At 41.6% G+C, this 542,905-nt stretch overlaps 4 protein-coding genes, 1 long non-coding RNA gene, 1 other non-coding gene and 2 pseudogenes across 14 annotated transcripts; 4 read left to right on the top strand and 4 right to left on the bottom strand.

Moving 5' to 3' along the window:
* Window positions 1-14,763: 14,763 nt before the first annotated feature.
* On the bottom strand, window positions 14,764-14,895 carry LOC112133623 (small nucleolar RNA SNORA18). The gene has a single exon (XR_002915254.2). It is a non-coding gene; the product is annotated as a small nucleolar RNA SNORA18 (small nucleolar RNA).
* An 86,010-nt stretch (window positions 14,896-100,905) lies between these two features.
* BHMT (betaine--homocysteine S-methyltransferase) lies at window positions 100,906-122,653 on the bottom strand. The gene is given in 8 exon segments (NM_001133684.1): window positions 100,906-102,273; window positions 105,175-105,403; window positions 106,925-107,107; window positions 113,040-113,187; window positions 113,868-114,059; window positions 115,042-115,160; window positions 118,491-118,623; window positions 122,544-122,653. Coding segments are annotated over 8 exon segments (1,221 nt in total). The 5' UTR covers window positions 122,577-122,653; the 3' UTR covers window positions 100,906-102,089.
* DMGDH (dimethylglycine dehydrogenase) lies at window positions 113,063-237,737 on the top strand. 7 transcript variants are annotated; one of them, XM_063724443.1, is made up of 19 exons: window positions 113,063-113,202; window positions 113,956-114,068; window positions 115,044-115,182; window positions 154,319-154,382; window positions 170,943-171,117; window positions 180,195-180,289; window positions 181,762-181,926; window positions 184,562-184,766; window positions 191,468-191,716; window positions 193,536-193,734; window positions 201,347-201,516; window positions 201,914-202,067; window positions 203,765-203,930; window positions 204,723-204,853; window positions 206,110-206,327; window positions 208,174-208,331; window positions 210,421-210,480; window positions 229,326-229,460; window positions 236,415-237,737. In XM_063724443.1, exons 4-19 carry the CDS (start codon window positions 154,323-154,325, stop codon window positions 236,628-236,630), a joined length of 2,556 nt encoding a protein of 851 aa, XP_063580513.1. In that variant the 5' UTR covers window positions 113,063-113,202; window positions 113,956-114,068; window positions 115,044-115,182; window positions 154,319-154,322; the 3' UTR covers window positions 236,631-237,737. The 7 variants fall into 7 exon arrangements, with proteins under 7 accessions (XP_063580513.1, XP_002815732.4, XP_063580515.1 ...); XM_002815686.6 differs by lacking the exons at window positions 113,063-113,202; window positions 113,956-114,068; window positions 115,044-115,182; window positions 154,319-154,382 and adding an exon at window positions 164,777-165,147 and having other exon boundaries at window positions 180,191-180,289; XM_063724444.1 differs by lacking the exons at window positions 113,063-113,202; window positions 113,956-114,068; window positions 115,044-115,182; window positions 154,319-154,382 and adding an exon at window positions 164,970-165,147.
* On the bottom strand, window positions 141,317-165,019 carry BHMT2 (betaine--homocysteine S-methyltransferase 2). 3 transcript variants are annotated; one of them, XM_063723946.1, is made up of 8 exons: window positions 164,853-165,019; window positions 157,044-157,176; window positions 155,114-155,205; window positions 153,692-153,883; window positions 151,628-151,775; window positions 151,191-151,373; window positions 150,705-150,933; window positions 141,317-143,291 (listed from the first exon to the last, which is right to left on the bottom strand). In XM_063723946.1, the coding sequence occupies exons 1-8, from the start codon at window positions 164,883-164,885 to the stop codon at window positions 143,144-143,146; spliced, it is 1,158 nt and encodes a 385-aa protein (XP_063580016.1). In that variant the 5' UTR covers window positions 164,886-165,019; the 3' UTR covers window positions 141,317-143,143.
* LOC129059439 (uncharacterized) lies at window positions 209,483-213,144 on the bottom strand. Its single transcript, XR_008525322.2, has 3 exons — window positions 213,001-213,144; window positions 210,894-210,965; window positions 209,483-209,648 (listed from the first exon to the last, which is right to left on the bottom strand). It is a non-coding gene; the product is annotated as an uncharacterized LOC129059439 (long non-coding RNA).
* On the top strand, window positions 233,873-234,693 carry LOC103890662 (protein IMPACT-like; annotated as a pseudogene).
* A 10,552-nt stretch (window positions 237,738-248,289) lies between the features above and the next one.
* Window positions 248,290-467,351, top strand: ARSB (arylsulfatase B). Its single transcript, XM_024246894.3, has 8 exons — window positions 248,290-249,893; window positions 268,846-269,032; window positions 273,406-273,596; window positions 282,510-282,717; window positions 352,430-352,673; window positions 405,814-405,884; window positions 462,591-462,713; window positions 463,890-467,351. The coding sequence occupies exons 1-8, from the start codon at window positions 249,579-249,581 to the stop codon at window positions 464,153-464,155; spliced, it is 1,605 nt and encodes a 534-aa protein (XP_024102662.3). The 5' UTR covers window positions 248,290-249,578; the 3' UTR covers window positions 464,156-467,351.
* Window positions 467,352-497,765: 30,414 nt separating this feature from the next.
* LOC112133490 (small ribosomal subunit protein eS1-like) lies at window positions 497,766-542,296 on the top strand (annotated as a pseudogene).
* The last annotated feature ends 609 nt before the right edge of the window (window positions 542,297-542,905 follow it).

Genomic DNA, 542,905 nt, shown 5'->3' with positions numbered 1-542,905 from the left:
TGAGACGTTTCGAATTCCAGGTATTGAGCCCCTCGAATGTACATTTGCCTCCATTCTCCCAGAGGGAGACCGGACGGAGAGTCGCTCCTGCGTTCAGAAGTAGCGTGTAGCCTCGGGGAACGGTGTGCTGAACTCTGTGGGGCTCGCCCCCAGCCTGTTAGGTTCTCCCCTAATGCCCTTGAGACCAAAACAAAAAACAAAACAAAATTCCAGAAGCTTTTCTAGAAAGACAAAGTTTAAGATATGAAAGGAAGGTGTCTGAGGAAAGCCCAGTAACAGTCCAAAACAAAATGAAAAATGAAAATGCCATGTCCTAAGAGCATGAATGTTTACATTATTCAGTTCATTGGTGTTTTATTGCTTCAGGTTTCATCATGTACTGTTCTGTGAACCTCGTTTTGAGGTCACTGGGCTTTAGCCCTTTTGAACTTGTATTCAATTATGGGAGTTCCCAGAATGCATATACAAAAACAGTCATATCAATCTCTGCTATTCTTACTAAACTATGATGAAACACATTCTTAAAATTAGTAGACTTTATAATAATTATTGGCATTCTTTTTCCGATTAGTATTCAAGTCACAGATGTTGTGCACCATAGTTAAAGCACAATGGAAATTAGTTCTTTTACATTTATTCACATTTCTAAAGTATATACAAAACCGTTTGGATTAGCCTTGTATTGTTAGATTCAGTAAAAACAGCTGTTTATTCAGATGACAGAACAGTACTGAACTAGCTAAGCTTCAAACTTAGTTCAGTATTGTCCATCTTAAACTCTAAGCTTCAACACTTGGTTCAGTATTGTCCTGATATTTGAATAAACAGCCAAAAAAAAAATTTTTTTTTTTTTTGAGACAGAGTCTCACTCTGTGGCCCAGGCTGGAGCGCAGTGGCACGATGTCAGCTCACTGCAGCTTCTGCCTCCCGGGTTCAAGCGATTCTCCTGCCTCAGCCTCCCAAGTAGCAGGGATTACAGGCACACACCACCAAGCCCGACTAATTTTTGTATTTTTATTAGAGACGGGGTTTCTTCGTGTTGGCCAAGCTGGTCTCGAACCCCTGGCCTCAGGTGATCCGACCGCCTTGGCCTCCCAAAGTGCTGGGATTACAGGCGTGAGCCACTGAGCCCAGCCGGTTTTTAACGTTTTGTACAGTTCGTTATTTGAAACCACAAATTTTCAAAGTTTGTAACTGTGAGTTTGTGTGAAATCTCAAATACAAGTCAGAGACACGTTCTGAAAGGCAAAAAGGAGAGAAAACCCATTTCAAATCTGAATTACAGGGCTGGGCATGGTGGCTGACGCCTGTAATCCCAGCACTTTGGGAGGCTGAGGTGGGCAGATCACTTGAGGTCAAGAGTTCAAGACCAGCCTGGACAACATGGTGAAACCCTGTCTCTACAAAAAATACAAAATTAGTCAGGTGTGGTGGCACGTGCCTGTAATCCCAGCTACTTGGGAGGCTGAGGCAGGAGAATTGCCTGAACCCGGGAGGCGAAGGTTGCAGTGATCTGAGATCATGCCACTGCACTCCACCCTGGGCGACAGAGTGAGACTCCATCTCAAAAAAGAAAAAAGAAAAAAGGTTTGAATTACCAGCTAAGCAAACAATAGCACATTATAGAACTCTTCTTTTTTGCTAAAAAGCAACTGCAAAAAGCTAGTTTTTCTGATAAAACATTACTGACATGATCCCATTATGTATAATTGTGAATACAGAGAATGAGTATTAAAAGAATTTGTTTACAAGTTCTCTTCAGATTAGAGGACAAGAAAAAGAAAAAAATTGTTATTTAAAAAAATAGTCCGGGTGCGGTGGCTCACGCCTGTAATCCCAGCACTTTGGGAGGCTAAAGTGGGCAGATCGCAAAGTCAGAAGTTCAAGACTAGCCTGGCTAACATGGTGAAACCCCGTCTCTACCAAAAATACAAAAATTAGCTGGACGTTGTGGCAGGCGCCTGTAATCCCAGCTACTCGGGAGGCTGAGGCAGGAGAATCGTTTGAACCTGGGAGGCAGAGGTTGCAGTGAGCTGAGGTTGCGCCATTGCACTCCAGTGCCTGGGCAACAGGAGCGAAACTCCGTCTGAAAAAAATAAAAAACAAAAAATAATAATATTTTGGCTGGATGGCTGGACAGAGTGACTCATGCCTGTAATCCAAATGCTTTGGAAGAATTGCTTGAGCGCAAGAGTTTAAGAGCAGCCTGGGCAACATGGGGAGACCCTGCCTCTACAAAAAAATAAAATAGGCCGGGCGCCTGGTGGCTCCAGCCTGTAATCCCAGCACTTTGGGAGGCTGAGGTGGGTGAATCACCTGAGGTCGGGAGTTCGAGACTAGCCTGACCAACATGGAGAAACCCCATCTCTACTAAAAATACAAAATTAGCCAGGTGTGGTGGTACATGCCTGTAATCCTAGCTACTCGGGAGACTGAGGCAGGAGAATCTCTTGAACCTGAGAGGCGGAGGTTGTGGTGAGCAGAGATTGCACGATTGCACTCCAGCCTGGGCAACAAGAGCAAAACTCCGTCTCAAAAAAATGAAAATAAAAAATAAAATAAAATAAATAGCTGGCCATGGTGGTATGCACCTGTGGTCCCAGCTACTTGGGAGGCTGAGGTGGGAGAACTGCTTGAGCTCAGGAGGTCAAGGCTGCAGTGAGCCATGAACGCACCACTGCAGTCCAGCCTGGGCAACAGAGTGGGACTCTGTCTCAAAATAAATAAATAGGCCAGGCATGGTGGCTCATGTCTGTAATCCCAGCACTTTGGGAGGCCGAGGTGTGTGGATCGCTAAAGATCAGCAATTCGAGACAAGCCTGGCCAACATGGTGAAACCCCATCTCTGCTAAAAATACAAAAATTAGCCAAGCGTGGTGGCGGGCACCTGTAATCCCAGGCTGTAATCGGGAGGCTGAGGCAGGAGAATCACTTGAACCTGGGAGGCAGAAGTGGCAGTGAACCGAGATTGCACCACTTCACTCCAGCCTGGGCAACAGAGCAAGACTCCGTCTCAAAAATAAATAAATAAATGTAAATAAAGAATGTTATAAGAAATATTTTATGTGCACGTATATTATAATATTTCGTTAAGTGGTGTTAAGAGTAAAATAACAAGAAGTTATATTTATTCATGGATATAAAATTTTATCTTATCAGAATAGTGATAGAGAAAATTGGTTCACAGTTACACAGGTGATAAGTATTTCCTCTCAATACACTGGCCACTATGTTTTGTCAAACGAGATGTTTCGGTGTTCGTGCTATCTTAGTAACTGTTATCCTAGAAGTGAAAAGAAACAAACCAAAATTCCCATGATAGGTTACTATAGCACTCTACAATTCTTTGTTTAGGTCTCTATCTGATTGCCAAGCAAGATCTCTCAGTGTGTAAGTTACTCCCTGTGAATAAGCAAAGCTACAGAAAAACCCCACATACACCATACCAGCCTTCAAAGGGCTTAAAACTATTATCTGTTTGAAGTTTTTAGAATTATTGTGCATCTTTAGGTAATTCAGGAAATGCTTCAACTCTTTAATACTTTTCATAAAAACTATAATAGTTTACATAGTGATTTTCAAATTATATAGCATTTTCTCACCTCATGATAACCATGAAATGTAGGTATGAAAGGAATAAGCATCTTTAATTTATATAGGAGAAAACAGCAGTTCAGATTAGTTAAGTTACACATCCCAGGGTTGGGAGCAGGGAGCAACTTCAGTTCCGGGGTCCATTTGCAAATCCACTGGTGTCTCAGTTAGTTTCTCCCAGAAGCAGACACTGAGAAATTAGGAACACAAAAAATTTATGGAGTGCCGGGCGTGGTGGCTCACGCCTGCAATCCCAGCACTTTGGGAGGCTAAGGTGGGCGGTCACTTGAGGTCAGGAGTTCGAGACCAGCCTGGCCAATATGGTGAAACCCAGACGGGGGTCTCTACTAAAAATATAAAAATTAGCCGGGCATGGTGGCACAAGCCTGTAGTCCCAGCTACTTGGGAGGCTAAGGCACGAGAATCGCTTGAACCCAAGAGGTGGAGGTTGCAGTGAGTCAAGATTGTGCCACTGCACTCCAGCCTAGGCGTCAGAGTGAGACTGTCTCAAAAAGAAAAAAAAAGTATGGAGGCGACCCCTGTGGAAGAGAAGGGGAAGGGGCAGAGGCAGAATCGGGCAGGCTAATCCAACAGGGGGTTCCGAGGCAAAAATTTCCCTTAAAGAAGTTCCTCATGGCCGGGCACGGTGGCTCATACCTGTAATCCCAGCACTTTGGGAGGCCAAGGCGAGTGGATCACCTGAGGTCAGGAGTTCAAGACTAGCCTGACCAACATGGAGAAAACCCATCTCTATTAAAAATACAAAATTAGCCAGGCATGGTGGTGCATGCCTGTAATCCCAGCTACTTGAGAGGCTGAGGCAGGAGAATCGCTTGAACCCAGGAGGAGGAGGTTGCAGTGAGCCAAGACCACACCATTGCAGTCCAGCCTGGGCAGCAAGAGCGAAACTCTGTCTCAAAAAAAAAAAAAGAAGTTCCTCTCATTGGGTAGATATAGCCAGGCCTTGCTCAGTCATTGGCTGGGGACCACCCTGAGAAAAGCACAGGATAAAAACCTGAAGTTGATGCTGAAGACACTAACAGGTGGGGACTGTCCACTTACCACACTCCTTGCAGCTGAGGGATGGCTCCTTTCTAGAAGGGGTTCTAACTGACGCATCTTCACAACTGCCACAGTTTACCTTGTGTGCCGCATGGATCCACTTCATAAAAATACGTGGGAAGCATCTCCTCTAGGGCTGTGGTAGGCCTCTGTTCCCGAGGGAAAACAAAAGAGGGAGGTTATTGAGGCAAACTACAGCCTCCGTAGCCACAGTTGACCTCGCAGGCACAACTGGTGCTCCTTCTTCTCTTTTCTTTTTAATTTTTGTTTGTTTGTTTGTTTAAGACAGGATCTTGCTCTGTCACCCAGGCTGGAGTGCAGTGGTGCTGTCTCGGCTTACTGCAGCATCTACCTCCTGTGCTCAAGCAATCCTCCCACCTTGACATCCTGAGTAGCTTGGGACCATAGGTATGCGCCACCACGCTCAACTAATTTTTTTTCGTAGCAACGGGTGTCTCCTTATGTTGCCCAGGCTGGTTCCGGATCCCTGAGTTCAAGCCGTCCTCCTGCCTTGGCTTACCAAGGTGCTAGGACATTTATAAGATACACAAGCAGTAAGGGTGCACCTACCCCAGCAATGGTCCTTGGAAACCAAAAGTGTTCTCCCCACTGGAGGCCACATACAAGATTCCATCTGTATCTTTTTCCTTCTAGTAAAGCTCTCCTATAGTTAGGCTGGACTGTTGTTTGGTTTTTGTTTGTTTTTTGAGATGGAGTTTCGCTCTTGTTGCCCAGGCTGGAGTGCAATGGCATGATCTCGGCTCACTGCAACCTCTGCCCCCAGGTTCAAGCGATTCTCCTGCCTCAGCCTCCCGAGTAGCTGGGGTTACAGGCATGCGCCACCATGCCCGGCCAATTTTTTGTATTTTTAGTAGAGACCGGGTGTTTCCATATTGGTAAGGCTGATCTCGAACTCCCGACCTCAGGTTATCCAGCTGCCTCGGCCTCCCAAAGTGCTGGGATTACAGGCATGAGCCACCATGCCCCACCAGGCTGGACTGTTTTATCCACAAACAGAAGATGCCTTTTCAGAAGGAAGATGGATCCTTTTTGTGATGATCCACATGAACTGAGCCACAGATGGAACTGAATGGCTGTCAGATGGAACCAAGTTCTTCCGTTTGTCAATGTTAACAATCTGAGAGCCTGAGACCTTTTTTTTCCACAATCACCGGAGCCCGGTCAGGATATTTTACTCTGATCTTCGGGAACTGCACGCATCTGTTTTCTAGCGAGTGGTTCTCCTTGAACATCCACTTCAGGGTGGTGGCAGGGAGAGGACATAGCCATCTCTAGAAACCACAGAGCTCAGCGCAACCACCATGACAACAATGGCAGTGGCAACAACACACAGGCCTGTTCTTTACTCTTAAGGGAATGTCCTGACCACAGGATGTGCAGAAACTTTACTGAGGTAGCAAGTACCTAATTTTTTTACAGTTTATCTCGCTCTAGAGTGCACGTGCCTTACCAGCATTTCCAGCATGATAGTATCCTCTTACTTATCCTGGCCTGATCGGCATGATGTCATCAGTGTAATGAATGAATCAACGTGATATTCTGCAATTTGTCCAGATGGTCCCAATGTCTTCAGGCTATATTATGACAGATGGTCAAAGAGTTAACATGGCCCTGGAGCACATTGTTGCTGATCTTCTTTCCTAACTGAGATAGAAGAGAGCACATTTGCCAAATCAATGGCTGCATACTGTGTACCAGAGACTGTATTATCTGTTTTAGCAAAGACACCACATCTGGCCAGGCAGCTGTGATCAGGTCTATTTCTTGGTTGAACATTAGTCTCCAGGATCTGTCTGGTTTTTGCAAGGACCAGACCAGCAAATTAAACAGAGGTAGGATAGGGACCAGCATGCCTGCATCTTTAAGAGTGGCCCTAATTTCTGCCATCCCTCTCCAGGATTATACTGGTTTTGATTCACTATTTTGGTGGGAGGGAGGCAGTTTGGGAGGCTTCTACCGGACCTTCCCCATTATCATAGCCCCCACCAACAGGTACAGCCTGTGGGTTACTCTGCCACAGTGTCAATCCCAATGAGATATTTGGGGACCAGGGAAATATTCACCAGGTGATTTCATAGACCACTGGACTCACTCCTGGGCCAGGGCTTCATTTACTGGCCCCTGTAGGCCCCCACTCTAACACAGCCCATGATGATGTTTCCAGTCATTGGGTATCTGTCTCAACTTGGACCCTGTCTCCAGAAGTTCTTGGAATGTTGGAGTAAATCCCTCACTCCAGTGAACAGTCACTCACGTCTTCCACAGAAGAACTGGAGAAATCACTATGTATTGCAGGGTTCTTGGTACTGGGATCTGGCCATCTCTTAAAGCAATGGGCACTAGATCCGAAAACTGACCTAGGTGCAGAAACTGGGCAAGAGAGATCCTTTTGGGTAACTGCCCTCAACCTCCTGCTCATCTACTCTTGCTCTATTTTGATCATGTACATTAAGCAGTGCCTGTTGGCTGCCCAGCTATTTTGCCCCTAGGGATGTTGTTTTCTATTAACCATAACTGCGGACATTGTGACCCTCTGGCTTTTGGTGGTGAAGTGCTACCACCTGGCCTCTGTTGTTCAGGTCTTTTCATCGCCATTGCTATTTGAGAGCCAAATTATGTGACTGCTTCACTGACCATTAACCCTGGCCTGTGGAGGAGAGCCACACTGAACTTCATCACCATGCTAGGGCCCCTGCCATCGTCACATTACTAGTGCTCTTGTAAATGTGTGTCCTTCGAGCTTTCCTGGAGAACATACTCATTATTTTGGCCCCGTGTAATTTATCCATTCCAGCATTCCCACTTCCTGAGCCTTTTACTCCCTTTCTCTTCCCTATGCCATGGGAAGCATTTTAATACAGTCTTTGTGAGGGCCATTGCTTTTTTCAGGCCTCTAGGAGTACCCTGGTAGCAAGTTTCATCATCCCCTGGATGCAGCCTCACTCCTTGCAGTTCGGTAGCAAATACTTTCTTGAAGGGGGATCTGAGCAGTTCGTGTCCTGATCTGCTATGAGTACCCTTTTTGGTATTTTACATTATATCAGTTATGGCCAATTATCCTTATTTTCAACTCCCAAGTGGCTAGACAGGAAAAAGAAAGAAATGATGTGAGGAAAGTTGGGAAGCTCTGCACAGTGATCCCCGAGAGCCCTGGCACCACTTTAGGAGACGTGGTAGGTCATTCTGTACATGTTCTTCCTCAGGAAGGGGGGTTTTCCCAAAAGGCACGCAAGAAGAAATCTTACTCAGTGGAGTAAATGGAAAGAAGAGGGGGCGTGTCTGCCTGGCTCCTTCCTTTTCTCCTTTCCTCAGAGTCAAGTTTCACACCACAGGGAGTTCACGCTTCCATGTTGCCTCATCCAGCCCTTCAGGAAGCCAGAGTCTGTGCTCCAGTGTGGCATTTCAGCCAACCTAGAAATGGAGGGTGACTTAGCACAGAGAGGTTCAACAAGTGGGGCATGTAGGCCACTGATCTCTGCAAGGGCAGCAGTGCCGGGGTGCTCTGGGATACAGGCAGTACCTTTGGAAAGAAGGGCAATTGAAGACAGTTGAGAAGGTGAACAAAGTTTACATCTAATAAATTTTAAAGTTTTATTATTTTTATTTTTATATTCTTGGGGTCTCACTATTTTGTCCAGGCTGGAGTGCAGCAGCTATTTGCAGGCTGAATCCCACTACTGATCAGTACTGGAGTTTTATTTTATTTAATTAACTTACTTATTTTGAGACAGAGTCTTGCTCTATTGCTCAGGCTGGAGTGCAGTGGTGCGATCTCGGCTCACTGCAGTCTCGACCTCCCAGGCTCAATCGATCCTGCCACCTCAGCCTCTGGAGTAGCTGGGACTACCTGTAGGTGCGTGCCACCATGCCCAGGTAATCTTTTATTTTTTGTAGATACCAGTTATCCTATGTTGCCCAGGCTGGTCTCCAACTCCTGGGCTCAAGCAATCCTCCCACCTCAGCCTCCCTAAGTGCTGAGATTACAGGTGTGAGTCACTGTGCCCAGCCAACCTGGACTATTCTAAAGTTTAACAGTGCCTAAGAGCATCATGCTTAATTAAAAACCAGCTGGACGTGGTGGCTTACGCCTGTAATCCCAGCACTTTGGGAGGCCGAGATGGACGGATCCCATGAGTCCAGGAGTTCAAGTCCAACCTGGGCAGCATGAAGAAACCCTCATCTCTACCAAAAATACAAAAATTAGCCAGGCATTGTGGTGTATACCTGTAGTCCCAGCTGCTTGGGAGGATGAGGCAGGAGGATTGCTGGAGCCTGGGAGGTGGAGGTTGCAAAAAAATAATGACTTTTAGTGTTGCTGCAGATGCAACGCATGTTCACTGTAGACCAATTTAAAACTATAGATAAACCAAAACAACAAATTTTTTTTTTTAAGAGATGGAGTCTCGCTCTGCTGCCCAGGCTGGAGTGCAGTGATGCAATCTCGGCTCACTGCAACCTCTGCCTCCCAGGTTCTAGCAACTCCTGCCTCAGCCTCTTGAGTAGCTGGGACTACAGGCGCACACCACCACACCCATCTAATTTTTGGTATTTTAGTAGAGACGGGGTTTCACCTTGTTATCCAGTCTGGTCTCAAACTCCTGAGGTACAGACAATCCACCTGCCTCGCCTCCCAAAGCGCTAGGATTACAGGGGTGAGCCACCGCACCCAGCCAAGAAACTGTAAATACTACCTAGAGACAACCCCTTTTAAAACTTTAGTGTATGTCTTTTTATACCATTTTCTAGGCTTCTAGGTGCATTTGCAAAAATGAGATACCACTGTAAATACTTAATCTGTAAATTATCTTTTTCAGGAGTCTCTCTGAGCCTACTCTTCTGGCTCTATCTCCTCTGTCCTATAACATAAATAAGTAAATTTTTGTTTACAATGGTTGTTGAAGATACTAATAAATATTCAGGGCTGGGCACAGTGGTTTATAGCTGTAATCCCAGCACTTCGGGGGGTCAAGGTGGGAGGATTGCTTGAGCCCAGGAGTTTGAGACCAGCCTGGGGAACATAATGAGACCCATCTGTAAAAAAAGAAAATTAAATTCACCTTTAGTATTATCTTATTAAAATTCCATTGTGCATTTACACAGTCATTTACCTTATCAGTCCCTTCAGAAGAACATTTAAGTTGTTATCACTTACATCCTTGCAGCTAAATCTTTGAGTACATCCTAATACCTGTCTGTTTTTAATGACCTATCTAAGGAATCCTTTGAAACCTATACACTTAACCACTGTGTTAGCTAAGAGCCTCCAAAAAGGCTGGGTGTGGCGACTCATGCCTGTAATCCCAGCACTTTGGGAGTCCAAGGCGAGTGAATCACTTGAGGTCAGGAGTTCGAGACCAGCCGGGCCAACATGGTGAAACCCCGTCTCTACAAAAAATACAAAAATTAGCTGGGCATGGTGGCTCACTCCTGTAGTCCCGGCTACTCAGGAGGATGAAGTGGAAGGATGGCTTAAGCTCAGGAGGTAGAGATTGCAATAAGCCAAGATTGTGCCACTGCACTACAACCTGAGCAACAGAGCCAGACTCTGTCTCAAAAAAAAAAAAAAAATCCTCCAAGAAGCAATTACAAAAATGGGATCAGATGTGCAAGAGATGTGCCTATAGAGGAAAATGAGAAGGAAGCTGGAGCAAGAACAGAGCAAGGATGATCCAGGTCAGACTCATATGAAGGAGAGGGAGAGGAAAGGAAATTTCAGTAAGAAGCATCTTAAGAGTAGAGTCCGTCTAAGAAAGTTTTCACTAGGCCAATGGGGAATCCTCAAGGCAAAGTTACCTGAGTTTTGAGTCTCACAGAAGCAGACCTGCCTGTCTTCCTGCCACACTCAGTCATTGGCTGAGAGCAGCCTGGGGGAGTGTGGTGGATTCCGAATGCAGCAGTCAGGGCCCTCAGTCTATTATGCTGGGGGATCTGAAAGGAATGTTCTCATGGCTGCCACGAACACCATCTGTGCTTTAAAAAGATTTGGTACTACTCATTCACTGATTCATGACACATTGAGAACACAAATATGAATAGGGGTGTGGTATTTACATTCTAGTAATTCACTTCAGTTTGAGTGGATTATCACAAATAGTTTTTTCAGAAATAGACTTTCAGAATCTCCTAAGCAGATTTTCAGAATGTGGCTTCATTATGTTGTTTGAAATAATTTTTCAAATTCTAAGCTAAATAATAAATGGATTTTGAGCTCTTCCTCACTTTGTAGTACTCCTTTCTCTATTCATCTTACCTAATGTAAAAAATCTGAATATAACTTAATAAAGTTTAGAACTGAAAGCACCTGTGCAAAATTATGACAGTAAGAGAAATCTGACATAGTTGACTCCATCTTGCTTCTGACCTCCAAGCTGTCCTTGGTCATTCTTGTGCATAGGCCAAGCTAACTTTGGGAGAAATTTGTAGTTTAACTTGAAAGCAAGGATGATAAACAGTCTCTCCCTCCCTCCTTGCTCAGGGACTGACAACTGCCTTTGTAAGACTAATGAAAGGCCACAAGAATAGGATTATGGGAGGGGTCTGAACTCTGATAAAATGTAGGTATAGTTTCTATAATCCCTTACTGCTCAGGATTCATGTGGCCAGAGGTCACAAGGTAGGTATAGTCTCTACAGTCTCTTACAGCTCAGGAGTCATGTGATCAGAGGTCACAAGATTTGTGACTTCCCCAGTTGCTCCTATAGATAGCATCACTATTGTAGAACCTAAGATGGGTTTTCTGAGAGATTTTTCAGACTTGATCCCACCTGGCCTGGTGACTCAACTGGTTCTATGGCCCTATCCAGAGGCAGACTCAGCACAAGGACCATTTTCCAAACCCCTAGGATTTCCATCCCCAACCAATCAGCAGCACCGATTCCCTAGCCCCATCACCAAATTGTCCATAAAAACTCTAACCTGCAAGCCTTTGGGGAGACTGATTTGAGTGATAACCCCAGTTCTCCCATGTGGTTGGTCTCATGTCAATTAAACTCTTTCTCTACTGCAGTGAATTCATTTTATCTGTGCAGTGGGCAAGAAGAATCCGTCTGGCAATTACAGAACCTAGAACAATAACAGCATTTCTAGAAAGTGTTTTCGAGAAAAAGAATAATATACACATCCCCAAATGCACATTTTGTCTTACTTTTTATTCATTATATCCCTTATATATATAATATTACAATATATTTATGGTATTTTTTGTTTTTGTTTTTAAGATGGAGTCTTGCTCTGCCGCCCAGGCTGAAGTGTGGCACAATCCCGGCTCACTGCAACCTCCACCTCCCGGGTTCAAATGGTTCTCCTGCCTCAGCTTCCCAAGTAGCTGGGATTATAGGCACCCACCACAATGCCCAGCTAATTTTTGTATTTTTAGTAGATACAGGGTTTCACCATGTTGGTCAGGCTAGTTTTGAACTCCTGACCTCATGTAATCCACCCCCCCTCACCCTCCCGAAGTGCTGGGATTACAGGCATGAGTCACGGCACCTGACCAATATATACATATATGGTTTTCTGTTAGAGTTTTATAGCTGCTTTAACAAATTACCACAAACTTAAAGACTTAAAACTCAAACTTATTAAAGTTCAAGAGGTCAGAAGTCTGAAATGAGCCTTACTGGGCTAAAACCAAGGTGTCTGAAGGGTTCATTCCTTCTGGAGGCTCTGCAACAGAATCCATTTCCATGCTCTCTCTAGCTTCAAGATACTCCCCACATTTCCAGGCTGTGGCCTCCTTCCTTCATCTTATAAGCCAGCAACAGTGGGTGAAGTTCTTTTCTCAGTACATCAGTCTTTCTCAGGGACAGATCCTACTTCTGTTACCACATCTCTTTCTCTGACTCTTGACTTCTGCCTGCCTATTCCAATTCTAAGGACGCTGTGATTACATTAGTCCCACCTGGATAGTCCAGGATGCTCTATTTTTGTTTGCTTTTATTTTTAATTTTTATTATTATTTTTAAACAGAGTCTCACTCCATCACCCAGGCTGGAATGCGATGGTGCAATCTTGGCTCACTGCAACCGCTGCCTCCCAGGTTCAAGTGATTCTCCTGCCTCAGCCTCCTGAGTAGCTGGGATTACTGGCATGCACTGCCACACCTGGATAATTTTTGTATTTTTAGTAGAGATGGGGTTTAGCCATGTTGGCCAGGTCGGTCTCAAACTCCTGACCTCAAGTGACCCACATAACAGCAGAGGTACTGCTCCTTGCAGAGAAGGGCTACCCCGTAGGCAATGTGCCCAGAGTAGCCGTGGATAATCTATTTTAAGGTCAGATGATTAGCAATCTTAATGCCATCTGTAGCCTTTGTTCTCCTTTCTCCCTTTGCTAATTCACATATTCACAGGTTTTAGAGATAAGCACACGTACATATTGTGTCGTGGGGGTATTATTCTGCCCCCAGGTCTTATAGCCAAAGCCTCCAATAGAGTGTTGATTAGGAACTTCTGGTATTTATTAGTCGTCTTCTGGACATTCATGAAAATAATTCTACAAATTTATCGTTCTTAAGGTATTTGTCATAGATAGCTTTTGGTAGTTTAGTTTTCTACTTCTTTTTTTTTTTTTTTTTTTTTTTTTTTTTTGTAGAGACAGGTTTTCCCCATGTTGCCCAGGCTGGTCCAGAACTCTTGGCCTCAAGTGATCCGCCCACCTTGGCCTCCCACTCCCAAAGTGTGGGATTACAGGCATGAGTCACCACACCTTGCCAGAAAGTTTTCTTCTATTCTTTTTGTTGTTGTTGAGACAGTGTCTCACTCTGTCTTCCAGGCTGGAGTGCAATGGCACAAGCACAGCCCACTGAAGCCTCAACCTACCGGGTCAAGCAATCTTCCCACCTCAGCCTTCCTAGTAGCTGGGACTATAGGTGTGCACCACCATGCCTGGCTAATCTTTGTATTTTTTGTAGAGATGGGGTTTTGCCATAGGCTGTTTTCTTCTATTCTATGGTTCTCATAATACTGCTTTGTAACAAGCCATTCTAAGATTTAAAGTGATGCAAAAACAATGATTTATTATTGTTTCTCTTGTCTCTATAGGGCTTGGTTGGTGGTTCTGGGCTTGCTTGGGTGGTTCTCACTTGGGGCTTGACCAGGCTGGACATCCAATATGGCTTCTCCACTCATGTGTCTGGGGCTTCCGTGCTCCTCCATATGGCCTCTCTCTCCCACAGAGTAGCTTGTAGCATATATTGAGATAATCATATTTTTCTTCATTAATCTGTTAATGTTGACAGAATTTAATGTGCTGGTTGTTTACTAGGGTGTGCCCTTTGTTGAAAAGAATAGGAGGGAGCGGAGAAGGAAGATGAAGACATCATGCTGTGATGGGGGTCCAATAGCCCTGACTCCATGGGGAGCTATGGAGCTAAGTTGCTCCTACAGTGGGCCAGGTGTCTATGCATTCGCCCAATCATGGGATGTGGATTGTCCTTGGAAGGGTCAACCTTGGGTGAAACTGAAATGATTCTCTAAAGGGACTGAAAGCTGGATGAACGTTGTACACTGACAGCACTCTCAGCAGTTGAGGCAACAAACCTTTCCTTGAAAGAGGATCTGGGCTATGCCTCTCCATGTCTGCCATAAGGTTCATAGTATTATTATTATTAAGTCAATAAATTTTCATTCAAGAAATTTCATGTTGGGGTTCCTTCCACTGTCTATCAAGGTCCCTTTAGTTCCTCTAAAGAGTTGGAGTCAAAAGTTATCTTCAATAGATTTATCTTCAAATTAGCCCTTTTTAATAGAAGTAGTACTTAATCCAGTTATCCTGTCATACCATAATTCTTTTATTTTGGCTTCTTTCATCTCCTTTTAATATGGATATATTCATGAAGGCTTCAAAATTCACCTATGGAAAAAATCAATAATCTTTGGGATCTAATTTCTACAACCAATTTACCTTAGGGTAATTTTTAGAGTAGTTGGATCTTCCTGGTCCTCAATTTGACACCCTCTCTAAACATGAATGCGTTCAATCATACTCATTTCTAAGCTATCACACTCAAGAATAATAGTACAGATCTGTGGAATATGCCAATATCTACAGTAAAAGATACATTATTAGGTCTTTCATAATTTTAGCAACTGTCTTGTAGTTCCTTCCCACAGACCTAACTAATAGTCCTGTGAGTAAACAAAACCACAGAGTTAAGTCTATGAGGAGTTTCCAACAACATGCAGCTACAGGAAAAGCCCCATTGGAATAGACCTCCACCAATAATAATATTATCTATAATAGTAAAAATCTGGAAACAACCTCAATCTCCATCATATAGTAATCAATAAATGTATATAGGATAGTCCCTACATTAAAAAAAATACAGAAATGAAAATGAATGAACTAATATGACATCTGTGAAAAACTAAATTTACCATCTTTCAACATGGTTAATTCTCAGAAACATGATGTTAAGTGACAAAAAAAAACAACAACAACCACAAACAGAAAAAAGCATGTAGGCAGGGCATGGTGGCTCATGCCTGTAATATCAGCACTGTTGGGGGAGCTGAGGAGGGAGGATCCCTTGAACTCAGGAGTTTGAGACCAGCCTGGGAAACACAGGGAGACCCCATCTCAAGAAAAAAGAGGTATATATGTTACTTCTATAAAATTTTAAAACATTTGAAGTACAACTATATATTGTTTATAGATCAAAAATATGTAGGAAAAGTATAAAAATATTCATAGAAATTTTAAACACTGAGGCTGGGTGTAGTGGCTCAAGCCTGTAATCCCAGCACTTTGGGAGGCAGAGGTGTGGGGATCATGAGGTCAGGAGTTTGAGACCAACCTGGGCAACATGGTGAAACCCCATCTCTACTAAAAATACAAAAAAATTAGCCGGGCGTGTTGGCGCATGCCTGTAATCCCAGCTACTCGGGAGGCTGAGGCAGGAGAATCATTTGAACCCGGGAGGTGAAGGTTGCAGTGAGCTGAGATCACGCCACTGTACTCCAGCCTGGGCGCCTGCCTCAGCCTCCCAAAGTGCTGGGATTACAGGCGTGAGCCACCATGCCTGGCCAAAAAGAAATTTTAAACACTGAATTCCTCATAGCATCTACAAAGGAAGGGTGAGGACTAGGCTCAGGGTAAGGGATTCAGGGGGCCACAACTATATCTGTAAGAGTTGTTTCTTTAAAAACAAAATCTGTATTTGGGGAAAGAGAAAAAAATAAAATCTGAATTAATATGGCACTACATAGCACAATGATAATAGATGATGAAGTTGGGTGTTGAGTACCTCAGTATTCATTATAATATTTCATTTATTGCATTTTAAAAGTACTCCATAATAAAATTAATAATTAAAAAACAGGTCGGCGTGGTGGCTTATGCCTGTAATCCCAGCACTTTGGAAGGGCGAGGCGGGCAGATCACCTGAGGTCAGGAGTTTGAGACCAGTCTAGCCACGTGGTGAAACCCTGTCTCTACTAAATAAACAAATATTAGGCGGGTGTGATGGCAGACGCCTGTAATCCCAGCTACTTGGGAGGCTGATGTAGGGAGAATTGCTTCAATCCAGGAGGAGGAGGTTGCAGTGAGCTAAGATTGTGTCACTGCGCTCCAGCCAGGGTGACAGAGCGAGACTCCATCTCAATAAACAAACAACCAATCAACCAAACAAAAAAAAAAAAAACAAGGTTGGGGTGTGGTGGGTCACACTTGTAATCCTAGCACTTTGGGAGTCCAGGGCGAGCAAATTGCTTGAGCCCAGGTGTTTGAGACTAGCCTGGGCAACGTGGCAAAACCCAGTCCCTATTAAAAACAAAAACAAACAAAAAACAAAAAAACAAGCGGCTATTAAAACAAAATTAATTACAGCTACATTTGTTAACATGGACGTGGCCGGGCGTGGTGGCTCATGCCTGTAATCCCAGCATTTTGGGAGGCCGAGGTGGGCAGATCACCGGAAGTCGGGAGTTCGAGACCAGCCTGACCAAAATGGAGAAACCCTGTCTCTACTAAAAATACAAAATTAGCCGGGCGTGGTGGTGCATGCCTGTAATCCCAGCTACTCGGGAGGCTAAGGCAGGAGAATCGCTTGAACCCGGGAGGCAGAAGTTGTGGTGGGCCGAGATGGCACCATTGCACTCCAGCCTGAGCAACAAGAGTGAAACTCCATCTCAAAAAAAAAAAAATGAAAAACACCTGGACGTATTTCAAAATCAATGTTACATGAAAAAAAAAGTTGCAGTATGGTATATATGTTATGATGCTATTTCTTTCAGTTCTAAAAATAAAATGATACTCGATATTATTTATGGATCTATACTTATATGGAGACTTACATGGTAAAAATATTTTTCTTTCTTTTTTTTTAATTTTTGAGACAGGGCCTCTGTCACCCAGGCTAGAGTGTAGTGGACATGATCATAGCTCACTGCAGCCTCAACCACCTGGCCTCAAGCAGTCCTCCCATCTCAGCCTCCTGGAGCAGTTGGGACTACAGGCACACACCAGCATGCCTGGCTAATTTTTTTTTTTTTTTTTTTGAGACGGTGTCTCACTCTGTTGCCTAGGCTGGAGTGCAATGGCTCGATCTTGGCTCACTGCAACCTCTGCCTCCCAGGTTCAAGTGATTCTCCTGCCTCAGCCTCCTGAGTAGCTGAGACAACAGGCACCCACCACCACGCCTGACTAATTTTTGTATTTTTTTTTTTTTTTCTTGAGACAGAGTCTTGCTCTGCTGCCCAGCCTGGAGTGCAGTGGCACCATCTTGGCTCATTGCAAGCTCCGCCTCCCGGGTTCACGCCATTCTCCTGCCTCAGCCTCCCGAGTAGCTGGGACTACAGGTGCCTGCCACCACGCCCAGCTAATTTTTTGTATTTTTAGTAGAGATGGGGTTTCACCGTGTTAGCCAGGATGGTCTTGATCTCCTGACCTCATGATCCGCCTGCCTCGGCCTCCCAAAGTGCTGGGATTACAGGCGTGAGCCACCGCGTGAGCCACCGCAAGGCGTGAGCCACCGCCTTTTTGTATTTTTAGTAGAGACAGGGTTTCACCATGTTGGCCAGGTGTGATTTTTTTTATTTTTATTTTTATTTTTGTATAGACGGGGTGTCATCATTTTGCCTAGGCTGGTCTCACTCTTGGGCTCAAGGGATTCTTCTACCTCGGCCTCCCAAAGTGCTGGGGTTAAAGGCATGAGCCACCATGCCCAGCCCTCTCTCTCTCTTTCTTTTTTTTGTGATTGCAAAAGAGTTAAGGGTTGCGTGAATAAACTTTCTTTCCTGCAAAAATACTTCCAAATTAAAGAGCATGATACACACCAAGATCCAAATCGTTTTTCCTCTGAGAAACAAGGGAAATGAATAGGATTGAGGAGGGATGCGAAAGAGATTTCCAAATATTTACACTGGTTAAATCTGGATATTGAGTATATGGGTGTTTATTATATTACCCTTTGTGGTTCTAGGTATGTTTGAGATTGTTCTTATTTTTAAATAAATTAACCCTTCCATTCTGCATGGTATTTCCCTTTGGTGGTAATGCGAGTAACCACCTAAGTATATCCTGTCACTTGGTTGGCGTAAAAAGGGAAGGCTGGGCACAGTGGATCACACCTGTAATCCCAGCACTTTGGGAGGCCGAGGCAGGAGGATCTCGAGGTCAGGAGTTCAAGACCAGCCTGACCAACATGGTGAAACCCCGTCTCTACTAAAAATACAAAAATTAGCCAGGCATGGTGGTGCCCGCCTGTAATTCAGCTACTCAGGAGGCTGACGTAGGAGAATCGCTTGAACCCTGGAGGCGGATGTTACGGTGAGCCGAGATCGCGCCATTGCACTCCAGCCTGGGTGACAGAGCGATACTTCATCTCAAAAAACAACGACAACAACAACAACAAAAAAAACAACAGAAAAGATGTCCTCTATCAATCTGTCATTTCCTTTTGTTCTGGTATACCCATTGCTGCACCCATTTTTTTCAATGACTGATTTGATATCATTAGTTAAAAACTACTCCCTGAATGCTTATGCTCCCTCTTATTTCTGTGGGTGTGAAACTGCATTTCTGTCTTGGGAGAGCAGTGGAGTACTAGGCACAGGCAATTAAGAGAAAAAGCTCGATAGTTGATTCCACTACACCTGGGCCCTAGATGTTCCCCACAAAGGCCGAGGCGGTGGATCACTTGAGGTCAGGAGTTTGAGACCAGCCTGGCCAACATGCTAAAACCCCGTCTCTATTAAAAACACAAAAATTAGCCAGGCATGGTGGCACGTGGCTGTAATCCCAGCTACTCAGGAGGCTGAGGCAGGAGAATCGCCTGAACCCGGGAGGCAGAGGTTGCAGTGAGCCGCGATGGTGCCACTGCACTCTAGCCTGGGCAACAGAATGAGATCCCATCTCAAAAAAAAAAAAAAGACCAGCCTAGGCAAGATGGTGAAACCCCATCTCTTAAAAAAAAAAAAACAACCAAATTTAGTCTATAACTATAACCTTTCAAGTGTGTGTGTTTTTTTTTTAGACAAGGTTACACTGGAGTGCAGTACAATCACAGCTCACTGCAGCCTTGACCTCCTGGGCCTAAGTGATCCTCCTTGGGCCCAGGCCTGCACTACCATGCCAGGCTAATTTTTTTTTTTTTTAATTTTTTTAAATACAGGGTCTCAAACTCCTGGGCTGAAGTGATCCTCCTGCCTTGACCTCCCAAAGTGCTGGAATTACAGGTGTGAGCCACCTCGCCTGGCCAGTACTCCATATGTTATTCTCTGATCTTTGTTAATTCACATATCCTTTTTGCATAGCTGCCATCTGTATGTGAAGGGCCAAGGGAAGACTTCCCCTTTGCCCTTGAAGGTTTGCTGAAATCAGCTGACAATAGTCAGATTAATAGTAGAAAAGACACAACACAATTTTATTTTAATGTGCATAGCATGGAATTGCAGATTGAGTACCCAGTAACCCAACCCCGAGTACAGAAGCTTACATACTCTTTTTTAAAAAACATTAAAATAGAGACAAGGTCTCACTATGTTGCCCATGCTGGTCTTGAACTCCTGGACTCAGGGGATGCTTCCACCTCTTCCTCCCAGAGTGCTCAGATTACAGGTGTGAGCCACCAGGCAGGCCTACATACTCTTTCAAAAGGGCGAGGGGAGATAGGGAATATAGACAATTCATTTGAGAGGCAGAAAATGATTTGGTTTTTTTATTTGTTGAGACAGAGTCTTGCTTGCTGTATTGCCCAGGCTGGAGTGCAGTGGCACCATCTTGGCTCACTGCAACCTCCACCTCCCCAGTTCAAGCGATTCTCATGCCTCAGCCTCCCAAGTAGCTGGGATTATAGGCACATGCCATCACGCCTGGCTAATTTTTTTTGTATTTTTAGTAGAGACAGGGTTTCATCATGTTGGCCAGGCTGGTCTCGAACTCCTGACCTCAGGTGATCCGTCCACCTTGGCCTCCCAAAGTGCTGGGATTACAGGCATGAGCCGCTGTGCCTGGTCATGCCACTGAGGGTTTTTTCTATTTTTATTTAATTTAATTTTTTGAGATGGGTGTCTCACTATGTTGCCCAGTCTAGTCTCGAACTCTTGAGATCAGGTGATCCACCCGCCTTGGCCTCCCAATGTGCTGGGATTACAGACACGAGCCATGGTGCCTGACCAAATGATTATTAGGGAGAATAAATACATAGGAATTAACTTCTAATGATCCTCTTTGTGAAAAAGTCCCTCCAGGTGTGGTTGCATTTCTGTCTTTTCTGAGATAGATACTGAGATTTCAGCGAGGGGAGGAAGGCAATTGTGTTTTTTTTTGTTTTTGTTTTTGTTTTTGAGACGGAGTTTCACTCTTGTTTCCCAGGCTGGAGTGCAGTGCTGCGATCTCAGCTCAATGCAACCTCTGCCTCCCGGGTTCAAGCGATTTTCCTGCCTCAGCCTCCTGAGTAGCTGGGATTACAGTTGCCTGCCATCATGACTGGCTAATTTACTTACTTATTTATTTTTTGTATTTTTAGTAGAGATGGGGTTTCACCACGTTGGCGAGGCTGGTCTGGAACTCCTGACCTCAGGTGATCCACCCACTTCGGCCTCCCAAAGCGGTGAGATTACAGGCATGAGCCACCGTGCCCAGCCTTTTTTTTTTTTTTTTTTTTTGAGATGGAGTCTCGCTCTGTCGCCCAGGCTGGAGTGCAATGGCATGATCTCAGCTCACTGCAACCTCCGCCTCCAGGGTTCAAGCGATTCTCCTACCTCAGACTCCTGAGTAGCTGGGATTACAGGTGCATGCCATCATGCCCTGCTAATTTTTGGATTTTTAGTACAGACAGGGTTTCAGCATGTTGGCCAGGCTGGTCTCAAACTCCTGACCTCAAGTGATCTACCTCCCTTGGCTTCCCAAAGTGCTGGGATTACAGGCGTGAGCCACCACACCCAGCCCCCAATTGTGTTTCTTTTGGAAAGAAGCTCTCTTGATCAGATAGGGAAATTCTAAAGAGAGTCCCTCCCTGCACTTGGAGTGCAAGGGACAAGACAAGGTTTAAGGGACCTTGATTCTGAGGCAGCTTCTAAGCCTTCTCAGCATGTCAAAGCACAGTCTTTAGGGTATCTCTTTCTGAGGATCACCACCCACATAAGGATTTTGATGTCTTTTTATTAAAATTCAGCTACCACTTCCGTGTGTCCACCTAGTTCATGCACTAGTCAGTGTTTCATAGTTTTCTATCTTGACAGTGTACCAGTTTGCTCAGCCTTACTTCTATTGTCGAACTTTTGAGATTTTTCCAATTTTCCAGTTTTATAAATAGCATTTCTATGACCATCTTTGTACACACTACCTCTTTTCTTTCTGGTCATTTCCTTGAGCTTAATCCTACAAGTGGAATTAGTGGGCCAAAGAGTATGAATAATTTTAGAACTCTAAATCCATATTCCAATATTACATCAATTTACCTTTGACCCAACAATATTGAGTTTGCTCGTTTTCAAATATTTCAAAAAAATGTAATAGACATATAATGGTTATTAAAAGTTTCTTAATTCAAAATTTTCCCAGGCTGGAGTGCAATGGCACCATCTCAGCTCACTGCAACCTCCACCTCTTGGGTTCAAGCAATTCTCCTGCCTCAGCCTCCAGAGTAGCTGGGATTACAGGGGCATGCCACCACGCCCAGCTAATTTTTGTATTTTTAGTAGAGACAGGATTTTGCCATGTTGGCTAGGCTGGTTTCAAACTCCTGATCTCAGGTGATCCGCCCGCCTCAGCCTCCCAAAGTGCTGTGATTACAGGCGTAAGCCACTGCACCCCGCCCTTTTTGTCTGATTATTAAAAGTAATACTCATTTTGGAAAAAACACTCAAGTAAGTGAAAGTGCCCTGGAAACCTCCACCCGGCCAAAAGGTGACATGTTGCCATTTGGCTTACAGTCTTTCACTTATTTCATATACCTGGATAGTTTCATTCCTTTGTTGTTGTTGTTTTTGTTTTGCTTTTTTGAGACGGAGTCTGACTCTGTCACCCAGGTTGGAATGTAGTAACGCAATCTTGGCTCACTGCAACCTCTGTTTCCCAGGTTCAAGCAATTCTCCTGCCTCAGCCTCCCCAGTAACTGGGATTACAGGTGTGTGCCACCACACCCAGTTGATTTTTTGTATTTTCGGTAGAGGTGGGGTTTCACCATGTTGGCCAGGCTGGTCTTAACTCCTGACCTCAAGCAATCTACCTGCTTTGGCCTCCCAAAGTGCTGGAATTACAGTCATGAGCCACTGTGTCTGGCCAGAATACTTTCATTCTTGAAACATTTTGAAGTTCTTTTTTTTTTTTTTTTTTTGTTTAGAGACGGAGTCTCGCTCTGTCGCCCAGGCTGGAGTGCACTGGCCCAATCTCGGCTCACTGCAAACTCTACCTCCCGGGTCCACGCCATTCTTCTGCCTCAGCCTCCCAAGTAGCTGGGACTACAGGCACCCGCCATCACGCCCGGCTATTTTTTTTGTATTTTTAGTAGAGATGGGGTTTCACTGTGTTATCCAGGATGGTCTTGATCTCCTGACCTCATGATCCGCCCACCTCGGCCTCCCAAAGTGCTGGGATTACAGGCATGAGCCACCTCACCTGGCCGAAACATTTGGAAGTTCTTTAGAAACCCACCCAATCGGCCGGGCGTGGTGGCTCACGCCTGTAATCCCAGCACTTTGGGAGGCCAATGTGGGTGGATCACTTGAGGTCAGGAGTTTGAGACCAGCCTGGCCAACATAGTGAAACCCCGTCTCTACTGAAAATACAAAAATTAGCCAGCATCATGGTGCACGCCTGTAGTCCCAGCTACTCGGGGGGCTGAGGCAGGAGAATCACTTGAACCCTGGAGGCAGAGGTTGCAGGGAACTGAGATCATGCCATTGTACTCCAGCCTGGGCGACAGAGCAAGACTCTGTCTCAAAAAAAAAAAAAAAAAAAAAAAACTAAAAAACAAAGAAACCCAACCCACCCAATTAATATAGCCTGTGTGTTTGCTATTCTTCACTCTTGCCTTAGATTATCCTTTTTCTGTCTGAATCTATAACCCTAACCTCTTTACCAGCTCTTTTTCCTGAAATTTCCAAAATAATCCAATCTCCTTAAAGTTTTACCTACTACCATTGACCTTTCAGCTGCAAGTTCTTTTTTTTTTTTTTTTTTCTTCACAGTCCACTCTAAACCACAGCAGCAGTTCAGAACACTATGCTGGACTGTACCCCAGATGATTTAAATCAGGATGTTAAAGAACAGGGCCCAGGAATCTACACTTTAAAAAGTGCCCTGAGTGATTCTAGTTGTAGGTAGGGTTGAAAAACCATCGAGTTATTCTGATTTCTAGAATGATTGATCTATACCTGCTTGTTTCTACTTTTTTACAAATCACTTTCTTCTTAATTCCCTACAAATTGGACTCTTAGTCTTCTGATTTTTTTGAAACCCATAACTTCCCTTGGATCTAATTCAACAGTATTCAGTCCTGAGAGTGAGTGGTACATCTAGAAGTTGGCCTTTCTGCCTCTGATGTACTTTCGGTGTTAATTTACAAGTTTCATATTTGGTTGTTTCAGAGTTTTATGTTTGCTAGTGTATGATTTTTCTTTTATTTATTTATTTTTTTGAGATGCAGTCTCATTCTGTCACTCAGGGTGGAGTGCAGTGGCACCATGTCGACTCACTGCAACCTCCGTCTCCTGAGTTCAAGCAATTCTCCTGCCTCAGCCTCCCAAGTAGCTGTGATTACAGGCGCCAGCCACCATGCCTGGCTAATTTTTATAGAGATGGGGTTTCACCATATTGGCCAGGCTGGTCTCGAATTCCTGACCTCAGATGATCAGCCCGCCTCAGCCTCCCAAAGTGCTTGGATTACAGGCATGAGCCACTGCGCCTGACATCTTTTTTTTTCTTTTTTTTGGAGATGGAGTCTTGCTCTGTTACCCAAGCTGGAGTGCAGTGTCACAATCTCGGCTCACTGCAACCTCTGCCTCCCAGGTTCAAGCGATTCTCCTGCCTCAGCCTCCTGAGTAGCTGGGACTACAGGCGCATGCCACCATGCCTGGCTAATTTTTGTATTTTTAGTAGAGACAGGGTTTCACTATGTTGGCCAGGCTGGTCTCGAACTCCTGACCTCATGATCCACCCGCCTCAGCCTCCCATAGTGCTGGGATTACAGGCGTGAGCCACCGCGCCTGGCCTCTTTTTTTTTTTTTTTAAACGAAGTCTTGCTCTGTCGCCCAGGCTGGAGGGTAGTGGTGCAACCTCTAATCACTGCGACCTCTGCCTCCTTGGCTTAAACCATCCTCACACCTCAGCCTCCTAAGTAGCTAGGACTACAGGTGCATGCCACCATGCCCAGCTAACTTTTGTATTTTTAGTACAGACAAGGTTTTGCCATGTTGCCCCGGCTGGTCTCGAATTCCTGAGCTCAAGAGATCTGCATGCCTCAGCCTCCAAAAGAGCTAGAATTACAGGTGTGAGCTACTACACCCAGCCTAGTGTATATTTATTCCTGTATTGCAAACCGCCCCCAAAATTTATCAGCTTAAAACAATAAAAACCAGGCTGGGGGCAGTGGCTCACATCTGTAATCCCTGCACTTTGGGAGGCCGAGGCGGGCAGATCACAAGGTCAGGAGATCAAGACCATCCTGGCTAACACGGTGAAAACCCGTCTCTATTAATAGAAAAAAATTAGCTGGGCATGGTGGCGGGCTCCTGTATTCCCAGCTACTTGGGAGGCTAAGGCAGGAGAATAGCATGAACCTGGGAGGCAGAGCTTGCAGTGAGCCGAGATCACGCCACTGCACTCCAGCCTGGGCGACAGATCGAGACTCTGTCTCAAAAAACAAAAACAAAAACAAAAAAAAACAATAAAAACCACTTACTTGTTCTCATGCTGCCATTCAAGCAAGGCTGAGTGGGCCCTGCTAGTCTCTGTTCCATATTATATTGCCTGGACATGCTTTACTCACATGTCTGCTGCCTCACTTGCCTTCAATGCTCTAACAGAGTAGTTGGACTGTTTTATACAGTGGCTCAAGGGCCCTTGAGAGAAAAAGTGAAAACCACCAGGTTTCTTAATACCCAGGCCTGCAATGGGAAGGGTGCCATTTTTGTCACATTCTGTGGGTGAGAGCAAGTTCCAGGCCAGCCCATATTAAAAGAGAGAAGAAATAGACTCCACTCTGGATAGAGAACAGCATATGTGAAGATGGATGGTAGGTTTCAAACAGGGAAAATATACCAGCCACATGGAAGATAATATTTTGAATCATGGGTTGAATAAATAGATTAATGGATAAAATAGGACAAAAATATTTTAAAATATACAAATGGTCCTTAGACAAATAAAGAAAGATTTAAATCTTTTATATAAGGGAATGTATTATTTGTTATTTATTTATTTATTTGTTTGATACAGGGTCTTGCTCTATTGCCCAGGCTAGCATGCACTGGCATGATCTTGGCTCACTGCAACCTCTGCTCCCAGGCTCAAGCGATCCTCCCACCTCAGCATCCCCAGTAGCTGGGACCACAGGTGTGCACTGCCATGCTTGGCTAATGTGTGTGGTTTTTAAAAAAATTTTTTTGTAGAGACAGGATTTCACCATGTTGCCCAGGCTGGTCTTGAACTCCTTGGCTGAAGTGATCTGCCTGCCTCAACCTCCCAAAGTGCTGGGATTATAGCGGTGAGCCACTGCACCCCGCCAACGGAATGTATTTAATAATACAGACTGTATTTCATTTTGCACCAAAAGAGAGGCTGAGGGAAGCGATGGATATGTTACATCAAGACAGACTGTGTGAGGCCAGCCCAGATTGTGGGAAGCTAGGGACACTTCAGCTAGAACAGAAGGATGTATCCTTAGCAGGCCCCTAAGTGAGGTAGAACAGAGGTCAGTTCCAGGCAGGTCAGGTCTGAGAGTGCAGAGCAGGAGCAGAAGTCATCAAGGATTGGATGTGCTGCAGGTCCAGGCAGCAAAGTCTTCATCAGTGCAGTCAGACCCTTGCACTAGAAACCTGGAACAACTGAAGGACAATGATCTGGGGGCCCAGGCCAACAGGAGACAAGATACTGGGAAACCAGCACTAAGCATGGAGATTGACCCTGGGCACACTGCCCTCTGAGCTCCTTCTCCACCCCCAGCCTGGGGCAGCACAGCACGGGCCTTAGATGGTGTTGGGCCTCAGTCCATAAAAGGAGACAGTGTGGCTGGAGTACAGGAATGAAGAGGCCGGAGGCAGATAGTTCCCAACAGATTGGGCCCAGTGAAAGCCATTATCCTCCCTTTGATCAATAACTCCAAAAAGGATGCCACAATATTTAGCCCATCCATTTCAGTGTTTTATCACGCTGCTACAAAGGGCCTTTTGTACAGATGCGTAGCCTTTGTCTTACAAAGCCCCAAAATATAGGAAATATGCTGAGTTTTCTTAACTGCCTAATGAATAACCATTTGTAATCAACTGTCCATACTGAAAACCCTTAAAGGTATTATGGAACACATTTTGTATTTTTATTACCTGCCAAATATAACAATTCCATTTTGGAACTGAATCTAGCCAAAAGCATAAAGTGGGAAGAGTTTGCTGTGATGCTCTTGGCATATCCTTTCTTAACCCTTGTCTCTCTCTCTCATTTCAGGACTCTATTTTTTTTTCTTTTAGAGACTGGATCTTGCTCTGTCGCCCAGGCTGCAGTGCAGTGGCATGATCACCACTTATTGCAGCCTTGACTTTCTGGGCTCAAGTGATCCTCCCATCTTAGTCACCTGAGTAACTGGGACTACAGGTGCATGCTGCCATGCCTGGCTAAGTTTTTTTTATTTTTTTTGTAGAGACACGGTCTCACTATGTTGCCCAGGCTGGTCTCAAACTCCTGGGTTCAAGCGATCCTCCTGCCTCAGCCTCCCAAAGTGCTGGGATTACAAACAAGAGTCACCGTGCCTGGTCTCAGGACTTCTGTTTCCTTGCTGGTTCATCTGTTCTCTCTACCCTCTTTTCCAGAAGAAGCACAGCTCTTGGTATAAGCTGGTGATAATTGTTTTTGCCAGAATAACTCAAAATATGATGCAGTAACCAGACTACCAGATGGCCTGCTGTAATCCCCACTTCCTGATATTCACAGCCTTGTCAAATTCCTTCCTACACTGTATGAGGGTTGGTCTGTGTGACCAACAGAGTATGGCAAAAGTATGTTCCTTTCAAGGTTATTAAAGACTAGGGCTTCCTTCCAAGGTTATTAAAGACTGGGGTTCTATCTTGGGTCTCTTTCATTCTATTATTTTTTTTTTTTTTAGAGATGGTGTCTTGCTACGTTAACCCGGCTGGATTTGAACTTCTGGGCTCAAGGGATCCTTCTTCCTTCCTCAGCCTCCTGAGTAGTTGGGACTACAGGCACAAGCCACTATGTCCAGGCTTGCAATCTGTATTTTTAAGATGCTTATGGGGCAATTGTTACAAACTCTTAAATTTGAGATGTACTGTCGTTGTCATCTTCTTCTCCTTCTCCTCCTCTTCCTTCTCTTCCCTCCTCCTTCTCCTCCTCCTTCTCTTCTTCTTCCTGTCCTTCTTCTCCTCCTTCTCCTTCTTCCTCTTCCTTTTCTTCTTTCTTTTTTTCTTTTTTTTGAGACAGAGTCTTGCTCTGTTGCCCAGGCTGGAGTACAGTGGCACGATCTCGGCTCACTGCAACCTCCGAACCTGCAGGTTCAAGCGATTCTTCTGCCTCAGCCTCCCAGGTAGCTGGGACTACAGGTGCGTGCCATCACGCCCAGCTAATTTTTTGTATTTTTAGTAGAGACAGGGTTTCACCGTGTTAGCCAGGATGGTCTCAATCTCCTGACCTCATGATTTGCCCACCTCGGCCTCCCAAAGTGCTGGGATTACAGGTGTGAGTCAATGCGCCTGGCCTTTTTTTTTTTTGGAGACAAAATCTTGCTCTGTTGCCCAGGCTGGAGTGCAGTGGTGCGATCTTGGCTCACTGCAACCTCTGCGTCCTGGGCTCAAGTGATTCTCCTGCCTCGGCTTCCCAAGTATCTGGGATTATAGGTGGGTACCACCACACCTGGCTAAGTTTTCATATTTTTAATAAAGACAGGGTTTCACCATGTTGGCCAGGCTGATCTTGAACTCCTGACCTCAAGTGATCCACCTGCCTCAGCCTCCCAAAGTGCTGGGATTATGGGCCACTGCACTCGGCCCTACTGACTTACTTTAATTCATTAGTATTACTTCTTCCAAATGTATTTGTATTTTAATTCTAATTTATAAGACATAAAGACACAAGTATTATCTGGGGGCTTAAACACTAAGTCTAGAGATTCTTGATGCTTTTGGATTCTATACATTATTTCTTCTCTTTTGAGACAAGGTCACACTCTGTCGCCCAGGCTGGAGTGTGGAGTGCAGTGGTGCCATCTCTGGTGTACTGCAACCTCGGCCTCCTGGGAGAATCAAGCGATTCTTGTACTTCAGCCTCCTAAGTAGCTGGAACTACAGGCATGCGCCACCACGCCCAGCTAAATTTTGTATTTCTAGTAGAGACGGGGTTTCACCATGTTGGCCAGGCCGGTCTTAACTCCTGACCTCAAGCAATCTACCTGCCTTGGCCTCCCAAAGTGCTGGGATTACAAAACATTATTTTAAATACTGTTCATGATATGCTTGAAGCAGTTAAAAGACTGAATGAATACTAGGCAAGTCAGAAATGACTACGATCCAATCCCGTCACTACTTTTTTTTTTATTTTGAGACACAGTCTTTCTCTGTCACCCAGGCTGGAGTGAAGTGGTGCGATCTTGGCTCATTGCAGCCTCTGCCTTCTGCGCTCAAGTGATCCTATCACCTCAGCCTCCCAAATAGCTGTGACTACAGGCACACATTACCACGCCCAGCTAATTCTTGTATTTTTAGTAGAGACAGGGTTTTACCATGTTGCCCAGGCTGATCTCAAACTCTTGGACTCAAGCAATCTGCCCGCACCAGCCTCTGAAAGTGCTGGGATTACAGATGTGAGCCACTGTGCCTGGCCCCAGTCACTCATTTAGTGTATCCTTGTCCACAAAAGTGGATGTCCACACAACACACTTCTCCCTTGGTTACACTTTAGCCCTGTGCCGCTGTTTGAACAGCACAATTTATTACTCTGTATGTGTTCACTCATAAACTAAAGGGGCCAGATTTATTCATACTCCAGCAAGATTATGCCAAGCTTTGTGCTGGACATGAGTTAGGCCTCACCATTATGCATTCTGTTATATGCTCTGCCTTATGTCAGACTCTATGCAATGTTCCACTGGTGAAAGATTCAAACTGTTTAAAACCATAGCCCAAACTCAGCATTAGAGATGGTTGTTATACTAGAGTTCTGACATGAAAAAGACTACACATTCAAACTGTGATAATTTAGGAATAGTTTAATGGAAGGGCTAGAAATGAAGGTATGAGATAAGTGTAGGGAAACTACAAGGCATAGTGCAGCACCCAGAGGCTAGTAACTGCACAGCTCTGTTACCACCTCTCATGGCTAAAGGAAGGGATCACTTCCTGGAAATGGAGAAAGCGACAGGGGCTGTGTGTAGAGTCACCTTAAAAGAGCTGAGATCTTTTGGTAGAGAAAGGTATCCAGCATCCCAACCACACCCTCCCTTCCTCTCATCTCCTGCCAGTGCTTTTCACTGGTCAAGCCCCAACAGGAAACCAGAGGGCAAGAGAGTCCCTTGAAACACTTCATAGAGGTCAGCTTGCTGGAGAAGGGGGGAGAGTGGATGTAGGGGTAGGATGAAGGAAATAGAAGATACCTGGCACAGCCATCTATCCATCCATGCATAAAGTTATCAGCATTTTTTAGTTCCAAAATCAACGACCCAAACTCACTAAGATACAGCTTATTTCATAATGGAGAATTTGATGAATGCTTGTTTGCTTTTCCAAACCTTATGATCACAAATATTACAGTTATATCCTCTTTCAGGCTCTGTATTTTTCAGCAGAGTGTTAATATTTTTATTCTGTTTTAATATGTGACTCTATCTCCTTGTCTATTTTAATTAAAAGTATTAGAGGAAATGGGCTATTGAAAGCTCTATCTATATAAGTAGAGGGCAAACTTACAGGAAGATTAAGGTGTCATAGACATATGGTGTTGAAGAAGGTTCAGAAGTAGAAGTGGGATATCTGGAATAAATGGTCCTTGAGCACACAGGCCTAAGGTGAGTGGAAGGAAAGAATGAACCAGGAGACAAGGAAATGGTAAATAGCTCAAGGTACATTTCTAAGCATTTTTGAACACAAGAAACACATGGTTTTATTGACTTACCAAATCTTCATAGTCACTAAGCATGGTTAGTAGATGTTTTTCTCTTTGCCATTGGGAGGTCATCAGGGGCTTTATGAGTAAAATTTTAGTATGCAGTATTTCTTTACTTTTATGGGCTTTAAACCTCTGAAATGTGGTATGGGTGGATAGAAGGTACCTCTTTAAAATGAGAATAATAAAATCTGGGATTTGAAAGAGATCTTCCACTAGTATAAGAATCTAATTTACAACATTCTTACCATATAAGTTTCCAGTCATTTAAAGGAGGCTATTGCTAAGGAGCTCAATGTTTCCTTAGGCATCGTTTCAACTTTGTGCCTGCTCAGTCATTATAAAGCATTTTCTCCTAGAAGCAGAGATACATTTTTACAGCTTCTACCTATGGGTTCTGGAGAAGAGAAAAGGTAATATTTTCCCTCACCCATTGCCGGGTACATGGCTGAGGTATATATAACAAGAGACAAATTAACAATAGAAAAACATACTAATTTGTTTAATAAAAATTTTATGTGACGTGGGAGCCTTCAGAAATGAAGACCCAAACAAAAGGAAAAATCTGTATATTTTTATACTTAGGTTTGATGAAGAGTGGACAGTCATGAAGAAATATAATTGGACAAAGAAAGTATGACCTAATAGTAACAAACTAAGGGAAATTTAGCAAGAGCTGTTGGTTCAGATTCTTCTTGACATCTCTGAGTCTTCGAAAATAAGAGTGTTTCTTTCCTCTTAGTGTAGGGAAGCTACCTTTGTAATGAATATTTTATGAACAGCTTCAGGCAGAGGAGAAGGACCAGTCAGAGACCTTCCTGCTTCTGCTATTTTCTCAAATACCAAAGTGACATATTTTGGGGTTAACGTTCTCCCCATTCTCCCCATCAGCTCTCCTGCCATTTGGATGGGCTTCTCATAGTCTATTCCCTCTTCTATATGAAAAGGTCTCCTGATAATCTTCTTTCTCTTTCTTTTAGCTTTCTTTTACCCTGGTGAAATAATTAACGATAATAAGAGATGTGCATAACATTTTATTGGCACACTGTGAACTAGACAGTGGGCTAGATGTTTTGTACATTCCGTTGCCAATCTTTACAAAAACATTACAAAATTGATATTTTCTTTCCTTTTTTTTTTTTTTTTTGAGATGGAGTCTCACTCTGCCGCCCAGGCTGGAGTGCAGTGGCGTGATCTTGGCTCACTGCGACCTTTGCCTCCCGGGTTCAAGCTATTCTCCTGTCTCAGCCTCCTGAGTAGCTGGGACTACAGATGCCCGCCACCACACCTGGCTAATTTTTGTATTTTTAGTAGAGATGGGGTTTCACCATATTGGCCAGGCTGGTCTTGAACTCCTGACCTTGTGATTTGCCCGCCTCAGCCTCCCGAAGTGCTGGGATTACAGGCGTGAGCCACCGCGCCTGGCCAAGATCAGTATTTTCATACCCATTTTACAGGTGAGAAAGGTCATGAAACTTCTAAGTGGCTGAGCTGGGATTAGAAAACAGATCTGAGGCCTGGCATGGTGGCTCACGCCTGTAATCTCAGCACTGTGGTAGGCTGAGGTGGGCGGATCACCTGAAGTCAGGAGTTCAAGACCACCCTGGCCAACATGGTGATACACTGTCTCTACTAAAAATTTTTAAAAAATTAGCCGGGGGTGGTGGTGTGCACTTGTAGTCCTGGCTACTCGGGAGGCTAAGGCAGGAGAATTGCGTGAATGATTCTCGGGAGGAGGAGGAGGTTGCTGTGAACTGAGATCATAGGTTGCAATGAGCTGAGGTTGCAGCCAGCTGAGATCGCGCCACTGACTCCAGCATGGGCGACAAGAGTGGAAACTCTATCTCAAAAAAGAAAAAAAAAAAAAAAAAGAAAGAAAGAAAAGAAAACAGATCTGAGTTCAAGTGCACATTCTTTTCCCCAGTCTCAGTTCCTTCATTTCCCAGACATCCTCAGCATCCTGGTCACTCTCTGGGTTAGTGTTTCTCAAACTGATGATTTTAAAAATCTGAATGGGGTACGGTGGCTCACACCTGTTATCTCAGCACTCTGGGGGCTGAGGCAGGAAGATCACTTAATCCCAGGAGTTCGAGACCAGGCTGGCAACACGGCCAAATCCTGTTTCTACGAAAAATACAAAAATTAGCTGGGTATGGTGATACGTGCCTGTGGTCCCAGCTACTTAGGAGGCTGAGGGGGGAGAATGGCTGTGTCTGGGAGGTGGAGGCTGCAGTGAGCTGTGATTGTACCCCTGCACCCCAGCCTAGGTGACAGAGCAAGACCCTGTCTCAAAAACTAAAACAAAACAAAATTCTGGTTGAGTAGGATCATTGTTGTTATTACAGAACAAAAAGAAAAATATATATTTGGAAAGTAGTGTGCTAAGCAAATTGAAAGAAGTTTCTATACTTTAGCACTTCCCAGAGCTTTGGATATGTTAAGTGCATTTTGAAGCTCTAGGAGGAATATAGAGGACTCAGGGTATTCTAATCCTATTTGACCCCGAGACTCTTTTTTTTTTTTTTTTTGGTAGAATTATGGTCACCAGTATTCTCTTTGGTGTACACTGCTCTGAATTCATTTTTCTTTGTCAGTATTGTTTTGAAAATGTGGTATCTGCTGGGTGTGGTGGCTCACGCCTATAATCCCAGCACTTTGGGAGGCCATGAGGTCAGGAGTTCAAGACCAGCCTGGCCAAGATGGTGAAACCCTGTCTCTACTAAAAATACAAAAATTAGCCAGGAACAGTGATGGGTGCCTGTAATCCCAGCTACTTGGGAGGGTGAGGCAGAGAATTTCTTGAACCCGGGAGGCGGAGGTTGCAGTGAGCCGACTGAGATTGCGCCACTGCACTCCAAGCTGGGCGACGGAGCTCAACTTCCTGAATACTATAGCTATTTTCTTACTTGTCTTATTTTTAAAATTTTATTCCTTGTCGTACATTTAAATCTTCTTCTTTTTTCAGAGATGGGGTCTCGCTATGTTGCCCAGGCTAATCTTGAACCCCTGGCTTCAAGTAATCCTCCCACCTTGGCCTCTCAAAGTGCTGGAATTACAGGTGTGTGCCACCATTTCTGGCCTGAATCTTCAAGGATTGAACAGAAAACCCTAGTTTGAGACATTTTAGAAATTAGTGACACAAAATTGACTCTTAGAAGATGGGAATTTTTTAGTATTAAGCTGTTTTGAAGGAAGAACAATGGACTATGATTCAACAGATTTTACAGGAACAACACCAACAAGAGTCATCAGGAAACTATTTCTTAGACCTTGCTTCACTCAACCCAGGAGATTTATGATCCTGAGTTGTTCAGTGACAAAAAATACCATTTATCTTGAACAAAATGGGGCACTGACTGTTGAATTTGACCTGAGCCTTGTAATCCTGGAAAAAGGTTAAGGTTAATAAATCCCCTCCCTGGCTGGGCGGAGTGGCTCACATTTGTAATCCCAGCACTTTGGGAGGCTGAGGCTGGTGGATCACCTGATGTCAGGAGTTGGAGACCAGCCTGACCAACATGGTGAAACCCTGCCTCTACTAAAAATACAAAAATTAGCAGGGTGTGGTGGCACATGCCTGTGGCCCCAGCTACCCAGGAGGCTGAAGCACGAGGATCGGTTGAATCTGGGAGGCGGAGGTTGTGGTGAGCCAAGATCGCGCCACTGTACTCTAGCCTGGGCAACAGAGCGAGACTCTGTCTCAAAAAAAAGAAAAAAAAGAAATTCCCCTACCCTTTGTGTTCCGGAAATGGGCTTATTGCAAAGAACCACGTTTCCCCCTAGGATTTAGATAAGATTCACAGATGTCCTCTTGCTCACCTATGCCAAGGCCAGACCCTCCAGGTTCCCATTGTCTGCCTCATAAAGACTAGTTGAATTGCTTATGTCCATGGAATCAAAACTGTAACAGAGTGCTAGTTAATCCAACTTTGGTTAAGTTTCTCCCCTTCCCCCAGGCTCGTAAATTTTGGCTGCCCCTCAGTCTAAAAGTCCTTCCCTAAACGCCTCTCCCAAAAATAGGCTCACCTCAGGGTAAAACATTCTCTGATCTGCTAACTAGTCATGCTACCCCCGCCCTTTAATCCCACTTCTGCACGCCTGGTTCTTTCTAGCCTTGTTTACTCCTCTCTAAAAAGGAACATCCCTTTTTGCCTAACCTTTCAGAGGCTTGCAGATGTTATTGTCAGAGAATTCTCCCAGTTACCATTATCTTTCTCATACCCTCCACTTGCATTAATCCTTTCGAATAAATTGTCTCCTTATCTTAATCGGATTTGTTTTCTATTTGACTCACACAACTATTTTATTCCCTTGAAAGCAATGAGTTAGGTGGACACAGATAACATTTTAATGGAAACTTTTGAGGATACAAGAAGATATAGTTTGAAAGATTTGTTTCTGGTGGTAACATTAATACCACAAACAAAAATAAGTAGTATAATAAAAATTCATTATAATAGGAATTTTCTGACAGAGTTGGAACTTAAAAGACTAGTCATAGTATAAACTAAATAGTGACATTTTCAATTCCAGGACCTAACTCTTAAAAAAATTATTCTGAAAATAATTTAAAAAATTAAGGTCTAAGCTATTTTGAATGATACTAAATGATGAATACATGTCATTATACATTTGTCAAAACTCATAGAATGTTCAACATCAAAAGTGAATCCCTAATGTAAACTATGGGCTTTGGTTGATATGATGTGTTAGCGTTGGTCCATGGATTGTGACAAATGTACAGAATGTCAATGGTGGGGGAGGCTGTGGGTGTCCAGTAGAGGGTGCATGTGGGAACTCTGTGCTTTCCCCTTAATTTTGCTATAAACCTAAAACTGGTCTGAAAAATAGAATCTATTTGTTTAAAAAAAAAGTAACAAAACCAAAACCAAGAAAAACAAAGTTCAGTTGGTTTTCAAATTAATAATAAGCTCAAGCTCATTTTATACTGTCGTATCAAAAGGATATAATGAAATAGAAAACTTCTGAACTGAGTTTTGAATCATTGTTTCTTAGGTATATAGCTATATAAAGAAAGTCTTGTTTAACGTTTGAATCTAGAGACAACAACGCACTAGAAAAGTGGTTATACTATCAACCCAGGCCCTATTCAACCTGGAAAAATTGCAGTGCAGCTGGGTATGGTGGCTCATACCTGTAATCTCAGCACTTTGGGAGGCTGAGGTGGGAGAATTGCTGGAGCCCAGGAGTTGGAAACCAGCCTGGGCAACACAGTGAGACCACATCTGTACAAAAAATAAAAAATTAGTTGGGTGTAGTGGCACCTGCCTGTGTTTCCAGCTGCTGGGAGGCTGAGGTGGGAGGATTGATTGAGCCCAAGTGGTTGAGGCTGCAGTGAGCCATGTTTGTACCACTGCACTCCAGCCTGAGTGACAGAGTGAGACCTTGTCTCTCTCTCTCTCTTTTTTTTTTTTTGAGACAGACTCTCGCTCTGTCCCAGGCTGGAGTGCAGTGGCACGATCTCTGTTCACTGCAACCTCTGCCTCCCAGGTTCAAGCGATTCTCCTGCCTCAGCTTTCGAAGTAGCTGGGATTACAGGCACGCACCACTACGCCCAGCTAATTTTTGTATTTTTAGTAGGGACGTAATTTATATCATTTTATTTTTAAAAATTTTTTTAAATTTTTTATTTTTTTGAGACAGAGTCTTGCTCTGTTGTCCAGGCTGGAGCGCAGTGGCGCGATCTCGGCTCACTGCAAGCTCCGCCTCCTGGGTTCATGCCATTCTCCTGCCTCAGCCTCCTGAGTAGCTGGGACTACAGGCGCCTGCCACCACGCCTGGCTAATTTTTTTGTATTTTTAGTAGACACAGGGTTTCACCTTGTTAGCCAGAATGGTCTCAATCTCCTGACCTCGTGATCCACCCGCCTCGGCCTCCCCAAGTGCTGGGATTACAGGTGTGAGCCACCGCGCCTGGCCTATATCATTTTAAAACAATCTATCAAAAACTATGGAAGACTACATCTACATTAATAGGCAATTTCAGAAAATTGGAAAATGCAGTTTTAAGAGTTCAAACTTCTAATTTAATTACTTTTTTCTTTTTTTAAAAAAATCTAATGTATTTACTTATTATCATTTAATTAAAATATATATTTAGGCCAGGCGCGGTGGCTCACGCCTGTAATCCCAGCACTTTGGGAGGCTGAGGTGGGCAGATCACTTGAGGTCAGGAATTCGAGACCAGCCTGGTCAACATAGTGAAACCCCGTTTCTACTAAAAATACAAAAATTAGCTGGGCATGGTGGCACATGCCTGTAGTCCCCGCTACTCAGGAGGCTGAGGCAGGAGAATCACTTGAACCCGGGAGGCGGAGATTGCAGTGAGCCAATATCGCACCACTGCACCCCAGCCTCAGTGACAGTGCGAAACTCTTTTTCACATACACAAAAAATAAATAAATAAAAATAAAATAAATTAGCCGGGTGTGGGGGTGCACGCCTGTAATCTCAGCTACTCTGGAGGCTGAAGCACAAGAATCGCTTGAACCTGGGAAGCGGAGGTTGCAGTGAGCCGAGATTGTGCCATTGCACTCCAGCCTGGGGAACAGAGCGAGACTCTGTCTCAAAAAAACACAAAAATATATTTGTTTGTTAGAAAATTGGTGGTCCAGGTGTGGTGGCTCACACCTGTAATTGCAGCAGTTTGGGAGGCTGAGGCAGGCAGATCAGTTGAGTCCAGGAGTTTGAGACCAGCCTGGGCAACTAAAAACACAAAAAAATTAGTGGGATATGGTGGTGCATGCCTGTGGTCCCAGCTATTCCAGAGGCTGAGGCGGGAGGATCACCTGAGCCCGGGAGGCAGACATTGCAGTGAGCTGAAACCCATGCCACCACTCAGCACTCCAACCTAGGTGACAGAGTGAGACCCTATCTCAAAAAAAAAAAAAAAAAAGTGAAAAAAACTTACATTATCCATAACATAAAAGTATAAATATGTGTATGTACATATTTTTTCTCATGTATTAGCCAAAGGGTAAAAATAGTACTTTTTGCAATATTTTTATCATAAACAATTTCAAAATAATTTAAAGAATGGTACAATGATGATTATCTATATTCAGCAATCGTTAATGTTTCCCCATATTTTCATTATCAATCTCTATGTGCTTTGTTTTGGGGTGTGTTTCTTAGCCATTTGAAATTAAGTTGTAGACATTTTGAAACTTCATCTTTAAATATTTCAGCATGTATCAACCAAGAATAAGGGGATTGGTCTACTTAATCATATGCCAGTGGAGAGGGAAGCGGTGGAAGTAGTCTGCTCTGGGTGCACGGAATAATTGGATACATTGTCTACAAAGAATTAAAAATATATATATAATAAAAACTGACCATACACCAGCAATTCTAAAAATGTCAGTAATAAAATACTTCTTGCTAAGGAATTTTTTTTTTTTTGGTTTACGCTGTCAACAATTGTTGCATTCTGTTGAATAATACATATAAGCTTCAAGTGAGCTCTTTTTTTTTGAGACAGAATCTCATTCTGTTACCCAGGCTAGAGTGCAGTGGTGCCACAGCTCACTGAAGCCTCCACCTCCCGGGTTCGAGCAATTCTCGTGCCTCAGCCTCCTGAGTAGCTGGGACTACAGGTGCGCACCACCACACCCAGCTAGTTTTTATATTTTTTGGTAGAGATGGGGTTTCACCATGTTGGCCAGGCTGGTCTCGAAATCCTGACCTCAAGTGATCCACCCACCTGGGCCTCCCAAAGTGCTGGGGTTATAGGAGTGAGCCACTGTGCCTGGCCAAGTGAGCACTTTTTATTATTTTAAAGTAAACATTGTGTTCCAATGGCAACTAAAGAGTTTTATTTTATTTTATTTATTTTTGAGACGGAGTCTCACTCTGTCACGCAGGCTGGAGTGCAATGGCGCCATCTTGGCTCACTGCAACCTCCACCTCCCGGGTTCAAGAGATTCTCCTGCCTCAGCCTCCTGAGTAGCTGGAATTACAGGCACGCGCCACCACGCCTGGCAAATTTTGCATTTTTAGTGGAGACGGGATTTTGCCACGTTGGTCAGGCTGATCTGGAACTCCTGACCTCGTGATCCACCCGCCTTGGCCTTCCAAAGCGCTGGGATTACAGGCATGAGCCACCGAGCCAGGCCAACTAAAGAGTTTTAAATACACACTTGGCCCCTTGGTGTCCTGGGATTGAAATACAAGCATTAGTTTTGAAAATAAATTCTAAATGGAAATGGCTTGGAATTGTGGAACTAGAGTGAGTGGGTATGGGGAGAGGGAAACACAGTTTGTGTTTCCAACCCCTGTAGTACTAATATTCCTGCATCTAGATGGTAGGTTTGAAAGGAGCAATGATGGCATGGTCATTGTAACAATAAGAAAAAGAATGTGAATTACAGCAATTCTGTCACTCAGCACGACCACTTGGATACTTTATTCGAGTGTAAAATTAAGTACAGTGAAACAGAGGTGCAATATTTTTGTTTGGTAATTTTACAACATTTTCTAAAGCCTAAACATCTTTTTGTGGATGGAATTCAGCCATGGGTCAGGCCTAGTTTTGTAAGGGCTGGGTCTCATGAAGTGTTTGGGGACAAATACCAGAACACATAACTTTAGAGAGGCTGGAACTCCTGCACAGAAAGCTATCTAGTTTTAGTTGATAAATAAATTATCCTGGTTAACATAAATAATATCTTTATATTAGCTAGAATTCTTATTTAATTGCAGTGAAATGCTAACATCATTATTCATTACTGTAAACAACCAATATGTAGGTATAATTTTCACCTTAGCAATTAATGCAATTACAGTAAATAGTATTAATTTTTTATAATTTTGTGTATGTGTGTAATTTTTTTTAATTGTATTGCATTTTTTGTTTTTTTTTTTGTTTTTTTTTTGAGACGGAGTCTCACTCTCTTGCCCAGGCTAGAGTGCAGTGGTGCGATCTTGGCTCACCACAACCTCCGCCTCCTGGGTTCAAGCGATTCTCCTGCCTCAGCCTCCCGAGTACCTGGGACTACAGGCATGTGCCACCACGCCTGGCTAATTTTTGTAGTTTTAGTGGAGATGGGATTTCACTGTGTTGGCCAGGCTGGTCTCAAACTCCTGACCTTGTCATCCCAAAGTGCTAGGATTACAGGTGTGAGCCACCGTGCCTGGCCTGGTTTTTTTTTTTTTTTTTTAATTTTTGGTAGAGATGAGGTCTTGCTATGTTACCCAGGCTGGTCTCAAACTCCTGACCTCAAGCAATCCTCCCCCCTTGGCCTCTCAAAGTGGGATTATAGGCATAAACCACCACTGCTGGCCTACTGGCATGTTTTATACATATGAAATTTTATATATATATGAAGTTCAATAAAATAAAATTTCACCTGGAGGCTGAAGCAGGGGGATCTCTTGAGCATAGGAGTTCAAGGTTGCAGTGAACTATGATCTCACAATTGCATTCCAGCCTGGGTAACAGAGTGAGACCCTGTTTCTAAAAAATGTTTTTAAAGTAAAAAAGAAATAAAATTTTACTGTATTTTTCTGGTTATTATTATTAATTTGATTTCATGATTGTTACTGAAAGTAATTTTGTCATATGAAAAAAGTAGGGATTTAAAAATGATTAGTTCTAGATATCAGATAAACTAGATGTGCCATTGATCATGCCCTGAAGAATTAGCAATACTTCCCTATTGTCATTAACATTCACCCAAATGGCACTTTTTAGACTTTAGATTTCGCAAAATTTGGTCAGATTGAGGAGGAAGGAAGAGAATATTAGATATTTCTACTATCTTACTTCTCCTAGAAAACAAACTAGAGGCCAGGCATGGTGGCTCACGCCTGTAATCCCAGCACTTTGGGAGGCCGAGGCAGGCAGATCACGAGGTCAGGAGTTTGAGACCAGCCTGGCCAATATGGTGAAACCCCGTCTCTACTAAAAATACAAAAAGTAGCTGGGCGTGGTGGCACGTGCCTGTAATTCCAGCTACTCAGGAGGCTGAGGCAGGAGAATCTTTTGAACCAGGGAGTTGGAGGTTGCAGTGAGCCGAGATCGTGCCACATCTCAAAAAAAAGTAGAGCAAGAATGAAGAAACAGAATTGCTAAACATTAGTAATATGATAATAACAATAAAACCACCCACAATGATAATGTATTTAGAAAACACTTGCTAACTGGTCTAGCAGAAAATGAATTACAACAGTTTTGCAGAATTTATAGCCTCTTCCACCTAGAAATAAAGAACCATGTGTAACAGAATGGGGAGCCTCTGGAGGGCTGGATCCATTAGGATGGAAGTGGGGCCCCTTGGCTGCTGTCTCTGTGCCAGCACAGGTGACCACAAACTCTGCTGACAGCAAAACAATAATTTTAGGAGGTAAGAATGTTTTCCTTCTGCTATTGCATCAATGATCCCTAAGGTTTGAGAAAAATGAAAAAGCAATTCAGTTCCTGTTTTACCCCCGTTAAATTGTGGACAGTAACTCTGGAGAACCTATCACTAGTTTGTTGAATAGTTCTTCCAGTTTATACTCCTCCCCACCCCCACTGGGAAGTATAGTAGAGTGAAGAAAAGCCTGCAATTTGGGTGGATTCTAATTTTTATTTATTTGGGTAAATTATTTACCTTCCTAGTACTTCTGGGCCTTCATTTGAAAACTGAGGATAATAAAATTCCCTCCCTAGGACCATTTATTGAATACTTAGGACACCCAGAGCTGTTTGTGAGCATTTCATGTGTATTAACTTGTTGAATCCTCACAACAGATCCTATGAGATCAGAACTATTAGTAATCTCCCTTTACCGAGGAAACTGAAGTTAAGTAATTTGTCCAGGTTTGTCTTATTAACACTTCCTTAATCACTCTACTTATTTAAGTAGCCTTTGAAGCTTTGTCACAAAATCAGTGTTTCACAAATTTCTATAAAATCATGACATTAGAGAAGCACCTAATCCAGTGGTCCCCAAACTTTTTGGCACCAGGGACTGGTTTCATGGAAGACAGTTTTTCCATGGACTGGGAGGGCAGTGGGCAGGGGTTGGTTTCAGGATGAAACTGTTCCACTTCAGATCATCAGGCATTAGATTCTCATAAGGAGTATGCAACCTAGATCCCTCACATGTGCAGTTCACAGTAGGGTTTGTGCTCCTATGAGAATCTGATGCGGCTGCTGTTCTGATAGGAGGTGGAGCTAGGGTAGTAATGCTCACTAGCCTTCGGCTTACCTCCTGCTGTGCAGCCCGGTTCCTAACAGACCATGGACCAGTACTGAGGGTTGGGGACCCCTGACCTAATCCAGTGATTCTCAAACCTTAATGTACATGAGGATCACCTGCATGGCTTGTTAAAACTTAAGTTGTTGGTCCCCACCTTCAGAGTTTCTGATGCCCTAGGTCTGGTATGGGGCTCAATAATTGCATTACTAACACATTCCCAGGTGATGCTGATGCTGCTGGTCTACACTTTCTTTGAGAAAGCTACAGCTCTAAACCAACTTTGTCAACTGACCAGTCTGCTTGTTATGACCCTTTGGTCGCGTCTGCTCTGAATGTTGTTGGCAAATGTGCACAATGGCCTCAGGAGTGTGAGGCTGACTCATCAGGTTACTGTGACCTGTATTAGCTGCAGCTGGTGGCTGATTTCAAAATGGAGCAATTAAAGATTAAGACATCAAATCACAGGAAATTAAGATGAAGCACCACCAAGTATAAAACCCATAAAATTGCTAGCATTCCCCTGTTTTTGTCACACACGTGCATCCTGTTTTTCTCTGTTATTCTGTCTGACATAAGACCACACCCTGAACAAACAAAAGACTGTCTCTGCCATCAGAGACTGATCAGGCTCACAGGTGGGCAAGAAAATGGATATATATTCAATGAAATACGATTCTGGTGCTGATTATTTTATTTTATTTTATTTTATTTATTTATTTTTTGAGACAGAGTCTCGCTCTGTTGCCCGGGCTGGAGTGCAGTGGCACCATCTCGGCTCACTGCAAGCTCCGCCTCCCGGGTTCACGCAATTCTCCTGCCTCAGCCTCCCAAGTAGGTGGGACTACAGGCACCTGCCACCATGCCTGGCTAAGTTTCTGTATTTTTAGTAGAGACGGCGTTTCACTGTGTTAGCCAGGATGGTCTCGATCTCCTGACCTCGTGATCCGCCCGCCCCGGCCTCCCAAAGTGCTGGGATTACAGGCATGAGCCACCGCGCCCGGCGGTGCTGATCACTTAAAAAATGACATTATAAAAATGACATTATAATACCCAAATTTTATAAATATCCATACTCTGTAACAGTGGCAGAGTATGAATCTGAATTTCTGTTGCCTCCAAAGAGTGGTTTCTTTATGCCAAAATAATTTCTCTGAGTGTTTTCTGAGTTAGAACTTCATGTAACTATTTCATATGGATTCATTATTGACTTACATGATATGGCTTCTTAGGATAAAAAACTGAAGCATATTTTAAGACAAATATATGAATTTGAAATATAGGCTAAGATGGAAACGATGAAATTTCATAATGCTAATTAATAATTCGTTTAACTTCTTAGAAGTATATCTTCTGGGCCAGGCGTGGTGGTTCATGCCTGTAATCCCAGCACTTTGGGAGGCCAAGGTGGGAGGATCACCTGAGGTCGGGAGTTCGAGACCAGCCTGACCAACTTGGAGAAAACCTGTCTCTACCAAAAATACAAAATTAGCCAGGCATGGTGGTGCATGCCTGTAATCCCAGCTGCCCGGGAGGCAGAGGTTGCGGTGAGCTGAGATTGCGCCATTGCACTCCAAGCTGGACAACAAGAGTGAAACTCCATGTCAAAAAAAAAAAAAAAGTAATGTATCTTTTGCGTTTTTCTTTCTTTTTTTTATTTTTATTTTGCAGATCACAGAACTTTATTGAGATGGAATCATGGCTGGAAGCAGTGGCTCACGCCTGTAATCCTAGCACTTTGGGAGGCCAAGCGGGCAGATCACCTGAGGTCAGGAGTTCAAGACCAGCCTGGCCAACCTGGTGAAACTCCCGTCTCTACTAAAAATACAAAAAAAAAAAAAAAAATTTAGCTGAGCATGGTGGCGGGCGCATGTAGTCCCAGCTACTCGGGAGGCTGAGGCAGGAGAATTGCTTGAACCCAGGAGGTGGAGGTTGCAGTGAGCCGAGATCACACTACTGCACTCCAGCCTGGGTGACACAGCTAGACTCTGTCTCAAAAAAAAAAAAAGGATGGAATTACCACTAATTACATATAAGCTACTTGTCTAAATCAAAACCCATGAGTTTCACATATATTCATAGTTATAAAACTAGACACAAATTTCATATTCAGAACTGTAAGGAAATATCCTGACAGTTATATGAAGGCTGGGGTGAATGAGTCTGCCCATTTATTTCGAGCTGTTATTATCACCTGTCTTATCTGCAGCTGGTGCCCATTTATTTCAGGCTGCTGTGGGCCATGCAGTAGTTGCTTGCATACAAGAAATCTCATCACAGAGCTGTAGCTGCTCTCAGGCCTTTACTCTGTTTTCCACCTGCTGGCATTGCTCTCTCACTGTTGTTAGGGGATTCACTCATTCCTCTCCCTTGTCCTCCTCCTTGGGATCTCTAGGCCCAGTCAGCATCTTTTACTCATCCTCCACTCCCATGTCCGGCTAAAGTTCTCAATTCAACAGCATCAGCGGCACCTAATCAACTTCAGGATCAATAAGCTGCATTTCTTCTCATATACACTCATTTTAAAAACTTAACTTGATTAGCACCAAGTAAAATGTTTCAAGTAATTACTTCCCTAATGTTTTTTCTAGAATTAGAACAAGATGAATTTTTATTTTTGTTTTTCTGGGTTTTTTTAAAATGTGCTTTTTTTCTTTATTTTCTGTTTTTTTCTTTTTTGAGACAGAGTCTCCCTCTGTTGCCCAGCCTGGAGTGCAGTGGTATGATCTCGGCTGGCTCACTGCAACCTCTGCCTCCTGGTTTCAAGCAATTCTCCTGCTTTGGCCTCCCAAGTAGCTGGGATTTACCATACCCAGCTAATTATTTTTATTTTTATTTTTATTTATTTTTGCGAAGGAGCCATCACACTCAGCCCCTAGATGAGTTTTTAAATTTTTATTTTACTTTTTTAAGAATTCTAAGGGGAGCCAGGCGCGGTGGCTCAAGCCTGTAATCCCAGCACTTTGGGAGGCCGAGGCGGGCGGATCACGAGGTCAGGAGATCGAGACCATCCTGGCTAATACAGTGAAACCCTGTCTCTACTAAAAATACAAAAAAAAAAATTAGCTGGGAGTGGTGGTGGGCACCTGTAATCCCAGCTACTCCCGAGGCTGAGGCGGGAGAATGGCGTGAACACGGGAGGCGGAGCTTGCAGTGAGCCGAGATTGTGCCACTGCACTCCAGCCTGGGCGACAGAGCGAGACTCCATCTCAAAAAAAAAAAAAAAAAAAAAAAGAATTCCAAGGGGAATCAAGGCAGTTTTATAAAAAAATTCATTCTACTAATCTCTGAGTAGTACTTTTCTGAATCTGTTCAGTCTATTTCAAATGACTGCAGTGATGCACATAATTTAGGATGGAATTGATTTAAATAAAATTCATCTAAAATTCACTACATTTAGATTTAGATTACTACCCAGGAAGGTGAAATGTAATGTTTGCAGCTTCCTATCTCTTATTTGATTTAACCATGATATGGTTCTCAACTCATAAATGTAGTTTCATTTTTGGAAGGCCTATACAATACATTTCAAGTGGTAATTAGTTTTGATAATTTCTCCAATTATTTTTGCTCTCTAATCAGGAAAATGAAGTATTTGAAACAAATAGTTGTGAATTCATTGAGAGGTTTAATCACCTCTGAGTCAATAGGCTTATCATGATTTTGTTTGGCATATTTTACAATTACGTTAATATATCAACCAACACCTGAAAAACCATGCACATGTAAATGTTTAGTTTGATTATAGCAAAAAATGCTGAAATTTTTCTGAAGACACACAAAAATGTTGTTGTTCATACAACTTGGAGAACAAATCTTTTACCTCCACCCCCTGACTCCTTCAGCGCTGAGTATAGCGCAGGAAGTTAGTAAGTCCTCATGTTTGCAATCATTCCTTTGCAGAAATTAACATAGGAGATGACAGATGTCTTGCTGCTGAAACTAATACTGCTTAAAGAAAGAAAAGACTGCAATTTCAGCATTTTGGCTTGGTATGTGTACAAGATAATAAGCTGTGTGAGTTTAGAAGCTTGGAACCAATTCAACAAACAGATGCCAGTATGGCTCAACAGTAATGTGACGTGCCGTCTCCACTGTGATCTGCATCTCTGTGCTGATCATCTTGTATTAAAAGGGCTATTTTTACTCTTGATATACCTTACTAGAAGTACACTACCTTTGGAAATTATTGTTTATCCTTAGAAGAAGGTATTTGTGTGTGTGTGTGTGTGTGTATGTGTGTGTTTCATTTAATACACAGCACTAGGATGCTCTAGAGTGAGGGGACATACCTTCAGATTACACTGACAGAAAGACTGGAGAGCCCTGGTTCTTGGAATACTGAAGCTCGTGCTGGGCTGTCCTGGACTATCTCAGACATTTAATTGCTACCCTATGATTGGACTTGAGGGATTTTTCAAGTTTCCTCAGCAAAACATTTATAAATCATCTCTCAGGGTGAGTTAATTTTGCAGAACTAATGCTAACTATGACAAGAGCTAACATTAAATGCTTAGTATGGGCCGAGAACAGCCGAGCACAGCAGCTAACACCTATAATCCCAGCACTTTGGGAGGCTGAGGTGGGAGGATTAGTTGAGCCCAGAAATTTGAGACCAGCCCTGGCAACATATCGAGACCCTGTCTCTACAAGAACAACAACAAAAAAGCATGGTTTTTGTTTGTTTGTTTGTTTGTTTTGAGTTTCACTCTGTCACCCAGGCTGGAGTGCAGTGGTATCATCATAGCACTGCAGCCTCGAACCTTGCAGGCTCTAAAGATCCCTGACATCAGCCTCCTGAGTAGCTGGGACTACAGGCATGTACCACCATGCTGGGCCAATTTTTAAATTATTTTTTAAGAGACAGGGTCTTGCTGTGTTGCCTAGGCTGGTCATGGACTCCCGGCCTCAAGCCACATCTCTACAAAAAAATTTAAAAATTAGCTGGGCGTGGTGGAGAAAGGATCACTTGAGCCCAAAAGTTTAAGGCTGCAATGAGCTACCAGTGAGCCACTGCACTCATGGGCTGCCCACTCCAGCCTGGGCAACAGAGTGAGACCCTGACTCTTAAAAAAAAAAAAGTTCCTATTGCACGTGGCTGTTGGGAAAACAAAATTAGTTAGCATATATGAGCTCTTTAAAACAGTGCCCAACACTTAGTAAGCACTCAATAAATGTTAGCTTTTAATACTATGGGTATCTGTTGTAGTTTTGGGATCAAACTTTACATAACTGCAAATATTTAAAAATGTCAACACTTTGGATCCTTTTTCTTGGTCTTTCCTAGCTTAGGAGCCTTAAGAAATCAGAATTCTCATTTCAGTCTGTCTCCACTCCTGCCCAAGCAGGAACTCCCAACTTTAAGGTATTGCATAGGCGGAGATTCAAAAAGGTAAAGGCAAGAGTTTGAGCAAGAGAAGGAGGAGGAGGGACAATAAGCTCAGAAGAAGGGCTGAGTGGGCATACTCAAGATAGGCATATCAAGGAACTGGTTACATACCAATACGTATGAAGGTTGTTTCCTATACACAAAGTCAACGCTGATAGCTTGGCCAGTTGGAGGTGTCACTCTGTCAGTGGGTCCCACCCATTCCTCTGCCACCACCTGTCTTACTCCTACCTCCTGTCCTTCAGATACTCTCAATTTCCCCTCAACACTGGCCATTGCCACAACCTTCATGTTACAATGTCAAGGGGTGTCCTGATGCCACTGCAGAAAGTACCTATCTCTGTTCAGCCTCAAGAGAGGAACTTCATAAATCCAAGACATCGCCAGAACTAGGCTCATCCTCCTGAAAAGGGTGACTGAAATAAGATAATTTTTTTTTTAATAAGATGGGGGCTGGGCACAGTGGCTCACATCTGTAATCCCAGCACTTTGGGAGGCTGAGGTGGGCGGATCACTTGAGGTCAAGAGTTCGAGACCAGCCTGGCCAACATGGTGAAACCTCGTCTCTACTAAAAATACAAAAATTAGCTGGGCGTGGTGGCAGGCACTTGTAATCCCAGCTACTCAGGAGGCTGAGGCAGGAGAATTGCTTCAACCCAGAGGTGGAGGTTGCAGTGAGCTGAGATCATGCCACTGTACTCCAGCCTAGGTGACAAAGCAAGATTCAGTCTAAAAAAAATAAAAATAAAAATACAGATGGGGTTTTGCTACATTGCCCCATGGTCTTGAACTCCTGGCCTCAAGTGATCCTTCTGCCTCAGCCTCCCAAAGTGTTGGGATTATTGACCTACACCACCACACCCAGCCAGATAATTTTTAAGTTGATTCATTTTATTAAAAGCCAATATTTAATTTAATTTTTTATTTATTTTTTAAAGCCAGTATTTTAAAGCCCTCTATCAAACAAAAACTCTTGGGGTTTTCCTTTAAGATATACTCATGTTCAAATACATCATTATAGACTAAGACATAATTTAAATTATGACATGTCCCATAATTTCAAATATATATTCCTTAATTTAGAATATATACTTCTTTTTTTTTTTTTTTTTTTGAGACAGAGTCACGCTGTGTTGCCCAGGCTGGAGAGCAGTGGCACTATCTCAGTTCACTGCAATCTCTGCCTCCTGGGTTCAAGCCATTCTTGTGCCTCAGCCTCCTGAGTAGCTGGGATTACAGGCACGCGCCACCACACCCGACTAATTTTTGTATTTTTAGTAGAGACGAGGTTTTACCATGTTGGTCAGGCTGGTCTTGAACTCCTGAACTCAGGTGATCCACCTGCTTTGGTCTCCCAAAGTGCTGGGATTACAGGCATGAGCCAGTGCACCCAGCATAGAATATATACTTCTTACACCTTTGAAGTTTAGGAATAAGAGGTACTTTTAAGAGCATTCCATTTCATGTTAGCATTTTTTAGTTGAGGAAACTGAGAGGTGGTGAGGTAAAGACGTTTGTCCTTGTTCACAGGGCTAATTAGTAGAGCTGAGACAAGAACAGAATTCTCAGTCAAGAGTTATTTTTATTACATCGTAGAGGACCTGTCCTCCAAAGTAATTACTGTCATTTTGAAGGGTTCCAGAATGTGAGGATATGTGGAAGAGTAGCATCAACAACTCATGCAGAATGGGAGTTAGGGGTACTAGTGTGTAATCTTGGGAAAGTTATTCCCACCTCTTTGCGAGTCACAGTTTACCTGATTGCAAATGTTTCAGTGTTTGTAGAGTGTCTGCTCTATATTAGGGACAGAATCAGTATTAGATGCATGTAAATAAAAAACCATGTATGTATTTTGGCGCCCAATAATTGTTAACTGTCATTTCTGAAAGGCACATTGTGGGAATCTAATAAAGTAACACCTTCCAGCTTTGCATAATTGGGAATACCTAGGAACATCTACATCCTAGATCCTTTTCTAGGTCTTTCCCAACTGTGAGAAATAAGAATTATCTTCCTAACTCCAGCCTGTCTCCACCTCAGCCCAAGCAGGCACCATCCAACCAGTGTTCAGCCCAGTGCCTAAAAAAGAAATGTTTGTAAAAAGTAAATGCAATGGTATCTCTGGAATTTTTTTTCTTTTTCTTTTTCTTTTTTTTTTTTTTTTGAGACAGAGTTTTGTTCTTGTTGCCCAGGCTGGAGTGCAATAGTGCAATCTTGGCTCACTGCAACCTCTGCCTCCTGGGTTCACACGATTTTCCTGCCTCAGCCTCCCGAGTAACTGGGATTACAGGCACTTACCATCATGCCCAGCTAATTTTTTTGTTATTTTTAGTAGAGACAGAGTTTCACCATGTTGGCCAGACTGGTCCCTAATTCCTGACCTCAGGTGATCCACTCGCCTCGGCCTCCCAAAGTGTTGGGATTACAAGCATGAGCCCCTGCGCCTGACCTATAACTTTTTTTCTTTTTTTCATTTTTTGAGACGGAGTCTTGCATTGTCACCCGGACTGGAGTGCAATGGTGCGATCTCGGCTCACTGTAACCTCCGCCTCCTGGGTTCACGCGATTCTCCTGCCTCAGTCTCCTGAGTATCTGGGATTACAGGCACATACCACCACACCTGGCTAATTTTTTTGTATTTTTAGTGGAGACGGGTTTCACTATGTTGGCCAGGCTGGTCTCAAACTCCTGACCTCATGATCCACCCGCCTTGGCCTCCCAAAGTGCTGGGATTACAGGCGTGAGCCACTGTGCCCAGCCTAGAATTTTTTTTTCTAGACGGGAGTCTTGCTCTGTCACCCAGGCTGGAGTGCAATGGCGTGAACCACTGCACCTGGCCAGTATCTCTAGAATTTTGATATAAAAATGACTTAGAGGTGATCATCTAGTTGGAATTGGAGATTAGTGGGCTTGAATGGAAACTGGATTTTCTAAAGGAAATGATGGTAATAAAATGGGTGTGGTCAATGTTCCCTTAAACCAGCCGTTGAAGTCACCGATGAATGAATCTGTAAATGAATGAACACAGCAGAGCCAGAGTTCTGTCTTAGCAGACACCACCACTGGGATGCAACCTCCAACTATACTGGGGATGGAAGGAATCTCAAAATGAGACCTCAGATGGCCTTTTCCTATATTAACGTATATTAATTGCATATTAATGTATCATTTTTACCTTTGACACCACCAGGCCAGAGAAGACTGCACTGTAATGGTTACACAAGAGATGCGTTCAATGGCTTCAAGGAAGATAACTTGAACATGGCTTTTGACCTAAGACTTGTGGCCCACAGCTTAGAAAACAATGTTCTAGAGTGTACAGTGTATATACTTTTTTGTTTTTTTGAGATGGAGTCTCACTCTGTTGCCCAGACTGGAGTGAGTGCCGCAGTCTTGGCTCACTGCAACCTTCGCCTCCCAGGTTCAAGTGAGTCTCCTGCCTCAGCCTCCTGGGTAGCTGGGATTACAGGCATGTACCACCACACCTGGCTAATTTTTGTATTTTTAGTGGAGACAGGATTTCACCATGTTGGCCAGGTTGGTCTTGAACTCCTGACTTCAGGTGATCCGCCCACCTCGGCCTCCCAAAGTGCCGGGATTATAGACGTGAGCCACCACGCCCTGCCTACAGTGTATATACTTTTTAAAAAAATCTTTTCTTTGTGACAGGGTCTCTGTCACCAGGCTGGAGTGCAGTGGTACGATCTCAGCTATGAACACTGCAGCCTCTGCCTCCAGGGTTCAAGTTATTCCCGTGCCTCAGCTTCCCAAGTAGCTGGGATTACAGGTGTGCACCATGATGCCATGCTAATTTTTGTATTTTTAGTAGAGATGGGGTTTTGCTTTGTTGGCCAGGGTGGTCTTGAACTCTATACTTCGGGTGATCTTTTCACTGACTGTAATGCACCCAAATGGTGGCTCAGCCTTAATCCAATGAGGTGGTCAGGTTAGCAGTTTTTGAACTGGTAGTGCTGGCTTTAAATTCTTGTTTTACTACCTATTCTTCAAAGTGGTATGAGATTAATGAGATAATTTCTCTGAACCATTTTACATCTTGATGTGAAAGAAAATCATATGTATGAGCTATTATTGTTCTGTTTATAATCCAGAATGATCTGATGAGGTAGCATGTTTAGACACCTAAATGATAATGGAGAGTTTGTGTTGTTTTTAATTCATTTGATTGATTTGTTGAGTTTTTAATTAATTTGAGTTTTTATTTTTTTATTATTATTTATTATTTTATTATTATTTTTAACCCAATGGTTCTTTCAGATATATAATTTGAGTTTTTAATTGAACAGTGAGTTTTTAATTCACATGGAACAAGAATTACTCATCTTCTTTTTGTTGGCAAACTCCATCTTATCCATTTAATGCTGATCCCTTTTTTGTTTTTTTTTATGGGATTTATTTTTATCTCTATCTGGAAACTTGTCTGACTGGTCTTTGCTTCTGAAGACATCAGGTTATTAAAAAGTCTTGGCGTTCCTTCCTTGATGACTGCCCAAATGACTAACTAAGTTTGAGGCAAATTCTTTTTCTTTATTTTTTTACTTTTTTAGTTCACTGCACAGATGTATGAGGCAAATTCTTGTTACATAACTTTGTCATATAATTCCAGACAGTCAACAGACATCAGTCATTAAAGTGTTTTTTTTTATTACAAAGGACCACCATATTTATTAAAATTTATTAAATAGAATAAAGCAGGACTTTATTCTAGACTTTTAGTTTGTCTTCTTTGGTCTTCATGGTTAGACTTTCTTTAGAAGATTGAAAGCCATTTTTCCTCTGTTGCTGAGACCTTTTCCATATGGCAAATGCTGCCTTTTCAATGGAGCTGAAAAATGGCTTGATTTATTTTTGTTTGTTGTTTCTGAGTTTATTTACCAACGTAATTAATATTATCAAAACTGTTCTTGGAACACAGCTTAATCCCTCAGCTTTTGTTTTTGATGCTAGGATGATTAGCTCTAGAAGAAAAAAATTGTACGCCAGGCATAATAGCAGCGGTAGCATTTCTTAACCTTCTTCCTGCCCACGTTTGTTTACTCACACATCCATCTATAATGTCTCAGAATTAATCACTGTTCCTTTAGTCTAAAGATAATTGAGAGACCTCTTTTCTGAGTCTTTACAATTGAATCTCTTCTGATAAATGGACCATAGGAACCATTCAGTGACACAAATTCCCTTTCCTGAGAAAAGGAAGTCACTGTTTTTTTTGTTGTTGGTTGGTTGGTTGTTTTTGAGACAGAGTCTTACTCTATTGCCCCAGGCTGGAATGCAGTGACACAGTCTCAGTTCCCTGCAACCTCCACCTCCTGGGTTCAAGCAATTCTCCTGCCTCAGCCTCCTGAGTAGCTGGGACTACAGGCATGTGCCACCACACCTGACTAATTTTTGTACTTTTAGTAGAGACAGGGTTTCACTATGTTGGCCAGGCTGGTCTCCAACTCCTGACATCAGGTAATCCATCCGCCCCGGCCTCCCAAAGTGCTGGGATTACAGGCGTGAGCCACCGTGCCTGGCCAAAAGTCACTGTTTTTAACACAGCACTCCTTAGCCCCTCTCAGCCAGAATATTTTATTGTCATATCCCCATTTAAAAATGTTGGGTTATTTAATAAAAATGAATTTCAGCAATGCTGTTTTCATTCCATATGTCTTCCCTTCCTCTTTATTTTTTAGAGACAGGGTCTCACTGTGTTGCCCAGGCTGGGTTTGAATTCCTGAGCTCAAGGGACCCTTCTGAATAGCTGGAATTACAGACGTGAGCCACTGTACTTGGCTCTCTTCCCTTTTCTTTTTAATTCCATGCTTAACCGTTTGTGACCCTAATAAAAATATTTCCATAGTCCAACATGCTGGGATTCTGGACTAACAGGACCTAAAGTGCCGAATGTCCTGTGTTAACTCATAAGTTCCATTGATGATAAATTGTTCAATAAACAGTGCAATAGTGAGTTACTGATTTTTCTGCCAAAAGGAGGCATTTCTTTTCTCTGTAAGAGCACCTGATTTTGAGTTGTTAAGGAACCACAATTCAGTCCATAATGGCTATTCTCTTTATTTGGCTCTTTCTCAATTATTCCATTTCCTTTAGTTCATTGTTCTTTTCTGCCACTAAACTAACTTTTTCATCTCTGCCTAAGATCCTCTTTTTCACCCTCCCCACTTTGGTTTCTAAGGAAAACTTAGAAAAGGAAAGTGCAAAGATAGAAATCCATGGTCAAGACTGTGAGAGAAAGAAACAGAGAGGAAAGAGAGGCTGAGGAGGGCCAGTAGCTGGTGAGTGGGTGGAGTAGATTGTCATAAAACTTTGGGGCTCCTTCTTCCTCAGCTAGCTAATCTAAAGCCAGGACTTGGCCATTGCAACTCCCTAGGGCTTCTGTTCACAACTTCAAGACCATTTGCAAGGCAGACTGCCTTAGAAGGCAATCGGTTAGTTATCTCCCTTGTTGGCCCACAGTGTGATTTTGCCACAGTACCCGCTGGCCTGGTATCATGGAAATCTGACAAGCCTGCCTCATGGAGACCTAACAGATCAGCTTCTCTCTCTTCTTTCCTTTATTACACTCAGAGAGAGGCCCAGAGGAGGAGGAAGCTGCAGGCATAGATGTCTCCCTCTATGAGAGAGCACTTGTGAAATTCACCGTGCAGAGAAAACAATGCTGTGGGCGTGTCATTTTCAGTTGTGCTGTTGCTGGCATGACAATTTAAACAGTACTATTTCCCTGATCTGTTTGGGCTTGGTTTCCACTCTTGCATAATGTACATGCCAGATTCTTTGTACTGTGGACAGCAGAGAGCCCACAGATACCTGGGCTTGGAGAGCTGTAGCGTTCTCTAATTTGATGAGTCAAGCAGAGACTACTATATATATATGTAATCTCATATTCTTATTTCTCAAACAATATCTCAACATTAAAGGACAGTTTTAATTGTTCTTACATATTTTATTAATTTATTTACATTTAGACTGGCTTATTTTCATCCGCATAATCTGTCAGCATATCAACAGTTGTTTCAGATATTTAGATACTTTGATAATGCATTATTTACATTTCTCTTGAATGACAAAAAAAAGCATAGCATACAGTGCTATTTTAATCACAGTAATGGCTCAAAGATTCTAAAAAGAAAAAAAGGAAGCTCTTTCTTAACACAAGGAAACTAAGTGTACTGTGTTCTTGCACCTGCTTATAGGAATTTATTGGAAAAAATGGAATCAGAGATATTTGCCCTTTTTATTAAAATCAGCTTAATAGTTCTTAGCACCACTTGCTACCACATTGTATAATTAATCTTGGAGTACTAGATTCTCCAGATGTGTAGCTTTTTGTTTTCCTGGGGATTGTGACTTTTTTAAGTGTGTTTTTTTTTTTTGAATTTATTTTAAGTTTAGGGGTACGTGTGTAGGTTTGTTATATAGGTAAACTTGTGTCACGAGGGTTTGTTGTACAGATTATTTCACCACCCAGGTATTAAACTTACTAACCAATCATTATTTTTTCTGCCCCCTCCTGGCTCCCACCCTCCACCCTTAAGGAAGCCCCAGTGTCTGTTGCCGACTTCTTTGTTTTCACGATTTGTCATCGTTTAGCTCCCACTTACAAATGAGAGCATGTGGTAGTCAGTTTTCTTTTCTTTTCTTTTCCAGACGGAGTCTCGCTCTGTTGCCCAGGCTGTAGTGCAGTGGCTCAACCTCGGCTCACTGCAAGCCCTGCCTCCCAGGTTCACGCCATTCTCCTGGCTCAGCCTTCCGAGTAGCTGGGACTATAGGCGCCCGCCACCAAGCCCAGCTAATTTTTCGAATTTTTTTTTTTTTTTTTTTTTGAGACAGAGTCTCGCTCTGTCCCCCAGGCTGGAGTGCAGTGGCACAATCTCAGCTCACTGCAAGCTCTGCCTCCTGGGTTAACGCCATTCTCCTGCCTTAGCCTCCCGAGTAGCTGGGACTACAGGCACCCGCCACCGCACCTGGCAATTTTTTGTATTTTTAGTAGAGACGGGATTTCACCGTGTTAGCCGGGATGGTCTTGATCTCCTGACCTTGTGATCCGCCTGCCTTGGCCTCCCAAAGTGCTGGGATTACAGGCGTGAGCCACCACGCCCGGCCTCTTTTTTTGTTTTGAGACAAAGTTTCCCTCTTGTCGCCCAGGCTGGAGTGCAATGGCACAATCTCGACTCACTGCAACCTCCTCCTCCCAGGTTCAAGCAATTCTCCTGCCTCAGCCTCCTGAGTAACTGGGATTAGAGGCTCCCACTAACACGCCCAGCTAATTTTTTTTGTATTTTTAGTTTTTAGTAGAGTCGGGGTTTCTCCATGTTGACCAGGCTGGTCTCGAACTCCTGACCTCAGGTGTTCTGCACACCCTCGGCCTCCCAAAGTGCTGTGCTGGGATTACAGGTGTGAGCCACTGTGCCCAGCCCTGGGTTCTTTTTAAATATTTATTTATTTATTTTTTTGAGACAGTGTCTCACTCTGTTGCCCAGACAGGAGTGCAGTGGCATGATCACGGTTCTCTGCAGTTTCAACCTCCTATTATATATATATAATTATTATATATGAATATAAATATATAATATATATAAAATAATATACACATATATACACATATATACAATATACATATATATAAAACTTGTCCAAGTGAGCCACTGCACCAGCCTATATATGTTTTTATATATATATTATATATAGTATATATACTTAGTAGATATACTAATATATATAATATATAATATATATAATATATAGTATATATACATATACTATATATTATATATACATTATATATGATATATAATATATTATATATATAGTGTGTGTGTGTGTGTGTGTGTGTATATATATATATATATTTTTTTTTTTTTTTTTTTTTTTGAGACAGAGTCTCGCTCTGTTGCCCAGGCTGGAGTGCAGTGGCATGATCTCGGCTCACTGCAACCTCCACCTGCCGGGTTTCAAGCGATTCTCCTGCCTCAGCCTCCTAAGTAGCTGGGATTACAGGTGCATGCCAACACACCTCGCTAATTTTTTAGTATTTTTAGTACAGATGGGGTTTCACCATGTTGGCCAGGCTGGTCTCAAACTCCTGACCTCATGATCCGCCCATCTCAGCCTCCCAAAGTGCTGGGATTATAGGCTTGAGCCACCGTGCCTGGCCTTATATATATATTTTTAAATTTTAACTTTAATTTAAAAATTTTTTTTTTTTAGAGACAGTGTCTTGCTCTGTTGCCCAGGCTGAAGTACAGTAGTGCCACCACAGCTCACTGCTGCCTCAAACTTTTGGGCTCAAGTGATCCTCCTGCCTCATTCTCTCAAGTAGTCCTGTAGTCCTAACTACAGGTGTGGGGTACCACACTCAGCTTATTTTTGTGCTTTTTTTGGTAGAGATAGGGTCTTGCTGTGTTGCCCAGGTCTTGAACTTCTGGCCTCAAGCAGTCCTCCTGCCTTGGCCTCCCAAAATGCTGGGATTACATATGTGAGCCACTGTGCCTGGCCTTTTATTTAATATTATATCATAAATTTCTTTCCGTGATTTTATATATAATAATGATTAACTATATAATTTCTTTTTATGTTTATTATAATTTACCTCGCTATACCCCTAATATTTATCTCTAATATAGTTTGGGGAAATTCAGCTGGTAATGCTATAAGAAAAACTTGGGAGTATGTAGCTTACTCATTTTGTTAAATTATTTCTGGAGGATAGCTTTTCATAAGAAATATTATTGAATCTAAGACTTTGAGAGTGGGATATGGAGGTGTGTGTTCCTGCAGTCCCAGCTACTTGGGTGACTGAGGCAGGACGATTGCTTGAGCCCAAGAGCTCGAGGCTGTAGTGTGCAATGATTCTGCCTGTGAATAGCTGTTGCAGTCCAGTCAAGCCTAGGCAACACAGCAAGACTCAGTCTCAAAAAAAAAATGCTTTGAACAATTTTATGATTGTTGATATATTTTGCAATATTGTTTTCCAAACATACCTTTACCATCTCTGGATTAATGTGAGATTGTCTTGTTTCACGGGAGGACAAACACTGGAAAGAGTTCCTGGAATTGAATCTGTTTAAAAATAGACTAAAGCCAGGCCTGGTGGCCTGTGCCTGTAATCTCAGGTACGGGGAGGCTTTGAAGCAGGAGGCTCACTTGAGCTCAGGAGTTTAAGACCAGCCTGGGCAATATAGTGAGACCCTGTCTGAAAAAAAAGAAGGAAAAAAAAAAAAGAAAATAGACTAATGTGCGAAGCTAAATAAAATAGCAAATGCACAATAAATAGCAAACACTTTGAGTAATAAACTGATTTCAGATGTGATCTAACAAGGATAATTGAAAATCCCATTCTCAAGTTGCCTAACCTTTTTACTAAACCTCAATCTTTTTATCTGTAAAATGGGAGTAATAATAGGCCAGGTATGGTGGCTCACACCTGTAATCCCAGCACTTTGGGAGGCCAAGGCGGGCAGATCACCTGAGGTCAGGAGTTCAAGACCAGCCTGGTCAACGTGGTGAAACCCCATCTCCACTAAAAATACAAAAATTAGCCAGGGATGGTGGTGCATGCCTTTAGTCCCAGTTACTCTGGAGGCTGAGGCAGGAGAACCACTTGAACCCTGGAGGCAGGGGTTGCAGTGAGCTGAGATCGCGCCACTGCACTCCAGTCTGGGTGACAGAGCAAGACTGCGTCTCAAATAATAATAATAATACTAACAATGAGCAGCACAACATTTTTACAGTTTTTATCATATGCTAGGCACTGTTCTAAACACTTTACATACACTGGCATTTAATTTTCATAATCCTACTAGGTAGACATTATTATTATGTTTATCCCTATTTTATATTGTTGAGGAACTGAGGCATAGAGAGGTTAAATGACTTGTCCAATGATTACAGCTAATAAATGGCAGAGTTGGAATTCTAACTCAGACAATCTGGCTCCATAGTTTATGCTCATAATCACTAAATAAATAAGATAGTTCATATAAAAACACCTAGTCCAATACCTACATAAAGTATTCAATAAATGCTTGCTATTATTATTATAATGTATTTTTTAAAAACCCAACTAAACTAGTAAAGGGAGTGGCAGAATTGATTTAAAAGCTCTACAAAACAGAGTCAATGAGTGCAAGTTTCAGCAAAGTAAATTTTGGCTCAGTGGCGGTAGTTTGCATTGGGATGCTGGATATAAACAAGGAGAGGCTGAATAACCTCTTGTCAAGAACTTTGTAGAATAGATTTCTTCATCAAGTGGGTAGCTGAACTGGATGACCTCTAAGGCACTTTCCAACTTTTTATAGAGTTCTGTGATTCTAGGCCAGAATCTTTTCTTTTTCCATACAGTAAAGCTTCATTTTTTTTTTTAACACTAGGTTTGGTTTACCAACTTTGTTGATGTTATTGTCATTTTAATTGTCTGAATCATTTGCCAAGGAGATTGTGTCTTTGTAGCATGCGTAAATCTTTGGCAGTCTCTCCTGTTGTAATATTTGATGTGTTACAACACCTGAACATTGTAATGATAGGTGCTGGGGAAACTGACATGTAAACATGTAAGTAACTATGCAGTGGTGGTCAGCCCTCCCAGGCAGGGATCTTCAGGATTACTGTCACTTGGCTAAATATCATTTGGAGTCTGTTGTCTTTATCCAGATAACTTGTAGGCCCATGAAATAATCATAGGGGGCTTAAAATTAACATTAAAAATTATGGGATTATGATTGTGGATGAGAGTTCATGTCACATTTATAACAACATTGTTTGCAAGTGACTCAGGGAAGTTTCGGTGAGTTTCCTGCTGGGAAGGGGAATTGCTCCCTTGATGGAAGTGATAGTTTTGCTCAAGTCATGGGAAGCTCCACTTGATCCCATAATTTGTCTTTCCTTTGGATTTTAGTCTAGGCAATTATTTGTCTTTACCATTACATCTTGAGCAGTCCTTCAGGATAATGCACAATTTTACCATCAACTTTATGTCATTTCTCAAGATGGGTGATTTAAAGGGCACAGCTAATTCTATTACAAAAATGTTGATGATGGAATCTAGATCAAATGTACCAGACTGACTCAGAGTAGGTGCTAGAAAACAGTTTCTTCTTGGCTATGTTTTTGTCTTTGGTCTAATGTTTTACAGTGTGTGTGTGTGTGTGTGTGTGTGTGTGTGTGTTTGAGACAGAGTTTCGTTCTTGTTGCCCAGGCTGGAGTGCAATGGCACGATCTCCGCTCACCGCAACCTCTGCCTCCCAGGTTCAAGAGATTCTCCTGTCTCAGCCTCCCTAGTAGCTGGGATTACAGGCATGTCCCATCACACCAGGCTAATTTTGTATTTTTAGTAGAGACGGGGTTTCTCCATGTTGGTCAGGATGGTCTTGAACAGCCGACCTCTGGTGATCCCCCTGCCTCGGCCTCCCAAAGTGCTGGGATTACAGGCATGAGCCACTGTGCCCGGCTACAGTGTTCTTAATGTAACTAAACCAATGTAACTAAACACTGGTTTTGTTACTATGGAGACGGATGAAAATAGACATGGAGCTTTAGGTATCAAACTGTCAATAAATTTACTATGTAAAAAATGGAAGGTAGAGGCAGAAGGAAGACCAGACAAAGGTTTTCAAAACAATGTAGGAGATTTAATCTATAATATAGTAGGAAATGAGAAGGCCAGGGAGCAGAGAGACCTTTACACATTGGATCCTCAAAAATCTTAAGATAAGCAGTTTGAAATGATCATTTTTGAATCACTATCACTGAGACACATAATCTTTCTTATAAGGAAAATAATCTTTTTCTTTGGTGAGATTTGATTATTTTCAACATTAGTAATAATTATCCTAAAACAACAGTTGTTACAGGCTGACTTTTCATTAATAATGGTACTTTTCAGTTTATGTATCCATGCATATACACTGTGGTTTGTTTTTGGTTATTTATTTATTTTTTTTTTTTTGAGACAGAGTCTCGCTCTGTCACCCAGGCTGGAGTGCAGTGTTGCAATCCTGGTTCACTGCAACCCCTTGGTCTCCTGGGTTGAAGTGATTCTCCTGCCTCAGTCTCCCGTGTAGCTGGGATTACAGGTGCCCACCACCACACCTGGCTAATTTTTGTGTTTTTAGTAGAGACGGTGTTTCGCCATGTTGGCCAGGCTGGTCTTGAATTCCTGACCTCAAGTGATCTGCCCACCTCGGCCTCCCAAAGTGCTAGGATTACAGGCATGAGCCACTGAGCCCAGCCTCCTGGGTTTAACTTAGAAACATTGTCACTCAAATTTTAAAAATGAACAAATGTCATTTAATTTTGAGGAAACAAAAATTGGCTTTGTAAACTGACCAACTAATAAACAATTATGAGCACACATTTGGAGCATTTTGCTTTTGGGAACTTCAAAGAAGGCGGCAAACTGTCAGTAATTACAGGCATCATTATCCTTGTGTTATTCATAATGAATCAAATAGAATGAGGGCGGTGCCTCCAGTCACGCAGGAAACTTGAGCTGGAACCCTCAAGACGTGAGTGACAACAGTAGGGCAATTAGAATCAAGGCTTTTTTAGAATGTAAGTAGCACTACTTACAGGAACATGTGTTATTTACATACACAAAGTAAATATTGAAAGATTGGCTTAGGCTAAAAATACTCCAGGTGAGGTTGTAGGACTGGATACTGAAAGAATGAGCTCATATTGTGGGCTTTCTTTTTTTTTTTTTTGAGGCAGAGTCTCGCACTCTCACCCAGGCTGGAGTGCAGTGGTGTGATCTCCGCTCACTGCAACCTCTGTCTCCTGGGTTCAAGCAATTCTCCTGCCTCAGCCTCCCAAGTAGCTGGGATTATAGGTGCCCACCACCATGCCCGACTAATTTTTTGTATTTTTAGTAGAGACGGGGTTTCACTGTATTGGCCAGACTGGTCTTGAACTCCTGACCTCGTGATCCACCCGCCTCGGCTTCCCAAAGTGCTGGGATTACAGATGTGAGCCACCACGCCTGGCCTTGTGGGCTCTCAAAATAGAAAAATACTTTTTTCTCATGTTTATTTACAATTAAAGCCATTTTTAAATTCAAGGCACACAGGCAAACATAATTTAGAAGAGAGTTAACAAAAAGTTTATCCAAGAAATGACAAATGTAGATTATAGCCAAGCACATGTCTCAATTTATATAATATTACAATCTTAGGCAAATTATACTTTGCTACATTTTAGACATCTTATAGGTATTATATTTGAAAATTATTTTGACATGCTCTGTTTTGTGTAACTTTTTTTTAAAAAGTATCCTGGGCAAGGCAATTTATGTATCATCTATAAAACAAGGCAAAGTAATTCAATTTAGAAGATTTTTCTGGTAGGTCAGTTGAACAAATAAAACTTTCCTATAGATCAAGAAGTTGCCATTGGTCTTCCTGCCCGTAGTAAAGCCTTCAATAGAGCCAAGGCGCTTTATTTGGAAAGGAATGAAGGAAGTGTCTCTCCTCTGCCAGGGAAGGAAGCACACAGTGATTGAGGCAGTTTGAATCTATGCTTTCTATTTTAAAAAGTTCTTTTTGTATAGGCATTTCTCTTTGCCTTTGACACTTTCTGTTGTGGGATAATCCTGCCAGAGTGTTACCTGGAAGAATATATATAAATATATATATATATGATATATCTGTGGGTTTTTTGTTTTTGTTTTTTTTTATAAAAAGCCTCCAGTGGGATATATCTATATCTATATCTATATCTCTGTGTGTGTGTGTGTGTGTGTGTGTGTGTGTGTGTGTGTGTGTGTTTTAATGCAGGGAAGGCTGCTCTATAAACATGACAAATGTATAGCATCATTCATTCCATTAAAAGAAAAAAGACAAGTGTGCTGTGGAAATCTTGATATTCTTTGGTTGAGTCCTGAGGATCAAGGCTGAAGAAGGTGCCACCAGTGAGCTCAGCAGCCTGCACGCAGCAAGAGTGAAGAGAAATTTGGCCAGTAGGGCAAAACTTCCCTATCAACCTCATGGCGGCCTGACCCTGCAGACTCCTGTCTCCCAGCCCACCCCTCTAGTCAGCTCCCATTTCGGGGCTGCTTATGCACCTATGAGGAAATAACAGGTTTCTCCTCTGCTCATTTTATTAAGGTGGCATAAATTTCTCCTATGAACAGACTCTTCCAAAGAGTAGGGAAACTCTTCATTAAATGCTCATGCAACTCGACAAACTGTGTAGGTGACTTGATACTCTAATCCACTGGCTAGAATTCAGGCCTGAATCAAAGGACTGGGAGCTGGAGGGAACTTTAAGGACTTAAAAAAATCCAATCTCCTTGATTTACACATGAAGAACTGAGACCCTGTTACAGCCACAGAGTCAATTAGTGGCAGAGAAATGGGACAGGAATGGAGTGTCTTGACCAGGATTCTTGTAAATAAAAGAGCAACTGATTATCTCAGAAGAGCTGAGAGTGCTGCCTCCAGGCCTGTGCACATTCCTATGTGTAGTAACTAAGCAATCTTGGTAGGAAACATAATTTTAGATGGGTTGATTTGGGGCTTCATATTTAAAGAAATGGATTGTGAGCCTGTCATGTGCAAACAGTGCCAAACAATTCTCTTCACACTGTTTTATAAAACAATCATACGCCCCACAGCTTTTCCTTATTGGGATGTGTCCTTAAGCGAACTCACGCAGATTAAACATTTCATCTTCTATCCCTTTGAGTGTCTCACTCACACACTGAGGAAGCTAAACTTGAAATCCTGAATTCTCTGGACTGTATTTAAAGATAATTCCTTTTCTAGAAGATATTCTTTCTTTTTTTTTTTTTTTAAGAGACTGAGTCTTTCTATGTTGCCCAGGCTGGTCTCAAACTCCTGGGCTAAAGCGATCCTCCTGCCTTGGCCTCCCAAAGTCCTAGGATCACAAGTATGAGCCATCATGCCCAGCTCCTAGAACATATTATTTATCTTCACCTTAAGACTAGACAGTTGGTTATATATAGTGGGAAGCCCTGTACTTTGTTTTCCAAGGCATCCTACCCAACTAACAAGTTGGAAATTCTTGCAACTCTGTCTTTCATTTTGTCTGATATGTTTTGTGTGTCATAGTAAATTTACACAAAGCAAAATATGTTCAGGAAGCAGGAACAGACAAAAAGAAACACTTTAGTACTGGCATCCTAGCAGCAAATTACATTGCTTTGGTCCTGCTCTCCATAAATGCATAGAAAGGCAGGTTGCAGATATTGGCTCTATGAAAATCACAAAGCAGATGAATTTTTACAAAATTGTGAACCTATTGTGTGCCAGGCATTTTTCATATGTTCTTTCATTCTAGAAAATGTTTTATTTTTCTGCTGGTTGATATCTGTCATAAAAACTTATTCTTGGAAAAGGATTTTATGTTGGTTATTTATATTTTAACTTATGCATTTATTTACTCAGTAAATATTTTTTGACCACTTCTATGTACCAGACACTATGCTAGGTGTTTGGATGCAGTGGGGAGAAAAAAAAACTGGACATGATCCACGACTTTATGGCTTAGACTAGTGAGGGAGATGATATCATAACACACATATATATGTGTCAGATTAAACTTGATGAGCACTATGAAGGACTGTACAAACTACTAGGAGATAGGAATTTGGCCTGGTGATAAAAGCCAATAAAAGCTTCTCTGGGAAACTGATGCTTGAGCAGAAACGTGGAGGAGTTGGAGTTATTAAGGAGGGAAGAGTGTTTTCAGTCAAGAAAACAGTATATAGCAAAGTTTCTGTGATAGTGGAGGTCAAGGAGTATAATATGTATTAAAAATTTTGCAGGCCGGGCGTGGTGGCCCACGCCTGTAATCCCAGCACTCTGGGAGGCTGAGGCAGGCAGATCACCTGAGGTCAGGAGTTCGAGACCAGCCTGGCCAACATGGTGAAACCTTGTCTCTACTAAAAATACAAAAATTAGCCAGGCATGGTGGCGGGCGCCTATACTCCCAGCTACTTGGGAGGCTGAGGCAGGAGGATTGCTTGAACCCGGGAGTTGGAAGTTGCAATGAGCCAAGACTGTGCCATTGCACTCCAGCCTGGGCAACAAGAGTGAAACTCCATCTCAAAACAACAACACCAAAAAAAAATTTTGCAGCTGGTCTGAGTGCAGTGGTGTTTACAACTAATTGATCACAACCAGTTACAGATTTCTTTGTTCCTTCTCCACTCCCACTGCTTCACTTGACTAACCTTTGAAAAACATGTGCTTTTGCTCTAATATGGTATATAGGTTTGGCTGGTGTTAGAAGGGCTCTAGATACACTGGTTAGGGGATTATTAAATTAGACAAAGTTTGGCTGAATGATATGGAGAAGATGGAGGACACTGGAGAGTTCTGACAGAATTGAGGGATGGTGTGGGCATGGAGGAGAGAGAGAGCTGTCATGGATGACTTCTGTCTTTCAGGTTTGTTCAACCAGATGACTAGCTCACTGGGATACGGGACCATAGAAACCAAGTTAGGAGTATCAGTGAGTGTGGGGAGTGGGGAGAGCATAAACTCATGTTAAGTTTGGATGCCTTTGAGAATCCCAGGAGGACAAGGCAAGTTGTCAGTTGTATAATCGAGTTTGAAACCTGAGGACACAGAGCCTTGCACTGGAGATATAAATTTGTGAGTCCTCTCTGTGTGGATGGTGATGAAGAAATTGAATAGAGCACCTGGGAAGATAATATTTTAGAATGAATTTAAATAAATGTTTTTGCTTTCCTTTGAGCATATGTCTTTTAAGCTTTGTCTCCAAGTACAGCATATATCACTTTTATTCCTGATCAAGGTCTTTCAGGTTTTAGAGCAGGTGGATAAACTCATGAACCTGGGCAGAAATGTCCCTAAAATTATACCACATAATTCAATCCTGCTGGGCTTGTTTAAAAGTTAACTGAAAAGACATGAAAGTTTTTAGTGTGTGTGTGTGGGGGTTTTTTTTTTTTTTTTTGCAGGTGGCGGGTGGTGTGGGGGAAACAGGGTTTCGCTTTGTCACCTAGGCTGGAGTGCAGTGACGTGAACATGGCTCACTGCAACCTTGACCTCTTCGGCTCAAGAAATCCTCTGCCTCAGCCTCCTGTGTAGCTGGGACCGCAGGTGCACATCACCACACCCAGCTAATTCTTTTTTTATTTTTTTTCGTGGCGATGGGCTCTTGCTGTGTTGCCTAGGCTGGTCTCGAACTCCTGGCCTCAAGCAATTCACTCGTTTTGGCCTCCCAAAGTGCTGGGATTACAGGCATGAGCCACTATGTCCAGCCTGAAAGATATTTTTTTGAATCTTTAGGAAAAATCAGATTTAGCTGTCTGCTTGGGAGGCAGATAGTATGCATGGAGAGAAGGATAGGTAAAATGCAGAAGCCTACACAGAAAATTAAATCCTATGTTGGCAAACAAACTGGTTAAGATGATGGAAGATGTCCTTTCGATCTAAAGCAGTTTGAAGATGTTTCTTGCATGAAGACTGAATTAATCTGATTAAGCAATCTAATTAATCACCCCTATTGTCTTTTAGTGAGTTAAAAGTATTTATTCTATGTCGAGGTGTTCACATTCCTTTGAAATGTAGTCTTTCAAATTTACTTCATTTTTAATCTTATTTTATTTTTTGAGATGGAGTCTTGCTCGGTCACCCAGGCTGGAGTACAGTGGTGCCATGTCAGCTCACTGCAACCTCCACCTCCCAGGTTCAAGCTATTCTCCTGCCTCAGCCTCTTGAGTAGCAGAGACTACAGGTGCACGCCACCATGCCTCATTTTTGTATTCTTAGTAAAGATGGGGTTTCACCATATTGGCCAGGCTGGTCTCAAACTCCTGACCTCAGGTGATCCACCTGCCTTGGCCTCCCAAAGTGCTGGGATTACAGGTGTGAGCCACCACACCTGGCCTCAAATTTACTTTAATTAATTAATTTTTTTGAGACAAGATCTCACTCTGTTGCCCAGGTTGGAGTGCAGTGGTGCAATCATAGCTCACTGCAGCCTTGAACTCCTGGGCTCAAGTGATCTTCCTGTCTTAGGCTCCTGAGTAGTTGGGACTACAGGTTCACACCACCACATCTGGCTAATTTTAAAATTTTTTTGTAGAGACACTATGTTGGCCAGGCTGGTCTCAAACTCCAGAGCTCAAGCAATCCTTCCACTTCGGCCTCCCAAAGGGCAGAGATAACAGACATAAGCCACCACTTCTGCCTGGCCCAAAATGTAATCTTTAACAGCCAGCACAGCTAGGAGAGGTGTGGCTCTTCCTTACTCCACATCTGGTTCCCAGTATCCTGGGGCTCTTGCTCTTACCTTCTCTGCCAGTGAGTGGTTGATTATTTCTCTTATGATTTGTTAATTTTGAGTAGAGAAATTATCCATTCAGGTACAGTAAGTATGTATTGATTACCTATAATGTGGCAAACATTATTTTCACTTTTATTATCTCTTTTTGTTTGTTTTTAAAATGCTCCTTGCATCATACTCCTTTATCTCTTTTAAGAACAAACAAGTATTTGTTAGGTGTCTGCTACATGTTCACTGCAGTACTAGGCATTGTGAAGAATATGAATAAGTATAATCAAGAGTTTTACCCTCAGGATGCTTATAATCTGATTGGAATGAAGAGACAAGAAACCAGAAAACAATGAGGATACACCTAAGTATAAGATAGGCTAGAATAATCCCAATAGGCTGCCTGGAGGAGGTAGGAGTTGGGTTGGGCTTTGAAGGAAGGAGGGGGTTTGGAGGGGCAGAATGGGAGACATCCCAAGTGGATGCATACTATGAGCAGAGGCCAGGCCTGGTTAAGCCCAGGAAAGAGGTGGGCCCAGCCTGGTTAAGCCCAGGAAAGAGATGGGCCCAGCTACCTGCTGAAGCTACCCCAGTAGAGCATCTTCCTTAATGATGTTGATGCTAAAGCTCATATTTACTGCCTGGAACCCTTTTACTCAACTGAATGGATTTATTAGTCTGTTCTTGCATTGCTATAAAGAAATACCTGAGACTAGGTAATTTATTTATTTATTTATTTATTTTATTTTTTTGAGATGGAGTTTCACTCTTGTTGCCCAGGCTGGAGTACAATGGCGCAATCTCAGCTCACCGCAACCTCCGCCTCCCGGGTTCAAGCGATTCTCCTGCCTCAGCCTCCCGAGTAGCTGGGATTACAAGCATGTGCCACCACGCCCAGCTAATTTTGTATTTTTAGTAGAGACGGGGTTTCTCCATGTTGGTCTTGAACTCCCGACCTCAGGTGATCCTCCCGCCTTGGCCTCCCAAAGTGTTGGGGTTACAGAGGTGAGCCACCGCGCCTGGCCAGAGTGGGTAATTTATAAAGAAAAAAGGTTTAATTGGCTCACAGTTCTGCAAACTGCACAGGAAGCATAGTGGCATCTGTTTCTGGGGAGGCCTCAAGGAGCTTTTACTCATGGTGGAAGGCGAGTCAGGAGCAGGCACACCACATGGTGAAAGCCGAGCAAGAAAGAGGGTAAGATCGCCGCCAGCGAACTCATTCATTATTGAGAGGACAGCACCAAGAAATGGTGTGAAACCATTCGTTAGAAATCCAACCCCAGGAGCAATCAACTCCCACTAGGCCCTACCTCCAACATCGAGGATTTTTTTTTTTTGTTTTTTTGAGACGGAGTCTTGCTCTGTCACCCAGGCTGGAGTGCAGTGGCACGATCTCGGCTCACTGCAAGCTCCGCCTCCCGGGTTCACGCCATTCTCCTGCCTCAGCCTCCCAAGTAGCTGGGACTACAGGCCCCTGCCACCACGCCCGGCTAATTTTTTATGTGTGTGTTTTTAGTAGAGACAGGGTTTCACCGTGCTAGCCAGGATGGTCTCGATCTCTTGACCTTGTGATCCTTCCGCCTCGGCCTCCCGAAGTTCTGGGATTACAGGCGTGAGCCACCGCACCTGGCCATTGAGGATTACATTTCAGCGTGAGATTTGGCTGGGGACACAGATCCAAACCATATCAGTGGAGAAACTTACTAATAATTTTCTTTAATGTAAAAGTAATATAGTAGTTCTGCAGAATACTTGAATACAGCTGAGAATAGTGAAGAAAATCACCTATAATCTCACTACTTAGACATAATCACTATTACTATTTAGGTGTATATCCTCCTGAAAACTCTTGTATGCATCCATATGGACAGACCGACACACACAACATTAGTCAACAACCCACTGCAGATATTGTTTTCTTTTTTCTTTCTTTCTTTCTTTCTTTTTTTTGAGATGGAGTCTTGCTCTGTTGCCAGGCTGGAGTGCAATGGCGCAATCTCCGCTCACTGCAACCTCCGCCTCCCAGGTTCAAGCGATTCTCCTGCTTCAGCCTACAGAGTAGCTGGGACTACAGGCGCGCACTACCACACTCAGCTAGTTTTTGTCTTTTTACAAAATTTTACGGGGTCTTACCATGTTGGCCTCAATCTCTTGACCTCGTGATCCGCCTGCCTCGGCTTCCCAAAGTGCTGGGATTACAGGCGTGAGCCACCGCGCCTGGCTGCAAATATTGTTGTCTACGGTACTATGTTGTTACATCCATTAAATTAGAATTCTGCAAATAATAAAATCAATTATTTATTTATGAAGTCCAAAGTACTTCCGCGTCATGAAATACTATGAAACTTTTTTTTAAGATGAAAGGTAGAGGTAGATTATTTGTATATATACTTTCATGTAAGGATTCCATCATATATTAGGTTAAAAAAAAAAGGGCCAGGCAAGGTGGCTCAGGCCTGTAATCCCAACACTTTGGGAGGCTGAGGCAGGCAGATCACTTGAGGTCAGGAGTTCAAGACCAGCCTGGCCAACATGGGTAAACCCCGACTCTACTAAAATTACAAAAATTAGCCGAGCGTGGTGGCACATGCCTGTAATCCCAGCTACTTGGGAGGCTGAGGCAGGCGAATCTCTTGAACCCGGGAGGCGGAGGTTGCAGGGAGCCGAGATCGCTCCGCTGCACTCCAGCCTGGGCGACAGAGTGAGACTCTGTCTCAAAAATAAATAAAATAAAATAAAATAAAGCCAACAAATGAATTATACCTCAATAGTGTTTGTAAACTTTTTTTTTTTTTTTTTTTTTTTTCCAGATAGAGTCTCGCTCTGTTGCCCAGCTGGAGTGTAGTGGCGCAATCTTGGCTCACTGCACCCTCCACCTCGAGGGTTCAAGCGATTCTCCTGCCTCAACCTCTGGGGTAGCTGGGATTATAGGCGCCCGCCACCATGCCTGGCTAATTTTTGGAATTTTTAGTAGAGACGGGGGTTTTGCCATGTTGGCCAGCCTGGTCTCCAACTCCTGACCTCAGGTAATCCACCTGCCTCAGCCTCCCAAGTAGCTGAGATTACAGGCGCCCGCCACCACGCAATGGCTAATTTTTTTTTTTTTTTTTTTGAGACGGAATCTAGCTCTGTGGCCAGGCTGGAGTGCAGGGGCGCGATCTCGGCTCCCTGCAACCTCCACCTCCCAGATTCAAGCGTTTGTCCTGCCTCAGCCTCCCGAGTAGCTGGGACTACAGGCACGCACCACCATGCCCAGCTAATTTTTGTATTTTTAATAGAAATGGGATCACCTTGTTGGCCAGGATGGTCTCAATCTCTTGACTTCGTGAACCACCCACCTCAGCCTCCCAAAGTGCTGGAATTACAGGTGTGATCCACCGCCTCCAGCTGCCTGGCTGATTTTTTGTGTTTTTAGTAGAGATGGGATTTCGCCATGTTGGCCAGGCTGATCTCGAACTCCTGACTTCAGGTGATCTGCCCACCTTGGCTTCCCAAAGTGTTGGGATTACAGGCATGAACCACTCTGCCTGGCTGTTATTTTAATTTTTAAGGAGCATATCAGGCTGGGCTCGGTGGCTTATGCCAGTAATTTTAGCACTTTGGGAGGCTGCCAGGCTGATCACCTGAGGTCAGGAATTTGAGACCAGCCTGGCCAACATGGCAAAACTCCATTTCTACTAAAAATACAAAAATTAGCCAGGCCTGGTAGTGCACACCTGCAGTCCCAGCAACTCTGGAGGCTGAGGCACAAGAATCATTTAAACCCGGGAGAGGATATTGCAGTGAGCTGAGATGTTGCTACTGCACTCCAGCCTGGGCAACAGAGCCAGACTCTGTCTCAAAAACAAAACAAAACAACAACAAAAAACCATATTAGAAAAACTCAATAGGATATTCACATTTAAAAATCATGAGTTAGACACATTCTTATTACTAAATATTACTCAAAATTTTATTGTTACATAATATCATATGCAACAATTTAACCATTCGTTTGTTGTTCCAATTTTTCATTACATTTACACACACACAAACTTTTAAAGTATAGATTCCTAGAATAGAACTATCTGATTAGGCAGGCACCATGGTGCATGCCTGTAATCCCAGCTGCTCAGGAGGCTGTGGCAGGAGGACCGCTTGAGAACAGGAGTTTGAGACCAGCCTGAGCAACATGGTGAAACTGTGTCTCAAACAAACAAACAAACAAAAACTATTGGGTCAAATGAAATAAACACGTTTGAGGTTCTTGCCAAATTGCTTGCCAGAAATGCTGTCATAATTTTTCATTTCTGCTAACAGTGCGTAATGATATAGATCTCTTTGTATTTAAAATACTTTAAAATACCTTTTCAAAGTTAATGGAAGAAAAAGAACAACAACAACAAAAATTAAAACACAAAAAAAGGGAAAAAAATTTTAGCGGGCCAGGTGTGGTGGCCTATGCCTATAATCCTAGCAGTTTAGGAGACTGAGGCAAGCGGATCACTTGAGGTCAGGAGTTTGAGACTAGCTTGGCCAACATGGTGAAACCCCATCTCTACTAAAAATACAAAAAGCTGGGCATCGTGGCACCTGCCTGTCGTCTCAGCTACTCTGGAGGCTGAGGTGGGAGAATTGCTTGAACCTGGGAGGCAGAGGTTGCAGTGAGCTGAGATCGCGCCACTCCACTCCAACCTGGGTGACAGATCGACTGTCTCAAAAAAAAAAAAAAAATTAGTGGAAGAAATAGCTGGGCACAGTGGCTTGAGCCTGTTATTCCAGCACTTTGAGAGGCTGAGGTGGGAGAATCACTTGAGCCCAGGAGTTAGAGACCAGTCTGGACAACATAGTGAGACCCTGTCTCTAAAAAAAAATTTTTTTTTAAATAATCCAGGCATGGTGGTGCACCCCTGTAGTCTTAGCTAGTTGTGAGGCTGAGAAGGGAGGATTGCTTGAGGCCAGGAGTTTGAGACTGCAATGAGCTATGATCATGCCACTGTACTTCTGGCTGGGCCACAGCATGAGACCCCCTCCCCTTTCCAAAAGAATTATTTTCTGAGCTGGGCCTGGTAACATGTGCCTGTTGTCCTAGGAGGTTGAGGCAGGAGGATCACTTGAACCCAGGAGTTTGAGTCCAGCCTTATTTTCTAAGTTTTAATAAATTTGCTGCACTCCACAACATCAAATAGAACACAACTCACATTTTTCTGTATTTGTTACACAATAGGAAGATCTCTCACCAGTCAATTTTGCATGCAAGAATAATTCACTTGGGTGTGTAAAACAACTACAAAGACTTAGAGTGTGTTCTGCAGAGTTATTTTTCAGTTCATGCAAACTATTTTGTTAATGTAATTTTCAGATTACCTATCTAAACATTCAAAAGAGACAATGAGACCTTTAACATTGTCAGTGCAAGGCTCATCTGTGCCTTCTTTGACCTAGGAGCTAGAGGGACTCTTTTTTTTTTTTTTTTTTTTAAATGGAGTTTTGCTCCTGTTGCCCAGGCTGGAGTGCAATGACGCCATCTCGGCTCACTGCAACCTCCACCTCCCAGGTTCAAGCAATTCTCCTGCCTCAACCTCCCAAGTAGCTGGGATAACAGACATGCACCACCACACCAGGCTAATTTTGTATTTTTAGTAGAGACAGAGTTTCACCATGTTGGCCAGGCTGGTCTTGAACTCCTGACCTCAGGTGATCCGCCTGCCTCGGCCTCCCAAAGTGCTGGGATTACAGGCGTGAGCCACCGTGCCTGGCCATAGAGGGACTCTTAAGATGCTTTTAGTTCAACCATCAGCTTGACCCATTTAAGCCATGTCCAGCAGAGGATGCTTGCCCATACCTTCTAGAATTCCAGATATTCTAGGCTTGCTGAAGCAGAAAAGTTCCCAACTTTTTCTTTTTGAATATATTCTTTTTTAGGCCAAAACAAACTTCTTTATGAGAGTTAGAAAATTGTTTCTGTGTTCTGTTTTAAAAACACCATGGGCATTTCTCTAAAAATAATTCTTTACATTAATGAAAGCAGGTTTCCCTTTTCTCCTCGCTTTAAAAAAAATTAAATTTTTATTGATACATAATAAATGTACATTTTTCAGGGTACATATGATAATTTAATACATTCATGTAATTTGTAAAGATTGAATCAGTGTAATTGGGACACCTATCACCTAGAACATTTGTCTTTTCTTTATGCTAGAAACAATCCAATTAATCTCTTCTAAGCTATTTTGAAATATACAATAGAGGCCGGGAGCGGTGGCTCATGCCTGTAATCCTAGCACTTTGGTAGGCTGAGGCGGGTGGATCACCTGGGGTCTGGAGCCTGGCCAACACAGCCAAACCCCGTCTCTACTAAAACCACAAAAATTAGCCAGGTGTGGTGGCAGGAGCCTATAATCTCAGCTGCTCTGGAGGCTGAGGCAGGAGAATTGCTTGAACCCAGGGGGCGGAGGTTGCAGTGAGCTGAGATCGTGCCACTTTACTCCAGCCTGGGTGACAGAGCGAAACTCTGTCTCAAAAAAAAGAAAAGAAAAGAAAAAGAAAAAAAGAAAAGAAATATACAATAGATAATTATAAAGTATAGCTATCCTACTGATCTATCAAATGCTAGGTATTATTTCTTCTATCAGACTGTTTACTTGTACCCATTAATCAACTTCTCTTCATCCCCTCCTTCCACCTACTCTTGTTAGCCTCTGGTAAGCATCAGTTTACTCTCTGTCCTCATGAGAGCCACCTTTTTTTTTCAGCTCCTACATGTATGTGAGAACGTGTGATCATATCTTTCTGTGCTTGGCATATTTCACTTAACATAGTGACCTCCAGTTCTTTCTTTTTTTTTTTTTTTTTTTTGAGACAGGGTCTCATTCTGTTGCCCAGGCTGGAGTGTAGTGGCTTGATCAAGGATCCTGGGTTCAAGTGATCCTCCCACCTTGGCCTCCCAAGTAGCTGGGACTACAGTGGCACCCCACCACGCCTGGGTAATTTTTGTATTTTTTTTAGAAATGGGGGTTTCACCATGTTGCCCAGGCTGGTCTTGAATTCCTGGGCTCAAGTGATCCACCAGCCTCTGCCTCCCAAAGTGCTGGAATTACAGGCGTGAGCCACAGTACCCAACCCTATTCTTTTTTATGGCAGAAAACTATTCCATTATGTATTTCTACCACATTTTCTTTACGCAATCATCATTGACAGGTACTTAGATTCATTTCATATTTTGGCTATTGTGAATAATGCTGCAATAAAATATGGAGTGCAGACATCTCTTCAATATACTAATTTTATATATATATGTACATATATCCAGTAGTGGTATTGCTGGATCATACCATCGTTCTATTTTTGGTTTTTGAGGAACCTCCGTACAGTTTTCCATAATAGCTGTACTAATTTACATTCCCACCAGCAGCATACAAGGGTTCCCCTTTCTCCACATCCTTGCCAGCATTAATTATTTCCTGTCTTTTTGATAAAAGCCATTTTAACTGGGGTGAGATGATATCTTCTTGAGGTTTTGATTTGCATTTCTCTGATGCTTAGTGATGCTGAGCAGTTTTCCATATTCCTGTTGGCCATTTGTATGTCTTCTTATGAGAAATGTCTATTCAGATCTTTTGTCCATTTTTAAATTGAATTTTTTTTTTTTTTTTTTTGCTATTGAGTTGTTTGAGTTTCTCATATATTCTAGTTATTAATCCTTTGTTGGATGGGTAGTTTGCAAATATTTTCTCTCATTCTGCAGAATGTCTCTTCACTTTGTTGATTCCTTTTCTATGCAGACACTTTTTGATGTAACTGACTATTTTTGCTTGGGTTGCCTGTGCTTTTGAAATTTTTTTTTTTTTTTTTTTTTTGAGATGGAGTTCCGCTCTTGTTGCTCAGGCTGGAGTGCAATGGCATGATCTCTGCTCACCGCAACCTTCGCCTTCTGAGTTCAAGCTATTTTCCTGCCTCAGCCTTGCCTCCTGAGTAGCTGGGATTACGGGCATGCGCCACCATACCCGGCTAATTTTGTATTTTTAGTAGAGACGTGGTTTCTCCATGTTGGTCAGGCTGGTCTCAAACTCCTGACCTCAGGTGATTCGCCCGCCTCGGCCTCCCAAAGTGCTGGGATTACAGGCATGAGCCACTGCACCTGGCCGCTTTTGAAATCTTACACAAAAAAGTCTTTGCCCAGACCAATGTCTTATTTTGCCTATGTCTTCTTCTAGCAGTTTTATAGTTTGTTTCTTACATATAAGTCTTTAATCCATTTTGAGTTGATTTTTGTATATGGTGAGAGATAGGGGTCCAAGTTTCATTCTTCTGCACATGGATATCCAATTTCCCCAGTATATTTATTTATTTTTGAAAAATCCATACAAACGCTTATTCTATTGCTGCCTGGGGGTCGGGGGACAAGGGAATACAGAGAACCTCCCAGAAGAGAATGAGCCTTTGGTGGAAAGACTTTTCCAGAGGCTGGTGGACCCAGCACCATTTATTGAAGAGAGTGTCCTTTCCCTAGTGTATATTCTTAGTGCCTTTGTTTAAAATCAGTTGGCTATAAATATGTGAATTTATTTCTGGGTTCTTTATTCTGTTCTATTGGTCTGTGTGTCTATTTTTATACAAATACCATGCTGTTTTGGTTAATATAGCCCTGTTTTGGTTAATATAGCCTTGTTATATATAACACATATGTATATGTATACATATACATATATGTATAATGTAATAGTATACATATACATATATGTATATATGTAATATATATGTATACATACAATGTGTGTGTATATATATATGGTTTTTTTTTTTGAGACAGGATCTCGCTCTGTTGCCCAGGCTGGAGTGCGGTGGTGCCATCTCAGCTCACTGCAACCTCCGCCTCCTGGGTTCAAGTGAGTCTCGTGCCTCAGCCTCCTGAGTAGCTGGGATTACAGGCATGTGCCACCATGCTGGGCTAATTTTTGTATTTTTAGTAGAGATGTCTTGCCATGTTGGCCAAGCTGGTCTTGAACTCCTGGGCTCAAGCAATCCTCCTACCTCGGCCTCCCAAAGTGCTGGGATTATAGGCCTGAGCCACCACATCCGGCCTATAGCCTTGTAATATATTTTGAAGTCAGGTGGTGTGATGCCTCCAGCTTTGTTCTTTTTACTCAGAATTGCTTTGGCTATTCGGGGTGTTTCATCGTTTCATATTAATTTTAGGAATTTTTTTCTATTTCTGTGAAGAATGTCATTGGTAGTTTGATAGGGATCGCATTGAATCTGTAAATTGCTTTGTGTACTATTATCATTTTAACAATATTAATTCTTCCAGTCCATGAGAATGGAATACCCTTTCATTTGTGTGTGTGTTCCTTTCACCAGTTTTCCTTGTATAGATATATATTTTTTTTTTTTTGAGATGGAGTCTCGCTCTGTCACCCAGGTTGGAGTGCGGTGGCGCAATCTTGGCTCACTGCAACCTCCACCTCCCAGGTTCAAGCAATTCTCCTGCCTCAGACTCCCAAGTAGCTGGGATTATAGGCGCGCACCACTACGCTTGGCCCCTGGTATAGAGCTTTCACTTCTTTAGTTAAATTGATTCCTAGGTATTTTATATTCTTTGTAGCTATTGTAAATGGAATTGCTTTCTTGGTTTCTTTTCCACATTGTTTACTGGCTGTGTTTACAATCAGTTGCTATTGACTTTTTGTATCCTGTAACTTTACTGAATTTGTTTATTAGTTCTAAAAGTTTTTTTTTGGTGGAGTCTTTAGGCTTTTCTTTCTTTTTAAAAAATTTTTTTCATTTCCACTTCAGGAGGCTTTTCTAAGTATACGATTATGTTATTTGTGAACAAGTCTAATTTGACTTCTTGCTTTCTAATCTGGATGTCCTTTATTTTTTTTCTCTGGACTAATTGCTCTGGCCTCCCCTTTGCCAGTATTTTTAAATGTTCCTTTGTGTTTCTGGCCTTTTCTCTTATTCTTGAACCTATATACTTGAATCTTTCTAGATAATTCAATCAACATTTACAGAGCACCTATCTGCCAGACGTTGGGCTAAGATCTGGGAATCCCTTCAATGAACCATCATAGAGAGGAGCTGGCAAACTTAGTGGACCAAGTATTTTAAGCTTTGGGAGCTATGCTATTTCTGTCCCAACTACCCTACTCTGCTGTTGTCTGTGAAAGCAGTCATAGACAATATGAAAACAAATGGGTGTGGCTGTGTTCCAATAACATTTTATTAATAAAAGCAGGCCATGGGTCCCTGATGGAGAAGATCACTGAGACTTTTAAAACAAACTAGAATGTAACGTAAAGAGTGCTCTGCGTGGGTGTGGTGGTGCATGCCTGGGGTCCCAGCTACTCAGGAGGCTGACGTGGGAGAAGCATCTGAGCTCAGGAAGTCAAGGCAGCAGTGAGCTGATCATGCCACTGCACTCCAGCCTGGGTGATAGAGCAAGATTCTTTCTCAAGAAACAAACAAACAAACAAAAAAACACACAAAAAAGGAGTGCTCTATGCTAGCAGTAAAAATGTGATGTGATAAGTAAACTATATTAGCAGTATGAATTACTTGCTATGAATGAATGCAGCATAAAGAGTAATTCATTTTGCCTGAGGGAGCTGAATCAGTTTTCCTTTAGAAGGTAACTTGTAGGATTTAAACAATTTCAGGAGGAAGAAATAATTTCAAAAGGAGAATTTCAAGTCGTGCGAACAAAGGATGTGGGCATGAAATAGCATGCCATGTTTGGGAAGTCTTGAGTTCTCCTTTTGTGGCTAAAACACAGCATATTTATAGAAAGATTTGGGGGAAAGTGATGCTGGAGCCAGACTGCAAAAGGCCCAGAGGAACTGGATTTTCGCTGTAGGTAGAGATTGGGACATAGCTCTGTTTAAAAACTAATTCTGGAGGTCCACACTACATGGAGGGCATTTTGGAGTGGGAGAGAGTAGAGGTGGGGAAACAAGTTATAAATCTGTTTCCATTGTCTGAGTGAGAGAGGATAAGGGCTGGAACTGAGTTAGTAGCTATGGGATAGAGAAAAGACACAGTGGGAGGATGAATCGACAGGTTATAGTGACTGAATGATGGTTTCCAAAATTCTGGGAAGGTCAACTGGCTGGCTAGCATGCCAATTATTTAGCTCTCAGATTCGTTGCAGGCCCATTCCCTGCCCTTTCCCTGCTCTGCATCTTGGGGAAAAGACCCCTGCAAACTATGTTTCCTAGCTCGCTTGTCAACTGGCTTCTGGTCGGGAACAGCCAAAAAGGAGGTAGGAGAAGGAGAAGCCAAGGTGTCTCTCCCTGACTCCCTGCTCCAGTGTTATTACCAGCAGTGGCTGAGTCTCCTTTGTATGTTTAGCTGCTGTTGTAGTCTGAAGTTCCAACTTCTTTGACTCAAGCAATCTCCCCACCTTAGCCTTCTAAAGTGCTGAGATTACAGGTGTGAGCCACCACATCCAGCCTCTACTGTCTTTTTTGATGGAAATCTTGCCATAATTTCAGACATATTTTTAGTTAAAACACTTAAAAATATCTTAGCTCTATTAAAGCAACTGTGAATATTTTTGCTAATGTACAGAGCCAAGTTTTGAAAGAAAGCCAAGTAGGCCTGAAAAAAATTAAAAAGCATTAATCATCTGCTTCCCCCAACTCCCTGCCTTTTAAAAATTAGGTATTCTAAGAAAATTTATGTGAGTGTTTGGCACATTAGTTGCTCTTCTCTGTGCTCCCATATTTCTGTGTTCCTTCTTGTTCTTCCTCTATCTGTTTGTTTGTTTGTTTATTTATTTATTTAGACACAGAGTCTCGCTCTTTCACCCAGGCTGGAGTGCAGTGATCTCCGCTCACTGCAGCCTCAGTCTCCGGGGTTCAAGCGATTCTCCTGCCTCAACCTCTGGGGATGCTGGGATTACAAATGCCTGCCACCACACCCAGCTAATTTTTGTATTTTTAGCAGAGACGGGGTTTCACTATGTTGGCCAGGCTGGTTTTGAACTCCTGACCACAAGTGATTTGCCCACCTCAGCCTCCCAAAATGCTAGGATTACAGGCGTGAGCCACCGCACCTGGCCCATCTTCTTGTTTTTTAAAAATAACATATTTCATTTAATTGTACCTCCATCTCTAGCATTAGATGTGAGCTCCTCTGGGGCAGACTGGGTCTTACCTGTCTGGATTCGTCAGTGCCTGTGACAGTGCCTAGTGCAGAGTTGTTTATCAAAATTTGTTGAATGAATGAAATGTCATTTTCAGCTCCCAGCTGTTGCTTGGCTTTCAGCCTAATTATTTTTAATTCCTAACAAGCACTAGCTCTTAATCAGATCAAATCTGCTCAGGATCACTTTTACTAAAAGAAGTGCAAATTAAAACTCTACTGAGATACCAATTTTTTTTTATCTGTCGCATCCTTGTTGGTGGTTATGTAAATTAATACCACTTCTAGGGAGGGCATTTTCACAATATCTATCAAGTTTCCAAATGAGCATACCATTTGACCTAGCAATCCCATTTCCAGTAATTTGATAGATATTCTCCCACATGTGCCAACGATATGTGTAAGAACATTCACTGTGGTATTTTTTGTGGTAGCAAAAGCCTGGAAATGACCTAAAGTCTATTAAACACTAGTTAAATACATAATAGTATTTCCATGCAATAGACAATCTAGTCCAGAGGAAGAAGAACGAGGCAGATCTGTATGCACGGACGTGGGATGATTGCTAGAATACATTAAGTTAAAAAAACAAGATTCAAGATAGTGTATACAATATGCTGCCATGTATTATTACAAGATGAAAAGATAACATACTTGCATGTGTATACATAGCTATCTCTGAATAGATTTATAAAACCCTAGTGACATTGGCTGCCTCTGCAACTAGGCAGATAGGTAACAGGGAGCTACGGTTTTGGTCACTCACAAAACAAAAAGTCCTATTTGACCCACTTGTTTAACTATTTACCATTTTCCCACTGCTCTTAGGATGAAGTCCAAAATCCTTATGGCCTGCAAGGTGCTTTGTTACAGAACCCTTGCCTACCTCTCCTGCCTCATCTTCAGTCCCTCTCTCTTTTGGCTTAATCTTCTTTAGTTCCTCAAAGGCCATTCTTTTCCCATCTCACGGCCTTTGCAGATGCTGTTCCTCTACCTGGAATTAGTGGTCCTTGAGACAGCAACTTGGAGGCCACTTCCTCAAAGTGACTTTTCCTAATTGCCCAGAGTAGGCTAGTTCCCTGATAGATGCTCCTATGGCATCCCAAACTCCTTATCCAGTAGCAGACACCACTGTTGCAGTCAATAAATTATTTGCTTGATGTCTGTTTCCCTTGCTAGGCTGCAAGCTGATATCTGTCTTGGTTGCCTGTGTACCTGTACCTAGCACAAAGCAGGCACTCAATAAACATTGTGGGAGGGAGAGAGGAAGAGAAGAAAGGAAGGGTGGAAAGAATGATGGTGGGAGGAAGGAAGTAGGGAAGATATCTAGCTGGTAAGGGAGAAGGGAGGGAAGGAAATAACTACCAGGACCTTAAAGCCTATTGTAAAGAGATAGCTCTGTGTGTGTTGTTCTTCATTAGTAATTAGTTTGTGGATTAGTATTCTCAGATTTACTTGAAAATTACATTGTTGGCCAGGTGCAGTGGCTCATGCCTGTAATCTCAGCACTTTGCAAGGCAGAGGTCGGCAGATTGTTTGAGTCCAGGAGCTTGAGACCAGCTTAGGCAACATGACAAAACTCCATCTCTACTAATAATACAAAAATTAGCTGGGCATGGTGGCATGCACCCTCAGTCCCAGCTACTTGGGAGGCTGAAGTGGGAGGACTGCTTGAACCCAGGAAGGTCAAGGCTGCAGTGAACTGTGATTGTGCCACTGCACTCGAGTCTGGGTGACAGAACGAGACTGTCTCAAAAAAGTAAAATTACTTTGTTAAGTTTGTGACCTTAGAATTTATACTTTACAGAAACTGAGTATTTTGGGCTTGTTGTTTGGTGAAAAAATTAGTTAAGCCCAATGGATTTTTGTTTTACTTTAGTTAAGAAATCATGTTATTCTATTTTTTTAAGCCATTGAGAGTAACTTTTCACAAAGAAAACAATGATTTCTATTTCTTAGGAGTGGGAAGATGGTTCAGTATATACATGTTAGGACTTTGGGCTGTTTTTAATATTCTGCAATTTTTACATCAATGCTGCTATGTTTAAATACGAATCAGAAGGTCACAGGTTGTGTTTGGTGTGAGATTCAAACTTCTCGCCCAGCTCCAAGGCCCTGAGTGAGCTGGCTGCTGCCCCTCTCCACTCCAGCCATGTTGGCTTCTCCAGCCAGGGGCGACAGTTTCTTGTCCCTCTAGACCCTGTCCCTTGTTATCTCTTCCTGGAATGCTCTGCTCATTTGGGTCAGCAATTCAGGAAGGGCTTTCCAGATCCTTCCTTCTAAAGTAGCTCTACTCAGGGACCAGACAGGATTTGTGGAAGCTGAAGCTTATATAAAAAAGAATACAAAATTATGAATATAAAAATTTATACAAAAGTGAGCACTTATTTAAAATAATAAATCTCAACAAAGAACAAAATTAAAAAGCTGACAAATACCCCAACTACCTGAAAAACCATTAAAACAACATATATTTTTATTAATTAACTGCCTGACAGAATACTTTTTTACCTACAATTTTGGCTGCATTCTCTTTGATCACCTCTTCATATGAAAATGATTGTGTGGGCTGGGCGCGGTGGCTCACACCTGTAATCCCAGCACTTTGGGAGTCCGAGGCGGGTGGATCATGAGGTCAGGAGATCGAGACCACGGTGAAACCCCGTCTCTACTAAAAATACAAAAAAATTAGCCGGGCATGGTGGCGGGTGCCTGCAGTCCCAGCTACTCCGGAGGCTGAGGCAGGAGAATGGCGTGAACCCAGGAGGCAGAGCTTGCAGTGAGCCGAGATTGCACCACTGCACTCCAGCCTGGGCGACAGAGTGAGACTCCATCAAAAAAAAAGAAAAAAAAGATTGTGTGATATTTTCTATACAGCAATTAAAGAGATAATTCAGTCTTCAGCATATTATCATTGATTGGAAAGTGTTTGTTTTTGACAGACAGAATTTCACTATGTCAACCAGGCTGGAGCACAGTGGCTATTCACAGGCACAGTCATAGCTCACTAAAGCCTTGAACTCCTGGGCTCAAACAATCTTCCTGCCTTCACCTCCCCAGTAGCTGGTACTACGGGCTGTGCTACTGTGTCTGGCTGAAGGATGCGGTTTTTGTTTTTGTTTTGTTTTTTTACATTTTATTTTATTTTATTTTTTAGCGATGGGGTCTCATAGTTGCCCAGTCTGGTCTTGAACTCCTGGCTGCAAACAATCCTCCTGTCTTGGCCTCCCGAAGTTGTTGGTATTACAGGTGTGAGACACCGCACTTGGGCTAAAAAGTGTTTTTGTGATTGATAGTTTAGAAAAGTTTCTTTGGTTTCATTACTCATTGTTGGTAATGTCATGTAAATTTTTAGGATTGTTGTAAAAATCTGAGAAATCTATTATGCTTTTTTCATATATGAGTTGTAAGACTTTAGAGTATTTCAAGTGTGTTGGCTTTGGTTTTGTGGTGTGGTGTGTAGTGTGTGTAGGTGTGTCTGTATGGTGGGTGTGTCTGTGTGGTGTGTGTGTGGTGTATGTGGTGTGTGATTGGGTGTGGGTGTGTGTGTGCATTGGCTAGGTGTGGAGGCATGTACACATGTGCCTTCATCCTGGGGTGCAAATGTCCCTCCTGGGGCCTCAGAAGGGTCCTGTGCAGATGAAGAGCTCTGAAACTGCAGCTTCATTAGCTTCACAGGAGGTCCCACTCTGTCTCCACTCCACAATTACTTGTTAGCATTCTGCCTGGTTTTCATTTTCCTCCGCACTTAACACATTCTGACGTTATTTTAGTGATGTGCTCGCCTGTTTACAGACTGTCTTCCCCGAACTGCTGGCAAGGAGCATCGCCCTGGTCTCTGTGGTTCAGGCTGCATTCCTGGGGCCTCCCACTGTGCTCTGCCTAGGAGAGGGGCTCAATAATTTGTTGAGTGAGTGAGTGAATGAATTTTAGAGGGATTTAATGTCAAACTCTAGAATTTGTTCTTGAAATTTATGAATGTTGATTTTTTCTAAGTGCCATTTTAATTAAACTTGATTGCATATAAAGTGCTATGAGCATTAATTGGACTAATGGGATAATTTTCTGAAACAGTAGGTTTTACCTGGTCTCAAAATATGTTCATTTCTTTGACTAGAAGTTTGAAATAGTAAAGCCACAGATTCTTTAAAGTTTGTATGAACCTCAGATCTTTGATAACAGCAACTTTTAAATGTTTTTGCTCCCTTAGTCCTCCACATAATTTTAAAACAAAACAATTCACACCCTCACATATTTTCAAGTTATTCATTTTTTTTAAAGTCATAAGTTTAAATATTTGCAAAGACAGAATTTCTTTTTCTCTTTCTTTTTTTTTTTTTTTGTTGAGATGGAGTCTCGCTCTGTCATCCAGGCTGGAGTGCAGTGGCCCGATCTTGGCTCACTGCAACCTCCGCCTCCAGGGTTCAAGTGATTCTCCTGCCTCAGCCTCCTGAGTAGCTGGGACTACAGGCACACGCCTCCACGCCCAGCTAATTTTTGTGTTTTTAGTAGAGATGGGGTTTCACCATGTTAGCCAGGATGGTCTCAAGCTCCTGACCTCGTGATCCGCCAGCCTCGGCCTCCCAAAGTGCTGGGATCGAAGGCGTAAGCCACCGCGCCCGACCTGAAAGACAGAATTTCTAACAGTGTAAATCGATACTTAAAAAAATTATATTAAATATCAAATCAATTTGATTTCTGCTTTCATTCCTTTAAAAAATATATTAATGAGCTTATCTTTAACAATGGAAAATATTATAGTGTCCATTTTTTTTTTTTGCCTTAATCCTGTTTTGTGTTGTTGTTTTTTGAGATGGGGCCTCACTATGTAACCCAGGCTGTGTGAGTAGCCGGAACTACAGGCATGAGTAACTGCTTCTGGCTAAACATATGTTTTCATTCCACTTCTCCTCCCACTCCCAATGTCATATATTTTTATGTCCAAATGTTTTCTATGGGTAGACCTATCAAACTTTTCTACAACTAAAATATGTGTATACATTTAAATTTAAATGTTTGAAGTTTTTGATGCTGGGCGTGGTGGCTCACATCTGTAATCCCAGCACTTTGGGAGGCTGAGGCAGGAGGATCACTTGAGATCAGGAGTTTGAGACCAGCTTGGCCAACATGATGAAACCCCATCTCTACTAAAAATACAAAAATTAGCCAGAGTGGTGGCAGGCACCTGTAGTCCCAGCTACTTGAGAGGCTGAGGCAAGAGAATCATTTGAACCCAACTGGCGGAGGTTGCAGTGAGCTGAGATCTTGCCAGCGCACTCCAGCCTGGGCAACAGAGCAAGATGCCATCTTAAATGAATAAATAAATGAAAATTTTTTGGTGATTGCAAGTCTCAAAGTGTTGAAAATTTCCTCTGGATTGAGTTATTATAATTATTAGTATATGGATGATCAAAAATATAAATATATGAAACATGTTTGTATGTAATTATAAAATGGACAGTAAAATTTTATTAGAAATACGTTTTTTTTTTGAGATGGAGTTTCACTCTTGTTGCCAGGCTGGAGTGCAATGGCACGATCTCGGCTTACTGTAACCTCTGCCTCCCAGGTTCAAGTGATTCTCCTGCCCCAGCCTCCCGAGTAGCTGGGATTACAGGCATGTGCCACCACACCCGGCTAATTTTGTATTTTTAAGTAGAGACGGGGTTTATTCATGTTGGTCAGGTTGGTCTCGAACTCCCCACCTCAGGTGATCTGCCGCCTCGGCCTCCCAAAGTGCTGGGCTTACAGGCATGAGCCACCATGCCTGGCCAGAAACACATTTCTTAATTAGATGGGTGGAACCATTTTTTCTTTTTTTTTTTTTTTTTTTGAGACCGAGTGTCGCTCTATCGCCCAGGCTGGAGTGCAGTGGCGCCATCTCGGCTCACTGCAAGCTCCGCCTCCTGGGTTCACGCCATACTCCTGCCTCAGCCTCCCGAGTAGCTGGGACTATAGGCGCCCGCCACCACGCCCACCTAATTTTTTGTATTTTTAGTAGAGACGGGGTTTCACTGTATTAGCCAGGATGGTCTCGATCTCCTGACCTTGTGATCCGCCTGCCTAGGCCTCCCAAAGTGCTGGGATTACAGGCGTGAGCCATCGCGCCCAGCTGGAACTATTTTTTCAATTAACTTATGTATCCATGTTTGAATATTATTTGTTGTTAGAATGAAACACTTTAGCATTGATTCTGTGCTTGCTTATTATAGATGTAAGTTCTGAGAAACCTTGTTCACAAAAATAAGCAGACGGGAAAGAAGAGTATTTTGTTATCATAACATTGCTCAATTCACTGAACTCATGCCAAAGTTTACATCAGAAATAATTCAATGATCTATCACCAAGAATTATAACTAATGCTCCATCAGCTAACATGTCCTGCTTCAATTATATTGAGAGCAAATAACTGGGAAAAACCTGACTTGCAAAAAGATTATTTAACCAGCCTGGGCAACCTAGTGAGACCCTGTCTCTACAAAGAAAATTTAAAAATTAGTGTGGCATGGTTGTACATACCTGTAGTCCTAGCAACTAGGGAGGCTGAGTGAGAGGATCGCTTGAGCCTAGGAGTTCGAGGTTATAGTGAGCTATGATTGTGCCACTGCAACAGAACGAGACCACATCTAGAAAAAAAAAGATTTAATCAATCGTTAAAGTCATTCACTTTCTCAGCCACCAGTATTTAGGATTCTGCCCGTGTGTGTTACCTCAGGGTTTTTACCTCTCAAGGCAATCCCAGGTTTTACATTGAGGTGCCATAGAAAGATTTGGGATGAGTGGAAGGTGTTTTTTTGTTTGTTTTGTTTGTTTTTGTTTTTTAAATGGTGGGAAGTGGTCCTTAAAGAAAAGGTGGGTGGGAAAACCCACACAACACCTAGACCATAGGTGTGTTTTCAGGCAGATTAATAGTAGGAAACAGTCCTTCCAAATGGAAATAGATTCCCTTTCAATAACCTCTGTCTGTGTACCCCAGAGGAGAGTCTTAAGAGTCACACAGGCAGCTGGAAGGCTGTTCATTCCAAACCTATTTCAGAATCAGGTGCAGAGGGGCACGCACCACTAGCCCATCGCAGACCTGGAAAGGGACGTAAGCATCTCTAGGTCACAAACCTTTCCTAGCCCTTCACTCTGATAGAAATTAGTGTTTTTCTTTAAAATATATAAATAAACGAAATGCTTAATTTCAATCAGCTTCTATAGCTCCAGTAACTTCAATAAAACTAAAATATGAATAATCTGCTGAGGGAGAGGAGTGCTAAGCTCTGGAATCATACTACACACACTTCTAAATTCTGCAGCATACTCTTCAGACCTATTTAATCGGAGCTTCAGGCCTGGCTTCTGTAGCAAGACTTTTACATGTGACCAACACAATATTTGCAAGCAATTGGCAAGATTGCAATTATTTACAATCACATCCACCAGAGTAAGTAGGTAATACATTGTTTTACACAAGCCAAAATTAAAATACAAATTTGGCGACTCAGTTTCCATTCATTTAGCAAATATTTATTGAATCTGCTATGTGCCAAGAATATATTGGCTCCTAGAGATTTTGAAATAAATTCTACACTAATTAGCTTCTTGCAGGAAGGTGTGCATATAGTGATTAAGAGCAGCAGGCCAGGTGCGGTGGATCACGCCTGTAATCCCAGCATTTTAGGAGGCCTAGGCGGGCAGATCACTTGAGGTCAGGAGTTTGTGACTAGCCTGGCCAACATGGTGAAACCCCGTCTCTACTAAAAATACAAAAATTAGCCAGGTATTACATGCACCTGTAATCCCAGCAACTTGGGAGGCCGAGGCAGGAGAATTGCTTGAACCCGGGAGGTGGAGGTTGCAGTGAGCCGGGACCTCACCATTGCACTCCAGCCTGGGCAGCAAGAGTGAAACTCCATCTCAAAAAAACAAAAAGGAGCAGCAGATGCTGGGCCCACCTCTGGCTTCACTCTTGCTCTATCCTTCTGGTTTAGGTGGGTTCAGGCAAGTCTCAGTTTCCTCTTCTGGAAAATGTAAATAATAATATGTAGCTCATTCTCTTGTTGTGGGGTTTGAGGAGATAGTCATGTAATAAGCACTCAGGAAACGGTAGTTATTATTACCATTATTTTTATTCCTCCTTCCACCCCAGTACCTGGCATAGTGTCTGCACATTGGAATAGACACTCAATTAATGCTACTGAGTCAACAAATGAATGGACAAATGACAACAGCAAGAAATATTTGAATGTGCCACTCCATTTGTAGACAAATTGCGTTGATAAATTGGGCACCATGACACATGGCTGTAATCTCAGTTACTTGGAAGGCTAAGGCCAGAGGATTCAGAGGATTGCTTGAACTTGGGAGTTTGAGACCAATCTGGGCAACATCTCAGCAATATCCTGTCTAAAAAAAAAAAAAGAAAGAAAAAAGGAAAAAAGAAATTACATTTTTGCCAAAACAGGTTATTCTCAAAAGTACAGGTTAATTTACAACATTTAGGCCACTCTAATGCTAAATATCTTTAAAAATATTTCTTCCTTCCTTTTACTATTCAATGGAGTCATAGGTCTTACTTGCAGAAAGCTTTCTGTGTATTCAAACATTTTCCCATCTCTTTCATTAGCAGAATCTGTCATGTAAGATTTATTGTAGATTTTTAAAAAATTATACAAAATAGTCCCAGGAAATCCAAAAGTTTCCTAGAAACATAATGATCTAGCAAGAAAAATATTTTAATATGCACTTTACATTGACTTGGATCCTATTTTTTGCTCTTAATCATTAAGTAGGGTACTGGGTTATTACAATTTGGAAACATAAATAAAGCTGAGGAACTGGAGAGCAGGCTTGTTAATCACTCTATGGATCCAGTCCTGAGTGTGCTTAAGGAAACAGTTTAAAGTTTTGCTCAAAATAAATGTCATTAGGGCTGGGTGTGGTGGCTCACACCTGTAATCCCAGCACTTTGAGAGGCCAAGGCGGGTGGATCACCTGAGGTCAGGAGTTCAAGACCAGCCTGACCAAAATGGTGAAACCCCATCTCTACTAAAAATACAAAAATCAGCTGGGTGTGGTGGCACATGTCTGTAATCCCCAGCTACTTGGGAGGCTGAGGCAGGAGAATTGCATGAACCCAGGAGGCAAAGGTTCCAGTGAGCTGAGATCGTGCCACTGTACTCCAGCCTGGGCAGCAGAGCAAAACTCTGTCTCAAAAAAAGGAAAAGAAAAAAAAGTCATTATTCCTGATTATACTTCCTTTCACATGCAAAAATATTTAAGCCATTCTTTAGGTTATGTTAGTACTTCAGGTGATGTCATTACTTTCCATCTCTTATCCTGTTTGGAAACTTAAGCCCAGCTACTGAATTGCACAAGCAGTTGAAGAAAAGAATTAGGAATTTGTTTTGTTCTCTTTCCTAGTTCTGTTTTTCATTCTCTGCACGCCTACTCCTGCCCACAAATCCAAGGCTACAGCCTTTCTCTCTAAAACATATTTCTGCCTACAGTGTACCCACTGGTTAATTTACACAGCTCTGATTCATCTTGACAGTCTTATGTTTCCGACAGGTGAATACCTCTGGGCAGTCACCTGGAGATGCTTTTCTGTAATCATACATGTTTCATGTTGTGCTGTGTACCACCCTTATTTTCCAGGCATAGATGTGACAGAATTCCCAATTCTTGTCCTATACCCTTAAGATATTTGTGCTTTTTTTCCATTTCTTCTTATGTGTGTCTTGGCAATCATTTTTAGTTTTTCCAAGCTTTGCAATGTTCCTCCAGATAGTTTATTGACCCTGTGTTGTTTTTTTCTTTTAGCTTATAATACAGTCATATGTCGCTCTAGTAATATATTAGTCAAAGATGATTTCTGTGGGGCCATATAAAGTATATAATAAATGGAGAAACCTGCAGATAAAAATGTGGAATTTACAGGAGGAAATCTGTTAACCAAGAAGGAATAAGCTTGGGCTGGCTAAATTTACATAAGTGAAGAGTATCTTTCAGATTCCCTTTCTTTGTCTTGCTTCTTTATTCCTTTCTACCTGCAGATTACTTAGCTTCTCAGAAGCTCAGCATTCCCAATTTGTCCCAATTTCTGATCAGGAAGAAAAGAAACTCCTGGAAAACCACCTGTGAGGTGGCTGCCATACTTACCATCTCTCTGCCTGTCTTTTAAGCCTGACTCCCTCCTTCATGGGGTGGCTACCTGATAGCCATTTTGACCCTAGATAACCCAGCCCTGGCCATGGTGGATTGTACTAGGAGTGAACATCTGACCCAAAGTGACAGTCAGATTCTTTCTCCACAAATCCTGATTCCATTTTAAACTTCAAGTTCATGTTTGATTCAAAGTTCTCCCTTTTCCTTCGGTACATACCAGGTTTGTAGCCTCGGTGACTGTGTGTGATTTTGTGTGTTTGTATGTGTGAGTGAGAGAGGGGTAGGGTGTGTCCTGTTCTCTCACAAGAGCCCACCCTTTTCCATCGTGTACCCTTCTAGCATGGGAGAGGGAGGAGGGAAAAGGAAAAGATACCTCCCGAGGTGGAGTTGCAGTCAGCATTGCTATGGGGCTCATTGTCTCTGAGAGACAAAGATGGAAGCCCTAAAGGGAATCAAACCCAAAGAGTACCAGAGGTAGACCTTTGAGAGACTTAGATAGGTTGCAAACCAGAGGTAGACCTTTGAGAGACTACCTCTGGTACTCTTTGGGTTTGATTCCCTTTAGGGCTTTAGGGCTTCCAGCTGGTGGAACCACCTTCTTCTAAGGCCAGAGCCTCTTTGCCTCATGCCGTGATGGCTTTGACAAGGCCATGGCCTCCAATCTCACATACTTTCCAGGATTCCAACTATGGGGCTTCCGGGGAGGAAGCAGCCTCCTGTTCTCTACTGTCAAGGAACTGGGAATTTGAGGGGGTGTTATCTGGTCCCTCTTTTTCTGATCATACCATTCCACTTTTGGCCTCAATGTTCCTTCTCCTGCTGGTAGCTCGAGGTAGATCGGCAAGAACAGTGTTCACAGGTCATGCAAGCAGGGACCAGGGGAAAGGCTTCCCTCTTCCCTGAAACCTGTAACTTTGGATTGGTTCCATTGAGTTCCTCTCCCTTAATTTTGAAGAGGAGGCCCAATCCAGGGACTGGGGTCTCTTATCAAACCTTATCTTTGCCTCCAAAGGGGAAAGTTCTCCTTTTAGACATTTTCATAATATTACCTGGCAAACCAGTCTAGTCTCTCCTGGAAGTAAAGGAGTCGCTAGTTAGCAACTGGGCCCTCTTTATTTTAGCTCTGAGAATTTCATAATTTTTTCTCAAGGCAGAACTAACTGCACTATTCTGGTAACAATAGGGGTAGGACTAACTCTCAATCAGGAGCTAGATGTCAATGTGTGTCGCAAAGGAATGATCTTGAATTGGTGGTATTCTTCAAATCCCACTATGTTAGTGCCTTATGTAAGACTCATTCTCATGAGAAAGCTAATGGTTTGGTGATTTTCCTCCATCAGAATTCAGCAGCTTCCTTATAGGAATAGAGAAAGTATGCAGCGGGATTGCTCCAAGGCTGAGGGGCTTTTGGGGAGTATGTGGCAGAGAAGAAAAGAATGAGGAAGTGAAGGTGCACTGGAAATTGGTTAAAGTGATGAACCATGGAATCCAAGTTGCAGGGCACTGAGTGGTTCTCCACCATAGCTGCATGTTGGAATCAACTGGGGGGAGCCTTAAAAGCCCTGCTGATTGAGCCCTTCCCCCAGAGCATCTGACATAATTGATTAAGCCAGCTTAGTCATCCTGAGTCATGAAAGCTCCCCAGGTGATTCTAATATTTAGCTAAGTTTGCAAACCAAAGCAGTACATCAGGAAAAGAAGTGAAGTTAGATTGGGGCTGATAGATTGAAAAAAGAATGAAAGGCCAATGGATTGGAGATCCCGGATGTAGTAGGACTCATTGAGGCCTGGATTCAGGAGGGAGGCTGCCTCTGAGAGTGGGATTTCAGGGTGGAAGGTCATTATGAATTTCAGGTGTGGCTTAGCAGGGAGTGGGGGCAGTTGAGGTGAGCTGGGAGGGAGACAAAGTGGCTGCTAAGACAGCTTCAGGCTGGGTCACCTTCATGGGTGTTTGGAGTTCTCTGGGATTGATGGCTGGGGTTGATGGAGTTCGTAAGGAGGTGTTCAAGCTCTTGCTGACTGTGGTGGAGAGACATGGAGGCAGAAGGTTAAAAGAACAAGGACAGGAAGAAGGTGGGCTATTGTTAAGAGATGATCCTCAGAGGAGAAGAGGCTTTTGATGGGGTGGTGCAGGGGGTGGAAGAGGAATGGTTGGAAGTTGCAGTGGGAGCGTGGAGGAGCTGCAGCCAACTTCTTTGCCTGTGGGGAGTTTTGGAGAAGGTAAGAAAATGAGCAGTCTGCCATAAAACAGAGCCATAACAGAAGTGAGGTTCTGGAAAATAGAGGTACTCTTTAATATTATTATTATTTGCTTTTATTATTATTTTGAGACAAGGTCTTGCTCAGTCACCCAGGCTGGAGTGCAGTGGCTCGATCTTGGCTCACTGTGACTTCTGCCTTCCAGGCTTAAGCAGTCCTCCCACCTCAGCCTCCTGAGTAGCTGGGACTACAGGCATATACCACCACACCAAGCAATTTCAAATTTTTAAATTTTTTTTTGGTAAAGACAGTGTTTCACCATGTTTCCTAGGCTGGTCTTGAACTGCTGGACTCAAGTGATCCACCCATCTTGGCCTCCCAGAATGCTGGGATTACAGGCATGAGCTACTGCGCCTGGCTATTATTTTAAATTGAGTCATAACTGTACATATTTATGGGGTACAGTGTGATATTTTGATACATATATGCAATGCATAATGATCAAATCAGGTAATTAATATACCCATCATCTCAAACATTTATTATTTCTTTGTGTTGGGAATGTTCAAAATCTGCCCTTTTAGCTATGTGAAAATATGTAATAAATTGTTTCTTCAATATTACTGAGGTTTGGTCTCCAGACGATTGAGGATTTCTGTGTAAACATTTTTCAGAATAGAGTGAATAGATTATTTGGGATCCATGTCTTAGCCTATGGGGTTCAGGGGTCACAAACTGGCTGAATTCAGGCTCTGGTGTGTTTAGCTCACACCAGAGTTTGGGGAAAAAATAAATTTGAGTATTTTTTATGCAGAGCCTGCTGTTTCCGGTTTATGCAGCTCCACCTTTGGGTTGAAAACTGAGCTGTTTCATACATCTATATTACTTACTTGCCCCCAAGACTTTTGTTTCCTTAATATTTTATTATGAAAAATTTCAAGATACAAAAGTTGAGAGAATGGTATAATGAATCACCGTATCCCATTACCCAGACCTGAAGACTTCTGATGTTGGGACTCCTGGGGAGATAAAGAACAGTAGTGCATTCTGGAATCTTCACAGAAAGGGCAAGATATTTTAAAAAAGGAAGGAAAGAAAAAAGAGCAGTGCAGCCTGGGCACGATGGTTCACACCTATAATCCCAGCACTTTGAGAGGCTGAGGTGGGTGGATCATCTGAGGTCAGGAGTTCGAGACCAGCCTGGTCAACATAGTGAAACCCCGTCTCTCCTAAAAATACAAAAAATTAGCTGGGCATGGTGGTGGGTGCCTGTAACTCCAACCGTGTGGGAGGCTGAGGCAGGAGAATCACTTGAACCTGGAAGGTGGAGGTTGCAGTGAGCCGAGATCACGCCACTGCACTCCAGCCTGGGCAAGAAGAGCGAAACTGTCCAAAAAAAAAAAAGGCAGTGCAAACCATTTCTTTGCAGAAGCTTTTCCCCTAATGTGGAATGTGGAATGCCTTGCTCTCACACCCACCCTGACTTTCTAGTCACTTTTTCTTTTTTTCCTTTTTTTGAGATGGAGTTTTACTTTAGTTGCCCAGGCTGGAGTGCAATGGCATGATTTCGGCTCACTGCAACCTCTGCCTCCCAGGTTCAAGTGATTCTCTTGCCTCAGCCTCCCAAGCAGCTGGGATTACAGGCGCCTGCCACCACACCCAGCTAATTTTCGTATTTTTAGTAGAGATAGGGTTTCACCATGTTGGCCAGGCTGATCTCGAACTCCTGACCTCCAGTGATCCACCTGCCTCAGCCTCCCAAAGTCCTGGGATTACAGGCATGAGCCACTGAGCCTGGCCACTAGTCTTTCTTTATGTCTCTATAGGAGCATTATCTTTTTATTCATTTTTCCACATAATCATTCAATAAATATTGTTAAGTCCCTTGTGTGTGTCAAGCCCTCTCTTGTAGGCACTGGAGTTGGGACAATAAGTAAGAAAAATAAGGTTCCTGTCCTCTTAGGACTTATAGCACAGGGAGGAAGAGATAGAGTGTATACAATCATTAAATAACCAAATAGATCATGTGAAGTGCTATGAAGAACAAAAGTACCCAGTGCAGTGGCTCATGCCTGTAATCCAGTCACTTTGGGAGGCCAGGGTGGGCAGATCACATAAGGCCAGGAGTTTGAACCAGCCTGGCTAACATGGCAAAACCCTGTCTCTACTAAAAACACAAAAAAATTTTAGCTGAGCATGGTGGTGCGTGCCTGTAATTCCAGCCACTTGGGTGGCTGAGGCACGATAATCACTTGAACTCAGGAGCCAGAGGTTGCAGTGAGCCAAGATTGTGCCACTGCACTCCAGCCTGAGTGACAGAGTGAGACCCTGTCTCAAAAAGGGAACAACAACAACAACAACAAAACTAAAGCAAGGCTACTTGACAGAGTAACCAATCAAGGTTTAGGGGTTGAGGGGATTGGGGTGGATGGAGCACTTTAGGTATTCAAGAGGGCCTCCCTGAAAGGGTGACACTTGATCTGAGACATGAATAACAGGAAGGTACCACCACATGAAGATCAGGAGGCAGAGGGAACAACCAGTGCCAAGGCTCTGAGGTAGGAATGAGCTTAGGGGGTCTGAAGAACAGAAAGAGGTGAGCAGAATGGAGGTGTTTCTCTGGGTTTCCTCAGGGCACCCCAGCCCTCCCTATGCTGGTGTAAGCAGCTTTTCTCTGTGCCTTCACAGCATCATTTGTGGCATTTATGGTCTTAGTCTGTTTGGGTTGCTATAATGGAATACCTGAGACTGGGTAATTTATAAATAAAAGAGGTTTATTTGACTTGTGATTCTGGTGGCTGGGAAGTCCAAGATCAGGCAGCTCATCTGGTGAGAGTCTCCTGCTGCTTCAACTACTGGCAGAAGGCAGAAGCAGGATGTGCAAAGAGACACATAGGAGAAGCTGGGCTCACTTATAACAACTTGCTTTCTTGGGAACTAATCCATTCCCATGAAACCGAGAACTCACTCACTCCCACCAGAAGGCATTAATCTATTTATGACAGATCTGCCTCCATGACTATATACCATCACTAGACCCTACCTCCCACGACCGCTGCACTGGCAATTAAACTTCAACATGGGTTTTGGTGGGAGCAAACCACATCCAAATCATAGTGTCTATTAGAGCACTTAAGTCCTTTAGTGAGGGCTTGTCTCCCTCACTGATCCAGGAACTGACAGAAGGCATCTTTGTACCTCTCAGCCCTTAAGTCCAGTGTCAGGCCTCATATAAGGTGCTCAAATATATGAAGCACAAATATGTGCATGTAGGAATGAAGAGAATGGGAGTCTAGGTTCAAATTTGGAAGTAAGCCAACCACAAACATTTTCAGCTCCTAATATTCTGATGTCTGAGAAAAGATAATGAAATGTTTCTGTAATTTTCAAGTTTTCTTCTTTCTAGCAAGGGTCTCCCAAATATGCATTCATGTTTTTTCATTCATCAAATATTTGCTGAGCTCTTACTATACCCAAGGCATTATTCTAGGCACTCGTGTATGGAAGTGAACAAAGTCAAGTTCCTGCCTTTGAGGAGCGTATATTCTAATGTGTGGGGAAACAATGAATGAATGAGTGAATGAATAAAATATGACCAAAAATGCACAGCAGGTGGTAACAATCACTATGCAGAAGAATAAGCACATCAATGAAGACAGAGAATATAGAAGAGGGGTGTGTTGCTATTTCACACAGGGCAGTCAAGGAAAATGAGTCATTTTTGGTCCTCTGGGAATCACATGCTGAGAAGGACATAGAAGTGCAAGATTTTGCTGGAGGGGCAGTGGAAATACTAGTGAAAATTAAAGAGAGAAGGCACAGGAGTAGGCAGAGACACCCTTCAGACTGCAGTGCAGTCTGACACTTTTGAAAAGAGAGGAAGAGGAGATAGGACTGGACAGAAGTAGAAGCTGAACTGCAATGTAGGTCAAAAAATGCCTTGGCCAATCTGGTGGTGAGTTCTGGAGAGAATATCTCCTGTCAGAGTTGCCTCCAGTCAGGCCAGAATGCCAGGGTTTTATGCCCTTGCTTTGCTCAGGCATCAGATGCAGGCTGGCCTGGGAAGGATGTGACTTTGAACAAAAAGTCTGCAGCTTTGACATTGAAGGGGCTGGCAGCTGGGGGCTGGAGTCACATAACCCACAGATGGGCAGCCTGTCCTTCCTTGAAGGGACATCTGAGTGCATGACTCAAGATCTGTGACACAAGGCAACTGCAAAGTTTTGAAATGATGACTGACATGATATGACTTAGTTCTTAAAAGAAGCATTCAGGACACTCTATGGAGAATAGATCTGAGGGAGACTAGGGAGGAATTAAGGGGACTTGTAGAGAAATTTATTGTGCAATATTCTAGGTGAGAGATGATGGCAGCTTAGTCCATTACTCCCTAGGAAATAAGGAGGAGGAAGTGGAATGCAGTCAAATTTGGATGCATTTTGTAGGCAGATCTGACAGGCTTTGCTGATGTATTGAATGTGAGTATAAGAGGAAGAGAAAAGTCTAGGATGACTTCAAGATTTTGGCTTGAGCAACTAGAAGAGTAGAACTTCCATTTTCAAATATGAAAGCTCCTGTGGGAGAGGCAAGTTTAAGTGGGCAAGGGAAGATCAGGACCTTGTTTTCAGAGTCCAGCTGGGCTGCTCCTTGGGTGTGGAGAGCTCTGGGAAAATATTTTTATGGAGCATCTATCTATCTATATATACATAATTAGATTTTAAAATATATTTTTAAATGTATTTGATTTAAAAACATATCTAAACATTCATGGGCCTGTGTCAGGTATAGTGAGTGACATGTTCATGAGGATTTAGAATAATGGGCTGAGAAGAAGTAACTGCTTGTTGTCCAATTAGTGCACATAAAGATTCTTCATAGTATCCAGACACCATCTGTCCCTATTGAGGAACAGGGACAATCTCTTGTTCTTTATTGTCACCCGTGATACTTTCATATCTCCCATTGTGAGAAAAACATAGCAATGCCATTATTACTGACAATGCCATGCTTCTTTGGAAACTGTATTGAGACAATATGGATCTTGTTTCTGTAGCTTCCCAACACCATTTGTTTAATACTGGTTATATCATTACTCCTGATGCTACATTAATCATCACTGGATGCTTCTGAATACTGGCATCCATTAAATGACTCTCTGTGAGGTGGTTACTGTGCTTTGTTGATGATGACTGCAACTGCAAGTCTTACCAAGAATATATGGGAACAGGCCGGGCACAGTGGCTCATGCCTGTAATCCCAGCACTTTGGGAGACACAGGTGAGCTGATCACTTGAGCCCAGAGTTTGAGAACAGTTTGGGCAACATGGTGAATCCCCATCACTACAAAAATACAAAAATCAGCCTGGCTTGGTTGTGTGCACTTGTAGTCCCAGCTACTTGGGAAGCTGAGGTGGGAGGATCGCTTGAACTCATACTACTGCACTCCAGCCTGGGTGACAGAACGACTGTCTCAAACAAACATATATATATATATATATGAAGTGTCAATAATTCATTTTATGTTAGATTCCTGTTTACCCTTGAGTGCTGCAGACCATAGGTATTGCTGCAGTCAGAACCCCCACAGGTGAGAGCCAATGAAGGCCTACGTTCACTGCTCAAGGCAAGGGCCAAGGGTCCTGAACTTGTCCTGTGTCTGATGTGAGTCAGCCAAAATCAGTGTCAGCACCATACTGGGTAGCCCAATCTCACCAGATCTTGGGATAAAATACAGTTCCTGCCAGCAGAAGCCATCCTATCACCAGGGCTCCCTCCTGGAACCAGGGCCAACATAAAGCCTTAGGCTTCTTAGGGCACTTGGTCACTCCAGGAGTGGGGTGGGTGTGAGGGACATGGTACAGGGATGTAGAGGGTCACTGAACACTCAGAAGGAGACAAATGAGGACTGGGTCCCATGCTGACTGGTCCAGGCTTGGGGTTCCCTTCCTAGATGGCACAGCTGGCCCTGGCTGCTCTCAGCCACTGGAGGAAGATGTAAACAATTTTGAGGAAGGTGCCTCTGACAACCAGGATCCATGTGGGACCTGCTCCAGACCTGGGGCACCTGCCTGAATGGCCATGGGAAGGGGCTTGGGGCCTGAGGTACAGGGTCCGGGCCACGGACCGCTGGCTTGGGTCTACAGGCCAGGCTGATATCACGTGCCTGAATGCTGGGGAGTAGTCCAGGCTGGAGAGAGAAATCTGGGAGTCATCAAGCTGCTGAGAATGGCTTGATGGAAGGAAAAAAATCCTGAGGTGTCTAGCTCCCAAATTCCACTCTCCTATTCTCAAAATGTGAGAAGCCAGCTCTCTCCCTTCCTAGGTAGATGAAGGACTCTAAACCAAAAATTACTCACTTGATGATTTTTAGAATATTTAGCTTATGCAAATCTACAAAGAATTCTGAACCCTGAAAATAGAAACAGTTCATAATATAAAAAACCACAGACCCAAGTCTCCTTAGAAAACAGTACCTGTGGAGAGGAATGACATTTTCATTTTTCAGCACCAGGCTGAGTCTAGGGTAGTAACATTTTCCCTGTCCTCTGAACAGTGTCACTTGTTTTAGTCGGTTGTCTGTTTAGCCAGGGGAATAATTAATTAACAATTCAATCCACTGGAAACATACCACCAAGTGGCATTCAGTAAACATTTATTGACAATGATAAGGCTATTATTTATTTATATCATCAAATCGAAAACAACTGTGGAGTTTTCCAGCAAGGCATTAGAAACTTGTTATCCTACAGTTGAGAAAATTGAAGGCCAGAGAAGTGGGGTGATTTACCCAATGTTTTACAGGGAGGTGGGGCAAAGCTAGGACTCGCACCCCAAAGTCTTGATTCTAAATGTCTTCCTTGCTTTTTCTGCTATGTGCCACTAGTGTTTTTGAGCCATAGGTGAATTCCACTAAGCTACCTCAGGTGCTTAGGACGTTAACTTTTGCAAAGAACAGTAAAATCTCATTAAGTCAGAATAATTGGAAGAATGACCAGGCTGACTTGAGAAAAAGTCTGAACTATTTAAAAAGATATTCAGCTTTTTCCTTTCAAGGTCATGTAGTAAATTGGAACAAATAATCACAGAATGGGGCCAAGCAGAGGTCTTACTGAACCTGCACAAAGGAACAAACTGGAATAATTTCTGAAGGGTACATTAACAGTTTGCATGCAAGTGATGACTGCTAAAGATAGTTCAGGCATTTAGAGAAATATCTTTTTATTAAAAATAAGTGAAATGTTTCCCTTAATACACTTCATGTAAGTATTTACATACGAAACTTTCATAAATTTATTTATTTTTATTTTTATTTATTTTTTTGAGATGGAGTTTTACTCTTGTTGCCCAAGCTAGAGTGCAGTGGTGCGATCTCGGCTCACTGCAACCTCCACCTCCCCAATTCAAGTGATTCTCCTGCCTCAGTCTCCCAAGTAGCTGGGATTACAGGCGCCTGCCACTACGCCCAGCTAGGTTTTGCATTTTTAGTAGAGACGGGGTTTCGCCGTGTTGGCAGGCTAGTCTTGAACTCCTGACCTCAAGTGATCTGCCTGGCTTGTCCTCCCAAAGTGCTGGGATTATAGGCGTGAGCCACCGTGCCGGGCCTGGAAACTTTAATAAATTTAAATGTAAACATCTAACCATCCAACCACAAGTTAAAATGATCATGCGTTTGATTTCATGGCATATAAATTAACCTGTTTTTACTGTTTTGCTGTACATGACTTGTTTGGTATTATTCCTGTAACTCACAGCAGCATAAATGATGACATCTGTCTCTCTCATTTTCCATCATCTTAATTTTTCATCTATCCAATGCCAACAGAATGTCTCCAGCTGCTTGAAAACCGGAAGCATTTTCTGGCCATTCCTTTCTCTCACCACACTCCCACCAATTTTACCAAAGGATCCTACCCTTCCTGTTACCATTTTTGAGAATTCTTTGCATTTGCCTGCCTTTCATCATTTTCTGTTCAAACACTAAATATTCCTTCCTGAAGATGTTTAGAAATACTATACCTTGCTATCTCTAATTCTGTCGTTTAACATCCCACCAGGCATACTATTTCTGAAGCTGTTCATAAGTCGTATGTTTCTCTCTTAAAATTGACTTCTTCCTCCTTTGTTATCTAAGAGCCAGGGTCCTTGACCTGGCAGGTAACACGTGGGAGGTTCCAGACTGACTGAGTGGATGTTATTGACTATCAGGGAGGCTATTTGGGAGAACAGTCTGTAATGCCCTCAAGCCCTTCAGTGTGCTGAAGGCTAGAAAAAAAAAAAAAGTTTCTGGGGAAAATGGGGATCTAGTTGGAGATACATAAAGCCTGCCTGCCTGCCTGCTCTCCCGCAGTCCCTCCCTGCCTCTCTCCTCCCTCCCTCCCTCCCTCTCTCCTTTCTTCCCTTCCCTCCCTTTCTCCCTCCCTTTTTCCCTCCCTTTCCCCCTTCCTTCCTCTTTTTTTTTATTCCTGACTCAAAGTTGTTAAAGGCTTTTCTTGATGGGTCCGTTGTCCTGGATGTGATTCAAAGATCCACATATCTTAAGAAAAAACTGACCAAAACTGTTACAGCTTAGCCTGATGAAATAACTTAAGTTCAAACAAAATAAGGCTACTCATGCATTTGCTGCTGGCGACCTGCTGCCCCCATCTGGAGAAGTTGGGAACGGATGTTCTTGATTCATTCCTGCGCAGTTCTTGTTTCCTTTAGGGGTCTGCATTGGCTTGGCTGTCTTATCCAAAGGTGGTTTGCTACAGTGTGTAGAAGCGTCAGTTTATGTTTACTCTGAGTAACGCCAAAGACCTTTATTTTATTCCTGGCTGGAGGATGACTCCTTAGTTTTGTGGACCATCTGTTCTGGTACTGCCCGCCAGCTTCCCCAACCCTTCCTACAAAAGGCTAAGCTAAAGCCGTCTTTCTTGACAGCCTTGGACTAGTGAGAAGTGCTTCCTGACTTTGCATCCTGCCTTGGTAATCTTATCCTTAAAAGGATAGTTTGGACTTTTGATCTCTAAGGTCCCTCTGGCTCGGAGTCCATAAAAAATATTTACCAGTGAGAAATGTCTATTTAACATAAATCAACTCCTAGGTATTAAATGAGCTTTCTCTCCTAATGAACAAGATTTCTGGAAGTAAAATGCACATGCCTGGAGGAGGGACTGAAATTTTAAAAACAATTTCAAAATATGAACTATACCACTAGGAGGCAGTGTTGACATATAATTTAATTCAAGAATGTCTTCACCATAGCTCCTTTTCAGGGAAATATTTTTAAAAATCAATGGATATAAAAATGATTAAAGGTTATATTTTGGTGGCAACAAAATTCTGAAAAGAATATTAAAGGAACATGAATTTTACACAGTAATAGAACAGCAAGTCCAATAAAATATCATCTGTGAGTGAAAGCTTTAAATACTGAGCTTGGTTTGAGAATATAAGAGAAATTATAGATAACAACTTTGCCAAAAAAAAAAGAAAAAAGTGGAGTTCACTCTTGTTTCCACTAGCCATATGCAGCCTCTGAAAGTTGTGCTGCTTTGGTTCTGTTTCTGTGCATTGAGGGATTAGGGGTAGATTATTAACTCTTAGTAAGAAAATTCTGGCAATTTCTTTGCCTTTCCATTTATTTATTTATTTGACAGAGTCTCGCTCTGTCTCCCAGGCTGGAGTGCAGTGGTGCAATCTCAGCTCACTGCAGCCTCTGTCTCCCAGGTTCAAGTGATTCTCGTGCCTCAGCCTCCCGAATAGCTGGGACGACAGGTGCGTGCCACCACACCCGGCTAATTTTTGTATTTTTAGTAGAGACAGGGTTTCACCATGTTGGCCAAACTGGTCTTGAACTCCTAACCTCAAGTAATCCGCCCACCTCCCAAAGTGCTGGGATTACAGGCGTAAGCCACCACACCTCGCCTATTTTTATTTTCTAGAATTCCCTGACTGGCTCTCCAGAAAGAGCCAGTAGGGCCTCTTTTCCTTTTAAATACTGTCACCTGCTCCTTTAAAATTCCAGCATACTTGTGAAGTAGGTTTTTCTTTTACATAGGTGAAGAAATTGAGGTATAGAGGTTTCATGTAAGACTTAGCAAGTTGTAGAACCAGGATAAGAATAAAATACAAGCAATATAGTCTCATTGCTCTTCTTTTTAATAGCTGAAAAGAATTACAATTTCAAAACAGCTCAAACAATTCAAGAATGTTTAGAAAGCAGCATGACCTCTTTTCTAATACACTGAGGGTAGTCATGTTTCTTCTAATAGTCTTGTATCTTCAGGCTTGAGCTTTTGTAGGAGAGTAGATATTAAATTATCAGAGAAAAATATCATAGTTCTCAATCTAGGAAACCGGGCTAGAGTTGGGAGACTGTCTACTTTTTTCTTATTATATTTTTTAAAAGCTACCAACTAATACAAGCTCACTCTGCTCAGCCTTATGGCCCAGAGGCACTAGGTGGATCCAGTGTTGACTAGGATGGAGAGGGCTGAAATATCCATCTCTCCTCCCTCCTCCCCATTGGTCTATGTCTTTTACTGGTAGAAAAGTGGGTCAGGAAACAGAAGAACTCTGGAACTCAGAGAGCAGGAATCTGGGTATTGGATATTTATTGATCAGGTCTCATATGACTGATCTACTTATAAGAATAAACTTAAACAGGATGGTCTCCTTATCTGAAGTGTCCTGTAGCAATATTTTTCAAACTGTGGATCCAAACCCAGTAGTGGGTCATAAAAATCCATTTGAAAAGTCTCAACTAGCATGTTTTATAAATGAAATAGAATGAAAAGGAATGGAACAGAAAATACTAGGATGGATCACACATTTAATTTCGACAGTAAGATGTGATGTGTTTTGCTGGGTCATTATATAAATTGTGTTTGTTACTAAGGGTCATGTTCAAAAGAACTTGGAAGCCCCTTTCCACAGCACTTTATCTGTCCCTGGCTGGTTGCTGAATCCTTTATGACAGTTCATGTCTCATCCTCTTTGCTAGCCTACCAACTTCTTCAAGTGGCATTAACATCTGAATTACTTTTCCTGTGCTGAAGTGATTTCCATAATACCTTACACAGGGTGGGTGCTTAGTGAACCTGTTCAAGATTTACTTTGTACTTATTTTGCTCCTAAGAAAATTTCTAAAACATACTTTAAAATTATCAAGTGCTATTTGTAATTCTATTTTGTCCAGGTAATAGCAATAATATGTATAGGATGGCATTCATGAAAGCACTGCTTTTTAACCCTCTTTTCCATATTTGTAGGAACTGTGGCCCAAACACCTAGAAATTCATCAAAAAATAGCTTCTATTGAGGCTACTGTAATTTGAATTTTTGTTTTTCAAAGAGCTCTTTCAGCTGCTGCTCAGTTGTGGCTTCTTTCTGCTGCATCAGCTCGGCTGTTCCTTTGGTCACTCCCCAGCCATCTGGCTTTGACATTGAAGGGTTGTATGGCCGGCCCGAGGCTATCCGAAGATTCTCCCAGTATTCCTTCCTGGCCCTGTGTGAACAAAACACATGACACCAGACATCAGACTCCTCCCCTAGCTTTGGTCTTTATGTCATGGAACCATTTAAAAATTATATAATATTTTAAATAATTTAATGCAGCACACAAAGTTGCCTATCAGACATTAAAAAGCAAAGGTGTCAATCTCAGCCACCTGTGTGGGCAGTCTATGGTTGTTTGGCTTCACCATGATTCCTGACTATGAATTTATATGCTACTGATAAACAATCATTTGCTTACACTTATCCACACATTAATATTTAACAGGAAAAGTATGACATACCATTAACACAGTGAAAAAATCATGTGCTCAGGGTACCTAAGCAGCACAGTAGCAACACTAGAATACCCGTGTCAGCTGCTGAACAGCAACACCCGTCAGCAGCAGGCTTTGTCTCCATCCATGATGCTGTGTTTTGATTAAAAGGTTACTGTACACTGTATTTTACTTTTGTAGATGAGAAGAAACATCAGAAGCAGTTGAGGGACTGGGATATTTCATCCATTCTGCTGGATGGCTTTTTACAGTGTTTCCTCCAGAGGCATCTGCCTCATTAACAATGGTTTTTGTCATAGAAGGTGCCCTTTGATGTAAAAACTGGTATGGTTTCTTGTTCTGTTATGAATGCACATTGAGAGAGCCATCTTTGGATTCTAAGAGTGCATCCATTAAAACACACATTAATCTGGACTAAAAATTCCACCCTCTCCCCTCAATCTGTAAGTCTAAAATTAGTTTGAATTTCTTTTTTGAGACAGGGTCTTACTCTGTCACCCTGTCTGGAGTGCAGTGGTATGATCTTGGCTCACTGCAACGCCTGCCTCCCAGGTTCAAGTGATTCTTCTGCCTCAGCCTTTTGAGTAGCTGGGATTATAGGCCTATGCCACCATACCCAGCTAATTTTTGTATTTTTTGGAGAGACAGGGTTTCACCATGTTGCCCAGGCTGGTCTCAAACTCCTGAGCTCAAGTGATTCGCCTGCCTCGGCTTCCCAAAGTGCTGGGATTACAGGTGTGAGTCACTATGCCCACCTTGAATTTCTTCTTTTAATATATGTACAGGGAAAATTTGGGATAGGAGTACTGTCTATTCCACTTACACTACCTGTCCTTCCTCACATCTTCATGAGCCAGCTGAGTTCACCTTGGTTGTTCTTCCCCAAACCCTGGATAACTTCTGCACCTCTCACTCTGCAGGCTCTACTTCTGCCCTTCTATTTCCTTTGCTTCCTTCTAGCTCAGGCCTCAACCTGTCTGCTGTCCCTCCTAGCAAGTCTTCCTCACATGGCAATTACAACTTGCTAACTTGCTAATCTAACCTTGCCCTGGGCTACCTGAGACCACCCAGGCTCCTCTTTGCCTTTGGGATGGGGTCCTACATAACTCCTGAGCATGAATAAAGAGGCTGCCTCCTCCTCCTGGAGGCATTCTCAAACTTCCAGTTTCTCAATGTGTCATTCTCTTTCCACTTCTCAGTGCTTTCCTGAGGGCTGTTCCTCTAGCAATGTAATTCCTCTTTCAGAATTCAACTCAGGCATCAGCTTTCTTAGAAATCCTTCATTCACCCTCCCTCTGCCTTTTGCCCCTTGGGACATTAGCTCAGACCCTGCACACCTATGCACATCTTCATCCTTGGACTTACTATACTCATTGGACATTACCTGTTTATCGTTCTGCCTGCTAGATTGCTAGCTCCTTGTTTAGCTTGCTACCTCAGCATCCACAACAGCATCTGACAGATAGCTGTGCTCCGTTAATAGCTGCTGAACAGAATGGAACTGCTACCTCTCCTTGGAGTGCCTGTCCTCTACCCGCTTCCTAGTTCTCTATATGGTAGAAGCCTATTGAGCCTTCAAAATCCAGCCCCAAAACCCTTCTTTTAAAATATTTTTCTGTTAGGCAGAGATAGTCATTCTCTTCTCTTGTTACTTTTCTATCCATACATCTACTAAAGCAGCTACCACAGTATAATACATTGGCTTTCGTATTCTTTTACCCAGTGGACTGTGAGTCTCTAATCCACGGCTTTTCATTTCTATATTCCTACTGCCCTTCCCAGTGCCTGACATAAATTTTTTTTACTAGTGTATTATTCATCTTCCCCACTGGAATGTAAACTCTGAGGGCAAAGACCTTGCCACCGTATTCCCAGCTCTGAAAATCATGCTTGATATAGAACAATCAGTATTAGCTATACTTAAGTGGTCCTTAACTCTTAAAAATCAATGCAATTTAAGATTATTGTGCACCACACTAATGGTGCTTTACTAGAGCACGAAATCACATTTCATTGCCACTTACATTTATTTACATTCTATATTCTTTTTTTTTTTTTTTTTTTTTTTGAGACAGAGTCTCACTCTGTTGCCCAAACTGGAGTGCAATGGCGTGATCTTGGCTCACTGCAACCTCTGCCTCCGGGGTTCAAGCAATTCTTGTGCCTCAGCCTCCCAAGTAGCTGTGATTATAGGCATGCACCAGTATGCCCAGCTAATTTTTTTTTTTTTTGTATTTTTAGTAGAGATGGAGTTTTGCCATGTTGCCCATTCTGGTCTCAAACTCCTGAGATCAAGTGATCCGCCTACCTTGGCCTCCCAAAGTGCTGGGATTACAGGCGCGAGCCACCGCACCCAGCCTATATTTAAAAAAAATTTTTTTTTTTAATTTTTCTTTTTCTTTTCAAAATCCAAAATCAGGCCAAATACATTCTATATTCTTAAAACAATCTCCAGAAATCACCTAATAAGGATGCTTTGTAAACATCTCTGGGAGAGAATTTGGGGATGACTGATTCTTCATCATCACACAACAAATTTGCTGCAGTCTTCTAAATGGCCTCACTTGAACATATTCATAATCTAAATTAGTTTGGGTTAGTAAAAAGATGCTTACCTTGCTCTAACCCAGGGTTTGGTGTGCATGTCCAAAGCACTTCCCCAGCTGCCATGTTTTTCTGAAGCTGGTGGCAAAAAGCCCCTTTCTGGGGCCAGCTCCTCTGCAATTGCCCTTATGTGGTAGGGCTCAAATCCACAGCACCCGCCAATGTACCTGATCCCCATGTTGTAGGCCTCTCTGGCGTATTTTTGAATATCCCATCTGGTGGCAACTCTGGGTTCCAGTCCTGTAATAAGTGGCATTATGCCATTAAGCATTATACATTCTTTTCATAAAAATTCAAGATAAATAGCTACAAGTATGTAATTTTCAATAAATGAATTGTTTTCAATATTCAATTTTTACATGTAAGAAAAAACTTTGCTACTTTGTGTTGTATGTTCACTTTTACATGTGTGTGGTATCCAGCCTTCAGGAGGGTTCCAAATGACCCCGGCCCTTTGATGTTTTTCTTCTTGTGCAGTCCCCTCTTGCATTATAACAGGGCTGGTCTGTGAGATCCATAGAATATGGCAGAACTGGCATGTGACTTCAGAGGCTAGGCTATACAAAACATTATGGTTTCTGCCTTGCACTTTCTTGGAGCACTAACCCTGGGGAAAGCCAGCTGCCATGTTGCAAGCATCACATGTTTCAAGCATGTTTTCCAGCATCACAGTGAAAAGGCCCATGAACTGAGGAACTGAGGCCCCCAGTCAACAGAGAGCAAGAAACTGACACTAACTCCCAAAAACCAATTAAGTGAGCTAGGAAGTAGATCCCCCAGCTCCCAACAGGCCTTCAGGTGATAATAGCCCTGGCCAATATCCGGACTCCAACCTCTTAGGAGACCCTGAACCAAAACCACCTAGTTATGCTATCCCTGAATTCTTGACCTGGAGAAACTGTGAGATAAGAAGTGGTTTTTCAAGTCACTACATTTTGCATTAATTTAATGTGTTATACAGCAGTAAGTAACACAAATGCCTTGCCTTTCTTCCTTTGTGGTTCCTCCAGAGTGGTTGTATTTTATAATATCTTACTTGTCTAAGGGTCCCTATAAAATATAGGATAGGGTGTAAAGACCTCAGAAGGAAATAGGAGGCTGGGCATGCTCAGAGTGGTCTCTGGCTTAATTTGTGAGATCAACCCACCCCCTCTTCCCAATCATGCTGGGAAAGTTTTTCCTTCTGCCTGGACTGCAAGTATCCCCTCACTTCATCTGCTTGGTCTCTTCATTAAAACTTGTTATACAGTCACTCGATGATGGTATCTTGCCTGCAATCCCAAAACTCTGGAGTAGCTGAGCCATATTAAAAATTGGAGAAAAGGACCTTAGAGATAACTGGTCTGATCTTATTTTCCCAATAAAGAATTTGAGAGCTAGAGGAATTCAAAGATTTTCCTAAGGTGACAGGACTTAGCAACAGAGCTGGAACTAGAACTAAATATCTGTTGATTCTCCCACGAAGGGCATCCTCACCAACCCCAAAGTATGACTCACTGGTTGTCTGTTTAGATGCTGATTCACCTCAGATTTTATATTTAAATTCAGAGATCTTTTTTGCTAGCCGGGACCATCCTTTCCTTCTGCTCTTCTCTAATACCAAGGGGCTTTCGGCTGCAGGGACAGAAACCAGGGACAAGACATGAGGAGACACTAAGCCATCTCTTCACTATGACAAAAGATCTCTGGGTATAGATTTACTTGAGTTTATATGAATATCAAATGAAGATATTGAGATGATTCATCAAATATTGGTCTTACCAAACGGGAATTCTGGGAGATCGATGAACCCCTGCTTGTTGCAGTCAGGAGTGTGGTAAGCCAAGGGCTGGCTCATCAGGTGAGCTTTCAGTCGGGCAGCCTCCAAGCCCTCCTTCATGAGCTTCACTGTTTTTAAGCTAATGGTGGGGTCAAAGTGGCAGTTCACACCAATGATGGATGCTCCTGTGAGTGGGAAGAACATGATAGACTTAGGGATGCACCAGAAACCAGCAGGGCCAGCTCTCCTGTCTTCATCAGGAATCAGGAAGTTTTTTTTATTTTTTGAGACACAATTTCACTCTGTTGCCCAGGCTGGAGTGCAGTAGCGTGATCTCAGCTCACTGCAGCCACCACCTCAAGCGATCAAGCAATCGTCCCACCTCAGCCTCCCAAGTTGCTGTGACTACAAGTGTGTGCCACCACGTCTTGTAGGCTAATTTTTCTTTGTTTGTTTGTTTGTTTTTTATAGATATGGGGTTTCACCATGTTGCCCAGGCTGGTCTCGAACTCCTGAGCTCAAGTGATCCAACAGCTTCCCAGACTGCTGGGAGTACAGGCATGAGCCACCACACCCAGCAGGAAGCTTTTAATTGGAATGATGAACTGGCTGCATAGCATTGGGTCCTCATTCCCCACAAACCTCTCTTACCTTTGAGTGAGAATGATTACTAGCAGGCAGGAAGTGCTTTCTGTGAAAAGCGCTTTGAAGAGTCTGGTATAATTGAAGTGTAATTTGTGCACATTTGGCTGTCCATCTTTTTTTTTTTTTTTTTTTTTGAGACACAGACTCTTGCTCTGTTGCCCAGGCTGGAGTGCAGTGGCACGATCTCAGCTCACTGCAGCCTCTGCTTCCTGGGTTTAAGTGATTCTCCTGCCTCAGCCTCCTGAGTAGCTGGGACTACAGGCGCACACCACCACGACAGGCTAATTTTTATGTTTTCAGTAGAGACGGGGTTTCACCATGTTGGCCAGGATGGTCTCCATCTCCTGACCTCGTGATCCGCCCAGCTCAGCCTCACAAAGTGCTGGGATTACAGGCGTGAGCCACCACGCCCAGCCCTGTCCATCTTTTAAAAAAAAAAAAATTATTAGAGTTTTTTTAAACTTCAAATTTTAGTAGTCAAACTTTCAACGTTGGACATTATGTTGCAAGCACAATAATTTTTCAACACTCCCAGCTGCTAGATTACACCTGTGTTTACCATACTGCTTACTTGAGGTGTAAATAAATATTCCTTTTCACCAGGCCAGCTTAATAAGTTCATTAGCCTTCTTGGGCATAGCAGCAAATGTAATTTAGAAAAAAGTTTTTTAGACATGTGTTTTCTAGAAGGAATTCTGTGTCTAGGATTAATAGTTTGGGGAAAAAGAATCTCAAAAATCCTTTGACTTCAGCTACTCAATGTGGTTACTAGCCTATCAATCATTTTGACAAGCTTTTACTTTACATTTCAGCCTCCCCAGACTCACAACTATATGGGATTGTCTTCCTACAGTATTCTTGTAAAATTTGGTGCTGTGAAGTTTGATTTAGTGAGAACAAAATATGTTTTAGATATTTCATTTTCTTCAAAAACTTTCTTTATAGTCATTATGTTCTTAACTATATTTGGACCAAAGATGATTTACCATAGCAATCACTAGACATGATTTTGGAAGTTTCCTCCTCCAGAAGATTTGAGAAGGCATCATGACATTATAATTCTTTTACTCTCTCCTCTCAAAGTGGGAGGAATTCCCAAACAGGACTTTTCTTTCCTTTTTTTTTTTTTTTTTGCATTTTAAAAATGGTGGTAAAATATATATCATGTAAAACTGGGCATTTTAACCTTTTTAAAAATTTTTATTTTTTTGTAGAGACAAGGCATCATTATGTTGCCCAGGCTGGTCTTGAACTTCTGGCCTCAAGCTATCCTCACACCTTTGCCTCCCAAAGTGCCGGGATTATAGGCATGAGCCCCTGCATCTGGCCCATTTTAGCCATTTTTAAGTGGCATTAATTATATTCACAATGTTATGCAACCATTATCACTATTTCCACATTTTTTCGATACCCCAAAGAGAAACTGTACCCATTAAGAACTAACTCCTTATTTTCCCCTTCTGCTAGCCCCTGGTAACCTCAAATCTACTTTCTGTCTCTGTGGATTTGCCCATTCTAGATATGTCATATAAACAAAATCATATGATATTTGTCATTTTGTGAGTGGCTTAGTTTACTTAGCATGATGTTTCCAAGGTTCATCCCTGTTGTGGCATGTTTGAGAACTTCATTTCTTCTTATAGCCGCATGATATTTCATTGTATGGATACACCACATTTTGTTTTATCCATTTACCTGTTGATGAACTCTGAGGTTGTTTCCACCCGCAAAAAGGACTTTTTTGGGCCAGGTGCAGTGGCTCATGCCTGTAATCTTAGCACTTTGCGAGGCTGAGGTGGGTGGATTACCTGAGGTCAGGAGTTCAAGACCAGCCTGGCCAACATGGTGAAACCCCGTCTCTACTAAAAGTACAAAAATTAGCTGGACGTGGTAGTATACGCCTGTAATCCCAGCTACTTGGGAGGCTGAGGCAGGAGAATCACTTGAACCCAGGAGGCGGAGGTTACAGTGAGCCAAGATGGTGCCATTGCACTCCAGCCTGGGCAACAGAGCAAAAACTGTCTCAAAACCAACCAACCAACCAAAAAGGACTTTTTTGGATAGACTCATGGCCTAGGATTTTGTATTTTGTATATAGAGATACCAAGAACAAGAGCAAGAGAGATTATTTCTGGATACAGCATGAGTGATGAGTGACCCCAGTGTTCAGCTCCCAGGAGCAGCAGAGCTGATGCCACAACCCATGGAATCCAGTGGTGAGTGGCAGGTGTCTTTGCTGTTGCTGGGCTGGGTCTGCAGTTTGCTCTTCATTCTTGTTCCAAGTAGGCCTCACTCCCCTTCATTCCTCGGAAACAGCTTTTGTTAAGGTTACCAATGACCTCAACCTTGCCAAATTCAGCAGCTGCTTCTCTGTTCTCATCTCACTGAAGCTCTCAGCAGTATGCAACCTAGTAGACAACTTCCTCCTTCATTGACACTCCCCTTCTCTTGGCTTCTGCAACTTCCCACACACTCTCCAAGTATTGTTTCTACCTTGCTGGTTTATTATTTTAATAAATGTTCTGTTTAATATTCTTTTTAAAAATGTCTTCATGTTCTGTGCTGTCTCCTCCTCAAGGCTAAATCTCTCAACTGGAGTGTTCCAAGATTGCACTGATTCATCTGTTCTTCCCCATTTAAACTTCCTTTTCTGTCCTAGGCTTTCAATACCATCTATATCCAGATCTCTCTCATATTCCTCTCTCTTACCCTGACCTTCCCATTGGGCTCCAGACTTGAATATTGTGGATATATACAAGTATCCAGAAGTAAATATACTTGTATGTGTGTGTATACCTATGTATCCAGAATATGTGTGTGTATATATACATATACTTGTATGTATAGATATACTTGTATATTTTATATATATATACACATATATATATATATTCATCAGATTGTGTATACATATACTCACAAGTATATATATCCACAATATCCAAGTCTGGAACCAAGTGGGAAGGTCATTGATATCAACTAAGCTATAAGCTGTTGAAGATCTTTGGCTACCCTTTTTTTTGGATGTTGTGCTGCCAGAGTTTCTCTTTCCTTGCTTAACTTCATTCTATTAATAAATTAATATGTTGGCTATTTATTGGATGTCTTTTAGGTGTAAGCCTCCTTGCAAGAGATTATAGAGAAGTAGAAATAAAGGACATTGTTCCTGACATCAACAATTTTATAATTTAGCACAGGGTTTTCCAAGGTTTGGTCCATGAAAATAATGTTCCATGATCAATTAAGTTAGGAAGTAGCTGTTCACTACATCACTTTCTTGGAGACTGGGAATATATGTGAACATATCAAAGATATTGATAAGTTCCACAGTAAAGATATCTGCCTAAGGCCGGGTGCAATGGCTCACACCTGTAATCCCAGCACTTTGGGAGGCCGAGGCGGGTGGATCACGAGGTCAGGAGTTCAAGACCAGCCTGGCCAAATAGTGAAACCCCGTCTCTACTAAAATATACAAAAAATTAGCCAGGCATGGTGGCGGGTGCCCATAATCCCAGCTACTCGGGAGGCTGAGGCAGGAGAATTGCTTGAACCTGGGAGGCGGAGGTTGCAGTGAGCCAAGATTGCGCCATTGCACTGCAGCCTGGGCTGCAGTGTGACAAGACTCCGTCTCAAAAAACGAAACAAAACAAGATATCTGCTTAATTTGGTTTAACACAGCATTTTCTAAATGTATTTAACCACAGAACCCTATTAACATTCTCGATGATTGGAAACTATAGACTGAAGATATTCTTTTTTTTTTTTTTTTTTGAGACGGAATCTCACTCTTTCGCCCAGGCTGGAATGCAGTGGTGCAATCTCGGCTCACTGTAACCTCCGCCTCCTGGGTTCACGCCATTCTCCTGCGTTCACGCCATTCTCCTGCCTCAGCCTCCCAAGTAGCTGGGACTACAGGCGCCCACCACCACGCCCAGCTAATTTTTTTTTTTTTTTGTATTTATTTTAGTAGAGATGGGGTTTCACAGTGTTAGCCAGGATGGTCTCGATCTCCTGACTTTGTGATCCGCCCACCTCGGCCTCCCAAAGTGCTGGGATTACAGGCATGAGCTATCGCGGACTGAGGATATTCTTAATGAGTGGTATAAATTGCAAATGTTATAGTTGCTGAGAGGAAAAAGTGATCACTTGGGGTAGGAAAAATTATGTAAGGATACATGGAAGTATAATAATTTGAACTAAACATTGGAAGATGGACTAGCTTTACTAGACAGATATTTATTAAGGACCTATTATGTGCTACATGCTATGCTAGACACAGGATACTCAGTACTGAACTAAACAGATAGTCTCTGCATTTATGGATCTATAATCTAGTGAGGGAGTCAACCATTAAACAGTTAAACAAATGAGGTAAGTGAGAAGTGCTATGAAGAATATAAACAGGATGCAGCGATATAAAAAACTAGCCATCTACTCTGTACAGAATGAGGGAAGAATTAGATGCAGGCCAAGCATTCATGCCAATTAACAGTGGGGATAATGAAGGCCTCCTCTGATCTTTCTACAAAAAGTTAACTTGCCTCTCCCCTAGTTGTTATATTTCCCCATGAAAAATTATGATTATACAATTTCGTCTCTAAATCTAAATATTTGTTATTCTTAATAACAAGTATGAAAGTTATTTTCATGAAAAATCAGGAGTTGGGTAAAAATCAGAGATTAAACAAAATGCTAGTCAAAATTTCTCTATTATACAAAGTGAGTCAGGCTCTTCCCCTGACAATTATTCTCTGGGTTAAAATGAGGCAGTTTCAAAAACAGTCTGTGGGTTTCTTCTAAATGAAATGAAACCCAATATTTGGAATGGGTTTACAATTATACAAAAGATATACCGGGTGGTCAGTGTCTTATATCAAAGGATTTTCTGATTTATTATACCAATTACAAAAAGCAAAACATATTAGTAATTTATGAGAATGAAAAACTTTGGCAAACAGGGCAACTAATTTAAAAGTTATTAACGTTTAAAGACCTCACTTGTAGATGTTAAACCTCCAGCTAGGGCTAGTTCTCCTTTCAAAAGCCTGGTGTGTGCATGTGTGTATGTGTGTGTGTGTATTTTTATTTTTATTTTTGAGACGGAGTCTCGCTCTGTCGCCTAGGCTGGAGTGCAGTGGCGCGATCTCGGCTCACTGCAAGCTCCGCCTCCTGGGTTCACGCCGTTCTCCTACCTCAGCCTCCTGAGTAGCTGGGACTACAGGCGCCCACCACCAAGCCCGGCTAATTTTTTGTATTTTTTAGTAGAGGCGGGGTTTCACCGTGTTAGCCAGGATGGCCTGTGTGTATTTTTAAAACTTTTCCTCTGGGATTCAATAATATCAATATTCTTACAAAAATAAATTAATGGCTTTTATGTTAACGAAAGTAGTATACACTGATGTGTAGACAGATGTGCACTAGTGTGTTCTTTTAAGACTTACTAATCACAAACTGATTGAAATCTATCATCACCTGCTTTCACCAGGCGCACTGCACACTCGCCGGGGGGCACGCCATGCAAATCTCCTTCCGGGCCAATGCACATGGTTGCTGCCACAGGTTTACCGGATGCTATCAAGGTTTCAACTGCCCACACAGCTTCTTCAACGTGTTCAAAATACTGGAATCAGTTAAGGTTAGAGTACTTTTAATCTCGTTTCTCCCAAAACATTTTTTTTTTTTTTTTTTTTTGAGACGGAATTTTGCTCTTTCACCCAGGCTGGAGTGCAGTGGTGCAATTTCTGCTCACTGCAACATTTGCCTCCCAGTTTCAAGCAATTCTCCTTCCTCAGCCTCCCAAGCAGCTGGGATTACAGGCGCCCGCCACCACGCCTGGCTAATTTTTGTATTTTTAGTAGAGACGGGGTTTCACCATGTTGGCCAGGCTGGTCTCAAACTCCTGACCTCGTGATCCACCCGCATTGGCCTCCCAAAGTGCTGGGATTACAGGTGCGAGCCACTGTGCCCAGCCTTTCCCAAAACAATTTGAAAACGTATTCTATTGCTTAAAAACTTCATTATTACTGTTTTCAAACTTTGAATTGTGATCCATTAGCATTTTTAAAACGAAATAGAATGATTTCTTACTGTAAATTGCAGTCAAAAAGTTTGAAAAACACCATATCAGATTAACTGAATCAAATTTAATAGAAGCCCTGAATTGGAAAACGATTTCAAAAACTAAATATTACTATTACTAGTTATGATTGTCACCTAACCCCACACGGTACTCTTGAAAGCAAAAGGTAGAGAAAATGTACTAGGTGTATTTGTCTTATCTTTCACCACATCTTTCTTTACCTCTGCAATCAAGAAGTCCACATTCTTCTTCATAAAGACCTCTAACTGTTGCAAAAATACTTTTTTGACTTCAGTTTCACTCTTGCAGCTAAGATATGAAGGTGTCTGACTCACTCCTCCTGCTACCAAAGCATCTCCTTCATCAGCCACTTGTCGGGCGATGTCGCAAGCAGCTTCATTGACTTTCTGCCCCTAAAATGGGTGAGTATATAAGACATCTAAATTTTCATGTGAAATTGAAATAAAATTATTATTCAAACATTCACATCTTAGTTGTATATTTACAGTAGTATCTTAGTCCAGAAAATGACTGTTATGGAATAGTTCAAAGCTTTACTAAGTTGAACAGTTTGCAATAACAATAACACTAATAATAGTGATAGTAACAATAAATATATATTATATATGACATTACATTATACCAAAGATGTGTGAGATGGTAAAAGTTTTTACACTGAAGGATGTTATCTGGTATCTTCCAGTGCCTGAGATGCACTTAGAAGAGTACCTAACAAATAGTAGTGGTGGTGATGATGATTTGCTTTTATGATTGAGAAGATTAAAATTAAATTTAAATACCTATAGAATTCAGGATGTTTTTGTATGTATATTCTCAATTAACAGATAAATGCATAACTAATAAGATATTTTCTAATTATTTAGACTTTAAAAGTTGTTTGTTATGCTCAACAAACAAAAAGCTCCCCAAACCTAGCACTGTATGTACACTTGTGGAATTTTGGAAACCTCAGCCTTGATGGGGTAAAGGGGTTGGTTCAACATCACAAAGTAGATATGGTTGAGTCAGGCATTATTCCAGGTTTACTGATTAATTATGCCTACAATCTTTCCTCTAGCCATGCTACATTTAAAAACATTAAGGATGAAAGAATTTGTAAGGTTGCCCAATTTACTCAGCAACTTAGTCAAGAGACTGGGAGAATCAGTAATCATTAAATACCTCTTCTTTCATCTGCTTCGCTAAATGCCTCTTTGTTAATTTTGGGGATTCCAGCTAAATAAAACCTAGGGCTGTTATTCATGCCTCTCATTTTTGTATTATTAGAAATAAAACAAAACTCTGAAGAGGTTGAACCCTTTTCTCTATGGGAGCTTTGTTGATGCAATAGGTCAACAATATCCTTCTAAAAGTCCCACGGCTGGTTTTACTCACAGATATCTTCTCTAAGACATAGTTGCCCCTGTTCTCCAGCTTGTCTTCACTCGCATAGAAGGTGAAGGTCTGCATGACGTTTGAGCCAGCTCTGAGGAACTCTCGATGAAGCTGGCGAACTGGGAGAGTGAAAGAGGAAAGGTATAATTTCTGTTTATTAACACACGATGTTTTCAAATGGCTCTCAGATAAACACGCAGGAAAACAACTTCTTGAATTTCTGGTTGCTTGGCATTTGCACATCTTAGGGGTAGATGAGAGGTAGATCTGAAGTCTCTTGGCAACTCCTGCCAACCTGCTATGACTAGATGAATGGGTGGGCAGGGGGTGCTCATATTCCTGTATTTGCTCATCTTGTTCATTGTTTATTTTGTTTATCATTCATTGATTATATTTGTGGATGGCACCCATGGACACAAGGATAAACAATCCATTATTCTGTCTTTGGACAACTTCACAGTCTGTCCAGAAATAACTGACTACAGCACTGCATGGCTGGGCTATGCAGGAAGAAGGGATCATTTCTACCCTAGACATGGGGCAAGGGGGCGAAGGAGGTCTGAAGATGAGGAATCATTTGAGCTGCACTTGGAAGAATTCAATGCTACTGCCAGGCAGAGAATGTGGGGAAGGGAATTCCATCCAGAGAGAATAGCCTGAGCAAAGATAATGAAGCAGGAACAGGCATGGCATTTGGGGGAATGACAAGTACTTTGAGTGGCTGGAGTTGATGAATCAGGGAAATATTTAGTTTTTAAGCAACTGGATGATGTGATTAATACAGTGTTTTCAAAAGATAATTCTGGTAGCATGGTGAAATAAGAATTGGAGCAAGATTTCCAAGCACAGATCCATGGATGAATGCCAAATGGCAAAGTTTGTTTGTTTGTTTGTTTTTTGAGATGGAGTCTCATTCTGTCACCCAGGCTGGAGTGTGGTGGTGTGATCTTGGCTCACTGCAACCTCCACTTCCTGGGTTCAAGCAATTCTCCTGCCTCAGCCTCCCAAGTAGCTGCGACTACAGGTACCTGCCACCACGCCTGGTAATTTTTTTGTATTTTTAGTAGAGGCAGGGTTTTGCCATGTTGGCCAGGCTGGTCTTGAGCTACTGACCTCAAGTGATCCGCCCGCCTCAGCCTCCTAAAGTGCTAGGATTACAGGCGTGAGGCCTCCAAATGGCAAAGTTTTATCAGCTGGAAGAAATATGGTGGGATTTTTTTCCCCATATAGCTAAATGTATTCAGTTTAAGAAATTATCATTTGTTTTAAAATAGCTGTCCTAAACTGTGGTTGCCCATTAGATCCCCTGCAAATTAAAATTATGGATCAGAATGTCAAATCCACAGATATTCTGACTTAATTGGTTTGGAGTGAGGCGTAGGCATCTTTCTTTTTAAGTTTCCCCAACCCATCTTTGTTTTCAGCCTTGTCAACAACTGCCATTGTAAGACAGTGGAAAAAAACTCCTTTTATAAAATGACTGTGAAACTTGGATGGTGGTTGTTTTTGTTAGGAGAATTAACTGGGCAAAGTAAGAAATCAGCATGCTATTAATATATCAGCTCCTGAAAATTATTTTGAAATTTCAGAGGTTTATGAAATCCAAAGGTCCAGGAGCAACTATATGACAGGCTAGGAAATTACTAGGACACTGAAGTTCTTAGTGGAGATGAGTCTATACTCATCTCTTGTATCCCAGATGACTAGTAGAGTAGAGTGCCTGGAACATAGAAACCTTGGTTTTTGTTTTTAAATAGATGAATACACAAGTGAAAAAAGCTTTTAAATTTTAGAAAATGGATTTGTAAGCTTGTAGACAAACATTTTCCATGATTTTTTAAATCACAGAAAGTTCTCAGTGGGACCTCAAAAGCATCCCTAAATTAGCAGGCTTCAAACTTGTTTTAATTAATTACAGAACCAATTAAAAATATAGGGAGTCCCATATATCAATCAGATAAACCCAGAGCTGCTGTGGCTGGAGAGGGCTGAAGGGCCTATATACTAGGTTTCTGGACACTAGGAATAAATGGTTTATAACTACAAAGTCCACTCACATGGTCCTTGGGTGGAGTTCCAGAGGTTTCATGAAAAAAACCCTGGAAATGTGTGCAAATTGTTATGTATAAATACATTTTACAGTGCACAAGGTCTATAAAATTTCATCAGATTTTTCCACAGGGCAGTGATCCCAAAGAGTTGAAGACAACTCCTCACTCTTGATTATTCATCGTGCTTCTAAAACTGCAGTGACTCTCTAAGTATGATCCATCTTAGAGTCACCTGGGGGCAATTATCAGAAAGGCAGATTCCTCAAACTCTTCCAGACCCCGATAACCTGAATTCATTGCTGAATTAAAGCTGCTTCCACTGGGTGCAAGAACCATAACTTTGGGCATAAACTTTAGCAAGAGAATGAGGCTGGTAATTTGAGTATCCTTTCACCTACTTTTTCCTGATCACAAGGTTCTAGGTTCATCCTCTAACCCATAATACAATAGGACTAGTCCCTTTTACTTAATGACATCACTTATACTAATTGATTACCTTCATTTTATGGCCTTAACTCCTCATTATATTACTTATTTTAAAATCATAGAAGCTAAATGTACATTGATACATGATTATATATGTACATAGCATAGTTGGAGATTAGCCTTATAGATTTAGCTTGAGAAATGCAAGTTTTTGAAATTCCACAGCAAACTCTAAAAGGTCAAATAAAATTCTGAAGTATTTCTTCAGTTGGGTAAGTTTGCAGCAAAACCATTTGGGGGCAAAATATGACCTGAACCAACATGAAGGTATTGATAAACATGTTTCAATTAGTAAGGGTAGTCATGTATTTTGATGCAAAAATGTATTAATGTGTTTCAATGGGAGCTGCTTCAGGGCCCAATGGGAGTGTTACATGATATGCTACATTTGTACTGTATTAACTTTCTAACATCCCCAGATTCTTGGATTCCAAGACACGTTTGACCCCACAATGTGGTTTGGACAGGGGACTGTGGGCCTGTAGCATAACCACTCCTTTCTTGTTGCCCAGAACATGAAAAAGTCAGGCCCAGGCACGAGATATATAAAAATGTTACAGGTGAAGTCCAGCTTGCAGGAAGACTCTTCAGGGGTTTCCATCAATTCTAGCTACCACTCAGTCTAAATTACAAAAGCACTGCAGATACACAAAATCATTTGCATAAAATAGCTCAAGCGATCCTCCTGCCTCAGCCTCCCAAGTAGCTGGGACTACAGGCATGCACCACCATGCCCAGCTAATTTTTAAAAAAACTTTTGAGAGACTGGGTCTCTCTATGTGCCCAGGCTGGTCTTGAACTCCTGGGCTCAAGTGGTCTTCCCACCTCAGCCTCCTGAGTTGCTGCGATTACAGGCATGAGCCACCATACCCAGCTCCTTTATGAGAACTTACAATAGAGCTCTGCACCAACCTGCTTCTGGGTGCTCCACAGCAGCTTCAGGAGTCCAGGGTCCTGCCTTTACGTAGCCCCTCTTCTCCAGTGCAAAGACAAACCCTCCATCTCCAATCACAATCTCTCCAGCATTTAAACGTTCTAGGATGCCCTAAAATTACAGATGAGGGAGGCAAAGGAGTTACTTGAGTGTTTAAGATAATTTTCTATTTTTATTACTTTTGCTAACATATTCTTGGAGATATGTGGTTATTTTAGAATTTTCAGAGAAAAATGTATATTTTATATATACATTTATGGCTATCTATAAGACAAACAACCAGAATGCTCATAAAATAAACATTTTTGTATTCCTTTGTATGTGCTGGGGGTGGGGGGGGGTCTTTCAGAACACGTTAAAGAGTATTGAAGAACACCATGGGAGGTGTGTTTGAAGAACTATCTGCTGAGGGATTAAATGAAAAGATTTTGTTGTAAATCCTCAAATCTGCACTTAAGCACAGATTCTTAAAATGGTAAATACTAGTCTTCTTACTCTATCAACAAACTAAAGAGAGGGTTAAAAAATTGTTAAAGAAGTTGAAATGGCATAGAATGCAATTTTTTTTTTTCTTAGAGACAGCGTCTCACTATGTGCCCAGAGGAACTTGAACTCCTGGGCTCAGAAGATCCTCCAGTCTCACCCTCCCCAGCAGCTGAAACTACAGGCTCATGCCACAGTGCCCAGCAACGCTATTAAGCCATTTTATTTTAAGACTGAAAAGGTGGCCAAATCACTCAAAGACTTCTATCTTTGGTGTTAAAATTCAGTTTCCACAACAGTAGCTATGCTATACAGTCCAGATTATGAGTGTGCACATGCTGTACTCTATGATGAGAACAAGGAAGAGACAACTAAATAAAGTATTTGTTGAATGATTTTTCAGCCCAATCTCCATACTTATTCCATTTACAATACTGTGCAGTAATCACCCTGGTGTTGTTCTATGGATAACTTCAGAATTAAGTATTTTGAAAGGGTTTTGTGAATTACAAAGTAATTCTCTAGATTAATAGATTTTTTGTAATTTCAAAGACCATAGACTTTAAAAATAAATAGTACCCAATTCAATTGAGATCTCTCTCTCATTTCACGAATGAGAAATTAAGACCCAGAGTCCCTGAGTAATTTATACATGGTTTTCCAGATGGGGAGCATAGGGCTTCCTGACTCTTTTATGCTTAGATAATATCTATATTTGATTTCAAATGGGATCGGGGGTGGTGGGACAGCCCTGAAAAAAACTGTATAGTGTAAAGGAATAACTTGGGACGTATTTACCCAGTGTGTTCCATTTACTACCAATAACAGTGGATAAAACAAAAGCTGACATAATAACAAGATTCCAGAAATCTGTGAGAGGCAGTCACAGGATTTTGCATCCCAATTCCTTGCCACCTTCTTAGAACCTCCCTCATTTTCATTCTCTTCCCCTCCACTGCCCCTTCCCATGCCATTTGGACAGCTGGTGCTCAGAGAGAGGAAACGATTGACATTTCACCAGACAGAAGCAAAGTGGTAGGATTATGCTGTGTGTTCCCTAATATACCTTTCAGATCAAAACATTTTCAAGCCATAATGTTGAAGCTTTGTTATCTTATGGGAGTCCATAAGATAACAAAGCACTACAAAAATATAAATGGCTCACACTTCATTTTGAAATCCAAATATTTGTCATGATTGCAATGTATCTAAATATCACATCTGAAAACTACAACTTTGATTATGACCTAATGAACAACAACAAATATATATATATACACACATATATATACATACATGCACATATATATACATATATACATATATACATATATACACACACACACACACACACACACATATATATATATATATATATACACTACTGCCAGCACAGTTACATAAAAAACATAACAAAGGTCACTTAAATGAGATATGACTTGCTACTAACTTTTATTTGGATAAAATAATTCACGACATTTGGGCAGTTAGCAGCTCTCATTGAACGTGTGTGTTTTCAAACTTTAGTATCACAACATTTTAATGTGCAGCATAGCTAAAGATCTGATGTTGGGTGGCAGGGTGGGTAGTGGTGATTCAATTACTATGCGGCTCATGCACTTGTTGAATGATTACCTCTGGAAATACTATCTCTTACATTCTATTGCATTTTAAAATTATCTAGACTTCAGGATTTTCTGTTCCCAAGCTACACAGACTTTTTAAAAAGTGGAATGTGCTATGAAAAAAATATACTGTTTTGTGAAAAAGTATTAGAAAACAGTATATGTAATATCAGCCCATTTTTGTCTAAGAAGTGCACATTTGCCTCAACAACAAACTAGCAGAATATACACCAGAATTTAACAGGCACTGTTCTTTGTGCTTTCCCTCATTGTTTATAATGAACATGTGCAAACTTTGTAACATTTATTTTAATTTTAAACTCAAATGTGTAGACATGTTATTGTCCATATATTGTTTTAACACTGACATATGCACGGAAACAAGTTACTAAGGAAACTGTTTTTTCCATCTTACATTCATCTGTTGCTTAGATAATTCTATAAAGATAATTCTTTAAAATGTTAGATTTTCTGAGTTTGAGTTTGGGGAATAAGTTAGACTTACGTGGCTATGAGAATGGGGACAAACAAAAAATATCTATATCTATATCTATAGGTATCATCCTTCCCAGTCTCTGCGGACTATTCATTTAGTACATTTAGGGACTGGTGAAATTCTCACCCTCCTTTGACTGGTGACAGTCCATAGTCCTTTGCCATCTCAACACCCACTCATGCCATCAACATGCATCCACGATGCTGCATTTAGAATCTGTAACCGAATTGACCTTCTTCCTTGTGTAGAGGTCTTTTTTATTTGGGAGGCCATCCCTTTAGAAACTGGGCACACCTCAGCTGGTTCTCCAGCAGGGCAGGCACTGGGATGAGAGCTGGCCCTTTCTCACTGTCCTTACAGCCCAGAGGATACAGTTGGCCTGGCCCCATCTGCCTCCCTACCATTTTCCGGGGGCCTCTGTCGTGCCAGGCCTGGGACAGGGCATTTGACCAAAAGGTCAAGTTTATTCTCTCCTCCCTCCATCCTCTCTTCCCACCTGTCCAGTCTCATTCCATGGCAGTCAGTCCATCTATCCATCCGTTCCCCAAATTAGAGGAAGGCCTACCATCTGGACTGAAAATACTCCTCCCAACAAGCCACTGGGAAAGCCAAGAGATGGACTTGTTCATCTGGAGCTGGAATTGGGTTTTACAATTTCATCAGCAGCCCTTCCTCAGTATCTTACAGCCACTCTGCCCATTTTTTCTTAAACCACGTTTTCGAGGCTGACATTTCGGATGACATTTTTCTGTCATCACGGACATCAAATTGCCTGTGAAAATCTGCAATCACCCAACCAGCGCCTGGGCCTTGGGTGCAGCGAGAACCCGGCGGGGAGGCGGCCCCGACACCCTCGGCGCGGGTCCAGGCGGGAAATGTCGGAGCCAGCGCCGCACACTCCTCCCTGTTCTGGGCGCGCCGGGTGCAGAGGGCGCTCGCGGCGGCCTCCGACACAGATGCGGAGGGGCTCCGTGGGGACGGGATATCGCGCCTGCGGGGCTAGGAGCAGTATCTCTGGGGAGTTTTCTGGTCTTGGGGTGCCAGATTCAGAAGATATTGAAAGGCTCGGAGTTCTGGGGACACCCAGCCGTCAGGGAGGGCTCAGAGCGTGCCTTTGGGTCTGAGGGGCAAGGATCACATAGATCTGGGGCGCACTCTGGTCCAAACTGGGCTGGGGCTGGAGGGGAGAGAGGCGCTCTGGGGGCGCTCTCTGAACGTGGGGCAGGAGTGGGGAGGCTCAGAGGCGCCTTGGGGTCCTGCTGGAGAAGTTCTGGAAGCACATTCTGGTCTGAGGCTGAGGGAGGGGAGGGAGTAGGAGGATGATGGGTCCCAGGCAGGGTCTGAGGGCCCCTCTGCGCTCCCAGAGGCTCTGGTACGGAGCAGGTGGGAGGGGAAGGAGAGCGCCCTCGGGTCCCCTGGAGACTCACCTTCTTGGCCTTTTTGCCCACAACGGGTGGCATCTTCGTGGTGTCCAGACAGGTGGTCGACACGGATGCGGACCGACTAGGCGAGCCTTCCCTCTGCGCAGCCCCGAGCTGCTCCGAGTCCGCAGCTTGCCTCTTTATACCCGCAGTTGGGCGTGGGGAGGGCCTCCCAGCCACCGCGCGGGCCAACACGGACCTTGGGCGGGAACACGCCCACCAGCCCTTCATCAGGCCCGCCTCCTGTTGGGAACCTGGCCCGCCAAGGAGGTAATCCAGATTGTTCACCCAAATGGGTGGAACCACCGAAAAGTAAGATAAGAAAAAGCCAGGTTGCCACTCGCTCAGATTTCAAACCTGCCTAGCGTCCCTTTCGCCTCTTGCACTTTTGCCCCGACCCTGACCGTCCTCTCCCTCACCTGGGATCATGCACCATGGCCCACTTAGGCTGCCAGAGAGGCCTCTGAGAAGTCCATTCGATGCTCAAATATTTGTCAAAGGCCAAGGCGTCAAGATTGTGGAATTAGGGGATGAAGTCCTGGAAGATCTTCAGCCTGGAGTGTGAGCTCCTGTGTGATATACATCCAGTATAACGGGACACAAATGCGGCTTTAATAGAGGAGTCCAATACTAACCCTGAATTGGCGGGTATGTTCAAAATTACCTACCTCTATACCCAAACATGCCTTGCAGTTTCTAATAATACAGTAGTTTCTAATAAGAATATGTTTGTAATATTTAACAAGGACAGACTTTTAACATTTATAAATGGAAGCAGAAATGTACTTTGAAGACTTCAAAATTCAGCATGAAAACGATATAAAAAGATATAGACATTAGAAGAACTGGAGGGAATAGAGATGTTAACAGTAGTTACCTATTGATGGCGGAATTAAGGCTTGTTTTCATGTTTCACTGTATTTCCAGAATATTTTTACAATGAGAATACATTAATTTTAAAATAATAAAAACATTACTTTAAAAAATGTACAGCATGGCCTGCACGGTGGCTCATGCCTGTAATCCTAGCACTTTGGGAGAGTGAGGCGGGTGGATCACCTGAGGTCAGGAGTTCGAGACCAGCCTGGCCAACATGGTGAAACCCCTGTCTCTGCTAAAAATACAAAAATTAGCCGGGCATGGTGGCGGGCGCCTGTAATCCCAGCTACTCAGGAGGCTGAGGCAGGAGAATCGCTTGAACCCTGGGGGCGGAGGTTGCAGTGAGCCGAGATTGTGCCATTGCACTTCAGCCTGGGCAAAAAGAGTGAAACTCTGTCTCAAAAGAAAAAAAAAATGTACAGCATGACAGTAAATAGCCTACAGAACAACGAAATATCTGAAACACAGTTCAGAAAATTTTACCCAAATAAAAGCATGTAAAAAAATTCTGTATGTGGACAAAAAACCTCCATTTCAACACATGCAGAGAAGAAAGTTACTGCAACACCTGATGAAGTAATACAAATTTAACTGCTAAAATGACATGTGTTTGAAATACAACTGAGAAAGTAAAAATGTCCTTTTGCTTCTAAGTATGTCAAGTTTAAAATGGAAAAAGAAATGAAAAGGAGAAAGGATATACTGTTATTCAAATGATCTATTATTTCATCGGCTCCTCCACCCCCAACTGAGATCTGGGGTCAGCAAGAACGAGACATGAGGTAAAGTCATTCTTCACAGTACCTAGATTAAACAAACAAACAAACAAACAAACAAACAAACCATGAAGGCATTGGCGTATCTGAATAGGTAACAGTTTAGTTAGTTAATGCATTAACTAGTTAAGGTATTCACCTGGTGAGCACTGGTGAGATGAACAGGTCTAGAGGGAGCCCCGCGGTGGCTGCAGGGAGCAGCCGCAGTCGTGGGTACCTGGCACTAGGGGGCGGTGTCAGCACTCTAACACTCAATAAAGGTTGAAAGCCGACGTTCCCAATTTCAGTTTCCTCAAAATGTGGCAAAACTTGGGAGAAATTTTAACCTAGTAGCATTAAATTTAGAAGTGAATTATGAATTTTCAATAGGTAATATAGACACATGGCAAAAATTTTACTTTTTTTTATTTCTCCAAGAAAAAACATGGCAAAAAAAATTTAGAAGCTTTTCCCCAGCTGCTGTTGCAGATCAAGTCCCCTCCCTGGAGGTAACCACTATTGCCTGTTAACCATTCTTCCAGAGGAATTTTATGCATACCTAAGTGTATAGATGTATATAAAAGGATTTGTACTCGAACATAGGGAATTTTCGTTTTTTAAAAAAATTATCGACTCCCAGCTTTTCCAGAATGATTTATAGGTGCAGTCAAAATATTTTTGTTTTTCCTGGGCCTCTCAATTTGTTGTCCTAACTATCCCATGCCCCTACCCCCAATTAGGTCCATTTAAAAAATTATTCACCTCCTATTTCCATAATAGATGATAATATCCACCATGTATGTAAAAGGCACTAAGCCTTTTACTTACACAACATTATTTACCCCACACAACTCTGTGAGGTGGGTGTCCCCTCTTTGTTCTCAAGAACCACGAAGTTAGGGAGTTAGAGGGATCATCAGCATGCTCCCTGAAGTTCCTTTGCCCCAGTCCCAGAGAACTAAGTCTGCTTGGATACCACTTAGGAAGTGAGGTTTTTTGCTTGTTTGTTTTTTTTTGAGACAGAGTCTCACTCTTTCGCCCAGGCTAGAGTGCAGTGGTGCAATCTCAGCTCACTGCAACCTCTGCCTCCCAGGTTCAAGTGATTCTCCTGCCTCAGCATCCTGAGTACTGGGATTACAGGCTGGCGCCACCACGCCCGGCTAACTTTTGTATTTTTTGGTAGAGACAGGGTTTCGCCATGTTGGAGAGGCTGGTCTTGAACTCCTGACCTCAGGTGATCCAGCTGCCTTGGGCTTCCAAAGTGCTGGGATTACAGGCGTGAGCCACTGCACCTGGCAGGAAGTGAGTTCTGCAATAAACTGTTGACTCTCTACTGGAGTCAACCAAGTGAGGGAGGTCATAAGACTGAAGTTCATGGCTGTGTACAAAGATGTTGGGGGTTAAAAATAAATCCCAAAGAAGAAGAGGAGACTCAGAGCTGGAGATCCACCCCCTTCATTTTACAACCTCAAAAGAGGCTCGGTTATTGTTCTGTCTCCGACCAGTACTTTGTTCTATTTAAAATCCTATTTATTCACTCAATAAACATTTAGGTACCACTAATACAATGTTTTAAACCCTATGCTTGGTGCTAGAAGTAAAGGGGATATCGTCTCCCCCTTTTTTTTTTTCAAGGAGGAGATAGAAACCATCTCAAATAAGTGCTAAAATGTTCGTTTTACCAATATGTAGATGGAAAAATGTCAGGACTTTTCATTTCCCACTCAATTGGGATCTCCTTTAAAATGAAACTGACTTTTCACAGGCCTTTTTAGACTTAAATATGTTTCATTTAGCCTTAAACCATTGAAGATATTTTAACACTGTTTAATGATGTTTTATATTTTAGCATGATGTTTAATGATGTTTTAACACAGTGTTTAATGGTGGTTTTACATTTTAACACTGTACAGAACAGTGTTTGCAAACTGCTGATGTGGAAATGGAGCCAGCTTCTGCGTTTCCTTTGGCAAGGCCAGTGTTTTTAAAAAATTGAATGTGAATTCCTTTATGTGGCGCTTCCACCCTTCCCATTTGCTGGTCTGTACCACACCCAGCTGCCCTGCACTCTTCTGGTTCACATATTTACCTTACCTTAAAGGCATTTGGGCTTTCAACTTCTGCTATAAATAGAAGGTATATTTGGGGTTATAAAATACATGTTCCCCCAAGTAGCCCCCAAACCGAAGATTTCATTTGCCTTACATTTTCCTACTGCCACTAACCCCCGTTATTTTTTCTTGCCAGGATGACGATACTAAAAGGTTGATGGGGTGGATTTTCCTTCTAAAGCTCTCTTCTCCAGGTGCACAGGTTTTCCTCAATTTACCTGTCCTGTCCAGCACCCTGTCTATTGCAGTGGCCATACACATGCCTTTGTCCCAACACTCTCATGCATAGCCAACCATTGCGCAATTACTCCTCTTTAAAAGGTCTTGGTTTCTTCACATGGAAAATTAGAAGTTGAAGCTGGGTGACTTTTCAGATTCGTCTTTGCATTTGGCTTGGCATAAACTTAGAGCACAAAACAGCCTCTTCCCGGGGTGCTTTCATTGCCTTTCCCTTGCTGTCAGTGAGCCCTTCCTGAGCCCGGCTCTGACTGTGCCTGTGGCTCCTGCTGGTGCCTCCAACTTCTGCCCATGCTTGAGTTTTTGCCTTTAATTTCCTAGTTCTTAGAGAAACAGCTGAGCTTTTTGTTTTTGCTTGATGTCTCAGGGCTTCCTTCCACCACTGGTGAAAATGCTTCCCTCAGGGCTTGTAGATTAGCCAGCATGTCCAGCGTCTCCAGCATCTCCTGGCTTTCCACAGAGGAGTCCTCCAGCTGATATTCCTGTTCATTCTGGACACCCCCAGTTTCCCAGAACTATCCTCTCAGCATGGTAATTGCATCCTGAGTTCCCTTTCTAGCTCTGAAATTTCCTCTCTTCTGCTTTTCCTCGAATGCTTTCTAACAGGATGATTAGCCTGTCACATGCCCTTTTGTGGCTTTTTTTTTTTTTTTTTTAAAAAAGCAGATAACTATAACTTTATGAGCACTTCCTATGTGGAGTTAGCTGTGCTAAGTGCTTTGTAAGCATTAGTAATCCTCACAATAGCCCTGTGAGGTAGGGATTTCACCAGGCCGATTTTACGGATGAGAGTGCTGAGGCCCACAGAGGCCAAATGAGAACTTTCCCAAGATCATGTCAATAGTAAGCACAGAGCTGAGAGAGGACGTCAGCTGGGCCGAATGAAGCTAGAGATCACACTCTTTAGAGTTACTCTATGCTTTCTTTTCAGTAGATTGTTCTTCTCAAAAGCTCCCCAAACTCTTTATAACCTCATCTGACTCATGGACATTCCCACCAGAGGTCCCTTCTCCTGGTCAGAAGAAGTTCCAATTCACTGGACATACAGTTAGTGACTGACAGAAAACAGTCTGTCCTGTCCAGGCTCCCCCACCGAATACCCCATGACTTCTGCACTGTGTGTAACCCTTGGGTTGCCTAGTCATTCTGAAACATTGTTGTTTTTGATAGGCATTGGAAAACAGAAGCACTAAGTTCTTGGAATAGCCATTCAAATCTTAATTTCTGTCATCTTTGTGAGCTGCTAATAGATGTCTTAGTTCATCTTTCTCTGTTTTAATAGGAAAGGGTTGGAGTGGATGCTATAGGCACGTACCAGGCATCTGGTACATGATGTTTAAGTGGTCCATCAGCTCCAGTATGTAGCTCCTGATCTGGGTAGTCATACCCCAGGGACAGCCCTGTGACTTGGTCTCAACCCTGCAGAAGAATGAAATACACAGCAGCCTCGTGGGTGTGTGGTGTGAGAAGGGAGAGATGGCAACAGAAAGATCAACAGCAACTCAAGGGATAGCTGGTTATAGGGGATAGCTGGTTATAGTGGGATGAGATGTGGATTCTAACCTGGGGGAGCTTGGACACCAGCACCACACTGAGGAGTTTACATGTGACAGGAAATTCACTACCAGGTTGGAATCCACCCCCTGCCACCCCTTTTTTTTCTCACACAAAACATGCTGTTTTCTCATTTCCACTTCCTGATGGTTTGCACATAACTGTACTAGTCAGCTGCATCTGAAGAGGATTTAGTGAGGGCTTTAGCTGGTGCTGATGCTGGAAATCTTTGCCTATGTAAAGCGTTTCTTTGGGGGTAAACTAGTACATGACTTTAGTCTACTTTGAGATTATTATCAGTACATGGCCCCCTGTTGACTTAGAAAAGTAGGGACACATTTCTGACTAGCAAAATGGTCATCACTCAACAGCTTCTGAACTTCAAGAATAGAGGAACATATATTTATTTTTTCAAGTTAATACATGCATATAATAAGAATCCCCAAGTATTAAATAAGGATATACATAAAAGTAGGGTTCTCTTTAACTTGCATTTTCTCAGCTTCAACTTATTTGGTATTTATAACCTATCCAGCTTAAAGAATTTTTGAAAAAAGTTAGAATTTCCAAAAACCAGCTTCCAGTGATACCCTACACACCCACCAGAATAACTAAAACAAAAAATATGAAATTTGGGGGGAGGATGGGGAGCAACTGGACTCTCATTAGTGCTGATAGCAGTGTAAATTGGTACAACTGTTTAGAAAAAAAATGTTTGGCAGCATCTATGAGAGCTTCACATATCTGTATCAAATGATTCCACTCCTGGGGGGATAATGTATGCAAATGCTCCCCCTGAAAAACATGCATAAGAATGTTCAAAGCGGCTCATTCATAAATGGCCAAGACTGGGAACTACGCAAATAGCCATCAGTAGTAGAATAGGTAACTAAGTTGTGGCATATTCACACAATGGAATGCTATATGCAATGAGAATGAATGATTTATAACTACAATATGGATGAATCTCACAAATGTAGTATTCACTAAAAGAAGACAGACACAAAAGGGCAATACTGTAAAATTACATTTGTATGAGGTAAAAAGCAGGCAGTACAAAGCTATGCTCTCAGAAGTCTCAATATTGATTATCCCAGGGAAGAAGAGAGTGAAAGAAGGAAATGAGGTGCTGGTAATGTTCTATTTCTTGATCTTACTGCTGTGTACATGACAGTGTTCAGCTTATGAACATTCATCAAGCTGTACATTTGCAACTTGTATACTTTTTTGTATGTATCTTATACCCCAATACAAATTTAAAAGTAAAAATAAAAATGACGTGAAACAGCTTCTTGACATTTTATGAATTCCAGGAAAGGCCCAATTAAATTAAATAAACTAAAAAAACTAACACAAAGCAGTCTAGATTTTGAATACAGTCATTTCACTTGTGGTAAGCAACTATTTAGGTAGACAGTGTTAATTCCAATAGTTTCTTTATTATAAAGGTAATCCATTTTGAAAAATAAATTCAGATATATATGAATAAATTCAGATATATCTATATAACCCAATGTTTCAAAGGTCATTAATTGTTAATGAGATGAACTATACAATCATGATCTAGAATAAACAATAAAAAGGAAAAATTAAAACACTATTTTATATTGCCAGTTTCATTTTATTTTTAAGTGGCTGTTAGAGGAGCGTTGCATAATGTATACAAGATTCATTTTTAAAAAGTTAATCTCATTTTAATTAATTAATTTTAATTAATTAAGTAAAATCAGTAAAACAGTCATGTGGCTCAAAATTCGAAAGTTAAAAAAGGGTGTCCTGTCCCTCAAGCATCCAATTCCCCCAGTCGACCAAGTTTCAGTTCTTTCACGTTCAGTCAGAAATGTATGTACAAGAAATATGTATAAATACTGCCCCCATTGAACCAAGTGGTAATACACTAAAAACAGTCTCCATTTTGTTTTTTTTTAAGAGGCAGTGTTCAGATCTGTCACTCAGGCTGCAGTGCAGTGGTGCAATCATAGCTCACTGCAGCCTCAAACTCCTGGGCTCAAACAATCCTCCTGCCTGTCTCTCAGGTAGCTATGATTATAGGTGTGTGCCACTGCATCTGGCTCATTTTTTTTTTTTTTGTAGAGACGGGGTCTCCCTACATTGCCCAGGATGGACTGGAATTCCTGGCCTGATATGATCCTCCTGCCTTGGCCTCTCAAAGTACTGGGATTACAGGCATGAGCCACTGCCCCTTGTCCCATATTGTTTTTTTGTTTTTTGGAGACAGAGTTTGGCTCTGTCACCCAGGCTGGAGTGCAGTGGTGTGATCTCAGCTCATGGCAGCCTTGACCTCCTGGGCTCAAGTGATCCTCCCACCTGAGCCTCACGAGTAGCTGAGACTACAGGTGCACATCACCATGCCCAGCTAATTTTTGTATTTTCTGTAGAGACGGGGTCTCCCAGTGTCCTGCCCAGGCTGGTCTTGAACTCGTGGGATCAAGCGATCTGCCTACCTTGGCCTCCCAAAGTGCTGGGATCATAGATCTATACCAGTACATTGTATAGATATACCAGGATTTATTTGACCTGTTCTTACTGATGGACAGTAACTTTATTTTCATGTTCTGCTACTTCAAAAAAAGCCAGAATGGATAACTTTTCACATACATTATTTCATATATTTGAATAAATATCAGTCTAGTAAATCTGGAAGACAAGTTAACATTTTATTATCAGACATTCATTTGCTTCCTCTACTTGGTTATTTTTGTTTAGAACTTAGGACAATCAAAACTGAGTTTTAGGCCAGGGGCGGTGGCTCACACCTGTAATCCCAGCGCTTTGGGAGGCCAAGGCAGGTGGATCACCTGAGGTCAGGAGTTTGAGACCAGCCTGGCCAACATACAGTGAAACCTTGTCTCTACTAAAAATACAAAAATTAGCTGAGCATGGTGGTGCAAGCCTGTAGTCCCAGCTACTTGGGAAGCTGAGGCAGGAGAGTCACTTGAACCCGGGAGGCGGAGGTTGCAGGGAGCCAACATTGTGCCACTACACTCCAGCCTAGGCGACAGAGCAAGACTCCATCTCAAAAAAAAAAAAAAAAAAAAAAAAGTGAGTTTTAGAGTTCCAAGTTATAAGGTTTTCAGGTGGAAGAGATTGATCCATTCATTCATTTACTCCTTCAGCAAATATGGAATTACAGAGAAAAGGGAACACTTATACACTGCTGGTGGGAATGTAAATTAGTTCAGCCACTGTGGAAAGCACTTTGGCAATTTCTCAAAGAACTCAAAGCACAACTACCATTTGACCCAGTAATCCCATTATTGAGTATAGACCCAAAGGAATATACAACATTCTACCATAAAGACACGTGCATGCATATGTTCATTGCCGCACTATTCTCAATACAAAGACACAGAATCAACCTAAATGCCCATCAATGGTAGAGTGGATAAAGAAAATGTGGTACGTATGAGATCACGTCCTTTGCAGCAACATGGATGGAGCTGAAAGCCATTACCCTAAGTGAAATAACACAGGAACAGAAAAGCAAATACCTCATGTTCTCACTTATAAAAGGAAGCTAAACCTTAAGTACAAATGGACACAAAGAAGAGAGCAACAGACACCAGGGGCATACTTGAGGGTAGAGGGTAGGAGGAGGAAGAGGATCAGAAAAACTACCATGCTTATTACCTGGGTGATGAAACGATCTGTGCACCAAAACCCCGAGACAGGAAATTTACCGATATAACAAATTTGCATATGTACCCCTGAACCTAAGATAAAATTTAAAAAATAGAAAACAAATATTTATTGAGCCCTACTTTATGTAAGATACTGTTCTCTGTAGTGAACAGAAGGGACAAGATTTCCTACTATCTGGTGTTTACATTCTGGTGTGTGTGGGGAGGAAGGAAGAGGAGAGCAGACAATACAAAATAAAAAGTCAATGACAGTCATGCGCTGCTTAAGGACGTTTCATTAGTCCCATAAGATTATAATGGAGTTGAAAAATTCCTATTGCCTAGTGATGTCTTAGATGCTGTAACAACAAAGTGCAGCATCTTACTCGAGTGTTTGTGATGATGCTGGTGTAAATAAACCTATTGCAATGTCAGTTTTACAAAAGTATAGCACAAACAATTATGTACGGTACATCATACTTTTTTTCTGAGATGGAGTCTCGCTCTGTCACCCAGGCTGGAGTGCAGTGGCACGATCTCGGCTCACTGCAAGCTCTTCCTCCCAGGTTCACGCCATTCTCCTGGCTCAGCCTCCCAGGTAGCTGGGATGACAGGCGCCCACCACCAGGCCCAGCTAATTTTTTGTGTTTTTAGTAGAGACGGGGTTTCACCGTGTTAGACAGGATGGTCTTGATCTCCTGACCTTGTGAGCGCCCGCCTCGGCAGGCGTTAGCCACTGCGCCTGGCCTTTTTTTTTTAAATTGAGACAGAGTCTCACTCTGTCACCTAGGCTGGAGTGCAGTGGCGTGATCTCGGCTCACTGCAACCTCTGCTGCCCGGGTTCAAGTGATTCTTGTGCCTCAGCCTCCCTAGTAGCTGGGACTATAGGTGTGCACCACCAAGACTGGCTAATTTTTTTTTGCATTTTTAGTAGAGACGGGGTTTTGCCTTGTTGGCCAGGTTGGTCTCAAACTCTGGTGATCTGCCCGCTTCAGCCTCCCAAATATAATACTTGATAATGATAATAAGGGACTACATTACTGATTTGTGTATTTAAGATACTATACTTTTAATCATTATTTTATGTGTACTTCTCCTGCTACATTGTTATCATAGGAGGTGACAGCTCCATGTGTGTTATTGCCCCTAAAGACCTACCCGTGGGACAAGATGTGGAGGTTGAAGATAGTGATATTGATGATTTTGACCATGTGTAGGCCTAGGCTACTGTGTGTTTGTGTCTTAACTTTTACAAAAAAGTTTAAAAGAAAAAAATAAATTTAAAAATAGAAAAAAGCTCATAGAATAAGGATATAAGGAAAATATTTTTGTACAGCTGCACGTGTGTTTTAAGCTGTGTCATTACAACTGAGAAAAAGTTTCTTAAAGTTTATAGTTAAAAATCTACAAAGAAAAAAATTTTGAAATAAATTTAGCCTAAGTGTACAGTGTTTATAAAGTCTATGGGAGTGTCCACTAGTGTCCTAGGCCTCTACATTCACTCATCACTCACTCACTGAGTCACCCAGAGAAACTTCCAGTCCTGCAATCTCCAGTCATGGTAAGTGTCCTACACAGGTGTACCATTTTTTAATTTTTTTTTTTTTTTTTGAGACAGAGTTTTGCTCTTTTTGCCCAGGCTGGAGTGCAATGGCACGATCTTGGCTCACCGCAACCTCCACCTCCCAGATTCAAGTGATTCTCCTGCCTCAACCTCCGGAGTAGCTGGGATTACAGGCATGCGCTACCATGCCCGGCTAATTTTTTTTGTATTTTTTGTAGAGACGGGGGTTCTTCATGTTGGTCAGGTTGGTCTCAAACTCTTGACCTCAGGTGATTCGCCCGCCTTGGCCTCCCAAAGTGTTGGGATTATGGGCGTGAGCCACCACCCCAGGCCCATTTTTTATCTTTTTAACAATATTTTTATTGTATCTTTTCTATGTTTAGATACACAAATACTTACCATTGTGTTACAATTGCCTGCAGTATTCTGTACAGTAATATACTGTACAGGTTTGTAGCCTAGGAGCAATAGACTATACCACATAGCCTGGGTGTGTGATAGGCTGTATGATCTATGTACCTGCTATGAAGTTTGCACAACAACAAAATTGTCTGATGATGCTTTATCAAAACATATTCCTGTCATTAAGCATGGGTCCAGCCTCCAGAACCATGAGAGATAGATCTCTGTTCTTTATATGTTACCAGTCTCAGGTATTTTGTTACAGCAGCACAAAAATGGACTAAGACATCTGGATACTTCATACAAGTGAAATCAGACAGTATTTGTTCTTTTATGACTGGCTTATTTCACTTAGCATGATGTCTTCGTGGTTCATCCATGTTAGAGCATATGTCAGAATTTCCTTCCTTTTTAAGACTGAATAATATTTCATTGTATGTATATACCACATTTTGTTTGTCCATCTGTTGATGGACACTTGGGTTGTTTTCATTTTTTATCTATTGTGAATAATGCTGCTATGAACATGGGTGTACAGGTATCTGTCTGATTCCCTGCTTTCAATTCCTTTGTGTATACATCCACAAGTGGAATTGCAGGATCATAAGATAATGCTATTTTTAATTTCATAAGGTATCTTCTTACTGTTTTTCAAAGCAGCTGCACCATTTTATATTCCCGCCAATGGTGCACAAAGTTTCCAATTTTTCCATATCCTTTCCAATACTTGTTATTTTCCGATTTTTAAAAAATAGTATTTATCCTAACAGGTGTGAGTGGATAGCTCGTTGTGCTTTTGATTTGCATTACCCTAATGATTAGTGATGTTGAGCATCTTTTCATATGCTTTTTGGCCATTTATCTTCTTTGGAGAAATATTTATTCAAGTCCTTTGCCCATTTTTGAATCTGGTTGTTGGTGTTTAGTTGTTGAGTTGTAGGTGCTCTTTATATATTCTGAATATTAATCTCCAATCATATATATGATTTGTAAATATTTTCCTCCATTCTCCTGACTCTTTTTGTTTGTTTGTTCTTTAGATGTTGGGGCTTAGAGTGTGACTTGTCAAGATCATAAATATCTTTATTGGAGCCACTGGAACTTGAACAAGGGTCTCCCTATTCCTAACCTATCTTCTTGTTTACTGTGTGACCTACCTCCTTAATATTTGGTCATATCAACCAACATAAAAAGTAGTTTGACCTGTGGTGATTGCTGTTGTATAGGTAAAGTATCAACTAACATTTTAGCTTGTCCTTTCGATGACCCAGGCCCTTGCTGCTATTGCCTCTTCATCTCCTTGCCCACCATCCATTGTGGTGATGTAAATACAGAGATGGGACTCAACTGGGTGCTTTAGTTACCTTCATTAATTAACTAATTAATTAAATTTATTTTATCCATTATATCCTCCTTAAAATGTTCTGTTCTGCTCTTTAAAATGTTTTAAGAAATAGGCTGGGCATGGTGGCTCACGCCTGTAATCCGAGCACTTTGATAGTCTGAGGTGGGTGGATCACCTGAGGTCAGGAGTTTGAGACCAGCTTTGCCAACATGATGAAACCTCATCTCTACTACCTGGAAGGCTGAGGCAGGAGAATCTCTTAAACCCGGGAGGTGGAGGTTGCAGTGAGCTGAGATGACACCATTGCACTCCAGTCTGGGCAACAGCCTTTGCACTCCAGCCTGGGCAACAAGAGCAAAACTGCATCTCAAAATAAATAAATAAATAAATAAAACGTTTTAAGAATCAGAACATGGTTTCCAAAGGCTATTTATTTATTTATTTTTGAGATAGGGTCTCGCTCTGCCACCCAGGCTGGAGTGCAGTGGTGCAATCATGGCTTCCTGCAACCTGGAACTCCTGGGCTCAAGCGATTCTCCCACCTCAGCCCCTGCTCTCTGAGTAGCTGGGATTATAGGTACACACCACCATGCCCAGCTAACTTTTATATTTTTTGTAGAGCCAAAGGCTATTTGTTTACTTTAATAACTTTTCACTGCTTTACAGTGACAGCTGATAGGTTTTTCTACCACATTTTAAAGAAGAGACTCTCTTTTCCTACATGGTTACAGGCCCTTCAGTGAGGACGTCAAGCTTCCATGCCTCAAATTAATCCTATAGCACCAATGCTCATCATTGCAGTCTGCTGCCTAGTATAGTGCTTGTCACAAAGTAGGCCCCCAATAAATAGTTGCCAAATGAATGCCATGATGCCACAAGAAGGGGAGAGGATTTGTAGGGAAAGCAGGGCCCAAACATTTTATTTAGGAGGGAGAAAGGAGCAGTATTTCTACATTATGGCCCCAGTGGAAATTGGTTTTATTTCTCTCATTTGTCGTGTTTGTCTCATTCTTCATGTTTGATGCTTCAGGATACAGCACACCTGGACGCAGAAATAAATCTCTCCAGAACACAGCAAGCCCAAGTAGCCTTTCTAGCTAGATGGTGGAGGGAGTAAAACTTGGATCCTTGAGACCGAAGCATCCTGCTTTGGGATAGTATTGGGGGAGGCCCTGCAAAAGGATTCTTAAAAAAAACAATGAAACTATTTTGCCTTTCAACATGATTTCTTTTTCAACCATGACCTTGAGTAAATCATTGAACTCTCCTGAGCCTCTGTTTCCTCACCTCCACAATAGGGGAACAATGAGGAAAGCAGGGAGCTTCCCTAAGCCAAGTCACTTGTTCAAGGCACCTAGCTAGAAGCAGCAGGGCTGAGATCCAAACTCAGGGAGTCTGGCCCACGTCTTTAACACCCCTCTATGGCTGTACATTCAGGTAACTGTGAGAGTTTCGATTTAGTTAGCACTATTCATATTCTTCATGTTTGAAACTGCTTCCCTTTCATTGTAAAATGGAAAGTCAATAGTTGCAATTGAAGCAGGAAAGGATAAAGACTCCTATCCTTTTTTTTTTTTTCGAAAAGATAAAACCAGCCAGGCGTGGTGGCTCATACCTGTAGTCCCAGCACTCTGGGAGGCCGAGGCGGGTGGATCACGAGGCCAGGAGTTCCAGACCAGCCTGGCCAACATGGTGAAACCCGTCTCTACTAAAAATACAAAAATTAGCCGGGTGTGGTGGTGTGCGCCTGTAGTCCCAGCTACTCAGGAGGCTGAGGCAGAAGAATCGCTTGAACCTGGGAGGCAGAGGTTGCAGTGAGCCGAGATTGCACCACTGCACTCCAGCCTGGGTGACAAGAGTGAAACTCCATCTTAAAGAAAAAAAAAGGAAAAAAAAGAAAGAAAAATACTGAGCACACAAAACAGACCATAACCATTTCCTCAATTTCTCTCATCAGGAAAAGATATTCTCCTTGGGCTCTAAAATGCTATATATCTATTTTAGTATTTTATTTGAAAGAAAATTTGGAAAAATAAATTTAGCACGTTAACAGTTAAATGTAAATACTCTATTTTAAATCAAATCCTCACGATCATTAAAATTTCTGGAAAACTTAAATGGATTCCCCTCTTCCATTTATTTTTTTACTTCAATGATCACTAACTTGTAGTCTTGCTTATGAACCCATATATGTACTGGATATGATATATATCTCAAACACAGGATTAGATTCTAATGTAATAACCTCATAGGAGTATTTCTAGTCGAAATATGATAAGACATAAGCCCTGTCTCTGAAAGCCAACATCTATTGCAAAGCTGAGCATCTATTCTTGGGCGACTTAATAGTTGTAATAATACTAAACATTAATGAGCACTTACCCTGCTCCAGGCACATGGGTTAACTCACCGAATCCTCCCTATGGCCCTAAGAGTAGGTGGAGCTATAATTCCTACAGATGAAGACAGCAAGGAGCTTCCTCATGCCAAGTCACTTGTTCAAGGCACCTAGCTAGAGGTAGCAGGGCTGAGATCTGAACTCAGGCAGTCTGGCCCACATTCCTAACACCCCTCTATGGCTGTACATTCGTGTTACAGTAAGAGTTTCAATTTAGTTAACACCATTTATGTTCTTCGTGTTTGAAACTGCTTCCCTCTTATTGTAAAATGGAAAGTCAACAGTTGCAATTGAAGCAGGAAAGAATAAAGACTCCTACCCTGTTTTTTCAAAAAAGATAAAACTGAGCCCACAAAACAGACCATAACTGTTTCCTCAATTTCCTTTGGAACAACTCAGTGGGACTAGAACTTTCAAAAGGGTTATTTAAATGCGTAGCTTCCTTGTCTCTCTGCTCTTACCTCTTTGTGGCTTATTCTTAACACAACAGCCAAAGTAAGCCTGTTCTTTCCCTGTTGAAAACCTTTCAGTATCCTCTCATGTTGCTTGGAGTAAAAGCCAAAAATCCTTGCTAAGACTCACAAGTCCTCACATAATCTGACTCCTGGTATTTCTCAGATCTCATCTCCCATTGTCCTTCCCTCCTCTCACTATGTCCCCAGCAACCGTGGCTTCTTGGCTGTTCCTGGAACATGACAGGGAAGCTCCTGCCTGAGGCTTGGACTTTCTGGACTGCTCTTCCCCAAGATATCCGTGCAGCTATTGTCCTTATCCACTCCAGGTCTTTTCTTGAAAGTAACCTTTCTAGTAAAGGCTTTCTGGAGTCTCCCTGGCTAAAATTTCAATCCTGCCTCACTGATGTAAGCTCTAGGATGACCAACATTGGCCCAGGGCAGAAGGGGTCCCCAGGACACAGAACTTTCAGTGCTAAACCTGGGTTAGTGGGGCAAACCAGGACAGTTGTTTACCCTATGTTGTCCCAGCATCTAAAACAGTGACTGTCTAATAACAGCCTTAACGTATATTAGTGGAATTGAATGAATGAATGAATTGAATGAATGAATGAGCAAGTAGGTAAGAGAAAGTAGTACTTTTGGAGGGGAGTGTAAGATGGTATTTATTGCCTTTAAAATCAGAACATATAGGTGTATCTGTCCATTAGGGCAAGTTGTAAGGCTTCTTCTTCAGCATGGAACGAAGCCCAACTTCTATGAATGGGGGATCAACCTTTCCTTATCTTCCTATCAGAAAAGTATACTTTATCAATTTTGCTGTTATTGAAAGTGGTTTGAAATAGTGTATCCCACATTCATGTTTTAGTTGAACAGTTAAAATGCTTGTGTTGGTTTTACTTTTTTAAGACTTTAAAATGGTTCCCATATTTTAATTTTTTTTTTTTTTTTTTTTGAGACAGAGTCTCGCTCTGTTATCCAGGCCGGAGTGCAGTGGTGCGATCTTGGCTCACTGCAACCTCCACCTCTCGGGCTCGAGCGATCTTCCCACCTAAGCCTCCTGAGTACCTGGGACCACAGGCACACGCCACTACACTCAACTAATTTTTCATATTTTTGGTGGAGATGAGGTTTTGCCATGTTGCCCAAGCTGGTCTCAAACTCCTGAGCTCAAGTGATCCACACGCTTCAGCCTCCTAAAGTGCTAGGATTATAGGCATGAGCCACCGTGCCCAGCCAATGATGCATTTTTGAATGTGCACTTTTTTCCATTGCTAATGACCCTGAGTCCTAACTCTCTCCTCTGTCCTAAATGCTTCCTCATCTACTCCAGTCTGGGCCTTCTTGGGGTTGCCCCCTGAGCCATTCTGTTTGCACAGCCTGCCATTTCACTTTCTGATGCCCTCCATTTCCTCCTTCCAGTCTCTTCAACTTCAGCTTCTTTAAACGAGCACAATCGGATGCTGGTCTGTCCTACACCACGTGCGTGTTCTTCAAAATACTTTTGATAAGAGGATTCAGCAAGGCAACATAAGACAGTGGCTTATTCATCTTTGTATCCTTTGACCTTAGCATGGTTTGTACATTCATTTACTCATTCATTCATTCGACAATTTTTTTTTGAGTTCTATAACGTGCTGGGTGCATACAACAATTAACAAGATGTTTTCACTGTCCTGTTGAGTAGGGAACAGGCAAGTAAACAGAAATGACCAAGGGAGTATTAAAACTACATTGAACTGGCCGGGCATGGTGGGTCACGCCTGTAATCCCAACACTTTGGGAGTCCAAGGTAGGTGGATCACTTGAGCTCAGGAGTTCAAGACCAGCCTGGCCAACATGGTGAAACCCATCTCTATGAAAAATACAAAAATTAGCCAGATGTGGTGGTGGGCGCCTGTAGTCTCAGCTACTCAGTAGGCTGAGGCAGGAGAATCACTTGAACCCGGGAGGCAGAGGCTGCAGTGAGCTCAGATCTTGCCACTGCACTCCAGTCTGAGCAACAAAGTGAGACTCCATCTCAAAAACAAACAAAAAAACCAAAACAAAAAAGCAAAAACTACGCTGAACTTATTAATGATAAATACAGGATACTATGGAACATATAAGAGTGACTATCATAGTCAAGCACTAAATAAATGTTATTTGAACAGTGAATGAATTAATGAGTGATTGAATGAGTGAATAAATTAAAAATGGTTGAACATGATTAGTTATGAAAGCACAGAACCCTCGAGGTGAGTAGTCACCGCCAGATGAAGATTCTCCTCCAACTTCACTATATTGAAAGGCTGGCTCATCTGCACCTATATCATGGAAAATACAACTTTTATTTCACTTTCTCTCCTCTTCCCACCTCTGTGCTCCAAATAAATAATGGAGGTTATAAATGAAATGTGACTGCCAGAGTGCCAGCAATAGCACCACTAGCATGCCCCATCTACTTTTCTCAAAATCCTTTCATAAAGCAACACTGATATGAGGCAAAATTGCACCCTTCTACAACTCTTTTCAGGATTTTCATTACTGATTAAATAAAATACGTGCTCACCTTCAAGGCAGCTGACTGTACAGCCAAAGTGAGTTGCTTAACTTTGTTTACGATTTTGCATAAAGTATCAAATCATGGCCGTGATCATTGCAAAGCAGCAATTGTTTTTCCGGCTGACCCTCGCCCCTAGTTTCAACAAGTCTCTTCGATCCCTTTCAGTTGGTTTCCATGCCAGCTATTTGCTGTCTGCATTGCTGAGTCTATGCACAGCAGGGTTTATCAGAGGGCCATCTGCTCTTCTTGATAACTCCAGTACAGCAAACATCTGCTGTAGAACTGGAAAGAGCTAGTTCAAGCCAGTTTTTCTTAATTGCACTGTGTTTTTTTTTGGCAGACAATTACCTTCTCCTTAATTTCCCCCCACCAAATCAAAACCTGTGGAAATCTTGCCTTTTAAAAACGCCTCCTTTTTATATTCTAAAATATTTAGCGTAAATTATAAATAGTAATCAACATTTAGTATGCATTTTAAAAAATTGTATTATTTCCAGAAGTTAAGAACATTTTCCTGCACTGCCAAAATTAACCTGATTCCTTAGTCAAATTTGCCCAATTGTTTCCAAAAGACCTCTTATAGCCAGTTTGTCTCAACCAGGACCATGCGTTGCATTGGTTTGTCATATAAAGATAAGCAACTCCAACACAATGACCTGTGGAAAAGACCAGGCCAGCTGGCCTGTAGAATATAGGATTCACTTGATTGTGGCGTTTACCTTGTTCCTATATCCCTTGATTTCACTGACTTGGAAGTGAAATCTAAAGGCTTGATTAGATTCCCCCAGGCGCTTCTGGCTGGTGTACATCATTGGTAATGTAGCGTTTCCCATTCTGTATCACAACAGGAAACTCATGTTATCTGATTTTTCCCCTTGGAATCAGAAATCTTGACATACATTTTAAAACTAATTTATTTTGTAGAAAAAGTAATACCAAACCATATTAACAAATGTAGACACTAAAGAAGGGCATCAGAGAAAAGGAAGTCTTCCTCCTACACCACACTTTCTATCACCAGTCTTTCTCCCCTAGGAGGGAGATATTCCTTCCTGAAATATTCTATGTACACACAATAGGAGCATACTTTCATTTAACAATATATGGAGGAGATCCTTCCATCTTAGCACATATTGATATAATGTACTCTTTGTAATGATGCCGTGCTTTAACATCCTGTAGATGTTCCATAATTCATTTACTGATATGTCATTGATGGATATTTAGGTGGTTTCCAGACATACATATTTGCATATATATGAACATAATTGCAGATTATATTCCTAGAAGTAAAATTGCTCATCCAAGGGCATGTGAATTCTAAATTTTGTAAATATGGACACATTGCTTTCCAAATAGTTTGTACCAGATTACGCTTCTACAAAAAGCATATGTATGAGAAGGTCTTTTCCCCTGCACCCTCACTGACATATTATCCACATTTTGATCTTAGTTGATGATAGGTGAAAAAAGGTATCTCGTCACTTTGCTGTGCATTTACCTAATTTTGAATGTGTTTATCTTTTTCTATATTTAATGGATTAAGGTAATTATTTCCTAATTTATAGATTAAGGAAAGTATCCCTTAGTTTATCAAATGTATGCAAATATGTGTGGCAGGATATTAGTACTCACATTGTGTTATTCTGTTCCCCCCCACCCTTTTTTCCCAGCACTGGAAAGATATAAGGCAAATATTTCCCCACCGCTAATAAGGATGCCAGTGAGAAAAGAGGACTTCACTTTCCTATTGCTTTTGGAGTGATGTCCTATTATAATAACAGATGAAGAAGACAAGAAAGTTTTTCTGAAAACCTTACATAGTTGTGGGGATTGAGAGAGGTGGGGAGGAGGCAGTACAAAGTGCACGTGGAGGGGCACAGGAGCTGACCATCAATCCCCAGAAGTTGCCCAATAAGGGAGAGGACCTGCTTCTTGGGAAGGAAAGAGTCAAGTGGGGCTGGCAGGTACCACGTTACGGGATAACATATGAATGCTCAGAAGCTGTCCGAGCTCTGTGTCAGTGCCTGCAGATCCAACAACCTGGCCCTCACATCATCTCCACTAGGTGCACCGTGCTTCCTGGGGCACCTGATCCACAATCTCATATCCTACACCTGAAACAGTGACCATCAACACGGCTGATGGTGTTGATGCTAGTGCTGACCCCAAGGCTTTGCTTGGTCCCAGCTGGGTACACTGTCCTCTCATAATACCTGTAAGCCCAAGAAAATAGAGTGGAGTGGGGTTCTGAATGCCAATCACATAGGTGAGCCCCCCTCACAACATCTGCTTGGGTTTGGGGAGGTTTGAACAAAAGCAGCTCAAGACCCCTTTACTGGAAGAGTGGCTGCTGACCTCTGTTACACAGTTTTCCTATTTGCCTTTGCCTTTGTTTAGAGTATTTTTGTGTGAGTGTTCATACATTTAAAGTTTTTATATGGTAAAATTTATCTTTTTTTTTCTGTCTTAATTTTTATTTTTATTTATTTATTTATTTATTTTTTGAGACAAGGTCTTGCTCTGTCACCCAGGCTGGAGTGCAGTGGTGTGATCACAGCTCACTGCAGCTTCGACCTCCTGGGCTCGAGCCTCAGCCTCTTGACTAGCTGAGACTATAGGCATGCACCACCATGCCCAGGTAATTTTTGTATTTTTTTGTAGAGACAGAGTTTTGCCACGTTATCCAGGCTGGTCTCAAACTCCTATACAGTTTAGCACACCTAAACTGTACAGGAACTAGATAAAAGCCTTCGTTTGTGCTGGTGCAGACCCAAGGAAGGGATTCGGCATGGAGAATCTCTCCCTCCTGATGTACCTTCTTCACTCTTGCTATTCTCATGATGTCCTGCACTGCCCTCTCCACAAAATCTATGAAGCAAGCAGGAGATATTGTGTGAACAGTCCTCCCCTGGAATGTGGTGTTCAAGACTACATACTAAAAATAAGCAGAGGCTTTGGTACCAGAGTGTTCCCAGAAGAGAGTCACCATGAGGATGAGGGGATTGGAAACCAAGTCAACATAATATTATACTATATAATGTGCAATGAATGCCTATTATACGACATGCACTATTTCTAAGAAACTTATCTCATTTAATCCTCCCAGCACCCTAATAAGGATGGTTCTATTTTACCCTCATTTTACAGACGAGGAAATTAAGACATAAAGCTTAAGTAACTGTCTAATGTCACACAAGTAGATTTGACAAAGCACATCTTAGCCTGTGCCTTTTGGTTGAAGGAAATGAGGACAAGTAAGTATAGGAAAGCCATACAGCTATCTTTAAATTTCAAAGAGTTATATGGAAGAAATTATAAATTTGCCCTATAGGTGCTCCAAGTCTACACGTGAGGGTCATTAATAAATAGATTTCTAGTTAACATATGAAATAACTCTCCAGAGAATGAAGTGTTTCTTAAAAAGGAGTAAGTGATCTTGAGAGGTAGTGAGTTACTATTTAAGGGGTTCAAACAGAGACTGGATGGTCCTGGTGAAAATGCTGGCAAGGATATTCAGGTGTTTAATTGGTAGTTTGGATTAGTCACCCTTAAGGACCCCAAAGGCCTTGAGATGATAGTAAATGATTCACTTTCTAATTTCCAGCAGGGTGGGGTTGTGTATTATGGGTAAAGTGGCTACATCAAATAAATTCCAGGTTGTCAACATTACAGAAACAGTCATGGCAGGTTTGATGAGTTAATTCATAATAAGGAAAGTTGATAAAAAATACTTTGAATCCAGCAACAGAAAAATTTGGAAAGATTTTTGACAAAAAGCAGCAGCTGTGTGCATGACAGATGCTGTGTAGTGCAGTAGCTAAGGGCATGGATTTTAGAGCCAGCCCCATGGGTTCAAATCCAAATTTACTAATTTCACATTTACTAATTGTGTGACCTCAGGCAAGTTACCTAGCCTCATTAAACTTCAGTTTCCTTACCTGTAAACTACTGTGTTAAACACTATCTAATTTTGAATCCCTGTTGGGGGGTATATGTAGATGAGATCATCTTTAGAGCAAAGCCTGGGACATAGTGAGTAATAAATATTTGCTAGTATTATTCCAAAGAATGTTCATGACATTTTTGACATTCAAACACTATAAAAGGTAAATCATTTTTAATTTTATTGCCACAAATTGATAAATTGTTGCGAGAAAAAGAGAAACTGGCACACATGAAATAACACAAACATAAGAAAATATTAGACCAAAATAGATTTGAATTCTGTCTCCCAGGCTGGAGTGCAGTGGGGCGATCTCAGCTCACTGCAACCTCCACCTCCCAGGTTCAAGCAATTCTCATGCCTCAGCCTCCAAGTAGCTGGGATTACAGGCATGCACCACCATGCCTGGATAATTTTTGTATTTTATTTAGTAGAGATCGGGTTTTGCCATGTTGGCCAGGCTGGTCTTGAACTCTTGACCTCAAATGATCTGCCCGCCCTGGCCTCCCAAAATGCTGGGATTATAGGTGTGAGCCCCTGCCCCTGGCCTAAACTCTGACTTTTGAAAAGGTTTTCTAAAACTTTATTTTTAAACAATCTACAATAAGTATTTCACTGTGCACCTATTAGTATGTCTAACACAATGCTAAGCAAGGGGAATTATGAGAGGCTTATAAGCTTATCACGTGATCTTGTCTTTAAATAGTTTATAATCTAGCTACCTGTGATTATGAAGACACATTTTAAAAATTCTAGGACCTAATATCTTTTTTTTTTTTTTTTGAGATGGATTCTCACTCTCTCTGTCACCCAGGCTGAAATGCAATGGCCTGATCTCGGCTCACTGCAAGCTCCGCCTCCCGGGTTCAAGCGATTCTCCTGCTTCAGCCTCCCAAGTAGCTGGGATTACAGGCACCTGCCATCATGCCCGGCTAATTTTTGTATTTTGGTAGAGACAGGGTTTCACCATGTTGGTCAGGCTGGTCTTGAACTCCTGACCTCAGGTGATCCACCCGCCTCGGCCTCCCAAAGTGCTGGGATTACAGGTGTGAGTCACTTCGCCTGGCCAGACTTAATATTTTTAAGTAAAAATCATCTTTGAAAGTAATCACTTTGGATAGTTATACATTTATTTCAATAATCCTACCATTGCTCAAAACATTCTTTACATCTTTTGTTTGGGATTGCCTTTGGAGTCATTGTATGAATCATTAAAAAAAGCAGACTCATTGCTTTAGTTTAGTGTTGCTCTATCATCCTCAAGTATCTAGCTTAGTCACTTGAATTATTCACTAGCTTTGGGTCTCACTGACTTCTGATTATTTTAAAGTGTCAAATTCACCCTCAAAGACAAATTTGGCTATTCTTGTTGATCTTCAAAGGAATGCACCACAGCATTACTGGACAGTAAGTTCTTGGAGAACAAGGTGCCTCTCTCGCTTCTCTTTGTATCTCTGGTAGAGTCTGTTGCAGTGCTTAACCACAGCAGGAGCTCAATACGCACACACTTGTGGACTGGAAGGGAAGGGGCTGCAGCACCTCAGCTGCTCAGCAGCTGGAGATAGCAGGGCATGGTGGGGATGAAGGCGAGGAACGGTTCCAGGTCGGGCTTGAGGGCAACTTTTTTCTGTTCTATTATTTCAGGGTTTTCTTTCACTACTCCTTAGACGTCTGGCTTTGACAGCGAAGGACAGAAAGGTCTGCCTGAAGCTGGCAGCAGATTCTCCCAATACTCCCTTCGAGCCCTGTGTTTTAATATATACATAATTAATTAATTAAAAGTCTTACCTATAAGTCCAATATGTCATATATGTATATGTGTATGTATATGTATATAACCACACACACACACACACACACACACAGTCAAAACTTGGTGGATAATCAGGCTAAAGCAGAACTTTTGTTTTCACATACAGACAGAAAACTATGTCCATATCCATTAATGCCAGGGGCCTTTCTTACATTTCAATAACAATCATTAGGTTTCATACCACCTTTCAGAAAAAGACAATGTATTTCAATTTCATATACTTTTTATTTTGAGACAGGGTCTTGCTCTGTTGCCCAGGCTGGAGTGCAGTGGCACAATCTTGGCTCCTTGCAGCCTAGACCTCCTGGATTCAAGCAATCCTCCTGCCGCAGCCCCCCAGCCGGTAGCTGGGACTACCGGCGTGCACCACCAGACGAGGCTAATTTTTGTATTTTTAGTAGAGACAGAGTCTCCCCATGTTGCCCAGGCTAGTCTCAAACTCCTGAGCTCCAGTGATCCGTCTGCCTTGGCCTCCCAAAGTACTGGGATTACAGGCGTAAGCCAACACGCCCAGCCTTAAATTTCATATATTTTTATGAATTATATTTATTCTGGAATTTCTAACAGAGTCCTTCTAACTCTATCAATATTTTAATGTAATGAGAAGAATATGAGAACAGTTTTTAATGTAATGAGTCAAAGTATAATTCTCCAAAAAGTAAATAATACGAATTACTTTACCAATATTTCTTTCTTGTTGTTAGACAAAGGAAGAAGAGTGCAAAGATCCCCGGTCACAGCCCTTTCTGATAAATATATTTTTATCGTTTTTTCCACCTTACTTAAAAACAATGAATAAATCAATATTTTTGGATGATGAGATGTCAGAAATCTAGTGTTTATTGTGTAATCATAAATTTCTGTGAATATCAGTAGGTTTGGGAGTCAGGGTACAAAGGGTGTCTTCTTGCTTTGGTCTACAGAATAATGTTTTAATTCTAATAGCTAATGAATTTTAAGGATTCCTAGCAGATGATAATTAAATAAATTACTCACTTATTTAAACTATTTTAATCATCGCCAAAGTATGTTTTCCTCACCTTTTAATTATATTTATATTTAGTACTTTTTAAAAAGTATGACACATATACAAACCATCTTCTCTGGTAAATATCCATATCTCCTAGAAGAAAGTTTTGGCTAAGTGATTCTTGTCTACTTTTACAACCTAAGTAAATTTGCATTAGGCAAGTTTTTCCAGTTCAAAAATGAAGACTTTCAAATCCCACTGAAATGGATAAATAAGCACAAAATGGGTGAAGTACATGAGAGTACTGAACAGAGAGAAGACAGCAGAGATTGTGACTAGTTCTAGAAGATGAAGGGGGATAGAATTATATCAACAGATATACATACATATGTATATATACACACATACATACATACACAAAAGATTGTCTATCTATATGGAGAGATAGAGGAGAGAGAGAGAGTATGAGTGTGTGTGTGTGAAATACAATGATCCATAACAGAACAGTAATTTTCTTGGGGCCCCAAGAAAAATGCCTTCAATAATAAAGTGATTTACTGTAACAAACAATATAATTTAGAAATTATAAGACCTCAGGGAAAGTGAAGCCCTGTTATTTTTCTTTCAACAATGAAAAAGGAAGTTAATCAGAAATCCCTAGAAAACCAAAGGCTATACAAAGAAAGTCAGACCAAGTATGAAGCAAATTGAAATATGGCATAGATTTAGACAATATATCCACAGGAATGTAAGAGAAGAAAATTCATTTGACCTTGATGCTTGGAACATTCTCCAACAAGTAGCTCAAGTTTTGTAAATATGATTATTTCTCTTTATCCATGGTCCCATGCATACTACTTTGTTCTGCAGTGAACGTTTTTCTAAATGCAACAATTTTCTGTTATTCCTGCAACAGAGTATTAGATTGGAAGTTTGACTGGAAACAGCAAGGCATAATGGATTTTAGGTATCAAGGGGAGTTGCAAGACAGACACTGCGCAGAAGTTAAAAGGAGGTGGCCACGAACCAGCCAGATGACTCATTTGACTCTCCCCTGGAAAATCTGGACCACGAGAGAACAACGGGCCAGCTACTTTGCTTGTGGGCAAAAGGGGTGCTGTTAAATTGGGGTCAGACCACACTCTCAGGGCTTGTCTGTAGAAAGGGTGAAAGCTGTTTTGAGTCTAATGAGAGCGAGAGAGCCAGCCTGAACTATCTAAAATCTGGCCCAAGAGAATTACCAGGGAGGACAATGGGACCCCCAAATCAGAGTATATCTGGAGTGACCTGGTTGAAAAAGCCACTGTCTGAGGCAGAAGTCACAGTCAGAAAAATGTCTGTGGCATGAGAAGTACAGACAAAAGTTTCCAGTGGGAGCCTCTGAAGACCCATGAGCATGCTCACAAAGATCTGCCAGGCTCAGAGGATGCCGGCTTCCTATCAGGGTGCCAGGCAAGCAACAACAGTCTTACTCCTTTGTCCATCCTCTCTCTTCTTACTTTGAATCTGAGGAGGCCAGAAACCACGGTAGCAAGATGGGAAGGGAAGGTTGGGAGCGTAAGACAGAGAAAGAGAAGCAGCACGCTGGCCTCTCCTGGTTTCCTGTCTGTGGAAGGCTGTTGCTGGACAAAGGGAGAAGCTTCAAGTTTCAAATATGCTCTGAGTTTTGATTTGACATGAACCTGAACACTTTTATTTATTTTTTATTTTTGGGTTTTTTTTGTTTGTTCATTTTGAAATGGAGTTTCACTCTATCGCCCAGGCTGGAGTTAAGTGGCACAATCTCGGCTCACTGCAACCTCCACCCCACTGGATTCAAGCGATTCTCCTGCCTCAGCCTCCTGAGTAGTTGGGATTATAGGCTCCCGCCACCACGCCAGGCTAACTTTTGTATTTTTAGTAGAGATGAGGTTTTGCCATGTTGGCCAGGCTGGTCTTGAACTGCTGACCTCAGTTGATCCACCTGCCTCGGCCTCCCAAAGTGCTGAGATTACAGGCATGAGACACTGTGCCCAGTCCTAAACACTTTTAATTACTGAACTGAGACTATGTGTGAAATAAAGTGATTATGGAACTTTCCATTGCCTAAGAGCACCCAGAGAAGTTCTAGAGCTTGTCAGTATTTTCAAATAGGAAGAAACGAAGGAATTCATTGAGTAGGTTTAAAGGGATAGAGGGAGATAAAAATAAAAGTGAATTCTAATTATGTCTCATGAGTCCTGCTTGTTTAATATAACAATTATAGTAATATTGTAAATGTTATTCACTGATTTTATATTTTTAGGATCAACCTACAGAGAAAGCTTGAAAGACAATTATAACTATAGAATAGAACAAAATGGTTATAAACCTTGATGATAGTAAAGTATGGTAAAACTTGAAGACACCAAGGGGTAGATGAGAGAGGGAAGGTGGAAAGAAGAAGAGGGGAATCTATTCTTATTTTACAGAGAGTGGAGTCAAGAGATTCCTCCCTTATATTGATGAACTAAGAAACAGGTGGTTAAATATATAATTTTAACTTAAAAAGATATCCAACAGAAGAGATAAAAGTGTAATGAATCAAAACTGGAAAAAGGAGAACAGGGAAAAGGGGAAGACTATGTGATTTAAATCCCTCAGCTTTCATAAAGGATTATCAATAGTAACCACTTAAAACTGATGACAAAAGAAATAGAAGTACAAGATTTCAAAACACAAATGACAAACAGGTTTCCTCTGTGCCATGGTCTGATTGTCTGTGTCCCCATAATGCATACGTTGAAATCTAGTCACCAATGTGATGATATTAGGAGGTGGAGTCACTGGGAGGTGATTGGGTGATGAGGGTGGAGCCCTGATGAATGGGACTAGTGCCCTTAGAAAAGAGGCCCCACTCTAACTTTGGGAGGCCGAGGCAGGTGGATTACGAGGTCAGGAGTTTGAGACCAGCCTGGGTAATATAGTGAAACCCCGTCTCTACTAAAAATACAAAAATTAGCCGGATGTGGTGGTGGTCGCCTGGAATCCCAGCTACTCGGAAGGCTGAGGCAGGAGAATTACTTGAACCTGGGGGGCGGAGGTTGCAGTAAACCGAGATTGTGCCATTGTACTGCAGCCTGGCCAACAGAGCCAGACTCCATCTCAGAAACAAACAAACAAACAAAAAAGATAATAGGCCTCAGGGAGCTGTGGTGCCCCATCTACCATGTGAGGACACAGCAAGAAGGTATCATCTATAAGGAATGCCTGCTTCCTTATAGATGGCCTTTATCATCTCTAAGGCCTTCACCAGAAATTGAATCTGCTGACACCTTGATCTTGGACTTTGCAGCCTCCAGAACTGAGAAAGAAATTTCTGTTGTGTATAAGTCACCCAGTTTATGGTATTGTTCTAACAGCCCGAATGGACTAAAGACAATTTTGGGAATGGAGCTGGTATCAGGAAGGGGATAATTTTTACTTTTCACTTTATACATTTCTATACTTTTTGTCATGTGCATGCATGACATTTACAACAATAAATAAAATGAGATTAAAGGAAAATAATAAGAATGTTAATTTAAAAATGCTTACCTTGCTCTAACCCAGGGTTTGGTGTGCATGTCCAAAGCACTTCCCCAGCTGCCATGTTTTTCTGAAGCTGGTGGCAAAAAGCCCCTTTCTGGGGCCAGCTCCTCTGCAATTGCCCTGATGTGGTAGGGCTCAAATCCACAGCACCCGCCAATGTACCTGACCCCCTGGTTGTAGGCCTCTCTGGCATATTTTTGAATATCCCATCTGGTGGCAGCTCTGGACTCCAGTCCTGAATCACAATAGTTAAAAGCATTTCTGTTACTGTTCTCATTTTCAAATGATGGATGCGCTAATGAGCAGTTTTTTCCAATTAAAAAAACTGTAAACTTTAGATGATGCATTCTTCTGATAGCTCATTTTTGGTTAACTCTGAATGTTTTGTCATATGCAGTCTCTTATTGTAAAACTGGGCCACAATTTATTATAGCCATTTTGATTTTGTCACAACAAGAAATACAAGGACCTCTACTATGCACCTGAGCTTACCAAAGGGATATTCTGGGAGATCCACAAACCCCTCTTTGCCACAGTCAGGCGTGTGGAACCCCAGGGGCTGCACCATGAGGTGCGCTTTCAGCCCTGCCCGCTGAAGACCCTCCTTCATGAGCTCTATCGTCTTCAAGCTGGTCTCAGGCCCAAAGCGGCAGTTCACGCCAACGATGGAAGCCCCTGTGCAAAGAAATAACACTTACATTTTATTATTTATTTATTTATTTATTTATTTGTTTATTCTTTTTTTTTTTTAATAGTTGGAAGGTACCTTAGCGGTTAACCATCCACCTCCACCTCCCACAATTTACAGATAAGAAAACTGATTGGAGTTAATTCTTCTATTTCCAAACTGCTCTCACAATATCAAGCACACTTTGTTAAATTTCATAAGCAACAACCGAGCTGTGTATCACTGTATGGGTCCAAATTACCTGCCTTCACCAGCCTCACAGCACATTCTCCGGGGGTTATATCATGCATGTCTCCCTCTGGGCTGATGCACATGGTAACTGCCACGGGTCTATCTGATTCTTTTAAGACTTCCACAGCCCACACAGCTTCTTCAACATGCTCAAAATACTAAGAGAAATGTCACTTTTTCTATTGGTCCAAACATAAAGCAGATTTTGAATGGTAAAGGTAAATATAGCAAAACAGTTATAAAAATTACCAAACAGAATATAAACATATACGTAATAAAACTTGCTAAGGAATGTGTGTCTATCAGACTGACTAAAGAATACCTTTCTGAGTAAACATTTTCATTCCTATAACAATAACATATAGTTTTTCATTCAGGGATCATTGATTCAGTGAGATGATGCCTATTAGTAAAAAAGAAGAAAACACACACAGAGGTTTTCAGAGTAATTGAGTATTTAAAATCATAATTTTGAAGGAGGAAAAGTTTTGCTAATAAATTTTAGATTCATCTCTTATAAAACTGGGGTAATCTCTGAAACAATGAGTAGCTTATCATGTGTTATACTTCAAAGAGCTTTTATATTCACTTCTAGTTAGATATTCATAAGTGCTCCATAAAGTAGGAAGGGAAGTACCATTTCCCCGGATGAGAAGATTGAGGCACAGCATAGGAGAAATAGCTACTCCCTGTCTTTGCCAGTGGTGGACAGGACATCCTGTCTAGTAAACCCATGTCATTTTCTGGGGTGCTTCCCAGGAAGCCCCTTCAGTGCCGCAGCTGAAAAGCTGACCTTAAGGCAACTAAAGAAAAGCCAGAAATCTTCCTGTTTCTTCCCTCTTGAGTTAGAAACAAATTCTGCAGAAGCAGTGTGAGGAATTACGAGAGAATCAAAAGACGGGTTCTTAAACAAACAGAGTGGTGTCATCATCCATCTGGAAAGCACAGAGGGTGGAGTTTGTGCTTGTCCCTGCAGATGACTGTTCCCAGTGGGGTTGGCCAGGCGTGGGCAGGTGGATGAGGCAAAGTTTTCAGTAGAGTTCAGTGGGGTCACTAGGGGGAATAATGGTGGGGGCTATTCTCTCTGTCTCTCGACAGAGTCTCACTCTGTCGCCCAGGCTAGAGCACAGTGGTGCCCTATCTTGGCTCACTGCAACCTCCGCCTCCCAGGTTCAAGCCATTCTCCTGCCTCAGCCTCCCGAGTAGTTGGGACTACAGGCTCCCACCACCATGCCCAGCTAATTTTTGTATTTTTAGTAGCGATGGGCTTTCACCTTGTTCACCAGGCTAGTCTTGAATTCCTGACCTCATGCCATCCACCTGCCTTGGCCTCCCAAAGTGCTGGGATTGCAGGTGTGAGCTACCGCGCCCGGCCAGGGGATATTCTCTTGTTTGGAGTAAAGTTGTGGGTTGAAGGCATGACCCCAGGCAGTAGCAGTTATGTTGGGAAATGGGGAATGAGAACTTTTGTTTTGGAAGTGGAGGAAAGAGAATGTTCTGGGCCTTCATGTCCAATCAATGACCAATTCTTACTGATTCTTTCTTCAAAATGTAATTCACATGTCATAGCTTGAGCGAAAGCAGAGAGGCAAGAAGAGCAAGACATGGATGGAGAAGGCTATGGAAACTACTGGGTGCTGAGCATTATTGGTGGGGCCTGGACGAGTCTGGAGAGCCACCACATTCCAGGCCTTGCTCTCTCAGTCCCCAGCCCACACATGCAGTGCCCTCCTGCGTGGATTCTCCCTCTGGAGAGGGTGCTCCCGGAGGCACTGTGCCCTATGCTTCCTTCTAGGTTGTGGAGTCCCCCAAGTCAGCTTCTGTAGCCACCCAGACCTTAGAAGATAAAAGGCTACGGTCAGGCCTCTCTTGGGTCTGTCCTCTGGCTCCAAGAGAACCTAGCATACCAATGAGGGAATGTTGGCCTTGACTACCATGCATTTAAATAAACCTTTGACCATCCACATGGAAGAAATGAGGGCAGAATGTCATCCAATACCCTCATGAAATGTGAAGACTCTGCAGTTATGCTTGCAAAATAGGTTCAATCCTTTTCCTCTAATACTAGCCTCACCTCTGCAATCAAGAAGTCCACATTTTTCCAGGCAAAAACTTCTAGCTGTTGTCGAAAAAGTTTTTTAATTCTAGCTTCATCCTTGTGGTATTTGTATATTGATGTCTGGCAGATCCCCCCTGCTACCAAAGCATCACCTTTGCCAGCCACTTCCCTGGCGAGGTCACAGGCAGCAGCATTTACATCTTCCCACTGAGGTTAGAGAGCAAGAGTTCAGATGGTGAGCCTAGCAGTTTGAAGGTAAAATATAAAAGATAACTAAAGGGACAATAAACAAGTAAGATGAGTATAAGCCACTCTCTTCAATGCAAGCAGAGAAGACCAGCAGAGTTGGGTACAATCTCCTCTGTTACCATGACCTTATATTTCCATTATTGTACTTACCACACTGGATTTTAATAACTATTTGTTTGCCTCCCATACTTGACCTTGAGCCTCCAGATAGGGTCTATGCTTTTGTATCAACTTTGAGTCTAACATAGAGAATGGACTATAACAGATACTCAGTACATGTTGGTTGGTTGAATGAATTAATGGGCATTAACATTTACAGGTATTAACATTTTACATTTGCAGAATATTTCACAATACTTTCACATCCTTGGTCTTACTTACTCTTCTCAACAGGTCTATGAATTTAAGCGCTACTGTTGTCTCCATTTTACAGAGAGAAAACCAATGCTCAATGCAGGTAGGTGTCTTACACAAAGCCACACAGCCAATAGGTGGCAATGCTGGATATCAAACCCATTTTTTCTCATTTCTACGCCAGTGTTGTGTTTTTTAGGGCCTCCCTGTCTCCAGAAGAGAAAAGTGTGAAATGAGAAGGTGAAAAGAGCATCTGTGAAGTGCTTTCTCTCTAAAAAACAGCACAAGAAGACAGCCATGCCCTTCCAATGGTTTATTTTACCCCTAGTCCTGACCCCTCCTCTACCTAAATGGGGAGAGAAAGCTAATTCATTTAGTATATATTAACTTCTTTTTTTTTCTGAGATGGGGTCTCGCTCTGTCACCCAGGCTGGAGTGCAGTGGTGTGATCTCGGCTCAATGCTATCTCCCAGGTTCAAGCCATTCTCATGCCTCAACCTCCCGCATAGCTGGGATTACTGGCACCTGCCACTACACCCAGCTAATTTTTGCATTTTCAGTAGAGACAGGGTTTCACCATGTTGTCCAGGCTGATCTGGAACCCCTGGGCTCAAGTGGTCTGTCCACCTCGGCTTCTCAGAGTGCTGGGATTACAGGTGTAAGCCACTGTGCCCGGCCTATTTAGTATATATCTTTATGTGAAATTAATACATAGATATTTATATGGACTTTGTAATAAAGTATAGTAACACATAATCAGTTCCATAGCTTCCCATGAAGAGGTTATTTTTTAATAGATGACCCCCTCCCCCACACCCAGCCATTGCCATTTACCTTGCTTTCCATATTGTCCTCACTGGCAGAAAAGGTAAAAGTCTGCATGACATTTGATCCTGCTCTCAAGAATTCCATGTGAAGTTGACGAACTACGAAGTAGTTGGGTTTTAAACATTGAAATAAATGAATAAAGAAATATTACAGAAGCTATCATTTTCAAAAGCAGCAGTAGCTCACTGACTCCCATCTCTTTCAATCATACCTCAGTTCAAACCTAGTAGTGATAAAAAGTTATAGATTAAGGTCAGTAGAATTCATAGGCAGGATGTACTGTTTAGAGCAGCCTTGTATTGTTCTGGTGATGCCTTATATTGTTCTGGTGATGCCTTATATTGTTCTGGTGATGCCTTATATTGTTCTGGTGATGGGCCTCAATGACTTGGTGCAGTCACATGCGGAGATTAAGGCCTGACTGGCCAATTATCCCTTGGTCTCTTGGTCTAGAGAGGTGTATTCTATACCTGTGTTGTGAAGGACATAGCTGGTCTACTATAGTCAGCATTGGCAGCCCTCAAAGTAAAGTGAGGAGCTTCTCATAGAAAGCAGAATGCATGTGGGTGGCACCCATATCAGAGTCAGCAGCAAGCAGTTTGGGAACATCAGAAAGCAGTCTGGAAGCTTTTCCTGGCTATCCGAAAGTCATTCCTTCCTCTCCTTCACCACTTTCGCCCCTCCTCCCTTATCCTTAATCTTGTTATTCCAGCACTTTCTTCCCAGTTTAGCAAAAAGGTCTTTTAACATTAAGAACAAGTTCTTCTTGGGCCAGATGAAAACATCCTGTTAAGCACCAAAGGGACAAAACTTGGTCCTGCTCTACCACAGAACTCTGGGTGTCCGATGCACCAATCATAATGGCCATCGTACTGATGATATGGGCACTTCACACGGGTTAACTTGTGAGTCCTCACACCTAGCCCATGTTGTGCCCCCATGAAACAGATGAAGATATGGATCCTTGGAGAGGTCAAGTGACTTGTCCAAGGTCACACAGCTGGTCAGTGGAAGAACCAAGACAGGACCCTAAGTTTATCTGATACGCTGTGCGAATATACATAAAATCAGAGTGAATCAAAAGTTCCAGTCTCAGCTAGTGTTCTCTTACACCCATTTCATTCTTTGGCTTTATTTTCTCACTTTAATTTAGGAGAACAAACATACAAAAAAAGAGTTAGAAGAGAATTAAAGTTCTAATTTCAGGTAACTATCTAATCCCATCATAGTTCTTTACCTCTAGCTCTTTTTTTTTTTTTTTTTCCAGCCAGGAGGATGATATAAAACTGTGTTGATTTCCTTGCCCTCCCAACCCTGGAACCTGGCTGTCTGTGCTCTGTTACACTGTGACTACCATTAATCACCCTCACTATAAACACTGTTACACTTAACCATGCACATTGTCAACAGGGTGAATCAGAAGCAGGAACAATTTTGCTGTTTTAAGGAAACTCTGTATATCTACAAGGTAAATATTCATGGAACAAATATTAAGATGTCTATTTTAGCACTGCCTGTACATTAAGATGCAGATGTGTGTGTGTATGAGAGTGTGTGTGGGTGTGTGTGTGAGAGAGTGTGTTGTGTGGGTGTGTATGTGTGTTTGTGGTGTGTGTGGGTGTGTATGTGGGGTGTGTGTGGACGTGGGGTTGGGGTGTGAGTGCATGGGTGTGTGTGTGTGGGAGTGTGTGTGAGCATGTGGATGTGTGGATATGTGATGTGTGTAGGTGTGTGTATGAGAGAGAGAGAAAGGAAGAGAGAGGTCATTTTCTTCCATATACTTCTGCCTGCATACTGCCATTATCTCCACAGCTTGGCAATTTTAGCAAGCAAAACACCCCTTTGAAACAGTTGTTATTTTTTTCTTGATCTTCTCTCAATCAGATTTAAATAAAATACCACTCAGGTAGACACTCTTGGGGATGTGGACACCAACCTGCATCTGGGTGTTCTATCACTGCCTCTGGAGTCCAGAGCCCAGCTTTCACATAGCCTCTCTTCTCCAGAGTAATGAGAAAGCTGCCATCTCCAATCACAACCTCCCCACTCTCCAGGCGCTCCAAAATCCCCTGAAGAAGAGAAAAAAAGCACCTAAACTCTGCTCTACTTTCTTTTTTTTTTCCTAAAAGCATTTTCTAATTTTAGGTGAAGTGGTATTATGTTCTTAGAGCTGTAGTTTTGTTAAAATCATGTGCTGTAATAATATTTCAGAAAGATCGAGCATACCATATTTCTTGGCTGATCCAGGTACCTATTTTGTACAATGAAAGGGCTGAGACTATTTATTCTTCAATAACATTTAATCTGAGTCAAATTATAGCGCTGATTCCATGATAGTTATTTTGGCTTTTCAACACGTTTGTGACAACACAGCTAGTTGTCCACCTAGTGTGCATTCTCTCCCCTTTTTTTGTGTGGGGGGACAATGCCCTCAACTTTCAAAATATTCCCAGGCTCCTTTGCCTCTGGGAGCAGCCCTGTGACACAGTGCTGGCCAGTGAGACACATATGGAAGCTGGTGGAGGATTTCTGGAAAAGTTTTGCTTTCCTGACATAGACGCCCACTCCCTTCCCTCTTGTTTATTTTCCTCCTTCCTGACTGGAATGCCAACATGATGCCTGGGAATACAGCAGTCATCCGACAGCCATACGAGGCAGATTTCTTAAGTCATCCTTGGGTGGCTGCAGCAGCCATGGGCTGCTACCCCTGGACCTCTTGTTAGGTGAGAAAAATAACTTTTCTTCGTGTCAGCCACTGAACAGAACTGTAGTGGACACAACGCTGTGTAGTCATGCAGTGTGTTCACACGTGTCTTATCCTTTGGCACTCCCAACAACTCTGCCAGTGAGGCAGGACAGACAGTTTTTATACTCAGGTGTAGATGAGGAAACTGAGGCTCAGAATGGTTGACTTGCCCAAGATCACAGAGCTGAGTAAGTAAAAAATCAGACTAGCTTCTAAATTCCTACCCTCTTTTCCTTCTATTTTACCACCTTTCTATTTAGCCCACTCATAACCTTATTTAAAAGGTTCCATTCAGAGCAGTTAGCCATGGGGTGCGGTTTCCTTTTGATACAGGAAGGCCTCAGGCCTGTGCCCACAGACCCTGGTGAAGATAGGCACTCCTGTTTTTGTGCCCAAATGTTGCATTTTCCAAGACCACCCTGGCCCACCACACCTCCATCCTATGCCTATAAAAACCTCAAGACCCTAGCAAACACAAACACAAGCAGCTGGACATTGAGAGGAACACACTGGCAGAAGAACACACAGACTCCGGCAGGCCATCGCTGGCAGAATGACACAGACGACGTGGAATTCAGCCAGGGGTAATCAGAGCAGAGTCCGGCTGCTGAGCGGCCTGACTCCAGGGAAGACCGCCTTCCCACTCCATCCCCCTTCTGGCTCCCCATCCATCTGCTGAGAGCTACTTCCACCATTCGATAAAACCTTGCACTCATTCTCCAAGCCCATGTGTGATCCAGTTTTTCCAGTACACTGGCAAGAACCCCGGAATACAGAAAGCCCTCTGTCCTTTCGATAAGGCAGAGCGTCTAATTGAGCTGATTAACACAAGCTGCCAGTGGACAGCTAAGCTGAAAGAGCACACTGTAATACACTCCCACTGGGGCTTCAGGAGCTGTAAACATTCACCCCTAGACGCTGCCATGGGGTACCTGCATGCTCCCCGTAGGGGTTTAAGCTGTGGAGTGCTGAAGAAGTGAGCCATGCCCCCATCACACACCCTGCAAGGGGCATAAGGGAACTTTTCCCATTTCAGTTGGTCTAAAGCACATCTCCCCAGGTGCCTGCAGGGTCATCCCCTCACTGCTTTCTGGTCTTTGGTCAAGTGTCACCTTTTCAGAGATGTCTTCCCTGAGCACTGCAAACCACCCATTCCTCCCAAACCCCCACAGCAATCCTGATCCCTCTTTTGTAGGCTGCATTAGTGGAAGATGCAACCTTTTATTGATAATAGGCCAGTTCATTTCAGGCCTGCCCATAGCTGGACACAAAGCAATGAATGGATCAGGGAGAAAAGCCTCAGATGCCTCTTCTAACTAGTCTTATCTGTTCTATGAAATCAACATAAACCCCCTCAGTTCCTGAATCCAAGGGAGACATCAAGCAGGGTACAGAGGCAGCTTACTGGCCTACGTGTTGGGTGTAGGGTAAAACTAAGCTGTGTAAAAAAGAGGCCCCCACAACAGTGGCTTTAAATAAAAGTAGTTTCTTTTTCCTCTGTAAGAGGAAAGCCACTGTTTGTGGGGGACTCTTTTTTACAGAGTGTGCACCAAAGCGCACAGTCCTTTCACCTTATTGCTTTGCCATTCCCTACGGCAGGGGTCAGCACGTGACAGCCCACAGACCAAATCTGGCACATCGCCTGTTTTTGTAAAAACAGTCTTAGGTAAAACCCTGCCCATTGATTTACATACTGTCTAATGGCTACTTTTCCACTACAGTAGCAGAGTTGAGTAGTTACCACTGAGACTGGATGGCCCCCAAGGCTAAAAATAATTACTATCTGACCCTTTACAGAAAGTGTTTGCCAACCCAGCCCTAGGGTACTGTCCTCCTCAGCATGGGGGAAACTGGATCAGAGTCACGTTCATACTCTGTCTCAAACGATTAGGAAACAAAGTGTGGCAAAGCTCATCCTAAAGTTTTTAGCTCAGACCTAGATGTGACTCATCTCATTGACATTTACATTTCCTGCGTGAGAGTTGAGCCACATGGCTCTACCTTGCTGCAAGGGAAGCCAGGAAGTATCACCAGTGAATGCCCATGTGTCCAGCTCCAACGCTAATCCTTCGGAAGGAGGGGGAACAGATTTTGGAGAGAAACTGCTTCTGTTCTAATGTCTGGCATCTGCTATTTCTCCTTTGCTTACTCCCCACACAAAGTGACCCACACAAGGTGTCAGGAGCAAGCTTCCTTGGATACCAAGGAACAAAGAGATCCCAAACACATTTTGGCCATATTGCTTGATATATTATTTTCTTCAATCTTTTCCCAGGAGGCTGGAAGGCCATAAAGGCAATAAAGAATAAGAGGGAAGATAATTTGATCTTGGTTACAGGAGTCTTTGTCCTTACCTGGGTCAATCCTGGATCTAATAAAAGCAACCAGAAATTAAAGCAGACGTGAGGATCTTCCCATAGAGCCTCCCACGACAGTCCTGTTAACAGTATGGAACCAAACATGGGAGGTCAAATATGGCTTGAATGATCTCTCAATCTCCATCGAATGGCATGACTACAGAGGGGGCTTATTCTAGCTTTATCCCCATGTTCATTTAGCTGCAGAAGTACAAACTCCTCTGGCTAAGCAGAAAGGAGTTTAATATTGAGAAATGGGTACATAAAAAATTTACACTGGGCTTCCAGGAATGAACCCTAGAAAAACATGACTGAATTGGCTGGCTGGGGCTGCACCCTCTGCCACAGCTAAGAGAAGCTACTATTGAACTGCTGGCTTCAGGACACAGCTGTCACATAGGGAGAAGGAGACTGCTCCAGTGACCTCAGCTGCCCCTCACGTGACCCTGGAATGCTGCGCTATGGCCACATTTGCTATGCTTCCACCTTCCCAGACTCATGCTGGTGCATCTCACTGGGGATGCTAGTTCTTATCCAGATCCTAGCTGCAAAGGAGTCTGGCAGTGTGGTTGGTTTTCTTTCCTCTGCAGTGCAAGAAGGTCCATCAGAAGGGGTTTAACTAGAGGTAAATACCAGGTCACTATACCTATAGCATCTTCTTTTTACTGTGCACTTGGAGGGCAGGCAAATGGAGCCCAGCTGTGTGAACTATGTTAAACATAAACACTGTTTTGGCAGAGAGAGCTCTCAACTCTGGTTATTTTTCCATATTTTATATCTAAAGCTGAATTTTAGCTGAATGCAGAAGAAATGTTAATATTTACTATGATTCTCATCTCTTTCTCCTCCCTGCATCAAATGCAATTCACTCTTTTCAATTTGTACTTTTGAAATATAAAAAAGGCCTTAAATTTTAGACATTTATTGAGACCTTCCACATGTCAGGTATAGTTGTGGGCAAGTGGGATAAACATCAGAATAAGACAAGGTCTCTGCCCTCCACAAACTCAAAGTCTGGCTACTTTGGGGAAGGCCAATAGATCGACAAATAATCACAGCAGAATGTGACAAATAAATGCTACACAGGAATACAGAAGAGAAAGTCAGAGGTACAGTTACTGTGTACAAACTCTTTTCCTGAAAATCCCATACACTTCATTAGGTTCACCATGTTAAGAATCAAATTTAGGCCAGGCGTGGTGGCTCATGCCTGTAATCCCAGCACTTTGGGAGGCTGAGGCAGGCGGATCACTTGAGGTCAGGAGTTTGAGACTAGCTTGGCCAACATGGTGAAACCCCGTCTCTACTAAAAATACAAAAATTAACTGGGCATGATGGCAGGTGCCTGTAATCCCAGCTACTTGCGAGGCTGAGGCAGGAGAATAGCTTGAACCTGGGAGTTGGAAGTTACGGTGAGTTGAGATTGCACCACTGCATTCCAGCCTAGGCAACAGAGCGAGACTCTGTCTCAAAAAAAAAAAAACAACAAAAAAAAGAATCAAATTTAATCAAACAATTGTCGAGGGAAAACATTGGCACAGAATTCAGATGTTGTAGGTTAGCCTCTCACCTGCCATATCCAACCTATCATAGGGTTATGCCAAGTGTATTACACATTTCTCAAATGCCCCACCATCCTCACTGCATTTGATTATTGAAATGGTCTCCATTTCTCTCCAGCCCTACTCTGAACTGTCTTCCATTGCTACCAAAGCACAGGCTCACTGACCCAGTCTCACCTGTGATTACACCCCTTTTGTGTCCTGCTTAACTTCACAGATCCTTCATTCATGCATTCCCCTGTACAGCAGTATCTGGTTACTTACCTGTCACCTCAGTTTGACTGTAAGAGGCTTGGGGGCAGGTGACATATCTTATTGGTCTATATCCCTACCACCTCATATAACAACTAAAATGAGTAGACACTTAAGAAACTATGCCAAGAATTAGCAAACAAACAGGACTGTTTTGAAAATGTCAGATGTGTTGCATATGCTAGAATTTTTGTCCTGAAGAAGAAAAAATGTTACTCTTTAGCAGACAATTAGGTAGGTTTTAAGAAAATTGTAGTATAGATTTTGACTGTATCTTCATGAAACCAAGTAAAGGGAGGACATTTTCGTTTGTTATCTGGATGTTTGTCCACCATTTTAAATTTGCCATTTTTCTTTTCTTTTCTTTCTTTCTTTTTTTTTGAGACAGAGTTTCACTCTTGTTACCCAGGCTGGAGTGCAGTAGCGCGATCTCAGCTCACTGCAACCTCCACCTCCAGGGTTCAAGCAATTCTCCTGCCTCAGCCTCGCAAGTAGCTGGGATTATAGGCGCATGCCACCATGCCCAACTAATTTTGTATTTTTTAGTAGAGACAGGGTTTCACCATGTTGTCCAGTCTGGTCTCGAACTCCTGACCTTAGGTGATCCGCCTGCCTTGACCTCCCAAAGTGCTGGGATTACAGGTGTGAGCCACTGTGCCCGGCCAATTTGCCATTTTTCTACACAGCCATTAGCAAAATAACTAAGTTATCAAGATCTGAGATCAGAGCATCTTTTAGCCCTTCCTTCACTGCTATTCTAACTACCTCAATTAATTACTATACCAGTATGATTCCTTCTTTAGATTTTTTTTTTTTCACTTTTAAGTTCAGAGGTACATGTGCAGGATGTGCAGGTTTGTTACACAGGTAAACGTGCATCATTGGAGGTTTGCTATACGGGTTATTTCCTCACCCAGGTATTAAGCCTAGTATCCATTAGTTATTTTTCCTGATTCTCTCCCTCCTTCCACCCTCCCCCCTTCCATAGGCCCCAGTGTCTGTTGTTCCTCACCATTATATTAGTATGATCTAAAGTCAGCTGTAGAATTATAAAGACAGGAACATGTAAAATAAGGAAACCTGTAAATTAATTTTGCAGTACATTTATATTTTCATTCCCTCCTCCCCATCAGTTTGGCAGTGAACCTGCCTTGCATCTGACAGCGAGCTCTAGGGTGCATTTATGCCTCCTTTTTGCAGATATCACTACCTAAGACCTCTGGGTTTAAGATCTGGCTTCAAGACATCTCTATTCATACTCAGTGGGGATCAACTTCACTGTACAGTAGGAGGTGACCAGAAAAACCCAGTCTGTCTAAAATATCTTCCCCTTTTCCTAGATTTGCCAGCAGAACTGCTCTTTTGGATTAACGACCTAATTAGAGGTCTTGTCTGTGGCAATTAAATGAATTCTTAAAATGTACCTGCTAGCTGAGGAGAGAGGTGAGATTAGTTCCTTACCATTAACACCCTAACTCCCAGGTACACATTCACATGGATTAGTGTGTGATAATCTTGGTGTTGTAACAGTAGAGGCCCCAAAGAAATTGAATAAAAACAGGGCATTTTAAAAACGTCTAAAAAAATGAACTGTAAAGATGAACATAGCATTAGAGAAAGTTGAGAGAAAAAAGCACAATGTTCTTTGATTATTTTTTATTAACTGTATTTCTTTCAATGCTCACATTTTACTTTTATAACCTGAAAAAATATCCTAAAACATGCTTTTTAAACCAATATTCCACATCTTGTGTAACTATTACCATTATTGTGTCCTTCCTTACAGTGTGTATATAAATGTTTGTACATGGTTGGGATCAGTTTGTGATATATTTCCTTTTGCGACTTAACATTGGCAAGGCACTTAGCTGGTTCTCATACTAAGTTATTTAACTGTCTAGTAACTTAAGTAGATGAACCTTAATTTATTTAGAATCCCGTATTGCAGAGTATCTTGGTCGTTTCTAACTTTTTAGTACAAATAGCTCGGTGGTGCACATTTCCACGCATAAACTGCCCCTCCTCCCCTCCTCCCATTCTGAATGACAGGGCTGGAGCGGGTGGGGATCTCTTTGAAGGGTCCTGGGGGTGTCCTTCGTCCAAGCTCATGCCTTTCCTAATTTTGCTTAGTCACTCCGTCCTCCCACCCCCACACATAGCCGACGTAGAAATGGCTGGGCATAAAGCCAACATCTGGTGACCAGACCAGGAAAGGGGCCAGAAGCTGGGGACCACCGGATGAGAGGAGGTTGAGGGGTGCTAGCGAATCCCACCTACCCTCCACCCTGCACCGCAGCTCTGGGGGCGTCCTTGCCCAGGACTGGTTTCAGGCCAGCCGGCGACTCGCAAGTCCAGGCTGGTTGGCCAGGCTGCTGACTTTTCCAAAACGCAAGGGGACAGTCCGAAGAGTTCCGGAGCGGATTAGCCCAAAGAGCTGCGGGCGCGGGTCGGTTGAGGGAAAAAAATGTGTGCGCGACCTGAGTCCGAAAGCTAGACTTCTGATCCTCGCTCCCCGCGGGGCTGGACCTGTGACCCTGAGCTAGTCGCCTGACTCGTCGAGCCTCAGTTTCCTCACCTGTGAAATGGGGATAATTGTGAAGATGAGGAGATAACTTGAGCACAGCACTCTGTGCAGCGCCAGGCACCGAGTAAGGGCTCCATAAACGCTAACCAACCCGTGACAGGGGAAAATCGAGGCTCAGGGCCATCCGGTTCAGGTGTTTTGCCGAGGCCCCAGGGCTTCGCTAGGGATGGCCGCGGGGTGTGAACGGAGTCGCTCGCAGCCCAGCGGCCAGGAGCTCCGCGAGGATCCAGGGGAGGAAACTCACCCTCTTGGCCCCCGGGTGTCCGGCAGGTGCCATGGTGCCGCGGCTCTGTGGGCGCCGGGTTCCCGGGCGCGCGGCCGTCTAGGAGCCCGCCCCCAGCCCGGGGGAGGATCCGACCGCCGCCCCGCCGGCCCCGCGGCCTCAGGCTGCCAGCTGGCCTCGGAGCAGGCGCCTGCGCCCTCGGCCTCGGCCTAGTCATGCTCCGTCCGGGCGCGCAGCTGCTGCGGGGCCTCCTGCTGCGGAGCTGCCCGCTGCAGGGCTCCCCCGGGCGCCCGCGCTCTGTCTGCGGCCGGGAAGGGTGAGTGGGGCCCCGTCCGGCGCAGAGGCGACGGGGCGGCTGCGGGGGTGGGAGCTAGAGGCTGAGGCAGGCTCTGGGGTTAGGAGCGCTCTGGCCTCCAAGAAATAGGCCTTGATATATCTTCTCGAATTATCTATTAATTATAAAGTGAAACAGTATCCAAAGGTTCCCGGTGTAAAGTCTCTCCTGCCCCAATCCCCTTGGCCAGTCAACAATTGTTAATAGTGTCTTCTGAATCTAACCAGAGACAGTCTATGCGTAGGCAAACACTGGTCAGTATAGGTTTTCTTTTGGCTTTTTGACATCTTGCTTTTTACAATTATCAGTATATCTTGGAGATTGTTCCATATCAGCACACACTGACTTGCCTTGTTCCTTTTAATGGCTGCATAGTTTTCCATCCTGTCAATATTCTACACTATCGTTAGTCTATTCGTTAACATTTAAATGGTTTTTGGTTGTTTATTACTGCGAATGATGTGCATGTGAAAATTCTTATGCATCTATCTTTGAGTACATATGGGAGTCGGTAGCACCAGTTTTTAAAGGTGAACTTGTTAGGGAAAGGGTTACGTGCATCTGAAAGATTGAAAGACAGCAACACATTCTCCAAGTGGGTGGCAAGAGTTTGCATGCGGCACACCAGTGTGTGTCTGTTTCCCACATCTTCCCTGGTTCCCAGAATAGCCCATTTTGTTATCTTTGCTAAATCTGATAGGTAAAAATGGCATGTCCTTGTTTTGATTGTTCTGTATTTAAATATGAGCAATGCTAAACATCTTTCGACTTCTTATGTTTGTAGATTATTCCTGGCTGCCAGGAAAGGCTTGTTTACCAGCATCACTCAACGTTATTATGAGTTGATTCGAATTTTATTTTATGTCCTATGACCTGAAATTCTGGAATCAGAAGACCTGCTTTTGAGTTCCATCTATCCATTCAACAAATATTTACTGGGTGTTGTGATGTGCTAGGTTTGTCTCCAGTACTGGGAATGCAGCAGCCACCAACTCACAGTTCCTGCGCCATCTGTTACACAGAATGTGACCTTACACTTCTGAGGTTCAGTTTCCTCATCTATAAAATGAGGATACTAATTTTGTTCTATATACCTCACAGGATTGCTGTGAATATTAAATAAGAGAATGCATGTGAAAGTGCTTTGTAAATTGTAAAGCATTGCAAAAATATTTATAATAATGATGTTTTTAATCCAATGCAAAATAAAATGGAAATTTAACAAACAAGTTGATCTGTTTAAAACTGATTAGATAAATAAGATACAAATTTCAAGACTATCCAAAAAATTCAATTTTGACTGGGTGTGGTGGCTCATGCCTGTAATCTCAGCACTTTGGGAAGTTGAGGTGGGCAGATTACTTGAGGCCAGGAGTTTGAGACCAGCCTGATCAACATGGTGAAACTCTGTCTCTAATAAAAATGCAAAAATTAGCTGGGTGTCATGGTGTGCACCTGTAGTCCCAGCTGCTTGGGAGGCTGAGGCGGGAGAATCGCTTGAACCTGGGAGGCAGAGACTGCAGTGAGAGCAGAGATTGCACTCCAGCCTGGGCGACAGGGATTCCATCTCACAAACAAAAACAAAAACAAAAACACCCAAAATTTGAGTTATTTCAATTGCATATTCTTTATATACCCAATTTCAAACTATCAAAAAATGTTTTATTTTGGAAAGCAGTTGAACAAGCACACAGTCAGTTTGTGCTTATCGTTTCTAATATAGAAGATAACTGACCTGGGTTTTTTGCATGGTTCCTAACTTTTATTTCAAATACTCTTATAAACATCCTCGACTACATTCAGAAGGATTTTAAGATAGTTATCCACATAATCAAAAACACTATACCTAGTCTGAAACCTATTATGGCATGCTGGGCAGAGGAAATACTATATATTTGATAATGCTTTATCATATGTTGGCAAACAACCTTCACAGCTCCATTTTGCAAATGAGAAAACTTTGAGACCCTTGTGTAAATTTCTCTAAAATAGCTATTCAGTTGGACTGGGGACTCAAACCCAGGTTTTCTGATCTTAAGTTCTCTTTTGTTGTTGTTGTTTCAACTGACCACTGTCCTGAAAGAAATAATTCTTTCTTTTGAACACACAAAAAAGAACCTTTTAAGATTATTATTTTTGTCACCACTATAATGGTTTCAACTAAAGTACAAGATATGCCCAGTCTATTTAAAAATGGATTTCCGTCCAAAGTTGTTGGGTCATATGTACATTATTTTTTTCTTACACAGCACACAAAGAGACATTAACAGTCATCTAAAAACTGGTGAAACAAAACTACTGAAACATGTTGTGGCACCAGGAAATAAGGACATGCTCTAAGATTTATGTAGCCATGTCAAAAGCATGCAGGAGTCAACTGAAAGAACCTCCTGCTGGCCAAATCTAGGACAATTTGGTATTAAAATAAATGATGACTAGTAATGGATTAGAAACCACTGAAAACAATAAATATCCATAAATTCATATTAATATAAACAACCAACAAACAAACAAGGGTGAAAGAAAAGCACTTCCTTACAGTAGAATGCCAACTATTAAATATAATAGGAATGATGGGCTTAGGAAATAATCAATAGATAGTAAAGCCACTCAGTAAAAGTTTGATAAGGACCAGGATATTTACATGGTCTCAAAGTAACACTTCACATTATTACTTATACAAAGGAAAAAATGGTAGTTTTACTAGATAAGTCCGACAGACACCATCTTAAGCAAGTCATCAGATAGAAACAACACCAATATCAGGACAAAGCAACATCATATGCTTCCTAATCATATATACTGGGAAGGAGTCAACATCAGTTTCATGATGTTTTTGCCAAAAATGCGTAACATTAAGTCTCATCATGAGGAAACACCAGACAAACTCACAGTAAGAACTGTTCTATAAAATAACTGGCTAGTACTGGCCGGGCGTGGTGGCTCACACCTGTAATCCCAGCACTTTGGGATGCCGAGGCAGGCTGATCACGAGGTCAGGAGATCGAGACCATCCTGGCTAGCACGGAGAAACCCCGTCTCTACTAAAAATACCAAAAAAAAAAAAAAAAAAATTAGCCAGGCATGGTGGTGGGCGCCTGCAGTCCCAGCTACTTGGGAGGCTGAGGCAGGAGAATGGCGTGAACCTAGAAGGCGGAGCTTGCAGTGAGCCAAGATCGCGCCACTGCACTCCAGCCTGGGCAACAGAGCAAGACTCCATCTCAAAAAAATAAAATAAAATAAAATAACTGGCTAGTACTCTTCGAAAATGTCAAGGTCATAAAACACAAAGGAAGTATTAGGAACTGTTCTAAATTAAAGGGGATTAAAGAGACAGAATCCTGGATTTGATCCCTGACTGGAAAAAAGTAGCTATAAATACATTATTGGAATAATTAATTAAATTTAAATATGGACTATAGATAATAGTATATCAATGTTAAATTTCTTGACTTTGAGAACTGTACTGTTGTTATGTAAGAGAATGTCCTTTTTCTAACAAAACTAGCACAAGAATATTTAGAAGTAACTGGGTATGATACCTACAATTTACTCTAAAATGTGTACACACATAGAATATACATATTATAATATACATATATGTATAGTCGTGTGCCTTATAATGATGTTTCGGTCAATGATGGACCACATATACAGTGGTGGTCCTGTAAGATTATAATGGAGCTGAAAAATTCCTATCACTTAGTGATGTCATAGCTGTCATAATGTCATATGCAACACATTGCTCACGTGTTTGTAGTGATGCTGGTTAAACAAACCTACAGTGCTGCCAGTCAAACAAACCTACAGTGCTGCCAGTCACATAAGGGTATAGCACATGCAATTACATACAGTACATAATGCTTGACAATGATAATAAATGACTGTGCTACTGGTTTATGTATTTACTACACTATACTTTAAATCATTATTTTAGAGTGTACTCCTTCTACTTATAAAATAAAAAGTTAACAGTAAAATTGGCTCAGACAGGTCCTTCAGGAGGTATTCCTGAAGAAGGCATTGTTATCATAAGAGATGACAGCTCTGGCCGGGCATGGTGGCTCATGCCTGTAATCCCAGCACTCTGGGAGGCCAAGGCAGGTAGATCACTTGAGGCCAGGAGTTCAAGACCAGCCTGGCCAACATGGTGAAACCCCGTCTCTACTAAAAATACAAAAATTAGCTGGGCATGGTGGTACATGTCTATAGTCCCAGCTACTCGGGAGGCTAAGGCACGAGAATCACTTCAACCTGGGAGGTAGAATTTGCAGAGATGGCGCCACTGCACTCCAGTCTGGGTGACAGAGTGAGACCCTGTCTCAAAAAAAAAAAAAAGAAAAGAAAAGAAAAAAAAAGATGACAGCTGTGTATGTGTTAATTGCCCCTGAAGACCTTCCAGTGGACAAGATTTGGAGGTGTGAAGACAGTGATATTGATGATCATGACCCTGTGTATGGTATGCCTAGGCTAATATGTGTGTTTGTGTCTTAGTTTTTAATAAAAAAGTTTGAGGCCAGGCACAGTGGCTCATGCCTGTAATCTCAGCACTTTGGGAGGCCAAAGCTGGAGGATCACTTGAGGTCAGGAGTTCAAGACCAGCCTGGCCAACATGGTGAAACCTCATCTCTACCAAAAACACAAAAATTAGCTGGGTGTGGTGGTGCACACCTGTAATCCCAGCTACATGAGAGGCTGAGGCAGGAGAATCTCTTGAACCCAGTAGGTGGAGGTTGCAGTGAGCCAAGATCGAGCCACTGTACTCTAGGCTGGGCAAAAGAGTAAGACTCTGTCTTGGAAAAAAAAATGTTTGAAAAGTTAAAAAATATATATATTTTTTAATAGGAAAAAGGTTCCAGAATAAGGATATAAAGAAATAAAATATTTCTATATAGCTGTAGAATGCATTTGCATTTAAACTGTGTTATTACAAAAGTCAAAAAAATTTAAAAGTTTATAAAATAACAAAGTTACAGTAAGCTGTTAATTTATTATTGAAAAAAGAAAAATATATTTAAAAATAAACTTAGGGTAGCCTAAATGTACAGTGTTGATGAAGTCTACAGTAGTGTACAGTAATGTCCTAGGCCTTCACATTCACTCACCTCTCACTCAGACTCATCTAGATCAACTTCCAGTCCTGCAAGCTTGATTCATGTTAAAGTACCCTAGACAGGTGTACCATTTTGAATCTTTTTTTTTTTTTTCTTTTGAGACAGGGCCCCACTCTGTCTCCTAGGTTTGAGTGTAGTGGTGCAGTCATGGCTCACTGCAGCCTCAACCTCCTGGGCTCAAGCAGTCCTCTTATCTCGGCCTCCCAAGTAGCTGAGACTATAGGCATGTGCCACCAAGCCTGGATAATTTTTGTATTTTTTATAGAGACGGGGCTTCGTCATGTTGCCCAGGGTTGTCTTGAACTCCTGGGCTCAAGCAATCTTCCCACCTCGGCCTTCCAAAGTGCTGGGATTACAGGTGTGTGTCACCAAACCTGACCTGTTCTCTAGATTTTTTGAAAAAAAGAAGCTACGTGTTCATTTCTTTGGCTATAGTAGCTACAATGGACCAGAATCATTATATGGAATGGGGCTCAAATACCCCTCCCCCAACCAGGTTGCCTAAGTCACAGTTTAGATGCTCCAAATTATTAAATCAGTATCATGCAAATCTCAGTCAGTGGGTGTTAAGTACTAGAGAAACGGGTAAGGGGAAGTGCTTTAGGCCAGAATTATAGCTACCATAGCCGATTAAAGTTCCCATTTTAACTTTCCCTCTTCCAGAGAGGAAAAACCACCCTTATCTGCAGAAACACAATGGAAAGACAGAGCAGAAACAGTGATAATTGGAGGTGGCTGTGTTGGTGTGAGTCTGGCTTATCACCTGGCCAAAGCAGGGATGAAAGATGTGGTCCTGCTGGAGAAATCAGCGCTCACAGCTGGATCTACCTGGCACGCAGTAAGAAAAGCACCCCAAACTGTCCTAAGCGCGGAATTGTGCATGAGTAAAGTCCATTTCCTTCCCATTCACAGCTCCTGACTGTGAGCTCTTTAGAGTGCGTTCCCTTTCAATAGCGTTGGAAGTGCAGTTATAGTTTAACTGGTGTACTTCCAGATGACGACCAATATTTATGAGGTCTTTATCTTGAACAGATGGCTTCTGGATTCAAATCCTGGCTTTGCAATTTTCTACCCTTGTGTGACTTTTGGCAAGTTACATAAGTTTCCATTTTCTGATGTCTTAATAGGAATATTAATAGTACTTACCTAATAGGATTTTGATGAAGATTGAGTTAACGTGCAAAATTATTAAACATAAGGTATTGAATAATAAATGTTAGCTTTATATGGAAGGATACTGTCTGGGTGAGCCTGGATATGGGCCCAAGATCTTTACCTATACTCCCTTCACCTGCATTTGGTGCTCCTTTTATTTACTTATGGTTTTATTTATTTTTATTTTTTATTTTTTTATTTTTTTTTGAGATGGAATCTCGCTGTTCCCAGGCTGGAGTGCAATGGCATGATCTCGGCTCACTGCAACTTCCGCCTCCCAGGTTCAAGCGATTCTCTTGCCTCAGCCTTCCGAGTAGCTGAGACTATAGGCGCACCACCACACCCAGCTAATTTTTGTATTTTTAGTAGAGATGGGATTTCACCATGTTGGTCAGGCTGGTCTCAATCTCTTGATCTCGTGATCCTCCCGCCTCAGCCTCCCAAAGTGCTGAGATTACAGGAGTGAACCACTGCACCTGGCCTTATGGTTTTAATTTTATGCTGTGAGATGATAGTTTGGCCCCCTGAGGACTTGAATATGAGGACTGCAAAAGTGTGGCACAGCTTTTGTGTTACATGAGACACAGGCGAAGTCAGTCTTGCATTCTTCATGGTATGCATAATTGTTCCAGGGCTGCGCCATAATTGACTAGACTTACCTGGAAAGCTGCCCAGGTAGAATGAAGGGATTGACACTGCTGTCATATTGCCAAACCAGGAATTTCTGACATCAGTTAAGGATGGGAGAGGAAGTTTTTATGACTGCTGATGCAGTTTTCTTTTGGGCAGCGTTAGCCCCTGCTCATCATCCCATTTCATCATCAGCCTTCCTCGGCTGAGAAGAGGTAACAAGAGGGAACCCTACTTTGAGGGACTTTTTGACATCTAGCATGTGCTTAAAGTATAGGGTGGAGAGTCTAGCATGAAAAGGGTTCCCTGATTCCAGCTGAATCTAGGGGAGAGTGCTGCCCAGACTTAAAAGCCCAAAGACCTTGCCCTTGTGGAGCTCACATTCTGGTGGGGCAGACAGAAAACACCTATCAATGCTAGAGAGTAATCACCATGAAGAAAAGTAAAATACAGTCAAGGATGCAAAATGATGGAGGAGGAGAAGAAGGAGGTGCTAAGGAGGATGTTTCAAAGAGGCGACCTGCCAACAGAGACCAGGGAGCAGTGAGCCAGGGGGCCATGAGACTATTCAGGAAAGATCATTTAGGCAGGGAAATGTAGGCAAGTGGAAATGCCCTTCGAGGGAGGGCTTACACCCTCTCACTACTTCTGAATTGTTACTGAGGGCATACACTTTAATGTTTGAATTACTTATTTGCTCACTTATATACTGATTTAATGTGGCCTGCATTTGATTTTATTACTATTATTATTATCATTATTTTTTGAGACAGGGTCTTTATCTGTTGCCCAGGCTGGAGTGCAGTGGTGCAATCATAGCTCACTATAAGCACAAACTCCCGGGCTCAAGCGATCCTCCCGATTAGCTAGGATTGTATAGGTGCGCGCTACCATGCCCAGCTATTTTCTTAATTTTTTTAGAAATGGGGGTCTCACTGTGTTGCCCAGGCTGGTCTTAAACTCCTGGCCTCAAATGATCCTCCAGCCTCAACCTCCCAAGACTTTAGAATTACAGGCATGAGCCATCACACCTGGCCTGGCCTGCATTTTAGAAGAGGTTACAGGATTCCTTGAAATTTTATTTTTTAGATGTCCCATGAATAAAAAGCAACATACCCTTAATCTAAAAGTTAACTATGCAAAATATTTTTTTCTTAAACACAAAGATACCAAAATGAGTGGGGAAAGGCATTATCCTGCTTTGCATACAAGGTATTAGGCTATGGTTTACAAAATGAGGATCCATGCCGTGTGAGTTCAAGGTGGAATCAGGCATCAGAAGCCAGGTTATTTGGCCCCCATGGAATAAAAGAGAGTTGTCCTAGGAAGTTGATTCTAGGGTTTTTTGCAAGTCAAAGATGCCTCCCTCTGAGCAGCAGCATGAAGAAATCCAACATATTAGGTGTTGTGTGTGTGTGTGTTTTTGAAAGAGAGTTTCACTCTGTCACCCAGGCTGGAGTGCACTGGCATGATCATGACTCACTGCAGCCTCAACCTATGGGCTCAAGCAATGCTCTTACATCAGCACCTGTAGCTGGGACCACAGGTGTGCACGACCATGCCTTGCTAATTTTTAAAGTTTTTTGTAGAGATGAGGTCTCCCTACATTGTCCAGGCTGGTCTCAAACTCCTGGGCTCAAGCAGTCCTCCCACTTCAGCCTCCCAAAGTGCTGGGGTTATAGGCTTGAGCCACTGAGCCTGGCCATATTGAGTTTTTTTTTTTTTTTTTTTTGAGACAGAGTCTCACTCTGTTGCCAGGCTGGAGTACAATGGCATGATCTCAGCTCACTGCAACCTCCACCTCCTGGGTTCAAGTGATTCTCTGCCTCAGCATCCCAAGTAGCTGGGACTACAGGTGCGCGCCACCACACCCAGCTAATTTTTGTATTTTTAGTAGAGACGAGGTTTCACCATGTTGGCCAGGATGGTCTCAATCTCTTGACCTCGTGATCTGCCCTCCTCAGCCTCCCAAAGTGCTGGGATTACAGGCGTGAGCCACCGTGCCAGGCTGATATTAGGAATTTTTTTTTTTTTAGACAATATCATTTACTGAGATCCTTATATGCATATAGATGTAGATATATATAATTTTAATATCATCTTGAATATTGTAGTATTTAATATTGTACTATAATATCTATTTGTGTCTTTATATTGCTTTTTTTTTTTTTTTTAGTAAGTATTTATTGATCATTCTTGGGTGTTACTCGGAGAGGGGGATATGGCAGGGTCATAGGATAATAGTGGAGAGAAGGTCAGCAGATAAACACATGAACAAAGGTCTCTGGTTTTCCTAGGCAGAGGTCCCTGCGGCCTTCCGCAGTGTTTGTGTCCCTGGGTACTTGAGATTAGGGAGTGGTGATGACTCTTAAAGAGCATGCTGCCTTCAAGCATCTGTTTAACAAAGCATATCCTGCACCGCCCTTAATCCATTTAACCCTGAGTTGACACAGCACATGTTTCAGAGAGCAGGGGGCTGGGGGCAAGGCCGTAGATCAACAGCATCCCAAGGCAGAAGAATTTCTCCTCCCAGACGGGGCGGCCGGGCAGAGGTGCTCCTCACTTCCCAGACGGGGCGGCAGGGCAGAGGCGCTCCTCACTTCCCAGATGGGGCGGCCGGGCAGAGACGCTCACCTCCCAGAGGGGGCGGCAGGGCAGAGGCGCTCCTCACTTCCTCCCAGACCGGGTGGCGGCCGGGCAGAGGCGCTCCTCACCTCCCAGACAGGGCGGCCGGGCAGAGGCGCTCCTCACCTCCCAGACAGGGCGGCCGGGCAGAGGCGCTCCTCGCTTCCTCCCAGACGGGGTGGCGGCCGGGCAGAGGCGCTCCTCACTTCCTCCCAGACTGGGCGGCCGGGCAGAGGCGCTCCTCACATCCCAGACGATGGGCAGCTGGGCAGAGACACTCCTTACTTCCTATAGGGGATGGCGGCCGGGCAGAGGCTGTAATCTTAGCACTTTGGGAGGCCAAGGCAGGCGGCTGGGAGGTGGAGGTTGTAGCGAGCTGAGATCACGCCACTGCACTCCAGCCTGGGCAACATTGAGCATTGAGTGATCGAGACTCCGTCTGCAATCCCAGCGCCTCGGGAGCCCGAGGCGGGCAGATCACTCGAGGCCAGGAGCTGGAGACCAGCCCGGTCAACACGGCGAAACTCTGTCTCCACCAAAAATACAAAAACCAGTCAGGCGTGGTGGCAGGCGCCTGCAATCCTAGGCACTCGGCAGGCCGCCGCAGGAGAATCACAGGAGCCCGAGGCAGGGAGGTTGCAGCGAGCTGAGATCACGGCAGTACAGTCCAGCTTCGGCAACAGAGGGAGACTGAAAAAAGAAGGAGAGGGAGACCGAAGAGGGGAGAGGGGAGAGGGAGAGAGAGCATGTTAGGAATTTTTTTTTTAATTTTTATTTTTTATTTTTTTGCATATTAGGAATTTTTAACACAGAGATATTTGTGGAGTAGATCTGAGAATAAGGAAGGTTGCAGAGCCAGCTAACAAGGGGCAGACTATAAAAATAAAGGCAGTTTCCCTGAAGCACGATATGTGCTCCATGAGAGAAGTGTCTGGAGAGTGTGGGAATCAAATGCTTGGAGAGGAAAGCACAGCCTGCAAAGTGAATCTTCTAAATGGAATCACAAATCCATAAATCTGAAGGTTTTAACAAGACTGCTTTGTCAGCTCATAATACACCTAATAGGATAGAGCATTTCATGTGGATGCAGGGAAACGAGAGGATGGAGTAAGAAGGAGGTTTGGAGCTTGGGATCCTGAGAAGGGGCTGCCCTTGGGGATGGTACCAAAGTAGATGTTTGGAGAGCTGAGGACTAAAGATTCAGGATGATCCATTTGGGGTGTAGGAGGCAATATAAGAACTTTCCATTTGTTTTTGTCTGCAAATGTAAGAAAGAAGTTAAGCTTTACTGATATTTATAAATAGCCCTCACATTTCATGTGGATGACGTGTTGTGTATGATTTCAAGGTTGACTACGCAGGAGGTTGGCACTTCATGGTGGGAGTGTCCTCATTCTTTCTCTTGTCTTCCGTATACCATGACATGGTGCAGATTGCGTGCTGTAGGATATCACCATTGTGATTAGCTTTATAGAAATAGGGCTTTAAATAATATCATGTGTGATGAAAGGGAGAGGGGTGAACTTTGGGGTATTGTATTACATACAGGTTTCCTGGTTATCTACTAGCAGGAGCTAAAAAGTTGTGAATGCAAACGGCTGCCGGTCATTTCTACATAGCAGGTTATATGTTAAAAAAAATAGATGCAGCCTGTCCCTTCACAGAAAAAGTGATGCTTTCAGTAAGTAAGAAATAATTGCCTTCAGTAAGTAAGAAATAATTGCAAAATAGTCCTGGTGGGAAAAGAGCATTTTGAAAAGGGATGTTTGGAAATGTTGGTATATTATTAGGTTTTCTGCCCGAAAATAATATGTATCACATAGAAAAACTCTCATATATGCGACAAATAAACTGTTAGCCCATTTCAAATTTTTTCTAAATGAGGAGTTTCAACAGGATTTGTTCCCATTTACTTAAAATACAAAAAATGCAATACCTTCCAACTAGTTTGTAACAACAACAGGCAGACACAAGAACATGAAATGTCATAGTCAAATGTGAAGAGAAACCTTCATATGGGTGTTGACTGAGGTAGAGGAAGGGGTGTCAGGATGCAGAGACACAGCCAATCGTGCACTTCTCTCACTTGGGTGTGTGCCTCACTGAGCGGTGTCTTCTGCAGCTATACAACCATTAAAAGCAGTCTCAAAATAACATAAAGCCAGAACCAGGCCTTCACATTGCTGTATTACAAACGTTAAGGTAGCACAGATATTTTAATAATGAAATGTATTAATCACATAGCTCTTGCTAAAATGTTCTTAATAAGCTTCATATTCAAAAGCTTTTCTACACAATATATAAAATAAAAAGTGTTTTTGAGTACTTCACTTATTCTAAGTTGTTTTGTGTGTTTATGATCTCTATTAATATTTACATATCACATGTAAGGAAAGAAATACACGTATTTGAGTGGTTATATTCAAAACTTTGTATTGGGTGTAGATGTTTGAGTGAAAGATTTGGAGCCACTGGAATATAGGATGGTTTGACATCAGTCACTGGACTTTTTGAGGTAGTAGAGGCTCCTGAGAAAGGGAGAGGGTTGTGAAGGAGATAGGGGAAGCACTAGTTAGCATCCGTTATGCTATCCATTATTTAGCATCCAGCGATGAATTTTCTAACTCCATCATTCCTTTTATCTTATTAATTGTCAGTCTAAGGAAGAGCTTTACATTCTCCTCTACTTATTTATTTATTTATCTCAAGAAAGATTTATAAATTCTTAATTTATTCGAAGGGTTGTAATTCTTAATGATTACATCTCTGTTTCATCTTCCCTTCCTTATCTTCTCCACCAACTACAATCACTTTTTCTAAATGACAGCTAAACTCCTTTGCTATGACTTCTGTGACCTCTCTGGCATCTTCTCTTTCCCTAGTTTCATAGTTACTACGTGTCTAGGACTCAATCATTTACCCTTGATTTAATTGTTTCCTGTACGAAAGTTTCATAACCTCAGACTATAAAATCCTGAGGGATAAGAACAATGTTTTCTCCTTCTTTCAGGCTTCTCATTTAATATGCCCTTGTTGAAGTCACAGAAGATAAAAACATTGTGCCATCTTCATATTCAAGCCTGGCACTTAAATTAACAAAAGATACCATGTGCGATGTCACTTTCAAATAGTTTAAATAGAAGCACTAATACAGGTAGCCACAAATTTTAAACACAGATTTTAAAAGCCAATATATAAAAGAAAGGGATAAAAATTAAATAATTTCTATGTCTGAGTGAGAAAATTGAGTCCATATCTTACTTCTGACTATCATAGCAGCAAGGAAAAGAGGGTAGTGTGAATTGTTTAGTAGAACTGGGTATACTTTGCAGTAAGGGAGACTAACTTTTCCTTCACAACGAATTTCTAAAAGAATTTGTTACCTACACAAAGTACATCGGGCTAAATGTCTTCAGTAAGAGTTTTTGAAAAAATGAACCAATGTGACCTTTTCAAATGAAAGAGAATTAACTTAAAATTTCTGGAGTGAGGGAGAAGAGGATTGTGTAGTATAGATAGATAATTTTCCAATGGTCTAGCTTAACCCAGGTATAAAGCTTACAGGATCTTGAGGAGTGGATGGTGATCAGTACCCTAGGCCAGTGCTTGTGATGACCAGATTTCTCAACTGAAAATATATATTGTCAGTTTTATATAGGACATATATAGAAGATATGTTGAAGACAAAATGGGGGTCGCTAGCAGATACCTGAAGGCCAGAGATTCTCTATTATTGAACCAGGAAAGTTTGCATGCATACTGGATACCAACATGTTAAAGCAGCAGGGCATGTTTGGCCATGAAGTTGAAGAGCTTGGCTTACAGGTGCATTGTAATGGAATCCCTTCTCTACTTCCACATGGAGCTGTGCTACTGGATGACCTATAAGCTGGGCCAGGATTTTTCTTAAAAAAAAAAAAAAAATCATCCATGGGTATGTTCAGATGCTTGAACAAGTACTGGATGGAAGCCCCAGGGTTTTGGTTATAAAGGATGATTGACAAACTTTAATGGCGTATTTGAGTGCAGGAGGGTCAAATGCCCACCACTACCATAGAAGTACCTTATAAATACTCCTAAGTAGATTTTACTGTGAACAGATTGTGTTCTGATGAGCTTTCCAGGTTAAATTAGCTGCCCAGTGAGGCCCCAGACACTTGAGAGAACCTGCTTCATATAATTGCTTAGAATTCTTTGTCTAGATTCCACATTACAGCTGCCAGATTTGAGAAAAGGGGTTTTAGTGTAGCTAATATTTAGATACTTTTTTCTGAGAATAATCAATCAATATTTATTCAACAAAGATTTGCAGTGTACCACCTATGTGCTCATCAAACAGGTTAAGCTTTGACAAAAATCTGTTGACCTATTCATCAGGCTCCAGTGATAAGGAATTTTCCAATTCTTAAATTTTGCAATTTCAGGAAAGGACCAGGAGGGCTGCTCCATTCAAGGGAAGGGTGGAGACTGGGTCAAAGAAGATCCTGTGCTAGTCCATGGTCCTTCTGCTTAAGGGAACACACACATGGTTTGCTGGCTTGAATCCACATTGTATGCCATTCCCCCATTACTTTTTTCTGTTCTTTTTTGAGACAGAGTCTCACTCTGTCACCCAGGCTGGAGTGCAATGGTGTGATCTTGGCTCACTGCAACCTCTGCCTCCCAGGTTCAAGCTATTCTCCTGCCTCAGCCTCCCAAGTAGCTGGGACTGCAGGCTTGCACCACCATGCCTGGCTAATTTTTTGTATTTTTAGTAGAGACGGGGTTTCTCCATATTGGCCAGGCTAGTCTCGAACTCCTGACCTCAAGTAATCCACCCACCTCGGCCTCCCAAAGTGCTGGGATTACAGATGTGAGCCACCGCGCCTGGCCTCCCCCATACTTTTATTTATTTATTTATTGAGATGGAGTTTTGCTCTTTTGCCCAGGCTGGAGTGCAGAGGCGTGATCTTGGTTCACTGCAAGCTCCACCTTTTAGTTTCAAGCAATTCTGCTGCCTCAGCCTCCCGAGTAGCTGGGATTACAGGTGCCCACCACCACGCCCAGCTAATTTTTGTATTTTTAATAGAGACGGGGTTTCACCATGTTGGCCAGGCTGGTCTCGAACTCCTCCTGACCTAATGATCTGCCCACCTTGGCCTCCCAACATACTTTTCTATATAGTCATATATAGGACTATATAGCAAATAGTCCTAAACCTTCCATCTAAATCATCCCATTTCTGAATCTCTATACAACGCTATCCATGTTAACTTTTAGGGACTTAACATGTATGTTTATTGGCTGGCTCTCACTTTACTCACATAGTTCACATTGCTTCTTAAAATCTGTCATGAGCCTTATGCTCTGGTGTGCTCAAACTGGTGCTGATGTGTTGTCATCCCAAAGGGCTGGTGCTTCTCAGTTTCTTTCCAGCATTAAATTATTGCTTAACAGATAAACTGTCAACATTTTGAGAATGTTAATTTTTTTCAGTATTTCTTTTCCTCTCTGCTTTTAAGGCAGGTTTAACAACTTACTTTCATCCTGGAATAAACTTGAAGAAAATACATTATGATAGCATCAAACTTTATGAGAAACTGGAAGAAGAAACTGGACAGGTAAAGGCATTTAACTTGAAACTGTTAGGTCGGCCTCTCAGAAACATGTAAGATTTCTGAAGGATTTTGATGCATCGTTGTGTATGACTGTGTGAAGTGCTTAATGTAGTAGAGGAATATGATGAGAGTTTAAGGTAAGAACCTCTAGAGTCTGCTTTAAAATCAACTTAATTTCTCAAAGTATATTATTCATGTCATGAACCATTCTTTATTTTTTAAATGAAGAAAGAATAAAAAGCAGCTTTCAAAAGTATCTTTAGCCGGTTACTATATCTAGAAACTAAGAAATCGGAGTCTTTCAGCAATTGCATTGCAAAGGATCTGACAATAGAATGTACCAGATTGTCCCATGCCTCTGAACAGTACTTCATTAAAAGCCCCTCACTTTCATGTTTATCCCTTCTCATATTTACTCAAACTCTCAAAATAAAATGGCAGGCAAAAGAGTATCCATAGGCTAAGACTGAGGTCTCAAATTTTCCATGTCACTTCCCTTGCCTAAACCGTCCAATGGCTCCCCACAGTCTACTGGACAAAGCCAAAGGATTAGCATGGCCTTAGGAGCATGACCTTTGTCAGCTGACCTCTGCCTGCTGTCCCAACAGTTTCTTTTGCCACCCTTCCCTCTGCTTATCTGCTTCAGCTACTCTCAATAACATATAGTTTTGGAATGTGCTGAGCTCTCTCAAATCACTGCTTTTTGTTTGTGTTGTGTTCTGTTTTCTGCCGCTTCCTCTGAAACAACATTCCCCCTGGCCCCGTCTTCAGCATCCACCTTCCCTGGGGTCACCGCCTTTAAGAAGCCTTCCTTGACTTTTCCTGCCTGCTAGGCAGGCCAAAGCTGGAGGTCCTATCTCTTGGTTTTCAGAGCACTTGTGCACACCTCTTTTATAACTTGAATCTCTCTCTATTGTAATTGTTGATTTACTTGTTGGTCCTCCCTACAAGTAACTTGAGGGCAAGGGCTATATCTTTTATCTCTGTAACTGAGTGCTTGGCAAACTGAAGGACTTTAATAAATGTCAAATGAATGTTTACTTCAATTCAGACAATCTAAGCCTTGCAACATTTTGATTCTACATGATCTCTCCTTAAATTTTTTGTCTTTCTTTTTCTTACAATTTTTGTTCACTCTGTACATTAACACTCATTCCATGCTACTGTGATTTTGCATTTAGCTGTCTGTCTTCAACTGTGGGGTGTAAATGCCACTTAGGCAGAGTCTTTACCTTTCTTGTTCACCCCTACACCTGTGGGGCTTAGAATAGTGCCTGGCTCCGAAGAGGCACTTAGTAAATATGGTAGTTGCTGAATAAGTGTCTTTTAATAAGATGCAAATATTTTAATAGTTATTTCTTTCACTCGTAATAAATCTTTTTGTACAGCTGCATTTTCATTATACTGGAGCAGAACCATGTTTGAGTACCAAACAATGACTTATTTATATGCTCTTACTGGAATTATTGTCACAGGTGGTGGGATTCCATCAGCCAGGTAGTATCAGACTTGCTACCACCCCTGTAAGGGTAGATGAATTTAAATATCAAATGACTCGGACTGGCTGGCATGCAACAGAACAGTATATCATTGAACCTGAAAAAATTCAAGAGATGTTCCCTTTACTCAACATGAATAAGGTATTTATCTTAAGGGCATTTTTACCATTTGTTGACTTAAGTAAAAATTAGAAAAAGTTATTAAGAAGTTAACTAAAAACAGAAAACTTTGTACACACATTTTAAATGTGGCAAAATCGTATGATTAATTTTGGAATTTGGGTAATTTACAAGGTGGGCTGTTATATACAGTAAATGATATATAAAAAGGTAATGACAAATCTTGTTATTTTTCACCTTTGACAATTGATTAAACATTTTCAATACCTTTCCATTATTGTGTCCCCCAGATCTAAGCGTTTCCATAACAAACCTTCTGTTTGAGAACTGCAGAGAGAATGATAACCTGATATGTTAAATGTCTAGAAAGACTGTGGTATTAAAATGTTTTAAAAATCAAATTAAGAAATGCCATGGTACATTGCTTTACAAATATCACCTAGCTTATAGCTGTACTCCCCTTACAGACTCTGTGCCAGGTATGGATCTAGATTTATACCACATTTGCCTGAGAGAAACTACTTGACGTGAAATTTAGTGTTTTTTTCCTACTGGGTAATAATTCCTTTTGAATAATAATAACAATAGCTAACACTTACTATAGCACATATTTACGTACCAGTTAGTATGCTAAGTCCTTACATGCATAATTTCATGTAATCTTCACAATAATAGTATGAGGCAGGTCGGATGCCATGGCTCACTCCTGTAATCCCAGCATGTGGTAGGGCCAAGGTGGGGGGATTGCTTGAGGCGAGGAGTTCAAGATTAGCCTAGGCAACATACTGAGACCTCATCTCTACACACACACACACAATTAACTGAGTGTGGGGTAGTAGGATTCCATCTGTAGTCCTAGCTACTTGGGAAGCTGAGGCAAGAGGATCTGTTGAGCCCAGGAGTTTGAGGTTGTAGTGAGCTATGATTACACTACTGCACTCCAGCCTGAGCAACGAAGTGAGAGCCTGTCTCTAAAATTTAAGAAATAAAAAAAAAGTTTATATCTATATCTATGTTATGCAGTATATATTATTGTTAGACAGGAAATTTTAGCTCAGACAGTTTACATAGTGAGCCCAAGCTCATTCACTAGAAAGAGCTGGAGTAGAGATTTGAACCCATGCTCTCTGACTCCCTTGCATTATACATCTTGCCCAAGTGTATCAGATGGGGCTGTTGGGGAAACACATGCTTATTTCCCTGCTGGTGACCACTGCAGCAGTTCCCATCTCTGAGGGTTCGTATCATTGACTTGGGTGCTAGGGTTGTTTGCCTTTGCGAGTCTTCACAGGCTGCTGGCACTCCCTTGTCTATAGCTGTGTGTGATACCAGTGTGATGGCAGATTGGTGTTGCACTGCACTGTCTGCATTGAAATTTTACCTCCACTACCAGTAAGGATATATTTACATTTGTTTATATGTCAATCCTGAATGCTTTGCTGGAACTCCTCACTATCATGAATTTTTCTCAAGGGCATTCATTAAGCAATGGGAATACGTGTGAAGGGTATTCTCTGCATCTGGGAGAAAGTACCAAACCAAACAGATGTGGGATCACTACAACGGGGTCCTATCCATTATAAAACACCTGTGTGACATTTGGAAGTCTTTAGAAATGTGAATTCCCTTAAAATAGAAAGTCCCTTGCACAAGACCTATAATAAATGAAAGGATTGAATTCGTAATCAAAAACTTCCCACAAAGAAAACCCCAGGCCTGGATGACTTCAGTAGTTAATTTTACCAGATATGTAGAGAAGACTTAATGCCAATCTCTCTCAAACTCTTCCAAAATAGAAGAAGAGTGAATGCCTCTCAACTCATTCTATGAGGCCAGTATTGCCCTGATAACAAAATCAGACAAAGGCATCCCCCCAAAAAGAAAGACTGGTATCCCTTTTGAACATAGATACAAAAATCCTCAACAAAATACTAGCAAACCGAATTCAGCAACATATAAAACAGATTATGCAGTATGACCAAATGGAATGTATTCCAGGAATGCAGGGTTGGTTTAACATCTAAAAATTAATCAGTGTAAAAATACCACATTAATAGAATAAAGGACAAAACTACACGATTATTTCAATAGATACAGAAAAGACATTTGACAAAAGCTCCTTGCTTGTATTTGGTGCTCAGCCAATTTTTGTTGAATAGATGAGACCTATATATAATACTTCACTGATCATTCTATCAACCTATCCCATCTGAGTTTCATTCTTCTTTGTTTTCCCCGCACTACCTTGCCTGAAGGCCTAAAACAAAGTAGATATTCAAGAATTAATTGTTGAATAATTGAATCAAACATAAATTTCCTGACACCAGATATATTATTGAACATGTGAATTTATTAACAGTATTAAAAATTAAATATAAATTATAATTGATATATCAGTTGGAATTAGATTTGGCTTAAAATGTCAGAAACCAAAATAAGAAGGTGTAAACAAGATAGAGGTTTATTTCTCTTTCTTTTCAGCAGTCCAGGACTTGAATGGTGGCTTTTTCATTAAGTCTTCAGGGACCCAGTCACTTTCCAGATCAAGAAACACTTTTGAAGTCCAGTTTTACTAAACGTTTACTAGCAGGATATATTTTTACTGAGTAATAAGTATATATTTGTTTGAATATTGACTCTGCTATGATTGATTTAGGTTTTAGCTGGATTGTATAATCCTGGAGATGGTCACATTGATCCTTATTCTCTAACTATGGCACTGGCTGCTGGGGCTAGGAAATATGGTGCCCTTTTAAAATATCCTGCACCAGTAACTTCTCTGAAAGCCAGGTCAGATGGAACATGGGACGTTGAAACACCACAGGGGTCTATGAGAGCAAATAGAATTGTGAATGCTGCAGGTAAGCATATCATTTTTTTGAAATTTGTGTTTTTTAAGTGCCAAAGAAAGAAGATATTTAGCCATAATGTTTCGTACGATGGACGTTGTCATGAAGCACTGTGATGCTCCCAAGTTAAACATTTTGTCTGTTTCTAAGTGACAAAGCCCTCCCTCTATCACTTTGCTCTTGGTGGATGCACTATCACTCTGTCCTTGGTTATCCAAAAAAAGTTGCTTATTTTCTCCATTCTGCATTTTATTTTGCTCCAGATTGTGTTTTTCCAAATTATGTTTATTTTTCCTTCCTGTGTTCACTGTTTCTCTATATGAATAACCAAATTCTAGTGTTGAAGTTCATAAGCATCCTCTTTGTGTTCAATTTGCTTTTTAGGGCAGATTTGATCATTTGGGTTCTCTCTCATCCGTTTCTGATGACTTTTGACTCTAGTTGAAAAGTTTTTAAACGCTTTTCCTTCTAGAACATTATTAAACATATTTCATAATCTTCTCTTTTTGTTGTTCTGTTACAGTTTGGACTCAGAGTAGTGAAGCCAAAAGGGATATTTGGGATAATCCAACAACACACTCATTTTCATTTGCAGAGGCAAGGTCCAAAAGAGTCATGTTACTTGGCCAAGCGGCCACTGATCGTTATGTCAGAGCCAGGACTGGGATCTGGCCTTTTGATTCTTGAGTTAATACACTTTCTAATAGGTGGATTGCATGTCAAGTCATTTTCAAGTATCACACATGCAAAATAAATTATAGTGAAAATGCTTGTGCAGTCTAAACTGGGATAATAGTCTATATTTTCCTATAGTTTATAATGTTTCCTTTAAAACCTAAAATAAGCATGAGGCAGTGACTGATTTTCTTTGAGTTCTTGCTTAAATTATAAAATGAAAACAATCTTTATTATTTATCAGATCAAATGATATCCCATGAGGACAAGCCAGAAACCCATACCATTATGATTCTTTCCTCTGTATTGTAACTTTTGAGGTATATACATATATATATGTTTTTTTTTTTTTGACGAGGTTTTGCTCTTGTGCCCCAGGCTGGAGTGCAACGGCGCGATCTCAGCTCACTGCAACCTGGTTTCAAGCGATTCTCCTACCTCGGCCTCCTGAGTGGCAGGAATAACAGGTGCCCGCCACCACACCCGGCTAATTTTTGTATTTTTAGTAGAGACGGGGTTTCACCATGTTGCCCAGGCTCCTCTCGAACTCCTGACCTCAGGTGATCTACCTGCCTCAGCCTCCCAAAGTGCTGGGATTACAGGCGTGAGCCACAGCGTCCAGCCGATTGATATTATTTTTAACAAAGCATTTTTAGTGGTCCTAGAGAAAAAGTCACGTCTTCAATATTTAAGAGTCTAAATTAGTTATTTCCGAATTTCTCTCACCCATGCCTCCTATTTGAAAAGCAATTAAATCTCATGCTTTCTTTAATATAATTTGAAATTTGCAATAATATAAAATAACTTGCCTAAAAAATAAGAGCAGTGGTACAATACAACATTGCATTGTTTTTAAGCCTCACTTTCCCTCCACTCTCCATCTGACACTATCCTCTCTTAATGTCCTTAGGAATCTCTGGTCTAAATTCTGTCAGAAAACTTAAGGCAATGAAATAATTCAGACTTTTTTCTAAGTAGCAAGGATTCTTTGTAATTTTGCAACTTTTTCTATAGTCACATGAATTCAGGCCCTAAAAACATTTGACTGTTTTCATCATTATAGCAAATACTAAAGTAACATACTGAGACTTCCACATCCAGCACCTGTGGCAGACATTGCTAATCAATCGCTGCACTCATTTCAGATGGACTTGGACGAAGCCCCACCATTTTTCTCAACATAGTACTTTAGGCAATCATACATTCCTGACTGACATTTTGAGAAATAACATAGAAGACCTTAATTTAACACATTTATCCATTGTTTTCCTAAAATGGATAAACATGTACATAATGAATTGTCATTGTAATACATTTTTTTTCTAAACTACATACTGTAACAAAAAGGAATCACTGAAGAGGAAGATAGAATGATCTCCAAAGAGATCTGACCTAAACCCATAACGCTAGTTACCAGATGAAGCTTTCTCTGCAGCTGTGAAATCTTGTGGGGTGATGGGGTGCAGGAGGGCAGGGAAAGGAGGTCCTTGAGAATAGCTGTCTCGTACTGGCCTGGAAAACAAGTCCCTGGTATTAGGACAGTGTGGCCCTGCATGGAGTGGTAATGCCTCCCTTTTTCCTTTGTTCTTGTGCTTTTTGCCCAGCCACTTCCACTCCCTTTTCCTAGTAACTCCAGGCTTTCCTTACTGAAACTTGTGGGAAGTAACTTATCTCAATTCTTTATCTCATTTAGATCAGATCTCTGCTCCCTAATCTTTTTTTTTTTCTTTTTTCTCTTCCATCTCTTTTCTTCCATTGGGCAAAATTACCAAGAAAATCTAACTGATTACATATTAGTAGTCCACAGGAGGTGTGTGTGTGTGTGTGTGTGTGTGTGTGTGTGTGTTTAATTATCTGTAAGTCTGTTTTCAAAACATCTTTATTTAAAGGATACAAGATTCCCCAAAGGGTAAGCCTCAGTAATTGGGAACAAAAGTTTGGATATGGTCCCTTTTAGAACTGAAGCTAGCAAAGATCAGTTTTATGAATAAAAGCAACCATCTGCAGAAGGCATTATGCTATAATAAAATGGGTGGAGAGTATGTGGCTGGTGGAATGTTTCCCACAGTTTCTCAGTGTGACCAGGGTATCTCCCAAATTCAGGCAAGGCCCTCAGACCAGCACTGAAATATGATTAAAGGAACCAGGATATGGACTTGGAAATACAACCAAAATGAAAAAGATGTAAAGGCTGCTGGGGTCTGCAGGGTATCCATAAAAAGAAAAGTCTAAGTGTAAAAATTTGTCAGCTGATGTGTTTCTGACATTGTCCATGGCAGTGGCACTCTGTGGCCCAGAGACATAGACATTGCCAACTGGGTGACTTGGGTAAGTTACTTATTTGTAAAATGGGGATAACAGTCCCCATCTTGAAAAGTTATTACAGGTAGTAAATAAGCTAATAATGTAAAGTACCCAGAATGGGGCTCACCAGGTAGAAAGCAGTAAAAAATTAGGTATAATAATTATTATGATCATTGCAATTATTTCCTTGATATTCCATGCCCTAGTCTGGGAGACACTAGCATCAGGTTATGATGGCTTCTTGGTACCAGACTTAAGAGTGCTCAACTCCTGTCTTTTCCAATTTACTAGCAGAGTGGGTGCAGAATCCAGCACTGATTCTGCTGGTAAGTTGACTTCCCAAAGAGCCTGGTTATCAAGCTAGTGTGCATAAGAATCACCTTGGGAAGTTTCCCAAGCTTCAAAAAATTCTAATTCAGGTGTTCTGGGTGGGTTCTCAGAAGCTGCATTTTAAGTAACTACTCTAGGTACTGTACTGTCTGTACTGGATGATTTGCAAGAAAATCTTTGAAGAAACACTATTGTGTAGGTGTTTCTACAGGAGAGAGAATATAATGACTGTATTCGGAGCTAGCAGAACTGGGGAAGTTTCTGATGCTTCCGACCTCTTGATGGGCGGTAGTCTAACTTGCCTTTAGTTACCAAAGCTTTCCAAATTGGCTTCACTCTACCCTTTCCCTCAGGTGCAGCTCAGGGACACGGGCAGGTACTAGTTATTATGATGCAGGCTTTTTCTCTGCATGGTGTTGAACGTTTTTCTTTACCTCATTTCCAATTGACTCATTAAATCTGAGATAACTTTGTAAAATTTACTTAAGAATTTTCCTAACATGGCAAATCAGAAATGTGATTGTGTTGTGCTCACCTGAAGCTCAGTGTTCAGCCAAAAAGAATTGCTTAATTTTGCCTGATACTCTGCGTCAAAGCGTGAGGCCATCCTTGTCATCATATAAACCATCTAGTAGAAGTAAACTTGTCCATGAACCTTCAGCCTGCATTTTAACCTCATTTTTATTAATCACTGCATTTTTAAAAAATGGAAGCCATTTCCAGTAGTCATTTTTAATTGACTCTTCTCTTTAGTTGTTTTTCAGGTGATAATGGTAGATTTTAGAATGAGTCTTCCACACTAGTCTCTCTTCCCTTGAACTTAGTGGGTGGGTGATCAGGCAGGAGTTGAAGTGTAACTCTAGCTAGATTTAGGTTAATTTGATTGACATATGGAAGAAGAGAATGCTAAAGGACACCAGCCCCATAGATCTCTATGGGTAAAACAGCTTGCTATGGGATTTGAAGTAATATAATGATACTTCTGCATACATTTCCACTTTGTATTAATGATGAAGTGCATTAATAAGCAAGCAACTGGACTCAGAAATTCATAAATATGTTTGAATAGGGCAGAATTTATTTTTTTCAATTTATGTTTTTAATTGAAACAAATATACTGGGGATACTATAGCAGTTTGAATTGCTCAGCTAAATATTTTGATTTTTGTATATTTAAAAATTGTCCTAGTGTATATAACTAGAATATGTGGCTTTACTATATTTTCGTACACAGTCCTGACATTGGTAATTCACATCTTCCTACTAGCAAGAGTAAATTAAGTCTCAAAATTACTAAAAGACCAACACACCTGTACTTGGGGAGGCTGAGTTGGGCAGATTGCTTGAGCCCAGGAGTTCAAGACCAGCCTGGGTAACATGGCAAAACCCTGTCTCCATAAAAGATACAAAATTAGCCAGGTGTGGTGATATGTGCCTATAGTCCCATCTACTCAGGAGGCTGAGATGAGAGGATCACCTGAGCCTGGGAGGTTGAGGCTGCAGTGAGTTATGATTGTGCCACTGCACTCCATTGCAGCCTGGGCAACAGAGTGAGACCACGTCTCAAAAACAAAACAAAACAGGCCAGGTGCTGTGGCTCACACCTATGATCCCAGCACTTTGGGAGCCCCAGGCAGCGGATTACCTGAGGTCGGGAGTTTGAGATCAGCCCGGTCAAAATGGTGAAATCCCGTCTCTACTAAAAATACAAAAATTAGTCAGGTGTGGCGGCGGATGCCTGTAATCCCAGTTACTCAGGAGGCTGAGACAGGAGAATGGCTTGAACCCTGGAGGCAGAGGTTGCCGTGAGCCAAGATCATGCCACTGCATTCCAGCCTGTGCAACAGAGCGAGACTCTGTCTCAAAAAACAAAACAAAACAAAACAAAACAAAACACTGGCAAATAGCTTTGATGCTCACAGTTAGATTTCTGGTTTGCAAATAGGTACCCATTTCTGGATTCATTATACAAGTGTGACCAACTTAGCCATTGCAACAAACAAAACAATAGAATGCAAAGGAAAGGTTTAGATGGTTACATGGAAATAAACTTACACACACAAGTACATAATCTAGGCTCCCAGACTGACTCATAATTGATGATTCTCTGTCTAGCTTGGAACCTCATAATGATAGAGACTTCAGAGCTCCTTATTAGATTCAGAAAAACAGCAGAGACAGTACTGGTTAAAAACTTATTGTGTAACCCCTAAAGAAATAAATAGGATCATGTAATCATTTCAGTGATCACTCAAAATTATTATGAAACAAACAAGCAAATAGAACTCCCTGCCCCTAAATCATCTAATGGTGGTCAGTCAACACCATATCCTTGCCAAATAATAAGCATTTTTATTATTTTAGATTCTAAAATCCCTTTATACAGTGAAGGTGCCTTGGATTTTTAAAATAAAGTCTGCAGCAAGAAAAACCAATAAGATGTGATGATTACAGGATGTCCAGTGTGGCCTTGGGCATGTCTTACCCTACTAGCCTTTAGCTCCCACATCTGTGTACTGAAAGGTCAGCCTGGGAAAGAATCAAGGGTCCTTTCAGCCACAGATTATCCAGTTCTATCTTTTGCAAATGAAAAAAATAACATTCACCTCCACAGATAAGACAATCTCTGTGCTAACGGTGAAGTGGGAAACCTTCGTCTAGGGACCTCCCTGCCTACTTATGAGATCAATCTCCCCTTACCTGTGTCTTCTCTTTCTCCCTGGTTTTGACTTCTGGTGCTTTTGTGCCTTTACAATAAAGGATCTTACAAACTTATTCAAACTAAACTTTTAAAACAACAGATAAAACTTAATGTGCTTTCTCTCCCAAAGTATGCACCATTTTCAAATTTTAGCTTACCAGAACAATCTTGTACTTTTGGAATTTTAGGCATCCACAATTTGGGGAGAATAGGGCTTAGAGGATAGAGGAGTTGGCTTGTAGGGCTTTCTTAGGTATATCATTATGTATTATGTTGGTCACAGCAACACAGGGGCCTCTTCCTTTGCCTGATTGTCCCTGTCCACAAATATGGGCAGTCTTGTTACAGTATTTCTTACTAACATTTGTACATTTTGTATATTTGGGTTGTTCGTTTTTTCTTTCAAATAAATTTTTTTTTGTTTTTTTCCTGCCTACCTTTGCTTATGGGCAACAACATTTTCAGGAATGGAGTTCCCCTAGATCACAGATATCTTCAAATCTCTGGGCAATACAAAATATTGTCTTCTCTTCCCCCAATTCAGTTTTGCAATGACAAAAGTTTAGATTGTTATGACACTTATTAGACTTTGCCATGAGTACTTAAGCCTTCTAAACATTTTATTCTAATATAAATTGCTATATGAGTGTCAGTTATGTGTTTATATATGTGCTGACACTTTTAAATGATTTTTTTGTTTAAGGATTTTGGGCTCGTGAAGTAGGTAAAATGATTGGACTAGAACATCCTCTCATTCCGGTTCAACATCAATATGTTGTTACATCGACTATACCTGAAGTGAAAGCTTTGAAACGAGAACTCCCTGTGCTCCGTGACCTGGAAGGATCATATTATCTCCGACAGGAAAGGGATGGGCTTTTGTTTGGTCCATATGAAAGTCAAGAGAAAATGAAAGTTCAGGACTCCTGGGTCACCAATGGAGTTCCTCCAGGTGGGTTCAGCAAATGAAAGTGTGTGCTAGTCAGACATGAATGGTTCATCCTCTCCATGGCTGGGGGATGGCTGTAGAATAAGACAACAGCATAATACTAGACTTTCAGATACCTGGGACATTGGAGGCTACAGGTTTGAGGTGAGCTCTGTTCTCGTATCCCTTTGAACAATCACAGCAGGGAGTGGGGGAAAAGAAAGATGTAGTTAATGGTAGAGAAGCTGAAGAAACATTTCCAGCTGCTTTGAAAGGTTCCAGATACATTTTTACCTGCCCACACAACCTCCTGCCTCCCTGTTTTTTCCTCAATCCACTGCCAGCTTGGTCTGCTTTCAAGATTTGAATATAGATGCTATTGTGCTTTTACAGCTGGAAACACAACTGATATCAGAGGCCAGATATCCATCCTACTCAGAATGAAAACCCAAGAGTCTATAACAGAGCAGAGTTTTTGGTACTGTAAATGGAGTACTTCCCATGCTACATAAATGGATATGGAAAAGACTTGTGCCTCTATGCCAAAGCAGGGGATACTATAGTTTCTCTTTCAAGTTCTTTAAGGGAGATGGTTCTGTTTTTGCTTTTCATGAAATACTTCCACAGAGCCAGATTGAAGATTGGGTCATCTAAGGAGGTACCTCAGCTTTTAATCTATAAAAAGAGCTAAAAAATCACTAGGGCATTGAAATATTACAGGGAATATAAAGAAATGTAGGAAATGGTACTTCCTAAAATTATACTTTGATAAGCTTCTTGAGATAGGAAATGAACCCCTCCACTCTACTTCTCAAAGAGTAGGCCCAAATAATAGCAAATGATCACTAAACTGCCTTCCACAGAAGTTAGGCCAGCTGGTTTCAGGGCTTTGGTTGTGCTGAGTGGGCTCTGCACATTTGGGCCTGAGCAGAATTGCTCCTGATCCCACAGGGAGGGTTGAAATGCCACTGAGAGCCTCCCTCTCTGCTGTTCCCCCATGCTGGCAGCTTCTCCTTCAAATAAATCTTGAACAAATATTTAAATAATGCCATTTGGAGGGAGAGCTGGATTGTTAGCTGTCCGTGAGCGTGGGTACCCGTGTGTGCTAGTCCACCCTGATGGTCTGCAGGCCTCCATGAGACTGACCCTACCTGTAGTTCCCAGGAAGGGCAAGAAGCTGGCTGACTGCTGTGTGGAAAAATCACCAGTGTTGGTGGAGACATTCTTTTAGAAGCTCATCACAGTGACTTTTAGGACAAGAGGAGGATTGGCTTCAAGACCCTACCTCTTTTCAGAACTCTAGCCCTTGGATGTGTGTGGGGGCAGGCTGGAGGAAGGAGGCCTCCATGCCATTCCTTCCTTGCTGAAAGGAGAGTTAAAAGGGGTCTAAAATCCATCATCTTAGATCCTGGAGCAGTGTTTCACTTTTTCCAGTATTCTGCCATGACTTTGTAAACTCCCATTTGCCCTCATCTCAGGGGATGAAACAGGTTCTTATGGTTAATTGAAGCATAACAATCTTCTTGACAAACCAAATTATAGTTTTTTTTTAAAAAACTGATTGGATTAAATATCAGAAACTATATTATTCATACATTTAAATTTTATATTAATTAAAGGTTAACTTTTATGATTTTGTTTCAAGAATAATACCATTGTTTTCAGTAATATAAATGGATACTTATCTGTTGATAGTGAATATGAAGTTCAGACTTTAACAAAAAATAGCAGTACTTTCCTAACAGGCGATCTTTAAATGTAGGCCATGTCAGAGGCTTAAATCACTTTACAGGACTTGTCAGCTCAGCTATGGCATCCTGACCACAAGGGCAAATCTTTTTAGGTTTTGGAAAGGAACTCTTTGAGTCTGATCTAGATCGAATCATGGAACACATCAAAGCTGCTATGGAAATGGTTCCTGTCTTGAAAAAGGCTGACATCATCAATGTTGTCAATGGTCCTATCACGTATTCTCCTGACATTCTGCCTATGGTGGGGCCCCATCAGGGGGTCAGAAACTACTGGGTGGCTATAGGCTTTGGGTAAGTATCTTCATGTAATTCAACATTTATTGTAGAATCACTTATTTTAGCTAAATCTAGTTCCATATTCTCAGGATGCAAAAGGGAAATGTGGGAGGCTGAGAGAGAGAAAGAGAAACAGAGAGAGACCCAGAGAGTTTTCTCCCTTTCATGACCAAGGATTCATACAATGAATAAAAAATACTGGTTCAATCACTTGTATATGTTTTAAAGAAGGGCAATTATTTCCTGGAACACAGAAGGGCAATGATTTCCTGAAGCTTTCTCTCTCTCTTTTTTTTTTTTTTAGGTGGAGTTTTGCTCTCGTTGCCCAGGCTAGAGTACAGTGGCGTGATCTTGACTCACTGCGACCTCTGCCTCCTGGGTTCAAGCGATTCTCCTGCCTCAGCCTCCTCAGTAGCTGGGATTATAGGCACCCGGCATCACGCCGGCTAATTTTTTGTATTTTTTTTTTTAGTAGAGACAGGGTTTCACCGTGTTGCCCAAGCTGGTCTCGAACTCCTGACCTCAGGCAATCTGCCCACCTCAGCCTCCCAAAGTGCTGGGATTACAGGTGTGAACCACTGCACCCGGCCTCCTGGAGCTTTCTCTTTGCATATTTCCTGCCATTTCTATTAATTGTTTCTGGTTTTATGCTGTGTATCTTCAGATAGTCAATTTGCCTCAGTTTTACAAGGATGTTTTCATAACACGATGTGACAAAGATAATTCAAAATATCAAATGTATAATATGTCTGCTGCATTTTTCACCATAATTCATGTTTGCCCAACATGATTTGTTTCTTTATAATTCCTCAGGTTGCTTTCCATTTATGACTCCATTGCCTCTTTGATGTTTCATTTCTGATATTTGTTCCGTTAATTTGGTGAATATTGATGTCAAGCCCACTCAACTATCATATCACAGCTTCTAATATTCTATTTTTCTTCCCCATTATATTTGGCCATGTATTCAACTAATGTTTAATAGCTGCTAGCTCTGTGCCAGGCCTGGGGCTAGGCATTGGAATACAGCTGACGACAAAGCAGTGAGGTCTGACCGGAGCTGGAGGGCTGCCTGAGGCACAGCTCTGCTGATCCAATAGAGAGGCTGGGGTCTCCACTAAGGTAGCAGCAGTGAAGACTGAGAGATGGGAGATAAAATTGTCTAGATTTGGTGATCAATTCCGTAAGATATTGAAGGGAAAGAGAAAAATGGCAAATGATGGCAACCTTTCTAACTTGACCACCGTCTATATGTTGGCGACATGGAAAGAGAGCCAAGAAAATAATGAGTTCCATTTTGGATGGGTTGGGCTTGAAGTGTTAAGTTTAGGTATGTGGGACATCCAGAGGGAGAAAGTCAGATGGAGATTTGGGATGGGAAGTTATAATGTAATTGAGGGCTTATGTAGTCACCTATAGAGCCCATATGCAGGCATGTGGAAGTAGGAATGCTTCTCCTGCACATCACTCATGTATCTTCTTTGGAGAAATGTCTGTTCATATCCTTTGCCATTTTCATAATTGGATAATTTGTCTTTTTATTGTTTAGTTGTGGAAGTTCTTTATGTATTCTAGATACAAGAACCTTATCAGGTACATGATTTGCAGAACTTTTCTCCCATTCTGTGGGTTGTTTTTTTACTTTCTTGATGGTGTCCATTGAAATACAAAAGTTTTTAATTTTGATGAAGTCCAGAATATGTATTTTTCCTTGGTTCACATGTACTTTTGCTGTCATATACAAGTAACCCTTGTCTAATCCAAGTTTGCGAAGATTTAAACCTATGTTTTCTTCTAAGAGTTTTATAGTTTTAGCTTTTGCATTTAGTTCTGTAATCAGTCTTGAGTTAATTCTTGTATATGACGTGAGGTAGGTGTCCAACTTTAGTCTTTTCATATGTATAGCCAGTTGTCCCAGAACTATTCATTGAAAAGACTATCCTGTCCTCATTGAATTATGCTGGCATCTGTAATGTCTTTTTTCTGATTCCTTTTCTCACACCAAATGTGTGGTATTTTCCAGCACCAACAACCAATTCTCCAATTCTGCAGTACTAACTGGGTGTCCAACAGTTCCATTCAATTCTGACACCAACTGCTGGAATTAACATAGACCCCACAGGTTAAGGGATCCATTCCACAAGACTGCTCTCACTTCGGACACCAGTCTCAAGTCTCGGGAGACACCCTTACTTCTGACCAACTGGGTGTTCCCACAACCCTCTCCTCAGATTTGATAGTTTGCTAGAACCAATCACAAAACTCAGGAAAATACTTATGTTTACTCTTTTATTATAAAGGATTCGGCTCAGGAGTAGCCAAATGGAAGAGATACATAGGACAAAATGTGAGGGGTTAGGGGTGGGTGGTGCAGCACCACCAGGCCCTTTTCAGATGCCTTCCTAGCCCATCACTGTGTTCACCAACCCAGAAGCTCTCTGAACCCCATGCCTAGGTCTTTATGGAGGTTTCATTGCATAGGCATGATTGATTACATTATTGGTGACTGTACTCAATATCTCTTCTCTACTCCCTGGAGGTTGGAGTAGGGAGTGAGACTGAAAGTTCTAACTCTCTAATCACATGGTTGGTTTTTCTGGCTACCAGCCCCCATCCTGAAGCTACCTAGGACTGCTCTCCTCTCTCCACAAGAGCCATCTCATTAACATTCAAAAAATAGTAAATCTCAAATGTTTTATGAACTCTGTGTCAGGAACTGGGAATAAAGACCAAATATTTAATTTTTATTATACCACGGCATCTTTATAAAAAATAAATTGACCATAGATGTATGGGTTGATTTCTAGACTCTCAATTCTGTCCCTTCATCTGTGTCTATTCTTATGCGACTACTATACTGTCTTTTATTTATTTATTTATTTATTTTTGAGACAGAGTCTTACTCTGCTGCCCAGGGAATGGCACGATCTTGTCTCACTGCAACCTCCGCCTCCCGGGTTCAAGTGATTCTCTTGCTTCAGCCTCCCGAATAGCTGGGATTACAAGCAGGCGCCACCATACCTGGCTAATTTTTGTATTTTTAGTAGAGATGGGGTTTTGCCATTTTGGCCAGGCTGGCCTCAAACTCTTGACCTCAAGTGATCCACCCACCTTGACCCCCCAAAGTGCTGGGATTTCAGGTATTAGCCACCACACCCAGCTGACACTCTCTTAATTACTGTTACTAGAAGTTACTAGCTTTGTAGTAATTTCTGAAATCAGGAAGTATGAATCCTCTGACTTTGTTCTTTTTCAAAATTGTTTTGGCTGGAAGTCCCATAAATTTTAGGACCAGTTTGTCAATTTATGCAAAGAAGCCAGCTGAGATTTTGATAGAGATTGCATTGAATCTGTAGATCAATTTGGGGAGTATTGACATCTGAACAATATTAAGTATTCTGATCCATGAACATGAAATGTCTTTCCATTTACTTAGGTCTTTTAAAATTTCTTTGAACAATGATTTGTAGTTTTCAGAGTAAAAGTTTTGCACATCTTTTGTTAAATTTATTCCTAGTATTATTCTCTTTGATATTCCAATTGAATTTTAGTATTAAATAATAGAAATTGAGGATCATTGACTGTAAGGCATGTTCTGAGCAGATAGAGTCACTGATCTCATATGGAACACCTATTAACTAATTGCTAAGGAAAGTAGGAAGTTGCTTCCTCTAGAACAAGTTATTTATAACCTAGAAATCACATCTGTTTGCATGTGACTGATGTCAGACTCCTCCCCTGATTGCTCTGGCTAATTTTCTCAGGTCATAGATACTGGGAGGTGGGTGGAGAAGACAACAGGTGGGAGTGGGAGTGGGCAAAGTGCCTCCCTGTCTTTGACAGGTTTGGTCTAAACCAAAAAAGCCTTCCCCTTACCTAAAGTTGAGGTTTCTAAGATATTTCTTATGTAATATAATGGAATACCCCCATTAGCTGCCCCTCCTGGCTTATATCAGTGCACTCATTCCATGGCTCTGGAGGCCAGTGGTTCCCATACCTGGGCGAGGAGCAGAATCATCTGAGGAGCACGTTAAAAAGCAGCGTCTTGACCACGTGGTTAGTCACATGCACATTTTTTATCTCCTATACCTCTCATCGGTGAAATTCCTATTATTTGTCACTAGAACCCATGTGGCTTAGTCTGCTTGGGCTGCCATAATAAAGTACCATAGACTAGGTGATTTAAACAATAGAAATTTACTTTCTCACAGTTCCAGAGGCTGGAGGTCTGAGATCAGGGAGCCATCATGGCAGAGTTCTGGTGAGGGCTCTCTTCCTGGGTTGCAGATGGCCACCTTCTGGCTGTGTGCTCATGTGGCTTTTCCTTGGTGGGTGTGTGTGTGTGGAGAGAGAGCAAGCTCTCTGGTGTCTCCTCATAGAAGGACACTAACCCTATCATGAGGGCCCCACCCTCATGACCTCATTTAACCCTAAGTACTTCCCAAAGTATTTAGAGTACCATCTCTAAATACCATGACATTGGGGATTAGGGCTTCAACAGATGCATTATGGGAGGACAAAAACATTCAGTCCATAGCACCATGAAAGATATTGAATCGCAACAAACAAGCAGATTTCCAGACACTACTCCTGTAGATTCTGATTTAGTGGTCTGGAGAGGGGCCCAGGAATCTGTATTTTATTATAATAATATTTGTAATCCTTGGTACAGCCAGTTCAGGGAATAGGTGTTTGCAAACTGCTTACATATGTGCCAGTGCCCATTTACCTTACTTGCAGAATATCCTCAGCCACAGCTATTTTACTCTGGACATTTGTTTTGTCACAATTCCAATAAGTTTTTCTGCTTCTAGGTAACTAACACAATGCCCAAAAAAGTCTTATGAATTGTATTTAATTGAATCTGATTTTCTTGGCTTAGAACAGATTATAAACAGCAAATTTAAAGAGGGGAGAGTGCTATGAGATGTAACATCCAGTCATTCAACAGAGTTATAAAAAGCAGATACAAACACTCAAAAAGCATAGCAGCCTAGGGTCATTGAGAAGAATCTAGAATTCTGCAGATTAATGGTAGAGACAGAAGAAGAACCTAACTGTCCTCTCCTCTTTAAGTTCCCTTCTACTTTCACTTTACACCTTACTTCCTTATTAAAATCCTTTCAACTGGTCATACAAGGGCCCAATAGCGACCATGTATTCCTTGCCCACTATGTGCCATGCAGTATACTAAGTGCTTTTAAATGCCTTGGCAATTAATTCTCCGCCAGCACCATAAAGTGTGCACAGGAGAAGAATGAAGCACAGGGTGGTTACATAACTTGCCCAAGGTCACCCAGCTAACAATGGCAGAATAAGAATCATACCCAGATCTTTTCCCCATACTTTTATACTTTTAGCTTCTAAGCCAGGGATTCTCCAGAGATGTTTTCTATTTTCCTAAGATGATACTTTAAAATCAAGGACATGATGTGGAAAATAAAGGGGTTTTGACATCAGAAAAGGGATTGGTTTTACACTGGCCATGTGTAGTTCATAACACTCAGTTGTATGGAATTTTATGTAAAGCTTGTTAATGGTTGGATAACTTGTTTGTAAAATATTTACTTTTTAGAAATAAATTAGATTTGATTCAGGATTCCCCCTCTCCGCCACTCCCACCCAAATAACAGCACTCTGCCCATTTATTTGCCCATGTGCATGGTTGAAAGGGAAAAAACATGATGGTATAGCAGCCAGGCCATAGGAAATCAAAGTACCCCTGGCTCTGCCCTGGGAGTCTGTCAAAAATATAGACAGTGCTGTATCTGCTATGTGTGTCTTGGCTGAACAAAGACTGAGAACTACTGAAGATAGGGAAGTCCGATAACAAGGAGCATGCGTTCCAGGGTCAGATAAATGAATTTGTATCCTGAATCTACTCTTTACTGCTGTGTGACTTTATTTAGCCTCTGTGTGGAGGCTGATCTTTCTCCTTAAAATAGACTTGCTAAAGCATAAATCAGCTTCTACGTGTTAGATGGAAACTATGCCTGGTAAATGGGAGGCACTCAGTGTTGGTAGAACTTCATAAGCCTTCAAGTCTTATTAACAATATAGCTCTCAAAAATGGTACCTGTTCTATATGGGCATTGGGCCTGGTTAAATGAATGTGCTAAGTTTAATAAACATTTTAAGCATATATTTAATAATTTTTCTTGCTTTCTTAAAATTTAGAGAGGTTGTTTGTGGATAATTTGGATGCCCCATGTCTATTAAACTGCCCAAAGGAATGTAAATTGCTGTTTTTTTATTCTCTTTGAGAAAGTCTTTTATAAAATGTAGGCACTCATTTTTATGAAAGCAAAACAGGTGTCTTGTTGTGGGAAAAGTTAGTTAACATTTTCAGCATTTGCTAAAGTTCCTCCCATGCTCTTAGAAGCTGTGGTTCTGGCTAAGTTGTTGTTGTTGGGGATACTAGCATTTCTGTGTCTTGATGTCTGCTTTGTATCCCCTTTTCTTGCTTCTCTCCCCATGATTCTCTGTTCATTCAGTTCCTTGGAAGCTCCTGACTTAAACCACAGATGAACCCACAGTAGAGGCCGTCATTAGACAAGAGTGAGTGGGTAGAACTACACATGGCCAATGTAAAACCGATCCATTTTCTGATGTCAAAACCCCTTTATTTTCCACATCGTGTTCTTGATTTTAAAGTATCATCTTAGGAAAATAGAAAACAAGCCCACCTTCCCCATCAAGTGGCCTATTAGTTGCAAAATACAAGAGACAGTGTTCCTTTTTACCTCTTTCCACAAGTCCTCACATGAGGGCCTCTTTGCCTGAATGTTTCTAAGATAATGGCTCAAGTTCCTTGCACAGAGGTCATTGTCTAAGGAGGTCAGAACTAACTTGAGTCTGAGAAGAGATGGATGGGACACCACAGTACATATGTTTCTGCCACCGTGTTTCCTACCAGTCGGGATAATCATAGCTCAGGAGGGCTGTTAGGGTACCAGGCACATCTGCATGTTTGCATTCTGGCTCCAACCCCTAGTTTTCCTAAAGCAAAATTCTTATTAGTTAGGAGTCAAGGATCATCGAGCCTTTTCCCCATAAAGAGCTATTTTGTTTGTTGTTGTTGGTTTTTGTTTTGTTTTGTTTTTTGGGAGAGGGTCTTGCTTTGTTACCCAGGCTGGAGTGCAGTGGTGTGAACATGGCTGACTGCAGCCTCTACCGCCTAGGCTCAAGTTATCCTCCTGCCTCAGCCACCCGTGTACCTGGGACCACAGTCTCGCGCCACCATGCCCAGATAATTTTTTAATTTTTTTGTAGTGATGAGTTCTCACTTTGTTGGCCAGGCTGGTCTCAAACTCCTGGTCTCAAACGATCCTTCCAAAGTGCTGGGATTACAGGTGTGAACTACTGTGCCCTGCCCAATAAGGAGCTATTTTGCAGGTGTACATCTCTTGAAACTGTAAATAAACTAGCTATCAAGTCAGGCACATTTAATTTGGATGCCTAAACATGCCACTTTTAAGGAAAAAATTGTTCCGTAGAGATTATGTTACTTGTGTGTTCTGATTAGCACAGAACAGTCCGACTTTGAAGCCCTATAAAATAGTTTGATCATGTTTCATTTGAAAACTACATGTGTTAGTAATGGGTTTTCTATCCCTGTATTTGAAAGATATGGCATAATCCACGCTGGTGGGGTAGGGAAATATCTCAGTGACTGGATCCTGCATGGAGAACCTCCTTTTGATCTGATAGAATTGGATCCTAATCGCTATGGCAAATGGACAACAACCCAGTACACTGAGGCCAAAGCAAGAGAATCATATGGATTCAACAATATTGGTAAGGTGCAAATTTACTGTTGTCTACAAAGTGTTGACAGAATTGAATTGCAGCATCTCTGACTTTAGATGGTCTTTATTCTATTCACTGGGATGGCGGTAGTTAGGGACTCCAAAAAGCATTGTGCCCCTAAGACATAACAAGGAATATATATGGATGTATATATTTAACATGTGGAATGCCTCGCTGGTTTTAAATTTTAAATATATTTTTACTTTACTCTTTGATGAGTCATATAAATGACAGCTCTGTTTTCTACATAAATCATTCATATGTATGTATGTATGTATGTTTATGCATCTTGGTTTTAAGTACTGTATTTCCATATTTGGAATCCCATAAAAGTATCTTGTTGTTTTGGCTATATGTGATTTAAAGTACCAATCTTTCTTTTCAGTTGGTTATCCTAAAGAAGAACGGTTTGCTGGGAGGCCGACTCAACGAGTCAGTGGGCTCTATCAAAGGCTGGAGTCTAAGTGTTCCATGGGGTTCCATGCTGGCTGGGAGCAGCCGCACTGGTTCTACAAACCAGGCCAGGACACTCAGTATAGGTGGGAGAAGGACTTTACCTGCCTGTGGTTCTGACTGAGGGGTGAAACAACGGGACAGCAAAAAGTGCTGATTCCGTCTTACACTCCATTGCTCCACCCTTTTCCAAGGTGCACTGAGCCTTGTCCTACAAAAATTACTCTCCGGCAGTGGTGGCATTAGCCTAGCCCACAGGACACTGGCCCACATCTAGGACTTACGTGACCCTGTGAGTCCTATAGCCTGCCTTGGTGAAGCCTCTTGGCATTTACCAGATGCTCAGAGGAACCTTCCGACCCCCCTCCAAATTCCCATGTGGCTTCAGATGGCTCCTAAAGGTTTGCTGTACTTTAGGATGCTCAGTGGAATCACATTGTGTATAACCACAAAATGTACCTGGAGTTTTGGATTTTCTGTTCATCCTGAAATCGCTCAAAGCAACTGCTTTCTAGAGTGTGTGCACTGAGCCATGCAAATTATATGCACAGTTGATAAATTAGCAGAAAAGATTATTTGCATAGCATTCCAGGTTAAGCGAAAACATAAAGTATGCCACTAAAACAGTTCTCTGAATTCGGGTAAAGTGCTACCTGCCATTGTTGTACTTTGGATTAATAGTGATTATACATATTTTTCTCAAGAGAATCCACAGACCAAGGGAAAACAAGTTGCAAATTTAGAAGTTACGTTATCCTTATTTTTGAGCTGTCATTTTGCTTTTTACAGTAGGTTTTGCTATTTTAAGACTAGATCTAATTCATACAAAGTATAGCAGAGAACCCGTTGTTGAAGAATAAATTTGGGCTTTATAAGCAGCCAATCTAGATTATTTGGTGGCCAAATACTGATTTGGTTTTTCCTAAATGACTCTCATACATCACTTTTACTCTTCACTTAGTGCTGATTGGATCTGGCCTAAGTTTCTTCTACCATTTAATAATTAAACTATTGAAAATTCATGTTACAGACATAGCATCCTGCTCTGAAGTTAAAATACCACATTAGAAGTCCACTTCATAAAGCAGAAAGGACCTTTAGTAATGAGTCAAGAGACCTTTGTTCCAGATCTGGCTCTGTCAATGCAAAGGCCTTGGAAATAATTTTGTGCCTTTTCTCTGAAAAATGAAGATTTGGGACCAGATCCTTATGTACCCCAGGTGTGGACCAACAGCATAGGCATCTCCTGTGAGCCTGGGAGAATGCAGACTATGGGGTCCCACCCCATACCTGCTGCTTCAGAATGTGGACTTTAACAAGTGCAAGTGATTTGTATTCCCATTAATGTTTGAGAAGCACTGGACCAGATAGCTCCACCCTGCCCCCCAACCCAGACACTCTGATTTAATTAGGGCCATTTTAAAACGCTCTCCAGATGATTCTAATATGCATCTAGAATTGAAAACCACCAGACTGGTTGACTTATAAACTCTCTTCCAGATCTGAGAGCCCATGAATTATATCTTATTTTCCAGTTAATCAGCACTTTACTCACTGTGAAATGGGTCAAAGGGATAAATGAGTAACTTTAAAAGGTCAGATTCCAACATACACGAATGATTTGCAGAACAGAATTTCAGGTTGCATGGTCCCGCCTCACATAGTCCCACTCCCCGCTGCCCAAAGGATTTTCTAGATGAGGAGGGCTTATTAAAATATCCTATTCTGTAATTTTTGAAAAATGAATGGGAGTTGTTTTATGACACTAAACGTTGTGTTTCAGGCCAAGCTTTCGCCGCACAAACTGGTTTGAGCCTGTGGGCTCGGAGTATAAACAGGTTATGCAAAGAGTAGGGGTAACTGACCTATCACCATTTGGCAAGTTTAACATCAAAGGCCAAGATTCCATTAGACTACTGGACCATCTCTTTGCAAATGTCATTCCAAAGGTAAATAGCCTTGTAGGGATACAAGGTCCAGGATTCTGACCTATTTAATTCTTCATCCCGCATGTTATTTTAGTTCACCTAATGATTTCTGGATGAAAACTAGAACTCTTCAACTGACCAAAAGTATACAAGCTTATTTTCTTTCTTTTTTTCTTTTCTTTTCTTTTTTTGAGAGACAGAGTCTTGCTCTGTCACCCAGGCTGGAGTACAGTGGTGTGATCTCGGCTCACTGCAACCTCCGCCTCCCAGGTTCAAGCAAGTCTCCTGCCTCAGTTTCCCAAGTAGCTGGGACTACAGGCATGTGCCACCACGCCCAGCTAATTTTTGTATTTTTTAGTAGAAACAGGGTTTCACTATATGTTGGCCAGGCTGGTCTCAAACTCCTGACCTCAGGTGATCCACCCGCCTCAGCCTCCCAAAGTGCTGGGATTACAGGCATGAGCCACCACACCCAGCCTACAAGCTAATTTTCAAATTTAAATTTTTGTTGAGTGAATTCTCATCCAAGGACCTTATGACTTTGCTTAATTGTGTTGATGGGAACTTAAAATTGAGTTCTGCAATTAAATGAAGAAGAGCTTTTAAATGGCAAATAGTTTTAAATGATTGTTTAAATGGAGAACTTCAAATTACTGTTGGGTTTAGGTTTACAGACAATTCATACAATTGACACAAACGGTAAGATTCAGATACTTTTCATTCTTAACATCCACATTGTTATTTAAATAGGTGTTAAAAGGATGCATGTGATTTTTAGTTCATCCTAAGGTAATTTTAAATTTTTTTATGTAGGTGGGTTTTACAAATATAAGTCACATGTTAACACCCAAGGGTCGAGTGTATGCTGAGTTGACTGTTTCTCACCAATCTCCCGGGGAGTTTCTTTTAATTACTGGCTCTGGATCAGAACTTCATGATCTTAGGTAAGTGCACACCTAGTAAGAAAATTTTGTACACATTATATATTGACTCAATCTTACATTGAGTTTTTCTTTTTACCAGTACTCGAAAGTACAACTTTGTTTCTTCTTAAACCTGATTGTTTCAAATAAACTATATGTTGTTTTTTATACAAAAATATTTGAAGTGAGGGCCCCTGCCCCTCCCAAAGGTAATTCATCCATAGGTTACTGGTTCTAATAATATTAATTCCATTTATTAGGCATCATCAATGTGCCAGAACCTTTTTTAGACATTACCTTAATGAATTCTCTTAATATTTTGCAAGGTATATATGATTCCCATGATCAGATGAGGAAACTGAGGTTTGGGTTAAGGGAACTTACTCACACGAGCTTTTTGATTCTGATGCCCACATTCGGTCCACTTAAGTAAGCTGTCTTCCTAAATTATCTTTGTCCTTTGTGATGCTTTGTGCTTTCTGGCCCACAGCTGGATCTAAGTTGCTGACCTGCCAAGTCCAGCCTTTACATGAATCTTCATTCTATTATAAAGTCTTTAGTATAATATTCCAAATATTTTTGGAATATTATTATTTAATACATGTCTTACTCTGACAGATTCTCGTCTTAGTTGTAGAGTGATGCAAATTATATGCTCCAATCCAAGATGTACTGGGGCCATCTTAATAGCTTAGCTTTGTGTAAATCCAGATGAACATTTTGTGATAGACTTAGATAGCTCAAGGACTGCTCAATAAATTAGAAACCAGCCCTATAGCTGGGTCCCAATAACTCATCAAGCCATAGAAATTGAAACTAGAGTTTCTGTCTTTTCCTTGTGATGGTCAGAGCAATTACGTGTCTTGTGGCAGGCACATTATTAACCTTTAGCAACGTAAGTGTGCCTCCTGTGTACAGGTATTAGACAAAATTTGGGTTTAAATTAATTTTTGAAGGCTGAATCATTAGTTTAAATGCAAAAGGGCTGTGTCACTATTTAAAAGAATTGTGCGGCAGAGCTCATTAAATTGAAGGATCCTTCTGTACTGTGAAAAATTACCCCCCAAATTTATAAGTGGGCGATTTAAAGAGAATCATCACTTAACATCTCAGGGGCTCGGTTTCCTCAACTTTAAAAATCAGTGTGATTTCATGAAATGACACTCTGGGGACTTTCTGATAACTCTAGACACAAAGCATGTCTTCAGAGAAATAATTTATTACCAAAGTACGTTATTCAAGCAATATTTAGCACCATGTTCATGACTGAAACGCAGATGGATTGAAGAAGAAGCAGTCAAAGGTGGATATGATGTTGAAATTAAAAACATAACCGATGAGCTTGGAGTTCTTGGAGTTGCTGGGCCACAGGCAAGAAAGGTCCTTCAGAAACTGACCTCTGAAGATCTTAGTGATGATGTTTTCAAGTTTCTTCAAACCAAGTCCTTAAAGGTTTCCAACATTCCTGTCACTGCTATTAGGATATCTTATACTGGTAAGATTGGAAAACAACCTGGACTAAGTCTCTGAAATTTAAAAGGTCAATTTAAAATTAAAAGGTCATGTCACCAGAAATGTGTGAGTGTGTATGCATGTGCACATTCACACTCACTTTTGTCCATGTGACTCTGGAGGAAGCTTTTGTTCTGCCCAGCTCTTATGTCAAGTCTGTCTATTCACTCCTCATCTTGAAAGTGGTTCCACAGATTTCTAGTTGTTGCTTCAGTCCCACAGCTGCCTACGATCTGGAAGGGCAGACAAAAAAAAAAAGGGGGGGGGGCTGCGTGCGGTGGCTAACACCTGTAATCCCAGCACTTTGGGAGGCTGAGGCGGGCTGATCACCTGAGGTCAGGAGTTTGAGACCAGCCTGACCAACATGGGGAAACCCCGTCTCTACTGAAAATACAAAATTAGCTGGGCATGGTGGCGCATGCCTGTAATCCCAGCTGCTCTGGAGGCTGAGGCAGGAGAATTGCTTGAACTTGGGAGGCAGAGGTTGTATGAGCCAAGATGACACCACTGCACTCCAGCCTAGGCAACAAGAGTGAAACTCCCATCTCAAAAAAAAAAAAAAAAAAAAAAAGTGGGGAAGAGGATTGGCTGAAATAGTCAGGCCAGCCAACTCTATCTGTGAACATTCAAGATGGTCTCCTGGAGATAGAATCTCCCATAGAGACCATTTTGAATGTATCAGGTACCTCTCCTAGAGCATTGCCAACAATCTGTCTTTCCTTCCAGACTGTAAGTTCACTGAGAAGTCTTCCTCTAGCACCTAACCTTGCACATGGTAGGTATTTGATACAGAGATGAATGAATGCTCTTCAGTTCCCCAGTGGTGCTCTGGGCTCCCTTCTAAGTTTTTCTAGACCTTCTTGTCTCTTGCAGGAGTACTGCATGCCCAAGCATTCATTCAATTATATGTTGCTCCTATTCTGTGGTATCCCATAAAAACACCTTACCATGAGCCCTCCACCCTGGGAAACAGGAGAACACAGAGATTAAAGACCATAGCTTTTCTCTGGGCTGCTGCTATACGTTTTCCCTGCCCTTCTTCCACCCAACCTTGGCAAATTCTAGAATAAAAAATGAGCAGGGCTGGATGCAGTGGCTCATACCTGTAATCCCAGCACTTTGGGAGGCCAGAGTGGGAGGATTGATTGATTGATTGTCCCAGGAGTTCAGGACCAGCCTGGGCAACATAGTGAGACCCTGTCTCAACAAAAAAACAAGACAAAAAAACAAAACAAGAACAACAAAAATAAGCAGGATTTTTTGGGTTACATTTAATTTCTTTTGATTTTTGCCCACAGCTCCATTGGTGAAGGAAATGACTAGGGAAGAAGTGGGAGGGGCAGAAGTCGGTGACTATGGCTTTCTCACTATGAGGATAACTTGAATAATTTTTAGTTGACTGTATTTTTAAGCTTGTGATTTTTGGGCAAGGTGTTGGTTTAAACCTTGAACTCGTTGCCTTGATAAACTGTGCCATGCTAACTATTCACCTAACGTCATTGTCCCGGAAAACAGTCAAGCCTCATTAGAAAGCTGGGGTCCAGGGTGGAGACTAATTCCTGCATTATAGTCTTTCTGAGTCATGACAAGAGGTGTCCTGCATACCACCATCTACATGGGAGTCAGGATCGGCACAAATGCACCTGTGATATGGTGGGCTTCTTCGCAGTGGGGTCTTGTAAATTTTTGTGAGCTGGTCTTTTTAGAGACTGACAATGTCTATGTTGCATAAGTGGAATTTCTCCTGCTTTTATGTGTTCTAGCTAATGCACATTAGATCTAGTGATCGTTGTTCTTGCTGTGCTGCGGCACCTGTGGGTTTATTTCAGGTGAGCTGGGTTGGGAGCTGTACCACAGAAGAGAAGATTCTGTGGTGCTGTATGACGCTATCATGAACGCAGGCCAGGAGGAGGGAATCGACAATTTTGGAACCTATGCCATGAATGCCTTACGCCTGGAGAAAGCCTTCAGAGCCTGGGGGTTAGAGGTTTGAAATGCTAGCATCTTTATTAACATTTTATGTTTATTTATCTCATTTTTATATAAGGGCTGGTTTGAACTGCAATAACATTGGTTTTGGCTGTAAGAGAAATTATGTATCATTGGATAACTTTATTTCATTAGGGGAAGAGGTTTTTCTCCTTAATTTCTCAATTGAAAGTTCAGTGGAATTCTGACATATGTTTATTCTGCCTTAATTCATCCTAGTTGGCTGAGAGCCCTAGATATCTGTCTTGGACTTTGGGGAGCCGGCTTGCCTCATGGGATTAGAATAACACTTTTCAAAGTCTCTCCTCCTCTGTCATTTTGCCCGTCTTCATTTTCTTATCTTGTACCTTTTGGTGAATTAACACTCCTTTCTGAGGGGCAGGGTTGATGGTCCAGAATGTGGTGGTCCAGGCTTCCTCCACCGTTAATAATGGTTATTAAGAGTTTCTATTTGTATAGTGCTTTAACCATTTACATATTTTCATACGCATGATTTCATTTTCCTTCTGAACTCTCCATTACCTCTATTTTACACATAATAACACTGAGACTTAGAGAACCACTTGGTCCAGATTACCTAGTAAGTGGCCAGCCTGTGGTTTAAACTCTGTTCTCCTACTTTATTTCCAATATGGCAGGCTATCTCTGGACCCATTCACTATTTTCAGATTCACTAGTTGTTTCTTTGGAAGACACTGAGGTTTTAGGCCTGAAAGGTAAGATAAGGGATAGTGGTAAAAGATGGACTCAGAGCGGGGACTCTTGGGTTTGAATTTTTCCTCCACCACCCACCAGCTATCTGGCCTAACCCTCCAGAACTTCTGTTTACTTTTCTAAAAAATGGATTTTTTATGCTACAGAATTATCATAGTAGAGAGAGTCTAGGAAGTGCCAAGCACATAATAAAGTGCATTTGATTGGAGGGGAGAGTGTGTTTCAAAGCCCAGGCAGAGACCCGCGGGCATTTAGAGTACGCAGAAGCAAGTGGGCAAGCTCTCCACGAGAGGTCCCCTATTAGAGGATTCTCTAGCTACAACTGGGGACTGAGGTGAGGCTAGGCGCAGGTACAGAAAACGGAGGACAGCGCGGTCCCCACACTCTCCGAGGAATGAAGCAGCAGGAGCAGCCCTTTGGGAGTCAGACATTTCTCCATCCTCCTGCCTTTTATTTTCTCAGATTTCCTCTCCCTGCGACCTCCTCTGGAGGGCTTTTCTCCTTCTCCGGTCCCTCCGATTTCCCAGCAGTGCCAGAGCGCCCTCTAGTGTTCGTACTGCAATCCTCTGTGCTTCATTTTTATTTTTTCTTTGAAGAAATTCTGAAATTTTGAACAGATAAAAATAATTTTAGAATAGCTCAAATTGATTAAGAAATATGAGGCAATGTTTTATGTCATATAAAACAAGCGTACTTTCATTTGGTTTATGCAGGTGCTGTATTGCTTTAAAAGTTTGACTATTTTTAGGGGATTTAGACTAGTTCTCTCACTGCGAAGAGAACAACAAAACAAAAAAAGAAAGAAACAAAAACCATTAACTTCAGGTCTATTACCAAATATTGGCGTTAGCCCTGAGTTGGTAGCTATCACAGTGACTTGGCCACATTTGAAGAGGTACAGATTCAAACTCCGCTTATTCCTTTCTCCTCTCCTGAACTGTATCAGCCACCTTCCTACCATCTGCTTTCCCTCCACCTTACCCTGATTCTTGGTTAATTGTAAGATAAGTAAATTGTTTAATAACTTTTCAAAACGTAGTTATGTAAAATTATTGCAGAAAAACATGTGAAAATCTTGTTTCTAGAAGAAACATCACGTACATTCCCTCAGATGTTTATTAAAATGGGAGAGCTGTGGAAACAGTGAATTTTAGTTTCTATATTTGTTATATTCAAATGACCAGTTTTGCGGAAAGGCTACATCGAATTTTGGATTAAAAAATTGTTTTCAAAACCAGTCTATAGTTTGCTTTTCTTTAGAATCTGTGTTGAAAACTCAAAAAGTGTTCTTTCTCCTAAAAACAAATATGAAAGTGATGTTACCAAAATGACTTGCACTCATCTAAGATTTAAAATGTGTGTTTCCTTTTTAGATGAACTGTGATACAAATCCTTTGGAAGCTGGACTGGAATATTTTGTGAAGTTAAATAAGGTATGTTTACATTCCAAAGTGTGCTTGAAGTAAACCTTAACATTACGATGCTATTTGGTGACAGAGCCATTCTTTAAAATTTAACCAAGTATGGATTATAGGAGAAACAAGGTGAACATAAATACTAGCATTGCTCAGTTGTGTCATATTACTCTTTTGTCAACATTTGCTTAGTTGAAACTATTGGAGTGTGCTTGCAGATTTAAGATAGCAGAATCCAGCATCTTTAAGGGCTAAATCTAAATTCTAAGATAAAAATTAGTAAGGATAAGAAGATTATCTGTCAGATTCTAGTAGACATTTATGTTAGAAGTGCACCATGTTGTGTATTTTACAGTAACTCCCGGTGACTTGGGAAATTGCACATTAGCTGATCAAACATACTGCATTCATTGATCCTTCTGGATACTCACAGTGTGGAGCAGCCTCACTTCAGCATATTTGTCCATCTGCTTGTCAAGCATCTTTGTGTGTAACAGCAACGTCTGAATATAAGCAAATAACACGTTTCAAATGTTTTCGGCATAAAATGGGTATTAACTGAGAAGCTAATACAAGCCCAAATAATCATAACTGATAAGACACTCCAAAGGGAACTCCTACATCAGTGGTTCTTCAAATGTAGCCTTCAGACTAACAGCATCAGCCTCATTGGGAGCTCGTTAGAAATGCTAATTCTCAGGTCCTACCCTAGAACTACTAAATCAGAATCTCTAGGAGTCAGGCCAACAAATCTGTTTTAACAACCCCTGCAGGGGATTCTGATGCATCTAAGGTTTGAGAAGCATTACTCTGAATAATTATAGTGGAAAAGCATATCATGAGGCCAATTTATTACAGCCAAGCTCATCTGTACAAGCCTTACAAATATAAATGAGGTTACTCCATTGAGCAGTGCCTGAGAGTTATAATAAAAGAACTTAATAGAGCTGTGGTGAGTGATAGTATTGAAGAATAAGGGCAGCAGCAGCTACTGTTTAGGATATTTGTTAGAACTCCAAAAATAAAATGTCCTGCCCTAGACGGTTATAAACTAAAGACTGATTTCCCATCCTGTGGAAATACGTGAATACATGTATATGACTCAATCAGGCCAAGGAAACCTTTTTCATGACCCTGCGTCAGTTCCCAAATTCTGAGCTATAATATTAACATAAAACATGTGTATTTATAGTATGAGATTTTAGGAAAACGAACCTTCTAAAGGGTTTTAAAGGGAAGATCTTTCTGTACATTCTCCCCATGACTTTTATTTTTATGGTGTACCATCTGCCTCCAGACCAGAGAAAGCAGGTGCTTGGAATTTGGGCAGACCCTAGCAGCAGATTGCTCCCTCTGATAGCAGAAGCCTTACTTTAGCTGTTTCAAATAAGGTTAAAAATGGCCCAACTCTTGAAAGTGCTAAATTTCTGTTGTTGGTCACCAGTAGGTAGATAGATAACTGATTCTTTTGCTTCAGTGTTCGGATATTATTGTTTGGGGATAAGGCATAGATAAATAATCCCTTCGTATTGAAATGGGATTTTCAAAAATCTTTTATGATTATTAGCAGGGGTGGATCGTGTATTTGTTAGTTAAGTTATACGGCCAAATAACCAAAGCTCATCTCAGAACGTAGTTAGTTGTTTAGCAGATACTAATTTTGATTTCTGGCATGTTTTTATAATTTCTGAATTGTTGTTTCTCATTCAAGTGTCACAAAGTTAATTCCTAATGATTTTATAGGGTAAAGGTCCTTGTAGCCCAAGGACCTGGCCCCAACTGAGCCAGTCTTTTTCAATTATGTCAATTCAAGTGGCTAGTTGGTATTAACCTACTCATAATGATGCTTGCTAATCTCCAAGACAGGTGAATAGATTAGATCAACTTTGGTGGTTTCGTAGCAGTCTATAATGTGAAACGGATTCCTGGAAACCTTATTAACATTACAAACTAAGCTTTGTAACTTGACCATTCAAGTCCTGTGCCTAAAAACCAAAATGTTACCCAAACTAGCTTCATACAACATTTTAAATACTGTAAGCCTATATTGCTTCGGAAAATCGATGCTATAGGAGAACAGAAGCAACAGCTAATACAGAGAGATATTTATATTTGATACCAAATCAAACACAGCAAAAACCCTGGCATTTTACAATTGTTTGAAATCAGTTATTTCTTTCCCTTCGGAGCAAACATATAGAATTCTCTGGTTGGCTCTTAGGCATTTACACTATGATCGTTTAAGCCATAGTGTGAAGAAAAGGTAGAAGCTGACTGTCAGAGCTAGATGGGTCCCTGGGGATCAGCCGGTACTCCCGTCCCCCATCTGAAGCGGAGGAAACTGAAGCACAGAGAGGGAAAGTGACCTGGGGGAGGCCATTGCTTTAGCTTAGGTCGAACGCCACCCTCTGACCTCATCGTGGAGCTTTCCCACCCACCACTTTTCCCCACAAAGTCCTTTTCCACAGTGGGCTTATCAGACTTGAAAGACTGCCCAAGAATTTCTCTCTCTGGTAACATATTATTTGTATGGACTACCTTTTATTGAGACACACTTCCCCCACATGTTTTTGCTGTAACTAATTTTGTGTTTTATGATAGGATCAGAATAGCTGCTTTGCCCGTTTTAAGGAGGAAAATGGCTGGGTGAGCAGATGGGCCATCAGGCCTTATTAGGGTGAATCGTGTTCTTGTCAAAACCTGTAAGAAAGTAGGGAAAAGAACAAAGGAATACTGAAGAACTCTTTCATCACAAAGGGAGACGGCGCAGTGGCCCTTGCTTCCTTCGGTCTTGGAGTTGTTCCAGCCTCCTTCCCCTGGTGTTGGCTTACGTGAAGCTGATACACATGTATCATTCATTCATCCATTCATCTAGTAGACATTTATTAAGTACCGCTGATTAGACACCTTGCCAAACCATAGATCTAAATGTTAAAGATATATTCCTGAGGGCTCTGAGATCTCATGAACCTGGAAACAAATGATATTTCAGGAACTAAAGCTGTAGGGATACGTTCTTAGCCGTAATTGTGAAGATAACCCTTCCACAAGCGGAGGGCTCTCCAGCCGCATACAACACCGCCATCTTGTGGGAAGTGCTCCGTAGAGCCCTGCCAGGAAGCCTTGACCAAAGCTGCAGTAAAAATAATTGAATCTGTGCTTTTAAAATCTTCTTAACTAAAAACGCTTCACCTGAAACAACTCATATCATTGTTCTCAATGGTATTTTTGGTATGTTCCAAAGGAAGTAACTTTTGGGAGGAAAATCAGTGGCCTTTGTTTAGTTGGAGATGGAAGAAATGCATTAATCAAGAGCAAAAGGAAAATCAGCTGCCTTTGGATGGAGTCATAGGTATTCCTGGAATTTTCCTTGTGGAAATACTGAATTTTTGTCCATTTCTGGAGAACCTCCACGAAGATTCACAGAGACTCAAGTATTAAGCGTAATGTGTTGAAGCACATCAGAAGAATTTGTTTTCTATAATGTTTCTCCCTCTTTTTCTCACTCTCTCCTTCTCCCTCTTTCCCTTTTTCTCTCTCCTTCCCCTCTCTCCCAGTCTAGAGCTTCTAACCAGTAGAAACAGAATAAAATGTAATCTCTATTAAACATAAGTTATAAGACAATGTTGATTCTAGAAAATGCAGGGTCTCTTTCGGAGGAAATATTTAAAGCATAACTGTTTGATAACCAAAAACAAAACAACCCAAAAAAACTGGTAAAGAGGTAAAGCACTTAGCACCAAGCCTTCTACACCCCAGGTATTCAGTAAATATTAGCTATTATTAAAACATCAGAGTGTTAAAAAAACAAAAAAATCAAAGTGGAATTAAACCATTGTTCATAGACAACAAGTTAGAAATAAATTGTTAATATAGTGGTCAAAGTATCCAATTCTCTTTGGGAAATTTGAGGTAAATGGTAATAAGAATTGAGGAGGCAGAATATTTTCAGTGATACTTAGCCCTGGCTGGACATTAGAATCATATGGGGTATGATTCTTTTAAATAATATTTTGCTGTTTAAAATCCCAAGGCCCAGGCTACACCCAAGATCAATTAAAAAAGAATCTCTTGTGGGACTCAGGCATCAGTTGTTGTTTTTAATTCCCCAGGTGATTCTGCAGAGATGGAGAATTACTGTTTTCAATGGAAGATTTTCAACTGGCTGAACATATTATCCTGAAGAACTAAAAATTACCTGAACTAAAAGAACTAAAAACTACTCAAGTAGTTCTCAAGGTGTGGTCCACAGACCAGCAGCATCACTGTCACCTGGGGACCTGCTAGAAAATTCAAATTGTTGGGTACCATCCCAGACCCCCAAAATCAGAAACTGCCAGGGTGGAACCCAACTATCTATCTATCTATCTATCTATCTATCTATCTATCTATCTAATCTATTTTTATTGAGACCGAGTCTCGCCCTATCGCCCAGGCTGAAGTGCAGTGGTGCAATTTTGGCTCACTACAACCTTCGCCTCCCAGGTTCAAGCAGTTCTCTTGCCTCAGCCTCCCCAATAGCTGCCATCATGCCCAGTTGATTTTTGTATTTTCAGTAGAGACGAGGTTTCACCATGTTGGCCAGGCTGGTCTTGAACTCCTGACCTCAGGTGATCCACCTGCCTCAGCCTCTCCAAGTGCTAGGATTACAGGCATGAGTCACCGCACTTGGCCCAACAATCTATTCTAATAAGCCCTCCAGGTAGTTTCAATGCAGCTTATCTAAGAACATGGACCTACCCCAAATCAATTAGATTTACTCTAGGTGTAGGGTCCATGGTTCCTTTTTAAAGCTCCACAGGTGATTTTTTTTAATGCAGTGAATATTGAGAACCACTGTTTTAGTTCTTATAACTTCATACCAACTTCAGTCTTGAAAGTATATAGGAAAGTAGAAAAACAGGTGGATTGGTCAGAGGATGGTGCTATAGAACTGTGGTGGAATGGATGTAAATTAATAGATCTAGAGCCTATTCCAGCTAGGCTACAGGTTCATATTCTGCCCCATATCTTTGTTTTTTCTTTTAGAACTGGGTAGTAAGTGAATTTTTTTTAAGTCACCAAATTCTAGCCGCATGGCCCAGGAAAGCCATTTAACTTGATTTTAATGCCTGAGATTTTTAATCTGTAAAAGAAGGCTACTTTTGCAAGTCTAAAATCCTATGGAATGCCTCCAACACAGTGGTTGAAGATATTGGTGCCATGTTATCTTTATAAGCCACATAATTGTGTCATCTGAATTAAGCTGTCCTTATTCTGTTACCCATTTTCATTGCTGAGTGATAAGGGGAAGGAGAGGAGAAAGGAGGGGAGGGGAAGAGAAAGGAAGAGGAAAGAAGTAAAACCTAGCTGAAGTGTAGCTGACCATTCCCGAAACACCTGTCAGGATACATTAAACTAAAGCCATTGAATCATTATTTTCATATATATCCAATTTCTGTTATGAAACAGTACTTTGTTTCTACCCTAAGAGCTGAAATGTGATGTTTAGCTGACTGCTTTCAAATTTGGATATCCACGGAAACCCAGGTTTAGGAATGAATTGAAGTAATTTTTAAGATTGCTTTTATTTTTGTTATTATTTTAACGGCGTATTTGAACATGCAATAATTGACATATTTAAAGTAAGCAATTGGATAAGTTTTAGTACATGATACAGCAGTGAAACCATCACCGCAGTGAAGATAGTTACCCTATCCCTCATCCCCAGGGTGTTCATGCCCCTTTGTGATCCCTACCCGCCACCCTCCCCACAGCCTCACCTACCCCCCAGGCAACAATTTATGTCTGAGACTATAGATTATTTTGCAATTTTTAGAATAAATGCAAAATCTATAAAAATGGAATCATAGAGTATATGCTTTTTTTGTGTGTTAATGCTTTCCCTCGGCATAACTTGAGAGTCATTTGTGTTGTTATGTTTATTAATAGATCATTCCCAGTGGCATCTCATACCTGTAATCCCAGCACTTTGGGAGGTGGAGGTGGAAGGATCACCTCAACCCAGGTTTGAAACCAGCCTGAGCAACATCGTGAGACTTCCCTCTCCACAAAAAATTAGCCGGGCATGGTGACAAATGCTTGTAGTCCTAGCTACTTGAGAGGCTGAGGAAGGAGGACTGTTTGAGCCTGAGAGGTCAAGGCTGCAGTGAGTTGTGTTTGTGCCACTGCACTCCAGCCAGGGCAACTGAGCAAGGCTCTGCCTCAAAATAATAATAATAATAATAATAATTCCCTTTTATAGAAAGTAGTATTCCATTGTATGGATATACTACAATTTGTTTATGTACTCACTCGTTGATAAATATTTGGGATGTTTCCAGTTTAGGGCTATTACAAATAAAACTCCAGAAGTCTCTTGGTATACCTGGAGGATTGGTTCTATGACTGCTGCAGGCTACCAAAATTTGCTTCAAGTCCTGCAGTTTGTCTGTAGAACCTGCCTGTAGAAAAAGTTGGGTTTTGCATCCTGCAAATACTATCTTTTTTATCTGCTTGGTTGAAAAAAATGCACATAAAAGTGGACCCGTGCAGTTCAAACCTGAGTGTTCAAAAGTCAGCTGGCACTATGAACGTTTGTGTGCAAGTATTTCTAGGAAAATAGGCCTTCTTTTCCCTCAGGTAAATACCTAGGAGTGAAATGACTGAATAAAATGGCAAGTGTATGGTAACTTTGTAAGAAACTGTTTTGCCAAGCTGTGTGCCATTTTATATTTTACAGTCCTACCAGCAGTATGTGAGTTCCAGCTCCTCTACATCCTTGTCAAATACTTTTCATGGCCAGTCTTTTTAACTTTAGCTATTCTAAGAGATATGTGGTGATGTCTCATGGTGGTTTTAATTTATTTCCTTAATGACAAATGATGTTGGACATTTTTTGATGTGCCTACCTGCCATTTCTATATCTTTTTTCATGAAATGTCTGGTTAAATCTTTTACCTAGGGTTTTTTTAATTGAGTTTTTAAAGTGCTTTCTGTATTCTTTATCAGATACATGCTTTGCAAATTTTTTCCAGATGTCTTGACTTTTCATTTGTCTAACGGTCTAATGGTGTCTTTCAAAGAGCCATTTTTAAGTTTTGAATTTTAAAGTTCTTATCAATTGTTCTTTTATGAATCATGCTTTTGGTTCATATCTAGGAAATCTTCGCTTAATCCAAAGTCATAAAGATTTTCTGCTATGTTTTCTTCTAGAAGTTTTATTATTTTACTTTTTACTTTTAGGTCTATGATGCATTTTTAGTTGATCTTGTATCTGGTATGAGGTATGGACTGAAGTTTTATTTATTTGTACTTGGATGACCAATTGCTTTCAGCACCATTTGTTGAAAAGACTATATATTCTGAATTTCATTGCCTTTATATCTTTGTCAGTATGTTTATATCTTTGCCCATTTGTTTGTAGGTCTATTTCTGGACTCTGTTATATTCTGTATATCTATTTATCGTTCCAAATGCCAATACTACAGTGTCTTGATTACTGTTGCACAAATAAGGTTGTGATAGCCCTGCAACTTTGTTCTCTTCTTTTAAAGCTGCTTTGTCTATTCTGGGTCCTTTGAATTTCATTAACTTTAGAATCAGCTTGTCAATGTGTACCAAAAAACCTGCTAGACTTTATTGGAATTGCATTTTATCTACAGGTCAGTTCAAGTATGCCAATTCATGAACAAGGTCTATCTCTCCATTTATTCAGGTCATCTTTTATTTCTCTCAGGAATGTTTTATAGTTTTCAGTATACAGGTCTTACATATCTTTTAACATATTTATCCTTAAATATTTCATGTTTTGATGCTATTGGTATTTTTAATTTGATGCTATGGTATTTTTAATTTCAATTTTCAGTTGTTTATTGCAAAAATATAGAAATACAATTGGTCCTGTATGTTGATCTTATATTTTGGAACTTTGCTCAACCTGCTTAGTGGTTCTAGTAGCATTTTTGTAGATTCCATCGGAACTTCTACATGGACAATCATGTTGTATAAAAATAAAGCTTTTCTTTGTCTTTTCTAATTTGGATATCTTTTATTTCTTTTTCTTGCCTTATATTCTTTTTTGTTTTTGACGGAGTCTCACTCTGTCTCCAGGCTGGAGTGCAGTGGTGCGATCTTAGCTCACTGCAACCTCTGCCTCCCGGGTTCAAGCGATTCTCCTGCCTCAGCCTCCCAAGTAGCTGGGACTACAGGCATGCGCCACCACACCCAGCTAATTTTTTTTGTATTTTTTTTTAGTAGAGACGGGGTTTCACCATGTTGGCCAAGATGGGCTTGCCTTATATTCTTGCCTGGAAGTTCTTTATCAAGTTGAAGACATTTGCTTCTATTCCTAGCGTTAACATTTTTTAAAAAGATCAGGAATAGATATTGGATTTTAGCAAATGATTTTCCACATCTACTGAAATAATCATTTTATTTGTTTGTTTTACTTTGTTATATGGTTTATTACATTTATTAATTTTCTAACATAATGCCAGCCTTTCATTTTTAGGATAAAACCCACTTGGTAATGATATATCACCTTTTAAAACATCATTGGATTTTACTGGATAATTTTTAAAAATTTTGCAGCTATATTCTCCTTACAGCACTTAGAGCTTGCCATTATTTTGTTTATTTTTCCTGTTTTTCTTTTGAACAGAATGAAAGCTTCCTGAGTACAGGTGCTGGCAATACAACATATGTTTTGTTTATTATTTTTATCCCCAACACCTAGCTCAGGGCTGGCACATAGCAGATGCCCAGTAAATATTTTGTTGTTGAAAGTAATGTCAAAAGATGATACTTGAAAAGTCCTGGGCCCTCATTATGAAGGGTCTCGTGTGCCAAGCTAAGGAATTTGGAATGTATCCTGGGGAACCTGGGGAGTGACCCAATAATTTTGAGTAAGGAGTGACACTCTAGTGATAGGAAACAGATTAAAAATGAGTTCGTCTGGTGACTGGGAGATCATTCTCCTAATTATCAAATAAATCCAGTGGAGAGAAGGCGAAGGCTTCAACTAAAGCAGTGGCCATAGGATAGAGAAGAAAGAGCAATGAGTGCTCTTTAGAAGGAAGAGTGGATACCACATGAGGGACTGCATGTGAAGGCGTGAGAGGAGGATGTTAATGAACTGTGGATTAACTAGGAAACACAGGTGGAGGGGGTGTGGGTGGGAAATTGGAAGGACTTGGGTTGGAGGACTCTGGGGTAGCCAAGCAGAGAGTCCCAGAAGGCATCTGAGCATGTGGGTTTGGAGAGCTTGGCTCTGGAAGTATGGCTTTGGACCCTTCAGATATAGGTGGTCATTGAGGCAGGTGAGTGTTGAGAATCCGTTTTCTATAGCACTCTGCACTTGCCTCTGCCCTGGTACTGACCACGCCTTATATTCCTGGCCACCTCCTCAGCTAGACTGTGGATGCTCTGAGGACAGAGGCCAAGAATCCTTAGCCTCATCCCTGTGTCTGATCACTAGTGAGGGCTCCGTAAATATTCGTGGAAGGGTTTGAATTGTGACTCTGCCATTTACTGATTCTGACTAGATGTATTGCTTAATCTATGAGCATTTCAGTTTTCTCATCTGTAAAATGAAGAAAACGTTCACTCCATAAATTTGTCATAAGTATTAGATGAGACAAAGAACATTTGGTACCTCACTAAGTGTTAGTTCCTTTCCATATTATTGATTTGAATCTAAATAAGTCATTTAGAGAAAAGGAACTATACATGAAATCCTTTTTCTTTTTTTAAGATCCCAGTAAGGAAGATCTTGGGTCCCTATTGAGGCCTCATTTCTTCATGCTTTTAAAATTTCCTTTGATTTTTATTTACTTTGCATTTAGGCTTAAGTACCATACTTAAAATACCAAATGGGCAATTGTTCTTCATTCTACTCTAGAGAGATGAAATCTATTATGAAAACTCTATATTGTAGTTGTTGGCCAAAGCAGTTAAACGTAAATCTGAGAAAGCCACAGGTCCATTTCACAGTTTTCGTTTGAATCATTAGATTAAAAAACTGAAAAATAAGTGTTCTCTTTAACATCAAATCTAGTAAGATTTAATATTAAAGACGTGTAATGGGGGCTTTAGTTTTGAAAATCTAGTTTGATTTGAATGCTAATTAGCCTGATTACTTGCCTGGCTTAGGAACTGTATTTTAGTTATTTTCCCAGGTTTCTATTTTATCCACCTTTTTTAGTGAATAGGGTTCCTGTTCTAGTAATATTAAAGACTTTTGAGAAGGAATTTTAACTGGTCAGTAATTTTGGTTAGAAAAATGCTATATGAGTGCTTTCTTTTAAATTGCTAAGGGCAGAGAATGAAAACTACGTGTATGTGGGAGTGATATGATTTGGATCTGTGTCTGCACCAAATCGCATGTCAAATTGTAATCCCCATTGTTGGAGGTGGAGCCTGGTGGGAGGTGATTGGATCATGGGGGTGGTTTCTCGTGAATGATTTAGCAACATCCCACTTGGTACTGTCCTCACAATAATGAGTGAGTTCTTATGAGATCTAGTTGTTTAAAAGTATGTAGCACCTCCCTACTCTCTCTTGCTCCTGCTGCTGCTATGTAAGACATGCCAGCTCCCCCTTTGCCTTCTGCCATGATTGTAAGTTCCCTGAGACCTCCCCAGAAGCCAAGCAGATGCCCACATCTTGCTTCCTGTATAGTCTACAGAACTGTGAGCCAATTAAATCTATTTTCTTTATAAATTACCTAGTCTCAGACATTTCTTTATAGCAGTGAGAGAACAAACTAATACAGAAAAATGGTACAGAGGAGTGGGATATTGCTATAAAGATATCTGAAAATGTGGAAGCAGCTTTGGAACTGGGTAATGGGCAGAGGTTAGAAGAGTGTGGAGGTCTCAGAAGAAGACAGGAAGATGAGAGAAGGTTTGAAATTCCCTGGAGATGTGTTGAATCATTGTGACCTAAATGCTGATAGTGGTATGGACAGAGATGGCCAAGCTGAGGAGGTCTCAGATGGAAATGAAGAACTTATTGAGAATGGGAATAAAGGTCACTTTTGTTATGCCTTAGCAAATAACATGGCTGCATTGTGCTCCTGCGCTAGGGATCTATAGATCTTAGAAACTGAGACTGATGATTTAAAGTATCTAGTGGAAGAAATTTCTAAGCAGCAAAGCATTTAAGGTGTGGCCTGGCTACTTCTGACAGCCAGTGCTCATGTGTGTGAACAAAGAAATGACCTGAAGTTGGAACTTATATTTAAAGGGGAAGCAGAGTGTAAAGGTTTGGAAAATGTGCAACCTGACCATGTAGTAGAAAAGAAAAGCCCATTTTCTGGGGAGGAATTCAAGCAGGCTGCAGACATTTGCATAAGCAAAAAGGAGCCAAGTGCTGATAACCAAAACACTGGGGGAAAAGGTCTCGAAGGTATTTCAGAGACCTTCACAGCAACCCCTATCATCACAGGCCCAGAGGCCTAGGAGGAATGAATGTTTTGTGGGCCAGGTCCAAGGCCCCACTGCCCTGCACAGCACTGGGACACTGCTCCCTGCATCCCAGCTGCTCCAGCTCTAGCTGTGACTCAAATGGGCCCTAGTAAAGCTTGGGCTGCTGCTCCAGAGGGTGCAAGCCATAAGCTTTGGCGACTTCCACATGATATTAAGCCTGTGGGTGCACAAAGTGCACAAGTTGAGGCTTGGGAGCCTCCACCTAAATTTCAGAGGAAGTATGGAAATGCCTGGATGTCCAAGTAGAAGCCTGCTGCAAGGGTGGAGCCCTCATGGAGAACAACTACCTAAGACAGTGTAGAGGGGAAATGTGGGGCTGGAGCCCCCACACACAGTCCCCACTGGGGCACTGCCTAGTGGAGCTGTGAGAAGAGAGCCACCATCATCTAGACCCTAGAATGGTAGACCCACCAGCAGCTTGCATCCTCAGCCTGCAAAAGCTGCAGGCATTCAACACTAGACCATGAGAGCAGCTATGGGGGCTGAACCCTGCAAAGCCACAGAAGCGTAACTGCCCAAAGCTTTTGGGCACAGCAGTGTGCCCTGGATGTAAGATATGGAGTCAAAGGAGATTATTTTGGAGCCTTAAGATTTAATGACTGCTCTGCTGGGTTTCCGACTTCTGTGGGGCTTATAGCTCCTTTCTTTTGACTGATGTTTCCTTTTTGGAATGGGAATGTTTACCCAGTGTTTGTATCCCCATTGTATCTTAGAGGTAACTAACTTGCTTTTGATTTTACAGGCTCATAGGCAGAAAGGACTGGCCTTGTCTCAGATGAGACTTTGGACTTTGGACTTTTGAGTTAATGCTGAAATGAGCTAAGACTTTGGGGAACTCTGGGAAGACATGATTATAGTTTGCAACATAAGAAAGATGTGAGATTTTGGGGTCAGAGGTGTAATGATATGGTTTGTATCTCTTTCCCCACCAAATCTCATGTTGAATTGTAATCCCCAGTGTTGGAGGTGGGGCCTGATGAGAGGTGATTGGATCATGGGGGCAGATTTCTCATGACTGGTTTAGCACAATCCCCCTTGGTACTGTCCTCACAATAGTGAGTGAGTTCTCATGAGATCTGATCATATAAAAGTGAGTAACATCTTTCTGAACTCTATCTCTTGCTCCTTCTCTGGCCATGTAAAGTACTGCTCCCCCTTTGCCTTCCACCATGATTCTAACTTCGCTTGCTAAGGCCTCCCCAGAAGCCAAGCAGATGTCAGCATTATGCTTCCTGTACAGCCTGCAGAACTATAAGCCAATTAAATCTCTTTTCTTTATATATTACCCAGTCTCAGGTATTTCTTTATAGCAATGCAAGGCAGACTAATACAGGGAATATTCATTTTCTAGCCAATAATAACCAACTTTAGCTGCTAAACTAATAATTTTTTTATAGTTGTGGTTATTGTTAACTTATGTGGAATGTTAAGAAGCTCTGAATAGTGGAAAAGAAACCAAGAGTTGAGAAGCCTGGGTTTGAGGTTTGGTGCTAACTCACTTTGTCATGCTGACAAGACCCATAATTTTGTAGGGCTTTAGTTTTCTCATATGGAAAATGAGTTTGGACTAAGTTTTCTGCTTGCTTTACGACTCCTGTGATTCTAATTCTGTAAATATGAAATGAATGATGCTGTAATTGGTCTGTTATGGGGGTTGGGGATGTTAAGTGAATTCATTCCCCCAAATGAATGAATCCAGTTTATGGCTTTATTGTAAGTTTCCTGAGGCATAAACAGTGGCACAGGTGCACAGGGTACTGCACAACTGAGTGAAGAAAGTTCAGATTGACGTAGACTGTAGGTGAGTGATGGCCACAGGCTTTGCAACAGGATTCCCACCCGGATTGCTTTAAATGATGATCCAAAATCCATTCTAAATGAGAAGCTTTTCAGGAAAGTATTGAGGGATAGTGGCACAGCCTGTCATCTGGATTTCCATCTCCACTCTGCCACTTACAGTAGCTGATGACTAGAGTCTCTGCAGCCCTTCCACGCCTATAAGACACAGAGCCTGATTCCACAACCAGTGCTGTGCCTGATTTCCAAGGAAGATTTACTGGGACAGAGGATGTTACACTGATTCCCTTATGTCTCTAGAACTTTCTTTGAGGGTGTAAAAATCACAAAAGTTTTATAAATTTAAAACAAAGAACAACATGTGGAGGCAGAAATGCAAACAAACAGAAGCTACGATAGAGGTATGGACAGTGGGGGCCCAAGAAAGAATATGACCCGGTTCTACCCAGGGTGGCAGAGTGGGGCTGGGGACAGCATTCCATCATCACCAATTGTATAGAGAAGTTGCTTGAGTTGAGTTTTGAAAGATGAGTAGATTTTGACTGATACAAAGTCAATCAAAAAATTGATGACCTCTTTGGATTTTCTGATGGGTTTTTGACTCCATATAGATGGAAAAGGTCCAAGACTGTATTTTCATAATCTCTCCCCAGTGTCTTACAGCCCACTACCCTGACTCTCCATATCAGACCCTACCTACCATGCTGCTGTCAAATTTGACTTTAACTACGTATCTGAGAGCTCTCCATTGCCCTAAGAATCATAACCAAAAATATACTGATTTACTTTCTTTCATTTATATTTGCTTTTAGGTAATATGGTTCTTTTAATAGAGCTAATGAGAGATGAGTAATTATATTTCACTTAAAATCTACTTAATGTTTTCATATAGGTAGATATTATATTTAGTATGTATTACAGGTGGCTATTTTAATGACTCATATTGCTATTTAAAATTAATAAATTTTAAAAACACAAGCCAAGACTATTTTTAGGCTATAGTCTCAGTGCTCCAGAAATTTATACATTTTTCAAAGATATTAATAGCTATTTATATAGTTAATTTGGCAATGACTTATTAAAGAAATATAATTCTGTTCTTGGGTCATCCTGAAAGCACCTATTTTAATTACAGCATTAACCTTCAGACACATTTTCCTCTCATTTATAATTAATAATTATATAGTACAGTAAAATCTATAATCTTGGGAGCAAAGCCAAGTAAAATGAAAATGAAATGCTATCACTTTACTTAAAATCTTCCTAAGTCAGGAGCCTTGTTGGTTTGAGACAGGGGGATTGTGCCAACGGGCAGGTGCAGCCTCCTGTCTGTACTTACAGCACTTACTGAAAGTAAGTGTTCCAGCTGGGTGTGGTGGCTCACACCTGTAATCCCAGCACTTTGGGAGGCTGAGGTAAGCGGATTATCTGAGGTCAAGAGTTCAAGACCAGCCTGGCCAACATGGTGAAACCCCATCTCTATCCAAAATACAAAAATTAGCAAGGCCTAGTGGTGTGTGCCTGGTCCCAGCTACTCAGGAGGCTGAGGCAGGAGAGTTGCTTGAACCCAGGAGGTGGAGGTTGCAGTGAGTCAAGATTGTGACCACTGCACTCCAGCCTGGGCAACAGAGAGAGATTCCGTCTCAAAAAAAAAAAAAAAAAGAGAAAAGAAAAAAGTAAGTATTCCTTACTTTCAATGAGATTTTTGTTGTTGTTTTTGTTAGAATATGTTTTATTTCATGTCTGAGGATGAAATTACTGAAAAGACCTAATTCCTAATTTAGGGATATACAAATACAGATATCAAATTGCATTAATATTAATATTCAGAATGTTTTCAGATACTTTTACATAGTACACAAATATTATTTTGTTATAAATGTCATTCAAAATAGGTTCCGGCCACCTAAAAGAAATTTAAAAGAAACATTCTTTATTTAGAGTATTTATATCATCTGTGCTTTCTAATGATAGACTCCAGGCACAGGCATTTAAAAGAATATAGATAAAATCTAAAGGTGCAGGTTTATCTTGTCATGTAACTGAGAGTCAGTTTAGTCTTTCATAAACTGGGGATTAAAATATCCATCTTAAAGGGTTGTCATGAGGATTAAATGAGCTCGTGAATGTGAAGCCATCATTTTAGTGATGTGACATAGCAAGGGCATAAGAAATTGTAAATGTTACTTATTAATATTTTATTATTTTTTAAAGTGAATTTACTACTCCAATTTTTTTTCTAGAGAAAGTTTTTGCCCACTCTCCCCCCACCTTTCCTATTTCCCTCATGGTTAGCTAATACCTGATGTTCCTTCTTAGCCTTTGGTAAAATTGTGAATTTGACAAAGGTAGAGTTAGTCTCCTTTTCCAGCACATCTCAACTCTCACCTAGCTCTGCCCCAATAGCTCTCATCCAGCACCCCCAGCTGGTCATGGCCAGCTTCCACCACATCCCCTCCAGAGGTGTAGCAGATATTGATTTAAGTGGCTCCGTTAGGGCTGTTCAGAGTAGGCGAAATGAACAGGGCTAGGCCTCCTGAGATCTTGGTTCTTAACCAGTTTATTGATTGCCTGTCTTTGACTAAGTTAATGCACTGCTCTTCGACTCCAAACCCAGCATCTGTGGGGTGTTTTTGTGTAGATCAAATTATAATGTAAATACAGACACTTTTGGGAAAGGCTGTACAGACAGTAGTTTTATGAAACCTACTCATCTTTCAAAACTCAACTCAAAGAATGCTGCCCCGATCCCCACTCACCCATCCCAGGCGGAACTGGGTCATTTTCTTCCTTGGGCCCCCAGTGTCCATACCTCTATCAAAGCTTCTATTTGTTTGCATTTCTGCCTCCACATATTAGATATTCTTTGTTTTAGATTTACAAAACTTTTGTGATTTTTACACCCTAGAACACACAGAACCAACCATGAGTCATATTTCAAAATTTGTATTGCTAATTGATATGCTATTATGTGTCATGTTCTGCTATGTTTCCAATAACCTCGAATTGTTCTTTTTTTCTGTTAAAACACTGAGGAAAAACATTTCTCTGTTAAAACATTGTTTCATGTTAAAACATTGAGGAGATGTAATAATTTCAGGACTGGGCCGAAGATCATGTTCTCTGAAGCTCTGAATACCCCCTGCCTAACACAGTATCTGATATTCAGCAGGGGCTTAACAACAGTTGAATAAATAATTGAAAGAAAATTATTTAATAGGGGACTCAGGAAGATTAAGAACCTTCAAGCTGTAAATGAATCTCTAATGGTAAAGATTCAGATTCCATGACAGTAGGTGAGGAAATAATTTCAGATCTGCTGGCATTCCATAAATCACACCGTATAAGTCAGTTTGGTCATTGACTATTGTTTAAGTGCTTCTCCACACAATAAGGCATAAAACTTTTTCAGTATAGTTATTGATTCCAACGTAGACAAGAACTCTAAAAAGCACCCCTTGTCATCATTATTCTATGATTGCAAGTCTCCTTTTTAAAAGATAGCAAAAAAAAAGTTGCTGTTGTAGAATTCTTTCTTAGATATAGTCATCCCTCTGTATGTGGGGGATTGGTTCCAGAACCCCCACATATACCAAAATCTGGGTTTACTCAAGAACCACCAACCCATATATACAAAAAGTCAGCCCCTCCATATACATGGGTTTCAAATCCCATGAATACTGTATTTTCTATTTGTGTTTAGTTGGAAAAAATCCATGTATAAGTGGACCTCCGCAGCTTAAAGTGGTATTGTTCAAGGGTCAACTCTGCATGTTTTAACTATAGTGAACTTTGGTTTGTTATGACTTGTTATCCTGAATTTATCCTATATATGAATTCAAATGAATCAAGCTCTTCCTGTGACTCCCCACCCCCATTTGTCCTATATTAAATAACACGGGTTCCAATCTTCTTTAAATTTTCATGATCTGGCTTCATAATAAAGCTTTATAGTTGGTTCTCACCATTTGTATCACCCTGGGGAAGGAGAGAGAATTGGATGTTCATTTTGCACATTATTTTAACCTCAGCTAATGGAAACTTTCCCTAACTTCCTGTGTAGGTCAGCAATTTAAAGTTGGATTATCCATAGAAATCATATTTCATTGTGGGTTCATCCTAGAGGGTCTAAACTAGGAAAGGAATGGACTGGGGGGGTCTCAGGTGAGGGTGTGTGAGGACCCCTGCTGCTGCTTCTCTGGAGGTTAAGGGGATTTATTACACTCAGTCCTAAATGTTTCAAGTGCAGAAAGAACTGTGTAAGTCCTAAATGTTAGTGGTGGAGGACATCTTAGGCATGAAATATTCTTTCTTATTGCCAATAAAGAAATTAAAGCTTTTGGTTGTTTCCTTTCTTTGCTTTCAGAGAGTAGTTCTGTCTGTGGGAACTGTTTGGAGAATCTTGTTTTCCACATTGTGATCTCTGATTAAATCTCATTCACCATAGATACAATTTATATACCACAAATTTCCTTTCCCTCACATAAGAGATGCTTGTCTAGGCAGAGTATGTAGAAGTCTCATACTTACCTCCCATGGATGTCAGCCCTCCCTCCAGGGCGCTCACTCTCAGTGCTCTCTCTTCACCTCTGACTAGTTTCTCACACTTATCATGTGTCTCCTAGCACTTGGTTGAGTAGAATTCTATCTCCCTTATTAGCTACGTGTCTCTGCTGAGGAGTCATTGCTCACTTGTGTGTCCTACTCACAGGTAAGGTATATTAAGGTGTATTACCAATAAGTGTGAAGTCTTCCAGTTTGCCTGATTCCTACTTTTTTTTTTTTTTTAACACATAAGAATGAATTCAAGGTTATCCCTATAACAATGTCACTCTCATTCCCTTGCATTGATTGCATTGAGAATGGCCCTGAGTGTGCCCATGGGAGTGTATTGGGAATAGGAATGTCATCTGTCATATGTTGCATGGAAGAAGTAAAAAAAAAAAAAAAAGGTTGAAAAGCACAGTGTTAGAGAATAAACTCTTTGATAAAAATGTCTGTGTCTAACTCATTTTGTTACCCACACAGGGCCTAGCATTATGCCTCACACATAGTAGGGGCTCAATAAATGGTTTCAGAATGAACTAATGAATGCAATCCAATAGGTAAATACATTCCAGAGACATTAATCTGAAGAAGCAAAAGAAAAAAAAAATACTGCATTTTGGGTTTGTTTTAGCACCATGTTTCAAAAAAGTGAATTTTCTTCTGGTAGAAGACTTTCTATAAGTAGAAATTGAGTTGCACATTGCTTACCGACAGCCCGTACCACTGTCCAGACCCATTAGACACAAGGGTCACTTTCATAATCCACCATTGCAACATGCCTTATGTTTTTCTGCCTAGGTTTCTGCCTGGTTCTGGTAAATTGTCATCACAAGTTGTTGCCCTTAAGTCTAACATATTCTGAAGGAATAGGTGGCTGATACTGTCATTTGAGGACTAAGAAATATTTGTCTAGACATTTGATCCAATCTGTATTTTTATTTAATGTGTAATTGGCGAGAAAATAGGAAAGACAAATTTAAATGCTTGCATCTCTAACCTTGTCACAGTGTCTGAGCATTCATTCATCATCATTATCTTGGATTTCTGCAGCCAGCAGACTTCATAGGAAAGCAAGCACTGAAACAGATTAAAGCCAAGGGGCTGAAACGAAGACTGGTCTGCCTCACCTTGGCAACGGATGATGTTGATCCAGAGGGAAATGAAAGCATCTGGTACAATGGCAAGGTGAGTGCTAAGGACCCCACTGCCAGGGGCTGTGGCATCTTCTGCAACAGAAACTCCCCTTGTTCCTATTTCTTCTTAAACCCTTTTGCTATTAATTATTTATTGGAGGGATGACACGCTTTTGATTTCTGAGCTGACATTCAAAAGACAGAACGCAATTGACTGAAAGGAAAATGAAATGTTGCTCATTTTTGAAAACATAAAATTCTATATATTCTGTTTAAAGAAAACAAACCCAAAGACTTGAAATACACTGGACAATGAGAAGGGTATGATTTAGAGGGTAAATGATCTATTTGCTCACCACATCCATGTCTGTAGATGCAAAAGATGGATTTTATAAAAAATTTGGCATTCTGATTTAACTTTTTATGGATCTTTCAGAAGGAGGCAATTAGCATATTAACAGGGAAAAAATCCAAATGAAAACATCTATGACAATAGAGGGTAGAATTAGAAAGTAAAGTGAAAAGTGGAAACCATTTGGTTCTTCGGGAAGAGTAAAATCACCTTCTCATTTTGGAATGTTACATTTTATTCTTTCTATTTGTATTCAGTAAAACCAGAGTTAGTCAGATAACCTATCAGTGGGACTTTATTTTCTCCCAAGCTTTCTGCATTCAGTTACTTTCTCCATTTTTTAATTACTATTTGTAAAACCCAATTTTGTTGAAACTGAGTGTGGGTGTGTTTTTCCTGGTGTTAGCAGGCATATGTGGGACACCCAGCTTAGGCCATGGGGAGGGAATGGAGCCTTCAAAGCTCATCTAAGCAGCTGTTCCACAATGAACAGGGTCAGCTTGGTCATTACCCAAGACTCAGAGCTTCTGTGCCTGGGTTTTTTTCTTATTCACTGCAGCCTACTTGATATTTATTTCCATTTTCTCTATCTCATCAGTAACACAAAGAGTGCTAGAAGTGGAGAAAGCCAGTGGTGTCAAATCACAGGCTTTGGGGCTAAAGCATGGGTCAATTTGACAAAGAGCTAACATCTACTGAATTCTTACTGTATACCAGATATTTTTCATGTGCTCTCCCATTTAACTTTGCAGCACGCCTGTCAGATATGTATGATCATTTGCATTTTAAAGATGAGGCTTTGAGGGGCTCGGAAGTAGCTTGCTTGAGGTTACGTGGCCAGTGATTGATAGAACTGATCTCCAACCCAGGTCTAGTTTCCAGCTTTGAATTTCTGATCCTTTCTTCTAAGACATGTTGAACACTTCAATTTGATCTCTTTTCTGTCTCTGTTGATGTCCCCCTATAGTTTCTTAAGAATTTATTTTATTTATTTTTATTTGTTTATTTATTTTGAGACAGAGCCTTACTCTGTTGCCCAAGCTGGAGTGCAGTGGCGTGATCTCAGCTCACTGTAACCTCCGCTTCCCGGGTTCAAGTGATTCTCCTGCCTCAGCCTCCCGAGTAGCTGGGTTTACAGGTGTGTGCCACCATGCTTGGCTAATTTTTGTATTTTTAGTAGAGATGGGGTTTCTCCACGTTGGCCAGGCTGGTGTTGATCACCAGCCAGGTGATACACCCACCTTGGCCTCCCAAAGTGCTGGGATTACAGGAATAAGCTACTGCCCCCGGCCTTAAGAATTTAATTCTATACCCACATTCTTGTGCATCTGAGTATCAGGTGGATGTTATTAGAGCCTGTGAAGCCAACTGACTTTTCTGAGATCTCAAGTGCCTTCACCTGTCTGTAAGCCTGGATGGGCCAACCTCCACTTCCTTCTTAAATTGGGCTGAGTTTGCTCTTCTGTTTGAACTGTTGCTACCTTTCTCCCTATCTCTTCTTTCTCTTTCTGTTCTGTATCTCTGGTTCAGCCCTCTTTTCTCAATATTTATTCTTCCTCCAATTCATATTTGCCCACAATTCACATGATTTATACTTATAACCATCTCTGCCATTAATTATTTGACCTGATCCTGAGCTGATCTCTGGGCCTCAGTTTTCTCATCTGTAAAATGAAGCCATTGGATGAGATAATGTCTTCTTGTCACTACATTTCCTCCCACCTCATCTTTCCTTTGTTTTATATTTTTCACTCTATTCCCATTCAGTTTTCTCAGTACTTCTTAATACAGTCTACACTTACCCTTCCACCAACCTTCTGTTTTACTCAGCATGGAATGAAAGAGATATTATGCTATTTTATTCTGTATTCCCACGTCATCCACAATCAACTGATTTTTAGCCACCTTAAATATGATGATACCAAATTAGTTTTAAAACCCTGAAAACCCAAGGTCTAATCTAAAGGTTTTTTCTTTGCCCTATGCATATACTGCATTTACATTCTATATTGTTCACTTTTCCTTGCCATCTGCTTATAAAGCTGCTAATCCAATTATAGGATTCTATCTCTTAGATTTCCTAATATGAGTTTGCCTGCTCTTTGATGCTTAGTAAGGTCATCATTTTACATACAGATAGTCTTCTTTTTGATCCTTTTTCAGAGGCCCTCCTTGGATCCTCTTTACTCTGGACTGATATGAAATAATTTTTGCTTTTTCTTTTCAGACTTTGTCTTGACTTGTGTTGCTTTTGGTATTTAGTATTTTATTCTTGCAAGCATTTCCAGTGCTGGAGATAGGGTACAAATGTATTCGTTTATTGACGTGTGTGTGTGTGTGTGTGTGTGTGTGTGTGTGTGTGTGTCTACCATATGCCAGCGATATTCTAGGCACTGGGGATACAGCAGTGAACAAAACACAAGAATCTCTGACCTCATGGAGTTTACATTCCAGAGGAGGGAGAGATAGACAATGGACAAAATAAATAAAGTATATTGCATGTCAGATGGTCTTTAGTGCCGTGGGGAAAAGTCAAGTCCAACTGGGAGCTGGGCAGTGCTGGAGAAAGGGATTAGAACCTTAAATGAGGTTTAATTTTTTTTAAATCAAGGCATCAAGATGGTCATGAGAAAGGCTTTCTTTATATTGGGCGGCTCAGTTATTAAAAGATGCTTAGCTTGGAAGGAAGTTTTGAAAAGGAGGTTTGTGGAGAGGTTTGGCGAGCTTAGAAGGTTTTTTAAAATTATTATTTGTAAACTAAAACACACAGGGACAGTCAAAGAAAAACACAATAGAACATCAAACTTAAATTATGTTAACTTCCTTCAAAGGCCATTTGCCATGTTATCTTCTGGAAGTCAGATAGAGACTTCTCATAATTTGAGAGAGAAATGAGAAAAGGCTAAAAATAAATGAGAATTATTCACATTGGTAAAAAGAAGGTCAATGTTTGTTTTAACAAAGAATGAGAATTTGCCAGGCAGAGGGTGGGGACAGATTGTTCTCACAGTTCACTGAACTAAAAGACGGAATGGATCTAATTGAACTATTTAGGTAGAACTATTTAAAATTTATGCAAGGGAAAACATTTCCCTGGAGATTGAGTAATAAGGTAAAAGGAAAAGCCAGACTTCTGAAATACTCTGGGCTTCTAACCCCTGGATTAGAGAGAAATTCAAGTAGAAATGAAAGTAAATTCTAGCAGAAAGCAAAGCAAATTTTAAAAATAGCACTCATAAATAAGGACTCTTTTTTTAGGTGACTAATGCAGAATGACTGCAAGACAAATCACTGCTGGGATGTTAGGAGATGAGAAGGGCTGAGGATTGTGGGCTTTTGACCCAGTGAGTCAGGGGATCACACCCTGAGACTGGCCTAGGTCTCTTCCTGTTTTCTGAAGATGCTCAAGCAAACCAGGTTAACTCTTCCAGGGCTCCAAACCCAAATCTCTTTCTTACAGATGGGGAAATGAAACCAAGGTTACCAAGAAAGTCTTTCAAAAAGCAATGATATTCCAGGCATGGTAGCTCATACCTGTAATCCCAGCGCTTTGGGAGGCCAAGGCAGGCTGATCACTTGAGTTCAGGAGTTTGAGACCAGCCTGGCCAACATGGTGAAACCCCGTCTCTACTAAAAATACAAAAATTAGCTGGGCATGGTGGTACATATCCATAGTCCCAGCTACTCAGGAGGCTGAGGCAAGAGAATTGCTTGAACCCGGAAGGCGGAGGTTGCAGAGAGCCAAGATTGCGCCTCTGCACTCCAGCTGGGGCAACAGAGCAATACTCCATCTCAAAAAACAAACAAACGAAAGCAATGATTAGGTGCAGCCTCAGAGCTGCTCCCAGGGCTACACGGCTGAAGGGGACGCAGGGAGTAACCAAAGGCAGGATGAGGAAATTGAAGCAATGGCAGCCATTGATGGCGAGGAATGGTGTGTCATTGATGACTGTGCCAAAATATTTTGTATTAGAATTAGCGACAATATAGATGACCCCAAAGGGACACTTTGCTTGCAAGTGATGCTACCAAATGAGAACCCAGGTACAGCTCCACCTGTCTATCAGTTAAATGCTCATTGGCTTAAAGGGCAAGAACTTGTCCATTTATTGAATAGCCTTGAGAAAATATATATGTGGCCACCCCATTTGGTTCAGTGAGAGTACCTGCTTTGTGTCCCTGGGATCCAGGCTAAGTTTCTTTTCCTCCCAAAATATTTAATGAGAAAATGACAGAATATTGGTGAAAGTATTCTTTGCCTGTGAGAGGAGAAAATAAGAGATGTTCCAATACAAAAACCTCAGATGACAGAACCAGGCCCAGATGTAAAGAAAGAAACTGAAGAGGAAGATGTTGAATGTGAAGATGATCTCATTTTTGCATGTCAGCCAGAAAGTTCGGTGGAAGCACTGGATTTTGATATCAGTGAAAATCAAAGAGAAATAGAATGATCTCCAATTGATCATGGCATTTCTGTTACAGACCAAATAAGTACTTTTCGGGCAGACTTTGATCCAGTAGTTTGTCCCAAACAGGTGAAAATGGTTCTTTCCAACTTGTATGAGAATAAGAAAATAGCTAGTACCACCCACAGCATCTGTGCCTACAGAGTATGTTGTGAGAATAAACAGACCTTCTTACAGGATTGTGAGGATGATGGGGAAAGAGCAGCTGGTGGGCATCTTCTTCATCTCATGGAGATTTTAAATGTGAGGAATATCATGGTGGTGGTATCACGCTGGTATGGAGGGATTCTGTAGGACCAGATCACTTTAAACATAACTGTGCCAGAAACATACTAGTGGAGAAGAACAACACACATTCACCTGAAAATCATCTAAGGCTTTGGAAAAAAAACAAAAAATGTTCATCACTGAGTAATGGATTAAGTGAAAATCCAGGAGTATCCACTTGCAGTTATGGGCTGAGGTGACAATTCTTGCGACATATTTGTTAGTGTAAATATTATGCCTCAATTTCTGTTGCAAATTGGTGATTGTGAAATTTCCAAAAGGATTTTCTCGTCTCTGCTTCTTTGTTTAATTCTCATTAAATATGGAGCAATAAACATGGAGTGTCAGTAGTCTTATTCCACACCAGGAAAAAAAAAAAAAGCAATGATTAAAATTCAAACCTCTCTGACCCTAATCCCTGCCTGTATCACTGAACTATGATCTAAAGGAGAAAAGCAATTTTAAAGCATGTGTTATACCTTGGCAGTTAATAATCAGCCAGAGATAAACTTTTACTAATGAATATATTCACATTTTGTTTTTCAGTCAACCAGTTTTCACAGTAAGTTTAGAAATCATATGGAGAGCAGCCAGGCACGGTGGCTCATGCCTGTAATCCCAGCACTTTGGGAGGCCGAGGCAGGCTGATCATGAGGTCAGGAGATCGAGACCATCCTGGCTAACACGGTGAAACCCCGCCTCTACTAAAAAAACACAAAAATACAAAAAATTAGCCAGGCGTGTTGGTGGGCACCTTTGGTCCCAGCTACTCCGGAGGCTGAGGCAGGAGAATGGCGTGAACCTGGGAGGCGGAGCTTGCAGGGAGTTGAGATCCAGTTACTGCACTCCAGCCTGGGTGACAGAGAGAGACTCTGTCTCAAAAAAAAAAAAAAAAAAAAAGAGAAATCTTATGGAGAGCTTCTGATTTGGGGTTTCAAAGAGAGAATTAAAAACTGGGACTACAGAGATAGGAGTCTGCAATTAAAGTCATGAATGTGTTAGCATCTAAAATACTAGAAGTGCTATAGTAAGATTGTTGATTGTAGTGTGCTCTTTGCTGAGGCAGCTGAATGATCACCAGGTTGATTTCCATCTGTGAATGTCTTGAGCTCCAGCTATAAGCAGTCCACTGTGCCAGACAGTAGGACTTTAAGGATTAATGCAATGTTGTGTGGCCAGGAGAAGCCATTTTGAGCAGGGCTATATATCATGTTTTACTTTTGTTGTCTTCCTTTTATTTTTGTTCCATGTAATGTTTTGATGACAGTTTTCTGTATTTTCTGCTTTTCCTTCTTTTTCATTCTTTCCTTTAGACCTGATTTCCAGTAACCTTCTTATCTTTTAATCAAGCTTGTTATATAGACCTTTTTTTCGAGACAGTCTCACTCTGTCATCCAGGCTGGAGTGCAGTGGCCAGATCTCGGTTCACTGCAACCTCCGCCTCCCAGGTTCAAGCAATCTCATGCTTCAGCCTTCTCAGTAGCTGAGAGTATAGGCGCCCGCCGTCATGCCCAGCTAATTTTTGTATTTTTAGTAGAGACGGGGTTTCACCATGTTGGCCAGGCTGGTCTCGAACTCCTGACCTCAAATGATCCGCCCACCTCGGCCTCCCCAAGTGCTGGGATTACAGGCACGAGCCACCACTCCTGGCCTAAACTGAGTATTACTATTTTAAAAATGAGAAATTTCAGAGTAATACAGATGTGTACCTTGATAATTACTTTTCATAATTTGTAAACTTTCATTCATCTTCTCAAAATGTGAAGTTTTCCTCCTGTGTCTCTGGCGTTGTCCCCCCAGACAGCATTACAAAAAACTTCCATTTTGTAAGTTGAATCTGTATTTTAGTTTTTTTCACCCAGAGATGAGGAGCACAGAGCTGTGACTGAGACGCTGAGGACTGTTGGGTCTTGTTTTCCAGGTGGTTGGCAACACGACATCTGGAAGCTATAGCTACAGCATCCAGAGGAGTCTGGCTTTCGCATATGTCCCTGTAGAACTAAGTGAAGTGGGACAGCAAGTGGAAGTTGAACTATTAGGCAAAAATTACCCAGCAGTCATCATACAAGAACCTTTGGTATTGACCGAACCAACCAGAAACCGGCTTCAGAAAAAAGGTGGAAAGGATAAAACTTGAAAAAAGACCTTTAGCAGTCAACTGAATTAGAGTTGCTAATGACTGTCCTTGAAATTATTATAATTGGCTCCCAGGGGAATAGAGGAAACCAGGAATTCATTTCAAAATCATCAAAGTCTAGATTTAGAATCTTAATGAAACCTTTCTGTTAAGTGTTTTCTAAGCAAGACAGAATAATAGATAAATGATTTACATTGTTCTTTTAAATGAAGAAATTTGAAATGAATGTTTTTTTATTACCCCACATTACCCAATCGGCAAAACATTTAGGTGTTTGCTAATATACACAATCATTCCTATAACCGAATTAAAGGACATTTTATAATTTTAGTAACAAATGCATTTGGTTGTTGGTAGCTGAAAACAAATTAATAAATTATCTTTTACATAAAAACATGTACAATATTGTTATGGATTTACTTCATTGAGAAATCTTTCCTTAGATGAATAAAGTTTTAATTTTTCGTGATATATCTGTGATGAAAATAGTAAAATTTAATATTGACATATAGCCAACATTTTAATTCAATTCTGTGAAATATTTATCATTTTCTTAATGACTTCCCTGAAAGGAGCTTTATAGGACATTATTATTGTCCTTTCAAAGGTTGTTTTAGAAGAGAAATTGCAAGAAAGAACAGAGTCTTCCAAAGGAAGAGGTACTTGTAAACTTTCAGAAATGAAGCTGACACATAAATAGATTGTGCCAGTATAAACACAGTTTGAATACTGAACACCTCTCTTTGGGAAAGAATTAATGCAAGTTGACATCACATGGTGCTGTTCTGAATATCATTTCACAAAGCATTTGACAAAGCAGGTCAAACAAAAGCTTAAGAGCTGACAGGTTGTCCTTAGCGCTATGTACAGCAAGAAAAAAAATCAATTTAGAAATAATTCTTTGATATACTTTTTGAAATTATTTGCGTGTAGTTGATGGAATAAATCAATTTTTTTTGTAAAGGGTGATTTCTCATTTATAATTAATTTATACATACATTTGTTACACATTTATAGAAGTTTTCTTAAGTATTCAAAAAACTGAATGTGAAGCATGATAAGATTCTGCCATTTGAATAAACTTTAAAATGATTTCTTAATGTGTAAGTTTTGAAAAGGTGCCAATTTTACATTTTAAATGTTTTTTAACAGTAGTTACGTATTAGAACTCTTCACATGTTCATTTCTCTTTGGCATATCCTCTCAGATGAGAAAGAAGGAAATCCCTTTGGTAACAAACTAATTTCCTAATTATTGGGAATATTATCTAGGTTCTTTAATCCAGTTCATGTTAGTGCCGGGAATTTGGGATATCTGCTTTTTTGACTGGGAATTGGAATATCTGCTTCTCATTCTCTGCCTTTCCATAACCCCATGACTTTAGGATAGTTACATACCATCTCTGGGTTCCTCCTCTGTGAAACAGGTCAAGACTCTTTTTTGGATACTATATTATCAAGAAGCAATAATGAAAGTATAACATTAAATTCATATCATACAGTTAATATAGCACTAAAACTAATGAATAAAACAATAGACCATTCAGATGAATGTTAAAGTTTTAAAGAAATCCTACCCACAATATAAAAGAAGTCTACTCTGATTTCCTTAAGAAGTTGCCCTCATTCTCTCTTTTGTTGTATGTTAGGTGCTATTAGGTTTTGTAGGTTACCCCAGCACCCCCACTCATACCCAGCCAGTCATCCTGGCCTCAGCACCGGGGTTGGCATCAGCCAATTCATGGGCTGACAAGGACCTTCATCACAACTTGGCCATGGAGAATTGAGATGAGTTAACCAGATTTATTCCATGGGAATTTGGATTGTGAACTATCAGAGGAAAAACTGGTTAGTACTAAAAGCTGAAGCTGAAAAGATGGATAGAAATAGAAGCCATAAAGCCAAGGGAGCAATGAGAGCTCCCGATAAGGAGGGAGACATTGAGAGAGAATGAAAGACCAATTCCCAAAGCTCTCAGCTCCTGATGGTTTGCTGGCCAGTTCTTGGGTGAGAACCTTGACTTAAAAGGGTCCAACTAAAACCACTAGCTTCTGAAAAGTGGAACATACATGGAGAGAGGCCTCAAAGGAATGGGTCCAGGGTTAGCGTCAGCCATGAACAGCAAACAGCCAGCATACTTGAAAACACTCTGGTGATGTGCAGAAGTCCGTATCTACAGCTCAGAAAAACATTCTCAAGAATGTGATGATGAATGATAGGCACTTTCTTCCCTTGAGTGAAGAAAGCTTTTTGGAATTGCAAAAACAGTTTCTAGTCAACACATTATCAAAACATTAATGTGTGGTGTTATGTTGCTAATGTTCACATCCTAACTAATCTGTGTCTTTCTTCTTTTCTACTGATAAGGAAGGATAACAGAAAAAAACACTTTAAAGTATACCATGTGGGACATTAAATAGCAGACAGACGAGATTCTGGAATTTTACTGAGAAGATTTTGTGCATATTTTACTTGAACAAAAGGAAAGGTTGATATTATCAGGAATCACAGCAGTTGTGAAAGGAAGAAAATTTTGGCTATGCAAACAGCATTTTTTAGCCAAAGTCCCAGGAAAGCAGAGCACCAAATATCAAATTAATTATATCCTTCTTCAGATGAATCTTCATATAAAAAATATAAATTATCATCATATTTTTATTTATCCCCCTGCCACTAATGAATTAGAATAGCAGTAGTGTATTTAGTTTGTTTTCTGTTGCTATAACAAAATGCCTGGGTCTGGATAATTTATAAAGGAAAGAGGTTTATTTAGCTCATGGTTCTGGAGGCTGGGAAGTTCAAGACCTGGTGGTTGCATCTGATGAGGGCCTTGTGCTGCTTCATAGCATGGCAGAAAAGCAGAAGAGGTGAGAGGGCATACTTGTGAGAGAGAAAAGGGGGCTGAAATCCTGCAATAGCTAACCCATTCCTGAGAGAAAGCTAATAATGAGAAAGGCCATGACCCAGATACCTCTCACTAGGCCCCACCTCCCAACACTGCCACATTGAGGAATGAAGCCTTCAACAAATGAAGTTGTGGGGAAAAATTCAAACCATAACATGTATGGAAATCTGCATTATGAATGATAAAAGGGTAATACATTATTAATTGTATTTTCTCCAGGAAAAGATTTTGGAAATATTAGCATGCCATTAAGCACAGAGGTGGTGGGGTCGGTGATACAAAAGCTACTGGGCTAAAAAATCACAAGACCTACTTTTCCCAGGTCTGCCACCAACCAAGCACAGTCTACATAACATCTACTTATGCCTCTCCTGTATTTTAAGTTCTATGAGTAATTGCTTTTCTTAGTATTCATTAGTCTACACGTTTGTGGAGTGCTTACTATAGGCCAGGCACTGAAAGAGCAGTGATGAACAAGACAGACATGGCCCTGCCTTCATGAAGTTTATAGACCAGAGGGATCAAGCATTTAACTAAAAAAAACAGGGAGGTGTTTAATGACAAATCATGATGTCATGAAGGCCAAGGGGAGAGAACATTTTGAGAAGGAGGGGATGGCTAACAGTGTCAGAAGATAAAAAGATGTCAAATAAGACTAAAGGCTGAAAAGCATCCCTCAGGTGAAGCAGAGTGGTCATGGGTGCTACTGGCATGAACAATTTCAGGATACCAGTGAAGGCAAAAACCGGACTGTATTGAAAAATGAATAAGAGTTAAGGGTAAGAGACAGGGAACATGTGATCTTACCATCCAGGAGCAGTTTGCTAATAAGACAGGTTATAAAGGGCATCAGAAAGCATTTAGCTGCAAGTAAAAAAAAATCCTATTAACAGTCATTTAAACAATTATTTATTTTATGAATTCATGTAACAAGAAGTCTGGTGGTAGGCTTGATGACATCATTAAGTATTTCAGTTCTCTTTTATTTACCCTACCAAGTCCTCCCCTCCCCCAATTTTAATCTCATATATACATGTATATGATTAAACTGGCTTTAAATTAGCACATTTTAGTTCCCTATGCTTTAGCAAACATTGTATTCTACAAGTAAGTTAATTTGGAGAACTCCCAGCTACACCAATAGGCTTCCAACACTCATAGACTCAGCTACATGCATTCATTTTGAGAGTTCTTAACTGCTAGAATCATTCAGACTTACCTCCTTTGCCTAACTTTTAGAAATTAACAGTATATTAATGGAGATTATTCCATATCATCCTTTTTTTGTCATAAAATATGACTATTTTAATTTTTTTTAATACAAGTGCTCACATTGGTTTTAGATACTTATGCATGGTCGGAAGGAATTGGCTTAGAGCTGATGCTTAAGAAACGGATATACAATGGGCTGGGCATGGTAGCTCACACCTGTAATCCCAGCACTTTGGGAGGCTGAGGCAGATGGATTGCTTGAGCTCAGGAGTCTGAGACCAGCCTGGACAACATAGTGAAACCCCTGTCTCTATTAAAAAAAATTAAAAAAAGAAATGGGTATTCAATGTAAAATGTCCCATACAGAAGAAACAGATGCAATTCAGTAGTATATTTTGAGTACTGTGCCAGCTCTAAGGCTCAGGCTGTATGAAAGGTAAAGAAAGGAAAAAAGCAGTAAGATAAAAGGCCAACATCCTGTTTCTTGATCTGACTGGTGGTTACATGGTGGTTACTTTGTGATGATTCCTTGACCTATGTACACTTTCGTGCAATTGTGTTATGCACAAAAAAGTGCTATGCCAGAATATTTTTATAAGAATGGCGCTATTTTGCACTGTCTTCTCTCTCTAGTTGGTTTTAAGGAAGTAGGAGGTGGTAAGCAATGGGTGGGATGAAGAGGTCAAGGGAGTTTCAGTTTGAATTGGCCATAGTGGTTCTTATCCAGGCTATCAATTTCATAAATTTGGAGAATCTCAGAACTAAAATAAATATTTTTCTTTTTTTCTCTGACCCTTTTCCTCCCAATGCTCACACATATACTAACTCAAGAACAAAACCAACAATAAATTGAAGATGCTTCTTACACACAATTTTTTTTTCTTTTTCCCTTTTTTTTTTTTTTTTTTTTTTGAGATGGAGTCTTGCTCTGTCACCCAGGCTGGAGTGCAGTGGCGTGATCTTGCCTCACTGCAACCTCCACCTCCCAGGTTCAAGCAATTCTCCTGCCTCAGCCTCCCAAGTAGCTGGGATTACAGGTGCATGCCGCCATGCCCGGCTAATTTTTGTTTTTTTAGTATGGACGGGGTTTTACTATGTTGGCCAGGCTGGTCTCAAACTTCTGACCTCAGGTGATCCACCTGCCTTGGCTTCACAAAGTGCTGGGATTACAGGTGTGAGCCAGCACACCTGGCCAGAGAATTACCTTTCCATATGCTTGGAATCTTGATGGTTCTTAATGCATTGACAGTAGTTAACACTAATGAATAACTTGTATTCGTTAGCTAAAAGAAGGATAAAAGGACCTGAAAAACACCTCTATAAGTTTGGTTTATGATCTTAAAGGCCTTTAAGAAGACTCTCTGCTCCTCACTTAGATAAGGTAGTAATAAATCCATTCCTATCTGTTTCTAAAACTAAATAGATCATAAAAATATTTAATAGCTGGAATCTAAATTAGCAAAGTTTAGTCTTCTTTCTGATGTTCAAGTCTATCTCCTTCTGGACAGTTCAGGGTAGTAATGAAGCAATGAGTAACACTAACCACAATTTGCCACATGTAGTTAGTGAACTTCAAGTTTTCTCTCTGAAGAAAGATCTCTTACCACCCTTATCTCTCCAGCAAGGAAGCTCTTGTTACTCTACCCCAACAGTTAATCATTTAGAGAGAAAATATTTAAAATTGCTTAGTCTTTGCATGTCATATTTGTCATATTCAAAGACATTGCAACAAAAACAATTAGGAGATGCACCGAGATGCAGGAATCATGACTTCTGAATGTAGCTTATAACCAGTCAGCACAAGACAAGAACCTTGCAAACTACAGAAATCAAGAGGCACGGCCTTAGCATCTATATGATTCTCTTAGTGCATGGCCTGCAGCCTTTACAAAGGTGTTCACTGGGAAAGACTTATTCTTGGTCCTCTGTTCTCAATTATAATGAATTTTACTTTTTGTTGAAATGTAAACTATGTTATTACCTTATTATTACTATTTGAAATAGATGATATATGCACAGAGTTTAACATTTAGAAGATACAAAAGGGTATATGGTGAAAAGTTATTCTCTTTCCCATGCCTGTCCCCGTTAACCAGTCTATCCAGAGACAACCAATGTTATTATTTCTTCCGTACATTCTTGAAATACTCTGTAAACATGCATGCACCTCTCTCTATATATATCTATATATATGCATATATATACACACATCTATGTTTAAGCAAACGAGAGCATACCAACCATAGTGTCCTTTGCCTAACTTTTAGAAATTAACAGTATATTGGAGATTATCCATATCATCCTTTTTAATGATTGCTTAGTATTCCATAATTAATTTAACCAGACCCTATTATTGGCTTTTTTTTTATTACAAATAAGGCTAAAATGAATATCTTGTTGTATATTTCTCACGTTGAGTATCTCTATAGGATAAATTCCTAGAACTGGGATTGCTGAATGAAAGTGTATGTGCATTTTGATAGATATCCAAAGTTGTTCCCCTTAGAGGTTATGCCAAATTTCATTTCTTTGATGAATGTATAAGAGGGCTTGTTTCTTTACACTCTCCCCAAAGCATTGAGTTATCACTGGTATATTATTGATGTTTCTATTTGAATTTCTCTTTTTGAGTGAGATTGAGCATCTGTTCATATATTTAATGGCCATTGTATTTCCTCTTCTGTAAACAATTATGTTCCTATACTTTACCCATTTAAAAATCGGTTTGTTGGTCTTTTTCTTACTGACTTTGGAGTTATAAGAGATTTTCACTATAGGTTAAATAGGTTTTGTGAGGGTTAGAATGCAACCAGGTGATTATGTATACTATTTCTATGTAAAAAATATGTTCAGAATTCCAGGCACGCCAGATGCCAAACAATGAGCTTTTATCTCACTTCTGAATTGGGAGCTGCTTTTATTTCTGTTTTATTTCCTAATTTTTGCACCTTCTAATTGACTGGAATAGTTTTTACTGATATGACTATGTACTGGGAAAACCCTAAAAGAAACTAGTGATTAAACCAACTCAAACAATAAAAGAGTTCAGTAATTGGTAGGATGCAAATTGTTAGATATAGTAGCCTTCATGTCCACAAATAATAGCCAGTTAAAAGTTATAATGGTAGAGAAAGCCCCATTTCAATAGCACAAGAGAAGATAAAAATATTTAGAAATAAGTTTAAGAAAAGTGCAAAACTGATAGGAGGAAAACACTTCTAAAAGGTGCAAAAATAGACCTTAAATGGAAAGGCACTCCTTATTCTTAGATATAACAACTGTATATTATAAAGACTCTGGGGCCAGGTGTGGTGGCTCATGCCTGTGATCCCAGTACTTTGGGAGGCCAGAGCAGGAAGATCACTTGTGCTCAGGACTTCAAGACCAGCCTGGGCAACGTAGTGAGACCCCATCTCTACAGAAAAGTTTTAAAAATTAGCTGAGTGTGGTGGCTCACACCTGTAGTCCCCAGCTCCTTGGAGGCTGAGGCAAAATGATCACTTGAGCCCAGGAGGTCGAGGCTACAGTGAGCCATGATTGTACCACTGTGCTCCAGACTGGGCAACAGAGGGAGACACTGTCAAAAAAAAAAAAAAAAAAAAAAAAAGAGAGAAAGAAAGAAAAAGAAAAGGAAGAAAACACGCAGGAACAGCCAGGAAAACACTGAAAGTGAAAAGCTATGAAGAGTCATTAGCCCTACCATACATGAAAACATACTGTAAAGCCTCTAAATCTGAGACAGTCTGGTGCTATGAGTAAACAGACAGGCAAGTAGAATCTAACTAACTGAAAACCTAGAAATAGAGCCAAGTATATGTGGAAATTTAGCATATGATAAACGTGGCATCTCATATCATTGGGGAAAAAATGGAATTCCCTGTGAATGGTGCTGAGACAACTGGCCAGCCATTTGGAAAAAGAAAAGGAGATCCATATTCCACATTGTACACAAAATAAATGCCCATGGATCCGGGATCTAAATGTAAAAATGCAACTATACAATTACTAGTAGAAAAAAATGGGTAAATTTTACTTTAACTTTGGTATAAGGATAGTTTAACTGTGACTCAGAATCCAGATGTAATCATAGAAAATGTTGATAAATTTGTCTAACATTAAAAAATAACTTTTCCATGTTAAAAACACCAATTTGACAACTGACAAACTGGAAGAAAATATTTGTGATAAATACCACAATTAAAGGAGTAACCTGTGTAATATATAAAGAATTCTTAAAATTGAATGGGAAAAGACCAAAAACCAATTGAAAATAACACAGACAATTCACAAAAGTGACATTAAAAGGGCCCTTCATCACATGAAAAAAATGTTCAATTTTATTATAAGAGAAAAGCAAAACCAAAATACTATACTGATATATCATTTCTCAGATTAGAAAAAAAAGTATAATACGTTTTTTAAAAAGACTTGGTTTTTTTTAGAGCAGTTTTAGATTCACAGCAAAACTGAGAAGAAGGTACAGAGATTTCCCATATAACCCTTGTCCCCACACATGCTTACATCTCCCATTATCAACATCCCCACCAGAGTGGTACATCTGTACAGCTGATGAACCTAGATTGACACAACATAATCACGTAAAGTTCAATTTTGTTTTGGGTTTATTTTTGGTGTTGTACATTCTATGGGTTTGGATGAATGTATAATGACATGTATCCACCATTGTAGAATCACAAAGAGTAGTGTCACTGGTCTAAAACAGGGGTCCCCAACCCCCAGGCCGTAGATGGTACTGTCCGTGGCCCATTAGGAATTGGGCCGCACAGCAGGAGGTGAGCAGTGGGCGAGCGAGCAGAGCTTCATCTATACTTAACAGCTGCTCCCTATCACTTGCATTACTGCCTGAGCTCCACCTCCTGCCAGGTCAGCAGAGGCATTAGATTCTCCTAGGAGCACAAACCCTATCATGAACTGCGCGTATGAGGGATCTAGGCTGCGTGCTCCTTATGAGAATCTGATGCTTGACGATCTGTCACTGTCTCCCATCACCCTCAGATGGGACTATCTAGTTGCAGGAAAACAAACTCAGAGCTCCCACTGATTCTACATTATGGTGAGTTGTATAATTATTTCATTATATATTATAATGTAATAATAATAGAAATAAAGTGCACAATAAATGTAATGTGCTTGAATCATCCTGAAACCATCCCCACACCCCTGCTGCCCAGTCGGTGGAAAAACTGCTTTCCACAAAACCAGTTCCTGGTGCCAGAAAGGTTGGTGACTGCTGCCCTAAAAAAATCCCCCATGCTACATCTACTTATCCCCACTTCCCAAACCCAGCAACCACTGATCTTTTTTACTGTCTCCATAGTTTTGCCTTTTTCAAAATGTCATAGCTGGAATTATATAGTATGTAGCTATTTCAGATTGGCTTCTTTCACTTCATAATATGCATTTAAAGTTCCACCATGTCTTTTCATGGCTTGATAGCTCCTATCTTTTTACTGCTGAATACTATTGTCTGGATGTACCACCGTTTATCCTTTCACCTACCGAAGGATATCTTCATTGCTTCCAAGTTTTTGAAACTATGAATAAAGCTACTATAAACATGTGTGCAGGTTCTTGTGTGGATATAAGTTTTCACCTCCTTCAGATAGATACCAAGGAGTGTGACTGCTGGATTGTAGGATAAGAATAGGTCTAGTTTTGTAAGAAATTGCCAAACTGTTTTCAGTATACTACTCAGTTGCTAGTGATGAAAACTGGTACAACCCATACACATATAGAAATGAGGGGAAATAGAATTAGAGGTACTCATTATAAACTCATGGTTTTATACATATGTTTAGATATAGTATGTGGGTGTGGTGTATGTATAAACACTTATATATGTATGTGTGAGTGTGTGTGTGTGTATATATATAGTTCCTGTCTTTGTCTTGAGAGAGATCCTAGAAGTGATGACAGCCCAGTAGCAATGAGCACATCTAAAACACAGAGATTGGTTTCTAAATGTCATCCCTAAAAAGAATAAGGGTTCTGGCCAGGCGCAGTGGCTCACACCTGTAATCCCAGCACTTTGGGAGGCCGATGGGGGTGGATCACCTGAGATCAGGAGTTCGAGGGCATCCTTGCCAACATGGTGAAACCCTGTCTCTACTAAAAATACAAAAATTACAGGCAAGGTGGCATGTGCCTGTAGTCCCAGCTACTCAGGAGGCTGAGGCAGGAGAATCTCTTGAACCCTGGAGGCCGAGATTGTAGTGAGCTGAGGTCGCGCCACTCCACTCCAGCCTGGGCGACGGGTGAGACTCCGTCTAAAAAAAAAAGAATCAGGGTTCCTTGGAGAAATGTCTGATTCCAGGATTGGGAGAGGAAAAGTGCAAGTTGAGGCTAGAAAATCTCATTGTATCAAAATGTGTGGACATGCTCAAAGATTCAAGAGGACATGCCAAAAGGATATAAGCCAGATTGTAGGGGCTCCCACTGGCCAAAACAGAGAAAATTTGAGCATTGAAATAACTATAGCAAAGGATTATAGCATATTGATTAAAACAAGAATTCACAAGTTCATAGTGAAATAAATAAATGAGAAGGGAAAGTTCTTCCTTACAGTGGAAAGGCAACTCATAAATATAGAGGAAATGAAGGAATTAGAAAATCAGCATTTGGTAGCCATCCTAATTATAACTAATTGAAGCAAGAAGCAAGATACTAAAACTGGTAAGCAAAATAATGTCTGTGAGGCATAATAGGATATTACATATTCTCAAATTATCTCTCCATAAAATATTTAATTACAAGAAGAAAATATTAACCTTACAATGAAGAAATGTTTACCCTAACAAAGTTATCCCATAAGAAAGCAATTCAGCATCATGTGCCTCTTAATAGGAAGCACCGAGAAACATACCACATCACTTTTTGTGGTATTCCTGCACAAATCCATAACCTCTATCTAATCGTGAAGAAACATCAAACTCCAATTGAGATATTTTACAAAATAACTAGCTTGTACTGCACATTGTGTTCAATACATAGATGGAAAATAGAATTAACTCTTCTATTTGCACATTTCCAGAGCACTATTAACATATGCTTTTATTTAAAAAACATAGGACGTAAAAATCTGTGCAAGTTTAGCTAGTTTCAGGAGAAGCTGGTTAAAGGAGGAATTGTTCCTGCAGATTAGCACCCATCAATTATTTCTTCTTGATTTTTATCAAGGAGAATAGGAAGGAAGAATTATGGGGGAGAAAGACACAAAACCACAGCGGAAATTCTCAGTCCTTCAAGATCTTCTACAGGGTGTTTAAATGAAAAGTTCAACCCTTGACATAATAAGTCAAACAGTTCCTCAAAGTTATCCTTTGAATTTAACTAATGCTAAAATTTTCACTTTTTTCTGCTAAATTTCATTGATTCCACTAGAGATTAAAGTGCATATAACATAAACCAATCTACTTCACGCAAAGAAAAAAAGTGTAAGTATGTAAGAGGCAAATATTTCATGTGTTAAAGGATTCTTGGGGAAAAAAAGGTAAAATCATGACCCTCATACAAATATAAAAGTGAATACATGATTTTATTTAACTCATTAATAAGGAAATTGGTAAGGTGTTAAAACCAATTCAAAGGACAGTTCAAAGAACAGATCAGGAATACTAAAATAAATGTGCAAGCGAAGGTGAAACTGTTTTCCTCGGTAGTAGTGGTGGAGGGGAAGGATTGCTACTCCGCTGGATAAAGTTCATTTGTGTATATATAAATAAGAATTATTTTCCATTGTTATTTATCTATAACTTATAAAGTTGTAAATAACTTCCACGGAATCAGAGTCAACCTGGAAGGGTATGTTCTCTAGGCAATGCAAAAATTTTCCCCTATACCTGTTAACAGCTATAATATCTCCAGACAGAGAGTAGACAGAAAGTCTGGATGGCAACGGGAATCTACTGGTCATACAGCTAACTTCCCAATTCAATAAGCACGTGACTAAAGGATTTTTTCCTTCCACTCACAGATATTTCAGGCTAACTAGATACTGTGTGCTTCTTAGGGTCACTGCTTAGTTGGGGAGCCAGCTGTGAGTGGGGTCATATCCGGACAAGAGAAATGAGCTATTTATTCAATGACCACACAACACTCCAAATCCTCCCAGGGCAACTTGAAAGTAACTGCACCTTCCAAAGGGCACCGTGCAATCAGACTGTGTGTTTGGCCTCCTGTTTGCTAGTGGAGAGGAAGTGGCTTCATGGGTGTACACTACGCATAAATGAATGTGAAAGGCTATTTAGGTCTCTGCCTTTTCACCGTCCTCCCACCTGCCACAGGCTGGGCTCTTGCGCTAGAAATGACTTGCTAGCTAGACATCATGGTTCAGGATCTGAGTCAGAGGTTAAACCATTTATAAGCTTTTTTCTTATGAAAAACTGGCACTAATTATAATGTCTAGCTGCCAGAGTTGTTGCAGGCTTTACAGGAGACGCGGGCTGTGAAGATACTTTGTAAATTGTGAAGCGTTATTAAAGAACACATCTTTTTTTTTTTAGGAAACCACAGTGCAAATTTCATTGCCGGGGAAGATAACGGGCCTTGGTGCCCTCCAAGCGTCAGCTGAGTTTCCAAGAAGCCGGGCAGCGGGCGCCCGCGGGTTCGTCTCTGGCTCCTCCTCCGCCACAGCGGCCGGGGGCCCGGGTCGGAGGCGGCGGGGGCCGAGCGCCCGGCCTCGCAAGCCCACGGCCCGCTGGGGGTGCCGTCCCGCGCCGGGGCGGAGCAGGCCCCGGCAGCCCAGTTCCTCATTCTATCAGCGGTACACCGGGCTGGTGGCGCCACAGGCGCTGGGACCGCGGGCGGCCAAGGATGGGTCCGCGAGGCGCGGCGAGCCTGCTCCGAGGCCCCGGACCTCGGCTGCTGCTCCTCTCCGTCGTCCTCCCGCTGCTGCTGCTGCTGCTGCTGTTGACGCCGCCGGGCTCGGGCGCCGGGGCCAGCCAGCCGCCCCACCTGGTCTTCTTGCTGGCAGACGACCTGGGCTGGAACGACGTGGGCTTCCACGGCTCCCGCATCCACACGCCGCACCTGGACGCGCTGGCGGCCGGCGGGGTGCTCCTGGACAACTACTACACGCAGCCGCTGTGCACGCCGTCGCGGAGCCAGCTGCTCACTGGCCGCTACCAGGTACGTGGCGCCCCCGGCGCCTCCGCCGCCTCCGCCCCGCCTCTCGCTGGCGCCCTCCCCCTCCTACCCAGCCCTTGAGGCCGCGGGCTCTGGCAGGCAGGTCTTGAACCCCCGACCCGGTTATGGGCCCCGGCGGCTTCTCGGCCCGACCTCGCTCTTCCAGGTCGGCAGCCCGCCGCGGCCTCTGCGCATGCCCGGCTCCGGCGCCCCGCAGACCCGCGCCCTGGCCGCCGGGTTGGGCGGGTGGCTTTGTCTTTCGTTTTCTGAAGCTCCGGGCGCAGGGGTTTATGGGAATGTCGGGTGCTGGGTGCCGCGACAGGCGGAGCGGTCCTGAGGTGGGAGGCTGGGGAGGGCGCGGGCTGAGAGCAAAGACGAGGGGAGAGGGAAGATGAAGGGGGTGCTCGCCGTGGGTGCGACCCTGGCCCGTGGGAACCCAGCGGTCATGGGTTAGGAGTATCCCACCAAAGATTATTTTTTTCCAGGTTCTCAACACCCCTGGAATGAAACCTGATGCTAGGTTGATTTTTCTTAGGCTGCTGACATTCCTTTCATATGTAACCTTGTATTGAACTCTTCTGAGCATCTTCATTATCGCTTTAAAAGCTTCCCTTTAGGAACGGCTCCACAGTTAACGAAGGAAATATAAATGCAGAGCGTGCATAGATATTAGATGGCTAAGAATATCAAGAACATTTGCATAGCACTTTGTTGTTTTTAAAGTGAATTATTGAAACAGCGCATGAGGTAGTTGTTTTTACCCCCTTTTACAGACGAGGCAGGAATCGCACAGCTAGAAAGTGGTCAAGGCAGTGTCCGTTGTGCTTTTCCTGCATCCACTGGTCGTCTCGGGCTTAGGAAATTGGCCTTTTTTCCCCTCAATTTGAATACGATTGTCATATTTCTAAGACCCTGAAGTTATTATGACCATATTAAATACAGTAAATGGGAACTGTTGGATACCACCTGCATGCCTTCACAGAGTACATATGCTGTTTACTGAACAAAAATATTTTGAGCTTACTGTGCTACTGACAGGGGATATATATTTGAATGTCGCCCTCCCAAGTATGTGTTCGCATAACCTTTCAGATCAACCCTAGCCTCACGTGGTCCTAATATCAAGAGAAGGGAGGGCTTACTTGTGATAAAGATATGCGCAGTGGTCTGAAGACTTTTATAAAAAGGAAAGATTGGGTGTTGCTAAGGGTGAGAAATAGCTGTAGCCAAGGTTAGAAATGGAAGTAAAGGATGCTTCCCTTCACCATCCACCTTAGTACTTTTGGCGGTTCTGACCTTGGCTGCTACGTGTAATTAGGAATCCCCTACATTGTGTAAATCTCACCCTGGACACTTTGTGGGAGTAAAGGGATGTGCCAGTAAAGAAGAAGAAGAAGGGAAAGGTGAGGTTTACCCCAAAGGGTTCTGCATTTGCTCTGAAGTAAAGGAACTGAACTCAGATTGCAAAAGAATGGAAGGGCCATTCATTTCTCCAACTTCCTCCCTTCCAACAGAGTTGGACAGGAGAGCAAATACAAACTTCAGAAACCCATTCCTGGGCCGGGAACGGTGACTCACGCCTGTAATCCCAGCACTTTGGAGGCTGAGGCAGGGGGATCACCTGAGGTCAGGAGTTCGAGACCAGCCTGACCAACATGGCGAAACCCCGTCTCTATTAAAACTACAAAAATTAGCCGGGTGTGGTGGCATGCGCCTATAGTCCCAGCTACTCGGGAGACTGGGTCAGGAGAATCGCTTGAACTTGGGAGACATAGGTTGCAGTGAGCTGAGATTGCACCACTGCACTCCAGCCTGGGCGACAAAGCAATACTCCATCTCAAAACAAAACAAAACAAAACAAAAAACCCATTCCTGTAATCAGTTGCTTTTGTCCCCTAACATCCTCCCCCACCAGTCACCAAAATTATGTCTTGGAGAACAAACTTTAGTGTTTAGAGTGCCCCATGGTTATGAAGTAAAGGATGAGTAGAGAAGCTGGGCACTCTGAAAGGTTTAGAGACCTCTCAGTGTAGCTGATTCTAAAGCAGCCTTGCTTCCCCAAACATTTTTTTTCCTCAAGTTTTCTCACCCACTTTATTCTGTTAGAGTTCATGAGACCCAAGTAGATGTTACCCAGGGTGAGCAAGTGTCCACTTTTAATGAAGTAGAAATTTCTGGGAAGGCTCAGGAGTCTCCCTCAGATACTATATGCTGGTATTGTTCTGAGCACTTACAAGTGTTAACTCATTTGATTCTCACAACAACTCTGTCATCTCTGTTCTATAACAAGGAAACTAATGCTGGAAGAGGTTAAGAAACTTGCCCAAGGTTGCAAGACTAGTATATGTTGGACCAGGATTTGTACCAGGCCGCGTGGCCCTAGGGTTGATGCTTATAACCACTAAGCCATATTGCCTAGCCAAAATTATTAAAAATAACATCCAAAGGGCTGCTTCATACATATTAAATAATCCCTGTATTACTTTTGGACATTTGGGTCATTCATAAACATCTCAATGTAACGAATCAACCCATCATATTTCTGAGTTAGGAATTGCCTATATTCCGTGTAAAATAAAAGTAGATTTTATTTCTGAGTCATTTGTTATGCATAATTTTAGACAATAAAATGAAGGAATTTTTTGACTGTTTCAAAATGAGGTACTTGAAGGAAGTTGTTAAGAGTCATATCTATGAACTTGGCAGTCATGCTTTAAGTTAGTATTTACAGACCCCTTTCCCACAATTATTTAACTTTAGAAAAGAAAAAAACAAGTTGATAAACAAGCCTAGACTGACTGGACTTTATACTCTCATGAAATCCTGAGTTTTAGTTTTTTTGGTTTAAGAAATTATTTATTGAGTAAAGAAGACTGGTTAGGAACTGAGATGTAGGTTTCGATCTTGGCTGGTCAGACTGTGACCTCGCTGGCCATCATTTCCACATCTGTGAAACAGAGGAGTTGGGCTGAACTCTAGACTTTGTCTAGCTCTAAATTAATTTAACTCTAAGGTTCTTGTGTCCATTAGGGCGAGTTTCTAACTTGGCAAATGCACATTATCATACCTATCATACTAACCCCAACTACTGGTAGAAAGATTAATCTTGCCCAACACAATGTATCTTACAAATTGCGTGTACTGCTTGTTCTGCTGCTAGGAACTTATTTAATGGGGAGCCTGAATTCAGCCTTTATATTGAGACATTTAATTGTTCAGAGTCCTCACAAATGAACTATTTTAAATGTGCATGCTATGGTGAAAAATGTGTAGGGACTGGGTACAGGTTGGAGGCAATGGAGGAGACTAATTAGCAGATGGGGTAAGTAGTTACTGGTAAATTCAAGAACTAGAAATTCAGGTCTCTCTACACTCAGGCTAGGGGCCTTCCCACTGCCCTATGACTCATTCATTCATTATTTGTGAAATCTTTAAAAAAATCTGTATTTTATTTTTAAAATAGAAAATATATTCACGTGGCTTAAAAACTTAAAGCTGCAAAAGGGCTTACAGTGAAAATCTACCAACACACACACACACACAGTTCCTTAGACATCCAGTTCCCATGTTTGTAGACAAACAATGCTCTGAACTATATATTTTTATATATCATTTCTCTCTTTTTTCTGTATGAATGGTAACATACTCTTCACACTGATCTGCAGCTCCTATTTTGTTTGTTTGTTTTTACTTAACATTTGCAATCATTCCATTTTGTTGACTAAAGATTATCCTCACAGCTTTTAGGGCTGCATAATATTTTGTTAAATGGATACATTGTAGTTTATTTAGCCAGTTGCATACTGATGAACATGTAGGTTGTTTCCAGCCTTTTGATATATCAAAGAATGGTGAAGTGAATACTTTGTACATATGCCATTTTGTACATATTGGAACATATATGAAGGATAAGTTCCTAGAAATGGAATTTTCTGGGTTTAAGGGTAGATGCATTTGTAATTTTGATAAATATTGCAAAATTGCATCTTAAGGGATTGTACCAATTTACATTCCCACTGGCAATGTTAAGTTATAGTTCACATCCTATGTAATTTACCATTTTAAAGTATCCAGTTCAATGGTTTTTTGTATATTCACAAGGTTGTGTAACCAATATTTTCATCACCTCAGAAAGAAACCACTCAACCATTAGCAGTCACTCTTCATTTCCTCATTCCACCAGCCCTTGGAAACCACCAATCTTCTTATTATCTATGTGACTTTACCTATTTTGGACATTTCATATAAATGGAATACAATAGATGTCCTTTCGTCTATGTTGTAGCATGTATTGTTCCCTTTTATGGCTCAATAATATTCCATCGTATGGACATGCCACATTTTGTTTATACATTCAGCAATTCATGGACATTAGGTTGTTTGCACTTTTTGGCTATTATAAATAATGCTGCTGTGAACATCCATGTACAAGTTTTTGTATGAGCATATTTTTTCAGTTCTTTTGGGTTAATATGTAGGCGTGAAACACCGTATTGTTGCAGGACTTCTCCTTAGTTCAGCTAACGATGAGGTCCTTGTCTGTCCCACGGCCATGAAAATTCAGGCTCGCAGATGGTTTGAAGGGTGAGTAAAGCAGGGTTTTATTGGGTGAAAAGGAATAAAGGGGGAAACAGGGACCCGCTGAAAGGTCAAAGTCCCTGCTACAGTGCTTCCCTCATCGCCCGTTTGAATCCCAGGTGCCATAGGAAGAGGAGAGGCCAGGCGCCACTTCGTGGCTCTACCCCAGTGCACAGTCCAGCTGGAGTTTTGCCAGGGACCCCCGCCCACCTGGCTGTCTTGGTATCATGTGGTAACTCTATGTTTAACTCTTTGAGGAATTGGAAATTGTTTTCCACAGCAGCTATACTACGTTATATTTCCACTAGCAATGTATGTGGGTTTTAGTGTCTCCACATCCTTGCCAACACTTGTCATTATCTTTTTGATTATAGCCTTCAAGTCATCCTAGTGAGTAGGAAGTGGTATTTAATTGTAGTTTTGATTTTCATTTCCCTAATGACTAATGATGTTGAACATCTTTTAATGTCTTATTGATCATTTTTGTGTCTTCTTTGGAGAAACGTTTACTCAGATCCTTTGCCTATTTTAAAATTGGGTAATTTATCTTCTCATTCTTTTTTTTTGTTATTTTTTTTAATTTATGAAGTATTTATTGATGATTCTTGGGTGTTTCTCGGAGAGGGGGATATGGGAGGGTCATAGGATAATAGTGGAGAGAAGGTCAGGAGATAAACACATGAACAAAGGTCTCTGGTTTTCCTAGGCAGAGGACCCTGCGGCCTTCTGCAGTGTTTGTGCCCCTGGGTACTGGAGATTAGGGAGTGGTGATGACTCTTAAAGAGCATGCTGCCTTCAAGCATCTGTTTAACAAAGTACATCTTGCACCGCCCTTAATCCATTTAACCCTGAGTTGACACAGCATATGTTTCAGAGAGCAGGGGGCTGGGGGCAAGGCCATAGATCAACAGCATCCCAAGGCAGAAGAATTTCTCCTAGTCAGAACAAAATGGAATCTCCTATGCCCACCCCTGTCTACACAGACACAGCAACAATCTGATCTCTCCTTCCTTTCCCCACACTTCCCCCCCTCTTCCTTTCAACAAAACCGCCATCGTCCTCATGGCCGGCTCCCGATGGTCGCTGTCTCTTCGGAGCTGTTGGGTACACCTCCCAGACAGGGCGGCCGGGCAGAGGCGCTCCTCACCTCCCAGACGGGGCCGCCCGGGCAGAGGCGCTCCTCACTTCCCAGACGGGGCTGCCCGGGCAGAGGCGCTCCTCTCCTCCCAGACGGGGCGGCCGGGCAGAGGCGCTCCTCGCTTCCCAGACGGGGCCGCCCAGGCAGAGGCGCTCCTCGCTTCCCAGACCGGGCCGCCCGGGCAGAGGCGCTCCTCACTTCCTCCCAGACCGGGTGGCAGCCGGGCAGAGGCGCTCCTCACCTCCCAGACGGGGCGGCCGGGCAGAGGCGCTCCTCACTTCCCAGAGGGGGCGGCCGGGCAGAGGCGCTCCTCACTTCCCAGACCGGGCGGCCGGGCAGAGGCGCTCCTCACCTCCCAGATGGGGCGGCCGGGCAGAGACGCTCCTCACTTCCTCCCAGACGAGGTGGCGGCCGGGCAGAGGCGCTCCTCACCTCCCAGACAGGGCGGCCGGGCAGAGGCGCTCCTCACTTCCCAGACTGGGCGGCCGGGCAGAGGCGCTCCTCACTTCCCAGACTGGGCGGCCGGGCAGAGGCGCTCCTCACTTCCCAGACTGGGCGGCCGGGCAGAGGCGCTCCTCACCTCCTAGACGGGGTGGCCAGGCAGAGGCGCTCCTCACTTCCTCCCAGACGGGGTGGCGGCCAGGCAGAGGCGCTCCTCACTTCCCAGAGGGGGCGGCCGGGCAGAGGTGCTCCTCACTTCCTCCCAGACGGGGTGGTGGCTGGGCAGAGGCACTCCTCACCTCCCAGACGGGGCGGCCGGGCAGAGGTGCTCCTCATCTCCCAGACGGGGCGGCCGGGCAGAGGTGCTCCTCACTTCCCCCCAGACGGGGTGACGGCCGGGCAGAGGCACTCCTCACCTCCCAGATGGGGCGGCCGGACAGAGGCGCTCCTCACTTCCCATACAGGGTGGCAGCCGGGCAGAGGCGCTCCTCACTTCCCAGATGGGGCAGCTGGGCAGAGGTGCTCCTCACTTCCTCCCAGACGGGGTGGCGGCCAGGCAGAGGCGCTCCTCACTTCCCAGACTGGGCGGCCGGGCAGAGGCGCTCCTCACTTCCCAGACTGGGCGGCCGGGCAGAGGCGCTCCTCACTTCCCAGACTGGGCGGCCGGGCAGAGGCGCTCCTCACCTCCTAGACGGGGTGGCCAGGCAGAGGCGCTCCTCACTTCCCAGACGGTGTGGCGGCTGGGCAGAGGCGCTCCTCCCTTCCCAGATGGGGCAGCCAGGCAGAGGCGCTCCTCACTTCCCCCCAGACGGGGTGGCGGCCAGGCAGAGGCGCTCCTCACTTCCCAGAGGGGGCGGCCGGGCAGAGGTGCTCCTCACTTCCTCCCAGACGGGGTGGCGGCTGGGCAGAGGCACTCCTCACCTCCCAGACGGGGCGGCCGGGCAGAGGTGCTCCTCATCTCCCAGACGGGGCGGCCGGGCAGAGGTGCTCCTCACTTCCCCCCAGACGGGGTGACGGCCGGGCAGAGGCACTCCTCACCTCCCAGACGGGGCGGCCGGACAGAGGCGCTCCTCACTTCCCATACGGGGTGGCAGCCGGGCAGAGGCGCTCCTCACTTCCCAGATGGGGCAGCCGGGCAGAGGCGCTCCTCACTTCCTCCCAGATGGGGTGGCGGCCGGGCAGAGGCGCTCCTCACTTCCCAGACGGGGCGGCCGGGCAGAAGTGCTCCTCACTTCCTCCCAGACGGGGTGGCGGCCGGGCAGAGGCGCTCCTCACCTCCCAGACGGGGTGGCCGGGCACAGGCGCTCCTCCCTTCCCAGACGGAGTGGCCAGGCAGAGGCGCTCCTCACCTCCCAGAGTGGGCGGCCAGGCAGAGGCGCTCCTCACTTCCCAGAGTGGGCGGCCGGGCAGAGGCGCTCCTCACTTCCCATAGGGAGTGGCAGCCAGGCAGAGGCGCTCTTCACTTCCCAGATGGGGCAGCTGGGCAGAGGTGCTCCTCACTTCCTCCCAGACGGGGTGGCGGCCAGGCAGAGGCGCTCCTCACCTCCCAGACGGGGCGGCCGGGCAGAGGCGCTCCTCACCTCCCAGACGGGGCGGCTGGGCAGAGGCGCTCCTCACCTCCCAGAAGGGGCGGCTGGGCAGAGGCGCTCCTCACTTCCCATATGGGGTGGCAGCCGGGCAGAGGCGCTCCTCACTTCCCAGACAGGGTGGCGGCCAGGCAGAGGCGCTCCTCACCTCCCAGATGGGGCAACCGGGCAGAGGCGCTCCTCACTTCCTCCCAGACGGGGTGGCGGCCAGGCAGAGGCGCTCCTCACCTCCCAGACGGGGCGGCCGGGCAGAGGTGCTCCTCATCTCCCAGACGGGGCAGCCGGGCAGAGGCGCTCCTCACTTCCTCCCAGACGGGGTGGCGGCCGGGCAGAGGCACTCCTCACCTCCCAGACGGGGCGGCCGGGCAGAGGCGCTCCTCACTTCCTCCCAGACGGGGTGGCGGCCGGGCAGAGGCGCTCCTCACCTCCCAGAAGGGGTGGCCAGGCAGAGGCGCTCCTCACCTCCCAGACGGGGCGGCCGGGCAGAGGTGCTCCTCATCTCCCAGACGGGGCAGCCGGGCAGAGGCGCTCCTCCCTTCCTCCCAGACGGGGTGGCAGCCGGGCAGAGGCGCTCCTCACATCCCAGACGATGGGCGGCCGGGCAGAGGCGCTCCTCACTTCCCAGATAGGGCGGCCGGGCAGAGGGGTTCCTCACATCCCAGACGATGGGCGGCCAGGCAGAGATGCTCCTCACTTTCTAGACGGGGTGGCGGCGGGGCAGAGGCTGTAATCTTAGCACTTTAAGAGGCCAAGGCAGGAGGCTGGTAGGTGGAGGTTGCAGCGAGCCGAGATCACACCACTGCACTCCAGCCTGAGCACCATTGAGCATTGAGTTAGCGAGACTCCGTCTGCAATCCCAGCACCTCGGGAGGCCGAGGCAGGCAGATCACTCGAGGCCAGGAGCTGGAGACCAGCCCGGTCAACACGGCGAAACCCCGTCTCCACCAAAAATACAAAAACCATTCAGGCGTGGCGGCGTGTGCCTGCAATCCCAGGCACTCGGCAGGCCGAGGCAGGAGAGTCACCGGAGCCCGAGGCAGGGAGGTTGCAGCGAGCCGGATCATGGCAGTACAGTCCAGCTTCGGTAACAGCGGGAGACCGAAAAAAGAAGGAGAGGGAGACCGAAGAAAGGGGAGAGGGAGAGGGGGAAGGGGAGGGGGAGGGGGAGGGGGAGGGGGAGGGAGAGGAGAGGGAGAGGGTTCTAACCTTTAAGCTGTCCTTTCTCCCTCCTGGGCATAGGCTCATCTTCTCATTCTTGAGTTGTAAGAGTTCTTTATGTATTCTGGATACTATTAAATAAACCCTTACCAGATAGATTATTTGCAAATATTTTCTCCCATTCTGTGGATTGCTTTTTACTTTCCTGATAGTGTCCTTTGATGTAAACAAAAGTTACAAATTTTTATGTACAACTTACCTGTTTTTCTTTGGTTGCTTATATTGTTGGTACCATGTCTAAGAAACCATTTTCTAACCCAAGATTATGAAGATTTACCTCTATGTTTTCTTCTAAGTATTTTATAGTTTTGGTTTTTACATTTAGGTCTTTGATCCATTTGGAGTTCATTTTTATGTACAATTTGAGGTATGTGGATGTATGTAGGTGTCCAAATATTTCAGTGCTATTTGTTGAAAGAGTGTTCTTTCCTCATTGCACCCTTGTCAAGACTCAACTGACCATAGACGTATGACTTACAATTCGATTCCATTGATCTATGTGCCTATCCTTATGCCAGTGCCTCACTGTCTTGATTACGGTAGCTTTGTACTACAAAGGTTTCAGAATTAGAAAATGCAAGTCTTCCAATTTTGTTATTCTTTTTCAAGATAGTTTGGCTATTCTCGGCCCCTTGCATTTCCACATAAATTTTAGGATCAACTTGTACATTTCTATTAAAAAAAAAAGGGAAGTGGAATTTTGATAGACAGGGATTTCAGTGATCTGTAAAACCATTTGGAGAGTATTACTACCTCAGCAATATAACTCTTCCAATTCAAGAATATGAGATGATTTTCTGTTTATTTAGAGGGGTTTTTTTTTTTTGAGACAGAGTCTTGCTCTGCTCTGTTGCCCAGGCTGGAGCACAGTGTTAGCTCACTATAACCTCTGCCTCGTGGGTTCAAACAATTCTCCTGCCTCAGCCTCCTGAGTAGCTGGGACTATAGGCAACCACCACCATGCCCACCTAGTTTTTGTATTTTTAATAGAGATGGGGTTTCATCATGTTGGCCAGGCTGGTCTTGAACTCCTGACCTCAAATGGTCCACCTGCCTTGGCCTCCCAAAGTGTTGGGATTATAGACGTGAGCTACCACACCCAGCCTATTTAGGTCTTCTTTAATTTCTTTCACAATGTTTTATAATTTTTAGTGTGTAAGCATTGTACTTTGGTTAAATTTATTACTGTTTTACTATTTTCAGTGGTATTGTAAATGGACTTCCTTTCTTAATTTTATTTTCAGTAGTTCATTGCTGTTGCATAGAAATGCAACTGATATATGTACATTGATCATTTTGCAACCTTAATGAACTTATTAGCTCTAATTGTGTGTGTGTGTGTGTGTAATCTTTAGAGTTTTTTAGTGCAAGATCATGTCATCTGCAAGTAGAAGTTTTACTTCCTCCTTTCTAATCTAGATACCTTTTATTTCATTTTCTTGCCTAATTACCCTGGATAGGACCTCCAGTGCAATATTGAGTAGAAGTGGCGTGAGTGGATATACTTGTCTTGTTTCCAATCTTAGAGGGGAAGCTTTCAGTCGATCACCATTAAGTGTGACATATTCATTCATTCATTCTTTCATTCAACAAATGTTTACTGAGCAGCAAGTTACGCCACTGTACTCTGGGAATCTCTTGGTGCTTATAATCTGAAGGGGGTGAGGTAAGGAGAAGGAGTAACCAAGAGGGAAGTGAAATAAATACAAACAGTCCAGGTGTGGTGGCTCACGTCTGTAATCCCAGCACTTCGGGAGGCCGAGGCAGGCAGATCACCTAAGTTCAGGAGTTTGAGACCAGCCTGGCCAACCCTGGTGACAGCCTGGTGAAACCCTGTCTCTACTAAAAATACAAAAATTAGCCAGGTATGGTGGTGCGCACCTGTAATCCCAGCTACTCAGGAGGCTGAGGCAGGAGAATTGCTTGAACCTGGGAGACGGAGATTGCAGTGAGCCGAGATTGCGCCAGTGCACTCCAGCCTGAGCAACAGAGCAAGACTCCGTCTCGGGGGGGAAAAAAAGAAAGAAATACAAACAATTAAGTAAGGTGAATTTAAATAGCATGACAATAAATGTGGAGAAGAAAATAAAGTAAGTCAAGTGATCTTGACTCAGGAAGGTGTCTTCAAGGAGGTAGTATGAGCAGAGGCCTGAATGAAGGGAGTCAGCCATGCACACATCCTAGCAAAGTTTAACAAGGAAGAAGGAGCAACAGAAGCAAAGCCCTTGAGGCTGGAACGAGCTTGTTGTAAGAATGAGACGGTAGCTGAGCGAATGAGTGTGCCAGAGGCAAGCCAAGAGCTAGAGGAGGGAGGCTGGGTCTCCCTGGGTCTAATGCTGCCCACCCATTAAAAAGTGTTAAAACTTGAACTTTTTTGTGTCAGTTTTTGTAAAAGTAGTGTTACATTGAGGCTGTTATACACTAAAGAACATTTCTAATCTAACGGTGTTCTAAATGGGTATATTTTAAGGAAATACAGTCAAGTGCCATGTGGCATTCTTTGGATACATGTAATTCCAATTAGAATTAATTGTACATATTCTCTCTTTTTCTTTAAAAGAAATAAGCTTGGCTGGGCGCTATGGCTCATGCCTGTAATCCCAACAATTTGGGAGGCCGAGGTGGGCAGATCACTGGAGTCCAGGAGTTCGAGACCAGCCTGGGTGAAACTCCATCTCTATAAAAAGTTAAAAAATTAACCAAGTGTGGTGGCAGTCGCCTGTAGTCCCAGCTACACAGGAGGCTGAGGTTGAGACCGGGGGGCAGGGGGGTGGATGGTGGGAAATTGCTTGAGCCTGGGGAGGCAGAGTTTGCAGTGAGCCAGGATGGTGCCACTGCACTCCAGTCCAGGTGACAGAGTGAAACTCTGTCTCAAAAAAAACAAAACAAAACAAAAAAAACCTGTTTTTAAAATCGTCTCCAGGAAATACATTCAAAAGCTTCAAATATAAAAGATGTAAAAAATATAAATATATAGATAAGGATCTTTTCATCCTGTCTCCCCACCCTCCTCCCCATAGGCAGCTCCTGTTTATTGTTTTCTTAATATCGCTTAGAGGCGTGTTATGCATATGAGAAAATATATTTTATATTTATTTTCCCCTTGTTTAAAACCTCGATTAAAAATATTAGTTTAAAAATTCTCCAGCTTTTCTAATAGAATTTGTATACTGCATTTAGTTCAACTAGAAAACTTAGTATTACTAATTTTCCATATTCTTACAAATTGACTTTATTCAATACAAAATATTCATTATACCTTTGTTATTCCTAGTACACATTTTAATTGTGATAAGTGGTTCTGAGGTCTGACTTCTCCATTAGATTGCCTTGTTTGTCTCTGGGCTAAAGAAGCACTCAGTGTTGGACAATTAAATGATCGAATGTGAGAAGCACTTTTACACAGTTCCTGAAAGAGCTCACCATCTTAATTAAACTGCTTCAAATTGCCATGTCATTTCTAATCCCTTTACTTCTTTTTTAAGAAATTGAAAAGATTAAAGAGTAAGAAAGTGATAGGCCTTAAAGGAAAACATTCTTCTGGGAAAAAAGTTAAGAAAAGTAACTCTGGGCCTCAACTGGGAATGTCCTTACCTTGGGTACCAAGGGGGCCACTCCACCAGAACTCCATAAACCTTGGCACAGAATAGAAGCAATGAAAGATGACTCCAAGGTTTCATTCTTAAGGGATCCAAACCACATTTTTCTTAATCACACTGATAAATGGACAAGACATTTTCACGGCTTTTCACTCACCCCTGAGGCGGAACCTTGGGCAGGAAATATAGGAAGGAGGCTGTGCTGGAGCATCGTGGGTAATTTTTTACTTTTGCTTCAAATTTGCTTCAAGAAGGTGAGCAGGAAAGATGCATGCTGCAGGCAGAAGAGGGCATGGTGGTGCAGGCGCTCTGCCTGAGCGTGCCCTCCCTTTCCTGCTTCTTGTCCTTTTCGCCCTCACTGTCCTGCCTGCTCCTCGCCTGCTGGCCTCTCAGTGGACTCCAGCTAGTGGTCGCCTCTCCCTGGTCTTTGAGGTTCATAAGTGGGGCACAGGAGAGTGCAGAGCTGGAAGAAATGTGTACAGGGTGCAGGGATTGGGGAAAGATGAATGTCTCAAGGTGGGCGCTCCTAGGATTGCCTGGCAAAGGCACAGGAGGAGGGAGCTGTCAGAGGACCATGTAGCCCTGAGACCATGGGTGCCTCCTAAGAGAAAACAGTGTCTTTATTTCTGTGCTCCTTTAGGGGGAGAAACAAAGGATGCATTACCTCCATAGGGACAAGCAAGATGGCCTCACTAAAGCACAGCAGAGCCCTGGGGTGACTTTCATGGGTTTGCTAAAGCCAGATGTCCTTCCTAAGCCTAGCCAAATCCAAGAGGCATTTTCCCAGGAGGGAAGGGGAGTGCGGAGGCCTTATTCTGCAAACATTGCAGCTATTTTAAAGAAACAATTCCAGATTTTATATCTTTTACCTGCCAGGAAATTGCAAATGAGGAAATAAGGAAATAAGTTTGGAGCTAAGTGGAATATGACCAATTGAGTTAGAAGATTTTCTGGTTGCTTGATTTATGAGGTTTGTCATTTCAGGAATCACTTTGAGCATAAGCTGTTGCTCTCTGGTCATTATCTTTTGTTTGCGTTTCCTTAATCATATCACCTTTTGAGAGATTCCTTTCCCTCAGCTCTCTTTATATTTTTCTTCCTTTTCCATTTGGGCTTTCTTTGGAATTATAATTTAAACAGAGGGAGGCACTGAAACCCTTTCTGACTTGTTTATTCTTTTTTACAAACAACATCCCTTTGTGGGTTTAGTCAGAGATTTGCACTCTTTACTAATCAACACCAAAATAAATAGACTCTTAAAACTGTCAGTGACACGGGCCAGTTCTGCAGCCTGAGTCCTGAAGGGCCAAGCCAGATGGCAAAGCCAGGCCCCCAGCACACATAATGCGTGTCTGTAGCTCTTGGCTTCAGCAGCATGGGCAGCTGACTGCTTTTTAGATGGGTTCTGTGGGGAGGGAGCAGATTTTCCACTGTCCATTTGTTCTTTGGGCATCTCCAGGAATAAACCCTAAGGTGGCACAAGTGTTACTTGACCGTGGTTAAAACCTGCCGTGTACTGGCCGAGGCACAGGCTAGAAATTCTGAACTCCTGCTTTGCCACTAGCATGTTCTGTGATTGCGTTCTGATCATGAAGCTTCCCAGTAGGCTCTCTGGTGTATAAGGTGGAGGGGTAGAGTGGCCCATTTTTCTGAATTTTTAAGTACTGCAGCAGGAGGTATTGCACACATATGTGGGCACATGAGGATATGAGTTCATTTTGCTCAGACCAGACTGACTGGACAGAACCTCCCTTCTGTTCAATGGGATATTATCTCAACACTGTTGAGGTGAGGAGAGAAAGAGCATCTGTCGCCTTCTGTGCAGCAGTGGTTTGCTTCGCTCTTGGGAGAGTTTGAGTGTAGCTGAAATATTGTGCTCTGAACTCCCATATAGATAACTAATCGATTGACTGTCTGGACCTCTGAAAGGGGAATTGAAAGAGATTCTGATATGGGAGCTGCCATCTTCCTCTCCCCCAGCAAGAGACTGGTTTTTCTCCTTTAAGCTCATGAGACTATACTGCAAAGATCTCCTAGGTGTGCAGAAGACAGAATAACACACTGGACCAAATAAATTGTTACATGCAACCAGTATGTAAATAAGGATCTCTCAGTTATGTCACAGAAAGAGCCTAGAACAAGCAGGTCCTCCGCTGGATTTGCAGACCTTTTGCCTTTGTGGAGAGGATTTTTGATGATCAAGTAAAATCTTAGGAGAAGTCGTTTTTTGAGAGAAGATTTGGTTTAATGAAGAGGAGACAGCCACACATGGTAGACAGGGAGGTAACCCCTTGGACTTTTGTATATTACATGTAGAACCTTCTCCATTCACACACACTTCTTTGGACATTGCAGATGGGTGTTAGAATGAAATTGTTTTATATTCTGTTGTGTTTATCAGGGCACCCTTATTTTTTTCTTTTGATTCCTATTGGTGCCCGGTTGCCTTCCTGCCCCATGCAGCATGGCGTGGCTCTGTAGTTCTGTGCTGAAGTGCTGGGTTGGAACCAGTTCGGCATTTGCCTGTTTACTGCTTCTCTACACGTTACAGCTTCCTTCCTTCAGATAGTGTTTGAACAGACCGAAAACATGTTTTTGGATGTCATCCAGGGTTTGGCTTCTGCTTCCCAATAATGCCATAAAAATGCTCTGTCAAATAAATTCTCAGGAACTGAAAAGAACACATTCCCTGCTCCATATGATTGTCAGTAATGGAGGCAGGCTTCAGCTGACCACCTGGCTTGGTGCCCACGGCTTAGGAAAACCAAATCACACAACATCTCTTGGCAGTGCTTTCTAGCAATCAGAATTAATTCTCTGCATGTGATGGATGAGCTTTCCATTTAAGGAAATTTTCGCAGAGCATTTATCTCCACTGGGGCTTTTGGATTCCATAAAATATTATCTTTACTTATCCTGCCTGGTTGCCTATTAGCATACTATATGCTATGAAGTTTTTGAGTCCTAGGGTCAATTTTCCCTTCAGTAAGCTTCCAGAGTTAACCATGGAAAGAATACTTCTTTGATTTGGGGTGTGTGTGTGTATGTGTGTGTGTATGCACACGTGCACATGTGCTAAGAGGAATGCTTCCCTTTCCCAGCCTGGATATTATAACATCCTTATCATTCAGGGTCCCAGCTGGAAAGAGGTGGCACATTCAAATTAGGGAGGGTTTATTTACAAAGGGACTATTTTAAAAGATGTGAATGTGTGGGGCAAAATGCTAGGGATAGTGTAGTAATCCAGTGGAGCTGTTACTACTCCTAGACCAGAAGAGAAGAAAGGAAGGGCCAGTTACCAGAACCTAGAAGGAGAGAGGCAGATAGAGAAAGAAGTCTGCTTCCAGAGTGACCTTTGGTAGAGAGACTCATGTAGCCAGGCTAAGCAGCCTGTCAGGTGAGGCCATGCACTCTCCTCTTTCCCTCTCACTTCTGCCAGGGCTCCCCATTGGCTAAGCCTAATCAGAAACCAGAAGACAAGTGTCCTTTGACTTGATCCTCATAGGTCAGCCTCCTAGGGCAGAGAGCAGGACTCAGAAGGCAGCATGGATTTGAAGGGCAAACAGAAGGTATCTGACACATATCCCAATGTAGATAGGTGCCAGATTATTTCTAGGAGAGGCATAACAATCTCAGTAGGAAACTTAAACTCACTTTTATTTTTAAACAGTTTTATTGAGATATGATTGACATACAATAAACTGTACACACTTCAAGTATACAATTCGATAAGCTTTGATAGGTATATACCTGTGAAACCATCACCACATCAAGATAGTGAACTTAACCACCATCCTCAAGGTAAACCCACTTTAACTTAACACTTAAGATATTCCATGTGGTTCTTTTAGGAGGATGTGGAAAGAGATCATGCAGTAAAGCAATAGCAGGTGCAATTCCTAACTTACTAAAGTTATTGAAGTTAGTGAGTTACTGAATGAAGTTACTGCCCAGGGTTACAAAGCTCATAAGTGATAAAGCCAGGATGGGATTTAATCCTCTGAGCCGTATGCTATTCTGCTTTAAATTATAAGGCAAATAAAATACTCATAAACACTTATAAAAAGTCATTTGTTAGCAACAAATTTCTTGCTCTCCACCTTATAGCTGATGAAGGGACCAGCCGTGGCCTGGGTTGAGAACTGGCACTCTTACCTCCCGTGTCCCCAGAGCCTGTTTATTCTATAAATCAAGAGCTCCCAGTGCTGGGGAAGGCTGGTGTCTGGTGCAGAGTTGAATTTGAGACCCCAGTCCCACTTTCTACAAAGAAGAGCACCTCCCTGGCCAAGCCAGGACAAGGAGGCAGGAGGTGTCAAGTTTTAGGGAAGGGTGGGACTGGGTAGACAAGGAGGGATACCCTGTCATGCTGCAGCAGGGGCTACAGTGGCACCTACCAGCACAAGAGCTGTGACAGGGCCACACTGGGTTCTGGGCGGGCCTTTTGAACTTGTCTAGTAAGCTCAGGTCTCAGGGCCTTTGAAGTTTTTATTCCCTTAGGTCTGGATTGCTCTTACCCCGGATTTCTCCAAGTCTCACTGCTTCACTTTATTCTGGTCACTGCTCAAATATCTCCTCTTCAGAAAAGGTTTCTTTCTTTCTTTCTTTTTTTGAGACAGGGTCTTGCTCTGTTGCCCAGGCTGGAGTGGAGTGCAGTGCAGTGGTATGATCACAGCTCACTGCAGCCTCGACCTCCCAGGCTCAAGTGATCCTCCCACCTCAGTCTCCTTGGTAGCTGGGACTACAGGCACAGGCCACCATGCCCTGCTAATTATTTTTATTTTTATTTTTAGTAGAGATGAGATCATGGCATGTTGCCCAGGCTGGTCTGGAATTCCTGGAGTCAAGCTATCCTCCTGCCTTAGCCTCCCAAAGTGTTGGGATTGTAGGGATAAGCCACCCCGCCTGGCCCAGAGAAGCTTTCTTTTGCCACTCTATCACAAGTGCCACCTCTGTCACTGTCTCCCTCTCCTTCTTTACTTTTCCTCATGGCAATGATCACTATTGGACATTAGAGTATCAGTTCTCAAACTTTTTGGTCTTAGGGTTTTGCACTTGCTTAAAAATTATTGAGGACCCCAGGGAGCATAGATTTAAGTGGGTTGTTACCATTCAAAATGTGCCCCATAAGTTAAAACAAATTATAAATTTTTTTATTCAATGAAAAATAGTAATAAACCCACTATATTAACATAAATAACTTATGAAAAAAGCTCTATTTTTTCAAAACCAAATAGTTAAGTGAGAAGAATGGCATTGCTTTATATTTTTTGTACATCTTTTCTACTAATAGAAGTTTGCTAGGTTGTTGTATCTGCTTCTGCATTTAACCTGTTATGATATATTATTTTTGGTAAAAGTTGAAGAAAAATCTGGCCCTACAAAGATGTGTAGTTGGAAAAGGAAGGGCTATTTTAATATCCTTTTCATATAATTGTGGGTATTCTACTCAATATTACACCAAAAGTTAAGAAGTGGTCATTGCTTAAAGTTTAGTTGCTGTATGGACCTTATGCCCCGGGCATACTTGTGTGAGCCACTCCCAAGCAGCAGTCAGATGGCCACTTTTTATAAGAAAAAGTTGAACACTGTCTTTTGAGATAATGATTTACATAAAGTAGAATAAAAAATGCAAATAATCGTTTTATTATACTGTTAAATAACTCAGCCGGGCACGGTGGCTCAAGCCTGTAATCCCAACACATTGGGAGGCCAAGGCAGGCAGATCACCTGAGGTCAGGAGTTCGAGACCAGCCTGGCCAACATGGTGAAATCCCATCTCTACTAAAAATACAAATAAATTAGTTAGGTGTGGTGGTGGGCGCCTGTAATCCCAGCTACTCGGGAGGCTGAGGCAGGAGAATCACTTGAACCTGTGAGGCGGAGGTTGCAATGAGCCGAGATTGCGCCATTGCACTCCAGCCTAGGCAACAAGAGTGAAACTCCATCTCAAAACAAAAACAAAAACAAAAACAAAACCACTTGTAAAAAAATCACCAAGTTTTCGAAGATTACAGAAGTGTCTTCTAATCAAACACCAACTTCTTGTGTGCCCAAAATTGGAACACTTTTTTCTTGTTAGATTCACACCACATATTATTGCTACTTTTTTTGAGGCAAGAAGTAACAAGTTAGTGGTTTCTAACATAGTGCCTTGATAAATATTGAAAATATCTGTTTGTTGGAATGGTTTTATTTGTCTTTCAAATCCTGTTTATGTCCACTACTTTATTTGAATAAGAGAATTCTGCCTTTCAGAAATATCCTCAAGCTAGTACAGGAATAGAGTTAAACATCCAAGTCAACAGATATGATCAATAAGGTAGAAGGCCATTTTATCTGCTTGTTCACAATATTTCAATGTCATTAATCTATAATTTTATGTTTATCTCTGTAAGATCCGTACAGGTTTACAGCACCAAATAATCTGGCCCTGTCAGCCCAGCTGTGTTCCTCTGGATGAAAAACTCCTGCCCCAGCTCCTAAAAGAAGCAGGTTATACTACCCATATGGTCGGAAAATGGCACCTGGGAATGTACCGGAAAGAATGCCTTCCAACTCGCCGAGGATTTGATACCTACTTTGGTAATGGAAATGCACATGCTTCTTTAACAACTTAGACTAACTGCAGCCATCTCATAAAACACACCCAAGTTCAATCAAATGAAATAACTGGATATTTGAACACAGAGTAAATCAGTTGGCACTGTAATGGGGCTGCTTTCTAATGTTACCTCTGTAAACGGGGCTGTGTGCTGACCTTATGGTGGGCAAACCCATTACCTTTGTCGGAGTTCTAAATGCCACTATAGGGCCTTGCAAGAGTTTACTATCCACGTTGAAGACCGCTGTACTCTCAGAGACCCTTATTACCAAAAAGAGATATGGATTGATTTTTTTTTTTTTTAATGCCGGGCAAAACCTAATGTAAGAATATTTCCAGGCCGGGTGCAGTGGCTCACGCCTGTAATCCCAGCACTTTGGGAGGCCGAGGCGGGCGGATCACGAGGTCAGGAGATGGAGACCATCCTGGCTAACATGGTGAAACCCCGTCTCTACTAAAAATACAGAAAAATTAACCAGGCATGGTGGCACTTGCCCATAGTCCCAGCTACTCAGGAGGCTGAGGCAGGAGAATGGGCATGAACCCAGGAGGCGGAGCTTGCAGTGAGCGGAAATCATGCCACTGCACTCTAGCCTGGGCAACAGAGCAAGACTGTGTCTCAATAATAATAATAATAATAATAATAATAATAAATGAATATTTCCTTCACAAAGGTTTGGTGTGTTTATTTCTCCCTGTGGAATGTATTCACAATTTTTTCTTTTTTTTTGAAGGGGGTTGGGGGAGACTCTTCCATTGGCATTCTTCCATCTGTGAAATCTGTTTTTGCAAAATCACAGAGTTGGGGAAGATAGGTTTTAAAAAACAAAGGAAAATGAGGACGCCAAATAAATGGTAATAAGAAGGATAATAAGAAATAATAATAAGTATTTTATACACTTGATAGCCCTATGAAACTAAATGTGAAACCTAGAGTTTGTTTTAAAATATACCCTCTTTAAACCTGTAATAACCTGTGCCTTAATTAATAACCTGTGTATCTTGCCAGTAGCTATATATCTTTCTTTCAAGTTCTTTTTATAGTGAGCTATCTGTTTAGCTATTTAGCTACCTACCTACCTCCCATCTGTTTATTTATTTATTTACAACCCTCCATAGCCAAAAAGGAACACGTATTGAACATAGAAAGTTTAAACAGGATTAAATAATCAGGATGAGTATAAAAAGATGGAATAGGTTAATGGCATCAAATTACAGAAAAGTTGCATGGCTCTAGGCTGGCTTCATATTCATCTCTGATATTTGAAATTTTTCTTTTTTTTTTTTTTTTTTTATACGAAGTCTTGCTCTGTCGCCCAGGCTGGAGTGCTGTGGCATGATCTCGGCTCACTGCAACCTCCGCCTCCCGGGTTCAAGCAGTTCTCCTGCCTCAGCCTACTGAGTAGCTGGGATTATAGGTGTGTGCCACCATGCCCAGCTAATTTTTATATTTTTAGTAGAGATAGGGTTTCACCATGTTGGTCAGGCTGGTCTCGAACTCCTGACCTCGTGACCCACCCACCTTGACCTCCCAAAGTGCTGGGATTACAGGTGTGAGCCACCGCGCCTGGCCTGAGATTTGAAATGTATTTGTCCGAAGAGGGAGAAAGAAAGGAAAAGACTACAAGGGTTACATTATTTACGAGATAAATGGAAACCAGATGTTCAGGAAAAGCAAAAGCATTTTCTGGCTTTTAGGCCTGACAGAAATTTCTCCTTTGGGAGAAGGAGAAGGTAAGGTGGACAACATCCTTAAAAATGTCATTTTAATAATAAGTTAGATGGTTTTCTTGTAGATGTTTTGAGGTATTTTCTTCTGTTCAAGCTAGGGCCAGAGCACCAAAGTGCAATTCAGTAAAAGTAATTATATGGGGGCCAAAACAATGCAGCTGAAGCACATGGCTCTGTAATGCCTCATTGGATTCAGGGTTAAAATCAAGATGCAAGGATGTCAGACAGGAGGGTGTGTGTGCCCTACTCTCATCCAGGTCCACCAGCAGACCTCACTACTCAATCTTAGCTTTTTTTTTTTTTTTTAAATGGACCTGGATGTATTCTCAGTACCTCAAATAGCTGTTAAAATTAGACTTGATGTAAGATCACTTTGTCATCTTGGAAATTCTAGAGGAACAAAGAGCCTGTACATCCTTAGAAATTTTTCAATCAGGCCTTTGCTTAAAGATGGGTCAATATCTATACTCTGGGAAGAGGATGGACTGTAGATATTTTGAATTTTTTATTAAAACCAAGTTAGGTACTTAAAAATTCAGCTGGAAAGAAGGTAGAAATAATATCCTTTTATGAGAATTAAGAAGCCTAACCTGGATTTAGATGAACACACACCCCAAATTCATTTGAAGGGAGACTTGCAGCCAAGAAGGTTATGATGACCACACAGCTCTACTCACTGTTACATCTCAGCTGTTTTGCTAAAAATCAGGTGATGGTGGGATAGTTGCACAACTCTGTGAATACACTAGAAACCAATGTCTTTTACACTTTAAATGAGTGACTTGTGTGGTATGTGAATTATATCTCAATGCAGCTGGTACATAAAGCATCAGAGAAGATTTGGTTGTTCAAGAAGCATTTTCTATTTTTTTCCCCCAAAAGCATAGGCTGCCATCATCTTTAGGCTTAGTATTGAAGTTCAAATTTGTGAATCACTGTTATGATGAAAAGCTTCATGTGATTGTCATTGCTTGGTATTAGTTTTGCCAAGTATGTGAATAGTTTTATTTCTGGAATTCTCCTATCTGTATTATCTTTTAAATATTTGTAGTTCATGCCTTTGCTAATCAATTGTATCTGTCCTATATTCTGCCAACTGATAGAAAGCAGCTCACACTTACACTTAAAGAACCTGAAGTGATTTCCTCAAGCTTTAATGCCCAGTAGTTATTAAAAACCTTAAATAGACCTCCAGTGTTCTGACATTCTAATCACCCATGTAAGGGCTGAAATTATTTTTATGGATACATTTCTTTCTCTGTTACACATTAATTAACAAGTACTTTGTATTTCGTTTTCCATTATATACATAGGGGAAAAGATTGCCATATAAAAGTTATTTTAAGACCAAAGTATTAATTGTATTCAAGATCTTGAATTTATTGGGTCATAGAAAAGGAGAATTTAATTTAAAATGAACTGATTTATTATATAAACTATGTAAAGCTCTTAATTTTCATTATAGGGAAAGTTCAGGACTGAAGAAAGAGCTAGGTCAACTTTATCATCCTCATTTTAAGGTTAATAAGCAGTATATGTCAGGAGATAGCTAAGAGTCTAGCAAATCGTATTTCTTTTTAATAACTTTATCAAAGTATAATTCGCATATCATACAATTCACCCAATTAAAGTGTACAATTCAATGATTTTTAATAAATTCAGAAGATTGTGCCACTATCATGGCAATCCAATTGTAGAACATTTTTATCACCCCCAAAAAAGAAACCCATCCACCTCAGCAGTCACTCCCCATTTCCCCCTAGTCCCTCCAGCCCTAGGCAGCCACTAATCTTTTTTCTGTCTCTATAGATTTACGTGTTATGGGCATTTAATACAAGTGGAATCATATGTAGCACAGCTTATTTTAATACTTTAAAATATAGAAATATAATATTTTAAAATATAGAAAAGAGGGAACATTTGCAGAAACAACTATTTGAGAAAACCCATTTTCTTCCATGTGAAGTCTAAATTATGGGATAGGCCGTTGATGCCATTTAAATCTGGAGTGAAATTGAGATCATTTTAGGTAGAAAAGTCTTATTTCAGTGCTCACTTTAGTTTGATCTGTTGGCTCTGTTACGTCTAGAGATCCTCTATTAGGAAAGGTTTGTATCTTTCACCAGTGGGTGTCAGCATCTGACTAAAGATGACTCTTCCTAGAACCACTTCTGTAAATAACCTTGAAGCCAGTCTCGCAACATCAGTAACAACAAACATTATTTGAATCCTGCACTCATTTATGTGATCACCTTAGAGTAAAAACCTGTAACAAGTCACATTAACTGTACATTATTTTTACCATTATATAGCTTTGAAGGATTAAGATTTTATCACCCTTACTGAATTTCAACTCTGATTAAAAAAAAAAAACTGTTAGTGTTACATGATAGCGCTTATATTCTAAAGGTGAATGAGGAATAGATTTGTGTTTTTATGCAGTAATGTTTTAATGCCTTCTGCCACCAGATATAGACATGTTGAGAAATGGTGCTGATTAGCCTTGTCATTTGATTAGCCTCGTCACGGGTAATCAATTGCATTAGGCAATTAAATGCTGAAACATTAGTTTGTTTAACAAGTTTTATGCTATGCTGACTATTTTCGTCTTCCATTCTTGCAGGATATCTCCTGGGTAGTGAAGATTATTATTCCCATGAGCGCTGTACATTAATTGACGCTCTGAATGTCACACGATGTGCTCTTGATTTTCGAGATGGTGAAGAAGTTGCAACAGGATATAAAAATATGTATTCAACAAACATATTCACCAAAAGGGCTATAGCCCTCATAACTAACCATCCACCAGAGAAGGTAAGTTTTGCTTCTATTTACTGATAGCAAAATCTTGTTACACTAATGTCTTTTCAGACAAATGTAGGAAAAGGCCATTGTTGTTTAGGGAAAAATCTAATAAATTCTAGGGAAGTCCTTTTCAAATTATACAGTATCCCAGAATCAGCCTGGGAAGCTTGTTAAAAATGAAGATTCCTGGAGCCCACCTCTAGGGTGTGATTTATTAGGCGTGGGAGAAATCCGTACAGCAGCATTTTAGAGAAACTCTTAAAAGGTGATTCTTAAGAGTGGTCCCCAGATCACACTTTGAGGAATACTATGTTGGTAGTATTTCAATAGAAATATAGTTTAAAAATTTTGGTGTATTATGTGCATGTGCTGTGAGTAATTAATAAAATGACTTAAAAATTATTGGCTTAGGTATAAGGTGAGGCTTTATTATGACAAACTTTTGGTTAAGGGATCCATAAATTTTGGGATCAGGGCAGGTCCTCTAACCTTGTACTTCCTCCCTACAAGAATATTTTGCTATTCTAGATCTTTTGCATTTCCATGTTAATTTGAGAATCATCTAGTCAATTTCTATATGCCAGCTCCCCCCTCCCCAAAGTATCTGCTTGGATTTAGATTTGAATCTATAGAACAACTTGGGGAGAATGGATGTCTTAACAATATTGGGTCTTCTAATCCATATGCCTGGTATACCAATGAGCTTATTTTTCACATTTACTATACTGATGCTTTTGTGTAAAACATGAATAATCTTATTATTATGATTATTTTATTAACCTAGAGTTAACTTCATGAGGTAAAGTCTAAGCTAAGTTCTCTGGATTTAGCTTATAAATGCTTTTGAAATGGGAACAAATATTTGTATTGTCAGACACTGGGCTCAAAATATGGCTTCATTAAGAACACCCATAAAAATAATACTTCAGTGGGACCCTGACACAACAAATTATAGAATATGCAGTGCTCCCTGGTTCTTCCAATTTCCTGCACTTTGCCTCTTTGACAATGCCTGAAGGTCCTTGGTGCAGGTCTGTCTTAGTCTGTTTGTGTTGCTATAAAGGAATAGCTGAGGCTGGGTAATTTATAAAGAAAAGAGGTTTATTTGGCTCATGGTGCTGCAGACTCTACAAGAAGCATGGCACCAGCATTTGCTTCTGGGTGAGGGCTTCAGGAAGCTTCCACTCATAATGGAAGGTGAAGTTGAGCTGGCATGTGCAGATCACATGGCAGGAGAGGAGAGAGAGAGAGATGCCAGGTTCTTTCTAACAACCAGCCCTCTCAGGAACTAATACAGTTATGAGATCTTACTCATAACTGCAAAGATGGCATGAAGCCATTCATGAGGGATCCACCTCCATGACCCAGACACCTGCCATTAGGCTCCCACTGGGGATCAAATTTAAACATGAAGTTTGGAGGAGGGTCAAATATCTAAACTATGAGAAGATCACCGTGTGGATTCTGGTTTACATACCTGTTTGGACTTGATATGTGGCTGCTGGTTCCCTTTCCAGTTTCTGCCTATTTGAACTCAGTATTGGAAATCTTCCCTGAATGAGTTAAATGCCAGATTGCTGGCATCCTTGTTTGACTTTCACAAGCTAAGGTAAAATCTTTCAGAAGACAACTTTACCTCGAACTTCAAATTATATTTACACTATCAAATGTTGTACAACTCCTGACATTCATTAAAAAATAATCGAAACCCCGTCTCTACTAAAAATACAAAAAAAATTAGCCGGGTGTGGTGGCGGGCGCCTGTAGTCCCAGCTACTCAGGAGGCTGAGGCAGGAGAATGGCGTGAACCCGGGAGGCGGAGCTTGCAGTGAGCTGAGATCGCGCCACTACACTCCAGCCTGGGCGACAGAGCAAGACTCTGTCTCAAAAAAAAAAAAATCGAGCACATGTAGAAATGAAAACACAGATAGAGGTGTCTGTCCTCAGCTGTGTCCCACTTTTGGCTATCACTCTCCTATGCTGATATCTTGAAGCAACCATGCTTTCTGTGGAACATGAAGAAATGGGAACATTCTCTCAAATATGTGGAAATACACAGATTTTAAATCTAAATCTAAACAAATATTCAGATAATTGGAAAAATAGTTGCTAGGTAATTGGCTTAAATCCTTAGTTTTCTTCTATATATTTGACATTTTATGGATGCACCTTAACACTTAACAAGGTAAAGTCTTAAGAGAACTGCGTATTATTACACGTAAGCAAACTGGCTTAGAGAAGTTAAGTAACTTGTCCAAGGTCACAGAGCTATTGAGAGTCAGAATCAGAATTTAAACTCATGCTCTCTGACTCCAGACCTCATGTACTTAATCAGCCTCCCTAGTTCACAGCTAATATCCAAGACCAGAGATTCTGAGTCCCAGCTCGTGATTCACCTTAATGATTTCAGTCCTGACCATATATTAGAATCATCTGGGAAACTTATAAGACATACTGATGCCAAATATTGTGATTCATTGGTCTGAGGTGGGACCCAATCATTGGTGTTTCATTATTCTCCCTCCCGGGCTCCTACCAGTGATTCTAATGTGCAGTCATCACTGACACCTGGTGCAGTGAGAGCCATTCTTGGATGGGTCATTCAGGGCATTCCTCTCAAATATGGTGAGGCAAGCAGAAGCCAACTACCTATTACAGGTTCACAATCTGCCATACCTTAATCCGTGCAACAACTGTAATCTGCCCACAATACAAATTCATTCCTACTAAAGAACAATAGAATATTCTCTCACAGGGTTCCATAGCATTAAGCAGATAAGAGGAAGCAACTGGAGTGAAATAATAGATCTTTGTGGGTGGGCTCTCTTAACTAGGGTGGTAGGGAAAGCACAGAACTGAGGACAATAGGAAGCCCTAAAAGCTTGCTAGCCATGGAACGAGTGTTATTAGCATAGCCACTGTTCATAGGTAACTGTTTGGAAATTGCCAGATGAGAGGATGGTCATTTTCCTATCGTGTCAGAAACATGCTATAGCAGTATCCAGCATTCCCAGTATCTTCAAAGGAAAGTTTCAGTCATAGACATAAGTGAATGAAATAATCAATAGTCAAGCTGTAACCCGAGAATGTTTAAGACAGCTAATACATGTTTAAGTTTTCAATTCTGTATAAAATGATGCAACTCACCAGTTTGAGGAGCTGAGCTTTTCACGATTTTATCCCAATGTTGAATCTAATTCTGGGCTAATTTCTCAGGTACTATATATAGATTGTAGCATAAGGAACTTGTTCTAAGATAAAAATCATTAAAGAAAGGCACATGAAGAATCCACAGGCTAACTTAAAATTGTGCCTATTTGAAAAAGCACTTAAGAGGAAAAAAGCATTTGGAGGCAGTTCATAACTGAAACACAGTTGCTGGTGCTGGACTCAGGAAGGTGCTGCTGATTACCATTTCACGTATGTTAAGAAGGAAAGTTCTTTCTCTTTTTCAGCAGGATAATTCCCCATACTAGTGACACTACAGACTGAAAGTAACATATTCATAAAATATCTTTCTTTTAAAAACAGCCCCCCCTCAGCTGGCTGCACTGGCTCACACCTGTAATCCCAGCACTTTGGGAGGCTGAGGCGGGTGGATCGTGAGGTTAGGAGTTCGAGACCAGCCTGACCAACATGGTTAAACCCCATCTCTACTAAAAATACAAAAATTAGCCAGGCCTGGTGGCACGCACCTGTAATCCCAGCTACTCAGAAGGCTGAGGCAGGAGAATTGCTTGAACCCGGGAGGCAGAGTTGCAGTGAGCCAAGCTCGTGCCACTGAACTCCAGCCTGGGTGACAGAGCGAGACTCCATCTCAAGAAAAACAAACAAAAAAAACCCCCACCTCAGCACTTTGCAGAATGGAAGCAAATGTTATCTTATACACCTGATCTATTAGAAGCTTCTTAAAGAAAATGTTAATTTCTAGTGGAAGACTCTTACTTTTCTGTGACGCAATTTGGAAAAGAATGTCTTAATTTAGAAGTCAAAGAAAAACAATTTCAAAACCTATCATATGCTTTTTTTCATTTATACTTTAAATTAGGAAAATACACTAAAGAAATGAAAATAAGACTTTCTTCCTCACTGAAATAAGTTTCCTTAGCATGGTGAGGATATTTACAGTATATATCTTAGGAACCATAAGGCATAAATAAAGGGAAAAGAACCCCCAATATCCCAAACATGAATATGCTAATAGCTTTAGGTGATAATGTCTTGCTTTTATGTAATACTTAGATATTTAGTAATGATTTCATGCCTAGGATTTCATTTCACATTCCCAAGACACTGGAAAGGGTTACAGGTAGGGTTGGTGCACAGGCAGTAACTGTGACAGTTGATCAGAACAGGGATCTGGACCTAAGAAAAAGCAGGGGAGAGATCAGGCTCCAGTGATGGCAGCTGCTGGCTTTAGGCTGACAGTGAGCTGAGCTCTGGTTGGCAGGAGTGGGAAAATTGACCACAGCTGTTCACAGGCAGGGTCCTAGGACTAGTGGCTGCAGGTGGGGTCCTCACTGTGATTGGAGAACCTTGGAGTCCTAGTTAATTCTTTCCACTAGGCTACCATATAGTATTAAATACCATATAGTATTAAAAACACTACTCTTTCTCTTTTTTCAATTTAAAAATAGTATAGAAATGTTTCACATTTACTACTGTTGGGAATGAGTTATAATATTTCATGAACAAAGTTCACCTTCTGAGTGTTGAAACTTTATTTTTTGTAGTATGGGATGGAAATATCTAAAATGTGCATCAGTCCTGACCTCTTGAAATGGGCTATACTATCGACATGGACTGGTATAGTTTCTTATTTTTAACCCCTCAAGAGTGTCAACTTAAAATAATCAAAAGGATCAGAATCTAGTTTAAAGAGAGTTTATTCAAGTACAGAGTTTAAGGATGGCCTCTTGGGAAGCACAGATTCCAAAGAATGGAAGTCCGTGTTTCAAAGTGTAGAAGTTTGGGATTTCTTACTGTATTGTATTAGTCCATTCTCACGCTGTTATAAAGAACTGCCTGAGTTCCACTGGCCCTCCAGTGAGCTGAGGGTTTTTGCAAGAAAAAAAAAAAGCTGCCTGAGACCGGGTAATTTATAAAAGAAAGAGGTTTAATTGACTCACAGTTCCACATGGCTGGGGAGGCCTCAGGAAACTTACAATGGTGTGGAAGGGGAAGCAAACAAGTCCTTCTTCACATGGCAGCAGGAGAGAGAAGTGCCAAGCAAAGGGGGAAAAGCGCCTTATAAAACCAGCAGACCTTGTGAGAACTTATTCACTGTCAAGAGAACAGTATGGGGGTAATCACCCCCATGATTCAATTAACTCCCACTGGGTCCCTCCCCTGACACATGGGGATTATGGGAACTACAATTAAAGTTGAGATTTGGGTGGGGACACAGCCAAACCATATCACTTACATAGACAAAATTTAGGGGAGCTTAAACGAATTTCAACATCTTTCTGTACAAGGCTTAATGCATAATTACAATGATCTGATTAGTCAAGGTGGTGGTTTTCTTTTGGGAAAGGTATGTTTAACATTCCACACTGAAGATGTAACAGTCATGGTGTTTTTTGGGTCATCTGGTCTGAGTTAGGTACAGGACAATAAAGGAGGTGGTTAATCTATAACAAAGATCTTCAATAAGAAGGGGAGGAGTCCTGGTCTCTGGTCTTTCCTAGTTATTTACAGAACAAGAACAATAAGGAAGAGAGTTACTCTATAATCTAAGAAACAGAAGTTGCAAACATGCTATGTGACACAGTCTCCAGGACTTAATTTTCCCCTTGGCATAATTTAGAGAGTCCTGAAAATTTATATTCTTTTATAAAAGTGATGGTAATATCTTTAGCTACTAAGGAATAATTATAGGAAAGATTTTCAGATTATTTTTTGCCATATTTAACAAAGTGAGAAGAATGATTTCTATACTGAATGTTTATAAGAACCTTTAATAATGGTCCCCAAATCTTTTTTTTCCCTGGTCATTGTTTCAAGAACTCTTCTGTCCCCCTTCCCAGCCATTGCCTTTAGTAATCAGTTGCTGGCTGGGAATCACCTGCCCTCTTTCTCCTTGCTCTCCTTCGCCAGGTGGTTGCCATGTTGCTGCTAATGACCTGGATAAGAACATCTTCTCCTTAAGCTGTGGCCCCACTCTCTCTCCACTGTATCCCCTGCCCCCTGCCACTGTTAAGAGCCCAGATCAGAGTCACAGAATCTCGTGTTTGCAAGGGCCAGGCTGCTAACCTAAAGAAGTGAAGCGGTTTATGTAGAACAGTGGGAAGCTAGAAAATTGGATAGCACTTGAGGGGGATGGGGCCCCTGTTTCTCATACTCCAGCCTTTTGTTACCAGATGGAGTGTGGACAAAGAGTAGTCAGAAATTCTGATTTTTCCAAAAAAAATTTTTTATATAAAAACAGATCGATGTGATATTTCCTGATTTTTTAAAACTTTACGTGGGCTGCAAATTGTTGTAGCCTTCCGATTTTTAATCCTATTCCCATCTGGACCTTGGCTGGTGGCTGAAGTTGGCTCAGTCTAGTGCTGAAGACCCAGATAGCAGTATCCAGAGCAGACCCATACTGCACTGTCAGGTCAGCGATGCACCTGCACATTCTTCCCTCCAGACATCGCAGCCGGGACCTTCATCACCCCCAGGCAGGGCATCTGTTGGGATGTCCTGCACCATGGTCTACACAAACATAGATGCTTCAGCATGACCATGCAGCTGGAGTAGAAGGTGTGTGTGTCGAGTGGAAGCAGAGGCAGAACTGAAATGGTGTCAGAGGTTATAGAATAGACTTTTGGAGTGGGAATTTGCAATGTTTTCCCATGGAAATAATGGAAGTACGGGTTCTACATTATCATCATTTTCACTCCATCACCTGCCTCCTTAGTTTAATAGGTTTTAAAGCAACAACTTTGACATTTAGCAGCTATTTTTAACTTTTTGAGTTTAGGGAAAATGTATTTCTGAGTTCCAAAGACTTGAACAATAAATAAACTTTTGGGGGGTCTATTTGAGCTCTATGTATGGATACTCCTTTTTGCATTACAAGGATGTGTAATATAAAATTTAAAACAACTTGTCAACAATGAAGAATGAAATACGAGCACCCCGCCCCCAAAGTCTGTTTCTAACCATTTTCATTCATTTAGAGATTTAAATGCCTCAAATACTTTAACAGAACTCTATGTTTATTTTTGGGTTAAACTAGTTGTTGTCTCTTTGAGGGTTTTCAACTCATTAAAGAATTTTGTAGGAGCACTATGAAGAGAATGCCTTCAGAAAGGCTCATTAAAAAGGAGAAGCTGACCTGGTATGCCACTAATGTTAAATGCAATTGATGCAAATTGATGTAAGTGGTAAAATAGAATCAGTGTGTCATACTTCTTAGTTTCAGGAATTAAACTGGTCTTATGTTTGGTCCTGCATCAAAGACTAACAAGGCATGGTGTTCACTTTTTTTCTCATAAAATATAGTTTAAAAATACTAAACCTCTTCTAAAAGACGAGGGCTTATTTTCAGCTAAAGCAAAAAGCTAAAGCCTCTATTGGTACACATCCATATCGTAATAGTGGGTTTTCCAATAGGGAATTGCTCTTCAATTAATGTGGAGTTGGACAAGTCACACATATAACCTTTCTAAGCCTCAGTTAACTCATCTGTAAAATTGGTATAACATAAGGTGGTTTCATTAAATGAGATAGAATATGTAAATTATTATCATACTGTCTAGTATGTAGACAACATTTAATATGTGGTTGCCATTACTGTTATTATTATTTGTTTGGATTAGGTCCATTGAGGCCGTTCTGGGACTCTGGCTTTTATTTTCAATTTTTTGTCTTGTGTCTTTTGTTATATTTTTTAATATCTTTATTGAAACAAAATTTACATATCATAAAATTCACTCATTTAAAGTATACAGTTCAATAGTAAATTTTCAGTTATGCAACCATACCACAATCTAAGTTTAAAACATTTTAATCATCCCCCGAAAAAAACCTTGTATCTGTTAGCAATCACTCACCATTCCTCTCCCCCACAGTTTCCTACAGCCGCAGGCAACCACTCTCTGTCTCTATAGATTTGCCTATATTTCTGGAATTTCATATAAATGAAATTATATAATATGAGGACTTTTATGATTGACTCATTTCACTTAGTATAGTGTTTTCAAGGTTTATCTATTTTGTAGTATGTATCAATACTTTATTTCATTTATTGCCATATGTTGCTGAAAATATACCATATTTTGTTTATCCATTCATCAATTGATAGATGTTTGGGTTGTTTCTACTCTTTGGCTATGATGAATAATGTTGCAATGAACATTCATGCAAGTTTTTGGGTGGATGTATGCTTTGATTTCTCTAGGAATGGAAATGCTGGGTCATATGGTAACTCTATGTTTTACAATTTCAGGAACTGCCAAAATGTTTCTTCAAAGTGGCTATGTGTGCCATTTTACATTCCTGCTAGTAATGAATGACAGTTCCAATTTCTCCATATCCTCACCAATACTTGTTCTCTTCCATTTTTAAATTATCACCATCCTAACAGATGTGAAGTGTTACCTCATTGTGGTTTTAATTTGCATCTTAATAATGACTGGTGATGTTGACTGTCTTTACATGTGTTTATTGCCTTTTGTATATCCTCTTTGGAGAAATTGCTATTCAGATTCTTTGCCCATTTTGTAGTTGAGTTATCATTGAGTTGTAAGGGTTCTTTATATATTCTGGAGATGAGTCCGTTATCATACATGTGATTCACAAATACTTTCAATGCATTCTGTAGGTTGTCTTGATATTATTTTTATTAATGCATAAATCTGAACTGTCTTATCCTTCTATATTTAATGCTTCAATATCCTCTTAACTGGTTTGCACAAACTTTCTTTCCAGCCTCTGTTTCTCTACCTTGCTCTCCAGTCTGTGCATGAGCCCCTTCAGGTCCCTGAGGAATACTTAAAGCCATATGACTTTATCCAAGACAAGAACAGGCATCACTATGCAGGAATGGTGTCCCTTATGGATGAAGCAGTAGGAAATGTCACTGCAGCTTTAAAAAGCAGTGGGCTTTGGAACAACACGGTGTTCATCTTTTCTACAGGTAAGTCTGTCAATAGGAAAATCATCTCTTGGCAAAGCCTAGGACATGGTATTTGGTAAGTGGAATGAAGACAAATTGGAGCGGTTAGCATTGCCTTATTAAAATAAATGCAAACTGCAATAGTGGAGACATGATAATTGTGGATGGAAAGATCTATCTAAGGAAAAAGAATGATGGGCTTCCCCTGTTCCCTCAGATATCAAAATATTCTGGGACTGTGGCTTGAAAACACATGTTCACTAACTGAGTAAGTATGAGAGGACATCTCTCATATACAGGGCTGCTGGGTAGTGAATCCCTAGAGTGGCTTGTTCCCAGCTCTCTCTACAACCCAGACATCTTCTATGGTCACAACTCCCGCCAACTAGAAGGGTCTCTGTATCACTGCAAAGAGACAGATTGTGACATTATGAAGACAAATAATGGAGCCATTTAAATCTATGCAAGTGTCTCCAAGTTTAGTTTTTTTTTTGTATTAAAATTGTTTTTGGGGCCGGGCGCGGTGGCTCACGCCTGTAATCCCAGCACTTTGGGAGACCGAGGTGGATCAACTGAGGTCAGGAGTTTGAGACCAGCCTGACCAATATGGTGAAACCCTGTCTCTACTAAAAATACAAAAATTAGCCGGGCATGGTGGCGAGTGCGTGTAGTCCCAGCTACTCGGGAGGCTGAGACAGGAGAACTGCTTGAATCCAGGAGGCAGAGAGGTTGCAGTGAGCCGAAACTGTGCCACTGCACTCCAGCCTGGGTGACAGAGCGAGACTCTGTCTCAAAAAAAAATATTTTTTTCTGACAGTAAAAGTTATATATGTTATTATAGACAAATTAGAAAAGGGAGAAATAAAACTCATAATCTCAGAGATTACTTTTGAAAATCACTTTCATTATGGCGATGCCATTCTGTTTCCTAATCTGTTACATATGCAACTTCCCCCTCTCATTAGAGACGGTTTTCTGAAATTTCACTGTGATGTGCTTTGGGTGTAGATTGTCATTTATTCATCATGCTGATTACTCAGAGAGCACTTTCAATCTGAAAATGCAGATCCTTTTGTTATGGGGAATTTTCTTATATGATTTATTTTGGAATTGTGTGGCCCTCCGTCCCACCTTCCCCTATTTTTTCTGTACAGAACTCCTATTATTTGGTCACCAGGTCAGTCCTCTAATTTTTCTTAGTTTTTTTTCCCCTCTCCGTTTTCTTTATTTTTCTTCTACTATTTGGGAAATCTTACTGTTTTGTAAGCTTCCTATTGAATTTATTTTAACTGCCATGTCTGTTAATTACCAGCAACTCTTTTGTGTTTTCTGATAATTCCTTTTCTGTAAAGTTCTGTTTTTAATTTATTGATGTCATAACTTGTTTCCTCAAAGCCTGTGCTCTTAACCATTGCTCTTAAGTGTGTATTATGTGTGTGTGTATATATATATGTATGTATATACATTTTTTTAAAGTTTGCTGATATTGCCAACATTATCTCTCTTCCTTTTGAGTTCTTTTTTTCAGTTTGTTTATATCTTTGTTATAGTCTGTCTTTAATGAGAGTGGTTTGGTTTTCTCAAATCCCTAGAGATTCTTGGCTGAAATCTAACAATTTGATTGGAAACTCCAAGTGCCAGGTCAGGGCTTGTCATCTGGTGAGTTTTACTGTAACATGACCATGTAGGGGTAAGGTGACATGTTGAGGAATTCATCTTGGTATTCTACTCATACTTTTGTGGTTTTGTTTTTTCACGAGTTGTTTTTTTTTGCTTTCAATCAGGCATAGTTATTGAATGTGGCATTTGTTGAGCAGTTACTATGTGTAGGACGCAGTTCTAAGTGTTTCATGCGAATTAGTTCAGTAAATCCTCATGATAACGGATTCTCTGAGAACTATTATTGTCCCATCTTGCAGATGTGAGAACTGAAGCACAAAGGGCATAAGTAACTTGCCCCAGGTCACGCAGCCAGGCAGAGCCTGGCTCCACTACAGTATCCTGCCTCCCAGATGATGATCTCAGTGTTCTCATAGGACCTCATGGTATAGTAGAGCTTTCCATATGGTGTGCTGCAATATTGATCTACTGAGGAGCCTGGGCAGGGCCAGAATAGCATCTACCCTGAGCAGCCTTGTTCACTTGTGTGGGTGCTATCCAAATACTATAATTTTCTAAGCATGTCCTGCTGTGAAAAAGGTTAAAATTTGTTTTTCTCCCAAAACTTACTCTTCAGAAAAAAAAGGTAGACATATTTCAGCCCTTACAAGATCTCTCAGATTCTGGGAGTCGTTCTCAATTTAATTTATTTTGAATATCCTGGTATAGCATTTTGATCAGTGCTGGTTTTGAATGCCTAGAGAAGTCACTAGAAAGAATCAATTAAAAAAAAGATACTAGGACATTTAACACTGATGTGGCAAAATTATTCCTGGGAAATGACCTCATTGTTGCAAGAATTGGAAGTCATAAGTTTTTATAAAACAAGTCTTTGTTCTAGAGATCACAATTAGACAATTTCAGGACAAATGATTTTCTAAAGTGGAAGTATATATGGATTAATGTATTGTACGTGGGCTTAAATGTGCTCAGACAGAAGTGAAGATGCTAGTTCTGGAAGACTGTAGTAAATATCTCTAAGCGGCTCTTGTGATAGCATTCCCATCAAGACTGCATGGGAGGCTGGGTGTGGTAGCTCATGCTTGTGATCCCAGCACTTTGGGAGGCTGAGGCAGGCAGGTCACTTGAGTTCAGGAGTTCAGCACCAGCCTGGGAAACATGGTGAAATCCTGTCTCTACAGAAAATACAAAAATTAGCCAGGTGCGGTGGCATGTGCCTGTAGTCCAAGCTACTGGAGGGGCTGAGGCTGGAGGATTGCTTGAGCCTAGGAGGTTGAGGCTGCAGTGAGCTGAGATCGCACCACTGTACTCCAGCCTGGGTAACAGAGCGAGACCTTGTTTCAAAAAGAAAGAAAGAAGAATGCATGGGAAGAGGTGGAATACAATTTTTTTTCATGATATTTGAGAATGGAAAAATATTTTAAGATAAATATTTCCTTTATTATATGATTGCAAATGTGTATGTATAATTGTACTTTCAAACAGATAGTTGACTATTTCGTAAACATCTATATTTATTCAAGCTGGTAGTAGTAACATTTGGAGCTTCTCACTGAGAAAATGAAGATCACCTTAAAATAGGGTTGTCTTATATTTTGATACTATATTAATAGATACCTTAATCTTGGATCATCTTTGCTTTGTTAGGTTAAATCCAACTTGACTGTGCGTATGTATTTTTATTATACTGATGAATTCAGCTTGCTAGGGTTTCATTTAGGATTTTTGCATCAATTCAGAAGTGGAAGTAGAGTTAGTGGTTTCTTTTTTGTGTCAGGTTTTGTTTTCTTGGTTGTACTCACTTCATAAAATAATGTGGTTAGTTTTTCCATCTTTTTCTATGCTCTGGAATAGTTTATAGAATGTTGGAAAGATCTTTCTGTTTAGCTGTCCCTGAAGCCTTTTGTGGAGGCATTTAAAAAATTATTTCCATAGTTTACATTTTTTGCTGAATTATATCTAGGTGTGTGTCTTTAAAATGTTTTGAAATTAATTTTGCCTGAAATATAGTGAGCCCTGGAACTGCATGCTGAGATGATTATTCACTCCAGGAGGCTTTCCTTATTCATATTTTAGCTTATTGCTTTTGTTCTACTTGATTTATGTCTCAAAAATATCTTTAATTACTGTGTTGAATCCCTGATTCAGCTTTTCTCTCATCCTTTTCATTGTTTTTGTCCTTTTTCTCAGCCTTTGGAGCTCTTCTGTATTACCAGTTTAGACACTTTTGCAATTTTAATCCTACACCTTAATATCTCCAACATAGATTATTGTTGATTGTATTTTTAGTTTTTTTGCAATGCTGTCTCTGTTTCAATCAGTACCCTTTTCTTCCAAGCTTGTTAGTATAGTAGTGACTACTATTTAATAAGCATTAAACCTCAGTGTAACCCTGTGAGATAGTAAATGGTTTCTTGATCCCATTTACCAATGAAGAAATCAAAACTTCTTTTTAAAAAATAAAATAAAAAAATAAAGATAGGGTCTTGCTATGTTGCCCAGACTGGTCTCAAACTCCTGGGCTCAAGTGATCCTCCCACCTCAGACTCCCAAAGTGCTAGGATTATCGGTGTGAGCGCTTAAAGAAATTAAGCGATTAATCCAAGGCCACACAGCTAACAACTGAAAAAGCCAGAATTCAAACCCAGATCTACTTGAGGTCAAAACCCAATTACCCTAATCAGTTGTCTTTTTCCATCTCATTTTCTTTTCCATTTATTTCATCCCATTGTACTGCATTTCTACGCTTGTGTTCACATGACCCATCCTTTTCCTGAACCTTTGTGAATAGAACTTTTCTAAAATCTTTATTTTTATAGGAAGTCATTGCCAGCTAGATGCTCTTCCTCGGAGTATAGTGGTGAAAGATCTGCACACACAGAGTGTGTGGCCATCTTGTGGCCTCTGGTCACTGTTCCCTGGTTGATTCCTTCTCAAATCTGCAGCTCGAGGTCAGGTTGATGCATACACCTCACAGAGTTCCTGGTGGCATATAGGCATTAAGTGTTCGACTCTATTGAACCTGACCCACCTAGTTACAGTTTCTTCTCTTTTGGCGCTCTAATTCTTTGACAGGCTAAAAGAACCCCAGACTCTTCCTATCTCCACATTTTCAGGGCTTTATTTTTGGGGACATTCCTCAGGATATAGTGTGCCAGCACTGCCAGACCTTCTCTTTTCCTGCCTGTTGTCTTCTGGGAGATGTGATCTCTAAGCACATAGAAGTAGAGGAGGTAATAATTCTCCTCCACTTAAATTAGTGCCATCCCCTCTCAGGCTGTCTTCCTGCCTCTCTTAAGCTAGCTGAAGGGCTCTGTGTCATGAGGCAAAGCAGAGTGGGCCATTTCTTGTTTCCTCAGCCCAGCTTCTCTGGTCTTGTAGTTTATGGACATGTCTCCAAGATTTTGGCATTATAAGCTGTCTATCCATCTTGGTTTCTTATGTTGTGATGGGGTTTCATCTTGTTCTGTGTTTGTTGTTTTCACAGGGTAGTAGTTCAGAGAAGCCAGCACTAGCGGCTGTTAGGAAGACACCATTTTAATCTGGATGCTTGTCACCATGGCTGATCTTTGTAGTTGCTAAATTCCAGGAACCTGCACAGGAATCTGACCTGGAGTAAAATGAGTTAAGGTTAGAGACAACTCTTGAGTAACTAGATCATGAGTTAAGACTAGGAAAAACCGATTCTGCAACCCTGAAAACAGTGATTGACCTCAACATGCAATGCAGCCATTGTGTATTTATATTAACTCTTTTTTTGGTTTGTTTTGTTTTGTTTGAGATGGAGTCTCGCTCTGTCACCCAGGCTGGAGTACAGTAGCATGATCTTGGCTTGCTGCAATCACTGCCTCCCGGGTTCAAGTGATTCTCCTGCCTCAGCCTCCCAAATAGCTGGGACTACAGGCGTGTACCACCATGCCTGGCTAATTTTTGTATTTTTAGTAGAGACAAGGTTTCGCCATTTTGGCCAGACTGGTCTCGAATTCCTGAGCTCAGGCAGTCCACCCACCTCAGCCTCTCAGAGTGCTCGGATTACAGTCATGAGCCACCATGCCCAACCTGTATTAAGCCTTACCAGAATAGTTACTTTTACTTACATTTAGATGAGGGTTTGAATATAAGGAGAAACCTAATTTGCATTTCTTTCTCCAGAGACTTCTGTGTTTATTGACAATTTCATTTCCTGAAGTTGAAATTAATAATGTGCTATAATAATGTAATTATAACCCAAGGACCTGGACTAACTAATCACAGAGCAGTGATTCATTTTTTTCCCACTTCTCTCACTTTACTTCACTTAGCCCTGTGCTTCTTTATAAGGATAAGAATACTGGTTGCATTCAAATCAATAAATGTTGAGTCCATTAGTACAGAAAACCATGAAAACAATCTAGCTTCCTGGTATCAGATTATATTTGGTGATCGGTAAAGGAAAAGGCATAATTTTTAGATTTTGATGTTTGATAAAGCTAACTTTTAAAAATTTCTGTTATGATCTGAGAGAAATCCATGATTCATTCCTTGCCACCTCTACCCATCATCTTAGCATAGGTGTTCTCAGTGCGCTGTCTGGGGACCACCTGCGGCAGTGGAGCATTTGTTAAAAATGCAGTTTTCAAGGTGATGGCTGCACAACATTGTGAATGTTCTAAATGTCACTGAATTGGATACTTTAAAATGGCTAATTTTATGTAATGTGAATTTCACCACAATCTTAAAAATTCAGTTTCTCAGACTCTATCACAGCCCAACTGAATTAGAAACCCAGGGGCTGACGCCCAAAAATCTCCATTTTTAACAAGAATTCAGTTGATTCTTTTGTACACAGAAATTTGAGAACCTCTGAGCTTAGGTAACTTTTATTCAAACTTTGGGAATTTACCTTACAAGGAATATATGTAGTTATTTAAATTTGACATATATTTATGTTTATAGATATATCCTCCTCACTAGGAGGAATATATATATGACAGCTGGAAGCCAACTGGGTTTGAAGTTCAAGCTCTCCTAGGTAGTTTTCATTTCAGGTAAATGCGGCTATTTCTAGAAATAGACTCTTCAAAAAGCTGATGAGAAAAGTTTAAATTTAATTATTCTGCTTTTCGTGTTCTTACTGCATATAAATCACAACCTTGATTGATTCATGTCATTTCTTCTGCAGTGTGTGATTAATATCACTGTTAACAAATATTGTCTTTCTCATTACACACATACTATTCTGGGTTTGTTTTTTTATTTCTATTTTTTATTTGTATGGGTATATAGTAGGTATAAATATATATTTATGGAGTACATGAGATATTTTGATACAGGCATACAATGCATAATAATCATGTCTGGGTAATGGGGATATCTATGCCCTCAAGCATTTATCATTTCTTTGTGTTACAAACATTCCAATTATATTCTTTTGGTTATTTTAAAATGTACAATAAATTGTTAACTGTAGTCACCCTACTGTGTTATTAAATACTAGATCTTATTCATTCTATCTAAGTATATTTGTGTACCCATTAACCATAACCACTTCCCCCCTACCGTCACCCCACTACCCTTTCCAGCCTCTAGTAACCATCCTTCTATTCTCTGCCTCTGTGAGTTCTATTGTTTTAATTTTTAGCTCTTACAAATAAGTGAGAACATGTAATGTTTGCCTTTGTGCTTGGCTTATTTCACTAATATAATGACCTCCAGTTCCCTCCATGTTGTTGCACACGGTTGATCTCATTCTTTTATGTGGCTGAATAGTACTCCATTGTGTATATGTAGCACATTTTCTTTATCCATGCATCTGTTGATGGACACTTAGGTTGTTTTCAAATCTTGGCTATTGTGAATAGTGCTGCAATAAACATGGCAGTGCAGGTGTATCTTTGATATACTGATATTCTTTCTTTTGGGTATATACTTAGGAGTAGGATTACTGGATCATATGGTAGTTTTGTTTTTAGTTTTCTGAGGAACCTCCAAACTGTTCTCCATAGTGGCTGTACTAACTCACATTCCCACCAACACTGTACAAAAGTACCCTTTTCTCCACATCCTCGCCCACATTCGTTATTACCTGTCTTTTGGATAAAAGCCATTTTAACTGGGGTGAGAGGATACCTCACTGCAGTTTTGATTGGCATTTCTCTGATAGCCAGTCATGTTGAGCACCTTTTCATATACCTGTTTGCCATTTATATGTCTTCTTTTAAGAAATGTCTATTCAGATCTTTTGCCCATTTTTAATCAGATTATTAGATTTTTTTTTCCCATAGAGTTATTTGAGTTCCTTATATAGTCTGGTTATTAGTCTCTTGTCAAATGGTTAGTTTGCAGATATTTTCTCCCATTCCATGGCTTATCTCTTCACTTTGTTGGTCATTTTCTTTATTGTGCAGAAGCTTTTTAACTCAGTGGAATCCTATTTGTCCATTTTTGCTTTGGTTACCTGTGCTTGTGGGATATCACACAAGAAGTCTTTGCCCAGTCCAATGTCCTGGAGAGTTTCCCCAATGTTTTCTTTTAGTAGTTGCGTAGTTTGGGTTCTTAGACTTCAATCTTTAATCCATTTTGATTTGATTTTTCTATATGGTGAGAGATAGGGGTCTAGTTTAATTCTTCTGCATATGGGTATCCAGTTTTCCCAGCACCATTTATTGAAGAGACTGTCCTTTCTCCAGTGTCTGTTCTTGGTACTTTTGTTGAAAATGAGTTCACTGTAGATGTATGGATTTATTTTTGGGTTCTCTATTCTCTTCCTTTTTTCTAAGTGTCTGTTTTTATGCTAGTACCATGCTGTTTTGGTTACTATAACTCTATAGTATAATTTGAAGTCAGGTAATGTGATTCCTACAGTTTTGTTCTTTTTGCTCAGGATAGCTTTGGCTATTCTGGCTCTTTTGTGGTTCCATATAAATTTTAGAATTATTTTTTCTCTTTCTATGAAGAATGTCTTTGGTATTTTGATAGGGATTGCATTGAATCTGTAGATTGCCTTGGATAGTATGGACATTTTAACAATATTGATTGTTCCAATCATGAACATGAAATATCTTTCCATTACTTTGTGTCTGCTTCAATTTCTTTCATCAATGTTTTATAGTTTTCATTGTAGCGCTCTTTCACTACTTTGGTTAAGTTTATTCCTAGGTATCTTATTTTATTGGTAGCTATTGTAAAAGGGATAACTTTCTTGATTTCTTTTTCAGATGGTTCACTGTTGGCACATAGAAATGTTACTGATTTTTATATGTTGCTGATTTTTGTATGTTGATTTTGTATCTTGTAACTTTACTGAATTTGCTTATCAGTCCTAATAGTTTTTTTGTGGAGCCTATAGGTTTTTCCAAATGTAAGATCATATCATCTGCAAACAAGGATAATTTGACTTCTTTCTTTCCAATCTGGATGCCTTTATTTCTTTCTCTTGTCTGATTACTCTAGCTAGCACTTTTTAATTCCAGGTTTTTAAATCCAAGGATGACACTTCTAATCCTTCTCCGATAGAACATGATCAGAGTTTGAGTTCCAACTTTCCCGCCAATGAGTTATATGTAGAGTCTAGCCTCGGTTTCATTATCTGTTAAACGCAAGTTGATTGACCATCCATTTATTCACTCCGTCTTTCATTGCAGATAAAAAGATAACTAGGACATAATTCTCCCTTAGGAAACTCACACTCTAGTGAAGTAGACAGGTACATGTATTATTATTATGTGGTGGGAGTATTAGGATGAAGCCCAGGGTGCTGTTTGCACACAATAAGAGCCACCTCTCAGAACCCAGGGTGTGGGGAGGCTTTCTGAGATGGAAAGGTTGGAAATGGCTTGGCTAGATAAGCAGAGCACAGGTGGGGAGGAGATTGGGCAGCATTCTAGCCTGTGAGAAAGGAACATAAACAAAGACAGGGAGGTCGGGAGAGCAGGCCTGGAGGGGGGTCTGCATTGCTGTTGTCTGGACTGCAAGGTGGAGAGCAGTGAGATGTGATGCCGGAGAGCATGACCCAGGGGTCCACTCAGAAGGGGCCTGTGCACATGCAGGGAGGAATTGTGAAGGGTCTCATGGTGGCAGTGAGACACTGAAAAGTTTTAAGCAGGATCAGATTTTCACTTTAGAACTGAAGTGGAGGGTGATTGGAAGCAGGCCGACCTTTTAGGAGGCTCTGACAGTAAAGAGGGGAGAGAAGATAAGGAGCACTTGAATAAAGGCAGAGGGAAGGTGGATGGAGATGAGAGGACAGATTTAAGAAATACATAGGAGGGGTGGAGCCAAGATGGCTGAATATGAACAGCTCCAGTCTACAGCTCCCAGCGTGAGCAACGCAGAAGACGAATGATTTCTGCATTTCCAACTGAGGTACCGGGTTCATCTCACTGGAGATTGTCGGACAGTGGGTGCAGGACAATGGGTGCAGTGCACCGAGCCTGAGGTGAAGCAGGGCGAGGCATCGCCTCACCCGGGAAGCGCAAGGGGTCAGGGAATTCCCTTTCCTAGCCAAGGAAAGGGGTGACAGATGGCACCTGGAAAATCGGGTCGCTCCCACCCTAATACTGTGCTTTTCCAACGGTCTTAGCAAACGGCACACCAGGAGATTGCATCCCGCGCCTGGCTCGGAGGGTCCTACGCCCACAGAGCCTCACTCATTGCTAGTACAGCAGTCTGAGATCAAACTGCAAGGCAGCAGCGAGGCTGGGGGAGGGGCGCCTGCCATTGCTGAGGCTTGAGTAGGTAAACAAACCGGCTGGGAAGCTCAAACTGGGTGGAGCCCACCACAGCTCAAAGAGGCCTGCCTGCCTCTGTAGACTCCACCTCTGGGGGCAGGGCATAGCCAAACAAAAGGCAGCAGAAACCTCTGCAGACTTAAATGTCCCTGTCTGACAGCTTTGAAGAGAGTAGTGGTTCTCCCAGCATGCAGCTTGAGATCTGAGAACGGACAGACTGCCTCCTCAAGTGGGTCCCTGACCCCCGAGTAGCCTAACAGGGAGGCACCCCCAAGTAGGGGCAGACTGACACCTCACATGGCCGGGTACTCCTCTGAGACAAAACTTCCAGAGGAACGATTAGGCAGGAACATTTGCTGTTCACCAATATCCGCTGTTCTGCAGCCTCCGCTGCTGATACCCAGGCAAACAGGGTCGGGAGTGGACCTCCGGCAAACTCCAACAGACCTGCAGCTGACGGTCCTGACTGTTAGAAGGAAAACTAACAAACAGAAAGGACATCCACACCAAAATCCCATCTGTATGTCACCATCATCAAAGACCAAAGGTAAATAAAACCACAAAGATGGGGAAAAAACAGAGCAGAAAAACTGAAAATTCCAAAAAGCAGAGCGCCTCTCCTCCTCCAAAGGAACGCAGCTCCTCACCAGCAATGGAACAAAGCTGGACAGAGAATGACTTTGACGAGTTGAGAGAAGAAGGCTTCAGACGATCAAACTTCTCCGAGCTAAAGGAGGAAGTTTGAACCCATGGCAAAGAAGTTAAAAACCTTGAAAAAAGATTAGACGAATGGCTAACTAGAATAACCAATGCAGAGAAGTCCTTAAAGGACCTGACGGAGCTGAAAACCACAACACGAGAACTACGTGACAAATGCACAAACCTAGGTAGCCAGTCGATCAACTGGAAGAAAGGGTATCAGTGATTGAAGATAAAATGAATGAAATGAAGTGAGAAGAGAAGTTTAGAGAAAAAAGAATAAAAAGAAACGAACAAAGCCTCCAAGAAATATGGGACTATGTGAAAAGACCAAATCTACATCTGATTGGTGTACCTGAAAGTGACAGGGAAAATGGAACCAAGTTGGAAAACACTCTGCAGGATACTATCCAGGAGAACTTCCCCAATCTAGCAAGGCAGGCCAACATTCAGATTCAGGAAATACAGAGAATGCCACAAAAATACTCCTTGAGAAGAGCAACTCCAAGACACATAATTGTCAGATTCACCAAAGTTGAAATGAAGGAAAAAATGTTAAGGGCAGCCAGGGAGAAAGGTCAGGTTACCCACAAAGGGAAGCCCATCAGACTAACAGCTGATCTCTCAGCAGAAACTCTACAAGCCAGAAGAGAGTGGGGGCCAATATTCAACATTCTTAAAGAAAAGAATTTTCAACCCAGACTTTCATATACAACTAAACTAAGCTTCATAAGTGAAGGAGAAATAAAATACTTTACAGACAAGCAAATGCTGAGAAATTTTGTCACCACCAGGCCTGCCATAAAAGAGCTCCTGAAGGAAGCACTAAACATGGAAAGGCACAACTGGTACCAGCCATGGCAAAACCATGCCAAATTGTAAAGACCATCGAGGCTAGGAAGAAACTGCATCAACTAATGAGCAGAATAACCAGCTAACATCATAATGACAGGATCAAATTCACGCATAACAGTGTTAACCTTAAATGTAAATGGGCTAAATGCTCCAATTAAAAGACACAGACTGGCAAATTGGATAAAGAGTCAAGACCCATCAGTGTGCTGTATTCAGGAGACCCATCTCACATGCAAAGACACACATAGGCTCAAAATAAAGGGATGGAGGAAGATCTACCAAGCAAATGGAAAGCAAAAAAAGGCAGGAGTTGCAATCCTAGTATCTGATAAAACAGACTTTAAACCAACAAAGATCAAAGGAGACAAAGAAGGCCATTACATAATGGTAAAGGGATCAATTCAACAAGAGGAGCTAACTGTCCTAAATATATATGCACCCAATACAGGAGCACCCAGATTCATAAAGCAAGTCCTTAGAGACTTATGAAGAGACTTAGACTCCCACACAATAATAATGGGAGACTTTAACACCCCACTGTCAACATTAGACAGATCAACGAGACAGAAAGTTAACAAGGATATCCAGGAATTGAACTCAGCTCTGCACCAAGCAGACCTAATAGACATCTACAGAACTCTCCACCCCAAATCAACAGAATATACATTCTTTTCAGCACCACACCATACCTATTCCAAAATTGACCACATAGTTGGAAGTAAAGCACTCCTCAGCAAATGTAAAAGAACAGAAATTATAACAAACTGTCTCTCAGACCACAGTGCAATCAAACTAGAACTCAGGATTAAGAAACTCACTCAAAACCGCTCAACTACATGGAAACTGAACAACCTGCTCCTGAGTGACTACTGGGTACATAACGAAATGAAGGCAGAAATAAAGATGTCCTTTGAAACCAACAAGAAAAAAGACACAACATACCAGAATCCCTGGGACACATTTAAAGCACTGTGTAGAGGGAAATCTATAGCACTAAATGCCCACAAGAGAAAGCAGGAAAGATCTACAATTGACACCCTAACATCACAATTAAAAGAACTAGAGAAGCAAGAGCAAACACATTCAAAAGCTAGCAGATGGCAAGAAATAACTAAGATCAGAGCAGAACTGAAGGGAATAGAGACACAAAATACCCTTCAAAAAATCAATGAATCCAGGAGCTGGTTTTTTGAAACGATCAACAAAATTGATAGACCACTAGCAAGACTAATAAAGAAGAAAAGAGAGAAGAATCAAACTGACACAATAAAAAATGATAAACGGGATATCACCACCGATCCCACAGAAATACAAACTACCATTAGAGAATGCTATAAACACCTCTATGCAAATAAACTAGAAAATCTAGAAGAAATGGATAAATTCCTCGACACATACACGCTCCCAAGACTAAACCAAGAAGAAGTTGAATCTCTGAATAGACCAATAACAGGCTCTGAAATTGTGGCAATTAGCTTACCAACCAAAAAAAGTCCAGGACCAGATGGATTCACAGCCGAATTCTACCAGAGGTACAAGGAGGAGCTGGTACCATTCCTTCTGAAACTATTCCAATCAATAGAAAAAGAGGGAATCCTCCTTAACTCATTTTATGAGGCCAGCATCATCCTGATACCAAAGCCTGGCAGAGACACAACAAAAAAAGAGAATTTTAGACCAATATCCTTGATGAACATTGATGCAAAAATCCTCAATAAAATACTGGGAAACCGAATCCAACAGCACATCAAAAAGCTTATCCACCATGATCAAGTGGGCTTCATCCCTGGGATGCAAGGCTGGTTCAACTTATGCAAATCAATAAACATAATCCAGCATATAAACAGAACCAAAGACAAAAGCCACATGATCATCTCAATAGATGCAGAAAAGACCTTTGACAAAATTCAACAACCTTCATGCTAAAAACTCTCAATTAATTAGGTATTGATGGGATGTATCTCAAAATAATAAGAGCTATCTATGACAAACCCACAGCCAATATCATACTGAATGGGCAAAAACTGGAAGCATTCCCTTTGAAAACTGGCACAAGACAGGGATGCCCTCTCTCACCACTCCTATTCAACATGGTGTTAGAAGTTCTGGCCAGGGCAATGAGGCAGGAGAAGGAAATAAACGGTATTCAGTTAGGAAAAGAGGAAGTCAAATTGTCCCCGTTTGCAAATGACATGATTGTATATCTAGAAAACCCCATCGTCTAAGCCCAAAATCTCCTTAAGCTGATAAGCAACTTCAGCAAAGTCTCAGGATACAAAAATCAATGTGCAAAAATCACAAGCATTCTTATATACCAATAACAGACAAACAGAGAGCAAAATCATGAGTGAACTCCCATTCACAATTGCTTCAAAGAGAATAAAATACCTAGGAATCCAACTTACAAGGGATGTGAAGGACCTCTTCAAGGAGAACTACAAACCACTGCTCAATGAAATAAAAGAGGATACAAACAAATGGAAGAACATTCCATGCTCATGGGTAGGAAGAATCAATATCATGAAAATGGCCATACTGCCCAAGGTCATTTATAGATTCAATGCCATCTCCATCAAGCTACCAATGACTTTCTTCACAGAATTGGAAAAAACTACTTTAAAGTTCAGATGGAACCAAAAAAGAGTCTGCATTGCCAAGTCAATCCTAAGCCAAAAGAACAAAGCTGGAGGCATCACGCTACCTGACTTCAAACTATGCTACAAGGCTATAGTAACCAAAACAGCATGGTACTGGTACCAAAACAGAGATATAGACCAATGGAACAGAACAGAGCCCTCAGAAATAATGCCACGTATCTTTAACTGTCTGATCTTTGACAAACCTGAGAAAAACAAGCAATGGGGAAAGGATTCCCTATTTATTAAATGGTGCTGGGAAAACTGGCTAGCCATATGTAGAAAGCTGAAACTGGATCCCTTCCTTACACCTTATACAAAAATTAATTCAAGATGGATTAAAGACTTAAATGTTAGACCTAAAACCATAAAAACCCTAGAAGAAGACCTAGGCAATACCCATAGGCATGGGCAAGGACTTCATATCTAAAACGCCAAAAACAATGGCAACAAAAGCCAAAATTGACAAATGGGATTTAATTAAACTAAAGAGCTTCTGCACACCAAAAGAAACTACCATCAGAGTGAACAGGCCACCTTCAGAATGGGAGAAAATTTTCTCAATCTACTCATCTGACAAAGGGCTAATATCCAGAATCTACAATGAACTCAAACAAATTTACAAGAAACAAACAAACAACCCCATCAAAAAGTGGGCGAAGGATATGAACAGACACTTCTGAAAAGAAGACATTTATGCAGCCAAAAGACACATGAAAAAATGCTCATCGTCACTGGCAATCAGAGAAATGCAAATCAAAACCACAATGAGATACCATCTCACACCAGTTAGAATGGTGATCATTAAAAAGTCAGGAAATAACATGTGCTGGAGAGGATGTGGAGAAATAGGAACACTTTTACACTGTTGGTGGGACTGTAAACTAGTTCAACCATTGTGGAAGTCAGTGTGGCAATTCCTCAGGGATCTAGAACTAGAAATACCATTTGACCCAGCCATCCCATTACTGGGTATATACCCAAAGGATTATAAATCATGCTGCTATAAAGACACATGCACATGTATGTTTATTGTGGCACTATTCACAATAGCAAAGACTTGGAACCAACCCAAATGTCCACCAGTGATAGACTGGATTAAGAAAATGTGGCACATATACACCATGGAATACTATGCAGCCATAAAAAATGATGAGTTCATGTCCTTTGTAGGGACACGGATGAAGCTGAAAACCATCATTTTCAGCAATCTATCACAAGGACAAAAAACCAGACACCGCATGTTCTCACTCATAGGTGGGAATTGAACAATGAGAACACATGGACACAGGAAGGGGAACATCACACACTGGGGCGTGTTGTGGGGTGGGGGGAAGCGAGGAGGGATAGCATTAGGAGGTATACCTAAAGTTAAATGACGAGTTAATGGGTGCAGCACACCAACATGGCACATTTATACATATGTAACAAACCTGCACGTTGTGCACATGTACCCTAAAACTTAAAGTATAAAAAAAGAAAAAAGAAATGCATAGGAGAGCTTGGACCACTCGAGGTTGAGAGCTCTTTTTACTAGGAAAGCTGATGGTTTTGTAATTCTGCCAGTTTTCAGGATGTTGTCAGTGCTAATGAAAGCCTTTGATGTCCTCCCCATGGCACTGGATACATCTGCAAAGAGCTGGAAAGAGTGAAGCCCATGGCCAGAGTACCCACATAATCCACATAGCAGTAGTGCATCAGAGTGCATAGATTCATAGTACACATGAGACGGAGAGCAGAAGTGGTTTTGTTGTCACAGTGACTTGAGGGTGAAGTTTGCATTTAGTGAACAGGCATCTGCAGTGCTCAGGCCAGTCCTGCAGTGTGTCCTGCCTCAGATGTCAGTAGCACCACCATTAAGAGACAGTGACTGGGTCCTGTTCAATAACACATTTCTACTTAGACAAATAGAGCAATTTATTGCAGAGTCTAAACTTTTAGCACTTATTATCTGAGCTTTCACAATATTACATGTGATTTAATATCTCAAATGGAGTTAATAATCTTAACTAATTCCTCTAAATCTTATGTCCCTTTTCCCCTTACATATAAGAATTTCCTTCAAAACTGGTAGTTGGTAAAGAGAGAGCTCGTTCAAGGTTTTAAATATACTTATGCAATTGGCAGACTTATAAAATATTATAGAAATTCTGTGCTAGGAACAAAGTTATATGTACTAGGAAACCAATCTCACTGGGTTCTTCAGACACTTAAATGAATTTCTGACAAAGCTAAGGAAAAGCTGTTACGTGAATAAATCAGTGAGTGTGTCCACATTCTCTTACTCTTTGCAATTATGCATTTATTTGGCGCATCTATCATAGAGGAAAATTACAACCCATGCCTCAAAATAATGAGACTTGAATGAACTTTTCCATAGCCAGTCATTAATTCATGCCACCTCTTTAGATTTCACCTGTTAATGTCCACACTGAGAGCATGTTGGATCACTTTAAAATGTTATTAGTAATAGGTACTAATTTGTTGATTATTTTATTGAGTGAAAATAATAACCAATACATTTTACTGAGCAGCCACGCTGATTTGGTGTCCCCGGCTGAGTTACGAAGCAGAGGTTCCAGGGCTGGGGATGGTAGTCCCACTTCCCCTCTTTGTCTCTGGCTTTTCTCAGGGATGTGTTGCCCTTTGGGTACTCATGATGCTTCCCATGGGTTAAAGCATGGGCAGGCCTCCTGCCAGGGAACCCAGGATGGTGGGGAAACTGGTTGTTTACCTCCATCTCACTTTTTCCAGTGTAGAAACCATGAGCTGGGCCACAGTGGGTGGGGGGTATAGCAGATATGGACATTCGATTCTCTTACCATCTCCTCAGAGTTTTTCACTTCTCTGTGACCCTGGAAATGGAATCATCCTCATATTTGAGTTCTGGGATGTTGCTGGTGATAATCTCGGCTCCTTATATTTGTTTTGGTTTTCTGTGGAGAGGAGTGAAGCTAGATTGTGTCTGTGTTACCATTTTGGAACTAGAAGTTCTGAAATCAATAACCAACACATTTTAAAACCACCCCCACCCTGCACCAAAGGGTCTTGCATTTGTATTCTCTGTGTCAAACCATTGAATTCACAATCCCAGAGTCTAAGGAAAAAACACCTCTCAATCTCTATGTTTATCAGATCTTCAATGTTTTATTATAGTACTTAATATATGCTATGCTATAATGTCATATTGTTGATATTATGAAATTTTAGCAGGAGAAACATGAAGTAATCATGATTTTCACAATTCTGTGAGAAGAGAGCACTGTGGTCTTTCTATGAGTTTATAATTAATGAATATATATATTCATTATATATCAGATATATATATCTTACATATATATCAGATATATATATCTTACATATATATCAGATATATATGTATATCTTACATATATATATCAGATATATGTATATCTTACATATATATCAGATATATATGTATATCTTACATATATATCATACATATATATCAGATATATATGTATATCTTACATATATATCAGATATATATGTATATCTTACATATATATATCAGATATATATGTATATCTTACATATATATATCAGATATATATGTATATCTTACATATATATATCAGATATATATGTATATCTTACATATATATATCAGATATATATGTATATCTTACATATATATATCAGATATATATGTATATCTTATATATATCAGATATATATGTATATCTTACATATATATCAGATATATATGTATATCTTACATATATATCAGATATATATGCATATCTTACATATATATCTGATATATATGCATATCTTACATATATATCAGATATATATGTATATCTTACATATATATATCAGATATATATGTATATCTTACATATATATATATATCTTGAACTTCCTTGAACTGAGCATATTTATTGACTAAATTGCAAGAAACTTTCCAGTTTGTTTGGGCTTACTTTAATCTCATCTTTTGCACTCCATTTTAAAGGTCACATTTAAGATGAATCCATTTCTTATATTTTATGCTCCTCTCAGAACTCACTGGAGCCAAAATTCTCTGTGAGGCAAGAGGTATGTTATATTAGACAGGCTGCACTGGAGGATGAAGCAAAATGAAAAGTAGATTCTATGCAGAAATAATCACCTGGAAACTACAGTGACAGCAAGAAGAAGGGGCTGAAATAAAATCAGGTCGTCACAAGCTGTTAAAAAAAATGCATTTACTTACATTGCTTCTTATCTGGTACCCGTATCTGCTGTCTCCTACAGTAGTCTAGCCAAATATTTAAAGATATAAAATCTACAAAGACAGACTAATTATTAATGTGTTTGTGAACTCTGCAAACAAACGTTATTGAATGTATTACTGTTAGGGCTCCTATTTGGACAAGTAGCTAGGTGAGCCCTGTCTAAGCATAAAGACCTATGCAGGGCTTATCAAACTTTAAGACTCTGCTGACTAGAGATGCAAAATAAAATCATGAGGGAATTAGCAGGCACCAGTGAGACCTGCAGGCTTTGAGAAATCTCTTGAGGTAAGTGAGAAAGACAGCTTCCTATGTGAGCAGAGGTTCATTTATTTTGATTCAAGTTAAGGGTTAAGGGCAACTTGACATTTTGTATTACACCTATCCCTTCCCCACCCCTCTTTTTTTTTTTCTTAGGAGTTGTAAGGATCTTACAAGATCATCTGATCTTAGAAAGAAATAAAGACTCTGGCCAGGCACAGTGGCTCGCACCTGTAATCCCAGCACTTTGGGAGGCAGAGGCAGGCAGATCACTTGAGGTCAGGAGTTTGAGACCAGCCTGGCCAACATGGCAAAACCCTATGTCTACTAAAAATACAAAAATAACCCAGCATGATGCCTTGTGCCTGTAATTCCAGCTACTTGGGAGGTTGAGGCAGGAGAATCGCTTGAACCCGGGAGGCGGAGGTTGCAGTGAGCTGAGATAGCACCACTGCACTCCAGCCTGGGCGATAGAGTGAGAATCTACCAAAAAAAAAAAAAAAAAAGGAGAGAGAGAGACGAAGGGATGGAGGGAAAGAGAGAGAGGCAGGGAGGAAGGGAAAGAGAGAGAGGGAGGGAGGGAAAGAGAGAGGGAGGGAGGCGGGAGGAGAGAGACAGAGAGAGAAAGACAGAAAGAAAAGAAAGGAGGAAAGAAAGGAAGGAAGAAAGGAGAGAAGGGGGGGAGGGGAGGGGAGGAGAGAGAAAGAAAAAGACCCAGAGAGGGACGTTGGGACTTTTGTAAATACTCAGGAGGCAGATGGTCTGGGGTCCAACACTCACCTCTCCCACTGATGCCTATGCAATCTTGGGTAAGATACTTAAACTTCCAGTGCCTTATTTTCTTCATCAGCAAAGTGTGGACAAAAATTATAACTACCTGATAGTACTGATGAGATTGCAGCACTTCCTGACACATGCTGAGTGCTTTATTGTTATTAGGTTGTGTGATATAATAATAGCTAAGTGGCTAGAGATTAAACCATTTCTAGCCTTTGGTCTCCAGTTTGCTTTTTATTTGTTTTTATGGCTTCTATTTCCTCTTGTTACTCTCATCAGGCTGTTTGCTGCTACCTTTGCTTATTATTCATTCATTCATTCACTTGTTCACTCATCAGCGGCACACCTGCCACAGGCCATGCTCTCTGCTAGGCCCTGGGAAACAGTAGGGAATGAGGCTGACTATGCACAGGACCAAGTAGCTTATTTCCTAATTCAATAGTCTGTTAATGAGCATCAGGAATGTCAGGAATCCTCCTTCTACTGAAGATGGTTAGCAGTCTGTAACAATTATTATGACACATTTTTCATTTATATTTTAGCTTCCGAAAATCATGAGGAATTATTTTTTAAAGCAGTCTTTGATTTTGATTACTGAGAATACAATATGTTTTGAGAACCTCATTATTTCCTCTGATGCTTTCTTCTTTTCTTCATATTTCTTATATTCTTTATGTTTAAATTGAAGGTCATTTATTATGCAAGCTATTGGATATGATTTTGGAGTTTTTTGTACTGTTAATTATTGAGGGAGCAAAGTTGAAATTCTGCTTTTAATTCATCTCCTTTTTTTGAAAAATTTATGGCTTAAAAATGAAATTAAATAATCAAAAATTAAATGTGATGCTTAAAGGTCATTTTGTTTAATGTGATGAATGCTAGTTTACCATATACTACTAGAAAAATCAAAATTATATAATCTATTTGCCATGTATTATTATTTAATTTTAATAAATATTTATGGTTTCATAAATATACAAGGTTCTTCCTAAAGTTATCTATCTACCACATTTTCTCATTTATTTATTTATTTTTATTTTTTATTTTGGAGACAGAATCTTGCCCTGTCACCGAGGCCATAGTGCAGTGGCGTGATCTCAGCTCACTGCAACCTCTGCCTCCCCAGTTCAAGCAATTCTCCTGCCTCAGCCTCCACCTCTCAAGTAGCTGGGATTACAGGTGCCCACCACCATGCCTGCCGAATTTTTGTATTTTTAGTAGAGACAGGGTTTCACCATGTTGGCCAGGCTGGTCTCGAACTCCTAGCCTCAGGCAATCCACCCGCCTTGCCCTTCCAAAGTAACATTTTCTCTTTCATTAACTATTCATTCACTTTCCTATTTTTTAACTCTGAAAGTTCTTAAGTATATATATTATTATAATATCAGCAATCATATTTATAACAAAATATTAACCATTAATGATTGTAGTATTTTATTTTTATTATACTAAACATCTGTACTTTGATTAAAATTGTAACATATATAGTAAAGGACATAGGAGGTTTTTTGCTCCAAATGACATCCAGAATGCATATCTGTATTTGAAAGAGACTATTCAGATATTAATACTAACACCAAATAATGTGCCTTGTTTTACTGTGATGTAGCTACACTGATTATCTGTGCTGGTTAACTGTACCTCACCATTATTGATGTTCCAGGATGCCAGAAATGGCATTAAAGTAGGCACTGGGCTATTTGGTCTTCTAGAGCTAATGCAGAGGCCATTTGGGTTTTTTGGGAGAACTCAACTCCCTGTAGTCCTATGACCAAGACCCTTATTGTCTGGCTGTCAGCTTAGGGCTCATTCTAGCTTCTGGAAGCTGCCCCTTATTCTTTGACTTTCTCCTTCCACCTTCAGAGCCTTTAACAGTGGGTTGAGTCCTCATGTTTTGAATCTCTCCTCCTTTTTCTTCTCTCTCATCACTCTAGTCTATTCTTCTTCCTTCTTTAACTTTTAGAGCTCATAACCTATGCCCTCTCCAATAATCTAGGATAATCTCCCTATATTTAGGTCAGCTAGTTAGCAACTTTAATTCCATGGCAACTTTAACTCCCTGTTGCCATTTAAGGTAACATATTCACAGGTTCTGAGATTAGGACATCTTTGGGGACCATAATTCCATGCAGTTACTCTGGAATGATTGAAAATTTTTAGTATTCTTTCTGATCACCTCCCATCCTCTACTAGTTCTTTTCCTAGGAAAAACATTCACCACACATGCAAATGCTCGTCCTAATACTTGTGTGATAGTCCCAGTGTCCCCATCCACAAAGCAGCTCAGCAGACTTCTCTGAAAAACAGACAATAGCGACTCTATCACCATTGACCTCCACAAAAAAAAAGTAATTGTCGTAGGCCTGGGAATAATTGTTTAAAATATCGTGACTTGTGAGTGACTGTGAAGATAAGAACAACTTTGGGCAAATAGATGCTTTTAACAGCATCAAACCTCAGAGCCTTTGAAACTTGAGCAGGAGCTGGCTCTAGTTTTCTTGGGAATCCATGGACTGATTTCTTCTACTTAGGGATTTTGTTGTAAATCCAGAAAAATACATAGGAAGCTATAAATAATTATAAAAATTGAGGCCCATTCTTCAATCCACAGGTATATATTTGACTCCTTGGGAACTTGCATTAATACTTTTTTGGTAAAATAAAAACCTCAACTCACCTGCATTTATTGAGCATCTTCTGTGTGATGAGCAGTGTCACCTCTGTGTTTATGCACATATAAAAGTTCCAGGTTCTGCTTTCAAGAGTTTACATTCTTTTCTGAGCAGTAAGGCTAGCTATCCAACCCACTTGCTAATAGTGTAAGACTTTATACAACTAATTTCTAAATGGTGTGACATTGACAATGACAGTAAGTGTTGTTTCATAGTAGGGAGGGGAAATATGAGTGGAGTCGTGTGAGAAGACTTCACAGAGGAGCTGGGGCTTGAGCTGTTGACGAAAGGATGCTAGAGTTTAAATAGGCAGAGAGAGAGAGAAGGGTCCATTCCAGATGCCTCCATGGAGAAAATAATGGAGAATGATTATGATAGTAACAACCAAAAATTTATGAGTACTTCCTGTAACCTAGTTGTTGTGCCAAACACTTTACATATATCTACCCATTTAATAGGTACTACTATTATCCCCAATTTCTAGATGAAGAAATAGGTGCTTAGAGAGGAATATAACTCATTCAAAGCATAGCATTTCCTAAGTGGAGGAATGGAGTCAAACTCAGGCCTGTCTGATTTCAGAGCTCAAGCTTATAATCACTGTGTCAGTAGGCTGTGATCCGGGTCAGCTTAGAGTATGGGAGCCATGCAGAGAAAGCCTGGATAATTGAAGTTCTAGAAAGATAGAGCTGGAAAGGGTTTTATAGACAACCCCCACACAATGTTTTCATTTTAAAAACAGAGACCCAGAGAGGCTAAGTGGTTGACTGATGTTAGAATGGAGACTTAGCCTTGTCTCTTACACTTGTCCTCCTACCACAGTTAGGTGAGTCCATCTGATAATGATGCAGAAAGTTTAGCGTTGCCCTGATGACTGTCAGAAGGCAGCTATAAGCTGCCTCAGTCACATGGGAGGTAAAGCAGTATCTGACATAATACCCTGGGGAATGGATTCCACCATGGGAGAATGTAGTTCACTGAATTCCAACTAAAACAAAGAGCTATTAGACTGCTCGTGACTTTTTGTCTGAAGTATGCCTTTTTGATACATATGCAGCCATCTTTTGGAATTGGGTGAAAATCAGTGTATTAGTCCATTCTCACACTGCTATAAAGAAATACCTGAGCTGGGTAATTTATAAAGGAAAGAGGTTTCAGAGCCATTTCCACATGGCTGGGGAGGCCTCAGGAAACTTACGATCATGGCGGAAGGGGAAGCAAGTACATCTTACATGGTGGCAGGAGAGAGAGAGAAAGTGAAGGGGGAAGAGCCCCTTACAAACCCATCAGCTCTCGTGAGAACTCACTATCACGTTAACAGCATGGGGGAACTGGCCCCCATGATCCAGTCACCTCCCACCAGGTCCCTTCTTCAACACCTGGGGATTACAATTTGAGATGAGATTTGGGTGGAGACACAGCCAAACCATACCAATCAGCATAGGACAAACTATATTTGCCAAAGAATAATCAAATTTTATAGAGAGTCATGTTTTCATATAGTCATGTTTTCATATGAAAACATGACTCTCTACAAAATTTCATATTCTTTTGTAGCTTGCATTCTACCCAGAAACCAGTGGTAAAAATGGGCTGATTGTGTTTTTATCTTTCTCAAGTTCTCCTCCTCTTCCAGTAGAAATATTAATGAGCAGTGAAATGGCCAGAGATAGGCAGCTAGAGGAAGATGGGGGCACTAAGTGAGGAATATGCATTCATGAATGAGTGGAAAATAGATGCTGGTGTTTTTGGTCTGGAATCTTTTTAACATTGTCATTAGTAATCGATTCAAGATAGACATTTAGGTTTCAAAGGGGGCACCAGTATTATCAGTTGAAAAAACAAAAGCAATGCATTGTTTATACTCATCTCTTCTAGAATGTAAAAATGAGGATTTACCCTGTAGTAATATTTCTAAGAAAAAAATGAGAGTTGGTTAGATTTTAGCTACTAAAGAACCCAAACAGGCTAATGCTTTCCCATTTTACTCTCCTTGTGTGGGGTTCTCCTTGAGGGCAGTGATAACTGCTGCACATATGTGTGGAATATACTTGTATCAAGGCATTCGCTCCAAAAAATGAGAGAGAGATTTCCCGGGCTAGCCTTTGTCGGCATTCTGTCTCAGATTCCTCTCCGCTTTGGGGTTATACAAAGATTGCTGTGGTTTTCTGACTTGATTTGAAGCTCTGGCTTAGTCAGCTGAGGAAAGACTACAGTCGCCTTCCTCCCCAGGAGTTTATCGGAGACTTGCTCTTCCGTGGAGGGCCTGGGAACGCAGTGCCTAAGCGCTTGGCGGGGGACCACCCCGCTGTGCTTGGCTTCAAACAGGCTGCTGTCCATTGCTTTCAGAAGCATGAGATTGCCCCATCAGGCCTAAAAACAATAATAAAAATATATTTGAAAAAAATCCCCAGTCGCTTCTCTTGCTGACTTTGGCAGTTAGGTACAAAGCATCAACACAATGTTGTATACAGAAATTCTGCCTTCCAGGCTTGTTCCTTTCTTACAGAACAATCCTTAACCTTGTAGGACTCTTTTTGCATGTTTTCTTAATGAGAAAATGTTTCAGAGATTATTGGCACCACAGGTTTATTCCTTTCCAGTGGATTACACTCTTAACTGACTGTAATCTTTATGATTTTTCTTATATTTTTCTTTCACAGTATGGGCCATATCTAATCAGCCTCTCTTACCGTGACTATTCAAAGAAAATGATCTTTTTTTTTCCTTTTTCTTTTTCTTTTAATCATTTCCATCTCAGAACACTTTCTTGTCAATATCTTTTTTTAAAAAAATGAGGATTGTTGCAAAAAATTTAGCAAATGTTAAGAATGACATCCATTACTGTGGAAGCTACCAAAAAAAGTTATATACCTGTCCTCAAAATAGCCTGTGATCTGGTGAAATATTCAGATACATGCAAATTAGTCAAAATATAAAAGAAATAGGGGTGGGGAACAAAGGGAGTGCTGTGTTTGGGCTGACAGTGCTGGCTGTAGGTTGCCATTTTAAACTCCCACTTTGGTGTCCCCTTTTGTTTGAAGGTCCCTCTGGAGTCCAGAGGTAATAGAGCAGGCTGAGTAGTGGGGCCTGAGGAAAACTCAGGGCTGCAAATAGCCCTGTGTGCAGTGCATTCAGATCACATCTGTGAGTTGCTGGAGGGAGTGGCCTGACTGGTTGGTGTCTATGGTGGGTTGTGATCATCAGGCTGGTCCCAGGTGAGGTCACCTGACTACTCATTATTTTCTTTTTGGTAACAGAAATTAGTCAGTTAACAAGCATAACTCTAACAAGCATAACTCTACTTGTTATTTGAGACAACGTACTGTCGTGAGGAGTTCTGAAGATCAGTAAGATACAGTCTCCCCTCTTTTTTTTTTTTTGAGACAGTCTTGCTTTGTCACCCAGGCTGGAGTGCAGTGGCGCGATCTCGGCTCACTTGAATCTCAGCCCCCAGGGTTCTAGTGATTCTCCTGTCTCAGCCTCTCTAGTAGCTGGGATTACAGGTACCCACCACCACACCGGGTGAATTTTTTTGTATTTTATTAGAAACGGGGTTTTGCTATGTGGGCCAGGCTGGTCTCTAACTCCTGTCCTCAGGAGAACCACCTGCCTCGGCCTCCCAAAGTGCTAGGATTACAGGAGTGAGCCACGGCACCGGGCCAGTCTCCTCTCTTAAAGCACACCTAGAATCGTGGTAGTGGTCTCTAATTCAGTGTGAGGCACAAGTCTCAGATTCCTCTGGGGGTGAAGAGGGGGCCAGGCAAGTATGTGGTGTGGAGATTTCCTTTCTCGTGTCTGAGACCATGATCCATCCCCTGTAAAGACTGTGTTGATTCCTTGCCCTCTAGACTGAAAACCACTTAGTATGAGAAGAAATGTTACCGAAGGAAGTGTGAATTGTGAGGAAGGAACCAAAAACATGTCAGGCACTAGTCTAGCACAATGCCTAGCAAAGAACTCGGGGACTGTGTGAGGTACAGGAGTATGCATGGATTCAAGATTCACCTACACATCTGCAGGAGCCACAGTGCCCCAGGTTAAGGGCAGAACAGAAAGATGAAGTCTGGACAACAGAGGGGTCATTGAGGAGCTTCTTAGGGGAGGTGGAACATCCATTAAACTGTGCTTGAGTGATTGTTAAGATGTAGGTAGGCAATGGACACGGAGAGCAGGAAGTTTTGGGCATGGGGAGTGAGCAGGGATGTAGGAAGAGGAAGTGAAGGTGTGTTCTGAGCATGTTGACTAGGCCTGTCCAGCCTTTGGTGTTCAAAGAGGCACACAAGACCACAGGAGAAATGGGGCACATCTTCCTGGAGTGTTCATTTTGCTTGAATATATAGAAGGGAAAATAAAATAATTTAACTGGTTAATAATTTGAAATGTTGTTATATTAAAACAGGCAAATTATGGAAGAGAATACAATTAATTTCATGGATTCTTGTTAAAGTTCAAAATCTCAGGTTTCCATTGTTTTCTTTTGATCTTTCGATGGAAGAATTTTAAATTCTTTAAAGGAGATCAATTTTATTCCTTCATTCACAAAAATAGCAAAAGCAGCTGGGCATGGTGGCTCATGCCTGTAATCCCAGCACTTTGGGAGGCCGAGGTGGGTGGATCACCTGAGGTCAGGAGTTCGAGACCAGCTTGGCCAACATGGCAAAACCCCATCTCTACTAAAAATATGAAAAATTAGCCAGACGTGGTGGTATACCCCTGTAGTCCCAGCTACTCAGAGGCTGAGGCAGGAGAATCGCTTGAACCTGGGAGGTGGAGATTGCAGTGAGCTGAGATGGTGCCACTGCACTCCAGCCTGTGTGACAGAGCAAGACTCTGTCTCAAAAAAAAAAAAAAAAAAAATAGCAAAAGCAAATGGCAATCACAGTTGCCCACGGATCCTTACTTATATCGTGAGGCATGAGCTGTGGTTTCCCTTAGCTCCCCGTGGGCAGTGGGGAAGCAGCCTAGCATGTGGCCATGGGGTTTGCTTGGCTGTTAGACAGCCCTCTTCAAGTCCCAGGCTCTTTGGACCCATCATACTCATCCTGTGCTTCTTGACACTGGCAAATCTTGATGATGGTTAATGTGACTCTCTGAAGGATGTGCCTCCATCCCATATGACAGATATGAAGTCTGTTTATGCACAGTCTGGGCCATGGAGTCTGCACTCTTACTAAGAATGCACAGAGGCCTGGCTGCCTTGGTCTCCTGAGATAATGAAATTAAGAGTCTTCAGAGGCATTTCTCGAGTCTTCAATTTCATCTCCTTTCTCCCCTCCTGGTCCTAAGCATGACATTCCTGTCTCAGCTTTTTCTGGCCCCATGCTGTCTCTGGATTCTGGTCTTGTGAGTTTCCTTTGTTTGGGTTGTGAATTGTTAGGCAATTTAGATAACAGGTTCTGTTTTTCCTAGGCAGAGGCAAACTCCAGTTCAAAGCTGCCTCTGGCCTTTTCCCAGCTTTGAGAAAGCTGCATACAGTCTCTCCAAGCTAGTGTGGCATCAGAGGCCAACCAGAGGCAGGATTGGTGGTGGGTGAAAGAGCCTCTAAGCCTTTCTTTACCATCTCGGTTTTGATTTCTATTCTTTCTGGTATGTGTTGGATTGACCTAAGATTTTCTTTGTTAGAACACCAAACTGCCCAGTGTTATAGATAGTGTTTTTATACTATAGTTATCTACTCATAAGTTAAAGGAATTAAGAAAATGGCAGGAAGAGCTCAGTTAATCAATACTAAATAGTGCCCTGGCCTTCATTACTCAGGGGAGAAAAGGGCCTGGGTCTGTGCTGTTCAACAGGCAGCCACTAGTCATACATGGCTATTGAGCATTTGAAATTTGGTAAAGTTGAATTGAGATGTGCTATAAGGGTAAAACACTGAATTTCAAAGATGATATGAAAAAATAATGAAAAGTAATACCTCCATAATTTTTATATGAATTACATATTGAAATGATAATATTTTTTATATATTGGGTTGAATAAAATATATTATTAAAATTAATTTCAGCCAGGCCGGCCTGGTAGCTCATGCCTGCAATCCCAGAACTTGATTACTTGAGCCCAGGAATTAGAGACCAGCCTTGAAAACAGGGTGAAACCCCATCTCTGCAAAAAGATACAAAAATTAGCTGGGTGTGATGGCACATGCCTGTGGTCCTAGCTACTCGGGAGGCTGAGGTGGGAGGATTGATTGAGCCAGGGAGGTCAAGGCTGCAGTGAGTGGTGATCATGCCACTGCATTCCAGCCTGGGCAACAGAGCAAGACCCTGTCTCAAAAAAAAATTAATTTCAACAGTTTATTTTTATCTTTTCATGATCTGGCCACTAGAAGATTTTAAATTACATTTGTGGCTCACATTTTATTTCCATTAGACAGTGCTGCTTTAGATTGTAGCTTCATAATTGCAGTAATTCATACCTTTTGAGAGTTCTCCAGGGATTATTTTGTTGAAGATTTTCTCTTGCAATGATCAGGCTGAGTGAGAATAACACATAGTAGACTGTAAGAGTCTTCAAGGCAAAAGCTGTGTCTGTTTAATGTACTTTGGAGGCAGGAGTGGTGAAGTCATTTTTCTTAGGAAACTCATAAATTGGCTTTGAAGGAAATTCCAAAATCAGTTTTGAGCATCATCTTTGAAATAAGGGTATTGCCTCCCAGTGACTCCATTGAAAGATACAATTCATTTGGTTGCATAAGACTGGGGTTGGAATGTTAAAGAAAAAAAAAAGCGGGGGAAGCAAGTTTCATTTCTTATAGTCCATACATCCAGTGGGGACTCAGCATGTAGAAAGGCACTTGGACAGGAACATACCTATTGTTATTTCATCAATGCACAATGCAACATAATGGAGGCAGAAGGGGGAAAGAAAGCCTTTCCAGCTGCTTCAAAGAAAACTCAGATGCTTAATTTGTTTGCTGTGATGTGCTATCCTTTCTTCCTTGGTGCCAGAAGAGAAATTATTACAACATATAAAAAATAGGATTATGGCCGGAAGAAAAATTATTATAACATACAACAAATAGGATTGTGAGATCCTGAATATGTTATTCAGTATCCATATTGTAAAACATATTTTCTTTGAAATTTTAATCATTAGAAACTATATAGTTCAAATATATTCTCAAGGCTAATCCATTCATATTCAGGAATCTTTCTTTTTTAATATTATAAAATCTTTCTACGGACAAACTCACGATTAGTAAAGTATTTCCCCATAAAATAGAAATAATGTTTTTTCCAAAAAGAGGGTTGTTATTATTAGGGTCTTTTAAAAATACTTTTTGTTCTGGAGCATGCTTTATCTCTACTTCTCTGGGGTAGGTTAGAAATAATTATCACTGTTTGTAAATTGGGAAATAAACACGGGGAAGTCATTTGTCGAAAAGCACAGGGGACCAGTGCCAGAAATGGTTTGAAAATTTAGATCTTTTACTTTCCATTTCAGGTGCTGCAATCATAGTATCACATGGCTATGTGAATAGTAAAGTGTCTTGTTTACAACAGAACACACTGTTCTGAAAAGTGGGAAGGTGTATCTCATTTTTAGGGGCATTCCTTTTTCTTAAATTCTACACTGTGCTTTGCTTAGTAATACAGTTATTTATAAAAATTTATAGAACTATAACAGAAGTAAAGAAGAATTCTCAATCTTGCTACTTCTTTCCTCCCAATAGTAATAAAAAGGATTTAGGCATTCTTGCTAGCTTCTCGGAGGCAAAGTCCCTGTGAAGCTACGAGACCTTCATTATCACATTCCCACTGCTTTGTCAGCTTATATTTGTGAGGAATTTAATCAGTTTTATTGCTGTATATGACTGGAAATGGATGGCATTTATTTTCTCTGCAGGAATTTATTTGCTTTTTTCCTTGGGTGGCTATTCCTTTGTTGATAATATTTTCCCAAGTCTTGAAGCACTAATTGATTTTGGGACTTAAGCAAGATCACTTTTTACATTGAATGCAGAAACTGTGTTCCTATGGATTAGGGCACGGTCTGTGTAGCCATCAACTGGAGATCCTGCTGAGAACTGTAAATGAGGAAGAAATTTTGGGTCATGATAATAAGGTGTTCCAAGTCTTAAGATTCAGACGGGAGCAGACATAAACAGCCTCTTCCTTGGAGATACGCAACCAGTCAGCCAAGGTGTATTTTCTTAAGCATTGAGGCCTTGAAAAACATATGGAACTTTGAGAATATGTTTGCAGGTGTAAAAACAATGGTCGGTGGATCTTTCTCCCTGTCATGTATATATACAGTGTGTAGAGAGTAAGAGACACATTTTGGAAAAGAAAAATGATTTTAAATGTTGGTGTTTCAGGACAATGCTTTGCTTTTAAAGTTACATGTCATTATCTCAACCCCAATTCAGTCTATTCCCTGAAGCACATTCTCCTTGCTCTCTTACTAGTCTTAGCTTTGGGCAGCTATTGCTCATCATAGGAACTTTGTAATAAACCTAGATTTAATCGTAACTCAAAGAATACATGAGGACTTTATATCACTTTTTAACTTCAAAGACTGCTCAAGTCAAATGACTGATAGGTAAATGTACCAAAAAGATTCCAGGTCCAGTCAATTCCTTGGAATTCCTTGGAAAATATTGTTAATAGTAGACTCAACTTGGCATGTTGGGAACAGGGAGAAGGTGGGAAGCCAAGGCTGGGCAAAGCCATAGATAGGAGGCTGAGCTGGCTATAGGACAGGCTCCAGAAAATTGACAAGGAGTCTGACTTATCATGGCCAAGTAGACATGGCAGGTTTAGGACCCATCTTGGAGAGACGGTGGAGCACAATGATTAAATCGGAATAGAGGCTCTGTAATTGTACAGACCTGAGGCTCGGGCCCTCATTCTACCACTTACTGATTTGGTGACTATGGATAAATTACTTTTCTGAGCATCTGTTTTGTTATCTGCAAAATAGGGATAAAGCTTGCTCATAGGACTATTGTGAGGATTAAATGAGAGAATTCACATAAAGCACCTAGCACCAGGCCTGGCATAAGCAGGAATTTAATAAATACAGCTATTATTATCGTCATCATCATCATCACTATCTGGGCTTTTGCCATTTCGCACTGGTTGGTGAGGATACTGCAGCAGTAATCTCTGGGTAATTACAAATATTATATCCATGTTTAGGTTCCGTAGGTCCAGGAAGAAGCAGGATCATATTCAGCCATGCTATGTGGACACAGCCCAGCACCCCCTGGAAAAGGAGGTTCATAAGGGCTGGGCAGGCCTTAGAACCTCGCTTTCAGGAAACTGGAATGTACATTTGGAAAGCAGGCAGATGCCCACACATAATACTGTAGGGTAGCAGAGAAAACTGCAGACTCAACATGAAGCTGTCAGTCTCTAGTGCCTGAGCAGAGCTGAACCTATTCATTGAAGTCCTCAGAATTTGCAACTGGGTAGGATTGGAGCAGGCAGGAGCTAATGACTCAATAACCAATTGCTGTCTTTAAATCTTACTGAAGTTCTTAAAACTATTGAATGGCAGCATTCTAGTTTTAAGTCTTTTCCAGAATGTGAGGTAGGTATGTTATTCTCTGTTTTTCAGATGACGACATGAGCTTAAGGGGCTGTGATCCATAGTTAAAGCAAAAGCCACAATTGCATCCTTCAGCTCCAGGCTTTCATTTAGAAACCACGCTTACTAAGACAGTGTCTGTTGTAGAAGCCTCTGTGCATCACTGCAGATGTTTGAAGCACCATATTTTGTTCCAGCTGCTGCTATGGTGACCAGGTCAGAGCAGGCTTTCGTGAGTTTCTCAGAGGAGCAATCACAGTGTCTTGTCCTGAGCCCATGTTTTCTGACACTGAGGGACTCACATGTGCATAACCCAGGTGTGCTGGGAGTCAGTGCCCATGGGGCCACACTTACTCATTGGGAACCAGTGGATGGATGTTTCCCCCATGGATCCCCCAGCTGTGAGATGAATCTTATTGGAATTCTCAAAGAGTCCCAGTGAGATGGAGCATGAGCCACCTGCGGCGGTGGTCAGCCAACTTGATAACACATCCAGGTGTTGCTTTTTCCCTCCCTCCCTGTTTGGCTCTCCCAGCCTTTCGCTCCTGCTCTCTGGGATCACTTCCAACATAAACTACCTACATGCAGACTTCTGCCTTTGGCCCAAGCAAAGACAATTTCAAAAAGCATTTCCTTATAGTCACATGTTCATACTGACTCCCTTGTCCTCACCAACTCACAGCATGTTGGAGCTTGAAAGATTAAGAATCTGTTTTTATAGTCCATAGTGCGGTGGCTCATGCCTGTAATCCCAGGACTTTGGGAGGCCGAGGCGGGAGGATCATGAGGTCAGGAGATCAAGACCATCCTGGTCAACATGGTGAAACCCCGTCGCTGCCCAGGGGCAGCTCCAGAAATGCTAGAACCAAGGCCTGGAATCAGGGATATCAAGAGTCAGCTTGGTACTTTACCTCATTGTGGCTGAGCTGATGCTTAAGCTGCAAGACAAAAGTCCCCTTTACAATTCCCTCTCCTTTTCTCAAGCAGAAGACATCCCTCCTTATAGGCACCACAGCTGGGAATGTGCTGGGTCACACCTGAAGCCAGCCTGGCTCTGAATCCTGTTCAAGGCCTACTGCAAGTACTGCCTAGGTATTGCTGCTGATTATTCAGAGCCCAGGGGCTCCTAAGTTAGCAGGTGATGAATGCTGCCAGGACTGGGTTCTTCCCTTCAAGGTAGTGGGTTCCCTTCTGGCCCAGGATGTATCTAGACATGTCGTCCAGGAGCTAGGCCTGGAATGGGGACCTCAGGACTCTGTCTGGTGCCCTATCCTACTGTGGCTGAGCTGATATCCAAGTTGTTAGACAGAGGCCTCTTTACTCAGCCCTCTCCTCTTCTTGAGTGGAAAGAAGTAGTCTTTCCCAGGGCTGTGAGCTGCACTCCCTTGGCCATCCTAGCTGGTGTCTCAGTAGGTCACGTGCCCCCCACAATCCACTGGCTCTAAGCCCAGCACAGCATTAGGATTTGCCTAGAAATTGCAGTCCTTGTACCCTGGACTACCTTAAAGTTTATTTAGAATCCCAGAGCACTTGATCCCATGGTGGTGAGCCTTGCTGGAACTTCGATTCCAACCACTGGGATTGTTGATCCCCTCTGGCTAGGGCTGGTCTAAATGCTTCCTCCATGGGTGCCAGCTGAATTCTGCCCGGTGTTGCTTTCCACTGTTTTAGGGCAGCACTGAGTTCCAGTGCATAGTCCCACAACTGCTGCACCTTCCTTCCCCCAGGAACACAGATTCGGTCTCTCTGCCACGTAGCTGCTACTGGGGAGATGTGTGAGGCATGGCAGTAATTGGTGACTGTCTTTCCTACCCTCTTCAATGCCTCTTTTAGTGATATGAAAGAGACATTTAAGTGATATGTCTCAAGATATTTTTGACTTCCCTTTTGATTTATTCTTTAACCCATTGATTATTCAAGAGCATGTTGTTTAATTTCCACATACTGTATTTGTGAATTTTCCAGATCTCTTCTGTTATTGATTTCTAGTTTCAAAGCATTGTGGTCAGAAAAGATACATGATATGATTTTAATCTTCTCCACATATGTAATTTTAAATAGCCACATTACAAAACTAAAAAGAAACACGTGAAAGTAATTTTAGTAATTAGATATTCCATATATCAAAATATTATTTCAATTTATAATCAATATAAAAAGTTATTGAGATGTCTTACAGTCTTTTACACACACATATATACACATACATATGTATGTACATACACATATGTGTGTGTATATATCTATATGTGTGTGTGTATACACACACACACACACGCACAGTCTGTTGTGTATTTTATACTTACAGAACACCTCAATTCAGACTGGCCACATTTCTAGCCGCATGTGCCCAGTGGGTACTGTTTTGAACAGCTCAGCTCTAAAGGAAGTGAGCTGGAAAGATGGTTGGTGGTCATTGGAGAGTGAGACTTGAAGCTGAGATTGTGGAGGGTTTGCAAATATTTATAACCTTAAGATCTAGGATATAACTCTGGGATTGAGTTTCTTTAGCAGAGAGGAAATTTAGATCATGGAAGGAGAAAAGGACAGGTCATTGAGGGCCCAGGTTTTGGGAAAGATCATCTGTGTCAGTTTTGAATTCATCAAGGATTATGAGACAGTGGAGAGACTGATAGGATGTTAGGTCTTAAAATCTTCAAAGAATGTGGCAGGTCTGATCCAGGAGTTTGTAAATCCCTGTAATCAAGTAGTATAGTCTGATAGCATGGGCTTCTAACCTGGTGGGGTGGCAGTGAGAAAGGAGGGTGGGAAAAAGTTAGGAAGTGCAGTAACAAGCAACGAGGCTGCAGAGGAAGCCGTTCTCCTCAGGGGAGAGCCAGATCTCAATGTGAGCCAGAGGTTCTGGATATAAGGACTTCTGATGGTGATCTATGAGGAGCTGAAGCACAGAGGAATGGTTTTAGGAGCTGGAAAGGGTTAGTATTTGGAGTCAGATCACCAGATGTGCAGAGCTCTATGGGGACAAGAGTCCAGGTGCTGAGGGATGCTCACCCCATCCCCTGTGGTGGAGGTGTGTCCCCCACTGCTGTCCCAGCCTTATTGCCTTCTGAGGGTTCTGATAACCCGCCGCAGGTATGGCCTGTGGCTAGCAGGGTAGAGGACCACTAAGACCTAAGTCTCACAGTATATCTTTCTACCCCTCACTTCCATCCTGTCTCCTGTTTGAAGTGTTCCTCAGATGACTGCATAGCAATCTTATTCCAGATAAATGACTTCATCCAGAGTTCACTTTTAAATAATAATTTATTTTATTTTTTATTAGAGACAGGGTCTTGCTATATTGCTCAGGCTGGTCTCGAACTCCTGGGCTCAAGCGATCCTCCCACCTCAGCCTCGCAAAGTGCTGGGATTACAGGTGTGAGCCACCGCATCCAGCCTATTTTATTTTTGAACCAACAGTGCATGAAGTACAAAATTTTAAAATGACAAGAGCATCTGAATGAAAAGTAAGTCTGCTTCGCTCCAGCCACCCAATTGCTTTTCCCAGAGAGCACACTTGTTATCCTTTCTGGAATTCATTTGTAACAGGTGGCTCCTCTGTCCCAATTCCCTCCTCCTATCTCTTGGGGGTTTAGATGTGAAGCTGGCCTTTTTTTCCCTGAAAATGCATTCATGCTCCCTAGGACACTGGCTTGCTAAACAGGAGTCCGGGCACTTAGTAGCCAGTGCTCTGTGCAAACCAGCCAGTGCTCTGAATTCAGATGCGAGCTTTGTGTTTGCCTTATTGGAAAGCCCTTGATTCCTGGGCTTCTAGAAGTATGTATCACTCAAAATCTCTGCAGTTCTTTTAGGGGTAAGTGAATGCTTTACTTCTTCATCTATTAGAAAATTATTCTCTCGGCAGGGTGCGGTGGCTTACTCCTGTAATCTCAGCACTTTGGGAGGCTGAGGCGGGCAGATCATGAGGTCAGGAGTTCGAGACCAGCCTGACCAACATGGTGAAACCCCGTCTCTACTAAAAATACAAAAATTAGCCAGGTGTGGTGGCACACACCTGTAATCCCAGCTACTCAGGAGGCCGAGGCTGGAGAATCACTTGAATCCGGGAGGCGGAGATTGCAATGAGCTGAGATCGTGCCACTGCACTCCAGCCTGGGTGACAGAGCGAGACTCCCTCTCAAAAATAAATAAATAAATAAATAAATAAATAAACTCTCTCAGTGGTTCCTCAGTGCAGGGCTCCACACTAAGCACACAAAAGTGAATCAAACTTGACCAAACTTGGGTATTTGGATCATACATGAACTCTGCCTGAAGTCCAATCCCAGGCTAGCTACTGTCACTGGCAGCTTCTCCACATTCAAGAACCACGATGATGTTGCAAGTGTGCTGATGTTTATGGTAAGTAGACATTAATGGAATAAGGACTATGTGGTCCCCACAGCTTGCCCTGTCATGATCACTCTCCAGTGTGGGTCACAGGTTCACCAGAACATCAGCTAACATGCTGTATAAAGTCACAGCAGGTGAGCCCACGAGGGAATATTGAGCTCCATTCTCTCTGCAACTCCACCTTCTTCTCTCAGATTGGAGAGTGGGGTTCCTAGCTTTTTGTATTGAAATTGTAGCCCATCAATAGGAAATCTCACACTTATGGAAAATCCCAAATCTTAATTGACTCTGTTCCTTATCCTCTATTACCAGTACTCAACTGCAGCATTTTATGTTGGTGTTGCCATGCAGAAGAGAAAGGATTAATTAGGGTAACTTTCATCAGCAGAGGGGTGAAACAAATGCAAAAAATGTTCAGGCACTTAATGCTTCTGTGAAAACCCAATTAGCACCCCTTCATGGTTATAATTTCTAATTACTTTTTGAACTGAGAAAAAAATGTTTTTGCTAATTAGATAATTATTTGGTAGTGACCTTTTGATAAAAATTGCTTTGACTCTAAAAATGTCTGAAGAAGAGTTACTTAATTTAATAAATCACTGTTATTCTAACATTTTAGACAATCAGGCATTAAGAACAGGTCTTGAAAGATTCTAAGTTTCAGAAATACCATATTGGGTTGAAAGTTCTTTAGATGTGTGTTTGTGCGTGCATGCATGCATGTGTGTGTGTGTGTGTGTACACATGATATTGAGATTTTTGCCACTTAAAATTTATAAGACTAATGTCAGTTGTTAGCAATAGAGAAAACTGGGCTTGGGGCATATGGAAACTTTCCGCAACATTTCTGTATATCTAAAACTATTCTAAAATAAGGAATTTATTTTTTTTCAATGTAAGAAAGTCCCTTAAAATCAAATTTGATAAATTCTGCAATAAACTGAATTGAAACATCCCTGAAAAGTTTCTATAAAGTTTAATTCCACGTAGAAAATAACTTAATAAAAAAACCTGACAATGTGTTGCCTTCCTAAAGCTTCTGACTTCAGCTAACAGAAGCATTAAGAGTAGTGGTTTTAATATGTACATAATAGTGCCATCAGAAATCCCTAATGTGCAAATATATTAACTATAAAATTACATGTCAAATATTTAGTTGCTGTATTTAGAAGACAATACAATTCCTAAGAGAAACAGTAAGTCTACTATTTACTAATACATCTATTTTCTACACCTCAGTCAAATTTATAGTTAAAAACTAGAACGAGTTGTCTTTAGGATTGAAAGCCTGTCTCATGATGCTGATGAGCCAGCGTAAGGAAGTGTGGTGACCGTTTGAGTTGTGTCTGTCTCTTGGTCTGTTCCCTTATAAGTTTCTAAGAAATTAACTGATGGTGGCCAAATTTGATTGAAGTATATCTAGTTTTCCTTGATTCCCCCTTGAACCTGTGGTTTAATAGTCCATCTTTAAACATAACTGCAGGCTGGGCACAGTGGCTCACTCCTGTAATCCCAGCACTTTGGGAGGCCGAGGTGGGTGGATCACTTGAGGTTAGGAATTTGAGACCAGCCTGGCCAACATGGCAAAACCTCGTCTTTACTGAAAACATAAAAATTAGCTGGGTATGGTGGCACACAACTGTAATCCGAGCTACTCTGGAGGCTGAGGCATGAGAATCACTTCAACCCAGGAGGCAGAGGTTGCAATGAGCCAAGATTGTGCCACCACACTCCAGCCTGGATGATAGAGTGAGACTCTGTCTCAATAAAATAAAATAAAATAAAACAAACATAATTGCATTTTTAAAAACCAGTGATTTAATTGAGAAAAATGCGTATGCTCAGATAAGAAAGAAAAAAAAATGATTTCAGATGGGCATGTATCCTATCAGATAAATAAATTTCAATAAAATTAAGTAGGTGGGTTATACAGATAATGAGAGAGAAGTAATGATAATCACAAAATTTGAGTTGACGTTCCTTTGTGCTTTATGTATTTAGCTTAAGTTTTCCTTGACAACAGAAAACTATAGGAATATAGTTAATATAGTCTGTAGTTTAAAAGGAACTTTGGCACAATGTATCCTACTACCTCATACTGTATTAGAGAGGGCCTTTGGACTTGAGCTTCCTCTGCCTAGAGCTCTCTTCATCCTGACCTGACAGGGTTGACTCCTGGTCGTTTTAATTCTCAGCTCAGAAGTCAACTCCTCTTTATCTTCTGCACCCTCTCCCTTTTCCCTCATGGTCTGCCCCATCACAGTGTTTGGTTTCTGTCCTGGCACTCACCACAGTGGGAATTCTCTCAATGTTTATTATTTGCTTTCCTTATTTGTCACGTGTCTCCTTCACCAGAATTCAGCTTTATAGGAGCAGGGGCCTTGTTTGTCTTGTTCACCACTATATAATTCCCTGTGCTTGGAACACTGGCACATAGCAGGTTGATAATTTAAACTTTGACGTGTGTGTGTGTGTATCTATGTGTTTATAATTACTGGTAGAAACAGGCCAAAAAGATCCCCCCAAGAATGAATAACAATCTCCAGTTACTAAACCTTTGTCTCATTCTTTGCTCCATTCCTGATTTTCTTACACACTTGTATTGCTTTTAAGACATGATAAATGATATAACTTAATAGGAAAATGATAAATCTCAAGGAGAAAACTTGGCATTAATGTAACATTTAATCTGCAGAACAAATTGATGTTGTAGCTTCCTTCTTATCTTTCTGTTTTTATCAATAAGAGAAAGATGTCTTTGGGAATGGGAAGGAAACAGAGGGTCTTGAGGTAGGATTCCCAGGGGTCCTCATCTCAGTGACCTCTTGTTCTACGTGCATTTTCCCAGAACACAGGCAAGTTTAGTGTTTTACCACATTAATCCTGAAATCTGATTAAGTCTGTTCTCCTCTTTAGACTGAAGACAATTTGTCTGTGTGCCCAGGCCCAGTCTTCTTTCTTCTGGACTGGAACAGGCCAGGGAGGATTTCTGGGCCTTTGTTCTCTTTCTCTCCAAAGTCAGGGCACCTGGCCACAGCTTCGCCTCTTATCTTGCCTTAGAACTTGCATGGGAAGCTGTCATAGACCTCCTGCTGAGAGCCTTAAAAGAAATGTAAGGTAGAGTGTGTAATTATTATCAGCTGTTCACATGTGAGATGTAAGTATCTTGGATATTTTGGATTTTATGGAAGTCATACCCACTTACCACATGTTATATTCATCCAGAACTTCAGTAATTTTACAATGAATCATTGATCTTAAGGAAGACTTGTAATAAATGCTAATCTCAGAGCATTAATGAAGACACAAACTAAGCATACATAAAGGCTATACAGGTTGAGCATCCCTAACCTGAAAATCCACAATCTGAAATGCTCCCGAATCTAAAACTTCTTGAGCCAATATGATGCCACAAGTGGAAGGTTCCACACAAGACCTTTTTTGACTAGTCGCATTCAAAATGCAGTCAAACTTTGTTTCATGCACAAAATTATTTAAAATATTGTATAAAATTACCTTCAGGCTATGTGTATATGAAACATAAATGAATTTTGTGTTTAGACTTGATTCCAGCCCCAAGATGTATCATTATGTATATGCAAATATCCCACAAAAAATTTTTTAAATCCCAAACACTTCTGGTCCCAAGCGTTTTGGACAAGGAGTACTCAACCTGTAGTATCCACTTAGATCTGGTAGGTGTCAGCTTCCATTTTACCTTCTTATTCATACCCTCACTCTCCTTTTCTTTTTTTCCCCAAATTAATGTAGTATCCATATTTAGTAGAAAGCCTATTTGACCTTTCTCATTATTGCCTGTAGGACATCTTTTCTTTTAGTGTATAGAGTTAGCTTGCCTTCGACTGACATTAACAAAGTGCTTTCCTAATCACGATCCTCAATGCAGATAGTCTTTTCCTGGAATCACTTATTTTCCTTTTAGTTAACGGTATCAGTGCAGCTCAGAAAGGTCCTAAGGTCATGACTGATGAAACTTCAAGAAAAAAAAAAAAGCCAAGGGCCTAGAAATTGTGTCAACTTTAATTGATTAGAGGTGGCAGCAATAGTTAGTTGGTCAAGTAATTATCAAATAACTCAAAAAGGTATCCAGGAAATGACTGGGAAGCAGAAACCAAGCTGATTGCGTATTGACAGTGAAAACCAGATCTGTTTGACAAAAGGGAAAGTTTCTGCCAGAATTGAATTATGTCTCTTCTAGGCAAAAATACACACATAAGGAACAAGGAGCAAGCTCAAAAAACTAAAGAAAGTAGCCCATTGCCCAGCAAATTACTAGAAAAATAATAGGAACGTTTAATGTCCATAAGAAGACTTTCATGAGGCCAGGCGTGGTGGCTCACACCTATAAATCCCAGCACTTTGGGAGGCCAAGGCAGGTCACTTGAGCCCAGAGTTAAAGAACAGCCTGGCTAACATGACCAAACCGTGCCTCTACTAAAAGTAGAAAAATTAGTTGGGCGTGGTGGCAGGTACCTGTAGTCCCAGCTACTTGGGAGGCTGAGGCAGGAGAATCGCTTGAACCTGGTGGAGATTGTAGTGAGCTGAGATCATGCACACCAGCCTGAGTGACAGAGCGAGACTCTGTCTCAAAAACAAAGACTTTCATGAAATAAAATGAATAATGAGGTATCCTTGGCATCATGTGATGGCTCTGAGTATTTGTTGGGCTGCTCCGTTCTGCTATGTGGGCCATTCTGTCCAATAAGGTGTGGTATTGAGAAGGATTGGTGGTCACATTAAGGGCTTGTTTTCTTTGTATTGTTAAATAATAGGCTCTGAAATGTTACTTTTCTCTGTAAAACAAGGTAGTACTTCCTCGTTCATTTCTTTCTTCTTTGTAAATTAACATGTAAAAGAATACTTTCTAACTTTTGGATTACCAGATTAGACTTTATTATACAATAAACCACACTGATTTTAGATTTAAAGTCAGTTTTTGAAAGAAATCCTTATTTGTTCGTTAATTTTAATTAAAAATTTGATAATGTTTCTGATAAAAAATATTAATATGTGGCTGCTGGGCACAGTGGTTCATGCTTGTAATCCCAGCACTTTGGGAGGCCAAGGCAGGAAGATTACTTGAGGCCAGGAATTTGAGACCAGCCTGAGCAACATAGTGAGACCCTGTCTCGAAAAAAAATTTTTAAATATTAGCTGGGTGTGGTGGCACATATCTGTAATCCCAGCTACTCAGGAGGCTGAGGTGAGAAGATGGCTTGAGCCCAGGAGTTTGAGGTTACAATGAACTATGATTGCACCACTGCACTCCTGCCTGGGTGATAAAGTGGTATCTTGTCTAAAAAAAAAAAAAAAAAATCATGGTATTGAAAGGTATAAAGAGGAAAATGTGAATTATTATTATTCTACTCCTAAGGTAAATATTTAACCTTTTATAGAGAAAATTTTTCTGACACTAAAAAATTTTTTAAAAACATGAGTTTTAACAGTAGCAGTCATCTTAATAAATCATTATTTAGGTGACTACAGCTAGCAAAGAAATTTTTTTTCCCCCAGCTGAAATCTTGGGTACCTTAATGTGATACTTTGGTATAAACATGTACACATAGTAGCAAAGAATAATTGTGATGCACTAAGCTGGCAGGTCTGTGGATTTCAGCTCCAAACACAAATATGTAACACTGAGCCTATATTGAAATGTGGATCAAGAGGCTCTAACTCACTTGTAAAATAAAATGATAGGAGCCACATTTGTGTTTAATTATAGCATGAGAAACCTGAGAATCAAAAGAAAGAAATAAGTTCCATCACACAACAGGATAGGAAAAATAGAAAGTCTACCTCACACTGCTGCATTTGTCTGTAACTTGGCCTACTTTATGAAACTCAAAAGCGAATTAAGCCGGGCACGGTGGCTCACGCCTGTAATCCCAGCACTTTGGGAGGCCGAGGCGGGCGGATCAGGAGGTCAGGAGATGGAGACCATCCTGGCTAACACGGTGAAACCCCGTCTCTACTAAAAGTACAAAAAATTAGCCGGGCGAGGTGGCGGGTGCCTGTAGTCCCAGCTATGCGGGAGGCTGAGGCAGGAGAATGGCGTGAACCCGGGAGGCGGAGCCTGCGTGAGCGGAGATCGCGCCACTGCACTCCAGCCTGGGCTACAGCGAGACTCCGTCTCAAAAAAAAAAAAAAGTGAATTAAAACTACATTTTAAAAGCCTGGTTCTCATCACAGTTTTTGGCTGGTAGGGATAGGACTGGTGAAGGCAACATTGCTCCAGCTGACCAGGAAATGGTCTTCCAGAATCCCTCTGATTCACTGAGCCCTGTCTCCTAGCTCTGCGTGGGTTTTGAGTAACCATGAAAAAAAGCTTTTAAGTGATCAAAATGATATATTGATTCTTTCTTTCTAATGCCTTGAATATTCTTTCAGCAAAGCTGCTTTAAAAATAATTTCTGATTCTCTATTTGGTTTTTATCAAGACATGGAAATGGATAGAGGTATTGTGAATTAATCCCAAGAGGAAGAAATTCCTGTAAAATGTAGATGCGTTGGTCACGTGGGGGAGAAGCTCCTGTCTGACCTCTATTTCATATTATGAGCTCAAAACATACTTTCTCATGGGCCGTGTGACATCATGTTTGCTTGAGCAAAATGTCAATGTTGCAGTGATTGGGATGGGTGCTGTGCTTCCTGACCCACCTGCTGCATTGGTAAACCTGAAACCACCGCAGCAAATATGTTTATTTGCTTTTCCCTGAAATGTGCTGTTCTTTTTTACCTCCTACAGATAAAACGGACAGGCCCTTTTCCTGCTAGCCAAAAACAGTGATGAGAACCAGGTGGAAGACACAGCTTTTAACATGTAGTTTTAATTCACTTTGAGTCCCATAAAGTAGGCTGAGTCACAGACAAGCTGTGGGCTTCACGAAATCACTCCGTGACCTCACTTTCCTTCTGGCAAACCTCTCCCAGTGCAATATGTTGGTATCGTTGATGGAGTATGAGAAACAGCTTGCTGGAGAAGAGCTTGCCTGTGATCTCGTAAGGTTGCCAGACAGCATCACTGTAGTCCATCTTCTCTCTTTTTCCTTATGCTTCAATTTCCCATGGTCTTTGTGTACTACAATAATGTCAGTAACCAACCTCACTGGAACCACTTGGCTTGTAGATAGTGAAAGGTCTGTTTACATTAGAGGTAGTTTCAGAATTGATGAAAGCCTGTGTTGACTTCTTAGTTTCTTATAGTGGATATTTTGATTGAAACCACTGGAATCTCCAATGTGATAATTGACCTTACTGTTGTGTACTGAGATCTCTATTTTAGATTCTCCCCAAATACCACCTTTTTCTATTTTTAAAATTATTATTGTAAATTCAGTCAAATAATATGGTAGACAGAAATTTGGATGGGCTTCAGGAAAAGAGGTTTAATTGTGGATTTGCCCCTAACTAGCTGTACAGCCTCTTGCATATCATTTAATCTGTCTTGACCTCATTATCTTTGTATTGAGATTCTGTGGTCCAGTCATGGGAATTAAAATCGCCATCCATAGAAAGCTATGTCTCTCGTCTCTTTGTGATTCAACACTTCATCTTTTCTGCAGAGTAGAACACCTTGTAGGCAGATTCATAATCTTCTCTGTACTTGGAAATCACCTGGAAAGCCCCCTTTCAAGTTTCTAATTGCCCAAGTTATTCTTTTTTTTTTTTTTTTAAGAGGGAGTCTTACTCTGTTCCCCAGGCTGGAGTGCAGTTGCACCATCTGAGCTCACTGCAACCTCCGCCTCCTGGTCTCAAGCGATTCTCATGCCTCAGCCTCCTGAGTAGCTGGAATTGCAGGCATGCACCACCACACCTGGCTAATTTTTGCATTTTTAGTAGAGACGGGGTTTCACCATGTTGGCCAGGCTGGTCTTGAACTCCTGACCTCAGATGATCCATCCGCATTGGCCTCCCAAAGTGTGCCCAAGTAATTCTATAATGTAGCCAGGATGAGAACCACTGGTATCAGGTCTAGACCCAGGGACTCGTTATTATAAAACCTTCCCCTTTGCCATACCTTTTCATCCTTGAGTCAGGACATTTTACCTTTCAGAAGGTAGCTACAGTCCTTTCATAATTTACTCCTCACCAAAGGTAAGATACATCCATTTTCTTTGTGTGTGACTTCTGAATATTCTGCACTGATTCAATACCCCTTTGGTTTTTGCTTATTTTTTCATTCTCACCATTCAACCACACTTGATACTTGAATCACTTTTGTTGATTTAAAAGAACAACAACAACAAAAATACAGAGTAAGATCACTTGACTTTAATGTATTAGCCATTAAATCTCTTTCTGGAGCAATAGTTCTCTACATATGGTCCCAGGAACAGCAATATCACTATCACCTGGAAACTTGTTAGAAAGGCAAATTCTCAGGCCCCTTCCTGGACCAGAAGCTCTGGAGACGGATCCCAGCAATCTGCTTTCACAAGACTTCTAGATGATTTGACACACTATTGCTTGAGAGCTGTTCTAGAGAGATTTTACATTTTCAGATAGTTGGATTTTTAAAAATTTTTTTAGTGTGCTCAGATATTTTTGAAGTAATCATTGTCCGAACTTACTTGGTCTAGAAATAGAAGAGATGTTCTATTTCTAAAGGGGATATTTCCCAACCCTACCCATCTTTTTATCCTTTAGAAGTTTTCATCTTCTTTTCTGCTTTTAGAAGACCTGTCCATATCTCTCCTATTTTTACACTGAAAATTTAGTCTTACATTCTATTATCATGGAAACTTTGATAATCAATGCTATTTCAATGATATATTATGATGTGATATAACAATAGACGGGGCAGTGACTAATACAACATTAATTTCTACTTCTTCATTTGTTTGTTTTTATTGGACCTTCAGATGACATTCTTCTTACTTTATGAAGGGGGCCAGCCCCTCCACACCTGTGGCTATTTCTCATCAGGCGGGACGAGAGACTGAGAAAAGAAATAAGACATAGAGACTAAGTATAGAGAAAGAAAAGTGGGCCCAGGGGACCGGTGCTCAGCATACGGAGGACCTGCACTGGCACCAGTCTCTGAGTTCCCTCAGTATTTATTAATTACTATTGTCACTATCTTAGCAAGGGGAATGCAGCAGGAGAACAGGGTGATAGTGGGGAGAAGGTCAGCAAGAAAACATGTGAGCAAAGGAATCTGTGTCACGAGTAAGTTCAAGGGAAGGTACTATGCCTGGATGTGCACGTAGGCGAGATTTATGCTTTTCTCCACCCAAACATCTCAGTGGAGTAAAGAGTAGCAGAGCAGCATTGCTGCCAACATGTCTCGCCTCCCGCCACAGGGCGGTTTTTCTCCTATCTCAGAATAGAACAAATGTACAATCGGGGTTTATACCGAGACATTCAGTTCCCAGGGGCAGGCAGGAGACAGTGGCCTTCCTCTATCTCAACTGCAAGAGGCCTTCCTCTTTTACTAATCCTCCTCAGCACAGACCCTTCACGGGTGTTGGGCTGGGGGGATGGTCAGGTCTTTTCCATCCCACGAGGCCATATTTCAGACTATCACATGGGGAGAAACCTTGGACAATACCCGGCTTTCCAGGGCAGAGGTCCCTGTGGCTTTCCGCAATGCATTGTGCCCCTGGTTTATTGAGACTGGAGAATGGCGATGACTTTTACCAAGCATGCTGCCTGTAAACATTTTGTTAACAAGGCACATCCTGCACGGCCCTAGATCCCTTAAACCTTGATTCCACACAACACATGTTTCTGTGAGCTCAAGGTTGGGGCAAATTTACAGATTAACAGCATCTCAGGGCAAAGCAATTGTTCAGGGTACAGATCAAAATGGAGTTTCTTATGTCTTCCCTTTCTACATAGAGACAGTAACAGTCTGATCTCTCTCTCTTTTCCCTACAACTTAAGAACACAGACACAGATTATTTTTTAGAGTTATTCTTAAACATGTGGAATTACTTTATAATAAACCCAAAAGTTGCTGTTGTTAGAGGGAAATTTTTACTAAGTCAAGCACTCTCTGGAAAAAAAAAATGTGTGAGCATAAGCTAATATCATAAATTAAATGATGAAGAAGAGGATAAGGGCACATGGTCCTAAGTGAGGAAACTTTGACCCAGAAACCTTTTGCAGTGACAGAAGTAGACCAAGAGTCCAAGTCTCCACGCTTCCAATTCAGTATTCCTTGCATGAAATGTCACTGCCTTTCGAGACTATACCATTTACCTAATTGGTTGGATCTTTGTCAAGAGCTCGATCTGAGTGGAGTTTCTTTGTTTAATATATAAAGCATTTGCAAGTCCTTTCAAGGGCAGCACATAGTTTTATTTAACTCCCTCAAGCCCTCTCACCTCTGTTAAGTTGCACCAGGAAATTCAAGGTCTAGCCAGAGGCCCCCAACGAGTTAAAAACCCAACCATCCTGCAGAGTAGAAGAAATTAATGTCAAAACCAGATGTTCCTTTGTGGGCCTTGCTGGATTCATAAGTCAGGATAAAGCCAGCATGGATGCATGCATGTCAAAAAAAAAAAAGTCTTGGCCAGTGTTGTAGAGAAATGAAGTGTTGTTTCATCTGCAGTTCCTCTCCAGTCCTTGCTGGTTGGGAGCACTGGCTCCCTGGAGACTGGTGGCCCTGACACTCAAGCCATTAACTGAGAATGCTCTCTAATCCCTTGTTTTCATTGTTGGTGTTCCGGCCAGGCTGCCCGCACAGAGCCTGCCCGTTTTCATTGGCTGCGGGAATTGTTATTGGAGTGGCTGACAGCTGTCTGCCAGGCTGCCTGAAACTGCCTTCCTGTGCTCTCCGCTGCTGCTCCACTTCACAGCGCTATTGTTCCTGTTTAGCCTTTTTCTTAAAATCTTTCCCAGCTGTATCCTGATATGGTAAACCACTTAAATTAGCTCCAGATTGTTCTGTTTATTTTGTGTTAGATAAGCGACAAAATACAGTCCCAGCGGCAGACCAAGAGGAGGGTGGAAGTCGGGGGAGGGGGGTCAGAGGACACAAGGTCTTTTACAACACAAGGTAGAGTTCCCAGACAAAACTGTGAGAGGCACAAGTATGACACAGTCACTGGCCTGGCCATTTATACGTGACTCTGATGGGCCGGGTGAGCAATAACGTTGCATCTGCGCACACCTCATTCCAGAAAAGAAAATCAAGACCCCAGCATACAGCTACGCTGGAAGGGAGCTAAATTTCTATTATTGGAAATAGACACAGTATTGCTGTCAGGTTGGTTGCCATGCCAGCTGTCCAGGTACCATGCTTGATGCACTGATTACCACAAGAATTCCCCCTTCCCCCTGCTTTTAATTATCCTTCTGTAGTGCAGTGTATGGTAACTGAAGGGCTCAAAAGTGGCCCACGTTTGCCAGTCTCCCTATATGCTCAGCACTTGAAAATGAGTCTTCTCTGCTGTAATTTAAAGCTAGAAATCCAAAGACATTGAGTCACCAGCATAGGTATTTTCCACACAGCTGCAAGTGAAACTTCACAATGGACTTGGCCGCTATTTGCTTACACTTGCCATCTGTGCAACTGCTCTACCCATGGCCTCCCCCAGTTTGTGGTTGTCTTCTAACAGGAGCAGTCCACGCAAAGCCTTCCTGAATGCTTAACAAAATTTTTAAAAAATATAATAGATACTGTCCTAGCATGAAGGCTCTGCCTTTGTGATTTTTAGGCATTAACCCAAATAAAATATGAAAAATAAACCACCAAGTGCTTTAACGCAGCTAAAGCATGCAAGCAAAACCAGCAACCAGCTGAGTTCCGACAGTTACTGAGAGTTTTGTCTGTGGTAATTCAAGACTCCCCAGGAAAGATCTCATGACTCACTCCAGTGTGGCTGGGCCTCCAGTCCTCACTCTGAACCAAAGTCCTGGAAATACTTTTCCACCATGTTGACAGAAGGCGAGGGAAGAACAGGGTCAGGAGTGATCAAATGCCCTTAGAAACAGTCTCTTTCTTTCCTTTTGGGAAAACAAACTTACTGTGTAATAAAAAGGTACAAAGCCAACTTTGGAGTAGTAATCACCCCGCCCCATCCCCTTGCCCTCTGATGGAATGTGCCTTGTCTTCTCCATCAAGGTCTAGCTGGGGGCTTGAACGGCCTCCATGTCACCTCTAATTCCCCAGTTTTTACCTTCCTCTCCTTTCTCCATATCTTTTTTGCCCTTAGTTGTGTACAGTCTTGTATTTTTTCACATAGGCTATGCTTTCTGTAGATGTTGCCTCCCTTGAAAGCAGGGACCATGGGTTGAACCCCTGTTGCCTTTTCCCAGAGTAGTGGCCACCTAGCAGGTGCTTAATTAAGGTGTGTCAAATAATTGTTTCCTTTTTTATTCTTACTTGACATGAAGTATGCTCCTGTATTAATTCAGATAAAGGTTTAAAAAAAATCAAGACAAATATCACAAGTTCCCTTAGCCCATTCTCATTAAAATCATGGGCACCACCTTCTCATGCTCACCAGGATGGAGGAAGTCAACAAATACCTTTCTCATTGATTAAAAACTCTGGATAATACTGAAAACAACTATCTGAGGCTTCTTAAAAGTACTTAGATTGGTGCTAAAGTAATTGAGGTTTTCAAAAACTGCAATTACTTTTGCACCAACCTAATATAACAGCTGGGATGATAAGAATAGGGACAGAGAAGAAAACAAAATCAGGTGAATGGAGAATGGGGAATAAAGTCAAAGCTTCATGAATTCCTTGTTTTGGAGGTTTATTTTCTCTCCTCTATCTCTTGGCTTTGACCCAAGAGCCAATGGAATTATGGAACTCTGCAGCAGGCACTGGCAGCAACATCTCCAAGAGAAACCTCCTACTTCTCACCAGAGGTCTAGGAAAGTGGACTCTTGCTCAAGAATATGGGGAATTCCTATTTTATTTGTTTTTTCTTTTCTTTTAATTTTTTGAGATTGAGTCTCACTCTGTTGCCCAGGCTGGAGTACAGTGGTGTAACCATAGCTCACTGCAGCCTCTACCTCCTGGGCTCAAGTGATCCTCCTGCCTTAGCTTCCAAAATAGCTGGGACTGCAGGCATGCACCAGTACACTCAGCTAATTTTTTTTTTTTTTAATTTTTTATGTTTGGTTAGTGATTGGATCACGCTATGTTGCCTGGCTGGTGTGAGCCACAGTGTCCACACTGTTTTTTCTTTTTCTTTCCTTTTTCTTTCTTAACTCTACCCCAAGACAGGCCCCAGTTGAAGATCTGCATTGGTGTTGTGGTGGGGTGTGGGCACTTAAAATCTCAAAAGGAGACCCACATTTCTGATCAGAGTGTGAGATAATCTCTGTTATTTTCCTCTTTTTTTTTTTTTGGTGCTTTGCTCCCAAAGGCAACCTCAGTTATGCAGAAGTGCATGACAGAATGGGGAACTACAACCTAAGAGAAACCTGTTTTTCTGATCAGAGAAACCACATAAAGGGGCCTCTGGAGCGGAGATTGGGGGTGGATCTGAAGGATCTAAAGGGAGGGAAGACCTGGAGAAGAGGATCCCCTGATTCTGTGTATGAGCTAAGCCCCAGGCTCACCTCCAAGCTGCATATATGCCACACAGACCCAAAGGAGCAAAGCAGAGGCTTCGAAAACTCAACTGCCATGTGAACAACTGCCCAGGTCCTAGACTAACCCCTGAGTGGCACATGCGCTGGGCAAACCCAAACCTCATAGCAAAGGCTTTAAAAACTAAACTGACATTAGAACCACTGTCCACAGAAGGTGAGACAAAACTTGTGGTCTGAGTCTCACTAGGTTGATTCTCTGCTTAACCAAACAAACATCAACACCCTTGAGAGGATTTTAACCAGACCTAGAGGCTCAGAACATGGTATTCAAAATGTCTAATATACAGTCCAGAATTACTCATTATACCAAAAAAAAAAAAACAGGAAAATATGAGCAGTACTCAAGGGAAAAGACTAAAAATAGATTATTTATTTCAGCTGCGATGAGCTCATTTGAGATGATCATCCAAATATTGGTGTTGTCAGACAAAAACTTTAGTGCAGCTACTATAACCATTCTCCATGAGACAAAGTTGAACACTCTTGAAATGAATGGAAAAATAGTAGTGAAATAGAAACTAAAGCCAAACAAATGAACAAACAAATGAAAATTATAGAACTGAAAAATACAATATCTGAAATTTAAAATTTACTCTATGGGTCCAATAGCAGAATGGAGCTTATAAAGAAGAACTTCAAGATAGATCAATAGAAATTACACAGTCTGGGCCAGGTGTGGTGGCTTGTGCCTGTAATCCCAGCACTTTGGAAGGCTGAGGTGGGCAGATCGCTTGAGGCTAGGAGTTCAAGACCAGCCTGGCCAACATGATGAAACCCCATCTCTACCAAAAAATACAAAAATTAGCCAGGTGTGGTGGCACACGCCTGTAGTCTCAGCTACTTGGGAGGCTGAGGCAGGAGAATTGCTTGAACCCAGGAGGGCAGAGGTTGCAGTGAGCTGAGATAGCGCCACTGCATTCCAGCCTGGGCAACAGAGTGAGACCCTCTCCCCCCCCCCAAAAAAAAAAAAAAAGAAAAGAAAGAAAATTATACAGCCTAAAACATAGAAAAAAGGAAGAAAAACAGTGCTGCAGGGACCTATGGAATAATATCAAAAGGTCTAGCATTTGCCCTTAGAGTCGAAAAAGAGAGCAGAAATATTAGTGTAGAAAAAATATATAAGGGAATAATGTATGAAAACTTCACAAATTTGGTGCAAGATACATGTACAAGTTCAAGAAGCTCAGTGAAATCCAAACAGGATAAACTCAAAGAAAACTACACCAACATCATAATGGAACTGCTGAAAACTAAAGATGAAAAAATAAATACCTTGAAAGTAGCAATCTCATTCATGGGAATTTACCCACAAGAAATGAAAGCATGTTCACACAAAAAACTATACCCATATATTTATAGCATCTTTATTGATAATTACTAAAAACTGAAAAACCCAAATGTCCTTCAACTAGTGAATAGATAAACAGATGTGGTACTTCTGTGCAGTGGACTACTACTCAGTAGCGTAATGAACTGTTGATACACACATTAGCGTGGGTGAATCACAAATGCATTATGCTGAATGCAGGAAGCCAGACTGAAAAGATTACACACCCTATGATTTTTTATATGACATTCTGGAAAAAGCAAAACCTTAACAACAGAGAAACATCAGTGGTTGCCAGGGGTTAAGGCTGGGTATACAGTTTGTCTGCAAAGAGGTGGTACAAAGGAGTTATCACAGTGATAGAATGTTCTATCCTGATTGTGGTGGTATTTATATGACTCTATTTGTCAAAATCCATAATGATACACACCAAAATAAGTGAATTTTACTGTATGTAAATTAAAAAGAAACCACCAGCACATGATTTCATATCTGATAGGGTTAACATATCTTCATGACTATATGAAGTATAGAAAAGATTCATGTAATCTCTTATCTATTTTGAAGTCATTTTCCATTTGATTCCATAAACTTTCAGGAAGCCAAAAATGGAATAAACAATGAAATAGTCTCTGATACATACAGAAAGCTTTCCAAAAAAGAATTTTGTGTTTCATATGCCAGGCAGATGTTTTGTAGGGTCAGCTTACCACAAAAGGCCTTCCTGAAAAAATGCAGTATAAAAGTAGGGGTCTGTAAGAGAAAGAGAGGCACATTGACTCCAGAAGAGGTCTACTGTTCTATAAAAGAAGCCAAGCAAATTTGATGGACTGGTGAAAACAAGAACAAAGAATCTGACATGTCTTGGAAGCTCTGGGTTTTGATAATTAGGGAAGTATTTAGAATGCTGTCTCGAGGAATCACATCTTTTGTGCTGAGATATATCCCTGCTTGTGTTCTGAAATATATATGGATTGGGCAGGCTTGGACTGTTTAAATGAAGCAGATTTTTTACATTCTTGTGACACTAGGAAGACTTTTCCTGAATGTAGGATTTTTTCTTTAACCCACCTCTAATCCAAATGGCAAAACATGCAGGATGGTTGCTTACTTGCAATGAGATCTCCCCAGCTGACCAGAGCTGTACTTTCTCCCATTGCTTGTTCCCCCTCTGAAGTTACATCATCATTTTGCTTCCTGTTACATCATTATGGGTCTTATCTATTTTTATACATAAATATATTAAACAAAACTGTTGGTTTTAAGAAACTTTTGACCTATTCTAAGACCTATTCTCTGTTTTTCTATAAAAGTTTTATGGTTTTAGCTGTTACATTTAGGTCTTTGGTGTATCTTCTTTTTCCTCATACAGTATTGTTTTTATTGAGATATAATTCATATACCGTGAAATTCATCCTTTTAAAGTATACAGTTCACTGGTTTTTAGTATATTCACAAAGTTGTGCAATCATCACCATTGTCTAATTCTAGAACATTTTAAAAATTAAACATACAAGAAATTCTGTGCCCCTTAGCAGTTGCTCCCAACTCCCTCTCCTCCCTCTGTTAATCACGTAATCTATGTTTTGTCCTTATGGATTTTACTAAGCTAGACATTTCATAAAAATGGAATCATACAATATATGGCTTTTTGTGTCTGGCTTCTTTTATTTGGCATAATGTTTTAGATGTTCATCCATTTTGTAGCATAAATCAGTATTTCATTTCTTTTTGCTGATGAATAATATCCCTTTTATTGCTATACATTGTTGAAAATATATATTTTTAAAAATCCATTAATCAATTAATGGATATTTGGGTTGTGCCTACTTTTTTGGGCTATTATGAATAATGCTGCTATGACCATTCAGGTACCAATTTTTGCGTGGACATATATTTTTACTTCTCTTGCACATATACCTAGGTGTGGAATTGGTGGATCGTGTGGTAAATCTATGTTTAACTTTATGAGGAACTGCTAAACTGTTTGCCATGGTTTGAATGTATCTCCCAAAAGTTCATGTGTTGGAAACTGAATCCTTCTGCCCTCATGAATGGATTAATGAGAGTTTTGCCATCATGAATAGATTAATGTCACTGTCACAGGAATAGGTTCATTACGTGGAGAGCAGCTTTGTTATAAAAGTGAGTTCTCTCAGTCTCTCTTGCTCTTTCCCTCTTATCGTATGATGCCGTCTGTCATATTATGACACCACATGAAGGCCCTCACCTGGTGCCAGCACCATGTTCTTAGACTTCCCAGCCTCCAGAACCATGAGCTAAATAAACTTATTTTCTATATACATTAACCAGCCTATGGCATTCTGTTACAGCAACAGAAAAGAAGACTAAGACGCTGTTTTTCAAAGCAGCTGCATCATGTTACAATCCCAGCAGCAATTTATGTGTGTTCCAGTTTCTCCACGTCCTTACCACCACTTGTCAACTGTCTGTCTTTTTTGTTATATAGTAATCCTATTGGGTATAAAGTGGTATCTTCTTATGGTTTTAGTCTGTGCCTCTTGGATGACTAATGTGAGACATCTTTTTGTGTATCTATTGACCATCTATTTTTGTGTATCTTCTTTAGAGAAATGTCTATTTAAATCCTTTGTCAATATTTTAATTTGGTTATCTTTTATTATTGAGTTGTAATATGATTCATCTTTAATTTTTATGTGTGTTATGAAGTAGGGTTGGTCGAGGTTTTGTTTGTTTTTTTTAACGTAGATATCAGAATACTCTAGCATTATTTTTTTTTGAAAAAACTATTTCCCTATAGGTTGGTTTGGCACCCTTGCTAAAAAGTAAATGACCATTTAAATGTGGTTGTTTTACTAGGCAGTCCATTCCAGTTCCATGAAATCTTGATTACTGTAGCTTTATAGTAGTTCTTGAAATTGGATAGTATAATTTTTCCAACTCTGTTCTTCTATTTGAAAATTGATTGCAGTCTTGGGATAAATATCACTTTATCATCATGTTTGTGGTAGGCAGAGTAATCCCCCGTCTCCCTCCTGCCTCCAAACATGCCCTAAAGCCTGGAACCTGTGTATATGTTATGTTATATGACAAGGGGAATTAAGATTGCAGACCAAATTAAAGTTTCTGATAAACTGACCTGAAGATGAGGAGATTGTCCTGGATTATCTGGTTGGGCCAATGCAATCGGTGACCTTAAAAGTGGAAGAGGGAGGTCAGAAGAGGGGGTCGGGTAATATGATATGAAAAGGATTCAACCATCATTGATGACTTTTTTGTTTTTTTTCTGAGACGGAGTCTTGCGCTGTCGCCAGGCTGGAGGGCAGTGGCGCGATCTCGGCTCACTGCAAGCCTCGCCTCCCAGGTTCTGGGTTCACGCCATTCTCCTGCCTCAGCCTCCCGAGTAGCTGGCACTACAGGTGCCCGCTACCATGCCCAGCTAATTTTTTTGTATTTTTAGTAGAGACGGGCTTCACTGTGTTAGCCAGGATGGTCTTGATCTCCTGACTTCGTGATCTGCCTCCTTCGGCCTCCCAAAGTGCTGGGACTACAGGCGTGAGCTACCGCGCCCAGCCCATTGCTGACTTTGAAGGTGAAGGAAAAGGGCATGAATCAAGGAATGCAGGATTTCAAAATGGCAGTATAGAAGCAAGCCAACTTCAACCCCTCAATAGAAAACCAAAAACAAATATATAGCATTGAGATTTTCACCAGCAACAACCCAGAGTTCAAGTATGAGGATGAGACAGCTCCCAGGGCCACAGAGAAGTGGAAAAACCTTGAGCATATGATTGGAGAATCAGACTTCCACATCTGCGAGTCCCCTCCCCTACATTCTTTCAGCACCAAGCATGTGGAAAATCTCCCTCAATTCAGTTTTTACACTGGAAAAAGTGAAATTGAGGTGGTCAACCAGCTTCCTCACCTTCTTGGGTTCCATAGCAGGAGTCCTGTCCCTGCCTTAATTCATGGGAAGCATTGTGAGTGCCTGTAGGGAGAAATATCTCTTAGGACAGGCAGCAACAAAGGTCAGAAGGTGAGACTACCATCCCCAACCCTGGAAACTCTGCTCTGTAACTCAGCCAAATGAGACACCAAATCAGAGTGGCTGTTCAGCAGCACCACACTGTAGGAGGTACATTCCATGGGTTCCCATGGGCAGGAACCCCTAGCCAGTCTTCCCACACTGCTGACTAAGGGTTCCTGCCCAGGAGCCTGTAGAACATACCTGGGATAATCCCTTTGGTGACTCCCCCATTTGGGACAGGCAGCACTGCAACGGTTTACTAGAGCCAAAGTGAACCTGGGCTTATAGCACCACCTAGAGCCGAAAAGGAGGCAGCAACCTAGTTGCAAAGATTAAGCAAATATATTCAATGAAAGACAAAACAAGCTGGACAGAGAAAACTGGAATCAATAACTAATCCTTCAGTGCAAAGACATAGACATATACCCGCAAGTAACAACAGCAAACAGGGAACCACAGTCTCCCCAAAGGACAAAGCAAAAATCCAATGACTGACCCTAACGAGATGGCGACTATTAGCTTCTGACCAATAATTTAAAATAGCAATTTTAAGGAAACTCAGATATCTCCAAGATAATACAGAAAAGCAGTTCAGAAATTTATCAGAGAAATATAACAAAGAGATTTAAATAATTTTTAAAAATCAAACAGAAATCTTAGAACTGAGAAATACATTTGCCAAACTGAAGAACTCTTAAGAAGCTCTGAGCAGCAGAATGAGCCAAGCAGAGGAAAGAATCAATGAGCTCAAAAACCAGCTGTGTGAAAATACACAATCAGAGAAGAAAAAAGAAAGAAGAACAAAATGTAACAAAGACCACCTACAATATGTAAAAAATTACCTCAAAAGACCAAATCTGAGAATTACTGGTGTTGGTGTTCAAGAGAGAGTGGGGTGAGAGCAAGGGGTAGAAAGTTGATTCAAAAGGATAAGAACTGAAAACTTTCCAAAACTTGAGAAAGAGAAATATCCAGCTACAGAAAGGTCAAAGGACACCAAACAGATTTGACCCAAATAAGACTACTCCAAGGTATAGAAAAATCAAACTCTCAAAGGTCAAGGACAAAGAGAGGATACTAAAAGCAGCAGAGAAAAGAAGCAAATAACATGTAAAGTAGATCTAATTCATCTGGCAACAGATTACTCTAAGGAAACTAAACAGGCCAGGAGGGAGTGGAACGGCATTTTCAGATTGCTCAAAGAGAGAGAAAAAAAGCCTGCCATCCAAGAATATTGTATCCAGCAAAATTATCATTCAAATATAAAGGAGAGATAAATCTTTCCCAGACAAACAAAAGCTGAGAGAATTCACCACCACTAGATCCATCTTGCAAGAAATACTAAAGGCAGTTCTTCAGTCTGAAAGAAAAAACACTAATGTGCAAAAGAAAACTTTTCAAAGTATAAAACGTACAGGTAAAATTAAGTACCTGGACAAACTCAGAATACTCTATTACTGTATTGCTGGTATGCAGTCCACTCATAACTCTAATATGAAGCTCAAAAGACGTGAGCCAAGGAGTGCAAACAGCCTCTAGAAGCTAGAAGGCAAGGAAATGGATTTGCTAGAAAGGCAAGGAAATGGAACTTCCAGAAGGGAATGCAGCCCTCTCAACACCTTGATATTAGCCCAGTGAGACCTGCGTCAGACTTGTACAGGCCTCAGCAGTTGAATGTATTGTACAGCCTGCAGAACTGTACAATAATAAGTGTGTATTGTTTAAGCTGCTAAGTCTGTGGTAATAGAAAACTAATGTATGTTTTTTATATAAAGCTAAATTTGATTTCCTAAATATTGTTAAAGATTTTTACACCTATGTTCATTGTAGTTTTCTTTTTCTGTAATGTCTTTGTTTCATTTTGGTGTGAGAGTAATGCTGGCCTCATAGAATAAGTTGGGAAGTACAGAATTCCTATCTATTTTTTGAAAGAGTTTGTATAGAACTAGTATTATTCCTTTCTTAAATGTTTGGTAGAATTTGCCAATGAAGGCATTTGGGCCTGAAATTTTCTTGGTGAGAAGGTTTTGTTTTGTTTTGTTTTGTTTTGTTTTGAGACAGAGCCTCACTCTATTGCCCAGGCTGGAGTGCAGTGGCACAGTCTTGGCACTGCAACCTTTGCCTCCTGGGTTCAAGCGATTCTCCTGCCTCAGCCTCCTGAGTAGCTGGGATTATAGGCACCTGCCACCACACCTGGCTAATTTTTGTATTTTTAGTAGAGCCGGGGTTTCTCCATGTTGGCCAGGCTAGTCTTGAACTCCTGGCCTCATGTGATCCACCCACCTCAGCCTCCCAAAGTGCTGGGATTACAGGCGTCAGCCACCGCACCCGGCCTGTGGGGAGGTTTTTAATTACTAATTTAAATGTCTTTAATGGATATAGGGCATGTAGGTTATCTATTTTTTCCTGAATGAACTTTAATCATTTTTGAAGTCTTAGTTGCTAGAAAAAAGTATTTAAAAATTGGTGAATTTTCTCATTAAAGCAGCTTTCTTTTAGTGCATTTTTGAATATAGTAAATATAAATATTTTATATTTATAGAATATATTTTAGATCTGAAAAGTAATTATTATGAGAGTCCAAATATTACAAAAATACAAATATTATATCTGAGTCCTTACTCACCAGATCTGATTATAACTTGATTTCCCATACATTTATGCCACTCCCATGGGCCATAAACATGCCAGTCACTGTGATAAATTTACTTTGTAAATCAATTAATTGACTTTGTGATTATATATATATATCATTTACAATGATTCTGCTTCTAAGAAGTGGAACCTCTTTCCATATGCTGTTAGAATTATTTATAAGCTTACAGAGGTTTAGGCCAGACCCCAAACTGTGTTAAATTCACAAGGTAATGAGTGCTAACCTGTGAAGCCTCTTGAAAGAAAGGTCACTACCTATCCCTGGCCATGTGTCCCAATCCTGCCATTGTATAGGGCAGTGGTTTTTACTGAGAGTATTTTAGAAATTCACTTGAGTGTTACTGATAGTTAGTGAGTAGGGGGCTCAGGATGCAATGCCCCTAATAACCCCACACAGTGAGGAATTGTCCCAAGTCCTGTACAACTTACAAAATATCCTGCTGGTTAGTCATGAAGATTAAAAGCCTGTTTACAATTTTCTGAGACTAGAACCTAAGTCTGTTTTACACATAAACACAAAGTAATTTTTGTGTGGTTTTAATATATAATTAATATTCTAATCTTTATCCTAGCATTTATGCTTGCTCTCTCTTTTTTTTTGTATTTCTAGTATAGAATGGCCTTAAGTCCAAATTTATTTCATCTATAACTGTATGCACTCATCTAATCACTTTGCTATGTCTTTTAGGATTGAACCTGCACATTTTCCTATGAAATACATGCTATTTTATTATTAATTGCCTTTTTCTACTCTGTATTACACTGAGAGTTATTTTTTTTAATTAGACATATAGTTACGGTATTGTGTATAAATTCCATTTCAAGACAAAGGAGCATTACAAAATATTTGTTATGAAAAGGGTGGGGGTGTTAGATTTGAAAAGCCCAAGAGGCATGTTATAGAAACAAACTTTCTTCTGATTTCAGTACTTTTCCTATCATTATAGTTGCTATTACATAAAAATGTAAAGTCTTGGAATGAGTCCATATTACTGCTTCAAAATAACCAAAACAATAAAAATGGATTTAACTTCTATTTTACCTACAAAATAACCTAACACAATTATTATATCCATCAAGTCCAGGGCATCCAGCCATAGTGCTCACACATATGCATAGTAATCACAAATTTCAATGCACAAACTTAGATATGCAAAGAATATAACTTACTTCTTTTTGACCCTGTCACTGAACTCAGTCCCGCTGGGGTCCCTATTCTGCTGGGTGGAGGAAACCTGGTTTCGGTCAATTCAGATCATCTCAGTTAATTCATGATTATCCTGGCTCCCTCCAGGGAGCCATGTGTTGGAGCTGAAGGAAGTGTGTGGTCCATAGTCATCCTTGCATAAGCCTCTGCAGAAACATTCCTGTTCCTGGCTGGCCTTTTTATATCATCTATCTAGATTGTGCTGCGACCTCCTTGCCTGCGGAGACTCTTTGGACCATCCCTGTGCCACATTTGTGCTCTTCTCAACAGCAAATCAAAAACATTCATCAGTGGAGCTGCAACCCCTTCCACACTGTGGTGTGAGAAGCCTCCGAGCCTGCCTCCCATCACCTTGTGCAACCATTGTCATCTGCTGCTGCCACACTATACTGGGCACAAGAACTGCAGGGAGTCTTGCTATCCTCTCATCTGCCCCCCGGCTCCTCCAGGGGATGAGGCATGGTTCTTTCCACTCTTGTATCCCTACATCCATTATTTCTTCTACACTAGATCCAGTCCTGGGGGCAGAGCCCAAGACGTGTGCTTAAGGTCACAGCCATGTCCTTTAGCTTCGTTTCTAGTCCTCCCTCTTCAGTTGGCTCTGAGTGATTGCTTAAGCTAAACCTATTAGCTCGTCCACCTGCTGACTATCCATTTCCAGAGCCCAGACATGGATCTCCCTGCCTGCTTCCTGGGTGGGGGGTCACAGGGTGGCAGAATTACTAGGAATGAGAAAAGCTGTTACCTAATATTTGGAAACATCATTCCAGTGGAGATGCAAGGCACATGAGGCATACTGCTTAGCCTGTAATCATTTTCTGTCTTTTCCATCTATATGCCTAACTTTATGCCAGGATAGTGAAAGTTTTCATGTGCTTATCTTTGTGACCTTTGCAAGATATCAGGTGAAGAAGGCAGGCACATTGTATTGCTGTAGATAGATAGGATTAGTGACAGGAATATGGGATATAAACCTTTTTGCTAGGTCTAAACCATCCTTAACTATGCCATGAGTCTCTCACTATCTTAATGATGTAGGGCCATTATTTTAATTTTTTTATTGTAGTATGCATCTTTCAGTGGTGTCTTCAATATACATCAGTGTGGATCATTTAATGTTGGAAAAACAGGTAAAGACACTTCAGTTTGTGGTCTACTTTTACAATTTATATTTTTCTTCTCCTTTCCTCCTTCTACGAAGATTATGTCCAGCAGTATGCATCTTCCTGACTTGCAGATTCTAGCCTGCTATAAAATTAGGACACCAGACACCGCACATATTGCTAGAATTGTGTCTGAGACTGAATAGGTCCTGAGTTAGTCTCTAATTGCATGGACTTCGTGGTGCCTATTGTGGTAACTCAGGGGCATTTGTTTTGATTTGTTTGTTTGGTTGGTTGGTTGGTTTGTTTTTTTATCCTGGCCCTTGGCTGTTCATCCCTTTGTCTCCTGCTGCAAGGCCTCCTGTTAGCCATTTGCCTCTCATTAGGCATGGAGCCCCAGGCTGCCTTCCATGTTCTTTCCTCCTGAGCAGCCTCCTCACCTGCTTGGGATGTCCAGTGTCAATCACTTGGATTCTGCCCTCACTCCCACTGTGCATGGCCTGGTCAGAGGTGGGGCTGCTGCCCAGGACTCTGGGGACTCACAGAGTTTATTTTACTTTGGCCTTGGAGAAAGTGTCATCTGCAGATCCGAAGGGGATGTTGTTATTATTGATTAAGTATGCATTCAATATTTGAAATTCTTTAAACAAGCTGCTTCATGTTTGGATATATTGAGTTATTTTTGTTTCTGCCATTAGATGTTTTACTCTCCGGTTATTCTTCAGGGAGGATTGTGCTCATCAGTGTTCTCGTGACTTTTGTTTGCCTCTCTCTGCATTAAACACCCAAACATTGGTGAGATCCTTTAGAATCTGGCAAAACTTCAGAGAACTCTGGGGAAATGAAACTGCCTGTCCACTCAGTTTGGTTTATTGATTTTTCTGAGTAACCTTAAAGGCATATCTTACTACTTAAGAAGTAGAGATTCAGTAAAATGTTGTTTCTTCTCCAAGGATAAAAATTGAGAACATTTAACTTGTATTATATACTTGGAATCATAAAGACAAATTGAAATAGTTGATGTCTGCCCAGATAGAATGTGCTTTCTCTGGCTTAACCCTCTCTGAAAACACATTGACCTAAATTTCCATCTTTCTCACCATGCAAGTTGTTAGTACATCTGTTCTTTTGAAACCACAATTCTGTTTGTTCCTGTGTGTTGATGGTATTTTCACTTTTCTCCTGCTGCCCTTGAACTTGCCAGACTCTCCAGCACTTGTGTGGTACTTTTCTCATTCATTACTTCTCTAGTGGCATTACTGAAGGATAAACAGCTGTCTAGTCAAAATTATCTGGCCACGTTCAGTGGGTTTTAGGTCTGAAAGGAGAGCCAAATAATGTGTGAGTAAGCTGTAATACTCCCTAAGAGTGCCAAAAAAATTAGTTTGCCCGGAAATCCATTAGTAAAAAATATCAAACATTCCTAAAAATTAAACAATAGGAAAAACAAACAGGGTTTTAGTTGTTAAAAAGGACAGAACAAACATTTGGTACTTTTACTCGCTTAATACATCAAACATGGGTCTTCTGTGCTACTTGTCAGGGGGATTCTGAATATGAAGATTAAACCTAGCATCACCCATACCTTCTAAGTGAGAGCACCTCAACATTTTGTGCTTACCTTACAACTTTCATCTAAAGATCTCCAAGATCTGTGACTACTTATGTTTTAAATTATAGGAAAAAGTTAAGTTGTTGCTTGCCAATATGTAATAAATTAGGACACTGTTTTTCAGTTTCCAGTTCCATTTTAACTTGTAGAGAACAAACGTTTTCAATCTTTCAACAGACTTTGGAGTATTTTCATCCTTAATAAATGTTAAAGGAGAGATAAAACCCCATTGATATCTCAGCATTATAAGCAATGGCATTAGCCTCATTAAAGTGAGGAAATATTTTACTACAACCTTTTACAACATTTTTCTTTTTAATCCTCATTCATCCTTGATTTTGCCCTTTCCCTGCATCCATCTTTTTTTAATCTCCAAATCTTTTGGTGGCTACATCCGTGTATTAGTCTATTTTCACACTGCTGATAAAGACATACCCAAGACTGGGTAATTTATAAAGAAAAAGGCTTAATGGACTCACAGTTCCACGTGGCTTGGGGGACCTCACAATCACAGTGGAAGGTGAGGGAAGAACAAAGGCACGTCTTACATGGCAGCAGGCAAAGGCAAAATGAGAGCCAGGTGAAAGGGGAAACCCCTTTTAAAATCATCAGCTCTCGTGAGGCTTATTCACTACCATGAGAACAGTATGGGAGAATCTGCCCCTGTGATTCAATTACCTCCCACTGGGTCTCCCCTACAACACATGGGAATTATGGGAGCTACAATTCAAGATGAGAGTTGGGTGGGGACACAGCCAAACCATATCAATCAGTTATTTGGTGCCTGGCTGCCAGTCGCACTCCACCAGAATCCTCCTCTTGCTAGCCCAGCTGGACATTCTCCTTGCTGGTGCTCTTAGTCAAGATGTAAAGTCTGGTTAGTGTCTGAGCTGGCGGTCAGAGCACTTATCTGTCCTGAATGCTGCAAACCATTTTAAACCGCTACAAATAATCAAATGTGTATTTGAACAAATCTTCAGTTTCTGATGTTTAATTTGAATCCCAGGCTATTGTTATAGTGTTTTTTTCTATGATAGTTGATGTCCTTTATTTAAACTCATGGGAACAGAAAGGAGTTATCCTGGCTCTCCCCTGATAGTAAAAACACCCGTCACAATTCACTGTATTGTAGCACTTCTCAAGAAATTACCTATAGAATAGAGAATGCAGGCTGGGCGTGGTGGCTCATGCCTGTAATCCCAGCACTATGGGAGGCCGAGGTGGATGAATCACCTGAGGTCTGGAGTTCAAGACCAGCCTGGCCGACATGGCGAAACCCTGTCTTCACTAAAAATAGAAAAATTAGCTGGGCATGGTGGTAGGCGCCTGTAGTCCCAGCTACTCAGGAGGCTGAGGCATGAGAATCGCTTGAACCCTGGAGGCGGAGGTTGCAGTGAGCCAAGATTGCACCACTGTACTCCAGCCTGGGTGACAGAGTGAGACACCGTCTCAAAAAAAAAAAAAAAAAAAAAAGAATAGAGAATGCAATCTAAGAGGATTCTATGCTGAGAATACTTTGGTCTTATGAAAACATGATGTTTTGGAGTGCGGCTATGATACTTAAATCTAATATATGTTTAGTAAATATCCATATAGGAGCCTATTTTGTTCTGTGTACTTTGCTGGTGCTGATGACTAGCATACATAAAAATAGCTAATATTATTTAGCACTGCTTCTATGCCAGGCACAATATTAAGGTGGGTATTTTGTTATCCTCATTTCTCAAATGAGGAAACTTAGGCTCAGAGATTGAGTACTTGCCCAAACTCACAGTGCTTAGCTCCTCTCAGTTCCCTGCATTTCAGTGAAATTAGACATGGGGCAGTAGTGGTGATAGGGGAAAGTGATGATGGTCATAAAACACCTAGACCTATACCTTTTTGTTTATATCTAGTCATCATTTAGCTCAAGTTTTCCTTAACTTCTGGCAGCAGAGTGTACCTAATAGTATAATTAGTCTTTAATTAAGAAGCAGCCTTGACACAGACACCCTAGTCTCTAATGTGTGACTGCATAAGGCTCCTGCTCCCTGTGCCTGGGCTCTCATCTCTCTGATGGTCACTTGGCTGGCTCTGTCCTGTCCTTATGGTTTCAGCTCCTCCACAAAGCCCAGTCATTGCCTACCATGAATGGAGAGATCTTATCTCTTTTTCTCACTCACTCCGTGAGGGACAGGACCTTGTCCATCCTGTTTGCTGCCCTTTTTCCAGATCTGGAGTGGTCACTGGAACATGGCAGCACTCAAGAAAGATGTGTTAAAGGGATGAGTGAGTTTTTTCTTCCAGGCCAGGACTAATGCTTCATGAAATGCTCCCAGTCAACCCTCTTAGACTCCAACATAACTGACCAGGGACCAGATTAGACAAACAATTCTGATATTTGTGGGTTTGATTTACTTAAATCCTCACTGGGGTCCAAGAGCACCCCTTGCCAGCTCCTATAGATTAAGCAGCAGTATGTAGAATGGCCAGTGAAAAGTCAAGGTCACAGAGTAGCTGGACAAAGGCTTAGAAAAAACAATGCAGTGACTAAAGTTAATGTTTAGTGCCTTTAACCTCTATTTTTGGTGAGTGGCATTTTCCCTAATTATTTGTTCCTCCAAATCGTTGAGCCCTTCTCTGTGGTAGGACATGTGCTAGGTCTTGGAAATAAAAACAATAAGAAACTTTTTGCTCTTGAGGAGCAGAGTTCGTGGGGAAGACAAAGCCATGAACAACTGATTAACAATAGACAGAGCTAAGTATAGTAGAAAATGTGCATATAAAATGTAGCAGAAATACAGAGCAGAGATGAAGACCATCTAGGGCACTAAGTGGCAGGTTCACAGAAGATGTGATCTTTAACCCGTGGCATTTTAGGCAAGGGAGCCAACATGTGCAAAGGCAAAATTAGCATGAAAGGGCATGACATATTCTAACAACAGGGAGAAGTTAGTTCTACGTGACTGAAGCTCAGGGCACTTTTTATGGGGGAGGACAGGAGTTGATACCCAAAAAGGAGGTTGGGGGCAGATGTGAAGGATTCTATATGTGGGCCTGAAGTTGGAACTTTTTCCCTGATTGGAAAGCAATCAGGTCTGTAAACATGCATGTGGCCTGATTGATTTTGGATTTTACAAACACCTCTGGTGGCAACTTGAAGTGGTATGTAAATTAGCCCAGGAGCCCAGACAGAGGAGTGCCTGACCTAAGGCAATGGGCTGGAGAAGGGGGTATGATTGGAAAGCTATTTTAAAGGTAGACTTGGCAGAATCAAATGCACATTCTGTCAGAAATGATTCAATGTAGTGCAACAGGGAAAGAGTAGCCAAGCGTGGTGGCACACACTTGTAGTCCCAGCTACTTGGGAGGCTGAAGTGAGAGGATTGATTGAGCCCAGGAGATCGAGGCTGCAGTGAGCTGTGACCATGCCACTGCACTCCATCCTGGTTGGCAGAGTGAGACCTTGTCTCAAAAAAAAAAAAAAAGAAAAAAGAGAAGATTTGAGAAGAATATCAGAATGTAATTTGAATATCTAGGTAGATAATGTCTCCAAAATCTTTTAGCAGGAGAAGATTGAATTTACTGAATCCTTTAGATGCCTACTAAGACCTATATTAGCACTCTGGTTTGCATCTCAGTAATTTAAAAAAAAATCCAAAGAATCAACCATCAACAAGCAGATACTTTTCTGGGACAAAGAGGCTTCTCCATTTTTGAAATGATATTGCCTACTCATCTGTCAGTCACCGTTGCATCAGGGCCGTGTTCAGAGAGATGTCCAGGCCTGGTATGAGGCTGCTAGAGCCTTCCTTGCTTTTCCTTTTGTGATCTTTGAGTCAGGGTGGGAAGGATGACTAGGGTAAGCCCCGGCTGAAGCATCCACAGGGATGGTCGGATAGAGATGATGTTTCAGGGCAGCCCTCCACGGCCAAGCCACATATTAAATTGTTTGGGGAGTAGTCCTAAAAATTAATGCTGTCATGGTTTCATTTTGATTTTTATCAGCTGGATATGGATGAGGCTTCATTGTCATATACTTAATGTTTTTGCTCAGATCTTTGGCAAACCAATATTTTTCCATGACTTTTTGACAGTTATTTTTGTTCGATAATGAATAATAAAGTGAGATTTACGGTCTGTATATGATAATGTTTGTCTTATTTTGACATTTCTTTTCTAGACAGTAAAGGCCTTATAATTAGATTTTTCCCTGTGCCAAAACATTGCTGCAAAACCATCTCCCTGAAAAAATGTTTCTTTGCTTCCTTTAGGAGCTGGCGTCATCTTATTTTGATTTGGAAGTTTTTTCGTATGTCAGTCAGGAAATGAAACAAAAATTTATCTTGAATATGAATTCGTAACAAGAAAGAAATTAACTTTTGCCAAAAAATAAAACTAGAAGGGAAAATGAGAGGAAACATCTTTGAAATGCTGATGGTTCCATTGTCTTTTTAAATTCTAATTTATGTCAAACTTCAGTGAGCAATATAGGAAACTCCCTTTTCCACCTTGTTGCAAAAGAGCTTATTTTATTCTTGTTGCTACTCCTACCAGTTTTATGTTGAACTCTTTGAAATACCCAGGAGACTGAACTAGAACTTATGGACCGCACCCTATTTCTCATATAGTTAACCAACTAATGGCCTAACTCAGTGAATTCTGCCCCATTGCTGGTAAGTGGCAACCACCGGCCAGGTTGGTACAAGGACAGGCAAAGCTGAGCTGCCCTTCTCCTGAGGCCGCATCTGCAGTTGGCGCTGTGTCAGGAGCGTCTTGAAGAAGTTGCACATGTGTCTATTGGCAGCGTTTTCTCTTTGGAGTGCTCTTAAAAAAAATCACTGTTGATAGAATCACTTATTGCTAATGGCAAAACATCACAGAGAGCTAACTGCAAAAACAGTCACACTCACTACATCCGTGGCCTCCCCTAATGATATGTGGAAACACCTTCCCTTTCCTACAGTAGCAACGTGGCCAAATTCTCTGTACAACCCGGAGAATTTTCCTATCTGAGTCATAACTGAAGAGCTGCTCCTAGAATCAGATTCCAGATCCAGCCACTCTTGTCCCCATCATCTCCACTCTTATTTCCACCACCATCTTCATCCAATACTTTCCATTGAGCACTAACAAATATGTGCAACTGAAGGATACTACATAATATCTCAGAGAAGTGTATCTATTTAAAACAGAGACAACAGGCTTCTTCTAAAGTATTGAGCCAACATCACTTACAGCAAACCAGACAACAGAGTGAAATAATCATTCTGTCTCAGCCTTTCTTGATATCACGGGAAGAGTGTAGGCATTTCTATCCGGTGTATTTTTGTATCACATGAACAGCACCTTCTTCTAAGTTGCGATACTTTGGTTATGGGTGATTGTTACTCTGTGTAGTATCATGAGCATGGAGGAATTTCTTCTGTCTACTGATGGTGACCTTTTGTTGTTTTGAATATATGGGTCTGCTCAGCTTCAATATGAAATGGAATGTGTATTTCAAAAACTGGCCTGAGCGAATGTTTGGGCCTTGAGTTTTTGTCAAGAAGCGATGTGGGGAGGTTTGAGGAAAGGTTCTTATAAGTCTGTGATGTCAAATGATGAGATTTTCTGTCACCAACCCATGTGTTGAAGAATTGTTTCCTCACCTGATCTAACTCAAGACTCTTCTCTACTCCCTTTCAAGAAGCACAGAAAAGAACTGAGAACTGGTGTGATAGGGGCTCCACCAAAAGTTTCCTTGGTAGTAGAGCCTTGAATTTCTTCCCCACCAGCAGCTAAGGCTTCTCTAAAAGGAGTTACCATCACCTTGAAATAACTTCCTATGTACACTCATAGGAAGAGTGTACACTTTCCTGAGGTTGACCGTACTTGTGGTTTTCATCATGAAGTGAAAGTTTATGTGGCCTACATGTGTGAGCCCACTCTATACTAGGGATAGCAGGAGTGTGGTGCTCTAGGGGCAGAGGCCTGGGGTGTCACACAGACCTTGTTGGAATCCTAGCATTGCCATCTATTTGCTGTTTGGCTTTTTCAAACCTCCTTTTAAAAAAAGTGACAAAATGGTTATAATACTAAACTATTTGGGTTGTTGTAAATTTTAAGAACAACAGCAGTTGCTACCATATATTGAGCACTTAGGTTGTGTCAGGTACCCTGCCAAGAAAAGATCATAAGCAATGTCACTTCATTTCCATCATAATACATGAAGTAGCGCAATGGTTTGGATGTGGTTTGTTCCCACCAAAGCTCATGTGGAAGTCTAATTGCCACTGCGTCTTGGGAGGTGGGGCCCGGTAGGAAGTGTTTGGGTCATGGGGGCGGGTTCCTCATGAATAGATCAATGCCGTCTCCCAGGAGTGAGTTCTCAGTCTCAAGGGAATGGATTAGTCCCCATGAGAGTGGGTTGTTATAAAGTGAGGTTCTTCCTCCTCTTTGGTCCCTCTTTACCTGCACCTACTTCTCCTTCCACTTCTCTGCCATGTTATGATGCAGCACAAAAGCCCTCACCAGCAACTGATGCTGGTGCCTAGTGCTTGGACTTATCAGTCATCAGAATTGTGAGCCAAATAAACCTCTTTTCTTTATAAATTACCTAGTCTCAGTATTCTGTTATAGCAACACAAAATGGACTAAACCAATTAGGGATTGTTATTTCCACATGAAGATGAGGAAACTGAGGTGGTATATTACCCCTGGCCACACCGCTAGTGAGTGTCTGGCCTCAGGCTTCTATTCCAGGTCTGCCAACTCCAGATTCTGAGAGAGATAATGCAAAATCAGAGTCATGCCTAGTGCAGTCAGTGCTTAACAAGTGTTCATTCTCTTTCCTCCCAGGTGCATCTTGTAGCTTTGATAGAGCTCTGGTTTCTTAATAAATTTTTATACGTAACATTCTATACAGCAGGAGGTCTGTCATACTGCCCTCATGTGGCTCATTTGGGTAATAGTGTTTTTTTTTTTTAAAGTTTAATGCAAAATATGTGTTATTTAAAATGTGTCTCTAAAGTCACCTAAATCTGTGGATACTTTTGGAGTTTGTATGATTCTATAACCTCAGTATATAAGAAATGGCACTTTTTCTTTTCTACTGTCCACTTTAATGTCTAACTCTGAGCCCTCACTTGGCTTGGAAGATACTTAACTTCAGTTACTCTAGTAACTTCTACCCTGTCTTTGCCAAGATCCCCCATTCCCTCTGTTGTTTTGGAAGAGAAACCTTCTCTTCCCTGGTATTGTACATAATGAAACTTTATTTCACCATCCTGTCAAGAAGGGAAGAATTTTTTTCACAATTATTTTTTCCATCTAATGCTCTGTTTACAGAGACATTTATCAACCACTGGAGAAATACTTAGCTTTCACGCTTAAGAAAGAGATATTATTGCCAGAGAGTAGAATGTTAATTCATTTTCCAGTTTAAATTGCAGAATTTTTTTTTCCAAGAGGAAAAGAAAAAGGTCAGTTTTTGTCTCCACCTATAAGGAGCATTAAGTCACTAAGCGAAATTCACTTAGTTTTCTCTTCATGCATGGGGAGGGTCCCAGCTTCCATGGACTCATTCTCCCATGCTATACAAAGTTACACAGGTGTATTTAAAGTTTAGTGGATTATTTAGCATAGGGATCTCTCCAAAGCGCTTATCATCGAGGGACTGCCTTGTTTTCCAGTGGCCCTCTCCATGGACGATTTAAAGGTAGATATGTGTCACACTGGGCCTTAGTTATGTCTGAATAATGAAAGGCTATGTCAATGGGAAAAGGGAATTTAGGGTGGGAAAAGGTAAGGAATTTTCGTTTTTTATTATTTAAGCACCATTTAGTAACAATGTACATACAGTCTCTGTTGTTCAATGTATTTAAGAGTTAACATCATCCTCATGCCAAGACCTTACTGTGTTTCAGATAACGGAGGGCAGACTTTGGCAGGGGGTAATAACTGGCCCCTTCGAGGAAGAAAATGGAGCCTGTGGGAAGGAGGCATCCGAGGGGTGGGCTTTGTGGCAAGCCCCTTGCTGAAGCAGAAGGGCGTGAAGAACCGGGAGCTCATCCACATCTCTGACTGGCTGCCAACACTCGTGAAGCTGGCCAGGGGACACACCAATGGCACAAAGCCTCTGGATGGCTTCGACGTGTGGAAAACCATCAGGTACCTACATCCTGCCCTTTTTCCTCCCAGGACAGAAACTCCAAGAGCAGCCTGACTCCATTGAGCAAGAATGATAGCTTTTGTGTTAAAATGATAGTTCAGCTTACAAATACATGATTTTTAAGAAAAATAAATGCCTTTAGAGACATCGTAAGTATATATATTTTTAAATTATAAATTCGAGATTGTGGGCCTGTGTTTTACGTGAAGAACAAGATTGTCCTCAGCCCATCGCCCTCCATGGAAGGTCTTTGAAGCTGCGAAGTTTTGCTTAGAAGTAGGCTAGGGTATTGTTAGCTTCCTGCAGGGGGTCAGGGGACTTGTCCTGTTGTCTGCTAGAAGAATGGAGGACAAAACAGCAGGGAAAAAGCTGGAACTAGGGATATGTTTATTTCCATTTATTAACAAGTATCTAACAAGCACCTACTATGTGCCATACCTTCTTCTAGATACTGAGAAATTAGGAATGAAAAAGTGAGTCAAGATGCTGCCTCTCAGGAAGCTGTATTCTAGTTGGGGGAGAAAGATGTTGGACAAATGAACACACAGATGAGCAAGGTGACTGCCAGTGGTGATAAGTGCCAGGAAGGCAAAAAAGTATGTTGTGATAGATAGAGCTGGCTGGTGTGAAGGAGATACATCAGGGAGCAGGACCCAGACTCAGATTTGGAAATCGTGGTGGTCTTTTTCCTGTTTAACCCCCACAGTGTAGAGAAATAGCCCCCAAGGTTAGGAGGCACACGCCTTAGAGGATGCAAGATGTTCCCTTGAAGTACAGGAAGAAAATTTCAATCTTGTATTTGTATTAATATCTAATTTCATCTCATCCTTTTTTAAGTATATGTTTTATAAGACACATATTAGTAGACTTGTACATAAATCTAATTTATAAATAAATATGCATATATTGGAGGTATTATTTTTATGGGTGGAATGACAATTGTCTGTTGCAATGGTTTTCAACCTCTGTTTGGTGTTACAGCTCTGTTTGGGGGTAGCAGCTGATTGACTGTCCCTTAGTGGCCAGGGGGAGAGGACTTCCTCAGGCCATCTCTTCATCCCACTCCAGGTATCCCAGCTCAAGAATAGTAGGTTTCAGGTCTCTAGTTATAGGAAATACACAATGGAGTATTTAGGAGCAAAAAGCCATGATGTATTTAACATACCCTCAATTGGTTCAGAAAAAAATTGTGTGTGTGTGTGTGTGTGTGTGTGTGTGTGTGTATGTATGTACATGTGTACAGAGAGAATTCAAATGGACTGCAAAATTAAATAAAAGAATATAGGTAAGGTGCATAGGTATTCTTTTGTTGTCTTATTTTTGCAACTTTTTGTAAATTTGAAATTATTTCCAAATAATTGTGTTTTAAAAATAGGAAGGTCTGACAGCACTGCACCCACATTTCCAGAAGGCCAACAACTGACTAGACTCAAATAGCTGCTGCCTTCTGTAGATGAAGTATCCACCCTTCAAATCTTCAATCTCTATTGTTCCCAAGTTCCAATACAGGTCCACTGCACTCATTTATGTTACCTGCTTAGTCTCTGTAGGCATTTAAGTTTATGCTGAACATAATCATAGTATTTAACACTCTGGAAATACCATACTTTAACCAATTTCCAATTGCAAAACATATAGATTATTTCTTATCTTTTTATATTATCAATTTTTCTGTAATTAATAATTAATGTTAAAAAATAGTAGGGTTCAGCAGCCTAAGATTAGTTTTTACAAAGGAAGTTTGATAGCTATTCAAGTTTAAATATTAAAGCTTAAAGTCCTGTGAGTTCAGGAATGGATAGAAGAAGTGTTCAGCCAGGCCGCTCAACGTCTCACAACATGGAGTCCATTGGTTTCTCTCTAATGGGCCTCACCCAGAAGGGTGAGACTAGGGAAGGTCCTCATCTCTTACAAACCCAAGGGAAAATCTGATTTAATTAGCTTTATAACCTTCTTTCAATTATTTTGCAACTCAAAGTTCCATGTTTTCCTTCGAGAATTTATTAAATTTTAAAGATCACTTTTGAAGCAGCAACATTTGTAGTATTGGGTAGCCATTTCTTCACCATTTCTAAACATTATTTTGGTTCTTATGAGTCATATTATTTTCATATTATTTTAAAATCCTCACTAGCCTCAAATTGTTTCCTCTTATTCTTGCCTGAAAAGTTGATTTGTCAATTTGGAGACCATGATCAGTTTATGATTTGTCATTTCAAGAACACTCTACAGCATCCAAGTCACAGAAAAAGTAATGCCACTGAACAGCTAAGCTGAGAAGCAAAGCAATAAAACCTTTTCTCTCACCACAAATTTTGAAGCTTTGTGCTCATTATTTGCTCATTCATATGAGATGACTTTTTTCTTTTTCTTTGAAACATTTCTGCCTCTATCCATGATCTAAACTTGATATGTTAAATTTAAATTTAATTTCCCCAAGTGTGAGTACTGTATGTCATTGAAGATAATTTGCAAACTACAAAAAATAAAAATAATTGGCTGGGCACGGTGGCTCATGCCTGTAATCCCAGCACTTTGGGAGACCGAGGTGGGTGGACCACCTGAGGTCAGGAGTTCAAGACCAGCCTGGCCAACATGGTGAAACTCCGTCTCTACTAAAAATATAAAAACTAGCCGGGTGTGGTGGTGGGCACCTGTAATCCCAGCTACTCAGGAGGCTGAGGCAGGAGAATTGCTTGAACCCAGGAGACGGAGGTTGCAGTGAGCCGACATGGTGCCATTGCACTCCAGCCTTGGTGACAGAGTAAGACTCTGTCTCAAAAAAATAAAATAAAATAAAAATAGTCACTCAAATCTTACCTAGAAACAACTACTATAAACATTTTGTCGTATTTCCTTAGAATTTTTCTTTTCAGCATTTTTTTACTACATCTTTTTTCCTTATTTAACAGACCATTGGTTTTTGATTGTGTCATCCAAGAAACTTACTGCAAACACTATTTCAGTCACTGCACATTTGATCGCATGGATATACCTTGATATACTTAACCATTCCCTTGACTTTCTTTTTTAGTTTTTTAAAACAATAGCTCTGAAATGAACTCTTTCTACATGAACTCTTTGTCTAGATTTTGGACTTTTTCCCTTAGATATAAATGATTTGAAATTAAATCGCTGAGCTAAAGAAAGTGACCAGTGTTGGGGCTTGAAAAACAATACCCCAAACTGGAGGCCTCAGAAGCAGCCTCTACAACAGAAGTTTTTCTCTGACCTCCTCCTGCTCTCTTGTCTCTCAGTCTCATTTTTTCCTGACGCAAGCCATAGAAACTAGAATCCTTCTTCCCCAAGGCAGATCATAGAAACCAGAACCCCTTCTCCCCAGAGCTAATCATAAAACCTAGAAATATTATTCTAATTTTCCCTCTGCCCTATTTGTGTAAAAAGTGGCCATAAAAAAGTTATCTGGCCTAACTTGTTTAACTGTAGGTCATAACACTCCCATTCCAGAGCGGGTCCTACCCCACACCCAGAAGGAAGGAATGCATACCCAGAAAGGCCGAGAAGAATCCAGATAGACAGACCTTGCCAGGTTTCCCCGCTCAGGCTATTAGCATTAGAGCATACCCTTTTATCCAATCATATTTCTACATGGCTGTCCATACTTTGTTAAACCTATACATAAAAATGAACAATTTCCTCTATATCTTTGGGTCTTCATTCTAAAGGCTCCCATGTATACACATTAAATATGTTTAAATACATTTGTATGCCTTTTCTCCTGTTAATTCACCTTTTGTGAGTTGATTTTTCAGTGAACTTTCAGAGGGCCAAGGGTGGCCCCTACATGATTTTAAAAGCATTTGATAAACATTACCAAACTGCTTTCTAAAAAGGCTGTTATCAATGTACTCTTGTACAGGTGTAGAAAGTGCTCATCTTCCTCATAGCTTTTCCTTATCAAGCTTTTTAAAAAATCTTTGCTAATATTATAGACAAAATTGTCTTTTATTAACTTGATTTTTTATTATTATGGAGATTAATGTTTAACTTTTTATATTCCATTTGTATTTTCTCTTTTGAAAGTATTCATTCCATGTGCTTTTACACTTATTTTACTGAAAAGTGGGTGTTTTTTGTGGATTTGTTTGCTCCTTTATGTCAGGTTTTTTGACTGTTGTATTTCTTGCAAATATTTTTCCTTTTTTTTGTCTTTTTATTTTGTTGATGTCTTCTACATGGATGTCTTCCCCATGTTTATTTGTCAATGAAATGTTTTTCTCTTGCTTTTTTGTTCAGAAATCTTTTTCTCAGCTTCAAATGTGCTAAATATCTGTATTTTCTTCTAGGTGTTGTGGTTTGAGTTTCTTCCATGTATTTCTTTTTTCTTTTTTTTTCTTTTTAAGACAGAGTCTTGCTCTGTCACCCAGACTGGAGTGCAGTGATATGATCTTGGCTCACTGCAATCTCTGCCTCCTGGGTTCAAGCAGTTCTCATGTCTCAGCTTCCCGAGTAGTTGGAATTACAGGTATGCATCAACATGCCCAGCTAATTTTTGTATTTTTAGTAGAGCCTGGGTTTTGCCATGTTGGTCCGACTGGTCTTGAACTCCTGACCTCAAGTGATCCATCTGCCTTGGCCTCCCAAAGCGCTGGAATTACAGGTGTGAGCCATTGTGCTCAGCCATAATTCTTAAATTGTTGCAAGATGTTGTGCGTGTTATGTGAGGTCAGTATCTAAATCACAGGAGTAATATTTTTTGCAGTTTTTGAAGATTATAGGCCTCTTTAAGACCGATGAAAACTATGAACTTACAGGAAAAAAGTACCTAAACATAGGCACAAAAATCTAGATATTACCTATTTTATGATATTAGAAATTGATTACAGATTCTTTTCTAAAACATTCTTTACAAGCCTATGCCCCTTTTGCTCATTTTAATGCAAAACTTAATGCCCACTTCATGGTAAAAAGGAAATAAAACAAAAATTTCCAAGCAGAGCAAATCTTGAACTTTAATTCAGGTTATCATCAACTTTCAATATAAAGGCTGTAGAGGTTTGGCTTGGAGTAGGAGAAAGCTTTGAGTGATTTTGAGATGGCAACATTTGTGGCATGCTTGATATCCAATCATTTTTTATTTTTCTTTTGTTTTGTTTTGGTGGCAAAACTGTTGTAAACCCTGGCTTGCATAAGGACATAATAGCACATGGAATCAAAGCTTTAGAGGACACTTCGCCAGGTGAGGGTAGGATTGAATAGAAAAATAGTTGAATTCATTTTGAGTCCCAAATTTACTGAGGTTATTATCTTTGGCAAAGTTCACATCATTGATGTTTGTCCATATAGCTAAATTTTGGATTATAAATGCACATTTCAACCTGAAGATTATGTTGATCAGAAGTAACCTTTAAGAGTTTGGCTCATGTTTGCTTCTGACTGCAGAGGAATTGGTAAAAGTCTAATCACTCTTAGCTCCAAATTGCAGATCTTTCTTCGGTGTTAGCACGTTCTCCTAGCGGCCAGTCTCTTATGGAACAGGGGCACGTTGTTCTTTAGTAGCATACGTAGTGGTGACTGCAGGGCTTTAACCAAAAGATATGGCCAAAATTATTGTCCAAGTAGGCTAAATCATGAGATAATGGGCTTGCTTTTTTTTTTTTTTAATTTAAAAGTAAAATTTCTGCCCAAAGTTTGATCATACATTTCAAGACTTGTTTTCTGGAAATTCAGCAAATTTCTATTTAGAAAGCAAAAAACTGCTCTCATTCTGTTCCCATTGCTTGAGAAAAATTCCTGAAATAATAATTCAGCCTCGACCCTAATGAAGTTGGTGCTTCTTCACAGCATTAGGCAAGTTTGGAATTGGTGGCAGAATATTTGGCATCCCTGCCTGCTGATACAGAAATCGCCCAGTCACATTGACGTCTGGTGTGTCTTTTCCAAAGCAGCAAAAACAAATGGACAGCCAAATGTCAGAGACACCCGATCTGTGCCCAGAGGTCTGAAACTTTTTTCCAGAAATGGAAATACCACTTTCGAGATGATGGTAGTTTTTGAAAATTTGAAGAGGCTCATGAAATAGGAATGCCAGTAACGGATGAAAAACAGTTGTCTGTGCTGAGAGCATCAGAAGTTTTATTAGCTGTATAGTTACAAATTTCTCTTAGGACTGCTTCAAAATATTAAAATGTTAGAAGAAATAGTAGTTCTGGAGTGGGTGACATTATTTACAATAGGAGCTCCTTTGACTGCTTCAGTTTTTCTTCTTTCCAAGCCACAGACCATGTTTGCCATTTCTAGAGGACATGACTTCTCTAAGCTCTTTCCAATTCAGTGTAGTTTTTCTACTTTTCAGCTCAGTAATCAGCCTATAGTTTGTTTGAAGACATTTCGTAAGGTTGATTGACAAAAAGGAAAACCAAAGGATTAAAACTTTGCAAGTTTCTTTTTAATTATTTTATATTTAATTAAACAATGTAAAACATAAGCAGACTAGGCGTGGTGGCTCACGCCTATAATCCCAGCACTATGGGAGGCCGAGGAGGGAGGATTGCTTGAGCCCAGGAATTCGAGACCAGCCTGGGCAACATAGCGAAACCCTGTCTCTACAAAAAATAAAAAATTAGCTGGGTGTGTTGGCACACACCTGTAGTCCCCGCTACTCAGGAGGCTGAGGCAGGAGGTTCACTTGAGCCCAGGAGCTTGAGGCTGCAGTGAGTTGTGATCATGCCACTGCACTGCAGCCTGAGCAACAGAGCAAGATCCTGTTTCAGGAAAAAAAAAAAAAAGCAATCTCCTGATCATAATGGTAGGAATTTTTTTTTTATCATCAATGGGAAACACTTTAAGATGTCATAACATGACAGTGGTGACAACTGAATATTAGAATATCTTAAAAACTTAATATGTCATTATAAAGACTTTTCCCCCACTATCAGTATCATTTCAAGAAGAAAGTTAAAGGAAAAACAAATCTTTTCACCTCAATTTTACAGATGCCATGAAGCCAAATAAAGCATGATGGTCCATGAGCTAAATGTTAACCTCTGATCTAAAATGGATACTTGAGGAAAAAAAACCAAACACATAAAATGATACTTCATTCCACATACTAACAAGAGAACTCAGACTAATTATTGAATAATATTTCTCTTTTCACTGACTTATGGCACTATTTTAGGTTTTAAGTTCTTATGAGCACTGTCATCTGTCTTGGGGCCCCCTGTTTTAGCCCACTGACTTATCTGTTCTCATGCTGGCATCTGACTATTAATCATTGTCTTTTTCGAGTATATTTAAATAGCTGGTAGAAATGGTTATCGGCCTCTCCTTCATTATATTGTCTTTATAAAATTTTCTTGACAAGTCTCACTTTTTAATTTTTCTTGGTGAACTATAGAATTATTTTGTTAAATTAAAAGAAAAGCTTCTCAAAAATTATACTGAGTGAGATTAAGCCTGTAAATTAATCTGGCAACAATGTACATATTCATGCTTTTCACTTGGACACTTAAAGTTGTCCCCCAGCTTACTAATGCTCTTTTTATTTTAAAAAAAATCTGTTTTCTCTTTATTTCATTTTGGACAGTTTCTATTGCTAAGCCTTTAAGGTTTTTGATTTTTTTCTCAATGTCTGATCTTTCATCAATTTCATGCAATGTATTTTTCATCTCACACATTGTAGCTTTCACTTCTTGAAGCTCCACTTGGGTCTTTTTAATATCCTCCCTGTAACTACTTAACTTCCTGAACATATAGAATACAGTTATAATAAATATTTTAATGTCCCCTGCTAATTCCAACATCTGTATCACTTCTCAGTTGGTAGTGATTCATTATTCTCCTCATTATACTGGTCATATTTCCATCCATTTTGGTCTTTGATTCAATGCCAAGCATTGTACATTTTACCCTGTTGAGTGCTGGATATTTTTGTATTCTTGTAAAGCTTCTTTTTTTTCCCCCCCAGACAAACAAAACTTTAATTTCAGTCTTTTCTCTGTATGTTTTAAGAAAAATTTCTTGATTTTAAAAAACACTTATAATCAAACAATGTGTAATTTTGTACTCTGCCCCATTCATTGAACGCTATAGTACAGCCATTTCTGTTATCACAATCATCATATCCTTTTGAATCAACTGTTCTATTGCAATTTATTTAACTAGTTTAAAACATTTATCTTTCTTTGAATTTCTTACCAGAATAAATGGCTCTTGGTGATTTTTTTCAATTAAAATTCTTATTTTATAGTATTTCATAGGATGGAGGTCCAGAAGCAGAATTACTGAATCAGTGAATATAAATATTTTTGAGGTTCTTTTTCTTTATTATTATTATACTTTAAGTTTTAGGGTACATGTGCACAATGTACAGGTTAGTTACATATGTATACATGTGCTATGCTGGTGTGCTGCACCCATTAACTCGTCATTTAGCATTAGGTATATCTCCTAATGCTATCCCTCCCTGCTCTCCCCACCCCACAGCAGTCCCCAGAGTGTGATGTTCCCCTTCCTGTGTCCATGTGTTCTCATTGTTCAATTCCCACCTATGAGTGAGAACATGCAGTGTTTGGTTTTTTGTCCTTGCAATAGTTTACTGAGAATGATGATTTCCAATTTCATCCATGTCCCTAGAAAGGACATGAACTCATCCTTTTTTATGGCTGCATAGTATTCCATGGTGTATATGTGCCACATTTTCCTAATCCAGTCTATCGTTGTTGGACATTTGGGTTGGTTCCAAGTCTTTGCTATTGTGAATAGTGCCGCAATAAACATACATGTGCATGTGTCTTTATAGCAGCATGATTTATAGTCCTTTGGGTATATACCCAGTAATGGGACGGCTGGGTCAAATGGTATTTCTAGTTCTAGATCCCTGAGGAATCACCACACTGACTTCCACAATAGTTGAACTAGTTTACAGTCCCACCAACAGTGTAAAAGTGTTCCTATTTCTCCACATCCTCTCCAGCACCTGTTGTTTCCTGACTTTTTAATGATTGCCATTCTAACTGGTGTGAGATGGTATCTCATTGTGGTTTTGATTTGCATTTCTCTGATGGCCAGTGATGGTGAGCATTTTTTCATGTGTTTTTTGGCTGCATAAATGTCTTCTTTTGAGAAGTGTCTGTTCATGTCCTTTGCCCACTTTTTGATGGGGTTGTTTGTTTTTTCTTGTAAATTTGTTTGAGTTCATTGTAGATTCTGGATATTAGCCCTTTGTCAGATGAGTAGGTTGAGAAAATTTTCTCCCATTTTGTAGGTTGCCTGTTCACTCTGATGGTAGATTCTTTTGGTGTGCAGAAGCTCTTTAGTTTAATGAGATCCCATTTGTCAATTTTGGCTTTTGTTGCCATTGCTTTTGGTGTTTTAGACATGAAGTCCTTGCCCATGCCTATGTCCTGAATGGTAATGCTTAGGTTTTCTTCTAGAGTTTTTATGGTTTTAGGTCTAACGTTTAAGTCTTTAATCCATCTTGAATTAATTTTTGTATAAGGTGTAAGGAAGGGATCCAGTTTCAGCTTTCTACATATGGCTAGCCAGTTTTCCCAGCACCATTTATTAAATAGGGAATCCTTTCCCCATTTCTTGTTTTTGTCAGGTTTGTCAAAGATCAGATAGTTGTAGATATGTGGCATTATTTCTGAGGGCTCTGTTCTGTTCCATTGATCTATATCTCTGTTTTGGTACCAGTACCATGCTGTTTTGGTTACTGTAGCCTTGTAGTATAGTTTGAAGTCAGGTAGCGTGATGCCTCCAGCTTTGTTCATTTGGCTTAGGATTGACTTGACGACGTGGGCTCTTTTTTGGTTCCATCTGAACTTTAAAGTAGTTTTTTCCAATTCTGTGAAGAAGGTCACTGGTAGCTTGATGGGGATAGCATTGAATCTATAAATGACCTTGGGCAGTATGGCCATTTTCATGATATTGATTCTTCCTACCCATGAGCATGGACTGTTCTTCCATTTGTTTGTATTCTCTTTTATTTCATTGAGCAGTGGTTTGTAGTTCTCCTTGAAGAGGTCCTTCACATCCCTTGTAAGTTGGATTCCTAGGTATTTTATTCTCTTTGAAGCAATTGTGAATGGGAGTTCACTCATGATTTTGCTCTCTGTCTGTTATTGGTGTATAAGAATGCTTGTGATTTTTGCACATTGATTTTGTATCCTGAGACTTTGCTGAAGTTGCTTATCAGCTTAAGGAGATTTTGGGCTGAGACAATGGGGTTTTCTAGATATACAATCATGTCATTTGCAAACAGGGACAATTTGACTTCCTCTTTTCCTAATTGAATACCGTTTATTTCCTTCTCCTGCCTGATTGCCCTGGCCAGAACTTCTAACACCATGTTGAATAGGAGTGGTGAGAGAGGGCATCCCTGTCTTGTGCCAGTTTTCAAAGGGAATGCTTCCAGTTTTTGCCCATTCAGTATGATATTGGCTGTGGGTTTGTCATAGGTAGCTCTTATTATTTTGAGATACGTCCCATCAATACCTAATTTATTGAGAGTTTTTAGCATGAAGGGTTGTTGAATTTTGTCAAAGGCCTTTTCTGCATCTATTGAGATGATCATGTGGTTTTTGTCTTTGGTTCTGTTTATATGCTGGATTACATTTATTGATTTGCGTATATTGAACCAGCCTTGCATCCCAGGGATGAAGCCCACTTGATCATGATGGATAAGCTTTTTGATGTGCTGCTGGATTCAGTTTGCCAGTATTTTATTGAGGATTTTTGCATCAATGTTCATCGAGGATATTGGTCTAAAATTCTCTTTTTTGGTTGTGTCTCTGCCCGGCTTTGGCATCAGGATGATGCTGGCCTCATAAAATGAGTTAGGGAGGATTCCCTCTTTTTCTATTGATTGGAATAGTTTCAGAAGGAACGGTATCAGTTCCTCCTTGTACCTCTGGTAGAATTCGGCTGTGAATCCATCTAGTCCTGGACTCTTTTTGGTTGGTAAGCTATTGATTATTGCCACAATTTCAGAGCCTGTTATTGGTCTATTCAGAGATTCAACCTCTTCCTGGTTTAGTCTTGGGAGAGTGTATGTGTTGAGGAATTTATCCATTTCTTCTAGATTTTGTAGTTTATTTGCATAGAAGTGTTTGTAGTATTTCTGTGGGATCGGTGGTGATATCCCCTTTATCATTTTTTATTGCGTCTATTTGATTCTTCTCTCTTTTCTTCTTTATTAGTCTTGCTAGCGGTCTATCAATTTTGTTGATCCTTTCAAAAAAGCAGCTCCTGGATTCACTAATTTTTTGAAGGGTGTTTTGTGTCTCTATTTCCTTCAGTTCTGCTCTGATTTTAGTTATTTCTTGCCTTCTGCTAGCTTTTGAATGTGTTTGCTCTTGCTTTTCTAGTTCTTTTAGTTGTGATGTTAGGGTGTCAATTTTGGATCTTTCCTGCTTTCTCTTGTGGGCATTTAGTGCTATACATTTCCCTCTACACACTGCTTTGAATGTGTCCCAGAGATTCTGGTATGTTGTGTCTTTGTTCTCATTGGTTTCAAAGAACATCTTTATTTCTGCCTTCATTCGTTATGTACCCAGTAGTCATTCAGGAGCAGGTTGTTCAGTTTCCATGTAGTTGAGCGGTTTTGAGTCAGTTTCTTAATCCTGAGTTCTAGTTTGATTGCACTGTGGTCTGAGAGACAGTTTGTTATAATTTCTGTTCTTTTACATTTGCTGAGGCATGCTTTACTTCCAACTATGTGGTCAATTTTGGAATAGGTGTGGTGTGGTGCTGAAAAGAATGTATATTCTGTTGATTTGGGGTGGAGAGTTCTGTAGATGTCTATTAGGTCCACTTGGTGCAGGGCTGAGTTCAATTCCTGGGTATCCTTGTTAACTTTCTGTCTCGTTGATCTATCTAATGTTGACAGTGGGGTGTTAAAGTCTCCCATTATTATTGTGTGGGAGTCTAAGTCTCTTTGTAGGTCACTCAGGACTTGCTTTATGAATCTGGGTGCTCCTGTATTGGGTGCATATATATTTAGGATAGTTAGCTCTTCTTGTTAAATTGATCCCTTTATCATTATGTAATGGCCTTCTTTGTCTCTTTTGATCTTTGTTGGTTTAAAGTCTGTTTTATCCGAGACTCAGATTGCAACCCCTGCCTTTTTTTGTTTTCCATTTGCTTGGTAGATCTTCCTCCATCCTTTTATTTTGAGCCTATGTGTGTCTCTGCACGTGAGATGGGTTTCCTGAATACAGCACACTGATGGGTCTTGACTCTTTATCCAATTTGCCAGTCTGTGTCTTTTTATTGGAGCATTTAGTCCATTTACATTTAAAGTTAATATGGTTATGTGTGAATTTGATCCTGTCATTATGATGTTAGCTGGTTATTTTGCTCGTTAGTTGATGCAGTTTCTTCGTAGCCTTGATGGTCTTTACAATTTGGCATGATATTGCAGCGGCTGGTACTGGTTGTTCCTTTCCATGTTTAGTGCTTCCTTCAGGAGCTCTTTTAGGGCAGGCCTGGTGGTGACAAAATCTCTCAGCATTTGCTTGTCTGTAAAGTATTTTATTTCTCCTTCACTTATGAAGCTTAGTTTGGCTGGATATGAAATTCTGGGTTGAAAATTCTTTTCTTTAAGAATGTTGAATGTTGTCCCCCACTCTCTTCTGGCTTGTAGAGTTTCTGCCAAGAGATCCGCTGTTAGTCTGATGGGCTTCCCTTTGTGGGTAACCCGACCTTTCTCTCTGGCTGCCTTAACATTTTTTCCTTCATTTCAACTTTGGTGAATCTGACAATTATGTGTCTTGGAGTTGCTCTTCTCGAGGAGTATCTTTGTGGCATCCTCTGTATTTCCTGAATCTGAATGTTGGCCTGCCTTGCTAGATTGGGGAAGTTCTCCCGGATAATATCCTGCAGAGTGTTTTCCAACTTGGTTCCATTCTCCCCGTCACTTTCAGGTACACCAATCAGACGTAGATTTGGTCTTTTCATATAGTCCCATATTTCTTGGAGGCTTTGTTCGTTTCTTTTTATTCTTTTTTCTCTAAACTTCCCTTCTCGCTTCATTTCATTCATTTCATCTTCCATCACTGATACCCTTTCTTCCAGTCGATTGCATCGGCTCCTGAGGCTTCTGCATTCTTCACGTAGTTCTCGAACCTTGGCTTTCAGCTCCATCAGCTCCTTTAAGCACTTCTCTGTATTGGTTATTCTAGTTATACATTCGTCTAAATTTTTTTTCAAAGTTTTTAACTTCTTTGCCTTTGGTTTGAATTTCCTCCTGTAGCTCGGAGTAGTTTGATCGTCTGAAGCCTTCTTCTCTCAACTCATCAAAGTCATTCTCTGTCCAGCTTTGTTCCATTGCTGGTGAGGAACTGCATTCCTTTGGAGGAGGAGAGGCACTCTGCTTTTTAGCGTTTCCAGTTTTTCTGCTCTGTTTTTCCCCATCTTTGTGGTTTTATCTATTTTTGGTCTTTGATGATGGTGATGTACAGATGGGTTTTTGGTGTGGATGTTCTTTCTGTTTGTTAGTTTTCCTTCTAACAGACAGGACCCTCAGCTGCAGGTCTGTTGGAGTTTGCTAGAGGTCCACTCCAGACCCTGTTTGCCTGGGTATCAGCAGCGGTGGCTGCAGAACAGCGGATTTTCGTGAACTGCGAATGCTGCTGTCTGATCGTTCCTCTGGAAGTTTTCTCTCAGAGGAGTACCCGGCCTTGTGAGGTGTCAGTCTGCGCCTACTGGGGGGTGCCTCCCAGTTAGGCTGCTCGGGGGTCAGGGGTCAGGGACCCACTTGAGGAGGCGGTCTGCCCGTTCTCAGATCTCCAGCTGCGTGCTGGGAGAACCTCTGCTCTCTTCAAAGCTGTCAGACAGGGACATTTAAGTCTGCAGAGGTTACTGCTGTCTTTTTGTTTGTCTGTGTCCTGTCCCCAGAGGTGGAGCCTACGGAGGCAGGCAGGCCTCCTTGAGCTGTGGTGGGCTCCACCCAGTTCGAGCTTCCGAGCTGCTTTGTTTACCTAAGCAAGCCTGGGCAATGGTGGGTGCCCCTCCCACAGCCTCGCTGCCGCCTTGCAGTTTGATCTCAGACTGCTGTGCTAGCAATCAGCGAGACTCCGTGGGCGTAGGACCCTCCGAGCCAGGTACGGGATATAATCTCCTGGTGCACCGTTTTTTATGCCTGTCGGAAAAGCGCAATATTAAGGTGGGAGTGACCCGATTTTCCAGGTGCCATTTGTCGCCCCTCTCTTTGACTAGGAAAGGGAACTCCCTGACCCCTTGCGCTTCCCGAGTGAGGCAATGCTTCGCCCTGCTTTGGCTTGTGCACGGTGCACTGCACCCACTGTCCTGCACCCACTGTCTGGCACTCCCTAGTGAGATGAACCCAGTACCTCAGATGGCAATGCAGAAATCACCCATCTTCTGCGTGGCTCACGCTGGGAGCTGTAGACCCGAGCTGTTCCTATTCGGCCATCTTGGCTGCCCCTCCGTATTCTTGTAAAGCTTCTAGCTAGGCAGGGCATGGTGGCTTACACCTGTAATCCCAGCACTTTGGGACGCCAAGGCGGGTGGATCACCTGAGGTCAAGAGCTCAAGACTAGCCTGGCCATCATGGTGAAACCCTGTCTCTACTGAAAATATAAAAATTAGCTGAGCATGGTGGCGGGCGCCTGTGATCCCAGCTACTCGGGAGGCTGAGGCAGGAGAATCACTTGAACCCGGGAGGCAGAGGTTGCAGTGATCTGAGATTGCACCACTGCACTCCAGCCTGGGCAACAGACCGAGACTCTGCCTCAAAATAAATAAATAAAAATAAATAAAGCTTCTGGCTTTGTTCTGAGATGCAGTTAAGTTATTTGGAAACAGTTTGATCGTTTTGAGCATGCTTTTCGGATTTATTAGGCAACTCCAGAGCAGTGCTCAGTCTACAGCTAATTATACTCCACTGCTGAGTCAAACCCTCTCTAGTCAAACCCTCTCACAGCAGCCTGTGAGTTTTTCAAGGCTGGCTGATGGGAGCGGGTACTGTTCCCAACCCTGTGTGAATGCTGAGCACTCTTCCCCTTAATCCTTTCAGGTAGTTCTTCACTGTGTTGTGAGTAGTTCACTCACAGGCATGTTTTTCTAAGGCAATGGTCCCCAAACTCTCTGGCACCAGGGACTGGTTTTGTGAGAGACAATTTCTCCACCAACCAGGGCTGCTGGGGGGATAGTTTCAGGATGAAACTGTTCCACCTCAGATCATCAGGCATTAGTTAGATTCTCATAAGAAGCATGCACCCTAGATCCCTCGCATGTGCAGTTCACAGTAGGGTTCGCACTCCTATGAGGATTTAGTGCTGCCACTAATCTGACAGGAGGCAGAACTCAGGCAGTAAAGCCTGCTAGCCCACCGCTCACCTCCTGCTGTGAGGTCCAGTTCCTAATAGGCCACAGATGGGTACCAGTCCACAGTCTTTACTTGGGGACCTCTGCTCTAAGGGAATCCTCTGCAGATTTCCAGGATTCTCTTTCTGTGCAGCTTTCTCTTCTCTGGTCTTCTGTCCGAAGAGCTCAAGCTCCCTTGGTCTCTGGACTCAGCTCTGTCTGCTCAACTCAAGGAATTCACTGGGCTACATTTCAGTTGCCCTTCCCTGCACCAGGGCTTAGAAATTCTCTCAAGGCAGTAAACTGGGCAATGATTAAAAACTCACCTGCTTTGTTTTCCATCTTGCAATAATCATTGTTCTTTGCCTGATACCCAGTGTTTTGAATACTATTTTAAATATTCTGTCCATTTTTCTTTGGGTTATTTTAGGCAAGAGGGTTGAGTAAATCTAATTTGGCTGCAAGCAGAAGTATCCAAAGAAAAATTTATTGTGCCTTTACTTTCTTTACTGATATCTTCTTGCCTATTTCTCACTTTCAAGTGTTTTAAATTCAATCTAGCAGTACAGACCCAGCTTTTTGCAATAGAATATTTTAAATCTTATGACTCTTCTTCCAAAGCAAGTTTCTTCTTCATTCTACATTTGTAATCACATGTTGTGAAATTTTATATATATATTTAATTATGTTTAATGTTACTAACATTTTTATTTATAACTTTCCCTTTCCTTAGTTCTTAAGTTTAATTAATCGTTTGATTAGTTGATTAATATTTTAAAGTAATTTTTCAGTAGAGGTACATAAATGGTGAGTTCTTCCAAATTTTTCATATGAAAGAATATATTTCTATTACCATTAAACGTAAATAATAATATAGGCCAGGCGCAGTGGCTCATGCCTGTAATCCCAATACTTTGGGAGCCTGAGGCAGGCAGATCACTTGAGGTCAGGAGTTCAAGACCAGCCTGGCCAACCTGGTGAAACCCTGCCTCTACTAAAAATACAAAAGTTGACTTGGTGTGGTGACACCCACCTGTAGTCCCAGCTACTTGGGAGACTGAGGGAGGAGAATCGCTTGAACCCATGAGGTGGAAGTTGCTGTGAGCCGACGTTGTGCCGCTGCACTTCAGCCTGGGTAAAAGAGCGAGACTCTGTCTCAAAAAAAAAAATTAATAATATAAATAATTATTGTTAAAAATGAAAGAATGTATTTATTTCATCTTTCAATCATGATACTTACCAATAATGTTGGCATAAATTCCACCTTGTCAAATACCAAAACTGCAATCCTGTCTTGTTTTTGTTTGCCTTTACCTGGTTCACTTTGCTGTAATAATACTCACCAGTAGACAATAAACTAATGTCTACAGCATCTTGAGCAGAAGGGATTTAACAAGAATTCTGTACATTATTAATATTATTTATGTTTGGATGTAATATGTTGAATGTATTTATGTTTGAATGTTAGAATATTAATATTATTTATGTTTGAATGTAATTACTTATGTTTGAATTCTTTCATATGAAAGAACGTATTCTATGGGGAATGGTGCAAATGGTGATTTTTTTCTTTGAACCATGTATTTAGAAGTGCATTGTTTAGTTTCCAAATTTTGGGTTTTTCCCTAGTTAAATTATTGATTTCTAGTTTATTTCAGTGGTTTTGAGGACCACAAATAATTGAAATGCTTTTTATTATTTCAATTATTATTATTGTTTTTTAACAGAGACAAGGTCTCAATTTGTCACCCAGGCTAGAGTGCAGTGGTGCAATCATAGCTCACTGCAACTTCTGCCTCCTGGGCTCAAGCAATCCTTCCACCCCAGGCTCCCAAGTAGCTGGCACTACAGGCATGTACTGCTGCACCCAGCTAATTTTTAAATTTTTATTTTGTAGAGGCGGGGTCTCACTATGTTGCCTCAGCTGGTCTCAAACTCCCGGGCTCAAGCAATCCTCCTGCCTCAGCCTCCCAAAGCGCTGGGATTACAGGTGTGAGCCATCGCTCCTGGACTAATTCTTTTACATTTGAGACTTGGCCTAGTAGATGGTCTTTCTTGTTGTCCACATCAGGTGTAATTGAAAAGAATGTGTATTCTGTAGTTGTTAAGTGTAGTGTTAGGTTTTTCTTTATGATCCAGTCTGTAATGTTTTATTTTAGTAGATGAGTTAATACATATTTATAAATATTTTTATTTCTATTCTTAGTTTTGTCATTGTTTTGTTACATTTACTTTTTATCTTTGACCTTTTATTTAGTAGTTCTTTAATATTTAGAAAAATTTATATTTTATCCTACTGTTTATCATTATACAAATATCTTTATATAATTCCTTAGTCCCTTTTTTCTTACTTAGGTTCCACTATTTGGTTTGTCACCTTTAAATGACATCTTCAGCTTCCACTTATTAACCGTAAGGAAATCAAGCAACTTACGTAACTTTATTCATTCTCTTCCAGTTTTATGATTTAAGTAGTGTTATTCCTACTTTATCAGAGCATGTAATATGTAATACTGTTCTCTCTTTATCCACAATTTTGTTTTAGTTTTAGATCTACAATAATATATTCAATACTGACCACCTATCCACTTCTAAAGTGTTCACAATTATCTCTTAGTTGGAGGAATTCATCCTTGAATAGATTTCTCAGGATTCTTTGAATTCTTGCATGTTTATTAAAACATTTTCTACAACCTTGATAATTGAACACCAGCTCAACCAGTTAAAATAAAACCCTTGTCCCACACTTTCTTGCTTTGAGTTTCTTGAAAATGTTACCCTAATCTTTACTTGTTTTTTATGTTACTGTTGATAAGTCTAATATCAGCCTGATTTTATTCCTTTGCAAGTGACTTTGTGTTTTTTGTCTGAGCACCCAGAAGATTTTTTATTGTCACTATTATTATAGTTATGATTTAAAATCTAAGAATTTTTCCAGATGTGTCGCAAAGGTGACCCTACTGTGTCAGTTTTCTCAGATACAAAGTGAGTTATTTCACTTTGTATATTCAGATCTTCTTTTATTTCAGAGTTTTTAAAAATTACAGTTTCAAATATTATATTCCACTGTTTTGTTTTTCTTCTTCAGGAACTCCTATTTATAGGTATTATTGAATCTTCTTTACATAAATTTGGTTTCTGTCCATTTCTCTCGTATCCTCTTTGCCTCTTTATTTTTTCTTTATTTTGAATTAATTATCTTTTCTCTTTTAATTTCTATTCTCTACATGCCTTCACATAGAGAATGTCATGTATAATGTTTTGTCATTTCTAAGATTTTGTCCTTTTTTTCCCAGTTCCCTTCCTTTAAAAAGTGTGGTGTCTGAGTTTTACAATTTCTGAATCATGGTGGTTGTTTCTTTAATATTGGCAGTTGACGATTTCATTATATTTAATTCATGTTGAAATATCCTGTAACAGTTTTCTTCTGCCTTATGACTGTTTTTCCCTAGTAGGAGAGTGTTTTCATTTGCCAAATTTTTGAATTTTCATTTTCTATTTTTTTTAACTCGTATGGTAACTTTGCATAGATGCTAAGTTCTTCTTGGTTTTGTTCACATTTATGTATGTTGGCTTTTCCTGGATCTAAGATAGCAGGCAATCCGTAGGAGTGGGATTTAGACAATTTCATTTACTTCAGGTGCTTCAAGAGCACTGTGTATTGCTATTGTGAAGTGCAGTTTCTTTGCTAAATGTAGCCCCTTTCTTTTTGGTCTGCCTTCTCATGACTCTCTGATACTGTGTTATTGTAATAGAACCCTGATCTTTGGCCATGTCCTTCTTTCCCTTTACCATTCATCTTCCAAAGGACACTTGTTCTTCAGCTGCTCCTCTCTCAGCATCACAGCTGCCCAAGGCAGCCACTCTCATCCTGCACACTTCCTTATCCAAGCCACTTCCTTGGATTCCCTTTTGACTCCCCACTAGCCAGTGCTTTGATCTGTCAGGTGTGAGACCTCTATCAACATTTTGTCCCTTGGGTGTGACCTTCTCTTTCTAGAGTTTATCTTATCAGACATTATTTGAATCCTTTCCCCTTGATATGGTTTGGCTGTGTCCCCACCCAAATCTCATATTGAATTCCCATGTGTTGTGGGAGGGACCCAGTGGGAGGTAATTGAATCATGGGGCAGGTCTTTCCCATGCTGTTCTCATGATAGTGAATAGGTCTCACGAGATCTGATGGTAATATAAGGGGGAATTTCCCTGTGCAAGCTCTCATTTTGCCTGCCGCCATCCATGTAAAATGTGACTTGCTCCTCCTTGCCTTCCACCATGACTGTGAGGCCTCCCAGCCATGTGAAACTGTAAGTCCAAATAAACTCTTTCTTTGGTAAATTACCCAGTCTTGGGTATGTCTTTATCAGCAGCATGAAAACAGAGTAATACAGTAAATTGGTCCAGTAGAGTGGGGTGCTGATGAAAAGATACCTGAAAATGTGGAAGCCGCTTTGGAACTGGGTAATAGGCAGAGGTTGGAACAGTTTGGAGGGCTCAGAAGAAGACACGAAAATGTGGGAAAGTTTGGAACCTCCTAGAGATTTGTTGAATGGCTTTGCCTAAAATGCCGATAGCAATATGGACAATGAAGTCCAGGCTGAGGTGGTCTCAGATGGAGATGAGGAACTTGTTGGGAACTAGAGCAAAGGTGACTCTTGCTATGTTTTAACAAAGAGACTGGCGACATTTTGCCCCTGCCCTAGAGATTTGTGGAACTTTGAATTTGAGAGAGATGATTTAGGGTATCTGGCAGAAGAAATTTCTAAGCAGCAAAGCATTCAAGAGGTTATTTGGGTTCTGTTAAAGGCATTCAGTTTTATAAGGGAAGCAGAGCATAAAAGTTTGGAGAATTTCCAGCCTGACAATATGATGGAAAAGAAAATTCCATTTTCTGAGGAGAAATTCAAGCAGGCTGTGGAAATTTGCATAAGTAATCAGGAGCCAAATGTTGATTCCCGAGACAATGGGAAAAATGTCTCCAGAGTGTGTCAGAGGTCTTCATGGCAGCCCCTCCTATAACAGGACTGGAGGCCTAGGAGCAAAAAGTGGTTTCAGGGGCCAGGCCTAGGGTCCCTGTGCTGTGTATAGCCTAGGGACTTGGTGCCCTATGTCCCAGCCGCTCCAGCCATGGACAAAAGGGGCCAATGTAGAGCTTGGACCATGGTTTCAGAGGGTGCAAGCCCCAAGCCTTGGCAGCTTCCACATGGTGTTGAGCCTGCCAGTGCACAGAAGTCGAGAATTGGGGTTTGGGAACCTCCGCCTATATTTCAGAGGATGTGTGGAAATGCCTGGATGCCCAGGCAGAAGTTTGCTGCAGGGGTAGGATACTCATGGAGAACCTCTGCTAGGGCAGGACGGAAGGGAAATGTGGGGCCAGAACCCCTATACAGAGTCCCTACTGGGACACTCCCTAGTGGAGCTGTGAGAAGAGGGCCACCATCTTCCAGACCCCAGAATGATAGACCCACGACAGCTTGCACCATGCACCTGGAAAAGCCACAGACACTCAACGCCAGCCCGTGAAAGCAGCCAGGAGGGAGGTTGTACCCTGCAAAGCCACAGGGACAGAGCTGCCCAAGACCATGGGAACCCACCTCTTGCATCAGCGTGACCTGGATGTGAGACATGGAGTTTGAGATCATTTTTGGAGCTTTAAGATTTGACTGCCCCACTGATTTTGGACTTGCATGGGCCCTGTAGCCCCTTTGTTTTGGCCAATTTCTCTCATTTGGAATGGTTGGATTTACCCAATGTCTGTATCCCCCTTGTATTTAGGAAATAACTAGCTTGCTTTTGATTTTACAGGCTCATAGACGTAAGGGACTTGCCTTGTCTCAGATGAGACTTTGGAATGTGGACTTTTGAGTTAATGCTGAAATAAGTTAAGACTTTGGAGGACTGTTGGGAAGGCATGATTGGTTTTGAAATGGGAGGACATGAGATTTGGGAGGAGCTGGGGTGGAATGATATGGTTTGGCTCTGTGTCCCCACCAGATCTCGTCTGGAACTGTACTCCCATAATTCTCATGTGTTGTGGGAGGGACCCAGTGGCAGATAATTGAATCATGGCGGCAGTTTCCTCCGTACTGTTCTCGTGGTAGTGAATAAGTCTCATGAGATTTGATGGTTTTATCAGGGGTTTCTCCTTTTGCATCTTCCTCATTCTCTCTTTGCCTGCTGCCATCCATGTAAGATGGGACTTGCTCCTCCTTGCCTTCCACCATGATTGTGAGGCTTCGCCAGCCATGTGTAACTGTAGTCCAGTTAATCCTCTTTCTTTTATAAATTGTCCAGTCTTGGGGATGTCTTTATCAGCAGTATGAAAATGGACTAATACACCCCTCTTGTACCCCCTCACCCTCTTTTGCATAGTTCTAGCCTGACTCTGCCCTTGGGTGGGTACCAGTCCTGACTCTTCAGGTCTCAGAGGGTTGTTTCCTCACTTCACCCAGGGTTTAAATAGGCCTTGTCTCCTGCTTGTGTCATAGGCTTCTGCTTTGGTTGATTTTACTGTCTTTCTTTATCAATATGGTTTTTAAAGAGAATGTATGAAGGGATTTAAAATTTAGATGGCCACCATTATTCTATGAAAATCTAAAAATTCACATGTTCTTAGGTTCTTATTCCACTTTAAGAAAAACAGCACTAGAAACTATAGATAAAACATTATACATATGGTTTATGAAATAAAGATGATAGGAACAACAACCAGTAGCCCTGCATGCAAAGACTATGAAGTGACTATCTATTTTTTTTTATTATTATTATACTTTAAGTTCTAGGGTACATGTGTACAATGTGCAGGTTTGTTACATATGTATACATGTGCCATGTTGGTGTCCTGCACCCATTAACTCATCATTTACAATAGATATTTCTCTTAATGCTATCCCTACCCCCACCCCCCACCCCACAACAGGCCCCAGTGTGTGATGTTCCCCGCCCTGTGTCCAAATGTCCTCATTGTTCAGTTCCCAACTATAAGTGAGAACATGCAGTGTTTGGTTTTCTGTCCTTGAGACAGTTTGCTCAGAATGATGGTTTCCAGCTTCATCCATGTCCCTACAAAGGACATAAACTCATCCTTTTTTATGGCTGCACAGTATTCCATGGTGTATATGTGCCATGTTTTCTTAATCCAGTCTATCATTGATGGACATGTGGGTTGATTCCAAGTCTTTGCTATTGTGAATAGTGCTGCAATAAACATACGTGTGCATGTGTCTTTATAGTAGCATGATTTATAATCCTTTGGGTATATACCCAGTAATGGGATCACTAGGTCAAATGATATTTCTAGTTCTAGATCGTTGAGGAATCGCCACACTGTCTTCCACAATGGTTGAACTAGTTTACACTCCCACCAGCAATGTAAAAGCATTCCCATTTCTCCACATCCTCTCCAGCACCTGTTGTTTCCTGACTTTTTAATGATCACCATTCTAACTGGTGTGAGATAGTATCTCATTGTGGTTTTGATTTGCATTTCTCTGATGACCAGTGATGATGAGCATTTTTTTCATGTGTCTGTTGGCTGCATAAATGTCTTCTTTTGAGAAGTGTCTGTTCATATCCTTTGCCCACTTTTTGATGGGGTTACTTGATATTTTCCTATAAATTTGTTTAAGTTCTTTGTAGATTCTGGATATAAGCCCTTTGTTACATGGGTAGATTGTAAAATTTTCTCCCATTCTGTAGGTTGCCTCTTCACTTTGATGGTAGTTTCTTTTTGCTGTGCAGAAGCTCTTTAGTTTAATTAGATCCCATTTGTCTATTTTGGCTTTTGTTGCCATTGCTTTTGGTGTTTTAGACATGAAGTCCTTGCCCACGCCTATGTCCTGAATGGTATTGCCTAGGTTTTTTTCTTCTAGGGTTTTTATGGTTTTAGGTCTAACATTTAAGTGTTTTATCCATCTTGAATTAATTTTTGTATAAGGTGTAAGGAAGGGATGCAGTTTCAGCTTTCTGCATATGGCTAGCCAGTTTTCCCAGCACCATTTATTAAATAGGGAATACTTTCCTCATTTCTTGTTTTTGTCAGGTTTGTCAAAGATCAGAAGGTTGTATTTCTGAGGCCTCTGTTCTGTTCCATTGGTCTATATCTCTGTTTTGGTACCAGTACCATGCGTTTTGGTTACTGTAGCCTTGTAGTATAGTTTGAAGTCAGGTAGCATGATGCCTCCAGCTTTGTTCCTTTTGCTTAGGATTGTCTTGTCAACGCAGGCTCTTTTTTGGTTCCATCTGAACTTTAAAGTAGTTTTTTCCAATTCTGTGAAGAAAGTCATTGGTAGCTTGACGGGGATGGCACTGAATATATAAATTACCTTGGGCAGTATGGCCATTTTCACTATATCAATTCTTCCTATCCATGAGCATGGAATGTTTTCCCATTTGTTTGTGTCTTCTTTTATTTCATTGAGCAGTCGTTTGTAGTTCTCCTTGAAGAGGTCCTTCACATCCCTTGTAAGCCGGATTCCTAGGTATTTTATTCTCTTTGAAGCAATTGTGAATGGGAGTTCACTCGTGATTTGGTTCTCTGTTTGTCTGTTATTTGTGTATAGGAATGCTTGTGATTTTTGCACATTGATTTTGTATCGTGAGACACTGTGTTGAAGTTGCTTATCAGCTTAAGGAGATTTTGGGCTGAGATGATGGGGTTTTCTAAACATACAATCATGTCATCTGCAAACAGGGACAATTTGACTTCCTCTTTTCCTAATTGAATGCCCTTTATTTCTTTCTCTTGCCTGATTGCCCTGACCAGAACTTCCAACATTATGTTGAATAGGAGTGGTGAGAGAGGGCATCCCTGTCTTGTGCCAATTTTCAAAGGGAATGCTTCCAGTTTTTGCCCATTCAGTATGATATTGGCTGTGGGTTTGTCATAAATAGCTCTTATTATTTTGAGATATGTCCCATCAATACATAGTTTACTGAGAGTTTTTAGCATGAAGCGCTGTTGAATTTTGTCAAAGGCCTTTTCTGCATCTGTTGAGATAATCATACGTTTTTTGTCTTTGGTTCTGTTTATATGCTGGATTACATTTATTGATTTCCGTATGTTGAACCAGCGTTGCATCCCAGGGATGATGCCAGCTTGATCTTGGTGGATAAGCTTTTTGATATGCTGCTGGATTCGGTTTGCCAGTATTTTATTGAGGATTTTTGCATCAATGTTCATCAGGGATATTGTTCTAAAATTCTCGTTTTTTGTTGTGTCTCTGCCAGGCTTTGGTATCAGGATGCTGCTGGCCTCATAAAATGAGTTAGGGAGGATTCCCTCTTTTTCTATTGATTGGAATAGTTTCAGAAGCAATGGTACCAGCTCCTCTTTGTACCTCTGGTAGAATTCGGCTGTGAATCCGTCTGGTCCTGGACTGTTTTTGGTTGGTGGGCTATCAATTTATTGCCTCAATTTCAGAGCCTGTTATTGGTCTATTCAGGGATTCAACTTCTTCCTGGTTTAGTCTTGGAAGGGTGTGTGTGTCGAGGAATTTGTCCATTTCTTCTAGATTTTCTAGTTTATTTGCATAGAGGTGTTTGTAGTATTCTCTAATGGTAGTTTGTATTTCTGTGGGATCGGTGGTGATATCCCCTTTATCATCTTTTATTGTGTCTATTTGATTCTTCTCTCTTTTCTTCTTTATTAGTCTTGCTAGTGGTCTATCAATTTTGTTGATCTTTTCAAAAAACCAGCTCCTGGATTCATTGATTTTTTTGAAGCATTTTTTGTGTCTCTATCTCCTTCAGTTCTGCTCTGATCTTAGTTATTTCTTGCCTTCTGCTAGCTTTTGGTTGTGTTTGCTCTTGCTTCTCTAGTTCTTTTAATTGTGATGGTAGAGTGTCAATTTTTAGATCTTTCCTGCTTTCTCTTGTGCTCATTTAGTGCTATAGATTTCCCTCTACACAGTGCTTTAAATGTGTCCCAGAGATTCTGGTATGTTGTGTTTTTGTTCTCATTGGTTTCAAAGAACATCTTTATTTCTGCCTTCATTTCGTTATTTATGCAGTAGTCATTCAGGAGTAGGTTGTTCAGTTTCCATGTAGTTGTGCAGTTTTGAGTGAGTTTCTTAATCTTGAGTTCTAATTTAATTGCACTGTGATCTGAGAGACAGTTTGTTATAATTTCTGTTCTTTTACATTTGCCGAGGAGTGCTTTACTTCAATTCAGCAAGAAGAGCTAGCTATCCTAAATATATGTGCACCCAATACAGGAGCACCCAGATTCATAAAGCAAGTCCTTAGAGACCTGCAAAGAGACTTAGACTCCCACACAATAATAATGGGAGACTTTAACACCCCACTGTCAACATTAGACAGATGAACGAGACAGAAAGTTAACAAAGATATCCAGGACTTGAACTCAGCTCTGGACCAAGTAGACCTAATAGACATCTACAGAACTCTCCACCCCAAATCAACAGAATATACATTCTTCTCAGCACCATGTTGCACTTATTCCAAAATTGACAACATAGTTGGAACTATCTATGTTTTTAAGTTCAAACTAAATGTTTAAGGAATGCTATATTATTTGATTCACTAATTTCCCAACCTTTTGGATAAAAGGGCTTCTATCCTACACCCACAGTATGGAGTGCTCTGAGGTTGTTTCAGATTGTTTTGTTAGGTGGTTTCATGTTCCAGGAAGCTACATCTCATGCCTGATCTCTTCCATGTTAGTCTGCTGCTTGCTGCGGGGGTGGACATAGAGAGGAAAGCAGCCAGTGTTCGGGGTGAGAGGAGGCACGATGGTGCCTCTCTAAGGACAGTTCATGGAAGATCATCACTCTTTTTTTTTTTGTTTAGCATAGCCCCTGATTCCCATCATTCGATGGAGGCAAAGCAAATCCATCTTCTTCTACTTTCTTTGGGATCATGTTTTGATTCTTATGGCAGAATCCAAGAATGTGTTGTTCGTCTCTTCAGCATTGGCATTAGTGAAAATCCCCTTGGGACTTTGGCATATGGTCTTCCCTTTAGTTTCCAACGCTGTTGCCAGTTTTCATCTTTTTGTAATTCTTCATGGATATTAAAATGAAAATTAGAAGAAAGGCATATTAGTCCCTGAAGTTTATCCTGACATTAACCCAGAAGTTCTACCAATTATTTTTCAGTAATGAATAGGAAAAGATTACATTAAGGGTATGATTCAGTGATTTTTGATATTACTTTTTTCTCTAGACTACTTAAAAAACTTAATAAGCCTTCTTAATAAAAATCTACATGAAAAATATCTTTCCATATATAACTCTAGACCCAGTGAATTCAACTTACATATTTCCTCACTGAATTTCATCAACATTTTCTAATTTCCATGCCTATACTCTTGATTTATGGTAATATTTGCATGTTGAAATGGCTTTTCAAGAAGCATGGGATTTACACAAACCAAAGATCACCTGCCCCCCATACACACACACCCTTAACAAAGGAAATAAGTCCTGTAAAGAGTTTCACCGGGATAGTGGTTAAAAATCGGTACTGTTTGATTAGATGTGGTTTAAATCCTGTCTCCTCCATTAATTACTTGTGCAGTCTTTAAGCATTGATTTCCTTGTGTAAAATGTAATAATAGTTATATTTGTCTGTAACAAATATAACAAATAACAACCTATCCTGTAGACACCTACGTGAGGATTAGTGAGAGAGTGTGTTTGAAACATTTAGCACCATGCCTGGAACATTGTAAGAACTCAGTAGCTGGGAGTGAAGATGATAACAACGATGATGGTGCTTCCAAAGGGTTAACAGGTCAGACATTACCCTGTGGATGTCTTGGTCAATGTTTTCATTAGTAACTGCGGTTTTTTTTTCCTTCAAAATTTCTTCTCAGAAAGTACTGTCATTGCTATTTCTAAAAATTTGATACTGCCTTTCAGGGTGTGTCTTCTATGACAGATGGTCAGCAGCTAGTGGTAAAAGAAGTATGGAATGTAATAGCATTTCATTTATTTATGGGAAATGTTTTGTTGCCCCACCCTTCAACTAGTAGGAAAATGAAAATCAAAAACTGGAAACTATTTATAAATGGACAGTGCTGTGATCTCAGTGTCTGAAACTGTAGACTTTTAGAAAATATTTATAGCATATTGGAAACTGGTCACTGGTCAGTGGCTGTCTCCTTGCCTTGTTTTTGTAAATAAAAATACTCTAGAAAATGTGAAATTTGGGGTAAATTTAAACAGAATACTGAAAATATCATCAGAGACAATGATATACTACTTTATAAGTTTTCAAGAGAAGAGGGTGAAGAAAAATGATTAACTTTTATTAATAGAAGCATTTGCAGTTAATAGAGATACTTGTTTATGGAGCCTTAAAAATAAACCAAATGAATGGAAACACCATACATTTAAGGAGACACTGAGGCCATGTGTACATTTTAGTGAGCAGAGAATTTAGCATAGTGGTTAGAGATGGGATTTGGGGGTCAGTCTGGCTGAGTTCCAAACCCAGTCCTATTACCTGCTCAACCACATGATTGTGTAAGTCACTTAACCATGCCATGCCAAGCTTGTCTCTACCTCACAGTGTTGACTGTTGAATGAAATGATACATGTAAAGCATTTTAAATGGTGTGTTGCACATAAAAAATGTTCTATCAATGCAAGCTACTGTTATCCAAACTAGCCTTGCCAAAACAAATGAAACCCCAAAATAACTAGTTTGGTTGTTATAGGCGTGGGTAAAACTTGCCAACTTCACCGGTTTAGAAGTAGGTCTTCATCACTAAGTGGCAAATGGCAAACAAGATAGTTCTGTTATTTTCTTTACATAGGTCTTTGTCTACTTACTGCCATAGCCAATAATATGTGCTGGGATGGGGGTAAACATTGTACGGTGGCAATCCTTGAACTGTCCCATGGGTGCCTTCCTTAAAGAAGCTAATTAGAGAGCTCTGCTTTGTTCCTATCAGCCTGAAGCCCAAGTATTTGCTGCAATAAAAACACCCATTACCTTGGTTCACCTAAAACCAGGACATTTCATGAACTTGTGTGATTATTGAAAACCTGTTTATCATTAACACCGTCAGTCATTATTTAGAGATTTTTATTTCACAAATAAAATCAACAGTCTAATAAAGACAGTGTTGCTCATGCAGCTAAACTATAGCATCTGCCAAAACCAAAAAATAAGGAAAATACCTAGATAACAGATTGCAATATATATTTTTTAATATACAGTCTATAATGAGTAGACTGTGTGACTTGACTATATTGACACTGGTATTTTTCTAAAAAGAGACTCTCATATTGGAGAGAACATCATAAAATGTCTTAGAAATTAAAATTATATCTACCCCAGTGTGTTTCATAAGGGAGCACTTGCCAGCAAGAAGAATAGGTAGGAACATTAATGTTTCATTTTATCTTCATATTATTCTTGTGTCTGTGTCCCAGGTTATAGTCTTTGAGGTTATATTATTTCCATGTCTGCAGAATCTGGATCTATATTTTACAATAAAAGGGGTTTTGTTGCCTCATGCAATTCTCATAACAACTCTGTAAGATAGGTACTTTTACCTAGATTCTGCTGATGAGAAAAACAACACCCAAGTTTATATAGCCAGTAATTTCTGGAGTTGGGATTCACACCCTGAAAGGCTTTGCTCCCAAAGACAATGCTACACTTCTTATGAGAGAGTGATGTCTTCAGAAATTGGTCAGGAAGAAAGTTCATTTTCTGACGATTGTATGGAAATGAAACTTTGGAACTGTATGATGTCCTGGAATACTATAGTATTTGTAGCATTACCTGAAAATGAATACATATATGTGTGTGTGTGTGTAGAGAGAGACATAGAGAAGATAGAGGCTAACACATGATTATAGTATAGCAATAATCAACTCCACAACCATTTTATGGTTCTGATAGGGCCACTGTTTATTCTGCAAGATCACAAGAGATCACAAGAGTTGATATTGCTGAAACTGTGTTATGAATGTACAACATACACTTTTTCTCCAACCCACTTTGGTATACACACCTTTGTAGAAGAAATTGTGTCATTGTGATAAAGCTTTGTGTTCAAGGTACTAATATCCCTATATGGTGTATATTAAGATATTGATTATAGGACGTTATCAACAGATTTCTTAAGATACTTTCTGGGGAACCAGGACTTTTTTTCAAGGGGAAGCCGTTATCATTATATATGGACTTCTTACCTAAGTGTCCTAAAAGCTAGATACCCATCTTTTGCTCTATAGAAAAAAAATCAAGAATTTAGAACATGTAATCATATATGGTGACCTCTGTAACAAGGCCAGAGAGCAGTGATTCTTAATCTTAGATGTGGGTTAAAATCAGATTGCATTTTTGACAAGGGTGCCAAGATAGTTCCATTGGGAAAAAATAGTCTTTTCAAAAATGGTGCTGGGATAACTGGCTACCCACATGCAGAAGAATGAAGTTGAAGAAGCGTGGCATCAGCAAGCTGGTGGACTAGAAGACCCTAGTGCTCTTCTCCCTCAAAAAGATAGCCAGAACAATGAATAAACAACTTCACTTTAACAAAAATAACTGAGGAGGAGCGCAGCGGTGCACAAGAGAAGTAACAGATACCCTGGTGAGCACAGAAACTTGGGATGGCCACATAGAGAATGGGAAGAAATGCCAGGCCTCCATTACCCTAACCCCAGCTGGAAGCAGCTGGGAATGAACTAGGAGGAACATCTCCCTACTGCAAGGAGGTAAGCAAAAGGATCCCAGCGGCCCCATCAACACCGTGGATACCTACAGACCTGAGCACTGGGGTCCCCTGCAATCCTCACAGGCACTAAGCCTAGCTGAGGGAGCTGCCTGAAGTCCACATGTCCGTGCTTTCCCCAGAGAAGGAGCCAACGCTATGATCCACACCCTGTGGCCCACATAGCTACCGTGCTATGCCATCTTGGACTTGGAACTATGGCTGGATGTGTCTTGCTCTGGGGGCAAGTATGCATGGCTCTCTTTTATCCCTGAGGCTAAGCCATTGCTGAACTGCCCCAGCCCAATGGCTTGACATCCCCAAGTCGAGCAACTATTTTGTGCTTCCCTGTGGGGCCAAGCAGAGGTGGAGCTGCTCCACCTCCCACCACCCTTTCCTCCTCAGGCCAGAGCTGAAGCAGTGTCCTGATTCCTGGGAAAACAGTACTTTGACTGCTCAGAGAAATCATTCCCCTCCAATGCCTAAGTCAAAGTAGCACGCTGCATCCTAGGGAAATGGTGCCTGGTCCACCCAGAACAGTCATACCTGCTGGACTCAAGCCGAAATGACACATCACCCTCTGGGGAATTGGTACCCTGGCTGAGCTGAATAGCTGCAAATCCCACGGCTGTGCTGACATGGTATCCTGTGTCCCAGGGAAACAGAGCAGTGGCTGAGCTGAGACACCCCATCCTGCAGGCCAAACAGCTCTAGTGTCCTTCCTTCCTGGGGCTGTACTAGCCTCCTGAAGTCTGAGCTGCTGAGACACCCTTGTCTCTGGGGAGTGGGGTCATTGCTGTGCTGCTCCTTGTCTTCCAGGGCCCAAATAACAGCTGTGTTCTGCCATTCTAGGATATAGCATATTTCTCTGCAGAAACCTGACAAGCCAGGAGAGAAGTGGATGATGTATTCAGAGTACCAAAAGAAAAAAAATTGTCAGCTAAGCATGTGATACCCAGCAAATCTACCCTTCAGAAATGAGGGAGAAAGAAAGTCTCCCAGACAAGTAAAAACTGAAGGAATTCATCACCACTAGACTGGCTTTATAAGAAACACTCAAGGGAGTCCTATATCTGGAAGAAAAAAGATGATAATCATTCTCATGAAAACACACACAAGTGTAAAACTCACTGGTAGAGCAGATGCACAAAGGAGAAAGAGAAAAGACTAAAACCTTGTTACTGCAGAAAACCACCAAACTGCAATGATCTCAAATATCTTTCCTGACCACAGTGAAATCAATAACAAGAGGAACTTTTGAAATTTTACAAATACATGGAAATGGAAGTTAAATATGTTCCTTAATGGTCAGTGGCTCAATAAAGAAATTAAGAAGGAAAATGTTAAATGTCTTGAAACAAATGAAAATAGAAATACAGCATATCAAAAACCTATGGGATACAGCAAAAGAAGTGTTAAGAGGAAAATTTATAGCAATAGATGCCTACATCCAAAAAGTAGAAGGATTTCCAATAAGCAACCTAGCAATGCATCTCAAGGAACTAGAAAAGCAAGAACAAGCCAAATCCAAAATTAGTAGGAGGAAAGAAATAATGATGAAAGCAGAAATAAACAAAATTCACACTAAAAAATAATACAAAAGATCGATGAAATGAAAAGTTGGTTTTTCCAAGGCTCGAGAACTACGTGAAGAATGCAGAAGCCTCAGGAGCCGATGCGATCAAATGGAAGAAAGGGTATCAGCCCTGGAAGATGAAATGAATGAAATGAAGCGAGAAGGGAAGTTTAGAGAAAAAAGAATAAAAGGAAACGAGCAAAGCCTCCAAGAAATGTGGGACTATGTGAAAAGACCAAATCTACGTCTGATTGGTGTACCTGAAAGTGACGGGGAGAATGGAACCAAGTTGGAAAACACTCTGCAGGGTATTATCCAGGAGAACTTCCCCAATCTAGCAAGGCAGGCCAACATTCAGATTCAGGAAATACAGAGAACGCCACAAAGATACTCCTCGAGAAGAGCAACTCCAAGACACATAATTGTCAGATTCACCAAAGTTGAAATGAAGGAAAAAATGTTAAGGGCAGCCAGAGAGAAAGGTCGGGTTACCATCAAAGGGAAGCCCATCAGACTAACAGCAGATCTCTCGGCAGAAACCCTACAAGCCAGAAGAGAGTGGGGGCCAATATTCAACATTCTTAAAGAAAAGAATTTTCAACCCAGAATTTCATATCCTGCCAAACTAAGCTTCATAAGTGAAGGAGAAATAAAATCCTTTACAGACAAGCAAATGCTGACAGATTTTGTCACCACCAGGCCTGCCCTAAAAGAGCTCCTGAAGGAAGCGCTAAACATGGAAAGGCACAACCGGTACCAGCCACTGCAAAATCATACCGAAATGTAAAGACCATCGAGACTAGGAAGAGACTGCATCAACTAACGAGCAAAATAACCAGCTAACATCATAATGACAGGATCAGATTCACACATAACAATATTAACTTTAAATGTAAATGGACTAAATGCTCCAATTAAAAGACACAGACTGGCAAATTGGATAAAGACTCAAGACCCATCAGTGTGCTGTATTCAGGAAACCCATCTCACGTGCAGAGACACACATAGGCTCAAAATAAAAGGATGGAGGAAGATCTACCAAGCAAATGGAAAACAAAAAAAGGCAGGGGTTGCAATCCTAGTCTCTGATAAAACAGACTTTAAACCAACAAAGATCAAAAGAGACAAAGAAGGCCATTACATAATGGTAAAGGGATTAATTCAACAAGAAGAGCTAACTATCCTAAATATATATGCACCCAATACAGGAGCACCCAGATTCATAAAGCAAGTCCTGAGTGACCTACAAAGAGACTTAGACTCCCACACATTAATAATGGGAGACTTTAACACCCCACTGTCAACATTAGACAGATCAACGAAACAGAAAATCAACAAGGATACCCAGGAATTGAACTCAGCTCTGCACCAAGCAGACCTAATAGACATCTACAGAACTCTCCACCCCAAATCAACGGAATATACATTTTTTTCAGCACCACACCACACCTATTCCAAAATTGACCATATACTTGGAAGTAAAGCTCTCCTCAATAAATGTAAAAGAACAGAAATTATAACAAACTATCTCTCAGATCACAGTGCAATCAAGCTAGAACTCAGGATTAAGAATCTCACTCAAAACCGCTCAACTACGTGGAAACTGAACAACCTGCTCCTGAATGACTACTGGGTACATAACGAAATGAAGGCAGAAATAAAGATGTTCTTTGAAACCAACGAGAACCAAGACACAACATACCAGAATCTCTGGGATGCATTCAAAGCAGTGTGTAGAGGGAAATGTATAGCACTAAATGCCCACAAGAGAAAGCAGGAAAGATCCAAAATTGACACCCTAACATCACAATTAAAAGAACTAGAAAAGGGAGGAGCCAAGATGGCCGAATAGGAACAGCTCCGGTCTACAGCTCCCAGCGCGAGCGACGCAGAAGACGGGTGATTTCTGCATTTCCATCTGAGGTACTGTGTTCATCTCACTAGGGAGTGCCAGACAGTGGGCGCAGGTCAGTCGGTGAGCGCACCGTGCGCCAGCCGAAGCAGGGGCGAGGCATTGCCTCACTCGGGAAGCGCAAGGGGTCAGGGAGTTCCCCTTCCAGGGGTGACAGACGGCACCTGGAAAATCGGGCCACTCCCACCCGAATACTGTGCTTTTCCGACGGGCTTAGGAAACGGTGCCCCAGGAGAGTATAGCCCGCACCTGGCTCAGAGGGTCCTACGCCCACGGAGTCTCGCTGATTGCTAGCACAGCAGTCTGAGATCAAACAGCAAGTCGGCAGCGAGGCTGGGGGAGGGGCGCCCGCCATTGCCCAGGCTCCCTTAGGTAAACAAAGCAGCCTGGAAGCTTGAACTGGGTGGAGCCCACCACAGCTCAAGGAGGCCTGCCTGCCTCTGTAGGCTCCGCCTCTGGGGGCAGGGCACAGACAAACAAAAAGACAGCAGTAACCTCTGCAGACTTAAATGTCCCTGTCTGACAGCTGTGAGGAGAGCAGTGGTTCTCCCAGCACGCAGCTGGAGATCTGAGAACGGGCTGACTGCCTCCTCAAGTGGGTCCCTGACCCCTGACCCCCGAGCAGCCTAACTGGGAGGCACCCCCCAGCAGGGGCAGACTGACACCTCACACGGCCGGCCAGATACTCCAACAGACCTGCAGCTGAGGGTTCTGTCTGTTAGAAGGAAAACTAACAGAAAGGACATCCACACCAAAAACCCATCTGTGCATCACCATCATCAAAGACCAAAAGTAGATAAAACCACAAAGATGGGGAAAAAACAGAGCAGAAAAACTGGAAACTCTAAAAAGCAGAGTACCTCTCCTCCTCCAAAGGAACGCAGTTCCTCACCAGCAACGGAACAAAGCTGGACGGAGAATGACTTTGACGAGCTGAGAGAAGAAGGCTTCAGACGATCAAATTACTCCGAGCTACGGGAGGATATTCAAACCAAAGGCAAAGAAGTTAAAAACTTTGAAAAAAATTTAGAAGAATGTATAACTAGAATAACCAATACAGAGAAGTGCTTAAAGGAGCTGATGGAGCTGAAAACCAAGGCTCGAGAACTACGTGAAGAATGCAGAAGCCTCAGGAGCCGATGCGATCAAATGGAAGAAAGGGTATCAGCCCTGGAAGATGAAATGAATGAAATGAAGCGAGAAGGGAAGTTTAGAGAAAAAAGAATAGAAAGAAACGAGCAAAGCCTCCAAGAAATGTGGGACTATGTGAAAAGACCAAATCTACGTCTGATTGGTGTACCTGAAAGTGACGGGGAGAATGGAAACAAGTTGGAAAACACTCTGCAGGATATTATCCAGGAGAACTTCCCCAATCTAGCAAGGCAGGCCAACATTCAGATTCAGGAAATACAGAGAACGCCACAAAGATACTCCTCGAGAAGAGCAACTCCAAGACACATAATTGTCAGATTCACCAAAGTTGAAATGAAGGAAAAAATGTTAAGGGCAGCCAGAGAGAAAGGTCGGGTTACCATCAAAGGGAAGCCCATCAGACTAACAGCGGATCTCTCGGCAGAAACCCTACAAGCCAGAAGAGAGTGGGGGCCAATATTCAACATTCTTAAAGAAAAGAATTTTCAACCCAGAATTTCATATCCTGCCAAACTAAGCTTCATAAGTGAAGGAGAAATAAAATACTTTACAGACAAGCAAATGCTGAGAGATTTTGTCACCACCAGGCCTGCCCTAAAAGAGCTCCTGAAGGAAGCGCTAAACATGGAAAGGCACAACCGGTACCAGCCACTGCAAAATCATACCGAAATGTAAAGAACATCGAGACTAGGAAGAGACTGCATCAACTAACGAGCAAAATATCCAGCTAACATCATAATGACAGGATCAAATTCACACATAACAATATTAACTTTAAATGTAAATGGACTAAATGCTCCAATTAAAAGACATAGACTGGCAAACTGGATAAAGACTCAAGACCCATCAGTGTGCTGTATTCAGGAAACCCATCTCACGTGCAGAGACACACATAGGCTCAAAATAAAAGGATGGAGGAAGATCTACCAAGCAAATGGAAAACAAAAAAAGGCAGGGGTTGCAATCCTAGTCTCTGATAAAACAGACTTTAAACCAACAAAGATCAAAAGAGACAAAGAAGGCCATTACATAATGGTAAAGGGATTAATTCAACAAGAAGAGCTAACTATCCTAAATATATATGCACCCAATACAGGAGCACCCAGATTCATAAAGCAAGTCCTGAGTGACCTACAAAGAGACTTAGACTCCCACACATTAATAATGGGAGACTTTAACACCCCACTATCAACATTAGACAGATCAACGAGACAGAAAGTCAACAAGGATACCCAGGAATTGAACTCAGCTCTGCACCAAGCAGACCTAATAGACATCTACAGAACTCTCCACCCCAAATCAACAGAATATACATTTTTTTCAGCACCACACCACACCTATTCCAAAATTGACCATATACTTGGAAGTAAAGCTCTCCTCAATAAATGTAAAAGAACAGAAATTGTAACAAACTGTCTCTCAGATCACAGTGCAATCAAGCTAGAACTCAGGATTAAGAATCTCACTCAAAACCGCTCAACTACGTGGAAACTGAACAACCTGCTCCTGAATGACTACTGGGTACATAACGAAATGAAGGCAGAAATAAAGATGTTCTTTGAAACCAACGAGAACCAAGACACAACATACCAGAATCTCTGGGATGCATTCAAAGCAGTGTGTAGAGGGAAATGTATAGCACTAAATGCCCACAAGAGAAAGCAGGAAAGATCCAAAATTGACACCCTAACATCACAATTAAAAGAACTAGAAAAGCAAGAGCAAACACATTCAAAAGCTAGCAGAAGGCAAGAAATAACTAAAATCAGAGCAGAACTGAAGGAAATAGAGACACAAAAAACCCTTCAAAAAATAAATGAATCCAGGAGCTGGTTTTTTGAAAGGATCAACAAAATTGATAGACCGCTAGCAAGATTAATAAAGAAAAAAAGAGAGAAGAATCAAATAGATGCAATAAAAAATGATAAAGGGGATATCACCACCGATCCCACAGAAATACAAACTACCATCAGAGAATATTACAAACACCTCTATGCAAATAAACTAGAAAATCTAGAAGAAATGGATAAATTCCTCGACACATACACCCTCCCAAGACTAAACCAGGAAGAAGTTGAATCTCTGAATAGACCAATAACAGGAGCTGAAATTGTGGCAATAATCAATAGCTTACCAACCAAAAAAAGTCCAGGTCCAGATGGATTCACAGCCGAATTCTACCAGAGGTACAAGGAGGAGCTGGTACCATTCCTTCTGAAACTATTCCAATCAATAGAAAAAGAGGGAATCCTCCCTAACTCATTTTATGAGGCCAGCATCATCCTGATACCAAAGCCTGGCAGAGACACAACAAAAAAAGAGAATTTTAGACCAATATCCTTGATGAACATTGATGCAAAAATCCTCAATAAAATACTGGCAAACAGAATCCAGCAGCACATCAAAAAGCTTATCCACCATGATCAAGTGGGCTTCATCCCTGGGATGCAAGGCTGGTTCAATATACGCAAATCAATAAATGTAATCCAGCATATAAACAGAACCAAAGACAAAAACCACATGATTATCTCAATAGATGCAGAAAAGGCCTTTGACAAAATTCAACAACCCTTCATGCTAAAAACTCTCAAGAAATTAGGAATTGATGGGACGTATCTCAAAATAATAAGAGCTATTTATGACAAACCCACAGCCAATATCATACTGAATGGGCAAAAACTGGAAGCATTCCCTTTGAAAACTGGCACAAGACAGGGATGCCCTCTCTCACCACTTCTATTCAACATAGTGTTGGAAGTTCTGGCCAGGGCAATTAGGCAGGAGAAGGAAATCAAGGGTATTCAATTAGGAAAAGAGGAAGTCAAATTGTCCCTGTTTGCAGATGACATGATAGTATATCTAGAAAACCCCATCATCTCAGCCCAAAATCTCCTTAAGCTGATAAGCAACTTCAGCAAAGTCTCAGGATACAAAATCAATGTGCAAAAATCACAAGCATTCTTATACATCAATAACAGACAAACAGAGAGCCAAATCATGAGTGAACTCCCATTCACAATTGCTTCAAAGAGAATAAAATACCTAGGAATCCAACTTACAAGGGATGTGAAAGACCTCTTCAAGGAGAACTACAAACCACTGCTCAAGGAAATAAAAGAGGATACAAACAAATGGAAGAACATTCCATGCTCATGGGTAGGAAGAATCAATATCATGAAAATGGCCATCCTTCCCAAGGTAATTTACAGATTCAATGCCATCCCCATCAAGCTACCAATGACTTTCTTCACAGAATTGGAAAAAACTACTTTAAAGTTCATATGGAACCAAAAAAGAGCCCGCATCGCCAAGTCAATCCTAAGCCAAAAGAACAAAGCTGGAGGCATCACACTACCTGACTTCAAACTATACTACAAGGCTACAGTAACCAAAACAGCATGGTACTGGTACCAAAACAGAGATATAGATCAATGGAACAGAACAGAGCCGTCAGAAATAATGCCACATATCTACAAGTATCTGATCTTTGACAAACCTGACCAAAACAAGAAATGGGGAAAGGATTCCCTATTTAATAAATGGTGCTGGGAAAACTGGCTAGCCATATGTAGAAAGCTGAAACTGGATCCCTTCCTTACACCTTATACAAAAATCAATTCAAGATGGATTAAAGACTTAAATGTTAGACCTAAAACCATAAAAACCCTAGAAGAAAACCTAGGCATTACCATTCAGGACATAGGCATGGGCAAGGACTTCATGTCTAAAACACCAAAAGCAATGGCAACAAAAGCCAAAATTGACAAATGGGATCTAATTAAACTCAAGAGCTTCTGCACAGCAAAAGAAACTACCATCAGAGTGAACAGGCAACCTACAAAATGGGAGAAAATTTTCGCAACCTACTCATCTGACAAAGGGCTAATATCCAGAATCTACAATGAACTCAAACAAATTTACAAGAAAAAAACAAACAACCCCATCAAAAAGTGGGCGAAGGACATGAACAGACACTTCTCAAAAGAAGACATTTATGCAGCCAAAAAACACATGAAAAAATGCTCATCGTCACTGGCCATCAGAGAAATGCAAATCAAAACCACAATGAGATACCATCTCACACCAGTTAGAATGGCAATCATTAAAAAGTCAGGAAACAACAGGTGCTGGAGAGGATGTGGAGAAATAGGAACACTTTTACACTGTTGGTGGGACTGTAAACTAGTTCAACCCTTGTGGAAGTCAGTGTGGCGATTCCTCAGGGATCTAGAACTAGAAATTCCATTCGACCCAGCCATCCCATTACTGGGTATATACCCAAAGGACTATAAATCATGCTGCTATAAAGACACATGCACACGTATGTTTATTGCTGCATTATTCACAATAGCAAAGACTTGGAACCAACCCAAATGTCCAACAATGATAGACTGGATTAAGAAAATGTGGCACATATACACCATGGAATACTATGCAGCCATAAAAAATGATGAGTTCACGTCCTTTGTAGGGACATGGATGAAATTGGAAATCATCATTCTCAGTAAACTATCGCAAGAACAAAAAACCAAACACCGCATATTCTCACTCATAGGTGGGAATTGAACAATGAGAACACATGGACACAGGAAGGGGAACATCACACTCTGGGGACTGTTGTGGGGTGGGGGGAGGGGGGAGGGATAGCATTGGGAGATATACCTAACGCTAGATGACGAGTTGGTGGGTGCAGCGCACCAGCATGGCACATGTATACATATGTAACTTACCTGCACATTGCGCACATGTACCATAAAACCTAAAGTATAATAATAATAATAATAATAATAATAAAAGAAAAAAAAAAAGAAAATATCAGTGTATTGCACATAGCAAGAGAAAAATTTTCATGATTTTTGTTTAAATTATATACATATACATGTAAAAAAAAAAAAAAAAAAAAAAAAAAAGAACTAGAAAAGCAAGAGCAAACACATTCAAAAGCTAGCAGAAGGCAAGAAATAACTAAAATCAGAGCAGAACTGAAGGAAATAGAGACACAAAATACCCTTCAAAAAATCAATGAATCCAGGAGCTGGTTTTTTGAAAGGATCAACAAAATTGATAGACCGCTAGCAAGATTAATAAAGAAAAAAAGAGAGAAGAATCAAATAGATGCAATAAAAAATGATAAAGGGGATATCATTACCGATCCCACAGAAATACAAACTACCATCAGAGAATATTACAAACACCTCTGCGCAAATAAACTAGAAAATCTAGAAGAAATGGATAAATTCCTCAACACATACACCCTCCCAAGACTAAACCAGGAAGAAGTTGAATCTCTGAATAGACCAATAACAGGAGCTGAAATTGTGGCAATAATCAACAGCTTACCAACCAAAAAAAGTCCAGGACCAGATGGGTTCACAGCCGAATTCTACCAGAGGTACAAGGAGGAGCTGGTACCATTCCTTCTGAAACTATTCCAATCAATAGAAAAAGAGGGAATCCTCCCTAACTCATTTTATGAGGCCAGCATCATCCTGATACCAAAGCCTGGCAGAGACACAACAAAAAAAGAGAATTTTAGACCAATATCCTTGATGAACATTGATGCAAAAATCCTCAATAAAATACTGGCAAACAGAATCCAGCAGCACATCAAAAAGCTTATCCACCATGATCAAGTGGGCTTCATCCCTGGGATGCAAGGCTGGTTCAATATACGCAAATCAATAAATGTAATCCAGCATATAAACAGAACCAAAGTCAAAAACCACATGATTATCTCAATAGATGCAGAAAAGGCCTTTGACAAAATTCAACAACCCTTCATGCTAAAAACTCTCAATAAATTAGGTATTGATGGGTCGTATCTCAAAATAATAAGAGCTATTTATGACAAACCCATAGCCAATATCATACTGAATGGGCAAAAACTGGAAGCATTCCCTTTGAAAACTGGCACAAGACAGGGATGCCCTCTCTCACCACTCCTATTCAACATGGCGTTGGAAGTTCTGGCCAGGGCAATTAGGCAAGAGAAGGAAATCAAGGGTATTCAATTAGGAAAAGAGGAAGTCAAATTGTCCCTGTTTGCAGATGACATGATAGTATATCTAGAAAACCCCATTGTCTCAGCCCAAAATCTCCTTAAGCTGATAAGCAACTTCAGCAAAGTCTCAGGATACAAAATCAATGTACAAAAATCACAAGCATTCTTATACATCAATAACAGACAAACAGAGGGCCAAATCATGAGTGAACTCCCATTCACAATTGCTTCAAAGAGAATAAAATACCTAGGAATCCAACTTACAAGGGATGTGAAGGACCTCTTCAAGGAGAACTACAAACCACTGCTCAAGGAAATAAAAGAGGATACAAACAAATGGAATAACTTTCCATGCTCATGGGTAGGAAGAATCAATATCATGAAAATGGCCATCCTTCCCAAGGTAATTTACAGATTCAATGCCATCCCCATCAAGTTACCAATGACTTTCTTCACAGAATTGGAAAAACTACTTCAAAGTTCATATGGAACCAAAAAAGAGCCTGCATCGCCAAGTCAATCCTAAGCCAAAAGAACAAAGTTGGAGGCATCACACTACCTGACTTCAAACTATACTACAAGGCTACAGTAACCAAAACAGCATGGTACTGGTACCAAAACAGAGATATAGATCAATGGAACAGAACAGAGCCATCAGAAATAATGCCACGTATCTACAACTATCTGATCTTTGACAAACCTGACAAAAACAAGAAATGGGGAAAGGATTCCCTATTTAATAAATGGTGCTGGGAAAACTGGCTAGCCATATGTAGAAAGCTGAAACTGGATCCCTTCCTTACACCTTATACAAAAATCAATTCAAGATGGATTAAAGACTTAAATGTTAGACCTAAAACCATAAAAACCCTAGAAGAAAACCTAGGCAATACCATTCAGGACATAGGCATGGGCAAGGACTTCATGTCTAAAACACCAAAAGCAATGGCAACAAAAGCCAAAATTGACAAATGGGATCTAATTAAACTAAAGAGCTTCTGCACAGCAAAGGAAACTACCATCAGAGTGAACAGGCAACCTACAAAATGGGAGAAAATTTTCGCAACCTACTCATCTGACAAAGGGCTAATATCCAGAATCTACAATGAACTCCAACAAATTTACAAGAAAAAAACAAACAACCCCATCAAAAAGTGGGCGAAGGACATGAACAGACACTTCTCAAAAGAAGACATTTATGCAGCCAAAAAACACATGAAAAAATGCTCACCATCACTGGCCATCAGAGAAATGCAAATCAAAACCACAATGAGACACCATCTCACACCAGTTAGAATGGCAATCATTAAAAAGTCAGGAAACAACAGGTGCTGGAGAGGATGTGGAGAAATAGGAACACTTTTACACTGTCGGTGGGACTGTAAACTAGTTCAACCCTTGTGGAAGTCAGTGTGGCGATTCCTCAGGGATCTAGAACTAGAAATTCCATTTGACCCAGCCATCCCATTACTGGGTATATACCCAAAGGACTATAAATCATGCTGCTATAAAGACACATGCACACGTATGTTTATTGCGGCATTATTCACAATAGCAAAGACTTGGAACCAACCCAAATGTCCAACAATGATAGACTGGATTAAGAAAATGTGGCACATATACACCATGGAATACTATGCAGCCATAAAAAATGATGAGTTCACGTCCTTTGTAGGGACATGGATGAAATTGGAAATCATCATTCTCAGTAAACTATCGCAAGAACAAAAAACCAAACACCGCATATTCTCACTCATAGGTGGGAATTGAACAATGAGAACACACGGACACAGGAAGGGGAACATCACACTTCGGGGACTGTTGTGGGGTGGGGGGATGGGGGAGGGATAGCATTGGGAGATATACCTAATGCTAGATGACGAGTTGGTGGGTGCAGCGCACCAGCATGGCACATGTATACATATGTAACTTACCTGCACGTTGCGCACATGTACCATAGAGCCTAAAGTATAATAATAATAATGATGATGATAATAATAATAATAAAAAGAAAAAAAAATTAAAAAAAAAAAAGAGTGTTATATGAGGAAGGTAGAGTATCTTAAAAGAGCTTGGGTTTAAGTGTCTTTCAGATGAGACTTCAAATCCTGGCTGTTATCACTTCTTCTCGGTGAGCCTGTTTTCTCATCTGTAACATGGGCCTAATGACACTACTGACCTTATTCTTTGAGCACAGTGACACTCATTTGATACTATTTTTAAAGCATCTCTTATGTGTCCCTGGCACATAGTAACCATTCTGAACATGCTTGCTATTATTGTTGTTTGCTAGGACACTGGAAAGTCATAGTGATTTGTTCTAAAACTGGGCTGGGTTTACATGTCCAGAGGAGGCCTGGACAGGGTGATGGTGATCCTGGAGTGCCTGGCTTGCTGTGTTCACTCACCCAATTCCAGAATCAGCCTAAAGCTCTGTGGCCCTTCGAAGCTTCAGGGCAAACTGTGTCTGGGTTAAGGGAACAATAGAGAGGTAATTGCAGCCATCAAATGTAGTGTGAAGCTTAAATCTAGTTTGCATCTTTTCACAGCAAATGTACCTGACATGTAAGACCATTTCATCTAGTTTTCCTGGAGGTTGCTGGAGAGAGATGGTCTTATAGCGTTTGATTACATTAAACCAGCATTTTGTAATTGCAACCACTGACACAGGTGGGCTAACAGCTTCAGAAAGCCCCTTTCTCCATCAAAGAATGATGGATCTGGACTGGGGATTTCCCTACCCCAACTGTTTCCAGTATAAGACAAGAGCATTAGCTAGATTGATGATTGCATCTATTTTCACATTAAAAGTTAGGTTTGAAAATAACTTCTGAATTGATAACCGCATGTTTGGATTTTCATTAAAGCTATATTACGTTTGAAAAAAAAAAAAAAAGAAAAGTTGGTTTTTGAAACGATTAACAAAACTGACAAATAATTAGCTAGATGAATCAAGAATGTAAACGGTCCAAATAAAATCACAAACAAAAAAGGAAACATTGCAACTGATACCATAGAAATACAAGTGATCATGAGAGACTATTATGAACAACTATATGCCAACAAATTAGAAAATCTAGTGGAAATGGATAAATTCATGTATACATACAATGTGCCAAGATTGAACCAAGAAGAAATAGAAAACCTGAATAGACCAATTATAAGTAATGAGATTGAATCGTGTAATAAAAAGTCTCCCATCAAAGAAAAGCCCAGGACCTGATGACTTCATTGCAGAATTCTACAAAACATTTAAAGAACTAATAAAAATTCTTCTCAAACTCTTCCAGAAAATTGAAGAGGAGGGAATTCTTCTAAACTTATTCCACAAGACCAGCATTATGCTGATACCAAAACCAGACAGAGATACAACAAGAAAAGAAAACTTTAGGCCAGTATCCCCAATGAACATAGATGCACAAAGCCTCAACAAAATGCTAGCAAACTGAATACAGCAACACATTAAAAAGATCATTCACAGCCAGGTGTGATGGCCCATGCCTGTAATCCCAGTGCTTTGGGAGGCCAAGGCAGGAGGATCACTTGAACCTAGGAGTTCAAGACCAGCCTGGGCAACATAGGGAGATCCCATTTCTGCAAAAAATTTAAAAATTAGCCAGGCATGGTGGCATGCTCCTATAGCCCAGGTACTAGGGAGGCTGAGGTGGGAGGATTGCTTGAGTCCGGGAGATTGAGACTGCAATGAGCCATGATCAAGCCACTGTACTCCAGTCTGGGCAACAAAATGAGACCCCATCTCAAAAAATAAAAATAAATTTAAAAGATCATTCACCATTATCAAGTGGGATTTATCCCAAAGTTGCAAGAATGGTTCAACATATACAAATCCATAAACATGATACATTACATCAACAGAATGAAGTATAAAAACAACATGATCATCTCAATAGATACATAAAAAGGATTTGATACAATTCAACATCCCTTCATAATCAAAACACTCAACTAATTAGATATAGAAGGACCACAGCTCAACACAATAAAGGCCATATATCATAAGCCCATAGCAAACATCACACTGAATGGGAAAAAGTTGACAGCCTTTCCCCTAACATCTGAAACAAGACAACGATGCTCACTTTCACCAATTTTGTTCAACATAGTAATGGAAGCCCTAGCCAGAGCAATCAGGCAGTAGAAAGAAATAAAGGGCCTCCAAAATGGAAAGGAGAATGCCAAATTGTCCCTGTTTGCAGATGATATCATCGTATATACAGAAAACCCTAAAAGCTCTACCAAAAAACTCTTACAACTGATAAACAAATTCAGTAAAGTTGCAGGATACAGAATCAACATACAGAAATCAGTAACATTTCTATATGCCAGCAACAAGCTAGCAGAAGAGAACACACAAAAAATGAAAAGATATCTCATATTCATAGATTTGAAGAATAAATATTATGAAAATGATCTTACTACCAAAAGCAATCTACAGAGTCAATGCAATCCCTATCTAAATACCAATAACATTCTCAACAGAAATTTAAAAATCCTAAAATTTATATGGACCCACAAAAGACCCTATAGCCAAAGCAATCCTGAGTGAAAAGAACAAAGTTGGAGGCATCACACTGCCAGGTTTCAAAAGATACTATAAAGCTATAGTAACCAATACAGCATGTTACTTGTGTAAAAAACAGATTCATATACCAATGGAACAAAATAGAGAACCTAGAAATAAATTCGTGTATTTATAGCCTACTGATCCTTGACAAAGGCACCAAGAACATTTATTGAGGAAGAGACAGTCTTTTCAATAAATGGTGCTGGGAAAATTGGATATCCATATGCATAAAAATGAAACCAAACCTGCATCTCTCACCATATATAAAAATCAACTCAAAATGGGTTAATGACTTAAATATAAGACCTGAAGCTATGAAACTCCTGAAAGAAAACATAGGAGAAATGCTTCAGAACATTGGTCTGGGCAAAGATTTTATGGAGAAGACCTCAAAGGCACAGGCAACAAAAGCAAAAATAGACAAATGGGATTATATCAAAATAAAATCTCCTGCACAGCAAAGGAAACAATCAACAGAGTGAATAGATAGCCTGCATAATGGCAGAAAATATTTGCTAACTCTTCATTCAACAAAGGATTAATATCCAGAATATATAAGGAACTGAAACAATTCAACAGAAAAACCCCCCAAATAATCCAGTTTAAAAATGGGTAAATGAGCTGAATAGACATCTCTCAAAATAAGAAATACAAATGGCTAATAGATTTATTTTTAAAAATGCTCAACATCACTAATCATGAGAGAAGGCAAATTTAAAACCACAATGAGATGTTATCTCAACCCAGTTAGAATGGCCATTACCAAAAAGTTAAAAAATAACAGATCCTGACGAGGTTGTAGAGAAAGGGGAACTCTTATCCACCATTGGTGAGAATGCAAATTAGTCTAGCCATTGTGGAAAACAATATGAAGGCTCCTCAAAAAACTAAAAATAGAACTACCATATGATCCAGCAATCCCACTACTGGGTATATATGCAAAGGAAATGAAATCAGTATATCAAGGAGATATGTGCACTCCCATATTTATTGCAGTACTATTCACAATACCCAAGATATAGAATCAACTTAAGGGTCCATCAGTGGGTGAATGAAGAAAATATGGTATATATACACAATGGAATACTCTTTAGCCATAAAACAAAATGAAATCCTGTCATTCACAGTAACATGAATGAAACTGAAGGTCACTATGTTAAGTGAAATAAGCCAGGCACAGAAAGATAAATACCACATGTTCTCATACATGGAAGCTAAAAAACGTTGATCTCATAGAAGCAGAGAGTAGAGTAGTGTTTTTCCTGGGGGATGGGAAGGGTAGGGGAGAGGAGAATAGCCAAAGATTAGTTAATGGATATAAAAGTACAGTTAAATAGCAGGAATAAGGTCTAGTGCCCTATAGCACTATAGGGTGACTATAATTAACAACAATTTATTGTATATTTTTGAATAGCTACAAGAGTGAATTTTGAATGTTCCCAACACAGAGAAATGATAAATATTTGAGGTGATGGTTATGCTAATTACACTGACTTCTCATTACACATTGTATGCATATATTGAAATATACTCTAGCCCATAAATATGTATATTTATGTGTCAATTAAACATAATAAAAGAAAAAAAGAGAAGATAATGAAGTTGGATCTCTACCTCACAGCATACAAAAAAATTAACTTAAAATGGATCATAGACCTAAATGTAAGAATTAAAACTATAAAACTCTTAGAAGAAAACTCAGGAGTAAAGCTTTGTGATCTTGGGTCAGACAGTAGTTTCTTAGATAAAAGCAACACAAGAGAAAATACATAAGTTGAACTACATCAAAATGCAAACTTTTATTCTCAAAATGATATTCTCAAGGAAGTGAAAAGTCAACCCACAGGATAGGAGAAAATATTAGCAAATCATGTATCAGATAAGGGACTTGCAAATAGAATATATAAATAATTCATACAACTCAATTATAAACAGACAAGTAGCCCCATTAAAATATGAGAAAATAATCTGAATAGACATTTCTCCAAAGAGGATATATAAATGGCCAATACATACATGAAAGGATGCTCAACATCATTAATTATTAGGAAAATGCAAATCAAATCACAATGAGATATCACTTTACACCAACTAGAATGGCTACATTCAAAAAGACACATTAATAAGTGTTGTCAAAGATGTGGAGAAATTGAAACACTTATTATTCCTGGTGAGAGTGTGAAATGGTGCAGCTGCTTTGGAAAATTGTTTGGCAAGTCCTCAAAATGTTGTAGAGTTACCATATGACCCAGCAATTCCACTCCTAGTTATAGACCCAAGAGATATGAAAACGAATGCCCACACAAAAACTTGTACATGAATGTTCATAATAGGATTATTCATGATAGCCAAATATTGAAAACAATTGAAATATTAACCAACTAAATGGATAAAGAAAATGTGATATCGTCAAGCAATGGGATATTATTCAGCCATATAAAGGAATGAAATATTTGATGCATGCTACCACATTGATGACCCTTGAAAACATTATGCTAAGTGAAAGAAGCCAGCCACAAAAGGCCAAGTATTATATGGTTCCAGTTATATGAAATGTCCAGAATAGGCAAATCTGTAGAGACAGATTAACGATTGGCTAGGGCTGGGGAGGGGAGTGAAGTAGAAAATGAAGAATGACTGCTAATGGGTACAGTATTTCTTTTGGGAGGATAAAAATGTTCTAAAATTAGACTGTTGATGATTGTGCAACCATGTAAATACACCAAAAACATTTAACTGTGCAGTTTAAATGGGTGATTGTATGGTTTTAAAATTATACTTCAATAAAGCTAAGTTTGGGTACTTTTATAAATCTTTATGCCCAGGCTGAAACTCAGACCAATGAACTCAATCTCCTGGGATTGAACCCATGCATCAGTATTTTTTAAGAGTTCTCCAGGTGATTGTATTGTGCAGCCAAGGTTGAGAATCATTATGTTTGAATCAACCCTAATCCAAATAAGTTTTTAATTTAAGAGACTCCAAAAGGGTTGAGATCCCATGTGGAAGGACTCCGGGAGGCTTCTTCAAACCATGATACTGCAAGTGTGGTCCTGAGACCAGCAGCATCAATATCACCTGGGAAACTATTAGAAATGCAGATTATTGGGCCCCATTCAGTTCAAGTACATCAGGATCCATAGTTTAACAAGCTCCCCAGATGATTCATATGTACATTAAAGTTTGGGAGGCATTGCTTAGGAGCAGTGGTTCCCACGCTTGGCTGCACATTGGAATCGCCTGGAGAGTCCAAAAGTACTGATGCTTGGGTTCCACCACCAGTGATCTTACAAGTATGAGATGCAGCCTGTGCATCTGGGGTTTAAAAGCTTCCCGGGTAATTCTAATGTACAGCAAAGTTTGAGAATGAGTACTGTAAAAAACAAGATACCTTTTGGCAAATAAGATGGTTAATAAAATTTTCTTATTTTGTTTTTAACAGAAGGATAGAGGAACATGCATAAGAAAGTGGAGATTATTGATGTCAAAAATTTCCAGAGGAGTGAGGAAGGGATGGGAGTGAGACAACAATGGAAAACGTTTGCTCTAAAAAAAAAACTGAGGGAAAAAAACAAAAACAAAAACAGAAAACTCACCACACACCAGGCATTTTCCTTCTAAATGCAAGAGGGGGATCTTTCATGTGATTATTGGAGACTACTCAAATTTAAGTGGCCAAGAATTTGTGGGTTCTTAAGAGGGTTTTTAAATTAACGCTGAAAACATATGGGTATTTACTGAACTTCCCTTTCTTTGAATTTATAAAGAGAAAGTTTATTAATGTGGTGGTGAACATTTCTTCCCAAGCTGTGTACCCATGTCCAGCTTCTTCAGTCTGGGGAAATTTTAACTCCTCAGTAGACAGTGGGCCTTGTGCAGGGTCTGGGGCATGCTCTTCCTATATATGGCATTCAGCCCTGAGGATTCTCCTCCCCAACAATCGGCCATGTCTCTCTAATGACCATTGTCTCTGCCATTTACTGGTCTTTTCAAAATTATGACTCTAAAATATCTCCTGGGCAAAATTATGAGGCTTGCAGAGTTAGCTTTGAGATTTCTCATCACCCACCCCTTCCTCTCCTTCCAATAAGCTCCATTTTTGTCCCATGCCCCCAGATTTTCTTCTCCAGGTGACTTGAACCCACCTTCTTGGTTGCAGTATCAGTACACTGTACCCTTGTCTGCACTGAAATTAACCATGCAGTTTCTGTGCCTTCTTGAGTTGATGTGTGTGTGTGTGTGGTGGTGGTGGAGGGTATAATTACTTGAATCTGTGTTAATAAAGTGTTAACTATTAATGGAAATCCACAATCCCTCTATACTTCCCCCTCAGGAAGTCCCTAATGGTGTTTGGTCATTGTTTCAATCACTTGTCACATATTGTGTTTTCTTGGCCCATATCTCTAACCACATCCTTATCAAAATATTCTGATGAGTGCATTTTAAAAGTATAATCACAACATACTTAAGATAGTTGGAGGGGTTGGCTCCTATTTGCCTCATGATGATTCTACCTATGAAGATTTTTCCTAACAGTCAACTAGGATTATACACAACCCTTGGTTTCAAAAAATCATCTCATCATATTAAATTTACTTATTTAAAAATACCTGTGACTCTTCTGAATAATGAAAAAAATGACATGAATGAAGAATATGTATATAAACCCTCTCTAAAGTTATTAGGAAAATATTTTTATTTAATTGTGCCTAATGTTTTGGGGTATTACAGTGAACTCTACTTTTAAAGCTGCGTAGTTATATGTTAATATATTGGCCCTGAAATTTTTGAGTTTTCAACCTATAGTCCAGAAAAAGCCTTTATTAATAGTTGCCCTAAAAACTTAACACAAAAGTTTTACTTAGCTAAATCTAAATTTAATCAGTAGCTTTACCCCACTTCCAAACAATATAAATACTTTAAAATGCTTTCATTTGATTTCCTTTCCTTGCTTGCTATTATTTTCCAGGATTTTAACTCGTTTGTTTAGTTTTATTTGTTTGTTTTAAGACAGAGTCTCACTTTGTCATCCAGGCTGGAGTGTAGTGGTGTGATCATAGCTCACTACAGCCTTGAACTCCTGGGCTCAAGGGATCCTCTTGCCTCAACCTCCTGAGTTGCTGGGACTACAGGCATGCACCACCGTGCTCAAATTAGTAGTAGTAGTAGTAGTAGTAGTAGTAGTAGTAGTACTAGTAGTAGTAGTAGTAGTAGTACTAGTAGTAGTAGCAGTAGTAGTAGTAGTAGTAGTTAGTAGTAGTAGTAGTAGTAGTACTAGTAGTAGTAGTAGTAGTAGTAGTAGTAGTAGTAGTACTAGTAGTAGTAGTAGTAGTAGTAGTAGTAGTAGTAGCAGTAGTAGTAGTAGTAGTAGTTAGTAGTAGTAGTAGTAGTAGTACTAGTAGTAGTAGTAGTAGTAGTAGCAGTAGTAGTAGTAGTAGCAGCAGTAGTAGTAGTAGCAGTAGTAGTAGTAGTAGTAGTACTAGTAGTAGTAGTAGTAGTAGTAGTAGTACTAGTAGTAGTAGTAGTACTAGTAGTAGTAGTAGTAGTAGTAGTAGTAGTAGTAGCAGCAGTAGTAGTAGTAGCAGTAGTAGTAGTAGTAGTAGTAGTAGTAGTAGTAGTAGCAGTAGTAGTAGTAGTAGTAGTTAGTAGTAGTAGTAGTAGTAGTACTAGTAGTAGTAGTAGTAGTAGTAGTAGTAGTAGTAGCAGCAGTAGTAGTAGTAGCAGTAGTAGTAGTAGTAGTAGTACTAGTAGTAGTAGTAGTAGTAGTAGTAGCAGTAGTAGTAGTAGTAGTAGTACTAGTAGTAGTAGTAGTACTAGTAGTAGTAGTAGTAGTAGCAGCAGTAGTAGTAGTAGCAGTAGTAGTAGTAGTAGTAGTACTAGTAGTAGTAGTAGTAGTAGTAGTAGTAGTAGCAGTAGTAGTAGTAGTAGTAGTAGTAGTAGTAGTAGTACTAGTAGTAGTAGTAGTAGTAGTAGTAGTAGTAGTAGCAGCAGTAGTAGTAGTAGCAGTAGTAGTAGTAGTACTAGTACTAGTAGTAGTAGTAGTAGTAGTAGTAGTAGTAGCAGTAGTAGTAGTAGTAGTAGTTAGTAGTAGTAGTAGTAGTACTAGTAGTAGTAGTAGTAGTAGTAGTAGTAGCAGCAGTAGTAGTAGTAGCAGTAGTAGTAGTAGTAGTAGTACTAGTAGTAGTAGTAGTAGTAGTAGTAGTAGTAGTAGTAGTAGTAGTAGTACAGACCGGGTCTCAGTATGTTGCCCAAGCTTGTCTCAAACTCCTGGCTGGCCTCAAGGGATCCTCCCGTCTCAGCCTCCCAAAGTGCTGGGATTATAGGCATGAGCCATTGTACCCGGCATACTTGTTTGGTTTTAAGCCCACAAATTAGACATCATCATCATTCTATTTAGATTTTCTCATATTTACCATTTTCTTTACATATCATTCCTATTTCCATTCAGAGCTTCTGGGATGAAACCCTAGTTCCTGGCATTTTGGACTGGTTGATAGTCTCCAGGATATTCAGGCAGTTAAGTGTCTCCGAAAGAAAATGAGAAAAGAAAGATCCTGGGAAATATGCCCCACCCCCACCCCTGCAGTGCTGCCGCTGCTGTCCCAGGACCGTGGGCACCCCTGAATATTTCCCTTCCACTCTCTCTGATCACTGTGTTTTATGGAGTAGAGGGGCACAATGACATCTTATAGAATACTAAAGTTAAATATGCTCAATTTAAGGAGCTGTCATTTATTCTGAGATTGTGTCTTTCCTACCTTTTTTGCTGTTTATTTTGTAAAATAATGGTGATGGTAGTTGAAGTTTGTTATTTTGTTTTGTTGTAATTAATTAAGATTTGTTTTTATATTTCCTTACTTGGCAAATACAAAGTTGTGAATCACAACCCAGATTTTCTGAAATTGTATTGGGCATTGAAATCCCAAACCACTGCTATCAACAGCTAACTGTGAGTTTGGGGTGTGGACACTGGGACACCTGAAACCATGTCTTGGTTACGTCAGGAGCCTTATTGATTATTTAGATTATGTATGAATCCTGTGGTGTTAACAGTACTTTGCAACCTTTAGTACTTAGCTGAACTGTATTGGATTATCAGGGAGTCCTCAGTACACCCTCAATGATTTAAACTGTTTTTAGCTACTTCCGTAAGGCTGAGTCTACACTAGCAAAATGACCTGGGTGCTTAATGTGCTCCCTACATACATCTGGTGATGTTTATGCTCCCAATTTCTTAAGAACACTGCTTTGAGAGTCACACAACCCAATATTCTACCAATAACTTACTATGTACCTTCATCATTTGTAAGAAGAGGGGGTTGAACTAAGCGATCTCCGAGTCACTTTTCAGCACAAATGTAGGTTGTGATTGTATTTGTGTGTACACATTTTTTAAAGCCTTAAAGAGATCTAGGTATTTCTCATGTATTTATATTAAATCTAAGATCCATGTTGCAAATTTGGATGTGGAGGACATTAATTTTTCTGATGTAGGTTACTCTTTAGGAGGCGTGTTGCATCTGTAATATTGGTGCCACCATTTTGGCAGATGCAGTTTCTTCATTTACTTGTAAGTGTTCAGTATGAAGTCTATATGAGGTGACTTGAGTTCTCATTTCTCTGGTGTAAAAAATGATCATGTTTAAATAAGGCCACAATATTTATTTCAAAGGGTCCCAGAATCATTTTTTAAAAATATCAGCATATGCTTGACACTGAAGTTCTTATGTAAAGGGTTCGGTCAATGTAGACAAATGATGACTACTTGAAGATGCACCAGACGTGATTGTGGAGACCTCCAAATTCACGACAGAGTTGTTAACTGGCAGGTTTGTTATTTCCTATAAGTACAAGGAAGGGAAGTATTAAAATAACTCATGCCCATTAGAGAGAGGAAATTAACATTCCCTTAAAAATTGTTTTCCAGTGAAGGAAGTCCATCCCCCAGAATTGAGCTGCTGCATAATATTGACCCGAACTTCGTGGACTCTTCACCTTGTGAGTACCAGTGCATTGCTACTAGATTAAATCTAATTGGCCCACCAAGATGGTTTGATTACCTAGTGTGTCTCTAGCCTTGCTTTCTCTTTTTTCCTGAGCTGCTATAAAGGTAAACAGTTCTTCGGAACACATCTCCCACTTATCTCAGAGGGCAGTGTGCTGTGAAAGGAACACCAGCTTATGAAACAAGAAAGGTGAATTCTATTCTTGCTCTGCCTCTTACTAGCTAGCCTTTAAGCCATTGAACTCTCCTTGCCCCAGCCTTCCCCATTTACAAAAGAAGAACTCATGGCATCTCTGAGGCTCCTTCTCACTGTAGATGTCATGTTGCTGCCCTGTTCTTACCTGAGAGCTCCAGAGCCACCTTCCAGAAAACTCACAGTCAGGTAAGCCACAGTTGGGTTCCAGCATAGTGTGAGCAACCACATTATCTGATCGGGCCAGTCAGGTACTGCCCAACACTGGCTGGGTGTCACAATTGTGACTTTCCTAGCAGTCCTGGAAGTGATTCCACTTGATTCTGCCTCCTGCCTAAATTAACCTGTAAAGAGCCCTACCATTTCCTTCAGGGCAGGCATGCATGTAGTGCTTCCAGATCACAGTGGACTGTAATAGGCCTGTATAAATACCATGCGAGTGGCCCTAATGCCCTCAGCATAGTGAGTTTGGGCATAGAAAGCCTTAGCAATTAGACCCTTTGCCCAGCTTTCATCATAATGCTCATCTTGCAAACAGTGCCCTTATATTCCCTCATTCACATGGGGGCTCCCATCCGCTCCTTTCTGGACATACTGCTGCCCCCTTAGTTCAGGCTCTCCTTACTTCTTTGTTTTTTCCAAACTGCATTATAGCTCACCACAAAATATTCTTGTTCAGAGATTCCTGCTCAGAGAATTACCCCACAGTCATTCTAAATGTGTCACCAGGCACTCGGGCCCCACTTACCTGGCCAGCCTCACTCCAGGCACTCCTTGTCATGTTCTCACCTCCTAGACACTTGTCATCTCCATGCAGATCATCGTACTGTCATGAATATGCTTTTCCCTATGCCTGAAGCACGTTTTCCCTACCTCTCTATAATCTCTCTCATCCCTTAAAAACCCAGCCCCATGTCCCCCTCTGTGAATGCTTTCCAGAGCCCCAGAAGAAGCAGTCACTCCTTCCTGTGTGCATGTGTCTCCGTATAGCATCCCTCACGTGTTCGTGTTTGTGCCTGCATTTCCAAGCTGAGAGCTCCTGGAAGTCAGCGTCTCTTGTATTTTTTTATCCTCATCAGTTAACACAAATACTGGGAGCTTGCTAGGCACTCAGTAATGATTACTTGATGACTCAGTAGACAGTTGGAGAGTTGAGATGCAATAAAGACCAAGTGGACACATTAAGACCTGGACAGGAAAGGGCCCTGAGACAGGCGAGAATGGCTACATCATGGATAAATTTCTTTTGGAGTAAACGCATGTCAGTGAGAGAGGCAAGGGGAAGGTTTGAGCGCTAAGGACTGTAAGAACAGTCTAGATTTGTGCTGTCCAGTATAGTAGCCACAGGCCACATGTGGCTGTTGGGTACTTAAAATGTTGGGTACTTAACTGTGGATTGAGATGTGCTGTGAGTAGAATATATACATCAGATTTTGAAGACTTAGTACACCTGTGTATTATATGCATACAATATTATAGATTTATTATTCGTTGAAAGGATAATACTTTGGATATATTGAATTAAATATATTGTTAGTGTTTTACTTTTCTCATCTTCCTTTCTTAATGTGGCTAATAGAAAATTTAATTTTAATTAACTTACATAAGTGACTTGCATTATTTTCCTATTGGCCTAAAAACCTCTTCTAGAAGGTGCTAGGAAGTAAGTTGATCAGCTGAGCTGATCACAGAGCTGTGACTAGTTACTGTGAGGCTACATCAATCACTCCTAAACTTTTCTGTACCCCAGTACACCTAAGAGATACGTTTCAGTCATATCAAAATCTCTAAGGGTGGCTGGAAGAGAATAGTGGGAGGCAGGAACGGCTTTAAAACTTTCTGAGTAATTTAGTGCACTGCAAAGCCCAGTATAACCTAGGTCTAGGGGATATGTGGAATATGCCACCCACATTGTAATGGTTGTAAATGTCTTCACCTGCTAAATTCCACCTACAAATGAAAAACCTTAAGACCCCTCACTCACTAAGCTGTATGTTGGTTTGGCATTTGAAGTAGGAGCTTGAAAACTATACTCCTATGGGATATGGTTGGGATTTGTGTCCCACCCAAATCTCATGTCGAATTGTAATCCCCCATGCTGGAGGAGGGGCCTGGCGGGAGGTGACTGGATCATAGGCATGGATTTCCCCCTTGCTGTTCTTGTGATAGTGAGTGAGTTCTCAAGAGATCTGGTTGTTTGAAAGTGTGTGGCACCTCCCCCTTCGCTCTCTTCCTCCTGCTCCAGCCATATAGGATGTGCCTGCCTCCCCTTCACCTTCTGCCGTGATTGTAAGTTCCTGAGGCCTCCTCAGCCATGCTTCCTGTACAGCCTGTGGAACCCTGAACCAATTAAACCTCTTTTCTTTATACCCAGTCTCAGGTAGTTCTTCATAGCAATGCAAGGATGGATGAATACACTATCACCACAGCACTGTGCGCTGCAGGGTTCTTGGTGCAACTTGCTGTGCTTTCTCCTGTCTTACCTAAAGGGCCCTAGCAAAATAACAGCACAGGCAAAAGGTTTCTCCAGTGTAAAAGTTGGTAAGAGCATGGAAATTAGAATAGAAAATTTTCTTAATCTTGCCACCCATAGACTGTAAGAACATTTACTTCTCTTGGACTCAGTTTCCTACGTATTATGTGGTGGAATTATAAGACCCAGTACTGCCGCCACAAATTTAGGGATCCTCTTTGGCCTTCTGCTGCTCTTTCTCCCCTCTCTGGAGCCCACCCAGGCCTTCATGTTGGCTTCCCCGCCAGCTTGGGACTCCTGCTCTGACTCCTGCGGATAACGAAGGACATTGTCAGCTCTTGCAAGGATGTAGAACCACATTCACTGTTGCTTCACACACACAGGGTGTTCTCTGCTGTCTGTGCCTGCAGGTAGCAAGTTGCCACCCACCTCCTCACACATGGCAATCCCATGGGCCTTTTCTGCCCAGTTTTTATATTCACTTCACTCTACTGAGAGGCAGAAGCAGAAAAAAGAAGAGCTATCTTTGGGTGCCTGCTCCTTTTTAGGATGATGATACAAGCCCGTTTCCTTTTCTATGCAATTCATTTATGAGGAAAAATTAAATCCAGCTAAAAAAACATGTACTTAGGGGACAGCCAAGTCTGGATATCATATTCATAGAGCACAGAGGCTTTTGTGGAGTTAAATCAGAAGCAGCCAATCTCGGGTGTAAACTAAGGGTTAAGAATGGAGTCAGTGTTATCACAGAAGCATTTCTGTGGTTTCTCACTCCAGCTCTTCCCAGATCGTTGGTGCTTACTGCGGGAGAAGAAGGTAGCGTTCCACCTCCTCCTTCCCTAAAGCCACTTCGTCAGTTTCCTCACCTGTGGAGTAAAGAAGGAATTAAATGATCTCCAAGGTCCCTCTGGCTTCAGCGTTCTGTGGGTCTCTATATGAATGGGAGCTGAAAGGAGCAAATCTGCTTACTCTGCTTCTCTCCTTTTTCTGCCTGCTAGAAGGAGTGTGTCCATTGATAAGCAGTGATGTTGCCAAAGGCATGATCATAAATAGATGAACACAAGTGAAAATGCTAGAAACATTATATGCACTAGAGGAATTTGAATTATTTTATGAGTTTCTTATTACTACATCCTGGCCACCTTTCTGATTTCCGTTCTAAAACATCACCGTATCAATCTGCTTTTCTATCTCCTCTTTCCCTTAGTGGGTCATCCTGGGGTTTGTTGACCAATGTCTCCTCTGATTCTGAATCATACGAATAGGCATTACGCACTTCCCAGGAGATTTCTGCCTTCTGCCTAGCACCACATGCCCCCAGAAGCTGGCCTCTTGGATTTCAGCAGCTACACCTCCCCCGCTCCCTGCCAACACACACCCCATTCCCCTAGTCAAATTATAGGGTGCCCAGAAGCCCATCCTGCTGGCGGAGTCAGGAATTTTTTCATGGTCACATACACGTGGTAGGTTGTGGCTTGGATACTAACAGTAAAAATACTCAAAGATCAGCACAAAATATTGATACACATACACATTCACAGAGAAATATGCACACACACCAGGGGTCACCAAATCTCTCATAGATCAGGAGATTCACCATTCTGCAGTAAAGCATAAAGTCTCAAGGATGCATACACGAATTATACCATTAGGATGACTACAATTTAAAAAATAAAGAAAGAAAAGGAGAGATAATGGAAAAAGGAAGGAAGGAAGGGAAGGAGGGAGGGAGGAAGGGAGGGAGGGAGGGGAAAATAAGAATTGTTGAGGATGTAGAGAAATTGGAACCCTTGTTCACTGTTAATGGGAAAGCAAAATAGTGTAGCCTCTATGGACAATAACATTGTGTGATTACTCAAAATATTAAAAATAGAATTATCATAGGATCCAGCAATCCCACTTGTGAGTATATACCTAAAAGAATTAAAAGCAGGGGCTTGAACACGTATTTGTACACTCATGTTTGTAGCAGCATTACTCAGCATTACTCAGAACAGCCAAAAGGTAGTAGCAACCCAAGTGGCCATCAGTGAATGGATGAATAAACAAAATGTGGCATACATATATATGTATATATACATACCATGAAATAGTATCCAGCACTAACAGTGAAAGAAATTCTGATACGTGCTACAACATGGATGAACCTTAAGGACATTATGCTAAGCAAGTCACAAAAGGAAAAACTATATGACTCCACTCACATGAGGTACCTAAAGTGGTCAGATTCGTAGGGACAGAAAATAGAATGGCGGTTGCTGAGGTTGTGGGGAGGGGAGAATGGGGCATGACTGTTGAGTGGGTGTAGAGATGGATGGTGATGATGACAGCACAACAACGTGAATGTATTTAATGCCACTGGACCATACAATTAAAAATGGTTAAGATAGTATATTTTATGTTGTTTGTATTTTACCACAATTTAAAAATATAAAAAATAAATAAAATGTAACTTTCCCTCCCTCCAAAACTGAAGAGAAACTGCATGAGAATAGGGTCTCTTTTTCATTTACTGCCATATGCACAGTAAGGTCTCCGTAGCACAGAACCTAACATCATAGTAAGTTGTTGGGTTAATATCAGTAAATATCTGCTAATGAATGATAAACAGATCAACCTGTCAAAGTCATTGTTTTATTGTCTTACAGCCTTTCCTGAGCCTAAAGGTACCTCCAGATGGCCACTTATACTCCTTTTAAACCCCAAACCTACCTTTTGTACCTAAGTAAAAATAACTTAGAAGCTACAAGTCACTTATTAAGTTGTATTTGACATTATATACAGATGTTTGAAACTATTCGTTCAGCTTCTAAGTGCCCACCCTCATCGCTCCCTGCATTGAAAAGATTGGCCAGAAAAGATGATGTGGGATTTCCCTGCCCATCTTCATCCCTTTCCCTGGACCTCCTCGATAGACAAATAGAGATTTATAAAGCTTTTGCCTCTGGCCTGGCTCAGCCTGACTTCCCTCTGAGTCCAGGGCTCTGCCTCTTCTTGCTGTTCTGAGTTCGGTTCTGCTCCTGTTTTCTAGAATGTTCCCTCTGATTGTTTCATCATGCACTGGTTATCTCAGTGCCCCAACCCTGGCTCTGCTTTTATCCCCTTCCTCCCTCCCCTGCCTCCCAGCTTCATGACCAGTGTCAGAGTGTGGGATGTAATTTCTTTCCTGTGTGCTTTGAGGAGACTTTTTATTTGTTTTTGAAGGCTTTGTTCTGAAGTAACCTTGGAAGTGCTTTGGTCTCTGTTCAGATAGTACCCTTCTCTTTTCCCTTGTTCCCTTCTGAGAAAACTCCTAAGAATTATTTATTCCTCCATGTCTTTAAAATATTTCTTTCTAGTAGGCTGATCCGTCTTTGTCCAGCAGCACAGGGTGGTCAGTGTAAGAAACCCATGAGAGAGCCTGGGGAATAGCACCATTGAAGCTGATTAGTGGGAAAGCCTGGAAACCTCTAAAGTGGTGGGGAACAGCCATAATCCCAGGGTAGGCACGAGGTCCTGCAGGTCTGAATTCAGCTCTACATGGTTCCAAGGAGAGCTCCAGCCCCAAATTCCACACTCCCCCAAGGCCCCAGCAAGCATGACTCAGACCACAAGGAGAACCGCTTCAAAGGCATTATTTTGCCTGAGGAAAAACGTATACACCTATCCTGCAGGTGCTGGGCTTGATCTTGGCTGTTCTGCAGTAATGATCCTGCCCCATCTGAGACCACGACTCACTTTGGAAGTCAGACATGGCATTCTATGATGGCTGGAACACACACATCCATTCATGTAACATAGGTGTATATATTTAAAACATATGCACACACATAAGACACACAGATTCTGCTGGTAGAAGCTTGATTATAGATGAAGGGCAGTGACAGATGTTAGCATTTTCCACCCCACCAAAGGCCAGCTCTTCAAAGTGATTCCATACAGCTTTGTTACTATTTCATTTAAAGGCCCTCTTCTCTTTAAAGTTTCTAATGAGATGTTATTTCTGCTCATGATTATAGGGTGAAACAACAGCCTTCTTCCCACCCTCTCCTCTCTCACACACACATTTTCTGTGGTGCAATTGCCAAATCCATGCTTGAGATCCAAGAGTTGTCCAGGTTGGAATGCTTGGAGCTGCTCCCTGTTTCCTCCTCAGAGCGACATTCAAAGCTGTTTCCCAGTATTATGTTGCGATTTCCAAGATTGTTTATTCAGTAAATAAATAAACGATGATGGCCTGGGATGCTTGAGGTACTGTTATAAATACTCGAGATCAGTTAGGCTAAAGCCAAACCTAGAGGTCTGGCTAAAACCCAGTCTGGAAGAGTCTGGAAGAGGGCATGGACACAGCCTCTTCCCACCCTGCTGGAAGGCTGTTGGTGGTTCCCAGCTGTCCACCAGCAAGCCCTCCTACAACGCCCACCATTCAGCACCATTGCGATGCCCTCCTTCAGTCCTGTTTATCTCCCTTGTTGCCCTGCCCCTTCTGTAGAGCTCAGTGCACATTCCTACTCCTCCATGAAGCCCTCTCTGATTGTTTTGAACATGAGTCCCTTGAGTTTCTCTGGAGCTTCCCAGGACAGTGAGCTCTTGCTGCCTCATAGTGCAGTATTTATATTCATGTGTTTTCCCCATCCGGAGCTATAAGGAGAGCAAGACTTCATTTGTATAGTTCTCTCGGTGTCTTATGTATAAGAGATTAATACATATTGAAAGAATGCATGCTAATAAATGAATAATTTATCATCAGCTGATTTGATTGGAATCAATCTAACGAGAACAATAGTAATTTCATACATCATTTTCAAGGCATTTTTATTTCTTTTTGGGTATATTAGAGAAGTAGTGACACAGAGGCATCTTTCTTTCAGCCTGAAATTAGATATTAAGCAGAATCAAGAGTTAGGGGGAATGCATGGGGCTCACCCTGCTACAGATTGCTCAACATTGCATAGAATGCCAGAGGCTAAGGGCCCCTTCGCAGTTTGTGCACTCTTTATAATCCAAGTGAAGAAACTGAGGCACCAGGTCATGCATGCTGTTAAATATCAGAGCTGGAACTCAGGGCTGTTCAGACCCGGCATGTACATCATGTCCTACTGATTTCGCAGGTCTCATCGCTTTGTGTCCTACACTTGTCTTGTGGGAGAAGGGCACCCAGATATTAGTTGCAATCATCTCACCTATATAATAGCATGTTGATGGGACATGATTCATTTAAAGGAGGCTGGAAAAATGGGTCGAGTAGTAACATTAGCCTTGCTAGATTCACATGTAATCTGACTCTGCAGATGGTGGTAGCTTCTGCTTGTAGAGCTAGTCATGGAAGCCCTGTCAGTGCCTTGTATTCACTCCACTGGAGGGTGCTGGGGGGATGAGGGAGCTGTGTGTGGGGTGGGCAGTGTCACCTAGTAAAACAGGTAGAGTTTGGGGGTGCCAGAAAGCCCTGGGTTTTATTCAATACCAGCTCTGACTTATTTCCTGTGAGCCTGTGGGTAAGTTCTTCCAGCCATCTGTTTCATCACCTATAAGTTGGGAATGATTATAACAATATCTCCTGTAAATATGTCCAAACAACAGTGAACAACAATTACATTCTGGCTGCTAGGACTGGGGCAGGGTGGGAAAGTGGCACTTTTCACTTTATGTATTTCTCCAGTTTTAATTTTAAATTATGAGCACATATGACTTCCTTAATCAGGAATAAAGCCATAAAGCTTTATTTGTGAAAAACACCTCCAAGGAGGGTTCCGGCAAGCCTGGAATATCTGAAATCTGCTGGGTTCTTATAGAGTGGGAGTTGCTGCTTCCGTGCCTGCCTGTACTAGGTCAGAGCAGTTAGAATTTTGTGTCGTCTCTAGCTGCCAATATTTGTCTTTAGCAGCTCGTCAAATTTTCCTTGGTGTGGGTTGCTACATGCCCTCAATCACAGAGCCAAAACACAGATAGCTTTCTCCTTTTTAATTTTCAAAGGCTTCTAGTCTGCCCTCTCCGCTTTGGAGAGCACTAAAGTCTGTTTGGGAATGTGGCCTTTTTGATGCCAAAGGCAGTCCCACAAGCCTCGTATCTCCTCCACCCCACTTCACACAGCACATCTCAAGGAGCACGCATGAAACCTTCACTGTTAACACTTGGTGCTGGCATCCTGGCTTTCATCCCGAGAAAATACATAAACCAAACCAAATCCACAGCACTTTAAAAACACTAATTAACTCTCACCACTGGCCTAGGCTACGCAGAAATGGCAAATCCCACTGCCCCAATTTTATGTTTGGAGAAATCAGGGTAAGCAACATTTTCTAGGGCTTCTCTGAGCCAGATCACAGAAGCTGACCTGAAGGGCTTGGCCTGGCCCTGCATCTGGAGTTAGGCCATTTGACCAAGGGCCAGCTGCCTCACCAGATCCCTTATTTACAGCACCACGTGGTTAGTGGCCCATAACTCCATTTGCACATCAGCTTTTGTTTTTTTTTCCCCAGGGTTACTTTGATGCCAAACTGTCTCATTTCCAACTGACCATTTATTTATTTGCTTACTTTTCTTTAATTCTGGTACAGCCTAGAAATTTTAGCCATAGCTTCCAAGTGTAGCCTGTTAATTATAGTTGATTAAAGGTTCTATACTGATTTTGAATTTCAACACAAAAGCAGACTAACTTCCAAACAGTCCCTCTCAGGTCCAGTGGCTCTGCCCCTTCCGTCTTCCACCCTGGAGCCTCCCCAGGTCTGGTAAAGATTTGGGGGTGTCCAGACTCCTTTTTTCCTCTCCCAATCTGGACCAGTCATTCTCCTACCTCGGTTCCCCAGTCGTACCATCTGTAAAGATAAATATATCCACCTTTCCTGAAAGAGTCTACCATAAAATTCTGTAAAAACATAAAACCTCATAAAATTTTAGGGAACATATCCAATGGAATTAAAATTTATAAAGTAAATCTACTTTGTAAATATTTATTGATCTTGTCAGAATTTTTAGGGGTTTTAGGGTGTTTGTGTATAAGGGTGAAATAAAACTTCTGAAAACATTTCTGGGACATTGTTGAAAACAGACTAAACGGCCTGTTTAGTAACCCATAATGTAAGCTGTTAGTAATCAGGCATTTATAGACTGAAGTCTGTTACCTCTGGCAGCAAATACCTAGGGAATGAATATATGGCCCCTGCTTCTAAAGATTCTTTTCAATCAGAGGAAAACATATGCCCAGGAAAGGATATTAACACAGTTATAAAATAAAGTAGAACAAATGATAAGTGATATAATATAAGCAGTAAGGACAAATGAAGAAGTGACAGCATTTGGGAGTGATTAGGAAAGGTGTTCTCAAAAAGGATATCTTTAAATTTGTCCATTACTTCAACAACTTTAGTTTTATCTTTCTTGATTTTAATGTGAATGAAGGAAAAGAATATTTAACACTATTAGTTTTCTATCACTGATCAAACAAATTACCATAAACTCAATGGCTTAAAACAACCAATACTTAACCATCACTCTATTTTCGTATTTTTTGGATATTTTCAGTTCTGTAGGTCAGAAGTCTGACACGGGTCTCACTGGACTAAATCCAGGATACCAATTGGCAGGGCTGCAGTCCCTTCCAAAGGCTGAGGGGACATCCCATTTCCTTGTCTTTTCCTGCTTCTAGAGGCTGCCTACATTCCTTGGCCCATGGCCTCCTTCCTTCATCTTCAAAGCCAACAATGGAAGCTTGGGTCCTTTTCTAGCACATTCTTTGAACCTGCCTTCCTTCATCTCATCTCTGACCTGTTCTACCTCCTTCAACTTTTCTGGACTCTTGTGATAACATTGGGCCCACCTGGATAAATAATCTGGACTCACCTCCCTGTTTGAAAGTCAGCTGATTAGCAATCTTAATTCCATCTGCAGCCTGAATGCCCCTTTGCCGTGTAACCTAACATATTCACAGGTCCTGGGGATTGGGACGTGGACATCTTTAGGGGGCCATTATTCTGCTACCACAAATACCTGCTCTGTTGCCCTAGACTTTATGAAAAATACAACAAGTCGCTTATAACCTAGTTGGAGAGAACAAGAACATACAAAAAGTTAAAAGAAAATCAGATAACAGTTGAAAGCTATGGTGGTAGAGACGTTACAAGTTGTACTTAATTGTCAGATCATTTCCATGGAGTCTGATAGTTGCTATGAGAGTGAAGGAGGGCTAAAACACTTAGGCCCTCTTTCACCTCCACTGAACCTCAAAGAGTTCCTAGGTGGAAAAGACCATCACAGGAAATAGAAAAGGCTGTGAGCAAAAGGTGTGTGAGCCTATTTGGGGGACAAAGGGGAGGCATGAAAGAAGAGATGGGAAAGCTAAACAAGGACAATATGTCACACTAAGGAGATGGGATTTCATCCTGTATGCAACAGGGAAGCTCCTTTTGTACAAATAATGGGGGGGGGGGGATGCAAGAAATTTTTAAAAATACAGAAAAGCTCAAAAATTTTAAAAATACACAAAAAAATCACCCTAAACTTATTCTGCTACCCAGAAATAAGCATTGTTAATATTTTGGTGGGCTTTTTCTATTTCTATTTAGGGAGAGCTTTCAACATTTCACCGTTCAGTATGATATCGGTTGCAGATTTTTTTTATACTCTATCAGTGTAAGAAAACTCCCTCCTATTGTTAGTTCGTAGAATTTTTAAAACAGCTATTGCTGTTGTCCACAGGAAAGTCCCTTTGTGTCTGCACTATTTTAATCCCATAATAAAGAAAAATCTGCTAATTCCACAGGTGGTTATATAGATGCTGGGGTTTCGGCACTTCCTGTTTGACCGGAAACTCTCAGTGAAGTAAAAAAAAAAAAAAAAAATTCAGAAATTGTGGGAGTTTATTTGTAGAGACTCTTGTTTTGCTGTTAGGACTGTGGGTCCCAGAATTCTTTGCAATGACAGCCCTAGTCGAAGTCTATCCATTTCTCTCCCAAATATCCAAACAAAGGCTGGTTTAGGCACTGCCTGAAAGGACTTGATAGATGTAAGCCAAATCCCAAATCCTTAAGTGCCTCAACCAAGAGGAAGCCCTGGGTGGGCCTGATTCAGTCATATGGGTAAAATATAAATTTTCCTTTGTAGGCTGATTTTTACTAAAAATGATATAGCTGGATTATCCTTGGAATCCATCTCAGCAAAGTGTTAGAATAATCTCAAGTATAAAGGCAGGAGGGGCTGGGCACAGTGGCTCATGCTTGTAATCCCAGCACTTTGGGATGCCAAGGTGGGTGGATTGCATGAGGCCAGGAGCTCAAGACCAGCCTGGCCAACATGGCAAAACCCCATCTTTACTAAAAAATACAAAAAAGTAGCCGGGCATGGTGGCACACACCTGTAGTCCCAGCTACTAGGGAGGCTAAGGTGGGAGGATCGCTTGAACCTGGGAGGCAGAGGTTGCAGTGAGCTGAGAGTGCACCACTGCACTCCAGCCTGGGCGACAGAGCAAGACTCTGTCTCAAAAAAAAGGCAGGAGTAGTAGTTTATATAAGATATTTATAACTAGTTTAGTGGTCTAATAGCCTATGGATGAGAAGTGACTGGTACAGTGGGCCATCCTAGAAAGAGAAAATCATGTCTAGGTGGGCTCTATTTGATGGAGCCGTTGATCTGGGGCCAGGTTTACAGTCTCTTGTCACTATCTGGACTCTGTTCTAGGTATGCAGTTGGCTGTGCCCCTGTTAGGATGAACCCCCTGTAGGTGCCCTTTCCCTCTGATATGCCAGGGATGCTCTGGGGCTTCCTGTCGTAGGTGACTCCTAATGCTCCTGACCCATGGCCGCCAAAGAGGTTCCCCCTTGGAGGCTTCCATTCTGCCCTGTAACCTGCCCTTATTTTCAAATTTGGAATGTTTGTAGAAGTCTGTTAGTATCTCTCTCACTTATTTTGGGGGCATCATACTGTTTTCCCAGCAAAAGAGCTTGCAGTCAGCTGTAGCTTCTTCCTTTAATATGTGAGGGGTAACACCTGTACTATTTCTTTCCTAAATGCCTTCACAGAAGCAGTTTTGAACCAGAGAATATACACGATTAAGTAAAAGGAGTTGAGAGAAATCACATGGAGAGCAATAAAGAAAAGAAACTAACCATTGTTGACAGTGCACTGTGTTCTAGGCACTATGTAGCTACCCCCTGCCCCCAGTACCTGCCTTTCTTTAGAGCACATATCATCATCTGGCACAATTATTTTTTAAATATTTATTTATCATCCTCCTGTCTCCATTAAAATACAAGTTCCACAAGGGCAGACAATTTAGTCTTTCGTGTTCTCTTCTATACCCAAACATCTTGAACAGTAGCACAATAAGTAGTTGTTGAATAAATGTCTTTTCTTAAAGAAAAAATGAAAAAAGGGGCCAGGCACGGTGGCTTACGCCTGTAATCCCAGCACTTTGGGAGGCTGAGGCGAGCAGATCACAAAGTCAGGAGTTCAAGACCAGCCTTACCAAAATGGTGAAACCCCATCTCTACTGAAAATACAAAAAGTAGTCAGGCATGGTGGCGCAAACCTGTAGTCCCAGCTACTTGGGAGGCTAAGGCAGAAGAATCGCTTGAACCCAGGAGGCAGAGGTTGCAGTGAGCCAAGATCATGCCACTGCACTCCAGCCTGGGCAACAGAGCGAGACTCCATCAAAAAAAAAAAAAAAAAAAAGAAAAAGGAAAGACATGGGGTTAACTTTTTTAACCTTTAAAAAAGATCTATGGAAAAGATTGGATAGATGTCAGAGGTACTTGATTGTAATAGCTAATGCTTGTTTGTAAAGTGAGACGTAAGAAAGCTTAGATTTGGCTTAATTAATGGCAAGTTTAAGAGACTGAGGTTTACTTGAGACTGACATTAGTATAAATTTAAAATGACTTAAAGAGGAAGTCATGGGTATTTGAACTATTTATATTCATTTCAGATCCTTTCTTTTACATCATTTTGTAAAAACTCTTTCCAAAAAAATAGTTCAGTGCTTATAGCTGACTTTTAGCTTCTTTCTCAGAAAGAAAAAATAATAAAAGAGGAACGAGAAAGTCAGCTTAAGTACTACCTTCCCTTATCTTTTGACTGAGATATAAGAATTGCTTGTGACATAAATACATTTTATTTAAAGAAAGTTGAATATTGGATCTGGGTTATTTTTTGGACAAGTTAGAATATAGTACTTGATTTCTAATTGTTAACAACTAATGTTTTAAAAAACAAATGTTAGAGACTGCAAAGGAATCTAAACCTTTCCCTTTTTCTAATTGTAATCATATTTTCAAATGTATATGGGATTTTTTTCTTAGTCTTTCCACAAATTATAAACAGCAGCATTTACCCTGCATTGAGCTGAAATGAATAAACATTTTTTAAATGAAAATAATGACAGTGAAAACCAATTTAGAAAAGAAAGGAAAAAGATGCACATAAATGACAGACACTTGGAAGAGCATGTAAGCAAAGCTAAGAACTACATTTTACATATTTTACATTTTCTCTTTAAAATCGCTTTCCAGATTGTTGATGGTTTGGCAGCTCCAAGGATGACATCAACTCTTCCATTGTGCGGTATCTGCTTGCTTTTAGATAACTTGGTGGCACTTTATCAGGTTTTGGTGATTAAGCTGATTTAAAAACCAACTGGATTTGAGTTTAAATTCTCCTAACTGCTAAACCAAACACATTCCTGACCCTAGACCTACTTTTGAATACTTCTGAAAACTTATATTGCCCATAGGCTGTTTTACTTCTAGAAACAAAAGTAAGCAAGTGAGAGAAAAATGCACTCCTTAGAGTTACTAACCACATCTGTCAAAATGCAGTATATTACCAGTGCAGCTGTTAAAATGCTTTTAAACCAGCCGTCTTCTTTTCTGCCTATCTTAACCTGACTGAAAACCAAGAGGACAATAATCTTGGCATTGTTTTCCTACTTCAGAAAATCACAGATAGTTATGAGCTACGTCTCTCTCAGCAGTTGGGGGCAGATTCTGATGATTAGTAAAGTCATGATGAAAAGATAATACCAGAAATTAGACTATTAATGGGGAAGAAAACAGCAGGCTGTGAACAGGTCTAATAACTTTCCTGCATATCCTAGGAACTCACCTGGGAATACTAGGTGAAAACATTGGCATTCCACACATCTGGTCTACTACCCTACACTTAAAGCAGTGCCTTTCATACCTGAAGGTGCACACAAATCACCTGATTCAGTCGGGCTGGGGTGGGGCCCAAATTCAGCATTTCTAACAGACTCCTGAGTGGTGCCAATACTGCTGGGTCTCTGACTACAATTTGAATATTGAGCCCCTAGTCTAGAGGACTTTCACCCAATTTGAAGCTCAATCTTTAGAATTTAAAATATTTGTATAGGTATTTAAGACTAAATATTTTTTCTAAGATATCTAATTAAAGACAGATGTAAGACCTTGAATTTCAGAACTGTTTTATAAATTGTATTAGTCTGTTTTGCGTTGCTATAAAGGAATATCTGAGACTGGGTAATTTAAAAGAGGTTTATTTCGCTCATGATTCTGCAGGCTGTACAAGCATGGCACCAGCATCTGCTCAGCTTATGATGAGGTCTCAGACAGAAGGCAAAGGGAGAGCAGGTATGCACATGGCAAGAGTGGCAGCAAGAGAGATGCCAGGCTCTTTTAAAGAACAGCTCTTTAAAACATGAACAGAACAAGACTCAAGGAGGGCATCAAGCCATTTATGAGAGATCTGCCCCTATGGCCCAAACACTTCCCACTGTGCCCCCCTCCAACATTGGGGATCACATTTCAACATGAGATTTGGAGGAAACAGATATCCAAATTATAGCATAAGTATTTATAATCTCTTCCACCACATTTCTATTTAAGCTAGTTGTAGAGCAATTTACATTATCTTTCAGATTATCCAAATGCCAAACGGTTTTCTGATCCTAAAGTAACATGATGCATTTGCTGAAAAAAAGTTTAAGATATATTCAAGCCAGCAAGACATGAAGATTTTAGAGCTCATCTCAGAAGCTTGGTCTCTTTTCCTTTTGTTCCTGATTTCTCCTTATGTGAACATTCAGAAAGAAAACCCAAGCTTCTAAAAAATGGCAAGGAGCTGAGTATCTACCACCCTAGAAGAAGGTCCCTGGAAATCAAGAATCAGGTAGCAGACTTCTTCTCCTATGAACATTCTTAGGGAAACCCACTTAGGCTATGGGTTCTGACTTCCTCTGATCTTGCGGAAGTACTACGGATGAGTATAGGCAAACCCCAAAAAGTCCCCAGAAAGAGTTTTAGTGGAGAAACTAGGTGATTAAGAGTGCCACTACTGTGTGCAAAAGAGGAAAATTCCCCATGCTCATGCCTCTTAAACGGCTGAGAGATTTCTGTGGCCTGGTATTACACACCTTGCATTTGTCTGGGTAGTCAAAGTAGTCACTGGAACACCCATTGGTCAGTTACTCTGTCTCCAAGGGACACAGAGCATCTTGCCCAGTGTCATCATTATGTGAGCTTGGTCTGCCTCCTGGACTCAGTGAGCCTGTTTTCTCACCTCTCAAAAATAAAAGCAGAAACACACCTATAATTTCAGAGCATGTGAAAAATGGATCTAATCATCACATTCATAGGGGCAATGGTAGAATGTATTAATGTTCCTACAGTTTTCCTTTAAAGTGTTTTGAGATTAGAAACAAACCATTATATGCAATATTTGAAAGGAAAAACCACAAAATAATAAAATTTTGTATTCAGTATCTCAGTTGTTTAAAAATAATATAGACATTAAAACAGGATTAGAGGCTAGGCGTGTTGGCTCACGCCTGTAATCCCAGCACTTTGGGAGGCCGAGGCGGGCGGATCATGAGGTCAAGAGATCGAGACCATCCTGGCCAACATGGTGAAACCCTGCCTCTACTAAAAATACAAAAATTAGCTGGGCATGGTGGCACACATCTGTAGTCCCAGCTACTCAGGAGGCTGAGGCAGGAGAATGGCGTGAACCCGGGAGGCAGAGCTTGCAGTGAGCCGAGATTGCGCTACTGCACTCCAGCCTGGGCGACAGAGCAAGACTCCGTCTCAAAAAACAAACAAACAAACAAACAAACAAACAAACAGGATTAGAAAGAGTATACCAAAATGTTATAATGGTGAGTTAGCTTTAGAGGGTGAGATTATGGATAATTTTTAGTATCGTTTACATTCAATTCAGTGTACCTATTACTTTTGCAACTGAATTTTTGAAAAAGAACAAAGGAAAAAGGCAACAAAGCAACACTGATCAGGCTGAAGGTCTCCTGGGCCTAAACCTCCCAACCACCAAGAGTGTCAAAATCTCTGTTCAGGGACTTGGGTCTGTAGTTAATTGCTGGATGTTTTTATGTGGTATAAATCTGTGTACTGCCTTGATGACAGTGATAAACTAGAGTGTCTTGATAAAGACCAAAGTCATCAATTTTCCAAAATCTGTATTTGATTAATTCTCCAAAGGTCCAGGTCAATGTTATTCCTCAAACTTTATTATTTTAACATAGAAGCCCAAAGTTTCCAAGTCTGTCAGAAAATTGATTATCACTGTAAAACAGCAAAAGGTCACAAAATGTCTCTTTCTACAATAAAATAGCATATAAGAAAAAATCTCTTTTTCTTAACAATTCATTACCCCGACAGAAACCAAAAAACCTTTAACATTTCAGGTCTTTTTGCTTCAGGGGAAATAAATGTTCCATAGATCATGGAGAAAAATGACAAACAAATTAATGAAAAACAAATACACTCCTGCAGTATCCCCAGCCATGCCAGACCAAACAAGTCAGAGTCAGCTTTTATTCTTGGGTCTTTCCAGCTCTGAAGAGTGACAGTTTCCATAATGGCATCAGCACTTTAGTTAGAGAAAGCTGTACACACACCAAAGAAACACAAATTAAAGAAACATGTGATAGAAAAACAGAAAGAGGAATTCTGTTATTTCATGCATATTTAACTCTAGTGGGAAAGTCATTGCTGGCAAAGCATTATTGAAATCTTGAGCTAATAAGTACAAGCATTATAGAAGATATGCACCCCCTCCTCATAGTGCTTTATACAAAATTGTAACTTGACTGAATTTAGCAGTGCTGAATTTTCCCACATTCTAAAAATTCCTTCCTTGAATTCTGCCTCTCTCTCACCACTAAACCTTGTCAGAAGTAGTTTGCATATGCTTTCTCCATATCTTCAATTTCCATTCATTTACTAATTTTAACACCAAATACGTTTCCATTTTCATTATTTGTTTAAACACAGCCATACAAATAAAACCAAAATTGGCCCAGTGCAGTGGCTCACGCCTGTAATCCCAGCACTTTGGGAGGCTGAGGTGGGTGGATCATCTGAGGTCAGGAGTTCGAGACCAGCCTGGCCGACATGGTGAAACTCCGTCTCTACTAAAATTACAAAAAAATTAGCTGAGCGTGGTGGTGGGCGCCTGTAATCCTAGCTACTCAGGAGGCTGAGGCAGGAGAATCGCTTGAACCTGGGAGGCAGAGGTTGCAGTGAGCTGAGATCACACTATTGCACTCTAGCCTGGGCGACAAGAGCAAAACTCCGTCTCAAATAAATAAATAAATAAATAAATAAATAAAACAAAACAAAATTCACTATGACCCTTATTCCCTCCACAGAGGTGACCACTGCTAACAGTTTTGACTTTATAGACCACTTTAGATGTGCTTATGTATACAATATGGATTTATGGAGCTGTGGTGTGTACAATACTTCTTTTTTTTACATAGATAGCATCATATAAAATGTTGTGGGGTTTTTTTTTGCCACATACTTTTTTCTCTCAACGATCTGTCTTGGAGATCTTTCCACATCAGTAAGTATAAATCAGTGGTTTTCAACCAGGGGCTAGTGAGCCCCGCAGGGGAGATTTGGCAATTTTTGCAGGCATTTTTGGTGGTCACGACCTGAGTGGGGAATGCTATTGGCATCTAGTAGGTAGAAGTCAGGGATGTACTAAACATCCCACAATGCACAGAACAGCCCTATGACAAAGAGTTTTCCACCTGAAATGTCAATAATGCTGAGGCTGAGAAACCCTGATAAAGGTCTACTTTATTCTTTTAACTGCTGCATGGTATTCTGTAGTTTATTTAGCCAGTCATGTAGCAGTGTATATTTAGATGATTTTTTTTCTTTTTTGAGACGGAGTCTTGCTCTGTTGTCCAGGCTGGAGTGCAGTGGTGCGATTTCGACTCACTGCAACCTCCACCTCCCGAGTTCAAGCGATTCTCCTGCCTCAGCCTCCCGAGTAGCTGGGACTATAGGCGTCCACCACCACACACAGCTAATTTCTGTATTTTTAGTAGAGACTTTTTAAAACATGTTTATTTGTAGATATCAGTGAATGTTTCTTCCATTTACTTTTGACCCAACTGCAATCAACCTTCTTTCCTAAATATCCCTAAATCCATTGCTACTGCTATAACAAAATACCACAGACTGGGTAATTTATAAATAATAAAACGTTATTTCTCACAGTTCTGGAGGCTGGGAAGCCTAAGACTGAGGTGCCGGCAGATTTGGTGTCTGGTGAGGGCTCCTTTCTGCTTCCAAGATGGTGCCTTGTGGCTGCATCTTCCAGAGGGGAGAAACACTGAGTCCTCACGTGGCAGAAGGGACAAAAGGGGAAAAGGGAAGAACTCTCTTCCTCAGGTTCTTTGATAAAGGCACTAATCCTATCCATGAGGGTGGAGCCCCCAGGGCCTAATCACTTCCCAATGGCCCTACCTATTAATGCCATCACCTTGGGGGTTCCAACTTATGGATTTTGGAGGGACAAACCATAGCAGCCCCCTGCAGGTGACCAGTGGGTTTTCTGAATCCCTTGGCTCCTTTTCAGCATGAGCTGACTTGGCCCTTCTGTGCCATTTGCCAGTGCTTGTCCTAAAGCACTTGGCCTCCCAGGCCCCTTGGCTCTGCCTTTTTCCTCTCTACTTCTGTGGCCCCTTCGGTCTCTGTGGCTGTGTCATCTCCTGAGCTCTTGCTGTCACAGTGCTAGGCATTAGGGATATGAAGACGAACTGTGGAAGGTCCCAGCCCTGGAGACCCTCCAGTCTAGAAGACAAGCACATACACAGATCTCCCAAGGGGAAGCATCACCTAGTCAGGGCACATTTGAAGTGTGCTGAGTGATTGAATAAATAACTAAATATAGTAGATTTTAGAGGACAGTGGGAAATGTTTTTCCTTCATGATTCAGAATTTACTGCGTATTTTATCTTCATGACACCTTTTCTCACAACATACGTTTTTTAAAAAATAAGTCACGAAAAAGACTTTCCTCACATTTTCCCACCCACAGTCTTTTTGTCTGCCTTGAAACAGCAACTGCATTGTTTCACGTAGAGGGAATGCACTTGGTCTTTGCCAAGGCAGAGAACAGATCAAATTTGAGAAGCAGCCCTGCTTGCTGCTGGCTGAGGGATGGGAAGTGAGGTTGGCCCTCAGAGCTTCCTTCCCCTGCCCCTTCTTTCAACCTCCTCAGGGTGGTAGGACCATCACCTCCCAGCAGCCCCTTCTTTACTCCTGTGGGGAGATTTCAGAAGCAGACTGAGCGGCAACTGCCGCCTGGCCCTTTTCTCCCTGGATCAAGGGGTCTTAAGCACCTACCTGAAACCTAACAGCGAAGGAAATCTCCACTATAAATCTAACTCCATGCAGAAATTAAACTCCTTCAATGGGTATTCAGTGCTCACTGTGCAGGCCCCAGGGAAGTGTAAAGATCAATGGGACACAGCCTCTGCCCCTAAGGAGCCAGAGAGGGCCAGGGCAACGGTGGGAGGGGGCATCTATAAACAACTATTTGCAACGCAAAACAGAATAAAGTTAGTCCTAAAAAGAGGATTGAGCAAGGTTGCTTAAGGAAAAAGGGAGGATTCGTTATGACAGGAGATCAAGCAAGGCACTTGAAAAGCATGTCCCTTCTCTCTTAAAAATAAGAGCTTTATTTGATGGGTTCTTTCCATTTAAACCCAAGGAAAGTGGGGTTTCTGAAAGGAGAAATGAAATGCCAACAGTGCAAGATTTTAGATGGCCATTCTGCTGAGCACCATGTAGTTTGGGTAAAGCCCTGAACCTTACAAATGGGACTTTTTGTCTCAGATATATATCTCAAATGCAGGACTTTTATCTCAGATATCACTAAGAGTATCCAAGATTGCAACTGTCTCAGCCCTAGATGCTCAAGCCTGTGCAGCCTTAGTTATATATCAGAGATCTACAGAGATCTTAGCTGTATATCAGAGATCTACAGAGATCTTAGTTGTGTATCAGAGATCTTTCTTTGGGGGACGGTGCAGGGGGACGGAGTCTTGCTCTGTCACCCAGGCTGGAGTGCAGTGGTGCGATCTTGGTTCACTGCAACCTCTGCCTCCTGGGTTCAAGTCATTCTCCTACCTTAGCCGGCTGAGTAGCTGGGACCACAGGTACGTGCTGCCATGCCCAGCTAATTTTTTTGTATTTTTAGTAGAGATGAGGATTTACCATGTTGGCCAGGCTGGTCTTGAACTCCTGACCTCAAGTGATCCACCCGCCTCGGCCTCCCAAAGTGTTGGGATTACAGGTGTAAGCCACTGTGCCCGGCCCTTAGCTGTACATCAGATATTTTTTGTTTTGTTTTTTTTTGGGGGGTTTTTTGAGACAGAGTCTCGCTCTCACTCTGTTACCCAGGCTGGAGTACAGTGGCGCAATCTCAGCTCACTGCAACCCTTGCCTCCCAGGTTCAGGAGATTCTCCTGCCTCAGCCTCCCGAGTAGCTGGGACTACAGGCATATGGCACCACAGCCAGCTAATTTTTGTATTTTTAGTAGATTTGGGGTTTCACCATATTGGTCAGGCTGGTCTCGGACTCCTGACCTTAGGTGATCCACCCACCTCGGCCTCCCAAAGTGCTGGGATTACAGATGTGAGCCACCGCGCCCGGCCTATCAGAGATCTTAATTTGACTTATTTCTGTTCAAATCACATCTGACTCTTAAAGGCACCCATTTATTGCCCCAGACCTGACTGTAGATATTCTGCAGGATCTACACATACATTTGTCTTTATTTATATTTCTATTTGCTTATGTTGAAGCTGAGTGGGTCCTGGGAGCATAAAGGATATAGCTCAAGGATAGAGGCTTTTACCATAAATTGCCAAAGCCCACCTAGAGAAAGAACAGAGAGGAAGCTGTGAAGGATGTGTGGGTTTGGGGAGGGAAGCACAAACCAGAGAGAGTGAAGCAGTTGGATAATTGTTGAGTGAACAAGGACAACAGTGGTCACCATAGCTGTTGTTATCTTATGCCTACTAATGATCATTCTTTATCTCTCCCAGTAGAGAACTGATTGAACTGAAGTCCAGAAGACAAGGAGGGTACTGCTACAGAAGGTCCCAGAGGGCTGCTGCATTTATTTCCTATTGCTGTATAGCAAATTACCACATATTTAGCAGCTTAAAATAACGCCTGTTTACTACCTCACAGTTCTGTAGGTCTGAAGGCTGGGCAGGCTCAACTAGGTTCTCTGCTTAGGGTCTCAGAGGGCTGAATTCAAGGTGTCAGTCAGGCTGAGCTCTTACCTGGAGGCTTTGCAGAAGAACCTTCTCCCAAGCTTGTTCAGGTTGTTGGCAGAATTCAGTTGCTGTGGTTGTAGGACTGAAGTCCCTGTTGTCTCCACAAGGACTACCCTCAGCTTCTCAAGTTCTTGTCCCATTGACCCTTTCATGGTAAAGTCAGCAATGAAGAAGGTTCCTCTTGTTGAATCCCTCTCACAATTAGAATCTCTCAACTGTAACAAGAATCTTGCTTCTGTAACAAGCTGGAGAAAATTCCCTGCTTTTAAAAGGCTCATGTGATTAAGTTGGGCCCATGCAGATCATCTCTGATTAGTAACCTTAATGGCATCTGCAGAATTCCTTTTGCCACCAAACATAACATCATCACAGGAGTAACACCAAGGGGTGAAGGTCGTGGAGCCCTTGGTTCCACCTGACCTTGGAATGACACCTGGAAATCCAGGGTTCAGGGACCAGAAATCTGTGACTGAGGGTGGGGCTGGGGAGTGACACACGGAAGGGAAATATTCTCCCGGAGCCAAACAGAGAAGGACTTTCGGAGGCAGAATTTGCTGACAGAGCTAATCAAGCCCCTTTAATCAGTAAGCGTCTTTGTTGAGCACCTTCTTTGCTAGGCCCTGTTAGGTACTAGAATAATGAAGGAGACAGTCCTTGCCCTTTAGGAATTCACAGTCCAGTGAGATTGTAAGAAATCTCCTGGACTAGAAATGCAGTCCTGATACAACTGTACCCTGAGAAATCTGTATATCTTCAGGAAAGTCATTTTGTGTATTTTACAGACTGGCCTGAGTGCTCGCTGCTGTTGTAGCTACCACCAACTTTCTACTGAAGATGATAACCTAGGGCATAAGAAATGACTTCAGACCCAAGGTTCTGAAGGGGCCCCTCAAGGCCTTGGGTGGCTCCTGCAGAAGTGGCAGAAGAGGCGGGAACTAGGAACCTGGCATTATAGGAAAAGTGCCTTCTCCAAGAAAGAAGGGGCCGCAGGAGGCTGTCTTACTTAGATCAACCATAAACTACCACAGATGGGTCATTTCTAGTATTATTTCAAAATATCTCTGGAGATGAGAATTCCTTTGTGTCCTTTGTAGACCAAAGTTCTTTGTGTTACCTTTTCCCAAAAGTAAATTCCTTTCCCTTTATTCATTCCTTGTGGAAATAAAATGCAAGCCCTTTATACTTGTCTTACAGTAATATGGCACATGCAGCTTACTTTCGAGCATCCCAGTGAATAATGTTTGGAACTTTTCTTATTACCTAACAGCATATAGAGAAGAGTGAAGTCAGCTAAAAACAGAAATTTTGAAAAGCCATCTTCAGGAAAATGTAGGCCCAGATGCTTTCCTCCACCTTTTTTGACAGGCTGCCACATACAGTTTCATAGGTTGCTAACTGCGCAGGGGCACAGCCTGTCCTCCATTTGCCAAGTCACACGTTCTGGCACAGAGAGGGGTGTCTTGTTCTAATTTGTCTTTGTGGCCTGCTCTCTTCTATTCTTGAAGCTACAGGCCACAGTGAGATGAGTGAAAAGCAGTCAGTCTCATAGAAAAAAGCAGGAAAAAAGCAATAGAGACAAGAAGGAAAGCCAAGGAAAGGATTCTTGGGGAAGGTCAACAGGGAAGGGTGGAGAAGAGGAAAGGAGATGACCATTATGACCTTCTAATTAGGAGTTTAGGGGAGATTGTTTGCCTTATTCAGCAACCATGCGACTAGAAAATAAGCAATCTCTTTAAAATAACGCTTTAGTACAGTCAACTTCAATAATCTTTTTGGTAATTGGGTTGTGATTAAACTTACAGGCACAAGACTAAATAATCCCAACTCCTTTAACTTTGCGCATTGTTTTTTGTTTGTTTGGTTGGTTTTGTTGTTTTAGTTTGGGGTTTTTTTACTTTGTGTGCCCTTATACATTCAACAAATACTTCTTGGAACCCATTCTATTCATAGCACTCTCTTAGTCCTTGTATACAGGGGTCCTCAATCCTTGGTGTGAATTAAAGTCACCTGGGCAGCATGCTGAAAATGCAGCTTCCTAGGCCCTCCTTTCATGCAGCTTTAGGATCTCTGAGCTATATTTTGATCAAACATCCAAGCAATTTCTGATGATTCAAGGACCACACTTTGAGGAAGGTTGCTGTAGACGTGGAAAGCATATAATCCGTAGTTCTTTGTCCTGTAAGAGCATATAACTGAGTTAGGGAACAGGAGGTAGACATACATGAAGATAACGAACAACCCCCAACAGTGAGTGCTACAGAAGCAAGTGAGTAACAGAGAAAATGATGAGCCGGTGAGATATTAGGTGGGAAGAGGAAGAATGTTCCTACATGGAATTCCCAGAAGACTTCAAAAAAAAGAGAGTGGGCCTTTAAAAGAGAGGAGAGACCATTTCAGTTGGGAAAAATATGTAAATAAAGGCACAGTAGCTTTATGTGGTGAGAGACTTAGGGAAAGACTGACTCAACATCTCATGGCTTCATGATGATCCTTTTTGACCCACTGGTTCTTTCTCCTTTCTTATTAGGTTGCTTTTAAGAATATTTCATAAGGGATCGCAGATGTGCATGTAAAAAGAGATTAATCACTGTTGAAATGTATGTGCTGACTGATTTGTGTGTTACACTATTGAAAAACTATATAGACTCCAAATGGCATCTGATTATTAAATTCAGATGCCAGAGTCTTTGATTAACAGCATGTCTTTTTGCTCTGTATATTTTCCTTCAGAAGTAGCAGGGCTTGCAGACATCTCAAGCTATGCCACAGAAGAGTCAAATAGAGGAAGTGGTCATGAAATTAAATGTGAAGACAGTCTATTAACTTTTGCAATACAGAACCTTTGTTTACTCATAAAATCCATATTTGGAGCTCATTCTTTCCAAATGGATTATTATCTAAGTGTTTTTATTGGAGACTGTTTGGTACTTGTGTTTTATAGTTCTTTTTCTTTCACCCAAACAATTTTGTATATTAGAAAACAATTTCAGTAAATATTTTATATTTAAAAAATCAGAAGAAAATGAAGATGACCCTCTCTTTTGCCAGTACTCATAATAAATACAAAATGAGAAGAGATTTTTATAGTACTGCATGACTCCATTATCTGGAGTACAAATCACTGCTTTTTTTTTGTTTTGTGAGACAGGGTCTCCCTCTGTCCTCCAGGATGAGCACAAAGGCATCATCTTGGCTCACTGCAGCCTTGAACTCCCTGGCTCAAGTGATCCTCCTACCTCAGCCTCCCGAACAGCTGGGACCACAGGCATGTGCTACCATGCCCAACTAATTTTTTATTTTTTGTAGAGATGGGGACTCGCTTTGCTGCCCAGGCTGGTCTTGAACTCCTGGACTCAAGTAATCCTCCTACCTCAGCCTCACAAATTGTTGGGATTACAGGTGTGAGTCACTGTGCCTGGCCTTGCATTTTTTAAAAGTGATAAATAAATGCTGTATGACTTCAGGTAGAGATTATATCTAATGTTTAATTTGTATAACTGCATAAGTAGAAAAACTGTTCATGAAAATATATTGGCTGGGCGTGGTGGATCACACCTGTAATCTCAGCACTTTGGGAGGCTGAGATGGGTGGATCTCCTGAGGTCAGGAGTTTGAGACTAGCCTGGCCAACATGGAGAAACCCCATCTCTACTAAAAATACAAAAATTAGCTGGTGTGGTGGCGCATGCCTGTAATCCCAGCTACTTGGGAGGCTGAGGCAGGAGAATCACTTGAACCCGGGAGGCAGAGGTTGCAGTGAGCCAAGATTGCACCACTGCACTCCAGCCTGGATGACAGAGCAAGAGAAAAAAAAAGAAAGGAAGGAAGGAAAGAAGGAAGGAAGGAAGGAAGAAATTTACTTATTCCATCTCTGTACACATAATTTGTAAACTTTTTTATCATCAATTATTATTATAAATTTTTTTGAGACACGGTCTCACTCTGTTGCCCAGGCTGGAGCGTAGTGGTATGAGCACGGCTCACTGCAGCCTCGATCACCTTGGCTCCAGCAATCCTCCCATATCAGCCTCCTGAGTAACTGAGAAGATAGGCACATGCCACCATGCCTGGTTAATTTTTGTATTTTGTAGAGACAGGGTTTCGCCATGTTACCCAGGCTGGCCTTGAACTCCTGAGCTCAAGCAATCCACCTGCCTCAGCCTCCCAAAGTGCTGTGATTACAGGCATGAGCCACCACACCAGCCCATCAATTATTATTAAACTCATGTGTACCAGTACAATTTCAAGCCCTCTAAGCTGCATTTAATGCTAAATTGTGATATCTTGTGTGTGTGTGTGTTTGAACAGAATGTTCATATGACTTCATTTCTATAATAATGTGATAATACAAATATTTGGGGTCATTTTAATCATATTAGCATTTATCTTTACCAAATTGATCTTGATTGTTGTGTAGCCACTTCTCATCTGTTACATATACACATTTTACATATCATTCAAACTTGAAATTTCCTTGAACAGCTTTCCCAGTCTGGTTTCAGATGATTGCTTGTTGAGACTTCATCCATGCTCTGTCCTCCCCTCCCCACTGTAAATACTCTTCTTTTGGGCTAGGGGGCTGTGCCCTCCAGGGTATTGTTTTCCTTCCTGTTCAGTGCCCATGCTCTTGCCTGTGTTTCTCCTGTACCTTTCCCAGGACCTAGCAGACAGCCGAGCACCTGCCCACTGCTCTGTAAATACTGACCTGCACCTCAAGTGGGGTAGCCTTTGTGTACTTTCCCATTTCCAAGTTGATTTGCCTGTGAATCCCATATGTGAACACATATGCAGATGTCCCTGATGTGCTCTTTCCTGCTTGGAGGCACATGCAAGGATGTGGCACTTTTTCTAATTGCTTGAACAGTCAAATGGATCTCTCTTAGGCAGCACTTGGCCAAAAATTCTGAATATTTAATCACTGGTACAGGATTAGTTCAGTTGGCCAAAAAGAAAAAAAAAATGTATGGATGAAATGTGAATACACTGTTAACTTTTTCATCTGCCTTTATAATTAGTATTTTTTCAATATTAAGTTTCTGCTTTTTATACTGAGTTTTTAGGGAAAAAATATGGGAAGGATTCCATATTCATTGCTTCACACAGTCTATAGTTCCTGAGATAACTATATAATTCTGAATGTTGATACACCCATAAGAGACTTTGCTTTTTCCTCTCACACATCTGTTTTGCTTTAGGCAAGAGAACTTTCTCATGCCAGAATGGCTGCAGTGGATGTAGGCAATCTGCTTTATGTTGAGCCTCTACAATTCACAGATGCAAATGTTTAAAAGGTTAACGTGGTTATTTCTTCATCTGAAACAAACGTCCCTAGTCACTACTTTTGTCCTTTAAAAAAATTGTATTCTGTTATAAATCCATTGTGTGTAATCCTTATACCCTTGTCTCATAATCCTCATATCAGAGCTGAATTAACTCTTTTGTGGCCTCCTGTGATGAATTTCAGTTGTCCTACTAGTTTCTCTTACTGGTTTGATTGTGTCCTCTTGATGGAATTTAGGTTCTTAGGGAGAGAATGAGGGAAGCAGCTTCTCTATCCAGAACAGAATCCCACTAACCGAAAGAATGCTGCCCTACAAAAAAGTTTCTAGTGTATCCACGTGTGACCTCAATTATTTAATCAACAAATATTCCAGAGCGTCCATTGTTTCACTGTACTAGGAAATGGGGGCAAGACCAGGATAGTATACGGAGGCTAACCTCAGCAACTGCAGTCCAGTTGGAAAGATGAAACCTAACGTGATAGGATGGCGGCGAGTTGTGAGTGTCAAACACATGCTTCTGCACTGCGGTCCTGCTGCCTCCAAAAGCAGGAGGCGCCTTCAGCTCATCACACCTACAGCTCTGGACATTTTTTCATGTTGTTGAATTACTCTAACATTTTAGGATCTGAATTTTCTATAGAAACTTTACCTAACTTTTCTTGTATTGCTAATTTGTTGTATTGAGTAAGCCTTCTGTGTAGAAAACAGTTTAACTATGTTAACAACACTATGTCAAAGATTCAAAGCCTTTGAGAGCTTAGGAGAAATCCAACCCCAGTCATTTTCTGACACAACTGAACACAGTACTCTGTGGTTGAAAGTTCCTGTAACTCCCAAAGCACAGGAAGACTGACTACAGATCCTAAAGATGTTTAACTCACATAGTCCCTGGTGGCGCTTACTGTTTTGCAGCTGGAAGGCCTTGTATTTTCTTAAAATGCATCCTAAATAAAAACTCAAAAGCCGTTCAATGCTAATTCAAGTTTCATGGTTAAAGGCGCAGCTTTGTTGGCATCTAGAATTAGAACCGTGTGGTATGTCCCCCAGAAAACGAGCTCTCATGGCAAAAACAGACAAACTCTACCCCCTGCCAAACTAACTGTCAGCAGAAATCTGGTCTGCTTTCTGAAATGGGATGTAGGTTTCCAAATTCTCTAGACAATATCTTTCCAAAGCAAATGAGAAACAAATAACTCACAGGCACCAACTGCATTTTCTGTTCAAAGCAAGAAGGGTTTTCACTATGCTGTTTTTACCTGTAATTTCACAACTCAGTTTTCTCTGGAGCACTTGTACCAAGGGTACAAGAAAGTCATGAGATCAGAGAGCTGGTTTTGGACATGCACTTAATCACTTCCATCCTTATTTCCCCTGCTTCCCTGATGCCCTGAATAGCAGGCTCTGTCCCCGAAAGAGAAATGAGAGTTAAAGAAATGACCACTTAACCTTTTCCTTGGGTAGGGAGGTACTAGGAGGCCAGTGAAGCTTGCAGGGGTCAGGAAATTTGAGAAGTGAATGGAGATTAGGAGAACATAGTTTGTTCCAGATGAGCTTTGGAGCTGTGCCTTTTCTTCTGGAACTCACTACTGGATCAAGGGGTCTAGTGGGGTGCCCACCACACCGGCCACCAGACCAGGCTTGATGGAAAGGGCCCAGAGATGGGTCCTGCTTGTGCAGTCTACAACTGCCAGCATCAGCTGCCACCTATTCCTCTCTGTGGCCCATGGTCAGCCAGAATCAGAGGGCCAAAGCAATGGGCCTGTAGCTTGAGAAGCATGTCAGCAGGCTGGGGTTCAAGGCCAGGCCTACAGGCCTGCAGTGGAGAGAGCAAGGCTGGCTCCAGGTCCGATGGGCAGGTTGCCAGGACGTGATTTTCAGAGCAGGAAAGTGGAGTGAAGAGTGACTGGCAGTGAGTGTGAGCAAACAGCTGCAGAGTCGCCTCTGCCTAGTGTTAGGCCTGACCGCGGGCTCTGGCAGCCCTCAGCCTGACCATAGGATGGGTCTCCCAGCTTCAGCTGAAGGCAAGAAGTGCTGCTGACTTCGGGAGCTGAGCCAGACCTGGCTCCTGCCCTCCTCCCTGAACATGCTCCAGGATCATCTGTCTCCTTGTTGTTCCTCACTCTTTAGCTCTCCACGGGGCTGGCCTTTGTTGTAGACAGAGAAGAGAGACACTGTGTTATGTGCCGAAAGCTCTGTCACAAGACACCTACACCACCTGCCATGGGTGGGCCTGAAATCCCCTCCAGGAGAATTACTCACCTGCTTAGAACCCCTCAGCCAGCCTCCAATGCTTACTCCAGAAGAAAGCCAGACTCAGTCCATGCTGCAGAGGCCATGCACAGGCATGGCACGACCCACTGGTCTGGCCTCATTCCCCAACCCTCTCCTCCGCTAGCTCCCTGCTCAGCCATGCCAGATCCTCTCCCTGTTCTCTCAATGTGCTGCCGTGCTTTTCCTCATGCTGTTCCCGTTGCCCAAGTGACCTTTCCTGCCTTTCTCTGCCTGGTAAAATCTGGCTTGTTCTTTGAGATCCAGTTCAAGTGCAACCTTCCTTGGCAAGGCCTTCCCAGCCATTCTGACCACCACCTTTCCTGGCAAGATTGCATAGTGATTGCAACTCCCTCGGTACCCGCTCAGCGTGTTCTGTGCACCTCTAGCCCATTATGATAGAGTTATTTATTCACATTCTTTGTTAGATGCTGAATCTGTCCAAGACAGGGACGTGGACATCTGCCCATTCATTTCTGTACCCCTCCCAGCACAGTGCCTGAAACACAGTCTGTCATCTGTACATGTCTGTTTTGCAAATCCGGTATCTGAGATGAAAGCCTGTAGATTTCATTAACATCTTAGCTCTGACTAGTTGAGAAATCAAAAGTAGGGCACATGGCACAGCTAACACATATTGACATCTTGCTGTGTGCTGCCCTAGCCACCCCGCATCCAGCAAAAAGTCACACATCGTTGATCCAAGCAGAGGGAGCCCAGGGGGCCATCCTATGTCCCTCCAGCATCACTGCAAACACAGTGGGGGCACCAGTGGAGGCAGGAGCGCTGACCTGTCTTGAAGGCTGAGAGTAAGATGGATCCCTTGTGGCCTTCAAAAGTATTTGGACTTCTGAAGCTGCCTGTGGCTCCGGAAATCAGGGAAATGCTTTAGTGGGAGTGCTTCTGTGTGCAGGGAGGTGTAAGTGCAACATGAACTGAATCTCACTCCACCCAGTACAGGATGTGCCCGGAGAGCATGCTGAGCTACCCTGTGCTAGCTACGTGCTCTAGAACAGCATCCTCCCAGCCACCCAGGAGGTCGTGCAGGCCTCGTCATCAGAAAAGTGGCTTAAAACCATGTGGAGTCAGACCATTTGAACACTAACTAGAAATGGGAGGCTATTAGGGAATTATTGTGAATGTTCTAGGAAACATTGCTCATCTTTGCACATTAAATTCCTACTAATATAATAGTATCATGATTATGAGGGGTTTATTTTTTTAAGGATCCTTGTCTTTTAGGGATATATGCCAAAATATTTACAGATGGAATATGATGGTTGGAATTTGCTTGGAAATAATATGGGGAGGAGGGGATGGGAGGTAAAGATAAAGAAAATTGGCCACAAGTTGATGATTGTTGGGTACATGGTGTTTATTATGCTGCTCAGTCTACTTCTGTGCATGTTTGACATTTTTCATGACAAGGTGTTTTTTAAGTATTTGAGAGATTAAGGGGAAACAGTATTTTGTTCTCATCCCCTCGTTTCTTGGATTTGCTTTATTGTCCCTTTTCCTCACCCCAGGTTACCTCTGAGGATCTCCTAGTTAGAAAAGAGGTTCAAATTGTTGTTTTGTCTACCCTTTTGGTACCTTCTTAAAAGGCCTTCCCTTAAGGTTCCTTAAATATGTTTAAAAGGCTCTGGAAATTAGATGCATTTCCTCCCATTGGCTCAGGAAGGGGTGGGGAGCAGCATATGGTACTGGAAACCAGGCTCCCTTGAAGTGCTCCTTGCGTGGGCTTAGGCCCCATTGAGGTGAATCACTTGCCTCCCTCCAGTGAGGAGTATGCCTTCCTGAGGTTGTAGAAGAGAAATGTGCCATTTTCACTGTGTCTGTATCCAAGGGAGCCAGAATGGGAGCATTTTAAAAGAAAGACACTTTCATATGACTAAATCAACTTGGAAGCCAACTGATGAAGATGTGCTATCTGATAGAGCTTGGGGACTACCAACCAACTGGGAACATAAAATGTGGAGGGCAGGCTTGGCCCTGGATTATTGACTCTCTCAAATGTTTCTATTATGTCTCACTCTTAAGGAGGGAGACTAGAAGCTCTTAAGTCCAGTAGCTTAACAGTTTTCAGAGTGGATTTTTGCTTGGCCTTATTTCTACCACCCTCGTGTTCCCAAAACACCTCTTCCATCACCACACCCCAACACAGAATGCTCTGCGCTCACTGTATTGTCCTCAGCCATGTCCCACCTTCATGGCCCAGCTTTCTGCCAGTGCAGACCACAGATATGGTTGCAGGAGAGTGGAGAAAGAGTAGCTAATTGGAGGTGACAGGGAGCGGAAGAGTAAGCATGGCGAGAGCATGCCTGCTGGTGGAGTCTTAAATGGAACTGTAGAGTTTTTGGGGATGTCTGCCCATTTGAAGTAACCGCCTTGTCTAGCTTCCTGTCCACATGCCACTTTCCAGTAGTGTGACTTGAAGGAAGCTACTAAAACCATATTTATCACATTCCAGAGGCCAGAGGGCCTATGAGTAATCATGAGTATGGAGACGAAGTCGGAATCCAGGAGATGCTGATGGTGGAGAATAATGAGGCGAATCTAATAGGCTGGAATGTCATTGGGTCAATGTAGAGTGCTGTGCGTGGGCCACCTGCGAAGCGCAGGGTGATGAGGAGTGGCTGACTAGGAACTTAATAGGAGACAACAGTGTGGTGTGGCTGCACAGACCTACAAATGCTTTAAAATCCAGTTGCACGGATACAGGAGGCTGAAAGCATCAATCCTGTAATATATCCAGAGGAGAAGTGCCAGTCCACGAATCACATTTTGTTTCCTGTAAGTTTCTGAAGGGGGCCATCTCAGTAAATGATGGTTGTTCATATGAAAGATATTATTATTTTTCTGATGGTGTCTGATACTGCATGTTGCATGCAGAAGGAGATCTCTAAAGATCTTTACATATTAACAGCCTATGACATCCTTCAGGTATACAGTTGTTACGCATGCCGGGGGACACTGTGACTTTGTTATTGTTTTGTATTTTCTCTGCATATGGGTTAATTTTGTTTGATTATTGTCATCCCTTTAGTTCCTAACTTACACACTAGGGTGTTAGAGAGGAAGGTAATCCAGAACAGATTTTATAATAATAACAGTAAAGGCCACCCTATTTTCTCTCTATTTTATTGCTCAGCACTTGTCGTGCGTTAGTGCATTTAATGCTCACAGAAACCCAGTGAAGGTGGGTGGTAGTATTAGTCTCATTTTACAGAAAAGTAAAGTATTAGAAAGTTAAGCGCTTTGCCCCCAAGGCTGCACAGCTAGAAAGCAACAAGGCGGGGACTCCAGGAGCCCAAGCTCGCAGTGCCTCTCTCTCCCTGGTGGTGTTCTTTCTACAGCAGCGAATAACTGCTCCCCTGAAGTGCTCCTTGCCTGGGGTTTGGCACCACAACCAGTTCCACAGGCATCATGTCTAAGTGTGACTGTGCCCCAGAGCCCACAGAGCCACCTGTCTGCTCAGTCGATGATAATCAAAAATTTTAAATTTGCTTCCACTGGATTTTCCTGCTCATCCAGCCACTTTCCTTATCAGAAGACAAAGGCATGCTGACCATATGTTTATTATCATTCCTCCTCTTTCCTGCTTGTTTTTCTAGTCAAGGTCAGAGAGGACCAGAAACACCCAGTGCTGAGAAGAGTGAGCCTTGCTTTCTCAGAAATGGTTCTTACCTCTGTGGAAAGCAGTGAAAGAGCCTCCAGTGGCCTCTTCCTGGAGTGGTGGAGGGTGGATAGAAGGGAAAACAATGAGAAGTAACAATAATGAATAGAAACAGAAAGACATCTTTCTTCCTAACAACCTCATTTTGTTTTCCTTCTAATCTTATTAAATTTTCACATACTTGGTATAAAATCACTACAGTGTAGGTTCTGATAATGTCTTATAGCTGCCTGTGTGCCTCGTTGGCTGAATTATTCTCTGATATGTCCCTAATATGGCAGATTCTCCATACAGATAAGTGGAAAGTAACTCTGCATACAGGTAAACTTGTAGGATTAAGCCTTTTGCTTGTTATGCGACTCAGCAATTATTAGGAAAAGGCTGGGTGTTTTCAGCAGCCCCTGGGAAATGTGATTTATGACATGACAACGTTGGTCTGTCGGGGTCTCTGTTTCACTCTCCAGTGTGCACTCATTTGAGTAAGTCTGTGAGGAACTTCCCACTTGTAAGAAACAGTATCTTGTGTGTTGCTGTCACTAAACCCTGGAAGCCGGATGCTGTGTCCCCGCTAATGGTCTCTGGTTGGCAAATGTACACGTGACTCTTTCTGAGCAAAGTACTATGTATAATATAAAAGGAGCTTGAATGGGTAGTCCCTGCCCTCAAGTGGCCTTGATTTTACAGGAGACTTGCCATGGACCTGGAAGATGCATGGAGCACGGGGCAGCATTTCCCCATTCCCTCAGCTTGCACAGGTATAATGGCCACTGTCTGGGAGCTGGGAGGTCAGAGGCCAATGACTGCAGCCAACCATGCTGGGGACAGAAAGGCCAGTCCCTACCAGGCTATCCACATTGGTTAAAGTAGGGACCATCCATTTTTGTCTCCTCTCCAGGCTTTGAAAGCATTTGGGTAATTACAGCTTGCCTTTCTGCCTTTGGTTGTTAGTGTCTTAATTATCTGCCATGTCAAAAGATTTCTCCTGATCCCTCTGAGCTCTCTCCCTTTTGCTCCTAGTGGTGTTTTCACCCTGCTTGATAAGTTAGAATTGTACAGTGGTTTCCATTTCTTCTGTCATATAAACAGTAGGCAGTTCCCAACCTTCCCATCCTCTCTAACTTACTCTCTACTTTTTTTTCTTAAGAGAGGCTTATGTGATGACATTGACCAAGTAAGTCCTCTAACCTCAATGATAGGGTGGTTTGGATGGGGTGGCAAGGAAAGAAAAAGGGAATTGAATCAGTTTTGATTTTTTAAAAATCATGCTGAGCTGAAATGAAACACTTTTTTTTCCCACAGAAACTGAGTCTGAAGGGATCTTTTTTTTTTTTTCATTCCACATTTTGGTTACATCTGCAGTGAGCAGTTGCTAATCCTGAGAGACTTCTCTTCCTTGGCATTTGTTTCATTTTGCAAGAGTCTCACTGTGCCTGTGTCTTATGTGAGCTCCTTGAAATGAAAGAACGTTAATGGCTGAAGACTGTTAGAGCCATCTGGGTGCCTGCTTGTACCTTTCACTCAGCAGGACTGCCAGGGGCCCTGTCTAGCTCTGCCAGGTGCCCTCGGGTGGGAGAATAAGGGCACTGAAACAACAAATAGGCCCTTGACCAGACCTCCAGCTCCTTGCCTGCAGGGAATAGCACTGGAGTACAACTTCTAGTACGAAGTAGGTGTTCAATAAATAATCATCAAATGGGATAAAACCAGTTCCTAGCCCAGCACAGGTACAGGGTAGATGCTCAATAAATATTTGTTGAAGTAACGAATACATGACTATATCCCATGGAGGAAGACTTCTGGTCTTCATAGCACTTGCTTCATCTGTAGCTCTGCAAGGGCTCTGGGCTGGATCAACTAGGAAAGCAGCCTGAGCAGGGAAGCAGATGGCTGATCAAGCCCTCCAGCCGAGGAGACCATCACTGTTTCTGTGGGAACTTGGATGCCACTGACCTCACTCATGGAAGCTTGCAAGAGTGGTGCAGGCCCCAGTGGAGCAAGGCCAGGGCTCTGTCTGCTCCCTTTGGCAGTCGGAAAGCAGCACACACTTGGCTTTGCCAGGCCCCAGCTTCAGCGGCCTTCATAGCCCAGTAATTACCTCCTGATCAAGGGAGGGAGGGATGTGTGTAGAAATCAGTTTTTAGTAGCACATATTTCTCTTGGAAAAGCCCCAGTAAGCTGCCGACTTTCTCTCAAGTGTTCAAAGGATACCAGGGAACTGCTGGGCTAATTTAATCGTATTAATACAAGAGGCGGCCGTCCCTAGTGCAGAGCAGAGTGCGTTAGGGAGAATTGTGTCGGGAGGCTGGAGTTCCAGCTTCAACATGGAAGTGAAAACACTCTCTGGGAAAGCAGATGAGTCCCACCGGGGAGGAAACTGACTCTCTCCACCCACAGGGCCTGCTCTTCATCTGTCTGAAGAAGCCTCTTTATTGCATTCAGATAAGTGTTTCACTTGAAGGAGAGCAAACACAACCAAACAATGACCTAGATGTCCCTTCCTCATGTTTTCAAACAGTCCCCTTCTCTTTAATCCCTGCGGGAGAAAATGTCCTGGAGTTGAGGTCTTAGGAGACATTGGTTCATTTAAGTCCATTATGAGACCTTCACAAGGCACCCCTTAAATCTGGCAGTAGGACCACAGTTTTATCCTGGCCACAAATTTAAAGACTTTGATCCTATTCCCTCTCAGGTATCAATGCAAACAGAACAATTCTAACATTTTTAGTATGGCCACCCCACCGTGGACACCAATTAGCTAAGCCAGGGAACTTTACTTCTATTTCCTCATCTATGCAAAGGGGAGAACAGGTTAGATGATGTCTAAGGCCCCTCAAGAACTTGAGTGCTCTTCATTCTGTAATAATTATCTCTCTAATTAGTTTCTCTTCTCTAAACTTTATTCTTCTCCACGGCCTCTGTTTAGGGGTGGAAGGTAGATGCTGTACCCTAGTGTGTGTTTTCCGGAGCTGTTTTTCAGCCTGCTGCTCTGTTCTCTCCACTCTCTCTCTGTCCCTATTGCTATCATCCTCAAATCTAACTGTGACTGCAGCACTCCAGTTCATTCATTTATTCCATAATATTTCTCAAACACCCACACGGTGCTAGGTGCTGAATGAACAGTACACTGGTGAACAAGAGTCATGATCCCTGCTTTTTTTGGATCATATACTTTTCTAGGGAGACATATATTAAATATATTTAATTTAATTTAACAAATATAATTTAAATTATATTAAATATATTAAATGAATATATAATGATAAATTGTAAGACGTGTTATGGAAGATGAACAGGGGTTGCCCTGACTTAATTTGGGAGGTCAAAAAATAGTTCCTCTGAGGAACTGTTATTTGATCTGAGACCTGGAAAAGGAGTTATCAGGCGAGGAGTTGTAGAAAGTGCTCTGGGTAGAGGAAAGAGCTAACACAAAGACCCTTGCAGCAGGGAAGGGCTAGACTGGATGAACAGAGCTTAGTGTGCCCAAAGAACTGAAGGAAACCAGTGTGGTTGGAACATACACAGTGAGAGCAGTGGGGTGAGATGAGACTGGGAGAATGACAGATTAGTTAAGATAACACTGGCTGCTGGAACAAACCAAAACTGACATTCAAACAGTATAGACATTTATTTCTCATTTGCAGAAAGTGCAAACTAGATATTCCTGAGCAGTTAGACATCCCTGTTCAAAGCTCCTTTCATTTTGCAGCTCTGCCATTTTTAATGACCTGCCAAGGCCAGCATGTTTCTCTGCATGGAAGGCTGTGCATGAGAGGGTTTTCTGGGCCCAGGCCTGCCTGGAAGTGGTGCTCCCAACGCCCTCACATTCCGCCGACACACACCCAGCTGCAAGGGAGGCCGAGAAATGTGGTCAGAGTGTGATCCCAAGAAGGAGACGGGGCAGATGACGCAGACACTGTGGGCCATGTTGCAGTTTCAGCTTTATTCCTAGCATGCTGAGGAGTGTGAGTGAGAGTGCACCTGTGGCAAATCCATCAGCACTTCTAAACCTACACGTTCAATTGGTCATGTCATGCAATTCATCTTCCTCCAAAAGCAACATCTCTCACGTGTTCTTCCAGTGATGCCATTCCAGACCTAGCAGTCCTTTTTCCTGCTCTATTCTTCGTCTAGACTTACTTGACCAATCCAACCCTGGACTGGTTCGGTACTTCCCTGACTAGGCTCTTCAATTGGTTTCTTTCTGCTCTGATACAGAATGCTAATTTACATATTTACAATGTAGACTATCCCCTTCCAGTGACAGAGTTATTCCTGGCTGTTGTATAGAGCAACTTTTTTGTACTATCAGGTCATCGTAGAAACTTAATGAGTAATCAGAGTATAATGAACATGGAGATGTATCTTTCTAAAACACGCCTTTCATCCCTGCTAAAAAAAATTTTACTTGCTTTCAATTACCTACTGAATAAAGTTCTAACTTCTATATGTTGGAGGTACTAATGCAACCCATCTTTTCCTAACAATTCTTACTTTGTCCTCCTCAAGCCAGCCAGGGTGCTCAACTATCCAGAGTCCAAACAAACTTGGTGAATTCTCACCTTGTACTGTTCCACACTCTGCCTAGGATGTCCTGTTCCTGCTCATCCTCCTTTCTGAATCCTACTGATGTTTTAGTGCAAGACTTCATCCCGTAAGTCTCACCTTCTCTGGGAAGTCTCCCCTCCAACCAACCAGAAATAGACTTTCCATCTCTGGAGTTCTGTAGTACTTACTCTTCAAAGTAATTAATGCTTAAATTAAATTGTGTCTTACCACTCCTTTGGCATTTATCATGTATTGCCTTTTATTGACATTTATTCTCCCAATTCATTCTAAGCTGCTTAAGTAGAGATACTTTTCCTGGTATCTAAAACAGTACCTTGCACACCCTCCAAAAAAAATAATTAATTAATTTAATGTTTCTCTGTAATTCCTGTGACACCTTACATAGTTTCTTAAACATGGCAGATGCTCAAAAAATTCTTGTTGATTTGTTATTATTGTTGTTTTAATGTATAACCCCTCTAAAATGCAAAGTCTTGGTCAGTTAAGGGGGAATGCTTTTTCGGGAATTCCAGCCCCAAACAGAGGTCTGGGTAAAATGCATGGTGGGGAGGGGAGTCTGTGAGTGCTCCTCCAGCCTCTGTGCACAGCTTCCTACTTTGCTGCTGCTGCTGCTTCTTTTTTTTTTTTTTTTTTTTTTTTTTAATTGAGATGAAGTCTTGCTCTGTCACCCGGGCTGGAGTGCAGTGGTGTGATCTTGGTTTACTGCAACCTCTGCCTCCTGGGTTCAAGCAATCCTCTCGCCTCAGCCTCCTGAGTAGCTGGGACTACAGGTGCACACCACCACGCCCAGCTAATTTTTATATTTTTAGTAGAAATGGGGTTTTACCATGTTGGCCAGGCTAGTCTTGAACTCCTGACCTCAAGTGATTTGCCTGCCTCGGCCTCCCAAAGTGCTGGGATTACAGACGTGAGCCACCACGACTGGCCCCTACTTTGCTTCTTTTGCTTATTCAGGAAGCCAACCAACTCTGGGTTTGTCACAGATTGTTTGCTTACAAATATTCCCACTTTTTCATTCACAATCCTTCTTTCCCCAAGAAAGAGGTTGGTCGCAAGGTGTAGGGGTGTTGCCCTGGGGCTCTGTCTTTCAAATTTTCCCTGCTATCCAGATTTTTCATCTGCCAAACCCTATGAGAGCCAGGAGAGGGCATCAGATCAACCAGCCAAAGCTTCAAAATCTGCCTTGACTCTGTGGGGTTCTGCTCACCTACACCTTTGTAGGGTACCATCCTCTAGTAAAATGAGCCTCTACTATGATAGCAGGCTCCTGCATTCTATTTCTAAATCTGCCTGATTCTAAACATTCTTGTTTGAGTCAGATGGGAAATTCAGTTCTGTTTCATTTTTCTCCCCGTCTTAATTGGTTTTCCGTATGCGGGTTCAGAAGTAGGATTTTGCTGTACACATCACCCTTCATGTGAGTAGGCGAGCACCAGCATCAGGGGAAGGAAAAGAGACAAACTGACTGTTAGGGAGGGAGTCTCTCTCCAGACTCAGCTAGCCAGCACAGATTCAGATTCTGCCCCTCAAGTGAGTCACTTCATGAATGTGGCTAAGTGTCTAACGGTTGGCATTTCTCAGGAAGCACGCTGGGATTATGGATGTGAAAGTTAACATGGGTTGTTTGAGAGAGGACTGAGCCTTCAGGAATCTCAGGATGTCTGTCTGTTGAGCTTCATAACCAAGCTGCCGAATTCAAATCTGCATCTACAGATTCTTGAGCACTTGAGGCGGGTGCGCTCTGAAGCTGAACCTTTTCAAAGCTGCTCTGAAGAGCTGGGTGGCACCTCCTTCATATTTCATTCTAAGTCAATTGTAGAGCTAAGAAACCATCTTTGCTTACTGTCTCAGATGTGTTTCCAGTTTTCATTGGAAAGAGAAATTGTGTTCTGAATCCCAGTTCATGTGAAACCCTGATAACTTCTCAAAATATAAAACATCCTTACTTTCAGGGGCTGCTGCCAAGAACTAGAGGAGGCTAGAAAGAGTTGTCTCAAATGTTTGCTTTTTTACCTTTGGCAAGCATCACCTAGTGGCCCTCATGTCAGTGATTACAGGGTTTGTGTAACATGCCTGGGTTTGGGCCATGGATAGCAATGTTGTGGAGGACTGCCCTTGGAAGAACGCCAGCCAGCTTCAGTTTTCTGCACTGTAATTGTTGCCGCTGCTACCCGAGTATGGGCTCCCGGGGTCAGGAGGGATGGCATCACCAAGCTTCCCGGAGGGGGCAGGCCCACCTGACAGCCATTAAAAGGCTGATTCTGTGGGCAGGGCCCTTTTTCCAAATTAAGTATTAAATGAACATTATTTCATCCTTATCCAAAAATGTGCTCAGAGCCTAGACACGTCTTTCCTGCACACCGGAATATGAACTGTACAACTCAGGGTGAGCTCAGCCTTCAGCAAGGCGTTTTGGATGGTGAGGCTTTGTGGTTGGGATTGCACTAAATGCCATGTTGGGGGCGGGGGGGGTCTTTCTCCTTTCATCCCTTGCCAGAGACTCAGCCTGGGCCATGCTCGTCATCATAATCACAGGCTGAAGAGGAATATTTTGGATTTCGTTTCCTTTTTTTGTTTTTTTTTTTACACACAATGCCTATTTATAACCATTTGTTGACAGACTCTACCAATTACTTTAAAAAACGTGTATTTAGAGAGAGACAGACCAAAAATGTGAATTCAATGGTGGCCCTAGTTCTGTATTCGATTAGCATCTGCTGGTGCCAGAACTGGAGATGGCTGTCTGTTGTCACTTTAATTGGAGGATGATTAGAAAAAAATACTTGCTTTTCTTCCAATCTTATCTTTGTTGTTACCAGCTCATCAGATCCGCAAGTTCATGTTTATTATGGCCATTATATGTTAAAAGCTCAGTGCATTTTCTGTCTCCACATCATCTATAATATCCTGTTGCCAAATCCAGTTATCTCCTTTCCTGCTTTCTCATACTTTCCCTCTCTTTGACATTAACCATTTTCTCCATGGAGTATTTCCCCTGGCTTCTGAGGCCTTCTTCTAGTCTAACTCCTCCTTCTCAGCCTTTTAGAGGCCCCTTCCCCTATGCTTTGCCTTTCAAATGGTGTTTCTTTCCAGAATTCCATCCTCCTCCCTGTTCTCTTCTCAGTCCATATATTTTTTCCACCTTAAATACAGCCAGAAGAAGTGGAGACAAGGCACCCAGTTTGAGAGCCCAGGACTTGGCAGTGCACATCGGACACTAGAGAGGGGTTACCCATAAAGCTATCTTAGGGGCAGCTGAATATACAGGATCTCTGTGATTCCTACCCTTACCCCAAAAAGCAGGATGGCTCGGGGGTCAGCAGAAAGGTGATGGAGCCAGAGAGAGTAGGTAAGCTATTGTCCATGGTGGATACAGGGAGAGACAAGCTGAAGAGGTTGAACCTGTTTTGATGGCCAAGGCCAGCAGATGGATGTCAATATCCCTATGTGAAACACAGGAGTGGAGCACCATCGAAGAAATGATGTGAAAAGGAAGTGAGAAGGCTGGGCTTTGTTTACTGTGCAGGTTCACCTGGGCTAGAGGCACTATGGTTGGATACACAAAAGAACAGCCTGGGTTAGAGATAAGATTCTAGAGTCTAGAATACCCAGCAAAATGTTGGGCATGGAAACTAGAGGAATGAAAACATTGAAGAGATGAACAGTGAAAAAAGAATAAATAAATGAGGCTGAAAAGAATGGCAGGTAGAGGCCGGGCACAGTGGCTCGTGCCTGTAATCCTGGCACTTTGGGAGACCAAGGCAGGTGGATCACAAGGTCAAGAGATCGAGACCATCCTGGCCAACATGGTGAAACCCCGTCTCTAGTAAAAATACAAAAATTAGCTGGGCATGGTGGCGTGCGCCTGTAGTCCCAGCTACTCGGGAGGCTGAGGCAGGAGAATCACTTGAACCCAGGAGGCAGAGGTTGCAGTGAGCCAAGATTGTGCCACTGCACTCCAGCCTGGTGACAGAGCGAGACTCCGTCAAAAAAAAAAAAAGAATGGCAGGTAGAAATGAGAGCTAACCCAGATGGAGCATTTTCTCTATGCCAGGCACTGCAGTAAGTGCTTTGCACGCATTGTCTCACTTAGAGACTGAAAAGGGGAAGGACACCTTAGAAAGAAGAAAATTTCAAAAAGAGAGACCCTCCTTCTGCCTTGATCATACTTGTCACTCTTTCTTTACCTATTGCATTGGCCCATCCATAGGGCTCTTCCTGGATCCTCCTGGGGAATTGGTATGTCTTTTGGAATCTCCTGGCACTTTGTGTGTTTTATTTATTCAGGCAACAAGTGTTTATTCCACTATTTTAGAATTTATGGTGGTTAAACAAAATTATTTTATTATTACCTGCTGGACTCCAGCTTATTCATTCTGAAGATTTAGTGTCTAACACATACAGTGATCAACAAAATAGGTATTTGTTTAGTAAGTAAATGAATAATATGAAATAAGTTATTTTTTCAAGACTCAATTTAAACCAAAGCATGAGAAGAGCTTTCGTCAACCTGTTTCAGGTATAGGTGGCTTAATTTACTACAACGGTCATGAGTTGAGGATTCATTGAATGGTTGTTTTCTGTCGTTTTTGGTTTACACTGCTCAATCAACACTCCTGGCTGATGTCAGACATTAACCAATTGTTGAAGTTCCCTGTAACACCAGCACATTCTCTGAATACTTACTATGCACAATGCAATAATGATTAACATTTGAACTCTGTCTAGGCTGAGTAAGCCACATCAAAGCTCTTTTTTCACTAGGACTTTTAAAATATCAAATATGAACTGAGTGAGTAGGTGTCAGAGAAATTGACTTTGTAAACTGAAAATCATAAACTTAAGATTCATTTGAAATACGTCATGTGGAGTGCATATATAAAAATTATGAGCATTTTGATTTGTCCCCTGTAGGTAATAAATAACATCTGCAATATTCCTCCTCACCTTTTTCTGATTAGCTTCATGTCTGGCATATTTTTCCCAACACTCCTGTTTTGTGTTGTAAGAATTTCGCCAAGGACAGACAGGATTCTAAGTAAGTAGTGAGGGTGTAACAGAAAACTTGCAGCAATCAGGTTCAAGTTCAGAAATGAGGGAAGTATTTAATGGTGGTCAGCCCTCCCTATTTTACTCTTCTTTGGTACACGCTGGCAGAGCTGCACAGGCCCCGAGGGGTGGCAGTGCCTGTGAAAGGCACAGTGCCTGTGAAAGGTCTATAATCTAGACCCACAAGCCAGCCCCCTCCTCCCCAAAGCTGGTGTGGCTCCCAGGCCCCCTCACTCCCCACGTGTACCTGCACCCACATGGGGGCATACAGCAGAGTGCCCTGGGCCACCAGCATCCCCCTAGGGTCCATGGAGCTGGAGGGACCTCTGGAGACTCCCAAAGGTGAACCAAGGTGGACATTGGCCACCTCTGCTGGGCAGCTGCATAGAGTTTGTTTGGGAGGAAGATTTTGTCCTTAAAAGTTTGAAAACCACTGCCTTAACTGTGTAATTTCAATAACTACTATATGGTGATAATAATAATAATAGCTAACATTTATTGAGAGCTTACTATCTGCCAGGAACCCTATTATGGGCTTTCAATGTACTATCTCATTTAATTCTCCCGAAAAAATCTCTGAAGCACTTACTGATTTTATCAGCGAGAAAACAGAGGCTAAGTAAAATGCCCATGGTTACAGAGTTATGAAGTAGGAGAGCTGGCCCATTTAGTCTGGCTCCAAAGCCAGGGATCTCAATCTTGCTGCTAATACTGCTATTAATTAGCTCTGGTAAAAGTGAAGAGGCAGCCTGGACAACTGGAAAACAGAACAGCACATGTTTAGTAAGTGCCTATGACAGTCAGGTGTTAAATGATGCTTGAGCCCCAGTTACTCTGAGCTTCACTCTATCCCTGTCACCCCACTGGCCTCACCTAATTTTGGAAAAGTTTGACGAGCAGTGAGACAGACAGGGTAAAAAGAAAAAATTGGCTTGTAAATACTCCCCGAATATCCTGCCTGATAAAACATTCTTCCTCCTCTCCCTCCTCCTCCTTCCTATCACCTCTCCCTTTGCCTTTCTCCCCCACCCCACCTCTCTTCTTTGTTTTTTGTTTTCTTTTTGCCTCCCTTATCAGTCCTATCTTCTTTGCCTTGTGTTAGATTCTTTAGGCTCCTATTTCAGGACAGGTCACATTTACTCTTGCTTCTACACTAGGACACACCCTCCCGTCTTACTACTTACTTACACACCCCTCCCCTCTTACTACTATTGAGGCCAGTGTTAGTTCACTGGCCTCTATAAACACTGGATGTTTTTATTTTATTTCATGTTTGTGCAATTGAAGACTATTGAATTCATTCTGTGTTTTTTTTTTTTTTTTCAAAATGATATATGAATTAGAATTGCCCTTTTGAGCCAAGAACCCTGGTGGGTTTTGTTTTTGTTTTTTAACAGAGCCACAAGCCCAGGAATGAGAAATCAGTTCATAAAATTAATAGCAAGCAAATTTAGAATCCACTACAGCAGCTATAGCCAGCTTATAGTAAGCCTGAGAAGCAGACTCCTACAGGATGAGATTGATTCCAGCAGTGTGGTTAGATATTTGGAAATGCCTAAAGAAATGTTTATGCTCAAGTTAAGGTTGCAGCAGAAACCATATAACTTGAGAATTTCTGGGGCCTAAATGTACGGGCTCTACAGAATGTACTACGTTGCTTTGTGCCTCTGCCCAGATCACTCTTCTCCTTTTCCACTTTCCTCCCATGCTGCCCCCACCACACACATACTTGCCTCATCTCCTCAAAAAAAATAATAACAATTGAAATCTTTCTAATGCCAATTCAGCCTTCCAGTTTCATCTAAGACATCACTTCTTCAGGGAGATCTTCTCCTTTCCCTAGACTAATCAAGGTCCCCACCTTGCCTTCCTAGAGCCCCCATCCCTAGCCACAACACCCATCATAATTGATCATCACTGCTGGTCTCCTTGCCTTCCTCCACCCGGCTGTGTGCCCAGCAACTAGGACTAGTTCGAGAAGTATTTGTTGACGAAGTAAATCAATCTGCTTTGGGGGGGACCATGGCCACAGGATCGAGACACTTCTCAGCAGTCTGCTGTCTCCTTACTCTTCCTTTCCAGACTCTGATTCCCAAGCAGTTGGGAGGACATCTTTTTGTTTCTTCCATTCTGAAATTCGCTGACCAACTGAGTACATCCATGCTCATAAACATTTGATTTAGCTATAAAATTTATTTTAAATAAAAATGCCAATTAGAGTAGAAACTTCCTGCTCCTCCCTGTCCCCACTATGTGTAAGATAAGTGTGGAGGTGGGAAAAAGAGCGTTGTCTTCTAAGGAGTGGGAGTTGAATGTCTCCTAGGTGCCCACTGCAGGCAGCATGAAAATAATAGGGTGGATACTATAGGAGGCACATTTGAGATCTTTCCAATTGCTCCAGCTGACCATCCGTGACATGGGCTACCTGGTGAGGCAGGAAGTCCTCTGTGGGACTGTCCTAGGGCAATAGCTGTGCAAAGACCATCATAAGTGCAACAGATGCTGCTGAAGATGGTAATTTCAGGCAGCCTATGTTTGGCCAGGCTGGGCCAAGCAGGAGGCCAGGGCTCAGCTGGGCTAGACTAAGGGAACCAAAGATAGGTATGAAAGGGACTGTAGGCTCCAGTGACCCCAAGGCAGAACCAGAATTGGGAATCTCTGTTCTATTTCCCTCTGTTTTTACAATTCTGGCCAGACCTGTAGTGTGGCGTATAGAATTTAGGTGGTGGTGTTACCACATTTTCCCCACATAATTTTCTAACAATACCTTGTTCCCTTTGCAGTTGGTTCAGATCTGACAGTCATAAGGGGGTTGAGCAGTTGGTCACACCTTGACTTTGACAGCTGTCAGTCAGAGGCCATAGGTTCAACATATATTGAAATGATTTCTTTCAGTTGGTCAGTCGGTTTTACCTCTTTGTCTGGGCTTATGGCAACCGCTGTGGAAATTCAAGAGACCTGTACCCAGAATCCGTGCACTTATGCTGCACAGAATGCTCACTACGTGTAGAATCTTATTTCCTCTTCACACTCATTCTATTTAGGCAGTATTTTGGTTCTCATTTTTGCATGCAAGGAAACAGGAACTCAGAGTGGTTAAATGACTTTATAAGATAAGAAAAAGAGCTTGTTCTAAAGGCTATTGAAATGCCAGTGATTGATTTCTCTGAGTTACTTTTCAGAACCAGAGTGATGGCATAGGGCAAGCTTATTCAAACCCGTGGCCCAGGATGGCTTTGAATGCATAACTTTTCTTTCTTTCTTTCTTTTTTTGTTTTGTGACAGATTCTCACTCTGTCGTCCAGGCTGGAGTGCAGTGGTGCGATCTCGGCTCGCTGCAACCTCCACCTCCTGGGTTCAAGTGCTTCTCATGCCTCAGCCTCCTGAGTAGCTGGGATTACAGGCATGCACCATCACACCTGGCTAAGTTTTGTATTTTTAGTAGAAATGGGGTTTTACCACAGTGGCCAGGCTGGTCTCGAACTCCTGGCCTCAAGTGATCTGCCCGCCTCGGCCTCCCAAAGTGCTGGGATTACAGGCGTGAGCCACCGTGCCTATAAACTTTCTTAAAACATTATGAGTTTTTTGGCAATGTCTTTTTTTGTTAGCTCATCAGCTGTCATTAGTGTTAGTGTATTTTATGTGTGGCCCAAGGCAATTCTTCTTCTTCCAGTGTGGTTCAAGGAAGCCAGAAGATTGGACACGCCTGGCATACACATGCCACCGCGCCATCCAAAACAGCTGTGCACAGCCCCACTTCCCAGCTGTTAGGGGCTTTTTCATCTTCAAAAATTAAGCAAAGAGGTTCACTAAAGCATCAGTTCAGAGTGTGGGGCTTCTAGTCAGTGTATTTTAGGGAATTAATTTTAGGAAAAAACTATTTTTAGGTCCACGATGATTTATAAAAACAAAAATCTAGACAACAGTGCATACGTGCACGTCTGGATATGTAAGCCCTTACCACACAGCAAGATGAGAGGGTGGCCTTGGCCAAAGCCTGCAGTTGTTGGGACATTCAAAACCATGAGCAGACTGGAGATTTGAGCCACATGTGCACCAGCGCAGTCGCTCAGATGCAGCCTGGGTGCGCTGATCTGGGAGGGGGACTCACGGGCTCTGGGTCTCTAATTAGCTGGCACATGAAGGACCTTAATGACTTGAACCTCACTTTGAGTTTGAGATCCTTTGAACTTTTGTTAGAGTGAGCCATAAAGAAGTGGTCAGCCAATCAGATGTTTAGTATAAACTAAACTTCAGCGTAAATAAGCTTTAAGAGACACATTTGATTTACATAATAAATAAACAAGCTACTTTTAGGAACTTTTAAGTACAAAAGTTGAAGATAGTTGCTAATTAAACCTAAATCTTGCCTGTACATTAAAAACATACTCGACAGAATTTCCAGATTAGAAAACTCCTCAAGAACCAAATTTCTGGGACAGCTGGGGTGTTTTTCTCACTTAGCCCAAGTGAGTAAGTTTTACCGTAAGTAAATATGCATACATCATTAAGTGAAGGTGGCATCACACTGGCAGGGAAAGTCAGATGGGTTATTGGCAAAGAATGAAATTTTGCTGATCTTCATAAATTGTGAAATGATAAAATCAAATAGAACTCAGTAGAAATGAATGGCAGGCCAAACAAACCAGACAGAAAAGGGGCTACAGACTAAAAGTGGTAAATTATAGCTTCCACACATAAATCCTTTTTACCCTAACCCTCTTCAAATTCTGGAACATAAACAGGGGAGCAAATATAGACCCTTTCTAAATCCACACCAGAGAAGTGACTTTGGTTGTTTTTTTGTTTGGTTTTATTTTGTTTTTCTGATATAATAGTGATTTTTGCCTCCTTTCCTCCTCTTTGTAAGGTCTTGGGTAGAAGAGGTTGTAAAAGAAAATGAAATTATATTATACTGATGATAATAGCTACCATTCGGTGATAGTTAGTGACAGATGTTATTATCTGTTTCATAGAGCAAGGATTAAATGAGTTATACATAGAACACTTAAAGCAGTGTTTTATGTTTATAAGCATGTAGTATTTAAGTATTAGATATTATTATCTTTAATGTTGGCAATAGTCTTAACAATATACCAGATATTCTACTAAGCACTATATATGTCTTATCTCACTTGCTACTGTTATGTTAATTTTATAGATAGTAATCTGAGGCATGGGAAGTTTAAAAAGTTGCCCAAGATTGCACAGGTGGTAATAACATTTACTGCGCACTTTCTATGTGCTGTACTTAGTACTAGACATTTTTAATGTATCGTTGCATTTAGACCTCACAACAATACTGAAACTGAGGCCTAGGGAGGCCAGCTAACACCAAGATCACACAGCCAGTGAGTGATGGAGCTGAGATTCAAACCCAAGCAGTCTGGCTCCAAAAGTGCATGTTCTGTACTACTGTGTACTATGGCCTCCTGGAGAAGGGCTGGTAGGATGCCACTTCAATGATACAGCCCTTTCCTCCATCCTCATTACCATCCCTAGCACTGCTTTCCTTCAGGGTCACAACAGTAGGTCTTCCTAAGCCCCATTCTCCAATCATGCCCAGCTCATTGTACTTGAGCAGCATTTCAGAGAGGAAGTGCCTCCAGACCCTCCCGTTCACCCTACAGCGCTGTTTGTGCCACGCTTCCCTCACCACCCTGCCAAGCCCTTGCTTGCACACCTCTATTGCCAGAAAATCACCCTCCCCAAGGAAACTCATTCTTTCTGTCTTGAGGAAGCTCTGTCTGGTGGAAACATATTCCTCATATTGACCCAAATGGTGCTATGTGCCTTTAACCTCTCTGTGCCTCAGTTTCTTCATCCATGGGGCTTTCACAAGGATTAAATTAGACACCAAGTGCTTAAAACAATGCCTCATCTGTATTATGTTTGCTAAATATTAGCTGCTATTACTATTTTATTATTATTATTTCTCTCTATGGCTTCCACCCCAAATGCTTTATAGTACAAATTGAGTCCTTCTTGAATTCACTCTTTTTCACCATTTTGTCAGCTGCAGCCTGCCCTCCAGGATATGATGGTGGCCTTTGTGATGACTTTGTAGGCTCCATACCATATCACTCCAGTCTGCTGTACATGCATCGTTAAGAACTGCCTTTCTGGGATATTGCTTTTGTACATCATTTCCCTCTTCAGAAGCCAAACTGGTTCTTGGTTGCTTTCATACTTTGGATGGATTGTTAGGTTCTCTACTAATTTCTTGCTGATCTCTACCCATGCTCTTCTCTCCGGGCATGAAAACTTCCTGTCTTCCATGGACTTTCCTCTTCTTATTTGCAGGTCAGCTCACAGATTTATTTTGTTTAAGCATTATGTAGTTAAAAGTCTCAAAGGCTATATACCAAAATGTTAACAGCAACTAATAATTTAACAGGTCATTTTTATTTTCCTTTTCATGTTTTTCCATATTTTCCAACATATATACAACAAACATATAAATTGCGTTGTTATGAAAAATACTGTGTTTCCTAAAAGTACAATCATAGACTGTATTATACAATATTTTCCAAGGTCAAGAGGATGCCCTGTGCAGTCAAGAGAGCAGGATTGCCTTTCATGAAGATCAGAAGTATCTCCAGGCCTCCCCTCAGTCCCTTCCCTGTTTGGTGAACCCATTGCCAATCACTAATTAGTGTATTTCAAACTATATATATTAGCCAAAGACCCTTTCTTCAAACAAAAATGTAGGCCAGGTGTGGTAGCTCACACTTGTAATATCTCAGCACTTTGGGAAGCCAAAGTGCGAGGATGGCTTGAGGCCAGGAGTTTCAGACCAGCCTGGTAACGTAGGGAGACAATTACAAAAATCATAGTGGCCTCTTTAAAATTTTTTTTTCTAATTTTTTAAAAATTAGCTAGGCACGGTAGCACATGCCTGTGGTCCTAACCACTCAGGAGGCTGAGGTAGGAGGATCATTTGAGCCAAGAAGTTCAAGGCTGCAGTAAGCTGTGATCTCACCACTGTATTTTAGCCTGGACAACAGAGTAAGACCTTATCTCAAAAAATAAAAAAATAAATTAAAAACATGTAGAGAAGTACAACATATTTAGCAGATATTATAGATTCTTCCTTAAGGAGTTGAACTCTGTTGAAATGGAGTTGGTGAACCTGGACCCCGACCCACTAACTCACCATCCTATTTCAAGACAACTTCCGAGTTACTTCCAGAACCTACTTTGGGTCTGGAGAACACAGTTCTCCACTGAAACCACCACCAGCCCACCTCATTCTGGTAACAAACAACTCCCAATTTCTAGGGGTTGCTCAGATAAGGAGTGCTGTAAGTTTACTACGTATTATGTAACATATTTCATCCGTCCTAAAATTTTCTGCTGATCTCCTTTTTCCCATCCAAAATCAATACACATGGCTAATCCATCTTATAGCTGAATATTTCTGTCTGGCCAGAAAGCTTTATTATCTCAGAGGTGGCTTTCAGCTCAGAAGGAAACGAGAAAAATTTGTTTGTTTATACTTCTCTCTTAACTCCCTAGCTTCTGCCCATTCATCAAGCTAATAGATGGAATATTTGGCTCCTCTGATTCGCCATCTGAAACCTTCTGCTCTCTTGGCTTCTGCGATATCCTGTTTAACTGGTTCACTTCCTCATATTATTTTCTTCTCTACTCTGTTTGCTGTTTTCCTTTGGCCCTCAGTGCTCTGTTTCTGGGCGTCTGCTTTCTTGCTTCCCTCCCTAGGCAGCGAATCCGCTTCCAGGGTTAGGCGATCACTGCATTGCAGGTGGTGCTTAGTGTGTGCCTCAGTCTGTCAGACAGAGGCCAGTCCTATAGCTCCGATATGTCGTGGAGCCGTCTACCTTGAGCTCAAGTTAATTCCTAAAGTCAGTATGTCTCATTCCAGAATCCTATACTCCCCACTATTTCCCATCTCAACATCTCTATTCTGCCAATATCAACACTATTCTCTCAATCACCAAACTCAAAACCTTGGATTTTATTCATCTTTTATATTCTTTTGTCACCAAATATCTTGGATTTCACCTTGGGAACTTCTCTTAGATGTCTCTTTGCTCATCACTTCATGTCGTAGAATTCCAGAACACAGTGCTATATTACCACATACAATTATTAATCAACAAATATTTCTTAAATCGGAATCTAGTCCAACTCTGTCAAAGAAATTTTAAAAAGTTTGTTAACATTCTAAGAAACCTCTGCCTCCTGTCTTTGGTCCTGACAGTTTATCTAATACACTGTCAAGTTAATAGTGAAAACACCCAGTGCAGCCAAAGCAATCTTGGGAAAAAATAAAAATGAGAGGACTCAGGCTTGCTGATTTCTAAGGTTACTGCTAAGCTTGACAAGTCCAGGTAGTGTGGTACTGGCATAAGAATAGACATAGATCAGCTAGGTGTGTGGCTCACACCTGTAATCTCAGCACTTTGGGAGGCTGGATCGCTTGAGGCCAGGAGTTTGAGACCAGCCTGGCCAACATAGTGAGACCCTGTATCTAGATAGATAGATAGATAGATAGATAGATAGATAGATAGATAATCTATTTTTTAAAAACTATAGATCAATGGAATGGAATCGAGAGTCCAGAAATAAACCTCATGGTCAATTGTGTTTTGACAAGGATAGCAAGACAATTAAAGAGGAAAAGAATACTCTCTCAAATTGTTCTGAGACAACTGAGCTATCTGTATACAAAAGGATGAAATTGGGTGGGTATGGTGGCTCATGCCTGTAATCCCAGCACTTTGGAAGGCTGGAGTGAGAGGATTGCTTGAGGCCAGAAGACAAGCCTGGGGAACATTGCAAGACCTCCATCTCTATAAAAAATCAGCTGGGCATGATGGCATGTGCCTGTAGTCCCAGCTATTCTGGAGGCTGAAGTGAGAGGATCACTTGAGCCTAGGAATTTAAGGATGCAGTGGGCTAAAGGTAAGATCGCACTCCAGCCTGGGTGATGGAGTGAGATCCTGTCTCTAAAAAGAATAAAATTGAGAATGTAATACAGAACACATTTCAGCCATTTTTTAATGCTCTGCAGTTACTTGAAAGGTTAAACATAGACATACCATATAACTCAGCAATTCTGCTTCTAGATATATACCCAAGAGAAGTGAAGATGTACATACACACTGAAATTGTACATGAATGTTCATGGCAACATTACTCATAGTAGCCAAAAAGTATAAACAAAGAAGTGTCCATTAATTGATGAATGAAGAAAATGTGGTATATTTTTGGCAATATACAGGAATGAAAGGAATATTATTCATTATTTAAAAAGAATGAAGTACTGATACATGCTACAAAATGAATGAACCTTGAGAACATTATGCCAAGTGAAAGAAGCCAGACACAAAAGGCCACATATTGTCTGATCCTATGTATATAAAATGTCCAGAATAGGTAAATCCAGAGCACAAAGTGGGTTAAGGGTTGCCTAGGGCTGGAGGGTGTGGGAGTAAATGGGGATTAACTGCTAATGGTGCAGGGTTTCTTTCCGGGGTGATAAAAATGTTCTAAAATATGTTACAGTGATGGTTATACAACTTTGCGAATATATCATACTAAAAACCATGGAATTTTACACTAAAAATGGGTGAATTTGATCATATGTGAACTATATGATATACTCTTTAAAACATGTATTTAAATTCCTCTTATGTCTCCCTATTGATTAGAAGGAAAAGTTGCCACCTCTCTGACCCTTCTTCTGCAGCCACATCTCCCTCTAACCATAATCAAGAAGTACTCCCTGCATTTATGAACTCATGTCATTAGATCGGGCCCACCCAGATAAATCTGAGATAATCCTCACATCTTACAGGTCTTACCTATAATCATATCTGCAGAGTCCCTTATGGCATGGAAGGTAATGTATTCATAGGTTCTGGGAGATTAGGATGTTGACATTTTGGGGAACCATTATCCTGCCTATCACACCCTGTTTTGTACTTCTTTCTATTGCGTAAGGGTCTCACACATGTTGACAGATGGATGAAAAAAATATATTATGCAGGTACTAACAGGAGCAACAATGACAGCTAAAACTGAGCTATCTATACATCAGACAAAGTAGATTTAAAGGAGGAAAGCATTATTAGAATTAAAGAGGGAGTTTTCAAAATAATTATCCAGTCATAGAAGAGATTTTTAACATACCTCTCTCAGTAACTGATAGAACAAGCAAACAAACAAAAATGACCATAAAGGTATAAAAGATTTGAACACCATAGTTAACAAACTTGACCTAAATGATATACAGAGCATTGAGCCCAACAACTTCAGACTACATATTTTTTACATTGGTGCTTGGATAATTCATAGTACGTATTAGAAATGAAAATGTTGAATATCTGTTATTCAAAAGGTTATAAAAAAATAACAAATTAAGCCCAAAGAAAATAAAGGGAGGGAAATAATAAAGATAAAAGAAGTTAATGAAATAGAAAACAAACATACTACAGATAGGATCTACAAGGCCAAAAGTTTGTTGTTTGAAAAGACTAATAAAATCAGGCCGGATGCGGTGACTGACGCCTGTAATCCCAGCACTTTGGGAGGCCAAGACGGGCGGATCATGAGGTCAGGAGTTCCAGACCAGCCTGGCCAACATGGTGAAACCCTGTCTCTACTAAAAATACAAAAAATTAGCTGGGCATGGTGGCATGCACCTGTAATCCCAGCTACTCGGGAGGCTGAGGCAGGAGAATTGCTTGAACTCCGGAGGCAGAGGTTGCAGTGAGCCAAGATCGTACCACTGCACTCCAGCCTGGGTAACAGAGCAAGACTCCATCTAAAAAAAAAAAAAAAAAAAAAAAACTAATAAAATCAATTAAACACTAGCAAAATGTATCTTGGAAAAAAATGAGAAGCATGAATTGCCAATATCAGGAATAAACAGGCAATGTTACTACAGATGCTACAAACATTTAAAAGATAATACAAAACAAGTTCACATATACTACACAAATTCCTAATAAAATACAAGTTATCAAAACTGACAAAGGGAGAAATAGAAGATCTAAATGGTCCTATACCTGCTCAGGAAATTAAATCAATAATTTCAAACCTTCCCACAAAGAAAACTCTAGGCCTAGATGGCTTTACCAACAAACTCTTTTTTATGGATGAATAGTATCCGGTTGTGTCTATATACCACATTTTCTTTATCTGTTCATCTATTGATGGACACTTAGGTTGATTCCATATCTTGACTATTATAAATAGTGTTGCAATAAACATGGAGGTGCAGGTATCCCTTTAGTATACTGATTTCCTTTCCTTTGGATAAATACCTAGTGGTGGGATTACTGCACTGTATGGTAGTTCTATTTTTAATATTTTGAGGAACCTCCATACTGTCTTCCATAATACCTTTACTAATTTACACTCCCACCAACAGTACACACATACATTTTTAAAGCATAAAACAGTGCTATATATTATCCTTTGGCACATATGTATTCTGCATTTTAAAATGGCTGAAGGATGCACTGAAGTCGCAATAGCAGCAGCCTCTAGAGGAGTAAATGAAAGGACAGGGTTTGAGGATAGGGACAAAGGAGACTTCAACTTCATTTTTATTGTCCAGTTTCTTTTATTTTTTTAAAAAAAGGCAAACATGGTAAAATGTTAACATCTGTTCATTTTGGGTGATGGCTCATAGGGTGTTAGTCATATTATTCTTTGTAATTTTCCCTTTGTTTAATTTCTCAAAATGAAAACAATAAAGTCGAGATAATAGTATCTTTCATAGTTTAGTCTTAGGCTTATTTATTGTTTAGGTATTTTATGTTCCTGTTTGTTTTAAGAAAAAAATGTGTATAAATATAAGTATAGATGAGATAGTTAAATTTCCTTTTTTTGTTTGTGTTCACAAAACATGCTTGTTTTATTTAACATTCTTTGGTATCAAAATGTGGCCTTCATACAAACTTGTGAGGAGTAAACCATGAGGGTTCACAGTTTTACCACAGTCTGTATGTTAGCAACCACTTCCTGTGATAGACATGCTCATGCACCTCAAGTACTAGAAGCATCCGTTTGTATTGGAGCCAAAATATCCACAAGCAGAGAAACAAGAAGTCAAAAATATTTTCCTCTTTGGTGCTAAAGATTTGCTGCTGTGTGATTGTTGAGACTGAAGCTCTGAAAGCACCAGTGTTTGCTGGATCTGTCTCCAGCTTGTCTCTACAAGGTCATTTCCAAAAGACTGTCGAAAGAATGGCATGTCCCGCCTTTTCCACCACCGACACACCCTGCATGAAAACCCCAGGAGCACAGAAGTCCTGCGTGGGTGAGGAGAAGGGCTCTCTCAAAGTCTATTATCAAAGGAAGGCAGACAGATGGGTTAACCACTCCAATGGAGTCTATACTTTTACAGACATATCACATATTATGACAGTTAATTATTAGGCTGGTGGTTCAGCAACCGTTCGAAGTGATCCCAAGATGATTGCCGTGACCATATTTGAAAAGCTAACAGATAAATGTGGGCTTAAAACAGACTATATGTTATTCAGCTAGGCCTCAACCATAGGCTTAGGTAGGAGTGAGGTGAGGGCCTTCGTGGACCCACCAGGGTCTTCCACAAGAGTAGAACTCTTGCCTTGTTCACTCCTTTCATAATCAGGCAAAGGAAGGAGTTATTCAAAAGGAGGAACTGAGCATGTTCAACCCAGACCCTTTTTGCTGTCCAATTTCCAGCCAGCCTGTTACCTGGATATATATAAGCACTCTGGTCTGCTCTCGGCTGTGTGCTCTAAGGGAGCCCATTGGGTGTTCAGCAAGATCAATGGTGAGGGTTAAATCTTTCTAAGTCAAGGGTCAATTACAAACAAGATCTCTCTGCTACAGATCTGAAGCCATATTCTCTCCAATAGATTTTGTCAGTAACAAAAGCAGTATTTTTTGTTCCATCTGTCTATCCTCTACCTCTTAATTGGTTTCAAACTTAAGAGGTGGTAGAGATTAGTAATTGCTCCCCACAAAAGCGAAAAACCAACCTGATGATCAATTAATATAAGATCTCAAAAATGATAAATTAATATAATCCATGATACCAGCCAAAAATTTGTATACCAAATTTATTCTTACCCCCATAGTTATCCTGTCTGAATAGTTAACTGAGTACTGCTCACTTTTAGATTCCGTAAGAGTTGTTAAAAAACAAGTCTTTGTACTCTATCATGGCATGCATGAACTCTCATAGCTTGAAATGACTGCATTAAAATGTACATTTTATAATTTCTTATATTATTTACATAGGTATAAGTATACACAGAAAATGTATTTAAATGTTTGACAGCCAAAAACAAAAACCAAAAAAAAGTCACCCTGCTGTAACAGAACACTGTTCTGCATATGGCTAGCTGTACATTGGCAGAACATAGCGATTTTAAGGATGAATTAGTGTTGTAATCTCTTTGGGATTTCCTTTATATTTGCGGTGGTTTATGACTGACATTTCATGTAACTATAGCTTTCTGTTTGGATTTAATAAAAGATTCATTTCTGTGGCAAGATACACATTTGCACTCCAGTGTTGAATGAAAGCTACTGTTCTGCAAGGGTATAAAATGCTGATTTATAACAACATATTCCAATAACAGCGATCTAATTCTTTCAAACTATTTCTTCCCAGGTCCCAGGAACAGCATGGCTCCAGCAAAGGATGACTCTTCTCTTCCAGAATATTCAGCCTTTAACACATCTGTCCATGCTGCAATTAGACATGGAAATTGGAAACTCCTCACGGGCTACCCAGGTAGAGTGCTTAGCTTAGCAAACTTCCCTTCCCGTGGTAGACAAAGGAGGGCTGTGTCCTCAGGGCGGTATCTCCAGTCTATCTGCACTCCTGGGATTTGATTCCCACGGCCATTTCTCTGGAAAGAGAGGACATTATCACTCTTGTTCTAACCGTTTCCCATCTCTTCCTCTGTGACTCCTCCTCAAGGCCCCTAAGCCCTACCACTTACCTCACTTTGCTCAGATACCTGAAATCTTAATTTGTCTTTCTAATCTTTCATGATCCCTCCTGATATATGTCCTAGAAAGACAACTATTTATTCAGGGTTTTCTTTTCCCACTTCTAAGACTCCGCCTGTTCCCAATTACACAGCTTCCATCGTTGTCATGGTGCAAGTAAGCTTTCCCAATGGATCATCAAGGAGAAGCTTACCGAAGTAACAAATGCCTTTTGCGAAACATATCTCTGGGGCTGCTGAATGAGGAGATAAGAAGGAATGGTTTAACCTACTCGTCCTAACCAAAAAAAAGAGAGAGAGAGAGAGAGAAAGACAGAGAGAATTAACTGTAGCAGGGGTGAAAGGAAGAAATGTCACTCTTATGCTTCATGGAAAATACGGATTTTAAATATGTGTGGCTATCAAGCACAGCACATTTAGCTAACAAAGAGAGTCTCTGAGAGCTACACCCTCAACCAGTGGTATAGCTGGGGAAGGAGGTTGCTCCTCTGATTATATTCTCTAAGAGTAATATCTTTTCAATACTTTTAAAATATGTGGGATGATGGTTAAGGCTGTGATGTAATTAATCAATGTTTACAATGAGAACATTCTTGGCGTTTGCAATATGACAAGTCTTTTTTGATTGGGATTGTCCCATGTATTGCAAGACGTTAGCATCACTAGCTCATGCCCACTAAATGCCAGGAGCACCCCTATGCCCCAGTCCTTGTGACAAGGACATACACACATGCACACACATTTCTGGGTGTCCTTGCTTGTGAAGCAGTGAGACATGTCTAGTTAAAGCACCAGAAGTCAAGTCTGAGAAGCATCTAGAGACAGCATCTAGGGCCGCATCTTTTTATGTTTCCACACCCACAACCCAGTGCAGCCTTGGCCTCAGACTCCTTCCCTGAAATTAGAACCTGCCTCTGTGCTTCTCCCTCAGTAAACTGTTTTGTTTTCTTTGCTAGGCTGTGGTTACTGGTTCCCTCCACCGTCTCAATACAATATTTCTGAGATACCCTCATCAGACCCACCAACCAAGACCCTCTGGCTCTTTGATATTGATCGGGACCCTGAAGAAAGACATGACCTGTCCAGAGAATATCCTCACATCGTCACAAAGCTCCTGTCCCGCCTACAGTTCTACTATAAACACTCAGTGCCCGTGTACTTCCCTGCACAGGACCCCCGCTGTGATCCCAAGGCCACTGGGGTGTGGGGCCCTTGGATGTAGGATTTCAGGGAGGCTAGAAAACCTTTCAATTGGAAGTTGGACCTCAGGTCTTTTCTCATGACTCTTGTCTCATTTGTTATCCCAACCTGGGTTCACTTGGCCCTTGTCTTGCTCTTAAACCACACCGAGGTGTCTAATTTCAACCCCTAATGCATTTAAGAAGCTGATAAAATCTGCAACACTCCTGCTGTTGGCGGGAGCATGTGTCTAGAGGTGGGGGTGGCTGGGTTTATCCCCCTTTCCTAAGCTGTGGGACAGCTGGGAACTTAACTTGAAATAGGAAGTTCTCACTGAGTCCTGGAGGCTGGAACAGCTGGCTCTTTTAGACTCACAAGTCAGACGTTCGATTCCCCTCTGCCAATAGCCGGTTTTATTGGAGTGAATCACATTTCTCACGCAAATGAAGGGAGCAGACAGTTATTAATGGCTCTGTTGGCCAAGGCTTCTCCCTGTCGGTGAAGGAACATGTTCAGGCACTCCTTGTGAACCACCCCTCTTGGTTCACCCCTTACTCACTTATCTCATCACAGAGCATAAGGCCCATTTTGTTGTTCAGGTCAACAGCAAAATGCCTGCACCTTGATTGTGGCTTTTACAATACAGAAATGTGTTTTTATCCTAATTTATTTTCCCCCAGCCATTGCTCACTCTGTCTAGACTTCCCGCCACTTCCAGTTCTTCTGTGGCTTTTCCTGCCTTTCCTTTTGACCTCAGTGTCCTATCCCTGGGAAGACCACTTTGCTTCTCTACCTGAGCACCCCTGATTTCTGGAACGCTGCCGAGCCCTGCCTTACTTTTGCCCCTAGGGCTGAAGCTAGAGGCCTCCCCGTAATAGGCGGTGGAGTTGTTCTGTGAGGATGTTCATGGTAGTCACTAAGAGGGCTGGGTGGGAGATGCTTGGCTCTGTGGCATCTGTTCAGCGAGGCTTTTCCTATGTTGCATAGAGTTAGTCATCGTGATTGTGGTTTTATCTCATAATATATTAAGACTTGCATTGCTATTTACTAGCAGTGAGAAGAAACCTCAGGAAAGGATACGAAAAAGCAAGTGGCCAGTGTCTGGGATACTGGGCCTTGGTAAAGCAGAGGAGGGCGCACCCACAGTCCTCTTATTCTTTGTTTTACTTCTTGTTTTGAGGTTCTGGGGTCTGGGAAAGAGGATGCACAGTTTGATCTGCAGGCCTTTCTCAATCCCACTAATGTCTTACTAGTGTGGAACAGTCCATATTAGCTCTAGAGAGTGTCAAACCCAGAGAAATATGTGCAAAAATGGTACTCTTTTCTGCATTAGCCCCACCATTTTGTTCACCAATGCTTGGAACACTGCCTGAAGGCACTCAATACATTTTTTAATTTTTATTTTATTTTTAATTTTTTTATATCTTTTTGAGACAGAATCTCACTCTGTCACCAAGTTGGAGTACAGTGGTACAATCACAACTCAATGTAGCCTCAAACTCCTGGGCTCGAGTGATTCTCCCACCTCAGGCACCCAACTAGCTGGGACTACAGGCATATAATGCCACACCCAGCTAATTTTATTTTTTGAAAAGACAAGGTTCCCTATGTTGCCCAGCTGGTCTTAAACTCCTGGGCTCCAGCACTTCTCCCAGCTTGGCCTCCGAAAGTGCTGGGATTACAGGCGTGAGTCACCATGCCTGGCCTCATTTTTTAAAACAAATGAATAAATGGACAAATGAGTAAATGAGAAAGTCTCACACCATGAAAGATGCTAGTCCAATGAGCTGAATACAGAGGTAATATAAATGTCTTCCAACTGTTGCTTTTCTGTTCTCAAGCTGCCCCTCCTGGGGTAGGAGCGTAATCTACATCACTGGGCAGTCACAGGACACTCTGTAGCAAGGTTGTAGCATCCTCTCCAGTAGGGGGAGAAAAGGAACTGTGCCTACCAAAGGTACTCTCTTGTCAGCAATTTCCATTTCTATTCTTTATGGGACACTAGAAACTAAAAGCAACAAATAGTCTGATATAAGTCCTTGTGTAGTCATCCTTCAATTCAGTAGCAATATTTTCTGGTCACTACTAACCTGTATTGTATTAAAATGAGACTATTGGAAGGAAATGGTGCTAAAACTAATAACATCTCTTACCAGCCTTTACCTAACTCCTGGGTTGGCAAACAGCTGACCAAACTGCCATCACCTCCCACTTGGAAGTGTATGGCCGATAGCATGAAATAGCTGAGCCCAGATGTTCCTTCTGCATCCTCCGAATCCCAGGGCTGGTTGTAGGTAGCAGTTGGAGGCCATTGCTACAGGGTGCCTATCTGTTATTGCTGCTGTCCTCCCAACAGCTGTCTCCAGTTCTAGTTCCTTGGTTTTCAGGCACAGTGGGGGATGTTCTGCACCCAGTGGACTTCAAAAGAGTTTTGAAGACTTAATTTTTTGTAAAACAAGTACTTGAGATTTTGGTTTATCCATAATAGAATGTATCTCATTAGATTCTCTGATTCTGTATAAGAATGTGAAAAGATATATTGTTGTTAGAAATAATGTTATTTCTTTCCAATTTTTTTTTCTTTTTCTTTTTTTAAGAAGGGGTCTCACTCTGTCACCCAGGCTGGAGTGCAGTGGTGTGATCTCGGCTCACTGCAGCCTCTAACTCCCAGGTTCAAGCTATTCTCCTGCCTCAGGCTCCCAAGTAGCTGGATTACAGGCATACACCACCACGCCTGGCTATGTTTTGTATTTTTCGTAGAGATGGGGTTTCACCGGGTTGGCCAGGCTGGTCTCAAACTCCTGACCTCGAGTGATCTACCCACTTCGGCTTCCCAAAGCACTGGGATTACAGGTGTGAGCCACTGTGCCTGGCAAATTTTTTTACCTCTACAGAAGATTTTGCTTATTTAATTGTGAGCTCATTTTTCTTTGTTACTACATGATTATTCCAGATTTGGGGGACAAATAAAATTAATCTTTTAAAATGTGTCAGCCATGTGTATGGGGCTTCCATTTGGGGTGACGAGAAAGTTCTGGAAGTAGATAGTGGTCATGGTTATACAACATCATAAATGCAATTACTGCCACTGAATTGTATATTTTAAAGTGGTTAAAATGTTAAGTTTTATGTTTTATTACAATTTTTTAAATGTGTCAACCAACTTGATTGTACATAAATTATATCTCAGTAAAGCTGTTAAATAAATAAATATAATAAAAATTTTAGAACTAAAAAAAGTGTCAGTCATTGCCCTAAGAATATAAACTATAAAATAAGGTATTAGAGGAGGTCAAGGAACGGTAGGAGTGAAAACAAAGTGACAATAAAAGGGAGTATTAGCTCTGTATTGCTGCGTAACAAATTACCCCAAAACTTAGCAGCTTAAAACGATAAACATTAATTACTTCACACGTTCTATGAGGGTAAGGACACTGGGAGTGGTTTAGCCCAGTGGTTCTGGCTCAGGGTCTTTCGTGAGATTGTAGTCAAGCAGGCCTGTGGTCATCCGAAGACTTGAGTGGGGCCGCAGGCTGACTCACTCACAAGGCTCTTGGCTGGAGGCCTCAGCTCCTTGCCATGTGGGCGTCTCCACAGGCTGCTTGGATGTCCTCACACATGGCGGTTAACTTCCTCCGGAGCAAGTAAGCAGGGAGCCACAGGGCCTTTCATGACCTCGTCTCTAGAGGTGTACACTGTCACTTCTACCATTTTTCTGTTTGTTAGAAATGAGTCACTAAGGCCAGCCCATATTCTAGGGGAGGAAAATCTTACTTTTCAAAGGGAGTGTCAGATTTGTGGACTTATTTCACACCACATCAGAGGAAAATGGTCTCGTTTAGCCTCCTGGGGAATAGATTGTCAAGTCCACATGCATTTATCAAATGCTGCTATTTGAAAAGAGATGGTAGAAAAAGCATTCAACTTTGCTATTCAGCAGTAGACTAACCATGAACAAATCACTTCATCCTCTCTGTGCCTCGGTTTTTTTCCTGGTAAAGTGATGGGTTGAATTAGATAATTGCTAAAGTCTCATATCCCTAGTGTCCAGAACAATGCCTGGCACACAGATATTCTATAAATGTTGGTTGATTGGCTCTCAAATGACTGAAATCCAATGGGAGGATGTGAAATAATACTGTGCTAAAAAAATAGCCTGAGATTTTTCTAAACTCATTTCCTAAATCTCATTTTCTAACAGTATTCTAATAAAAGTTCCTAATTTTTTTGAGTGCTTACTATATGCCAGGCATTGTACTAGCTGCTTTAAAAAGAGTATCTTGTTTAATATAATTTTTTTCTTGTCTTTTTTTTTGAGACAGAGGTCTTGCTCTGTCACCCAGGCTGGTCTCAAACTCCTGCGCTCAAGAAACCCTCCCACCTCAGCCTCCCAAAGTGCTGAGATTATAGGTGTGAGCCACCATACCCAGCCTTTAATATAATTTTTAAATAACCAGAAGTAATGTTTACATTCATTCAATCTTAATTGTAAAAGGCTTACTTGGTTTTCATCTCTTCCATTTTTTCAATAGCCAATCTTTGTTCAAGTGTAAAATGATTTATGTCAAGAAAATAACCAAAATGGGCTTGTAAACATAAACATTTGTGAATGAAACATTTTAAATGATGCAGAGGAATTCACTATTTGAAGAAACCTTTTTGTAAATCTTTGTGTAAATGCAAATTTTTGCTTTTGTATTTCCAAAACCTAAATACATTGACTTCGGTTTCCTAAATTGAGGTTTTGCTGCACAGGTTTTCCTGAAGAAGGATTCATACCCATGTATCAGGTGCTGGGGAGGAGGTATAGTGACCAGAGAAATGATACAAACAAAACTAAAGGCATGGCCCCTGCACCTAAGAGGCTTACAACCTAATTCTATGACATAAATTTCTTTTCAGCTCAAGTGTTTTTAAGAAAATTGGCCAGGTGCAGTGGCTCACACCTGTAATCCCAACATTTGGGGAGTCTGAGGCGGGAGGATTGCTTAAGCCGAGGAGTTCAAAACCAGCCTGGGCAACATAGTGAAACCCCACCATCTCTACAAAAAAAATTAAGAATTAGCTGGGCATGGTGGTGCATGCCTGTAGTTCCAGCTACTTGGGAGGCTGAGGTGGGAGGATTGCCTGGGAGGTTGAGGTTGCGGTGAGCCATGATCACACCACCGCACTGCAGCCTGGATAAGAGTGAGACCCTGTCTCAAAAAAAATAAAAATAAAATGCCAGCTGTATTAGTCCACGTTCTCTACAGGGACAAGACTACTAGGATAGATGGATATATGAAAGGGAGTTTATTAAGAGAATTGAGTCACATGATCACAAGGTAACGCCCCACAATAGGCTGTCTGCAAGCTGAGGAGCAAGGAAGCCAGTCCGAGTCCCAAAACCTCAAAAGTAGGGAAGCCAAGAGCCTCTGGCAAATCACAGGTATAGGTCCAAGAGTCCAAAAGCTGAAGAACTTGGAGTCTGATGTTTGAGGGCAGGAAGCATCCAGCACGAGAGAAAGATGAAGGCCAGAAGACCCAGCCAGTCTAGTCCTTCCATGTTCCTCTGCCTGCTTTTATCCTAGCTGCGCTGGCAGCTGATTAGATGGTGCCCACCCAGATTGAATGTGGGCCTGCCTCTCCCAGTCCACTGACTCAAATATTAACCTCCTTCGGCATCACCCTCACAGACACATGCAGGAACAATACTTTGCATGCTTCAGTCCAATCAAGTTGATACTCAATATTAACCATCATACTGGCCGATACTAAATATATTGAAATAATTATTATCCTTTGCAGTGACCACTTAAACTTTAAAACCTATTTTTTGTTCAAGTAGAGAATAGTCATATTGTGTATAGACTGGTTCCTGCTGAAAAGCCCTGACCATCCCTGCTACCCAGGTGGATTCAGATGGTATGGAAGTAACCACCACATCTCTTGTACCTTTGCCCTGGTGCCATGGGAGCCACCGCCAGGATGGCAGAAGAGGAGAGCGGCAACTCCCTGGGCCTGACATCAGGGATTTGTGGCCATCAGGAAGCTGGAGAGATGTTTTCATTCTCAAACTAATTCACCAAAGTCACCAGTCATTGATTGCCCTTCAGATATTTCATTTAATCACCTTTATTACTTTTCTGACAATAGAGATAATACATATTACTATTACAATTTTTAAAACTATAGAAAACATAACAAAATTAAACAATCCATAAACCACCACCTGGAGACAGCCATCGTGAACCTTTACACCCCTGTAACAAGACAGTAATTAAGTGGCCCCTTCCCAGGTTGGTTTTCAAATCCCACTGTGCCCTGCTGAGCCCTCTTAGAGATTCAAGATGGTAGATAAATAAAATGTCAGTCTTCAGGAAATCTTCATTTTAATCTCATTAATGAGGTCCAGATGTTCCCAGGATATTGACTCCAAAGGGCCGTGGTTTCACACTCACACCCCACCCTGTGCTCACTCTCCTCCACGGGCCTCAGGAGGGGGCCTGGACACCGAGGGGCCAGTGTGTGATCATTCAGGCCAGCAAGGAAGGGACTCTGCCTCTAGTGCAGACCAGAGCCTTGCAGAGCCAGACAGAGGAGATAAACACACACGCTCCTCCTTCCTCGGGAAAACAGGTAAACAGGATTTACTGGGCTTTTATTTGCATTAAATGAATCGAAGTTTAGATTTGCCCTTTATGTCAACATTTTATAGGTGAGATCATTCAAGCTCATGCTGTAACAGGCACTAGGTGAAGATAACGGCACCCAAGCCCGGCCAGACCCCAGCAGGGGGTGAGGGGGCATTTGATGAGCCCCTGCTCCCAGGATGCTCACTTGCAGCGGGGCACAAACGTGAGGCTTGCACAGGAGGAGAAGGACCCAGGACAGGGTGGGAAAGCAGAGGGGCTCACCGGTCCGAGGAACGCTGCGTGAAGCCCAGCAAGGAAACCTACATTGTCTTAATTTTTGTTTTTCGGGTTTTGTTTTTTTTGTTTTGTTTTGTTTTGTTTTGTTTTGTTTTGGAGACAGAGTCTTGCTCTGTCGCCCAGGATGGAGTGCATGGCGCGATCTCCGCTCACTGCAAGTTCCGCCTCCTGGGTTCACGCCATTCTCCTGCCTCAGCCTCCCGCATAGCTGGGACTACAGGTGCCCGCCACCTCGCCCAGCTAATTTTTTGTATTTTTAGTAGAGACGGGGTTTCACCGTGTTAGCCAGGATGGTCTCGATCGCCTGATCTCGTGATCCGCCCGCCTCGGCCTCCCAAAGTGCTGGGATTACAGGCGTGAGCCACCACACTTGGCCTGTTTTTGTTTTTTACCCACATAAGAGCTGTGAATTCTTTCTGTATAAAGTATTTCTAAAGGCAAAACCTTTGATTAGCATGTACTCTGGATCTGTTAGGGAAGCAGCCGGTTTGGTTTGAAAAGGTTATTTGGACCGGGCGCGGTGGCTCACACCGGTAGTTCCAGCACTTTGGGAGGACGAGGCAGGAAGATCGTTTGCGCCCAGGAGTTTGAGACCAGCCTGGGCAACATGGCGAAACCCTATCTCTACAAAAAATATACATATAAAAATTAGCCGGGCGTGGTGGTGCATGTCTGTGGTCCCAGCTATTTGGGAGGGTGAAGTGGGAGGATCACTTGAGCCTGGAGGGTCCAGACTGCAGTGACGTGAGAGTACATCACTGCACTCTGACAGCCTGGATGACAGAGCAAGACTCCATCTAAAAAAAAAAAAAAGAAAAAATAAAAGGTTACTTGTTGGGGCTTCATAATAGGGCATCTGGTTTTCCTTGGTTCTTAGGCCAGAGCATGAATGAAAGTGTTTGGCTTTAACTCATACAGGTTATGGAAATATGGGGCCCCCACATCCAGGACTCCAGGACAAGGATAAGGGTTCATTTCAGTGGGACCTGCAGTTCTATCACTGAGGTCCACAGATGCTCCTTCCCCACCCAAAAAAGCAGCTGGAGCGCCACAGGCAGCCAGGGCCAGGGGGATGCCAAGCGATCTCAGAGGTTCTGCAGCCCCCCAGCAGCCCCTCCCAGCCCCACCTCAGACCGCTGGGACCCACACAGGCCCTTTCATCAGTGGGGGTCTTACCATGGTGCCTTTCCTTAAATTGATACTCTTTACTTATTCTAGTACTTTAAAGGAATGCTTTTTTATTACCATGATAAAAGAAATACCTCTATCATTGATAATCACAAAAATAGACACAGTGAATATGTATTGTTCTTAAACTTGAGCTAGGAACTGTTTCCAGCATGGAAGGAAAGAAAGAGAATAAAGAGTGAATCACTTTTCACTGTAATTCAATGTCAGTAATGTCAGGTGTATGACTTGGCAACACTGCCCTAGAGACAAGGAAATGTTTCCGGGACAGGCACTCTGGCTCTGATGTGCCCAGGCCCGATGCCTGGTGCTGGGTGGTGCTCCATGGTGACTGGCGACTTCACTTCCTGATGCACTACTCTCCCCTCCGCATGTCATTTCCTCCAAGAAGAATCACAGCTGCACTTTTTTTTTTCTAACAGTTTGTTTTGCTCGTGTGCCTGGAGACCCCAAAGCAAGGGAAGAATTCTAAATGAGTGAAATGTATAAACACGATAAGAAATCAACATACACATCCTCTGCGAGACAGTAGAAAATCATAGGATCCAACCAAAGGAAGAAGCCAGGAAAGTCAATAAACAAGTTGGTAGAGATGCAATATACAGAGATGAAATGTTTAGAAGAAATAACTCAATACTGAGAGGAGAAAGAAAGAAACAACACGGAAGTTTCTTGGGTTAAGAAGTTCCCTGATTACATCAGTATAGTGTGGGAAGTAAAAAAAAGAACAAAAGAAGTTCCCTGAGTCAGGTTCTGATCCCCTTTCTCTACCTTAATTTCCAAGGTTGTGTGAAAGGAAAAGAAAAACTGGGACCCCAATTCACTATACCAGAAGAAAAAAAAACTAAGCTGAAAGCTGACTCATGCAGAAACTGCCTTTCCTTCTGTTCCTAAGCAGATAAAGCTAAGCTACAGATAAAAGGTTAAATATCTTCACAGGTTCACCTTATCAGTAAAGTGCCAATTTACTGAGCTTGAGACGAATACATAATTGACTATTGCCCTACCTGATCCCTTTTCTTGCAACATGTGGATTTCCATACCCTCCCTCTTTCTTCTCCAGCCTGCTTTTCCCCTTTATTTTTATTTATTTATTTATTTATTTATTTTGACTGGATCTTGCTCTGTCACCCAGGCTAGAGTGCAGTGGCACGATTTTGGCTAACTACAACCTCTGCCTCCCAGGTTCAAGCAATTCTCCTTCCTCAGCCTCCTGAGTAGCTGGGATTACAGGTGTGCGCCACCATGCCCAGCTAATTTTTGTATTTTTAGTAGAGATGGGGTTTCACCATGTTGGCCAGGCTGGTCTTGAACCCCCGACCTCAGGTGATCCACCTGCCTCAGCCTCCCAAAGTGCTGGGATTACAGGCATGAGTCACCACACCCGGCTTCCCCTTTAAATATTGAAGCCATCTCTCAAAATTATATTTGGAGAAAGGCACAAACCCCAGACCATTTCTTTGATTCCGTGCTTTTTGCTTCTGGGCATGTCCTTAACCTTGGCAAAATAAACTTCTAAATTGATTGAGACCTGTCTCAGATACTTTTTGGTTTACAATTACGATCTATGGTCCCCTGGATCATAAGGGCCCTCCCTATACCCCAGGAAACTCAGTGTTACTAATGCCTAGAAATTGCCCCTTTTCTGCTTCATCAGCCAGCCCGTAGCCCCTGGGTGCCCACGTGGCCTCACCTGGCCCCAGTTCACTACAGCCTCTTTGGATTCTGTGGTTTAGCTCATCAGATGTGCCGTATCTTGCTAATTACAGGAGCAAGGTAAGGAACTAAACTTTACTGAGGACACATTATCGGCCAGACACTACTGACTCTTACAGTGGCCACTAAACCCTTCACAATAATATCTACTCTTTAGATAAATGTTTTTGCCATTTTAGAAATTATGTTGTGTGAAGTCGCTCGGCCAGTAGCATTGGAATTGGAGCCCAGACTCAAAGCTCTTAACTCAAAGCCCCTGCTCTGTTCTCCCGCGCATGGTTGGACCCCTAGGCCTTGGCCCCCTTCCCTTGCCTTTGACCTGCCCCTCAAAGGACTGAGGATAATTTGTAGGAAATCCTGTTCAAGCAATCTATGATCCAGGTAATCTATGGTGAGTGATGGCCAAAGCTAGAGTTTAAGAAGAACACCAGCATGACAAAGGCATGTGAGGAGTGGGGGCGGGGAAGCCAGGGAGGGGGCTGGCTTCTTGGTTCAGCCAAGAAGCAGCAAAGAGGGAGACATAGTAGGATGAAATGCTAATTAGTGGTTTCCGGGATTTTACAAATTTCTTTAAATTTAGTGATGTTTTTCATATACTTCACATGAAAATTGCCTCCCCACACACAGGTCGCAGAAGTTGGTGGCCATCTGTGCCATCTTCCCAGTGAAGTTGCAGACAAAACCAACAGCACGATGCTGATATGAAGAACAGATGAAATTTACAGGTGGGTTCATAAAGTATCTCTACAGCTTCTGATGAGAGTGCTGGCTTGAGAACAGAATGAATGTTGTATCCAGTTCTATGACCAGTTGACATCAGCTGTTATTTAATCTGTAGTTACAGTCAGGTACCGTCTTGCTGAATTCTGGAGGAGGAGGAGGTGATTTCTACTAGCAACATAGACTGTTCTCTTGGGTACAAAGTCAATAGGTCCTTACGTTCTGTGGTTAGGGCTCTGAGGTGAAGAGTAACAAATACTTCAGATACAAAGAATATTTCTGAAAGTTCTGTTTGTAATGATTTATTTCTGGGGATTGGGATGAACAAAAGTGTCGGCCTGGATATGTGGACTTTCTTATAAACAATATTGCTTTGTGGGGATCTCTGTTTTGGGGTGTTTTTGTTTTGTTTTGTTTTGTTTTGTTTTGTTTTGTTTTTAGATGGAGTCTTGCTCTGTCACCCTGGCTGGAATGCAGTGGCGTGATCTCAGCTCACTGCAACCTCCACCTCCTGAATTCAAGTGATTCTCCTGCCTCAGCCTCCCAAGTAGCTGGGACTACAGGCACATACCACCATGCCTCCGGGTTTCGCCATGTTGGCCAGGCTGGTCTGGGACTCTTGACCTCAGGTGATCCACCTACCTCAGCCTCCCAAAGTGCTTGGATTACAGGTGTGAGCCACTACACCTGGCCAAGGATCTATCTTTGAAAAGAGGAACAAAAACTGACTATGTTTAGGTTCAGATAGCATGTCTTGGATTAATATATAAATTAGACGACTCTCTATTGGTCAACATAACCTGGTTAGAAAAATATATTGATGGCTAAACTGGCAACATTGTTGCCCCATGTAGCTGGGGCCAGGCATGGTGATTCATGTTTGTAATCCCAGCACTTTGGGAGCCCGAGGCTGGCAGATCACTTGAGGTCAGGAGTTCGAAACCAGCCTGGCGAACATGGCGAAACCACATCTCTACTAAAAATACAAAAATTAGGTGTGGTGGTGCATGCCTGTAATCCCAGTGACTCAGGAAGCTGAGGAAGGAAAATCACTTGAACCCGGGAGATGGAGGTTGCAGTGAGCTGAGATCGTGCCACTGCACTCCAGCCTGGGCGACAAAGACTTTATCTCAAAAAAAAAAAGTTAAGTAGCGAAGCCAGAGTCATTATGTCCACCACCCCACTTACTGTTTGGGATGAGGCAAGTCCCTGCTTCTCAGGCAACAGTCTTGGGGAGTCATCTCCTGAAGACAGGATCTGACTGGGGCTGCTGTGGGCTTCTGCTGATGGTGCTTTTAGAATATGTCATCCCGGCTGGGGCGCGGTGGCTCATGCCTGTAATTTTAGCACTTTGGGAGGCCAAGGTGGGTGGATCACGAGGTCAAGAGATCGAGACCATCCTGCCCAACATGGTGAAACCCCATCTCTACTAAAAACACAAAAATTAGCTGGGTGTGGTGGCGGGTGCCTGTAGTTCCAGCTACTAGGGAGGCAGAGGCAGGAGAATTGCTTGAACCTGGAGGCAGAGTTTGCAGTGAGCCGAGATCGCGCCACTGCACTCCAGCCTGGATGACAGAGCGAGACTCCATCTCAAAAAAAAAAAAAAAGAGACTATGTCATCCTGGTGATCACCCCAGTCCAAACCATCTAGTTACTAAGCAAAGCCAAACTAGGTCCAGCTAACCCATCCCCAGATGGTGGGAGACAGCCTCTCTTGGGACAGGGATGGCATTGTGCAATGAGCAGTGGGTGCCATTAGCCCTTCTCTTTGTTACTAAGATTTTATCCATAACATCGTCAGTGAGTAGAGATTGACCTTACTTTTACCAGTACTTATTATACATTTTTAAGATTCTTGCTGGATTGACAGACTTTACAATGTTAATTTGTGTTTCTTTACTGCCAGATGTTTGCACTTTTCCATGTGTTTATTGGCCCTCATGGCTCTTTCCTGAGTGGCCTGACCAGCCCTCTCCCCCAGTCTTCTGGGCCGCATAGTAGAGGGAGCAGAAGAGGGTGGGAAGGAGCCCCAGCTGGGAGGAGACAGAAAGGAAAAACCAGCCTTTGTTTGAACCTGAACCCTCGTCCCAGGCTGGCTACCAGTCCTCCTGTTCCAGGTGGGCATTCTGAGCACACAGCTGTCTCTGATTTCTATTTTGTGTCTGGAATTGTGGCAGGAGGTGAGGAAAAATAAAGAGGTAGCCAGAGAATAGTCAAGGTCCTTTTCTTTTCTGTGGACAGCCAAAGTGAGACTTGTGAGCACATTGGAAAGGCTACTCACTTGGTGATCCTTCAAAGTGATCTTTTTTTTTTTTTTTTTTGAGACAGAGTTTCACCCTGTCATCCAGGCTGGGGTGCAGTGGCACAATCTTGGCTCACTGCAACCTCTGCCTCCCGGGTTCAAACAGTTCTCCTGTCTCGGCCTCCTGAGTAGCTGGGATTACAGGCACACAGCACCACACCCAGCTAACTTTTGTATTTTTAGTAGAGAAGGGATTTCACCATGTTGGCCAGGCTGATCTCCAACTCCTGACCTCAGGTGATCCACACACCTCAGTCTCCCAAAGCGCTGGAATTACAGGCATGAGCCACTGCACCTGGCCAATGTTCTTTTAATGTTGGGACATTAATATTGGAATAAGGGCCCTACTGGGAAGAGCTAGAGAGGGAAGGCCGCTGGGCGCTGCCCAGTCTTTGCCCTCTGATCCAAGCACACAGGTCTGGTCCCAATTGGAACACCCTTTGGCAAAAGGAAAGCCCTACAGATAACTGACTGCCTTTTTTAGAAAGCAATTTAACAACCACTTATTTCTTACTAAGCGTAGCCCTTGGGACCATCTCACCCTCACTGCCAAGGGTCTTACTCCACCCAACCCCACACAGGCTTTCCCTGAGAGGGGTTCTGAGGATCTCTGGGGATGGTGCTTTGATGCCTTCTGGCCCTTCTACTTGGGTTGGCCCATCCCTGAGTCTGGATCAGTTCTGGGAACCCCTGAGCCCCTTTTCTTTTGAGCAAGGCTCATTGCAGGAGGTCATGCCTTCTGTATAAACACCTGATTAAAATGAAAACTTTCATTCAATTTTTAGCCTTTCCTTTTCCAGTATAAATAATCCCAGTTTCTTTCATCTGAACTCCTGAACCTCCTCCAGCTCTTCCAGTCCACTAGCACCCTCGTGATTCTGGGCCTTAACACAGGCGAGTCCATTGGTGCAGTTCATTCTTCTCTTTTCTCTTTGCTTGACTAACTCATCCTTCAGGTTTAAGCTGAAAGGCCCCTTTCCCGGGAAGGTTTTCCTAACCCCGCTGAACTGGAATGGTAGTTCCTGACTCGTGCGTCTCCCATAGGAGTCGTCATCACACTGTATTGTTAATCAGTAGAAATGGCCCGTGTCTGCTTTGCTTCATGGAATATCTGCCTCAGAGCAGGGCTTGGCTTAGGTAATACTAGTAGGATGAGTGTTCGATTTGTTGAATTCCAAGGACCTAACCACCTTCTGATTTTAGGATGACATTTTAGTCCTTGATTTCCCTCTGGTTCTTGTTCCAAACCCTGACGTTCTGCCTGCAGACCCTGCATTCTCAGCCACCAGGCAGCTCCACCCTGCTGCCTGCTTTAGGGAAGTCTGTATCTGGAGCTTCAAAGGGCTTGTTCTCTATTAGCTGGGAGGGCTTCAGTGCCTTCGTCAAATCAGGGCAAACTATTACACTATCCAGACTCCTCAGGCAAGTTTTGTTTATCCTGGGATCTCCTCCAAGATATAAGCTTGTGGCTTCAAACACTTTTTATGGTCTCCAGATTTGAACAGACTCAGATTTTCCCCCTTCATCTTCCAATCCTTCCTTAAGATTTTCCCCCTTCATTTGTTCATGCTTTTTTTACAAATGCTTTTCCATGTGTGACTTCCCTGCAGAAAACTGGCTCCATCACTTATACCTGATGCTGAGATTAGTCTTGCAAATGCCGAGGACTAGTTACAAAGGGCAGGTGACGTGCTTCCTGATGCTGTTTAGTTATCAATCCATGTTTACAGAGGCGTTCCTTCTTCCACAGGGTGGGTGTGGGTGTTCTTTTGATTTAGACACAGTGAAGATAAACTAGTGGTTTCCTTAAGGAAAGTGAAGTTGGAAAAAAAAATGTAAGGCAGGAGTTGAGGTTAAAGAAGATACAAGCTTGGTCTCCTATGTGTAGACTAAGATAGCTTGAGTCTTGGTGGTCACAGAGGCCAAACTCGTTTGGCACCTCCCTTACCTTCCCTTTCAGAACCTTCCAATTGCTTCTGGGTTCTGTGGCTCAACATATTCCCCCTAGTTATCCATGTCTCCTGCGTACTCTGCCCACTCCAGTTATTCCTTGCCTCCATCTTACCTGAGAGCCATTTGAAGTATGCCGCCTCCCTGGATGCTGGCAGAGGTTCCTGGTTATCCCAGTATTCAATATCTAAGCCCCAAAGTCATAAGGTGGCATGGGGAAGCAGAAGTTGTTACAGCACAGTGTTGACTGATGAACTTACCTGCCATTTATAAAAGGTATCCAAATGCAAACACCCCATCCTCGTTAAACTTGCCTCCTCCCTCTAGCCAGCCACCTCATGCTCCTTGTCAGCCATCCTCCCACTGATTTCCCAGCGCTGTAACAATACAGAAATATGATGCAAACCAAATGCACTTTTTTTATGCAGTGGGCAGTGAAGTTAGAGAACTACTCAATCATGGGTAAGCCCATGGACAAAGAAGGATCTGGCAGAATTAGAGCAGCTAACAGAAAGAGAAAATTGACAAGGATGTGACAAAAAAAGCCTCTTCAAAAGAAGGTGATTTGAATATCAAAGGTGGAAGAGAGACCCTCAGGAAATTATGAAACTCTTGAATATTTTTGCAAAAATATTCCTCTTCATCTTCCTGCCTTTGAATGTAAAATAAAGGAAAACATAATGTGTTGTCATATCATTTTATCAAAAGCTAAAGCCCCATATAATTGACTCATTCTTTTTTCAGTCTCAGAATTGTGCACAATCATATATACCATATCTGTTTTATAAAATAGATAAAATAAATGTATTTTTATGATTTTGAGTTTCAGAGATAAGGTTCCAATCTTACCCCTTTTGTCCTATTTACTGTGACATTTTAGATGAGGTTGCGGGTAGGGAGGGATGTGAGACTGAAGGCAGGTCTAAGGAAGGAGAAAGAGTATTTTAAGCAGAAGAAACAGCTAACAGGATATGGAATGGAATTTATCCTGTTGTCTCAGGTGTTGGCCAAAGCTTCAAAGTTGGAGTCAGTGGGTAATAAGCACTCCTACATTCTAAAGAGAGGTGCTAAAGGAATCCCATTGGACTTGCTAACGAGAGGCTAGAGGTTCATGGAGAGTTCCTTGAAGGGAATTTGTAAGAGGAGCAAGCTTTGCTTTTTCCTTCCTTTTCCATGGGGAAGAGGATTCCCTCCCCCAAAGCAAGCAAAGAGGGAGTCCAAGAGAACCTCGGGTTTAGGGAGATTCTTGCAAGGAGAGACAAACTCTCATTTTATGGACAGAAGCTTGTTGAGTGGTGAAAACATTTCAGCCCGCATAGTGCTGCTACCAGAGTTGCGAATGCCAAAGGTCTTGGGAGAGCTTGCCGTGTGTCCCCTGGAGTCTGGGGGCGTGATGACTGGTACCTGGCTCTCGAGAGCTGTGAAAGCAGGAGCCAGGTGGAGCCAGGAGGCAGGGTAAGAAGAGAGAGGGCAGCTGGGTAGCAAGATGCCATTTGAAAGTGTCAAAAGGTAAATTACAACACATTTAGTTTAAAGATCTACTTGGCTTTTGTTAGTGAGTCTAGAAGTGGGCAACATCTCATTCAATAAAATACAATGAGTGTTCTGATGAGCTGAGCAGAAGAGGTTAACTTTATGGACAGAAAAGGGCTGAAGAGAGCAGAAATAGGGAACAAAAAGTGGATTGGTTAGCATCAGGTTACTTTCGGTTACTTTCCTTGGAAGGATTAAAGCAGAGGGGACTTCCTTGTCATGTCAGCTAAAACTGGCCTGTTTGGGGATTTGGCTATAATCTCTCCTGGTTTCTCAGAAGATCAGATGAACAGCAACATTTGGTGATGTGGAACTTTAGCAGGAGTGTTTCCATTTTGGTCTGATCTGTTGGAGCCTAGTACAGGAGCTCAGCCCAAATCAGTGGACTCCTATAAGTTTTACTTAACAAAAGGTTAAGGGTGAGTGGGTTTCCATGGCCCAGTGACAGCCAGAGGTATTAAAGAGAGCTACCTGTTGGGGCATAAGTTCCCAGCAGACAGGAACTCAGAGATAGAAGGCATAGGGCCCAATGCAAGAAGTCCCTGTGCTGGGAGAAGGTATCTCAAAGTCCCATCAATATGCCCTAAAAAGAGTTAGGCTTAGAGTGCACAGGACGCCAAACACTCAGGCAAAGCCACAAACTGCACATGGTGCCCCTTCCCTCTCATTCTTCCTCATCTGCTCAGTCCTGGGGAATCCTAAAGGGTGAGAGGGGAAGGGGAAGGGGAATAAGAGGGGGAGAGGGCTGTGAGAAGATTAAATGACAGAAGGAGGCTGGGCGCGGTGGCTCACGCCTGTAATCTCAGCACTTTGGGAGGCCAAGGCAGGTGGATCACCTGAGGTTGGGAGTTCGAGACCAGCCTGGCCAACATGGAGAAACCCCATCTCTACTAAAAACACAAAATTAGCCAGGTGTGGTGGTGCATGCCTGTAATCCCAACTACTTGGGAGGCTGAGGCAGGAGAACCCAGGAAGCAGAGGTTGTGGTGAGCAGAGATCATGCCATTGCACTCCAGCCTGGGCAACAAGAGCAAAACTCTATCTCAAAAAAAAAAAAAAAAATGACAGAACACGTCGTGCTGCCTTCTCCATTGAACATCAGACTGAGCTGGATAGAGAGAAGAAACTTAAGTTGGATATGAGATTTAAGTTGAGTTTAGACTGGACCTTTTATTTATTTATTATATTTATTTATTTGTTTGTTTGTTTATTTATTTATTTATTTATTTTTGAGACAGAGTCTCACTCTGTCACCGAGTGCAGTGGTGTGATCTCGGCTCACTGCAACCTCTACCTCCCGGGTTCAAGCGATTCTCCTGCCTCAGCTTCCCGAGTAGCTGGGATTATAGGCATGTACCACCACACTCAGCTAATTTTTTTATTTTTAGTAGAGACAGGGTTTCATCATATTGGCCAGGCTGGTCTCAAACGTCTGACCTCAGGTGATCCACCTGTCTCAGCCTCCCAAAGCGCTGGGATTACAGGCATGAGCCACCTCCCAGGCCTAGACTGGACCTTTTCATATCCCAAGTGAGACTGTTCAGAGGTCTGAAAGTGATCAAAGTCTTGGCATTTGCCTGGAGAAGTCACCAAAGAGCAAGAAAGGAGAACTAGACAGAGTCCATTTGAAGACAATGGTGGGAGAGAAAAATAAATGGAATCCTACCGACTTCAGTTTGCTCAATAAACTGGTGATGTGTTTGAGGAGGAGCAATATTCCCATTTGCAACCAGAGGATTTTTCCATTTCACATGCCCAGTTTCTTTTGGAAACTGAACAGAAGCCCTGTTCTTCTTCTAGAGATTGTACTACCAGCCATGTGCAGTATTTGGAGCCCTAGTGTTTGATCAGATATCTCAGAACAAATACGTGTAGAAAAAAAGACCGGGTGAGTGGTGGCTCACGCCTGTAATCCCAGCACTTTGGGAGGCCAAGGCAGGTGGATCGCTTGAGGTCAAGTTTAAGACCAGCCTGGCCAACATGGTGAAACCCCGTCTCTACTAAAAATAACAAACAACAACAAAAACAATTAGCCAGGCATGGTGGCAGGCATCTGTAATCCCAACTATTCAGGAGGCTGAGGCAGGAGAATTGCTTGAACCCTGGAGGCAGAGGTTGTAGTGAGCCGAGATTGTGCCACTGCACTACAGACTGGGTGACACAGTAAGACTCCATCTCAAAAAAAAAAAAAAAAAAAAAAAAAAAAGAACAAGTATGTGTAGAAGAAAAGAAGCTGTGGATACCAGTTGGTCAGATAGGTTGCCTTTGTGAATGCCTGCTCCAAGAACCTCAACACATAAACAGTTCTAGGATCCTGGGGAAGATAACTTTGTAAAGAATGCAACCAGGCAAAGGAAGCCCCCAAGGAATGGATGTTTTAGGGCTTTAGCCCCTGACCTCAGTGCGGAGCCTTATCCGTGGGGCTCTGGGTTTAACTAAAGGAGCCACTCTTGCCGGTAATAGGCAGATCTGAGACAGATCCAGCAGACTGAGTGGCCACCTATTCCCTGTCCTCATAGGCCCAGATGCAAATCTCAGCTCTGTTTTATCCCTTAAAGAGGCAAGGTGAGCTCTAGAAATGGCATGGCCAAAAAAAGGATAAGGATAAGGAAATAAATTGGGGTTTGTTCTGGTGGCTGGAGGGTTGCTGGTGGAAATTGCACCTTTAGGACAGGTGCTTTCCCAGTAGGGCAGCCCCAGGCTGGTTCACTAGACCACTCACCTGGGGAGACCTGAACCCCCAAAGCCGGGTCCAAGAGGAAGAAAGCACCGACTCCAAGCCCTTTGGCTCAAGAAAGGTCCTTGACTGTGAACCAACTGTGTGCCAACCAGCTTTCTCCTAAGAGCTGAAGAAACAGCAGTGCCCCTAGAGGCCAAGAGGAATCCCCAATGTTTGAGAAGTGGATGGCAGAGGATAAATGAGACACAACAGTTGGAAAAGTGGGAGAAAAAATAGGACAGAAAGTTCCCATAGAAGCTGAGTAAGAGGTTTAGAAAACATTGATTAATAGAAGAATGAAAAAGTGCCCATTGGATTTGGTGAGGGGTGGTCACTGGTCACTTTGACAAAACCAGTTCCAGTGCAGCGATGGATTCAGGAGCCAGGCTGAAGTGAGCTCAAGTAGGAAGGGACTAAGCAACTTCAGGTAGTGAGTAGAGACCGCCCTTTCCAGAAGGCTGACTGTGAAGAGGAAATTGAATGCAGAAAAGGAAGTACCTATAGGGACATAGTGCCATGACGGAGGAAGTTGCTCTTTTTTTAAGTTGGGTGAAAGTAGAGCATATTTGAATGATAATGAGGAAGAGGAAAGGAGAGGCTGAGAATGTGAACAAATGAGGCATAACTGACGGAACAAGAACTCACAAAGTAGGAAGGGATGGCTCTAGAAGAGCACAGGTGTTGCACAGGTGGGGGAATTAGCCTAGGGTGAGGACAGGAGCAGGCTTTCACTAAGCTATGGAAAAAGCAAGGTGCTCAGGAGCTAGGTGAGGATATAGACAGGTTCTTAATGGAGGGCCAGAAAAGTTAATGCTTGTTGCCTTCCTCATGGATGAGGAAAATGGTGAATGACGCATCAACAAAAAACAATTTTGTGGCTTCAAATTATTTGTATAAAGATCTCATTTAATCCTCACAACAATCCAAGTGGGTCTTCCAGTTCCAAATCTAGGTTATCCCCCAATTTCTCCATTGTTCTCAGCTACCCTGACCTGGCACTTTTTCCTCCTGTAGCTCTACAATACTGGAACTCCCTCAAACTAATCCTTTCCCAGACATTGGCCCAAGACAACTCATAAGTCTCTCTTACAGCTTGCTATGCATTCAGTGTTTTTCTTCCCCTAAAATTCATGTTGAAGCTTAATCCCCAATGCACCAGTATTAAGAGGGGGACATTTAGGACGTGATGAGCCAGGAGGAGGGCTCTGCCTGCGTAAATGAGACTAGCACGTTATTCAAATGCTGGAGGGAACTAGCTTGGCCCTTTTCGCCCTTCCATTTATTTGCCATGTGAGGACACAGCATGCGTTTCCTTCAAAGGACGAAGCAACAAGTCAATGTCTTAGAAGCAGAGACTGGGCCTCACCAGACACTGAACCTGCTGGCATCTTGATCTTGAACATTCAACCTCCAAAACTGTGAGAAATAAATTTCGGTTCTTTATAAATTACCCAGTCTCGGGTATGTTGTTCTAGCAGCACAAACAGACTAAGACACAGCTGCTGCCATTGAGGGAATCTGCGCAACATTTGGTTCTTTCCCGTCTTATCTCTGTGCCTCAAATGTCCCTGCCATCCAGCAACAAGCAGTTCCAGCACAGCCTGCCAGTGTTCTGGTTATCAGTCCTTCTCTGACTTGTTGCATGAAAGGATGTTAACCAAATCCAGACCTACATTAGGCACATGGTACCAACTCTTGTCTATAGCCAAGGACTATTCCCTGCCTTAATGGGTGTTCAACTGGTGGTGATTTGTGTTGAGAACACTTAGTTATCCTCTTACATTTCTTTTTTTTTTTTTTTTTTTTTTTTGAGACGGAGTCTCACTCTGTCGCCCAGGCTGGAGTGCAGTGGCATGATCTCAGCTCACTGCAACCTCTGCCCCCTGGATTCAAGCAATTCTCCTGCCTCAGCCTCCCAAGTAGCTGGGACTACAGGCTCATGCCACCACACCCAGCTAATTTTTGTATTTTTAGTAGAGACAGGGTTTCACCATGTTGGCCAGGATGATCTCGATCTCTTGACCTCATGATCCACCCACTTCGGCCTCCCAAAGTGCTGAGATTACAGGCATGAGTCACCGCACCCAACCTCCTCTTACGTTTCTTATATGCACTTAATACCCAAAGGAATATTGGGTGTTACGCCCCATACACCATGGGGCTCTCTGATTCTCAGCTGTCGTTGGCCCCGTAGTCTTTCTCCTGGACTTTTCCATTCCCAGGTAGCATCATTACAATATATTTAAAGGGTCGGTGGGGGAGGGCGTCCCATGGTTATTAGTTCATGAAGTGAAAGAGGGGAGAAGGGCAAGGTTAAAGTTGCAAAAACAGTGTGAAAGGCAGAAAATTGGATAAGATCAAGGGAGCAAACCTGTGACTATCAAGTCAGGTGACATTTTTCTGCTTCTGTTCAAGTTGTCTTCAAGGCCACTCTGAAAGAGGAACTTTGAAAATAATTTGAGTAATAATAGCATCATGTGAATAAAACTCACATGTATTTGGGTTATACATTCTAATGTGTTTGTTTAAAAAGATTTGTTATTGTTGATCATAATTTATGCAGTCTTTCAAACAGCGCTGTGTTAAAATGAGGTTCTTCTAGCTGAACCAGAAAGGTGTTTTTTTTTTTAAATGTGGACCCAGGATTCAACTTTGTGCTAAGTATGTTTAAACTTTCCAGTCCAGAAGAAGAATGAAGCTTTTTGACATTGTGAATCAACAATGCGGTTAAAGGTCATAGGTTTTAAAAATCTGACACAGTTTAGGTTTGACTCATACATTCAAGAGGCAAATCTTTTTGACCCCAAGGTGAAGGTGAAACTGCCTTTGCTGATAGGGCAGCTCCAGAAAGCAAAATCACTTTTGTTTTGAAGGCAGCTGTTTTCCTAGATGCTATCCTTTCATTTCAACCAGATTCGTTATGCACTGAGCAACCAATAAAATAAAAGCACGGGTACCATTTCCAATCGAGGAAACTGTCCAGCACAATTGTCCTGGACACTCCTGATTACCTCCTATCCCTTCTTTCACTTTCCATCCATCTCAAGGGCCAACCCAGCGGGTTATTTCACCTTATCCCAGGCTCCATGTGAAGTGTACTGAACACAGAATTGGACTTCTTCAGGCTTGACCCTTGGTGCTAATTCACCCCTGGCATGATGGACACACATCCCCAGCCTTCTTGATCTGGCTGTTTCAGAGAGCACCTCTCAGCCCCTCCACAAGACTAGACTGTGCCTCTCTAGAAAACAACCAGTAACTCTCATCGTCTATAACTCCTGGGCTGGCCACAAGGCCTTATGCAACAGGTGAGGTAGCAGGGAGTCTTCTCCAAAAATGCTGAGGTTCTAATTTGCTCTTTTTCTTTCTGATGATGTCTCCCTAAAGAAGCCCTTCTGAATGCCATGGTGTGTTGGAGATGTGCCTTTGTATCATGAGTTTCATAGCAAAATCTAACACAGGCTTATTTTACATCTCCTAAGCCCCCAGTGGATATGAGTCATCCCAAGTATATCAGAGTCTCCTAATCCCGCTCACCCAGAGCCCTACCCAGCTTCAGGATGGAAACCAGCGCCTCCCAGTCCCCATCTGGATGGTGTCAACAACTCTTTCATGAAAACCACATGTGAACATAGGTTTTGGGGGTTTTTTTCTATTGGTTTTGGAAGAAAAGAAACACACACAGGGTAGGGGCACAGTCATGTTGTCAGAGTGATGACTCGGCTTCTGGCAAACACTTGGTCTCATGGGAGGCAGAGAAGAGAAGCTCTGGTAAAAATTAGCTCGGAGATGTTCCTTTCTGTAAACGCAGCCTGAAAAGATGTAAACCAGCCGAGTGGGCAGAGTCCTTGCCTGTCCCAAGTGCAGGCATTTATGGTATCAAAGAAAGTTGACTTAGAGCCATTTCAACTTGGGTTCCTGTGAATGAACGGGCAAGAACGTGAGTGGAGAAGACTTAGACGGAACTGGGCTTTCTTCATGTATTCAGCCCGGTAGAAACCACTGCCCTTTACAGGAAACAGTGAGACACTGTTTGGAAGATAGGTCTGGGGACTGGAAGAACTCTCTCACAACAAAGCTCTGGGTGTACCTTGGATTGAAATATGATTTCAAATGCAGTTCATCCCTGGGACAAGTGTTAAGACTTGCCTTACATTTCAGAGGTTCTTGGACAGCAGGATTTTCTTCCCCAAAATTATGATGCAAATAATTCAAAGTATACAGCATGGTGGCTCAGGCAGCCCTGCCTTGACAACATAGAGCTGGTAGAACACTGTTTTTATCTATAACTTTAATAAGCAAGGCTCTTCATTAGGTGTTATATTCTATGGCTGTTTCCTCTACAGAATATAGACTAAGAGATGCACATACGTCCCTACACATAATATATGGTCCAAACTATGTTTAAAAGGGCAAAACTCATTGTTTGGACTCGAAGATCTATTACCTTTATATCTAACCCATGTAATATTCTGTTTCCACCTAAATCAATCGACACATTCATTGAGCACCTTCAAGGTGGGCAGTGCCTTCAGGCTGGCATACATAGAGAAGCCCTAGCTGTGGTCCTTGACTGCAGGAAACCTCATTAAGGAGACACCCAGCTGATGAAATGTTAATTAACAGTTCAAGGCAGGATGTGATAAGTGCCAAATGAGAAAGGATGGAATGACCTGGAGAAATTCAATTTAGAGAAAATGAAGGGCACATGAGAGACCAGGCTTCCTTTTTCAGCAGGAATATTGAACCTGTCTCCAGAAGGAAGAACTTCTGAGTTTCAGGAAGGATCTCAGCTCATCTTTAGAAAGAACTTCTAAATTGGGAATGCCAACATAGTGAGGTTGCCCAAGGCGTGCAAACAGACTGAATCACCATCTGTTAGAGAAGCAGAAACAGGATTTTCTACATTGAGAAAACTAAATAACCTTTAAAATTGGTTTGAACCTGTGAAATAGTGACAGGAGCATAACTCAATCTGCACCTCCCTGGGGAGCTGGGAGCTCTGCTGGGCCTCAAAAAGTAAGCAGCCTCTAGAGGGGTAGACCCTCTCCTCCCACGTGCTCCCAGACCACCTGCTGCTATCACCCACCACCTGTTCCCTGGCAGAGCCCAACCCACAGCAAAGCCATCTCTACGGCAACAGAAGCCGGACACTTACTAAGAAGCCAAGATGGATGCATGCGTGGTGTACTTAAGGTCCGTGCATTTCACCGAATGTAATTTTTCTCTTTAAGAAATCTATAGAATATGCAGTCTAAAAAGTACTGATATCTGCAGCTTACTTTAAATTGTATCAAACAATAAGATGGATTATGGATAAGAGATAAGTGAAAAAACATAGCAAAATATTAATTGTGGAACCCAGGTGGTAGGTATATGTGTATTCACTGTACAATCTTTGGCTTTTTTGTATATTTGAAATTTTTTATAATATGTTGGGGAGAAAATCCATGTAGCTCCATCTGTTGAAGAGCACAAATGGCTTTTGGCTCCTACATATTTGGAACACCACAGAACATAATAATGTAGGTTTCTTGAGTTCTCACTGTTCACTAAGCACCTTATGTGAACTGTCTCATTTATCCTCCCAAGCACTTATGAAGTAAATACCATCATCTTCACTTCATAGACAGGAAAGCCAAGGCACAGAGAACACAAAACATTTGTCCAGAGTCATGCAGGTGGTAAATGTCAGGGTCAGGATTTGAACTCAGGTTCTCACTGACTCCGGAAACCAAAGCTGTGACTCCCGTGCCACCCTTCGGACCCAGATGTGGATGTCATGGCCTTGCCTTGGGGAGAAGGCACTTGGTGTTGGGGGAAGGTGGGAGGGGTGACTCCGTGGTAGCACTTACATCGCTTCTAATGGGTTTCAGATGGGTTTGGTTCTTCAATTGTTCTGTAATTGTTAATGGACACCTAGACTGCCACCTGTGAGTTTTGTTCTGGTTTCATCTCCACCCCCCACTTTTTTTTCATTTTAAACAAGTGTATTTAAACAAGATGACTTGGAGGGAAAGCTATCTAGGACTTATTTCTTTTAGAGTGATCTATCCCTACTTAAAGACAGACTGCCCTACATATAATGGCTGCATACAAAAAGGTTGCAAGATCATCCTTGCTTTTACAATGATAAATGAAAAACATAATTCTCCAATCAAACAAGGTATGCAAGAATTGTTTACATTGTTTTTGTTGTTGTTAAACAGTGAGAGCAAAATAACTTCCTGCAATATAAAGAGCTGAATCAGCACGCCACAATGGAGAAAAGTGACATTTTCACAGAACCACTGATTTTTCCCAAATATCGCCATCTGATGTTGATCAAAACATATCATTGGCCATTTAGCTTTTTAAAAATGTGATAGCTTGTGCATACACACCAGTTACTTTAGGTACAGTCATGCATCACTTAACAGATACGTTTTGAGAAATGTTCGATGAGTTTGTTGTGTGAACATCATAGAGTGTACTTACATAAATCTAGATGGTATAGCCTACTACACACCTAGGCTGTATGGTATAGGCTATCATTCCTAGGCTACAAATCTGTATGGTACAGAGTACTGTAGGCAACTGTAACACAATGGTAAATATTTATGTATCTAAACATAGAAAATATACAGTAAAAATATGTATGATAGGCGGGACGTGGTGGCTCATGCCTGTAATCCTAGCATTTTGGGAGGCCGAGGTGGAGTGGGGTGGGGGTGCGGGGCGATCACCTGAGGTTGGGCGTTTGAGACCAGCCTGACCAACACAACAAAACCCATCTCTACTAAAAATACAGAAGTTAACCGGGTGTGGTGGCATGTGCCTGTAATCCCAGCTACTCGGGAGGCTGAGGCACAAGAATTGCTTGAACCTGGGAGACGGAGGTTGCAGTGAGCCAAGATTGTACCACTGCACTCCAGCCTGGGCAACAGAGCAAAACTCTGCCTCAAAAAAGAAAAAAAAATGTATAATATGTATTCTAATTATGGGACCACTGTTGTATATGCATGTATATCCATTGTTGACTGAAACACGGCACATTCAACACATGACTGTACAATAAAGTGATAGGGAAGGGGAAAATGAAAGACTAGAGAAACTGCTGTAGTTGTCAGGATGTGGTGGAAAGAAGTCATGGTTTTCTCATTAAGAACATATTCTTGGTCTGTAGGAACAGAAATCTGGAATAACGTAGCAGGCTCCCTTTTTAGTAGGTACTTTCTGTCTGATGCTGGACCCCATCAATTGTATCTTCATCCCCCATGTGCACCTGTGCAGGTGTGTCTGTTTGATTGATTGGCTGCCTGTCAAATCAGAATCTGCTCTGCCTCACTGGCAAATCCTGTCATTCACAATAGGCTTTCATTAACTTACTAAGTGGTATATGGCTCTCAACCTTAAACTGTACCACAAACCATCTTCCCTGCCACCTTCAAATTCATATGACTGTTGTTTTCAGTCTTGACTCCTGCCATAGGCTTTTTGTCGGGCCTGATGAGTGCATGAGTGTCCTTAGCTGCTGCAGCTTCTCAGAAGAGGTCCTAGGTCCCTGTTGAATGAATTTGATCTCCTATTGCCCCATGGAGTTGCTTCCAGTCATTTGTTGAATGTCTGAAATATGAACAGCACTGTGAATCAAATCCCTGAGGTCGCTTGCAGCTCCCTCACAGTTTGCAAAAAGAAAAAAAAAAAACCATGGATGATATAATACTCTCACCCCTCCTGTTAAATTTCAAAGTCCTTAAATACTTCTTGACTGTGGTGTGGAGGCTTCCACAATGCCCTGGGGAGCTGGTCAGTCTGCCCTGGGTGTTTTTTCTCAGAAGGGCCTGGGAATCCCAGCTCAGATCCTGCCCTGCTGGGAGGCACCTACCCCTGCAGGATGCCAATCATCAGTCTCACAAGACTAAACAAATTTCTCCCTCTCCCCGCAGGCTGCCTGGGTTGCACAACACACCGTTTTGGCCCTAGGAAGGCCATCTCTTTGGTCCTTAGATTCAACTTTTTGGGGTTTCTATTGTTTATTTCCTCTTCCCTCCACCTTTTAAAAGGAGGTAGTGTCGGCTGGGTGCAGTGGTTCACATCTGTAATCTCAGCACTTTGGGAGGCCAAGGCAAGTGGATAACTTGAGGTCAAGAGTTCAAGACCAGCCTGGCTAACATGGCGAAACCCCGTCTCTACTAAAAATACAAAAATTAGCTGGGCATGGTGGTGCATGCCTGTAGTCCCAGCTACTTGGGAGGCTGAGGCACATGAATCTCTGGAACCCGGGAGGCAGAGGTTGCAGTGAGCCGAGATTGCACCGCTGCACTCCAGCCTGGGTGATAGAGTGAGACTCCATCTCAAAAAAAAAAAAAAAAAAAAAAAAAAAAGGGAGGTCGTGTGCGTGTGGAGGGGAGGCCGCTTCCCAAAACTAGAGAAAAAGAACTACAGCCCTGGAGCCCACCACTTCCCTGGAATAGAGAGCAGGGAAAAAAGAATTTAAAAATCCAGAATCAGGAAGTAGGGAAGAAATTCCTCAAGACTGCACCTCTGGGTCTGCCCCACAGATAACCTGGAAGTCAGGCTGTCTGAGGAAGCTCTTGCTTGGTTTAAATGCCCTGCAGGGACTCTAATCCCAGGGGTCCAACAAGGACCACTGCTCTAATTTTGCTGTGGAAGTGTTTAGACCTTACTAGACCACATGATTCCAGGACAATGGGGTAGGGAGGCTGTGCATCAGGGCTGTATGCAGAGTCTCCCTCATGCTGGACTGGGAGTCCCGGACAGCATCTCCTGCCGAGCTGGGCCTGGCCCTTAGGGGCTTCAAAGCCAAAGTCATGTGGGGTCAGAAGGTAACTGCTTTGGAAATATTGGAAGGAATCTTAGCATTGGAAAGATATTCAGCCCAACCCTCTTTCTCTTTTTAAAATTGTAATTATATATAACATAAAATGGATCATTTTAACCATTTCTAACTGTAAAATTCAGTGGCATTAAGAACATTCACAACATTGTGCAACCATCTCTATTACTCATTTCCAGAGCTTTTTCATTATCCCACACTGAAATTATACCCGTTTAACAATACCCCCTCTCTTGTTAGCAATGAAGAAATCAAAAAGGAAAGGGACTAGCCCAATGTCATGCAGTTGGGACAGGGGTCTACAATCTTAGAATCCAGTGCTCTGTTCCTTATACAGCCTAACTGATTTCTAAAAATAAGTATTTTCAAATTACACACACACACACCCCAAGTATTCAATTTCCTGCCCTGGGAGCCACACCTTCAGAAGGATGTTGGCAAACAAGGGTGTATCCAGAAACAGCCGACAGGATGGTGAGGGACCTGGAAAACTGATCCTTTATAAATGGAAAGAACTGGTGATGGGGATTCAGGACAGTTATGGGTATCCTCAGGGGTTTTCAAATATAGTGTGTAGTGTGGAAAAGAGATTCAACTCACCCGACTTCAAAGGGTAGGACCAGGATGGAGGGTGCAAGTGGCAGCAAGGTCATTTCTACTGGAAACTGGAAGAATGTTTTCATTACTCAGCTAGAGCAGCAGTGATGAGCTCCTGGCTGCTGGAGATGTGAAGCAGAGCCTAGCTGACCACTTGTGCTGGTGTGATGTGGAAGGGATTGATGCAGCTGAGGAAATGCCCCTTCCCATTCCGAGGCTCCTCATGGAGCAGGGAGGAGATGATGTCTGAGGCCATAGACTTGCCTACCCCACCTGCACAGTTTACATACTCCCGAGCTGAACGGCGTAGGCCGGAGTCCTGAGACAAAGAGCTTTGGAAGCGTTTGATGGGAAGGTGCTCACAGTTTCAGTTGATAGCACAGCAGGGACACTGCATAGAATGGTTAGACTGTGTGTGTTCCAAGCTGCAGGCCATTAAATCAATCACCCAGCAATTGTTTTTTAAATAAAATTCAGGCTGGGCGCAGTGGCTTACGCCTGTAATCCCACCACTTTGTGAGGCCGAGGCGGGTGGATCACCTGAGGTCAGGAGTTCGAGACCAACCTGACCAATATGGTGAAACCCTGTCTCTACTAAAATTAAAAAAAAATTAGCTGGGCATGGTGGCGGGTGCCTGTAGTTCCGGCTACTCGGGAGGCTGAGGTAGGAGAATTGCTTGAACCCGGGAGGTGGAGGTTGCAGTGAGCCAAGATTGTGCCACTGCACTCCAGCCTGGGCGACAGAGTGAGACTCTGTCTCAAAAAAATATAAATAAATAAATAAATAAATATAAATAAAATTCAAACTATATCAGAGTACAACAAACAGGGTAAGGGTAAACAGGAACGGGTGTTTTTCGAGAAATGCTTTTGGTTATATTGTATATATGAGTGTACAAAGTCAATGTAAAATGTATGTTTTACTGCGGGTTTAATTTTTTTTAACTTAAAAGTTTAAAAAGTTTCTACTGTTTAATATAAAGCATGGAACAGAAATGTCTGGAGCCTTAGAAATGGGTCACAAGTTGCTAGAGAGCTCACATGCCTGAGGGGAGAGGTGACAGTTCCTGCCAGGCTGAACAACTCTGTCCACTTGTTTTCTTGCTCCAGTTGACTGTGAAGCTCATGTCTGTGGCACAGCATTTGGGCCCATGGAGTAACTAAGTGCATTGCCTTGGCTGGGAGCACTGCCAAAAACCCCTGTGTGCCTGAGGGACAGACAGAATGGTACATCTGACATCTTATTAGTCTTTCTTTCTTGCTGAGAGATTGTTGTGAAAATGAATTTTGATCCTCAGACAGAAACTGGAGAGAAAACCTGGAGACAGAAAATTACGTGTGAATATAACCCCTACACACACACACACACACACACACACACACACACACACACAGCACCCACATACCCACACATATGTGCAATTATTTTACTCCCTCAATACCTTAAATCAGGGACTTTTCTCTCCCTGAGACAGGACTGTGCACATGTACCGAATGGACTCTCCTGGCACTATGGTTAAAAAGCAACTACTAACAAGTTCTAGAGAGGGTTTGGAATAAGCAGGCAAGTCATGGAATGCAACTTTTTGGACCACACTGCACAATAAGATGTCTATAGCAAGACTGAAAAATAATTTTACGTGTGTGTGTGCAGATAGATAGAGTTTTCCAAACTAAGGGATGCTACTGCCAGTTCTACAGTGAATTCTTTCCAGAATGCGGGATATGGAGAGTGGGTCTGTTTTTGTGTGCCCAACATCCCTTCCTCATTCTGACATCAGCATCCTCCTCCTGACATCAGCATCCTCCTCCCTCCATTTCCTACGGACAATTGTTCCTGTTGGGCTACCCATTCTAGTAGTGGTTCCAGTGGGACTGTTAATTACAATGTCTTGCTCCATCCCCCTGGCTTCAAAGAATAGTCCATGGGGGAAGACAAGAGACCCAAGCTTGTCCAGCAAAGGTCTTTCCCTAGAACATACATATATATATGAATGAAATGGGCAAGAACTCAGTCTTTCCTAATGAGTGGCTAAGCTTGGAAGCCATAAGTTGGAGCTGTCTTTGGCCCCATTTTATTCCAGCCAGGTGGAGAAAGACTACTGGTGCAAAAAGAGAACAAGGAATCTGGTCCCCAGTGATGTGACCAAACATAGGAAGGTGGGTGGTGTGTGTGTGTATGTGTGGTTTTTGTTTGTCTTTTGCTTAAGCTAGAATAAGTAGGTTTTTGGAATTTGTACCTGGGAGAGTTTCTTCAGCACTTGTATAAGAGAATGGGTACAGGATGTAGAGTAAAAAATCCATGTTCAAATCCTAGAGCCACTTCTTATTAACTGTGTTAAAGATAGCTCACTTGTCCACACCTCAATCTCATCTGTACAAGGAGAATAATAATACCTATTTCTCGGAGTACTTGTGAGGCTTAAATGAGTTATCTGTATGCAAGTGCCTTGTTTAATGATAAAATGTTGTCTAAATGTTAAACATAATTACTAATCCAAGCACCTTGCTCTTAAAAAAACAAAAAAGGCCTCCTGGTGCACCCTGCCAGTCAATCCACTCTCCCCCAGGGAACCACCACTCTGCCCCCATCATCATAGATTGTTTCGGAAACCTAGATTTGAACCCCAGTGCTGCTCATTGTAACTGATGAATTTAAACCAAGTACCTTATTTCTCTGAGTTGCAGTTTTGTAAATGCAGTAAAATGGGTTGTTTTTTGTTTGTTTGTTTGTTTCGTTTAAAGGCCAGGCTTAATGGCTCACGCTTGCAATCCCAGTGCTTCAGGAGGCTGAGGCGGGAGGGTGGCTTAAGCCCAGGAGTTTGAGATTACAGTGAGCTATGATGGTGCGACAACACTTCAGCCTGGATGAGAGAGCAAGACCCTGTCTCTAAAAAATATTAAAATAAATAAACTTACATTAGAGGGTTGTTGCAAAGTATGCTACAGTAGTGACATAAGCTTTCTAATAAAGAGCCCTAACATGTAGCAAGCTAAGGAGCAAGCAGTTTATTTCTGTCACAAAACCACCCAGGATGGATGCTCTGGAATGGTGAGTGGCTTGGACACCACCAACTCTGAAAAACAACTTGTGTTTTTTGTTTGTTCATTTGTTTGTTTGTTTTTGAGACGGAGTCTAGCTCTGTTGCCTAGGCTGGAATACAGTGGCGTGATCGCTGCTCACTGCAACCTCCGCCTCCCAGGTTCAAGCAATTCTTCTGCCTCAGCCTCCCGAGTAGCTGGGATTACAGGTGCCTGCCACCACGCCCAGCTAATTTTTGTATTTTTAGTAGAGACGGGGTTTCACTGTGTTGGTGAGGCTGGTCTCAAACTCCTCACCTCATTTTCTGCCCACCTTAACCTCCCAAAGTGATGGGATTATAAGCGTGAGCCACGAAGCCTGCCCAACTTGTGTTTTGAGACCACTCCATGTTCCATCAGCTCAGCTAACAGGAAAGGAGGAAGGAACATCAAAGAGGCAGCCTGCTCCCTAAAAGCTCTGGCTGGAGATTGGCAGGCCCTTGCTCAGCTTCCACTGGTGAAAGTGTGGTCACATAACCTCACCTGGCTTCCAGGGTGACTGAGGAATGCAGTCCCAGGCTGGACAGCCATGTTCCAGCTACACCTCTTGGAAGAGGAGAGCAGATTGTGGTGTAGAGCTACTGCATAAGGAGTAAATGAGAGAATGCGGGTAAAGAGCTTAGAATAGTCCCTGAAATGAGGTAGTAATCAAATATCAGCTGTGTTGATATTATGCATTCTCTCATGCAGTAGGAATTAGAAAAGAAAGCTTTTTCTCAAACTAGGCCACACAATGACTCTTTCGAGGAAAAATGTACTGATCTCATGATCGTATTCTGCCAGCTTCCTTGGCAGTTCTGAATGCATTTCTTAGCTCCTTTTCTCTAAGGGCCTCCATTCTTCTGCCCCAAAGAGCTTCTAAAATAATCCCTAGAGTGACAATCTTGAAAGACAGGCCATGGAGCAAGTTCAGCCTCATCTGCTGAAATGCCCCCTTATGAGATGAGCAAGAAGAGAAGACACTTAAAAGATGATGAATGGGCATCAGATTTGCTCCATTTCCCAGCCTAGTTTTGGCCTCACTATGAATTCATGCAGACCAGTGTGGAGACCCTGGGAGTTTTTTTCCTGTTAACCATGGCACTGACTACCTCCCATCCTGCTGGAAGACTTGTGGGGAGGGGGTGTGTGGTGGGCACCTGGCAAAAGAGGAGATCTGAGATTGATTGATGGGAAGCCTTCCAATGCCATAAATAATGCAGCCCCGAGTACCACTAGCCATGGAAATTCGCAACAAGTAACTAATGAAGTCTTTAATTATGAAATCTAGCTATTTAGTCTTCCAAGAAGGCACGGTTCCTAATAAATACTCTGGCAGAGGCCATAAGCAGGGGGTGGGCTGTGTTGTGTGGCTGGTCGGGTATATGAGAGACCACCCACAAGGCCGAGATGGCAGAGCAGCTGGAGTGTGGCTTGCTTGTTTGTGACCTCAGCAGATGGGCTGCCAAGGAAAAAAAGTTCCCAACTGCCCTTTTCCCTGCCCCTTACCCCGCCCTCTGGACCGCCCAGACAAGTGTGAGGAATTGGGCCATGGCTATGGCCAGCCCACCTGCACGCCACTCATCCACAAACATTACCTGGCTCCTTAACGACTTGTTTTGAGCATTTCCACGAGTTAATTAATTTGCAGGTTCACCTATTAGCTGTGAATAGGATGTGATTTCTTCCATCCTGCTTGTTACGGCTTCCAGCTGTGACCATGTGCAAGCCTTGCTTGGGGAAGAAAATGTAGGAATGATTCTCTCCTCTACATGGAGTATGAAAAAAAATGGGGAAACCAGGAAGCACTTCTTATAAAAGTGCATTCAAGGTAGAGATGTCCGGTTTGGGGGGGCAAAAGGGATTCCCTAAGACTGTGTCCACAATACAACATAAAATGGAGGCAATTCTCCAGATCATTTGGGCTGAAATTATTTTACTGAAAGATCCAGAAAGTTGAAGCTGGGTTGCTTTTACATTTATTTTTTGTTTCTAGTCTGACTGGTCCAGAAACTTACCTCAATTTTCCACCTCACTTCACTTGTCCAGCCAACTTACGGGGAACTCAGTTAATTGCTTTGTTCCTGACAAGGTTCATTCAAATCTCAAGTCCAAGAAATGTGGCTTCTAGAGGCAGCCCTGGTGTACTTGGGCCATCCCAGCACTGCCTTCCCAGTGACTGGAGAGCATCAGCGCTACATTGGGGTAGGTGATGGAGAGAATGCCATGTCATCTAAAAACTAAGAGCCAGATAGACCCCACCATAGACTTCCAAGGGAATTATCAAAAGAGGGGAAGCCTATATTAGAAACTTTCAAAGCTCCTTCGGGTGGTATCCATGGAAACTAGAGGAAACAAAGGTAACAGGCCAGCCTTACTTTAGGCTGTGGAGGCGGCCCAGAGTGAGTCTGAGCTAATAAAGAATGCTCACTAAAGTTCCTGCACAATCTGTTGAGACACTTGCAAGCCTCGGAGCATTTTTTACTTTGGCCTGGAGCCTCTGAATCTATTTAGCTGATGATTAATTGCAGAAAAGGTCCTGGGAAACAGATCAGGAATAGAAAGTGGTTTATATCAGAGTGACCATTAAAATTTGATCAAAAGCTAGACTTGGCTAGTTACATTTTGAAGGCATTTTCTGAGCAAGTTCTAAAAAGCAGTTCCCAGCCTTCCCCACCACGAACTCTCATTGAATTTCCAAGTAATATTTTCGGGCAGTGCTACAAAATGGGTCAGAAAGAAGTGGAACAAAGCAGCTGAGTGGGTTGGGATCTTTTTAGGTGGTGATGTGGAGAGCAGAGCAATAGAAAGAGTTTCAGGGATAAGGCAACTGGTGAAAACCTTCAGAAGCCTTCGCAACAATGAGTATGATTGATTCAATCCCTCTGTGTAGGAAAAAGTAGCATACAATCAATTTTGAACTTACATGTCACTTAGGTCTTATAAATTAGTAAGTCTGAAGGTTGGGATTAATAATATTTTCCCATAGCTGCAGTGCTACAAATCCTTAGTTTTAGGTGTTGCCTTAGATGACAGTTCTTCCAGAAGTCTCCCATCCATCCACCCAGGCTGCACCAAAGACTACCTCTCCTGGTACCCCCTAGCACCATATCTACCCAGGGTAACTTTATTGTATAGTTGTGAGTGTCTTTTTATATCTGCATCCCCTACTAGACTATAAGTTCATTTTGAGAGAACTTTTCACCTTTAGCTCAGTGCTTACTACTCATAAGTGTTTCATAAATATCTGCTGAATGAATGGAAAAATGAATAGTTGTATGAATAGTTGTTAAGTTTCCAGCTCTTCCAAAGAAATCTGTTTCAACAGGAGAAAAATAAAACTCTAACTCTGATTTTTTATAGATGATATCTGTTGTTCTCTGCTACCATCCTGACACAAAAGTATACCCTACGTGACAATTCCTAATAGTTACATGGGTTCACACAGCTTCTGTCAGAAAAGGAATTTTGGCTTCCAATCAGGAACTCAGGACACCAAAACCATATTCATTCTGCTTGGATGCCTTTAATAAAGACAGTTGCTTTCTGCCTCCCCACCTGCTGTGGCTGGGAAAGAGGATTCTTTTCCTTTCTTTTCTGCATATGCCCTTTCTACTTAGTATATAAAGAGGAGTATCTCCTAGGGGTTGCAGCAGAAAGGACTCCAAACTCAAATTCATAAGCACAGTTCTTGTATCCCAGGGAACACCCATTAAGCAATGAATGTGTATCCTGGGAGCTGTCTGTCTCCCTCCCTCCCTCTCCCCCCCATATTAAAAAGGAGGAAAATAAATAGACCATTTTGAACTTTTATATTTCTCTTATAATAAAATCATTAAGAATGCTCAGCTCAGTCTGTTCTTGCTCTGCACTCTCACAGCCAAAAAGAAGCAGCTATCCCCAGCCACTTTGAAAGCATCTACTTCTTTTTATTTTTTTAACACTGTTTCCTTTGTGCATTCCTTAGCTTTGCTCTTGCCATCTTACAACAAACACATCCCTTTCCATCTTGAGTTGCCATTTGATCAGGGAAGCTTTTGCCCTTAACTGTCTGGATTGTGGAGATTTTTAGCTACTTTATTGTTAGCTGATGTCCTTGGCAGCTGGAGTGAGGAGGTTTGAAGATAGCAAAAGTATAATAAGAAAGTAAATTGGGTAGGTAAGAGGTAAAGACTGATCTGCCTTGAAGGCAACATCTATCCCGTTCACATTTTGTGAAAAATATTTACATAGTCAAATAATATAAGTAGCGACTATTAATTTAACCCAAAATGTGCTATAACTATCTGGGAGGATGAAGAATGGAAAGAAGGGACATACTGGGAGAAGGGGAAACATGGGAAGGTTTTAAGGAGTTAAATTTAGCTCTTCCATAGGAGAAAGTCAATACATAATGTCCAATGCCTGCAAAGCAAGAGATTACTGCAAGAGATTATGCATGAAAATGCGTAATATGTAGCATTTTCATTTACTTCATGATTTCATTCACTTCATTCCAAAATATTTTCTAATTTCCATTTTGATTTCTTCTTTTATCCAGAGGACATTTAAAAGCATATTCTTAATTTCCATAGATAGGAAGGTTTTCTTTTTTTTTTTTTTTCTTTGAGACGGTGTCTTGCTCTGTTGCCCAGGCTGCAGTGCAGTGGTGCCATCTCCATTCACTGCAAGCTCCGCCTCCTGGGTTCTTGCCATTCTCCTGCCTCAGCCTCCCAAGTAGCTGGGACTACAGGTGCCCACCACCAAGCCTGGCTAATTTTTTTTGTATTTTTAGTAGAGATGAGGTTTCACCGTGTTAGCCAGGATGGTCTCGATCTCCTGACCTCATGATCCACCTGCCTCGGCCTCCCAAAGTGCTGGGATTACAGGCGTGAGCCACCGCACCTGGCCGATGTGAAGGTTTTCTAGGGTTTTTTGGTACTGATTTCTTTTCATCTGCAGTGTGCAATTCTTTTCATATGCTATATAACTTCAATCCTTGGAAATTTGTTGCAACTTGCTTTATGACACAGTATATGATCAATTTTTCTATATATATGCTTTACAAATATATGCACTGTAGTTGTAGAATGCTCCATCTTATCTCTCAAGTTATTTGGCACTCATGTTGCTAAAGTCTTCTGTGTTCTTATCCATTTTTATCTGCTTGTTCTCAGTTACAAAATGTGTTTTTAAAAAAACTCCCACTAGGCTGGGCATGGTTCTGTATCACTTGAGCTTAGGAGTTCAAGACAAGCCTGGGCAACATGGGGAAACCCCATCTCTACAAAAAATACAGAAATCAGCCAGGTATGGGGGCATGTGCCTGTAGTCCCAGCTACTCGGGAAGCTGAGGTGGGAGGATGGCTTGAGCCTGGGAAGCGGAGGTTGCAGTGAGCTGAGATTGCACCACTGCACTCCAGCGTGGGCAACAGAGTAAGACCCTGTCTCAAAAAAAAAAAGAAAAAAGAAAAAACCTCCCACTAAATCTAAATTAATATTTTTGTCTATTTTCCTGTTTAGTTCTGTTAGTTTTTGCCTTATATTATTTTGAAGATTAGATTTTTAGGTGGATACAAATTTAGAATTGTGATATCTTCCTAATAAGACATATATTTTATCATTAAGTGTACGTTTTTGGAGATATGGTTTACTAGTAACTGATAGAAATAAAGCTATACCCACTCTGTTTTCATTGATATTTAAAATGTATTTTAAGTCCATCTCTTTACTTTAAAAAATTATTATTATTTTACAAATAATCTCTTGGTAGTCTTGAACTGGTGGCCTCAAGCGATCCCTCTGCTTCAGCCTTCCAAAGTGCTGGGATTACAAGTGTGACCCACCATGCCCAGCCCATCTTTTCACTTTTAACATGTCTATATTCACAGATAGAATTTTAATGAACACCAAATTGGTTTTTGGTACCAGTTTGAAGATATTTGGCTTTTCATTGCCTTGTGGTATTACATGCAATTACTGCTATATTTGGATTTGTAATCTTATTTTATAAAGTACCTTATTATTTCTCTGATTTGGTCTACATTCTTTTTTTCTCTCCTTTGTTTTTTAATTTAAAATTATTATTATTATTTAGGGACACGATCTTGATCTGTTGCCCCGGCTGAAGTGCAGTGGCATGATCATAGCTCACTGTAACCTCAAACTCCTGAGTTTGAGCAATTCTCCCATCTCTGCCTCCCAAGTAGCTGGAACTAAAGGTATGCACCATCATGCCTGGCTAATTTTTACTTTTTTTTTTTTTTTTTTTTATAGAGACAGGGTCTTGCTATCTTGCCCATTCTTGTATTGAACTCCTGGGCTCAAGTGATCCTCCCACCTCACCTCCCAAAGTACGGGGATTACAAGTGTGAGTCACCATGCCCAGCCCTTTGTTGTCTTTTTAGCTCTTGGATACCTTCAAGCAGGTATTTTTGTATTTTATCCCATTATTCTAGCTGCCCTCAGTGAGTGGATTGGTTTAAATTGTCTAGTCTATCATTACTAGAATCTCAGTTTTGTTTTTTTTTTAATAACAGTATGGAGTCTACTTAATTACAGGTCTTCATTACATCATTGTCATTAAAATGTGTATCTCATTTCTGAGAAAATTTGTTCAGCTTTTATACCAATATTAGAGTATTAAAACTCATTTTCCTGGCAGCTGTGTTGGCTCACACCTGTAATCCCAGCACTTTGGGAAGCCGAGGCAGGAGGATTGCTTGAGTCCAGGAGTTTGAGACCAGCCTCAGCAACATAGTGAGACCCTGTCTCTACTTAAAAACAATTTTAAAAATCAGCCAGGTGTGATGGTGCACACCTGTAGTCCCAGCTACTTGGAGCCAGGGGGTGGCTGAGGTGGGAGGATCGCTTGAGCCCGGGAGGTTGACGCTACAGTGAACCACGATCATGCCACTGTATTCCAGTCCGGGTGACAGAGAGAGACCCTGTCTCAAACAAACAAAAGAAAACTTGTTTTCCTACCTTAGAGTCTAGGAAGAAAACTGCCAAAATTATAGTCACACTTTGTAATTTTTTATTTAATTTGGATATATTCTTATAGAGTAAAAATATAAATGTAGAATCACATACATTTAGAATTGGCCTTTATTGTTTTAGGGGAAGTCTGAAAATGATTTTGCCCTTCAAAAACTCTTCAAATTCTTTTCTCTTCTATGTTTCTAAGATTTTTTTCCTTTGCCTTCCATAGACTTTTTAGCTCCCTTCCTTTTGATCACTAGCTTATGCAAGAACCCCAGGGAATTTCCACTTAAAGAATCCAACACCCTGGTCCTAAGACAGCAATAAAAGTAGATTTTTAAATAAAAGTAAAACAGGCTACAGTATCTACAGTCTGAGATGAACAGAGTCCCATAAAATTGTTCTTGGATTAACATATGCTGGAACCTCTGGAACCTCCTGGGGGTGAATAATTGCTGAGTTCAGCATCTTGCCAAAACAGATTCAAGAGTGTTTTGTGCTTGGTATCTTTTCCAATTAAACAATTCTACATGCTATGCTTCCTCATAATAGTACCATTAAAACTTGATGAAAGTGTATGAGATTTGCCCTTTAAAAAAATCAAGCACTTTATTTATATAGATTGGAGGATTTGGACCTAATAAGTTTACCCAATATGATCTTGATACTCCCTTTCCTGAGACATGCTGATGATTCTTTCAAATAGATAATGGTTTCTTTCCATCACACTGGGTACCTCTACTTAGGTAAGCAAATGATTGACTGACTGTAACTTCCAGAATAAACTCTGCTTGGAATTATAGCAAAACTATCCCTGATAAAAATGTTAGCTGGCAACAGACACAGAGCAAATATTCCCAGTTGCAGTTGCTTGTTCATTTTATTCATAAAACAATATTTATTGAGTACTAGTCACTGGGAATAGAGCAGTGAAAAGTGAGACTTGGTCCTTGCCTCATGGGACTCATGTTCTAGTGAGAAGACATGATAAAAGTATATAATAAGTAAATAAGACAATTACAGGTTGTGCTGTGTTTATCAAGGAAATAAGCAGGATGATGTATTAGACAGTAACCAGGGAGGTCACTTTATATAAGAGGGGGAAGGGAGGGTCTAAAGAATTTAATCTTATCCTGAGGGATGAGAATCAGCCAGCCATATAAAGATCTAGGGGAAAGTAAGTCCAGGCAGAGAAAACAACCAGTGGAAAATGATCTGGCATAGACCGGTACCACAAAAGAGGCCACACTAGAGAACAGAACAGGAAAAAACAGAGAAGAGGCTGGAAAGGTGGGCAAATCATTCGGTTTTAAGGAACTTAAGAGACTTCAGTAAAGGTTATATGTGAATCTAGTTGTAAGTGAATATTTTCTCAACACGCGTGACTGGAGGGATCCAATAATCCTCCCTATAAGGCCAAGGCCAATTTGTCAGAATTGATCTCTCATAAGCTGCACAGAGGTTTTGACCTATAGAAAAAATCATCAAGTCACCAAACCTGAAGTCAGAACACCTGGAGCATGGGCCTCAGCTGTGTTCATTGTAAATGGGTCAGTGACACCTCCAGCGCGTTTCATGGGGCTCTTACCACATCTGGATGAAAGAATGCGAGTGAAAGCTTTTGTCAACATGGAGAACTACATGAATACAAAGAGTTATTCTTTTTTATTTCTGGCACAATCTGTCTCCTGTAATGATCTTTTCAAAGACACTTTACGAGGCAACAGGCCCCCCTGGCATTGCATAGTGGGTAAAGCAGGAAAGGCTGTGCTCACCCATGTGGTTATGGAAGGACTAAGTGGGTTGCATGTGTGAAGGTGCCCCCCTCCCAATAAATGTGGTCCAGTACCTTCTGTTCAAAATTTCCTCCTATGTCATCTCTAGTTCCCACTCCAAAACTTACCTATCCCTGTAACCCATGTTTTCATAACACTTCTCTACAAGGTAAAGAAGGATGGATTTGTGATGTGCCCACCAAGTTATATCACCCAGGTAAAATGAAGTAATTTCCAGAAGGCCTAAGCAATAACTTTAATTTAGGGACTATATCAGGCATTGCAGAAGTCACCGGAAATATATATGTATAATTTCTGGATTTTTCTGTACTCCTCATATCACATCAAGTAGATTACTGCTGATTTTGCCCACAGTGATACTGGCTCTCCCCAGAGTGTTAGACAAAAACAACACACCAGACATTGTCTATGCATCTCCCTCCTCAACTGAGTCTCATCACATTTTCAGACAGATCTCACTGGTTTACTTGCTGCTCTGACATTCCCCACTCCTAATCCAACATTTTGAGCAGCTTTGCCCTTCCTTCCTCACTAAGAGCCCTATAGCCCAGGATGGTCCTGGATTCTACTTGTTTTTCTGGCATAATTATGAATAGCACAACACCCCTCTGTATCTTTCAAATGCGTGCTAATATAGAGGATACATTATTGGGTAACCCCACCTGTAGCTGAATGAGTTTGAGCAAAGCTGGAAAGCAGGTGTAGGTGTGAAAAAAGGAAAAGCTTAAAAGTGGAGCTGCCAAGACAAAGCTAAGGAGGTGCCAGGTGTTGACCTTTCTCCAGCCTCATTCTTCTGCCTGCTGGGCTCGGGCCAGCAATAAGGCTGCTTCTCCAGAGAGGTGCCTGAGGAGCACGTGCAGGCAGGAGAGTCACGGAAATCAGAGATGAAAAAGATGGGAAAGAAAATGAAGGATGGTCTTAGGAAGGCATCAAAAGGTTGTGCAACCCCACGAGGATGTGGGGAAGACAGCATTTTGTTGCTTGTGTTTTACCTCCATTCCTGAGGGGGTGGCAGAGTGCCAAACACTCCTATCTGGGCTCTATTCCCTTTGCTCTTTGTCACTCACTTGTTTCTGAGTGCCAAACACTCCTATCTGGGCTCTATTCCCTTTGCTCTTTGTCACTCACTTGTTTCTGCCGAGGACCATAGAGGACTTACCCTTACTAGGAAGATTGCCAGTGTTAGACCTGCCTGACTGGGCAGGAGGCAGGAGACTGGGGTCTGGTGCCTTTTGTTATTTGGTGACCTTAAGAAAGTTACTTATGGAAGTTTTTCATTCACGAAGAGAGGTGAACCAGATAGTCTCTAAGGCAATGTTTCAAATTATATGTGTATTGCTTAAAATAATTTGAAAAACTACTTCTTCCCTTTGCAGTTTACATTATTTAAAATGTTTCTTCAGGCTGGGTGCAGTGGTTCACACCTGTAATCCCAGCACTTTAAGAGGCCAAGGAGGGCACATTACTTGAACCCAGGTGTTGGAGACCAGCCTGGCCAACATGGCGAAACCCCATCTCTACTAAAAATACAAAAAATTAGCTGGGCGTGGTGGCGCGGGCCTGTAGTCACAGCTACTAAGGAGACTGAGACATGAGAAATGCTTGAAGTTTGCAGTGAGCCAGGATGGCGCCACTGCACTCCAGCCTGGGCAATAGAGTGAGACTCTGTCATAAATAAATAAATAAATAATGTTTCTTTAACAAAAGATACAACTTCCAATACATAATAAATATGAACATTTTAAAAACCTTCTTATATCATTCTTTAAAATGTATCCAAATACTATAGCCATTTTATAGCCACCATCATAATTTTAAAAATATATCAATAAATTATTCTTTAACACCTGGAAATTTTACATGGTTACTCTTTCACTTTTAACTCATTTTATTCTATTTTGCCAAAAGAATATTACCCCAATATAACATTCTGAATACTTGAAAGTCTTTTTGAAAAGTCACTCTATCCTTCTTTCATGCAGCAAAAGTAGATAAACAAATTGAAATTTAAAATATTTCCTGTGACTGGAAAGTTCTAAGTAAGGGTAATAAAAAGTTTAGATGGAGTATAATTGTTTTGACCAGCTGTAATCATTAAATATTAAAATTTTATTAGAAATGTATCTCAGTAAAATCAATAGGGCTGTTTGGGTCTTTAAACAAATTCAGTTATGTATGAACGAGTATACTTTATTACATCAATTTTATTCCACTTTTCTGTCTTTAAAAAATGATGCTGTGGTGGTTTTTTTCTTGTTTGTTTTTGAGACAGGGTTGCCTCTGGAGTGCAGTGGCGTGATCTCAGCTCACTGCAACCTCTACTTCCCAGGCTCAAGTGATCCTTCCACCTAAGCCTCCCAGGTAGCTTCGACTGCAGGCACGCACAACCATGCCCAGCTAATTTTTTTGTATTTTTTTGTAGAGATGGGGTTCCACCATGTTGCCCAGGCTGGTCTCGAACTCCTCGGCTTAGGCCATCTGCCTGCCTTGGCCTCCCAAAAGTGCTGGGATTACAGGCCTGAGCCACCGTGCCTGGCTGTTTTTATGGTTGTTTTTAAAAATGTTAATGCAGAGGAGCATTGTTCGTATAAATAAGCAGAGGTCCATGAAAGGAGTTTTGTCAGAGTAATATCACTCATTTCTATGAAGTCCTCGGTTATATATAAAAAATGATCTGTGTGATCTATCATCAAAAATAATTCTTGGGCCAGGCACGGTGGCTCACACCTGTAATCCTAGCACTTTGGGAGGCTGTGGCAGTTGGACCCTGAGCTCAGGAGTTTGAGACCACCCTGGGCAACATGGTGAAACCCTGTCTCTATTAAAATACAAAAAATTAGCTGGGCGTGGTGGTGCGCGCCTGTAGTCTCAGCTACTTGGGAGGCTGAAGCACAAGAATCACTTGAGCCGGGGAGGTGGAGGTTGCAGTGAGCCAAAATCTTGCCACTGCACTCCAGCTTGAGCTACAGAGTCAGACTCTGTCTCAAAAAAACCCAACAACAAGAACAACAGTAATAATTTATGGCCAAGCACAGTGGCACATGCTTGTAATCCCAGCACTTTGGGAGGCCGAGGCAGGAGGATCACTTGAACTCAGGAGTTTGAGACCAGCCTGGGCAACGTGGTCAAGCCCCATCTCTACTAAAAACTACAAAAATTAGCTGGGCATGGCAGCTGAGGTGGGAAAATCACTTGAGCCTGGGAGGTTGAGGCTGCAGTGTGCCGATTGTGTTGCTGTACTCCAGCCTGGGTGACAGAGCGAAACATTGTCTCAAAATAATAATTTTAGTGTTCTTCCGGCTGATAATTCAATAGGTCCTCTTTTAATTTTATTGAAAACAAAAGCTTACAAACTACCTTTGCAAGAATCTGATCTGCAAAAAGACGTATTTCCCAATCTTTCACATTGCTCACTTTCTCAAGATCAATGCCAACATTTTGAAATGTGCCATCCAAAATAGAAAGAGGCTATTCTTTGTAAGATGAGATGAAAATAAATCTCCAAAGTAATCTTAAAGCAAAATAACAAACAAATGTTGAATTGTTTGAATTGTTTCTTTATTTGGCTTCCCAAAATTCTTCCTGGCCTGGAGCAATGCATCAGAATAAAATTCAGGACAGGTGAGAGGTACTCTTGTCTTCTGTCAAGTGAGAGAAGGAAGGCTGAGAGGGAAAAGGAGAACCAGCAAGATGCTTTCCCAGACAAATGAGTCTTGTAGACATTCTGCATCTAGAAGCCAATTCCTTTAACCTCCTAGCCCATGTGTATACACCCTCAGGAAAAATCTTCCTGAATCCTCAGGACTGTATGTGAGACAGGAGAGTTCCCTGGCCCTCCTTGCAGGAAGTGTGACAGGAGTGTGGCTTTCTGTTCAACCTCCATGAGCTCAAACCCCTTGCAGGAGGGGGAGCATGCAGACAGGCAGGTGCAGGAACCAGGGTGAGCACTTTTGGGCTCTGGCCCCACAGCAGCATCTAGGGGTGGGTGTCTGTGACTCCTGAAGCGCAAGTGGGCACGTGTTATAATGTGCTCTTTTAACCTTGCTGTTCACAGATGGCTTAAGTGTTAGACAGCTCAGTGGACCCTCTTGGCACCCAGGTCCTTGTCTGCCCTCCAGGAAGAATCAGGTCGCACACGGACTTGAAGAGTGAATGCGGGGATTTTATTGAGTGGTGGAGGTAGCTCTCAGTGGGATGGATGGTGAGCTAAAAGGGGGAAGGAGTGGGAAGATGATCTTCCCCTGGAGTTTGGCTGTTCAGTGGCCAATCTGTTCTGTGATCATCCCTAGCCAAACTCCTCTCAGCATTCAGATGCTCCTTCTCTTCTCTCTTTCTCTGCCATGCGTTCTGCTGTTTGTCTGCTCATCTCCCCCAGAGCCTGGGGTTCAGGGTTTATATGGGTACAAGATAGGGGCATGGCAGGCCAAAAGGCAACTTTTAGGGCATGAAAACAGGAATGCCTATTCTCATTTAGGGCTGCGGGTTTTCAGGCTTGAGGGTGGGGCTTTGCCAGGGAACTGCCCTCTTCCTAGTATTTCCCTGTCTGCATGACATGTACCTCATATTGACAATCCAGCCCCAATATCTAAAAGTCCAGTGTTAAGTAAAAGCAGAAACAATTGATAGAAATTTATTTTTTAAGTAAATCTGATTTATTTATTTCTGATTAGATAATATATTCACCTGGCATAAAATTAAGAGGTACTAAAAGCACACAGTGAAACTCTTCCCTCCCACTCTGATCTCTTAGTCTTCTGTTCTCTTCCCCAGGCAATGGCTGTAGAAAGTTCATTGTGTAACTGCTAAGATAATCTATGCATATTCATGCAATTATGGACAAATATTTTTTTCTTTCTTCTCTTTTGCAATTGCGACTGTGCTATACACACTGCCTTGCACCTTACTTTTTTGTTGTTTTGCATTAAAATTGGAGATTTATTTTTATATAAACATACAAAGAATAGCTTCATTCTCTTTTAGATGGCACAATAATCTGTTGAATGAATAATTTGCTAAAACCGGCCCATATTTAGGTTGTTTCCAATCATCTCTATTGAAATAGTGCTGTGATAAATAATATTGTACATATGTCACTTCGCATTTGTGTGAGTATATTTGTTGAGAAAATTCTTTCTTTTTTAAAAAATTTTTTATAGAGAGAGGGTTTCCCCATGCTGACCAGGCTGGTCTTGAACTCCTGACCTCAAGTGATCCAACCACCTTGGCCTCCCAAAGTGCTGGGATTACAGGCATGAATCACCATGCCCAGCCCAAGAAAATTCTAAAAGTGGAATGTCTGGGGAAAGGGCTTATGTATGTGTTATTTTGATTAGATGTTAATAAATCACTAATCTTCAAGGAGAATGTAGCACCTTACTCTACCAGCAGCAAGTTATATGGGTATGTGCATTAGTTACCTATTGCTGCCTAACAAATCACCCCAAAACGTAGTGACTTCAAACAACAATCATTATTTCTCATCTCTCACAGTTTCCAGATGCAGGGGCGGCTTGGCTGGGCTGTTCTGGTTTGGGGTCTCACAGGAGGTTGCTTTTCAGATGGATAATTTTGAAGATTTCCTCACACATCTGGTACAGGACTTACACCTCTGGTGCACAAGCCAAAACTCTCAGTGATGGAATCACTGGGACCACTCAGGTATCTCTTTCTATATCTTTGTGGTCTCTCCACATGGTTTCTTCAACTTGGTGACGTCAGGGTAGCCAAACATCTTACATGGGGGCCCAGGGCTCCAAAGAGTACCTGGGAGACAGAAAGAGTGCCAGGTGGAAGCTAGATCCTTTTTATGGTCTAGACTTAGAAGCATGTCCACGGCTAGGGGAAGGCAAGAAAGATGCCTGGGGCAAGTGATTGAAGGAGGCATCCTTATAAAAAGCTGTGCTTGGATGTCACATAGTATCCCTTCCACGATCCATCCAGTGGGGAGAGTTAACAAGCCCACCCAGGTGTAAGGAGAGGGGACACAAAGGGAGGGAACTCCATCTTGGTGGGAATAGTGTCAGTCACATTGTTATAAAGAGCAAATTGGATATATGCTCAAGGTCTTTTCGCCTTTCCAATCTGATGAGTTAAACATGGCATTTTGTTTGTTTTTGAAAACAAACTTCTTTTTTGAAATATAATTGAATTGTACTTTCAAATCATATTATACATATCAAAATCTATGAACGAGGTGAACATCTTTTCAGTGTTTGCTTCCTCTTTAGCAAATTGTCTCCATAGCCTTTGCCCATTTTTCTATTGGTTTTTAGATCTTTCTCTGTAAGAAGAGTGTGTGGGTGGGTGTGTGTATGTGTGTGTAGAGAGAGAGGAAGAGAGAAAGGAAATTAGTCTTTTGTTTGTGATGTGAGCTATAAACATTTTTTCCCATTTATTATCTACCTTTTGACTTTGCTTATGATGGTTTTTCCATGCCAAAAAATTATTTTTGTGTAGTTAACTTTCTCTTTTCTTTTAGTCTTCTGGATTTTTGTCATATTTGAAAAGGCCTCTCTCACTTTGAAATTATAAAATTTTCCCCATGTTTTCTTCCACTCTGTGTGTGCATGTGTGCACACATGAACACATGCACGTATGTATATGCGTTCTTTTTTTACATCTTTACCTTTGCTGTATTCAGTATTAATTTTACTCTAAGATGTGAGGTAGGGGTGCAAATATCCCTTTTCCTGATGGCTATCTAGTTGATTTGAAATGTTGCCTTTATTATATAAATTACTGAAGTCAACGTTTGTAATTCCATTTCATTCATGTATGTGGGTCTTTATGTGATAGTGCTACAATATTGTAAGAATGGTAGCTGTGAGATGTATTGTCTGGTAGGGCGACTTCCCTTTATTCATTTTTATAATTTTGTTAACTACTCTTTCTATTTTTTTTAATGAAAACCATTTATTAAGTTAATTGCATAGTGGTATTACTGGTCATGAAACGTGATTAGGATGAGCGAGCTCACCGGGTGTTTCAGATTTTTCTGAACATAAAAAAAGGGAAATGAAACAGCCAGGCGTGAGCGCCTGTAATCCCAGAACTTTGGGAGGCGGAGGCAGGCAGATCATTTGAGGTCAGGAGTTCAAGACCAGCCTGGCCAACATGGTGAAACCCTGTGTCTACTAAAGACACACACAAAAAATTAGCCAGGTGTGGTGGTGCAAGCCTATAATCCCAGCTACTCAGGAGGCTGAGGCAGGAGAATCGCTTGAACCTGGGAGGTGGAGGCTGCAGTGAGCCAAGATAACACCATTGCACTCCAGCCTGGGTGACAGGGCGAGACTCCATCTCAAAAAAAAAAAAAAAAAAAAGTTGGGGGGGAAATGAAAGGTTCTCTGGTGTCCTAAATAGAGAGAAATCTGTCATTAGAAGGAAGAAGTTTCCATCTCAAATCTGCAGAATACTCTGGAGCCTTGATCTGAGCCATGATGATACTTGAAGAGAAATAACTTAAATTGGTGGAGATTAATGAGGAAAAAAAAACCCCTAACTTTTAATATGGTTATTTTCCCATATTAATAATTTAGATGTAATGCCAAATCTCCCAAGATAACGGAACCTTTCTTTAATTATTAGAAATCACGTATAACTTCCATTTGTTCATCTGTAGTACTAATTTCTATATAATTTATGTTTTCCTAAAAGCATGGGAAAGGAGTATGAATGGGGTTCACTCGTTAGAAGTTTTATTCACCAATATTGTGTTAGATTTTTCCCTATTTTTCAACAAACAAGTTATTTTGGTGAGTATCTCTTAGAGCCACATTCTTGTTACTTTTCCACTTATGTCTCAAGATTGTAAACACTCACATTTCTATGTTCTGACTAATGTACAACAATATTAAAGCATAGGCCTTGGCTCCTGTTGAAACTTTCCTACTGAAGAGATCAAAGGCGTGTTGCTATTGTTCCCTCCCATTCTCCTGGGATGCTAGGAGATCCTGCAGAGTCTCTCGAATGACATGCTTTCAAACTGCCTTGAATTTGCAGAGGCTTTGCTATTATTCATTAATAAAGGGTCTCAGGATTTCAGTTTTTCTATCAAGTGGAAATCCAAAGCTCAAAAGTTCACATAAAGCTTGAATAAAAGGCAAATGGAAACTGAAAATCTAAAGACCCCGTAGTGGGTTGACTTAGGTTCTCAAGAAGATATGCCCAATACCTGTGAATATGACCTTATTTGGAAATAGGGTCTTTGCAGATATTACTAAGATAAGGTTCTTGAGATGAGATCATTCCGCATTTAGAGTGGGCTCTAAATCCAATGCCTGGTGTCCTTGTAAAATAAAGGAGTGGGAGATTTGTCACTCAGAGACACACAGGTGGCAGAGATCACAGTGGATGTCAGCAACCTGAGGAACAGTAAAGCTGGCCAGGCAGGCAGCCTCCACAAGCAAGGGAAGAGGCTTGGAAGATGCCGTCCTTCGGAGCCTCCAGAAGGGACCCACCTTGCTGACACTGTGTGCACTTTAGACTTCTTGCTGCAGGAATACATTTCTATTGCTTTAAGCCACCCAGTTTGCAGTAATTTGTTATGGAAGCCCCAGGAAGCTAATACAGGCCCTTTTACCCATCAAGGCTTTTGTCTTCAGAGTCCAGCAAAATTGTGAAGTAGAAGAAACACTTCTCCAGCATCTCCCCCTGCAGTCCCCTCTATTCTCTCTCCCCTGTCTTACTGCCCACTCTGTCGTCCCTCAGCCAGATTTCTCCTTCCTGAATTTCCTCTCCTCCAATAGAATGATGAGAATAGAATGATGGTTACCAGAGGCTGAGGAGGGTAGTGGGTAGGGGAGGGAAAGGGGGGAAGGTTAATGGTGCATAAATATAGTTAAATAGAATGAATAAGATCTAGTATTTCATAGCACAACAGGGTGACTATAGTCAACAATAATTTATAGTACATTTAAAAATATCCTTCTCCTTCCTTCAAACTTCCCACCGTACCAGGATCTCAGCTACCCATCAGCTTACAACAGCTTACGGAGGTGTTCACAGCAGGGTGGAGACCAATCCTGTGGCGGGGGCTGGCCCTCTCAGGAATATTCTTATTTTCAGAACAGTTGGAAAGGAATTCTCTCTACTGGGGGAATCTCTGGAACTGGCATGTGGTCAGATGGATAACTGCAGGGATGCCTCTCTCAAGCCTCCCTGCCTCCTTCCCCTCACCTCCTCCTCAGGGACCCTGGTTTCTGTGGCTTTGTTAGAGAAAAAGTCCCCACCGTCTATACAGGCCCAGCACCCTATAGTGAGTGGGGCCCAGCTGGCCAAGGCCGATGGGCCTAGAGGTTAAGGCTGGTGGGGAGCTGTGGAGAAACTGCTTTGAAGGAAGAGAGATTTTCTAGGATGGCCATATGTGGACAGGACTGGCTACATAATTGTAGGGCCAAGTGCACTGAAAATATAGGGCCAATTGTTCAAAATTCTTAAGAATTTCAAGATGGCAACAGCAGCAGGTATATATCCCAAAGAAAGGAAATCAGTGTATCAAAGAGATATCTGCACTCCTATGTTTACTGTAGTACAGTTCACAATAGCCAAGGTTTGGAAGCAACCTAAGTGTCCATCAACAGATGAATGGATAAAGAAAATGTGGCATATATACACAATGGAGTACTATTCAGCCAGAAAAAAGAATGAGATTCTGTCATTTGCAACAGCGTGGATGGAACTGGAAGTCATTATGTTAAGTGAAATAAGCCAGGCACACAAAGACAAACTTTGCATGCTCTCACTCATTTGTGGGGGCTAAAAACCAAACTAATTGAACTCATGGAGATAGAGAATAGAATGATGGTTACCAGAGGCTGAGGAGGGTAGTGGGTAGGGGAGGGAAAGTGGGGAAGGTTAATGGTGCATAAATATAGTTAAATAGAATGAATAAGATCTAGTATTTCATAGCACAACAGGGTGACTATAGTCAACAATAATTTATAGTACATTTAAAAATAACTGAAAGAGTATAATTGGAATGTTCATAACATAAAGAAATGATAAATGCTTGAGGTGATGGATACCCCATTTACCCTGTTGTAATTATTATGCATTGTATGCCTATATCAAAATATCTCACATACCCCATAAATATATATAACTACTATGTACCCATAAAAATTGAAAATTAAAGATGGCAACAGCAGAGGATTAAACCACAGGCAGGACCATTCTAACCATGCAGCCTGTGCTGCCACGAAGGCTGCATACCTGGAAGCCAGCCCTGAGTGGGGTCCCCAAAAGCTTTGAATCTGAACTGAGGGGTGTATTACCTGGGGGGTAAGTGGGGGTCCATTTGTGGACTCGAGCTCACTTCAGAAATCAGTGTGGCATAGTGAGAAGCTGCCACCATCAAAGTGGTGGGCTCAGCTTGGCAACGGGGACCTCCAGGGAGGCCATGTACGATTTGTCTGGATGAGTTTGCGTAGGTAACCAAAACAAAAAAAATTTAAAACCCAGGAAAATGATCAGGTATTTAAAATTTTTCCACCAGGGGGGCTCCTGGTAGCTGGGAGAGCTCTTGTTTATGAACTGTAAAGTCATCTTGTCTCTGCAGGCCCAGGAACTAACTTACTTTGCATGAGAGAAGGGATGAGGTAGTTGGGATGGGGAGTTTGGGATGAAGGGAAAGGTTAGAATGCTGATGCAAAGGGAGCTTTCAGAAGACGGAGGCAGGGGAGATGGAGGGTGGGGGGTAGGGAGAGATATGTCTAGGTGGCTTTTCTTTTTCTTTTTCTTTTTTTGAGACGGAGTCTTGCTCTGTCACCAGGCTGGAATGCAGTGGCACGATCTCCGCTCACTGCAACCTCCGCCTCTCAGGTTCAAGCAATACTCCTGCCTCAGCCTCCTGAGTAGCTGGGACTACAGGCACATGCCACCACACCCAGCTAATTTTTGTATTTTTAGTAGAGACAGAGTTCCACCATGTTGGCCAGGATAGTCTTGATTTCTTGACTTTGCCATCCACCCACCTCAGCCTCCCAAAGTGCTGAGATTACAGGCGTGCGCCATCGCGCCTGGCCTCTAGAGGGCTTTTCTAAGGGACGTTCTGTGTGATGTGAACAGGGAGGCCTGTGGACCTCCCTCCACCACCCTCCCAGCCTGCCCTACCACCTCCTCCATTTCTGCCCTGGCACATTTTCCATTAAAAATTTTTTTTTTTCTCAGAAATCTTTACGGAGTAAGCTTCCTTTGGGGGAACAAAGAAAAATATTTAGTCCATGGTGAGAGAAGAGAATTGTGGGGTGATGGGGTGAGGGTTAGTATATCATAACCTTGTTAAAATGGAGGAGGTTACACCCCTGCAGAGCTCACTAGAATGAGGCAGGTAGTTTATGTAGCCTCAGAAAAATCACAAGACTTGCTTTATATTTTCATTTAGTCCTTTCACTTGGAAAAATCATGAAGGGAAAAAGGAAGGCTGGTAGTCACAGCCTGGTTGGAGGTGACTTCAGTCACTGGGGACAGAGGAGGGTATATGAGACCGATGGCAGTTTAGTTCTGGAGGTGAGGTGGGAAGTTGGGGAGGTAGAATTAAAGCCACAGGCTCCTACCTGGCTGACAGCAGATAAGGCCCTGAGAGTACGCAGGCTAAAGCCATGCCACTTACGCTCCTCTTGCCTGTCTAGCTTTGGGCTTTTATCACAACCAGATTCAAAATTACTGCCCTATTCCACTCCCTCTGGATCCTGGATACTTTGATGATAGGCATAACTTTATTGCTAGACAATAAACACTCATATTAATGATATTTTACATTTAGAAAGTGCTATCTCTATGTCACTGTAGTTGGTAGGTTGCGAGGGTGTATGGTTGTGGTCAAATTGCCCTGTGGTTGAGGGGGCTAAGGCCAAACTGTGTGTCATGGCAGCTGGCAATATGGGGAAGGGAAACTGGGCATCTTTTGTTTACCGAGCACGCAAAAGTTTTTCTTTGTTCTAAGTACAGGTTCTGCAGATGAAATGCCTCAAGATACAATGTGTTCCCCTTAAAAGGCCAGAGAAAGTGTCCATTGATACTGTCCAGTTTCTATAAACCACACTGGTACAAAAGAAAAGGGAGCACTGTGGCTGATGTCTGGCATTCTTGTGTAGGATGGGGAGAGGCATTTTCCATTACCTGGTTCGCCAGTGAGACATATCGCCACCCTTTCACACTCTTTCAGAGTGCAACCTTTCCTGGCCTCAGCTCTGGGGAGATTCCCAGGCAAAGTCCACTGGCCCATGACAAAGCAAAAAGCATTCACTTCTAGCTGGTGGTTTCAACTTCAGTCCTCAGGTGTACAATCAATTCAAGCATATCATCTTCTAAAGCAATGGCTTCAAATCTACCCTATGTGAGATAGTCTCTGCTTATGGAACAGCTACTCATACTCATTAAAGCAGCCAAAAATATTAATATTATAAAGTCCTAAAATGCCATTTTGTAGAGGGTTTTTTTTTTTTTTGAGATGGAGTCTCACTCTGTCACTCAGGTTGGAGTGCAGGGGTGCAATCTTGGCTCACTGCAACCTCCGCCTCCCAGGTTCAAGCAATTCTCCTGCCTCAGCCTCCCGAGTAGCTGGGATTACAGGAGCTCGCCACCACACTTAGCTAATTTTTTATATGTTTGGTAGAGTTGGGGTTTCGCCATGTTGGCTAGGCTGCTCTCAAACTCCTGACCTCAAGTGATCCACCTGCCTCAGCCTCCCAAAGTGCTGGGATTACAGGCGTGAGCCATCACACCCGGCCAAGTTTGTTTTTGTTTTTGTTTTCTTTTTTGAGATGGAGTCTTGCTCTGTCACCCAGGCTGGAGTGCAGCGGTGTGATCTTGGCTCACTGCAACCTCCACCTCCCGGGTTCGAGTGATTCTCCTGCCTCAGCCTCCCGAGTAGCTGGAACTACAGGTGTGCACCACCACACCTGGCTAATTTTTGTATTTTTAGTAGAGACGGGGTTTCACCATGTTAGCCAGGCTGGTCTTGAACTCATAACCTCAGGTGATCCACCCACCTCAGCCTCTCAAAGTGCTGGGATTACAGGTGTGAGCCATCGTGCCCGAGGGGAGTTTTGTTTTTGTTTTTGTTTTTTTTAAATCATCATTTCCTTCTGCCACAAAAATATAGCAAGACTTGATTTTAGATATCTATATTGTAAGTTAGGGTTATATGATCCCTGAAAAGGGTATTTTCCAGTTTAAAGTAATCCTCTAAGTAATCCTGTGTCTTTTCTATCCTTTTTTTTTTTTTGAGACGGAGTCTTGCTCTGTCACCCAGGCTGGAGTGCAGTGGCATAATCTCGGCTTGCTGCAAGCTTCGCCTCCCAGGTTCACGCCATTCTCCTGCCTCAGCCTCCCAAGTAGCTGGGACTATAGGTGCCTGCCACCACACCCGGCTAATTTTTTGTATTTTTAGTAGAGACGGGGTTTCACCGAATTAGCCAGGATGGTCTTGATCTCCTGACCTCGTGATCTGCCTGCCTTGGCGTCCCAAAGTGCTGGGATTACAAGCGTGAGCCACTGCGCCCAACCTCCATCCTTTAACACTTATCTCCCCATTCCAGACCACCACTCTTCCCTCACCCCCTACCAAGAGAAAGCCTGCAGGAGGCCAGTGGTCTCATTCCATTGTTTAAAGGACTGAGTGAAATCATCCACTGGGGATTCCATCCATCAAATCAAATGTTACGGATTTGGTTTGTTTGGTAGATGAAAAAGCCTAAATTGGCTGTCTCCCAGTTCATTCTACATACCACTGTGTGAAAGCTAAGACCCAAGGCCCTCCCAAGAAACAACAGAAAATGGATAATTCTGTGAAATAAGAAGCCAGCAGTTCTCAGCACTTCCCACTAGGCCCTGGTCAAAGTCCAGCATGTCTGCTGGTCCATCGTCTCTAAAAGTAGAGAGCAAAGGAGCAGCCACCACAGCCAGGTTGGTTCATTCATTCATTGCAACAAATATTTACTGAATGCCTGCAATGTGCCAGGCCCTGTTCTGGGCCCTGTGGCTACAGCCGTGATCAAGATTGTTGATGTGGAGGCAGAATGTTCGGGACACCATTGGCCAGGCATGGTAGCTCACATCTGTAATCCCAGCACTTTGGGAGGCCAAGGTGGGTGGATCACCTGAGGTCAGGAGTTCAAGACCAGCCTGGCCAACATGGTGAAACCCCATCTCTACTAAAAATACAAAAATTAGCTGGGCAAGGTGGCGCACACCTGTAGTCCTAGCTACTTGGGAGGCTGAAGCAGGAGTATCACCTGAACCTGGGAGGCAGAGGTTGCAATGAGCCGAAATTGTACCATTGCACTGTAGCCTGGGTGACAGAGCAAGACTCCATCTCAAAAAAAAGAAAAAAGAATGTTCAGGACACCCATAAATCATGCCATGTAGATAAAGAGTCAACCCTGGAAATACATACGGTCACAGAACCTTCTGACAAGGACACTGTCACTGACTCTCTCGGCTTTCCACGCTCCATCCCACAACCATCCCCACAAGTGAATATCGCCAAGGGCAGAGAACTCTCTGCTTCTGAAGTAAGCTATTCTACTTTCACCCATCCTAGTTTTGTCCCCTAGAGCTTCAGAGAACCTCTGTGCCCCTTCTGCTCCATGATCACCCTTCCAATATTAGAACGCAGCTGCCATGTTTCTGTTATCCTTCACAAAGAACATTGGGGACCAGGGCATGGGAGGATGGTCCAGATTAAGTCCAAGCTAAAGTTCATAGCCAGGTGTGGTGGCTCATGCCTGTAATCCCAGCACTTTCGGAGGCCGAGGCAGACAGATCATCTGACGTCAGGAGTTCGAGACCAGCCTGGCCAACATGGTGAAACCCTGTCTCTACTAAAAATACAAAAAATTAGCCAGGCATGACGGCACGTACCTATAATCCCAGCTACTTGGGAGGCTGAGGCACAAGAATTGCTTGAACCTGGGAGGTGGAGGCTGCAGTGAGCCAAGACCATGCCACTGCACTCCAGCCTGGGTGAAAGAGCAAGACTCTGTCTTAAAATAAATAAATAAATGAATACAAAATAAAGTTCAGAAATGCCTGGGTTTTTCTGGAAACTGCTGGGGCAGGCCCACCAGAAGTTTGAATGAGAGCCTGAGCATCCTGTAAGGAATGAACTTATCCAGAGAGGAGATGACAACGGGGGTGACCACCTTGACCCACATACCAAGCCTTGATCATCAGAGAAAGGGACAGACCTGAGCAGAACTCAGGGCACAAAACAGGTTTTAAAAATGCATGTATATATAGGACAAAAGTGAAACAAAATGTTAATTATTTTTCTGGGAGATGAGGTTATGAGTGATTTTAGTGTTTTCTTGTATTTTTAACATTTTCTACAATTAAAATATAAAACATAAATTGACCAAAACTTTATTTTTTGAGACAGTGTCTCATTCTGTCGCCCCAGGGTGGAGTGCTGTGGCATGACTATAGCTCACTGCAGCCTTGAGTTCTTGGGCTCAAGATCATGGGCGATCCTCCCACCTCGACCTCCCCAAGTGTTGGAATTATAGGCATGAGCCACTACACCTGGCCTAAAACTGTTTTTCTTCTTATTATTATTTTTTTGAGATGGAGTGTTGCTCTTTTTGCCCAGGCTGGAGTGTAATGGCGCGATCTCAGCTCACTGCAACCTCTGCCTCCCGGGTTCAAGTGATTCTCCTGCCTAAGCCTCCTGAGTAGCTGGAATTACAGGCATGTGCCACCATGCCCCGCTAATTTTGTATTTTTAGTAGAGATGGAGTTTCACCATGTTGGCCCGGCTGCTCTCAAACTCCTGACCTCAGGTGATCCATTCATCTTGGCCTCCCAAAGTGTAGGGATTTACAGGTGTGAGCCACAGTGTCTGGCCTAAAACTTTATTTTTAAGAAACCATTTAGAAATTGATTTTCTACAGTGATTTACTTATCTGCTCTATTTTACTGAAGAACAAAGGTCCTTTAGTTTACATAATAAACAACATTCAGAAAAATGCTGTTTGCAAATATGTGTTATGACACTGCTCACCATGTTGTTTCCTTGGAATTAGCCATTCCCCCCCAACTCTAAGTGTATGAAAAAAACAAAAACAAAACAAAACAAAACACCTGGTGCCTGGCCCACAGAGATACTTTAAAATGGCTTAATCATGTTCTTTAAATAAGCAAGCAGTAAATCCTTATTAGCATCTGTATGGTTTGAAAAAAATGAAAGTAACCACCAATAGAAATTCATTTCCACTAAAGGATTACAAAGGGTCTTGCAGAGAAGGCCTGAGACTAAGAGCATTAGGACAAAATTTCTGGAGAAGTTAAACACTGCTTTTCAACGTACAATCACATTCCATTAAAACTGCTTTGCAGATGTTTGAGAGATTTGCAGAACTGATAAAGACATCCACACATGTTAAAACTACTATCTAGAGAACTTAGGTTACAGTTATACGACTTAGGGAAATAATAACTCTGAATTTTATTTTGTGACCAGTGATTATTTAATGCATAAAATAAGATTTCTTATTCTTAAATATGTTTTTTGTTTTTATTTTTTTGAGAGAGTCTTGCTCTGTCACCAGGGCTGGAGTACAGTGGTGCAATCTCAGCTTGCTGCAACCTCTGCCTCCTGGGTTCAAGTGACTCTCCTGCCTCAGCCTCCTGAGTAGCTGGGACTACAGGCATCTGCCACCACACCTGGCTAATTTTTGTATTTTTAGTAGAGACTGGGTTTCAGCATGTTGGCCAGGCTGGTCTTGAACTCCTTGACCTCCCAAAGTGCTGGGATTACAGGTGTGAGCCACCGTGCCTGGCCTAGATTTCTGATTCTCAAAATAAGCATCTTAATGTTTTCAAAACTACAACTTCTGCTTTTCTTAACTCTGTTGGCTGGGTGGTCATCAAAGTTTGTTTCTAATGTGATGGAGAACTTACAAACATACTGTTTTCTATCTCATTGCATGGTTTAAAGTTATGGGGTGAAAATGTTCACACTTAAACCTATTTTAAATCTGGCTCACTTGAGACGTGTTTCCAGATGGGCCCTGGGATGGGATGGGGTCTCCTCGGAGAGAGAAGGCACTGAAGAGTCCCACAAAACAGGGTTAGGAATATACCTGACTCACTGGCAGTGATAGCCTTTGGTCTGGAGAGTGCTTTTTGATACAAATGAAAGAAATATTTCAAAACCAAAGTAAGAAGGAGAGGATTGGAAGGATTTAACTTATTGCCCAGGATTTGTGATTTTATAATTTAGGGTTTTTTTTTTTTCTTCCCCAAACTCTAATTTAGTCTTTTATTTATTTTTATTTTTATTTTTTGAAACCGAGTTTTGCTCTTGTTGCCTAGGCTGGAGTGCAATGGCGTGATCTTGGCTCACCGCAACCTCTGCCTCCCAGGTTCAAGTGATTCTCCTGCCTCAGCCTCCCGAGTAGCTGGGATTACAAGCATGAGACACCATGCCCAGCTAATTTTGTATTTTTAGCATAGATGGGGTTTCTCCACGTTGGTCAGACTGGTCTTGAACTCCTGATCTCAGACGATCCGCCCGCCACAGCCTCCCAAAGTGCTGGGATTACAGGCGTGAGCCACCGCGCCTGACCCTAATTTAGTCTTTTTGTTTTTTGTTTTGAGAGATGGAGTCTAGCTATGGTGCCAGGCTGGAGTGCAGTGGCGCAATCTTGGCTCACTGCAACCTCTGCCTCCCGGGTTCAAGCGATACTCCTGTCTCAGCCTCCTGAGTAGCTGGGATTACAGGCATGCGCCACTGTGCCCAGCTAATTTTTGTATTTTTAGTAGAGATGGGGTTTCACTATGTTGGCCAGGATGGTCTCGATCTCCTGACCTCGTGATCTGCCCAGCTCAGCCTCCCAAAGTGTTGGGATTACAGGCGTGAGCCACCGCGCCCGGCCAATTTAGTCTTTTTTGATGACTCTTTCACAGTTCTTGCAGAAACAACTGATTTCAAAGTGACAAATTAACCAGGTGCGGTGGCTCATGCCTGTAATCTCAGCAGTTGGGAAGCTGAGGTGGGGGGACTGTTTGAGCCTAGGAGTTTGAGATAAGCCTGGCAATGTAGGGAGACCCTGTTTCTACAAAAAACAAAGCCAAAAACTAGACAGGCATGGAGGCACTCGCCTGTGTCTCAGCTGTACAGGAGGCTGGGGCAGGAGGATCCTTTGAGCCCAGTAGATCAAAGCTGCAGTGAGCCATGTTCACACCACTGCACTTCAGCTAGGGTGACAGAGCAAGACCCTGTCTCAAAAAAAAAAAAAAAAAAAAAGTGACACATAGCAGTGACTCTCTTGTTCCTAGAAGGAAGTATACACTGGGGATCCCTCTCACCTCTAGAAGGAAGATAACTTTAGGGAAAACAAAACTTGAAAAGATGGACTCTTTTGGCTTTATGATAAAATATTTGGGACCCTATGAAAGTAAGTGGGAACCCATGTTACAGCCTAGCTTGTGATGTAATACTTAACACAAATATTCATCTAAAGTCAACATTCTACTTTTAGACATAATTTCTTCTGTGTGGTTTGGGGGTGTTCTGACTAGCAGCATAGTTTACTGTTGAAAAACTCGGACCGTGGCACCAGATTAGCTGGGTTCAAATCTGAGCCTCACCACTTACTAGTTGTGTATCTTGAGCAAGTTGCTCAACCTCTCTGTGCTGCGTTTTTCCACATCTGTAAAGAGGAAATGATAATCATAGCTACCTTATGCAATTAGTGTTGGGATTGAAACAGTTAATGTACATAAACCATTGAGAATAGTCTTCAGTCAGGGTTGGGGGGGGTGGGAAAGAAAAGAGAATATTGTTTATGGTAAATGCCTTATAAGAATTCTTCCCTGTGTTATTTTTTTGGAATTAGCGCGCTCTCTCTCCAAAATGTATGAACAAATAAAAGTAACCACTGTTGTTATTGTAGCTATTTTTATTGTGGCCTAAAAAAGTGAATATTCTTCTCAAGGTCTCTAATTTATTATCAGATAAAAAAATCTGGCATTAGAGAGAATGGAACTCCCTGTTTCAAAATCAGAAAGGTATTTTTTCTATATGGGCATTATTTTTTCTTTTTTTTGTGGTTAATTTTTGAAATGTGACAGATGTGACATTTTAAAGGGGGCATTGTATGATTTCTTTCATGGGAAGAGGCTGAAAATTTGCCAGCCTTTTTCAAGAAAATAAGGCAGTGAACCTAAATGAGATTTTTATGTAAATATTACATAGGAATAACAGCACTCCCTATGAAATTGTATCATCCTCCAGTTCTCCCCAGCGTCCTGTTTACCTTTGCCCTGCAGCTGTTTGCTGGGTGCTAGCCCTGGGAAATCACCTACTAACAATAACCCGGTTGGCTTCTGATCTGCAGGAAGGTCATTCTCCCCTGTGACAGATGAACACATTTTTCTTTTGTTATTTGTTTTTCTTTTCTTTCACTCACTTTTTCTTTCAAAACTTAGTTTCTTTCAATTCCTTCTAGAGTTTTCCTGTGATTCTTTCTTTTCACTTTTGTTCCCTTCTTAATAATTACTTGGCATGTCCTACTTGTGGGCTACACTTCCTGAATTTCCACACTCTGCAGCTCTTTGAAAAGCCTGCTTTTATTCTTCCCGTCCAGGTCATCTGTGCAAATCATTAAAGTCATGGGGTTGCCACTAATGACTGGTAGACTCCATTAACACAGCCTCCCCTCTGTGGAAGTTTGCTTTTCTGGGTCAGTGTCTTTTACTGTGGAGCTTGTTAAGAGCCTTTATTGCTTGAAGAAGGTGCACATTGGAACTTTAAGATTTCCTGTTTATACACAGGGCAGGGCCTGGCTGAACACTGATAGTGTGGGCAAGCTCTTGAGCTTTGCCAAAGGGCTCTCAGTGGGACCCAAGAGGAGCTGCAATGAGGATTTTTAAGACAAGTGTCTGCTTAGCTGCCACGGCTATGTTAGAAACTGCAAAAAAAGCACCTCGCAGAGCTGAAGAAAGATCTGGTGCTGCCAGTGGAGAGGTCTGCACCCAGGTCAGGTCTCAGGGGGGCTGCTGTGAGCCCAAAGGCATCTTTGTGCTAGAGGGCAAAGGGCACCTTCTTCTAGGTCCCCCGTCTGAGTGGATAAAAACCTAGGACTGAGTCCCTGTAACTGTGACTGCCAGAGGACTGTTCTCCATACAAATGGTATGTACAGGAAATTTGGCCTTCCCCAAATCCTTTCAGGGTCCACCAGGGTCTGGGGAGGGGGTCACGATCTGCTTCTGCTATAATGTGACTCCAGTCACAGGATCTGAGCAGTTCTGCTGGGGCTCAGAGTTTTCTGCCCCAGCTGGGTTTCTAAGCCCCACCTCTTGTCAAATGCTGCCTCTCCAAACCCTTCGTAGGAATAATTGCGTCACTTAGGGCATCAGCAAACTATGCCTCCAAGGAGGCGATCTCCTCTCCAGTTGGGGAGTGGGGTACTGAGGCTGACTTAATTACTGGAAGCTGTTTGATGAGTGTGGAACCTCAGCAGAACGTTCTGGAGAGGGGCCAGGCACCCTGCCACAAGACACCCACAAGGTGTGGAGTTTCTGGGTCAGGAAGAACCAGATGAAGCTGCTCATGTGGCCAAAAGTAGCAAATCCAAGAGATGAGTGTGCATTTTCCAACATGGAGAGGGAAGGAAGCAAGGGGATTTCATCAACTCAGGACCAACCTGAGGGGTCTCATCCAGGCTTGGAGGAGCCTGTGGCCCCCAGAATGCCCACTCTCAAATGAGGTTCTCCCTCCCTAGCATGGCCCTGGATAAAGCTGGCCTTGTCTTGCTTCCTGGTCCTTGTTATCCGAGTTCTACACAACCCATCACCTTCCTATCAGTAGAGTCGTCCCTCAGGTCATAGATGAGACTACAGCTTTTTTCCAGCCTAGTCTCTCCAGGATTAGAGCCCTGGACACCGAATCTGTTTTGGTTTTTTGTTTCTTTTTTTCAATCTTTTTTCTTTTTCTTTTTCTTTTTTCTTTTTTCTTTTTTTTTTTTGAGACAGGATCTTGCTCTGTTGCTCAGGCTGGAGTGCAGTGGCACAATCTCAGCTCACTGCAACCTCAACCTCCCAAGTAGCTAGGACTACAGTTGTGCACCACCATGCCCGGCTAATTTTTTAATTTCTTGTAGAGACAGAGTCTCATGATGTTGCCCAGGCTGGTCTTGAACTCCTGGCCTCAAGCAGTCCTCCCACCTCAGCCTCCCAAAGTGCTGGGATTACAGGTGTGAGCCACTACAGCTGGCCCAAATCTAGTTTGGAAGTAGATAGATGCTTTGGTTTTGAAGTAGATTGATGCTCTGTTCACATGCGGATTTTGATGCATGGGTAACTGTTTTTGAGCTCTGGGAAGCAACTCAAATCCGAGGAAGCCTCAGGCTCCTGCAGTTACACCCCAGGTGGGAACAGCCTGAGGCAAAAGGCCATATTTGTGTCCCTCTGACATTCCACATTGAGCTAAGTCTGTGGTTGGAGTTGGTGGGTGGCAGGGAATGGGCTGTGCTACTTGTAGAAGCTTCCAACAAGAGCTGCAAAGGAAACATCGCTCAGGCTGGGTCAGATACCAAGTCCATGAAAGTCTAATTCCAGCAGGAACAGCCAGGCCCCACCAGGCCTGGGTCTCCCTCTTCCCTGTGGAGCAAGGCTTATTTTAGGCTCCCTCCAACTCTGTGGTTCCACACCCTGAGTGAGCATCCACACTCCCTCCCCCTTGAAGAGCCAGGAGTTAATGTCCTCTGGCCATCTTAGTGCCTGGTCTTGGTGGCACCCACCCCTGTCCCTTGGGAGTCCTTTCTGACTCCTACGATGTCTTTCCATTCTCGTGAATCCTCTCCCACATGTGTGAACTGGGGATTATTATCTTTGTTTTAGAAAGGAGAAAACTGAGGTATGGGCAGGAGATAGAATTTCTCTGCGGGCCCAAGGCTTGTGAGTGGCTGAGCTGGGCCACGAATCTGGATCACCAGACTCTGAGTTCAGTGCTCTCCCTACGCTTGCGTAAATATCTCTTCAACAAGAGCTGGTGCCAGGGGGCAGGAACTGTACTAGGGCTCCTCTTGAAACAGGTTTCCTCCCGCCTCAGCAGGACAGCAGGCAGCATGGGGCTTCAGTAAATATTTGTTGAATTGAGACTGCATAGGAAGGATGATGGGGAACAGGGAGCTGGTGAGGACAGGAGGCCAGGAAGGCAGCTACACACAGCAGCAAACCCCTCCCTGCCCAGCCGGAGCACTTCATGCTCATGTGTTGGGAGAGGGATTTGTTAGATGAGACCATTACCTTACTGGTTATGAGGTGTTGTTGTTCTTATTGTTCAACTCCACCACTAGTATTCTTCCTTCTCTCCAGGTTCCAACTGTGCAACTGCAGAAAAGAGAAGGTCAACCGACTCCTGAAAGTAATCATGTCTTCTTCCTGTTCAAAGTAATTTTCATTCTTACATATCTGCCTCATGGTATCTATCAGATAGCTCTTTCCATAACAATCCTACATAATAAATAGCCACAAAGCCTCAGTGACATGTAATGGTAAACATTTCTTTTGCTCGTGTGTCTGGGGTGGTCAGCAGAGCAGCTTTGTGGGGGTGCCTCTCACTGCTAAGAGTCAGCTGGCTGTCTGCTGGGTGACCGGGATGACTCAGCTCAGCTCCTTCAGCAGGCTGGCCCAGGCGTGTTCTCATGGCATGCTTGAGGAACATAAGAGGGAGTGGGCTCATGCAAGTGCTTTGTGATCCTCTGTTTGGGAGCTGTTGTTAACATCCCATTTGCGAAAGCCCAGATTTGAAGGGTAGGGAAAATGGCCATCACTTCAGTAAGAGCATCTGTAGAATGACATGGCAAAGGATGTTGGATACAAGGAATGTTGCAAATAGCACGCTCATCCTGGTCCTGACTGGCATTAGGTTCACTCCATAGAGAAGATAAACTGGCCGGGCACGGTGGCTCATGCCTGTAATCCCAGCACTTTGGGAGGCCAAGGCGGGCGGATCGTGAGGTCAAGAGATGGAGACCATCCTGGCCAACATGGTAAAACCCCGTCTCTACTAAAAAATACAAAAATTGGAGGGAGGAGCCAAGATGGCCGAATAGGAACAGCTCCGGTCTACAGCTCCCAGCGCGAGCGACGCAGAAGACGGGTGATTTCTGCATTTCCATCTGAGGTACCGTGTTCATCTCACTAGGGAGTGCCAGACAGTCGGCGCAGGTCAGTGGGTGAGCGCACCGTGTGCCAGCCGAAGCAGGGGCGAGGCATTGCCTCACTCGGGAAGCGCAAGGGGTCAGGGAGTTCCCCTTCCAGGGGTGACAGATGGCACCTGGAAAATCGGGCCACTCCCACCCGAATACTGTGCTTTTCCGACGGGCTTAGGAAACGGTGCCCCAGGAGAGTATAGCCCGCACCTGGCTCAGAGGGTCCTACGCCCACGGAGTCTCGCTGATTGCTAGCACAGCAGTCTGAGATCAAACAGCAAGTCGGCAGCGAGGCTGGGGGAGGGGCGCCCGCCATTGCCCAGGCTCGCTTAGGTAAACAAAGCAGCCTGGAAGCTTGAACTGGGTGGAGCCCACCACAGCTCAAGGAGGCCTGCCTGCCTCTGTAGGCTCCACCTCTGGGGGCAGGACACAGACAAACAAAAAGACAGCAGTAACCTCTGCAGACTTAAATGTCCCTGTCTGACAGCTTTGAGGAGAGCAGAGGTTCTCCCAGCACGCAGCTGGAGATCTGAGAACGGGCTGACTGCCTCCTCAAGTGGGTCCCTGACCCCTGACCCCCGAGCAGCCTAACTGGGAGGCACCCCCCAGCAGGGGCAGACTGACACCTCACACGGCCGGACAGGTACTCCAACAGACCTGCAGCTGAGGGTTCTGTCTGTTAGAAGGAAAACTAACAGAAAGGACATCCACACCAAAAACCCATCTGTACATCACCATCATCAAAGACCAAAAGTAGATAAAACCACAAAGATGGGGAAAAAACAGAGCAGAAAAACTGGAAACTCTAAAAACCAGAGTACCTCTCCTCCTCCAAAGGAATGCAGTTCCTCACCAGCAACGGAACAAAGCTGGACGGAGAATGACTTTGACGAGCTGAGAGAAGAAGGCTTCAGACGATCAAATTACTCCGAGCTACGGGAGGATATTCAAACCAAAGGCAAAGAAGTTGAAAACTTTGAAAAAAATTTAGAAGAATGTATAACTAGAATAACCAATACAGAGAAGTGCTTAAAGGAGCTGATGGAGCTGAAAACCAAGGCTCGAGAACTACGTGAAGAATGCAGAAGCCTCAGGAGCCGATGCGATCAAATGGAAGAAAGGGTATCAGCCCTGGAAGATGAAATGAATGAAATGAAGCGAGAAGGGAAGTTTAGAGAAAAAAGAATAAAAAGAAACGAGCAAAGCCTCCAAGAAATGTGGGACTATGTGAAAAGACCAAATCTACGTCTGATTGGTGTACCTGAAAGTGACGGGGAGAATGGAACCAAGTTGGAAAACACTCTGCAGGATATTATCCAGGAGAACTTCCCCAATCTAGCAAGGCAGGCCAACATTCAGATTCAGGAAATACAGAGAACGCCACAAAGATACTCCTCGAGAAGAGCAACTCCAAGACACATAATTGTCAGATTCACCAAAGTTGAAATGAAGGAAAAAATGTTAAGGGCAGCCAGAGAGAAAGGTCGGGTTACCATCAAAGGGAAGCCCATCAGACTAACAGCGGATCTCTCGGCAGAAACCCTACAAGCCAGAAGAGAGTGGGGGCCAATATTCAACATTCTTAAAGAAAAGAATTTTCAACCCAGAATTTCATATCCTGCCAAACTAAGCTTCATAAGTGAAGGAGAAATAAAATACTTTACAGACAAGCAAATGCTGAGAGATTTTGTCACCACCAGGCCTGCCCTAAAAGAGCTCCTGAAGGAAGCGCTAAACATGGAAAGGCACAACCGGTACCAGCCACTGCAAAATCATACCGAAATGTAAAGAACATCGAGACTACGAAGAGACCGCATCAACTAACGAGCAAAATATCCAGCTAACATCATAATGACAGGATCAAATTCACACATAACAATATTAACTTTAAATGTAAATGGACTAAATGCTCCAATTAAAAGACACAGACTGGCAAACTGGATAAAGACTCAAGACCCATCAGTGTGCTGTATTCAGGAAACCCATCTCACGTGCAGAGACACACATAGGCTCAAAATAAAAGGATGGAGGAAGATCTACCAAGCAAATGGAAAACAAAAAAAGGCAGGGGTTGCAATCCTAGTCTCTGATAAAACAGACTTTAAACCAACAAAGATCAAAAGAGACAAAGAAGGCCATTACATAATGGTAAAGGGATTAATTCAACAAGAAGAGCTAACTATCCTAAATATATATGCACCCAATACAGGAGCACCCAGATTCATAAAGCAAGTCCTGAGTGACCTACAAAGAGACTTAGACTCCCACACATTAATAATGGGAGACTTTAACACCCCACTATCAACATTAGACAGATCAACGAGACAGAAAGTCAACAAGGATACCCAGGAATTGAACTCAGCTCTGCACCAAGCAGACCTAATAGACATCTACAGAACTCTCCACCCCAAATCAACAGAATATACATTTTTTTCAGCACCACACCACACCTATTCCAAAATTGACCATATACTTGGAAGTAAAGCTCTCCTCAATAAATGTAAAAGAACAGAAATTGTAACAAACTGTCTCTCAGATCACAGTGCAATCAAGCTAGAACTCAGGATTAAGAATCTCACTCAAAACCGCTCAACTACGTGGAAACTGAACAACCTGCTCCTGAATGACTACTGGGTACATAACGAAATGAAGGCAGAAATAAAGATGTTCTTTGAAACCAACGAGAACCAAGACACAACATACCAGAATCTCTGGGATGCATTCAAAGCAGTGTGTAGAGGGAAATTTATAGCACTAAATGCCCACAAGAGAAAGCAGGAAAGATCCAAAATTGACACCCTAACATCACAATTAAAAGAACTAGAAAAGCAAGAGCAAACACATTCAAAAGCTAGCAGAAGGCAAGAAATAACTAAAATCAGAGCAGAACTGAAGGAAATAGAGACACAAAAAACCCTTCAAAAAATAAATGAATCCAGGAGCTGGTTTTTTGAAAGGATCAACAAAATTGATAGACCGCTAGCAAGATTAATAAAGAAAAAAAGAGAGAAGAATCAAATAGATGCAATAAAAAATGATAAAGGGGATATCACCACCGATCCCACAGAAATACAAACTACCATCAGAGAATATTACAAACACCTCTATGCAAATAAACTAGAAAATCTAGAAGAAATGGATAAATTCCTCAACACATACACCCTCCCAAGACTAAACCAGGAAGAAGTTGAATCTCTGAATAGACCAATAACAGGAGCTGAAATTGTGGCAATAATCAATAGCTTACCAACCAAAAAAAGTCCAGGTCCAGATGGATTCACAGCCGAATTCTACCAGAGGTACAAGGAGGAGCTGGTACCATTCCTTCTGAAACTATTCCAATCAATAGAAAAAGAGGGAATCCTCCCTAACTCATTTTATGAGGCCAGCATCATCCTGATACCAAAGCCTGGCAGAGACACAACAAAAAAAGAGAATTTTAGACCAATATCCTTGATGAACATTGATGCAAAAATCCTCAATAAAATACTGGCAAATCGAATCCAGCAGCACATCAAAAAGCTTATCCACCATGATCAAGTGGGCTTCATCCCTGGGATGCAAGGCTGGTTCAATATACGCAAATCAATAAATGTAATCCAGCATAGAAACAGAATGAAAGACAAAAACCACATGATTATCTCAATAGATGCAGAAAAGGCCTTTGACAAAATTCAACAACGCTTCATGCTAAAAACTCTCAATAAATTAGGAATTGATGGGACGTATCTCAAAATAATAAGAGCTATTTATGACAAACCCACAGCCAATATCATACTGAATGGGCAAAAACTGGAAGCATTCCCTTTGAAAACTGGCACAAGACAGGGATGCCCTCTCTCACCACTTCTATTCAACATAGTGTTGGAAGTTCTGACCAGGGCAATGAGGCAGGAGAAGGAAATAAAGGGTATTCAATTAGGAAAAGAGGAAGTCAAATTGTCCCTGTTTGCAGATGACATGATAGTATATCTAGAAAACCCCATCGTCTCAGCCCAAAATCTCCTTAAGCTGATAAGCAACTTCAGCAGTCTCAGGATACAAAATCAATGTGCAAAAATCACAAGCATTCTTATACATCAATAACAGACAAACAGATAGCCAAATCATGAGTGAACTCCCATTCACAATTGCTTCAAAGAGAATAAAATACCTAGGAATCCAACTTACAAGGGATGTGAAAGACCTCTTCAAGGAGAACTACAAACCACTGCTCAAGGAAATAAAAGAGGATACAAACAAATGGAAGAACATTCCATGCTCATGGGTAGGAAGAATCAATATCATGAAAATGGCCATCCTTCCCAAGGTAATTTACAGATTCAATGCCATCCCCATCAAACTACCAATGACTTTCTTCACAGAATTGGAAAAAACTACTTTAAAGTTCATATGGAACCAAAAAAGAGCCCGCATCGCCAAGTCAATCCTAAGCCAAAAGAACAAAGCTGGAGGCATCACACTACCTGACTTCAAACTATACTACAAGGCTACAGTAACCAAAACAGCATGGTACTGGTACCAAAACAGAGATATAGATCAATGGAACAGAACAGAGCCGTCAGAAATAATGCCACATATCTACAAGTATCTGATCTTTGACAAACCTGACAAAAACAAGAAATGGGGAAAGGATTCCCTATTTAATAAATGGTGCTGGGAAAACTGGCTAGCCATATGTAGAAAGCTGAAACTGGATCCATTCCTTACACCTTATACAAAAATCAATTCAAGATGGATTAAAGACTTAAATCTTAGACCTAAAACCATAAAAACCCTAGAAGAAAACCTAGGCATTACCATTCAGGACATAGGCATGGGCAAGGACTTCATGTCTAAAACACCAAAAGCAATGGCAACAAAAGCCAAAATTGACAAATGGGATCTAATTAAACTCAAGAGCTTCTGCACAGCAAAAGAAACTACCATCAGAGTGAACAGGCAACCTACAAAATGGGAGAAAATTTTCGCAACCTACTCATCTGACAAAGGGCTAATATCCAGAATCTACAATGAACTCCAACAAATTTACAAGAAAAAAACAAACAACCCCATCAAAAAGTGGGCAAAGGACATGAACAGACACTTCTCAAAAGAAGACATTGATGCAGCCAAAAAACACATGAAAAAATGCTCACCATCACTGGCTATCAGAGAAATGCAAATCAAAACCACAATGAGATACCATCTCACACCAGTTAGAATGGCAATCATTAAAAAGCCAGGAAACAACAGGTGCTGGAGAGGATGTGGAGAAATAGGAACACTTTTACACTGTTGGTGGGACTGTAAACTAGTTCAACCCTTGTGGAAGTCAGTGTGGCGATTCCTCAGGGATCTAGAACTAGAAATTCCATTCGACCCAGCCATCCCATTACTGGGTATATACCCAAAGGACTATAAATCATGCTGCTATAAAGACACATGCACATGTATGTTTATTGCGGCATTATTCACAATAGCAAAGACTTGGAACCAACCCAAATGTCCAACAATGATAGACTGGATTAAGAAAATGTGGCACATATACACCATGGAATACTATGCAGCCATAAAAAATGATGAGTTCACGTCCTTTGTAGGGACATGGATGAAATTGGAAATCATCATTCTCAGTAAACTATCGCAAGAACAAAAAACCAAACACCGCATATTCTCACTCATAGGTGGGAATTGAACAATGAGAACACATGGACACAGGAAGGGGAACATCACACTCTGGGGACTGTTGTGGGGTGGGGGGAGGGGGGAGGGATAGCATTGGGAGATATACCTAATGCTAGATGACGAGTTGGTGGGTGCAGCGCACCAGCATGGCACATGTATACATATGTAACTTACCTGCACATTGTGCACATGTACCATAAAACCTAAAGTATAATAATAATAATAATAATAATAAAAGAAAAAAAAAAAGTAAAAAAAAAAAAAAAAAAAATTAAAAAAAAAAATAAATAAAAAATAAAAAAAAAATAAAAAATACAAAAATTAGCTGGGCGTGGTGGCACACATCTGTAGTCCCAGCTACTCGGGAGGCTGAGGCAGGAGAATCACTTGAACCCGGGAGGTGGAGGTTGCAGTGAGCCGAAATCACATCATTGAACTCCAGCCTGGTGACAGAGCGAGACTCCATCTAAAAAAAAAAAAAAACAAAGGATAAACTCCTGTGTTAGCAACCCCAACATAGTGATGATTTACAACCACCTAAGTCAAATCTTCATCTCCATAAAAGATCTATAGAAAGATCTCCGTTGAGTGTTTACAACAAAAATAGGTTTATCACAAAGGTGTTTTTTATTTGCTTGGTTTTGGTTTTTCAGGCAAGTGTTGAAAGATAATTCTCCAGGAGTCCCTCCTGTTTTCTTCATGTCTTGTGAGCAGGGGCTTTAACTGTCACTTGTTCCTAATTATATTTTCAAGTATGTTTGTATGATTCCCATAGGGAGCCTATTTCCATGACAGCATCTCCTGCTGTCAACCCTGGTCCCTGTCAAGGATGGCCATCATCAGACTTCTCAAAGATGTCAGTGCCTCCCTCACCTGTACCCTTGCTACTCTACTGACAGGAATATTCTCTCCACCTTCCTGAGGAATATAGCACAGTGGTGGCTCCTATGGTTTTGCATAAATCCACTCTAACATTCCCACATATCTGAACTTTCTGAACCCTTCATGAATACTATGCTGAGGCAATATCAGCGTTTTCACTTCATTTCTTTTGGGCCATTGTTAGCAGAAACTTTAAGGAGCTATTCTAGCCATCTATTAGGACAGGTTCTAGTTGTCTTTTCCCTGATGTTAAACTTCAAGTCATGAGAGAGGGCTCCTATATCAATAAATTGCCCTCTATCCCATCTTATTTATATTCTACTCTTGCCAGCAATACACACTTGCCACCCCCCATCCACACACACAATCTTATTCCTTTAAGATCTACACCCCCATGTGATCCTTGGTTGCTACTGGGACACATTAACCAAGCCCGGCAATGTCTTTGGTATGTTAGATATTTACTCTTGGAGCGGGGAGCTGTGTTTCTCTATTCAGACTGTGCTGAGACATAATCTTCGTTATTGGTCTGAAGACAATAAAAAGAGGCAGTGTCATCTTGAAGGGTACAAATCAGGTGAGGCTTTAGCAGGGTTCCCAGGCAAGGGGCATCTGCTCTGGTCTGCAAGGGGAGAGAATTCAGAGAAACATGAGAGCTTGCATCTCAGATTTGTGCATCCAAATATCCCTAAATCAAGTCTCAGAGTCTCTCTTTTTCTATCAGGGCCCTGACTTTTACCATAAAAGACTTGTTAGCATTTCCACTCTTTTGGCTGTCTGAGCAGCAACCATGATGGTTGGCAAGAACAAGTGCCTTACAAAGGCAGCAAAAGGGAAGCCAAAAAGAAAGTGATTGATCCATTTTCTTTTTTTTTTTTTCCATGTGCCACTTTATTTTTTGTTTCTTTTTTTAAAATTTGTGATGAGAACACTTAAAATGAGCTCTATTCTTGTACTGTTTTTTTTTTTAATTTTTTTTAAATTTTATTATTATTATACTTTAAGTTTTAGAGTACATGTGCACAACATGCAGGTTTGTTACATATGTATACATGTGCCATGTTGGTGTGCTGCACCCATTAACTCGTCATTTAGCATTAGGTATATCTCCTAATGATATCCCTCCCCCCTCCCCCCACCCCACAACAATCCCCAGTGTGTGAGGTTCCCCTTCCTGTGTCCATGTGTTCTCATTGTTCAATCCCCACCTATGAGTGAGAACATGCGATGTTTGGTTTTTTGTCCTTGCGATAGTTTGCTGAGAATGATGGCTTCCAGCTTCATCCATGTCCCTACAAAGGACATGAACTCATCATTTTTACGGCTGCATAGTATTCCATGGTGTATATGTGCCACATTTTCTTAATCTAGTCTATCATTGTTGGACATTTGGGTTGGTTCCATGTCTTTGCTATTGTGAATAGTGCCGCAATAAACATACATGTGCATGTGTCTTCATAGCAGCATGATTTATAATCCTTTGGGTATATACCCAGTAATGGGATGGCTGGGTCAAATGGTATTCTAGTTCTAGATCGCTGAGGAATCACCACGCTGACTTCCACAATGGTTGAACTAGTTTACAGTCCCACCAACAGTGTAAAAGTGTTCCTGTTTCTCCACATCCTCCCCAGAACCTGTTGTTTCCTGACTTTTTAATGATCGCCATTCTAACTGGTGTGAGATGGTATCTCATTGTGGTTTTGATTTGTATTTCTCTGGTGGCCAATAATGACGAGCATTTTTTCATGTGTTTTTTGGCTGCATAAGTGTCTTCTTTTGAGAAGTGTCTGTTCATATCCTTTGCCTAGTTTTTGATGGGGTTGTTTGTTTTTTTCTTGTAAATTTGTTTGAGTTCATTGTAGATTCTGGATATTAGCCCTTTGTCAGATGAGTAGGTTCCAAAAATTTTCTCCCATTCTGTAGGTTGCCTGTTCACTCTGATGGTAGTTTCTTTTGGTGTGCAGAAGCTCCTTAGTTTAATTAGATCCCATTTGTCTATTTTGGCTTTTGTTGCCATTGTTTTTGGTGTTTTAGACATGAAGTCCTTGCCCATGCCTATGTCCTGAATGGTATTGCCTAGGTTTTCTTCTAGGCTTTTTATGGTTTTAGGTCTAACATGTAAGTCTTTAATCCATCTTGAATTAATTTTTGTATAAGGTATAAGGAAGGGATCCAGTTTCAGCTTTCTACATATGGCTAGCCAGTTTTCCCAGCACCATTTATTAAATAGGGAATCCTTTCCCCATTGCTTGTTTTTCTCAGGTTTGTCAAAGACCAGATAGTTGTAGATATGTGGCATTATTTCTGAGGGCTCTGTTCTGTTCCATTGGTCTATATCTCTGTTTTGGTACCAGTACCATGCTGTTTTGGTTACTGTAGCCTTGTAGTATAGTTTGAAGTCAGGTAGCATGATGCCTCCAGCTTTGTTCTTTTGGCTTAGGACTGACTTGGTGATGCAGGCTCTTTTTTGGTTCCATCTGAACTTTAAAGTAGTTTCTTACAATTCTGTGAAGAAAGTCATTGGTAGCTTGATGGGGATGGCATTGAATGTATAAATTACCTTGGGCAGTATGGCCATTTTCACGATATTGATTCTTCCTACACATGAGCATGGAATGTTCTCCCATTTGTTTGTATCCTCTTTTATTTCATTGAGCAGTGGTTTGTAGTTCTCCTTGAAGAGGTCCTTCACATCCCTTGTAAGTTGGATTCCTAGGTATTTTATTCTCTTTGAAGCAATTGTGAATGGGAGTTCACTCATGATTTTGCTCTCTGTTTGTCTGTTATTGGTGTATAAGAATGCTTGTGGTTTTTGCACATTGATTTTGTATCCTGAGACTTTGCTGAAGTTGCTTATCAGCTTAAGGAGATTTTGGGCTTAGACGATGGGGTTTTCTAGATATACAATCATGTCATCTGCAAACGGGGACAATTTGACTTCCTCTTTTCCTAATTGAATACCCTTTATTTCCTTCTCCTGCCTCATTGCCCTGGCCAGAACTTCCAACACTATGTTGAATAGGAGTGGTGAGAGAGGGCATCCCTGTCTTGTGCCAGTTTTCAAAGGGAATGCTTCCAGTTTTTGTCCATTCAGTATGATATTGGCTGTGGGTTTGTCATAGATAGCTCTTATTATTTTGAGATACGTCCCATCAATACCTAATTTATTGAGAGTTTTTAGCATGAAGTGTTGTTGAATTTTGTCAGAGGCCTTTTCTGCATCTATTGAGATAATCATGTGGTTTTTGTCTTTGGTTCTGTTTATATGCTGGATTATGTTTATTGATTTGCGTAGGCTGAACCAGCCTTGCATCCCAGGGATGAAGCCCACTTGATCATGGTGGATAAGCTTTTTGATGTGCTGTTGGATTCGGTTTCCCAGTATTTTATTGAGGATTTTTGCATCAATGTTCATCAAGGATATTGGTCTAAAATTCTCTTTTTTTGTTGTGTCTCTGCCAGGCTTTGGTATCAGGATAATGCTGGCCTCATAAAAGGAGTTAGGGAGGATTCCCTCTTTTTCTATTGATTGGAATAGTTTCAGAAGGAATGGTACCAGCTCCTCCTTGTACCTCTGGTAGAATTCGGCTGTGAATCCATCTGGTCCTGGACTTTTTTTGGTTGGTAAGCTATTAATTATTGCCTCAATTTCAGAGCCTGTTATTGGTCTATTCGGAGATTCAACTTCTTCCTGGTTTAGTCTTGGGAGGGTGTATGTGTCGAGGAATTTATCTATTTCTTCTAGATTTTCTAGTTTATTTGCGTAGAGGTGTTTATATTATTCTCTAATGGTAGTTTGTATTTCTGTGGGATTGGTGGTGATATCCCCTTTATCATTTTTTGTCACATCTATTTGATTCTTCTCTCTTTTCTTCTTTATTAGTCTTGCTAGCGGTCTATCAATTTTGTTGATCCTTTCAAAAAATCAGCTCCTGGATTCATTAATTTTTTGAAGGGTATTTTGTGTCTCTATTTCCTTCAGTTCTGCTCTGATTTTAGTTATTGCTTGCCTTCTGCTAGCTTTTGAATGTGTTTGCTCTTGCTTTTCTAGTTCTTTTAATTGTGATGTTAGGGTGTCAATTGTAGATCTTTCCTGCTTTCTCTTGTGGGCATTTAGTGCTATACATTTCCCTCTACACACTGCTTTGAATGTGTCCCAGAGATTCTGGTATGTTGTGTCTTTGTTCTCATTGGTTTCAAAGAACATCTTTATTTCTGCCTTCATTTCGTTATGTACCCAGTAGTCATTCAGGAGCAGGTTGTTCAGTTTCCATGTAGTTGAGTGGTTTTGAGTGAGTTTCTTAATCCTGAGTTCTAGTTTGATTGCACTGTGGTCTGAGAGACAGTTTGTTATAATTTCTGTTCTTTTACATTTGCTGAGGAGAGCTTTACTTCCAACTGTGTGGTCAATTTTGGAATAGGTGTGGTGTGGTGCTGAAAAGAATGTATATTCTGTTGATTTGGGGTGGAGAGTTCTGTAGGTGTCTATTAGGTCTGCTTGGTGTAGAGCTGAGTTCAATTCCTGGATATCCTTGTTAACTTTCTGTCTCGTGGATCTGTCTAATGTTGACAGTGGGGTGTGTTAAAGTCTCCCATTATTACTGTGTGGGAGTCTAAGTCTCTTTGTAGGTCTCTAAGGACTTGCTTTATGAATTTGGGTGCTCCTGTATTGGGTGCATATATATTTAGGATAGTTAGCTCTTCTTGTTGAATTGATCCCTTTACCATTATGTAATGGCCTTCTTTGTCTCTTTTGATCTTTGTTGGTTTAAAGTCTGTTTTATCAGAGACTAGGATTGCAACCCCTGACTTTTTTTGTTTTCCATTTGCTTGGTAGATCTTCCTCCATCCCTTTATTTTAAGCCTATGTGTGTCTCTGCACGTGAGATGGGTTTCCTGAATAAAGCACCCTGATGGGTCTTGACTGTATCCAATTTGCCAGTCTGTGTCTTTTAATTGGAGCATTTAGCCCATTTACATTTAAGGTTAGTATTGTTATGTGTGAATTTGATCCTGTCATTATGATGTTAGCTGGTTATTTTGCTTGTTAGTTGATGCAGTTTCTTCCTAGCCTTGACGGTCTTTACAATTTGGCATATTTTTGCAGTGGCTGGTACCAGTTGTTCCTTTCCATGTTTAGCGCTTCCTTTAGGAGCTCTTTTAGGGCAGGCCTGGTGGTGACAAAATCTCTCAGCATTTGCTTGTCTGTAAAGTATTTTATTTCTCCTTCACTTATGAAGCTTAGTTTGGCTGGATATGAAATTCTAGGTTGAAAATTCTTTTCTTTAAGAATGTCCAATATTGGCCCCCACTCTCTTCTGGCTTGTAGAGTTTCTGCTGAGAGATCTGCTGTTAGTCTGATGGGCTTCCCTTTGTGGGTAACCTGACCTTTCTCTCTGGCTGCCCTTAAAACTTTTTCCTTCATTTCAACCTTGGTGAATCTGACAGTTGTGTGTCTTGGAGTTGCTCTTCTCGAGGAGTATCTTTGTAGCATTTTCTGTATTTCCTTTATTTGAATGTTGGCCTGCCTTGCTAGATTGGGGAAGTTCTCCTGGATAATATCCTGCAGAGTGTTTTCCAACTTGGTTCCATTCTCCCCGTCACTTTCAGGTACACCAATCAGACGTAGATTTGGTCTTTTCACATAGTCCCATATTTCATGGAGGCTGTGTTCATTTCTTTTATTCTTTTTTCTCTAAACTTCTCTTCTCACTTCATTTCATTCATTTCATCTTCCATCGCTGATACCCTTTCTTCCAGTTGATCGCATCGGCTACTGAGGCTTGTGCATTCATCACATAGTTCTCGTGCCATGGTTTTCAGCTCCATCAGGTCCTTTAAGGACTTCTCTGCGTTGGTTATTCTAGTTAGCCATTCATCTAATTTTTTTTTCAAGGTTTTTAACTTTGCCATTGGTTCGAACTTCCTCCTTTAGTTCGGAGTAGTTTGATCTTCTGAAGCCTTCTCCTCTCAACTCGTCAAATTCATTCTCCGTCCAGAATGACCAATGTCATTCTTGTTCCATTGCTGGTGAGGAGCTGCGTTCCTTTGGAGGAGGAGAGGCGCTCTGATTTTTAGAATTTCCAGTTTTTCTGCTCTGTTTTTTCCCCATCTTTGTGGTTTTATCTACTTTTGGTCTTTGATGATGGTGACATACAGATGGGGTTTTGGTATGGATGTCCTTTCTGTTTGTTAGTTTTCCTTCTAACAGTCAGGACTCTCAGCTGCAGGTCTGTTGGAGTTTGCTGGAGGTCCACTACAGACCCCGTTTGCCTGGGTATCAGCAGCGGTGGCTGCAGAACAGCGGGTATTGGTGAACCGCAAATGCTGCTGCCTAATCGTTCCTCTGGAAGTTTTGTCTCAAAGGAGTACCCGGCCGTGTGAGGTGTCAGTCTGCCCCTGCTGGTGGGTGCCTCCCAGTTAGGCTACTTGGGGGTCAGGGACCCACTTGAGGAGGCAGTCTGCCCGTTCTCAGATCTCAAGCTGCGTGCTGGGAGAACCACTACTCTCTTCAAAGCTGTCAGACAGGGACATTTAAGTCTGCAGAGGGTACTGCTGCCTTTTGTTTGTCTCTGCCCTGCCCCCAGAGGTGGAGTCTACAGAGGCAGGCAAGCCTCCTTGAGCTGTGTTGGGCTCCACCCAGTTCGAGTTTCCTGGCTGCTTTGTTTACCTACTCAAGCCTCAGCAATGGCGGGCACCCCTCCCCCAGCCTCGCTGCTGCCTTGCAGTTTGATCTCAGACTGCTGTACTAGCAACGAGCGAGGCTCTGTGGGCGTAGGACCCTCCAAGCCAGGTGCGGGATATAATCTCCTGGTGTGCCGTTTGTTAAGCCTGTCGGAAAAGCGCAGTATTAGGGTGGGAGTGACCCAATTTTCCAGGTGCCGTCTGTCGCCCCTTTCTTTGACTAGGAAAGGGAATTCCCTGACCCTTGCGCTTCCCGGGTGAGGCGATGCCTTGCCCTGCTTCGGCTTGTGCATGGTGCACTGCACCCACTGTCCTACACCCACTGTTTGGCACTCCCCAGTGAGATGAACTTGGTACCTCAGCTGGAAATGCAGAAATCACCCGTCTTCTGCATCGCTCACACTGGGAGCTGTAGACTGGAGCTGTTCCTATTTGGCCATCTTGGCTCCACCCCAGTTGATTCATTTTCTAAGAAAGATTGGTATGATGTGAAAGCCCCTGCTTGTTCAAGATAAGAAATATTGGAGAGACCCTAGTCACCGGGACCCAAGGAACCAAAACTGCATCTGATGGCCTCAAGGGTCATGTGTTTGAAGTGAGTCCTGCTGATTTGCAGAATAGTGAAGTTGCATTTAGAAAATTTAAGCTGATTGCTGAAGATATTTGGGCAAAAACTGCATAACTTCCATGCCATGGATCTTACCCATGACAAAATGTGCTTCATGGTCAAAAAAATGGCAGAAAATGATTGAAGCTCATGTCAATGTGAAGACTACTGCTGGGCGTTGGCTCACGCCTATAATCCCAGCACTTTGGGAGGCCAAGGCAGGTGCATCACCTGAGGTCAGGAATTTGAGACCAGCCTGATCAACATGGTGAAACCCCATCTCTACTAAAAACACAAACATTAGCCAGGTGTGGTGGCGGTCACCTGTAATCCCAGCTACTCAAGAGGCTGAGGCAGGAGAATTGCTTGAACCTGGGAGGCAGAGGTTGAGGTGAGCCAAAATCATGCCGTTGCACTCCAGCCTGGTTGACAGAGTGAGACTCCATCTCAAAAAAAAACTACCAATGGTTACTTGCTTTGTCTGTTCTGTGTTGATTTTACTAAAAAAAAAACACACAACAATCAGATATAGAAGACCTGTTATGCTCAGCATCAACAGGTCTACCAAATCCAGAAGAAGATGTTGGAAATCATGACCTGAGAGGTGCAGAGAAATGACTTGAAATAAGTGGTCAATAAATTGATTCCAGACAGCATTGAAAAGACACAGAAAAGGCTTGCCAATCTATTTATCCTCTCCATGATGTCTTCATTAGAAGACAAAAAATGCTGAAGAAGCCCAAGTTTGAATTGGGAAAACTCATGGAGCTTCATGGTGAAGGTGGTAGTTCTGGAAAAGCCACTAGGGATGAGACAGGTGCTAAAGTTGAATGAGCTGATGGATATGAACCACCAGTCCAAGAATCTATTTATAGTTCAGACTTATAATAGTGGCACATAAAAAGTCCTATTTGTTAAAAAAAAAAAAAGACTTGTTGAAGCCATGAGTTAACTGTCCTTTGTAGTTCTGTCACCCTTATAATCGGTTCCTGGGACCGATTTTAACCACATTCTAGCCTACAACGGCTAGAGGCCTCTGGCTTTCACATCATACCTCAGTTGACACTTAGCTAACCTGAATCATTTGTGTGTCAAGACTTCCAAAGAGTTAACAAAATCTGACCAGCTCCCAAATCTTTGTAATTTTATTGGCCCAACTCCATTCAACTGTCAAAGTTGTCACATAACCCAATGTGTCACCTTCTACCTGTACCTGTGCAGGTGACAGTCTTGGTGATTGTGGTGTTACGGCCTGCCCAGGTTATCACCACTGCACCCCAAAATCCCATCCTGAGAGTCTGAGTTTTAAAACCACTGTTACCAACTCTCATAGCTTGGTTCTCTTACAGGCAGAATCTGAGACAAAGGTCATATCAGGTCGTTTACTTGGGAGTGATACCCAGGAGCAGGAGTGAGGAACCAGGGGAATAAGACCAGGGAAGATGGAAACAAGTAGAAGGGAACAATGTATAAGAATGTTGGCCTCGTCTCACTCCC

The sequence above is a fragment of the Pongo abelii genome, chromosome 4 (genome assembly GCF_028885655.2).
Source record: "Pongo abelii isolate AG06213 chromosome 4, NHGRI_mPonAbe1-v2.0_pri, whole genome shotgun sequence".
NCBI classification, from domain to species: domain Eukaryota; kingdom Metazoa; phylum Chordata; class Mammalia; order Primates; family Hominidae; genus Pongo; species Pongo abelii.
This window is presented reverse-complemented; position numbering and strand designations above follow the sequence as displayed.

Bases quoted from the DNA above. Each gene is read 5' to 3' on its own strand.
- BHMT2 (XM_063723946.1), bottom strand. From the start codon at position 164,885: ATGGCACCTGCCGGACACCCGGGGGCCAAGAGG. The intron at 151,776-153,691 runs GTGAGGCTAGTA...CATTTCTCTTAG, and splicing joins TGGACTTCTTGATTGCAGAG to TATTTTGAGCATGTTGAAGA. The intron at 150,934-151,190 runs GTAAGCTCAGGT...ATTGTGATTCAG, and splicing joins TCTCCCAGAATATCCCTTTG to GACTGGAGTCCAGAGCTGCC.
- DMGDH (XM_002815686.6), top strand. From the start codon at position 165,047: ATGCTCCGTCCGGGCGCGCAGCTGCTGCGGGGCCTCCTGCTGCGGAGC. The intron at 181,927-184,561 runs GTATTTATCTTA...TGATTGATTTAG, and splicing joins CTTTACTCAACATGAATAAG to GTTTTAGCTGGATTGTATAA. The intron at 206,328-208,173 runs GTAAGATTGGAA...GGTTTATTTCAG, and splicing joins TATTAGGATATCTTATACTG to GTGAGCTGGGTTGGGAGCTG.
- ARSB (XM_024246894.3), top strand. From the start codon at position 249,579: ATGGGTCCGCGAGGCGCGGCGAGCCTGCTCCGAGGCCCCGGACCTCGG. The intron at 249,894-268,845 runs GTACGTGGCGCC...TATCTCTGTAAG, and splicing joins TGCTCACTGGCCGCTACCAG to ATCCGTACAGGTTTACAGCA. The intron at 352,674-405,813 runs GTACCTACATCC...ATTGTTTTCCAG, and splicing joins GACGTGTGGAAAACCATCAG to TGAAGGAAGTCCATCCCCCA.